At 42.9% G+C, this 528775-nt stretch overlaps 2 protein-coding genes and 2 long non-coding RNA genes across 8 annotated transcripts; 2 read left to right on the top strand and 2 right to left on the bottom strand.

Moving 5' to 3' along the window:
- The first annotated feature begins 132345 nt into the window (after positions 1-132345).
- Positions 132346-138055, top strand: LOC132667740 (uncharacterized). Its single transcript, XR_009605339.3, has 5 exons — positions 132346-132512; positions 134305-134363; positions 135177-135401; positions 135867-136031; positions 137819-138055. It is a non-coding gene; the product is annotated as an uncharacterized LOC132667740 (long non-coding RNA).
- Positions 138056-164401: 26346 nt separating this feature from the next.
- Positions 164402-165012, bottom strand: LOC132666506 (elongin-C-like). The gene is made up of 2 exons (XM_060614544.2): positions 164805-165012; positions 164402-164578 (listed from the first exon to the last, which is right to left on the bottom strand). The coding sequence occupies exons 1-2, from the start codon at positions 164979-164981 to the stop codon at positions 164402-164404; spliced, it is 354 nt and encodes a 117-aa protein (XP_060470527.1). The 5' UTR covers positions 164982-165012.
- Positions 165013-199221: 34209 nt separating this feature from the next.
- On the bottom strand, positions 199222-513980 carry UST (uronyl 2-sulfotransferase). Of its 5 annotated transcripts, none has more exons than XM_078447442.2 (9): positions 513203-513980; positions 394640-394683; positions 340377-340532; positions 328081-328160; positions 317068-317221; positions 264530-264627; positions 262435-262592; positions 213546-213825; positions 199224-199549 (listed from the first exon to the last, which is right to left on the bottom strand). In XM_078447442.2, the coding sequence occupies exons 1-9, from the start codon at positions 513447-513449 to the stop codon at positions 199432-199434; spliced, it is 1335 nt and encodes a 444-aa protein (XP_078303568.1). In that variant the 5' UTR covers positions 513450-513980; the 3' UTR covers positions 199224-199431. The 5 variants fall into 5 exon arrangements, with proteins under 5 accessions (XP_078303571.1, XP_078303568.1, XP_078303572.1 ...); XM_078447446.2 differs by lacking the exon at positions 513203-513980 and adding an exon at positions 511881-512445; XM_078447443.2 differs by lacking the exon at positions 199224-199549 and adding an exon at positions 210778-212019.
- A 238-nt stretch (positions 513981-514218) lies between these two features.
- LOC144616432 (uncharacterized) lies at positions 514219-521426 on the top strand. The gene is made up of 3 exons (XR_013555809.2): positions 514219-515083; positions 515897-515989; positions 519656-521426. It is a non-coding gene; the product is annotated as an uncharacterized LOC144616432 (long non-coding RNA).
- Positions 521427-528775: the final 7349 nt, after the last annotated feature.

Raw genomic sequence — 528775 nt, 5'->3', positions numbered from 1 at the left:
GTTTCTATCTTCTTAAAGAAATATTTGTTTAATTTCCCCTATTAAAAAAAAAAAGTGTTTAACACTCAGACATTTCTCACAATGTAAAATATTTATTTAAAGATTCTAGTGCTTTCATGGTGTCCAAAACACTACGGCATTTTTCTGTCCCTGTCCAAAATGTCCATATCCCTGCCAGTTTCTTCCTTAAAACAATTCTTACTTATTCCCCAGAAAAATTCTGAAGGGCCGTTATTTTTGTTTGCAGATGAGTGCTATAGCTATCATGACTATTTTTTTTGGTAAAGTATCTTTTAAGCAGTACAGGTTTCTACACAGTTGAAGGGCTTTTCTCAGTTCCTTTTTCCTCAGTCATCATTTAAAATTACCTGTAATGTTGGAATAAAGAACCAACTCAAAACCTTTACCACTTCAAAAGCCAAAGTACTTGTTATTTACAATATCAGAATTGAAGTATTTTCTCTCCTGTTGATATCATAAGAGATGTAAAAATAAAGATTCAAAAAATGGAAATGCTGTAGTTTTATTCACTGGTGGGTAACAAGAAATCACCAAACTTTGATACATTCAGTAGTCCTGTCTGAAGAATTGTTTCCATACTCCATGTTAAAATAATTGAATAAATGAGTTTAGAGAAATTGGATCTATTATTAAGTAAATTTCACTTGTCTTTGAAACCACTAAAAAGCACAGAGCCAACAACTGTTTTTGAAATGGTAGAACTGTGTATTTTATATTTTTAGGAAAACTTATTTAATGAAATAAGTGTATATTTTAAGAGAAACAGAGTGCTTTATAAACTTATGAGTATGATAGGTGTGAACATACACTGAAGAGCTTTAACCTGGACCTGATTGTGAGGAAGCATCAGACAAATGCAAAAAGGAGAAAATTTTGTAAAACGACTGGCCTGTATTCTTAAAATACTATCAATGTCATAAGACAAAGCAAAGCAAAACAAAGCTGCAGATTAAATGAAACTGAAGAGACATGACCACTAAACGCAAAATGTACATTTTGAACTGGATCTTTTACCGGAGGAGAAAATTGCTAGAAAGGACATTATTGGGATAATTGATGCAATTGGAATATGGACTGCAGAGTAGATAAAACTACTGTATCGATGTTAAATTTCCCCGAATATGATATGTCCGAGAATATCCTTATTCATAAGAAAACATATGGAAATATTAAAGGATAAGTGGACATTATGGGATTTTTTTTCCCAAATGGTTCAGAAAAAATAAATCACACACACACACACACATACACACACACACACATGCATATGCATGCACACACATCTCTCATGTCTCCCATACACATGTACAGACAGTGATGGATAAAATTAAAAATTGGTGAATCTAGGTTATTATTAGTTTTATTAAAGAATCAATTGTATTTCTGTTGAGGTTGGAATATGATGAAAAAGGGCTTCCCTTATAAAATATGGAATTTTAAATGAGCCATAAGGAAGGACTTCTAAAAAGTGAGGTTTTGAAAATACAGGAACAGATTGATTTCTGGAAGAATAATTCACAGGATAAAAGAAAAGATATTTTCCTTTTTGGAGCCTATAACAAAATTATAACTTATTTTTCCAAGATGGTTTAACTGTTCTCATGTTAAACCACACACACACACACACACACACACACACAACTCACCATCTTAACCATTTTTAAGTGTGCAGTTCACTAGAGTTAAGTATATTCACATTATTGTACAACAGAGCTCTAAAACTTTTTCATCTTGCAACATTAGAAACTCTAAACCCAACTAAAAACTAATCCTCCCTCCCCTCCCCCAGCCCTGGCAACTACAGGATGATTTTTAAATTCTAAGAAATGTTTAAATATTTTAAAGCCTTGGTGAATATGGGAATTTCTGTACTATTCCTACAATGTCTCACTAAGTTTGAAATCATTGCAAAGTGAAAAGTTTTAAAAACCAAGGAGCCTTAAACAGCAGAGTTCCTCTACTTGACTAAGAGGAATAAAGTTGTAAGGTGGACAGAGCGATAGAAATAGATTCTTTTGGGGCACCTGGGTGGCCCAGTCGGTTAAGCGTCCGACCTCAGCTCAGGTCACGATCTTGCGGTCCGCGAGTCCGAGCCCCGCATTGGGCTCTGGGCTGATGGCTCAGAGCCTGGAGCTTGCTTCCGATTCTGTGTCTCCCTCTCTCTCTGCCCCTCCCCCGTTCATGCTGTGTCTCTCTCTGTCTCAAAAATAAATAAACGTTAAAAAAAAAAAATTAAAAAGAAATAGATTCTTTTACGGTGGGCTAGCCATTGTTTCTCAGTAACAGGTGCAAGTTTTGTCCATTCTTCTATTTAATCTACTTGAATTTGGAACAAAAATAGCTAGAAACACTTGTTTTGGTAAATGTGATTTCCATATTTAATGACCTAATAAATATTCAGTGTCTATTAGCCACAAGTCTCTGGAGAAAATAAGAGAGAATAAAACACACGGTGCCTTTCCAGGGCTCTCTGTATTGATTACAGAGATAAAATAAGATAAAATCCCTGTGCTGTATTCAAGAGCCTTTTAGTCTAGGACTGTGCTGTCTGATAGAATGGCTACTACCTGCCTGTAGCTATTTGCATTCAAATTAACTAACTGAAACAAAATGAAAAATTCAGGCCCTCGATTGCACTGACCATATTTCAAGTGCTCATTAACTTTCTTCACAGAAAATTCTATGGAACAGCACTGGCAGTAGAAGAGATTATGCTATAGAAATAATACCAATTCAAGGTAGACAGTAAAAAAGACCACAGAAGTTTAGGGGAAGGAGAGATTACTTTGCAGGGGGTGGAAGAAGGGAAGGGACAGCTTCAAGAAGAAAGTTGCATATAGACAGGAGGAGGTAGAACAAGAGTATTCCAGGGAGAGAAAACATGAAACGAGCAGGAAAGGAAGAGGCATATTTGAGGGATAGCACTTAATTCTGTGTATCTGTAACATGAGATATGTAAAGCAGGGTAAAACTGTATAAAACCACAAATGCTGAGCAGCTAAGTCTGAACTACCCTCTAGGCAATAGGAAGTTACTAAAGGTCTTTGGATAAGAAAAAAGACATGGTCAAATAGTTCATTAGGAAGGAGAATCTAGCAGCAGGTGTATGAAATAGGTTAGGTTTGAAGGCATAAAGACCACATAGCCTTGCAATAGCCCAAATGAGAGATAATGAAGAATTGATAGTAAGGATGTTCTCACTGGCATGTAACAAATCTCAATTTTAAATGGATTAAGTAATAAGGAAATTTAGATCTCATAAATTTGGGTATTATAAACTAGAGTAGATTTCAGGTTTGAAAGATCCGGAAGCTTAATAATATCATCAAGAACCAAGTTCTTTCCATCCCTGCCCCAATGTCATGAGTGTTAGCATCATTGTCTGGCTAATGGCAAGATGGCAATGGAAGTTCCAATGATCACATCTTGAAGTCATAATGTCCAGAGGAGGAAGAAAGATCTTCTTAAGAGAGAGAAAATATTACCCAGAATGACTTGCCATCCCTCCCTCCTAGGCCTTAACTGAATCACAATGCCCACTCGTGAAACAGTTCCTGGTTTATATGAAGGAACAATTGTCGAGGAGTCAAAGACAGAGAAGTGAGAGTCAAAGGTGACTCAAGCGTTTAAGGCTAAAAGACTAGGGTACATAGGAAGAGGAGAAGTTGTGGGAGGAAAGATGATGATCTTTGTGATAGTCCTCCTAATTTGAGATGCTAAAGAGGTATCTAGATGGAAATGATCAGCACGTGAAAACATGGGACTGGAGTTCAGAAAGAAGATCACAGTTGGGGATATACACTGGATGTCATTTGTGGAGAGAAAATAAATTAAGCCATGAGATTGCCAAATGAGAAGAAGAGTGGGGAGGATACATAACCCAACCCTGGAGGATGAGGTACAAGCAGGGAAAGCAAGAGAAGCAGGCAAAGTTAGGCTATATATCATACAGAAATCAAGGAGAAAGGATGGAATTTCAAGAAGGCCAGCAGTATTAAGTGCTATGAAGAGAATCAGGATGATGCAGGCTTGGAAACATTGGGTTGCTGAATAGAAGGTGATTGTGACCTTTAAGAGAGTTGTTTGATAGCAATGTAGGAGCAGGTAGATTTCAGGAGTTAAGGGATGAGCAGACAGGTCAAAGTATGGAATGCAGACTATTCTTTCAAAAGGTTTGATAGTCATGAAAGGGAGAGCTACATGAATGAGGATGTTTATACCAATATTTACTTAGAAGAGTAAATATTGAAGCAACAGAAATTTCTGAATATACTATTATTTAACATAATATACTATTGTTTTAAAATTAGGATTTTGGTAATCAGTTGTGTGTGATGCAGTCATTTAAAGTAATTATTAAGATTATGGAACAGTATGGAGATATATTTATAATATTAAGTGAAGGAAGAAGATAGAAAATTTTAAAAAACACATATGGATCACAACACCAAAAAGTATACATGCATGTGCATATAAAGATGCTATGAAATAATCCTAATTGTCTTGCGGTGGTTGAACAATGGTTTTTCAGATTTCGTGTCGTGAGATAGCAATTTTATAATTAAAATGTATATGCATATATTTAAAAATATTAAATGGCAAAGACAGAGGATCGTGATGTGAAGGTTGAAAAACATTTGTTTTTGTTTGTTTTGCTTTAGTAGGAAATAAGAAACATTTAGCTGTGTTTATCTGCTGAGGGGAAAAACTCAAAGGAGAGTAAAAAATTGAAGGTGCAAGTATGAGGTGATGACTCTTGAGCATGTAAGAGAAGCCTATGGGATTAACACTGCAGACACAAAAGGAGAGTTTTAATTTTTTAGGAGAAGAGACATTTTCCGAGACAAAAAGAAATAAGAAAGGAAGAAAATTCCCCAAAGTGTGTTTGGATGTGTGCATGTATGCAAATTGAAAATTGATTCTAATATTTATTTAAATTTAAGAACCTAGAATAACCAAGATAAATTTTAAAGGAGAACAAAGTTAAAAGACTTACACTACCAAATGTAAAGACATCATAAGACTCAGTAATTAAGACACTGTGGTATTGGCACAAGGATGCATCAATACACCAAAGGAACATAATAGAGAATCCAAAAATAGAACTTGATTTATGACAAAGGCACTGCTGCAATTCAGTGAGGAAAGGATAATATTTTCAACAAATGGTGCTGAAGCAATTGGCTACTTGTATGGAAAGAAAAGATACTTGATTCCTACCTCACACCGTATATAAAAATGAATTCAAGATGGATCATAGATCTAAAACAAAAAAGATGGATCATGGACCTAAATTAAATGGGAAATTAAAAAACAAAAAAGTTGGGGCGCCTGGGTGGCTCAGTCGGTTAAGCGGCCGACTTCAGCTCAGGTCACGATTTCACGGTCCGTGAGTTTGAGACCCGCGTCGGGCTCTGGGCTGATGGCTCAGAGCCTGGAGCCTGCTTCCAATTCTGTGTCTCCCTGTCTCTCTGCCCCTCCCCCGTTCATGCTCTGTCTCTCTCTGTCTCAAAAATAAATAAAAACGTTAAAAAACAACAACAACAACAACAAAATAGCTTCTACTAATCAAAAGACACTATCAAGAGAGTGTCTTGATAATGACACCCTTAAGAGAGAATATACTTGAGTATATATATTGACAATAGACTCATATTCAGAATATGTAAAAAAATACTTTTATAAATCACTATGAAAAACTGAACAATGCAATTTTTTAAATGGGGAAAAACTCCTGAAGCAATATTCTACAAAAATGACTTCCAAATGGCCAATAGGTTCATGGAAAAGTGTTTCAAATAATTTCTTACTAAGAAAATGTAAATTGCAAGCACCATGACATATCACTACCTACCTATCAGAATGGCTAAAATTTAAAAGACTGACAGTACCTAGTGTTGACAAAGAAAGGTAGACAGCCACCTGAACTCTCATGCGCTACAGACGGGAGTGTAAATTGGTTTATCCATGTTGGAAAACGCTTTGGCAGTATCTACTAAAGTTAAACATATGCCTACTCTATGACCCAAGTGTGTTAGTTCATTTTATGCTTCAACTTGGCTGGGCCAAGTATCATTCTGTGTGTTTCGGTGAGGGTGTTTTTGTATGAGATTTCCTTTCAGATTGATGGACTCTGAGTAAAGCAGATTGCCCTCCATAACGTGCATGTGTCTCATCTAATCATCGAGCACTTAAGTAGAATAAAAGACCAACTCTCCCTCAAATAGAAGAATTCCCTCAGCAGATGGCTTTCTGACTTGAACTGGAACATCAGTTCTTCCTGGTTCTCCAGACTAATGGCTTTTGAACAGAAACTGCAGCATTGGCTTTTCCTGGGTCTCCTGCCTGCCAGCTCATCCCGTAGATTTCGAACTTGACAGCCACCGTCACCACTGTTATTTCTTTTGTCACTTATGAAAAATAGATAAATTTAACTTCATCAAAATTAAAAACTTAAGTATATATCCAAGAGAATTGAGAACATATGTCCACAGAAAAAAACATGTACATAAATATTTATAGCAGCATTGGACATAATAGCAAAAAAATAGAAACAACCCAAATGCCCATAAATGGATAAACAAAATGTAGTATTTCCATCAATGGAATAGTATTTGGCAATAAAAAGGAATGGAGTACTGATACATGCTACTACATAGGTGAATCTTGAATACATTATGCTACCTGAAAGAACTCACTCAATAAAAACTGCATATTGTATGATTCCATTTATAGGCAAATCTATAGATGGAAAGTAGATTAATGGTTTCCAATGGCTGGAGGCAGGGGAGGAATTTGGAGTGACTTAACCAGTATAAAGTTTCTTTGGGGATGTTAAAAATGTTCTAAAATTGCATATTGTGATGGTTTCACAACTCTGAATATACCAAAACCCACTGAATTTTGTACTTTGAAAGGGTGAATTTTATGGTATACGAATTATACTTAATAAAGTTGTTACGTATGTAACGAGAATGAATTACTGATTAACACAATAGATGAATATCATAGATACTCTGGGAAGAGAAAACAGCTGGACACATAAGTGTGTACACATGGTATGATTCCATACATGTGAAGTTCAAGAAGGCCAAACTAATTGATGGTGATACAAGTCAGAATGGCACTTACCTCTAGGGGGTTCTGGGTGAGGCATTTGATTATGAGGAGCCACAAGGAAGCCCAATGAGGTACTAGAAATGTTCCACATCTTGATCTAGGTGGTGGTTGTTTGGATTCAAGCATATGCAAAACTCTATCGAGCTGTATACTGAAATTCAGTGTGAGTTTGGCACTTTGCTGGCTGTATTTTGTATTTCAATAATAACATTGACAAAAATGGAGAAAGATGGGTGATAATATAGAGAGAAACTTAAGCTTGGAGAGAAAGAGACAGTAGAAAGGTCACGGGGGCCTCCGACCTTTCGGATATGCCGAAAGCAAGGCCTATTTCTCAGAGTAAGAGTGTTGGGTGAGGGATTCTAAATTCGTGGAAAGGAGATAGTTATATGAAGGAAGAGAGTCATTCTTTTTTTGTTTTATTTCTTTTAGGATAGGTAAGGTGGTTTATGTGCACATGTTCCTATGTGTATGAAATATGGTATGCATGCATTGTGTGATGCCACTGTGGGGAGAAGCACCAGATGTGGTTATTATGAATGATTTAAAAAACTTATTTCCGGAGAATAATCGCAGTGAAGTTCATGGGAAATCAACAATCTTCTTCATTTACTCAGACATCCTTTGCCTCAGGACTAGACCTGAAAACAGGAATTAGAATGGCTCACCTTCTGATCTTTATCTCTCCCTGTCACCGTATATCATAGATTCTTTAATAGAAATATGTTTCATTCAGAAAGGTTTCTGTCAGCATGATTAGCAATTGTTTACAATCCGTAACAATGTCACCTATCTTTATTTTTTTTTTAAATTTTTCTTTCAACGTTTTTTATTTATTTTTGGGACAGAGAGAGACAGAGCATGAACGGGGGAGGGGCAGAGAGAGAGGGAGACACAGAATCGGAAACAGGCTCCAGGCTCCGAGCCATCAGCCCAGAGCCTGACGCGGGGCTCGAACTCACGGACCGCGAGATCGTGACCTGGCTGAAGTCGGACGCTTAACCGACTGCGCCACCCAGGCGCCCCAACAATGTCACGTATCTTTAAAGGGGCCATTGGTGTTCGCTACTTTTAAGGTTCCTCTTCACGTTTAAACAGCTACAAAACCATTGTAATCACTGTTTAAAATGTCTTTTTCTCAACCAACTAATAACAATTTCCTTTTTTTTTTTTTTTTTTTTTAGGATTTATTTATTTATTTGAGAGAAAGAATGAGTAGGAGAAGGGCAGAGAGAGATGGGAGGACAGAGGATCCCAAGTGGGCTCGGTGCTGACAGCAGAGAACCCAACGTGGGGTTCAAACCCATGAACAGTGAGCTCATGACCTGAGCCAAAGTCGGACACTTAAGCGACTGAGCCACCCAGGTGCCCCAACAATTTCCATTTTTGAGACTAGATCATGATGCTAAATCTCATTAGAAATTATTGCAACTGTCTTATGTGGAATACAGTACCTTGATTGACGTTGGCGTGGTGAACAAATGGGAAGAAAATCAAGGCACACTAAATTTATCAATTCTAAGCCAATATTTATTATACAGTGCTTTAAAATTTACAGTTTTTTTTTCACATACATTATCTTCTTTGTTCTTCACAGCTTCTTTTGTTATACACATTATTGCTCCCACCACCAATTCACAAACTAAAGATCTTAGGGCAAGAGGTTAAATGACTTACCCAATCTAAACCAATTAGTAAGTGAACAATGGGGCTTTCAACAGATCCTCTGACCACATATCCCAGGATTTTTTTGCATTATACCATCATGTAAGACACATTCTCTTTGCTTAAACAATTTATAGTGGCGATAATAATAGGGTGAGTAGTTTAAGAGAAACAAAGTTACACTGGGACTTCAGAAGAGTTGGAGATCACAAGACAGGCTTCTTGGAGATGATATTTCAGACGAGGCTTGAGGAAGTGATGGGGTTGCAAAAAAAAAAAAAAAAAAAAAGGACATTCCAGGTGCATTTGATAGCAGAAGAGAAAGTATATCAGGAAATCATAGAGAATATTTTGGGAACCTTAAGTAGTTTGGTTTTGCTGAACTATAGGAAAAAAGTAGGATCGTGTTGGAAGACAGATTTAGGAAGCAGTGGTATACCATTCAAGTTTTATGAACAATGGGATATGCTTGGATATGTATTTCATGTATTCTCTGTTCAGATGCAGAAGGAAGAGAGGGGAGGTGGGGAGACCAGAAAGCCAATTATCTCTGGGCAAAGGGATAGAGGACTTTGCCAAACCTGTGGCCATGAAAAGGAAGAGTCAGAAGCAAGAGAAATTTCAGTAGTAGATTTTAAAAAATCACTTTAGGCAAATGAGATAAAGTAGGAGGTGAAGGGGGAAAGAGTTATCAAAGAAGGCTATGTGATTCTGAGCCTGAATCATGGAGGACTGTTAATCTTGTTAACAGAAACAGAGAAGTAAGGTGGAGATATTGCTTTTGTGAGAATGATGAATTAGATTTTTAATGTGTTGAACAATTATTTTAGTTGTCCTGGGGACCCTCTCAAGCCTTCACTGCCATTCAGATGCGTAAGGATGAGAAGCTCAACTTGCAGAGACTATAAGTGAACAATAAATGTATGAAAGTGTTTTACTTCATTGGTAATAACATAAATGCAAGTTAAAAAAAAAAACAAAGGAGACATTTTTTTCCAGCCTATCAGGTAGAGAAAGATTGAAAAGACTGTTCAGAAATAAACTTAAGAAATATATAAACTTCTTCTAGTAAGAAGAAAACTGGAAACTACTGAAGGACACAAAAGTAAGTCAGAAAAAAACAGAAATAATACATTCTTTAAAATTTTTTTTAAATTTTTATTTATTTTGGGGAGGGAGAGAGAGACAGACAGACAGACTGTGAGCCGGGGAAGGACAGAGAGAGGGAGACACAGAATCCGAAGCAGGCTCTGGGCTCTGAGCTGACAGCAGAGAGCCCGACATGGGGTTTGAACCCACAAAGCATGAGATCATGACCTGAACTGAAGTTGGACACTTAACCAACTGAGCCACCTAGGCGCCACAGAAATAATATATTCTTGAGTGGAAGACAATATTTTATTTATTTTTTAAATGTTGAGAGAGAGAGAGAGAGAGAGAGAGAGAGAGAAAGCATGAGCAGGGAAGGGGCAGAGAGAGAGGGAGACAGAATCCCAAGCAGCCTCCAAACTGTCAGCACAGAACCCATGTAGGGCTTGATCTCACCAACCATGAGGTCATGACCTGAGCTGAAATCAAGAGCCGCTTCCTTAATCAACTGAACCACCCAGACACCTTGGGAAGACAATATTTTAAAGATGAAAGTTGTCCCCAAGTTTATAAATTTAACTCAACTACAATCAAAAGTTGACAAAGTGATTTTAAAGAGCATTTGGATATTTTATTAAGTGAATCAAATAACCAGGATGCAGAATACTGTGTACATCATGCTACAATTTGTGTAAAGAAAAGGGGAAATCACACACAGGCACTGGGGAAGAAAATGAGGGTAGCTGTGATGAAGGGGAGAGAGAAAGGGATCTCTTTTACCCCTCTGCTTCTTCTGATTTAGAAAACATGACCCAGCAGTAGCACTCCTAGGAATTTACCCAAGAGATACAGGAGTGCTGATGCATAGGGGCACCTGTACCCCAATGTTTATAGCAGCACTTTCAACAATAGCCAAACTATGGAGAGAGCCCAAACGTCCATCGACTGATGGACAGATAAAGAAGATGTGGTTTATATTTACAATGGAATACCACTTGGCAGTGAGAAAGAATGAAGTCCTGCCATTTGCAGCAACATGGGTGGAAATGAAACGTATCATGCTGAGTGAAATAAGTCAGTCAGGGAAGGAGAGATATCATATGTTTTCACTTATATATGGATCTTGAGAAACTTAACAGAAGACCTTGGGGGAAGGGAAGGGGGAAAAATAGTTACGAACAGAGAAGGAGGGAGGCAAACCATAAGAGACTCTTAAATACAGAGAACAAACTGAAGGTGGATGGGGATTGGGGTGGGGGAGAGGGAAAATGGGTGACGGGCATTGAGGAGGGCACTTGTTGGGATGAGCACTGGGTGTTGTATGGAAGCCAATCTGTCAATAGGTTATAAAAAGAAAAAAGAAAAAGAAAACGTGAAAGGCTTACCTATTAAAATTAGTGAGATCAATTGAGAAGAGAGCTAGAATAGTTTTTAAAAGGAGTAATTAGGTAGGCACGGGGTTGGGACATACTCTACTAGGCAAAAGGCTTGTTACAAGGATTAAGTGAATGAGCATATGCAAAGTGTTTGCAACGTGTGTACATAAATGTTTGTTGTTATTTTCATAATCTTGATATGGGAAGTATACGACTCAAATGTTCATCTATCATAAGGGAATATATTGATAGATTTTTTTACTACTTGAAGCTTACAGACTTCTGGATAGGAAAAAAATTTTAAGAAAATACTAAGAGAAACATATACTAGGAGAACTTACTTATAACCTCTAGAGTTAGTTGGGTCTGCCCTGGGTCACGCATCATACTAAGGGCCGGCTCTGCGGTACTGAAGATGATCTTAGCTCTCAGAGAGCTTATAGTCTCTATAGACTAACGTTACTCTCCCTGATATACAAAAGGTTATTAAAAATCATAAGGTTAAAAATCCACAGGCCAACAGGAAATGAACAAAGGTCATAAACCAATTACTTTTAGAAGCGTTGCTAATGGTCAATAAATATAAGAAAATAAGTTCATTCTCAATAGTCAATCTCACTCAAAAACAATGCGATTTATTTATTTATTTTTGTTTATTAATGCCAAGGTTTTAAAAAAAGAGAGACCCCAACGTGGGCACAGTGGAGACGGAGGCATCCTTATATCCTACAAGTGGGCATAGAATTAAGTATAAGCATCCCGCAAGGCTGTTTAACAACACGTATTGGAGTTTTAAATACGCAAGCTGTGTGATCTAGCAATTCCACTCCTACGAAGAAATAATTGGACATATATCTGGAGGTGTATGTTCAAGGATATTTACTTCAACCTTCCTTATAATAGTAAAAAAAGAGTAGAAAATAACCCGAGTATATGTTAATAAGTAATGAGCTAAATTATGGTGCCTCGATACAATAGAATACAATACAATAATTAAAAAGTGTAGGTCTATGTACATTGGCATGAAAAATGCCACAATATTATATACAGTGAAAATGGGAGATGGATTGCATGACAGATTATGAAAAATACTCTGATCACATTTAAAACCGGGGGTGTATGCCTGAATGTGGGTATGTGTAGAAAAAAGTCTGGAAAGACAGATTCCAAAATATAACATTGGACAATGACATTAGAGATAATCTTTCTTTTCTTCCTTACACTTTTTTGGTGGCATTTTTTCTGAAATTTTAACAATGAATCTGTTACTTATACATATACAAACAAAATAAAACTCTTCAATAAAAACAAACTAATTAAACTATGTTTCTTAAACATTTTCCTTCAAAAGCCCTTCAGGAATAATCTTTGTTTAACTAAGGCCATGACACTTGAAATTTTTATCATTGAGACTTTGTCAGGGTTTGCACATGCATATTTTTTCCTGTCCTAAGTCAGTAGGGAAATCTTTTGTACATAATAAAATATTTCAAGAATTTGGAACGAAATGACAATCACAGAGTACTGACCTCATTCCACGATGGTTAAAAGAATTGAAGAAAAAGGAACCTTGACAGGGCCGCAGACAAAAAATCTGAGCAACAGTGGCCTTACGCTTGCATCAGGTTTTTGGACAGGGCTGGGGGTACAGTGGCATGGAAGAGAGGTGGGGAGTTTGCCTCTTCCTTGGTTTTGTATCCTGCCTTAATCTTGCCCAAAGTGCGTAAATTTCCACATAAATAAGGCTTCAGGGTGCAACAGAACGCCTCCCCTTGCCCCTGTCACTCTTGTCCCATCCTTGTTGAACCCGATCTTCCTTGCACTGGTATCTGGACATTAAGTCCTCTTGGCTCGGCAGCCATTATTGCGCTAAGGTTGCTAAAAATCCTCAATTCAACCCACTCTTCTGTGAGACTCGGGGGCCTAATGCTTATCGTATTTGCAACAGAATCGCTCTGTGACTCACAATGATTTTCATCAATGAACAGAAAAGAACTGTGTCTCAGCCTCAGCTCTTGGGGGAGGAGGAGGGGCCTCTGGGGACAGGGGGTTGTTGTTAAGAGTCAGTGATTTCATCTAGGTCTCAAGCATGGTCTGAAAACTAAATAGACAAAAGTACAATTGCTGTCATGTAGAGAGCCACGTTTTCAGACACTCAGACGAAAAAGGAGTTCTTATTCTCACAAAGTTTACAAATTACCAAATGAAGATAATGAACTTTGTATGGTGTTTCAAAGCTTCCTATCTCTGTATCTGCCGTGCCCACACTCCCACTCTGCTTCCTTGCCCTGGTGAGCCCAGCAGAAACATGATGCCAGCACACGGTTTTCAGTAAGACTATTTGGTACAGATTTTACAGACCTATAGAATACTACCCCCTCATCTTTCCCTTCCTCTTCTCATAGAGCCAGATTCCTATATAAATTTAAAAAAAGAAAGAAAGAAGAAAGAAAGAAAGAAAGAAAGAAAGAAAGAAAGAAAGAAAGAAAGAAAGAAAACCAACTTGGACTTTTCAGAGGGGAGGGCTGGAGGCACTGGATAATCTACATGTTCCTAGACCTAATGATTGGTTTACTTACTAGAAAAATTCACGACATTTTCTAAGCATTTTTTCCAAAATAAATGCTGAAATGCTTGCTATTATAAAATGGAAAACCTTATGAATTCTGAAGAACTTTATAATAATAAGTCTATGTATCTGAATTGCAGGAAAAAATGACATGTTAAGGAAATACTTGTAGACTCCAGCTTCAGCTACTATAGAAGTTCTTTAAATAAAACCTAAAAGAATGTTACCTCAGATCTATGAATAACTGCTTTGTCTATGTTATACTCAAAGTCAGCATTTCACTGAAGAACTTTGTGTTCTATTGTTTTTTCTTCGAACTACTTTCCTTTCCACGTGATAACGTCAAGATTCTTAGTTTCTGACAGCACATCTGTTAACAACAAAGAATGGGCAGGACTTTTGAGATAAGGAAGTGATGGGGGTGGGGGGGCTGCTTTTACACGTTTAATGGTTCCGAGTCTGAACAGTCTTGTGAGATTTGGATAGAATTCTTAGAGAAAGGAATACTTTCAAGGCGACAAGCTATTGCAGTATGTGAATTTTAAGCTTGTGGTGAACCAAGGAACATTATAGGCTCATGTAGCAGAACTTGACCTTAGATGATGTTAATAATGCACATTTCTGCCCCAACTCCACCCCACTTACACTAATCATCAATGTTTCAGAACTGTAGTTGAACAGAAAGATGTTCTGTTCATGACAAAATAATTTTCAACATTTTTCATGGGATGTTTCCAAATCCGGAAAGACTACGGTACTAAGCTACTCTTAAACAAATGAGTCTAGTCTTTTAGGTGAAATGATGAAAAATCTTGTGAGCTCTTGATCATGGTAAAGCTCTGCTGTTTTCCATACAGAGCTCATGTTATTACTTTGTAAAGTTGACTGTTTCAAGAACTGATGGTAGAGCGTTGGGACCGAGTCTTTGCTGTTGTACCTGCCATTCCCTGCCACCCCCCATCTTTACTTAACAAAATGTGACATGTTTTATAACATCTGCCCCTGATGTGCCAGGACATGCCCAACTTTTGAAACTCCAAAAAGAGAGTTGGTCCAAATGAAGTAGACATTTGAAGATCAGATGCCCCGACTTCTGTTACTGAAGGAATAGGAGAAACCAGCAGGAAACTAGACTGTTGGTAAAGACCACTGTGCCCATTGGTACAAATAGCGATGTGATCACTACCAAAAGTAAAAGCACCTTTAGAATTAATGAGATCTTCTTTAAGCCAAGAAAAGAATTCGAAGAAACCACACTAGCTGGCCAGAAACACCTAGAGTACAGTAACCTTATTATGACTCCTTGATTCAGGTATGGGACTGGGCTGGCAAGGAGACCCCTCCTTGGGACAAAATTGGTGGATGGGAAGATGAGGGTGGAAAGTGCCATGAACAATGCACCAGGACAAAGGACAGAGTATAAAAAACCTAGTCTCAAACTTTGAAGCACTCCTAAACCATGCTCCAAACGTCAAGGCTGTTTAATGAAACTCCAAAGTAGAAGAAGAAAAAAATGTTACTTGTTCCTTCAGGGTCTAGTTGAAATTCTACCTCTACATAAACTTTTCCTGGGCCTCCAGACAGGTATCCTTTTCCATCTTTTGGACCTTCATAGCATTTACTTTGTGCCTCTCTCAGGGCACTTCCCATGGTCCACTCATCTCCTTTAAGATGCCTGCTTCCTTGACTTCATGGATTCATCTTTACCTTTGTACCTTCCGTGGACTCTGGCACAGGGCTCACACATAACAGGCCTAGCAAACGTGTCTGCGAAGAAATGAATGAATGAATATATTCTTTAACCAATGTGGTAAATTGTAAAATTGGATATAAATGACTCTGTCACAGATTCAACTAAATTAGTAACGTGTAAAAGTTTACTTACGCTCCCCCTTTTTCTGTAAATTAAAAAAATATATATATCCAAGTTAGTTAACATTATAGTGCAATGATGATTTCAGGAGTAGGATCCAGTGATTCATCCCCTACGTATAACACCCAGTGCTCATCCCAACAAATGTCTTCCTAATGCCCCTTGCCCGTTTAGCCCATCCCCCCACCCACAACCCCTCCAGCAACCCTGTTTGTTCTCTATTTTTAAGAGTCTCTTCTGTTTTGTCCCCCTCCCTCTTTTTCTATGATTTTTGCTTCCCTTCCCTTATGTTCATCTGTTTTGTATCTTCAATTCCACATATGAGTGAAGTCACATGATATTTGTGATTCTCTGACTAATTTCACTTAGCATAATACCCTCTAGTTCCATCCGTGTTGTCGCAAGTGGCAAGATTTCATTCGTTTTGATTGCCGAGAAACTCCATTGTGTGTGTGCATATATATATATATATACATATATATATACGTATATATATATGTATATATATACACCACGTATTCTTTATCCATTCATCCTTCGATGGACATTTGGGCTCTTTCCATATTTTGGCTCTTGTTGATAGTGCTGCTATAAACATGGGGGGTGCATATGTCCCTTCAAAACAGTGCACCTGTATCCTTTGGATAAATACCCAGTAGTGCAATTGCTGGGTGGTAAGGTAGTTCTATTTTTAATTTTTTGAGTAATCTCCATACTGTTTTCCAGAGTGACTGTACCAGTTTGCATTCCCACCAGCAGTGCAAAAGGGTTCCTCAAGGTTTACTTTTTCGTATCACACCACATACTTAATGTAGAAAATCACCTCTACTTTTTCTATCCTGAGAGAGCCACTTTCCCTGCTTTTTTTCTATTTGTAAATACACAGATATATGTGTATATATATAATGTATATACACGTGCACACACAAGCATGCATACATAAATGTATATTTTTTCCTCCAACCAAAATATAATAATGTGATATACTGCTTTGTAGCCTGTGTTATTTCAGGTTCTACTAGAAGTAGACACCAAGAGAGGATTAAATGTACATGAATTTCATTGGAAAACACCTGTGAGGGGAAAAGTGAAGGGAGCTGGGAGAGGCTGGGCAAGGCCTCAGACCATGATCTTCGTCTGATCCCAGTGAAGGAGAGAGGGACGGGAGGTGGGGTGGTGGCATCCTGTACTGTCATGTGGTCTGGGGAAAGTTCAGCAAGTGTCTGAGGGAGTCCTGAGAAAAAATTGGCCATCAGGGGAGTCCCATGTCACCCAGGAGGAGGCCTGTCTTTGTCACCCTATCAGGTTGTCATTGGTTGGGAGCAGGCGTGGGGAGAGTGGCCTTGGCGCAAATGTTAGGGTACTTCGAAGCGACCAAGGCCCTTCCTCAACTTTATCTCCTGAAGCTGAAAGTCTGCCGTCAAAATAGCCACCCTTTATTATGAACATGTTTCCAAACCATAAGATGTTCACCTATAGTGTTTTAAGAAACATTTCTATTTCACAAGTAATACATGGCCATTTTGGAAAACTAGGACTGAAAAATAAACTGAAGAAACACAAAAATTGACTAAATAATTCTAAACCTAGAATTATCCCCTGTTAACCTTTTGATATATGCCTTTCCAGATTAAAAAATGTGTATACATGTTTATATATATAAAATACATATGTTTATACGTTTGTGTGTATAATATGTACATATATATGTACATACACATAAAATATGCACATATATGTATGCTCATGATTTTCCAGTATTTGTGAAAATGATGGTACCTGATCCTGAGCTGGTTTTGGGCAGATCTTTGAGTGATTGTATGAAACAGGATAGAGACACTGATTGAGAGGTTTTCACATACGTGACTTTGACATTATGTGTACCAGAATGATTTCCTTCTTGGATTTGAAAATAAGTTTACTTTTATACGTCTCAGTCAAAACTGTTTTGCAAATGGCACTTAGAGTTTTGTATTAAATAATATACAAACATAATGGGAAAATAAACCTTAATCCTTATAAGTTTCCTTCTGTCGTCCAAAATAGTGGCTCAGTGACTATGTTACATAATAGCTTCCTAAAAGTGGTTTATTTTGAAATCATAAAAATAAGGTTTTAAGGGATGTTAATATGTTCAGTGTAGCATTTGCTGACAAGTATTCCTTGAATACATAATACTCTTTTTAGTAACAATGTACTTGACTGAAGATGGAATATTATATGGAAACATTCAAATAAAGATACAGTTCTTAGGACACAAAACAACATTCATGTGATAAAACAAATAAATAAAAGGAGATTTGAAAATGTGGACTGGCATTCATTGAGTTAGGATTTAAATGTTTTTTTTAATGTTTATTTATTTTTGAGAGACAGAGAGAGACAGAGTGTGAGCAGGCGAGGGGCAGAGAGAGAGAAAGACACAGAATCTGAAGAGGCTCCAGGCTCTGAGCTGTCAGCACAGAGCCTGACACGGGGCTCGAACTCACAGACTGTGAGATCATGACCTGAGGCGAAGTCTGACGCTTGACCAACTGAGCCACCCAGGTGCCCCTGAGTTAAGATTTATAAACATGGGTTTTTATTTCTCCTGACCATGTTTCCTTGAGGAATGTTTAAGGGTAACTTGCAGAAATGAACATTTCATCCTCTTATTAATCCCTGCTGCCCGTCATTTTGAGAAATTTCAAAGGCTGAAAACATAATGTATATACAGCAGCCTTCAGCAAGCTCAGTGTATAAATAAGATTACAATGACCTTAATATTCTAAATTATAATGGTCCCAAGAATCCATAACTTGATTAGCAGGCTTCCTCCATTCCCCAGGATTATTGTAGTTTCCCTGTTACTGTCCACTAGAGGAGAGAGAGAGAGAGAGAGAGAGAGAGAGAGAGAGAGAGAAAACTCAAATGTCCCTTGGGACTAAACTGTAACGGTTGGCTTCTTGACATGCCCTCTGGTTTTGTTCTCTCAAGTGCCAGAGATTTTCCACTGGTGTCACTGGTGATTTTCTACGGTTGCTCCTCTCTCTTGCAGAGATGTGGCTCTGGCCAACCCCACTGTGGACCTTTGCCAATTAGACATGTTCATGATGAATTTGGGGGTGAGGGCGTGGGTGGTCTCTTGTCCTCACTCAGTCTGTACCCTGGTTATCTCATAGCAAAACTCCCCAAGCATGGGTTCATTTTTGCCAAGGTGCATCCAATGCACTTGGGTAACTAAGTCAGGATCTTACCTTTCCACACGGCAAAATGCAAAGTCTGAACATTCCACCCCAATGTCTTAGGCTGCAAAGCTAAGGATCCTGAGTCTTGACTCTTCCTACCCTCTTTCAACCTTCCACCTATTTGTGCCTGTGATTGTCTCCTTAATTCCCTGCTGGAGCCCCTGGTCTAACATCGGGTCTGTCTTTTAACCACAGCAGATTGTGTGTGCATGGGGTAGGGTGGGGTGAATGTGGTAGTCGGGGGAGAGATAGCTGATGTACAGAAATTCAGAATTTTATAACTGGAAGGGATTTTAAAGACCATTTCATGCAACTTCCTCATTTTACCTGTGCAGAAACTAAGCGATTTGCTCAAGGTCACAGCAAATTATTAGTAGCACCAGCTCCACAATCAAGATTATCTGACTGTATTCAATCTTGTGCCCATGATTCAACCAGCATGGCTCACCGATCAAAGCCATGCTGTCTGATTTTTCCTAATATGTGGGGAAATAGGACATTTTCGTTTTCGTGAGTCAAATATACAATTAAGGGCTTAAAATTTAATCAGAGTAACTATTAACACATAAACATTTTAGAATGGATTCCTCTTCCTCAGTTCACTCACAGATTGTCAGGATTACAGTAAACTATCCTCAGTTTAGTCCTTTCCTGTACAAGATACTGTTCCTATAAGGTTAATACTTAGAGACTGAAGTTTTTCAACAGTAAGAAAAAAATCCTTTCTCCAGAAGCTTCATCTTTATCTAGAAAAGACATTAGCTAGTTGGCCCAGCCTTCTTTTTCATCTTGCAAAAACCTGGGCGTAGGAGAAATAGGTTTTGCCTAATTTGCACTGTACTACCACGCTTATTAATTTTCTGATGTGAATTATAATAGCAGCTGACAGGGGCGCCTGGGTGGCTCAGTCGGTTAAGCGTCCGACTTCAGCTCAGGTCACGATCTCGCGGTCCTCGAGTTCGAGCCCCGCGTCAGGCTCTGGGCTGATGGCTCAGAGCCTGGAGCCTGCTTCCGATTCTGTGTCTCCCTCTCTCTCCTCCCCTCCCCCGTTCATGCTCTGTCTCTCTCTGTCTCAAACATAAATAAACGTTAAAAAAAAAATTAATAGCAGCTGACAATAGACACTAGTGTAATTACTATAGTTTCGTGGCCAGAATTAAATATTTCAAATTAATGCTATATTCATAGATGAAAATTTCTACTAAAATCAGATAGTCTTAACATAGTTTTTCCCTTCCACTGTAATACTTTAAATTTTGTTTTGCATGAAATACATAAAGATGTTCATGGTTTGCTGTCCAGTCAAGGAAAAAGAAATAAATTTCCACACTCATTTAGCATGAAAAAGATTCTTTAAGCAAATCCCCAAGGGAAAGTTATGATTGATAGTAATAATGGAGCTAAGCCTATTTTTTAATTCAAAAGCAACATAAGTAGAAGGAATGTACTTAGCCGGTTATGGAATTAATCCCCCTAGTCGAGATTATCTTAAAAATTCTCAAACAGGTTCTGTCTGGTGGGAGAATATAGTATCATTATATGGGATTTGCTCCTAAAATGAGAAAAATTAATGTTTTCCTGTGTGTTCGTGTGTGTCTTAGACTTTGTAAAATGTCTTCCACATTTGAATTCTTCCCTAGAATAACCTTGAAGAGTAGATACTATAATCTCCAACTGATAAATAAGAAAAATGAAGTTCAAAGAGCGTCAATGACTGTTTCAAGGTTGCACGTGTGGTAAGTGGCAGAGTCTCGATTTAAAACAAAGTCTTCTGATTTTAAGGCTACATGTCTTACCCCTAAAGAAAATGCATTTCCAAGAAATAACATGCATGTTCTCAGAGATATCTAGAACAGTAGCTATTGTAAGGTACAAAATATTAGAGTAGCTATGGACATAATCCCCTAACCCCCCTTGAAATTATTTAATTTTGTCTTTCAAATAAATTGTGATTTAGTACCAATGGCTTCTTTGGGTGTTTTAAATTGGTAGCCTAATTTTTAGGAAAAAATAAAGTAAATTGATAATCTTATTGTGAAAGATAAAATACTTGTTTTCAGAATTTCCATAACCCAATGTGTTGTTACATGAAGCCACATATTTTTAACTAAACAGGGAATATGCAGTATAGTAAGAAAAACTATTAAGCAGCAACATCATGAATTTCATGACCATCATAAATTATTTAAAAGTGTATTCCTTCATTAAAAAATATCTTGGTTTAAATATTATGTAAGTTGTACGTGCTCATTGAAAAAATTAAAACGGTGTGGCAGAATATGAACTGAAAAGTTTACTTTCTTATTCATACTTCAAATCATTATTTGAGTGTCTGTCTGATCTGGTCAGATCTTTTGCTAATCACTCATTCTTAAAATAAAAAGGAATAGACATGACAACCAAATATAATGCATGGTGCTTGATTGGATTCTAGATAAGAGAAAAGGATATAAAATTATTAAAAAAGCTATAAAGGATATTATTAGGATGCCTGGGAATTTAAAATTTATTCTATATTTGATAACGGCATTATATCAATATTAACTTTCTTCAGGATGATAGTTGTATTGGATGTAGAAGAAAGTCCTTGTTTTTTTGAAGCATTAGAGGTGATAGAGGAGAAGTGTCAAGATGTCTACACCCAACCCCCTAGCTTCAAACAACTGAAGGACTGGATACAACAATTAAAAAATCTACTTGAAACATTGATGAGATGACAGGACAGTGAGAAATGGTCAAGTCAAACGTGGAAGGCAATGCAAAGAAAGCAGGAAAAAAGATAGTTTTGCTTGAGGTCATTCTGTGATCCTGGAATATTAGTACAGACTCATTTTAACAGACTTGAGCACCCAAAGGACAAATATCAAAGTCCAGAGCTTGCTCAGGGTGGGGAGACAGGCCAATGATGGTCACCACAATAAGCTGGGACCTCAAACTCAGAGCAAACCCCAAGTGAGACAACCAACTCTCTTGAAATCTTCTGGTCGCCTTGAATTCCTTTTGCTCTTTAGGAATGTCAAACCTTGAATTTGGTGCGAGCTGGTCTTGGGTTGGTAGCATGTCACTCTTGGTAGAAGCAAGCACAATCCTCCCTGAAGAAAATGGCCTTCACTGTGAGCCTCAAATTATTCCTATAAATACTTCTACAAATACAGTGCGTGGTCAAAGACCACCAGGCACAAAGATAACAGAAGAGAAATCATGGCAGATTTGAAAGTATCAAATATAACCACCAGAAGTAGAAGAAATATATAAGGGAAAAATTTTAATTTAGTGGATGGTTTTACCACTAGATCAAAAGCAGCTAACAATAGAATTGGTAAACTATGTAATAGTTCAAAAGAAATGATCCCAAGAACAACATGGAGAAAAAAGAAGAAAGAGAACTAGGAACACAGAGGATACCAAGGGAAGATCTAAAATATATATTAAGATTTTATGTTTTTGAGTAATCTCTAAACCCAACATGGGGCTCACACCTACAACCCTGAGATCAAGAGTTGAATACTCCTCTGACTGAGCCAACAAGAAGCCTCGATCTAATTTATATGTATATATATATGTTTTTTAATTTTTTTTTAACGTTTATTCATCTTTGAGAGACAGAGAAAGACAGGGCGTCAGTGGGGGAGGACCAGAGAGAGGGAGAGACACAGAATCCGAAGCAGGCTCCAGGCCCTGAGCTGTCAGCACAGAGCCCCATGTGGGGCTCGAACTCACTGACTGCGAGATCATGAACTGAGCCGAAGTCGGATGCTCAACCGACTGAGCCACCCAGGTGCCCCTCAATTTAATTTATATTTAATTGGAGTTCCAGAAGAAGAGGAGAAAAACAACAGGAAAAGAATAATATTTAAAGAAATAATGGTCGAGAATTTCCCAGAGCTGATGAAAGATACAATCCACAGGTTATAGATTCCCTAGCCAGATAAACAAAACAAAACAAAACAAAACAAAACCCCCACTTAAACTCATTATAGTGAAATAGCAGAAACCAGTGACAATAAACAAAGTCTTAAAGGCAAGCACAGAAAAAAAAAAAAAGACATTATCTTCAAAGGAGAGATAGTTGGGCTAACTAAAATCTTATGTGGCCTGACTGGCAGCTTTACTAAACATTTGTGAAAGAAATAAATCAGATCTTCACAAATCCTCTAGAGAATCTTGCTTCTATTTTTAGAGTCCGCCATGACACCCACTCATGATGAAAATCCTATTCAACATTGTACTGGAGGTTTCACCAGCATGATAAGGCAAGAAGGAAAAATAAAAGTATAATGACTAGAAAGGAAGAAACTAAACTGAAGTTTAGATGGTATGATTATGTACTCTTCTGTATCTATGTTATGGTTCACTCGAAAAAGGTTAAAAGTATCTGATACAGTATTTGAATAGCACTTTATGACTTTCAGTGCTGTCTTACCTTAATGATCGTATTTGGTCGTTACAATTCTGTGAGGAAACTAAGGCTTAGAGAGGTCGGGTTACAAAGCTAGTCAGTAATAGAACCTGTACTAAAACTCAAGTCTGGCGACTCTTCAAGAGCCTTTCCAGTTTGTAGGCATTTAGACTATGGCATACATTTTATTAACAATTGTCTATAAAGCAATCCATGTATTCAAGAACATAATTTATATTATGTGGGGTGTTATTGGTTATAAACTAATACCAAACTATACATGACCTTGGAATTAGATGGGAGGAAGAGGTCATAATTTAGAAAAATTTTTTAAATGTTTATTTATTTATCATTCAAAAAAATTTTTTTTTAATGTTTATTTTTGAGACAGAGAGAGACAGAGCATGAATGGGGGAGGGTCAGAGAGAGGGAGACACAGAATCCGAAACAGGTTCCAGGCTCTGAGCTGTCAGCACAGAGCCCGATGCAGGACTCGAACCCACAAACTGTGAGATCATGACTTGAGCCAAAGTCAGAAGCCTAACCCGACTGAGCCACCCAGGTGCCCCAAGGCTATAATTTAGCAAATGCATTACTTGAGCGTCTTTGCTTGTCAAGATAGCAGGTGGTAAAAATATGTTGGAAAACATGGATAATACTAAAGTCACAGGTTGAATTGTGACCCCTGCCCCCGATTTATATGTTGAAGTGCAAACTCCTAGTACTCTAGAATGTGATTGTATTTGGAGATAAGATCTTTAAAGAGGCAAAGTTAAAATGAGGTCATTAGGGTGGGCCCTAATCTAGTGTGACGGATGTCTTCATAAGAAAATTTGGATGCAGATGGGTATAGAAGAAAGACCATGTGGAGCTATAAGGAGGAGATGACCATCTACAAGCTGAGAAGAAAGGCCAGATCCTTCTCTCATGGCCCTTAGAAGGAGCCAACCCTACCAACAGACTCTAGAATGATTTGGAAATAACATTCTATTGTTTAAGCTACTCCAGTTTGTGGTACTTTATTACTATAGCTCTAGCAAACTAATATAGCTAGTGACAAAGAAAGAAAGAAAGAAAGAAAGAAAGAAAGAAAGAAAGGAAGGAAGGAAGGAAGGAAGGAAGAGAGGGAGGAGAGAGGGGGAGAGAGAGGGAAGGAAGGAAGGAAGCAAGCAAAACTCTTGAGCAAAAACCAGATATAATCAGATGCTGGATTGAAACAGTGATGTCTCGGTTGTACAGTCATTCTCTTACAGTTTTAAAAACTTTCTAGTAATTAAGATTTTTTTTTCAGGGAAAGTAACTTTGTTACTGAATATTTGATACTCTCTAGCTTCTATCTGCCTTTTTACCATTGAAACAATTGTTTTTATAACACCGTATTGGATTACTTGAAGTTTTGTAGCAATTAAAATATCATATTACAGTAGAACAAACACTTTTATGAATATTTTTATTATTTTTTTTAATTTTTAAAAAAATTTCATTTGAGAGAGAAAGAGAGCAATGCAAGTGGGGGGAAGGGGCAGAGGGAGAGAGATTCTTAAGGAGGCGCCATGCCCAGTGCAGAGCCTGACAGAGAGCTTGATCCTATGACCCTGGGATCATGACCAAAGCCAAAATCAAGAGTCAGGCACTCAACTGAGCCACCCAGGAGCCCCGGTGATGACTCTATATCATCACATGGTATACATGAAGTCATATTATCTGTGAAGCGGTTTGATAGCATTTTGGAAGGTATCACAAATTTCTCCTTAACAGAACATGTTGCGCTTACATTTCGAGGATGATAATTTTGAAGAGCAGACATAAATACTAATTTATTAACTATCTGAAAAGGCATTGGGGCCCTGCTGTATATGCCCTTCTTGACTCGGGCTGAATGTACCTGGAACATCTGGTCTTTCATTCATTGAATTCAACATTCCAGTGCAAAATGCTATTGGAATGTGCAAAGATTCAAACAACAAGCCAGGACAGCTGCATCTGAGACAAGTTTTATTTTGAAACCAGAAAACCCATGCAAATAAACAACAGCAACACACATGAGAAGTGAATTAATGACAACTTACTGGAGATGACTCCAAAAGAAAAAAATTCAATTGCATTTTCCAGACTTCTTTTAGGATTAAAAGAGGTGGGTTACTAAGCATCCTGAATGAGGTGGTAGCATTTATAGAAAACAAATTTACACTACATTGCACATAAGAAAATATTTCAAAACATTGTTTTATACTCAATGATTTTTCTAAATCAGTTCCATTTACTTTTCACCACAAATTTCTCCTTCCCCCACCCACATCCTCTCTGTCCCCAACGCTACATTAAGAGAAAGAAGGACAATTCAAAAGTTTTTTTTAATGCTCTATTGTCATTAGTAAGCTCCCTAACCAGAGGCCTGCCATCAGGAAGCCTAGCCTGAGAAGTTTCTGGACTTTACAATGTTGTTTTCATTGGGAAGTACAACTCGGTTGGAAACTCCCAACTTGCCAACCTTTCAATCAGGGAAACTAATAAAGATATGTGCCTGGAAAAATTAATTTATTCATCTGCTCAAAAAATTATAATTTAATTCTCATATATTGAGTAACAACGAAAACTTTTGTAATTAGCTTGAATTATATGATATTTTTATTAAAGAAAAACAAAGGAATTTAATTAAGGTTAAGAATGTTAAGGAAATAGGTCATATGATTAGCTCTGAAATAACTTTAACTTTTGAATAAGCTCATTGTTGCTTAATTATGGTATATTGATTTGTAGAAACGTCGGAGGTGTTCTCGTTCCAAATCAGAAATATGCTGGATTTCTTACTGTGTAACTTTTGTGCTTCTTAATTTACCTGTTGGAACACTGTCAATAACATAGTTTAGTGTTCTTTCAAAAATAAATCTAATAATTGCTTCTTCCTCTAAAAGAATCTGTTTGGTTTATTTTAGACTTTTTCTTAAAGTAAGCAAAAATTCTAGAAATGCCACTGGGCATAGTCTCATTGTTTAAACTTCTACTTTATAGGCAAATCCTTAATAAGTTTGATTGCATCAGTCACTCATTCTAAAAGTTTGCCCTTTATCTCGACTTGCCCGGTTCTCACGGACTCCCGATTAAGAACAAGTTTTCTGACGCTAACGCTGATCGAGTTTAATCTGTGGTCTGGGGCACTAGGAAATGAGTTTCATTAGTCCATGCTGCCAAAAACTTACTAAAACTCTCCCTCTTTATAGAGCTCTGTTCTAATCAGAAGCACCATGCTTCTGTCTAGTGAATCAATCTGTTTGCCATCTCTATTCTGAAATTCTGCAAAATACAGTTGAAGTTCTGCAACCACTTCCTCTTGGAAGGCTGCTGAGATTATCTTCTTGTATGTAATTTTAATGAACATTCATCGGTCTGTTGCCTCATCACATGTTTTCTAATGATTTAGCTCTTGTGATCCATCTTCATAGTTAGACTGGAAACCCTTGATGGCACACCGTCTTCTATTGCTCATGGGACCAGCAACATCGCTGAGATTAGCACTCATTCACCTAGAAGCCTCGAATAATATTCCTAATGACGACATCCAGTTACACTAAAATTCTGCAGCAGTCTCTGGATAATCAAAGAAAGTTTAAACTGATGTCCACACCGTGCTCTGAGTTTTGGAAACTTGACGGTCCCTGCATATTAATGTATGCAGCCACGTTTAGTCCACAGAACATGCTGCCCCCAATCATTCTGAATAAATGGGAGTTTACTCTGTGGGGTTCTGCATAGAGCAGGAACTTAGGGACTCTGTTTGACTTTAACAGGATGGAACGAAACCTCCCAAAGAAGAAAATCTTTTAAATTTCATTCTCATTGTTTTAGATTTTGTGACAAACTGTCAAACAAGGCCCAGGCTGAAGCATATCTTCATTTTTGCTATGGAATATGGGGTTTATCTAGTAAGTTATTTGCATAAAGGAGATTTTTTAGCACCCGCCCTGTACCATATACTCTTCTAGGTTCTTGGGATATATAAGAAAGCAAAATAGACAAATATTCCTGCCCCTATGGAATTTACATTCTAGGGGAGAGGAGTATAGCAGAAACACAATAAAAAATTAGTAAACATATTGGATAATGCCAATTGCTATACAAGAAAATAAAGCCAGAAGGGAGGACAGAAAAGATGAGTGGGAAGGAGACAGAGGGTGGTTAGGTAAGTGCACCCTGCAAAGGGCATGTCGAACAAAGACCCGCAGGAGTGACGGTGGAGCCATCGTGTGAGATGGAAATGACACAGGCACCAGTTTGTTCGAGTCCACATCACGGTGGAGCCATGGGTGATCCTGCGCGAAGGGTGCACCCGCCAGGCACAGGAAGCGGCAAGCAGCCCAGCGGCCTGGAGTGGGTTGGGTGAGGAGGTGAGCCGTGCGAAACGAAGCCAGATTCTGCAGGACTGTGGTTCTCCACGCTGGCTACACAAACGAATCACAGGGTTGCGGCACAGATATGAATCAGGACGTGAAGGACTCAGGCTAGAGCCCCGACCCAGAGACTCTGGTTTTCACAGGCTCCCCCGGTGATCCACTGAAGACCATGGTGAGGACTTTGGCTTTGATTTTCATTTTTAGAATTTTCCCAGTTTTATTGCGATACTATTGACACGCAATGCCGCCTAGGTTTAAGATGTACAACAAAATGATGCGATACATGTATATTTTGTGACGTGATCACAGAAGGTTTACCTAAAATCCATTACCTCATATAATTCTACTTTTTTTTCTTGTGACGGCCACTTTGAAGATCGACTGTCCTGGCAACTTTCAACTATCCATTACGGCATTGTTAACTGTAGTCACTGTGCTGTGCATTACACCCCAGATCCTATGTTACAGCTGGAAATTTGTGCCTTGGGACCAGCTTCACCCATTTCCCTTACCCCCCAGCGTCTGCCTCTGGGCAATACCAATCTGTTCTGTTCCTGTGAGTTTGGTTTTTAATAGTTTCACATATAAGTAAGATCATACGGTATTTGTCTTCCTCTGACTTATTTCACTTAGCATATTGCTCTCAAGGTCCATGTTGTCACAGATGACAGGGTTTCCTTCTTTCTTGTGGCTGAATAATATTTCTATACATCACACACACCAGATTTTCCTTAGCCATTCATCCTGAGAGGGAAACTTGTTTCCATCTTTGGCTTTTCTTAATCTCTCTTTTAAACGTTTATGTATTTATTTTGAGGGAGAGAGAGAGAGAGAGAGGAGCATGAGTGGGGGAGAGGCAGAGAGAGAGGGAGAGAGGAAGAGAATCTCCACGCTGAGCATGGAGCCTGATGAGGGGCTCGATCTCACAATTGTGAGATCATGACCTGAGCAGAAATCAAGAGTTGGGCGCTTAACCGACTGAGCCACCTGGGCGCCCCCACGTGATCCATCTTTTAAAAAGAATTGTTTGGGTTCCTGTGTTGAGCGGCGAGGGCAGAAGCAGGGAAACAATGAAAGAAAAGCTATTGTGTGCAGTCTTACAAAAAACTGCAGTGAGTTCAAGATACTCTCTCAGAACATTATCAGGCATTGTTTTAGTTCCACTATCCAGGATTGCTTAGTACTAATACGTAAAGTATATGGCAAGTTCCTTCATGCAAAATACGATTGCATCTTTCTAAAAGTGTGCTGGAAATCATATTTGATTACCTTTTTCAGCAATGGTTTGGGTTAGAGAGGTTTTTCTGGGCACAGAGGTTTTGTTTCTCCAGAGGAGAAGGCCCTTTTCTTTCTCTGGTTACAGGGTGACATCCGTCTCCCTCATCACTCATGTCTCAGGGGCTCTGGGGATAAGCAGGACGAGAGGAAAGGAGCTGGGGTGTGATACAGCCAGGCAGGTGGCTCGTGTTTGTTTGCGGGCTTAGTCTTGAGATGCCCAGAGCCTGGGCTCTGGTGGGGGAGCCTGTAGCAGTCAGTCTCCGTGGGTTTGTGACTGTCCATTCTTTGCTGTTTTGCTGAGAGGTGACCAAAAAAGAAGAGGGAACCAGAAAAACACCCACTCTACTGAGCAGGCCATTGTGTGAGATGGAAATGACACAGGCACCAGTTTGTTAGAGTCTTTGTCCCTTAGGTTCCTCATCTGGAGATATGGTACCCACCTTATAAAGTGAGTTTGGGGCACCTGGGTGGCTCAGTTGGTTAAGTGTCCAACTCTTGGTTTTGGCTCAGGGCATGATCTCACGGTTTGTGAGTTCAAGCCCTGAGTCAGGCTCTGCGCTGACAGCATGGAGCCTGCTTGGGATTCTCTCTCTCTTCCTCTCTCTGCCTCTCTCTCTTTCTCTCTTACAATAAGTACATAAACTTAAGAAAATAAAATGAGTTTGGCACGAGTGAGATAATCCACATAAGGCGCTTTGCACGGCACCAGGCACACAGTGAGGACTTTAAAAATGTGTTGTTATCATACCATATCTTTGCTGATTTTATGTTTAAACGCTGAAACATTTGACTTAATTTAACTTAACCATATTTTATTCTTTGGCTTACCAGTAATTTGATGATTGAATTTAAACATGGCACACACTTATGAGAGCCTCAAAGCTCCAAACATTATCTAGTGAGAAACTATTCTATGGAGCTTTGTTCAATTGGGATCCGTGCTTAAGACTTCCCTGTAAATACACCCGACTCATGGGTTCTCAGGTTTTTTATTTACTATTGCACTTCAGAAAGTGTTCAGGACTAACCTACCTTTTCCTGAATTTCTGTCTACAGGGCAGTTTAAGCAAGCATGATGTCTTTATTTTAACACATATGGAAAATAAAACCAGGCATGCTACCACAAAGAAAAGGAGTTGGGTGACAGGTTGTTTGAGTGGCTCTGGGCTTGGTGGGCTGGCATTGTATTTGGACAAGGTCTCTGGGTGATTTTGATGCATTCCCAAATTCAAGAGTCACTGATTTAGGGTTTAAAAGCAAATCAATTTGCACACCTGCCTAACTGCTTCCACCTGAGGCTACATAGCAACCAGTTAGACATATATAAAGGACATTTCTGGCTTACAAGTTTCGCTTATCTACACGTGTTTGGAGACGTCACTCAATGTGCTTAGTACATGAGTGTATGTGATGAAGAGGGTATATGAGTATATTAAAATACAGGTTTTGAAACTTTTCCTCCTTTCTCACCTTATGCGAAGGAAAGATTCTTTGTTGCTTCTGGACTTCCTATGGTTAATAGGAATACTAGGTGGAAATGCAGAAAAAGTGAAGGAAAAAGAGGTAGATCATTTTGTTTGAGATAGATTGGGCGTGCCTCTGGGAGATGTGGGAACCATCCCCCTGTAAAGAGATTCTAGGAACTGTACAAGACTAGGCTCCAGGCACAATTGTGAAATATTTGAGACTTGTCTTCTGGGTCTTCTGGCTGTCTCTCCCAGGGGTCTTGTGTTTTTGGTTCACCCACTATGGTTGTGTGGGTGATAATTCACAGGTTTGGCTGGAAGCACCCAGGCTGGGTTTGTCGGGAGATAAAAGCATTTGATACGGTTTCAGTATGAAGCTAGCAAGGATTCCGCCAGTGGTAAAAAGACTTCACAGGACAGATATGAAGTTCTTAAACACTGTTTAGGAGCATTGCCTTTCTGCTGTAGACCATAGGAGGCTATTAAATGTTCTAAGATGAGACATGACACGGGCCAAGTTGCATTTTAGGTGTATGATCTTGCAAATGAGTGTTTAGGTTGACAGGGAGAGATGTTGCAGATAATCGTTGGTAGATCTTAGTGACCACACGCCTGTAAGATTGCCATCATTGGTGTTCTGGAATCTGGAACTATTTGCTCCATTAATTTTAATGACTTTTAGTATACTTGAAACATTTTTTTTTTCATTGAAATTACGCGTAGTTATAAGCCCCCCCCCCCCCCCGTCATCCGTATTTAACTCTCTTCCTGTTGTGCAAAATCCACCACTTGTCTTCCAGTTAATTTTTCTTGTGCTTACTTCTATCCTGCCAAATGATGTTCCTCTGCCCCTACACTGTGATTTAGTAATTCTAGTTGTCAGCAAACATCTCATCATGTGATGTAAAGACAAAACATGCCATTCTTCCTCCTCCCATATTCACATAATACTTGCATCTCGAGTATGTTCACTTTTTCTATTGGTCCCCAAACCATTTACATAAGTAAATGTAAAATGTAAAATGTAAAAAGGCCTGAACTCTACGGCTCCTCCTACCTATACCCACCTAGCATCAACCAAATGGTGCAAACAGAGCACAGTGGGAGAGGAGAAGGGAGCTGGCAAAATTCCAGCCGGGGGTCCTCCCACAGTACACCCACCCAAGCCTGCTAATTGGAGAAATGTTTAATTTATTAGGAAGTAGACCACTCTTCCTACACGGCCACTTGTCAGCCTTTTGCTTATTAAGGTAGAAAACCAAATCTTCACATAACTTTTTTTCTTTCTTTCTTTGCCCCTCCACCCCCGAGATCCCCAGTCAGTTGTAACTTATGATGAACCAACAGTCAAGAATGCTTTTCTGTGATGTATTATGGCCTTAGGTGGGTGGGAAGAGATTTTTTTCTTAATGCAGGCAGTATTTTTTTTGTCTGTGCATGGCAAGAGCTGCTTCCTCCAAGAGCAGTGGCGATCAGAGCTCCTTCAGTGCGTGACTAATGCACGTGACTCACACATAGTCTCAGGCTTTGTTGTGGAAAGAGAGTCAATTCCTGCTGAATTTGTATCTGTTTTGATGGTTGTCCTAAAATACGGTCTGAAAATGCAGTGAGTAACATTTTCAACCACACGCTTAACAAAAACAATTCTCTGTTTTTTGCTCCATTTCCTTAATTTCGAATTTAATTCATTGTAGCCAGAGAAGAGCCTTCAGAGGACTTGAGCCCTTTAAGACGTTTTTTTAAAGATTTGCTTACTGGCTCAGATTATCATCTAACTTGGTAAATGTTCCACGTGCACCTCAAAAGAATGTCTATTTTGTTGCCGTTGGGGGAGGTGTGCCATAAATGTCGGTTAGGTCAAGTTAGGGGATAGTTTTGTTTGAGCGGTCTGTGTTCTTACTGATTTTCCATCTAATTTGTCATATCAGTTATTGAAGGGGGTTATTGAATTCTTCAAAAATAATTATGAATTTGTCTATTTCTCCTTGCAGTTCTATCAACTTTTACTTCATATATTTTGAAACTTTGTCATAAGGTATAGGGTATATTTGCAATAAGGTATAAACATTTAGGATTATTATGTTCTCCCAATGAATTGACACCTTTATCATTATGAAATGACTTTTTTAAAAGTCTCTGGTAAAATTCATTGTTCTGAAATCTTCTTTCTCAGATGTTACTGTAGCCACCCCAGTCTTCTTTTGATTAGTGTCAGCATGGCATAATTTTTCATCCTTTGCCTTTAATCTTTTTATCTCTTTATATATACATTTCCGTATATATATCTCTTCTGCATTCTATATCTCTTTATATATACATCCTTCCTTCTAGAAGGACATATGTAGCCAAGTCTCGCTTTTTCCCTATTCTGAACAATCTTTGCCTTTTAACTGAGGTGTTTAGACTCCACTTGGCGTTAATACGATCAGTGATAAGGTTAGGTTTAAATTGGTCATCTTGTTATTTGTTTTCTGTTTGGCTCATCTACTCTTTTTTTTATGTTTATTTATTTTTGAGAGAGAAAAAGAGAGGGAGATAGAGGGTCTGAAGTGGGGTCTGCACAAACAGCAGAGAGCCCAGTGTGGGGCTCGAACTCACAAACTGTGAGATCATTACCTGAACTGAAGTCAGACACTCAACTGACTGGGCCACCCAGGCACCCATGTCCTATCTGTTCTTTATTGTTTCCTTTTTTTTTTTTTTTCTTTTCCTGCCTTCTTTTGAATTAACCAAGTATTTTTATGATTTTGTTTTATCTCTTTTGTTGAGTTACTAGTTATAACTCTTTCGTTTGTTATGTTGGTGGCTGCTTTAGGGTTTATGGTATACATCTTGAACTTACCACCGTCTACCTTCAAATAGTATTTTACCACTTCAGATATAGCATAAGAGCCTTACAATAGTATACGTTCTTTTCTATCCCTCCCTCTCCTCGTGCTATTATTTTTATACATTTTGATACAACTTTTCATATGCTTTTAAGCTACACCGGTATTATTTTTATTACAACAGTGCATTAATTTTCTTTAAAGAGATTTTAATAATAATAGGAAAAGAACTTTTATGTTTATTCAATCAGTTAGCATATCCAGTGCTTTCCATTCCTGTGTGTAGGCCTTGTATTTCTATTTGGTATCATTTAACTTTATATTATCAAGATGTTTTGGAAGAGTATTGTAATTAGGACTAAATGTATCACGAGTCTGTTTCTAAAACCACCATTAGACTTTTTGCAAGTAAAAACTATAGCAAATACTAAAATCATGAATATTATGCCTTCAATTCTAAACGACTCACTTAAAGGAAATAGAAAATGTTAATTAACTTGAACGCTATATGGTTAAGTACATTTAGACTCTGTTATCGGAGTAAGAATTCTGCATCATAGACAGCAGCCTTCTATTTCTTCCAAGGTAGATTTTAAACACTTATTTGATTTTTTGTGTAGGTGTTAAATTTATGTGGTTCTAACATCAAAAAATATAGAAAGGTATTCAGTGACAATCCCCTGCCTCTGTTTCTTATCTGCCCACTCGCCAGCCCTATTTTCATTCTCAATTAGGTAATCACTGTTATTAATATTTGGTTTATCTTTCCAAGGACTTAAAAAAATGCATTTACAAGCAAATTCTTATCTACACACACACACACACACACACACACACACATTATATTTGCTGCACTGCATCTTAATATATTTTGAAAATTTTCTATATCAATGTATAATAAGCTAGCTTATTTTTGAAAAAAAATCTATGTATTCCATTGTAAAGATGCATCTTACTTCAATTTAGGCAGACCTTTAATTTACAGACCTTTCAAATCATTTTCCATTAACATACAATGTTGCAATGAATAAACTTGTACTAAGTTATTTGCATGTGTGTGGGTATATCTGTGGGATAAATGACTAGAAAAGGAATTGTTAGATCATTTGGAATTTTAATATTGCCAAATCCCCCTCCACTGAGGTCTTACCAATTTACCAATTTACCCATTAGCATTGTAGGAAGGTGCCTGCTTCTCCACAGCTTTACCAGTATAGTGTACTTTTGGATTTTTGCCTATGTGAGAATAATGCTACTTCAGTTTTAATTTATATATCTCTTATTATAAATGAGGCTGAACCATTTTTCAAATGTCTAACAGCTGAAGGTAGAATTAAAAGAAGATTGATTTATTGAATCCCCCAAAATGTTTTGGAGAAAGGGAAATCAAAGAGGGAAACTTTCAAATCTTTTAAATATTCTTAAGCATAAAATTCCTATTTTTAAAAAAATGTTTATTTTTGAGATGGAGAGAGAGACACACACAGAGTGCAAGTGGGGGAAGGGCAGAGAGAGAGGGAGACACAGAATCTGAAGCAGGCTCCGAGCTGCGAGCTGTCAGCACACAGCCCGATGCGGGGCTCAAACCCACGAACCAGGAGATCATGACCTGAGCAGAACCGACGCTCAACAGACTGAGCCACCCAGGCGCCCCAGCATAAAATTTCTATTAAAGACAATAAATGTTCCTCAGAGTCAGAGTGCTTCTTCCAACACCTGCCACTGTTAATATCTCATGATACATAACATTTTCTTTGGCTCCAATAGAATACAAACCAATTACAAATGTTATAATGTATACATTGATTAACATTATTAATACTCTTTCCAGAGATTATCACCATTAAGCTATACTTCTCTTTGTGATAAAATGTCCACACGTTGGTCCGTTGTATCCACTTTTTGAGGCTTATAATAAACCTGAGATCTTTATATATCATTATTTTTTAGTCAACTTTATTTTTTTTTAGAAAAGTTTTAGATTTACAGAAAGACCATGAAGATAGCACAGAGTCCTCATACACCACACCCCTAGTTCTCCTGTTGTTAACACCTTACAATAGTATGGTATGTTTGTTACAATATTGAACCAATACAGTTACGTTACTAACTATAATCCGTACTTTATTTAGATTTCTTTAATTTTACCTTGTATCCAATTTCTGTTCCAGGATCCCATCTAGGATACCAAGTTACCTTTAGTTGTCATGTTTCCTTAGGCTCCTTTTGGCTATGAAAAAGTTTTCAGACTGCCTTTGTTGTTGATGACCTTGGCGGTTTTGAGGAAGATGGGCAAGTTATTTTGTGGTGCATAGCCTTTGTTGGGATTTGCCTGATACTTTTCTCGCGATTAGGCTGGGGTTATGGGTTTTCGGGAGGAAGCCCACAGAAGCAACGTGACATTCTCATCACACCGTGTCGAGGGAACATACTATCAACACGCCTTAGGTTGATGCAGAACTTAAACAACTGGTTCATTTGGAGTTCTTCTACATGGGAGATTTGTCTCTTCTCCTCCATTTATTTATGTATTCAATCATTTATTTATATCAGAGTGGGCTCATGGATATTTCTTTTATACTCTGTGTTATCAGCCAATAGTACTTCATTTTGTTGTCAGCTTGCTCCAGCTTTAGCCATTGGGAGCGCTTTCAGTTGGTTTCTGTGTCCCTTGGACATACATCTACCATTGTGTGTGTGTGTGTGTGTGTATGTTGAACGCTTCCTTACTTTCCAGTACTGCATGATGCTGTAGACTCATCCTGTACATTTCCTTCCCTAGGCCTAGAATCAGCCATTTCTCCAAGGGGCCCTGCTTCATTTATTGGGGAATGGGATTAGAAACTAAGCTCTAGGTGCTAGATGTGTTCATTGCTACTGGAGTTCTGTTGCTTTGAGTCCTCTCAGCTGGCAGAGTAAGGAAACAGGTATGTGTATACTAAGCAGAGTATATACATATATAAGTATTGCCCTATCTAACCATCTATATCTATACTAAACTAAATATGAGTTCATACTCGTGTCTCCAACTCTAATCCGCTACCTGCGGATCATTATAACCTCCTCAAAGGTAGGATTTTTAACATAGAAGATGATCATTTTAATATGTAACTTCAGAAAACTTTAGACTTCTGTTGAAAATTGAAGAGATGAGTGGGGTATGAGTATCAGTCTACAATTCAAGTTCTGGGTCCATGTGTAGCCAGTGGGACTGAGCACCTCTTGGGGATCTTCATAAGCCCTGGTTCTCACTTCTCTCAAACCCTCAACCTCCTTCCCTTTTCCAATCAAGGTCCAAATCTCCACTCTTTCTTTTCCACTTCTCAAAGGCCCTCTCCCTCCAGGATGATGCGGGCAACATCTTTAAAGGACTAAGACATTTTCCAAGGAAAGAAAGGGAATTATCTTTCAGACAACTTTTGCTTTTGGCTCTGTAACTTCTTAGACAACTCATTATCAAGGGGCACAGAAACGTCTGGCTACCTGCTTAAAATGGTGGAAGGGGAAAAACAAAGGGAGGGCAAATCAAAGCTAACATTTCAAAGCATTTTCTTCCATAAATAAATAATTGCAGGCTCGAAAAGTCAAGGTAATAAGTTGCTTTCAGTTACAGTTATGAGGCAAAAGAAACCCTTTCTACTGTGAGGTTGAAAGTCTATAATTCTGCTCTTGACCGCAAGAGGCTCAGGTCACATTCACGCACTACAGCAGTGGGATCCCTTCATGAAGTCACTTACTCCACAAGACTTTTGGATGACTGAAGGCAAGACCACCCACCTATAGCAATTCGAATGTACTGCTATTTACGTCATATAGCAAATGGTTGGTTTGGGGTCCTGGGTGCAAGAATCCACCACACTTTTGAGTTTTGGACTGAGGCCCTTTTACATTTCAAACAATGGTAATGGCCAACGGAAATATGACACCTTTAAGACATAAAATTGGTTTATTAAGGGAGATCTAACTTTGCGAGGTACAAGCATAAAATTTTATTTTCTCCAGTCACTGCTTTTGATTCCCTACTGTCCATTTTTCTGGTTCTACTAGGCAGCAGGATATTAAGAGCTCTGGGACTGGTCCTTGGACTTTCTAGTCACTTCCAATTTATCGAAATTAGTCCGGTTTCAATTCCAATTACCAGTCTCATTCAAGACCTCCCCTCTCCTCCACCACAGGTCAGACTTTTGGCTTGAGAGACTCTCAGCAAGGAAGCTATGTGGTCTGCCCTTCTGTTCCCTTTCCTCATTTCATTTTGAGGGATTAAGGACAAAGGGGAGGGTGGGGACAACCACTATCTCCTCATGTTGATTGTTGCTGTCTCTTTTGCTAAGATGCATGGGCTGCAGATTGCTGTCTTTGTGACGGGTGCCCACAGGTGGATTCTCTCGTGGAATATATAAATCTTAGTTCTTAGGAGGCCACATGAGTCTTCCCCAGCACACAGTTCCCTTCTTGGAGGGTCTGGCCCTGGCTCAACCTCTTCCAGCTTCTTCGATACCTGCCCCTGGGCAGTCCACTCTTGCTGGTGGAGCTCACTCACTGGGTGGACAGATCTTCAGAGTGTGGCTCTGCAGGGCAGATTCCTCTCAGCCCCTTTGGCAAGAGCCACTCACTCATGGGAAACTCAAGCATCCATTTCGTGCCAAGAGAAGACTCTCATGCTGCCTGCCGTCACTTCTTCTCTGAGACCCACCATTCCCTCCATTTTCTTTCCCCCTGCTCGGGTAAGCAGAGACAAAACCACCCATGTCACTCCCTAAAGATGCCATTCTGGACTTTTTTTAGGTACCTCTACTCCAGACTTCTTGAATCTTAGCACTGTTGACATTTTGGGCTGGATAGTTCTTTGCTGTGAGGGACTGTCCCATGTATTGCCGGATGTTTAGTGGTACCCCTGGTGTCTATCCACTAGACAGTTGTGACAATAAAAAGTGTCTCCAGAGGTGTGCCTGGGTGGCTCAGTTGGTTAAACATCCCACTTCAGCTCAGGTCATGATCTCATGGTTCACGGGTTTGAGCTCCACACTGGGCCCTGGGATTCTGTCTCTCTCCCCTCCCCCATGTGGACACTTCTCCCCCCTCCCCAACATAAATAAATAAACCTTACAAAAATGTTCCCAGATATTGCCATATGTCTCTGGGTGATAGAGTGACCAACTTTCCTGGTGCTAGGACTGAAAGTCCCATGCCCTGGTATAATACACAGAATACTGTCCCCTTAAAGCAGTCCACGTGCAAATCCCCCAAACCTGTGAATGTATTACTTTCCATGAAAAAGGAGCTTTGCAGAGGTGACTAGTTAAGCATCTTGAAATGCGAAGATTATCCTGGGTGATTTGGATGAAGCATTGTAAACACAAGGGTCCTTACAAGAAGGTGACAGGAATGCCAGAGTCAGAGATATAGTAGCATATAGTAGTTGGAAAAGGCAAGAAACAAATTCTCCCCAAGAGCCTCCAGAAGGAACACAATCTTGTCAACTCCTTGATTTCATTCTAGGGAGGCCACTGACCTCCAGAACCGTAAGATCATAAGTTTGCATCATCTAAGCCGCTACATTTATGCTTATTTGTTACAGCAGCAATCAGAAACTAAAACATCCGAAAACTCCTCTGTCCCCACCCAAACCAGGATTGTTGATCATCTTGTATGGGAGGCAAAATTACCCCCTGGATGAGAAACACAGCCCTAAGTTCTAGGAGTGATTTTTCTTGAGGCTTGCTCACTTAGCTCTGAGAAGCGACATCTCCTTTTCCTTTCTCTTAGGATGAGGAAGGAATTATCTCTCACCACAGAATATTACATTCCCCACAGGGCAATTGCTCAACTTCCTCCTACCTCTCTATTCACTCAGTATCTGGGAGGTTGGGGGTGGGGCTGGAGATGTGTGGTGGTGTTTTTGTGGGAGCGTCTGACAGAATTGATGCCTGGCTTTTTGTCCTCGGCTTTTGCCAAGTCCTTTTGCTAATTCCAAGGCGAAAGAAAAATCACAGCAACTTTCCGTTAACCTCAAAACTTGCTTTGGGCAAAGCTTTTTGTAGCTTGTAAAAGGCAACTTCTGCTTTCCAGTTGCCCATGAGTATGAGTAGGAAGGTCTTATTTTAGGTACAACAGCTCCATTTCCTACCTCTGGTGGACCTACTACTTGTCTCTCAATGTATGTGCTCCATAATAATAAAGTTTTGGGGCACCTGGTGGCTCAGTCTGTTAAGCGTCCGACTTCAGCTCAGGCCACGATCTCGCGGTCCGTGAGTTCGAGCCCCGTGTCGGGCTCTGGGCTGATGGCTCAGAGCCTGGAGCCTGCTTCCGATTCTGTGTCTCCCTCTCTCTCTGCCCCTCCCCCGTTCATGCTCTGTCTCTCTCTGTCTCAAAAATAAATAAACGTTAAAAAAAAAAATTAAAAATAAATAAATAAATAAAGTTTTAAGGAAAGCACTTGATTGCCTGGCTAATAAGTATACTCTCAAGACTTCCTAGCAGTTAGCTGTGGATAAGTCACTAAGATCTAGCCAAAAGGATGTTAGTAACTTCTGGGCCATGTCCTAAAAAGGAAGTGGCTTGCCCTTGACTTCCTCTTTTCCCTAGTGTAGGAATGCAGATAAAATGATGGTGAATTAGCTTCAACCAAACAGATGAGGAAAATATACCAGAAGATAATGGAGCCACAAGATAGAAAAAAACCTGGGTCCCTGGATGACCACAGGGAGTAGAGCTGTCTACCTATCCTAAATTAAGTAACTTTATGTATGTACAAGCTCATTGACAAAATTATTCACATTCTTGTCCATTTCTGCGTTCCGCATAGTAGGGATTCCCCAACCCTGTCATACCAATGGTGTTCTTGACAGTATTTTCAACTGTCCAAGTCTAAAGGAAAAAATAAGAATAATACTGTGGTTAAGAGAATGAAAAGAAAAGCCACAGACTAGGAGATGATATTTGCATTTATTTGCTAAAGGATTTGTTTCTAGACTATGTAAGGAACACTCAAAAGCAATAATAGGAAAACCAAATAAGCCAAATAAAAAATGGGCAAAATAATTGAGCGGACATTTCATTAAAGAAGAGATGTAGGTGGCAAATAAGCACATAAAAAAGGCGTTTAGCGTCATTAATCACAGGGAAATGCAAATCAAAAGCCACAAAGAGCATCAGACACCTATCAGCATAGTTAAACAGAAATCAACGTTATCAAACACGGGCTAGGATAGGAACATTGGAACTGTCATCTATTGCTGATGTGATGCAAACTGGCATGGCCACTTTGGAAAACAGTTTAGAGGTTTCTTGTAAAGTTAAATACACCCTTACTATAGGACCTAGCAGTTCCTCTCCTAGGTATTTACCCAAGTGAAATGAACATGGTTTTTGTTCACATAAAAACCTGGAAACAAACCAAGTGTCTCTCAACAGATAAATGGAATGTGATACGTTCATGTAATGGAATACTACGCAGCAATAAAAGGAATGAATTACTGATACGGGCAACAACATGGCTAAATCTCAAATACATTTCACTAAGTGAAGGATGTCATACTCAATAGTCTACATGCGGTATGATTTCACTTATGTGATGATCTTGCACAGGCAAAACTGCAAGGACAGAAAACAGATCGGTGGCTGTTGGGGGCTGGGGCGGTGACGGGGTGAATCGTAAAGGAGCACAAAGAAAATGTTTAGGGTAAGGGAAGCATTCTCTTTAACTGTTCCATGGCGGTGGGGTTATAGAACTCTATATGTTTGTCAAAACTTGACGAACCGTACACTAAAAAGGGTGAAATTCACTGTATGTAAACTGTAATGAAAAACGGGAAAAAGAATAATGCAGTAAAATTTTAATGAAACTATTTAAAGACGTTATAGTATACACGCATTCTGATTCGTAGCACTATGCTGATGAGAGTACAGTGCAACATTTCTTATCTTTTATTTTGGCAGAATAAAAAGTTGGCAACTTTATCCTGGAATCCCAGGTTTTTGGTGGACATCTTCCTGATGTATGTAATCTCAGCCTAGGATTCACTGCCTTACAAGTCCAGACTCCATAGGTTGAATCAGGGATCATTGGTGCAATAAAATAAAACCCACTCAAATCATATCGAGAAAGGGGTTTACTAGGGAGATACGGAGGACTTTCATGGAACCCAAATGCAAGAGCTCTTCCTGGTCTGTGGAAGCAAGAAAGTCTGGAGTAGCTTCCCCACCCATCCCCCCCACCTCATTTTCTCTCCCCTTGGTTACAGGTTCTCTCTTCTCTGTTGCTGTCTCCATAATGCTCTTCTGCCCTGGCTGCACCCCAAGTTCTTCTGCTTGTACATGGCCCGATATGGTGGCCACCCTAAGTTCTAAGTGATTCCTGACTCAGTCCCGATTCACAAGGGACAGGACCTGACCAGCTCAGCTAATCACAGGTTAACTCTTCACTTCGGTGCAGGCAGCTATGGCTGAAGAGGGGTTGGGTTATGAAGAACTGAAATGTTGGGGTTATGGGCATATATCAGATCATTTAAGAAGGGGTGTGGGGAGGCAGTGAGTGGTACCTTTGCTACAAAGGAGTTGTGTTTGTAGTCCGCTCTTAGCAAATGCTTGGCAAATGAGTAAAGTCAACCGAGGAATGTTTCCAATCTTCTCCCTCTGTGTCAACCAAAACAGGTCCCCAATTGTGAGACTGTGGTCTACTGAAACTCTGGTATTGACAATATACTCAAAGGAGGCACCACTTTTCACAGCACAGAGATGGAGAAAAGTGGTTTTTATTTAGGTGTTATGCCTCTGACTCAGTTCTCCATCTATCTTAAATAAAAATAATGTGTTATATCTTTATAGATCTAGTGAATGCTAACAAATTGAACTCTCCGAGGTCCTCGAGTATCCTTCCTTATCGCACTAGGAACCTAGGATTCAGAGAGGTTAAAGGGATGGCAAAGGCTACGCAGCAAGGGACTCTCAGTGCTTTGATAAGGACTTGGAAGTTTCCAGCTCCCAGACTCATGCTCCGTCTACTAGGTCACTCTCCGAAAAAAATTTTGACATTAAAAAAGATTGACTCATTCTGTAACCATGAGAATTGGAAACAACTACTGTCCTGTGCTTTCTTTTTTTAAAGTTTTTATTACACAAGCAATACATGTTCATTATAAAGAAATCAGAAATTATGGAAAATCAGGCAGAAGAAATTGCAGATAGATACATTTCATTTTAAAAGCAAAAGGGAAGATTCGTTATCATCACGGTGGCAGATCAGCCTGTCTACATTTAGAGCAGCATCAGCAACTTTTCTCGTTTTTAGAGATGAAGTAGTGAGCGTTTTCCTCCTCTTCCCACATTTCAGCCTCCCCTTTGGCCCTTCAGAGGGGGAGAATCGTTCCTCTGCTAGAGGCTGCCAACATCCTTCCGGTCTAAGAGCTTTCCAAGGTCTTCATGGAGATAAAGCAAAACCACGGCCGAAGTGCAGAGAAAGCCTGGAGCGAGTACCATGAAAAATGTACTCTATGTTGGAAAAAATACAAGAGCCAGCTCAGTTCAGCACATGTACTCAAGATTCAATGTACCCTGTGCTAGGGAATAATAATAACAGCCTTACCCTGTGCCAGATACTTACTATAACAATCCTACGTGGAAGGATAAATCTGTTTTATTTATGAGGACTCTGAGACTTTGAGAGGTTATGTAACTTGCCTAAGGAACCACAGCTAGTGAATTATATGGACAGAATTTGAACCCAGACGGTCAGACTCCAGAGCCTGCTACCTTAACCGGTACTATCTGGAAAGATAAAATTCTTGGATTCATTAAACAAAAATTTGGGGGTGTGGAGGCAGGAACTTAAAAACCACAAAAAGTACAAAGGAGAGATCAAGCATCATTCGTATTTCTGCCACTCAGAATTAATCACGTACCATATTTGTTTTTTCAGAAAAAAAAAAATTTTAATCGCATGCTTACAAGAAAATAGCGCAAATAATGCAGGGGTATACAAGTAGAAAGTAAAAAAGTATTACCCAAAGTTCCCACTGAATTAGATAAACATCACTGCAGATATATTTCTGTCTACCTATTCAGATAGGGTGGCAGGCACTTTACTTAATGCCTCTAAACTCAGTCTGAAGCCCTGTTCAGTGATAAGCATCATGGGAGTAGCTTTTTTTACCTCTTTTCCCCATTACGCTTCTTACATTCATGTTTGGCTTATTTAGGGTCGAGTCATCTTCCTTCCTTCCTTCCTTCCTCCCTCCCTTCCTTCCTTCCTCCCTTCTTTCCTTCCTCCTTTCCTTTCCTTCCTTCTTTCCTTCCTCCTTTCCTTCCTTCCTTCCTTCCTTCCTTCCTTCCTTCCTTCTTTCCTTCCTTCCTTCTTTCCTTCCTCCTTTCCTTTCCTTCCTTCCTTCCTTCCTTCCTTCCTTCCTTCCTTCCTTCTTTCCTTCCTCCTTTCCTTTCCTTCCTTCTTTCCTTCCTTCCTTCCTCCCTTCTTTCCTTCCTCCTTTCCTTTCCTTCCTTCTTTCCTTCCTTCCTTCCTTCCTCCCTTCCTTCCTTCCTTCCTCCCTCCCTTCTTTCCTTCCTCCTTTCCTTTCCTTCCTTCTTTCCTTCTTCCTTCCTTCCTTCCTTCCTTCCTTCCTTCCTTCCTTCCATCCATTCGTCCTTCTATCCACCATCCATGCATCTACTCAGCAGTTACTGTGTACTAGCCATCGTACTAGGTCCTTGGGATAAAAAGCTTTTGGTAAATGGTAAAAAAAAGCCTTGTGCAAAAACCAGACACTTGAAAACAATCACAGAAACTTAACGGCAAAACGTAAGTAGTACCCTGCAAACATGGAGGTAAAATGGCAGTAACAACTTATACTGATTGACAAGTTACCAGGTCAGGTGCTACTCCAGGGTCACTGAGTATATTAATTCGTTTGTGCCTGGGGGGGGGCGGGGGGTCAAGGAAGGTTTCCCGGAGGAAGTGACATTTGAGTCGAATCATGAAGGGTGAGGAGTCATTTAATGGAAATTAAGGTGAAGAAGATGTATCCCAGGCACACAGAACGACTTGTCCCAAACCAGCGAGTGTGCTTTGTTGAGTGAGCTTTGTCAGTGGGGAAGTGACAACAGTCGAGGCTAGAAAGGTCAGGTCACGAAGGGACATAGTAATGAATTTTAAGGAACTGCATGGCATAATCTGATAAGTATATTAAAAAGATCTCTTGGGCTACACATGGAGAGTAGATAATAGGAGAATAAGCATGAAGGCAGATGGACCAGGAAGAAAGACCTGTGAGTACTGGTCCAGCTGAGAATTGATAAGGCCTGAATGAAAGGTGTGCATCTGGGAGGGAAGGGGAGGGAGGAGAGATGTCCAGGGGTTAGAATGGTCAGGGAATAATTATAATAGTGATAGAAAACATTTATTGAACGCTTAGCAGTGCTCAACAATCTCCACCATAGCCTTAGGGGATATAGACACTGTCATTAGTCCCGTTTTACAAATGAGGAAACTCTTTTTTTCCCTTTGCTCATTTGCGTGGTTTCTTAAATTCCACATATGAGTGAAATCATATGGTATTTATCTTTCTCTGACTGACTTATTTTGCTCAGCTTAATACTCTCTAATTCTATCCATGTTGTCACAAATGGCAAGGTTTCATTCTTTTTTTATGGCTGAGTAGCATTCCACTGTGTGTGTGTGTGTGTGTGTGTGTGTGTGTGTGTATAAACTGCATCTTCTTTATCCACTCATCAGTTGATGGACACGTGGGCTTGTTTTCACAATTTCTCTATCGTAGATAATGCTGCTATAAACATAGGGATGCACATACCTTTTGAATTAGTGTTCTTGAATTCTTTGAGTAAATACCTACTAGTGCAATTGCTGGGTCGTAGGGTAGTTCTATTTTTAACTTTTTGAGGAACCTCCACACTGTTTTCCAGAGTGGCTGCACCCATTTGCATTCCCACCAACAGTGCAAGAGGGTTCCCCTTTCTCATCCTCACCAAGAAACAGGCTCTTAACTATAGAGAACAAACTGGTGGTTACCGGGGGGGCGGGGGGTGGGGGGTGCATGAAATGGGTGAAGGGGATTAAGAGTACACGCGTCATGAGGAGCACTGAGTAATGGAGACAACTGTTGAATCATTATCTTGTACACCTGAAGCTAGCATCACATTTTATGTTAACTAACTGGAATTTAAATAAAAACCTAAGAATACAAAAAACAAATGAGGGAACAGAGCTGCTCAGTAACTCGCTCAAGGTTATATAGTTAGCAAGTACTGGGACTTAGTAGTGAACCCAGGTCTTCTGACTTCAGAGCCTATGCCTTTGACCCTGTGCTGTGCAAACTCCTAGCATTTTTATTAACTTTATTTATAGGAGGAAATCAAGACAGAGACTTAAAGAACAACTGGGTGTGGAAGTAAGAGGGTGACATCTATGATGATTCCCAGACTCGTTCACTGGGCAAATCCTGGGAGCCACTGGAATTCCTGCAGCATTCTAAATTAAGAATATGAAGGTGTCTTGGCATACATGGAGAACCACTGTTTAGCAAATTGGATTTACTTTTCTTCCTTTATATATGTGACAGACAGACTTTCTCAGTGCTCACTGTGGCAGAGCATGCCAGTTCTCTTTCATATCCATTCTCCCTTTCTTCTTTAGTAAATAGAAAGTGTGAGTTTTGAGTGGGCTCATGACAACCATAATATTATTTTTTCCAGCTATATGTGGCCACATGACTAAATGTAAGACAAGGCCAGGTGAGCAACTTCTGAGAAGTGCCCTTAAAGGAGAAAGGCCAGCACTTCTTGCCTTTCTTCTTTCTGGCTGGAATGCCGCCACGATGGCTGGAGTTGGGGCAGCCATCTTGACCCATGACATGACCCTGGGGATGGTAGAACAACAATGAAGAGGGAACCTGGGTCCTTAACACTGTGGAGGGCTACATCAGCCCTGGAATGATGATTTTTCTGTATGAGTGTCTTCTTGTTTAAGCCACTACCATTTTGATATTTCTGGTGGTTTTATTTAATTTAATTTAATAAATTTAATAATTTATTTAATCCTAATAAATTGATTATGACTTTGTAGAGCATATTTCACTGTAGCCTTTGTTTTCACCTTTTGTTTTGGGTCCTACTTATTCATTCAACATCAATTTACTGAGTTCTTATTATTGGTCAGAGAATATTCTAGACATTGGTGGCATAGCAGTGAACAAAACAAAATCCCTATGCTCTTGGAGCTTACTTTTGAGTGGAGCAGAGAGATAATGAGTAAATATCTATATAGACAATATGATGCCAGTTATTAAGCTGTTGTTCCAAACTACCCTTCCGCTTTATGATGGTGAAACTGAGACTCAGAAACCATGTTTCTGCTTTGCAAGCTGGCTCCTCATTAGGTTCTACCGATAGGGGGCATCTGAGAGAATTCGGACCTCGGGGAAGAGGAAGAAGGGATATATGTCTCTATCTTGTTCGCCGTGCACTGCCAGCCTCATTGCCTTCCCCTGGAGGCACCAGCGGCAGGTGTTCCCTTCCTGGATGTCTGAGTCCCAGCTTTGCAGGAATCCCCTCTTCCCTACTTATATTAATTTTCTAGGGCTGCCATAACAAAGTTCTGCAGACTGGGTGGCAGAAACAATAGAAATTTATTGTCTCACCATTCTGGAGGCTGGAAGTTGGAGATTGAGGTGTTGGCGAGATTGGTTTCTTCTGAAGCCTCTCTGCTTGGCTGGCAGGTGGCCCGTCTTCCCTCAGTCTTCACGTGGTCTTCCTTCTGTACCCATCTGTACCCTCTGTACCCAAATCTCCTCTTCTTATAAGGACAGCAGTCGTATTGGACTGGGTCCCATCCTAATGGCCTCATTTTAGCTACTTTAAAAGCCCCCTACAAGTAATACAGTTATATTCTGAGGTATATTCTTAGGACTTTGGCATGAGAATTTGGCAGGAACACAACTTCAACCATAATGCTATTCCAACCTTCTAAATTTTTATAATTCCAACCTCTTTCCTTTGCTTCCTCAGTCCTAGGGGTGGGAGCTACTTTCTTCCATTGTTAAATCCGTGAGACCTTGTGTTCCTTTTTTGCATTTTTAGTCTTTCAATACCTAGTGCTCAATTCTTTACATTAATTTTTTCCATTAGAATAACTGGTGTGGGGTCTTTCTCTGATGCAGACCCTGACTGGTCCAAGGCAAGACTGTGTGGCAATTACAGAGACAGTAGGGTGGTGTCCCAGGGGTTCGAGGTGTCCCAGGGATTCCCATACGGGCTTTCAGGAGGCATTAACTCCAAGCGTTACCACATTTGTGCCCTGGCTTTTAGCTTGTGAGGTTCACAAACTCTGTTTGGTCAGTGAGCCTCGAGTTGACAGGGTTCTTCGTGGTGGGTCCTTGCAAAGCAAACTCATAGGAGATCAAGGTGCGGAGTAGGAACCTGATGACCACTTGTTGGATGACACAGGTTTGAGATGTTCATGCTCTGCAGTTAGCCCTTCTCTCTCTCTCTCTCTTTTAAAATTATTTTAAGTTTACTTATTTTGAGAAACAGAGAGAGCACAGGAGGGGCAGAGAGAGAAGAAGAGAGAGAATCCCAGGCAGGCTCCGTGCTGTCACTGCAGAGATCCAATGTGGGGCTCGAACTCACCACCCATGAGATCATGACTCAGCCAAAAGCAAGAATTGGACGCTCAACTGACTGAGCCACCCAGGTGCCCCTAGCCCTTCTCTTTCTTAAGGAAACCTACACAGGCATCCCAATGTGACCAAAGGATCCTTGGTGAGCATGAAATGTGAACAAGGAGAAAGAGTGGGGTGGTCTCAGCTGAGAGGTGACCAGATTATGATATTCTAATGTATTTGTCTGCTAAGGGACAGTCTGCCAGGTGGATGAGAACCAGCGAGGATGACCTCTCAAGGGACACAGACACATGGACAATCCGTGGCTCCTTGGGCAACGGCTGACTCCTTTTTTCTAGATCTGACCCAGGCCAATCCATGTTTTTGCTTACATATCCTTTCTGCATGTGGATTTGACTACTTCTCTCTTTTTTTTCGATTAACACCAGACGATATTCTGGTTCCGTCTCTTCTTTTGACTTTACGGTGACTTTTACTAAACACTAATATCACCTAACACATCCCACTTTTAGCTGAGGGCATCAACTTATTTCAGGCTTTGAGTGTGGCCACCCATTGTAAGGCCCATGAGTGGGCTTCAGATCAGTAGGACCTCTGCAGGGAAGGATGTGGCCACCAAGTGGAGTGTTGAGTAAGGCACAGAGAGCAGGGATGAGCATATCTTGCTCAGGGTTGACTTCCTAGTGGGCTGGAGAAGAGAATTTGTGTGGGTATTGTGGTAGGAGACCAATGCAGGTCAGCGTCGGACTGGGGAGGACTTTGAATCCCAGGCTAAGCAGTGTGTACCTTAGATAGACATTAGGATAGCAAAGACATTTGTGAGGGGATTATACCCTGGCCTTCCAGCTCCAGCTCCAGTGCTCTGGAAGTGACCACCCTTAGGTATAAGCCCTTGTTATGTTCCCTTTATCTTACTTTTCATAAAACTTCACTTTCAGTAAGGATGCTGGCTGGAGCAGTGCTCCAGGGTAAGTGGTTGGGGAGGAGGGGAGCTGAGGAAGCTCAGGGAAGCAGGAGCAAAAACACAAACACAAACCACAGAAGAGGAAAGTGAACTATTGGTTATTATTTCCATTCCTGTGGATTTGAAATCCTATCCTAACTGCGGGAAGCTGAGAAAGGCCACAGCAAAATAAAAGAGAAGCGGTCGCGTTAACAGTGATGTTCAGATGTTGGAAAACATCTAAGGTGTAGACTTACGTTATGGAAATATCCTTAACCTCAACTGAATTCCAAGAACATTCGAAAAGAGAACGCTGGCAGACTGGATTTGCTTTGCAGGGTCTTCGCCATCAGAGACCCACAAAATTGTAAACCTTGGAAACTGCTGTGTTTAAAAAAAAAAAAAAAAGGGTTCTGAGCCCTTGTCATTTAAAATGCGTTTTTCCAGCATCATTTCAAGTGAGTCAACCCCCCGGGCCCTTTTAAGGCTCCTACTCACTAAATTTGTCTAACTCAGATCGAGAAATCATACGCTTGTAAAGATAAGTATATCCTAATTCCCGAGCCACTCTAGCTAGCACTGGTGCAAAATGTGTGGGTAAAAACAACAAAATATAACCAACTGGCCTTTCTAACTCTTCCGCTGCCATGGCAGTGGCAGAGATGCGGCCACATCGTGGCTTTTTGGCAATGGCTCACACTTTGTCTTTGGCCATTAAGTTCTTCTCTGAGCTAGGTGCCCCGAATCCCTGGTGCCCTTGTCTCATTGGCCGCTGCGGTTCTCTGTTGTGGGCTCACCCTGCTGTGTCCCGGGGATGTGACTGGCTCGCCCATGTCATTTTTGTTACTGTCTCTGGAGGGTCACTGATGTTTCTGTCATTCCTTAACTTTCCCGCTCTGCTTCCGGGTTCCCTGAGTCTTCAGCCGTGACTGCCCGAGGATAGAGTAAGATCTTCCTCCACCACCACTGGTACAGCTTTTTATTAGCCCCTGATGAAGAAGGCCTTGTTCCTTCCATTAGTCACATACATGAGTCACTAATCATTAGCCATTAACACCAGAACTCTCATTTGACTTAGGCTTTGCTTTCATAAGACCCCTCTGCTGGGGACCCTCGCAGAACATTCTCTCAGGGAATGGGCCAACGTCGCTCTTCACAGAAGAGATTGTCCTCCCTTGCTAGAATCACCAAGAGTTCCTGCACCAAGCAAGGGCAATTTGAGGCCAAGGAATTCCCAGGCCTCCACGCCCTGACGAGGAGGCTAACGTGTGGCCTTTGTCCGTCTTCCTCGTTCCGGAGACTCAGACCAGGTGCAATCTGCCCATTCCATGGGGCCTCCGAGGAACACAACCCCCAGCAGCCGTCCTTCACATTTCTGAATCCCCGTGATGGGCAGGCCGAATAGGTATCGCCTTCAGCATAAACTGAAAAACATTCACCCGATCCTCCCCTGAAGCTGGCAGGACGCAGGCTGGGCATATGCCATGGAAAGAAGAAAACGACCCTGCCAGATTCTCTAGTTTCCAAAGTCAAGAAGAGATGGGGTTGGTGCCCCAGAACCGACTGCCTACCAAACAGCCTGCAGAGATGGCTCCTCGTGAGAGGCGTGTCCACTACGGAATGTTTGGGAGAACTCGTGGGTACGAATACCACTGGCCTGTCCCATAATAGCCTGTAGAAATTCCTTTTAGGGAAATCGTCTGCCCGGGGGTGTCGAAGTGAAGAAGCCTATTAAGTTACTCTGCATTTTCAGGGCAGAGGAGGGACTATTTTTCACCATTTAGGGTAAACTTGGATCATGCCATTCATTTGGAACATTCTGTCGATCTCCATATGATGATATCCTACCAATACTTTGGTTTGGCTAACATGGCATGTCTTCCCTGAACCAGTTCCTGTGGAACTTATCGCCTGCACACGGCTTTCATACTGTAAATTCCTGCAGGGTGCTGACTGGTAACTCTTGGCTTCCACACAGTATCAGCATAATGTTTTGTGCATAGTAGGTGGCCAAATTAAACTGAGGTTTTTGTGTCTGGATAGTAATAGGAATTTGTTAAGTTTAGGTGAAAAAAAAAATCTGTTTTGATACAGATAACTACCCATTTATTTTTAATTAAAAACATCTGGTTTTTTTCTGCAACAACTATAACATGTCTCCTTTTTCCTAATAAACAGGGCTATTTTAACAGCTCTGAAAATTAGGCATCATTATCAAAACTTCTCAATGTTTGCACCTCGTCTAAATCCTGGAGCCAAATACACAATTAAAACTTGATCAGTTGAATATTTCTTTCACAAAAGCATAGTTCACTCTTAAACAGAGTTGCGAGACCAAGTCTTAAATATGTAATTCCCTTTTTTCCCTCTTGGATTTAATTTTTACATGTGGGACAAATTCACCGTGAGAGCTCCTGATTGAAGATGGATGATGGCTAGTGACGGGGATTTGCTTCTTCCTGCTGTCCTGTTGTTTTCCCTAAATGGCAGGGATTTTTATCCGGCCAAGGAACACAGTCCTCTCAAGTTCCTTCCATTAGCTCCAGAATTTATTTTGCCAGGTGACAACTTTAGCCTTTGAATTTTTTACCTAGAAAAACAGACCTTAAAATGGCTGACTTTGACGCCTGGCATGTGAATGTGGCCATTACCTGAGTCTAATCATCTTTGTTTATACACATACTACATTTCTCTGTTAACGGTTTAGACACCCTTACGCGGCCACACCCTTCCACCAGCCCGAGTTTCTTTAGCTCACAATTTCCTGGTAAATACTGCATTTCTTCAAGGAACAGGGATTTTACTGAACTCCAGCTGGTGTTGGATACCACATTTCGATTGCTTGGGACAGGCAAAGCTCCACCTGCTTGGACACAAAAGTCCTGACCTGAACTGCTGTCCACTCTGAAATTTGGATCCAGAGCTACTGTGAAGGTGCTAAATTTATTCCCTACGGACTGATAAACTAGTCTTGAGTTGGGCCTGCTAAGAAGAGCTGGGCTGGATCCATGTAGTTGATGAGAATGGAAGTTATTTTACCCTGGGAGCCACCGTGCCCAGCTGGGCCAGTTTAACTTAGCTGTTCTCTGGAGGAGACACCATCCCTCATTTTCTTTTTTTCCTTTTTTCGTCAACAGTTAGACATCCGTGGACTCTCGTACCCCCAGACATTAGTTAGCTATCATTAAATGTAATTGGGAGCTTCAACAATGCTGTCAATAGGCCGTGGTATTCTGTCATCACTTGACTATTGGTTATAATCCCGTTCCCTTATAGAGACTTCTCCCCTTTCATCTTTGTGGTTGCCAGACTTGTAATTTGTTTTTCTGTTTAATAGAAACCTTAGAATCATTTGGTATAAAGTATGCTATGAAAAACACATGCTTTTTAAAATAGCTCTTTTCGTCTTTAAAAATTAAAATATTGTGTTTTCATCTGTTCCCATACCATACATGCCCATTTTATAGCATCTCCTCTAAGCTTTTCAACAAGATAATTAAAACATTTTTGTGCGTTCTCCTATGCCTCTTCATTTCCCTTTATATAGAAGAGATGAAAGGCATAACATTTGTGCAGCAGAGAAGCCACTGAAAAATCTCAACTATGGGCAAAGATTTTGGCTTTCTTTTTTTTTTTAATGTTTATTTATTTTTGAGGCACAGAGAGAGAGAGACAGAGCGTGAGTGGGGGATGGGCAGAGAGAGAGAGAGAGAGACAGAATCTGAAACAGGCTCCAGGCTCTGAGCTGTCAGCACAGAGCCCGATGTGGGGCTTGAACTCACGAACCAGGCAATCATGACCTGAGTCAAAGTCAGAGGCTTAACTGACTGAGCCACCCAGATGCCCCAAGATTTGGCTTTCTAGAGACAAGAATGTGGAAGAACCAAACTGTGGTGACTTAAAATGTCTAATTCTTGCCATCTTTCCACAAACAAAGAAACAAAAAGTTTCTTTTTTTGGAGAAAGTGAATGATATAGGGCCTCTTCATTGATTTTTCTAATTAGAAAGACAATTAAGTTGAGAACTGTAATTAATCATGACTGAAATGAAACACTTTTCAACCTAATCAAGAGTAAACATAGCTTCTAAAGTTTTAATTTTAAGAATTTCAAAGCACCTTCTTTCACAGAACTATTTGGAAACCAGCATTTCTTTAAAATTGTTTTTCTTTTGAGATGGGGGGAGGGGCAGGGGAGAGGGGGAGGGAGAGAGAGAGAGAATCCCAAGCTGGCCCCATGCTCAGTGCAGAGCCTGACATGGGGCTCAATCCCACAACCACGAGATCATGACCTGAGATGAAATCAAGAGTCTTACGCTCAACCGACTGAGTCACCCAGGCGCCCCAGGCAATTAGCATTTCATGTGAGAAGCAAGGATTTTATCTTACGTGAGTTTACAACTCTTAGTCACGGGTCAACAACTGTCTTTCATATGTGTGTGCCTGTGCGACTACCATTCAGATCTGAGTGGAGCATGTCCCCGAAGGTCCCCTTGAGTCTCTGCTTTGTCAGTATCACCCCACTCCCTCAACTCTGCCTCAGGTAACCTCCACTCTCCATCCGTCACCATGGACTGGTTTTGCCTCCTTTTGATCTTCATATGTAGGGAGACATACCCTATGCTCCCTTTTGTGTCTGGCTTTTTCTGTCAGCGTAAAGTCTGTAGGGTGGTTTGTCCGTGTTGTGTGTCGCAACAGTTCTTCCTTGTTTTCCTCCAGATTCCTCACAGAATCCGCGTCATGGGCAGGAGTAGAGAAACTCAGGGCTGAAGGGAAGGGCCAGGCTGTGAGTATTGGTTTGGACAGGACTGAACTCAAGGGGTAACTTTGGGCCACTTGCTTCACCATTTTATTCCTTACCTGAAGGATGTGAAAGTTTGACTAATGGGCCTCTTAACACTGTGGAGAAGTTTTAAAGGCAGCAAATTAGAGACTTCAAGAGAGAGTACATTTTACACCTCAAGGTTCTCCCACCCTTGTATGAATAAGCATCTGTAAGACAGGCCGCCTGATTCCTCTGGAGACTTCTGAATGTCTTGCCTTTGGCTAGGGAGGGCGGTGCGAAGAGCCAAATTTGACTTGGTGCAGGTGTTAACTTCAGGCTAAGGATCTTGTTTTAAGATCTCCCAATGAGGTAATGTCCAGATGAAACACTTACTCTGAGAGAACATTTGAGAGAAAATGGGAGGCTTAAGCGCCCTAGTATCTTACATATTCCTCAGAGAGTCAAAGTGCTTCCTTAGGCTTAGCAGAGACCCCATCCTGTGTGTGTGTGTGTGTGTGTGTGTGTGTCTGTCTGTCTGTCTGTCAGTCTGTCTGCCTGTGTGCAGGGGGAGCTCCATAGACAGGCTTTGCTTGTCTGCACTATGGCCAAATGCGGTCAGCACTTTCAGGGCCATTTATGGCTTTCTAGTTATACATTTTTCTTCCTTTGTTTTGCCTCTTTTCTGAAAACCAGGCTGTATTAGTTTCCTGTTGCTGCTGTCAAGAATTACCACAAACTTAGTGGCTTGACACAACACAGATTTATTATCTTAAATAATGGATTGTGGAGGTCTGAAGTCCAGAATGGGTCTCCCTGGGCTAAAGTCAAGGTGTTGGGAGGACTGTATCCCTCTCTGGAGGCTCGGTGAGAATCCATAGTCTTGTGGTCTCCAGCTTCTGCAGAGGCTGCTGTTCCTCGGCTCACGGAACCCAGGTGGGTTCTCCACCTCCAGAACCAGCAACAGCCTGTGGAGTTTTTCTTATATCACGGAGTCTTCTGCCTCCTGTTTCCACATTGAAGGACATTTGTGATGACACTGGGCCCCTCCAGATAATCCAGGATAATCGGTTTTAAAATCAGATAATTAGCAAATTCCATTCCGTCCTTCTCCTTAATTCCCCTTTGCCATGTAATCGTTACATAGTTACGTAGTTACACTTCTAGAGATTAGGATGTGGGCATTTTAGATGGGGAGCGTTATTCTGTTTACCACACAGGCACATGGTAATTTCTTTATCTGATTTAAGAGTGACAGGTTACCTGCAATTATCATCTTTTGGATTCAAACTTTTTATTTAATTAGGAAAAGTCGTGTTTGTATAAAAACTGATCCCTTTTAAAACGTGCTATTAGCAAAGAATAGTTCTATGTTCAATGATGGGATAGGAGGGACACTTAGATATAGGAGTGTGAGAAAGACAAAATGATATAAAAGTGATGAGGGCTTTTATGTGAGAAGTGTGTGTGTGTGTGTGTGTGTGTGTGTGTGTGTGCGCGCGCGCGCGCGCTTGCTGAGCCAACAGCGTGCTAGAGCTGGTTCACATTGGCTTATGAGAACCATCGTGTGCCTATTTTCCTAAGGTTACATTCAGGGACATCATGTTACAGGGCTTGAAATTAGCCATGGTGGGAGAATTTACACCATGGAAATTGGCAAATGCTACAAGTCAGGGTTTTATTCTCCCCGGAGAGCCTAGTGTTGAACAGTAACCAGCAGACTCACTGCTTTCACTCAGTGCACACAACACTGTTTGGTAATACTGTACCTGTGGGTTCCCCAGCCCGATAGCTGGAGAAGGGGCAGATCCCAGGAAGCATCAGGACCAGCTGGCAGTTCTCCCAAATACTATCTAGATAGCCCTAGCTGCTATCATAACTGTAGGCTGCACTGGGAGCTAAACTTTCTCTCATGTGGGCTAAAGGTTGCTTCTTTGTTACTATGATCGGGACCTCTCTCTGTCTAGCATTTGTTTAGGTGTTTTGCCTGTCCTGTCCAACCCCCGTCATCACTCCATTGTTTGCACCCCACCCTTGAGGGGCTGGAGCCCCTTTCTTCGAGTTGCATTAGCTTGTCCTTGCTTGTCGGACAAGCAGGAAATCAGTGGCACTCGAAATGCACAGGAATCATCAAAGGAGCTTGTTAAAATGCAGATTGCAAGGCTCTTCCCCAAGAGAGTCTGACCCTGAAGGTCTGGGGTGAAGCCCAAGGATCTGTGTTATCGACAAGCACCAGGTGATTCGGGGGTAGGAGGTTCCATATTCAGGCCACACTGACTGCTCAGTCTGGAAGCTCCTGGAAGGTTGGCTGGCCAGACACCTTTGCCTGCGTTGTGTCCATACATTGTGCGTTCTCAGTAAGGAATGAGCAGTCATTTTAAAGAAACGTAGAGCCTAGTCCCTAGGAAGTTTTTTTCCCCCGTCTGGCATACAAAGTTTATGATTATATTCAGGCAGGTGGGTGCAGAATACCACGCTCCCAGGCACCCAGAGAGGAGGACATTTTGTTAATCAGGTGGAAATATGAAATGTTCACACATCTGTCGAGATTCATCCTCATGAGCCCAAATATTCCGACTATTTGAAAGCGCCTGAATAGTTTATTCAACTTTTCACTTTCCATGGATGTTTAGCTGTTTCTTGTGCAGACAGAAACCTCACAGCCACAGACAACGTCTATTGACGAGAAAATTCAGTCTTCACCAAACTTAATCTAACTTGTTTTTTATTCACAAAGCCACTCTGACTCCAGAAATTTTCTTAGCAGGAAAGAGTTTGGTTGGTTGTGTGGTTGCTAACTTCACTCTTTCATTTCACATGTGAACAGGATCCGATTGGTTTTCTTTAAAAATATGGTCCAAATTAATTTATACGGAGTTGATTGAAAAATAGAGAGAAAATGAAGAATTACTGCCTTAGGAGACTTGGGTCTCAAGTCCTTTGATATTTGATACAAATTTTTACCCCCCAGGACGCAACCTTTCAGTAGCATGTAGGCAAGTTCCAAGGAAAGGAAAGGGTAATGAAAAATCTAATATGAAGGCTATAATTTTCTACAGAAATCTGTTCCTTATTAAGATCAAGTACATGTCAGTCATCTTATATTTTTGGAACATCCAGCGAACGTGAGGACTGTACTGGATACTTCCACGTGTGGAAAACTTTATCCCATGCAATCGATTTTTCTAGTTTAGTAAATATCTAGAAAAGGGGGCAAATGAGATGCTTTCTATATCTTATCAGCAGAATAAATACATCTGAGTTATTTAGTAGAAAAGAGCCCCTGACCACGTAAGACTTGGGCTTGAATCCTTGCCCTGTGTCTCTGGCTCTCATTTATAAGAAGACTACAGGGGCGCCTGGGCGGCTCAGTCGGTTGAGCGTCCGACTTCGGCTCAGGTCATGATCTCGTGGCTTGTGGGTTCGAGCCCCGCGTCGGGCTCTATGCTGACAGCTCGGAGCCTGGAGCCTGCTTCGGATTCTGTGTCTCCCTCTCTCTCTGCCCCTCTCCTGCTCACACTCTGTCTCTCTCTCCTTCAAAAATAAACATTGAAAAAAAAAAGAAGACTCTAAAGAAGGGGGAAAAGAATATTTGTCTCAGGTCTCACGTGGGGGGTTGTGAGAATCAGGTGCAATGACTTGTGAAAGTTTTACAAAAGAGTAGGAACGAAATAATACAGTTTATAATGGCAGAGTACAGTATTTGCATGTAGTTTATTAATATTACATTCTAAGTGCATGTAGAACATTCCAGCCTTAATAATTCCAATTTCTCTTCCTTTATCCCAGTTCCCTCTAGGAGTACAATAGGATTCTTGTGTTATCACCTTGAGATGAAATCATAAAAACGTTTCCCTTTCTTCCTTTCTTTCTCTTAAAAAAAAAAAATGTCTTTCTTTTGCATAGTAAGCCGTGTGCCCCTGGAGGTGTCTCTACAGAATGTGGATTTTCTCCGTGTAGGTCTGTCAGATTACACGTACGTCAGCTGCTTCTTGCTAGCTGAATGGAAGGAGTTAGTTGCTCACTCTTTAGCCCCTAGATGGCTGAGTCTCATGACACTGTCTCTATTTCTCCTTTTTCCTGTCCCCCTTAGAAGTGTACCCAGGCTTCTGAGGAGGCCTGAGTAGTGAATATGGTCTGTGGTCCACATGGGCCCTCCCTTTTGCAAGTTGCAAATCTGACATGGAAAGAGAGGCGATTGTAGATGTAAATATGACTTTCAATCACTTAAAAAATTTCCCCTTACTTTGTTCTGTCTCTAGTTCATACACACAGATACTGTGTGTAAATATATATTAAACATCAAGGGTCACTGAAAGCAGAAAGAAACGTGACGGAAACAAGATGATGACACTTCAAGATTTATTAAATTTATGAAGGATACTACCGTAATTTCCTTCCTTGAGTATTTTTCCTGTTTATAGAAGTGATGGCAATTAATCATAGAACATGTGATAAATATGGGAAAGCACAAAGAGGAAATCAATTGTCTATTATTCCACTATTCAGAGATAATCCTTATTAATAGGGTATCTTCTCAGTCTTACAGTCTTCTTTTCTTTTCTTTTTTTTTAATGTTTATTTTGAGAGAGAGAGAGAGAGAGAGAGAGAGAGAGACAGAGCATGAGCGGGGGAGGGGCAGAGAGAGAAGGAGACACAGAATCCGAAGCAGGCTCCAGGCCTCTGAGCTGTCAGCACAGAGCCCGATGCAGGGCTCGAACTCACGGACTGCGAGATCATGACCTGAGCCGAACTCAGAAGCTCAACCGACAGAGCCACCCAGGTGCCCCTAGTCTTATTTTCTTTGTAGGAATGTGGATATATGTATACACATTCCTTTTTCACATATTTAAGATCATACCGTATGTTTTATTGCTTGATTTTTAAAAATAGTTGATATTTAACCTTTCCCTTCTCATCATGTATTCTTGCATAGCACAGTCCCTGGAACAGAGCAGGTGTTGAGTAAATATTTGCTGAATTAATAAATAAATCATTTTTGCTGGATGCGTAATATTCTATTATATGAAAATACCACAATTCATCTCACCAGTTCTGTCTTTTTTTCTGTTTTAAAGTAGAAAGAGCATGGGGTAAGATGAGAAGTTATTTGTGTAATGACAGCCATGATGATGGAGGAAGAGACCATCGGCAGGGAAGCTGTGTGAAGCTCTCTGTGGAGCAAGGCCTGAGGGAAGAGAGTGGAGCTTTCGTGGGTGACTGTGAAATTTATGGGCTTTATTTCAGATCACCCAGCAACTTCGCCTATCAAACCTAGGATAATGTGACAGGAGGGGGTCCTCAAGGGAGTTCAGAAACAGTTGTATGGGGGCGCCTGGGTGGCTCAGTCGGTCAAGCATCCGATTTCGGCTCAGGTACATGATCTTGCAGTTTGTGAGTTCGAGTTCCACGTCGGGCTCTGTGCTGACAGCTCAGAGCCTGGGGCCTGCTTCGGATTCTGTGTCTCCCTCTCTCTCTCTGCCCCTCCCCTGTTCACACTTTGTCTCTGTCTCTCTCAAAAATAAATAAACATTAATTTTTTTTTAAAGACAAAGAAAAAGAAACAGTTGTGTGGTCTGCATCAGCTTCTAAGAATGCTTTCAGATGCAAGAAACAGAAGCTCAGTTCCAACTTGCTTAACCGAGAAGGACATGTACTGAATCCTATGAGAATGGATTTTCGCTGAGTGAAAATCTAGAGGTAGTTCAGACTCAGGCATGGTTTCATCAAGCTTTTTGCTTTAGTTTTCTGTGATTGTCACAGCTCTGCACTCCTCTATGGGACGTCTTTTGGATGGCCTACCTGTCTTTCTTGCTCACAAAGAAGGAAGGAAGATAACAAGAGATGGGACTTGGTCTATCTCATAAAAGAAAGTAATTTCCTCCTGAAGACTCGAGCAAATCTTTCTTACGTTATGTTCGCTGCCATGAGCCTAGACCTCTCCGTTATGAAGTCCATTATGGATGACGGTTAATAGGATTAAGTCAAAATAAGCAGCCCGAGTGAAGTAACTGATAGTATGTGTAATGCATTTCTGTGTAACAAACAACCACAAAGTCTCAACAATAAGCATTTATTTAGCTCCTGTGTCTGTGTGTGGGCTGGTGGCTGCCTGATCTCGGATGGGCCCAGCTGATATAACTTGACTGGGTTGCCCCTGCTCACGTTTCTCTCCTTCTCTGCTCCTATAGCTTCTCCAGGGACTACAGGCAGGTTCTTCTCACGATGATGGCAGAAGTTCTGCTCCTTCTTGAGGGTTGGGACATGGAAGCATGCAAGGTCTCTTAAGGCTTAGGTCTGGAGGCGACCCACCGCCATTTCTGTCTCATTTTATTGGCCAACGCAAATCACATTCATTAAGAGAGATTTGTTCTGTCTGGTTAGTGGAGGAACCTCAACATCATGTGGTGGACATCGTGGGCAGAACGAAGGGTAGGGTGAGCTGAGTGAGCACTCATCTTCAGTGAAAAGTTTAAAGGGGTGCCAAGATATTTAGTCAAGATAAATGATGTTTTAATGAAATATTTTTCAAAATCCAAATCAATGCAAAAAAAAAAAAAATCCATCATGAACACACCAAAATTTTATTGATTGATTTATTTTTTTAACATTTATTTAAATGATGTTTTAATGAAATATTGTTCAAAATCCAAATCAATGCAAAAAAATCCATCATGAACTCACCAAAATTTTATTGATTTATTTAATTTGTTTTAACATTTATTTATTTTCAAGAGACAGAGAGAGACAGAGTGTGAGAGGGGGAAGGGCAGAAAGAGAGGGAGACACAGAATCGGAAGCAGGCTCCAGGCTCTGACCTGTCAGCGCAGAGCCCGATGTGGGGCTCAAAACCACCAACCATGAGATCATGACCTGAGCTGAAGTTGGACGCTCAACCGAGTGAGCCACCCAGGCGCCCCGAACATACCAAAATTTTAAATAAAGACAAAATCAGTATGGGGAAGGATAAAGAACCAGGGCCAATAACTCAATCTACCATAGATTGCCAACCACAGTGAGACAGGACTCTCATGTCTCATCCTTAGGAGCCTTAAAAATAACTCTCTCCTCTTGAGGCCTGTTGCTTTTTTCTCTCCAGGTCTGGAGCTCAAGTATCTGGTTATCTTGGAAGTCTTTAAGAAATTTAATAAGAATAATTTTCAGCAAATATCCTGAAGAATAAAATATTTCTTGAGACCTTTTTGATAAAAAAAAAGAAAGAAAAGAAAAAGAAAACAAAAGAAGAAAAGAAAATCAAGTTCTGTTCAATGATTCTTACACATTAACCCATTTCTTGTTTTTTAGTTTAAGAATTGGTGTATCTATAAACAGTAAAATTACTGGGGTAGTGTAATAATTCTCTAGGGACTGAGTTTCATAATATCTGTAGATTTTAAATACAGTGCATGTCCTAACAAAGCACAGTGAAAATCTTTTTGGATCAGCTGCAAGTTATGCCATGGACACTTAACTTTTTATAAATGAGGTTGGCTGAGGAATTCAATAGCATATGTTAGCGCAGGGAGACCTTTCTCCTGTCTTGGGTGGTGACTGATGTGCTGATCCCAGCACCGAGGATGTTGGCGGGAAGGAAAGACTTCCCAAGTTCACAGGACTCATTGTGTGTGGAACTACCATGAGTCCGTGACCTGCCACAGAATTATGCGGGAAATAATTTTTTCAAAGAAACAGAAGACAAAAAAAAAAAAAAAATGGATCTAAAATTCTATCATTGTTCCATTTAAAAAACACATCTCTTCTTTAACTTGAAATGCCAGAGCTACAAATTTGTCCCAGTGGGAACCGCATGCTGGCTCATATGGGGTGGGAATCACCTTTCCACTATCTGACACTCCCCCCTCCCCCCAATCCTGATGACCCAGAGGCTTTTGGAAAAGAGAGGCAGGGTGGGGGGGTGGCTTCAAACCAAGGAGAACTAGGAATCTTGTTGTGCAGTGCGAACTGACCCATGCTAAGTGAACTGTTAGGGTCAAAATACTTCCTGGGACGGCCAGTGTCATTTGGAAATGAGTGGAATCCTTGGAGAAAACTGGTAGGAGAGGCAGAGACGAAGTTGGCGGTTCCAGGGGCCTCTATGGTGACATATTCGGCATCAGCACGGGGTGAATTTTTAACATAGGGTGGTAAACGTGATTTTACAAGTAAACCCAAGATTTGGGGCAAATACAGCAAAGGAAGGGATAAACTTAATCAAAAACAATAGACCCTTTAAAAAATCGCGTCATGCTATATTTCCCTTCTAAATTTCCCCTTCGAAATGTTTTATACACAGTCTTAAGAGTTATCCCTTTAAAAAAAAAATCCAGGGGGGCCTGGGTGGCTCAGTTAAGCATCTGACTTTGGCTCAGGTCATCATCTCGCAGTCCGTGGGTTGGAGCCCAGTGCTGGGCTCTGTGCTGACAAACTCTCTCTCTCTGCCCCTCCCCTACTCATGCTCTGTCTGTCTCTCCCTCTCTCAAAAATGAATAAACATAAAAAAAAAACCCAGATGTAAATAGGCCACTTCTTTGATTAAAAATTTTTTTGATGCTTTCTCACTATCTACAAGCTGCAATGTAGACTTCCTGGCATAAAATGTTCTTTTTATTCAGGCTCTATTCTACTTCATTCAAAATCCAAGATAAATATTTACTACTGTGTGCTGTTTCAGGATCTGTATGCACTTGTGAACAAAACCCCCTCCCCACTCATGCTTCCCACCCTGTAGCCCCCTGCCCATTCCCATGCTCAGCCCTGCCCATGCCCTTCCTGTCCATGGTTCAGGAATTACGAGACCCAACTCACATACAGCCTTTCTCTGCAGCCTTGCCTCACAGGTTAAGCAGAGATAATTGCCCCCTTCTCCCTTTTCAAATAGCTCACTCTTTGTGCTTCCAGTACAGGACTTAGAATTGTGTTACGACTTGATTATCCACCCCTTGAATTGGTTTGCAGAACCGGTGACTAGGAAGGGTCTGAAACAGGAGGCGGTAACTGACTGTAAGTAAACAAGGAAAGAAATGGGTGGAGACACACATCTGTACAGGAACGCACATCCTGAAAGCAAGGGACCAGGGTGGACAGGACAGTGAGGAGCTACAGAGAAAGAGAAGCCTTCAACCTGGAGTCATCCATCCGTCAGGGCAGGTCCCAGATTTGTAGGTCCTGGTGGGATGTTTTGGAAGGCCCAATGCTGAAGAGGAAATACGGGAAATAAGTTAGGAGGCGAGGGAGGAATCTCGCTATTGTGGCTGGATCCACCTGGTTCTCCTCTTCTGTGTAATTCAGGCTTTGTGTGCGTGTGTGGCTGGGAGGATTGAGTGAAGAGCCAGGAGAGGGTTGCCACGTGTCCTTAAAGAAGTAGAGCTATGGCAGAAGTGATAGTAGCTGGCGGTGGGGGCATTATGGTTCCTGGGACAAGATAGAAAAAATGGCAGAAGGTCCCGGACACAGGTCAGGGAAACAGGCCAAAGAGGAGCAGAGACGGGACAGTCCCCCCGGACACTCGCTCCTTCTAGAGCAGAGCTCCAGAAAAACTCCTGACTTAGCTTGTTGACAATTTCATTTCCCAGAGGGTACAGAAGGAACTAGGGAAACCGCTCCCTTCGATAAATTTTAATGAACAAGGCAGAATTTGAGTTCACACTGTGCTACTTATGGGCACCTTGGGAGAAAGTTTGCAATAGCTGGCGAGAGAAACTCAGACGTGTACGATTTCTACGAACTCTAAATTTGTGGAATGTTGATTTCTTAAAATTCAAGGGAAAGATGCATATGACTCCGTGGCCCAGGATTTTGGAAGAGAGGGAGGCTCAAGCTGTCCTGATGAACTCACAACTGGGACTCTGTGTAATTACAACTGATCTTACTGAAAATAAAAGGGTGCCCCCTTGCCCCAGAACCCGAACAGAGTGACTACACTAGGACCTGTCTAATGAACTCTAAAATCTAAAGGAGCAAGAAAAGAGCTGGCAAGAAAAGCATACAATCAAGTTAAAAACAAGTAAGGAACATGGTAAACATAAGTAAGAACGGTGTCAGGAGCGTTAAAACCCCAAATGAACTGAGGGTTGTGAAAGGGAATGAAGACTCTATCATCCTATTAGGTTAGAAGATCAAGGGTGCAGTTTGGATGATGAGAAAGCCCAGTGGTTAAGAGCATGGGCTCCCACCTCTGCTTCCACATCTTTAAAGCCACACTAAGAGTGCGTAGGGTTGTTTTGAGAACTGAATAAAATAGCATGTGTGAAACTCTTGGAACAGTGGCTGGCCCACAGTATATGACATGCCTGATGCCACCTGTGTCCTTACAGACGTATTAAGCAGGCCCTGTGCCAGCCTCAGGGATATGGGGTGAAGTCCCCACCTTCATAAAGCTTACATTCATGAGGGAGACGTAAAAGGTATCATGAGAAAGAATAACCGTGTGGGGAGGAGTCTCGGGAGAGGGGAGTGCTTACCTGAGGAAGAGTTGTTTAAGCAGAGGCTAGAAGAGGTGGGGTGGGGAGGGCAGAGAAGGAGCAGAAGGGGGGAAGCCACCGAGTTAAGGAACCGAAAAGTTGGCCATGACTGTGGGGCACGGAGAGCTGGCTCAGAGAAAGCAGAACTCTTGCACTTTCTGTTTTGTTTTAGTCCTTTGGTCAATAAGAATCACTTTGACACAGAAATTAACTCAAAATGGATGAAAGACCTAAATGGAAGAGAGGAGACCATCAAAATCCTAGAGGAGAAAACAGGCAGTGACCTCTTTAACCTTGGCTGCAGCCACTGCTTACCAGGTATGTCGAGGAAGGCAAGGGAAACAAAAGCAAAAATGAACTATTGGGACCTCATCAAGATAAAAAGCTTCTGCACAGTGAAGGAAACAATCAGCAAAACTAAAAGGCAACCGACAGAATGGGAGAAGATATTTTCAATTGACATCTCAGATCAAGGGTTAGTATCCAAAATCTATAAAGAACTTCTCAAACTCAACACCCAAAAAACAAATAATCCAGTGGAGAAATGGGCAAAAGACATGAATAGACACTTCTCCAAAGAAGACATCCAGATGGCCAACTGACACGTGAAAAAATGCTCCACATCACTCAGCATCAGGGAAACACAAATCAAAACCACGACGAGATACCACCTCACACCTGTCAGAATGGCTCAAATGAACAACTCAGGAAACAACAGATGTAGGTGAGGATGTGGAGAAAAGGGAGCGGTTTTGCACTGCTGGTGAGAATGCAAACCTGTGCAGCCACTCTGGAAAGCAGTATGGAGGTTCCTCAAAAAATTAAAACTAGAGCTACCCTATGACCCAGCAATGGCACTACTGGGTGTTTATCCAAGGGATACAGGTGTGCTGTTTCGAAGGGACACATGCACCCCCATGTTTATAGCAGCGTTATCGACAATAACCAAAGTATGGAAAGAGCCCAAATGTCCATCAATGGATGAATGGATAAAGAAGATGTGGCACACACACACGCACGCATACACACCATAGAATATTACTCGGCGATCAAAAAGAATGAAATCTTGCCATTTACGACAATGCAGATAGAACTAGAATGTAATATGTTCAGCAAAATAAGTCAGTCAGAGAAGGACAAATACCATATGATTTCACTTGTGTGTGGAATTTAAGAAACAAAACAGATGAACATATGGGAAGGGAAGGAAAAATAAGATAAAAACAGAGAGGGAGGCAAATCATAAGAGACTCTTCAACACAGAGAACAAACTGATGGTTGCTAGAGGGGAGGTGGGGGGAGGGATGGGCTGAATGGGTGACGGGCATTAAGGAGGGCACTTGTTGGGATGAGCACTGGGTGTCATATATAAGTGATGAATCACTAAATTCTACTCCTGAAGCCATTATTACACTACATGTTAACTAGCTTGGATTTAAATTAAAAAAGAAAAAAAAGAGAATAACTATGAGATCGAAAAGGCCTAAATATTAAGGAGGGAAAGTCCAAAGAGCACCTAGCCCTTCAAACCAAGAGCAAGACCCTGCACCTGAGCTGTTGGCTCTTGACGTCCTCACCTTGGATGGTCCCATACCAAGCAGTCCATGCTTAAGGGCCTGTCCAGGTCACTGTAGTAGGTGAACTTGGGATTTCTTTGACGTCTCAATTTTTACTTTAAAAAGCTGTGGCCAAAAAATGTAAGAACTTCCAATTAATGGTTTTGTAAAAAGCTTTTTTTTTTCAATGATGCAAATTAAGTAGATTGAGGAAATCATCCAGGAAGACTTGAGTTCACATTTGCTGAAAATTGGTTCATATAGCCTGCTCAAGAAACAGTGTCCTGTGAGAAGTATGCTGTTGAACACAACTGAGCTTTTAGGCCTGAACAGGTCGTTTTTTAAAAATGTTTATTTATTTTTGAGTGAGAGCGAGAGAGAGAGAGCAAGCAGGGGAGGGGCAGAGAGAGAGGGAGACGGAAGGGCCAAAGCTGACATCAAAGAACCAATGTGGGGTTCAAACTCACGAACCATCAGATCATGACCTGAGCTGAAGGCGGATAATGATAATAATAATAATAATAACAACACCTCAAGAAACTAAGAATGGAAGGATGTTAGGAGGAGAATAACTTCTAACTTCTACAGCTATGGGCTATTTTATTTAGTTAAGTAACAAATTACTTCTGTAATTTGACATTTGATTTTTAAAAAAATTTTTTTTTAATGTTTTATTTATTTTTGAGACAGAGAGAGAGACAGAGCATGAGCAGGGGAGGGGCAGAGAGAGAGGGAGACACAGAATCAGAAGCAGGCTCCAGGCTCTGAGCTGTCAGCACAGAGCCTGACGCGGGGCTTGAACTCATGAACTGTGAGATCATGACCTGAGCCGAAGTCAGATGTTCAACCAACTGAGCCACCCAGGCACCCCTGACATTTGACTTTTAAATACATTAAAGAAATACTTTGAATCAGATATCAAAAGTAAGAAGAAACAAGGAAAAATATCATGGCGATTTCACATCCTATTCTATAATATAAAACTACGTTGTCAAGCGATGCGCTGTCAGATAAAAGCCTCCTCTCATGAATCTTGGGAGAATTAAATAATGTGCCACGTCGATCTGATGGCCATGAGTCCTCTCTGTCACCACCGCGTGCTCCTAAGGGCGCTCTCAGTACCTTTTGAGAAGTCAAGGGCCGGCTCAATCCAGATCACCCTCCACTTTCCAAAGTTGAATCGTTAAGCTTCACTGGCACCTAATGTCATGTTCTTCCTCTGCTCCTTCACAGAATCTAAGACCCTGATCCTCTTTAAAAAAGAAAGTCACTGCGTGCCTGTCTGGTAAATTCTTAGCATTTTGGTGAAGAACGTGGACCCTGTAGCTGGATACCTGAGTTCAAACCCCAGCTCTCTCACGTGGCAGCTGCTGAAGTTGGCAAGTTGCTTAATCTCTCTGTGCCTCATGAAATAAGGATAATACTGATGTCTATACACAGGGTCTTATGGGAATGGAACCAGTTAATACATACATAATAAAAATGCTTGCTGTGTCTGCCGTATGGTATTATATTGCTTGCTATTATTATCACTCATCTTTCCAGATTCCTCTAGGACATGGCTATTAGACCCCTCCTCATTGATTTCATTGTCTCTTCCTACCCATAATTTTTGGGCTTTGAGCAACTTGAGGGTAGGGATCAAGTCTCCTCTATCTTTGAGTGGCCAGGATTGGGCATAGCACCAAGCACGAAATGGAGACTAAATTGATGTTGGAGGAATGGAAGGGACGATGGGTGGATAAAGCCATTCCTGAGATACTTCCGGATTTAGGCTGTTTCCAAACACCCCGGCAAGCCTCAGTGTTTGTGCTTGCATTTTGGTCACCTGTTAGGACTACGTCTCATTGGTGTGTGTTGTCTAATTTATCTCTCTTTATATTAGTTATATTCCAACTTAAGTTATGTACTTCTTGGTTCATGGTGTCTGGTACCTCTTTCAGTTATCCATTAGAAGTGTCTGAGCCTGACTATACTTTGCCAAATGAGATGGGAGAATCTTGGAGGGCAAAAGTATGAAGGGGCTTTCTCTTGGGGTATCCTAAAGGTGGTGACCAAGAATTCCAAGGGGCATTTTCAGATTCCATAATATAATATGAGAAAAGGAACCAACCCCTGAAATGAAGAACCTTCAGTCACCTCTACCCAGGTCCACATTTCAATTTCATTTCATTTCATCGACTCCTCCCCTTTAATGGTGCCCTGAAGTGAAACCCGTCAAGAAAGGTGGACTTAAAAGGGACCTGTTGAAGGGACCATGTTAGGAAGAATTCCATTTCAAAGAATGGCTCTTTACTCTTACGGGGAATTCTTCTGTGAAACAAAAAGCTGGGGGTAAGCCAGTAAGGTGAAAATACAGACCGCCCATCTCCCGTTTAAAGACAAAATATTATATAGTAAGAGAGCTCAGATGAAGTGTCTCCTGTTCTTTAGGGTTGGGGGTGGGGAAAGGCCTGGACAAACCTATTTCCGTTTCCTAGTACACAGAAACTAGATATAATATCAATCTGTTATAAATAAACATGATGTCTCCTCCAACATTCGTCATTGCTTCTGACCAGTCTACTTGATCTGTGAAAATGAGATTACTTGAAAACCTGTCCTAGATTTTAAAGCTGAACAAGATATATTGATTATAAAAATATTTGTATGTCGCTATATATCTTAATAAAATAACATGCATGTCTGGAGTGTATGTCAGTCTGGAAAGCCTGCCCAAAGCCAGATCTATTTATTTAAATCAGGGAAGGCAAAGGGCCGTGCTGGCAGCCATTCAGCTCGTCATGCTGTCATGGCTAAACACGGATAATAATAATTTGGGGTGCACACGGGCAGATTTCTGAAAAGAAGAAATTAACCCCTATGTTTACATTACGAATCAGCAGGAAACTATCTCAGATGTTGAGACCGGTGGCACGCACGGCCAATTTTTCTTCTCTCTCTTTAGATTTCGAGCCCGTGTGGAGATCTTACTAGAATTCCAGATTCAGATTCTCATTTCTGGGAATTTCAGTTTCTAACGAAGTGATGAAAGGGCTGGGTTCCCAGGGCTGCCATTTATTAAGTACATTCCAGCCCAATGCAGTTGGTAATTTCCCAGTCAGGAGGAGACATGCACAGCCGGTCATTCTTGGATGGTTTGTCCATGGGCTGGGCATGAGGGCGGGGCTGGGGGGACACCGAGGGGATTTGATGGCCACCTTTGTGGGTGAGTCTAATAGTCCCATGGAGAGGAGATGGGCTATCCTTACATCACATGCTTTTCTCCATGGCAAAACAGCCCAGAACCAGAAGCTGCCTTGAGGTTCACCAGGGGATACCAAGACAGTAGACTTACACGCCCCTCAAGAAAAGTGTTGTTTGTTTCACTTTGGAAATACTCTTAAACCATGTATTCTGGGACACTCCATTTCCTCAATCCCAGAGGAAATGTCCCCTTTTGGGCATTGTGAGTCAGTTATTAAACCGTCAATTTCCTTTCATTGGGAGAAATTTATTTCTTATTTTCCTCAAGAGCAATTTTCTGTATCTTGTAATTATACACACTGACTTCTCTGGACTGAATGCTTATGTGTATCCCTCCCCGCTTCATACGTTGAAGCCCTAACCCCCAAGGCCATGGTATTTGGAGGTGGGGCCTTTGGAAAGTAATTAGGTTTAGATGAGATCATGAGGGTGAAGCCCCATGATGGATTAGTGCTCTAATGAGAAGTTATAAGGAGAGAAAGAGACTAGAACCTCCTGCCCACCTCCCGGCCCCCCTCCTGCCCTCCCCGCTCTCCCTGCCCCCGGCACCGGGAGGCTGTGTCTGCAAACTAAGAAGTGGCCGTCGTTAGACACTGAATCTGCCAGCACCTTAGTCTTGGACTTCTCAGTCTCCAGAATTTGGGCAGATAAATAACACCTTTCATAACACCTTTCATAACACCTTCTGGGCTATGATATTTTGTTATAGCAGCCCAAACTGGCAATAAGACACCAACAATAAATAGAGAATAGTTTCATTTAGATTTCACAGTGCTAACAGGCTTTGATTTATATTTACAAATTACTTTGTATTGACATTAGTGTTAATGGGACCAAGGGCGATAGCTGAGTTATCCCAAACCTTCAGTGACTCTTGTGATATTCCACTCCTGTGGAAAAAACAATTAATCAAATTTGATACAAATGAATATTGCGTCCATAAAACCAGTACAATTAGAGACCAAAGGCTAGAATTGGCATCATCAAAATGACTGTGTAGTTTGAAAATTGACTGCAAAGGTTAAGCATGATCTCTCTGAAAGCATTGTTTAAATACAAATATGTTTAATTGGCAGGAAGGACGATATATTGAGCAGCGACTTCCCCATTATATAGAGATTAGTTTATCATTTTCCTAACAGAAAGTGGAGCCCAATGGCACATGACAGATAAGGTTTGAGGGCGAGGGTGTTTGAGGAAAGGTCAGAAGCCTGGGGAAGGCAGCAGAGGCTGTGGTACCTGAGGAAGACAGCAGGCCCCGCCCCCCCCCCCCCCCCCCCAAGAACTGTCCTTGCGAGGCAGCGGAGACAGGAGGCACCAGTGAGAAGGCAGAGGGTCAGCTTTGGGTCAAGTCTGCCTCCTTCCCAATTCTTCTGCTTCTCATTTGCATATATGAGTTCAGGGAAGCCATCTTGCAGTCTGATTTGGTATCTACGTATAGATGCAATCAAAGTCTAATCCCTTGGCTTGAGCTATAATAAAAATCATAATTTGGTTTGTAAATCACTCTGGATAGCATAGTGTGGGATTAACTTCTGGTAATAACTTGCCCGGGAGTCTCCTATATTCTCTTAAAGATTGCAGTCAGTCTGACCTTCCTTTTTGACTTACCTCATTTGCATTGTATTTCATAATGCAGAGTTGCTTGTGAACAGAATTACTTTGCAAAGCGTATTTTAAAGGAGTATGTGTTCAAACTGAAATGTTTGCAGGTATTCAACCTTCTCAAACATTTGTTGGATTGGTGTCTAACAGAATAAATACAGCAAATATGTCATTATTACTTGTAATGGCATTTTTTTTTAATTTGAGAGAGAGAAAATGAGTGAGAGCAGGGGAGAGGCACAGAGGGAGAGAGAGATACAGAGAGACAGAGAGAGAATCCCAAGCAGGCTCCGCACTCAGCATGGAGTCTGACATAGGGCTCGATCCCACGACCCTGAGATCATGACCTGAGCTGAAATCAAGAGTCAGCCACTCAACCAACTGAGCCATTCAGGCACCTCTGTAATGGCAATTTAAAAACATGAAAATTGGGGCACCTGGGCGGCTCAGTCAGTTGAGCATCCGCCTTCAGCTCAGGTCATGATCTCTCGATTCATGAGTTCGAGCCCCACATTGGGCTTGCTGCTGTCAGCTCAGAGCCCGCTCCCTGTCCCTCCCCTGCTTGTGCTCTCTCTCAAAAATAAATGAACATTAAACAAAACAAAAACCATGAATATCATTTATGGGACACAGAATCAATAGCCTGTTAATTAAAAGAGTTTAGGCAAGACAGCACCATTTGAACACAAAAAGCCACCCTTGAAAACAGACCAAAAAAAAAAAAAAAAAGGAAAGGTGGTTTGTCTACCTATTACCAACTGTAAGTTTTAAACTTGGCTAAAAATGTATGGTCTTAATCTGCTCGGGCTGCCGTAACAAAATACCATAGATGGGATGGCTTACCCAACACTTAATTCTCACAGCGCTGGAGGCTAGGAGTCCAGCATTAAGAAGCCGGTTTATTCTGAGGCCGGTCCTCTTGGCTTGCAGGTGACTGCTTTGTGGCTGTGTACTCACGTGACCCATTCTCTGTGCAGGCAAGGAGGGAGCCCTGTGTTCTTCCTCTGCTTCCACCTGCCTTCTGGGATTATGGCCCCACCCTTCCGACCTCATTTAACCTTTGTCAGCTCATAAGCCTTGTCTTCAGCTACAGTCACAGTGGGAGTTAGGGCTTCAACACGTAAATATGGACACATTCCGTCCATAACATGCATGGTGATTAAATGTGCCATCCTACATATTTATATGAGTTAACATATAATTTGTTGACTTTGCACTTTGTGTTTAAATATAACTATTAGACTTGACATTGGTCAAAAAGTAATGAACAGAATGAATGGGTATTACACTTAAAATTTGTTCATGATATTGTGTACAGAATATACCACAATTGGTGAAGAATAAAAATATAATGGAATCGTAGAAAAATACAGGTAATGGTTCTTGATTGGAATCGGTCTAGTCGAAGCCCAGCAGTGATGTTACCACTATAGTTTACAATAACAATCATGATGATCGTGGTATCCTTTAGTTTTATAGCATTTTATGGTTTGCAAAACATTTTGACCTACCCGACCTCATTTACATGGGAATTCCAGAGGCTCTTCCTGAATGGCTATGTCTCTCCGGTGGCTAAAAGATTCTGGCCGGGTGGGGCAGTATCCCTGTGCATGCGGGGAGTGTCCCTGCTCTTTGGGAGCCTGGAGGAATCCTGCCACCGCCCAGGAGGTAGCAAGCTAGAGGAGCCCTCTGGCTGAAGGGAAAGGAAGACTAAACCCTGGATTCTTCTTCTCCTCCCCCAGAGATAAGGAGACGAGGATGAGCCCCTGCCACAACCAGGTTCTAGAACCATCAGTAAAATGCAGACACCGGAATTAGTAACACTAGTAGCACAGGTAAACCTTGGCACAGCCATGGGCACGATCAGCTTGGCCGTCCCAGGCCTGCAACCCCCTGTTACTCCCCACCACTTTCCATGGAGGGATGTGGACAGCTGGGTTGCCAGCTGTGGTCACAGGGGCCCCGGGGCCCCATTTTCACTTGGGGGCTGTTGCAAGCCCTGTGGTTTAGGATTTGAATAGACCGGCCTTGGTCCCATGCAGAAAGGCCTGACAATAGGCCTAGCTTACCTCTGGAAGTCATTGTCACTAGACTGTTCCCCTTCGCCCCCAGCCGTATGCTCAACGAGTATTTGTTAAACAAGGGCTCCCACTTCACAGTTCTGAGCCTGGAGTGGGTAACCAGCGTCAAGTTCAAAACAAAATTCACCCCTTGCTAACATTACTGAAAACAAGCAGAAAAGAGGGCACAATAAAGAAGCCCGTGGAAGGGAAGCGGCTTGAATGAAATGCTGTCTGATTTTCCCCGCCCGTACCTAGGCTCACTATATTTAAGTGAAATGTCCTAACACCATGTCAAAACATTTACATATGCCTTTCTAATTGAAAGCCTAGGGTTGTGGCAAGGCCTTAGCATGTTTAGAGCACCTTTTGATCACCACAAATTCTAGGCTTGTCCGTGACATTGTTTTGACTGAGATGTTGTGGCTGGAGCCATGGTCTGCCCATCAAACGGCTTAGCCTCTGCTTCCTGGCTAGGTTTCTGGCTCAGGTGACCTCACCACATAATCCCAGTAAGCTCTGGCCATGGCAACTCTGGGCAAGATTTAAAGCACTGGCGACCAAGAGGATAGGCCTGGCATCGGTTTGGGCTTGCCCGTCAGGCGATCATATGACATCTGTGTTCCCAATGGTCAGACACGCCAGGCTCTCTGGAGACCCAAATGCCCCATGTGTGTTATGATATCTGCAGTGATCCCTTTCTAAGAGTCACTTGCGTTTTAGACGGAGAAATGCATTCATGGCCGGTTATCAGTTGGTGAGGCACTGACATTCCACAGTCGGTTGAGTTAATCCCTTGTGGAGGTCCCAGAGATATTTCCACTGCTGCTGTCTTCTTTTTCAAACTGGTCGTCTGAATATGATAAATGTGAGTTTTACTGCTAGGATTAGCTACGCTCTCAGCCCTAGCTTTGTGAAACCGGGTGGTTTCGAACGCGGACATCAAACAAGGCAAGGCATGGCTGTGCCCCCTGAGATGTGACGGTCTCCGTGGGGGGAGCGCAGAAGCTCGCTTTGAACAGGAAACCCCGTTGTGTTTACAAAGCCTACCTTAGGCGGCAAAAGCAAACCTGTGCTTTCAGAGGAACTGAGAACGTGCCCTCCAAGTCTCTGACGGCTTCCAGACTGTGCAGGTTTGTGTCTTGCAAGGCGTCTTCTTACAGGGAGAATGACCCCGATCCCCAGGGTTAGGGGGGAGCTGTGGGGTAGCACAGTGGGTGTTCTGTGCCCCTCTGTTGAGGCCGGGGTCCGGAGGGATGGGTGCTTGTCCGGCCAGTGCCCTCACTCGGCACGGGGTCACGGGGCCAGGCCGTGCAGGGTCAGTCTTAACCTCAGTCATTTGGACGTAGTCAGTTCGCTGTGCCTTGCACACATGCGCCAGGTTTGGAATCTTGGAGGAGCACAGACCAGAAACCAAACACATCCTGTGACTTCCTCACGGGAGGACAAGAGAGACCAGGTGCCCTGTAGCATAAGAGAAAAGAAACACGGACTTTTAGGGACCTCTGGAAATTCCAAAGTTCCGGTGTGGAGTTTCACGTTTGTACTGGTGTGTTTTTGTCAGGCCAGCGGATGCGTGGTCGGCGTCTGGCCCCCTCCCTGGGTGCTAAGGCCACCAAAGTGTTGAGGACAAGTTCCCTGACTGCAGGGGCTTGCCACTTAGTGAAGGAGGTAGATTAGCAACCACGAGTCGATGCTGGTAGAAACCTGAGCTAAATACCACATAAACAAGGAGGGAAAAGGAGAGTAGGGGCAGGCATACTGCTGGGGTGGTGGTGGTGGGGGGGGGGTAGTTTTCAGGAAAACATCACAGAAAGAAACATTTGAGTTGAGTTTTGAAGAAGCGGACGCTTGGCAGGCTGATGGGTTTGGTGGGGGAAGTGTTCGAAGCAGAAACATAGTGTTGGCAATGGGGTCATGGCTCATCCTTGAGCCCACCAGGGTCTGGCACACAGTAGGGCTCCTGCAGTGACTGGCTGTCACATGGGAGGCCCTTTGGTGTTCCCAGAGAAGAGAGGACAAGGTCCAGGAAAGAGTCCCTGCAGGAAGCTGAGGCAGGGCGACATAGTTATAGCTCAGGGGTTCTGCTTTTATAGTGTAGGTCTTAGGAAGTATTGAAGGCTATGCAAGCAGGAGAGGCCTACATTTCAGTGTGCATTTTATTATTTTATTTTTAAAGTTTGTTTGTTTGCTTGTTTCTTTAGAAACAAGCTCACAGCAGAGAGAGATCCCAATGCAGGGCTTGGACCCACGAACTGCAAGACCGTGGCTTGAGCCAAAGTCGGATGCTTAACCAACTGAACCACCCAGGTGCTCCTCCAGCGTGCATTCTAGAACGATCTGCCTAAGGCCTTGTGTAGAACGGGTGGGAAGAGGCTACAGTGGACAGCTGAAGGAAAGGCAGGACCGACTGCTTTCCCTCTCTAGCACCAGAGTTGGCCTGGATTTGGGCAACTTGGCCTCTGAGTAAAACATAGTGAGAAAAGATTTAACTTTTGGGTAAATTCACTTTCAGAGAAACAAAATGAGGGCCACACATCATATTTGGTTTTGTGTCTTACTCTGTTCGCTGAGCGTTGTTTCAAGAGCATCTGCTTATGCCCTTAAAAGTATTGTTATTTCTTGCCGAATTCCTAGGAATTCTTTATGCTCAGGAATAATGCTTAATAGCGCCTAACACAATCCACAGAAGGCATCTTCATGCAAATAAATTAAAATATTTTACTCAGGTCAATTTAAAAAATAGAAAAGAGTTGGAAAGATAAATTATTTGGCTCTGCAGAGGCATGCTGGACCAAGTATTATATAGCAAAATATCAGTCTTGCAAAAAAAAAAAAAAAAAAGTCAAAGGAAAAGATTATGCTCAAAATTGCTCCTGGCTGACCGGCCTTCTGGTTATTAATTCAAATGTCCCTCCTATTGGTGCTGTTAATGGCTTCAAACAGATCTTGTCTCCTTTTATGCAAGGGGAAAATTGGACCCATTCCAAACAAAATAGCGGTAGCAGAAGGAAGCCAACATTTGCAGCTTTGTTAGATAACTCAAACTATTAATTTTCTTCAACCAAGTCGCTTTTCATTTTTCACAGATCTTTCTTACACTGCTTAAATCTACAAGTTAGACATTCCTAGTGCATACAACAATTTAAATAAAAAAAGAATTCTCCCATTTGGTTAGCTTCCTGTCTCCCTTCCTGGGCTATTTCACCAACATCAGGTAGCGACACAATAGCAGAAACCTCAGATGTGTGTTTTTTTGGTTCTCAGCTAGCGATGGGGATACAGAATGGGAAGGGGACTTTAAAATCTTTGTGGACAGGGAGGACAGCTAGGCAGACATAAGTTGAAAACGCTCCTCACGTGATGCTGACACGCCCTCAGGTTGAAAACTACTTAGACTTGTTGACTCTTGGAAGTTAAGGGGTCTTTGGGTTCAGCCAACTATCCCTTCTACCTCAGGTTGGAACCTCCCCTGTTTGATCCTGTGATCTACGCTTGAATATCTTACGGGCGTTATGTTCCTAGACCACTTTAATATTTAGAATGTATTTCTTCATCTTGAGCCCTGTGTAGTGGTCATTTTTCACTTTTTGGATGCCTTACATCAATGTCCCTTCCTAAAATCATCATGGTTTTCTTCTGGGACATAACCCGGAGCAGCCTGGATTGGACAAATAGAGATGTCCTCCTGATGTGGAGGTCAAAGACATCTTTGGAAGTTTCTCCGGCCAGACTCTCCCTGTTCCTTCCCTGGGGTGGTCAAAGGGTAGGCATGTGATCCTGCAATTCTTTTTTTCAAGGGGTAGCGCCAGACAAGACGGTAACGAAATTCTTGATACTAGGATCTTTGATTATTACCTCTTTCCTGTTGGTCCCAAGTCTGGTTGGCCCCAAGTTAGCCTCAGGCTTTTCAGCAACTGGTGAACGCCTCTATGCAAGTCGGGCGATATCTGTTGCAAAGCAAAGCGGGAGGAAGCAATTGAGGAAAGCCCTCCTGAGGGGGTTCACATCTGAAGACTAGTCAGGATCCATAATTACCTAGCACTTCCTTGTATTGGGCCACTGTCCATATTGGCAAGTCAGGGACAAAACACCACTTCTGGCCTTTAAGAGGCTCACAGTATAACGGAGGAGACAGACGAATGAGTTGACCATGACGTTTATGTGTGGCGAATCCAACATAGAGATGAAAGCAGGTTGCCGGGCACTGGGCAGCTCCAGGCCAAGGTAGGAAGGAGTGTTAGTGATTCTCTCTGGAGTGCAGAACTCCTACGGTAGGCGTCCTTGACCTACAGTAGGGGTCTCGTGATGAGAAGCGGAGCAGGAACTTTGAGAGCAATGAGACTTACTGTGGACACCTGAATCGTTGAGATTCTGTCACTGTGTTAAGTGGTCCCAGGTGTAATTTGTGACAGAAAAGCCCTGCTGCTCTCCCCTGACCAGGTAGTCACTGTAGCGTTGGTTACCTTTTTCATTATTATTGATTGATTATTGCACATTATTTCTCCTCACCCACAAAGCTCTTCTTACCACCTCCACCTCTGGGTTGGTAGATTTCCATACAGGATGACCCTCTCCTGGTATGAGATGTGGAGACTGATCAGATTGCCTCAGGATAAAGCTCCCTGTAAAGCTACTTACTGTGGACTGGCATGAGGTTACGACTGCTGGGATCTCAGCTGTGGCTCCCTGTCAGACTTTGGCTCCAACACAGATCACAATGGAGGAAGCATGGCAGTGTAACTCTCAAAGGATGGTGGGTATGACAGGCCTGTCATTTCGGATCCTGTTCTGTTCTGGGATGCTTTCTCAGAAGGCAGTCCCATATATGGCTAAAAGCAAGAGCTTTAGTTCTAATGCTCATCAACTGAACGACCCTGGACAACTCCACTTCGCTAAGCCTCGGTTTCCTCATCCCTAGAATGGAACCCTACTTCACAGAAGTAAAGGAAATAATTGATAGAAGGCAACAAAGCACAGTGCTTTGTATTCAACACAGTGATATTTCTTCACCACTTCTGTTGTTTGAACGAGGCAAACACTCTCCCAACCATATTCCTGTCACGGGCCTGGTTTCCTATCTCCGCGACCGATGTGAGGTCACAATTCCGTCTTGTGTTAAAATAGCCTGCTCCCTTTGTATCTGGGTGCGTGTGGGCCAGCAGTCCTTGGAGGTCGGCCTTGTATGCGACCCTCTTCCCTCTCGTTCTCTGCTGACACTAATGGTCACCTCCTGAACCGTTCTTCCCTCTCCAGCTCACTTCTTGTTCCCTGTCCTGTAAAGTTCACTGTTGTACTTGGGTAGTTTCCCCCCTTCCCTTTGAATTTCTATTTCTGGTCCTCCTGTTTGGGTCAGTGAGTTTCCTGCCAAACATGTTCTTACAAAGCTTGTGGATGCGCTCGCTGTCCCTTTGCCAGTAACTGTTGTTCCGTGTGGCGAGCCCTGTCCAGAAAACCAAACTCTGCTCTTTGACACCGATTTAGAGCCAGCTGTTCAACTCCTCATTTCTTTTTTTCTTTTCCGAAGTTGTGAAACTCCAACTGGAAGAAGAGATGCAAACACCTCCTATACCCCCAGATGTTTGCGTGTCCTACCCAGGACTCGAGACGCGTTCTAGATTCCTTGCCAATTGTCAACTTTCCAAAAGAGACTTCTATACTCATTTAAAAGACATTTTGATGAATTTTAATTCATCATTTTAATTGTGTTGATGCAGGAACTCTAACTTAGCTTAATTACATTTTTTCTTTCAAGAGAAATTAAACTCATTTATGTTCTATATATATATATACAGTGATTATATATATTGTGTTAAGGGCTTTTTTTCAGATTATAAATACTATATAGAAAAAGTATTTAAAGCATATTAAACTTACTTTGAGTATAATCCCCAAATCAAGCTTAATATGTAATTTGTAAAAAAAAATTGGAAGAAAACACACAAGAAGTCGCTAACCCAACTATAACTACCTATATACATTCAATTCACAGAATGTAGTTGAGCCTCTAATTGTGTAAGTGTGTTACCACAGAGGCATGCCTTTTTTTTTCTTAGCTTTTTGTGTGGAATAGAAAATAAAGTCTGGCATTGAAGTGGTGACTGTTTGAGTTTGCAAAGCATGTGGTAGTTAATCATCGGCCCCATTGCCCTTTTCATACACACAATCAAAGGGAATCATTGTCTACCCTTCCATCTCTCCTTCCCGATGCTCCCCAAATACTGATGTAAAAGTTCCCAAGTACAAGAACTGAACAGTAAACGTTAAGTTTCCACGTTTAGTGTGGCAGCCCATGATTAGAATAGAAGTGTCCTGAAGGTAGAGGGATCTGACTTCCATCCCTCACAAAAGAAAGTTGGCGACGCGCTCAGTCAGTGAGCTTTGCTCTGCTATCTAAAGAACTTGATACATTTATTTTTCAGCGCCATTCTTTACCTCAGGCACTTGACCTAGGAAACATCTCTTATTGATCTAAGTTGGACCAGAGACCAATTTATTAGTCTCTTCAGCAGAGCAACTCAAGCCCCTGACACTTGAGGGAGTAGGAAACTGAGAAGCATGCCCTTGCTTTCTGGGCAGGACAGAACAACTTCTTAGGCTTGCAGAACTTTAGAGGTTTCCACAGGACAGTGCTCCTATGACAAGGGCGGAGGGGAGGTCATCACTGATGAAAGGGTTCTTCACTCTCTCTGTTCTGGCTAGCGTATGGGAAGCGCTCAGTGTATCAAATACACAAGCTGATGAATCAGTGACTGATTGTGCACGTTCGTGCAGGATGAAACCAATATCCATTGGTGCTTATCACCAGCATGTTATAATAAATACTTCTTATCACCAGCATATTGCAACAAATACTCATCACTAGCAAATTGCGATAAATACGCCTCATCGATAGAATATTGCGGTAACTGCTCCAAAGCCTCTCGCTTTGTTTAATTTCATCGGTTTCATCCAGTGTGTATTTGGCCTGTAAGAACACAGAGGGAAGCTGAGATCTCATTATCCAAAGTCCATTCAGCCAAACATAGGCGTTTTGATACTCCACTGAACTTGAAGCCAAGCCTTTCCATTATTCTAGCCTCTTACCCACTTCTGGGAGAGGTGTGCAAACATAGTTCCAGAACTTGAAACTAGCCAACGTCCTGAGCAACGGCAATGAGAATTTGGGGAAATTTAAAACTTGGGTCCACACGATAACATGCCCAGTAAAAGAACAAATAAACCCACTCAACTGCACTCTGCTCAGTGGTTTGAAAACTTGACCTGCAAGAGCACTGTTGGGAGTCAGGGATGACATTTGAGGCCCCCAGTGGTGCAAACAAGAAACTGAAGATGAGAAGAACTCGCAGAGGTTCAGACCGGAGCCTTGCCGAGCCAGCTTTGCAGGAGATGGTGAGTCTGATTGTCCACAGTGCCCGTGAGCCCCCAGATCCCCGCTCCTCTGGACAGCCCCCCGTTGCCAGGCCTCCTTTCCACGCACAGCTGACTCTGTACAGGCTCCTGTTTCCCTCATGGAACGAAGCCCATGCGGCACTGATGTGGCTTCTGGCATTCCCAGCAACCAAACAGCACCACCGTGTACCTACGGCCTCCCTCCCGCTGCACGGGGTGGGGCCGCCGTTCTCAGGAGGAAAGACCGTGTGCCAGGATGGTGGCTGCTCCCTGTTGCCACCCTCCCCTTTAAAAAAACGTATATGCAAGTCTGTCTTCAGCTTTGCTGGGCGGCCTACAAAAAGCACACGTTTTCTTTGTTAGCAAAAGCACGCTGCCAGTTCGGGGTTTTACTTTGCACTGTTGACAATTTCATCCTTGCTCTTGTGTTTCGTTTCTGACACCACACTTTTTCTTCCCCCTCTTGGTTTTGGCATCTCGCGTGTTTTCTTCTTTTATCTGTCTCTCCCCGTTCCCCTGCCCCGTCCTCCACAAGGCATGCACTCGGGCTGGTTTGCTTTCCTTCTTTGTGGATTACATTAAGAATACTAGTTTTCATTTCACCCTTTTAAGGGTCCGCTGTGTGCTAATCTTTGCCCTCTATTTTATTATCGGTGTCAGTCTTTACTACCATCTTTCTAATTGTTCCTTTTGCTTTGTTTCAATCTCCCAAACAAGGAAAGAACAGTTCAGCTCTGTTTGGGGGTCACTCTGCCCTCTCTCCAGGGGGCTCTTTCAGCATCTGTGTTGATTCTCTGAGCATATCCACACACATGCACGCACACACATGTACACACACTCTCCTCTTGCTTGACTAATTGGCCATGGCTATCCTGGGGGTTTCTGTGGTTCTTAGAGGCCAGTGTGATTGAATTGGCACTTTGGGACTCTTAAACCGAGCACATTTAAAAGGTTGATTTAGAGGGAGCTTTGACAAAGGCTCTTTTAATTATTTTTTCCTCTGCTTTGCCAGTGCACGCTGCTGTAGCCTGTCAGAGGCCAGTCCCGGAATCGTTAGGGGGCCAAGCCATTAGGTGTTCCTGCTTACTCTGCAAATATAACAGGCTTATCACGTAGAACTCTGTCTCCAGCTGGTTTAAAATGTAGGTGGTGCCAGTGGGTAGCAGCTGTTACAGGCTGGGGAGCCGGGAGACGATGGGGACATTTTACGATACAAGGAGGTCAGAGTGGACAACTCCGTACGGTATAATGTCGCCTTCCATTCTTTACCCTGGTGGAGGAGGGTTCTGAAGGGCAACTGCCTCCCGGGGTCCCCAGATGCCACCCTCCCCTTGCCAGCCAGAGCCCAGGCAGGCTTAGCACTGGCTTTCAACAAGTGGGACCAAAACACTCACTCACATTGCAGATAATGAATAATTCATACATTTGTAATTCAAATAGTCGTGGCGATGCATAATTCAAGTGAAAAGTTGTTATTGTAAATGGAGGGGAAATGGATTCATTTCAGAGATTTTTTTTAAATTTTAAATTATTATTTGCCTTAGGTTTCAAGGTTGGAGCAGCCTCTATTTTTGCAGCTGTTTTTTCTGAATTGGTGCTGGGCTTCGTGGCTTTGCCACAATGTTGATCAGAGAGGGCAGTGCTTCCGGTTGAGATGTTTCACCCAATAAAGGACTGATCTGCTTTTTTCATCCTGAGAAATGAGGTTAGCATAGACATTTTATTTATTCTCTCTGTCTGTTTGCTTCTTGCCCCAACTATGTTAGGGGATTTAAAAAACAAAAACAAAACACCATTATATTATGAAGAGTTTCAACCATACACAAAAAGTAAACAGAACAGTGTAGTGAACCCCCCATGGACACATCACCTAGTAGTAGGAATGATCGAGACACCCACCCCTTTCTTCCCCATAGATTACTTTAAAGCGAATTCTACATCTTAAAAAAAAAAAATCATTTCGTCTGTTTCATCCAGTATACGTCAGCACGTTAGCCCCTCTTCTGGCCTTTTAGGAAGGATGGCCCGTATGGCCCATACCATGCTCAAGGTCAGAAGAGACTCCTCACTGGTGACATGTTCTGGGGGCAGTTGGGGTTTCACGGAAGTGGAGGGCAAGTAGCAACCTGGCCTCACCCCCAGTGACATCACAGAGGAAACCAATCCCTGGGAGGAATGCCCTGACGTGCCCCCCCCCCCCCCCCCCCCCCGCCGCCGGCCTCCACCCCCCAGGCAGTGGCCTGGCATCATGGGAATTTGCCTTGTGTGCTTGTTGGTGGTAACACGACTCTCTTTCTCTTTGAGCTCATATCAAGTTTTTAAAGTCTCTCACACTAGCCTATGGTTGGGACATGAAGGAGCTAGATTTTTCACAAACAAGCTTCACTCACTTTTCATATTTTCAACGCAAAGTAGGCTCTAAATGTTGTGGTTAGGATGATCAAAGGGTACTGGAGCAAAGAAGAGAGATGACTGTGGACGTGCCACTACTTAGTCATGCACGGAGAAGGTGAAGAATTTGTTTACCGTTTCTCATTTCTGTAATTCAGATAACACGGCCCCAAAAAACTCCTCGCTCACGCTAACATTAAACATCATTTGCAAGAGATGAGCCTTGCTTTCCAGAATATATACGTTCCTGAAAAGAACTATGTAGATACTGTTCCATTTTGTTTTTTTCTGGGGGGGGGGGGGGGGAGGAGGGGAGGGAGGGGGCCACTCAATAATTTGTTGAATCTTGGAGTTCTCCACATAGATTTTGAAACGGAGCTATTTGATAAGCAGAAAACTCTTGTAAAGAATGAATAAATACCTCATTCATTCATTTATTCATTCCTCAGACCGTTTTGAACTCTAAATACTTTGTTAACTTGCACATTTTATACATTTGGGTTTACGTGCATCCAGCATTATCCAGTTGGCATGTTGTTTTTCTAAATAGCGGCCTCGCTGACCGCAGTAACTGACATCGATCACACTGGGATAAGAGCACATCAATATGAGCACGACGCAAATGCCTTACGTTTGTTTTCACACTTCCTGCCTTACAGAAACCAACGTTAATGAAAAGACACTACTCTGTGGTGCAATTTGAGGAGTCCAAGATCCGCCTGTCTCCATCGCTGTCTGTTTTCTGACTTGTTGCAGATGAGGACCAATTAGCAATACATTGAGATAAGACAATTGTTACCTGGGAAAGGCTGCGAGTATTATATACATCGGACCCTTGAACAATGTGAAAATTAGGGGCGCCGCCGACCCCACATCTGTGCAGTAAAACAATCTGCATATAACCTTGTATCCCCAAAAACTTAACTACTAAGTTTCTGGACTGTTGACCAGAAGCCTGACGGATAACATCAACAACCGATGAACCCATAGATTGTATGTTATATGTATTATACATACTGTGTTCTTATGGTAAAGTAAGCTAGAGAAGAGAAAATGTTATGAAGTAAATTATGAGTAGAAAATATATTTATAGTGCTGTCTTGAATTTATCAAAAAACATCCCCGTATAAGTTGACCTGTGCAGTTTCGACCCATGTTGCTCAACGGTCAACTGTATTTCTAAAACAGCAATTTATCCTAAGTGAGCACATCAGGTTGGGTGGGCCTCACAGAACAGAGAGCTCCCCAAGCAATGGGGGCTGGACACAGACCTAGGGACTGAAAAGGATCATGGAGGTCAACTATGGTGTCCGTGCTTGGACGCGCGCACACGCACCCACCCTGGGGACCCCTGGGAGCACAGTCTTTGGGGTCACTGAGGAATGGAACCGATGGGTCCTCATGCTTCCTTTCACACCTCTTGTTGACCCGCTCTCAGGCCACAGCCACGGCTTAGCTGGAGGTATTTCCCGTGTCCCTGAGTGAAGACAGGGGTGGAGACGGTTCCGGAGCCAGGTTCCCATGCTGTACCAAACAACCAGCTCAACCTTAGATGGCTAGGGGTTGGGGGTCCTCTGGTCCTTCCCGTCCCATCTAAGCCCCGTTTCAGTAGAACCTTGCACGCTCCCGGTGGTTACTTGTCTGTGCTTTCGTACCGTGTCAGCTTGACTTCCGGTTTTGCCTCTGGAACTTCCGTGAGGAAAGGCTTCCGCGGGACTCAAATGCTGCTCACCTCAGCAGACACCCTGGGCCTCGTGTCTGCTCTAGTGTCCTCCTTGAACTCCTGATGCTTTGATCTTGGATTCTTAGCTGCTCATATTCGGCTTCTCAAATTCTGCTTTCTGCTTGTTTTTGGAATATTTGAAATGCTGTGCTCTAGTTTTTTCCCCAATCCTAAACAATGGGACAGCCTCACACCAAAACATGTTATTCATTCATAGGCTCCGGCAGGGAGCCTGTCCTCCTTTTTGCTGACTGCCTGGTGCCTTTCATACTAGATGATGTTTACTTGGGGAGCTGGGTCAGGCCCTTTCGGCTTATTGTATTTATTTATCTTAAAGTGTATTTATTTATTTTGAGAGAAACACAGACAGTGTGAGTGGGAAAGGGGCAGAGAGAGGGAGACAGAGAGTGCCAAGCAGGTTCCGTGCTGTCAGCGCATAGCCTGACGCGGGGCTTGAACTCACGAAACTGTGGGATCGCTACCGGAGCTGAGGCCGAGTCGGTTGCTTAACCCAGGCGCCACCCAGGTGCCCCAAGGCCCTTCTAGTTTCAAAGTTGTGCCTCTGTCCTTAGCTTTGGGTCAAAAAAAATTCTTATTACTGTTCTAAATGGGTGATTGATCTGCAAGAGGGAAAGAAGCAGGGAGGAAGGCCCCCGGGCTATTTTATGTGACATCCCTGCTCCCAGCCTGCCTGCCAACTGCAGGAAGACGTTTGCCTTCTTGCTTGCTCTGCCTGGGTCTTGACAAACTTTAGACGTTGGAAATCTGGCAAATTCTGAAAACTTTCCCTTAGACAATGAGTTCTACTTTTCATTAGTAGAGCCACATTCTTGTCTCTTCCAGTTTTCTGATGTACAAAGGGGGTTTAGTTACAGTAAAGCTTTAAAACACAGAGGGACTTTGAAGGCCTACAAGCTACTTCCCAAGTTGGTGTTTCTGATTGTTCAAAAGATTCATGTCTCCATTGTGTCCGTTTACAAATAGGTTTACAAATAACTACGAATTCTCCATTTTCATTGTTTAGCATGAAGCAGGGACAGTGTCTCTTGAAGCAAGCACAGTGTCTTTTTGTTGTCGATGTTCTGTTTGGCTGTAATATACATAGCACATTGAGATTATATATTAAATTTTTTTTTAATGCTTATTTCTTTTTGAGAGAGAGAGAGACAGAGCACGAACTAGGGAGGAGCAGAGAGAGAGGGAGACACGGAATCCAAAGCAAGCTCCAGGCTCCGAGCTGTCAGCACAGAGCCTGATGTGGTGCTCGAACCCACGGACCGTGAGATCATGACCTGAGTCTTGACGCTTAACCAACTGAGCTACCCAAGAGCCGCGAGATTATAAATATGTTTTAGCTGAATGTACCAGTTTTGAAAAAAGTATTAATAGAAATTATAAGCACTTGATCAAAGCACAAATTCCAGAAAGAGACCAATTAACCCCAACATCCTGCATCAACACAGAACTGAAAAATGACCCAAGAACATCATATGTTATCAATTACACTGACACAGTCTAAAAAAAATATGTCTGCAGGAGAAAATACCTTAATTCCTTTGTCAGCTCTCCTTTTACGTTTTAAGAGTCTGCTTAACTCCCACACAAAGGTATGTGGGGCAGCATTAATCTATGTATCAACCTGTCCATGATTTAAAAAGGCAAAGCAAAGAATACTCTTACCTTGACATTTTAGGACTAGTTTCTTCCTGCTGCTCTTTTGTTCTTGAAGACATTTGTGTTCTCCCTCACCCCTTGTGGCACTGTGGACTGGCATGTTTCCCTGGAGAGGCACCAGATTCTAGCAGGATGAATGTTTCCTTCATGTAATTTGAGTGAGAACCACAGTCCTTAGTGCCGTAAGTTGCACTAAACCAAGGATTACCAGGAGCAAAAGGAAAACAGGGCCCATTATTTCAGAGTTCAGCCCACGAACCACTGATATGCTTGTTAGCATTTGACAGCCCAGATAGGAAGATTTACAGGAAAAAGCCAAATAATTTGACTTGATCCAGGAAAGAGCGTTTGGAGTTTCAGAGGGCAACATTAATGACTTTTTGCTAAAAATAGAGTATCTCTTCCAAAAGGGAGATGTTGGTTATCTTCCAAAATGATTGGATCATCATATTGTAAGATAATACTTAAATGCAATTAGCTCCTTGTACTGTCCAAAGTGTGTGCCAGAAAGACATGATTACATCTCATTCATTATCACCTTTTCCAGCTCATGGGCTGCTATAAACATCATTTTCTTCCAAGGTCAGCTATAGTTACCTCACCGAGAACTGTCTAGGTATATTTAACTTTGGGGATGGGTCCAAAATGCCGCTTTAAAAGATGATCACATTGTTTTTCCTGCTTTCCATTTCTGAAAAGGCAAGGCTTTGGCCAGTGGGTACTCGACATATCTGGCTGCAAATAAGTTACCAGGAGCCAGGCAATGCGGTGCCTAATTTCAGCATTCACTTAAGTAAAATTATTTATGACAGTCTCTACAGTTTTTTTTTTTTTTTTTCCTTTTCCTAAAGGGAGAGGTGTGCAATCTCAGCCAGATCGAAGGAATATTTGCATTCAGTCTCAGCTCCTGGTGCATTTGAAATATGGCCTTGAAGATATACCCTAGGTACGGTATAGAAAAAATTGGATTAAATGTCCAGAAAATAGCATTCATGTAAAACATCACTAAATCAAGTTTTCAAATAGTCATATAAGTTTAACATTTTTTTATATAAGCAGCTGAAACAACATCAGAAAAACGCTCTACAGTAATAGGACAAATCACTCTGTACCACAGATTTAATCACCAAAGCCACAGAAAACGTGCATAATGGAGATTTGAGCTGAGAGAACTATCATTTCTAACCATCCAAGTTTGCCTTTCAAATTGAAAGTATTTTCCAAAGGCTTGGAAGGGGACAGAGAATCTGGGCCACACTTTCTAAAATGGCAAGACAATAATAAACAGCAAGAGACACGGGCTCCAATTTGGAAACTGATGGCGGTTCTAGAACTGCTACATGTCAGAGCTGGGTGAGGCTTAGCGATCAGTTGGTTTTAATTTCTCTTTGGTTGCACAGATTCTGCATACTGAGGAAACAAAGGAAAGCTGGTGCAAGATAAGATTGTCTGAAATGTTGTCCTCATTGATAGGTCAGAAAGTTCTGAGAACCGAATTCCACAGCAGAAACACAAAACAGGCTCTGTCTTCTGTACTAAAACAGAGCTGATGAATCCTCATTTTCTTATCTAAAATCCTTTTGTGAGGAAATATCCCTTTTGATATTAACAAGATTGTCTTTTGAGTTTACGGTTTATGTTGCATGGGTATTGCTACTTTGCAAAAAATATTTTTTTCTTATTAGACTTGATCTTGGTTCAGAAAATGAGATTGATGCAGTAGAAGGAGGTCGAGGTCAGAATCTAACAGATTCTAACAGAATGGAATTGTAATACTCTTGACCTTTTTATTAATTTTGCTTATTAATTAGAAATTCCTAACAGATGTGATATGGGTTATTTAGGGAAAACGATTCTGGGAAAATAGCTTTTCTAAGTACACAGAATCTGATGTGCGTGTGTGTGTGTGTGTGTGTGAGACAGCGAGAGAGAGAGAGAGAGAGAGGCTGGCAGCAGCAAGAAAAATACGGGTCACACTTCTAATCACCTGTGAGTTCCCTATTTTCAGAGGGAGTAACTGTTACATACATTCATGTGGTCAAGAGGGGGTGAGTAAGTTTCCCCAAGTCTGATAATAGAAATGGAAATCAGGAGTTGGAACACTGGCATTTCTGAATGTCTGACCGGGGCTCAGATATTCAGGAAGTCACTTCTGTCTTGCTTGCGTTCCAGGATTGACCACCTGCCAAAACCCATTCTACTTAAACTTCTTAAAGAACTTTTTTTTACTCTCTCCTCCCTAGAATAAAAGGAGACACTTTTACAGGGAGTTCAATTCGGTGATTAGAGAGTGTGTTGTTTCATTGCGGGAGGGACAGGGACAGAAAGAGCCTGGCCTCTGAGGGTGCTCCCCAGCTTGCTTGTAGCAGTGGTTCTCAAAGTGTGATCTGTGGACCTCTGGGGTTCCCTGAACCTTTGCAGAGAGATTCATGAGGCCAACGCTATTTTTATAATACAGATGTTATTCTCTTTTCTCACTGGATTGACTTTTGCACTGGTGGTACAAATAACAGTGGTGGGTACAACCTCCGATGCCTTAGGTCAAATTGTGCAACTGGCAGTGTGTTCTTTTCTCTGACGCACTTATTTGTAAAATAGGGCTAGTTAAGGATGCCTTAAGAAGCAGTAAAAAGTATGAACTGCATTGATCTTGATCCTCAGCTACAGGTCTTACTAATATTTTTACAACATGGGAAGTACACATGAAACCCTGCTGCTGTATTCGTAAGTGCAGGGGGGTTGCTGGAGGGAAAAACACCTGTGTGGTTGTTTGAGTCGCACGCTTAACTAGCTGCAGATTTCATGGAATCCCACTCTTCCTTGCAAGAATGGCTGACAGACAAACTGGTTATTCTGACTCGGATATATGACAGGTGTTTTCTTGAACTAAGCAGGTTTCATTTCAAGGACAATAACTGCCAGTGTTTGTTGCCGATGATAAAATTCAAGCTTTCTGGTGAAAATCAGGTGCTTAAAAAATTTGTACCTTCCACCGTGGGCTTGTCAGCTTCCCCAAACTCTAGCTTTTCTGATGAGACTTGTAGTGAGATTGATAAATTTATTTTTTTTGATATTATATAATGAAATGTGCCAATATTTGGAAGATCTGAATAACTCAGTGAGTTTCCAAATGATCGATGCATGATGTTGCAAAATCATGTATCGGTTCATGGTGAGAGCCTGGTGGAATTTAAAGTAACAGAATATGAAAAGTTCATCAATAATGGATTCTGATTCCATTTGCTAACTTAAAAAAAGTTTTTTGCGGGGGGCACCTGGGTGGCTCGTCTGTTGAGTGTCCGACTTTGGCTCAGGTTCGTGAGTTCAAGCCCTGCTTTGGGCTCTGTGCTGACAGCTCAGAGCCTGGAGCTTGCTTCGGATTCTGTGTCTCCCTCTCTCTCTGCCCCTCCCCTGCTTGCGTTCTGTTTCTGTCTGTCTGTCAAAAATAAATATTTAAAAAAATAAAAAATAAATAAATATTTTTTTAATGTTTATTTATTCTTGAGAGAAAGAGACAGAACATGAGTCGGGGAGGGGCAGAGAGAGACAGAGATACAGAATCCGAAGCAGACTCCAGGCTCCGAGCTGTCAGCACAGAGCCCGTCGCGGATCTGGAACCCAAGAGCCATGAGATCATGACCTGAGCTGAAGTAGGACACTTAACTGAGCCGCCCAGGCGCCCCCTATTTGCTAATGTTTTTAAAAGAAACTGCCACTTGTTGAGCCTTGGTATGGTCTCAGGGAGGAATAACCACAGTTATCTGAAAAGGTTATGAAAATATACCTATCTTTTCCAACTTTTTGTCTGTACAAAGCTCGATTTTCTTTACATAGTTCAACCAAAACCACATATCACAATAGATTGAATGCAGAAGAAGATATGAGGACCTGGACAGTCATAAAGAGATTTGCAAAAATTTACTTCTCTCACTAATTTTTTAAAATCATGGTTGCTCTTTGTGAAAATGTCATTTATGTAAACATGCAATGGGGTTATTATTATTTTAAATGAATTAATAGTTTAACAATTTCCCAGTTTTAAATTACAAAATATCAAAGGTCGATAGAGATGACCTACATAAACAAAAGTTCTTTGGGGGGGGTCTCAATAATTTTTTTTTTTTTTTTGAGAGAGCGAGTGAGCAAGCTGGGGAGGGGGAGAGGGAGAAGGAGAGAGAATCTTAAGCAGGCTCTGTGCCCAGCATGGATCCCCACGTGGGGCTCGATCTCAGGACAGTGAGATCTTGACCTGAGCTGAAATCAAGAGTTGGATGCTTCACCAACTGAGCCACCCAGGCACCCCCAGTCCTAACATGGACTACGGTAAAGGGTTCTTGCTTTTCTCACGTGTAGTAGAAACACACTGGGGATTTATCACAAGTAAGGTAAGAATTTGGGGACTGGGGAGATCAGGAAGAGATTCTTTGAAACAAGGGTGATTACACATAAACACCTAAGGGACAGGGGTGAATCAGGTTACTGACCGAAAATAAAGGCAGCATAAAGTAGCAGGTAACTTTAAAAAGGTTCCTGTCCTTTGATTGGACCTAAAAGCCTTCTCTAGCTCTCCATTTAAAAAAAAAATAGTGATTAAAAGAGAAGATCCTAAATGAACAGAAACTATTGAAACCTCAGCAAGGCCACTTCTTAGCTGTAATCCAGGCAAATCTTAATGGTTACCTCAGTTGTTCTATCTGTAAAATGGGGTAATAGTATATATATAGAGTCAATAGGTATAAAGTGTGGCATTGCCTAGTTATGACCTGACCCAGTGCCTGGCACATGGTAAGTGTTCAGTGGATATTAGCAGGTCAATTACACACACACACACACACACACACACACACACACACAATATAAGAATATGAACTTAGGAAAACAAAAGTTAACAGTGGCAAATAGTGGCCCTGCCTCATCCAGAACAGAGATTTTTTAATTTTTTTTTGATGTTTATTTATGTTTGAGAGAGAGAGAGTGAGAGTGTGAGTCGGGGAGGAGCAGAAAGAAAGAGGGAGACACAGAATCTGAAGCAGGTTCCAGGCTCTGAACTGTCAGCACAGAGCCGGACACGGGGCTCAAACTCACGGACTGAGAGATCATGACCCGAGCCGAAGTCGGACGCTCAACCGACTGAGCCACCGGGGCGCCCCCAGAACAGAGATATTTAAACTGTGAAGCTTCTGGGCCCTAATGCTTTGAGTTCTGGGAGGGACTCTGTGAGCCTCTTTGCCCTCTGGCTGTCACGGATGCACCCCCTCCCCAAACCCTCCCCAGAGACTATTGTAATTAGTCACTGAGCAAATGACAACAAAAGAAGGTTTATTTAAAAAAAAAAAAAAAGAAAGAAAAGAAAAGGTGAGCGAAACAAAAAGAAAGTCCGTGAGTTTTCTGGACACAACTCTTTTCTTTGCTCAATCTGGTTTTTGCTGGCAGTATACTAGCGGCCTCTTTGCAGTCAGGGATTTTAATGGCCTTTTAAAAAGTACGAGGTTTCCCTTCTCTACTCATTAGTGTGCACTCCCCAGGCCTCTCTGCTTCAGGTCCCCAAACGGATTTAGCACACGGGATCACAGAAGATCCTTTTCCCAGAACCATGGGCCGTTTCTTGCCTTCGTGCACTTTTGGTCAGCTTGCTCTGGAGAAGCAAACTCAGTCTCAAGCCCTCGTTGCTCTGGGAGAGCCCCGAGGTGAAGCGTGCTGCATCCAGAGGCAGCCAGGTGGGGTGTAGACCTTCAGCAGCTGTGTCGCTCTGGACGAGCTACCTTCTGTGAGCTCCGGTCTTCTCATCCTGAAGAACCCGAGAGCAGTTCCCCACCCTGCCAGCTCGGAGCACCTGCTTCTAAGGGGACAGCCCCTTCTGGGATGGGGCGGGGGGGGGGGGGGGCGGCGAGCGGAGGAGGGCCTGTTTTAGCCTCTTTGGCTGCAAGAACAGAGACTCAACTTGAAGTAGGGTAGGCACAAGACTTGGATGCTTTCTTCAGGCTTAACGTCACTCTTTTTTTGTTTTTAAACTTCTTTCAAACCTTGATTCCAAATTAATCTTTTTTTTTCCCCGAATAAGCATTTTAATAAAGCTTTTTTTCCCCCTGAATGAGCATTAATCTTTTTTTCCTGAATAAGTATAAAACATGTGCTCTGTTCCTTCAGCATTCTGCAAGAATAAGTGTTCTGTGTAGCCAAGAACCAATTTATTTAAGTTCCAAATGTACTACAAAGAATTTTTTTCGGCAGTGTAAAAAATAGGAGCGGTCGAGGGCTAATGATAAGCGTTCTAGTCTTCTAGATGTGTTTGGCAAGCACAGTTGTTAGGATCAGGTTCATCACTGAGTGCAGAAAATCCCAAGTAAGTTAACCAGTAGGCACATCATCCTATTGGACAAGACCAAAGGAGGTAAGATTTCAGAAGCTGAGAAAAGTCTGGTGGAGCTGGACAGGGAGCTAGAAAGCTCAGTCTTTGTCAGTTCTGCACCAACAGAGATCAGGTTCCTTTGGTCTTGTAGCTTTCCCATGAGCGGCCTCCATTCTCAAGGTCGCGTCGTGGTCCAGACCTAACTTTAGCCTCCAGGCTTGCATTCTGGGCTTGAGGAAGGAGGAAGGGGTACTATAAAGATTCCTTCTCGAAGTTGCGTAACGCACTTCAGATGGCATCCCTTTGGCTAGGACTTAGTCACATGGCTACATCTAGCAGCAAGAGAGTCTGGACAATGCAGTTTTTATTCCAGGCAATCGCGTGTAGCCTAAAAATGGGAGAAGGGTCTATGACTGAAGAGAAGGGAAAAATGGTTAATGGGAGGAAGTAGCAGCCTCAGCCGCCAATAGTTTTATGCTGATCTGACCGTGGAGGTGGGGAGGTGCTGGGGGCTAAACCAAAGGTTGGCAAATGTTGCGGTAAGGGGCCAGATAGCAGACATTTTAGGCTTTGCCACCATATTATCTCTGTGGCAACTACTCAATTCTGCTATTGCAGTGAAAGCATTCTTGGAGAATACGTAGTGGAATGTATGTGGCTGAATTTGGAAGCTGGGTCTTCGTTTGTCTTCTCTTGGGCCGAACAACAAAATACTAATACTAATACCAACACTTAACATTATTTATTCTCCACTTGCAATGTCTGTGCCAGGCACTGTGAATACCCCACAAGCAGTTTCTTAACTATTCCCTACAAGAATTCTACGAAGTAAATATCATCATCATCATCACCAGTTTTGTCTGTGAGGAAACTGAGGCTCAGAGAAGGTAAGTGACTTGCTCAAGGCCACCTGGCTTGTAAGTGGCAGATGGGGTTTGAATGAAGACCTTGACTGTGTGGCTCACTCTTACTCTGCTCCCCAAGAAAGTCTGGGCAAGGGGGTAATCAGAGCCTTGTGACCAGAGATTTGCTCCAAGGTGTTGGATTTAGAGGGCACAAAAGTCTTAAATAATGTTTAAAAGCTTAACATCCAGTTAGGAAAAATTGTTGGTTAAAAAGGGAAGAAATTACACAAGGTTGTCGGTAAGAAAACACATTGTGAGCCATTGTTGATTTAAGGGCTACTGTAAGTGCTCTCCTGGGTGCCCTAACCTCTTTGGATCAGGATAACTCGCTATATACAGATATTGGTGGTGGTGGAGGTCTTGGTGGGAGGACACAACGGTGCGTTGGTTGGGACTGTTGTGTCCTACCATGTGACCATGATGAGCGTGTGACCCTGTACAGCTGTGCAGTATACAATCTACACCTCTGTATGAGGTGGTCCTTGTACTGGGTGAGGCCAGAAGGAGACAGGATTTCAGAAGCTGAGAAGAGCCTGGTTGGACGGGGAGTTGGACAGGGAGACAGAAACCTCAGCTTATATCAGTGGAGGCCAGAGTCCAGATGAACTGTGTCTTCAAATAAATGGAGAGATATTTGGGTGGGATGAGAGACAAAGGAGAAAATGTTCCCAGTTCTTGCTGCTGGGGAAAATTCATGAACCCATTTCACTCGTTGAACCCACTGAATGCCGAAAGCCTTCCTTCTCTGTAGGTAATTGGCAAGTCTATTTTTCAGCATCTAGTAGCTTTAAATGACGTACAAACAGATTTCTCCGGAAGGATGCTGTCTCCAGGGAGTGCCGTTCAGCTGAGCAAAGCATGGGCTTCCTCTGCTAGAGTACCAGCTTTGCCCCCACAAGACTCAGATTTCCTTTCCAGCTCCTTTATGACTTCTGGAAAGCCACCTGATTTCTCAGATCCAGGATAGTTTGTTAGGAAATCTTGCCATTTGCAACAACATGAATGGATCTTGAGAACATTACGCTAACTGAAATAAGTCAGACACAGAAAGACACATACTGTATGACCTCATTTATATGTGGAATCTGAAAAAACCAAACTCAGAGATACAGGAAACATATGGCAGGTCACCAGAGGCAGGGGGTGTGGGGATTGAGCGAAGGTGATCAAACGGTACAAACTTGCAATTATCAGATAGATGTGATGTGATGGGGATGTGATGTACGGCATGGTGACCACAGTTAATAATATTACATTGTATATTTCAGGGTTGCTGAGAGAGTAGGTTTTGAAAGATCTCACTGAAAGAAAAAATATCTGTAACTATGTGAGCTGAGGATGTTAATTAAACTTGTGGCGGTCAAATCACGGTGGCAATATATACACGTAGCAAAGCATTATATTGTACATGTTAAACCAATACCAATGTTTGTCAATTCTATATCGATTAAACTGGGAAAACATTTTAAACAGATAGGTCTAAAAAAGGACAATTTGTTACTGATTGGTATTAATATTGATTAACAATCTGGACAATGCATATGTTTTTCAGACTTTTATGTGGTTATTTCATCTGATGTTCGTAGAAACCCTGCAGGGAAAGGATGATCAAAATAAAACTGACACATATTGACCTTGGATGTTATAGGTGTGACTGGCTGGCTACTTTTTCCATATGCTATCTTGTTCAGTGTTCGGCCATTATGGGAAGTAAGTTATTACAGTGTGCCCATTTTACAGAGAGAGAAGCAGACATGGAGAATAAAGTAATTTTCCCAGGGCCATGCGGCTCACAAGTGGCTTCTGCTATTACCTCAACTTGAACTCCATCTTCTGAACTCAGTTTTCACTGCTCCTTCACTCTGGCTCAGCTGTGGGTCCCTATAGAGGGCATGAGAAAGAAGTCAACGCTGGTGGACGTCAGGAACTTCTGAAGACAACAGATTCTATCCCAGCACGTGGGAGTGCCCAATAAAACCCTCTTTATTAACGTAGACCTGTGTTCATGATGGAAAAATGAAATTAACCAAGAAACATCCGTTGACTTATTTATTCATATATTCGACTGACATTTATTGAGAGACAGCCTCTGTTGAGACGCTAGGGATAAGAATAAGAAGGCTGACATTTAGACACCACTTCTCAGCAAGACCATATGAGCACTTAAAGGTTGGCATCCATTCTAATGGATTGGTGGTCATGCCATACCTGTGGTTAAATTTTTTTAAATTTTTTTTAATGTTTATTTGTTTTTGACAGAGAGAGAGACAGAGCATGAGCAGGGGAAGGGCGCAGAGAGAGGGAGACACAGAATCCGAAGCAGGATCCAGGCTCTGAACTGACAGCACAGAGACCGATGCAGGGCTCGAACCCACAGACGGTGAGATCATGACCTGAGCCGAAGTCGGACGCTTAACCGACTGAGCCACCCAGGTGCCCTTAAATATTTTGATTACCACCACTGGATACAGCAATAAATAAGTTCCTGCCCTTGTGGACCACATATCTTCATTTGAGGAGAGAGTCAATTGAGAAATATTAGCTAATAAACAAACCAGGCGGTGGTAAGTGCCATAATGCAAATAAAACAAGGTGATGTCGTGAAGATAACACCTTTCTGCTTTTTATCTTGTATTTAGTTTGCTGTATTAAGAAATTTGATTTTGGATCGAATGGATGTAAATAGAAGGTAAATGCAAACTTGAGTAAACAACAACAACAACAACAACAACAACAACAACATCAATCCAGGATGTTGTGTTGGAGTCTAACCTAGGCATGGTGATCGGGGAAGGCATTTCTGAAAAGGTGATATTTAAGCTGGGATCGAATGCCAGGAGGGAACCAGCCTCCGAAAGCTGGGCTTCCCATGGAGAGGGAGCACCTCCTGGTAAGGTTCTAGATAGGAATAAGGTGGGTATTTGGGGGTGGGGGGAATGAAAAGAAGCCCAGTGTGTCTGGAACACAGTGGGTGAGGCACAGACAGGTATACACAGGAGATCGAAAGGGAGGATATGGCTGACTCATGCAGGGCTCTCACAAGGTTTGAATTTATTTGTAAGTCTTAAGGAAGCCATCGAAGGCTTTTAAACAGGAGGATGACACGGTCTGATTTGTGTTCTTGAAAGATTGGGTCTGTGGCAATGTGGAGAATCGCTTCTAAGGGGGCAAGGCAGGATGCAGGGAGACTGGATGGGAAGTTTTTATAGTAGTCTGGAGACTCATGGCCTGGGCTGTGGACATAACCATGGCAAAGAGGGAAGTGGATTGCTTTGGGCTGTAGTTTGGTCATGGAGCTGACAGGTAACTTGGATGTGTTGGTAAGGTAGAGGAGTCCCGGTTGCTTCCTAAGTCTCTGGCCTGCGCAACGGAGATGGAAAAGACTGGGGAAAAGCAGGTTTTGTATGAAATTCTGTTTTGGACACGGTAAGTCTGAGACGACTGTAGGGCGTGTAAGCCAACACACTTCCACGTGTGAAGCCCATGGTATGCAAAGTGAACCACATATGTAGCAGAATGAAAACCATGGTCACAAGGTTAGAAAGGATTTCTTAAGGCTATTGCTCCGGAAGCGTGATTAAGTATGAACTTCCAAGGAAACTCTAAGCTGATTAATAATGTTGCAACCTAAGACTTGTGCAGGAGAGTGGCAGAAGGTACATATGGGAGCAGATGGGAGCCAGTTCAAGAAAGACCCTGTACGGAGGTGACGGGGAACTATCGAAAGGATTTGAACGGAGAGTCATGTGACCGTGCTGAATTCTTCAAAGATAACTCTAGAACATTATGCAGGGCAGATTGGAGGGGACGGGGGCTGGAACAGGGTGAACAAGGAAGATTTACTGCTAATAGTCCAGGTGAAGGCTGGAACTAGCCAGTGACTCTGTTCCAGAGGAGGGAGCAGATTCAGAAGATTTTTAAAAGATAGATTCGACTGTACTTGGGATTTTTTTGGCCATGAGAGTGGAAGAGGAGTCCTCACTGGGTCAGTTTTTCGCCTGGGTGCCTGGGCAGATGTTGGGGCCATTAAATGAGATCCAGAGCGCAGGTCCTTGAGGGCAGGGGGATCTGACCTTATCCAGTTTTTCCTGGGCCGACCCCAGAGTCCCTCTTCAGTCTGAGAAGCTGATTTGCTTTAGCACTTCCTCTAAACGCTTCCTCCTTCAAGAAATTCTTGTTGAATGAACTGGGGGAACGCAAACATTTAAGTGGTAGACATTTAGGCGACTTGGTGGGTGGCAGGAGAACCGGAAATCAGAACCAGAACCAGTGGAGTAGAAAGTGAGGGACTGGCCAAAGGCAGTGCAAGATGCCAAGGGGAGGTCAAGTGAAATGAGGACTTACCAGTGTTCTCTGGATTAGGGCATCAGTACTATCGTTAGCCAGAGTGGTTTCAGCGGTGTGGTGGCGATGGGTGGAGGGACAAACAGGACAGGAAGTGGAAAATACTGAGTTAAAAACATTTGTGGGCAGTGTGGTCAGGAAAGTGAGAGATTTCCCGCCCGAGTCTCTCTGTTTTCTCTGTGCATTAGGAAGAGGCAGATAATGTCCTGAACTTGAGGAAGCGGCATGGAAGGTTAAGATCAGTGGTGAATTATAAAGACAGGGAGTCTTAAAAACTCAACTCAGAAACAGAAGACTTTGGTACTCATTCCTCTCCCATCCCGACCTCTAGAATTGTCCTCCAAGGACAAACCTCTCTGCCCCAGAGACTTGAGTTTGAACTCAAGTTCACTGACGTGTGGAGATGTGAACTCCTCTCCCTCAGGTCACAGAATGCTTCTCTGTCAGAACTCACAATTAATCCTGTGACAGAGCCCTGGCTCTTGCCATTTAACTCAGCACCATCAGACTTCAGTTTCAGTTAGCATTCCAGGCCAGGCCAGTTGGTTGCTTTCAATTTGTACAGTTGATTTGCTTTAGCATTTCTATTAAACACAAAAGAGCTTGGATTTGGGACCCCTAGCCGTTCCTGACACCAGTGGGGACCGGGAAAGGCTGTTAGGCATTCTAAGTGCTGCCCTTCAGAAAGAGATGTTAAACTTGTGTTTCTCCTGATAGATGTTGGTAGCTGTCCAGAGAAAAGTTAAAGTTCCCATTGCTTTTTCCAGAAAGAGTAATGGGGAGCCCTTGTGTTGCAGCCAACAATCCCTCTTCTCAATAAAACAAATAGGTTCTAATGTTGGCAGCTTTCTGGGCTGTTGCTGAGAACATAAAGACTGCTCTGTCTTTTTCTGTGGTAAATATACAGCAAGCATTTAACTCGTTACTAGATAAATCACACCGAGATGGATCAGAGTGTCTGGTGCTGGTTTCTAAAATTTTTTTTTAACATTAATATATTCCTCCTTTATTTTTTTTTAGGTCCCCTTTCCCCCCTAGCTTTACTGAGTGAGGTATAACGGACAAATAATAGTATAATATATTGAAAGGGTACAAAGGGGTGACTTGGTAAATTTCTCCTTTCTTGACTAACTCAGTCCCTGAAAGAGACACAGATAAACGTATTTAATAACAGCCATTTAAATACGGTAACTAATTAGAGAAGTGAAATGTTTAAAGAACAGGTGTGGTGAGATTCTTAGTAATCACCCAGTGATCTGGGGTCCCTCTGCATTTCCCAGCTCTCACGGGCCAGCGCGGGTCGTGGACTCACTCTGGCTGATGAGAAGATGGGCAGAAGTCATTTCTAGGCCTGGCACTTAACATCATTCCAGAAGATTCTCTAGCTTCCTTTCTGTTTATGATGGCCATGAAGGCCATGTGTTCTAGTTGGCATGTATTTAAGATGGAACAGAGCCATCCATCCATATCAGACCTTATGTGATCAAGAAACAAACTTTTATTGTGTTAAGCGATTGAAGTTTCTGGGTTTTATCGTTACTGTAAGTGAAACCTGTCTTAACCTTTCAAATGATACCACCTTATCAGGAAAAACAGGGTCTTTTACAAGTCCCCAGAGGTAGCTGACATGAAATGAGACAGAGGTGGATCTATTTCAGGCAAAGATCTGCCTTGCCTTAAGATCATAGTTTATATACCTATAGAAATTTCCAGAGGTCTTTGCATTTAGTTATTGTGGATCATAACCTCCAGTAATAGGCTTCTGACAGGCCTGCTTTCCTTTAAGGCTCCAACTTGATGGCGGTCAAAAGAATGGCAGTTTATAATTTCCTCATGGAGTTTCCCAAAGCAGCACTAGCTATGAGTAAACCGTAGTTGTGATCATAGTAACTGCTTCTGTTTCTCTGTCTCTTTTTCCTGCCTGCTGGTATAGATAGACCCTGTGAAAATCTCTTCGGGTGTTACTGGTGAGGTGTGTGTGTGTGGGTGGGTGGGTGGGTGGGGGGTGCTGTCTAGAGAATGCCTCCCACGTCGTAATAAACAAGTCTGGTCATCTATAGCTATCAAAATGGCATGCCCCATTTTCTTCTCCTGGGCCAGCCTCCTCCGCTGGGCCCTACCATTTCTGTCAGGTATTCCTTCCTGCCCACCCTGGACATTGCTGCAGCTGAGTCCATCTGAGGGACCGTCTGTAGTTGGATGCTAAGGAACGAGATAACGTAAAACCACTGTGTTGGAAATATGCTTATGCCTCTTCGTTTCTTAACTTTGGGTAGTATCTATTGACTGCCCACTGGGAAAGATGAAGGATTTTGCATCCTTACAACTATTATTTCCCACATGCCTTCCTCCTAACAACTGTACTGCATTTGCTGGGGGGGGGGGGGGGGGATGAGATGAGAACACTGGTGTCTTTTGACCCATCCCATTGGCAGTCCTTTCCACAGTGACCCCGATGGCTGCCCCCGGGTCCGCTCCTGTTCTCTACTGGGTGACTCAGAGCTTGGCAACTCTTGAAGCTTGTGTCAGTCAAGGGTCTTGTCGGGAAAACAGAACTCATGCCAGGTAGTTCTCTAGAGGGAATTTAATTAGGGGAATTAATTGCAAAGATTTTGGAAGAGCTGGCAGATAAAACAGGATGATGAAGCAACTCAGATTTTAGAACAAGAGGGGTATTTGGAGAAGAGATTTTCAGAGTTTAGGGGCTCGGGCTCTCCTTTGCTGGATGCTAGAACGCTGGAGTAGGGTCGCCCAGGTGGAACAAGGCCTCCTGGTAGGAACTCAAACCGTGAAGTAGATATAGCTACTGATAGAAGACACTGCCCAGAGCAGAGTAAGGGGGGGGATACCCTGCCTTCTTCCTTCCTCCCCAAAATATGTGGGGGTTCTAACCCTCAGCATCTCAGAGTATGACCTTATTTGGAAATAGAGTCACTGAAGATGTCATTAGTTAGGTCAAAATGAATTAATACTGGAGCAGGGTGGGCCGTTAGTGTGACCGGTATCCTTATAAGAAGAGGAAAAACACAGAGACACTTAGGGAGAACAGCAGAGGCAGAGACTGGACTCATGCATCTATGAGGCAAGAAAGATGGAGGATGGCTGACGGTCACCAGAAGCTGAGAGAGGCGTGAACAGATTCTCCTTCGCAGACCTCGGAGGGAAGCAACGCTGCTGACTCCCTGATTTGAACGTCTAGCTTCCAGAACTGAGAGAAAATACCTTTGTGTTGTCCTAAGCCACCCAGTGCCCGGTGCTGTGTCACAGCAGCCGCCCTAGGAAACTCGCACAGGCTTCTTCCGGAAGGAGTGCGCTTAGGAGCACTCGGGCCTACTACTTTCTCAGCAATGCTTTTGTGGCAGTGTGATACCACAGACTTCTTAGTTTTCAAAAATGTGTCAAAATCTCTTATCCACTGCCCTCAGTACGATCACGGATTGATGCTACTTTGTTGAAGTGCCATCTAAATGGAGTTCCTTGAAGAAGAGGATGAGAGCACAGGCACTCATTCTGCCATCCTGAAGCTGAGCTCTGCTGACTGACACGGCCAGGTTCAGTGATTAGGGCACCCTTGCCTTCTCCCACCCAGTGATGGGGTCTTCCAGGAACATATACCCTGAATACAGGACTTATCAAATACAAAACCAGGACCTGGATGAAAGAAATCATCCTTATCGAAGATGGAAACATTGAATTTTTATTTACTCATTGATATAATTATCAAAATAATCAGAATGTTGGGGCATACCTATAAAGATATATATCTTATCTGTAAGATATATATATATGTATGGATATATATGTGTATATATATATATATATCTGTAAGAGAGCTGGGATGTCTTTCTTTAAGCTTTATGTTATCAACTCACCATAGTTTTGTTTTGTTTTTAAAATTTTTTTAATATTTATTTATTTTTGAGAGAGACAGAGACAGAATGTGAGTGGGTTAGGGGCAGAGAGAGAGGGAGACACAGAATCCAAAGCAGGCTCCAGGCTCCGAGCTGTCAGCACAGAGCCCGATGCGGGGCTCGAACTCATGGGCCGTGAGATCATGACCTGAGCCGAAGTCGGACACTCAACCGACTGGGCCACCCAGGTGTCCCAACTCACCATAGTTTATTGTTAATGTTTTTTTTTTATTTTTTTTTTTTTTCCAACGTTTTTTATTTATTTTTGGGACAGAGAGAGACAGAGCATGAACGGGGGAGGGGCAGAGAGAGAGGGAGACACAGAATCGGAAACAGGCTCCAGGCTCCGAGCCATCAGCCCAGAGCCTGACGCGGGGCTCGAACTCACGGACCGCGAGATCGTGACCTGGCTGAAGTCGGACGCTTAACCGACTGCGCCACCCAGGCGCCCTTGTTAATGTTTTTAAGAACAATATTATTTAACTTTTTTTTTTTTTTTAATTTTTAAAAAAAGTTTTACTTTTGAGAGAGAGAGAGAGAGAATGAGCAGAGGAGGGGCAGAGAGAGAGGGGGACAGATGATTCAAAGTGAGCAGAGATCTCACAAACAGTGAGATAAGGACCTGAGCCAAAGTTGGATGCTTAATCGACTGAGCCACCCAGGCACCCCTTTAATGTTTTTTGTAAATAAACAGTGTTGGATAATATCTTCTGCTTCTCCTAATAGCTAACCAAATTCTGTGTCTCTAGAACTTCTAAGAACTTTTACAGAGCAAACAACAATAATAACAACAACAAACACAAAAGCCCGCGTGGCACAATCAGCCTGAGACATGACCACGGGCACCGAAAAAAATTACTAGTTAGATGTCTACAACCCCCCAGATCTAAAGGGGCCACAAAACCATGCAAGTTATAAAACTCCCAATGTTCTTATCATGGGTACTGAATCAGCATTTGGTAATTGCTTAGGATATCCTTGTCTGATGGGAAAAAATAAAAGCGGCTTTCTGTTACATGATATTCCCTCAAAATGACTAATAACAAGGATTTAGAGAGAGAAAACCATTATTTTGAATGGCATTCTCACATGGGCTCGTGGTATTAAAGAGCATGGTTTTTAAGATCTAAAAGAAAAGAAAAAAGGAGTTATCCAGACCCTGTCTTTTAGCTGTTTTAAATTATTTTCCTCCACCTCCATGGCAATAAAATGATTCCCAGTGGAAACACTCCTGCAAAGCTACATTTTGCTTTTTTGTGTGTGGGAGAAGGAGAAAGAGGAGACGTCTTCTAAGGATTCTCTCCACATCACTTTCTATGTTGTGATCCCAGAGAGTTCTGCCCACATTTGCTCATTTTCCCAGCTTCATGCAGAATGGATTTGATTTGCTGATAAAAAGAAAAAAAAAATCCTGCTTGTTTCTAATGTTAAGCTAGCTAAATTAGCTTGATTTTACTTGAAAGTTGCGATCTTTACGGAACTTGTGTGTTCCATAGGGATGGGAATTATCGTCTGGTTTCAGTGTCTGTACCCCAAAGCCTGCAATACTGGGCGAATGAGAATCCTCAGAAAACCTGGGCAAGGAATCCCCCCCGACAGAAGACCGGTGTCATAACTGCTAAGGCCACTTGCTAAGGTGAGCTGAGGCTCACCTCCCAAGGGCACATTCACCACGTGTTCTCACGGGCGTCTCCAGTCCCTTGTCCCAGTTTGTGCTGAGTGCAGGCTCTGAGCTTACTGGAAAAGCAATGTCCATTCTGGCAGGGCTCCAGGCTTGCCCCGCTGTGCCATGTAAATGCTGGTGAAAGTCACCAGGGCTGTGGCTCACGGGGTTCTGGGTCTTTGAGTTCAGTCTCTCCCTGACACTCTCATTCTCCTGAGCCTAGAGCTCCAGACTCGTTTCCCTCTGACATTTTTTCATACACTTTCCTGGCAAGGTGCTCAAGGCATCTCACTTTTTGCCGTACAGTGCTCTTTTTTTTTTTTTAATTTTTAAAAATGTTTATTTTTGAAAGAGAGAAAGAGAGACAGAGCGCGAGCAGGGGAGGGGCAGAGAGAGGGAGACACAGAATCTGAAGCAGGCTCCATCCAGGCTCTGAGCTGTCAGCACAGAGCCCAATGCAGGGCTCGAACTCAAGAACTGTGAGATCATGACCTGAGCCAAAGTCGGAGGCTTAGCTGACTGAACCACCCAGGTGCCCTGTGAGTGTTCTTAATTATTCATTCAAAAATTTGGACTGCTTACCTTGTGGGTTATGCTTTGCTAAAGCATGTGAGAGTTACCAAGAAATATATGACAGGCAGAATGAATTTAATTTGTGAATTGTAGGCATTTTTTTTTTTTTTTTTTTTTTTTTGCATCTCAGAGACATAATCTTATGCCTGCTGGACGCAAAGCAAATATTTTTGCAGTCTACGACTTATCTTTTGAATGACAAAAGACAGACAGTTTTAAAAAACCGTTTAAATGATCAAATATGCCTTCCCTTTCTGTCTGGCTTTCTTGCTCAGAGAAGCTCACTCCACTGCAAAGAATTTATATTCTGAACTTGGTTCAACATTTTAGGGGCGTACACTTTTGGGGACCCGTGGTGTGAGACAGACCAACCCTAAAGAGAGTAAGAGCTACAAAGGAATATTTGCCGAAAAGCAGGACGCTGTGATGGAGAAGAATATGAAGGGTAGAGTGGTGAAGGCTTCAGAGTCAGATGGTCTGCGAGTGAGTTCTGGGAATAACTGCGGGGGTTTTAGGTAAGTTACTTAACCTCCTGTAGAAGGACCTACTTCGTATGTTTATTCCAAGTACTGATAACGAACAACAAAGGCATGTAAAGCAATGAGCGCAAAGCGTTAGCCACTGTTATTACTCTTATTAGTGCAGAAAAGGTGGAAAGGTAGGTTGGAGTTAAAGAGATCAGTCTTTAACTTGCAGTGGATGGAAAGTTTGGTACTGGAGGAGTAATATGGCATGGGCCATATTTAATAAAATTTGATCCCTGTTTAAGGACCTGTGGTTCCCTAAATGCTATATTTGTATGTACGTATGTATGTATGTATTTTGAGAGCGAGAAAGCATGAGTGGAGGGGGGCAGAGAGAAAAGTAAGGGCAAGAGTCCCAAGCAGGCTCCAAACCGCCAGCACAGAGCCCGACGCGGGGCTCGAACTCAAAAACTATGAGATCGTTTTTGTCGGACGCTTAACGGACTGAGCCCCCCAGGCGCCCCTATATTTATGTAGTTTTATCTCAAAATTTTATCTCAGAAAAAGGTATCACATCTTAAACCCAATCACACTTTAAAAGTTATTGTGATTGGTCAAATTGTGATTATTCTATCAATTCAGAACTGATTTTAGGCAAAGATTTTTGTCTCATAATCAGATACGTTCAATCTTAAAACCTAATAAGTCAAAACTCTATCGTCATTTGGAGGTTCATCTCGCTGGCTCTCACCATATCCCTACAGGCACATAGGATGTCACCTTCAGTGAGATGTGTCCACCTTTCACATTTGTCATGGACTGAATATTTATCCCCCGCCCTACCCCCCCTCCCCCGCCACCTCCCAAACTCAGATGTCGAAGCTCTAATTTCCATGGTGACTGTATTTAGAGATAGGGCCTTTATGGAAGTAATTAAGGTTAAATGAGGTCATATGGTTGGGGCCCTGATACAATAGGATTGGCACCCTAATAAAAGACATCAGAGAGCTTGCCTTCTCCCTCAGTGGTCCGAGAGAGAAGAGGCCATGTGAGCACACAGCAAGATGGCAGCTGCCTAGAAGCCAAAAGAAGAGGACTCAGTGGGATCCCAAATTTGCTGGCAACTTCATCTTGGACTCCCAACCTCCAGAACTGTGAGAAAATACATGTCTATTGTTTAAGCCTCCCAGCCTGTGGTACTTTGTGATGGAAACCCAAGCCAACTAGTGCAACCCCAGCATCCATCCTATACATATGGATGCTAGGGGTTATTTTAATCCGAGTTAAAGTTATTTTTTAGGGATGGAATATCTTTCTCTTATTTATTTATTTTGAGAGAGAGAGTGAGAGAGAGAGAGAGTGCAAGCAAGGGAGGGGCAGAGAAAGGGAGAGAGAGAATCTCAAGCAGGCTCTGTGCTGTCAGCACTGAGCCCAACATGGGGCTCGATCCCACGAACTATGAGATCATGACCTGAGATGAAATCAAGAGTCAGATGCTCAACCGACTGAGCCACTCAGGCGCCCCAGGATGGAATTTCTGTTCTTCCATTCCTCCCAAACCGAGGTTGCCTTTGCCTCCAAGAAAAGTATACTTGGAGCCCAGATTCCAGAGAAGAATAAAGAAACACCCTTTCTTATTTAGCAGGATGTTTGGTCCCTCCTGCATGAAGCGTGGGAGAACGCGGACCAAGAAGTCACGTGGTCAATGAATTAAATACTTGGGAGAATTATAAAACACAGGGAAAAAATACATCTCAACTTTAACCCGGCTTCATGAAATCCCAGTTATGGTTTCTTCCATAGAGAGAGAGCATGGCTTGACTCACGACTGTTTTTCCTACCTGCTGGTCTCCTTGTTTCGGGATACTCCTGAGAGACTGAATATACAAATGGACAATGACCAGACCATATATAAAAATAGGACTCTGATCCGCAACCTGCCAGGAAAACCAGGCCCTTTATCTCCAGTAAACAACCCAGGAAGCCCGCCTGCTCTGAATCAGATGCACGGATTGCTATCTCTGGTAACAATCTGGAAGCTAAATAATAACTTCTGTAACAATTGGCCCTGAATTGCCAGAACTTGATTAATAACGGCTAGCTTCTCCGATTTTTACCCTTACTTCCAACTTAGGACCGGTCAGAGAGAGCCAAATACGCACCCCTAACCAATCACACGGTGCCCTGCTTCTAGTTAGCTGGCCACACTTCCCCGAGCCAACAGCGTCCAGTGAGAGCACACTTGAAGCCTTTCCTTTCTTTCCACGGAAAGCTTTCCCGCTCCTCTGCCTGCCTTTGAGCCTTTGTCGAAATGCAAATGGCTTTGGCTGACCCCCCTGGCTCTAGCAACTTGAATAAATAGAGTTGCTTGTTCTCATCCGTTTGATCCGCGTTTATTTTCCCACTGTGTCCGTCTCTATTCCCTAGACAACTGGAGAGTCTTTTCCTCCCTAATGGTGCTCTGAAACATTTTCTGTCCTGTTTACGATGGAGATACGGTTCCCCCAAACCTGTGCTTGTAAATTGTTAAGGTGCCCATGATGCGGTATATATATATATATATATATATATATATATATAAAATCGTGCTAGATTACTGTGGAGATAGAAACTAATCCTCAGTGGGAGGAAGGGGCACACAGAACCGCAAGGAGAGAAAACTATCCTGTCTCTTGGTAAACGTGGACTCAGAATATAGCACACAGGGCCCGTGCCCCCAGAGTAATTGTTCTCGGCCAGTGATGTGCATGTAGGGCCTCCGACCACCTGTTCCTGTCCGCCCCCACCGCTGCCCCCGTCACTTTTACAAAGGTATTTATAGTGACTTAAGCCCATGTTTCTGAGTTCCTGGATCTGACCCCTGGCAGCCCGAAGTTTCCCTGTCTTCGCTGTGCCGTTTTCTCTACGCTCCCCTGGTTGTGTGGCCTCCTGGGTGTCCCCTTGGGGACTGGACATTCAGTCTAAGGGCTGGATGGGCTCCGGCCGGTGAAAGAGGCATGAGGACCACCTCAAAGGAGGCTTTCAAGCTGCTGATCTTGGCAGTTCTGCTGTTTTGAAAGACCACAGAACAGTGGGAAGGAGGAAAATTTCATTCCTTTAGAGCTTCCCTGCTTAGCTGGGGCAACAATAGTGACAATGCATTGTGTGTGTGGGGGGCGGGGTGGGGGGGGATTGTTTGAATCGGCTCCTTATCTGCATTGCTTGGAATAAGGTTTGATAAAAAAAAAACCAAGAGCCTCAACCAAAAAGCCTCTCCACTAAATTCAGACTGTCTCAATACTCATTTTAGTCCGGTTTGTTTCTCAGTAATATGAAGGAATAAATAACTCCCTAAATTCGGGATTGCTAATGAATAGAAATCTGTTTAAATGAATTTGGAACCGGGGGGGGGGGGGGGGGGTTCTGATTTAACCCTATAATCTCCTTCACTGACAAAGGATGCTCTTTAAAACTGTCTGGCTGGGGCGCCTGGGTGGTTCAGTTGGTTAAGCCTCCGACTTCAGCTCAGGTCACCATCTCACGGTCCGTGAGTTCGAGCCCCGCGTCGGGCTCTGGGCTGATGGCTCAGAGCCTGGAGCCTGCTTCCGATTCTGTGTCTCCCTCTCTCTCTGACCCTCCCCCGTTCATGCTCTGTCTCTGTCTCAAAAATAAATAAACGTTAAAAAAAAAAAATTAAAAAAAAAAACTGTCTAGCTATCAGTTAGAAATAGCTGACGGGAGAAGGGTCTGGAAAGTGGTCCAATAGTGCATTAAATGGGAAAAATAAAATAAGTAACCTTTCAAAGTATTACCCCAGCACCACACCCCGAGTGTAAACGGGAGGGGGGTGGTTGATATCCCCTAAGTGACTATGTGTCAGTACCCACAGAATAAAGGAAAAATGTATAAAAGAGATCTTAATTTTGAATTTGAATCTACTCCGGGGTTTCCCAATCCTATTCCAGGCGCCCTCTTTCATTTCTCGCTGGGCAGGCCTGGTAATGGATTCTCTGGGTATCCATGTGGCCACCCTTGTGTAGCCAGTCACCCTTTCTGACTTTTGCTTCTACCCCTCCCTCCTTTCCCGTGGCCCCTCAGACCTCGGAATCTCCTTTACTCCTGACAAGTGCTTTTCCCTTGACTAAACTTCAGACAGGCTCCTCTGAGCCCTCTTTGCAAGTAGGCCTTGTCCTTGGCTCCATTCTTGGCCCATTGAGTCCAGTGTTAGCAAAGAATCCTGTAAAGTTCATGCAGAATTGTCCCCACCCCTGATATCCAACCAAGCTCTTCCTTTACCCACCCTTGGTACTTGACTAAGTTCCCCTTTGTAATTTTTCATCCACCCACTAACCCTACCTGTTGGCTATAAATTCCCACTTGTTCCCGTTATTCAGAGTTAAGTCTAGTCTCCCTCCCCCACTGCAGTAGTCTTGAAGAAAGGTTTCCTTGCAATTTCTACCAGGCAACAGAACAATTTCTCTTGAGCACTCCCAACCCCAGGGTCCTGCCTCTACTATACATGGAGTTCTCTTTGTCCTTCAGCTCCTATCCTCTTCTTCGGATTAATCTGGTTCCCACTGCTGGGTGCATGCGGGCGTCACTGAATCCTGCAGGGTAGAAGAGAGGAGAGGAAAAGAGGCTTTCTCAGCGGTCTGTTCTCAGGACCTGGTGGGAAGGATAAGCAGTTTTCTCAGTGCTCCTGTTGGCAGCTCTATGGCATTGCCCTTCCTTCCTTCTGTTAAAAGAGTTCCTGTCTCCTGTAGTCACCCCAGTCTGAGACCCCAGGAGAAAAAGAAGGGAAAAAAAAAAAAAGGAAAAAAGTCTCCAATAGTTTCCATTTGTGCCGTTGTAAGGATGCATCCTGGAATGCTGAAAAACCCATTCTGCCACAGAAAGATCTCTCTCTCTATGGAATTAGAAATAATTAAAGTGATTTGAAGCTGTTACAAAGCAAACAACCCAAACAACCTGCTGAATGATTGATGCTGTGGAGGAAACGTGGGTGTGAGGGCAGGTAGACCTAAATTTAAAACGTAGCTTCCTCACTTACCTTGCTGGGGCCTGAAGCAAGCAGGTGAACTCTAGTTGCCTTCCCTGTAAAAAGCTCTATCTCACAATATCGGTGACAGAAACAAATCAGCAACTGGGACAGTGCCTGACAGTTATTATTTAAAGGTTCGTTCCCAGGGGCACCCGGGTGGCTCAGTCGGTTAAGCGTCCTGGACTTCGGCTCAGGTCATGATCTCGCGGTCCGTGAGTTCGAGCCCCACGTTGGGCTCTGTGCTGACAGCTCAGAGCCTGGAGCCTGCTTCAGATTCAGATTCTGTGTCTTCCTCTCTCTCTGCCCCTCCTCCTCCTCTCTCCTTCCAAGGTAAATCAACATTAAAAGATTTTTTAAAGGTTCATTCCCACCGCTAATCCTCGTTCTGTTTAGGGGATGACAGTCTCTAGGGGGCCCATTTTGGAGACTAAAAACTATCTAGTTCACAAGTTTTTGATAGTTACCTTCAAGTTTTATTTTATGATGTATTTGACGGTTTAACATTATATTTCGACAATTCCCAGTATTTTGTATGTTGGTTAATATTTTATAAGACCATATTTTTTCAGTGTAAAATATGAGGGCATTTTGAAAGCAATTTTATTTCATCTAAGCTGACACAGATTTTTAGGCACGTGATTCTATGATATGTCAAAGCAAAGTGAGAAAAACCAGTTTAGTAGAATGGAAGGTGATCTTTACAAACACTGAAGCTCTAAGAATTTTAGAGAAAAGTGTGAACACACGTACAAGTAGAGAGCATAGTACCATGAATCCCCACGCACTTATCACTCAGCTTTGGCAATTAGCAGATTCTGTCAATCTTGTTTTGCCTACATACCACCCTCCAATTCTTGCCATCCCCTTCAATGGAATATGTTTAAGCAAATTAAATTAAATTAAAATAAATATAAGTAAAACATCGTAATTCAGTGTGTATTTCTAACAGAGCACGTCTCTTCTTATTTTATAAAATCACATTATTATGATCACATTTAATAAATTTTTTAGATAGCTCTTTATTCCTTATACAGTTCTTTTATATTCCCAGTCTCTACTCCATGTACAAATACTCAGATTGTTCCCCAAACATCTTTGTGCAGTTGACTTGCCTAAACTGGGACTGGAGTAAGACGCACGCTTTCCGTTTGGTTGGTATTTTTTCTTAATTGTCTTATGATCTGTATTATTCGTCCTTTCCCTCCTACCATTCATGTCATTTATTTGTTGAAGAAATGAGTCATTTGTCTTATAGAATTTCCCATGATGTGGATTTGGCTGATTGCATCATTGTGGTATCATTTCACATAGACTCCACCGCCCCCTATATTTCCTGTGACTAGTAGTTAAGTCTAGAGATTTCATCGTATGGAAGATTGGATTTTTTTTTAAAGCAGGAACACTTTGTAGCTGGAGCTGGTACCTTCTATTGATCTCATCAGGGGGCGCATAATATCGGTCTCCCTTTTGGTGAGTTTTCAACCGACCAGTGAAGAGAAAGGGTATTTTAACTCCAATCCAGGAAAACGTAACCCCTCCCTGCATAAGTGGCAGAAAGGAGGTGGACTTTGGAGTCAGACAGACTTGAGATAAGATAGCGAACTGTGTGACCAGACAAGACATGGTGACCTTTACTTTGCTGGGTGCTGGGTATTTTTGTTTTCTGTAAATATTTTTGAGCCTTGTTCTGGGATGCTTGTACTTGGAAAGAGTTTGATGCTTTTAGATCCTGTTTTTACAATTGCCAGATGGACCCAGAGTAGCATTGATCTAGGGCGATTAGGGAATCTGCTGGTATCCACTGAGGTCACCCCTCCCTGTGTCATGGCCAGGAAATACAAGGTGATAAGCTGGGCCAATCAGAAGACTCGTCTCATTTACTTCCCATCTCTTGAGAATCATTTTTCTTTGTTAACTGGTACGCGAGGTCTTGAAAATTGTCGTTTCACATATCTTGCGATGTCTTGAAAATTGTCGTTTCTTATATCTTGCTTAGTTTTTGTTGTTTCGGATGGGAGGTTAAAGCATGTGTCTCTACCTGGGCCAGAAATAGAAGTCTTCAAATGGATCTTTTAACTATATTTAGTCTAGTAATCCATGAACGTGATGCATCTCTTCATTTATTTAGGCCTTGTTTACTATTTCCTAGAAAATATTCTTTTGGTTTTCAGTGCAGAGGACTTCCAGTATTGTTTTGGAGTTATTCCTGGTATTTGATTTTTTAAAGTATCTTTCTGGTGTTCTTTATCCTTCCTAGCAGATCTGTGCTTTAATCTGGTATCAATCCCATTTGACTCAAAGAATTTCTCTGTTGTGCTGGCCTACAGGCCACGAAGTCTCTCAACTTTCTTGGTCTGCAATTGTCTTTGTTTTGCCTTTTTATAAAATTGTATTTTTGCTGGATAGAGAGTTCTTTTTTTTTTTTTTTTTCTTTCAGCATTTTAAAGATGTTGTTTCCCAGTCTCTGGTCAACCCTGTTTCTGATGATAAGTGAGTCATTGTTTGTATTGTTGTCAACTTTCACTGATACATCTTGTTTCTTTGGCTGTTTTAATTTTTTCTCTTTATCTTTGAGTTTTAACAGTTTGATTATGATGTGATGATGTGATTTTTTTTTTTTTTTTTGTATTTAAACTGTTTGACATGTTCTGAGCTTCTTTGATGGCATTGTGCATTTCATCAATTTGGGGAGCTCTTTCTCTTCAAGTGTTTCTTCTGTCCCATTCTGTATTCTTCTCCTTCTGAGCCTCTAGTTATATTTATCTTCTACTGTTTCATATTGTTGAAACATATTGGGTGCTTTTCCATTTTTGTCCACCTCTTTTTCTTTGTGGTTTAGTTTAGATAATATATATTAACTTGCCATAAAGCTCACTAATTCTTTCCTCTTCTGTTCAGTCTGGTGATAAAACCATTGAATGGTTTCTTTATTTTTGATACATTATTTTTCATTTCTGGCATCTTTATTTGATTCTTTTTTTATAGTTTCCAGTTCTGCTGAAATTCCACATATGTTCATGCATATTGTCTAATTTTTCCATCTAGATCTTCTAATATATTGAATCACAGTTATTTTAGAGTCATTGTCTGATAATTTCACCATCTTTGGGCTATCTTTGGATCTACTTCTATTGACTGCTTCTTCTCTTGATCACAGAACACGTTTTTCTTGCCTCTTCGCAGGTCTTGGACTTCATGATTCAATGCCAAATATTGCATGTAACACAATAATAGAGAATAAAGTAAATAGGGTTTACTCTCAGGAAGGAGCTTGCTTCTTCTTTGGACAGGCTGCTAGTGAGGGAGGATAAGTCCATCTAATTGAGTTGAGCTGGTACTGGCTTTATCACAGCTTACGTAAGAGTCATTTACCAGTCACCAGCTTTAATGTTTTGAAGGCAGCAATAGGGTTTTCCCTTTAGCAGGGCATGAGATCTGAGCAGTGGTGAGATTCCATAGTTTTCTTTATGCTTAAGAGTTCAGCCACTAACTTTCCAAACCACACAAGGTTGCTTTCTGCTTTACAAGCTGTTGCCAACTCTGGGGCCTCTGCAGTCTCTTTGCTCCTGTCCCACTTCCAGACTTTTACTCCGTGGGAGATTTCTCTAGCTCTCTGTCCCATACAAAACTTGAGGGCCACTACAGGGCATTCAGCATTCAGTGAAGGTCTAGAGTGTCTCAAGGGATTTTTCTCACCTCTCCTGTCTCAATCCTAGACTTCACTAGGCTGTTTCTGTGTTCTCAGTGAAAGCCTCATGTGCCCTCTGGGGATTTCTCTCCCCTTCTCTGCCTTTCCTCTAGCCTTCAGTATACCACTGACTAGTATTTGGAGAAGGTCTGTGTACCTCAGAAGGGTCTCTGTTTGAGTTCCTTCCTCACTCGCAGTCTCGTGTGGACTTCCCCATGAACTTGATAAGAGCCTCCAGGAAAGAGTTGGCTCTGGCTGGTGCTACTCAGGACTCTGAGTCCATCAGGGGAGCCTCTGTGATTGTTACATGTTTGTTAAATTTCAGCTGGCTTTTCCCGATTCCCTTCTATAAAAAATTATTCCTCCTCCAAACACCCTGCCAAGTATGAAGCCACTATAGATCTCTTCCCTCCTACGAAGAACTTGTCACTTTGTGAAATTAAGTTCATTTAAGTCTGGCTTTTCAAAAACTATGAGTTTTGTAGCTTTTCTTGCTTCTTCTCACTGTTAAGGTCCCTATAATGTCTAAACTTTTCAAAGGTACTTATTTTGGGGGTGGCTGGGTGGCTCAGTTGGCTGAGTGTCTGGCTGCAGCTTAGGTCATGATCTCTCGGTTTGTGAGTTCAAGCCACGCGTCGGGCTTGCCTCTGTTGGCACAGAACCTGCTTCAGACCCTCTGTGTCCCTCTCTCTCTGTCCTTCCCCTGCTTATGCTCTCTCTCTATCAGAAATAAAAATAAGCATTAAAAAAAATAAAAGCAACCTACTCTAAAACAAAACAAAACCTTACATGGAAACAGAGTACATAAAACAGATCAAAGCTCAATGTTCCACGCAAAACCTACTTGGTGGGGACGATGGAGGTGGTGGCACGGAGGTTCCCCCAGGCCCCCTTATTACTTTCTGCAGCGACTACTTGGAGAAGTTTTCACGTTGTTTGACAATCACTGGTCTGTTCATCAAGTGGGAATGTTTGGTTTATGGGTCGCGTCTTTATAGTTAAGTTTACTCAGTATTTCAATGTCCAACACTCTCTTTAGTTTTTACCTGCCTCTACTTATAGGATCTTGCCTGATAGAATACTTGCCTCTCTCCTAATTTCAGTCACTTACGCTTCAGGGTCCAGCTCTCCCTTAAGGAGTTCCACATCCCCAGGACCGTAACGGCACTTACCATTCAGGCTCTACAATTTAGACACTGACTGCGATACGTCTTCTTCTGGTTCAAACAAATGTTACTCTGCCTCTGTAGCTGGACCTTCTTCCCCCAGATAGAGACCGGGTGGAATTCATCTTACGTCTTGTTTGGGGCTGGGAGAGAGAGGCAGACTGAATGTTTGCTGTTGTGACCACTCTGGAAACGTGAAAACTGTCTTTTGGTTAATGACCCTGTGTCAGCCAGGAGTGTTCTATGTTCATGGTTTACATCTTTGCATTGAAGCCCACACAGTTTCTGCTTAAAATGAGCCTTAACTCAGATCATCGTCAGGCCTTCAGAGTCAGGTGACTGCCTTTGTTTCCACAGCTATGCCCTGGGATGTTGGGACTCCGTGTGTCTTCTTAGCATTAGTGATGCTTGAAGACTTACCGGACGGTTATTTTCACTACCCCATGTCTCCCATCCTTCACGCTTTGAGCTGGCCAGGTCCACTCATGCTAGCCTGATGTTCCATCAAGTCTTGCCTCAGTGGGGTAGACTGGCTGTATTCCAGAACCACACTTCAATTGGATTAATGTGGCTCTAAGAGGCGCCGACTGAGAGTGTGTCTTTTCCCTGATACGCGCTGAGCTGTCAGCAACACAACTGGCCTATTGCAAGGTGGCGCCTAGAACATCTAGGCAAAGTTCTCAACATGATTGTGAGGATTTAGAGTTAGTATGTTACTTTTGACTCTGCCTGATTGCTTCCCTCAGAAACGGCTATTTCCGGGCATCCCTGACTCAAAGAAATTTCTGGGAGATGAAATGTCTTCCTCCTTCCCCAGAGAAATCAGAGAACTTTTAACTTTTCTTTCTCTAGGGTAAGTCAGCTACCCCTCTTTTCTCAAGTATTTTCTTTCTGAATCTTGGGAGTTGTTGTGGTGATTTAAAAAAAAGGCATCAGTCTTGCTTGAATTCTATGTGTCTTCTTTAAAAAAAATTTTTTTATGTTTATTTATTTCTGAGACAGAGAGAGATGGAGCATTAGTGGGGGCGGGGCAGAGACAGAGAGGGAGACACAGAATCCGAAGCAGATTCCAGGCTCTGAGCTGTCCGCACAGAGCCCGACGTGGCGCTCGAACTCACAAACCATGAGATCATGACCTGAGTCGAAGTCGGTCGCCCAACTGACTGAGCCACACAGGTGCCCCCTATGTGTCTTCTTCAATACGAATGTTTCCAAGGTCTTTTATGCATGTAGTACATGTTTTCCATGCATGTTTCATTCATGTTCTTCAAGACCTTTTATGAGGTAATTGGGGCCAAAAGCAACAATTGAACTGCATTAACACCAAGAAGGTTGTTTTTCTTAGAAGACCCAGACTTCAGAGATTCCGGTTCCAAGTTTTAGGACCCCGGTCTGAATCCTCATGGTAACATTCAGATCACATCTGTAGGTTGGCACATCTGTAGTATGGGTCCACAGACCCTGAAGTCGCAAGAACGTGAAGGCTAGTTGGTGAAAGACCCCCACGCGTACACCTTTAACTTGGGAGAAGCTTTTATTATGTTTTCAGGGACACTCTACAATTTTCTTTACATTTTCTTTCATCGGATTTACACATTGTCCTTACAAAACACATTTCCACTGCAACTTTTGGTAGTGTCAGAGTCTGCACATTGATTCTGCTCTCATGAGGTCATTTGCCCGGTTAGCATTCTGCAACTCTGAGCTACGCGCGGATAAAAGCTGGAGTTTGAAACCTACCCAGCAATTAGTTGGCAGACGAGGGCTGTATTAACCAACTTAAAATGAAACGTCTTTTGGGGCACGTGTAACATGAAGTCCAGCTGTGACTTCTCATGAACCAGGTGAATCCTGCTCTCGGGTCATGGGTTTGGGCACAGGTGGTCAAATCACCCTGTGGCTCTCCAGGAAGGTAGGAGTAGGACAGTATAGTTTCTCCCTTGCTTTGCAAAAGGTTTTATTGTTGTCACAATTCTTGGGGACTTAGATGGTTCTATTTGGGTACTTTATTTATTTATTTATTTATTTATTTATTTTAACGTTTATTTATTTTTGAGACAGAGAGAGACAGACCATGAACGGGGTGGGGAGGGGGGGGTCAGAGAGAGGGAGACACAGAATCTGAAACAGGCTCCAGGCTCTGAGCTGTCAGCACAGAGCCCGACGCGGGGCTCGAACTCACGGACCGCGAGATCATGACCTGAGCCGAAGTCGGACGCTCAACCGACTGAGCCACCCAGGCGCCCCTTGGGTACTTTATCATCTGCATTCTGAAATGAAACCTCTTCAGGAACAGAAGGGCTGAAACCTTGGCTCACAGCAGTGTGGAGCCCAGCCTACCCTCTTACCAGCCCGAGCATCACCCAGTGCTCATCATGGCTAGTGCACTCCTTAATCCCCATCAGCTAATTAACACTTCGCCCCACTTGCCTTCCCTCTAGTAACCATCGGATTATTCTCTATAATTACGAATCTGTTTCTTGCTTTGTCTCTCTTATTTTTCCCCCTCTGCTTGTTGTTTCTGTCCCTTAAATTCTGCAGATGCATGAAATCATATGGTTTTTGTCTTTCTCTGGCTTATTTTGCTTAGCATTATACTCTCCAGTTCCATCCATGTTGTTGCAAATGGCAAGATTGCATTCTTTTTTAATGGCTGAATAATATTCCATAGTTGCAAGCACTGTTTCAAACGTAAATTTACACTGAGAGGAAATGGGGGCATATCTGTAGGAAATAAGCATTGACTACTTGACAGCATTGGTATCAGTTTAGATTATAATGACAGTGGCTCCTCAAAAGAAGGAATGGACTAAGCTCCAGAACTAAGCTCCACTGTAGCCCATTTTGTGCTTGACCTAATTGTACTTTTAGGTGGTTCTTCATGTATTCATTCATTCATTTAGCACTTTGCGCAAGCACTGTGTTGGGTGCTGAGGATATATCTTGAAAAGCGTAGATTGTCCCTTTAAGAGATTACAGCAGAATGGGAAAGACAACATAAACAGGTAGTTGCTGTACTGTAGGAAAGAGGGGAGGTGGAGAAAGGCAACAGGAGGATTCAGCCTCTGGGCAGAGGCCTGCAAAGAAGAGAGGGTCCTGGAGGAAGTGACCGCAGCTTTATTTTACAATATTTGGTGTACAGGGCTCGCGCTTTCTCAAATCTCCCCTGTTGCATAAAATCCCCCCACCCCCCGTTTTTCCATTGTTTATTCTTCTACGGCAACTTTGTACAATTTTTTAAGCAAATTTAGACTACGTTTATCGATTAATTTAGGTAGAAGCACTGTCTTTCTCAGGATTGAGTTTTCTTACGTAAGAACCATATGCTTCCCTCCATTTGTTCACATTTTTTATAAAGATTTTAGCAGCGTTTTATCAACTTATGTCCTCCATTTGTCTTGTTGTGGTTCTTGCTAGATATTCTCCCCGCCTATTTTGTTGTTGTTGTGATGGGGATTTTTAAATTATATTTTATAACCAGTCAGTTATGGTAAATAAGAAAGCTAGTGAATTTTGGATATTTATGTTTTACCTGGTGGTAGAGAGATCACACCAGACATACGTGATTCCCCCTCCCATTTACTGATTGCCCTAAGTTAAGTTCCCTGGGAAACAGATCTGCAGATAGGTCTGTGTACAGGAGATTTCCTGGAAGGTTCCCTCAAGAAAGTAACTGTGAGGAGTGAAGGAAGCAGGATCGGGAGAGGGAGAAATAGAGCCACAGTAGAGTCGCAGCAGAGACTTCGGCTGGTCCCCTTAGGGACCTGCAGAGCTGGGACGGCCCTTCCAACTTGTCCTGACCTGAGGCATAGGGGCCAGGCCTTTGACCCCATCTACTGCACACTGGAGTGGACTTTCCTTGAGAAGCCCTGAGAAGGAAGTGTGAACTTGGGTCAGGCAGTTCCCTTCAGCAGAGGGCAAACTCAGAGGCCACTGGAAGTCAACACTCCAAGCTACTAAGGGATCTGGTGCCTCAATCCTGAAAGGGAGAGCTGGGCAGCGCTCCACAGCAGGCATTGCACTAATATTTTCCAATTTTTGATTCCTAAATGATTAGGCAGTCAAGGACGCCAATAATACTGATAAGCCCAGGGGGTCAAAAACACCCAGGTAGCTAATCTTTTGTTTACATTTAAAGACTTGTTATTTAAATTTACCTTTTAAAGATTTGTAAAGGCATTTCACCATAAGCACGGTACAGATCACAAAGTTTTTTGAAAACAGATAACCCTCGTTTTGAACTCACGTTGATGCTCTTTGGGGCATTAAATAATATTTTTTCCTCAGTATAAGGAGACATACCAAGAATAAGATAGCGTGTCTCCAGTCCAAACATTATTGGATGAATTTTAAAACGCCTTGACTAGTCCAGACCTGCTGAAAAAATCCTGACTCCCCTCAAAACACATTCAAAGTAAGAATTAAATATATAGCCATTTCTTTGCTTTTTCTCTTCTACGTATTGAGGTATAATTTACATAAAATGTGTCTATTGTAAGTGTAGATTTTGATGAGTTTTGACAAAGGTATATACCCATGCAATCACCACAACAATGAATGGATAAGGCATTAAGATATTCCATCCCCCCCCCCCCCCCGCCCTCCCTCCCTCCACCCCCAGGCAACCCCTGATCTGCTTTCTGTTTCCATAGTTAAGTTATAAAAGTTTCATGTATATGGACACATAGAGCATGCGTTCTTTTCTATCTGGTTACACAGATATACACCATTACATTTGGCATTTTACAGATAGCTTTATTGCCCACGATATAATTGACTCATTTTAAATGTGCAGTCTGATGACCTGATAAATGTATACAGTCATGTAATCACTGCCACAATCAAGATAAGCTCTAGAACATTTTCATGGCCCTGCAAAATTCTTTCATTCCTCTTTGCAGTCCATTCCTGATCTGCAGAGTCTAATCTGCTGCTAATCCCATCATGTTATATTTTTCCCACCAGACATTGTTTGGTCCAGTTGGCTCTTTTTTCCAACCTCCTAGCCCTTTCATCATTGTATTCATGCTTTCTTTTATGTCTTTAGGCATGTTTATAAGATTTAAAAATCTCAATCTTTTCATTTTCAATCATTTAAAATCCTTGTCTACTAATTCCATTATCTTTGTCATTTGATTGATTTTTCTTCTGGTTGTAGGTTAAATTTTCTTGTTTCTTTACATGCTTTGTGACTTTTCATTGGGTGTCGGGCATTGTAAATTTTATTTTTCTGAGTGTTCATTTTGCTATATTCCTTTAATGAATGTTGGTTTCTTTTTTTCCCTCCTGGCAAGTACTTATTACTTGGCATCAGTTTTATCAAGACTTTCTTTTAAGCTTGTTATAGTGGGTTAAAGGCTTCAGGGGACTCCATGCAGATTTCTACAGTTCTTTCTCTGCACAGCTCCCTTTTTTCATATATTCTGCCCCATGGAGTTACCTTGGACTCCCCAAATTCATATCTTTGTCCCCTTCACTTAGAAAAATAGCCAGGCTCTTTTTGCATTACTTCTCCACAAAGTTCATCCAAGCAGAAAGCTTTGCCAATGGTAGGGTCCTTTTCCTTTGTTTTCCTTTTGTCAGGAAGAAAAATCCAGCACTGCTTGTTGTACAATGTCTAAACATAGCTAGTTCTGGTATTTTCTCCAGTTTTTTAGTTGTTTACGGCTGGGTGATCGTTCGGGAGCCTCTCAATGCAACTTTTGTATTATTGCTTTTAAAACATACGTAAACATCACTGATATTTTAAATTCGTTTTGTGATCCAGTCTTTTCTTATGATATGAATTTGATTTCCATAAATAGGGTCTCAATTTCATGTAATGGAAATGAGGTCATTGACCTTTTTGTGGTTTAACACATAAACACATTTAGATTGTAGTTCAGTGACTACTAGTACCCTCAGATATGATACATTCTGTACCTTGTTAGGACTAACAATAATTTCAGCATTAACATGGAAAAACATTTTGCCTGGTTGTTAGAATAATAAATCTGAAACTCACAAAACAAAAAACGAGGTAGACTTTAGTCATCATTGGAAATAAAACTACACACGTTAGAAAAGGAAGTTGGTATTTCTGTTCCCTTTTACTCTTTTCTCTTTCTGCACTCCTGATTTGCTTGCTTTGAATGATTTATGCACATGAATAATCTCCACCAAAGAATCAAGGTAAACCATGTCCCAACCATGAATAATTGCCCATGTACCCAGTATTTAAAAATAAACCATAGTGTATCCAAAGAAATCAGCAGTGAAACTAAACAGAGATAAATATCCAGGTAACACCGAGTTTGTAAGTCACTTCTGGCCAGGAGAAGGACCTGTCATTGTTCCTACCAACTGCTCCTGGCTCCCCTCTGCAGCACCCTTAGAACGACCCACCCAGAAAGTAAAGAGTCACCTTGTCATGAACCTTTAGAGCTAGAAGGGATGTTTTAATTGGTGCCCTCCTTCATTCTGTAGTAGAGTTAATGATTTTTTAGTGCCCAGGAGGTTGCCACTGTAGCTGTTGTCTTCTAGCTAGAAGGGAAGGTGGATTCCTGGTATACTCACTTGCCCAGGATGCATTTTTCATAAAAATCATTCACAAGTAAGAGTATAGTTGCAAACAAATTATCATACTCCAGTCAGCATATAGTAAGGGCTAAATTGGCTTTTGAGTTGGATGAGGAACTTAAGTTTCTGAGACAGTATGAATTTCAAATTATAGAGAGTCCTTTACCTGTATTCATTACAGGAGTCTCTACAGTTACAGGGTTGCAGGATTCATAGGGAAGCCAAAGTCAAAGGCGAGCAAAAACTCGCCTGAAAATACTCACTAATGATCTGACAACCAGTCATCTGACCTTGACACTAGAGTGTTTCTCACCTCATCATGTCAAGGCATTTTGCGGCCTGTCTCTTGCTGGTGGTCAGATCTTGTTAATATATGACAATAAAATACAAATACAAAGGATTCAGGAATTTGTAAAATGGATGAAAATAAATTGGAGAATCGTTGGAATCACACTCAAAGCTTTGAACCATGAAAGTCTGGCAGAGTTAACCTGATGAACAACCAAAGAAGAGAAATCTAGTATGGGTGAGGTCAGGATATACCCCTGGGCAGAAAATGATCTGATTGCCAAAGGATTAAGGGAAGCATCAGGGAAGTTAACACTGTCCTAGATTTTTTTTTCTAATTACTTTCTTTATGACCACCCTGAAAAAGCCAAACATGAATATCAAGTGAACTATGTCTTATTAAGCTATCATGCAATTGGCTTGAAAGATAATAATATCCCTTTCAAGACAATCCTCATGCAGTTGATCTTTAAAATTTTTTAACTTATTTTTTTTTAAGTGTGTTTATTTATTTTTTAGAGAGAAAAAGAGAACATAAGCAGGGGAGGAGCAGAAGGAGAGAAAGACACACAGAATCCAAAGCAGGCTCCAGGCTCTGAGCTGTCAGCACAGAGCCTGACGCGGGGCTCAAACTCACTAACCGTGAGATCATGACTTGAGCCAAAGTTGGACACTTAAACAACTGAGCCACCCAGGCACCCCTACAATTGATCTTTTTTAATTTTTAATTTTTATTTATTTATTTTTAATGTATGAAATTTATTGTCAAATTGGTTTCCATACAACACCCAGTGCAATTGATCTTTTTTTAAAAAAAACATTGAGGCACAATTGGAATTTAGCGTAAATTGTGTTAAGTATAACATAAATTTATCTTTTATAAGTTTTGTTTTATTATTCAAGATTAAGTTCTTATCAAACTATTTTTATATTTAGTGTGAAATTTTGGTCCCCGTTTTAAAGAGATTTAACTGACCTTTAGCCAGGTGGGTTACTATACCTTTTTTACAAAAGCAATTTGGTGTTGTCATCCTTTAGTAAATTGAAGACCATGAGGACTGAGCCACCCAGACACCCCTCACCTTTTCCACTCTTACTTCCTTTTCTTATACAAGACACTCTCTTTTCTGGCCCTAAGACATTCTGGTAGTGACAGAAATCATCCTGATAATTCTCGGAGTATGTTGTTCAGCCTTGGATATTCACAACCGGATGTGAATTATTCATGTCACCATCTTTAGGTACAAACGTAGTCACGTGTCTTTTGTTTCATCTCTCCAGTGATGCACTAGGGCCGCCATTTCTCTCTTTAGCAGGAAGTTCATATTTCTTGCTCTTGATCTCATCTATCCCTGCTCCCACAATTACTTAAGCATCTTGGAGGCTTGTTCAGTCCAAAGGGTCAGTCTTGTGCCCAAATGCCAGTAGAAAAAGAACTGGAAAGTCTGATTAGTCTGCTAGGGGGCTTCTGATTATAGTTGCTACGATTCATTTTCAGCCCTACAGTGGTTTCATGGTAGAAAATGGGCTTGCACAGTCAATGTGTCTTTGTCCAATGCTTTCAGGGTGCCCTTTGCATCTAGATCTTCCAGGTGTTTATGGCACCATTGGTAGATTTTTTTTTTTTTAAGTTTATACTCACATGCTCAACCACATGATCCCAGAGTCCAATTTGGTGTAAGCAGTGCTGTGTCTGGACAGGTTTGTAGCCTCAGCCATCCTTGTCCCCTGCATGCTCCTTTCCCATCCATGTGGTGCCGGAGTGGAGTCAGTCCAAACTCCCCAGGCCTTCCAGGTGGTGTCCCTTTGGGTCCCTAGGGCCCCTTTTGTACCAAAAAACCTTAGTTAAGAGCCTTCCAACCTCTTGAATAACTTCCCAATAAAACAGAACTCCGAAAGTTTTGTTTTTGTGGCAGTGAAGGGAGCCCCGAAGTCTGTGAACTTACAAAGCACATCATCTCGATAACACCCTTTATTTTAGGGGCACCCGGGTGGCTCAGTTGGTAGACTGTCCGACTTTGGCTCAGGTCATGATCTCCTGATTCATGAGTTCAAACCCCACGTCGCTCTCTGTGCTGACAGCTCGGAGCCTGGAGCCTGCTTCGGATTCTGTGACTCCTTCTCTCTCTCTGCCCCTTCCCTGTTCATGTTCTGTCTCTCTCCCTCTCGAAAATAAATGAACATTAAAAAACAAAAAGCAAAAAAACCTTTTATTTTAGGAAGGGTGAAGAAAGAAATAAAGATGAGGGCCCCAAACATAACTGCTAGACCAGACCTCTTCAATCTTAGCACAGTGTTCTACATACGCGACTTTAATGATATCACGGCATAATCAATCAAACTCTCCCCAGAAAGTTTTATCTTACATTTTGTTTGCTTGAAGGAGAATCAAAACAAGCCATGGGCTTCTTGGAATCGTAGGACCATCCTTTTATATGTCCTGCTTTGTTAAATACGACGAGAGTGCTAGACAGGAGCTGAATATTGAAGCCCTTTTCCTAATACACACTTTTTCTACCAAATTTTTAAAATTGTTTCAAAGGTCAACCAATATTTTTTTAAAAAAGCAAAAGGAGAAAGGATAATGGAAACTCAAATTGTCATATATATTTGTTTATGTGTATGGTGCTAACATAGTAAGTTGGCTGTCTCTTTTGAATATCACCTCGTTGAGTGGATTCCTCTGATTCTGAGTTGGGCCCAAACCACTGGGGCCTTGTTAAGATGGCGTACTGAAAGTCCTGTCTGAATGTTTGTCTCTTGATATCTCTTCATATCTTTTCACGTAGAATCTTAGTTCTGGTTGGTTCTTTGGTCTTTCTCCTCTGGCTGCGTGGCCCCAGTTTCCTTCCCTTATCTTGGAGCGGTACCTTTTCCAGGCTTGAAAATGCTACGGCCAAAGCTAATTCATGGGTGCGGACTTCCAGTGGTTGCATGGCTCACTTCCTCCCTTGCAGATGTGTGGAACAGGCAGCTGGGACACTTCTGTAAACTTACCCATTTGCGGACTGTGAGGTACAGCTTGATCTAATCACAGTAAGCTCTTAATACTGCTTTCCTCCAGATGAACGGTGCTCACCCACCTGACTCTGGCCTGAGAACATGAGGAATGGGCCACTCAAACGACTCTCCCCTGACTTCTGCAAAACCTCTCGGAATCCTTTCCAAACTATCAAGTTCGCCCAGACTGGTAAGACACCGTTGTTAGAGTCCCCTGCTAAACAACGTTCAATCTGCCTCATTATGCGCCCTGCTGCATTTTTTTTTTTTTTTTTTGCCTTTGGATCCAGCTCAGTGCCTGGCACATAATGAGCAGGCAGGAAATATTTGTTGAGTTAAAAAAATTTAAAAAATTCATGACCCGATTAGACGGAGAGCTCTGGCCTGAGCTAAATGGGAATAACAAGAGGTGGAGGGCTGGGTTGGTGAGGGCGGGGTGCGCCGTAGGCAAATGTAAGTTCTGGGAGTGGTTCATGTTGGTTTCATAGATGAATTCAGACATTTGATAACCCTGTAAATAGACTGCTATTCGGTTATATAAATGGCACACTTAGCTTGTGGTTATAAAGTGCTAAAATAACTATGAAAAATGAAAGAGTCCATCAATCAAATGGTTGTTTTGCCTACGTGAAAGTCAAACAACCAATCTGACCGAGTTTTTTTCTCCTCTGAATCGACCCCATTGTTTCGGGACCCAACGTTATAGCGCAAACTGCCAATTTAAGGCAATGCTGAGTGCTGATTACAGCGCTCGGCAGGCTCCTGTGCGAAAAGTGAAGCAAAGTGGGCTTGCTCAGCCATGACGCTGGCTCAGGAAATGTTTGTGCAAGTCAGTGACTGAGGTTGTTTTATCACTGAGGCTATCAGATTGTTTCCTCGTGGAGGGCATTATGCAGGTGGTCGAAGGGAGAAACGAGAAGGATAAAGGTGGAAAGTGAGTTCTATATTTTGATCTCTTCAATTTACAGGCGATTCCTTTCAAGTTGTAGTAGAGAAAGACTGGTTTGTGTATCTGTGTAAATAGGCACTTACTTAAAGTCCCAGGGGCAGGCTGAACAATGGTCCCCCAAAGAGATCCAAGTTCGAATCCCAGGCACCTGTGACCGTGCTGCCTTACATGGCAAAGGTCCTCTTCCCCTGCTGTCCCCATTCCTCCTCTTCCCTTGCCTCCCTCCTCCTCCTTCCCCTCCCCCCTACCTCCACCCCTTCCCCTCTTCCTCCTTGCTCTCCTCCTCCTTCTTTGCTTGTAGCCAGCATTCATCCATTGGACATTCTGGCATTTTCTGAGGGCTGGCGGGATGAGCAGCGGCAGTATCAAAAGGAGCCTGCTCTGTATCTTTCACTTCAGGTAGGCAGAGAGATAGCGTCTTTTCAAGACCTCTACATCTGCCTGTTCACACCTGCTGTTTTCGGGCCGAACCCGGGATTCTGGGGCTTTTCTGAACTCCCTCTCTAAGAATACCGGTTTGTTTTCCAGGGTCGCTGTAACAAAGTACCAAAATTCGGTGGCTTAAAACAATGGAAATGTATTCTTTGGGGCCAGAAGTCTGACATCACGGTGTCTGCAGGGCCATGCACTCTCTGAAGATCCAGGGGAGAGGAGAGTCTGTCCCATTGCTTTCCCGTAGCCTCTGGGGTTTGCCAGCAATGCTGTGAGACCCCAGTGTCTGCGTCCCTTCTCTTCTTCTGGTAACGATACCGGGCACATTGAATTAAAGGCCCACCCTGCTCCAGTATGACCTTATCCAAACTTACGTCTTAATTACATCTGCAAAGACCTATTTCCAAATGAGGTCACTTTCATAGGTTTCCAGGGTTAGGACTTAACATATCTTTTTGGGGGAACACAATTCAGCCCAGAAGAGCTGAATTCCTGTCCCCCTTGACTTAGAGGAACTCGGGTAAAGGGGCAGCTTATGGTAGGAATATACATTAAAAATAGATCAATGGTGCACCTGGGTGGCTCAGTCAGTTAAGTGCCCGACTTGGGCTCAGGTCATGATCTCACAGTTTGTGAGTTTGAGCCTCTTGTCGGGCTCTGTGCTGACAGCCCGGAGCCTGGAGCCCGCTTCGGATTCTGTGTCTCCCTGTCTCTCTGCCCCTCCCCTGCTTGCACTGTCTCTGTCTCTCAAAAAAATGAATAAATGTTAAAAAAGGTTAAAAAAAAAAACAAAAACTAGGTCACTAACATCCTGGAGCAAGAGCTTAATAGGGTTGGTGCTGGTGCTGGAAGGAGATTCCCTAATACTGATAAGCTCTGGGGACTTCCGCAGCCAGAGGTGTGGAAACCCATTTCTGTGTTGCCATTAATTAACACATCTCGGCTCAAATCTGACTGTTGCTTTCTCCAGCCTCCCAGCACAAGTGACTTCCCGTTTCTTTTCACCAATTTTGCTCTCCTACCACAACTGCAGTTTGTTTCTGTGTTGGCTTTTCCAGTCCTGATTCTGCCCCATGACCTCTTCAGCTGTATGGTCACTGCTAACTGACACGTTCTTGTCAGGTTTCTTAGTTCTCATGCTGCTACGGACCATATGTTTGTGTCCCTCCCAAATTCATGTATTGAAACCCTACCCCTAAAGGTGATGGTATTAGGACACGGGGACTTTGGGAAGTAATCAGTTTAAGATGAGGTCATGAGCGTGGAGCCCTCATCAGGGGATTCGTGCCCTTATAAGGGGAGAAAGAGATACCAGTGCACTGTCTCTCTCTATTTCTCTCTCCGTCTCTGTCCCCCATCTCTCTCTCTTGCTGCCGTATGAGGACACAGTGAGAAGGTTACAGGCAGGCAGAGGCCCTCACCAGGGACTGAACCTGCCAACACCTTGCTTTTAGACGTTTAGCCTCCAGAGCTGTGAGAAATGAATGTCTGTCGTTTAAGCCATCCAGTCAATGGCATTTTGTTATAGCAGCTTGAGGTGACTCAGTCACATGCCTTATGGAGAGATTCTGAGTGATTCAGGCCCTCTGTGACAGGCTCCAGGGGAGGCCTTGGGAGGGCCAGGCCTGGGATGTGAGGTAGGTATGTTAATCTCCCCTGGTCTCAGGGGTGTGTGTGTGTGTGTGTATGTGTATTGCTTTTTAATAGGACGTCGTGGTCTAACCCAAAGCCCCCCCTCTGTAATGGTGGCATTTGAAGCTTACCACAGGCGGCTGACACACCCCCAAGTCCTCGCTGCCTTGATTCTTTTGGGCTGGGGCTCCCACCGGGTTAGGGACCGGGCAGAATTCAGAGGGGCTCGCGGCATCCTTACAGGCGACTCTGACAATCTTAGATGGCACCTCTGTGCTGGTGAGAGGCTTGTGCCCCCGCCATGGCGGGGCTGGTGTGTCTGTGGAGGAAGAGAGCGCTAAGAGACCCAGACACTCACGGCGGCTTGGTGCCCAAGTGTGAAGGCCAGATCTGTGGATTAATGCTTGTTTGTTTTGCTTTGTTTTTTAAGCTGCTGAAGCACACGCTCTGTTTCATGATGAGGAGAGACAGCCAACACAAGGCTCACTGACCTCTGTGGTTGAACCTGTTCCAACTTGGAGATGTAAGAGTCCCTCTTCAAGTGTAAAGAAACCCCATTTGCCCCCGTGACTGAAATTTTAAGTACCTCCCAGGTCTGGTTTCAAGTCTGGCAATAAAACAAAAATCTTTCTCACCATTTCATAGATTGGGTCTCCCTCGTATGTTTTAAACAAGCACAGTTAGCAGAAGCCTCTGATATTTCTGGAGACAAAATGAATAGGGGCAAATTCGGCCCCACCAGCTCAGTAGCATCTTGGTGGCCTTCGTGTAATCACAGCTGTGGAATGTTCTGGCTCCTCTCGCTGCACAAGAAAACCTGATTACAACAGGAGATGGAAATATAAGCTAGACGTATCTGAGGAGTAACGTTGACAAAGGTGAAATGTACAGAGGTCTATAAATCCTTGAAAGGCATTGATGGGAAAGAACTTGTTTCCTCCCATCCTCTAGTCTTCCCATTTGGAAGAACGTTCGTCACAGTACAGTTTACATGAGTTCCAGGTTCCAAAACAAGCAGAACTGAGAGTCTCAGATTTCCAGAAAGAAGGAAAGCACGCGGCATTTAACAACACTCAATACAGACTCACAGAACACAGGCAGTAAAGGGTTAAATGGCGACAACAAGACCTGGCAACAGTGTAATTCCCTCCTCAGGCTGCTCTGTCTGGCTGTCCCTGGGATAGAAAAACCAGAAGCGATAGCCTGCTCGGAACTTACAGTCCAGTTGGGAAGAGAAGCCATCACTCGGGGAAAGATTAGATAGCATTCAAGTGGTTAAGTGAAGAGAGTAATGGGGGTGCCTGGGTAGCTCAGTCAATTAAGTGCTGACTTTGGCTCAGGTCATGATCTCACGGTTCATGAGTTTGAGCCCCGCGTCGGGCTCTGTGCTGACAGTGCAGAGCCTGGAGCCTGGAGCCTACTTCTGATTTTCTGTCTCCTTCTCTCTCTGCCCCTCCTCTGCTCACACTCGGTGTGTGTGTCTCTCTCTCAAAAATAAATAAACATTAAAAAAATTTAAAAGAGAGCCATGGAAGAACTACAGTTCTTGAACAACATGGTCTTGAACTGTATGGGGCCACTTATATGCAGATTTTTTTGATGAAGAAAACTTATGCACATTTATTTTGCTGAATACAGGATAGTACTGAAACCGTATTTTCTCTTTCTTAGGATTTTCTTAATAACATCTTTTTTCCTATAGCTTATTTATGGCAAGAATACAGTACATAACACATGCAACATACAAAATATGTGTTGATTGCCTGTTCACGTTATCAGTAAGACTTCCAGTTAACAGTCAGCTGTCAGTAGTTCCGTTTTGGGGAAGTCAAACGTTATGCAGGATGGGGCGCCTGGGTGGCTCAGTCGGTTAAGCGTCCGACTCTTGATTTTGGCTCAGGTCATGATCTCACCGTTCGTGAGGTGGAGCCCTGCGTCAGGCTCTGCACTAACAACAGGGAGCCTGCTTGGGATTCTCTCTCTCCCTCTCTCTGCTCCTCCCCCCCACCGCTCACTAGCTCGCTCTCTCTCTCAAAATAAATAAACTTAAAAAAAAAAGTTATACAGGGATTTTCAACTGTTGTTCAAGTGTCAACTCTATTTTATAATGATGCTGGTATAATCGTCAAAGCCATTCTATCCACTGTTATTGTTCTGAACTGCCAAAGGAAGGGGCCATGACTTTAGGTTGTGACGGCCAAAGATGAAGCAGGGCTAGACCGGGGGAATGGGCAGGAATTTTACAGATGAAAGAACAGGGGTCTTTCTGGGTGGGCAGAATGAAGTGGGAAGAGGGCATGGAGGGGAGATGGAAAGGTGCTCAGGAGAAGCAGAATTTGTAATCGAGATGTTGGGGAAAGCTTGGGCATTTGGTCTTCATGTTTTACAAATACTCCGAGGGAAGCAGAAGGAAAAACATCCATTCTGCAAAGTCCGGGTTTTGTAATAACTGCTGATAATCCAGGCTTACGGACTGCAGGGCATTTAAAGGCATGTTTTATTGTAAAACTTCAAATAAAATATTGTATACAATGATACTGAGATATAAACTGTATGAAACCTCAGAATGGTAAGGGCCAATTCTTGTACAATTTCTCTGATAAGTCCTTTTGTGTCAGGTCTTTTAGGCTTTTTTTTTTTTAATCATAGAAAGAAATGTTGCCTTAACCACAGTGCTTTGAAATATCTCACATGGGAAGGTTTCTCAATGAGAAACAATTATGTAATTCTACTCATGTTTACCTCACTTCGGTGCGCTTTAATTTACTAGAAGCTGAGGTACCTCCCAAAAATCTCTTCAACCCCAAGATAGAACTTGTGAATGGAAACAGGGTGATATCGAAAAAAAAACCACCAGACACCGAATAGAAGCGAGGCAAGAAGCGAGGCAAGATTTTATTCATGGCCGGGCCAAACCTGATCTCCTGAGGTTAAGGAGAAAAGTGCAGAGAATGGCCCCGAACAAAGGCAGCGGTGGGCTTATATGGACTTTAGCAAGTCAGAATACATCATTATTTGGTTAACCAATTACAATCAGCGGCATTTCATGGTAGCCAATTATATTGTGACACAAAGACGTTAGTTATGGCGGGAACCTATAAATTTTGAAGGTCTTTGTCCTAAGAGGGTTTAAAATGACCAATCATAGTTAGACACCTGAGATGCTGTAGGGCAGTGAGTATGTGACTTTTTACATGTTGGTCTTCCCTAGGCCAGACCTTGGTAGAGGGGGTGGGGGAGCGTTTTGCATCCTAAGTTATCTATTTAGTAAGCAGGTGAGGTCACAGAACTGAGATAGGGCGGTTAGCAATTACTGAGAACCCTAATAGGGAACTACATAAGCCTTTTATCTCAACTATTCATGAAAGGTGAGTTTAAGCCGAACTTAGGTACAATAGGCTTTCTGATATCTTATAAGTTGACCTATTACATGAATGTCGCCCTCAGGTAGGAAATCTGATGTTTTAGATCTAGCGCTTTGTGTCAGTTTAGCAAGAGTCATCTGCCTTTTACTCATCCGTGTGAAGCTGGCTTCTAACAAACAGACCTCATAAAGGCCCCAGAATCCATGGAAACTGCTTGCAGCCAGACCCTAAGTTACTGCCCTTCTCCCAATTAACTTTGCGAGCGATTCACATCACAGTTGCCAAGTGGGAAATACAAAATGGCACCTCGGATGCTGCCCTGGTGTCTCTTGGTGCTTCTACCCACGCTGGTACAGCACAGAGAGGACTCGGTGGGCGCCGGGTACACCTGGATAGCATTTGGGCTGTTTGCCAGAAAGCTGAGCCTGGTCAACTTCAGAGCCCTGCCCCCGGCCCTGGCCTTTTAGGAGGCGCAGATCACGGCCTGACAAAGCCCATTGAAATGTAAGCCCCTAGCCAGAAGTTCATGTTTGACTGATGAATATGTCCCATTGTGAATCTAGGCGTGTCTCAGTTGCCGGCGGGTATTCTGTGAAAGGCCTGTTTGTATATGCTAATTGAGAGCATTTAAGTGTGACAGAGTTGCTGCTTTCTGCCAAGCAGAGATTGAGAAGTGAGGTTTTCCAGGGCCCAGCCAAAGACCGGAGCCCCCACCACCAGGTGTTTGTGAGGCACAGACCACCGAGAAGAAGAGGCTGGATAAGCAGAAAGCCTGTGTTCACAGAGGCCACCATTGGAGATGCGGGTGATGAGGGAGGGGAGGAAAACGCGAGTCAGGCTGACAGCACCTGCCCAGGGGCTTCTACAGAAAGGCTCATCTCCCCTTTCTGGATTCTTCCCTCCCTCTACCACAGGTGCCTAGTGTCCCGCGCTTCAGCATATTAACCATGTCTTTGATTGTCTATCTACTGACCCGTTGACCTTTGGGGCCTTGTGACCCTGGAGGGAGGGACTCTTCCAGAGCAGGCCAGTTCCTAGAGATAGTAAACAACTCGCTTCCAAGGGCGCTTGTCAAATACGACACAACCAATCCAGGGTCCGCGCCCTGACACCTCCTTTCCTGAGCTTTCATGCTCTGGGCCACTCTGCACCCCACGGCCAGCTACCAGACAGCCGTGGGCAGCCCCTACTCTTTAGAGCCCCCCAAAGTTACTCAAACTAGCCAGTCCTAAATAGCTCCCCCTGCCTTGCTTGGTCTCTCCTGCGCAAACTGCTCTAAAGGCTCTGGCCCACAGCTGGCCTCCTTCTTCTCCCTCTTCCTCTTGGCCAACCCTCCTGCCCTCACGTGCGGCCCCTCGTGGTGTGGCATGCCTTCTCCTCTGTGGCACTCTGAGGAACACACTATCTTTTCAGTGGCGATCGTCTCCTGATCTGTTGGTCTCACCATACCTGGATGGTAAAACCCATGACAGCATTCAGTTCTGAAAATACCTCAGAGGCCAGTGCCTTAGCTGAGCCAGTCTGCTCCCTACGTCCCCACACGCTTACCTCACCCCTGCGACTGGTTGTCTTTGCTCTCAGCGTTAGAGACCTCCCCTGGGGATCAGTAGGTCAGTTATGTGAAATTAAAGCAAAAATGAAAGTGTAACAAAGAACAGGTAGCAAGAGTGCCTCATATTATCTCCAAAATCATCTAATGGAATCTCTGAATATTTAAGGCTGAAGTAAAGCCTGAAGTGTTTATTTTGTTAGTTACCCAGTGTTTGGTCAGTGAGAAGAAATGAGGTGAAATTAAAAGTAAATTTCAGGTCCACCGACCTAGATAGATCCTGGCCATGAATGGGCTGGACGTGGGTGGCAATCTTGAGAGATGCGAGGACAAGAAAAGCCTAGGGGCGTCTGGGTGGCTCAATCGGTTAAGCGTCTGACCCTTGGTTTCAACTCAAGTCGTGATCTTGAGTTCAAGGCATGAACTCACAGTTTGTGAGTTCAAGCCCTGCATCAGGCTCTGTGCTGACAATGTGGGGCCTGCTGGGGATTCTCTCTCTCCCTCTTTCTCTGCCCCCCTCTTGCCCACGTACTCACTCTTTCTCTCTCAAAAACAAATAAACATTAAAAAAAAAAAAAAAGGAAGAAAGAAAAAGCCTAACATTTATGGGGTGGTTACTCTGTGCCAGGACAGCTGCGGAGGCTGCGAATCAATCATTTAATCCTCCAACAAAACTGAGGAAAATGCTTTATTTATTTATTTTATTTTTTTAAATAATTTTTTAAAAAGTTTATTTCTTTGTATTTAGAGAGAGAGAGAGAGAGAGAGAGGCAGAGAAAGAGGAAGAAAGATTCCCAAGCAGGCCCCACACTGTCAGCACAGAGCCCAATGCGGGGGTTGAACTCACGAAGCTGGAGATCATGAACTGAGCAGAAGTCAAGAGTCAGATGCTTAACCGACTCATCAACTGAGCCACCCAGGTATCCGGAAAATGCTTTATTTCTGTTTTAAAGATTAAGAGACGGAGGCACATAGATGCCGAGTGACTTACCCAAGGTCACGTGACTAGCTGGGCACCAGAGATGGGGTTCCAATCCAGCCAATGTGGCTCCAGAGTCTGTGCTCTCAACCACTTTGCCACCTTGTGTAGCAAAGCGAGCCCCTTTGGGGGGCCGGACAGACCCACGTACGAATTTGACCCTACCAATTTTTAGTTGTGTCATTTTGGGTTAGTAACTTGACCAGCTACGATATAAGGGTTCATCTATAACATAAGGGTGATAATCCTTATCCCACAAGGCTCTTCTGAGGATAAAATAAGAATCCTGAAATGAAAAACCCTGAATACGATGGTACATCAGTAAGGGGTAGGCAAACACCCTTTTTTTTGGTCCTCAGCAAGACACAGCTGGTCACTGCATCATTACTCTTCATGAGTGACCCCCTGGTTCCTCATACCAGAAGTATTTAAGAAAAGGCGGAATGTGGAAAGTTCTGGAAAATGTGTCATTCGCTAAATCTTCCCTCCGAGGAGGAATCCAGGCAAGCCGGGCCGACGTTCGGCCAGTAGGCTCCAGCATGCCCACAGCAGTTGTTAAAATAGGCAGCGGGTCCGCTTGGGTTGGTAATTAGCCGTTTCCCTGAGACTCCTTCCCCCCCCACTCCCCGTCTCTCCGGGTTACCGGGCTCGGGCCTCCAGGGCGTCGCGACTGGCATCCGTTCTGGTCAGTTGGAGCCTTGTTGCTCTGGTGGTTAAACATCCCGAGTGTCCCCACTGGAGGCAAAAGCAGAAGGGCTGCACTGACCAAGACCCCGAATCTTGGGCGGGGGCCAGCCAGAGCAGGAAGCGTGTGCTGGGCAAACTGCCCTCCTTTTACGTGCTTGGGGATCAAAGAGACAGAGAGAACAAGAGACAGTTTTCTTCCTTCTGCCCTCCCCTCTCCTCGTTCTCACCTTTGAGAGTGACCTCCTAAAGAGGCAGGTTAACATTTTTAGACCCTCAACCACAGTGAAAATGTCCATGTTTATGAAAATATTATTCCAAAGCGGATCTGTGCCACATTAGGCTGACCGGAGAGATAAAATCACCTTTCTCTGGGCTTGGGCCAAATTGCGGGCGGCTTCTCTGAACTGTAACTGCTCCCAATTGTAAGGGGGCACTTCGTGAAAACCCCCTACCAAGAATTCCATCTGCACTGGGACCACCCAGTCTCACTCACACTGACGATCAGTCCAGATACAATTGGCTTCAATTAGATCTTTTGAAAACAGTTTCCTGTGAGCTTGGCCATGAAGCCAGAAGGCATCTGAACAATAACATTTGAGCTGTTGCTTGGAGCAAGGTTAGGTTGCTTTGGAGTTTGAGCCAAGGCTTTATCCACTTTGCCGTGGGCATTTGGGAGAAGGCTTCTGAGATTTGGCAGACTCCGCTAAAGACAGTTCGTGAACCGTATTTATCACACCATTTTCAGAGAGAAACCCCGGAATCGTATTTCCCTTCGTATATACTAACTGCCCAGCTTTCCGTGTAACTCCTCATATGTAATCTAGGTCTGCCTTCTCAAAAATCCTACAAAGTGCCCTTACAAATGAATGAAATAAGATTTAGAGGTATTGAGTGCCCCACTTGCAGACGGAGTGAAAATAGAATCTTTCTATATGGTATTCTGCACTTAACCAAATTGCCTAAAGCTGAGAAATCATAAACAAATCAGTTAATATTTTCTAGGAAGTAGGAATCCTTTTAAATTATTTCAACTTTTTTTTTTACAGGTAAGATCTGTTAACCTTATCCACATTCCCCGATACACTGAAAAGCCGAGAAGTGGGTGGTAAGTGTGTATGTTCATTGACACATGCTGTAAGAACTAGAAAAAGGCCTTAGTGATCATCTAGTCCATTTTGTCCCAAAGGATGTGTCTCAGGATGTTAACACAGGTTATGCATTAAATTAAGCTTTTGATCAATTAAAGTTCAGAACAGTGATTTAAACAGTGAAGCAGGTGTATTTACCGTAGGACTATCAGGGATTTTAATAGACCAGATGGTTGTAACCAGGTGATGACATATTAAATGTTCAACAACCAGTTCTCCAGAGGAAAAGCCCTGCTTTGTGGCATCTGCTGATTTCTGTGCTGTAAATATTCCCCTCACGGTCAATTTCAACCTTCCAACACAACATCAGTGATGGTAAACTTGGTCATCCGTACTGGCCACAATCTAGACAGCAGATGTAAATAACCTCAAGAGCAAACATCAAAGCAAAATGTAGTGAAAGAATTAGGAAGTATTGTTTTGAGTAATTATTACCTTGTTTTTAATAGAATTTAGTTAACTGTAAGTTAAACAATTTAATTTTTAATAATGATCGTGTTTAACAATTCACTCACAAAATTCCTAAAAATGTAGCAATTGACGTTTGAAAGCTAGAACAAACCGGATCCAGCACACCAGTGTTTATGGTTCCCAAAGGGGTTCGGTGTGTTGGGGGGATATTATATGGTAGTCTCCAGAATTACTTGACCCAGGACCCTTTCTTCAAGTAGGATTTTATAGGATTTGTGTTCTGGGGTGCACATTTTGGAAACTGCTGATGTCGTTCAACTTTGTCATTTTTCCCCTTTTGTTTTTCTTCATTTTCAAAGCTCGTATGGTTTCCTGACTACTAGCTGGGAGCTTAACATACCACACTTCCACTCAGTTCAATTCAATAAATAGTTATTGGACTCCTGTTATGTGCAAAATATTATGCTGGTCTTACAGAAAATGCTAGATGACTAAGAGCTCCTGCCCTTGGAAAGGAAGCTGTAGGACAAATTTACAGAGAACTATAGGAGAAGGCAACATCCAGTTAGTGACCTAGGAAGGATGTAAGTATATAACTTTGGGAGATCAGAGGAAAACAAATCATATCCAGCTATTATGGTAGGAGATAACCAAGTCCAACGTGGGGCTGGAGATTCAGCAGCGCCTGGTGCTTGGGGCTAGAAGAGGTAGACACAATGGCCACCGTGTGCTCCTCTTGTGCAAAGTCTTCTTCAGCAGACAAGTGTGGGAGGTCCTGGTGTAAGGCCAGTGAAACCTAGCTCTTCAAAAATTAGCATTTTTAAATTACCAGGTAGACTGAGCATTTGTTCACACACTAATTAGCTCTTTCTGTTTTCTCCGCTGTGAATTGTGTATTTGTATCCTCTGCCCACCTTTCTATAGGTTTTCCTTGTTCCCCCGCCCCTTTGCAGGGATTTCTTGTATGTTCGATTGTTTAAGTTACAGTTATTTAAAATACTTTCTCCCGGCCTATCCCCCATGCTTCATTGGTCTGTGTTGTCTTCCAGAGGCCATACAGTGGAGTGGGTGAGCACCAGGGCTCTCAAGGTCGGGTTCATCTCTCCTACACTCTGGATGTGACCTAGGACAAGTCACTTAACTGATCTGTGCCTGATTCCTCATCTGTCAGATGAACAGCAGCCCCTGCCTCATAGGAGAGGTAGTAAGATCAGGTGAATGAATACCCTTTAAAATTTTTGCTTAGTGATTATTAGCCTTTATTAGTTAACCTGAAGTCTCTGCATCTGATGTCATCAAATGCATTAGTTTTCACTTTTATGGTTTATGCTTCTTCGGACTTTTTGAAGAAATTCTCCAACTTTTTTTTTTCTATTAATTGTATGTCTTTATTTTCACACTTAGGTCTTTAATGGCATGAGGCAACCCTTCAACTTTAATATTCACCCTGTAATGTACCCACACCATGTCTGAATAATCCACTTTATGATCTTTTACCTTAAGTATCTTCTCTAATATTGGTTTTAGATTAAATATAACGTGTTACATGCGAATGGTAAAACTGTTATTGCATATTTTTTCGTTCATATTTGACTGGGGCATCCTTATCTAGGCTTTTCAACCTTTCTGGTTTCTTTAAAAAAATATGTCTCTTGGAAATAATATTAATAATTAATTATAATAATTTCTGTCTTTAGATCTCTGTTTTAATTCATTTATATTTAAAAATAATTATATATTATCTAACATGATAGATAATACTATTATATGAGAGTATATGATATATTGCTGCCATCTGATTTCATGTTTTCAATTTACCACGGCTTCTTATTCTTTTTCTCCTTTTCCACTTTTCACAGCCATATCAAATTTCTTTCTACTTGTTTAAAAGTTTTACCTCCCATCTATATTCTAATATAAGTTAAATTGCCTTAATTTCATAGATTATCTCAGAGCAGTATCTATTATTTCGAGGTATTATACAATTCTCTCTAAAATAAGGGCTTATTGACTTTAATAAAAGTAAAACATTATTCAATTTCCTAATAATTAAATATGGGAAAGTTGAAAGCACAATAGAATACCATTTGTTAACCTCTAAAATATGTAAAACGTAAGTGTTTGGTAATACCCAGCGTGGAGAAGGTGCATGGAGACAAATAGTATCGGTGTAGGCATAAACTTTGGAGACAACTTGGCAATATCTACCAAAGTTTTGAATGTTCATACATTTTGATTCATCCTTTCCATTTCTAGGTATCTACCCAACGGATAAGGCTTTAATTGTAGCCTTATTGCAAAAATCGATAGTCTGTACTGTTTCAGTTTCTTCCTATGAGTATATATCACTTTTTTCATGAAAAATGTACTATATAAAAATAATATATAAATATATAATAGAAAAGAGGAGAGAAATGTAAAGATGTTATAAAGCCAAAGCAAAGCTTGGAATCAAAACTTTGGGAATCTCTGACTTCATGTATCACTTCAATTGTTTCTGTTTAGAAATATTAGATGGTCAGTGGTGTCTCGGTCAGTTTGGGCTGCTATAACACATCACCATAGACTGGGTGGCTTAAACACCAAACACTTATTTCTGATAGTTCTGGAGACTGGGAAGTCTAAGACCGAGGCACCAGTAAATCTGATGCCTGGTGAGGGCCTCCTTCCTGGTTTGTAGATGACCATGTTCTTGTATCCTCCCATGGTGGAAAGAGAGCCTGGGCCAGCTCGTTTCCTTTTCTTATGAAGGCACTAATCCCATCATGGAGGCTCCACCTTCATGACCTACTTACCTCCCAAGGCCCCAGCTCCAAATACCATCACATTAGGGCTTCAGCATATGAATTTGGGTGAGGGGGGAGGACACAAACATCCAGTCCATCGTAAGAATATTATTGTATTTCAATGAAATAAAAATGGGATTTTCTTTGCTCTTATAACACTTTTTTACATGAGTGCTTCAGAAATTCAACATCGTTTTCCTGTTTTATTTTTATAGGGAGTTTACTTAAGCTAAGAAGAAGTTAAAATTAGCTGTCAACTGCTGTCCCACAGTGAGCTAACACAGCCTCGAGGCCTGACTGACCACAGTCATCTCTGGGGGTGTACGTTTGTCTGAGAAACACATCACAGAGGTGATCGTGATTCTCCCTCCGCAGTCATCATTCAGTTCTTTGTACACATGTCTCAAGAGGAAAATCCCTATCAGGGGCTGTGTAGGGGCTTACATTTACTTTGTAATGTAATCATTGGTCAGTCAGCTACATGACTTGGTAACCAATGAAATTTGACAATCTTAGTGGCCTTCCATTAGAAAGAATTGCATAATAGTCCATGAAATTACAATTTTGAATTGAATTCTTGAAACAGGCCTAGAAGCCACAGAATGAAAGCAAATGGCAAGTGTGAGTTTAGAAGAGGCAGACCTGTGAAGCCATGTTCCCAAGGTCTGGAAGCAAGGATTTTACAACGGAATTCACAGGCTTGACAAGGCTTCGGGACAGGGAACTGAAGCAGCCCCCATTTCCAGCTTTGATCTGTGTTCTGTTCAAACAAAACACCTTGCTTCCTGAATGCTGCTTTGGCTTAATTTCAGCAGAGTAGCAATTCTTAATCCAAAACAATCAAGAAGAATTTCTACAGTGGTCAAACAGCATTTTTCTGAGTGCTTGGAAATCATGAACGTTCACTGTTGAAAAATATTCTCTAGCAAACAAGGCAGAGAAAATGAATCAAAGTGCCAGACAATGCCAGGGTCAGCCTCAGTGGCCCTGAAACCAACTAAGACTCCAGTGAAGTACGTGTCTTGATTCCCTCAGCTGTGAAATAGGTACATCATGCAGCTTCACGCAAAAATTGAAAATTGTGCTCTCATGGGTATGTGTACGTATGTGTGTGTATGTACACGATTCATCCACTTTACACTTGCCATGCCAGTCTCGCCCGAATGAAGCAAATAAAACTTGGGTTAATTCTCAGTTTTCAGGTATTACTCACGATCTCCTCTCTGCCTCCAAACCACTCTGTCCATGTTTTCATTAATGTGTTCGTCATATTGTGATGTAGTTAGTAATTTATCCATCTTTCTTCCCAGATCTTTCTCCATCTTTCTCCCCATCTTTGTATTTTCTTTCTTTTTTTTTCATCTTTATATTTTCAAAGCCAAATACAATACCTGGCGTATATTAGGCACTCTATAATGTCCAAAGAATAAAGATGTGAGCCAATGTTAAAGCCTAACTATAGTCTGATCGGACTGTGACCAGATACTCTGAAAGAGTAAATACATCATTCACCACACACAGATTTAAAGGGGTGTGTGAGGGAATGGCTAGAAGACAAGACGTAGCAGACAGCACTCTTTCCTGGATGGCAGACGGAAAAAAAAATATACATATGCATCCTCATCTTTAGATGTGGGCAAAATCGAGGACAATTTCCATTCCAATCATTTATTATCTAAATTCCTGGTCACCAAGGTCCCTGGAATGTCAAAGGCAGCACAAATGTACAGTACTTAAAATATATTCCTAAAGGTCTTAAGGATATTAATGTCACAGAAAAAGCTAGTGACACAGGGCAATTTAATTGTTCTCTTTTGTCTACGAAACTTTTCTATGTGAAAAGAAGTCATTTGAATTCTTACCCACCTTAAACCACTAACCCCGTAAGTTTACTGATACACATTTATTTCAAATTAATTTTTTAAATGTTTATTTCTTTTTGAGAGAGAGAAAGAGAGAGAGAGAGAGTGTGTGTGAGTGGGTGAGGGGCAGAGAGAGAGGGAGAGAGGGAATCCCAAGCAGGCTCTGTGTTATCAGTGCAGAGCCCAATGCAGGGCTTGAACTCACGAACCATGAGATCATGACCTGAGCCAAAATCAAGAGTCAGGTGCTTAACCAACTGAGCCACCCTGTTGCCCCGTTTTAAATTAATTTAATGAACAAAATAAACAGTGCCAATTATATCCCTGAATTTCAGTTAAGCCTACTACTACTCATTAATACAATGGTAACTTAAAAGGAGAATTTATATACTCATGGCATATTCACAGGCCTATGTGTTGAAAGGGACTTGCACTTCCAATGAGAGGAAGAACATTTTTGCTTGGCAAGCCGGTAGAAAGGAACCAATTTGAATTGATGGGATGATTTTAGGAATGGGCCTTTGGACAACTGGATATAATTGGTTAATATTTTTAGAGAGTTGGGAATAAGTGGTTAATAATTTTTAACAAAGAAAGAATCCTTGGGTTGGATGACTTTTCCTTTAGTCTGAGATTCAGTACCAACAATTTTGTGCTGCTTGCTCATCAAGGAGATGGCTGATGGGGAGTGGGGGAGTCCAGCATGGGGAGGCCAAAGGCACAGTAAGAGACACCTGCCACACAGCATCTTAGAATCTTTGAAGGTCAAGGTATTAGGACCCAAGAGAAGTAGTTGTGGTCAAGATCGTGATTAATGAGGGCAGGTACTTTTATTTCTCTGATGCAATGACAGCATCATTTAGGAAAAAATGTGAGGTTATTCTCCTACATGGACCAGTCCTTGAGGATGTAAAGGAGAGAACGGTGGTACTTGGGAAATGGGAAAGGGAAGGGGCCTTGACTTAAGGGAATCAGCTGAATGTCCTTCACCCCCAATTTGGGGGGTGACTTGAAAAGTAGGAAGAGCACTATAAATGGTGGCCCTTGAATTTTCTGGAGAGACCAAGGGCCCCACCCAATCTAGGTGATGCTCTGCAGTATGACAGGAACTTTGATGCTCCCACTGCAGTGCAATTCTGTTTGGTTAAGATTCTGTTCATCTTCTGAATGGGAACATCAAGCTGCCAGTCTTTCTAGATATTATTTGCCAAACCACTGTCATCTCCTGAGCAAGATTATTTTCCTTACATCAAGACACCACTAAGCTTAGGAGATCTCTAGACATCTAGACTGGTAGAAGTTGGGGGATAAAACTTCCAGAGCTGGTCCTAGCTGAGAACTGAGAGACTATGCATCCCTATTACATTCTCAGGAAGATACCAATACTTGAGGTAACTTGGATGAGTTCCTTGCAGCTGAAGAAATCTCACCAGAACATTGATTTTTGTATCCTCATATCTGAGCTCCATTCCTGGTGGCTAGATTGTATTTGTTGACTGAAGCTGAATTGACTTTAACTGACTTTCCCAAACTGTTTTTACCCTTTTGTTAAAGGGGTGAAACCTGGGAAGTCTCAACTACTAGAGAATGTTGCCACTGCTACTGATGATGGCAAAGATGCTTTAATTAAGCAGCATTTAAAGTTTTTAGTCCTTTATTTTATAGCAACCACCATGAGGTAGGTGGGAAGCTTTGGTTGCATATTCCAGCTTAGGGAGACTTCCAAATTCTCAGAGGCTATCTAGGTACTCAAATTACATTGAGATGAATCCAAATATACTTCCTTGCTTTGTTTCAAAGTCCCATACAGAAAACAACAACAACAATAACAAAAAACAAAGGAAAAGACTTCAAAAAATTTCCCCTAGCTTTCTCACTTTTGAGATATCCTATTCTATATATATCTTGCTGAGAGAGTTCAAATTCACATAATTCTAAAATAGCATATTAAAACACTTTTAAAAATTAGTTGTCACTAGATTGGTATTGCCATAGAGTTAAGGCCAAACCTATGTCCCTATGTCGGCCATGTCTGCTGGCACTCACTCACTACTAAGTGAATGGAAAAAAAGTCAGGATTTCTTTCTTTCTTTCTTTCTTTCTTCCTCTTTCTTTCTTTCTTTTTTTTTTTTTTAATTAAAGTTTGGTCTCACAGATCCAAACGCCTAGTTCAGAGTTGTTAGGTTGTAAATCTATACACTCATTCCAGTGATTCTGCCATTATTCTAATCCCTTTTGCAATTCTCATATTGGAATTCTTGTCTTAGAGCAAGGCATGTGGTTTTGAAGGATTTATTGGTGGCAAACTTTGCTTTTGTGAGGGGATCTGCTCTTTAGAAAATGCAAAAGGCATCTGGAGCCCAGTCTGGTAAATACGTTGAGTAATCTAACTTTATAATCTCATTCGTATGTGATTAGAAACTGACAAGGTTAATTTTCTGATGCATTTAATAAACTGTATCTGAGAACCAGTTCACGGATGTTTTGCAGAATGGTGACAAATACATACATTATCTAGGTGGGCAACCACCTTAAATGGAACTACATTGCTTTTATGCTTCTTTAAAAAAAAAATCTCATAAAGTTTTGTCACATTAGAGAAACAAAATTCCAAGCCGTCCTTATTTCGCGTCCACTGGCAGTGCCTGTAGATTACTCGGAGCCGAGTGTCGCAAGCCCATCCCTTTGGTCACCAGGACCAGAGGTCCTGAGAGCCATGATGAGTTTGAATTTGCATACTTCAGCATGCCAGAAGGGATGGGGTTACCGCTCTTGCTTCTTTAGTTGATTATATTTTCACTGGAATTAAAATAATAAGCTTCTGTGCTACCTATTAACTTCCTACATGCTGAGATGAGAATAGCTTGAAGCTGTGGAAAAATGCTGATATACTTAAAATAAAGAACCAAAATAGCCATATAAACAAACCTCAGGGAATTTTAACCAAGAACTTACTGCCAAATAAATCTTCAGCCAGTGAAAATGCTGAATATTTTATTTCAAAAAGGAACTATATTTTTAGTCTCTGCCATGCTTGTCAACACTCAGTTGTCATAATAAACAACCATTCATAAAAAAAAATATATATATATAGAAGCAACCATTTTCAGAAACCCTATCAGCCTCCCCGTGTGCTAGTGGAAGCTGAAATGCACAATTAACCCCTGGTGATCACAAGCGTTATGTTGGGGCATTTGTAGATTGTGATGAGGAATAAGAAAAAAACAGCCCCTGTCAGATGGCAGTTTCAGGAAAATTGCTGGTTTCCACAGTGCCCTTCCCACAAGAACAAAAGATGGGCTGAAAAATAAAGGCAAACACTGGTCATGTTTCATGGTATTTTACTAATATTTTCTTCTCTTTCTGTTTTTCCCTTTTGTGTTCATTTTATTGAATCCACTGTTATGAGGTGGAAAACGGAAGCAAACTGATCAAGTAATTCAGTCCAGGGCGCCTGGGTGGCTCAGTCAGTTAGGCATCCAACTTCGGCTCAGGTCACCATCTCCCGGTTTGAGAGTTCCAGCCCCACGTCAGGCTCTGCGCTGACAGCTTGGAGCCTGGAGCCTGCTTCGGATTCTGTGTCTCTGTTTCTCTCTGCTCCTCCCCCGCTCACACTCTGTCTCTGTCTCTCAAAAAGAAATCAACATTAAAAAACGTTAGAAAAAATTCAGTCAACAAGGCCATTAGAATATGTATCGTAAATATGATCTATATTATAAAACAATAGACCACCAATCTTAGAATTGGACACGTAATTGTGTATTTTGATCTTTTTCCTCTAGTGTGTTATGAACCGTTTTCCATGTTAGTAAAAAGTCTTCAAAAAGGTGATTTTTTTTAGAGGCTTCCTGATTGCAACCACATGCACAGAACATAAATTTGTCATCGAAATTCTATTGATAGTTATGTTCTATGCATCCATAATGAGCACTTTCCTTTATTGCGTTTTGTGTTCTATTATGAATATTTCCTTAATACACATCTTTGAAGTGAAATTCCTAAGTCAAAGGGATTATTTGCATACTTTTAATTAATATGTTTTTGGTTAAAAATAAGTGCCTGTACCGATACGTTGAAATCTGCTATAATACTCTCCCTTACTTACTTTTCTTTCAAAAATAAACATTATACTCTTGGACCTTGGGTATATTAGTCCCATCTCTGTGGGGCATCTCTCCGCAAAACCAAACATGATGTACGGGTTTACCAAGATGGATGGTTTGTCTCTTGCCTCACTACCTGCCAGGGTAAATAGGGCTGGATTTGCTAAGAGGTTCAAATATGAAAATAGGAAGCGTGGTAAACATGTTTAGGGGGCCTGCAAAGACCATCCCTCATTTTACAAGCACCTTTTTTACAGGCTTTGTTGAAGAGTAGAGTTCGGCAACTATTTTTCTAACACAGATCAGGGACATCTGACTCAACCTGAAGAACTCAGCTATAAATTACAAAAAGTTGACTTAAGAGACAAAGAGACGCTTGTTCCATGGACATTTCTTCAACTGGAAGACTGGATTAGAGCAGCCTTTTTGGGCCATGAGGACTCGTGTGTGAACAGAGAAAGCCAGTCTGCCAAGGGAAGCCAGAGGTTGGAGCGACGGCACACAGGGAAATAGACGTGAGAGACCATCAAGCTGGGGTTAGAGGAGGTAGAAAAATGAGACAGCGAGCAAGCATTTAGTTCCCAACCGCTATGGATTTCCTAAGTGTACATTTTCCACTTCATGAAGCACTCCGCTGTGCTTGCACGAGACCCCCCTTTACTAAAGCTGCTGGAAGTGGGTTTCTGTTTCTTATACCCAGATTATCTCCGCTGAAAAGATGGGACTGATGTTGACCAACCTTCCCACCTGACTATCTCAGGCACAGGCCCTTGGCTCATGTGGTCTGGTTGCTGGTCAATAAATTTTAAAGAGTAAGGAAAAATCAAATAAGAATGTATAACTGCTGAATATACCTTAATTTGAAAATGTTCTCTTTTTTTTTTTTCCCCTATGGGTAACTCACCCTGGTCAGACCACAGGCTGACATGTGAATTTACGCCCTCCAAATGAGTCAGTTGACATACAATAGAATAAAAAGCCAAAGAAACAAAAAGCAAAAACCAAACGCCTCCCAATTGTTCTGAAGAATAAAAAGGGAGCTACTTGGTCCTATCAGCTTGTACTAACAAACAACACTCCCCAAAACCTGGCTTCAATATCTTTAAAACAATAATATTAGCTGTTTCTGCTACCCCAGTGGGAACAGAGTTTTAATAAACTGCATACTGTCTGGATTGGTGTGATTTTTAACCTGGCAGGGGGCTGAAAAGTGCTTGGTATATAGTCTAAGGTTGAAATAGTAAGAGGAAGTTTCTTTTTATTCATGTTTTCCTGAGAGGGTCTCTGTGGGTAGAAAACACTGAAACATACTTTGGAGGGGTGTCAGCTCTCCCCTCCCACAACCCCGGTTGCTGTTGGACAATCTATATACTGGTCCTCAGATGAGGCTCTGTGGAGACTGGAGTGTTTTGGTTTGGGTTTTGCTTCTATTTTGGAAGGGCCACGCATCATGTGGAGAGCAAAATGTGTTTGAGGAACGAAAGCCTACGGGACAGGGTGAGGACATAAGAAGCTATAGCTTCTTCTCTGTTTTCTGCTGGAATTCAAATTCTGTCGTGTGTTAGGTCTGATTTCTTGGGAAACCCCCATCTTGGCTGGATCCCTCAGGAGCTAAAAGAAAAGCTAGAAGAACCATGTTGCGATTTCCCCAAACCCTATACCTGGAGGCGTTCCATGTGGGTCGCACTGAGGCCTTCTTGGCAGTGTCACTCTTGTTCACCTGTGGGTACATGACGCACTGCCGAATGGGACAACCCTGGGGTCTCGAGCGAGCCAGTGGTGGGTCATTTAAAAGTGCTTAAACTAAAACTACCAGTGCCTCAGCTGCATGAGTGAATTCATTGATGAAAACATGTGAGACATTTGTGGGGGAACCACCACAAATCTTTGGATGGTATTTGGAGGTGCCCAAGTTCTTACACCAGCAGGGAGGGGCCATAACTGCTCACAACTGGATGACTACTGTAACTGTAACAGCGTCTGTGTCCCCGCTGGGGAGGTCGACACAAAGGCAGTGACATTTTACACATCTTAAGTTACAATGGGCTGCTGTTGGCTGAATGTTTGTGTCCCCCTAAAATTTGTATGTTGAAGCCTGATCCCCAGCGTGATGGTATTTGGAGATTGGGCCATGAGGATGGACCCCTCATGCTGGAATGAATGTCCTTATAAGGAGACAAGAGAAACATGATCGCTCTCTTGGCCAGTGAGGACCCAGGGAAAAAGGTGGCTGTCTACCAGCCAGGAAGCTGGCCGTCACCAGATGCTGGATCTGCTGGCACTTTGATCTGACTTCCCTGTCTCCAGAACTATGAGAAATAGATTTCTGTTGTTCAAGCCACCCAGTCTATGGAACTCTGTTATGGAAGCCCAAACTGACTAAGACATGGGCGCTGAAGTAATTTTTATTCGCCAACCCCTGCTTGTCAGAAACAGCAGGGAACGTCTCCCACCCAGGGTTTCAAGATGTTTGTAAGTCTTTTTTGTCTTTGTTGCAGATACTTCATGGTCTAAGAATACGTTTTGTCTCTGGCTCATCTTCTAACCAAGTGTCCAATGCCTATCGGAATTTACGATCCAGAGCACTCATTTCCCCGCTCTGGGTTGGCCTTGGGTAAATTAATGGTTACAGCAATGAGAAAACAGATGACAAGGTAAAATATCACAGAGGGTACAGAGTTTCAGAAATGAAAAGACATAAAGACATTGCAACCTGATGCTGGTCAAAGAGTACAAATTTTCATTTACAAGATAAATGAATTCTGGAGAGCTAATAATGCTTAGGCTGATGACTATAGTTAGTAACGATATAATGTATACTTAAAATTTGCTAAGAAAGTAGATCTCAAGTGTTCTCCATGCATGGGCACATATACACACAAAGCTTAACTCTGTGAGGTGATGGACACGTTAATTAGGTTGATTATGACAATTATTTGACAATGTATATGTATATCAAAACATCACACTCTATACCTTAAATATATATAATTTTAATTCATCAATCATATCTCAATAAAGCTGGAAAAAACACAAAAAGAAATTACATATACACAAGGCTTTATGTTGCATCAATTGTATTAATGAAAGAATAGAAACAATATAAATATTAATAAAGGAGTACTTAAGTAAATTATGGTACATATTATCCATACAACAAAAGTCACTGCAGTCATTAAGAATATCGAGGAAGTTCTTTATAAACTGATCTTGAAAAAATTGTTCAGGGGCACCTGGGTGGCTCAATTGGTTAAGCATCCGACTTTGGCTCAGGTCATGATCTCATGGTTCATGGGTTCGAGCCCTGAGTCGGGCTCTGTGCTGCCGGCTCAGAACCTGAAGCCTGCTTCGGATTCCGTGTCTCCCTCTCTCTCTGCACCTCCCCTGCTCGCGCTCTGTCTCTCTCTCAAAAATAAACATTAAAAATTATTTTTAAAAGCCCTCCAAGATATATTATTTGGTTCAAAAAAAAAAGATGTTGCAATCTGGGTGGGGCAGGGAATTGGAAGGGAGTGTGGGCATGAAGCAAAATATTATGAAACTATTTCAGTGAATAATTGAGTAAGCAGACAGAGCCTAAGGTTGAACCAGGGTTCCCCTTGTTGGCCTGTGACTCAGGAAGGGTCACCCGGCCCAGGTCAATGGCAAGATCTATTATTGGCCTCCACTCTGGTTGCTGCAGCCAGCCAGAGTGTTATTGCTGGTCTCCACTGCATAAACTTGTACATCCAGGATTAAAAAGTTAAGGTAATGTTGATGGTGTTATGTAAGGTATGCATTCGTAAGGATCACATGAATGTAGTAAGTTTTGTCATGACTGTGCTACATTTAGTATGTGTTATCTGATTTTAAGACGTGTGAGATTAGAATTATTGACTTTACTGTATTCTAAAATTTATTGGAGCCACGATAGGTGATTAAATGTTAGAAAGGAATGTACTTTTAGATTTGTTAAATTTACTTGACAGGCATTTGCCACGATGTATTAAATATATTTAATTATGTAGTAAATATAAATTATTATATTTAATATAATTAAATATATTTAATTATGTGTACTAAATATGTAACTGTAGTATGGAATGTCTAAGCGAATTTTGTTATTTAAGAGAAGAAAATTCAGTTCTTCTACTTATGAGCTAATTTAAAAATTAATCAAGGGATGTGAAATGACTTTTCTTATATTTGGACAATTACTATATTTCTAAATAAAAAAGAAACAAGATTTGTAGGTTGAATGTAAACATTTGTAAACACCGAGATTCTCAATTTATAGTTTTAATGGATTGAATACTAATTTTAAGCCCTGCTACAGTAAATATTTCTTTCTAGACACAAAATCCCTCTAACTTTTTTTTTAATTTTATTTTTTATTTTTTAAAGTTTACATCCAAATTAGTTAGCATATAGTGCAACAATGATTTCAGGAGTAGATTCCTTAGTGCCCCTTACCCATTTAGCCCATCCCCCCTCCCACAACCCCTCCTGTAACCCTCAGTTGGTTCTCCATATTTATGAGTCTCTTCTGTTTTGCCCGCCTCCCTGTTTTTATATTATTTTTATTTCCCTTCCCTTATGTTCATCTGTTGTGTCTCTTAAAATCCTCATATGAGTGAAGTCATATGATTTTTGTCTTTCTCTGACTGACTAGTTTCACTTAGCATAATAGCCTCCAGTTCCATCCACATAATTGCAAATGGCAAGATTTCATTCTTTTTGATTGCTGAGTAATACTCCATTGTGTGTGTGTGTGTATATATATATATATATATATATATATATATATACCACATCTTCTTTATCCATTCATCCATCGATGGGCATTTGGGCTTTTTCCATACTTTGACTGCTGTTGATAGTGTTGCTATGAACATTGGGGTACATGTGTCCTTTCAAAACACACCTGTATCCCGTGGATAAATGCCTAGTCATGCAATTGCTGGGTCATGGGGTCATTTTTTCATGTGTTGGTTGGCCATCTGGATCTCTTCTTTGGCGAAGTGTCTATTCATGTCTTTTGCCCATTTCTTCACGGGATTATTTGTTTTTTGGGTGTTGAGTTGAAAAGTTCTTTATACATTTTGTATATTAACCCTCTATCTGATATGTCATTTGCAAATGCCTTCTCCCATTGTGACCGTTGCCTTTTAGTTTTGCTGATTGTTTCCTTCGCTGTGCAGAAGCTTTTTATTTTGATGAGGTCCCAATAGTTCATTTTTGCTTTGTTTCCCTTGCCTCTGGAGACATGTTGAGTAAGAAGTTGCTGCGGCCAAGATCAAAGAGGTTTTTGTCTGCTTTCTCCTCGAGGATTTTGATGGCTTGCTGTCTTACATTGAGGTCTTTCATCCATGTTGAGTTTATTTTTGTGTATGGTGTGAGAAAGTGGTCCAGGTTCATTCTTCTGCATGTCGCTGTCCAGTTTTCCCAGCACCACTTGCTGAACAGACTGTCTTTATTTCATTGGATATTCTTTCCTGCTTTGTCAAAGATTAGTTGGCCATACGTTTGTGGAAAATCCCTCTAACTTTTAAAAACTGCTCATTCCCATTGTGATCTCAGGGAGTAACTTAAGCACCTGAGATGGAAAAAGCTGAGGGAAAACCTTAATTTAGTTGTCTTTGACTTTTAAAATCCCTCTCCAAAATTCAGGTTAATGCAGCTTGATTGTACTTCTGTAATCTTCACATTGAAACAAGCCTTACATTTGTCTTTGCCCCTTTCATCCTTGGGGACGTCGCTGGCGTCTTTACCTCTTTTCTTGGCTTCCTAAACTCATTCTTCCCCTTCTGCAGCTATTGCTTTTTTCTTTTTTCTTTTTCAATGTTTATTTGTTTTTGAGAGACAGAGACAGAGTATGAGCAGGGAGAGGCAGAGAGAGTGGGAGACACAGAATCCAAAGCAGGCTCCGGGAGCCCGACGCGGGGCTCAAACCCATGAACCGTGAGATCATGACCTGAGCCAAAGTTGGACACTTCACCCGCTGAGCCACCCAGGTGCCCCTCCTTATGCAGCTATTTCTAAGAAGCAATTCACTTATACAGAATTTCTCATGGTTTAATAAAAGGTATCAGCACGGAGTTCATGGATACCTGAGGTCCACCTTAGGGAAATGTTGATGGAGGAGGGGTGCATTTGCAGATCCTGAAAGGGTTATGCTGTCCCTTGTCTCTGTGACTGCCGTGTCCTTTCCTCTCTTCTCCTAGCTCACTCCTCATTTTTCAAAATCTCATCTCGACTGCTTGAATGTATTTTCGGGACTTACTTTGGACCCCCTCAACGCTTCTGGGACTCATTCATGTTGCTGTACATAGCTATTTGGTATTCTATTCTATTAACATATCACATTGTATTTATGCACTTCACTCTTGATGGAAATTTTAGATTCTTTTCAGTCTTTTTATATATTACAAACAATGCTATTATAAACAATCTTATATGTGTCCCCTGGTTTACGTGTGCATGAATTTTGCTAGTGTCTGTAAGTATCTAGGAGTGAAATTGCTGGGTCAACATTAATAGATGTTGCTGAAGGTTGCACTGATTTTTACGCTACTGCCTATGAGACCTCTGGTGGTTCCAGGTCTTTCTGAACACTTTTTCAAAATTGAGATATAGTTGACATGTACATTATATTAGCTTCAGGTGTACAACATAGTAATTCGATATGTATGTATATTGCAAAATGATAGCAACAGTAGGTCTAGTTAGCACAGATGACCGTACACAGTTATTTTTTCTCGTGATGAGGACTTTTAAGACCTACTTTCTTAGCAACTTTCAAATATGCCACACAGTATTATTAACTACAGTCACCGTGCTGTACATACGAATACTTGCTATCATTGAGATTTTTAATATTTGCCAATCATGTGTGTCTGAAATTATGCCCCATCGGGGTTTTAATTTGCATTTCTTTGATTACAAAGAAATTTCTACTCTCTTTACGGCGTCTTCTAAGGAACAGACATTTTTCAACCTATTTCGTCAATATTTTCCCTTATGATTTTCATCTTTTGAGTTGTGTTTGGCTTCTGTACCCTGAGGTGATAAAGGTTGTCTCCTGTGTCGTCTTCTAAAAGATTTATGTAAAAGAAAAAAAGGCTTTTTATTTTGAAATAGCTCCCAGCTCACAGATAAGTTGACGGTATAAAAATTGTACCAAGGGCTCCAGTAAGTCCTATAACCAGATTCCCATATTGTTTACATTTTATCTTCATTTCCTTTTGCGTTTTCTCTCTCCCACTATTTTTTTTTCTCTCTTTCTCTCTTTAAACATTTAAAAGTAAGGTAAATCAATCATGACCCTTTGCCCCTAAATACTTCAGTGTATGTTTCTTAAGAGCCTGGATATTCTTCTAAAGGTTTAAAATTTTGCTTTTCCCATTTAAATCCTTCAGCCATCAGGAATTAGTTTTTGAGTAAGTTACAAGGTAGAGATCCAATATAGGTTTTTATAGAGATAGTGAAGAGTTCCACACCACCTGGGAGTACTCCAAGCTACCTCTGTAATATCACTTCCAACAAATGTCAGTGTTTACACGTGTGTGGGTCTGTGTCTAGGCATTCTAGGCATGTCTTAATCTGTCCCATTGGTCTGTTTGTCTGTTCCATTAAGACAGATCACATTATCTTAATTACTATAGCATTGTAGTGAGCCTTGCTGTCTGGTTGAGGAAATCCCTCTACCTGCTTTATCTTCTTCAAGAGGTCTTGACTATAATAAGCTCTTTGTCCTCTAATATAAATTTTAGAAGTTGTCAACTTCCAAGAAAAATCGTTTAGGGATTTCAGTTGGAATTTCACTTAGTCTATAATACACTTGTATAAGACCTGACATCTTTTTTTTTTTTTTTTTTTTTTAATTTATATAGTTTGAGATTGAGAGAGAGAGAGTGGGGGAGGAACAAGGAGAGAGAATCCCAAACAGGCTTCACACTGTCAGCGCAGAGCCCAATGTGGGGCTCAAACTTATGACCATGAGATCATGACCTGAGCTGAAATCAGGAGTCAGGTGCTTAACCGACTGAGCCACCTAGGTGCCCCTAAGACCTAACATCTTTGTGAAATTGTGCTTTCTGGTCTATTAAATTAGTATGTCCTTCCTTTTATGTAGATTTAAAAAAAATTTTTTAGGTTTATTTCTAAATAATCTCTACACCCAATGTGGGCTTGAACTCATAACCCTAAGATCAAGAGTCTCATGCTTTACCAACTGAGCTGGCCAGGTGCCCCAATTTATGTAAATATTTTTATGCTTTTAAATATTTAAAAGAATTCTACATTTATAGAATTATTTTTGCAGGAAAGTATTGCCTGTGTTGTTTTGGAATTATTCCTAAGTTATTGTATGTATTTCTTGATCTTGTAAACGGTATCTTTTTAAAACATTAAACTCAAATATTTGTTATTGGAATGGAGAACAATGAACTCTTACAAATTGGTATTATATCTAGTAACCATGCCAGAAGTTCTAATGTTAACATTTTGTAGATATTTTTTAGGTTTTCTATGCAGTCATATGATCTATATATACAGTAATAATTTTGTTTCTTCCTTTTTTTTTTAAAGATTTTAAAAAGTTTATTTATTTATTCTGAGAGAGAGTTGGATGGGGAGGGGCAGAGAGGGAGAGAATCCTAAGCAGTTTCTATGCTTAGTGCAGAGTCTGACATGGGGCTTGATCTCATGACTATGAGATCATGACCATGAGATCACGACCTGAGTTGAAATCAAGAGTTGGGTGCTTAACTGTGAGCCAACCAAGGGCTCTTCCTCCTTTTCAATTCATATATTTTTTAATATGTTTTTCTTGCTTATCTAGGAAGACTAAGACTTCTAGAACAAGATGGAATAGCAGTAAGAAAGTGTGTCCTTGAATTGTTCCTGATTTCAAAAAATATACTTTCAACATCTCAACATGAAATACGGTATTTATTGTCTTTTTTTTTAAATGTGGACCTTTGATCACATTAAGGAAATTCTCTTCTATTGTTACTCTGCTGCATATTGAATTTCATCAACTGCTTGTTCTGAATCTATTAGGATGATTATATCCCCTCATCCTTTTAATCTGTAATGTCAATTATATCAACAGATTTTCTGAATTTGAAGTAATCTTGCATTACTAAAATAAATCTAACTTGATTATGATGTAGTATACAACATACAGAATTCAGGCTACCAATATTTTGCTTAGGAATTTCGCTCAATTCTTATGCATGAGCCGTTCCCCCCCCCCCCCCATTTTCAAAACAGAATTATACAAATTTTGTAAAGTAAGTTGAGGTAATATTTCCTCTTTTTCTGCTTTCCGAAAGAGGTTGGTAACATTGAAAATATCTGTTCCTGAATTTTGGGAGAACTTACCTGTAGAACCAAAAGCTAGGCTTGGTTTTCTTGTGGGAAGATTTTCAACTACTGATCTAATTTTGTTTGTTATTATCAAACCATTCAGATTTTCTACTGTTGCTTGAGTCATTCTAGGATCTTGTCCATTTCATCTAAGTTTTCAATTTATTTTTATAAACATATTCATATTATTCTTTTTTTTTAATCTTCATAATCTCCACTATATTTGTGGTTTGGCCCATTTTATTGTTTATTTATACCTTCTCTCTTTTTTCTTGATCAGTTATGTGAGGCAAGTATTCATTTATTAATCTTCCTAAAAATCCAACTTCTGGCATATAGATCCTCTTTATTGTTTTTATTTTTCCTATTTCATTGATTTCTTCTCCTGTCTTTCCTTTCTTTTCTTTTTTTTCCAGCCTCTTTGGGTGGATTATATTGTGTTTTTCAGGTTAACTTCTTAAATTGCATGCTTATTTCGGTAATTTTCCATTTTTTTCTTTTTTTATATAAGCCATATAATGGTTGTATAAATGTAGGAAATACGTTTCCTTTTCTGTACTATTTCCCACCTCACCGTCCCACTAGTCTGGAAGTGATAAACTCTATAACTAGTATTTTAGTAAGTCCCTTAGAAATTTTATTAGGACTATCTAATTACCAAGTCTAATGTTAATATTTTATCCTTTTGAACAATCCAAGGATGTTTATATGTTTTTCCTATAATCACCTCTCAATCAACTTCCCTATAATTGCCAAATAATTATGTCTTTTTTTTTCTTTGCCAGTCCCCACAAATTAAAGTTACTGTCTGATAGTGAAATCATTACCCCTTTGGGTCCCAAGTTCTTTCAAGTCCTAAGACAGTCCACTGACTTGCCCTGCCTTTCATAGCCCTGAAGAGTGTGGACTTTCAGTCCAAGCCTCACTTGGAGTATACCACAACCATTGAAAACATCAGATCATGAAACGATTGCTGTTTCTGAGAACTGTTTATCTCAGACAAATTTCCCCTTGAGTGAGATGATCAAACAACGGCGACTCTCTCACCCCTTTCCTGTTTTCATACTCTGACACATACCGTGCTTTTTAATGAAACAACGCTAGGGGAATTTTCTAGCACCCATGAAAGCCTGCTTTTCAAAATGAAATTAATGAAATATTTTCCCTTTTACTGGGATGCCACTAATTTCCACTGGTTCCCTTTCTTTTCCCCGTGGCTGAAGTCTTGAATCTTTATTAGCAAATAAAGTATTTGGTATTTGATATGTGAAAACAAAGAGCCTCAGTGAACAGTGGAAACATGGGCTTTACTTGTCAGGGTGCATTCCATGTGCTTCCTGGGTAAACATTTCAGAAAAACCCTTTCAGACAACAGACTCTGACTCTGAGGCCAGCACAGCACAAAAATGGCCAAGCGAAAGCTTAAGATAAGACAGAATTATGAATATGCCCTCAAAAGAGAAAACTGTATTTCTGAACTGGTCTCTGCTGGGTCGAAGCAATTTAATTCTTTGTCCTTCTGGTCCTACTGTAAATGAAGACCCAGGTGATTTCAGACTCAAGATGGGAGCAGAGACTTGACCTCTGGCTGCCCCACTCTGAAACCCATGGCTTGATTCAAATGACCCTCTCAGTGGCTCCCCAGTGTACTACATTAGGCTCTTTTGGTTTTGGTCTATCCCAGAGATGATTATATGCCCAAACCATCAAATGGGTGAGAAAAAAAGCCAGTCTGTGATGGGATGCACACTCACCTATGATACTGGAAGGTCACCACCATGACCCACTGCGGAGGCTGTGTGGCTCTCCTGCAAAAGTCCTGGGAGAGCAGGTGGCAGAACTCTGGAAGATGATTGGCTAAGTTAAGCCACGGAGTGACGGTGGTTACTTCTAACTGAGGAAAAAGAAAGACATAGAAAGTTAGTAGGTGGGCAAGGAATTTCATTTGTGAAATCTGTATTCAATGAATGACCTTTTCGGTTTTCTAAAATCCTTAAAATGAACTTTTCTAAGATAAATGACATCTTTTTGTTCAATAATGGGGAAAGTCCACACTTCCATAAGTACGCAAAAGGATTTTTTTCTCCCTCTCTGAGGATTCACTGCTTATAACATCTCCAATTGCAACCTGGGAACATTAGTAATATTAAACTATTTTGCTTCATCACCTAGTGTTTTAAGTTTTACTTTTCACTTCTTTTTTAATAGATTTTTTAAACTTTATTTATTTTAAGAGAGAGAGAGAGAGAGCAGGGGAGGGGCAGAAAGAGAGGGAGGGAGAGAGAATCCCAAGCAGGCTCTGCACCGTTGGCACAGAGCCCCACGTGGGGCTTGAACTCACAAACTATGAGATCATGACCTGAGCCGAAGTCGAATGCTTAAACAACCGAGCCACCCAGGTGCCCAAAATTTTACCTTGCACTTCTTGAATGGGACCTGATTTATCCACCCTTCTGGATGTAATGTCTGTTAGACAGAGGTTTGGGACATATCTTTCATAAACCTGTCCAGATTCCTCCAGTTTCCTTTTAGATCTTATCTTTTCCCAGGATCAAGGGTTATTGCATTCAACAGGTTTTTTTCTTTCTATGTATCAAACAGAAAATGCATGTTTAATTTTCCAAGATCTGCTTTTTGAGAGTATACTTCTTGGCTTTTTTGCATGAATAACCGGTTCAGAAATATTTAAGCGTTTCCTAAGAATATAAACTTTATAATTTTGCAGACGTTCATGTAGGTCCTTTATTGTAAACCACATTAATATTTGTCCGATGTCAACTATGTGCCAGGCACTGTTGTAAGTGTTTTGCATATATTAACTTATTTGATCTCCACAATAACCCCCTGGATGGGCACTGTCGTTATTTCCATTTCACATGTGGGCAGGTCCGGGCACAGAGAGTTGCAGTGACTTTCCTCCAGCCACACAGCCGATAATGCTGGGCCCATGCTTCAAAAGTAGGGGTTCTGCCTCAGCTGCTCACGCTCCTTGCATTCTGCTGTGATACCTCTCTGGCCGGATGTGCTCCATATTTAACCTGTTTCCCAGGCTCATACACATGTGGAAGCTGCATTAACTTCTAAAAGCCATTAGCACGCTATGCCAAGTCCAGTGAGCCGCACACAGATATGGTATCATTCCACTTATGTGAGGTCCCTGGCGTAGTCAAAGCCATGCAGGCAGAAATTAGAAGGATGGTTCTTGCGTGGAGGGGAAGGGGGGATGGGGAGAACGGGGAGTTGTTGTTTAATGGGTATGGAGTTTCAGGTTGCAGGATGTTCTGGAGATGGATGGTGGTGATGGCTGCGTTCAACAATGCGAATATACCTAATGCCACACACGCGCTCACACACTTGCACGTGTGTGAGTCTGGAAAGGTAATTTATTGTGCTTTCTGAGGCTCCCCGAGACCCTTGCAATTAGGTTCAAGTTTCTTGGCTTGGCATTTGACACCTGCCCCGCGGAAGGGGGCACTCTCTCTCTCTCTCGAACTTCCATTAGGAGTCCAGTGGGTGACAGCCGGGACTATGCTGGTTGGCAAGGAGGCTGTGACGTGGAAGCCTGATTCTGGGATCCGTCTTTTTTTATCTACACCATTGAGGCCTTCCATCACTGTGCATTCCTGAGGGCTGTCTAAGGAACAAGCCCCCATTAGGACCTTTCCCACCTTTACTCAAGCTTTTTTTGTCTGCCCGGTCCTCCCCAAGCTACCTGTTGAAATCTGACCTTCTTCGGAACATTTTGTGTATCCGTCCCCAGTCCCTTCACCCAGGGGAGAACCCCTCTCAACCCCAGGTCTCTATATCCCTCCCTCGTGCCGCATATCAGCCTCACATTAAAGCTACTTGGCTTACTTTCCTCGTCTTGTCTTAAACTCTGGAGACTAGGTTGGCAAAGGGTTGTATTTCCTGTGTAGTTTCAAAGAGTTTAGCCACATCCCTTGCACAAATCAGGTGCTCTAAAAACTCATATACTCTTCTAAGGTAAAAAAGTCAGTATTTTTTTGGTCAGTAAAGTCACCCACGGTTATTTAGCTCAATTTATAACATTGTGTGCTGAACTATAATCTAAGGCAGCCATTTAGGTGTTAGTGTTATCCAGTGGGGGTAAAACACTGAACCAGTAACTCCTTCCTATATTGGTTGACATGAGGAGACCTTCCATGGGCTGGCCCAGAGGAACAGGATCCTGGGTCCAAAGGGGGTGTGCAAAGGTGGTGGGGAAGGGCCAGTTTATGGGATCATGGTTCTTGATGGGAAGCAGGAAGAGGCAACTAGTTCACAAAAATAAAAGTGAGAATGTGCTGGAAAAACGAATGCACAGAGGGAAGGGGACAGAAAGAAAGATATAAGAGTTTCAAAGACCGTTTCCCTTAATTAAAAAATTTTCTTTGATTCAGCATGCCAAACCAAAGCGTCAAAATTGGATTTCAGAGGTTTTCTGCAAAAGGATTCCCATCACACTTTCTATGTATTTGTGGAAGTATAAACTGTCTCATCTGAACGGTTCAGTGATTGTCGCTTCTGTGTCATTGTTATTAAAATGAGACTCCCATATGAATAGCGTATCAACTTCGTATAGGCTACCGTGGGTTATAAGCTCTTAAGAGGAAAATGTCTATCCAAGCGAAAAAATATTATTATTGCTACTTTATTACTTTCAAATTCAGCTGAAGCTTTGTGTTGGGGCCATTGGGACATCTTACATGCATTGCTTTGATCTCTTTATCATTTATTTCCATATCGGTGTGTGTGTGTTTTCCTGGGGAATCTCTAGTTTCTGGCTCAGGGGTTCTTTGGCAGTGCAGATGCTGGGTCAGAGAGCGGGGCTCTGGGATTTGCCATTTCAGTTCGACATGCAGACTTACCTTTGAAGGCTCAAAAACTATCCGAAGGGGGGTTGGGGAAGAAAAGAGTTCTTTTTTTTTCTTCCTACCTTCGAGTCCAATTACCTAATAAAGATTCATCATTCGTTTTGTCCGAGGAGCTCTGTGACCTAATTTTGCTCCTTGCCTCGTTTCAGATATCACAACCCATTTTTATGCATTCAGCTTTCCTAATGAAATCCACATGTCTTAAATCAATAAAGCCATTGTTCAGCTTCCTCCCCTTTTTCTCTAGTGCTTTTTGCCTGGTCTGTTTTGTTTGCATACTTGTTTGTAGGAAATATGGCTCTTTATCTAGAATTCCCCCCTCTGTGGGGGGGTCTTTTTCTTATCTTTCCTTTTAATGATTACCAGTTCATTCATGTGCAGCTATTAAATGTACAGTTCTTTCTTTATTGGGCTACTCCAAAAGAAATTTTGTTTATATAGGTTTTCTTTCTCATTAATTGTTTGTTTTAGATAGGTTAAGAAATTAACAGTGAGAAACTCAATGTCTTTGTATACATGTAAGATGTATAAGACCCCTGTGTGAACTTCAGAAATTCAACTTTTATTGCCTGCCAGGGTTCCCTCTTTTCCCCAGAATCCCAAGTCTGTCCCTTCTTCCATTCAAGAGCCAAGCATTACTGAATATGTAGATCTTTTTACATTCTTGAAGCCCCCAGATCATGTCAAGACCCTCTTTTGTGGCTTTCTGCTCCCCCAAACTGTAAACCCATGGAAGTTGCTTGACGGCTACTTTGTAAGAAACATTTTATTTATCTGAAATCCAGGACATCAAAATAGAAACCTACCCACAAGCACCACAGTTGGTACCAAATGGTATTTTCTTCTGGAGTAGCTCTCTCCAAGTCTTCTCATAAATTCTAAATATTCTCCATCCCATCGGTGACTTTCATCAGAGTCAGGCAAGGGCTAGCCCAGCATCTCCTGTGATTCCCCAGAAATGTCTCCTTTTTTCTTTTTTTTTTTTAAATAGCTCCAAGTTATCATGGCAGAAACTATGGGCCGTATTAGCAAATAAGCACTTGAATGTAGAAGGTGATGATGGTGATGATGATGATGGTGATGATGGAGTACCAGGTCCCACGTAGTTAAAACATTAATATTCGGCTATTTTACTTACCAGATTACCTTTTTTAAAAAATTTTTTTCATGTTTTATTATTTTTTTAAATTTTTTTAAAAACATTTTATTTGTTTTTGAGACAGGGAGAGACAGAGCATGAACAGGGGAGGGTCAGAGAGAGGGAGACACAGAATCTGAAACAGGCTCCTGGCTCTGAGCTGTCAGCACAGAGCCCGACGCGGGGCTCGAACTCACAGACCGCAAGATCATGACCTGAGCCGAAGTCGGCTGTTCAACCGACTGAGCCACCCAGGCGCCCCTCATGTTTTATTTATTTTTGAGACAGAGAAAGACAGAGTGCAAGCAGGGGAGGGGCAGAGAGAGAGTGAGACACAGAATCCGAAGCAGGCTCCAGGCTCTGAGTGGTCAGCACAGAGCCCGATGTGGGGCTTGAACTCACAGACCGCGAGATCATGACCTGAGCCAAAGTTGGACGCTCAACTGACTGAGCCACCCAGGCGCCCCTACTTACCAGATTATCTTGATTTAACCTTGCGAATGGAAGAGATAGAAGAAGGAATGAAGAGCACTTGGGTGGTTTAGTCAGTTAAGCATCTGACTTAGGCTCAGGTCATGATCACATGGCTCGTGGGTTCAAGCCCCACGTTGGGCTCTGACCTAACAGCTCGGAGTCAGGAGCCTGCTTTGGATTCTGTGTCTCCTTCTCTCTCTCTCTGCCCCCTCCCCTGCTTCTACTCTTTCTCTCTCAAAAGTAAATGAACATTTAAAAAAAAATTTTTTTTAAGAAGAAGAATGAATAAATGGTGGATCCCAATGTTCAGATCCTATTCTTTTTCTTTCACGATCTTCCTTGGCCCTTTTGTGGGTTCCTGCTCATGTCTCTTTTCCTCATAGTAAACGTCTTGCCAGAGTCATGGTAACTCTTCCCCCGCCATTTTCCTTTTCTGCAGTTTTATTTAAATTGTATCCTAAGTGTGAAAAAACGTCTCCCCCCTCCCCACCTCCCGAAAAGCTCTACTGCTACTATTCTGGACTTGATGTGAGAAGGTGAACTTAGAATGAAATCCCCACATGTAGCATCTATAGCTAGCTGGCCACTTTAAAAAACACAAAATAAACTTCAAACCCACCTACCACTGCTCTATTAACATGTTTCCTTGAGGGGAAATAGTTGAAAGGCAAAGCAATGAACACAACTGTTCTGCTTTGTCCACCCAAGAAGTGCAATCAGCATCTAGGGCACCAGTTTCCTTCAAGGAAGACAGAGAAAGGGAGAATCCTGCTCTGTCCGCTGTGGCCAAGGGTGGTTGCCAAATCCCTTTGCTGTCTTCTCCATCTGTCCCTGTAGAGTCTTCATTCTTCTGAAACATTTCCTCCCCAATGTCTAGAATTACTTCTCAGACACTTCTGTGAACTCATTTTGCACACCAATTCGAGTCCGTCGGCCATGCAAACATTTCCTGTGGGCAGACGCTCTTTGGCTCATTAGAATTATTTTTCTTCTCGAGTTGGGGAGGTAAGAAGAGTACAAAAGAGGCGGGTGGAAACTGAGCTTGGTTTCACTGGGGCCGAATGAATTTTAATTAAAAAAGGGAACACTGTATTTGGAAAGGAGGAAGAGTTCCCTGGGGTAGGGTCCCAGACATTGTGCCTCTGGCTGGTGACAGGATCCTGTGGCTGCTTTGTGGACTGGAATGAGGCTGGGAAAGCTCTCACAAAGGCTCTGCTCCCCATCCCAGCCTGGGTTCAGGAGTGGTACCCAATACCAGCCGGAGGCCAAGATCCTCCCCTGCCCCCACCCCCGCCACTTCTTCTCCAGCACCCTCTTGTCTTTGCACAGGTGTTTTCTCTTGGCTCTATCATTAATTGACCCAGGGAGCACAAGGGGCTGCTCTTTGAACATTATCAATGGATTATCTTTGATCATTATCAATGGATGCATTAAGGACTGAAGAAGTGACTGCATGTGACCAGCTGGTCATACCTTTGTGGATGTTGTGATTTACCAGTTAGTTCTGCTGTGCTGGTGTTATGCCTGAGTTATAAGTGGGTTTGAGATGGGTTTGAGTTATAAGTTATAAGTGGGTTTGAGTGGGTTTGAGTTATAAGTGGGTAAAAGAAAGCAGACTGTGTGTCAGGTCAAGAATAGAAAAAAAAAAAAATCATTTCGATCACCAATTCCTGTACTGTGTTGACCAAGATTTTACAGCTTTATTCTGGCTCAGCATGAGGGAGGATGGTCTGTGATGGGCATGGAGAGAGAAGTGGCAGCAAGAATTTTGGCCCTTTTTTTTTTTTTAATTTTTTTTAACGTTTATTTATTTTTGAGACAGAGAGAGACAGAGCATGAATGGGGGAGGGTCACAGAGAGAGGGAGACACAGAATCTGAAACAGGCTCCAGGCTCTGAGCGGTCAGCACAGAGCCCGACGCGGGGCTCGAACTCACGGACCGCGAGATCATGACCTGAGCCGAAGTTGGACGCTTAACCAACCGAGCCACCCAGGTGCCCCTGGCCCTTTTGATCTTACTCCTACTACCGGAGGACGAAGTGACTGAGAGGAACAAGGACTTCTTTCCTGACTCTCAGATCTGGTCTAAACTTCTCACTCCTTGTTCTCTTTCCTGGGGCTCCTTTGGCGACAATCATGACATATCCAGTCTCCCCCCACAAGCTCAGTGGAAACGATGAGTGAAGAGAGAACCAAAGATGTGACTCAAGAAAGAGAAAAGGGACACCCATCCAGCACATTCCACGGAGTTTAATGACCGCCATGCCCAGCCCCTCTGCCTATCAGCTGGGAGACTTGGAATGACTCTGAACCTCTTGGTGGCATGGTTTCCTCATCCAGTTTTCTAGAATGGGGACAATACAGTGTCGTGAGGATTAAATGAGATAACACATACAAAGCACTTGGAATATTTTCCTGGCACATGTTAAGTTCTCCATAAGTGTCGGCTATTGTTAATAGATTATATGTGGTCTCTTTATTTTCCTCCTAAAAGTTCCACTCCGTCTCTGGTGGCTTAACCCCATGTATTGGTAATGGCTCCATTTTTGTCTTTACCCAGGGATCCTCCCCCTTGGGTCTCTGAGCTTCTTTGGAAGACAGACTGTGTGGCATTTTGGGAAACAGAGGCATCCCGGAATCAGAGAATGATGAGTCCAGAAGGCGCCTTGGCAATCTTCCAGCTTGGAATTCATAGCGTGGAGCCAGCGATGGACAAGAGGAGGACTTTCAGTGTTCCTCAGTCGTTGTATAGATTGATAGAAACTTTGATAAAACCATGAAGAAGGTAGGTGATTTTACAGTCTTCCTGTTCCCTTTGATCCTGACTTCATCACCTCCTGTTCTTTCCCGGCACCCACCTCAGTGGATAGTCCTGGGTGGACCCAGGCCTTCTTCTGGGTTCGTTACACCTTCGTTCCCTGGGGGGAAGCATCCTGGTTGGGTTTTAGGAGATTATCCGATTCTGGAGATGTATACTGTTAGGAACGGCTGATGTATGTGACCACGTGGGCAGTGTTTACATTTTAAAAAGGAAAGCTATTAATCAAGATTAGGGGAGCAGGAGGTACACTTTTTAGTCTGAAGGGCCTTTCATTTTCCACCAAGATTTCAGAAAATCAGGAGTTTGTCAACGGGTACCCCATTTTGTGAAATGTCGGCCTCCAATCACTGATTCAGAACCAGCTTTCTCCCCTCAGCCCGTGCTGAGGATTCTCAAAAAGATATTCAGAGAAGAGGGTTCTATAGTGCCCTACATAGCTCTCCCTGACTGTTCGATAATTCTCACAGTCGGAATGTTTTCTCTTGTATCTACGCTAACTCCCGTCTGTGCTGTTTGATCCATTCTATTTCCTCCTGTCCTGCCCTCAGTGGAAACAGAGCACAGCCGGTGACAGTTCCCCGCACACAAAGAAGGATTCTGGCTTCGGAGGGTATTTGGTTAAAAGGCAACTCAGTCGAGCAGCCACCCCCAGCACAGATCTCGCAGACCCTCGCTCGGAGGGTTGGGCTCGGGTCTCACGCTGCAGAAAAAGCAGGGGCGCCATCAAGCACCCGTTTTATGTCACTGCCATGTGTGTGACAAACCCCGTGTTTAACTTGGGCGAGCTTCAGAAGCTTCTCATTGTACCGCATTCCAACTCAGAGCCTGCCACAGAAGGGCCGCATTTGAACCCTGTTCACGTTCTCCACAGCCTTGCAGATTTCCCGAACGTAACCAACAAAGTAGCCGCTGCGGAGGACGTGGAGAGTGTCACCATTGTCCAAACGTAGTATTCATCTGTTTATAAAAAGCGGAGGGTGTATGGATGGTGTTGACCCCCAAAACTATGGGGCCCAAACTCTGTGTATTCCCGTTTATGTTATTCCATCCTTCGTGGAACACAAAGCTTCGCCGGCTTGGTGAAGAAAGGGAGACGGGTTTAAGTACAGAACGGATTCAGAACTCTCACTCTAAAGTGACTGTAGCACAAGTCTGTGCCCAAACTTTCTTGCCCATACAACAAAAACATATTGCTGTATCTCTAACTCCACTACTTTGAAACAACAATAATTCCCCAGGTTTTTTACCTTACAAGTTTATCTTTGCCGTGTTATCTACTGCTTTTCCAGTGGGATTTAGTAACGGGGGTAAAATACCGAGTGTAACTCATAATGATAAAAGCTACCTTTTTTTTTTTTTTTTTTGTAATGTTTACTGATTTCTGAGAGGGGCAGAGAGAGACAGAGCACGAGTTGGGGAGGGGCAGAGAGAGAGGGAGACACAGAATCCGAAGGAGGCTCCAGGCTCCGAGCTGTCGGTACAGAGCCCGACGCGGGGCTCGAGCTCACAAACTGCAGGATCATGACCTGAGCTGGAGTTGGACATTTAACCGACTGAGCCACCTGGGCGCCCCAAAACTAACATTTATCGGATGGGTGTACCAAGTATTTGATGCATATTAACTTTTTTAACCTTCTCAACGCGCTGCTCCGAAGTAGGCACTGCTGTAAATCCTCATTGTGTAGATAAGGAAACTGAGCCACAAAAGAATTAGGAACTTGCCCTAGAGGTAGGATTTGAATCCAGATGGAGTGCTTCCCAAGCCCAGACCCTCAGCCACAGCACGACATGACCGTTAAGCCTAAAGCCGTGAGTTGAACATGGCCGTTTTCCTGAAGGTTCAGGTTGCATGATGGTGAGTAATTAAGCACATTATTTTTTACAATGATAAAATAGATATGAAGTCTTTTTTTATTTTTATTTTTTTTAATTTTTTTTTTTAACGTTTATTTATTTTTGAGACAGAGAGAGACAGAGCATGAACAGGGGAGGAGCAGAGAGAGAGGGAGACACAGAATCTGAAACAGGCTCCAGGCTCTGAGCTGTCAGCACAGAGCCCAACGCGGGGCTCAAACTCACGGACCGAGAGATCGTGACCTGAGCCGAAGTCGGATGCTTAAGCGACCGAGCCACCCAGGTGCCCCATGAAGTCTTTTTTTAAATAATTTATTTTATTTAACAATCTAGAAAGTTCTCAGCCATCAGCAGTTCCAGTGCAATTTCAGGTGCAATTGGGAATTCAGGAATCTCTGTGAAGCTGTTAGTGTAGCGAACCTTGTAGGTAAAATACATGCATACTTTTGATAGCACATGTGAAGGGATCTCTCTAAAATTGACTTCATTAGGGGGAGCCTAGGTGGCTCAGTTGGTTAAGCGTCTGACTTTGGCTCAGGTCATGGTCTCACAGTTCGCGGGTTGAAGCCCCGCAGCAGGCTCTGTGCCGACAGCTTGGAGCCTGGAGCCTGCTTTGGATTCTGTGTCTCCCTCTCTCTCTGCCCCCTCCACCACTCGCGCTCTGTCTCTCTCTCAAAAATAAACAAGCATTAAAAAAATAATGAAAAAAAAAAATAAAATGGACTTCATTAGTTTCGTTCTCAGCAAAGTGACCAGGGCCACTCGACATGGTTTTTATTGTTCCGGATGTTAGTGCATGTTCTCTTTTGACAACAAATTCATGACCATCCGAAGATATTGATATGACATCCATGGCAGGATCTTCACAGCCGCCATAGGTTTTCTCTTCTCCATCCATCATGTTCTTATGAAATCCTACTTTACTTCTGCAGGAACTTAGTTTCCTGGAAAGGCAGGGACGCAGCCTATAGCCAGCTTCCGTCAAAAGAGATATGAAGTCTTATGCAGACACACAACCTCAAAGAAATTTTTAGTGTGTAGTGAATTGTCTCAGGCTGCACCCTGGGTGTGAGGGTATGTGCTTCCTCTCCTCCATGTCTGGGGCACACGTTCAGTGAAAAATTTAAGAGGTACTATGGTGTGCCTTATCTGTTCCTGGATTCGGTTGTCCTGCACCGAAGCCATAGGTCAGAGGTCAGAGGCTGATAGAATTTCTAGCCATTTTTCTTGGAGTGTTGCTCTGTCACCTTCCCTCTTCGCAATGTCAAGGATAGGTCCTGCTGACGTCCTCACCTGCGGGGCAAGAAAGGAGCCTTTCCTTAGACACTGAGACCAACATCCCAGAGGTAGAGACTGTGTCTTTTCAGATCTCGAAATGTGTTCATGCCATACTTCCCTCCTTTCTGGGAATCAGGAGCACAGAGAAAGCAGGATCCTATCAGCTCCTCCTTCGTGGCACGTTTATAAGGACAAGATGACACGCAGCTGGAAGGATCTCTTCTGGATGGACTTTGACTGCCACTGAGAGCTCTCCTCCATCCTCCACAGAACGATCCACCGAGCAGCAAGGTTACAAGTTCACTCTACTGATATCTTTGTTTTAGTCCCTTTCTCTCCATATTGGATGATTACAAACTAAACTCTAAGAAACACTGGGTTCATAAAACGCACCAGGATGACAAGTAGCATGCCAAACCAGAGTCTATCCGGGGAATTTTCTCCTGGTACTGTTGGCATGACCTTTTTCTTTCTTTGTTCTTTCGTTCTTTGTTTTTGTTTGGTCGTGTTTGAAATTACACTTTTTGAAATAACTGCAGATTCGCAGGCTGTTGTAAGAAACAACACAGAGAGATCCCATGTACCCCTCACCAGTTTCCCCCCACGATACCATGTTACAAAACTAGGACAGCATCCCAACCAAGATATTGACAGTGACAGAGTCAAGTTACAGAACCTTTCCGACAGCACAAGATCCCACTCGTGGTGAAATTTTATGGCCAAATCCACTTCCCTCCCTGCTGACCCATGCCAACCGTGAATCCGTTCTCCATAATTTTCTCCTTTCAATCATGTTACCTGTGGAGTTACGTATAGGATTGAATTCTGTCACGCAGCATGATTCTCTAGAGATTCAACCAGGTTGTTATGTGCATCAGTAGTTTCTTTCCTTTTATTGCTCAAGTATCCCACGGTACGAGTGCAGCACAGTTTGTTCAACTAGTCACCCACTGAAAAGCATCTTTTTTTTTCCAGCTTGGGGCTATTATGAATAAAGCTGCTATAAACATTTGTGCCAGGTTTTTGTGTGAACGTGTTTCATTTCTCTGGGATAAATGCCCAGGAGCACAATTGCTGAGTCATGTGGTGGTTGCAGGTTTGTTCTTTTTAAGAAGCTGCCAAAGCGTTTTCCAAAGTGGCTGTACCATTTCGCTCTCCCACCAGCAATGCGTGAGTAGTACAGTTTCGCTGGGTCCTTGCTATCCTGATCAGTGAGTTGTGATGCCTCATCGTGGTTTGAATTTGCATTTCCCCAATGGCGGAAGATGCTGAACATCTTTTCATATGCTTATTTGTCATCTGTATATCTCTTCTGTGAAATATCGCTTCCTGGTCTCTTTGCCCATTTTCTTTCTCTTTTTAAAAAAAACATTTTTTTTAATGTTTATTTATTTTTGAGACAGAGAGAGACATAGCATGAATGGGGGAGGGTCAGAGAGAGAGGGAGACACAGAATCTGAAACAGGCTCCAGGCTCTGAGCTGTCAGCACAGAGCCCGACGCGGGGCTCGAACTCACGAACTGTGAGATCATGACCTGAGCCGAAGTCCGACGCTTAACCGACTGAGCCCCCCCGGCGCCCCTCTTCGCCCATTTTCTAACGAGTTTTTTTGTTTGTTTTTTTGTTTTTTTTACCATTGAATGTTGAGACTATATGTTTGAGACAGTAGTCCCTTGTTGGATGTGTGGTTTTCAAATATTTTCTCACCATCTTTAGCTTGTCTTTTCATTCTCTTAACGTGGTCGCCGGTGGTGCAAAAGTTCTAAATTTTAATGAAATCCAATTTATCTGTGTTTCTTTTGTGAACTGTGTTTCTGGTGTTAAGTCTAAAAAGTCTTTGCTTAGCGCTTAATCTCAAAGATCTCCCTCTATTTTTCCCCCCAACATTTGATATTTTTACATTTAAGTCTCTGGTCCATTTTGAGTTTATTTTTGTAGCAGGTGTGAGACAGAGGCTTGGGTTCATTTCTTGTGTCTGGACGTCCACTCTACTGCCACTTGTTGGAAAGGCTACCCTGACTCCACTCTAAGTAATAGTAGTCGCAGCACTATCCAAAGTCACTTGGGCATATTTGTGTGTCTTTTTCTGGGTTCCCTGTTCTAGTCATGGCTTACTGTGCCTACTCCTCTCTCAGTGCCTCACAGTTTTGGTTACTGATTGTATAATATTACTTATGACATAATAAGTCTTGAAATCCACATTGTTCTTCTTATTTCACTTTTTTATAAAAAAGCTATTCTACCTCTTTACCTTTTCGTATGCATTTTGGGATACTCTTTACTCTACATGTGCAAAAAATCTCTCTAGGATTTTGATAGAAATGTCATGAAACCTGTATCTAAATTTGGGCAGAACTGATATCTTTACTCTGTTGAGTCATCCAATCCATGAGCAATGTATGTTTATTTACTGAGATCCTGTTTGATTTCATTCATCAGCACGGTGTAGTTTCCAGTATATAGATCTTAGGCCTGGTTTGCTAGATTTACACCTAAGTATTTCATTTTTTAGTTGTTTGTTTAGAATTATAAGTGGTATAGTATTTTTAATTTCAATGTCCACGTGTTCATTGCTAGTATGTAGATATACAACTGAGTTTTGCATGTTTATTTTGTATGCTGTGACCTTCATTGAACTCCTTTATTGGCTCTAGGAGTTCTTGGTAAATTCTTAAGATTTTTTACGTAGACAATCACGTCATCTGCAAATAGGGACAGTTTTATTTCTTCCTTTCTGATCTGTATGTCTTTTACTTTCTTTCCCTGCTTTACTACACTGGCTTGAACTTGCAGCACTGTGTTGAATTAGAATAGTGGGTGCGGACAACCTTGCCTTGTTCCCAATCTTAAGTGGAAAGCATTCAGTGTTGGTACATGGTCTAAGTGCGCCAATTAAAAAAGAAAGACTGGTGGAGAGAATTTCAAAACATGACTCAACAGTATGCTGTCTGTAAGAAACCCACTTCAAATATAATGATGTAGGCAGGTTGGAAAGGAGAAAAATGGAAAAAGATATATCACGCAAACATCAATCAAAGTAGGAGGGACTATATTAATATCAGATAAAATAGGCTTCAAAGCAAAAAAAAATTAACAAAGACAGGTAAGGAGATTATATAATGATTAAAGGGTCAATCCACTAAGGAGACATATCAATCCACTGCTGTTTTGTTTCCAAATGTTTGGAGATTTTCCTGTTATCTTTCTGTTATTGATTTATAATTTGAATCCATTATTTAAAAAAATTTTTTTAATGTTTATTTATTTTGGAGAGACAGAGACAGAGCATGAGTGAACCCTTGACCAACTGAGCCACACAGGTGCCCCTGATTCCATTATTTAAAAAAAAAATCAACATTTATTTATTTCTGAGAGATAGAGACAGAGAACAAGCAGGGGAGGGGCAGAGAGAGAAGGAGACACAGAATCCAAAGCAGGCTCCAGGCACTGAGCTGTCAGCACAGAGTCCTATGTGAGGCTCAAACCCATGAACCATGAGATCATGACCTGAGCCAAAGTCGGATGCCTAACTGACTGAGCCACCCAGGCATCCCAGTTTGATTCCATTATGGTGTGATTTTCAAGTCTTTAAAATTTCTTGAAAAAAGAATTTTTAGTGGCCTGGGATATGGTCTATCTTGATATCTGGTCTGTAGGCACTTGTAATAAAAGTACATTCTGCTGTTGCTGGATGGTGTTGTTACTACCCAAAAGGGTGAATTTCCAGCTCCCTACTCTTCTCTGACCCTCCCCCCTGCCACAATGTAGTGGGGGGCGGTTAGCCTGTTGCAGCCTGTGGAGGTAAAATTCTAGCCTCCCCACTTGGCCTTTTCTGGCAGGAGTAAGGCTACAGGCGTTTCTGTGGTGTTTGACTGGAATAAAACAGCTATTGTTTAAGATAATCTGACGAGGCTGACCCTTTCCTGGTCCTCTGGCTGGAGAGAGCAGGCTTTCTTTTTTCTGTGCCCATGGGTTTTCCCAGTTGCCTGCTTCTTTGGCCACATGTCTGGACACATGAGGCAAAATGAAAGCTCAGGGAACTCACCACCATGTCATTCTTTGGGTCCCAAGGTCTCTAGCCCATCTTCCCTCTTCTTTACACCCTTCATGGTTTTATACCAAATGTTTGAGATTTCTAGTTGGACTCAGCAAATGGAATGGAAAAAACTACCTCTGGAAGAAGTCATCTTCCTGGAAGAAGTCAATCTCTCGTGGCTTTAACAATATTAACATAAAAAACATAACCCTTTGATGCTCTAGTCTTTGTCTGCTTGATCACTCACTTCTTCCTTCCTTTCTTTCTTTCTTTTTATTTATTTTGAAAGAGAGAGAGAGAGAGAGCACCTGTGAGCAAGGGAGGGGCAGAGTGAGAGCAAGAGAGAGAATCTCAAGCAGGCTCCGTGCTATCAGCACAGAGCCCGACTCAGGGGTCGATCCCATGTGAACCTTGGGATCAAGACCTGAGCTGAAATCAAGAGTCAGATGCTTAACCAGCTGAGCCACCCTGACTTCTCTCTTTTTTAAAACATGTCCTCAAATCACAATGACTTCTCTTTGGGAGAGACTTGAAGCAAAGGAGATAGAGACGTGTGTGTTTGGATTACTGTGAGTGTGTTCAACTCTGTTTCTGTACCTCTTCTTTCCTTCAGAAAATGGGCTTGGACTTCCTGTGTTTGTCTACAGTGGTTTGTTCCTGGAGTATGCCCTGGGTCCAGAATGCCAAATGTCTTCTGGAATTGAGGTCTGGGCACAGATTAAGAATAAGGCCAAGGCTTATTCTTGGGTAAAGCAGACATGGCTGGCAGGAAGCAAGAACAGGAATGTGAGTCGTCTCAACCAGGGCAAGAAGCTGTCTTAGCTTGGGTGGCCATAACAGAGTACTACAGATTGGATGGCTTAAACATGGATTTTAATTTCCCCACAGTTTTGGAGGCTAGAAGTCCTACATCAAGATGTTGGCAGGGTTTTTCTCTGAAGCCTCTCTTCTTGACCTGTAGATGGCCTTCTTCTTCTCCCCGTGTCTTCACAAGGTCTCTCCCCTGCATGTGTCTAGGTCTAAATCTCTTCTTATCAGGACACCAGTCAGATTAGACTAGGACCCACCCTAATGACTGCATTTAAACTTAATTACCTCTTTAAAGATCCTATCTGCAAATACAGTCACATTGAGGGTTAAGGCTTCAACATATCAATTTTGGAAGACAACATTCAGCCCATAACAAACCCCAGAGAGAAAATGTGAAAGCAGAAGGCAGAAGGGGTAGAATAAGCCCTCAGCGAGACTTCAGGATGGAGCAGATCAGCAGAGGAGTATCTACTGATTTCACTCAGTGGTATTTTCAACAGATTCTGATGTAGTGCTCATTCCCAGAACATCCTGGCCTTGCTGGGTTCAACTTCTAGTTTATTTATTTATTAATTATTCTTATTAACATAAGGGGAAGTTAGGTCACTACTAGGGGAATTTTCCTAGGCACTGAACACATGTCAAATCCATTTTGTTCTTTTTTCTTTTCAATGTTTATTTATTCGAGAGAGAGAGAGACAGAGTGTGAGTAGAGGAGGGGCAGAGAGGAGACACAGAATCTGAAGCAGGCTCCAGGCTCCGGGCTGTCAGCACAGAGCCCAACGTGGGACTCGAACCCATGAACCATGAGACCATGACCTGAGCTGAAGTCAGACGCTTAACTGACTGAGCCACCCAGGCGCCCCCATTTTTTTTTTTATGGAGATATACATAAATGCATAAAATGTACCAATCTGGAGTGTGCTGCTCAATGTTTAAATATGTGGACGTTCTTGTAACCACCACTCAGATCAAGACATAGCACATGCTAAGAATATGTGTCCAGAAAGTTCCTTGTTCACTTTCGAGTCAGTCCCTGGTTTTCCACCTGGAGGTAACCACTCCAGATCCCTGTTCTTGAATATCATAGAAGTGAAGTCATACAATACATACCCTTTTGTGTCTGGCTTCTATTGTTCAACATAATGTCTGTGAGATTCATCTTTGTTGTCATGAGTGGTCTGTAGTCTTTATTTCTGAGTTGTAGCCCATTATACGAATGTAGCACAATTTATTTATCCATTCCCTTATTGATGGACGTATGGGTGGTTTCCAATTTGGAGTTATTATGAATAAAGCTGCTATAAACATTCTTGTATAATTCTTTTGACAGGTCTATGCACAGACTGCTCTTGGGTACATAAATCTAGGAGTAGGATTTCTGGGTCATATCAAATCCACTTATTAAATTAAATTTGATAAGCAGATATAAGCAAGTTTCAGTCACTTTTTCCTTATGGTGGGTTATTTTTTGCAGTGGTTCTCTGGACTGCAGTCAAGAATATCATGTATCTTTGTGATATTTAGCTATATCCTAACTTTAATTGAAGGTAGGATACATTATAAAAAATTGACCACTTAAAAATGTTTAGAACAACATTTTACATTAGACCTCAGATGTGGCAAAGTGAGGGAATATCTGAAATAAAATAGAAGCTATATCCTGAGACATTTTGTTGGTATATCACATTTCAAAATAGAGCACCTTTCTTCCAAAGATTTCATGGAAAGAAGAGATTATACACTAAATGCCTGGTAATGATGTAAATCAGAGACGAATTCTCATCCTTCATATACTCTTCTAGCCCAGTGTTAGCATTCTGGCTCTTTGAGAGAAATAGGATTGATAACGTGACATCAAAATGACCCTTCTTCACCATCAGGAGTTCTGTATTGCTGGGAGATTAGACTGGGATGGGGGCTGGGCCCAGAGAGGGAGGATCTAAGACGTTGCTCCAGACCCTAAATAGTTGTGTTGGTTTCTGAGTCGCCTGAGAAATACCCACATCAGTGGTAATAGGATTGGGTTCCACTGAATTTTCATCAGACCATCCCGTTGAGTAGTACAGAGGCCCCCCATAGTGTGCCCAGGCTTGGTCCCCCGGTTCTTGGGCTGGCAGTGGGACTGAAGCTTCCAGAGCTTCCTGGCCTTTGGCTTCTGGCTTGGAGTCACCACACGTCTTTACCTTGTCCCCCAGTGTGTGGTTCAAACATGATCATATTCTCTGTGTACTGTGACACCAAAGGGGATGGGAAGCACTCTGTTGGACCATATTCCCTCAAGTTCAGTTGCACAACCTACCCCAAAACTCTTCTGGAAGAGCTTTCCACTGACTCCCCTTTTCAGAGACTCAATACATGGAATCTCCCCTACTATTACATCTTCTTCTCTACAGTTCTTGCATCACCTCATTTTTGTAAATAGGTGTGGTAGAGAGAATCTTCATGCTTACCTCCCTTAAGGCCAACCACCTACAGGAGAACTGTGAGACGTGGGTTAGACTTGGTGGGACAGCTACCCTGAAGGGCACGGAAGAACTGGGCATCTGGTGGCCGTTGGCTGAGAAATTGCAAAGACCTTTGTAGACAACAGCAGTCCTGTTCTACGGGTTGATAATGTTGCCTCAAACCATAGCACAAAGGGCAGTGACCAGAAAGGGCATGAGGGCTCCTAATGCTGGTCAGGAGTGAGTGACAGGCGAGAAGACTTGAGCTCACAAAACCAGCAGATTCCCACCTTCTCTTTTTTGGGGACAGACAGCTAGAACCACTGTGGGCATCTTTGGGGGAGACAAGCCCATAGACCCTCTCTGCCTCATTTGCAAACGGCACTGATGTGTTCTTTTATAAACACTCCATTTTGTTTGCTTCTGATGATTAAATCTGGGTCATTTGGGGAAAAAAGAGAGAGGGAGATAACTCCCAACAACAGTTTTGATGAGCACAAGATAACCATGGCAAATACCTGAAGCTGATATGATTCCCCCAGGAGCGAAATAATTTTAGCCTTCAGCATTTTAACCTTATCTGCCTAACCTTCGCGCAGACCAAGGTATGATTTCTCTTAGCTCTTCTCAAATATCTAAATGAGCTGAGGGATCCCCTGTCACTGCCATTATGGATGTTAGCCCTCTGGGGGAACCGTAGCTGTTGCGTAACCATCAGCGACCCTTGTCCTGTCCACTAATAGGCTCTGGGAAAATTCCTTCCAGGAGCCCCGATCCCTGGTGTCCTGGCCTTACCTCAGGTGCCCTAGAAATGGTGCCATTTCTGTTTTCTTCTCTTTACCCCTGCTCACACTTGATGTGTCGTTAAGGAACTTAGGAAAATCTGGAACTTTCAAGGCTCAGTGCAGTGTGAGTGGAAAGTGGTTTTGGAAACAGACTGGCTCTTACTAGTCATATAAGTTGTTACCTTCTCTGAACCTGTTGCCTCATCTACCAAATGAAAATTATAGGAAGATCCATTTCCTAGGTTTGTTATGAGGCTTGGAAGAAAGACAGTGCCTGAAGGACCCATCACAGAGCCTGGCACACAGGAAGCTGTCAGTAGGGTCACATTCCCATGTCACAGTTCCTCTGTGTCCTCGGCAGAACCTGGGGACTGAAGAGGAGAGAGGGAGAACAAATGGAGGGTAATAGGGCTCTCCTTAAGGCCCCCAAACTTGAAGTCCCCTCCGAACTGACCCGGGGCCCACATCTGGCAGCATCGGCGAGGGGAACAACTTTCAGGGGAACCTCCAGATTGGCCCACTAATAGCCTAAAGCCACTGGAGTTAGCATTCACTGGGCCAGCTGGATGGAACACAGTGGCCGGCCACAGTCAGGAGCCTGTCACCAAAACTGAATGGCCCCACCCCGCATAGTGGGTAATAATCTAGCAATAATTTAGAGTAGTAATCTAGCAATAATCTAGAGGCTCAGCGCAACCTTAAATACCCTCTTGTCTACGTGAGCCATTTACTTCCTGATAGGATCAACATTTTCACTTGAAAAGCCTTCTGGCCCCTTGAAAATGATCACTGGGGTAGCATAACACTTGGATACTACATTCCAATGCTTTAGGCTAAACATTAAAGTGACAACTTCTAAAGTAGTAAACAACCAACCAGTGACAAACCAGTAAGAAAGAAGACCCAGGACCCAAGGTTCTCTGATGATGGACATAATCCTATCTACTCGTTACCTCCCAGTTGGACACAGGTCCCAGGACTGCGGCTGCCTGTTGCAGAGGGGGAGAGGCTGGGGTAAGATGGGTAGCAAGGGAGTCCGTTAGCAAGGATGTGCAGTGAAGAATTAGGAGATCTCGAAGAACTCTTCAACTGTTTGCAGCTCTGAACATCTGGGGGACCCCACTGTGCCCCTGTTGTGATCTCAGCCTTGCCTTCTGTACTGCTGACGCTTACCTGCCCCCCCCCCCCCCCCCCCCCCCCCCGCCCTCTGGCTTCACTTCTTAGCCTTCCTCTCCTGTCCCTGGGCTGGTGCAAGGCCGTGTCAAGGGCCTTGGTCTGGTGTAGGTGTGGTTACAGGGCTGGAACCAAGAACATAGCTCGAGCCTGTATTAAAGCCCTTGGAAATACTTCGGCTAATAGGAACAGAAATGCTCAGCGAGGGCTGTCAAAAACAATAAAAATACCAAACTCTATTTTCAAACTATGGTAGATAAGCCAAAAAGAAAACTGTTTTCAAATGTTTTGTATTAAAACTCACAAAACTGACATTTAAAAGCTGTCATGGAAATCTTGATAATGAGCTGAGGCCATTCTTGTGCGGAAGGGAAAAAATCCTCCCCTTTTAGGTGGAAAGTTGGGGAGTGTCACAACCCTTGGTCCGCACAGGAAACCTCAGCCCTGGGGATGGCTCAGAAAGGTCACTCTCTGGTCTTTAGGCCGAAGCAATCAATGCAAAGTGGGATGAATCTCATCCGAGAGTTTTGCTGTAGAGAGGCCATGCCTGCCTCTGTCCCCCACAGCTCATCTCCATCAAGGAGGCTCTGCTGTGCAGGGTCCAGGATGGGGTTGCAGAAATGGGAAGGGGCGGGGCTCCAAGTAAGGGAGTTCATGGTCCGTCAAGTGTCAGCTTAGATGCCGCATGCCCTGAAGCGGTCTTGTTTGACCCCTCAAACTCAATGCACCTCCTTGGGGTTCTATAACACTGCTTAGCACTATGAACATATGATACATACGCTTCCTTTTCAGAATGAAACACTATTTATTTATTTATTTATTTGATGTTTATTTTTGAGAGAGAGAGAGAGAGCACACCGAGTGGAGGAGGGGCAGAGAGAGAGGGAGACAGAATCCGAGGCAGGCTCCAGGCTCCGGGCTGTCAGCAAAGAGCCCAAGGCAGGGCTCAAACCCACAAACCATGAGATCTTGACCTGAGCTGAAGTTGGATGCTTAACCGACTGAGCCACACGGGCACCCCCAGAATAACATATTTTAAAATAAAAATTTCAAACGGACACACGTGGCATGCGTGTGTGTGCACAGGTGCATGGGTGCACGCACGCACACCCACCCGTGCGCACACACGCGCACACACATTTAAACGCCATGTGATTTAAAGTGCCTAGGAAGGGGTTAGTGGTCTCTTACTGGCTGCCTGTTGCAGGTTGGCTAAACAGCCTTGGAGAGAGAGAGACACTTGTCAGCACAGCAGGGCAACCTCCCAGCCTAGATCCACTTCCAGGGACTCTCTTGACAATGTCGCTGGCCTGGTCAGGAGCCTGAGCCTACACTGTAGGAACATACGTTTTTTTGAGAGCTTTGGCAGTTTTGCGTGGACGTAAAACCGGAAAATGCCACTGCCCATTGTACGAGGGCTCTCAGCTTAAGCAGAAGTGAGAAACAATGCTGCCTGGGGTCAGTAAAAGTTTTGAGTTGCAAAGGGATTATGACATCGACCACACAGCTCACCTCCTCGAAAGGTGTCACCGGGATGATAGTGCTGTGTTTGGAAGCGTACCGAATCGTCTATGCAAACGTCCCATGGATGGAGACCTTGGAGCACAGCACAGTCAGGGGTTACAGGATGACCTGCCATGTGATCAGACATCATTAGTGAATTCTGAGCCTTTACAAATATTTTTAGAAATACGCACTTTTCAATACTCAAGTTTTCCATAAATGGTCTGCATGCTATTCATGATAAGGTGATGAACAAGGGGAAAACCAACATTTTGCAATCTACTAAAACATTATCTCCGGCCCTTTGTTGATTTCTTAAAATTTCAGGTTAAATCTTTATGAGCGATTGGACACTGCCATGGATCCCAAACCATCACCCTGTGCGTCAGAACCCGGGCATCCTGTGATTGCTGGTGCAGCGCGTGTCTCCTCGCTGACCCGCGAGCTCCTCGAGGCCACTCAGTGAGCTGTGCCCTGCTGCCGCCCGGAGCCCCGCATAGCGCCTGGCACGTGCCGCCGCTGGGACGTTCCTGGGGAGCAGAGGAGAAGCTCCAGTATTCCGTGAGAAAGCTTGTTCTCTCGTGGCATGGCACAAATTTGTGACCTTGTTGGCAGGTTTTTTATAGCTCTCCTGGCTTGATGCTCTTTTCCGTGAAGCTCGCCCTTACTGAATTTGCGTGAGGCTGCAATGCGCAAGGTTAGAAAACTCCATTTTCCGGCTTCCCTTCCTGCTAAAGTACCCTCGCAACTCAGCTCTAAGCAGTGAAACATAAGGAGAAGTCTGTTGGAGATCTCTGGATAAGCTTTGCTTTTTCAAACACAGGTATTGTTCGTGCCTCCTTGGCACTTCCTGCTCTTTCTGCCAAGAATGTGGTTCTGACAACAGCACGGCAGCGAAAATTGTCGGAGATCTCAGCCCTGAGCCTCCCCACCAGCACTAGCAATGGTGCCAATAAGGAACATTAAAACTCCTGATTAAAGGAGACAGATTTTATGAATGTCCAGAGCTCATTTGCATAAGTCCCTGGGTAGATGAGGTGTCTGGGAGTCTCAGGGAGAGTGAGGTCACAAGCAATCTGACTGACCGGGCAGTTCCAGCCCTCTGAGTGAATGAGCACTTTGTCTTTGGGCTGATAGGGACATCGCTGACGAATGTAATTGGCTTGAAATTGTCATCCGGGCTTGAGCACACCTAGGGAACTGGCTTTGCCAGTTTCCTACTACAGTCTAGTTTCAAACATATTACTATCACTCTGAATGTAACAATATGCTCTTGGTTTTTCTTCCAAAATGTCCTGTCTGGGCTCCATTAGTCTCTCTGGAATCGAGCCCCAGTTGGGCAGTGGAAAACCCAAGGCTTGGAGCCACACCCACCTGCTTAACCCAACTCCACCGCTACACGGCTAGCGACCTTGACTAAGCTACTTAAACACTCAGTTTTAGGTTCCCCATCTGTCAAAAGGCATCAGTCTCCGGACTTCACCAGATTGTCAGCAAAGGGGGTTTATTTATTCCCTGCCTCACCCAATGCCCTTCTCTCCTCTTGCTGCCGATGTTGAATTGACTTGGAGCTTTGCCTGCTCTTTTCAACCTGAACCAAATCAGGAATTACCCACTTTGAAAGTCTTCCGTATGTAGTCTCTGGCAGTGCCAGAACCTGAGATTGACTTGTCACACATCAAATGACAGAGTTTGGCACCTTTGTCTGTGCTCCCCAAGTTCCATGGACTGTTGTATATCTAGGTCACATCTGATGATTATTATTGGTCAGCGCCCCTCCCATTTTCAGAGTCTCCTAAGCTTAGGGCCCTGTTGTAGTCATTGTTTTCTCCCTAGCCCTTAGAACAGTTCTTGGCCCGTAACACATGCTCACAGAGTTGAAGAATGAATGAGTGAATGAATGAACTCCTTGGGCATTATATACATCTTTTTTTTTTTTTTTTTTTTTTTTTTTTTAAATTTTTTTTCAACGTTTTTTATTTATTTTTTTGGGGACAGAGAGAGACAGACAGAGCATGAACGGGGGAGGGGCAGAGAGAGGGAGACACAGAATCGGAAACAGGCTCCAGGCTCTGAGCCACCAGCCCAGAGCCTGACGCGGGGCTCGAACTCACGGACCGCGAGATCGTGACCTGGCTGAAGTCGGACGCTTAACCGACTGCGCCACCCAGGCGCCCCTATACATCTTTGTAGTCCAGAAGGGTCCTAGTAAAGTGCTTTGTGCATATTCATACTTAGATGCCATTTGTAGTCTGAGAACATTCCAGTGCTTACTTCCCAGCTTTGGGGGGATTCTCCCTAATTGCTGTCAACTTCTTACCGCTTTCATTTCTCGGTGTTTTGTAACTAGGACAGCATGGAAGCCCCCAGAGTTATACAACCCTGTTTACTGTATTTTATAGTATCTCTGTTCTTCTCCAAATCTTCTCCCCACTAGCCTACTCAAGGGAGGGAAACTGGGACCCTTATCAAAATAGGGCTGGCTAGTCTCTGAAAAACAACAAAACAAGACAAAACAAAAAAACAAAACAAAACAAAACACTGACCCTCGCTCACCACTTAGAGCCTAGCAAGCTGTGCCCGTAAGAGGTTACACTGGAATCCTGTGGCTACCCATTTAATGATGGTGACAGCCACGACTGACATCCACGAGCACTACATTTCACTCATTAACTCTTCTCAACAACCTTAGGAGGTAGGTAAGAGAATTATCCCTATTTTACAGATGAGGAAACTGAGATACAAAAAAGTCACAAAACTTGCCTAAAGCTACTGGTAACCAGTGAGGCTGGGATTTGAGTCAAGGCTCTCTGATCCAGAACTGGAACTCTTAACCACTGAGCTATACTAAAATTCATTGTTATTTTGGCAAAAGAATTTGGTGGTGTTGGTCCGATCCAACGAAATCTCAGTTTTTGACTTATTGACAGGAACTCCCGAAAGGGTAATTTCACGTACATATCACTCCTTTTTCTCCCAGTTGGATCTCAAAGATAACGTCAAAGTAAATTTCCACATGGGCTTGCCTAGTCTTATTATGGCCTAGTCAGTATTTTTAAATTTCATTTAGAAGAACCTGTAATCTGGTTCCCAGCCTCCCTTCTTTGCCTGTTTCACAGAATGCATCTCGCTTGCCCGGAGAGCAAGCCTGGCCAGTCACGAGCCTACAGTACTGCGTGCACAGTTGGGCCAGGAATGAAAATAACTCCACCGTAGTAACAATCCGTCATTCTGTCCATCTGCTGCCCTAGAGGGATCTTAAAATAGTTTCAATTCACCTTTAAAATCCACTGCTCTGTGAAGGGCTTGTAACACTTGGCGGCCGGAGGAACCTGCCTGTGAAACAGAGCTGGTATTCGGACTACTGGTGTCCAGCTGTAAGCCTTTTTGGAGGGAAACAAACCATCCATTCATTGGGCCGTTGTGAAATTTTCCTTCCCCACCAGCCCTCCCAGCAGAGGAGAATACCTGGAGGAACAGCATTCTGGATTTCTGTTCTTCCTAACATGGCACTTGATTGTTTATTTTTCAGTTTGTCTACTCTTTTTTTTTTTTTTTCATCCTGCTAAACTTTTTCTCTTCCAACTCCCCAACCCTACAACTTTCTCCTTCTTTTGGCTTTATTTTCTTCAGCCTTAAAGCTGGGGGATTGGGCATGAGTTGCTGTTTATAATCTAGATATTTTAGATCAGTTAGTGGGGTGACCACTTATAATGTATCACCCAAACTAGGGCACTTCCGAGGATGAAAAGAAGAGAGCTGCTAACAATTAGGGTAGGAGTAAGAGGAGTAAACCGGGACCTTCCTGGGCAAGCCCAGACACATGGTCACCCACTTCAGCTCCGGCTCTGTCGCACAGCACCTAAACAGTGTTTAAAGGCTTACCACACAGCAGCAGAGATAAGAACATTGTGCCTTCTTGCTCTTGGCTCTACTTGCTAACTGTGGTCTAGGTCCTGAACAGAACATGGTTGATGAGGATTAAAACAGTACAGATTGGGGGTGCCTGGGTCGCTCGGTTGGTTAAGCGTCTCTCTCTTGATTTTGGCTCAAGTCATAACCTTATGATTGTGAGATCGAGCCCCACATCCGGTTCTGCAGAGTGTGGAGCCTCCTGAAGATTCTCTCTCTCTCTCTCTCTCTCTCTCTCTCAGAAAAAAGAAAAAAGCAGGACAGATTGTTCTCTTTTTTGTTTACTGTATCTTTCATCTATAATGATTGTCTAATTCTGTATTTTTCCAAAGGGCCACAGGCTCAAGAGCCTAGTGGGTCTCTATTTTAAATTTGAAAGTTACGCTGTAAAATTTCAATCTTGCACAGATTGTTTTTCCATTTTAAATCCTAATTAGGGTGTGAAACCAAGTTTAAAATAAGCTTACAGTTATGCTGCTTGATTATTCTTTGGGACTGATATTATCAACTAAGAATATCTTATATGTGTAAGGGGTTTTATATCATTGCACATGTTCTCATTTGATATCCACACCAAAGCCCTGGGGTAGGCTGCAAGAGTTCAGTTCTTCTTTTGAACACAGAACCACATTGCGTTGGGATCAAATTATGGCAGGTAGGAAAAAAAGGGGCATAGGGAATCAACAGAGTTAAACAGAGTCTAAATGTACAATCTTGTCATATTTAACTGAAGTGTAAACATACAGAACATCATGCTGAACTACCATTTACTCTTGGTTTTGTTTGTTTGTTTGTTGTTTGTGAATAATCCTTCTACAGTGAGTAGCAAACAGTTCTGATTGCAACCCATAGCCACCCTCCCCCGCATATCCTTCCCAGCAGATCCCACCTTTACTTAATAAGGAAAAGGCTGGATGGGGTACCTGGGTGGCTCAGTCGGTTGAGGTCTGATTCTTGATCTCGGCTCAGGTCATGATCTCACAGTTCATGAGTTTGAGCTTTACGTTGGGCTCTGTGCTGATGGCGCGAAGCCTGCTTGGGATTCTGTCTCTCCCTCTCTCTGCCTCTTCCCACCTCCTCCCCTGCCCCATTCTCTCTCTCAAAAATAAATAAACTTAAAAAAATAATGAAAAGGCTGGCTTTCTCAGCTGCCATTGCAGCCATGGGCATCCAATTAAATCTTGGCGAATTAAACCAGAAAGGAAGTCTTCCTTGGAGCTTCTTGAAAAATTCTTTCTCTTTGATAAAAGAGCCATGCGAAGGAAAATCAGCACCTCTGTCTTTTGGCTACCAACTGAGTGGCTGCAGGGGCGCCTGGGTGGCTCAGTTGGTTGAGTGTCCGACTTCGGCTCAGGTCATGATCTCGCAGTCTGTGAGTTCGAGCCCCGCATTGGGCTCTGTGCTGACAGTTCAGAGCCTGGAGCCTGCTTCCGATTCTGTGTCTCCCTCTCTTTCTGCCCTATCCCCACTCATGCTCTGTCTCTCTCTGTCTTTTTTTCAACGTTTTTTTTTTTTGGTTTTTTTTTTTTTTTTTATTTATTTTTGGGACAGAGAGAGACAGAGCATGAATGGGGGAGGGGCAGAGAGAGAGGGAGACACAGAATCGGAAACAGGCTCCAGGCTCCGAGCCATCAGCCCAGAGCCTGACGCGGGGCTCGAACTCACGGAGCGCGAGATCGTGACCTGGCTGAAGTCGGACGCTTAACCGACTGCGCCACCCAGGCGCCCCTGTCTCTCTCTGTCTTAAAAATAAATAAAAAACATTAACAAACTGCGTGGCTGCAGTCTTCATGCAGCCATGGATGGACAAACCTGAGGACAAATGTCAACACACTGAAGACAGCAGACAGAAAGAAAGATGGAGATCTCCCTGGTTGTTTTCCACTTCATGAAGCCGCTGAAACAGTGTTGGAACTACCCACCTCTGGGCTTCTTGTTATGTGAAGAAGTGGTCTTGATGCTTTAGTCTAAGCCACATTTAGCACGCTGTTCCTTGCAGTTAAGGGCATCCTTAATGACTCACCATTTAAATGACATTACTGCAGTTCAACATCAGGCTTAGCTCTCTCTGTACCAAACATTTTGTCATATTCCTTTTACTCTCTTGAAACTAAATATCTGGGGAATAAAACTTGCTTCTACCCATAATTTTAAAAAAGATCAGTAGGATACTCTGACAATAAAATAAAATAAAATATATTATATTATATAATATACCCTGACTATAATATAGTATCTAATAATGTACTATAAAGGAGAAATATTAAAAATAATTTTAAAGAAGAATGTGCATTTAAGTGGTAAATGTTTGGGCAGAGCTACATTAGAAGATGTGAGGAGGAGGTCAGAGCTTACAAGTCTGAGTCGAATCGCCATGAATATTCTAGCTCTCACAGCAGCCTGCTGCAGGCACACCGGTGACGCAAATCCCATCCGCGGCATAGACATCGGCATTGTGATTTTTCAAAAGGCGCACAGCTCTTGGTAGGGTTCCACACCAAACAGTGGGCAATCTCACATGGACTTAAGTGATAGCTGCGTTCTCGAAAAATTCAGCATACATTAACACCACACAAAATTACTTTGTGATGGTGTGGCACAGAGAGGATCTAGGATCACAGGCTAATAGGCATATTTTCACTTACGTGAATATCCGATGGCACCTTCGGAGGTGAGGTGGGACAGCTCCATCTGGACAATTCTGTGCTGTGTGAAATTTGCCTGCGCGTTGCAAAAAAGTGGTGGTGATCCCTGATTATCGTGAGAACCAAAAAGCGCCCCCATGAGTTTTCAAAGTATCCTCTGGGGAGGTCCCGCAAGCTTCGCCCTCACCACCGAGGACGGTGCGTTGAGGCCGAACTAGTCTGGGGCAGGTGCCTGGGTCTCTCGCTCTGCAAGTCATAGCGATGTTGCTGTTTCTTTGGGGTGCACGTGGACAGGTGGAGAGGAAGCACGGGAGCCAATGGTGGATTGCTTAGGGTGAGAATGCTTACTGAGTCTTGAGAGACAGCTCTTCACCCTTTTTTCAGTACAGTGAGCTTTTTCACAGACCGTTTATCGAGCCCCTACTCTGCACAGCGAGCTACTGGTAGACACAAGGCCGACCAAGATTTCCTTCCTGCCCTCAGGCAGGTAGAAATCTAACGGAGACATGGAGAAAAGCTTGGGCCCAACTAAGATGGGGCCGATGTTCTTAGCCTGGGGTTCCAGGCATATTTTTCAATGGATTCTCTAGTTTCTTGAAATTGCAGGCAAGATTGTATGTATATCTGTGTGTGTGTGTGTGTGTGTGTGTGTGCACATTTTTTTTTCTGGGTAGAGGATACACCATAGATTTAATCTCATTCTCAGAGGACTCCGGCACCCTGTGAATGTTACAGAACTGGTAAGTGGGAGCGGCCTTATTTGATGGGTTTTCACTAGTTGCCTCTGTTCTAAATGTCTCTCTTACTCAGTACTTGTCTCGCTGGAATTCTACCAGTAGGGATTCATCTCTAATGAATGAATAGTGAGCATGGGTCCCTGTGGACATCATCCTTCCAACAACATTCAGGGAATGTTTACTGAGTTTCTGCTCTGTGTGTGCAGGGCACTGAACTGAGGGCTAATGTCCCAGCAACAGATGGGAGGGAGCTCCCAGTCCCGTGGCGGATGGGGAGTGGAAGACGGATGCTAAGGCAGCAGAAGTGCAAGATCTTTTGGGAACATGGGGAGGGGGGTAACTTGACCCACTCCAGGGCAGTGGAAAAGGACTCAGGAGGAGATACTAAGCCATCCTGGGCTGCTAACCTCTGCGCTGGTGTGAATGTGCACATCAGTTAGCAGGCTGGTGTGAACAGAGGGTCTTTGTCACAAGGACGCTGCCATGGGCCTGCAGACATGGGGAAGTGGCCTGGTGGAAAGGCTGAGCCAAGGTGGACAGCCTCCACCAGCATCAGGCCTCAGTTGTCTCATGGCTTTGCTTGAGTTAGCCACTAGGTGAGCAGGTCAGGCCTTGAAAGGATGCCTCTGAAAACGTGACCTGTAATCTGACGCATATTTAAAATTCCAGCCTACACGGGCTATCGCTATTTGTTGCAAGAGTGTGTTTGGAAAGCAGACCGTGGACTATCTGGGGTTGGAGAATGAGGGGGAGGGTGGTTTATAACTGAGAAACTATGTGCTGACCGTAACCATGTTGAAAGCAGTGTGGTTTCTATGGGGTTCATCCTGGAAGCTAGTCCGTGTCGTTTTCCCTCTGGGACAAGGCCTTTGCCAAAAAAGAAAATATACCTTGGTCATGAAAATGCAAAAACACTCTCCCTCGGCAGCTCCAAGCAGTTCTCCACACGAGGGTTAACTTGTCCTAAGTTTCCATCTTGTCTTTGGAAACCCCGAAGTAGCAAAACACAGATCTTTTATGCCTTCCCTTCCTTTACTAAAGGAACAGGAGTAATTGCCAATTCAGTAGGCTCCTTACTCTTTTGTGCATTTTAAAGGCATTTGCTGCTTGGGATTTGGAAGAAAATCATGAGAAATGAGAATCTCTAGCTGCCTTGGCTGGAAGCAGGCTCATTGTTTGCAGAGAGAGCTGGTTTCCATGGTTTTGGACGATGAGAGACAGCTGCATTTTTTTTTTTTGGAGAGTAGTTTCTACTTGCGATCGGATCTAATAAATAGCCAAGGTCGACGGTCTTCCAACAGCAGAAGGTCTTAAAGTTCTTTGAAAACACCCTTCTTATGTTATCATTCACAACCAATAGCACATGCCTTTTAGTTACTAAAACTCATGTATTTCTCTCAGGATAGGCCCTGTATGGCCCAAATTTCTGCTTTAATCAGGGCTCAGGGTCTTCGTCTTAAAAGTAAGCACTTTCTTCTCCTCTAAACTACAGGAGACACAGGAAAGGGTCTGGGAGCGGGGAGTAGGCCTGGAAGCTGCAGTCTTCGAGGCCGGAGCCATAGCCAGGGGAGTGGCTGGGAGCTGAGGCCGGCTTGGCTATAAGGAGGCCATATGACTTCCTCTCTTCTCAACAGCCTGGAGCAGGGCCTACAGACCGCCCCCCACCCGCCCCTGCCGACCTCCAGGAACCACACGGCAGGCTGCAAAGGAACCAACAGGTAGAAACTGCCTATTTTCGCCTTCTGTCCCTAAAACAAGACACCAAACACATTTTTTGCTGCTTTTTAAAAATGTCACATAATAAAGAACAATGTGCTAAAATGAAAAAAAAACAAAAAAAAATCCTTTTGTCTTATTAGAACACCGGCTTGGGATGCAGGAGGATCACGTCATGAATTGAACAATTTACAGGGCTGGTAGCGGTGATAAAGCAATACGGTGTCCCCAGGATCTCAAGCAGCAGGCTTAGTCCGGTGGATGGAGCCTCAGCCTTTAGAAAAACCTCCGCTCCTTTTCAACGCGAGTGAACTATACGACTACTGTTAAAACCGCTAATATTTGCCATAAACTTTTTTGTGGGACGTTATGGTCTTTCGCGTGACTATGGCAGTTGCGCTGTGTCATTTTTCACTTGGTTTTCTCGCTTTCTGGTTGGTTTTCTGCTCATTCGACCCTTCTCTTGCTATTTGATTTTTCTCTTGCCTTCCCAACTGGCTTGTCAGTTCTTTGGGAGCAGAGAGCGCTGGCTCTTTGGATTTTCTGATGTATTTTGTTTCCCCACCTAGAATGAATTTCTGGGTCTCACACAGGAAACCACCTGGGCCTGTGTTGGATGGTCTTTCACATGATATTTTGGTCACGTAAGACTAGAGATCACCCTTTCCTGTGTCACCGCCTCTTCTCTAGGCATCACGGTTGCTGAGGGTTAGCGAGTTTTTGAGGGTCACCTGCACACCAATTTACTGCCCGAAGGTACAAAATGCAGACTGCTAAACTAGATAGATTAGCTAACATTAGACTAACGGTGACTAAGAGGGGAGTTTGGGAAGTTGAAGAAAAGGATTCTACTTCAATCTGTGATGTAAGCATTGCAACGTCTTATTTTTTGGTAGCCGCTGCCTGTCCCCTTGGCAAGAACTAGATTTCTCCCCTATGCGGCTTGAGTTTTCTCTTCTCGACTGGATACACATTTGGCTCGGGAACACTTCTTTCTCTTCCTTGGGGACCAATCTGAGAAGAATAATAATACTAAGCATTTCCTTTCAAATAACGGCACTAAACTTTTCAGGGAGAGGCGGATACAGTCAGAGACGTTTGACTTGAGCTCGGGAGAGTGTCCCTTGGTGAAAGGAGAAACCCAAGAATGCTTCTGTCCTCCAGGCTGAGTGTCACAGAGACCCCAGGCTCAAGCCTCACCCCCACAACTTTTGTAGCTCGGTTGACAAATGGGGACCAACGTCAGGAACATTGCCCCTAGCTCCATTCGTCCTTAGAAAATGATATAAAGTCACTTTCTCAAGTGTACCTTCTGGTGACCAATACTATTTTTAAAACACCACTGTGAATTTTGTGATAACACTTTAAATGAATGTATTTCAATGTTGCTTCCACAAGGAAACGTCCACATCTTAGGAATCTAAATAACTGTCGTGGTGTGATAAAAATTGTTCCCCTCTTTGGGCTACTGGTGTGGGTAAGAGAAGCAGGGGGTGGACAGGGAGGGAGGGGGGGAGGAGAGAAGAGAATAGGAGAGGAGAGATGGAGTGAGTTGGACATGTGGGATGTGAGACTGTTACGAAGCAGCTTCCACAATGTGCTTTGAGACCAGAGTTGATTTTAAGTCAACTCCCTTATTCTAATATCATTGTCTTTTGGGCTTAGGGACGTTAAGTCAGAAGGAATTATGAGGTATGGGATTTAGAATCAAAAGTCCTGCCTTTAATCCGACTCCTGGTTCATTCTGAGCAATGTGAGTTCAGGTGATTTATTTCACCTCTTGAGCCTGGATGTGCACCTACATAAAAGGAAGAGAATGTCTTCCCCTTAGACTTGTTGTAAGGACTTGACTAGATTGCACACAATGCAAGCATTGGAAAATGCTAGTTATCACATGTAGACTGGGCGCTCTTAAGAGTCAGTTACTTTTGAAGCACTTACCAGCATCGCTGCTGGTAGGAATACAAACTGGTGCAGCCACTTTGGAAAGCAGTACAGAGATTCCTCAAAAAATTAAAATGGAACTACCCTACAATCAAGCAATTACACTACTTGGTATTTATCCAAAGGATACCAAAATGCTGATTCGAAGGGGAACATGCACCCCGATATTTATAGTAGCACTATCGAAAATAGCCAAAGTATGGACAGAGCCCAAATGTCCATTGTCTGATGAATGGATAAAGAAGATATGGGATGTCGATGGAATGGAATATTACTCCGCAATCAAAAAGAACGGAATCTTGCCATTTGCAACAACGTGGATGGAACTAGAGGGTATTATGCTAAGTGAAATAAGTCAAGCAGAGAAAGACAAATATCATAAGATTTCACTCCTATGTGAGATTTAAGAAACAAAATAGATGAACATAGGGGACGGGAAGCAAAAATAAGGCAAAAACAGAGAGGGAGACAAACCATAAGAGACTCTTGAATGCAGAGAACAAACTGAGGGTTGCTGGAGGGGAGGGGGGTAAGGGGATGGGCTAAATGGGTGATGGGGTGTTATATGTAAGTGATGAATCACTAAATTCTATTCCTGAAATCATTATTACACTATGTGTTAACTAACTTGGATTTAAATTAAAATCAACATTAATTAGAATCACATTAGAATCACAAACAATATGTAAAAAAACAAAAACATGAAGCCACAAAAATAGATACATATAATGAAGCTTGATTTCACATAATTTACATAACTTAATATTATGGAAATATTGGATAGGTAAAAGTGCATAAGATACTATCTAGGCAAATTAACCTTTGCACATTTTCCTTAACCAAACCAAATTAGATAATTATTAATAAAAAAAGTAAAATTATAAAAAAAATTTAAAAAAGAACTTACCGTCGTCTAACACAAATAACTGACATAGAATAGACACTTCCAATGCATGATTAACTGTACGAAGTGTAATATCTTGAAAAAACTTGAATAAACAAAGATGAAATAATATTTTGAAAATTTTAACCTTGAATTGCATTGTTGTGGCCTGTGAAAAATTAATTTATTCATTTCATACACCTTTACTAAATGTTTCCTAAGGTCGGGCACCATGTACCCACCAGGAAGAGAAGGAAGAAATGCATCCTACAGGAGCTCAAAGGAAAGCTGGGGAAGCCCGACGTGAGCACAGATTATGATATTGATATTAATAGAGCTGAGTAGGTAGCTATTGAAACGAATAGGCAATTAACTGGAATGCTTTTTTCTTCAATCATGTGGGACCAATGGGAGTTTTTTTTTTTTTTTAAGTTTATTTACTTTGAGAGAGAGAGAGGGAATGAGAATTTGAGCAGAGTGTGGGCAGAGAGAGAGAGAGAGAGAGAGAGGGAGAATCCCAAGCAGGATGCACACGGTCGGCGCAAAGCCTGATGCAGGGCTCGATCTGACAAACCGTGAGATCATGACCTGAGCCGAAATCAAGAGTCGGACGCTTGACCGGCTGAGCCACTCAGGTGCCCCAACGGGAGTTTATTATTTGTGATCTCTGAGCTCTTCACACTAGGGTGGACAAGACACTCAGATCACTGATAATTAGTTCTTAGGACCTCAAAGTGGAGAGATATGTAACTTTGGATTATTTTCCAGGCTGAGAATTAGGCTTCCTCAAGCTCTGGGCAGTGTTCTGTTTTGTTTGAGATTCATTATAGCCGCCCACCAGCCCCATGACAGTTTCATTACTGGGATGTTGTTGAAGTTTTTCCAGGAATTACTCAAAAAGTACACAAGAAGGGAGGGGGAGCTGACCTTTAAAAAATTAGATAAAAGACAGTGGTTTTTTTTTTTTTCCTCTTTAACTTAAATACATTGCTGCCTACTAAAGATATCTAGATTTCCAGTCATAAAATGCCAGTGGCCTTCAGAAGTATGCTATTTTCCCCTGTAGACAGCCATGCTGTATTTGCTGATGTTGGAAGATACAGGTATTTCCTTGTTATGTGACCAGAATAATCACTTGGGCTTTTTCTGTGGTATAACACAGAAAGGATTCTTTTGTTGTTGTTGTTGTTAGCCTTGGAAGAAGCTCTGTTAACGAACTATTGATTTTCTTTTATGTTTCACTTACATTTCTACGTCCCTCCCACCACTGCCCTCCACACGTATATCTGTGATGAAGCAGCTGATGTTTTTTAACAAAAAAGACCAATTGCAATTGTGGATGATTTGTAGTTAGTCTCCATTTCAGTTTAGGTATTTCTTTTATTTTGAAAATTCATTTATTTATTTTGAGAGAGAGAGAGAGAGAGAGAGAGAGAGGAGGGCATGAGATGAGAGTGTGAACGGAGAAGGGGCAGAGAGAGGGAGAGAGAGAATCCCAAGCAGTCTCCATGCTGTCAGAGCAGAGCCCAACATGGGGCTCAATCCCATGAACCGTGAGATCACACCTGAGCTGAAATCAAGAGTCAGACGCTTAGCCAACTGAGCTGCCCACGCGCCCCAGCTAGCTGTTTCTTGTGGAATGGTTTAGTTTATCACCTCAGTAGCTAAACAGACTGTGTTTATCTTTAGCTTAACAAAGATTCTAACAAAGCCACTTATTACGAATCAGGTGGGTTCCCTAGAGCTCGCCATACTACCATGATGTTGAGAGACAACTGTCCATCCATACGTGGGTGTTTTACGTTTCAAGTGCTTGAAAAGCTCTATACGCATTTTCTTTCCTTCTTTCCACTAATTCATTAGTTCATTCATTCACGTGGTGTGTCAGGTTTTGTTTTTTTTTGCTAGAGGCTTTATGATAAATGCCACAGGCTGTAATGCTTCTGATACACCGTAGGTTGAAGGTTAGTCATTCCTTCCACCATTAGTAAATTTAGCAATTTTTTTTGTGCCTCCCCTGGGCTCTAGCCTAATTTCTTTGAAGGGAAATGGTCAAGGTTTCCCTTGGCTTTTTCACACCTCCCCCTCTGCTTCATCTACACCACAAACGGCTACATACAGGATGTTTTGGGGCAGTGGCACCGACAGGCGGGTGGGGAACCTCTAAGTCAAAGAAATCATCAGACTTTACTGCCACTGAATTAACCAGGACGCGATGGACAAGAGAGGAGGGCAGACGTGCCCAAGCAGAGAGACATGAGAACGTCAACAGCGCCATCAAGGTGAAGGGAAAGGCGAATCTCGGCCTCACCGCCCTTGAGGGGCACGCTGGGATTGGAGGACATGGGCACCTTTTGGGACCCACATGCCAAGCGGCCGGGGCCCAGGAGCCCGGCCACAGTTTCACGCTAGGCCTCGGGGCCTGGCCCTGCGTCTTCGCGTGACTGTTTGGATCTCGCTGCCTTCTTTGGACAAATACAATTTATGTCCACTAAAGAAAAGCTGGCTGCACGTTTTCTCTCCGTGCTCTGGAATGTTACCAACACCGGAAAAGAAAATCCTATAAATCTCTGCTCATCCAGATCTTTCTTGTTCTGAAAAGAAGCCCAGCACCAGTTCTGCATCAGGGGCACAACCTTCTCTGACTCCTTCAGCCCACACGGAGTTCTCCCTTGGAGCCCCTTACAGATTCGAGGCTGAACCGAGAAATTCAGCCATGAATCACCCTCCAGCACAGAGGGGCTATGGAGCTGGGGAATCCCAGGACACTTGGAGGCCAGGATACCCAGAGCACAGGCTCCTGGGCGGGCTCTGCTCCTCCGCACCTCGAGCTGTGCAGTCTCTGCTCATTTGCATCCCTAAAAACATAGACTAAGTATCTGTAAGTTGACTTGTTGCTCAAAGACTTCAAGCTCATGCATTGCTTTCTGGTTGCTGGTTCTAAGTCACGAGAGCAGAAATTGTGTTTCATGTTGTGAAACACTCTTCCTCTGCACGTGGTATCAGGGAGCTAGGCACACAGTACTTGGTCTACTGGATTATTTAATGAGCAATTACTGGAACTTGCTACACGCCAGGCATTGTGCTTCATGCTGTATGCAGCATGGTGAGTCTGACTGACATGCTGACCATGTTTAGAGCGTTCAGTGATTCTCCCAATTAAGCCAGAGTCAGAATCTCCTGGAGGCTTGTAAAGAAAACAGATCTCTGGGCTGCGCTTTCAGAGTTTTCTCCCTTCCTTCCTTCCTTCCTTTTCTTTTTCTTTCTTTCTTTCTTTCTTTCTTTCTTTCTTTTCTTTTCTTTTCTTTCTTTCTTTCTTTCTTTCTTTCTTTTTCTTTCTTTCTCATGTTTATTTATTTGTTTTGAAAGAGAGAGAGAGATCGAGAGTGAGCAGGGGAGGGGCAGAGAGAGAGGGAGACAGAATCCCAAGCAGGCTCTGCACGGTCAGCGTGTAGCCTGATGCGGGACTTGAACTGAGAAACCGTGAGATCATGACCTGAGCCAAAATCAAGAGGCAGACACTTAACAGACTGAGCCACCCAGCACCCCCAGAGTTTCTGATTTAATAGGTCTGCCACTCCAAGTTTGTATTTCTAAGAAGTTGCCAGATGATATGCCAATGTTTTTGGTGGAGAGAACCAGATTTTGAGAACCGATCTGTGCTCACACAGTTTAGTGGTGACGCTACGTTAGCCAGGAGTCATTATCTTAGCAGCCGGCGTCTGAACCCCTCTTAAGAAAGGATCAGCCTCTGAAAAGAAATGCCTTGATGAACCTGCTTGGATGGGGTGAGACCCTTTGGATGTCAGCCAGCACCAAGATATTAGGAGGGGGGAGTCCCTTCTCAGGAGACAATGTGAGGAATTTGTGGGCTTTGCTCCTGACGGGAGGGAGGAAGACAAATGAAGAGCTGAGAAGAGAGGCAGGAGAAAAAGGACAAGGGGAGGTGGGGGCCAGCCTTTTCTGTGAAGGTTTTTGTGTCGTGCTATAAAACCTGTCTTTTAAAAAAATGTTATTTTAATTCCAGTATAGTTAAGCCACAGTGTTATATTAGTCTCCTGTGTACGATACAGGGATTCACCAACCTTATACATGTCTCAGCTCTCATCACGGTAAGGGTGCTCTTAACCCCTTTTATCGCTTTCACCCATCCCCCACCCGCCTCCCCTCTGGCGGCCATCTGTTTGTTCTCTATAGGTAGGCGTCTGTTTTCGGTTTGTCTCTTTTTCCCCCTTTGGTCCTTTGTTTTGGTTTTTAAACTCGACATGTGAGTGAAATCATGATATTTGTGTTTTTCTGCCTGCCTCATTTCACTTAGCCTCATGCTCTCTAGGTCCTTGGCAAGATGTCATCCTTTTTTATGGTTGGGTAATATTCCATTGTATACACCTACCACTTCTTTATCCATTCATCTATTGGTGGACACTTGGGCTGCTTCTGTAATTTAGCTGTTGTTAGATAATGTTGCAATAAACACAGGGGTGCAAATATCCTTTTGATTCGGTGTGTTTGTATTCTTTGGGAAAGTAGGAGGACAATTACGAGATCATATGGACATTCGATTTTTAAGCCTTTGAGGAACCTCCGTTCTGTCTTCCACAGTGGTTGCACCAGTCTGCATTCCCAAAAACAACGCGTGAGGGTTCTCTTTTCTCCACATGCTTGCCAACATTTTGTTTCTTGTGTTTTTGATTCTAGCCATTTTGACCGACGTGAGGTGATATCTTATTGTGGTTTCGATTTGCATTTCCCCGCTGATGAGTGATGTTGAGCATCTTTTCAGGTGGCTGTTGGCCATCTGTATGTCTTCTTTGGATAAATGTCTGTTCTTGTCTTCTGCCCATTTTTAAATTGGATTATTTGTGTGTTTGTTGCTGTTGTTGTTGTTTTTTTTTTTTGGTGTTGAATTGTATAAATTACTTCTATATTTTGGGTACTGTTTATTGGATATATCATTTGCAAAACCTGTCTTGATTCCCTCTCTCTGCCCCACCCACCCTCCCCAAATCTTCAACACCAAGAAGCAGGAACTCAGGGGAGAAGAGGCCATGAGAAGATCCTGGAAAACACAAGAATCCTACAGACGGTCTCAAGACTCCACAGGCTGCAGGACAGAAATTCAGTGGCCCTGGATCCCATGTTGCCTGGCATTCAGGGTTGGGAGAACTTCAAGGGCATCTGGGCTACATCATGGCTAAAAGCTGAGTGTTTCATGAGTTCTTTCAGACCTCGACAAGCATTTATTTTATTGAATGTTTTAATTTTAAACATTAGGCCTTTCAAGAAGGAATGGAGCTGAAATTCCATTCATTTTGCTATAATCACCACGATACCATACTGCGGTAGTAGCTATGAACTTTTTCTTTCTTTTTTTTTTTTTAAATTTTTTTTTAATGTTTATTTATTTTTTTGAGACAGAGAGAGACAGAGCATGAATGGGGGGTGGGGCAGAGAGAGAGGGAGACACAGAATCGGAAGCAGGCTCCAGGCTCTGAGCCATCAGCCCAGAGCCCGACGCGGGGTTCGAACTCACGAACCGTGAGATCGTGACCTGAGCGGAAGTCGGATGCTCAACCGACTGAGCCATCCCGGCGCCCCTCTATGAACTTTTTCAAACTTACAGTGTTCTTTGATCTTCACCACTGTCTTGTCAGACAGCAAGGGCTGGTGGTATTAGTTTTACGTTTCCATTGGGAAACAAAGGCAAAAGACATGAACGATAAAGGCACGGTTTAGAGCCCAGTTCTGACAGTCGGTGCAGGGAGCCCCCCCCCCCCCCCCCGCCCCACCAAGGTGACCTTGGGAAGGGTCTTTGTTCTTTGTCCTCTGTTTTCCTCTCAAATGAGCTAGCTGTGGAGTTCGATTCTAATTCGGAGCAAATCAACGTGTAGAATCGTATTTTAGAATATTCTAGCGAGGAGGTTAAATCATTTGGTCCTTAACGTCTGAGTCTCAAATCCAGCACCTTACCATTTTCCTTTAAAATCTGCATGTCGTTTGTCTGCAGGAGGGAGGGAGGGAAAAAGTGTGATCACGCTTCACTCTCCCTACATTTTACAGCCACATGTCAGCAGTAGGGGGCTTCCAGCCCTGGCCCAGGAGAATTCTGGAAGGGATAAGACCCAGAGGCCCCCACCCACTTGACTTGTCTTTTCAGGTATCATCTGCAGTCAGGTGAGGTCAAGTTTAAATGAGACTCCCTAACAGGAAAGAGGACAAGATCCCACAAAACCTAGGCCAAGGGGGGTTTGTGGTCCCAAAGGGGAGCAGCTTCACACTGGGGGGTGGGAGTACCGAGGGGAACCTTTCTCCTCTACCCTTGGCTCCAACATCCCACTCACGTATACTCACACTTCGTCTCAGATGATGCGCCCCAGAATAACCACAGCCACCACTGAGGAAGCCCTGATGGGCCAGATTCATTTCCTGCCACTGAGCATCCTTTCTTCACAGAAGGGAGCGCTAAGTGGCGGGGATTGCAAGCCACCTGTCGGCAGAGTCAGTGTTTGAGCCTCTGCTACTGCAAAGTCATATGCTATGCTCTTCTATCCACTGCTTCCCCAAAGCCCGCCTATGAGAAAATAAAAAAAGGGGTGACTTTTCTCATAAATATAAATTCATGTCTTTTTATTTGGAAGACTACGTTCTTAGTTTTTCTGGTGTCAAACTGTCCGTTCTTCTCTGAAAGTCATGATGACGGTAGATGGTTCTTTCCTCCTCTTTTCTCCTTTTCTTCTCCTTCTCCTCTTTCGCCTTCTTGTTTTCTTTTTGTTTTGACTTGACCAGGAAGAAAAGAAACACCTGCTGATCCTATTTTGGTTTCATGTGTCCGTAGGGTTTTTCTTGTTACATAAATTCCCAAAGGCTGGGACCTCCGCTTTATCCGAAGAAACTCACCAGACGTTCAGAATGGCTCAGCTCGGGGGGTCAAGGCCACACCCCTGGCCTAGGTGATGTGCTAGAAATGTGAGGAAAGATTCACTGACACGGTGCATTTGGGTCACGTGGGACACTATAAGTGGGACTACTAAGGACGTCTCGCTGAAAGGTCGTCCCTTCCCTACGCTGAAGCCCCTTGCTCTTTAGAATTTCCATTTTCCTTTCTGGATTCACCACCCATCTGGTTTCTTACAGCGCTAGGACGTGCGAATCAGTCAAGATGCTTTGACACCACTTTTATTGTTTTATGCACAATTCTTTTCTTTGCCATGGTAAAGCCTGAGCGCGTTTGCTCCATTTCAAGCGTGCTGGCCTTGTTACGAGCGGTATGAAAGCGTCCTGGGCCATATAAGGTGTGACGGCCCCCTTACACGTGAACTGGCCCCGCAAACGGGGACCAACGGAGCTCACCTGTGGCTCCGTCAGCGAGCTCCCTTGCTGACTTCACGTTCCGTGGTGTTAATCAGCCGTGGGCCAGAGCTGCTGGTGACTCCGCTCTTCTTTGAACGTGGACCCGGGGCAACCGTGAGTCGTCCACTCCCTCCGCCTCCGAACCGCGTCTTCAAACACAGCCCTGTCTGCGCCCTCCCGGCTTCAGGCCCCTGGAGGGTCTCTGTGCTCAAAGTTCTTTAATTTCCTTTATGGATGTAGTAAATCATTCTACACACCGCAGAGCAGAGGAAAAGCCTGATTTATGAGACCTACCTGCTTGGTTCTTTCAGAGTAAGATCCCCACGTGGAACGGTTTTCTCTCTTCAAATTCTTTTTCTTTTCATATTTCTTAAATGCTTAAATAAAATGCACGTGGCGCATCCATCAGAAGCTGAACGGGGGAATTCCGGTCCCATCAGGCCTCCCGCGATGCCTTCCAAGAGGTGACGAGTTACTGCCTTGTCACTTGTTTGCTCTCCATCTTTCTTGTTGCTCCCCTCCTCTTGCTCACTGCATCTCCCCCGGCCCCCTCTGCTCAGTGAAAAGGAAATAGTTCACCTCATTTGTTCACGCCTTCGTGGGTTCACTCATTCACTCGTTCACTCCGAGTGCTGTGTTAGGTGCTGCAGACCCAGCGGTGAACGAGACAGGCCAGGTCCCTGACCTCACAGAGGGTGTGATCTAAAGGGCAAGATAACGGGTGAGTGGCCTGACCTCACTCAGCCTCGGGGAGGGTCAGGTTGGGCTTCTGGAAGGTTTTCCCTGAGCTGAAGGCTGAGTTCTGGGCACCGGGCAGTGAGCCAGGCACCTAGACAAATGCTGGCTTAGCTGGCCTTCTGGAATTGTCTGGCTTTCCTTATGGGCTGTAAGTGCGATCTTTGGTGACTGTAAACTGTGGTTGTCCGACCATGTTGGGACACTTGGTGGCAGATGTGACAGAGGGAACATTGTCAGAGCAGCAGCTGAGAGACAATCCCTTAAAACTGTCTCTAGGGCCCTGATTCTGATCCGTGAGATAAGCCAAAGTGCAAATAGCAATTTGAGTGTGGATGTGTACTTTGGGTGCTGTGTGTGCTCTGAAATGTAAGCGTACTGCTCGTTTCTTGTTTCTCCTAACTGATGAATCTAGTTTTCATCCCAACGAATGAACTCTTGTGAGTCATAAGCATCATCTAACGGAGACTAGGTTTTCTCAAAAGCCAAAAGAGTTTAAGAATTTAGCATTCTTTGGTTTCCAAATTGAGACCAACAATATCTCTTGATCTTTGATTTTTCTTTTTCTCTTGAGGGGAACTTTGACGTATTTTTGTCATTTAAGTGTTGCTGAAAGATACCTAGGGGCGCCTGGATGGCTCTGTCCCTTGAGCGTCTGACTCTTGATTTTGCCTCTGGTCATGATCGAGCCCCATGAGATCATGCCCCGTGTCAGGCTCTGTGCTGAGCATGGAGCCTACTTGAGATTCTCTCTCTCCCTTTCTGCCCCTCCCCAGCTTTGCTCATGTACACACGCTGCCACTCTCTCTCTTTCTCTCTCAAAAATAAACATTAAAGAAAAAAAAAAAGAGGGGCACCTGGGTGGCTCAGTTGGTTAAGCATCTGACTTTGACTCAGGTCATGATCTCACAGTTTGTGAGTTCGAGCCCCGCATCAGGATCCGTGCTGATGGCTCGGAGCCTGGAGCCTGTTTCAGATTCTGTGTCTCCCTCTCTCTGCCCCTCCCTTGCTCACGCTCTGTCCCTCTCTCAAAAATAAAACACTTTACCGCAATAATTTCAGGATTACTCTTAGCATTTCAGTGAGGATGTGGTAAAATTGTACCATCAAAAAATGAGAAATGAAGGTCCAGGGGAGGCTGTCTGAAAATCAGGATGAAGTTACAAGAAGTTGTTAGAATATAGTGTGGGTCTGATAATTCCCAGCTGTCACTACTGGGTTTTCTTAGTTTTTTGGGCTAGTTGCTTTCTGTGTAGCAAAGAACCTATTTTGATCAACGATATTTTCCACTCATTAAGGTAAATTCTAAATTCTGCTTCATATGTGCTGCCTGGGAATCAAACAATAAGAAACAGAGTTTAATCTGGAGAAACTGAATAGAATTTTATAATTGAGAAATGGATCTTCACATTTCTGAGGAAAATGACAGTTTGTGATGAACCGTCACCTAACAATATGGCAAATAGGGGAATGGATTTAACTGAATGGAGGCGCCGAATGGAGGCATTTTAAATAGCAGACGCCTTGATACAAAGCACGCGGAGAGGAGCTGGCTTTCTTGAGGATGAGCCATTACAGTGGCCGCCTGGGTTCATTCACCCTTGACCCGTGCTCCCCTGGGCTAACATGGGACGCCAGACCCAAGGCAAGTTTGAGTGGTGTATGTAATTCTTGTTGAGGGTGAAAGGTATCTCAGTGAAGCCCCACAAATGTGTTGGAAAACAAAGAGTAAGATAAAAGAGTGCCTGGAAACAGAGAATGGGACTTTTGCGGGGCAGAAGAGAGAGCTAGGCAGCACAACGTGAAGAGCAAAGTCGGCCACCGGCCATTAAGTTCAGCCAAGTGAGGACTCAAAGATGGGTCTGAGGGGTTAAATCCACTGAAGTTGTATACAACTCACCAGGGAGGGCAAACTTGAATAATAGTTGGCTATTTAGGGGCGCCTGGGTGGCTCTGTCGGTTGAGCATCCAACTTCGGCTCAAGTCATGATCTCATGGTTCACGGGTTCAAGCCCTGCATCGGGCTCTGTGCTGATGGCTCGGAGCCTGGAGCCTGCTTCGGATTCTGTGTCTCCCTCTCTCTCTGCCCCTCCCCCGCTTGCACCCTGTCTCTCAAACATGAATAAATGTTAAAAAAAATTTTTTTTTAATTGGCTATTTAGTTTAATAGAGAGAGGTGAACTTGGTAAGTTTCCTGAAAAATCCACTTTTAGTTGTCACCTATCGAATGATCTTGCCCTGAAGTCTCACTGCTCCGAGCGCAGTGCCCAATGATTCAGGTGGCGAAGTGGCTTTGGGCTAAAATGACCTGTCAGTTCTACGCATGCCTCTGGAATTCACCATCAATATCTAAAACTCCTCAGAGCCTACATCCTGTCTCATAATCTCATCTCCAGAGAGCCATGGCTCCCCTGCTCTGCTCCTTGCGCCTGCCAGCCTCCCTCCGTTGTTAACCCCCACAGTGTATACAAACAAGTTGTGGTGACATTCACAAGCTCTAGCCTTGAGGTTGGCGTAAGGGAGTTTTGCTGAGCTGAGATGCTGGGTGCCCGCTAGGCTCACCCACAAACTAAGGATCTGGCTTGCACATTTGGATACAAATTCATGCACTTGCAAGTTATAATTTGCCACGTGTCACGAGCCTATATGTCACTTGAGACTAGTAGAAAGTAAAATATGAAATATACATCAGTTATGAGTCTATTGTAATTTATGTGGAAATGCTTTGGAAACTTGAAGGCTCTTAACCTTTTTCTTGGTCACAGACCACTTGGAGAATCTAGTGAAAACATGTACCCCTTCTTAAGAGAAATACACATCAATATGCTTAAAACTGTAAGAATTTTGCATATAAATTTGAGATGTTCATGGATCTTCTGGTGTCATGGATTCCTGACCTAAAGGGATTTATAGGTATAAGATGTTATTAAGAGTATTCTTTTTACATTTAAATGAATAACAGGATGTAGAATTGTACACCTAACACTATCTCAGTGATACATTACATGTAGGAAAGAATATATATATATATACATATATATATATATATGACTGGAAAGATAAGCACTAAAATATAAACAGTACTTATATTTGGGTGGTGAGATTATGATTTAATTTTATTCTTTGAACTTGTTACACTTTCACATCTAAAAATAAAATTTTCACCAGTTTATTTTCACAAAAGTAGCTGTTTATTGTGACCAGTTATGGAACTACTGGGCAGAGCTCTCAAAAACAAATCTAAAAAGGCACAGTAGTGACCACTCTTCTGGATGGCTACTCATTCACAACATTTACCAGTCTCTGGGATCATGTGATCTATGGGAATCCTCCTTCTGATCTTCCAGTTGGTGCAAGAGTGGGGGCCTGACTCAGTGGAATCAATCAGTGTCTCTCCTCAAGATTTTTTCTGAACTGTAACTAGCCAGGAGCCAGCCAGCTCCTTTGTGGTGACTGAAGCTGTGAGTGAGGTCTGGAAGCTTTGAAGCCGGGCAGGGGACAGACTTCCTGCTGGTCTGCAATGACAGAGAGAGACAGAGAGACACCTCATAGTTCCTGGCTGTTCAGTTGCCTTTGAGTCCAGCTCACCCTAGTCCTTCTTGCATTTTGGTTTTCAATTCTTCCTTTGATTTATACCTTTTACCCTTCCAACAAATTTCCTTTTTGTCTGAACTGGTTAGAGCTGGATTTCTGGCACCTGAAACCAACAAGTCCACACAATTAACAAAAGTATATTTATAAGTACTCAAGAATAAAATTGGACTCAAGTTGTAAAATAAGTGAAATCGACAGGAGCGCCTGGGTGGCTCAGTTGGTTGAGTGTCCAACTCGATGTCGGCTCAGGTCATGATCTTGTGGTCAGGAGACGGAGCCCCGCGTTGAGCTCCATGCTGACGGTGATGCCTGCTTGGGATTCTGTCTCTCCCTCTCTCCTCTCTCTCTGCACCTCATGCTCTCTCTCCCTCAAAATAAATACATAAACATTGAAAAAAAAAGAAATCGACAATATGTCTTAACACAGAAAGCGGCTGGCTTTGGGTGTCTGACCTTGTGCAGGACAGAGGGAGTTCAAAAAGCAGAGACAAATGGAGGTTCTTGGTTCAGAGCCCCAGATCATTCTGTTCATTTAGGAGGTGGAACTTGTCTTCTTGGCTCCATGTAGAAACAAACAATAACGGGATTGTCCAAACCCTGGTTATCACCATAAACATGATAGGTCACTTCTCTCATTTATGAATGTGATGCTCGGGGTAACGAATTTACAAGTGAATGAAAGATAAACGTATTTTCTGATTCAATGAGCTAGAAAACAATCCTTGCATTAATTTGGCAACCTGAAGATATGTGAGCACTGCCAAAGAGAAAATCTGAGCAAATTGTTAGAGATACTCTACAAGAATAAACAACTTTACAGAGGGGTTTGTGTGCTACACAGCGAGTTCCATTTCAACAAATGTTCAACTGTAATGAAAGTAGTTAGAAATACCGGGGCATGGCTTAATTATGTGAGGAATATTTGACACAGTGAAATTTAAAATGACCTGCCTAACTACAAAATAACTCATCCAAGCAAAAAGCTCCAGCTTCAAATCCAGTTTATCTGTATCCTATGGAAAATTGTATTTTCTATCGGCAAATGTGTGTTTCTACTGAGTTTTAGAAATGGCCTGCTGCAGATATGTGGGAAGCAGGTCATGATGGAGCCCGTTCCACCTTTGGGAGGCTGGTTAGAGTGGTAAAGCCAGAGGGAAAGAATTTTGAGTTCACGTCGAAATCGACCATACGATAATGAGACTAGATTTTTTTTAAAATCGGCATACTGTAACGTACAAACTCTAATTCAAGTAAAAGCTATGTTCACATTTCTTGGAAGCTGAGAGATATCATTAGCACGGTATTTTAGAGGGAGACCTTGAGTCATCTGATCTGACATGCCTGATGTCTTTAGATGATTCTAGATTTGGGATTTGATGCTGTAGCTATGAAATCAGCACTTTTTGGCAGGCAGGGCTTTCAAACTAGTTAGAATCTCAGTGTTTATTTTATTGTGGGTTTTGATACGAATTACTAAACTACTTTTCAGGAATGTACCAATTTTATTCCCATCAGCAGAGTATTTCATCATGCCCTCTGTTCATCCCATGCATTAGCACACTTAACCTAGTTTGTCACTGAAGTACCAACAGCGATGTCATATTCAATGTCACTTCAAATTTCTTTGATTATTCATGAAAATAAACACTTCCTCTTATTTCTTAGCCTTTGCAGAGCTAACTTTTGAGAATGAATATGTTCTTTGCACGTTTACTCCTTTTGTTGATTTATATAAGTTCTTTATATATATAGTGATTTCAATCTTTTTTTATGCCATTTCTGCCACAAGTATTTCTTCATTTTTAAATTGTGACTCAATTTGGAACCTCAGTGATTCTCATTCCTTTTTTCTTCGTGATTTCTCCCACTGTGCTTGCCTTTAAAGCCCTTCCTCATCCCCAAATCAGATTCCCCTGTGATTTATGCTCACTTGTACAATATAACGTAAATCCTGTCAATTCACTGGATCATAGAGACATATTTGGGGTAACAGCGTGAAATCACTTTAATTTTGAATAGCATTTTTATATTTATTCTATTTAAAAGAAAAAAAAAAAAGAGAAGAGAGCATAATGGAAAGACAGAGATCTGTAGTCCCTGAGATCCTGGGGTGTTTGTTGGGTCTGTGTCTCTGTATAGAAAAGGAAACCAGCACTGACTTGCCTCTGCCCTCGCAGTGCTTCTGGGCTTTGGGTTAGTGTTCTGGCCGGAGTCAGGAAAATAGCTAGAGGCCTGGATTTGCTAACAACAGCCCCAGTGCAAGTTACAACGAAAACACAAATGTCTCCTATCTCACCTGACCATCAAGTGGATTAGGTGCCTGGAAACCCAGGGATGAAATGAGGGGCAGTCTTTTTGGGAAGGGAGGTGAGTGGGGGAGGGAAGAGCCTGGGAAGTCTGATTCCTAGGGTACCTTTGCCTTCTGCCCTCCCCCTCTCCTTCCTCACTCTTAAGCCCTGCCCCCAAGACTTGGACACTAATTTACAAGGAATGAAAAGGAGACTTTTTTTTTTTTAAATGTTTATTTTTGAGAGAACATGCAAGCGGGGGAGGGGCAGAGAGAGGGGGACAGAAGATCCCATGCGGGCTTTGCCCTGACAGCAGAGAGCCCCCACGTGGGACATCGTGAGGTCATGACCTGAGCTAAAGTTTGACACTTAACCCACTGAGCCACCCAGGCGCCCCGAAAAGGAGACATTTTTAGATTTCTTCTCCACCCAGTTTATCTCTGGAATCATTTTTCTCTTAATTTCTTGAAACTAAAATTTGTTCTGAAGTAATAAGTGGAACATGGTAAAGATCCAACCAGATAAAATATAGGTCTTACTCCAGTCAAATCTCCCCATGAAAGGCCTGTGTCTGGAATTAGAGCTTCAGAAATGCCCCAAGTGAGGGGAGGAGCTGTTTTCTATTATGTTCAATTAAACTCTCAGGCTAAGGGTTCAAGTGCTATGTTGCCATCAACTCATAAGAGAACCCTGCAATTATTATGTGATAAACACAACTAATGAATGAATGGATGAAGGAAGGAAGGAAGAAAGGAAGGAAGGAAATGAAATGAAGGAAGGAAAATGAAGGAAATGAATGAAAGAAAATGAAAAGCATTTCCTATACAAGAGGAATAGAAAAGGAGTCAGAGGATTCTAGAATCAGTTCAGCCACTATGCAACCTATCTGAGCCTCCTTGAGCTTCAGTTTCCTAATCTATTCCAGCTGTCTATCCACAGAGTTGATGTAACGTATTTGAAAGCGTTTTAAAACATGGTCTGGAACTATACATTCTGGACATTGATCAGAGTTTAGCTGGCCAATACTAAATAATACTTATAACTATGGAAACCCTTTGCTTTTCAATCACTTCACTGAAAGGGAGAACCTAGATGTACAGGTTAATAATTTTCAGTGTGAGAATGCCAATAAATGATTCCTACTCTTCCTGGGATATATGATTGGCCAGTTTGTTTGAGGGCTGGTGCTCATAAGCCTGAGATCAGAGATCTGCTTTTAGATCAATCAGTTTTGCTATGTTTTCCACCCAAATCGGTCTGAAGCCGTCTAAGATAGGCAGGTGTCTAATCCATCATCTTTGCTAGAAAAATTAATCGGGCCATCTTACTGATGGTGAACCAGTGCTCCAGTGTCTGTATGTGCTTACCTGGAAGTCAAAGAATAATTAGTGTAAAAGAAAAGAAACCGCAGGCTTGAAGGAAAAGACTTGTTTTAAGAAAAAATATCAAAACCGGAAGCTCTGTGTATTCTGGGTAGTCAACTACAAATGGCCTTCCCAACCTTTTTCTCATATAATGGCACATCTAAAATATGACTAGATTTGTACGATAGTATGCTGATGTCAACTGGGGGGAAATTGGGACCCAGTCCCAGCTTCTTGTGGCCACACAGAGGGATGAGGGGATCGATGTAATGCCCGTTAGGAACCCTGCCTCCGAGGACAGTGAAATCCAGGAAGGGATGACCAGGCTCGCTGGCCTCAACACATCCACACATCTCAAATGGAACCCCTCTGCCCGCTAGGGCAGCCCTCTCCATCGCTCTCTCACTCCGTCATTTATATCACTTGTATCTGTATCCAGCTGGAAATACCTGAGTTAATGCTATATTTTCCCTTGGCTCCTTTGGGTCCATTCAACTCAAACATTCACGGAGGACCTTTGTAGCGGGCACTATTTTCCATTGGTTGAAATCATTCCTGGGGCCATCTTTAAGTTCTGTCTCCTGTCCTTCTTCTCCAGTCTCTTCCCCAGCCCCCGTCCACGCCCCAGGCACACATGGTGATGACTAACGAGGGTTTTGCCCAGCATTCCTTCACCCATTATACAGTCAGAGGCAGAATTCCATCCAGATGTTCCCCATCTTCTGTGTGCCACCCACCGGCCAAAGCCAGCTAAGAGGCGGTAGGCAGGGAGCCCGGGTGACATAATTCACAGGCAGGGCTCAGTGTCTCAGGAGACGGAGCCTGCGAAGAAGGGTAGTGAAAGGAGGAGAGCTCTGGGAGGGCAAAGGGAGAATAGTCTGCTCACCTGCCAATGGACTTAGAAAAAGAAAAACGATTTCCTCGTGTTTCTTTTCTATTCTGAAAGGACTAAGGGCTCCTCACCATTCTCAGCATAAGATAAAAATTTCTTCCCAAATCCTTGGCAGTCAGGCTCAGTTTTATCCGGCCTTCTCGGATATGCATCCCGGCCTTGTCACTTACTGGGCTACCACAGGCGCGTTATTTAACCTCCGTGGGGGTCTTTATTTCCTATCGTACAAACAGGGTACAATACTGTTCTTGTAGGCCTACTGAAAGATCAGCTTTCCTTTGTGCTTTAGATCGGCCCTGTATTCTTTATACAAATTCCACTGTCCCCGGAGGGGGACAAATTCCACATGAAACCTCCTCGTTCAAGTCTTCACCCACCTCTCACCTCCGTATTCAGCTCCTGCGCGTGGCAGTTTTTGTACGTTAAGCATATCTGAACTGAGGTTTATCTGGATCTTTGCCTAGTTTGCACTGCCTTGCTGATGCAGCGATATGGGATTCTTCTTCCTACATCCTTGTTTTGCTTCATTGTACCCACCTCGTCCTTACCGCTACGGCTGCGGTGGTGGTGTTTATTGCTTGAGGGTTATGATGACCGCGTGACGCAACTCTTGATGACCGAATGGGAACTTCAATTGTGCTGTAATTATACAACGCACTCAGGAAGGGTGATCTGATGAAGACCGATTTAAAAAATACTATCGTAATTTCAAAACAAGGGCAACAACATGAAAGCATGGCACACGGCTTGGGAAAGATAATACCCTATGAATCGACGGACAGTGTGAACATTGCGTGATTTTTTTTTTAATTTTTAATGTTTATTTTTGAGAGAGAGAGAGAGAGAGAGAGAACTAGTGGGGCTGGAGAACAGAGAGGGAGACACGGAATCCAAAGCAGGCTCCAGGCTCTGAGCTGTCAGCACAGAGCCTGATGCGGGATTTGAACTCGTGCATGGCGAGATCGTGACCTGAGCCGAAGTTTGCCCCTTAACCGACTGAGCCACCCAGGTGCCCCAATGTGCACGTTGTGTTTTAAATACACTAACCGTGACTTCCTTCTGGGCCACACTCCTCTAAAGCATGGGAGGAAAATAAGCAGGTGTGGGAGAGAAATCAGGCTAGGAAAGACGTTGGGACTTCCTGAGTAAATTGTTATGGCTCCGGCTCCCCCTAGTGTACTGAACAACACAGGTACCCCAGTGTGCAAAAGCTGAGCTCAAGCTCAGGAGCCAGTATTCTCTCCAGCCGCCAGCCTTACCTGAACAACTTGAGATCTCCATTTTGCCACCGTTTCCTCCCTACTGCACAACCAACCACAGATCGGAGACGAAATGGGGCAGGTGTTCTGTATCCAAACTGATTTGAGCACCGATCTTCGTGGAAGGACTGAATTGATTCGAGGCATCCAAGAAATATTTAAAAGTATGTAAAAATTGCTTTAAAAAGAGTTGCCACTTTCTCATGAAGTAGGGGATGTAATTAAGGAGCATAAGCAAAAATTAAAGACGGTTCCTTGTTAATTATTTTACTACATATTTTATCGGCCCCTGCCTTCTATTTATCAAACCGTTAGGCATCTGTAAATATATTTTCCTCAAGCAGGACACAGAGACCACTGGGAAGACCAAAGATCGAACCATAGTGGAAGGAAAGTAACTCTTCCAATGGGGAAAAAAATGACATATTAAAGCAATGTTTCTTAAAGTGTAATCTCCCAAGAACACTAGTTCCACAATGGGTCTTACTTTTAAAAAAAAATTGTTTTAGGGGCGCCTGGGTGGCTCAGTCGGTTAAGCAGCCGACTTCGGCTCAGGTCATGATTTCATGGTCCGTGAGTTTGAGCCCCGCGTCGGGCTCTGTGCTGACAGCTCAGAGCCTGGAGCCTGTTTCAGATTCTGTGTCTCCCTCTCTCTGACCCTCCCCCGTTCATGTTCTGTCTCTCTCTGTCTCAAAAATAAACGTTAAAAAAAATTTTTTTTTAAATTTTTTTAATGTTTATTTATTTTTGAGAGACAGAGCACGATCGGGGGGAAGGGCAGAGAGAGAGGGAGACGCAGAATCTGAAGCAGGCTCCAGGCTCTGAGCTGTCACCACAGAGCCCGACGCGGGGCTCGAACTCACGAACCGAGAGATTATGACCTGAGCTAAAGTCGGACGGTCAACCGACTGAGCCACCCAGGCGCCCCTAACGGGTCTTAATTAGGCTTTCATGATAAGTCGTTTTGAGACATGTGGGGTTAAACAAAGAGAAACTGACTTTAAAAACTTCAGTATTCTTCTAAACCCTTAGTGTGCTCTTAAAACCCCACCGTGTGATACTTAGAGCTAACGCATTTCCCAAATTGTCTAACACCATGATTTTTTTTTTCATGCCTATCCCACACACCTGGTTTGTGAATTATCTTCTGGGAACGAATATGCCCTGGATGAGAATTTCATTAACTTTCAGTCGAAGATGGAGAACAAATAGGAAAGTAAGCCAGAGGAGGAAAGGAAATGGTATTTGATATAAGCAGCCAATAGGGTGGCTATAAAGAAATTTGTGACCAGCGAAACATTAGTAACGCAACAGATTCAGAGTCCGAGAGTGGCAGTCCTACAATGGGGTCAGAAGGACCGACTGTGGCGAATGCATCGCCAGCCCACGCAATCATTACCAGACTTCTCCCAAAACGTCATAGCACTGATGCCATCGTGAGAACGCGAAAGACTGCAAAAAGCACAGTGCCCCATCCTATGGGGTTTTCCACTTTTAATACAACTTTTCTTGTGCACTACCTGTACTAATTGATGTGGACGTTTTAGGCTCTTTATTACAAACAGGATCACAGAGACACAGGGTGCTTTGAGGAAGTTAGAAGATGCCTGTATTTAGCGGAAGCGGTGAGTTTGAGGGGATTCCGATAAGTCACAGCTCGACAAACTCTTCTCAAAGGGAGTGTTAGAGAAAACTGGAAGTCCATACAGTGGCTTGTCTTGGATGATGGCACATGACAAGAATACTGACTCATGTCCACGAGAATGTGCCTATTCCTACTGGCTCCATTCACACTTCAGAAGTGCTGCTGTCCATGGACTCATTGGTACGTTGGGTGACAACACGTTCAGTCATGAGGGTTTCGGGGGCATCAACGGACCTACAATGATGTGTAATTGTAGGTTCTCTTGTTGAGGACGCAGCGTTTCGTGGAGAAAACAAACATTCATCAGCCCCCAATGGATTGTGGCTCTTAGTCTCTTAGCAGATGGGGGTGGAGGGTGGGACAAAGTCCATTCCAGAAGCAACTCTTGGGCTTCAGTGGACCTCCTATTTTCCAGCTGGGTGGACTTCAGGCATGGAGAGGTCAAGTGATTTAGTAAAGCACCTGATGAAGTCGAGCAGCTGGGACGTGATTTCAGGGACTTTGCTGGTCGACAGCGCTTGCCCGAGTCAGTCAACAGCCCTGTTTCCTGGTTCCAGCCGCTTCTCTAGCTGCACCACACAGTCAGCGTGCTGCGTCCTGCGTGGCCGACCTCCCGGCTGTCTCTGCTCACGACTGGAATAGGAGGCGTGTTACAGGTCAAGTCTGAATGTTCTGGCAGCACAGCGTAAGGCAGATTGCTCCATGCCTGCTCAAAGCATACAGTGTCTGGCGAAAGCCAGATTGAAGATAGCTAAACTCACACGCCAAGATTCCAAAGGAAAAACTTAGCTCACATTTTTCCTCTACACGGTGATTTTTCTTTCCCTTCCTTTTTTTTCTCTTCCCCCTTTTTTTTTTTTTTTTTAAAAGGGAATCCCCATGTTTACACGTTGAAATCCAAAGTGCACCAGTGGTCAGTTCACAATTCTGTGACCCATGAACATCTGTGGGCCAGGGTGTTCCTTGGGAATCGGCGGTGCCGGGCGCCGTGAGCCAAGCCTGCCCTACGCAGAAAGGAATTCTCCAGTGAGTGAAGCAGTCAGCGAGGGAAGAGGCCTGGGAGCGTTCAGGGCCTGGTTAACTCTCTAGCTCGGGTTTTCCAGAGGCATGTCTGCACTCGACTTCAACTAGTTTTACGAGCTGTATTTGACTTTAGTTTTTGAGGCAGGTCCTTCTGAAGCTCCTTAGAGGAAGCAGAACATGAATCTTCATTTTACCTTTAGGAAAAATACAACTCTCTAATCTGCGGTGGGCAAAATGGAGCTCAAATCCAGAAATAAGAAGCCCTCTTTGTCCTTTGAGTAGAGAGAAAAATCTCAGAGGGAACAGGTTTATTTTGACATCTGTCCCGGAGGACTTAGTGCTTAGTTAGGGTCTCCCTCTGTGGAAGGGGGTTCCACAGGCCCCACAGCCGGGCGAGCTGCAGGGAGAGATGGCTTCAGTGTGGCGGGTGGCACTGGGGGTGGTTGAATGTGCCTTATCGTTTCCATTCCAGATTTAGGTCGGTAGAGGGACTTTGGCGGTATCATCGTTCTGATTTGTTCAGTATTCAAAAATTCATCGAACCCTCAACGGCAAAACTTAGCATGTGGTGTATTTGAATCTTGTATATTTCTGGAGTTTTTTTTTTTTTTTTTTTTGCCTTGTTCTAAATTTTTTTTAATGTTGATTTATTTTCTAAGAGAGAGAGAGAGAGAGAGAGAGAGAATATGAGCTGGGGAGGGGGCAGAGAGGGAGACACAGAATCCAAAGCAGGCTCCAGACTCCGAGCTGTCAGCACAGAGCCCGATGTGGGGCTTGAACCCACGAACTGTGAGATCGTGACCTGAGCCGAAGTCGGACACTTAACCGACTGAGCCACCCAGGAACCCGTTTCTGGACTTTCAATTCCTTACGTATAAAAAAAGGACAAGGGCTAGATGGCCGCCCAGCCCCATGGCAGTTCGAGGGTTCTGTGAGTTTAGGCTTGCTTCTCTCCTAGTTGGAGACCAGTTCCTCTGCTCTAACTTCTCTGCTGTAGTCTGGGTGCTGTAAGAAGAACTGTGTCCCCTACAAAATTCATATGCTGAAGTCCTAACAACCAGTACCTCAGAATGTGGCTGTATTTGGAGACAGGGTCTCTACAGGGGTAATCAAGTTAACATGAGGCCATCAGCATGGGCCCTAATCCAATACGAGTGGTGTCCTTATTAAAGGAAGAATTTGGGGGCGCCTGGGTGGCTCAGTGGGTTAAGTGTTCCACTTCAGCTCAGGTCACAATCTCGCGGTTCATGAGTTCGAGCCCCGCGTCGGGCTCTGTGCTGACAGCTCAGAGCCTGGAGCCTGCTCTGGATTCTGTGTCTCCCTCATTCTCTGTCCCTCCCCCACTCATGCTCTGTTTCTCTCTCTCTCAAAAATAAACAAAGATTTAAAAAAAAAAAAAAGAATTTGGACATAAATGAGTGTGCACAGAGGTGAGACCATGTGAAGACAGAGGGAGAAGATGCCCAGGTACAAGAAAGACACGGGCCTCGGAAGAAACCGATGCTGCTGACATTGTGACCTCAAACGTCTAGCCTCCAGAAGTGTGAGAAAATAAATTTCCGTTGTGTAGGCCAGTCCATCTATGGCGCAAACACTCTGAGCTCTATATCACAGTGAGTTTTCTGAGCTGTGAAAGATGTTCTATGGGTTGTTTTTTTTTTTTGTTTTTTTTAACAGACTCTTAATATTGGTTTTAGCCTAAAGCAGTCTTGTCTTTCCTAGGATATTTAAAATACTTAAAAAAAAATGTTTTCTTCATCACCAGACATGAAGGAAATTTAGTAAAATAAACCCTCTTTACTTTTACTTGAAGAGAATTTCATAATTTCGACCCATAGAACAATTGTTCTGAATGCTTATGGATCATCAGTCTGCCTTCTGAGAAATACTACCATTATCTACACGTTTCATTTAAAGCCAAATAGTTCGCTGGATGAACCTGTAGGTGACAGCACATTTCTGAAGAACTTTGGACCAAACACGCAACTCCAGATGGGGTGTAGTCCGGGTTTTGTTCAATACTTCTGTCTTTAAAGGTCACTTGGAGTCAAACATCATGTGACCAAGTTACAGAACAAATTAAATGATAAAAAAAAAAAAAAAGGTAACCATTGGTCACTTGTTGTTTAAAACTCAGGCTCTTACTTAAAGTAAAGCATGTTATCACCAAAATAGATTTTTCTTTCCCTTAGTACCAAGACTCTGGTTCTTTCCTTTTACAAAATAGCCACAGGAGTTGGCATGGGGTGCCCAATTGCTAGAAAGCAGGGGACCCCCTGGCTCTCTGCAAGTCCCTTTTGAGGTGGCTGTGAAATTTCTCAGGGAGAGTGTTTCTGGATCAAAACTGCTCGCTTGGGAGGGGAGAATCGCCCAGCTTTTTGAGGCTCTGTGTGTCTGAGAAAGAGATCAGAGTACATGCTAAGAGGCGTGGTGTGAAGGGTTCTGACCAAACCCCGGACACCAGACCAAGCAGTGCACGTGGAGGCAAGGTCAGGTGCTCAGCATCGTGTCCACACAACTAGAGGAATGAATTCCTCGCTCATTTTCTCAGCCAGCTTTGTGGTGTCACCCAATGATAACACGAATAGAGTTTATCGATTAAAAGAAAACCCATCTTTCTAAAAATCACAGCTTGAAGGAAGAAGTTTGGCCGATTAAAAAGGCAGAGGGCGCCGGGAAAAACTGCAGGCACTTTTATTTCCAGCTATGAACAGAATGGGGAAAAAAATTGCAACTTATTTATATTCATTTATTTATATGGATGATGAATAAGTTAAGGAACACTTCATCTCAAACACAGATTGCTTTTATTTTAGCTAAGCTAATGTTTCAGTTCCATATATATTTTTGAATTTCCATCAATGTCCAACACCATTTTTTTCTTCCTTCTTCTTCTTAAAAAAAAAAAAAAAAGGATTTACAAGCACTTTTACGGCACTCAAGAAGAGTAGGCTGAAGGTTCATAATAATAATTTTCCTTTTAAAAAACATCCATCAGACCAAAATAAAATCATTTTAATTAACTCCTTCCTGAGTAACTAAAACCTTGGAATGTGCTGAAAGGTTATAATAAATAAGGCAGTCAAAGATCAACCAGCTTAAAATGTATTTTTTTTTAAATTAAACTATGTAAAATGTACAATATATTTCATGAAGTACAAACTGCGTTGGGCTCAGGGCCAAAGAAATCCTGTCCTGTGTGCCAATAAATGGATGAAGTGCCTTGACTTTTAGGACGTAGAGACTCTTTGTTGGGGCAAAACGGCATTAAGGCCCTGCAAGTGAATAGGTCAGTATCTCTTGTTGGCATGATATAATGATCACTGCTGACAGTAAAGGCCTTTGAACACACAGCTGGAAGTGCTCGTGTGAACTTGCACTAGGACGATGCATTTTGCAAATGACCAATGGGTCCCGATGTTCTGACGAAAGCAGAGCTCACTAAGCCAGTTCCATTTTATTTTCAGAGAGTGAGCCTGCACAGTGTGTAAACTAATTATCATTCTTTATATGCAGTTTCATAGAAATGACTCACAACGTACCGGGCGCTGCTCTTATTTTTTGTTTTTAATAGGACAGCTGTTCTCTGGGTTGCTTTTTAAGGTATGCCTAATGGTAGGGCCCTGGTCTCTCTACACAGGACAAAGGATATTTCCTCTTCTAAGAACGTTTTTCTTAATCACGTCTCTGCCCCAGTTCTCTGAGGCAGAAAGGAGGCCCACCAGTGGCCAAATGCTGGACTTTGTGCCTCTGTGGTCCCAGCCTTCACTGGACTCCTGTGGGGTGGAGCCTTCTTAATACATCTCATGATAAAGTAGCTTTAGTGCACACTCGACAGGTTCCAAATGACTTGCTTTATATCTTGGCTACTGTCCAATTTTAGTGAACGAAGAAAAAACTCTAGAGAGACTTGTTGGTTTCTGAAAAGTAGAAAATGTGTAGCTTGTGTAAAGTCAGTCTTATTTACTATTAAGTATTCCCAACTCACACTCTGCTAGTGCTCTTGAAGGGCTGGCTCTAGGGGAGAAAACATGAAGGAGACAAAATCTGTCACATGTATCCCGTCTGCCACCACCCCCCGCACCCCTGCTTCTCAGCTGGCTGTATGTTATCCACCCAGAAATATATGCATATCCAGAGCGGGGGGGAGCAGTTAAAGATGAAAACATTTCAGCATCCAAAGACCCACGGGGTCATGAGTCGGGGGCAGATGACAGGAGAGGAATGGGGAGAGGAGACATTTCAAGCAATGGAACTGCCCCACAGCTATGCACCACTCTGGGGGCAGACGCCTGCTCATAAAGCTGGTCAGGCAGTCTCTTACCAGAAGCTCTTGCTTCTTGTCTTAATGTCTTAATAGGGGTTCTCAGGAAAGAGCTGCTTCCATAAGAAAGGGGGTTGGAGTTTCACCGCTGCCTGAGTAGAACTCAGTACCCCTTTGGACCAAAACCAGGTACCCTTCAAGGGACCAGAAGGTGAAAGATGCCATTATGGTGGGACCCAGCTTGGCCAGGGGTTAGACTATGCATTGTCTGTGGCCAGGCTTAGAACTTCTGCCACAGGAGTCCAATGCCAGAGCTAAACTGGTTCCTGGGTCTCCAGTGAAAACGATGCTGGGGAGAGAGATGCCATGTGGGTACAAAGAACCAATTTTCTGATGTCACATGACCTCCAGAGATGTTCGTGCCTACACTTTTCCTTACACAGCAAACAAATTCTTTCCCCTGCTATGCTACTTTTAGATCCGTCAGAATGGTGCTTGGAAACGGAGGGTCTCAATGGAGCTTGCCCTGCACCTTGACCTTGGAAGGTACTCAAGGCTCTGGACTGGTTGGGGGTGTGGCACAAGCTGACTTGCCATTTCAGAGAGAAGTATGCTGCTGTTGGCAAAAGTGTCCCCTGAGATGGACCAGAGGCAGAATTCTACCATTGTGGGTGGAAACCACTCATCCAGGGGCATCCTCCCTTTTGAGGTCCTTATCAGTCTTACCTTCTCCTCTTAGACACTTCTAGAGTAGATTCCCTGGTGTCTGAAGTGGTTTTGTATTTCTACCGAATTATGTAAGTCTGGGTGTTTCCTACCACTGAGGTAATATCTTTACAAGTCATTTTACAAATGATAAATTATTGGGCTATGGGCTGTATTTCTCCCCCTCCTCTCATTATACTAGAGGGAAAAAGCTATGTTATGATGAACTGCCCTGTGATGGCGCCATCTAGTGTACCTGGGAAGGATCCGGGGAACCAGGAAGACCCAGAATACAGTTAAACAAGAAAGACCCGCAAAACCGGGCATCTCCCAATGACCCCAACATGTGGGAATGTTTCGTTCTTTTTAATGCAACTGAGCATTAATTTAGTCCCTTAAGGATTTTTCTTCCCCCAACAAAAAACTTTCTGGAAAAGGGAGATAAAGCCAGTGGAGGCAACACAGTGCTGGCATCACCTCTTATAAATATCTTCTAGCCACTTCTCGTCATCTTGTTCCTCATCATCGATCGGCTCCTCGGTTTCCAGTGGAGTTGGAATAAAGAACTGGGGTCTCAGAGGGGGCCTGCTGACGTGGGACTTCAGTCCAAACTTGCGTTTCAGCAGGTGGAACTGCTCTTTGACGTAGTGGTAGAACTCATACTCGTATCTCATTCGCTGGTAGAGAATCTGCACGGCCTCGGGGGAGGGGACAGTCTTCTTCACGGTCACAGTCATATTTCCAAGTTTCCTATGCTCTGGAAGAGAACCAGAGTTGCATATGAGCACTCACCTGTAATGCTTTTGCGCAAAAGGAGTAATGATGTACTCTGCATTATGTACGTAATACCGGCAGCTCCTATGGAAGGAAACTCAGCGTGCAAAGAATGGAAGGGGAAAAGGGTGCCCAACAATATTTAGAAAGATTTCACCTTAACCTAGGTGTTAATATCAACATTAGTTGACTAAACATAAACTACCTGACATTCTTTGCATGGGATGCCAACTATGTAATTTGACCACAATTCAATGAACTACAAATTATACATTCCTTTGAGCAGCAAAATTGACCCATTTTTCCTTTTTTATTTCCTGTTACACACACCAAGGGCTTTCCTTTCAGGAAGAAGCACAGGAAAAAGCTCTCACCACTTGCCAATCATCTTGATTTTTCTTTTAAAATATTGCTATGTATTATTGATAGTTTAACTAGATATAAAAGCTATTCGCAGTTCATTATTTCAACAGGGCATTTGTTAAGAAAAATAAAGGGAGAATTGCCAGATTTCTTAAACACAATGTTAACTGTTATAAATTGTGAAGGCTTTTTAAAATATGGTAAATTATAACTAAAATCTGCTTAGTTTTATATTAATGACTAAAAACACAATGTGTTATATATTTACATGGAATGCTTAACAAAAAATGTTACGTGCATCATAAAATTTTAAGCTTTTTTTGTTCTGTTTTATTTATTTTTGAGAGAGAGAGAGAGAGAGAATGTGTGAGCAGGGGAGGGGCAGAGAGAGAGAGAGGGACAGAGGATCTGAAGTGGGCTTTGCGCTGACAGCCGCGAGCCCAATGTGGGGCTCAAACTCACAAATCATGAGATCATGACCTGAGCCAAAGACATTCAACCAACTGAGCCCCACAGGTGCCCCCAAATTTTAACCCTTTTAAAGTGTACATTTAAGTGGCATTAATTACATTCATAATGTTGTGCAACCATTACCACTATTCCCCAAATTTTCTTATTGCTCCAAACAGAAACTCTGTACTCCCTTCCCCAGGTGACCTCCAATCTACTTTCTGTCAATGAATTTGCCTTTTTCAGGTATCTCATATAAACGGAGCCATATAATAACATGGTCCTTTTATGTCTGGCCTTTTTCACATAGAATCCTATTTTCAAGGTTCATCCATATTGTATACATGTCAGTATATGAATAAATGAATAGTACTCCATTGTATGGATATACCACAATCTGTTTCTCCATCTACTCATTGATGGACACTTGGGTTGTTTCTACTTTTTGACTACAGTGAAGAGGGCTGCTGTGAACGTTTGTATACAAGTATTTGTTTGTGTCCATGATTTCAGTTCTTTTGGGCATATACCAAGAGTGGGATTGAAGGCTTATGGTATTTCTATGTTTAACTCTTTGAAGAACCACCAAGCTGTCTTCCTCTGTGACTGAACCACTTTGCACGCCTGCTGGCAACGTACGAAGGCTCCAATTTCCCCAGATCCTTTTCTATAATTGTTATTTTAATTAAAAACATTATAGTCATCTCAGTAAGTGTGAATTGGTATCTCGTGGTTTTGATTTTCATTTCACTAATGACTAATGACGCGGAGCATCTTTTTATGTGCTCGTTGGCTATTTGTAGATTTTCTTTGAAGAAATGTCTATTCAAGTCCTTTGCCTATTTTGAAATTGGATTAAAATTTTTGTTGTTGAGTTGTAGTTCTTTATATGTTCTAGATATTCTGCATATATATCAGGTATATGATTTGCAAATATTTTCTCCCCCACCTTAGGCTCTCTTCACTCTGTTGATAGTTATCTTTGATGAATAAAGGGTTTTGATTTAATGAAGACCGATATATCTATTTTTTTTCTTTTGTTACCTGTACTGTTATACCAAAAAAAGCACTGCCAAACCCAAGATCATGAAAATTTCCCAGGATATTTTCTTTTATCATCTTACGAACTAAAACTTTTGTCACCAAAGTTGAATAGGTATATTACTCACCGAACAGATCTCCAAATGGCTGGTGCTAAACCTGGATTCACCTGACAGGACAAAGGCCCCGTCATTTTTTAAGAGTATTTGAGATACTTTCTGAAGCCTCCAATAGCAATTCTAATGAAGAAATTCTTGGAACAGTAATGGCCTAATTGAAATAAGGGTGTTGCTTTTCCAGTTGAGTCTTTTGAAAGGTGTAATACACATTTGGACATATGAGTTCTAGAATTTTTGTTAAAGAATTTGGCATAGGGGCGCCTGGGTGGCTCAGTCGGTTGGGCAGCCGACTTCGGCTCAGGTCACGATCTCGCGGTCCGTGAGTTCGAGCCCCGCGTCGGGCTCTGTGCTGACAGCTCAGAGCCTGGAGCCTGTTTCAGATTCTGTGTCTCCCTCTCTCTGACCCTCCCCCGTTCATGCTCTGTCTCTCTCTATCTCAAAAATAAATAAATGTTAAAAAAAAATTAAAAAAAAAAAGAATTTGGCATAGTCTCTTCTAAAATGGGTTTATGATAGAACATTTTATAATGTCTCTCTTCTTTGCAGATATTGGCTATAGCTCATCTGAGGAGAGACATATTAATAGGCGTATCCCTTTGGGTTTTTAAAACACAGAGTTTAAAAAATTGGAATTAGGGGCGCCTGGGAGGCTCAGTCAGTTAGGCGTCCGACTCTGGTTCAGGTCATGATCTCACGGTTTGTGGGTTCGAGTCCCATATCGGGCTCTGTGCTGACGGCTCAGAGCCCAGGTCCTGCTTCGGATTCTGTGTCTCCCTCTTTCTCTGCCCTACCCCCGCTCGTGCTCTCTCTCTCTCTCTCTCTGTCTCTCAAAAATAAATAAATGTAAAAAAAGACAAAAAAAATTGGTACTAAAGACAGACAAGGCACCAAGAGTTTTCAGTTAACACTGAAAGGCACAAAAAACATAACTCCGTCGTTTCCAGACTCCTACAATCCCTTCCTCTCAAAGCACTCTAAATTGTGTAGCATTTTGCTATTTCATACCATAAAAAGTATTAGGATTCCTGTGATTGTAAAATAAACTCTTTAATTAACTTATTTGGCCCAACCTGGTCCAAAAAGAATATAAAGAACTTTACAAAAACATATATGCTGCAATTAGTGAAACAATTAAGGAAACTGGGCAAAGGGAGTGTGAGGCTAGGAAGGTCAACACTGGGGATAATGGCTTCCACCTCCCGATCTGGAAGGATCTCCCTAGAGTACTGCTCTTGCCTCTTGCCCCAGTCTCTCTTTCAGGTACCAGGGCCAGAGGGGTTTCTCTGATTGTGCATTTGGGGGAAGGAGTTGAGATGCCATTCCCTCTGGAGAGAGTATGTCTGTCTGCAGAGACTTCACACCTTCCTGCAGAGGAGGTGAGGGCTTCCAGCCGTGCCTGGGACTTGGTGGGCAAGTCTGTCTAAGCCAGGATGGAATTTGACCAGCCCACTTCTCTGCACATCTAGGCTGCATTCATGTAATATACCCATTCAAGTGATTTGGTAAAGAAGCTGACATTTTCATCTCCACCTATCTGTCTCCAGCGTCTATTTCTCAATGAGTTTAAAACCCAGGCAGGGAGACATGGCTGTTATCTACTAGTTCCCCAAACCCCAATATCGAGGGACATAAGATGAATGTTACAAAGTACTAAGTACTTGTGCAGGAGGTGGGTTGAGAGTTTGGCCCTAAACTTTCCAACAACCAACAAAGGATTTAACACTGAACTGCTCTTCATTTAAAACAGTCTAGTCACATCCATTCCTGGTTATAAACCATAGAGAAATGCCTGGTATGAATTTTCATAAGAAAAAACTGCAATGAAATTAGTATCATTTTTAGTAACGTCCTTTGAACATACGCAGCCATGAGTTTCCTGGGTGACAGAGAAAAATGGCACACCCCGGGTACTCAACTTGGGCTTGATCAGGGAATATGCTCCAGGGTAGAGGTTCTTAGCCTGCCTGAAAACCTGATTAAAGCTCATGCTCAGGAAGACAGGGAGGGTATATGGGCTTCTGGAATTTTCCTAAAAATAACACACGGCAAGTATAATCGCTGACCACAAAGCCATCCAAGAAAAGGATCCATTGATTTTTTTATTCTAGAACAAGGAAATTTCCTAGACTGGTCTTCAAGATGAGTTGGATGCAAAATGTTGACTTGCTATTAAGGGTGATTAACATCAAGCCAGTAAAATTTTGAAGCTTTTAACAAAACGATAGTATGTGATGGAGCTACACATTCCCTTCTTTGGTTAGGATTAGGTAACTGGGCCAACTGTTGTAAAGCTACTCCTGGCTCATCCCAACCGACTCTCTTCCCTGTATGCTTTCCTCTATTGCCGAGGATGGGCGAGTGGGTGGGTGGGCAGAGTAGGCAGCCGTCTGTCGGAACTGACACAGTGTCACTTAAGCACAAGTGAAAAGAACCGGGGTCTATCCGCATCATTAATGAATTGATTTGGCAAGAGATGATGACAGTCGCAGCTAAGCCTGATCCCTTCCGGTGTATTGTTATAGGAAGAGCTACACTGAATGAGCACCATGGTCATCCACTCTCCTTCTGATCGCTCCCTCTCAGTTCCCCAGACCCAGACCTCTTACCCTGCCCGTCCTTGAAATGCCAGTGCTCCCGGGTGCTGGTCCAGCCTTTCCCCCTCCTCCTTCCTTACTCTCTGGTGGTGTCATCCAACCCTCTACCCTTAGTTTTCATAATACTGTGGATGCAAACCCAAATGTTTATGTAAAATGATCGCAGCTTTCCTTTTCCCCTTTTGTTTTCCACAAAGCTGCCAAATTCAAAAGGAAGGTTAATGACACTGCCAGAGGATGGTGTCCTGGTCAGAAATTAAGAGCCCTGCTTTGTGAGAGAAGAAACAGGTTCAGATTCAACCAACACTGACATGAGCACCTATTAGAGGTTTGGATTACACCCATACGCATGTTGTTTTTAAAAACATTTTCAACCACCCTATGGGGCACTCTGACCCCCATTCTGCAGATGGGGAGATAAAAGCTCTGGGAGATTAAATGACTTACCCAGGGTCTCACTGCTAGTGAGTAAGTGACTGAGCTGGAACCTGAGCCCGGACCTCCTATTTGTGTTGAGGTTTCCACTAAGTACCGGGCCATAACCAGTGAAGCTTTCATGAGCCTGTAGAAAATTATCACCTTCACATGGAAAGACTAGAGGGAAGTTTGCCCTGTATAGTTAGTCGAGAATTTCTAAAATCACATTTCAAAGACATATGGTTATGTGTCTTGCTGTCCAATAATCAGTGCTATGGAAAAGTCATTTCATTGCTAAGTGTTCCACATTTTTGTAAAATGCCAGACTTTCCCTCCAAACCAAACAAAGCTACGTGAACTGTGGAATCAGTCTCTCTCCAGATTGCCCTAATAGCAGTTCTAGAGGAAGTTGTTAGGAATTTTTGGAGACTCTTCTTATTTCAGCCACCAAACAATCATGCTGTAAGAATCTACACTTATTATTAGCATCCTTTGGGAAGTGAAGTTGCCCTCGTCAGGAGGGCACATACTGTAGAACGTAACCACAGGAAGTGAAGACCTACCCTACGAGTGGCCTTTGAAACTAGTGGGAACTGAGAGATGACTTCAAGGGGCTCATGTGTCTGGCCCCCACTGGTGAACAGTTCAGAAGGAGGAGACAAATTCAGGGCTCCTTCCATTAGGGCAGGCCCAGCAAGAAGGCAGCCCGGGATCTGACTGGCAGGCTGTGTGATTTGGCCCGTGAGTTATTTTTTTTTTTAGAAATTGACTTAGTTGTTGTTAAGACTTGGTGTATTTCACATGGAAATCTGGATTTCTGGCTTCTCTCAAAGTGAGGCAAGATTCTTCTGGAGCTGAGTGTGGCTGAGTGTGGCTGTGCACCCCTCCTCCCCCTCCCACTCCCCCCCCAACCCGCCCAGAGAGGTCAGTGCTCTCCATTTTGTTCCAGACCCCAAATGCTAGTTGATTCTTTTATGTTACTTCCTTGGCTGCTATAAAAAAAAAAAAAAAATGGAGTTTTATGCTTCTGCTTTAAAGGATTTAAAATTCTGGGTTTCATGAACCCAGGAAGCAAGTGCTCTATGTCAAAATGAAGGCTTCAATTAGGCCTCGTTCATGTGTCCAATGTTGTCTTCCTTTTTTTTCTGCCAATGTTGACTGAATAACTTTTCTGCACCAGGCATGGGAGATATAAGCAACGAATGGGACTTTACCATCATCATCAGCTGCATCACTATGCATTTTTGAGAGAGCTTTCTCAGTGCAAAGAACTTGAGAATTTGAACATGCACTTGATTCTTACAAAAACCCCAGTGAGGCAGGCTCTCCTATTATCACCATTTTACAGATGTGACCTTGGAATTTAGTCACTTGTTCAAGTTCACATGGCTGTAAGTGGAGAAGCCAGAAGTTGGATCTGGACAGTCTGGCGACTGAGCCCAGGCTCTTGACCTCTCACATTGTTTATGGCCAAATGGAGCTCGTGGTCATGGGGGAGAATCTCTTCTCACGGGCTTGCTCATGATGGGAGCTAATAGGGCATTTCATTCTGGTTTGTTGCATCGTGTCAACATTTTCTTTCCTTGGTCAGAAATCCCTCATGCAGAGACCAAGCCTAATGTGCTTGTCTCCGATACTCTGCATGGAGCTGGGTCTCTCATAACGACTGTTTGACTATTTGATCATGAAGATCTGCTGTGTGTGAAGGTCTGAGAGTAAGGGGTGTGTGTGTGTGTGTGTGTGTGTGTGTGTGTGTGTGTGTGTTTCAACCAAAAGATGGAAAACTTTTAGGAGGCCTCTGAGGCACTATGAAATTTCTGAAAACATTTCCCCTGGATGTTTCCCCCCCCCAACATCCCCACCATTTCATCTAGCTGTTCTAATGGAGCTTGTTATGCTGAGAGTGCCCTGGAGAAGGGTGGCCCCCCATGTATCTTTATATTTCCACAGCTCAGCACCTAGGGGAACGCAGCACCCTCCACACATGTTGTTGAAGGAATGAAAGAAACCAACAGAAGGAGGAGGGTGTTGTCAGACTGAAAAAGGCTTGGCTGTGCCTTTCAGGTGCAGATATAGCCAAGTGGGAACAAAGGCCATATCCGGATGTTCTTAATCAAAAACTCCCAAGAGGCCCATGAATGCTGGGTCCTCAGCAGGAAACAGCTTACCCTTACATCTGGGAATTTTCATCTCCCACTGGGGTCTATAATTTCCAGTGTTTAGCTTTGTGGTTCAGTTGCCTTTTTGGAATGATAGTGCTGACCAAGTCAGGGTTTGCTGTTCCTGTTCTTTAATTAATCGATATGCTTTGGCAAAGAGAAGCTGTGGTTTCGGGATGTTTTTGAATTTTTTTTTTCATTTTTCTTATTTACTTTTAGGGAGTGGCAAAGGCTCCCCTTAAGTATTTTCATAACTGCAGAAGACTTCCTCAAAGTAGGCATTGGTTTTGAGCGGTAAAATGATCGGAAGGGAAAACAAACAAAAATCAACCTCTGACCTTTTCATTTCAACAGCAAAATAAAGATTGTTTTTCCTTACAGACATGTCCAAAGTCACCACAGAGTCAGGACTATGTGGGGACAGACTTTTTTAGGCTCCCAGACTCTACTCTCTCTGAGGGGTGGTGGTAAAGACCCTCTTGCTGGGGCCCTGAATGGGGGTCCTTTTTATATTGCTGGCCCCCAATAACATAAACATCTATAGTTGGTCATCCAATGCCAGTAGAGAAAAAAAAAAAACCCAAGACTATAGGGCCAGAAGGGAGATTGCTGAGTTGAGTCAGCTTTCTGCATTATTAAAGCTTTATAGATAGTGGTGCAAGCAGCTCGGACCTTCCCCTACCCCACTCTCCCCACAGGTCATCAGAATGGCATGCCCTTCTTTGCACAGAGTTCCATGGATTCATGGATTTTCCCACGGCCTTTCATTGCCTCACGCATTCCTCAGAGCAATCCATTTTACCTACAGATCTCCAGGGCTTGAGAGGTCACAAGACTTGCTCAAGGTTGTATGACCAGTGAGTGACTGTCCTGAGACTAGAAAGCAGACTTTCTGATTCCCAGCCCAGCACCTTTTTGCTACATCACCGGCTGTTAATTTCCAAATTGAGTGGAAATCTATAACCACCCACTTCTCCTTGCCCTGTGTGTACTCTGGCATTAAGGGGACGGGTTGAAAAGAAGGGCTTGAGTGTTTTAAGTCAAGGGGAACGCTTTGGTAAGTCTGGGAGGATCTGGCGAAAAACTCGCAAGCCAGCAGAAATGTTTGCAGACCGAAAGAGACTGTATCTTTTTCATTTTTAGCTCCCCAGCACCCAGCTCCACACCTGGCTCATAATGACCATCCATAAAGATTTGTTGATTTGAAAGCTGTACGTTAAATCCATCTGTAAGACCGGATTAACCCAAAGGGCAACTTTTGGTGTTGACCGTACATTTGCTGTTTCACTAAATTCTTTCCTTAGAAGAGGGTCCTTCCAGATCAAACTTTCCATTTCTAGAAATCAGATTTCTTTAGGATGGGCTCATATAGGTATTTAGGATTGCAGGTTGCTCTGGGGAGGCCGTGGTATTTGCTTTTCTTAGCCACTCTATTGGAGAACACTATGCTATGGTGACAGATTGCTCACATACACTTGGCAAAGCTTAAGAAATACTGTGATAAGGGACATCTGCCACAAACGTAAATACCCACGTAGGAACACATAATACATGCTAAAACCTTGTAGCTAATGCATTTATGTCACATGTATTATATACTACGGCCATGCAGTAAAGAAACCCCAACACCGTTGGAGCAGCAAACGTCTATGTGACCTACTTTTGCTATATCAATGCAGTTCAATGACTGAATTCGCCATCGTTTTTGATGCTTTCTAATGCTGTTTCTCCATTTGCAAAAGCAAGTATTTCATTTAGTAGTAAAACATTCCATCAGATCACATGCACTTGACCCAACTTGCAAGGGCTTTGCTGTGGATATAGTTTGAACTGTGGCTCTTTGACCACTCTTGAATGCTCCCTGGTGGAAAAACTTAGGGCAGCGCACGGGGAGTATCCCCTGAAAGCTGGTGTCTCAGGGAAAGGACTGCAAAGGAAAAGTTCTATGGTGCCCTTGGAAACACACCTCCACTCAGCACCAAGTGCATCCATCCACAGAGAACGCATATGCCAATGAAGGCGTTATGGTTCAGTTTCCCAACTCGCTGCTCCTCCCCCTCCCCACAAGGAACTCCTGAGCAAATGCTGGGAGTTTAACTTCTGAACGTGATGATAAATATCATTCCCCAGTAGCCCATCTGTATGCAAGATTGAGCAGTGACAGGCACAACGCCCCCCAACATGGCCTCAAGCTGAGGCCATGAATAGATTTTGCTTGACTGCCTGAGATCTAGACATTTTTGCAAAAGCAGTGGCTCTTTCTACCTCTGCTGCATTGACATTATGTTTGGACTGGTTCATAATCTTCAGAACTCTCAAAAATCCCTCTAATGTAAATAAAAAGGAAATCACAGAGCTGCCCCATGAAGTCCCCCTTCCCACCTCTCTTCATCTGTCACACAGGCATAATGGAAAAACGATGTAGCCCTGGCTCTGGGCCAAAATAAACAATCTGGAAATACTGTGTAAACCCAGCTGCTGCACCGGAGGACAGAGGCCTCACTTTATGACCTCCAAGATGGTTAACCATATGCAAAATAACAAAACCTCACCACGGGCTTGCAGTCTGTTCTGATGCTGAGCTGGTTTGGGCATTCCTTCCCTTGATCTAAGCAAATGCACACTCCACACTGACCAAAGCCCCCTTGCCCCATCAATCTGGTCCTGTTTGAACTTGGTCCAGGGGAGATTATGTGCAAGAAATGAATACAAGTTGAGTAACAACCAGAAGTGGGACCAGATTTTATCACCGAATAAAAAGAAGCGTCATCAAAAGATGGGCATCCATTCTTTGGCTTCAGGGGAGTTGAGTGGTAATCAACCAAGAGGTCCTGCTGTTCTAAGCAGCCCTCTGTCTAAAAAAACTGTGGTGTACTAACCTCAGGTTAGATTACATTTAGAAACGTCTAGCGCACATGGGATGAGGCATGCGTTCTCAGGGGACAGGTATGATGACAGTCACCGGTCAGGTGCAGGGAGCTGGGGCATTTAGTGCTGTCCTCAGACAGCATGGTGGGTCCACATCCCAGGGCCACTCCTGGCGAGCCCCGCATCGAGCTGGCTGCCCCCCAAAACCGTGTGAACATGATGTTTGTCACAGATAGAGTAACCTCATTTCCTGAATTATATAGGGAGGCCACACAGTTCAAACACATGTGGTTCCCTGGCAGCTGCCTTCACCGGAAATGAATGTATGTCACCGTGGCGTGCAGCGATGTGCTGGGCTGACAGAGCCGGCGTTTGATTTGCCATTTGGATGATCGATGGCATGTTAAAACCAGCTTCTTGGAGGTATGGCAATTAGGGGAGAAAAGAACAAAAAGCACTTCATGCCTGACTCGGTGCTTGGGGTTGGTAAAGTAAACAGAGAGATTTTTTTTCTTTCTCTTTTTTACCATCTCCTTTTTAGATCTGGAAATATAATTAATTGAAAAATAAATTGAGATCCCTTTGAATTTCAAGAGAACCTTTTCTCTGTGCAGCCAAGGGAAAGTTACATGATTGGCTTTTTCTTTTTTTTTTTAATGCCAGAAAGTGCTAGACCCCTTTGATGAAAGAGAATGAAGCCTTTTTAATGCTTCCAATTTGCTTTGAATTTTGGAAGCAGGAGCACAACAAAGGGAACCAGGAAGAAAAGTAATTGGCCTGTGTGGGATGGGTCACAAGGGCCCACAAAAGCCAAGGCACTGGTCCCCTTTGGAAAGAAAAATGGGGACGAGTCCTGCAAGGAGACGTGTTTTTACAGAAACATTGCATAGTCGGGTTCCAACTCCGTCAAATCTTGAGGTGGGGTGGCCCATCAGAGGGGTTTCCACGTTATTTGCCTTTGTGTTCCAACTCCTCACTACTTATCCTCCAAATCTGCTGAAGTTGCTGGGGGTGGTAATTAGTTATTCTCTTACCCGGCTTTCTTTGGCTCATTTGAATCGGCATGAAGCACCTACTAAGCACCAAGCATGATTCCAGGGAACAAGAGAGCTGCTAAACGTTGGAAACACAGATTCCCTCTTCCAGGAGGAAGAGTAAACAATAAAGAGAATAACAAACGTACTCCCTTCCAGTCACTTCTCAAGCAGTCTCAAAATCCCATCCTTAGAGGAGGGAAGAAAAGGGGGGTCGGACCCAAAAGGGATGGGTGTTGAGGGCTACCTTTGCGTCCTTCTGTGGGGCCAAGTGAACCCTTGGCTGGACAAACGTAATGTGTCATGAATCAACTGGCCAGGCCGACACCTGCAGAGATGGGGCCCTTGGAACCTGCATTTCTTGTTAGTACCCTAGCTGATTTGGTTGCGGGAGCTGTCCAACCACACACAGGTCCTCAAGCTTAGAAGTAAACACGTCAGAACTGGAAGAGGTATCAGAATTCATCCCTTCCTGCTCAGACACGCACGTACTGTCGCTTAATCAGCCTGGGGGCGGCCTCAGTGCCCACTGGGGTCTGCTGGCTCCAGTTCCCCACTCTCGCTGGTTCACTGGGCAGAGGACAATTCGTTCCCGTTACCTTTCTCCCCAACTTTGGCATCACGACCCAAATCATCAAAAAGCTGCTCTATTTTTTTTGAAAGTGTATACCACCCTAGTTATACACGCATGCATTGCCCAGCATGGCATTTGGTCGTTAAAAAAATGGCTTGGGCATGAGAATGGCAATTACAGAGGCCTTATTTTCACAGCAACAACTGAACCACGATACTGGAAAATATCTACTTAAAAACACCTTATTGGAAGACTTGCTATGGCATTACTAATAAAATGCATTTCTTTGTTGCAAATAACGTTTTCATCTGAAATTATTAAGAAACGCATTTTTGTTACTTTTCGTGTCTTTGTTACTTTACTTGGAATCACATTATGACGAGTGATGATCAAGTGGACTTACTTGAACAAAGAAGATCAAGCAAAACACTAACCCAGTAGTTCTGTCCAAATTTCTTTGGCATCTGACAATCTCCTAAGTTCTGCTTTTACTTTATATGCAAGATTCTTCTTTCTATCCCTCACAGTCTGTATGGTGTTAGCAGGTCTAGGCAGTTGTCTTGTACACACACACACACACACACACACACACACACACATCCCTTCTTTGACAGGGAAAAGGCCCTCCTCTGGAATCATGCTGCATTGTCCAAATCTAGTCTCAATGATGTTGAAGCCAACTGTTAACACACATGGCCACTGTGGGCACTCCAGAGATGGTAAAACACCCACAGGACAGTTCTTGTCTCCTTTAAAAATTTCGCTCCATTATTTTTTCTCTCTGGTGTTTCATATAGATCAAGCTACCTATCTAGTTATATAGAGGGCTATCATAAAGTCCTTGGGGAATTTATAAGCTTTTAGCTTTAAATCTTAATTCTTAGGCAACTTATAATTTAAAAATTCATTTTGTCTGGTTATTACATACCTAAATATATACATACCATATAGACACATATACTTACACGTATGTACATGCACACATATGCAAACAATAGAGGGTAACGTTTTTGGAAAAAGATTTAAAAAAAAGATCAAATGGCTTTAAATCAAGCCATATTTATTACTATAATAATACATTTCCTTTTAGTCTTTTTCTTATTTATGTACGTGAATTGTAAAATACATCTCTGCTATACACATTAAGTTTCAGAGTTTCATATTACTTTAAAAATTAACTGATCATAAGCATTTGCTTATAGTATTAATTATTCCAAGTCATATTTTGCAGTGTGTTTTTATGTGCTCCACTGGTAGCCTTATAGATCATATAAACAGTTTGCTACTGTTAGATAATTGAGTTGGTTTTTAGCCTTTATGACTCTCAATAATATGAGATAAACAACCTTGCTCATAAGTGATCATGTGCCTTTCTCCTTATCTAGCGTAAATGGCAGCTTTAGATACAGAGGGGTGAACTTTCTTTTCATGGCTTGACAAGGGTTTCAATTCTGACAGTTTTAAGACACCATTTACTTTCTTTTGTCAGGGATCCTGCAATTCATATAATGCAATTTTCCTAAATTTTAAGACATTTTCTTTAATGTTGCCTGACATTAATCTAACTATAACCTAACTTACTAAATCTTAACACACACAGGGCTTTTTGAAGATCCTGTAACTACTGTTTGTGAGAATAGAAAGTACCATAGCACTTAATATGGGAACACAGTTGCTTGTAAAACATTTAATGCACAAGAAATTCTTGGTAAATTTTATCATATGATGTGTATAATGACTATTTAATAGTTGCTTGTTCTTGGGATTCTATGAACTGGGAACTCAGCACTATCACAAAACCTACATTTTTCCTTTTTATTGTTCATTCTAGATACATTTTATTTGCGAGAATATAGTCTATTTCTTTGTCGTTATTTTGACATTGTATTTATCACAATGATCAGCTCTGATGAGAAAACCAAAGGTGAGTCCCAATCACCAGCAACCTGGATGTTTTCTCTGGAATGTTAAACACGGTGAGATTTTGATAAACCCTTGAAGGGCTTTGAATGAAGTCGCTGTTCATGGAGGCCAAACATGTAGATAAGTGAGATATTTAACCTCTTGCCCAGGCATTAAGAAGTTAGGTTACTAAGAGGTGCTACTCAAAATAACCATTCCCAAGTCAGGAAAGTGTGAAATGAAGTTCCAAGGAGGCTGTCAATCCCACTGGGAAAGTCTGCTGTGTTACTCTGAAATTAAGTGCACTTCATCTAGGCAATCTGCAGCACACTGGTAGGGCCAGGTCTTGGGAGGATGTAAATGAATGGTCCCATCTCTTCCTTCTCTCCGTGTTGGAAATCAGATTTTCAACTGCGTGCTCTATAAGAACAGTGTGTATATCGGAAAGATATCCAAATGGTTTGGCTTTAGGCAAAACCCTAAGAAAGAACAGTGAGATGAAACCGCAACCTGTCCATTTGTACGGGAGGTCCATCTGTTCAATCAAGGGAAGTTTGAAATTGAGAGGCTCACACTAGTGGATACCAAGAAGACCATCTGAGAGGGAAATGCTTGGGCACCATGGCTACTACTTTAAAGAACAGTGGGAAACACTTGATAGGAACATTTAAACACTGTGAAAATGTTCCCGACATATTAAAATTCACAAATGTAGTCTGGCAAGAACAAGATAATGCTTTTCATCATATGTTTTTGAAAGACTTGGTGGTGGTAGAAACTTGTTCTTGTAACTGGAACTTGCCCATCAAAAGATGGCAGGCTAGAAGTAGCAAGTTTCGAGAAAAGCTATTTAGGGTAGCAGTTGCTCTCAGAAAGAGGTGGTGAGGGAGGGAGGGGTATTTTTATTGAGGTAGAATAGAAATTTAAACTCTTTCTGATGAGAAAAGTTAAGCTCTTTCTTTCTTCTGATAGATGAAAGAAAAAAGGGAGGAACGTTGGCACGTGCTAGGCGTTAGATCAACAGCAGCTATAAATGAAGACGGTTGGGTGATGTCTTGAGGTGAACTTTCATGGCCAATGGCTGACAGAGACCGCAGAAACCTGTGACGTGGGATGGAAGGGAGAGGACAACTGCCAGGAAACTTCTGATGGCACATGAGCCTGACCCTGTGTAGCTAGGCACCAGCCTTCTTCTTAGATAAGGTGGGGGTGGGATGCGGGGGTGATACTAAAAAGAAACAATCTACCAATGATGGGATGGCCACGCAGTGGATTAGAAGCTGCCGAGGAAGAGGTTCTAATGCTTTTAAGAAATGTGCTCATAGCTACCATTAGGTTCTATCAGGACCGATTCACTTTAGAAACGGCTTTAAAGACAGGTGGGGGAAGGGCCAGGAGAACAGGCGTACTGAATGACATTCAAGACATTTTTAAAATTTTGTTCAAAGGATGGAAAATCGAAGATGTTTGAAGGAGAAAAATCAACAAACGGAAAAGCTGTAACCCATTACATTTTAGTTTTATTGGGCCATGAAATGAAGTTTCATGATGTTCTAAAAACAACAACCCAACCGTGCAAAATTGAATAAGTGAACTGGCATTAAATCCATACCATATTTTCATCTCATTTTGATATAAGAATAGAAACTGGTTCGTTATGTCATAGTCCTCTTGTTCAAATCATACACAGTTAAGGAAATATTTGAAAACTTTCGAATAGCTCCTACATTCTAGCAAAACCATACATAGACAGGCTGGTTGATTTATGACTTTCCATTAACCTTTACTCTCTAATGGCTTTTACCAAATGATTTATTTACTTGCTCTATGCTGAGGTAACCTCCTGGCTGGACTGTTTGCCATCCTTATAGCTCAGAGGCTGAGGGACTGAGTTCCCTCACTAACACATCTCTTGAATTTCGGTGTGGGCTGTGGGTTCTCATATGGCGGAATTAGGAGGCCTGGGTTCAGTTTTAAAATGTTCCTCCTTCCCCGCCAATTCTCTTTGGAAAAAAGAAAAGAACTAATGACAATTTCTGACTCACTGGATAATGTATATGAAATAATAATATGAAATAACATTATTTCAAGTCTTGGCCAGCTCTGTGTCTCTGCTTCACCTTCCTCTTGTTTTACTGGCCAACTTCCTTTCTTAGCTTACAAAATGAATCTACTCAATGTCACCTGAAAGAGCAAGTTTTCAAAATAAGACCTGAATGAAATTATTAGCTTTCCCGTTAAGCACGGGTGTCTCCCTTGACCCCAGCGGGTTAGATGTAGACGGTCTCTGGAATCCCAAGGAATTGTAAAGACAATGCCGGTGTTTATATGACCTCCTTTATTAGCTATGAGCTCAAGGAGGTGATGGGGTTGAATATCAAAGGTTGTGGAAACGTGCTAATAGGAATTAACGTGTCCCTCTTGAAAACTTTTACAGCATTTCTACCACAAGAGATTAAATTTGAATTTAATGCTACCTAACTCAATTGTCACTCCTTGGGTTTTACTTGTGACAATAAAATGGAGAACTGGAGGCTAGTGAAAGTCCTTTGGCTCTTCTTTGGGTAGATTTAATCCCACTCTCCTTTTCTGAATGTTGCCAAATTTTCTGGAGCATAACAACTTGTTTTTCTCTCCTTCTATTTTAATCCCACAAGGTCCAAAGCTGTAGAGTGTGGGAGTTGCTGGGCATGGTGGGGACGGGGTGAGAATAGGGTGGGGAGTCACTCCTGCTCTCAAATTCTGCTAGAGCCCTGGGCAGGGGTGATGAATCATGAAAGGCAAGCCACTGTTCCCTCTCTCAAGTCCATGGCAGTGATCAGCACCAGGCTCAGCCTGACAATCCTTGTGCCTGTGATTCTGGCTGCCATGACCGACTGCCCCAAATTGACACTAGACAGAAGCCCCAACTCTTGTACTTTTTCACTGACTGCATGTACACCAATGAAGCAATAGTACACCAATGATTCCTGAAGACTTTTAGACATCCTTGCCCTCTGTGCATTCCCTGAGGTATTTAGACGCAATTCTTTGATAAGTTAGTGGTTGCAACTGAGCACACAATTCTTTCCATGTACTTAGAATGTTTATGAAGAAATTAGTTTCCAGTGCATATAACTTTATCCATTACTGCATCACCTGATTGGATAGACATACGAAACGCTATTTTTTCCCTACATACCATTAGTACCTTGACATATATTGTCAAACGCTGAAATCATTTGACTTCCAAGCTTATATTAGCGGCAGACATCGAATGTGTCATTTCCATAATTGCCATGGAAATGACTCCCTCCAACCCCCCCAACGAGCTTGGGTCTATAGACAACAAAGGTCGACAGAGCAAATAGGAAGGATGCTAGAATTTTACGAGAAAAAAATATGACCCTCAACATTAGCATAGGATGTTTTCAAGCTTACTGATATTCACTGCCTTTAATCATAGCTTAATGACATTCCTAAGTAACAAAGGCCTTTGTGAAAAATATTTAAAATCCAGTAATTTCTTTTAAACAGACTAATAAGACTCTTAAAAACTGAGAGCAAACTGAGGGTTGATGGGGGGTGGGAGGGAGGGTAGGGTGGGTGACGGGTACTGAGGAGGGCACCTGTTGGGATGAGCACTGGGTGTTGTATGGAAACCAGTTTGACAATAAATTTCGTATTAACAATTTTTTTTAAAAAGATTGAATATTAAATTGATTTGACTATCTGGTGATCCTATTTATTTCTGGTAGATATATATTTGCATAAACTTTATTAAAAAATTTTTTCTTAATGTTTGTTTTTGAGAGTGAGAGAGACAGAATGTGAATGAGCGGGGCAGGGGCTGAGAGAGAGGAAGACACAGAATCCGAAGCAGGCTCCAGGCTCTGAGCTATCAGCATAGCCTGATGCGGGGCTCGAACTCACAAACCGCAAGATCATGACCTGAGCCGAAGTCAGACGCTTAACCGACTGAGCCACCCAGACGCCCCTAAACAACTTTAAAAATAAATGTTACTGAATGTCAACTCACTATAATTTTACCAGCAAATAGATCACAGAATATTAAAAAGATTTTTTTTTCTTAACATTTATTTATTTTTGAGACAGACAGAGACAGAGCATGAACAGGGGAGGGTCAGAGACACAGAATGTGAAACAGGCTCCAGGCTCTGAGCTGTCAGCACAGAGCTCGACGCGGGGCTCAAACTCACGGACTGCGAGATCATGACCTGAGCCGAAGTCGGACACTTAACCGACTGAGCCACCCAGGCGCCCCTGTCACAGAATATTTTTCTACCTAAATATATCACAGAATTTTTTTTCTATCTAAACAACTAAAATCACAATGATAGGACCCTAAAAAAGTTTTAAAAGAAGTGCTCATTACTCACCTTTTTGTTCTATATGATAAATCATGTACTCTAAAAATTTTTAAGACTCCATCAAACATTTGCAACAACCAGACTGGAAAGGATTCCCATTTTTGTTTTGCTGTTTTAGGAAAATAAGCGGTTTTTCCTTGGACTGTTTGCTTTCTTAAATTCCATTCCCCGATTCATTAAATCCTTATGAGAGCCAAAGTTGTTGACATGGTTGCAACAAACAGCTTTCCTGTTCCAGGTAGAGTCTTTGCAAGCACTTTATTAAAGCAGTCAACTTTAGTAATTTCAACCACTAAAGTCTTTCTCCTAGAGAAACTGAAACAAAGTAACATCTCTAGAATATCAATGAACATCATCTCAACAGAATTTCTAAGCTTTCCAGAAACAATGGGTTCTTAAGAATTTAGCGAAACAAGATTTGCTAGAATCATAGGTTTTATTAACGACCCCATCACAGATCTTCATGGTTTTGATTTCGCTCCTACAGGGAGAGGCAATAGAGTGGTTAAAAGCAAGAGATACTAAAGACTTAGGCCTGAGTGCTGGCTCTGACAATGACCAGCTTAGTGACCTGGGAAAGTTATGAATCCGTTCTAATTTGTCGGCTTCCTTATTTGGGAAACAGGCATGATAACGGTATCGACCTCAATAAGACTGTTGTTAGGATTAAATGAGATGATATCTCTAAAGCGCTTAAACAGTATCTGGGACACAATAAATCCCCACTAAGTGTTAACTATAAGAACAATTTTTATCATTATTATTTTTTTTCCCCCAAAATCTGTTGTCTTGAGACATCAGTATCCTGCCACTAAAATGGAAAAATGCTGATCCTCTTAATTGAAACAAAAGGATGGAAGTTAAATTTAATTGAACATTAGTTGATAAATTATCCTTCCTGCGATTACAGACATCAAGATTTCAAGATGCTCTGCTCTTTCAAAAGTTTAAGAACTGACTGTTCAGTGAAAGTAGAGATTCATATCCTGTGCAGTATTCATGCACATTTATAGACTTTCCCCACCTACATATTCACTACCTTTCCAAATTTTTCGAAGTACATCTTGCTTACTAATACCACACAATCTAGAATTGATTATGTAATGCTTTAGACATCAAAAATATATTTATGTTTCATGTATTTTTCTCTCCCCAAAGTTCCATTTGGGTAGGGTTATCTCTTTTCTATCCATTTTCTCTTCTGTTGCATTTTGACTGGGCAGGGAAAATATAAGCCTTCAAAAAAATAATTCATTACACTTAAAAAGAAAAAGAAAAAAAAGTAAAGTTGAGGAAGAGACTCTCTCCAACCTGTCACTATCATAGACGGGCAGTTAAGGGAAGTACAATGAAATGGTGGAGATAGAAATGACCACGCATGACTCTGTGAGACCAGGAGTTGTGCCGTCCAATCCTATGCCCTGTTCCCTAGGTCATGTAGTTTGGTCCAAACCAACTGAGACTCACTTTCTTATGGCATGACATGCCATTTAACTAAATGATGACATATACAAAGGATCAATTTCAGATTGTGTCCAAAGACCCAACAAATCCCAGGAACTAGTGCTGGGAAAATCGGATCCATTCCCTGGCCTTTTCCTCTTCTGTGCTGGCTCTCCCATTTTTTCCAGAGAAGTTCCCCAAGGGTACAGAGGGGCTGCCTGACTTTCTAGGTCTTTTCTGGTCAGCTGAATCCCTCACAGGGCTGCCACCAATGTGGCTGAAGGCAAGTTCCGGAGTTCTCTACTCTTGAATGTGGGTATTTCCTTGGGAAAATGGCTGTGGAAGACCTATAGCTCAATGTGGGATCCATATTCTACCACGAAGACTTCTGGTCGGTGCTGGGCTGTGGCCCCCACTCTCACGATCGCCCCCAACACATCACCTGTCCCTGAGCTGCCTTCTTGATCTGTCTCTGGACCACAGCCACCCCATGTGCCCCGGCTTTGGATGCATGCGCCTTCTGGCCCAGCCCCTACCTGGGCCTAGCAGAAGCATCTGCCCAGTTGCTGCCCAGGCTCTGGTTCCTTAACTAGTCTTGGCATGTGGGCCTTTCCAAACACTCCAAACAAAGTAGAAAAGAATCAGGAAGAGACAGTCAAATAGTCAACACAATAATCAGTCGAATGGGAGAAAAGACGTATCAATTCACCATCACATTCCATGTGCCCACATCACCTGACACTCAACATCTTTGTAAAATTAATCATTACTTTTATAAAAAATCAGGATCAATTTGTATCATCCAGGGGTGTGGTGGTTATAGTTAGTACATTTTGAAAGAAAAGCACATAGCTTTTATTTTTTCCTGCTTCATTTTGAAGGAGCGTGAAAAATACATTTTCTTGAAAAGTATCAACAAAATCTAAACTGCACTCCTGAATCCTGCTGGTGTTTACCTCTCAGAAAGGATCTTTATCTGTCAAGAGGGAAAGTAAACAGGCAAATGTCATTTTAACATTCCCTGAGAATTGTGCTATGGAATGTGGGGAAGTTGAGCAGAATCTGGAATTTGCACACCTACCAAACTTAATAAGTCAATGACCTCAAGATACCGTGGCATGAGAGTTTATTAGGTGCCATCTGTACTTATTCAACTAAAAACAAATAAGGGAGGGGCACCTGGGTGGCTCAGTCAGTTAGACATCTGACTCTTGATTTTGGCTCAGGTCACGATCTCATGGTTTGTGGGATCGAGCCCCACATGGGGCTCTGCGCTCACAGCCCAGAGCCTGCTTGGGATTCTCTCTCTCCTTCTCTTTATTTGCCCCTCTGTCTCTGTCTCTCAAAATAAATAAATAAACATTAAAAAAAATAATAAAAACAAATAAGGGATGCATATAAAACCTCAGTCCCTGACATGAAAATAGCTGCAGAGTTCACATCTGGTTTGGCTAAACTGTGATACTCACATTTAATCTTAACACTATCATGACTTGAGGGGAGGAAGGCATGTCACTCACCACACAGTGAAGTTGATTTGTTTTCAGATTAAGGACAGTCATACTGCAATAGAAAAGATCTGTGAGCCACTGTCCTGCAATTGAAACCTCTTAAATATCTGCATGGTCGCCTCCAGTGGTCAAGGACTCAGGCCTCAGGCCTCGGAAGCCAATTCCTGTCGTATGGTGTTTACACCACAGTTCCAATGAGGAGATAAAAATGTGAAGACTAAAATATGAGTCATAGGATTTAGTATTTCAGAACTAGAAACCTTCACGCAATTTCATGGCTCCAATATATACCCAGAAAGGGCTGTGTGTGTGTGTGTGTGTGTGTGTGTGTGTGTATGCGTGCACGCATGTCTAACGAAGGGATTTTTAACGGACCACTGGCTAGGATTTGGCAGGCAATTTGAAGAAATCCAAAGAAGAGTCACTGACAAGAGGTTGGAAGTCTTTAGGGAGACAGGCTGGTGACGTGACAAAAAGCTAGGGCCTGGATTCTAAGCGCATGAATCTACACTGCCCCCTAGAGAATGGCGTACCTTATCTGTTCCTTCTCAGTCAATGCCGCTCTGTGTGCACAGCAGATCAGAGAGAGACGTCCTGCGTGATGCTCCAGGGCCTTAGTGCTCTAGTGGGCATTGCTTCTGCTTCCCTCTTTCACATGCAATTTTTATCTGACAATTCAATTACTTTTCCAAAATTTAAAATGCTTATTATATAATAGTAGGGAAAGAAATCATAAAAAAAAAAAAATCACTAGTCATCCAACTACCCAGAGATTTGGCTAAATGACCATGAACACCTTGAGATATTTCATTTAGTTTTATTCCTGTGCTTGTAGCCTTTTTTCCTAATAAAATTAGTATCATATTTTAATACTACTTGCTATCCTTTTCGTCTCCACTTCCTATCCTGTCACATTTTGAGCAATGGTCTCTGTCATTAAGTGTTCTCGAAGGCATGATTTTACTGGTTTAGTATGTGATACCCTTCAACTGATTGTACCCAGATGTATTTAATCATCCTCCTGGTTTTAGATAAAGTCTGTTTCTGTTTTGCAATTGTAAACTATACTTGAAGAACGTCCTCATGATAGTTTGTATGCACCTGTCTGCTTTTCTTTTTCTAGAATTAGAATAACTGGATCAAAGGCTGTGACCATTGGGGCGCCTGGGTGGCTCAGTCGGTTAAGCGTCCGACTTCGGCTCAAGTCGTGATCTCATGGTCCGTGAGTTCGAGCCCCGCGTCGGGCTCTGTGCTGACAGCTCAGAACCTGGAGCCTGTTTCGGATTCTGTGTCTCCCTCTCTCTCTGACCCTCCCCCCCATTCACACTCTGTCTCTCTCTGCCTCAAAAATAAATAAATGTTAAAAAATTTTTTTAAAAAGGCTGTGACCATGTTTCCCTATTAAGAATCATGGAATGAGTTAATGACTTAAGTGTAATAAACACTTCCATTTAAAACATAAAGTTTAGTGAGTTTTGGCAGCTTTATATACATGCAAAACCACCGCCACAGTCAACACAGGACATTGCTACCAATCTCTGGCTATGACCTTCTGAAGGCTCTTCATATATATTATCATCATATGTATGCACTGCTCTTTACCCCAGGTTATGCCACTTTGCCTACCTAAAAGGCCATTTTTGTACACCCTCCCCATCACCAAGGACTCTCCTGTTGCTTAGTGTTTGTCCATTTAACAGATAATAATTTAATAGAAAATAAGGTCTCATTGTAATGTGCCTTTCCTAGATTATTATTGAGCTTATTTCTTAATATATTTTTATTGGCTATTTGTATTTTCTCTCCATTGTTTTCTGTTGGTGTTTTTCTTATGGATTTATAAAAATTCTTTACATATTAATAAGGTATCAACCACATATCTTACATTGTCGTAAATATTTTTACTCACGTATGTCTTAAACACGCTTACTTTAAAGTTTTAGTTAAGAATATATATATTCTGTTTTCTTTTTGTATGTGTACTGTAGTCCCTTCTTATCCATGGTTTCGCTTTCCACGGTTTCGGTTACTCGCGGTTGACCAAGGTCCAGAAGAAGATGATCCTCCTGATGTATTGTCAGAAGGTCAAGAGCAGCCCAACTGCATCACAATGCCTAGGCCCTTCCCCTAACTTCATCTCATCCTGTAGGCATCTCATCAGCTCACATCATCACAAGAAGAAGGGTGAGTGCAAGTACAATAAAATATTATGAGAGAGAGAGAGACCACATTCATGTAACTTTTATGACAGCATACTTGTACACTTGTTCTATTTGATCATTAGTTCTTGTTAATCTTACTGTGCCTAATTTATAAATAAGCCTTTCTCATAAGTACAGATGTATAGGAAAAAACAACAGTATATATAGGGTTTGGTACTACCTGCAGTTTCAGGCATCTGCTGCGGGGGGTGGGGGGGTGGTCTTAGAAGGTATCCCCATGAATCAATGGGGGACCTTTGTGTGCATTTTATTGCTTTTATGCTCAGAAAATTCTTAGCAAAACTCTATCATTGCAAAAATCGTCACGTATATTTTCTTCTATTTCTTTTGTTTTCATTAAAAGAAAATTAACTCTCCAGATACAGCATCTGCAATTTATTAAGGCCCATGGTGTAAAATGAGATTCTATTTCTTCCTAAACATTTAGCCACTTCCTCTACACCTTTATTTACTCTTCCTTCATAATGATCTTTACCATACAGCACATCACTTGTTTTACACTGGGACCTATTTCTGTTCCATTGACTTGTCTCTCTGAGCACATACCTTTACATCATTATATTAAAACCAAGAACTTTCTAAAATTTCAGAATCCTATAGGACAAACTTCTTCTCATTTCTATTTAAAAAAAAACACGGGCCATCTCACACGTTTACTTTTCCAGATGAACTCGAGAACCGCTTTAAGTTAAAACAAGTTTTCTTTAAATTATAAGCTAATTTGAGAAAAATGGCACTTTTACAATATTCCACATTCTCATGCATGAATGTTTTGCTCTCTGGCTTTGCCTCTCGGTGTTGGTGGATGTTCCCTAGGTCGAGAAGCTTGGTGCTGACATTTCAAGAAGAAATTCTGGGGTCTCTCCAGGGCTAGACCTATTGATGAAAAATCCTGAGCTCAGAGCACACTCTACAAAAATGGCCCAGGGGTAGAGCACACAAATGGTTCAATTTCAGAAAGCCAAGAGGGCTTCTACATTTTGAAATGTTCCATTAAATGGCTATTAAAATGTGTTCCCATGACTTTCACTGATGAACCTTTGTGTTAAAAAATCTCAGCTCTAGCACACAGAAGAAATGTGGGCTCTGATCACAGCACCATCCTGTACATAGGCTAACTCTTCTTAAAAGAGTTAATTTGGCATTAGCAACCACTAGTAGAATATGACTAAGTATTAGCACCATTTTTTTTTTTTCCATTAGCTTACTCACTCCATTTCACAGATATGTGGAAACAACGCCTGGCTTCAATTTGCATCTGAGATGGGGTGTGTGTGTATTTTTACTCTTGGTTTATATTAAAAATAAACTAGGAGAGCGAGTGGGAATGTGCCACAGGATGTGGCCAGTCAACTTCGTGCGACCTCAACATTTGCATTAGAAAACAACTCTAACTCTTGACTTCCAAGGTGATTTGCAAAATAATGCAGAGGAAAAAGAATTCCTCCAAACACTTCCAAGAAGTCAGGCTGCTCCCATCAGTAGGCACTAAATGGGCAGTTTCCCCACCACAAGAAAAGCTGAGGCCTCATGCCGTAACACCCCTTCCAATCCTGCCGGGGAGTACTGGAACTCCGCAGTGTGACAAGCAGACTTTGGAACAACTGTGTCGCTATCTGCTCTGAGATGCAAAGGCCAGACGAGCCTGAGCGCCTGTTGCACATCCCGCCTTCCAGGGGACACTGAAAACGAGGAATCCAATGAGACGGTAGAAAAGAGGCTTGGAAAGGGTGCTTTTGCGCACAAGTACATAATCTCCACTAGTTCCCAGAACAGCTCTGTGAGGTTATCATCCTCCTCTTTCAAATGAAAAAATGAGAGCTTGGAGAGGTTAAGGAACTTGCCCAGGGTTAAACAGCTGCTAAAGTTAGAGCTGATTTCAGAACCGAGTCTCTCGGCTCCAAAGCCCATGACTGTGCCCTGTGGACTATACTGTTTTCTCATCTCAGGAAAAGAGAAGAAAACCTGGCTAACGGGAGAAGCGTTTGTGAAAGAGCAGTTGCTACCTTCCGACTAGGTGGTCGAGGACAAGGTAGAGTAGACCAGGCTCCCAGAGGCTCAGCTAACCCCTCTGCCTGCTAAAGGGCGGTGGTGGCCTGAGCCCTGGCCAGTAGATTGGCTGAGGGGCCAACCAAGAATACCAACTGTGTGTGGCCTGGACAATCCCAACCAAAAGAAGCCTCTAAGCCTACTCTTATTAAGCTTTGGGGATAAGGGCGTTGATGCTCATCAATGGATTTTGTCCACCAAGTAAAACTCCAGGCTCCCTCCATAAATAGGGTTGTAAGGACGCACTCCAAGCAAATGCACGTTCTAAGTTACATTAGAGCTCCCTATGGATTTAAGAGGCAGATCTCTTTCCAAGTCTCTACTGAATATTTCTTGACCGTGGCCTGCAGGAAATGATAGTAATTGAGAGACACATGTCTGGCATCCAGCAGTCTGGCATCTGTGCTCTCTGGTGAGCTGGCAAGATTTCCATAAGGCTCCCAAGCAGATTTTCTGGGGGATGGTTCTTTTAAGGGATAATTGAAAGGACCGCACTTTCAAACTTGGGTGACTGGCAAAATGGTGGAGCTATAGAGTGACCTATGTCTTTTTAAATACGTAAGACCCGAAGTCCCACAATGGTAATTTTTAAAAAGCAGAAAAGCAGAAGTCACCTGGCTCCTGAAGACCCCTCTCTCAGAGACTGCCTTCTCTCAGACACTGTCATCAACTTTAAGCTCGGTCTTTTTTTTTTTTTTTTTTTTTTTTTGAGAGAGAGAGGGGTGGGGGTAGAGTGAGAGGGAGAGAGAATCTTAATCTTAAGCAGGCTCCACACTCAGCGCAGAGCCCGATGTGGGGCTTGAACCCATGACTGTGAGATCACGACTTGAGGCGATATCAAGAGTCGGATGCTTACCGACTGAGCCACCCAGGCACCCCAAGCTCTGTCTTTCAATCCCAGGAAAGAACTGCTCAATGTGTCAGGTGGCACCACTGCATTGGAATCATGCTGGCGCCTCCTATCAGGCTGTCCCAACAGTGCCCCGGGAGACCCGCCCACACACCAAAAAGCACTTCCTGGTGAATGCTTCCTGCACCTAGCAGGGTCGGGCACACAGCAGGTGCTCCAAAATGTTTGCTACCCCGAATTGAATTTGGGGACAAAATAAGTCTCTTCCCCATATTTCTCTATAGCACTGCATCTTTTTTTTTTTTTTTTTTAATTTTTTAATGTTTATTTTAGACAGAGAGAGAGAGACAGAGCACAAGCCAGGGAGGGGCGGAGAGAGAGGGAGACACAGAATCCGAAGCATGCTCCAGGCTCTGAGCTGTCAGCACACAGCCTGACATGGGGCTCAAACTCGCAGACCTTGAGATCATGACCTGAGCCAAAGTCCGACACTTAACTGACTGAGCCCCCCAGGCGCTCCTCTATAGCACTGCATCTTTAGTGAACAGTGAAATTTATTTAAAAATGAAGGGAAACTCATGGGGAAATAAGAAACATAGAAGCACCCCTCAAGAGAAATGAGTTTCATAAAAAAAGATAGATTTCAAATACACAGGTTTCTGAGCACCCCAATAGCTAATGATGTCCCTTAATAGCCAAAAAACATCTGTCTACACAGTCACACTTTACCTAAACACTCTGGGATTCAACCTCAGAACTCTTAACTCTCTCTGAACCTGAAAACGGTACCAGATTAGTTCCACCCCTAATAGAGAACGATGCTTATCAGCTTACAGAATTTGGCACACCGCTGATGAGACAGTGATTATTTCCGCAATACGTGCTCACCACAGGATGAAATATTTTTTCCATTTTGTTAAACAAAACAAAACTCTAAGCCTTTGATGCTGGCGTATTGGCCTTCTTCGTTTGGGTGGCTTTCTTTTCACTTGTGTTTCCTGCCCCACATTAATCTGATATCCAAAGCACGCGTTACTGGAAGAAGTTTGGGCTATTTGTACTCAAAACGTTAGACTACTGAGGACTTTATTAAGCAAACTTGAAAACGACTTGGATCTTTCTGAGGAGCTCTCCAGATGCGTTACCGCCTTTCAGCAAGGCCCGGCATTCTTGTCTCTGGTGGTATTAAGCTGGAGCCACAGGCATGTAGCAGACGCCATTTCACCAATAAATCCCATGGCTGAACGAGACATCGATGGCAACAGTCATGCTTAATACCAAGTTCCACCTATGGATGGAGAAGTCGTATAACACTCTCACCTACCCTCATCACCTTCGGCGAGCAAAACGTGGAAACTAGGAAACTACAGACATAAATCACTTAAACACTGTGTTTCTCCACTGATACTAAGGAAAAAGGGAGCAAGAGAAGGGGAAACTATAACCACAATACCATAATTGAGGCCACAAATAAGCTACCGTATGTCAACAGAAGCCAGATACTGACAATAGAGGGTTTTTTTTTTTTTTAACGGAAAAACATAGGCATTTTAGAAGAATATGCTAATATTTCTTAAGGGTTAGGAACTAGTAGACATCTTGGGCTGAACAGAGGGAACTGTTTAGCAGAACCCTCGTGAAATTGATTTAAGTTTTACGAGGAATTAAGTTACAGTTTTTGACTCTGGACCATTAAAACCAACTATTCAGCCAAAAATGTATTTGGGATTTAACATTTTCTTTTAGAAAAACATCTTAAAAGTGACGTACTCTAGTTACTTAAAGGCTGTGAAACTCTATTTTAACAATATGATGGGGCCCATTTTCAACCAAAGCGAAGTTAATAATAATATGGTCTAAGATCAAGACTAACAACACATGTGGTTTGGTATCTACTTATAGACACTCTGGGAGTTGTGTGGTCTTTCTTGATAGCCATGGGGGCTGATTCTGGGTTGGTGCAAGTAAGCTAATCTTCCACGGTCAATGCCAGGAACCAACTCACATGCCCCATTATACTTAGGCAAACAATATCCTATGCTATAATGTGGAAATCTAGAAGTATGATAGAGCCAAAAATCACCCTGAACAAACATGAAACTTCATCACCACTTGGAGTGTCAGCTCTATATTCTGTCTCTAAACAAGATGGCTGCCCTCAGTCCACTGGGTCAGCTCAATAGTCCTCCTGGTCAATCTCCATCAGATCAGGCCTGCCTGTGTCAAGGCTCACACCCAAGGGGCTTACTCTTCGTGGTAGGGCTCACGGTCCAGCTGGACGGGCATGTTACTAGGGGACAAGCTCTCCAAGAGACCAGTGACTGGAAGGGAGGGTGTGGGAGACAGTGAGCTAGTCTCCGAAGGACCCCATTAGACCACAGGTGGCAGGTTAGTGCAGTGGTTATGCCTGGGTCCAAGTCCTGGTGCTATGTGACCTAAGGCAGGCTACTGGGATAAAGAGTATATTACCATACCCCAAGGCAGCCAAGATTTCACCTTATGTCCTAGTGCCAAGGTACCTAGTACCTAGGTACCTAGTACCTAGTACCAAGGAAGTACCAAAGATGGAAAATAATGACCTGGTTTAATGGCCAACAGAAGTTCACAACACCTCCCTATATTTCTAGGGCACCAAATTTACTCATCAAGCAAAATGAGTAAAAGTTCTTTAAAATCCTGAAAAGTTCTTTAAAATCATTTTCGGTATACATATAATGAAAGGTGGCTAAAATGATTCTTTTTCTAAGGAGTTTATTTATAAAATAGTGATCTGTCATTTATACCTCTTTCAACTTTAGTTTTCTCATTTGTAAAATGGAAATAATAAAAGAATCTATGTCATTGGGTTGTTCTGAGAATTAAACTAAGGAGTCCATATAAAATGCTTACAATATTAATTAATTCAATTTTTATTGAATACTTACAATGTGAAAAGCACTGTTCTACTAGGTGTTATCATTATTATCGGAAAAGTCCCTGGGCAATTTGTCCTTCAATTGTGTTACCATCAGCTGGTAATACCTTCATACTTCTAGAATTATCTATCAGTGCTCTGAAAGAGTGGGCCACACGACAGCCTAATCTGGGAGAGGATGGTTGGGGTACCAAGTGTTACTGGTGTGGAGAAGGCAGCTTAGGGTGTGGGAATGGCATACAGGAATCCCGGAAGTCCAGAGGCAGGCACAAAGTGGGAGAAATCTATCTGGAAAGGTGGACTGGAGGGTGCCGATGAGAAACTTCATTTCCTCGCGGTAAGGATAGTTCAATCTGGTCATGGGCAAAGCATGGCTGAGAGAGGGACTTGGGCCTCTAGTTATGGGGTGGGGTGGGGTGCGGATGGGGAACAAACACCGAAGAGGCATCCAAACCATGGCATGTGCATTTCACAGTGACCAGTGATCATCATCAGCAACCTCTCCATCATCGTGGAAAGAGTCCTCATGACTAAACTGGAGGCTGGCACAGCGGGGGCTCCCTGGGAAGAGGGAGGAGACTTCCCAGAAGAGCAAGAAGCATGGACTAGGGGACACAAAGCAGGAACACCCCAGTTTTCCTTGGCTATGAACCTCAGGATGCCAATTAGAGCTGGTTAACAAATTATCCAGATTTATGCACCTATCTCTGTGCCTTTCCCTCTGCTTCCCCGCAGGGCATTAGAACTTCCTCACTGGGCTGAAGGTCTAAGAGGCAACTTTCTTTGCACATGACTGAATCAGCTGGAGGGGAGCCCTCCTGGAGGGGAGCATAGAAGCCAGCAGTGGTTAGCGAGGGGCCCCAAGGCAGGGAGGAACTCAGCCACAGAGACCAGTCTCATGACCATGCATTGGGTTAATATCTATAAAGTGTTCACATGCTGCCTGGCGCACAGCGAGTGTGATATCAGTGTTTGCTGAATAAGTGACCCAGGTGCCTCTCTCTATTGGGAAATTTCCTTCCTGGGAAGGATGGGCTTTCCTTATGTTTTATTATTTCTGTACAACTGATACCCACCCGGGCATTTACGGGAATGCCACAGACTATATCTCAGGGCAAGGAGAAGCATTGTGCAAAAAAATGTCTCTACTGCAGCCTATTAATTACTAAGATAGCCGAGATAATGAGCTCAGATCAGGAAAACAGAATCCAGTAAGAGGAGGTCTTGGGAGTCTTTACCAGGATGCTTCTGAGCCCTTAAAAAAGCTGCACCATGAAACTGAGCGTATTAGCATCCAGAGAAACGGCACACCCTCCTAATGGAGACGCATGTCCGAGAACAGACTGAACCAAAGGCCTTTCACGTACCGAACTCCATAAAAAATAAATTTTACTTTTACAATGCTTATCTGCTAGACTCTGGAGACGCTTTTCAGGAAAAAGGACGAACAAAAATCAGATCAAAATAACGGAAACAAAGAATTGTGCAGATGAGGATTGAAATTCTATGATGAAACCTTACGATACACGAATGGAATAAAACTAGGTTTCAATAATCTATTTAAAAAGCAACTTAAATACATTATAGCTAAGGTCTGAGTTATTGGAGTTGGAAAGGTTGAGGGCTACATGAAAAAGAGAACAGGGGCGAACTTGTTGTCCTGCCCTAACTGGCCTTCGGATTTGGAGACTGGAGGGAGGGGATGCCTGGTCAGCCGGAGACGCACTTGAAGGCATTTGTTCCAGAAACGCTGGGTGAGTAACTGTGCTCTACTTGGTATTCCCCAAACTCTGCCAGGTGGGGGCATCGGGCAGGAGGGAAGGATGAGAGAAGGAGAGCCAGGCAGACATGTGATGAAAAGTGTTTTAAAGTGTTCTACAGCAGGTGTCGTGGGGCCTTAGGATGATAGCCGCCATGGTCCCTGTCTTCAAGAAGCCTCCCAGAGCTAACGACAGAAAGGATGACAACGCCTCCATTCCATGCCAATGACTGAGGATGCGTGAGCCCCGCCCGAAGGAGCCACGGTGACAGTTTCTTCTGGTTTCATCACTGCTTTAACTGTCCCCCTTCCCACTATCTTCTCTGTTTCTGATCATGAAAGGAGAGGCCACAAAGCTTGGTGGAAAACACACAGGATTTGGAGCCAGACAGGCTCTGCCTCTCACCAGCTGTGAGGCCTCGGATACAATCCTTTAACTGTCTGGATACTTTTTCTCCTCCAGCTTTTTTTTCTTTTTTATTAAGTATTTATTTTTGAGAGAAAGAGAGACAGATCATGAGCGGGGGAGGAGCAGAGAGAGGGAGACACAGAATCCAAAAGCAGGCTCCAGGCTCTGAGTTGTCAACACAGAGCCCGATGTGGGGCTTGAACTCACAAACCGCGGGATGACAACCTGAGCCGAAGTTGGATGCTTAACCTACTGAGCCACCCAGGCGCCCTTCTCCTCTAGCGTTAATACCTAGTGTGTTGTGGCATTTGGACAATAGGAATATGCATGAAGAGTGCACAGCATAGGTAATACACTGGGGCTACCCGCAATTCAAGTTCATTACAGCAAACACAGACGATGTGGAAAAGTCTACCCAGAATCATAAATACAAGTAGCAACTGCTATTCTGTTGGTGTCTCTCCCTTCCAGTTTGTTCTTCTAAGCATGGTGTGTAGGGGTGTGTGTGTGTGTGTGTGTGTGTGTGTGTGTGTGTACTATAAACACATACGAATGTTGTATGATATGAATATAATATTGTGTCTGATTTTTCATTAATTGTTTTTGTTTCTCATTAACAAGTCTTCCAAATAAAATTCCGATAGCCTCATAATATTTCATCATATTGTTGTAAAGTCACTTATTCAACTTTCCCCAAATGTTAGATATTTCTTTCTTCCCCCCCGCCCCCCCAGTTCCTTCCTCCCACAAACAGAGACAATCTGCCGTAGAGGACAGTGCTCACATTTGTTCACATCCAGGCTATGCTATTTGCTAGCTGCTTTGAACATGGGCAGATCTCATTATCACCACGTCTCCAGACTTTCATCTGGAAATGAGGGTGCAGAGGATATGTACCTAGGTTCCTAGCGCTGCCATAAATGATCATAAACTCGGTGGCTTAAGACAACAGAAGTGTGTTCTCTCACTGTTCCGGGGGTTAGAAGTGTCAGCAGGGCCATGCTCCTTTTGAGGACTGCAGGGAAGACTCTTCCTGCTCTTTCTAGTCTCTGACTGTCCCCGCTGACAATCCTGGTGGCCCTCGGCTGGTGGCAGCAGAACTCTAGTCTCTACCTCCATCCTCAGATGGACTTCTTCCCTGTGTCTGGACTTCTAAAAACACCGTTGGATTTAGAGTCCTCCCTAAATCCAGTAGGACCACATCGTAATGTGATTATATCTACAAAGACCCTATTTCCAAATAAGGTCACCTTCACAGATTCAGGGGGTTAGGACTTCAATACATCTTTTTGAGGGACATAATTCAACCCCAAACGCTACCTAACAGAGTTGTCAGGAAAAAGTGAGCCAACATAAATCCAAGGTCCTTTGCTAATGGTAAAAGTGCTATCCTAATGTGCATTGCCACTTTTAAAGGTTTTTAAAAAAATTATTTTTAATGCGTATTTATTTTTGAGAGAGAAAGAGACAGAGTGCCAGCGGGCGAGGGCCAGAGAGAGAGGGAGACACAGAATCCGAAGCAGGCTCCAGGCTCTGAGCTATGAACTGTCAGCACAGAGCCCGACGCGAGGCTAGAATTCACAAACCATGAGATAATGACCTGAGCTGAGGTCAGACTCGCAACCAACTAAGCCACCCAGGTGTCCCCACTTTTAAAGGTTTCAAGGTCAAAAAGGCACCAGATTTAGGAAGGCAGAGTGTCAAAGTATCACGTCTCTTGGAGTTTGGGTGTTTGGCCATCGGTACAGGGCAGTTTGGGCTGAAGCCAAGAAGGCAAAACCATATGGAAAAATCATGGCACCTGATCAGTCTCAAATGCCTTAGGTGTGGTCTTGTTGACTGGATGACCTTCCAACTGGCAGCCCAAGCCAGCAGAAGAATCTATAGGGGCGCCTGGGTGGCTCAGTCAGTTAAGCATCCCACTTTGGCTCAGGTCATGATCTCCCGGTTCGTGGGTTCGAGCCCCGCATCGGGCTCTGTGCTGACAGCGTGGAGCCTGGAGCCTGCTTCCGATTCTGTGTCTCCCTCTCTCTGCCCCTCCCCCACTCACACTGTGGCTCTCTTCCTCTCTCAAAAAGTAAATAAACCTTAAAAAAAAGAAGGGAAGAGTCTATAGCAGTGCTTCTCAAACAATCTCTGACTTATCCCCCACCCCGTAATCCATTTCAGATTGATTCTTTTATCAACTTATAAATAAGATTGTGTCTTTAAAAAAGGGATCACAGCCATGCCAAATTACCATCCAAGTTTCTAAAGGCTTACTCTTAATTCCTGCCCTTATCTCATCATGGGCTGGGGGCAAGCAGCTTGCGGACTGGCACCCATCCCCAGACCACACTCTGAGAAACAATGGTCAGGGCCACTGCGGAGCTGGGGGCCCCGCTGGAGCGTGGCCCGGCTTCCAGGCCTCAGAGGAGGGGGGGACGGTTAACTGATTGCCAGCCTCCAGCTCCATTCCGGGGGGCACGCCTGGCTGGGGAAGACAAACACACCTCCCACACCTGAGTCCCAGTGTTTTCTTTGAGTTTGTTTTCCCACTGACTTACTTTCCTTTCAGTCTGGGCTTTGAAAACAGCCTTCTGAGTGAATGCAGGCGAACCCAGCAGTCCCACACCACGGCTCATATGGAATGCATTTAGAGAGGGGGAAAAACTCGAACGGAGTGGTTATACACTTTGGAACTGGCTTGGAGATGGCGTGGCTGGAATTTCAGAGCTGGCTTTTGTTTGCATTCGTCATGAAACATTTGGTATATGAGCTGCTGCTACCGCTACTAAGGCAGCTGCTGCTGAGAAACCCCCTCAATGGCTGCTTTTCTTCTGGACGTTAGCTGACGGACAGCGGTCGCCAACGGAGGGCCCCGACTCTCCTGCTCCGATGCCTCTGCCGCCCTCCTTGCAGAAGTTACGGGAGACGTTTCCCCCCCAAAGTGATACCTGACAGCACACGAAACAGAGACACCTGTTTCTGCCACATTACGTGGAACGCGATCTTTGGGTGGTCGTGCCCTCTGCCTGGGATGATGGGAGTGTCTTTTGATCAGTTCTTAGAGTTTACTTTCTCTCTCATCAAAGAGATCTCCAATATGGCCTTGATTTGTCTTTGAGGCGATTTTTAAAACACTAGTTTGGGGCTTTGGCATAGCAACATCATTCAGCAGAACCCCAGTGGGGTTTAATGAATAAATTACCATGAAGGGATCTTGTTTTTGTTTGTTTGTTTTTGCTTGAGAAAGTCCACCAGGACTCTAATCCCAAGAAACAGACGCTGAAGGCGGTGCTGTGGCCCAACCCACATTGTGGCTATGCGGACATCGCAAGAAAGACGCGGTGTATGTGACACGGTGGTAATGTACCTAGCTGAGAGCCCCAAACACAAAACTGGTAACAGGCTCTTAAAGTCTGGGTAGTTAAAACCGTCTTAGCAACTGCAGTAGGCTAATTACATGCCTTCCAATCCTCTCCTCTGAGAATCCAAAAAGACAGTAAAGGATAATAATTTTACAAAAGGACGCAAGATCACAAGGAGATCTGGAAAAGGATGTCAGAACTGGAGAAGGATGTCCGTGGCAAACGGACCTCGACCGGTTTCTGGAAGGTGAAAGCGGACGAAGACACTCGACGTGGCAGAGCACAGAAAGCACGTCTGTAGCGTTGCAGTGGGGACATCAGGCACACCAGCTCGCCCTGCTGACCCCCTGAGAGACAGAGTGGTGGCACCAGGTGTCCAGATGGGAGAGCTGGGTGTGAGGTAGGCAGTCTGGGTCTGAAGCAGTTGGGCCCCAAATTCCTCCCTAACTGCATGCAGCCAGATATCTTGCAATGCTTCTCCCTCATTCTCTAGGGGAGAACCCTCCACCACCTGGGAATCTTAGGATTAGTCTGCTGAGAATTTGGGCAGAGGCTCCAGACTAATCTGCCAACCCAGAGGAGAGAAAGGAGAGGCACGGGCTAAAGTAAGAACAGTCAAGGGTATGGTGCACTGAATGTAGACCGTCGGCTCCTGTTCCCACACTGGCCGCCAGATGTTCACCCCGCTCTCCCACCTCACAGCTCACCTCCCATCCCCCAAGCAGATGAGAATTCTTCAGCGGGGAAACTGAACAGACCCCAGAGAAAAAAGACCTACAATCACCAACAAATGTTTTTCCAGCAAAACTTCTATCACTATTTGATCGGGCCACGCAGCGTCCATTGGTTGTTGAGGCTCCCTCACTGCACAACACTTTCAGTGCTTTAGTCCTTCTCTCTTGGATAGAAATTCTGACAGAGATCACCAAAAGAAAGTCTTCAGACTAAAAAAGAGAGGCCCACCGAACCAAAACAATAAAAAGAAACCTGGAGCAAATCGAGACAATGCAGGGAACAGATGAAAACATTATTCAAAAATCTCTATACTTTTCAGGGATTTAAGGTGATATTGCATCCAACAAACAAGAATAAGACACTATATAAGAAGAAAAATAGAAGATTAAAAAAGAGTTCTTGGAAAAGAGAAAATTCAATAGGATGAATGGAACGCAAAATGAGGCACTCTTCCAGAGGAATAAAAAGTAGAAGAGATGAAAATTAAGAGGAAAAAATAATAAAGCATAGAGAAAAAAAATGAATGTAGGGGCCCAAATATCTGACCAACAGCATTCCATAAATGAAACAAAGAAAATGGGTACAATAAAATCATGAAAGGAAAAAAAAAAAAGAAAAATTCCCAGAAATGAAAGACATTTTAAGCTTGAAAGTAACTATATATTGGCCATGGCAACTTTGTTCTAGATCTGTCTCCTGAGGCATGGGAAACAAAAGCAAAAATAAACTATTGAGACTACATCAAGATGAAAAGCTTCTGCACAGCAAAGGAAACAATCAATAAAACTAAACGGTAACCAACAGAATGAGAAAAGATATTTGAAAATTACATATCTGGTAAAGGGTGAGTGTCCAAAATACATAAAGAACTTAACTCAACACCCCAAACACAAATAATCCAATTAAAAAATGGTCAGAAGACATGAACAGACATTTCTCCAAAGAAGACATATAGATGGCCAATAGGCACATGAAAAGATTCTCATCATCACTTACCATCAGGGAAATGCAAATCAAAACTATAATGAGACATCACCTCTACACCTGGCAGAATAGCTAAAATCAACCATACAAGAGACAAAAGGTGTTGGCAAGGATAGAGAAGAAAAGGAACACTTGTGTACTGTTGGTGGAAATGCAAACTGGTGCAGCCACTGGAGAAAACAGTATGGAAGTTCCTCAAAAAATTGAACATAGATCTACACCATGATCTTGCAATCACTCTACTTGGTATTTACCCAAAGAATACAAAACACTAATTCAGAGGTGTACGTGCACCCCAATGTTTACTGCAGCATTATTGACGAACAGTCACATTATGAAAGCAGTCCAAGTGCCCGACTGATGAACGGATAAAGAAGATGTGGTGTGTATATATAATGGGATATTATTCAGCCATAAAAAAGTATGAAATATTGCCATTTGCAATGACATGAATGGAGCTAGAGAGCATAATGCTAAGCGAAATAAGTCAGTCATAGACAAATATTATATGATCTCACTCACGTGGGGAATTTAAGAAACAAAACAAGTGAGCAAAAGAAAAAAGAGAGAGAGGGAAACATATCGAGAAGCAGCTCTTAATTAGAGAGAACACACTGATAGTCACCAGGGGTGGGTGGTGGGTGACTAAGGAGAGCACTTGTCTTGATGAGCACCGGGTGATGTATAAAATGGTTGAATAATTATACTGTACACTTGAAATTAATAAAACACTATGTTAAAAAATTGAAAAAAGAAAGTTGTATATATACTTATATATATACATACATATATAAACTATATATATATTATATATATAAACCATATGTGTGTGTGTGTCTGTCTGTATATATATATCTATATTAAATATATATATATGTATGTATGTATATATATACATACATATATACACATACAGCTTGAGTACTTAGCATACTGAGGCATGTTGTTGTAAAATTTCATAAGAGGAATACAGGGAAGACCCTGGGGTGGGGGAGGGAGAGGGAGAGAGAGAGAGAGAGAGAGAGACAGGGAAGGAGAGTTTGAGAAAGTCATGGCAAAAGAAGTGAAAAATGGAATTAATGTATGAAGAAATCTACATCCAGTCAAACTGGCGATCCAAGTGAGATAGAATATTAAGCTCTTTTAGACATTCAATGTCTCGATAAATTTACCTCCCATGTATCAGGAAGCTACTTGGGAATATCTTGAAGTAAAAGAGCGATTAAATCAAGAAACAGGATCTTTGGGATTCAGGAGACCAGGGATCCAATACAGAAATGTGTCAAAGGGAAGCAGCAGGGAGCTTCTGAGTAATCAGCCCAGACTGAAGCAGGAAGTTAGAGAGCTGTGGGTGGAAGAGGGGAAGGGGTCCTGGGGTGGGGGGTGGCAAATGTGCAAATGTTCTTATCCAATAATAATGACGATATCAACAGTAGTATTGACACAACAGATATAATGGCATATATGAAAATTTTGATAATTACAAATAAATCTAGGCAAATAAAAAAAAGGCAATAATTAATTCCAGGAAAACAATAAATTGTGCAAGAAATGAAATATAATCATGGTGTACTACTTGGGTCAGCAGTCAATAAAACGTATAGTCACAGTCATGTAAATGGGACTACATATCCTAAATGTGGCTATAAACCATATTAGGAGGATGGGGGGCAGGGGAGGAGGTAGAGGTGAGGGTGGTGGAATAAGAGAACTAAATTTCTCGAAGAAATCAATCAAGAAATATCAGCCTGTGCATACTGGTTTTAAGTCGTGTAGTGATTATCACAAGAAGCAGCTAACTGTGCTCAAAGCATCTAACCCCTGGAAAAATCAAACTTTACGATGGGCAGGGTTGGAAGAGGAGGCTGCTGCTTTTCATTATATGTCTTTTTGTACTTTTGGATTGTTAATTGTATACACACAGCACCTTAAAAAACATAGCTGAAAATCAGGGAGATAAAATTCTAGGATCAAATGTTGAAAAATAGCTCCGGCAGTGTCTGACTCTGAGAACACAGCAGAAATCCCTAAGCACATGGTAACAACTGGGGGCTAAGACTTTCCAGTCAGAGTATCTGAAATTTCCACCTGACAAGCAAAACTTTCCTCTTCTCATCAGCGGGGAATTATGCTGCATTTCTCCATGGGCTTAGGGACAATGAAATAAATGTGCTTAGCATAACCCACAAGGAACCGCGAAAAGCAGCAATGTTCTGTGCACAGGTATATTTGGAGGTTTTTCACTGTATTCTTCCACAGTTCAACACTATTTGCAAGATGTGAAAAGCTAGAGCACGATGCGCTGATAAAAATGTCTGAAATGTTAAAAAAAAAAATCAGGAAATGATACTTTTATTTGAAAAAGATTTAGCTGAACAAAAATAGAAGCTTCCATTGTAAAATGTTGAGTCATGCAAAATGGGTGAGGATTGTACTTCACCCCAGCTGGGGGTACATTTTATAAGCAAAGAATGTCAGGGAAGCTAGGCCACGAGCCAAGGGTACAAAGACAGTTCTGAGATTCTCTGTCTGGCTCTCTTTGCAAGTTACCACACGAATCCGTGGTGTGGGCGGGGACCTTGGCAGTTTGGGCATAAGAGAGCAGTAAGATGGCAGGGTCTTTTATGAAGATCGGCTATCACCCCTGGGGGCCAGGTCTCTCTTTCATCTTCTTTGCTCAGGCTTTAGAAGCATGTCAGCTTTGTGGAGTTATCAGGAAAGTCCAAAAATTGAAATCTGTGGTGACTAATTCCACCCCTTAGTAATATTCTTACTCAGTGCGAAGCATATTAGTGTCAAGCTCAACTTAAAACTGCTCAAAGTAGAAGTGATTATTAAATTCTAAAGTAGAAGAAATTCACCTCTAAACACAGAAGAATGCTGGGACCTTCAACACACCCAGATATTGTTAGCCAGCTCTTTGTTGGGGGAAATGAATCATAGGAGAGAAAACTGCACCCCCCCAGGCCTGGCCACACTGTGGGGGGCAGCCGGGCTTCTCCAGATGATGAGGTTGGGACTCAGAGGACATCAACTTCTCAGGATGTGCGGTGTGGGAGGCAGGGGCCGAGGGAGACTGTTCTGGAAGGATGATCTCAAGGGCTTCCAGCCTGGGAGACCAGGAAGACCAGACGCAGTGTTGGGGGCACAGCCAGGTCGGACCCAGGATAGGGAGTCCAGGCTGGTGGGCAAAGGACTGAATCTGGGAGATCAGGCAGGGCAGAAACTGGTGTTTACCGACGTGTGGTGGGGGCCCCCGCGACAGCCCAAGGCATATAGCCAGTGGGTGTCCCCAGCCTATTGGGTGGCTGGATCTGGAGTTGGGACACGGGAAGAGAGCAAGGAGAAGAACCCTCGTGCTAGGAACTTGGGGAGCTGGCACTACCCCGACACATTGCTAGGAAGGGAGGGATTCTTGGGGGGTGGTCAGGACTGGTGGAGGGCAGGGAAACTGGGGGCGGGGGCGGGAATCTGGGGTTGACACATGGCCCCCTGGCAACTGTGGCTTGGCCACCGGTTCTGAGACTGGTGTGAGTGACTCAGCTCCAGGTTGTACCACACAGAGAGCAGAAGCTGCTGATACTTTTCCCGCCTTGGGCAGAGCTGTCTTAGCAACAGCAGGGTGACTGAGCTCCAAGAGGCAGAGTCAGCAGGAAGGGCCAGCGTGGGCCGGAGCACCCCCACCCCGTGCCTCCCACATTCCAGGTACTTCTGCATCTTCACCCCTCCATGCTTATATTCATGTTATTTTTCTGCCAAGAATGCCCCCTTCCGTGTCCATCTGATGAAAACCTATGTCCCCTTCCAGGCCTGGCACAAATACCTTCACCAGGAAGTACTTCCCGGTCCTATGTGCAATGGCTTTCAGGCTAGACCCTGCTTTCTTGATCTTTATAGCATGCTTTCCCAGGACTGGCATCTTGCAGACATTTAAGCAGTTGCTGAATGTGTTTGTTGAATTTTTCTGTAATTTTCAGTTTATCTATGCTATTTAAATGTTCGTGTTCACAGAAGGGAAACAGTTTTGGAAAATTATAACTGGAAAATCAATGTAAATTAAGTCCTCTTTTCCTTCTCTTCTCAAATAATAAAATTGGAGATCCTTTCTACTGGACGAGGCATGGTACCAAGGCAAGAGAAAATCAATAAGCAAGTGAAAAATGCATTTAAAACTATATAATTCATGGTAATTGTTATTTCTAATACACAATATATACATCTATTTCTATACACAATACATACATGCTGCAAATTAAGCTTTTATAAAATCAATTAAATACCCCTAAAGGCTGAATCTCTGTGAAAAAGTGATGTTCCTGTAAGTGAATCAAGCTATTGATCTGTGGTTACAGAGTTCCCTTCTAGAAGTGTTCACTAAAAACCCCTAAATGTCAGGGGGCCTGGGTGGCTCAGTCGGTTGAGTGTCCGACTTTGGCCCAGGTCATGATCTCGCGGTCTGTGGGTTCGAGCCCTGCATCGGGCTCTGTGCTGACAGCTCAGAGCCCGGAGCCTGTTTCAGATTCTGTGTCTCCCTCTCTCTCTGACCCTCCTCTGTTCATGCTCTGTCTCTCTCCGTCTCAAAAATAAATAAACATTAAAAAAAAATTTAAAAAAACCCCTAAATGTCTAAGTTAATTTAAAGGGATGTTCACATTTATGTTAATTTAAACTATTTACTCAAAAGCTACAATTGAAACAGTTGTATGTATTCAGTTTTAATTTTTAGACACTATTTCAAAGGTCTAACATGACTGTTCCCTTCTACCCCGCACCCCCCACCATAAAGGTATCAGGTGTTTTCTTCTTCTATGTGGATTACCCTACAGCGGCATAAGATACCTTCGTGATCTATGATATTTTATGACCTCAAATTCCTTAGTGAACAGACCATAGGTGGAAAAATAGAATCTACGGATTTTATTTTTCAGCTCTCACCTTTAACTGCAATATATACCACGAGTGCTTAATACCCCCAACCTCTGAGTTAGTGATTAAACACAAAGATTCTTTCGAAGGTCACAGGTTTATGGTGTTAGTGGCGGCTCCGGGGACAGAAGCCTGAATGTCTGTGGTCACTTAGGTAACTGTGGGCAGGTTGTTCACCATCTTTGAATCTCAGCTTCCTCGTTTTAAAATGAGACAAAGACTATTTGTCCTTCTCAACTAGATTCAGAGGATTCAAGAGGACTCAAAGGAGATATGCTGTGTGAAAGTGCTTTATAAACTGTAAATTGCTATGCAAATTATTATTATCTAGAGGCTGTTACTGCTTTTCTGACCCAACTCTATTCAGAGATGACTGAGCTATAATGAGGAGTTTAGTTGTTGGAACACAAATGAATGCACACACACTCACACACCTCATCTAGTACCAATGTGATTAGTGTCTGAGCCTAGGACATGGCTAGTGAAAAAAACCAAATCTTCATGGAGAACGCGGATGGCAGATGAACCAAAAGCAAGAGGAGTACTATTTTTATAAATGACAGTTGAGTTCTCTAAACAATGTCATTGGTGTCTGTAAATGGATAGTCTGAATTCCTCCCAGCCATAGCTTATGTCTCTGTGAGGTCCCAGAATGTTTTTCAGTTTTGTCGTGGCACAGAAGCAATAGGAAGTAGGAAACAGCAGTGGAAATGAGGGATGAAAGACAGCATTTGTTTAATACAGACATTGTAGAGAGATGGATTATTTGTGCAAAACCAGAGTTTTATAGTGTATATATTTTTTTGACCCACATAAACTTATTTCATTATAAAACTCCCTTTACCGCTACCCCATTGGCTCTCCTATAATGTAGTCCGGACTACTACAATCAATTGTACTTGGAATATTTTTGATATTTGTGATCCCATTTTTAGTCCTCAAATTGGACATAATTATACATCTGTGTTCAAGCATTATGTAAACTCCGGACTGCAGATGCAAACTTATTAGGAAACCACAGGCACGTCCTTGAGAAAGTGCAGACACTGCCACCTGCTGGACAAGGTGTGATTTACTCATTTAGCGTTTTGAAGTTAATTTTGCACTTGGGAAACAAACTCAAGGTTTTTCAAGAACTGAATCTTAGGGTCTTACTTGGAATAAAATCCACCAAATCTCTGGACACTCCTCCTATATCTACTAAACAACATGACATATAACAGTCTGAAAAAGTCAACATTCAGCAAAAGTTAATGGTTAATTGCCCCAATCATACCTCAATAGTGGGTTTCATTTGAAGTTAAAATCTTAGGGGTGCCTGGGTAGCTCAGTTGGTTGGGTGCCCGACTTTTGATTTTGGCTCAGTCATGATCCTGGGGTCATGGGATTGAGCCCTGCATTGGGCTACGTGCTGAGTGTGGAGCCTCCTTAGGATTTTCTCTCTCTTTCTCTCTCTCTTCCCCCTCTCTCTACCTCTCCCTTGAATGGTACATGCTCTCTCTCTAAAATAAAATAAGATAAAATAAAAATAAGATAAAAATAAAGTGGAAATCTTAGCTCCCTGATAATTTTGGCAAGAGTTTGGGCGTAAAAACAAATGATTAAAAAAAATACCCTCAATGACTAGGATGATGTGTGTTTTCAACTTCTGAAGGTGTCACTGTAAGAATACTTCCGATAAACTTATTCCCTATAATTGTTCCAGAAATAGAGTACTAGCCAGAATATAATTGACTCCTCCTAAGTCAAAAATACTATTTCCTAAAGGCATACAATTTTACAGGCCAGCTGTAACTGTCCAAATAGGTCAAGGCTCATCATAGATTCTCTCTCTCTTTCTCCATGTAGAAGTTACAAAGACAGACTGATGTCCTGTTTCTCACAGACACGGGCCCTGTTTCTCTCCTGTGATGTGGTTTGCACACTAATATTAGCTAATTATTGAACTCTTATCATATGTGAAGCTCTGGGCGAAGGGCTTTATGTGCATTCTGAAGTGGATTGTATTGTTTATGCATCTTATTTTTTTTAAGTTTATTTTGAGAGAGAGAGAGGGCAAGTGGGGGAAGCGGGGAGAGAGAAGGACAGAGGGAGAGAGAAGATCCCGAGCAGGCTTCACGCTGTCAGCATGGAGCCCGACGCGGGACCCCATCTCACGAATCGTGAGATCATGATCTGAGCCGAAATCAAAAATCCGAGGCTTGACTGACTGGGCCACCCAGACACTCCTTGTTTGTTTCATTTTATACAGATGGGGAGACTGAGGCTCAGAGGGATTATACCTTCCTGTGGTGACAGCAGAGAAGTAGCAGCTTTACCACCAGGCTGTCTACTCCAGATTCTGTGCTCTAATCATCATGGTATCCTATCTTCTCAACAGAAATGCATACGGTACAGAAAGAAAGGGATGGACATTGTGACCAGAGAGTTTGAGTTGGTCATCTCCATATCGCCAACCACAGGGAACAGCAGATTCTGAACCTAGAACTCTCCATTTAGGATTCTGTCATGTCCTCTACGTGGCGATAGCTGCTGTAACTAAACTTGGAAATAATGCAATGGGGACTGTCCAAGGACTGCTGTTTTTTTTTTGGGGGGGGGCGGGTGAAGTACCCTGTAATTGTGCTAACCAACAAAAGGTGGAACATGTCACCTAAAACACTGTGCTTTAGTATCGTAATAATAATCTTTAGAGATCAGTCACCAAAATTGCACTTACCCTGGGTCATATGGGTAGAACCATGGCAGAAAGAGGATTTGAGTCTCCTGTAACTCCCAACTCAGTGTTCTTTCCTTAAAGAATGGCTGTTCTTTATGATACATAGGCCAGGCTTTAATCACTTAGCATTTGTTTAAACCCAGTCTGGCATTTTATTGACAGATGGATGAAAACTTGAATGTTTCCTGTAGCACATCATATTAACTTTTCTCTTCAACATATTTGCTATTATCTTCTATGTAGATGTCCTCAGCTTTAAATACAACAATGCAAATGAACTCAGAGTACATTACTATACTCCTAATAGGAGGTCTGATTATCATTCATGCATAGTTGAAAAAAATGTTTAAATTTGTACTCTATCATCGCTTATAAAAATACTTACATAAAAATATGTATTTTTTTTAAAGCGCTCAGTTTATGAATGAACTCTGCAGAGTTAGTACGTAAGTCATTTGTTTGGAATTACACACTTTTCCTTTGTAATGGTTGGTGGCCAGAGTCTCAAGGCAACCCACAGAAGTGTAGTAAATTCCCTACTGTGGCGCCAATGTTTACATTTGTAATGGGAAAAAGTTGAAAATGAATACAAATGTAATGCTAGTAACGGAAAGTATTTAAAATACGAGCGAAAAGAATTGGACACAGGAGCTTTCGAGCCTCCAAGCGGGAGAAAGATAATGGGGATTAATGTTAGGTCATGAAGTTCCAACGCCTGGATGCTAGGTGGCGCTATTGAATCATAACAGCTCGGTCATTTGCCAAGTCAAGGGACATTCATTTAAGGGCTGTTCCTATCACAGATATTCACATGTTCTCTGCCTTTAATTAATTTGCTTATTTGTTTTGGCTCCTAACACCACTGTGATTTGAGCTCCTAAAGAAATTATGACTAAGAAACATATTGGCGGCTCACAGCATGTCAGTTTTTAAGAGTTAAGGGGAAAAAGTATCCATAAGCACATTAATACTCATGGCTCAGAAACATGTTGAGTTCTGCCTTTTACTTCCACATTTTGGTGGGTGACTATGGATCAACTTCTCAACTTCTCTAGGCTGGCTCCAGTTTCTCACTCTGAAGAGGTTAAGTAGTGAGCAAATATAATCCAGATTAATCAATAAAAAAAGAAATCAGACTGTGTAGGTCGAACAAGTGAGTTTGGCTGTTCTTACCCAACACATCTGTTTGGGACCCAGTTCTCTCTAATTCTAACTCAAAGCAAGGTTGAGTGGAGTTTACTCAGTGGTAAACTTCAGGGTACTTCCCTGGACATCCGCAAGTGCCCCCCTGCCTGGCAAGAAATATCTGAAGAAAAATTCTAGAAAATTCTAGAAATTTCAGAAATATCTGAAGAAAAATTCTAGAAAATTCAAGAAACATTCTCTTGGTTATTCATGTGCTAAAACTCATTGTTATTTTCCTCTTGAGTACTTATTATTATACATTTCTTCTGAGATATGCTAAAGGGGTCTCCGCGGAACCCAGACATTAATAAAAAATAACTTTTAAAGAAAAAATTCTAAAAATTAAGTTCCTCAAATATTTTGGGGAGGAGACATATTCACTTGTCAGCATACCCTCCTACAAGAAATGCACGAGGTGGGGGCTAACAGTCGAGCTATTACATAGGAAAGTTACGAACTTCCCTACATGGTTGGCTAGTCAAACAAGCAGTACTATTTGGAAGGAATTAAGAGGTATCATTCCTATCTTGAATAAGTGACAACCCATTTGACTAACAGACGTTAAGTATTTTTACGAGCTCCCCAGACGGTCATTGCTATAAGTGCTTTTTCTTCAGTAATGAGACTGGTCTAAATATTTTTCGGATTGCTGTAGGGGGATTACTAAAAATCAGCACACACCTACAGTTTAAAAATAACAAGACAAGCGTCAAAGAAAAATGGCCAGTGGAGGGTCTGCATCTCACTCGGGTTCTATGGTCAGTTCATCTACAATGATGCAAGGGTCACTAGATCTCGCAGTGTCTTCAATTTTAGTGTTTCTTCCTTCCGTTCTCTAGGCTATTCAGTTATAAAATTCTTTAAAAAGGGCAAGAGCAATGATTTTGGTGTGCCATAATCCGATAATTTAGACTAAAAATGGGCTGATGAGGCAGCTCTGGTATGAGATCGCTAAAGTGACTTGAGGTCACTCTTTCCTTTAACCTGGGTGACACCAATGCGCTGAGCACAAGAAAACAGTGCAGGTGCTTAGTCTTTGCAGAGGCTAAAATATAGTGAGAAGCTGGCCAGGAGTGGATGTTCATCTCCTGTCCCCTGCCCCAGGGGATGTGGGACTCCCTGAGACACAGCAGTTGCGGGGCTGCTTGGCTGCCAATGTCACCACACAACAATCTCTCCAGAAGATGCCCGAGAGACCAGAGAACGTGGTGGAAAGTTCTGAGCAATCACTCAAGGGTTCAGTTTGTTATATGCATGTCGTGTGGCAGCTGAGAGCGTCACATTGGGGTGGTATTCAAAATATGTGGCAACCAGGTCCACTCAGGACCTGAATTCACAACACTTGCTGAGTGTAGCACTGGGCCAGAGTCCTGAAGACTCGCTCTATGCCTGTGAATTACCTCTTTTGTTACCTCACTGTTGGATGAGGGGGCGTGGCAAGGGCAGACAGGGCGGCCAAGTGTGGGCACTGAGGGCAGTATAGGCATATTTCACTATTTTAACCACTAATATGCTGGACTGTGTGAACCGGCCATGTGTCGGTCCCGGCCTTATAGAAACCTTTCATCCCACCACACAGGAGTATCGGAACCCCCTTACCCTCTCTAAGGCGGCAAGCCTCAGATTATTTAATATACTCCTAGGCCTAACTCAAAAGGATAATAATCTTTATAAGGTCGAAAGACTTCGGCGGAAGTCACAAGAGCTAATAGTAACTCAATTTTCAGAAATAGGTTCTAAACGTGCTTCTGGATCATGGGACAAAGGCCCAGTTTCTGAGAAGTCACGCATCTAAATGGAGATTATAGTTGAGAAGTCAAGAGGATATCTTCTGACAACAGCACATAAGTGGGCTCTTGGGGCTGGGGTTTTTATTTGTGGTTTATTTGTATTTAAGAAGAACAAAGATAAAATGCCTCACTTATCGGGCCCACGATACTAGTTCCAGATCCAAGGACGGATGGCGTGTGTGATGTAGACTGACCGAAACTCTTCTCAAAGGCTGGGACGAGAGTGTGTTCATTTTTTTGACAACTCTGTGTCTCCAGGGTTTCGTTCATGTTTTTTAAAAAATATTTTTGTGATTTTTTATTTTTTAGAGAGAGAGAGCATGAGTGAGGGAGAGGGGCAGAGAGAGAGAGAGAGAGAGAGAGAGAGAGAGAGAGAGAATATCTAAGCAGGGTCTATGCGCAGCGTGGAGCCCAATGCAGGACTTGATCCCTCGAGCCTGGGATCATGACCTGAGCCAAAACCAAGAGTCAGATGTTCAACCGACTGAGCCACCCAGGCGCCCCTCGTTCACCTGTTATCTCGTACTACGTATCACACACACAAGCGCACACACGCATTCGTGCACACACGCACTCATGCACACACGCATGCTACACAAACGGATAAAGCCAAAGAGTGGAAGTAACGAATAACCTAAACTTTTTCTGCGAAAAAGTCTAACTTAGGGTCAGACCTCACCTTGCACAAAGACCCGAGTTTATGTGATCTTACAGAGCTAAAAATGGGTCACAGCATGGCTCTTCAAATTCTTTAAATTGCCCACTGTTGAAAGGGCAGAGGAAGGCCTACTTTCAAAAAGTGACTAGGGTCGATGATGCTTCCAGCCTTTCAGATTGCATTTCCTGTTGAGGAGAGAGACCTGCAGGGCTCGCGTGAAGGTTCCTGGTCATGTGCACGTCAGAATTTACCTCGGAGGGAGAGAGCGGAGACCAGGACAGCACCCACCCGCCAGCTATCTTCCTCCTGCAAACCCCTGGCGGTGGCAGGGGCCACCTGATGTAACAGGGCCCCTCTGGGCAAAGACCAGTTCACATGGGCATCGGCACCTGCTCCTGGTGCAGGTGGGGTGCGAGGTCCCTGGCTGGTGGTGAATGCGAGGCACCAGGGCTGCGTTTGGGGAACCTTTCATCTGTTTGGGGAACCTCATTTCTACACAGCAGAAGGCTGTCTCCCATTTCAGGATGATGAAACAACAACCAGAGGAGTGAATAAGTATGCAAGGCTTGCAGGGCAGCAGTAGATTAAGGAGAATGGGAGAGAAACAACGTTGTTTGCCGTTCTCTCCGGATACGATAATAATGAGAAAAATAAATGATGGGTTTCTGAAAGTAATTATCTTTACAGTGATACCACAGGCACCCTCTGCACTCGTTCTCTGCTGCATTCCATTCCTCGCTTCTATTTGGAAACCACGCCATTCGTTAGAATAAAATCGTTAATTGCGTTTTCAATTTGCTTCTGTGTCTATTCTATTGCCAGCATTGGATATGCCAGAGCGCTTTGTCAGATGGAAGTAGGGCCCAGATACAGGATCACCTGATGGTTCCTTCACACCCACTTCCATCAATGGACTCTGGCAACAGCCCTGGACCAATGTCAATGCAAATGTTGCCAGCTTCACTTTCCAAAGGGAGAAATGGAGCCAGCGGGCCTTTCACACATGGCAAGTTTAGGTCTGGACCTGAAGCTCCCAGTTTTGGCATCTATATCTGGAGGTGTCTAAGCTTCCTTTGAAGGTCAGGGCAACTTCTCTTCATTAACAGGAGAGAAGGTTCCGCTCCTTTTATTGCCCGAGTCCTGTTCAAGGTGAGTAACCCCCCAAAACACCAAAGAGCTTGCTACAGAAGGAATTACCTGGGTCTTTGTAGATACTGAGCACACCCTTGAAGTAATGAGGTAAAAATCTTTCCAGTAAAAGCAGCACATCTTCCAACTCTTCAAGAATCCCCACAAGCAGGAAGTTTTCATTCACGTTCAGTTTTGCTCTTTCAAGGGCCCACTCACCAGGCTCCCTTCGTGGATACAAAAATGATTTCAAATCAAAGATTCATTTTCGAAATGCAGGAACAACATGCTGAGAATGGATCTCTTCAACCCATCCCCCACCATTTGTTTGAGCCCCAATCCCACTTCCTTAAGGATCAGCCCTAATATGGCTGCCGCTGGGAGCCTTCCAGCTGCCACTTGCTTTTCCACCTCTTACCGCTATCATGTTTACCTGTGTGTAACCCTGAGGCCCTGGTCAAAATATTTTTGGGAAGAATACACACACAGACAATTAGGTCCTATAAACACTGATCAAAGGGGCGATCTGAATGGCTTTTTAATAGAAGGACCAAACCAATAAAGCTAGAAGATATGAAATCTGAAACTTACTGATACAGTAGTTCTATAGAAATCAAAATCAGTTTTAGGTCATCCCCGCTAATCATCTTATTCTTTTAAAGAGTTTAAAGACAAGCTTTTATGTTTTTTGTTTTGTTTTACAGAAGGAAAATGGCCTCATCTCATCTGCAAGGCAGATCTCTGAGCCAAGTGCATTTCTGTGAGGGGGAAAGGATGGGAGTCATGGGAGCTGGGCTCCAGGCATGGCTGGCATTTCCCATCCAAGGGAATTTGGGCAAGCCAGGATTCTCTTTTGAAAAACTGTAATAATAAACCTAACCCAGCTCAAATAATTGAGGGAACAAGGGGACATTTTGAAAGAGTTTTGAAAATCATCGTCTGTGTACCAGGATAAGGCATCATGAATGCTCTCCCCAGGATTAGGAAATATATAATTAAAAAAAAAAAAACAACACTTGAGGGAGTTAGGATCATGTTTCTTGGAATAAATATCTTCACTGTGACAGAAAGTGAGTCATCTGGCCCCAAATCTTCCCAGTGTCTGAAGCACTGACCGTGAACCAGGAGGCACTTATACAGGGGTGAGGATTGGAGTGGGGAGGCCTCCTGAACTCAGGAAGTTTATGATAAAGCAGAAAGCTGACGCTTCTAGTTCCATATTTCAGACCGTAAACAAAGTCCCGTGTTACAGGAAACTCAGCAAAGCAACAACACACATAATAATTAAGCAGTAATCACTGAGCAGGCCAGAAGTACAATGGATGAGTTGTACTTCAGAAACAGTTTCTTCTCTCGATCTTTTCAGGAACACACTGACCTTCTAGTCAGTGTTCCCTTTGCAGGAAAATGTCACTTCGGCTTTATTTTCCATCACGTGAAGATCATATTCATTGTTACTATCATTTTTTTTCTCCAGGCTACACGTTTGCCTGGTACAATGAACTTAAACTGCAGCGAGAGCAGGCTCACCAGAATCATCTGTGCCCCCACCTCAGGCACTGTGATTAGGTGGGGATTTCTAGCAAGTGCCCTGGGGACGCCGATGCAGGAGGTGGGCAGACCACACTCTGAGAGCCTTACCATCTGAGTGAGTCACTTTCTAAAGAAGGTCTTGCATCCAAGGAAGGCTGAGGGGCTGAGGACTAGGAAGCCCATTCCTCTTTTTCTACAAGATGTGTCTCCTGAGAGAGACACTGTCAGATTTTGGGGTGTGAGTGCCCAGTGTTTCAGACCCAATTAGACAGGGCATGTAGGCAAGGACGGGTGCCGATGAAATACAGGCGCTATGGGGGAGCAGTAGGGTGATGTCCGCTGGTCTTTACTATCTCATGGGCTGAGCAGGGACAGCTATGAGTTAAGAATAAAAAAAGGGTCTGGTTGGCATTTCAGTTACACATCTTTACGGGCGGGTCCCAAGGCCTCTGTCAGACCCTGATCCGTTCATTTCTTCCTACATAGGACATTCAGAGTCTCCAATGCAATCTTTGGAGATTAATAGTAAACATAAACTGAATTCCAGAAGGCCGAGGGAGTAGGCATACAAGAGATTCCCCACGCAGTGCCCCCGGGTGGCTTTCCTGCCGTTGTCCGTTTTAGTCTTTACCTGCATCTGGGATGCTGTCCACAAAAATATGGAATGATGTAAAATAATCTGGGGTTGGAACACTCAGGATAGTTTTCAAGAATACACTCATTGATATCCTGGAAGAGAAAACACAGCAGTGAGATGTCTCGCAATCCCTGCAGTGCTTTGTCAAATGCCGTACAGGGTGAGTAAAGTTGATACTTCAGGTCACACGGGCAAGCCGTGGGGAGATACAGAGAATTCACAGATCTCATGAGAAATCTTTCTCGCTGTCATTTTGCCTCCTGTTCCACTGGCCAGGTGCGCATGCGGTCTGAGCATTTCCAAGATTGCTTGCTCTGTTGACTAAATTGCATTTCTGCATTTCCCTGTGGCCTGCAGTCTTTAGCTACATGACGAGCATCTTGACAAACTATTACCCAGGGTACCCACTACCTACCGTAACTTAGACGTTACCAGTCAACCGGTATACAGTTGGCACTTAATAAACATTTGTTGAGTGAATGCAGTGTGGCTTCCTTCTTAATTCATTCTGACTTAATTGGAGATCCCCGTAGAGCCAGCCCTACAGAAATGTATTTCCCTGGGTATCTGTACATCCATCAAATAATGACTGAGTACCTACAGGAGTCACATAAAGGATTTTTAGATTTTGGAGAGGCTGTAAAATAATTTCTAAGGTCATATTAGGTTAGAGAGTGACACGATGTTTGTATACGTTCTCTCACTTTCGAAGGCAACATCTGATTTCTAGATTTTCTATTTCTCTTGTGAGGTTGAACATCATGTCTCTGTCGGTGGGTAAACAGAAAGGCTAAAAGTCAACTTTTATAAGGTAGATTCATTGGCTGCCCTAGAAAAGACATGCCTGGTTCTTAAGTATTTCTAAGGAGAAACAATAATCCAATTTACAACCAAACCAAACAGCTACGGGATGTTTTTCCAGAGAATACTGGCAAGGTAGATCAAGAGTGGATGTAATTCAGAAACATGGTCACACTGTCAATGAAATTTGAGTCAGTTGAAGCCACTGTCTCTGATATGACTGGGGTAGGTGATTAGATATTAATTTTTTTTTTTTTTTTTAGTTCAAGTTGGGAATCAGAAAAATGTACCACAAACTCTTTTTTTAACAACACTTTCTTTCCCCCCATACCTCTTTGGTTTATATACCAATTAAATAAATTGCACCATTACAGTAACAACTGGAATAAACAGATTCAGCCACAAACACTTTAGCTGAGGACTGGAGTCTGCTGTGGGAAGCAGGGGTATACAACTCTCAGAGAGGAATAAACTAGAAGCAAATGGAGTTCATCAGTCCATCCAGCCACGTGTTAAGTGAAGGGTGATGAAGAGTACTTTATTGTGTATGCAAATCCAGTAAAAATGCATGATGTTACACCCAAAATACCTTTCTAAGAAGAATTTGACACAGGGGTATACAGATCTTCCTCAACTTGTGATGCAATTACATCCTAACAGCCCTTTGGAAGTTGAAAATAAGTTTAAAATGCATTGACTACATCTAACCTACCGAACATCCCAGGTTAGCCTAGCCTCGCCTACCTTAAACGTGCTCAGAACACTGACCTTAGCCTGGGCAAAGTCATCTAACACAAAGCTTATTTTATAATAAAGTGCTGAATATCTCATGTAATTTATTGACTGCTGTACTGAAAGTGAAAAACCGAATGGCTGTTGGGTGCAGAATGGTTGGAGGTGCACAGGTTGTGGGCCCTCCTGATCGCGTGGCTGTCCGGGGTCGGGGGGTGGGGGTGGGGGTGGTGACAGTGGCTGTTCACTGCTGTCCAGCATCCTGAGACAGGCTGGTCCTGGTCCAGGAAGAGATCCAGATTCAAAATTCCAAGTATAGTGTTTACTGAATTCAGATCACTTCTACACCATCCTTAAAGTTGAAAAAAATGTAAGTTGAACCATCTAAAGTTGAGGACCATCTATGTAGGGATAGTCATTGCTACAAGATTATTACAACAAAATGTGGCAGGATTTAAATGTTCGTTAATGGGGGATTGATTCCCTGAGAAGTTACGGTGCATTCCTACAGTGAAATATGGGGCAGCTGGCAAGGACAAGGGAAATCTACACGTACTGTTCTGAAAAGTGTCTGTGATGAATTTTCACATGAAAAAAAGCCAATTACAGGACAATATGCAGGTGTAGGACGATATGAAGATAAACACGTATGTTTACATAAACACAAACATATCTAGACGAATAAGTACCAAACTGTTAAAAGTGGTTCTTTCTGGCAATAGATGTAAAAGATGGGAATACGTTGGTTGAACTTGAACTTTATCCTTTTCTGAAATGTTATTTTCAATATAAATGTTGTATATAAAGTATCTTAAGTAAAACATTATTTTACATAAATGCCACTTCTATTGTAATATATGTATTTTACTTTTATCATCAGAAAAAGGAGATTTGCACATTGTAAAACAAATCAAAGCTTGTGGGAGGATGAGTGGGCTTTGCCCTAAGGATGCTCTGACCTCCCTTCCTCCCTTACAGTCCGGGGGACCCCTGGCAGGTGGCATCCCCCAGGGACCCGAGCCTTAGGTCAGAAGGACCCAGTAATTGGGCTGCTGTCTGAAGGAGGGAGCCAGGAGCTGGGTGCGGAGCAGAGCACAGGAGATCCCTGGCCAGGGCAGGGATGATCAGAGGTGGAGACTTCACGCCAAAGGGCTGAGTAGGTTGGTGGTGGTTTAGGGGGTGTCGAGAGATGTGTCTCATACACTGTCACCGCCCGCCACCCAGAGACCCGTCTTAATAGGAGGGGCGGGCGACAGAGCCTGCCAAAGCCGCCCAGAGAGTGCACAGCATCCATGCTTCTCCAGAGCTCACTTTACAGTTTCCTTTGAATGAGACCTGTGTCATTATTTGTTTAGGTGGGAAGTCCATGAGAGCACGCACTGTCTGCTCACCGTGTCTCCAGCACTTAGCACCCTGCCTGGAAAAAGCAGGCGTGCAATAAATACTCAGCAAATAGATGAACAAATGGCAGAAGGAAAAAGCCTCGACACACAGCCGGGATGCTGTCCCCGGTGACCCTGGCCTGGAGCTTAACAGGATCAGACGGAGGACGTCAGCATCGGCTGGTGGGGGCGGGAGCAGGGAGGGCTCAGGAGGTGCAGGGGCCTGTGAAGGTCATTTCCCTATTGGAATCCACAAATAACCCTACAAGGTCAATTTATGGGAAGACATAAATTCCTAGTTTAAGAAGTGCCGTTAGCAATTTTTCTTTTCTTAGATCAAGGCATGTCCCGGGGGATTTTAGAGTTCCATTTGAGCCCATTAGAGGTTGATGAATGGTGTTGACCACAACCATCCTATGGAAATGCTATGGGAGGACATAAATAAAAGATGACTCAGGTGTAAGGTCAAAAAAGAGCAGAAAATGAGCTGTGAAGACCCACACATTTAGCTGCCTGCGGCTTAGCCACAGTGATGAGGGACACTTCACCGCAGCTCAAGGACGAGGGGGCCTCAGGAAACTGCTCCTGGCCACTCACACAGTCCACTCTTCCTGGACCTGAGACCCTCCGTGAGTGGCCTTTGGTGTCCAGGGAAACTGAAGGGGACAAGTGTCAACACAGCTGCTCATACAATTTCCTGCGACAGGTGTGACTGACTCCCCAGGACCATTGGGTTTCTCCCCGTGTTAATGGTGTTATCGTTGGTGTTCAGGCTTCTGCCAGCCTGTGTTGTTTGACAGTTGTTTTTATTTTTATTTTATTACTTTTTTATGGTCACCCTTTTATACAGGAGTTGTGTGTGTGTATGTATATATACACATACATATATGTATATATATGTATATACACATACATATATGTATATATATGTATATATACACATATATATGTATATATATGTATATATACACACATATATACATATATATGTGTATACACACACAATTATTTCAGGATAAGGTTGCTTTAAATAGCTTTCATCTTTATTGAAGCTTGACAGCTTTGCTCTAAGATGGTCATCATGGTGATGACGTTAGCTAAGCGGGCCAGCACTTGCCCTGATTTGTTCATCCGGTGCCTGGATGCTGGCAGATACCACGGGCTCCCAGAGCGCCCTCCTCTGCTCACGTCTTGCCCTCTTTTAAGATTGGGTCTGAACATAAGTCCCTACTCTGCTCATATTCTCACATTATTAGGGAAATGAGACATTATAAGTGAACATCCCTGATAACTACGAGAATCCTTTTTGTGGTCAAAACTGCCAAAAAAAATTAGACCAATTTTGGTGAAACTTACTCTAAACTGTACTATTTGAAAAAACATACGCTTATACCATCTAGGGATTTGTGTGTGGAGGGGGGGGGGGGCGGTGGTGTTACAGGGAAACCATCTTTTATTGATTTCCTCCTGTAACCTTTCACAGGACGGATTGTGATGAACAACACTCACCTTCTGAGTGCCAACAGGGCCCCTTTGACAGGAAAGGCCAGTCACGACATCCAGACCCCAGAGTTATTCCTGATCTCTCTCTCTACACCCAGCTCCGCATCCACTCGATTGCCCAGCCCTGCACCAGTTTCCTAATCTGCACTCTTCTACCCATTACACCCTACAGCCCCCGTTCTGCGCCTCTCCAGTTAGAATCTCCTCTTCCCCTGCCCTCCCCCCACACGCATTCTCCGCAGGGCTGTCCCAGCAACCGAGTGCATTGATCCATGCCACTCCCCTGTTCAAAAACTTTCAATGGCTCTTATTGACAACGCAGTTAGGGCACCTGGTAAAAATGCTAATTCCCTGGCCCTACCAGCAGCATGTGTAACACGATGGGTTTGTCTGGGATCGGGCTAGGAATCTGTACTTTAGAGAACCTCTCATGATTTTGAGAAGAGGTCACTCTTCATGAGCCGCCAACACCATGCCATTAGCGAATTCCACGCCTTTGTTCACCCATCTTCCTTTGCCTGGAATCTCTTTCTCCCTCGTCCCCTGGTCCCAACAGCAGGCCCATGTTTTGCAGCCGTTGCTGGCAGGGTGAGTATTAGCACCTAGGCTTGTCACTCAGGCCAAGGGAATGAAGGTGGCCTTGACCATGGCTCGTTTCCATCCCGGCTCTTCACTGCCAGCCACATTGGGTAGGTGGGGTCCCTGGGACAGGCCTATGGGGCCGTCCAGCACAGCACGTCCTCCTCACCGTTGGCTAGAGCCCCAAAAGTCCCCACAGCCGGGTCTGCTCCCACCATGCCCTGCTGGTGGCCAGAGATCCGCTCTATGTAGAAGGACTCTGTAACAATGCCCACAGAGGGATTCCCATCTGGACGGAGTGCCACTTGGTGTCCCAAAGTGAGGTTCTCCCCTCCCCCTTGCAGGGGCTCTTGCCTATACTACCACTTGTGCCCTCCGCACTTGGGCTTGCTCTTGGGCCGCACTTGGGCATGCCCACCCACGCTCCCCTGCCCTGCTTCCTTCTCCTCACCCCGTACGGCCATGCTCCTGCAGGCCTCATGCCTGCTTCCAACCGAGACAGAAAGCTGCCTGTTTATTTCTGTGCAGAGAGAGGACTTAAATGCTTCCTCTCCTGGTTGTAGTTTTGGAAAGAGTGGAAGGATTGAAATCCCAGGTGGAGTTAATCTTATCACAAAGGGTGAATTTAGAGACAATTCATCTTTTATTTATTCTTTTATAAGGCAGCACCTTGTCTAAAAACTACTGAATTGAAAAAAGACTTTTTGGTGTTCTTATATAGTTCCTTGCCGATGACACTGGCTTTGTCTGTATGGTCTCAGAGGTTAGAAGAAAGAATTTCTGATGCTTTTAGCAGCAGAAACCTTGAGAGGCCATAGGCAAAGCTGCCCAAATGAGGTAAAGGAAATTTGGGTTTCGGCCTCAGCCTGGCGATTAGTAAGTTGGGTGTCTTTAGATAGATTATGCTGTCTTGAGCCTCAGTTTCCCCACGTGCATAACTTGGGGCTGAGCCATATAATCTCAGTCCATGAAACCATATTAATGGCCCTGGTGCCTCAAATTAACTAACTTTTAAGAATAGTGTTGTAATCTGAAGATCTAGAAAAAGTGGTAACTTTTTTTATTCCAAAATTGACGCATTTATAAAAGGCTTTCACTCAGCATTTACCATATAAACGTCTCACCTTCAGGGAAGGCAGAGGGGGGAAAGGACCAAGGCTGGTACCAAAGACACCTCAGTTCACATCTAGGCTGTACCAATTAGTAATTGTGGAGTCTAGCAAATGTCTACTACTTAGAGGCTCAATGTGCTCATCTGTAAAATGGGGATGATAATACCTGCATTACTCTTTCCTTCGATTAGAAATCACGTACGCAAATTATTTTTCCTGCCACCCAACTTTTTCGACTATCCCATCTTCATCACGTCGGTCGGTAGCATCTCAATTCCTCTTTCCCTTAGCTTATATTTAAAATTTTTTTTTTTTTTTTTAATGTTTATTTATTTCTGAGGCAGAGAGAGACAGAGGATGAGTGGGGGAGGGTCAGAGAGAGAGGGAGACACAGAATCAGAAGCAGGCTCCAGGCTCTGAGCAGTCAGCACAGAGCCCGACGCGGGGCTCGAACCCACAGACCGTGAGATCGTGACCTGAGCCGAAGTCGGACGCTTAACCGACAGAGCCACCCAGGCGCCCCCCTTAGCTTATATTTAAACACATCATGACTGGTGATTGCAATAGTTTTAAAAACAGAGACATCAGCTAACTCACGGAGAAAACACAGAGGGGAAAAACAAACAAGGAAATATGAAACGTGCTATTTGTGGCAAGCCAAAATAACAACACGATTTGATGGAAAAACAAAACAGTATTATGCAATTACTTCTCATGACATCTCCTCTTACTCCGTACATGAAACAATGTAATAATACCATGCCCAAGAAAAGCGCTTTTTCCGTGTGGATTAAAATCAAACTGGGAGCCAGTCTTGACACTTTAAGCACACAGATATCAGGAAGAAGTCGAAGGGTGAAGTAAAAGACACAACAAAGGACACCTTCCTGTGCTGGATGTGGCTTCCAACATGGCCACGTTGGAAGTGGGACAGAGAAAAATGACTGAGTGTCAGTCACCGTGGAAGCACTCCCTGAATCCTTGACCTGTAGACAGACCACGGTAATCAGATCACGCACTTAATGGTTTAGTCAATTTAGAGAAATGGAAAGGATGTGGTCTAAGCTAACTTTTATTGTACCCTACATTCTTCCCTGTAAGCCTTTTTAAGCCTTATCAAGAAATTTGAACCAGAACCAGAAGAGTCGAGGAAGACTTTTTAGTGAGGCTTAATGGAGTTGGACGTGGCAGATGGCCAGGCACCAACGTTCTCTCGTTCTGTGCTCATGCCAGGCGTGAATTTCTGATGACACGCTCTTTCTAGTAGTGATGGGAAGTACCGTCAGAATCCTTCTCAACACAGTCCACCTCCCAGGATCAAGCAGAGTAGCACTTTGCTCCCCCTGTTACCAGCACGGCATGTGACGCTGGATGGATAACACCTATGGCGTTTTGGTGGCTTTGTGGCCCTGGACCCCACTTCTCGGTCTGTCGCTGTGTATCTGGTTGCAGGATGGCAGGCCAAGGATTGTGGGTGAGTATAAGTCTGCATTTATTTTAGCCAATAACCATATTCACTGGGGGCTCTAGTCCAGTGGAGCTCCTGAAACTGAAACAATTACAGACATAAGGGATAAAATATTTTTTGAAGCCCTCCATTTGGACTGCAAGCTCGTGAATTTCAGGTTTCTACTGCACTAAACTCAAGAAAAAAAAGTAGTCACGGTTTTATCCTGAACTGTTTTAAGATGAGGATCCATCCGTTATCTAGGTCAGTTTTCACTCGATTTCAATGGACCCTTTTCAGGTAGCTGCAACAAAATTTACTGAGCGCTCGTGATGACTGTGCGTAGCATCCTGTACAGGCAGTAAGTGCTGCTTTCCAGAAATGTCTTTGCACTTCTTCTGTCTACACACAGTGTTATTAAAACAAGGAACCATGGTCTTTGAGGTCAAGGAGTTGTGATGCTTATCAGAGATATGGTGACCACAATCACTATGATTTCCTAACGAGCTGAAAAATTTGGGGCGTTTATACAAATAAAAACGACAACACTCAGATGGAGCCCAGCTGACAAAGACTTTCTATTTTTATAGCAAAATATTTATCGTGGTATTGTTTATAAGATCAAAAACAATTATAAACTCTTCAAACATGGAAACTGGGTAAGCTATAACATATCTAATTGTAGAATAGTTGCAGTCATTTAAAATATTTACAGAGCATAGGTAACAATAAGAAAAATGTATATGTGAGAAACGTAATGACCCACATTTTAAGAATAGACTAGAAAGATGGGGCCCAAAAGTTTTAACAAAGGTTGGGTGTGAAATGGTGGAGCCGTGTATTTCCCCCCTCTTTTTCTTTTCTAGTCTTAAAATCTAATTCACCTTACATTTTCTACTTGAAAAAAGGTTTTCAGTTTTTGTTAAAGTAATACATGCACCCCCAAAACCCGTTAATAAAAAGTTTGAAATGAAAAGTATCTCTTGTTCTCTCCTTCTCAGTTGTACTTGGCAGAGCTAACAATACCATTTAACTAGACTCTATGTCTTACTATAGCTTGGTTTACTCCCTTGTTTTGCTGGAGCACATCTTCAAGCAACTTTTTGCTCTGCTGTTTTCTAGCTTACAGTGTTGCTGTAAAGAATTTATCGTTGGTAACATTCGCAATACTTTGTAGGTGATTGTGTGTGTGTGCGCGCGTGCGCGCGCGCGTGTGTGTGTACGTTTAAATAATATTCTCTCCTTGATTTTCTCAATTCTTTAATTTTAGATTTCTTTGTAGTTGGATTGTGGACCTTGCCTGATCCAATAAGAGACACTTATTCTTTCATTTTTTTTCTTATTCTTTGTTTTTTTGCTTTTCTTCAAGGAAATTTCCTTTATTTTATCTTCCATATCCTTCTATTAAATTTTTTTATTGCAAAAGTCATATTTTAATGTCTAAGAATTCTTTCTTGATACACCCCGATTTTTTTATGTCATTTGCTCTTTTTATTTATTTTTAATTTTTTTTTTACGTTTATTTATTTTTGAGAGACAGAGAAAAGCAGACCACAAGTGGGGGTAGGGGTAGACAGAGAGAGAGACACAGAATCCGAAGCAGGCTCCACTCTCTGAGCCGTCAGCACAGAGCCCCACGCGGGGCTTGATCTCACGAACTGCAAGATCACGACCTGAGCCGGAGTCAGACGCTTAAATGACTGAGCCACCCAGGTGCCCCGCTCTTTTTATTGATGTAATATTTTCTCGAATCTGAGGAAACTAAGAAGAGTTCTCTTTGAAAGCCTACCTTTTTCCTGAAATTTCCATCTCCATCAGGGTTATACTTTCTGCTTGATTATTTCAGCTCCTCTCTTACAAGGTGTAGCCTTTTCTAAAATATCTACGGAGCTTTGCTTGTCCATGCATATTTAACAACGAGTCAGTAAACACTGATGGAGAACTGTGTGCCATTGGGAGGGTTTCTCAATCGGTGGGCTTCATCATTTTGCTGAGGGTTACTTAATTGCCAGATGGGTAGTGGGAGAGTCTTTGTCCTGGGGACATTCACATTCTTTGGGACACATTTCACCTGGGACACAGTTGCTGGACGTTCCCACATGGGAGTGGGCAAAGGGTTACTCTTCCACATGGAGATCTCCGGTCAATCCCTGTTGTTAGCCTCTTGCCCTGTAGTCACTCTCAATTGTGCCTGGCACTTCCACACAAGGCCCCGGGGCTCAGGCAGACTGGATTATTATTCAGCTGTCTTTCCTACTCTGAATGCACTCCTGGCTGTGGTCTCCTTGGTCCCACTTCACTTACCAATATTCTATTTGCTCTCCTATGTATTTGTTCAAGCATAACATCCTGTTGTTCTCCCCATTGCTGTGTGTCTGACCTTTAAAAATTCTCTTAGTACCTATCAGCTGAATGAGGTCTTGGGAGAGAATTAAATGGTGTGATCCACTGTCTTCTTGAACTGAAAAGCAAGGGCTAGTTTCCTCAGCCCCAGGCTCATGCTCCATTACTAATGCATAGATGAAGAAACTGAAATAAAATATACGCCAAAGAAAACTCAACTTCAGATATCTAATACTTTACAAATACCAATTTCAAGTCCTTGTTACTTTAAGATACTATGTTTTGATTCAAATATTAATGCAACATTTTACATGTTAAGATGCCCATAAATATCAAATATGCTTTAGTTTTGCGACATAAATTCCTGCCTTTGTGGGAGATTTCTCTTTTTGTCCTCAAGCCTATGGCAAACTGACAGAAAAGTCTCCTCTCGCTAAATAAGGAAACTCATCAACTGCACAGCAAGGCACCCTGACCAGCAGCAATGTTGTTGCACTGACAGTTTATGTCATCTCATAAAGAAATCGAGATGCAAATTTAAACAAAAGTTTGTCGGTAAGGGCAACATGAGAAGACACAGACTCACTACATGGCTCTGGGCTCTCTCTGCACCTTAAAAAGTGAAATTACAAATAATAATGTAAGAAAGCAGCAGCGAGGAAGCACCTGGCTTCTGACCTTTTAGGCTCCTCTGGTTTTTAGGACTGGGGACACTGGCGTCTCTCTCCGACAGCCAAGAAAAATCTTCCTGTCTCAAATGCAAAGCCTGGAATGCCATCTTGACCACTTTCCAAATGTTTACAAAAACACCAGTCGAACGCATGAAATCAACCATCACTTTGTGATAAAACTCCAGGTAGGAGGAACAACCCGTCCATTCTCTCTGCAGGGACTTGAGCTTCCTGACAATTGCTGAGAGAAGGCGATAGGATAATAACCAAAGGGACTACCATAGGGGCCGCCTGGGTGGCTCAGTCGGTTGAGCGTCCGACTTCGGCTCAGGTCACGATCTCGCGGTCCGTGAGTTCAAGCCCCGCGTCAGGCTCTGTGCTGACAGCTCAGAGCCTGGAGCCTGTTTCAGATTCTGTGTCTCCCTCTCTCTCTGACCCTGCCCCGTTCATGCTGTCTCTCCCTGTCTCAAAAATAAATAAACGTTAAAAAAAAAATTCAAAGGGACTACTATAGACAGATGCTAGCAGACAGTGAATGCTCATGCCATGTCCACACAGAGACAACGCTGACTCTACAGGTGTGGAAGGTGGCGAAGTTGCAGGATGGAGGGTCAGAGAAATATTTATGGCATAGGATTAGTGACAGAAAGGCTTGCTGTGAGTAGATTGCAGGCCGTGGCCCTGACCAATTATTTTCAGTTGGTCCCCAAAATTCACGGGCCACGGTGGGGCCAATTGAGGCCATCCTCTTAGGTTTGTGGAAATAATTGGGCTCAGACAGGGAGCTGAGCCGGGCACAATATCACAAAGGATCACAGCCACCCTCAGGTCTGCCTTCCTCCCTCTTCCAATATGTCACCTTACTGGGTGTGGTCACGTTTGTGGGAAACATCATAGCTGTGTTCCCCCATCCCCTTGAGGGCCTTTCACCTCCCTAGAGGTACTGGGTACTCTCAAGCCCTCTCTGGCTTCCTCCCTGACTCCTACCTATCCAAAATGGCTAACAGCTCAGAGTCTAGCAGAAACAATCTCGTAAATTAATGCACACAGAGGTATAAATGAGTGCTTCCCAGAAATATTTGCAGAGGTATAAATGTGCTTCCCAGAAATATTTGCATTTCAATGGGGGGACAATCATTTAGCCCAAAGAATTAAGGTTCTAATGCTTATTTGTTTTTGAGAGAAAGAGAGCAGGGCAGGGGCAGAGAGAGGGGGACAGAGGATCCAAAGCAGGGTCTGGGCTGACAGCAGCGAGCCTGATGTGGGGCTCAAACTCGCGAACTTTGAGATCATGACCTGAGACAAAGTCAGATGTTCAACCAACTAAGCCACCCAGGTGTCTCCCAAAGAATTAAGGGTCTAATGGTGAGGGAGCAAAGGAGGAGGAGGAGGAGGAGGAGGAGGAGGAGAGAGGACTACCCAACCGATGTTAACAAGGGGAAGAATAGGTTTCTTGTGTGCAACAGTGTTAAATACTATTTAGTATCTATACTCCAAATACCAAAAATATCTTTTAAAGCACATGGCAATTTTTTAAACAAGATTTTAAAATTTGTTGTAATTTTGGTCTATCGTGTCGATATCAAGTATTTCCAGCAAAACACGTCAATTTCTTGGTCATTTTAGTCTCCATTATCCGTTGTGAATGAATAGAGGCCCTTTGAGCCTATAAAAAGCTGGGACACCAACCACACCTTCAGGAGGGTGCACGGCACACAGGTGGGGTGCCGGGCAGGCTTCCTGAATGCAACTCTCTGAACCTTCTGAAAGCCACACCTGCTTGGTCCGATGCCGTTCCAGGCTCCAGGGCAGGAAACGCTGCCAACTAAGCTGAACTTTGCCAGATTGTGTGGTTATTTTATTAGGTGAATAAATGTCTACAGATTCTAGTGCAAAAACACTGGGCCCAACCCAGTTTTGTACAAACATTTTCAGCACTAAAAGTGGAATACATTATCAGGCACCAGTTCTCATAATTATAGTTTTTTTGGCTAACAATCATTTTCCTTCTCTGTACATAGAGTGTCTGGAATATTTGCACAAAGAATGTCTTTAAGCAGAGGTTAGCCCCTGTAGGATTTACTTAAGAAACCACTGGACATCCTAAATTTTATACAAGTGAGACATCTTGAGAGTCCCATCTTGACAAAAAATTGGGGGTATAAATTTTATGGGGTCATAAATTAAGAGGACTGAATCCAGTGATTAGTTGAAGGAATACTGAGAAAAAAGGTAGAGGTGGGTTATCATTTTTTTTAATGCTATATGGTTAGAAATGAAACAAAGATAAATTTTTCCTGGAATTCTAATTTAAAATTTTCCATTAGAATTTGCTTACATAGTTTATATCTCTGATGCCACAATATGGTCTAATACAATTTTATTTCAGGGATTTTTAATTTGGGGGTAGCTCAAAATTGGTTGTTCATTGTCTTTAAACAATTCAAACCCAAACCTTCCATAAACCAATGTCAAGATTCTTTAATTACATTATGAATTAAGTATCTACTATTTTTAAGGTATCATATTAAGTACTCTGGCCCCAAGTAGATGACAAATAATTGTGTCTGTCTTCCTTTATTTGTAGCTTATAATACGTCCTCTTACTAACATTTATATAGAATTTCTTCTTAGTAGTTCATTTCCTTTATTTGTATGTGGTGTTTCTCTTCATTAATGCCTTTGCCTTATATTAAAATTTGTCTTATAAACTTTCCTTTAGTACTTAAATGGTGACCTTCTCCATCCCATTATTTTGAGCCTATTTTCAATAGGTGAACAAATTTAATCATTTGTCTCTACTAGGATTATTGATGTACTTAGATTTGCTTCTACATATTCCTTCGCGTTTTCTGTTTGCTATTCTTTTTCTCTTCTCATGTCTTCTGTTGGTTTAATAAAGATCTTAATAATACCCTTTGCCTTTCCTCTGCTGCTTTAGAATTAAAGGCTACATTTTTATTATTTTCATGATTACCTTTACATTTTTAATATTCTGAGAATTCTTTTCCCCAAATATATGGTTCTGACAGCTTTACAAATAATAACGTAACATAAAATACTTTTGTTACTTGGGAGGCTTTGAGGAGGGGTGCAGAATTTTAAAAATTCATTCATATATACATATGGATGGCCAGAAAGATGAACAGTCACCTAAAGTTTTTAATATTCAAATTTAACTAGAAAAAAGTTTTCTAATAAGGTCTGAGGTAATTTTTTTCCCCATGGCTTAATTTATGACATTCCTTGGGGGCAGAACTCCTGTCTGCCACAACTGAGCATGGCCCAAACCAGTCATGAGACTGCAGATGCTGCTCAGGGACCCAGTCACCCTGCCAGTGCTGTCACTGGGCAGGCTGACAGCACCGATGTCGGTCCCACTGCCTCCCATGCCCGCAAAATCTGAAGTAATTTAATTTGTTTATAGCCCTCCCAAATCTGGAAGGATCTTAGCACTTTTAACTATCTGTGAAACACCATACACCCATCTTATCAATGCTATCTAATTCAACACTTTTTAACACACCCCAAAAACTTGTAGCACTTAGTATTGAACTCATTTGCCAACATCTTTTAATCAATGGCTATTTTCATCTTTTAATCAATGGCTTTTAATCAATGGCTATTTAATCAATGGCTATCACTCTTTTAATCAATGCTACACCTTCCCTACTTTTCTCTATGGAGAAAAGTATGGAGAAATCCATCTTTTAATAGAGCTTTCAGTGAAGTCCGTAAGTGGTAAACTACCTTTCTATGTCAAAAAAAGTCTATACACTGATTGTTTCACTGGGTATAAAATTCTACTTCGACACTTTCCCTTAGCACTTTGGAGATACTACTCTACTGTTATCTGGCAGCTATTGTTGCTGATGAGAAATCTGTCACTAGCTTAATTATGTTTCCTTCATTGGTCATCTGCTTTTCTGATTTTTCCTTAACATCCTCTATTGTCATTCTAAAGTATTTGGGGGTAAATTTAACTTTGTTTATGCTGGTCAGTATTTGTGGTGCACTTTTAGTCTGAAGAATCACATCTCCAATTTTAGAATATCCTATCCTTCAATTGCTTCAAATATTTCTTGCCTACCATCCTCTTTTTCTGGAGCTATTGAATAACTACTGGAATATGACAAGCTCTTTCCCATATCTCTTAACTGTTCTTTATCTGTCTATGTATCTATCTATGTATCCTTGTATCTATCTATCATCTATCTATCTCTCTGAATTGCATTTTGGTCAGCTCCTCTTGCCAACTTTTTAATTCATAAAGTTTCTCTTTAACTCTACACAGTTTAAAGTTTATTTCATTTCTTAAATTTTTATTTTTAATGACCATATTTTCAAGACTTATAATTAACTCTTTTTTAATATACTCATGTTCTTGTTTCATATTTTTGTTGCATAATTTCCTATTTTTTAATGCAAGTTATTCATTCTTTTATCTTTTCAAACATACCAGGCATAATTATTTCTAAGTCTTTGTCAGATTGTTCCTGAAAGCCATCTGGAGTGAAGTCATGTTTCAATAGATTTTGCTGCCTGTCTCTTTTGGTATTAGATTTTCTCTCATGTCCTTAGGATGTCTGGCCTGCAGGATCATTTTTGTTGGTTGGTTGGTTGGTTGGTTGGTTGGTTATGTACGTAAGTATATATGTTTTTTATTTTCCTGCAGGCTCATTTTGAATGGGAGGTTTGCTCTCATTCTTGGTCTCTCTTTCTTTCCCCTCCCTTCCTCCTCTCCCTGTTTCTTTTTTCCTCCCTCCCTCTTTTTTCCTCCCTCCCTCTTTTTTCCTCCCTCCCTACTTCTGTCATTCCCTAGTGGTTTTGTAGTTACTACCATCTGAACTCCTGAGCACTTACCCCAGAAACAGGTCACACTTGTACTTCTCATCTTATGGGAACAATGGGGATACTACAGATCTGGTTACCAAACAGAAAGAATTTGGTTCACTTCCTACTTGTGAGGTTATAGCTTTGTTTTCCCACCTCTCTCTTTCTATAAACTCTTAACAAGGCCACAGCTGCAGCAATAGGTCAGCAAGTCATTTTGTTCAGCTTTCTTTGCTTGAGGGAAGGGGAAGTGTGGTTCCCCATCTCAAGCCCTAGGTCAAATCTCTGACCTCGTTCTGGTCCCATCTTGACAGGGGTGCATTTAGTCTCCTTGACTTTTCAGGAGCCCAATTTCTGGCTGTCACTGCCTGATTCTGGATCGAGCCCAGCTGGCCTGTAGCTTCACCACTGCTTACTACTCTGTTATTGCTCCAGGCATGGGTAAGCTCTTATTTTCTAACTTGGTAAATACGTTGGACTTCCTTCTTTTAATATTCTATCTATCGCCAGAAAAGAATAATGAACACAGAGGCGTGGGCAATCTCAAGTATGGGAAGTGCGACTTGTTAAGTCAGAGGAAAGAAGCTTGGTGACATGTCAAATCTGTGCCAAAGCAAGGTCACATGTTTATTGACACGTGTTAATTTCTGCTTCATGAGTATGTGAGAGAACATAAGGCCAATATACAGTTTCAGCCAGACATCAAACAGTGTGATTCCCAAGGATTCTTCCTACAGACCTTGTAAGATATTAATATATCGCACTAGGGTCTTTATTATTACACTGTTGCTTTTAATCTTTTAGTTGCTTCAAGTGTGTTGCAAACGTTCCCATATTTGAAATATGCCATGAATACAAAAAATATATAATATTTGTTCTCTACATATTTTTATTAGTAGTATAGAGTCTCTAAACTTCTGGAAGAAAAGCTTCATGTATTCTCTCTGCATTATGGTACCCACCCAGGGCCAGGCAGGTGCTTTCTTATAGCTCCTAAAAGTGCCTTTGAAGATAATGAAATTTTAATTTGAATTGTGCTATGCCCAGCAAATCACCATGGGAAGCTGATTAAAGCTTTCAGAGGATGGCACTGGTTTTTAATAAACAACATCATAAAAAGTTCACCACTAGAGTGAAATCCAGAATACAAGTACTAATACATTTAAATGATATTGTAGATAAAGATACATCATTATGGATGCTTTTTTGAGTAGACATCTGTATGACTGAAATGCTATTCAATGACCTATAACCCTTTTCCCTGCTAGAAAAAGTGCATTTCAGATGTGGACTCCACTTAGAGGAATAATGACTTTGAGATTTTGTGGTTCTAGTTTCCAAGGCCCAGGAAGAGCCATGTGGATGGGCCTTTGCCACCAGCAGCTCTGCTGTGACCTCTGGAAGTGTTCTCTTGGTGAACCAGGCACACACTGGCCTCCCGAGCCCAGGGCTCTTCTGCCTGGTGAGTGGCAGAAGCCCTTCCAGAAGAAGACTATACTGATTACATTAGTAAGTTCAGAGTCAATGGGACTATCTGTCCTTCTAATATGACTAATATTGAGGTGCTAATATAAGCAGAAGGTCTAGTTTATGGAGAGACTCAACCCCTCCTTCCTACCTAGCCACATAGAAAAAAAAAAAAAGCCTCATCGTTTTGAGGCTTTCTGTAGGTAGTATGATATCATTTCAATGGATTGCCAGTGGATCCTATTGGGTCTACGATTTTACCATTCTAGATCTTAAAACCCTAGAAATGCATTTTAACTTTTGACTGCTCTCTCTATAACACCAGAAGGAAAATATGCCAGAGATCAGACGAACCACTGTAGATTTTACTTAAAAGTTGAATTATGAAGTGAAGAGAAACACATCATTTGAGTCAAATCTGTTCATTTCACCCGTTAAAAGAAGCACGAGGAGTAGGCTTAGGTCTCAACACGGTTTAGTATTTCCTAGAGGCTGTACCAAACAGAAAGCTCAGGCATGCACAGATCTTCTCAACCAGCATGAAACTTTGTGAGTGTAAGAATGTCAAGAATCCCTGAGAGACCAAGCATGTTCTTCAAGGATTCTATACCATAAAAATTACTTATGACCCATTTGGGCCACACAAGTTTTAAAAAGCATAGAAAATGTCTTCACAGAATTTGGATGATTTTGCCTTCCCAGCTGAAGAGCTTCAGAATTCCTTTCTCTTTATTTCACGTCCAGGGCTCTAATCGTTTTGGCCCAAGACATCAAAACAAACTGCAAAAGTCACACTTTCAACTTCTGGTTACCTGGGGCATAAATTGCATGTCTGTGGATTTTTTTAGGTCCACTGTCTCTCCTTTCTGTGGCCTCCTAGTCCCAACTCATGATCCATAATAGGTTTAATAAGGAGAAATTTAATTTATGCACCCAATATGGAAAAACCCAAATACATAAAACAATTAATAACAAAGATAGAGGAACTAATAGATAAGACAATAACAGTAGGGGACTTTAACACCCCACCTACATCAATGGACAGATCATCTAAACACAAAATAAACAAGGAGACATGGCTTTGAATGACACATGGGACCAGTGCACTTAGCAGATGTATTCAGAAAATTCTATCCTAAAACAGCAGAATACACATTCTTTTCAAGTGCACATGTAACATTCTCCAGAATCGATCATGTATTAGGTTACAAAACAGGCCTCAACAAACACAAAAGTATTAAATCATGCCATGCACCTTTTCTGGCCACAACGCCATGAAACTAGAAGTCAACCATAAGAAAACATATGGAAAGACCACAAATACATAGAGGTTAAGCATGCTACTAAACAATGAATGATAAGCCAAGAAATCAAAGAAGAAATTAAAAAAAAATAGATGGAAACAAATGAAAAAGAAAACACAATGGTCCAAAACCTTTGGGATGCAGCAAAAATGGTTATAAGAGGAAAGTTTATAGCAATACATGCCTATATCAAGAAGCAAGAAAAATCTCAAATAAACAACCTTACATTATACCTAAAGGACCTAGAAAAAGAACAACAAACAAAGCCTAAAGCCATCAGAAGAAAGGAAATAATAAAGATTAGAGCAGAAATAAGTGATACAGAAACTAAATAAACAATAGAACAGATCAATAAAATCAGGAGTTAGTTCTTTGAAAAAAATTAATAAAATCTATAAATCTATAGCCAGACTTATCAAAAAGAAAAGAGAAAGGACCCAAATAATTTAAATCATAAATGAGAAAGGATAAATAACCAATACCACAAAAAAACCAAACAATTTTAAGAGAATATTGTTTGCAAATGACATATCAGATAAAGGGTTAGTATCGAAAACCTATAAAGAACTTGTCAAACTCAACACCCAAAAAAATAATCCAGTGAAGAAATGGGCAAATGACATGAGCAGACACTTCTCCAAAGAAGACATCCAGATGGCCAAACGACACATGAAAAAATGCTCCACATCACTCATCGCCAGGGAAATACAAATCAAAACCACCTTACACCTGTCAGAATGGCTAACATTAACAACTCAGGCAACAACAGATGTTGGCAAGGATGCAGACAAAGAGGATCTCTTTTGCATTGTTGGTGGGAATGCAAGCTGGTGCAGCCACTCTGGAAAACACTATGGAGGTTCCTCAAAAAACTAAAAATAGAACTACCCTATGACCCAGCAATTGCACCACTAGGTATTTATCCAAGGGATACAGGTGTGCTGTTTTGAAGGGACACATGCACCCCCATGTTTATAGCAGCACTGTCTACAACAGCCAAAGCATGGAAAGGGCCCAAATGTCCATCGATGGATGAATGCATAAAGAAGATGTGGTATATATATATATACATATACACATACACAATGGAGTACCACTCGGCAATCAAAAAGAATGAAATCTTGCCACTTGCAACTATGTGGATGGAACTGGAGGGTATTATGTTAAGTGAAATTAGTCAGAGAAAGACAAAAATCATATGACTTCACTCACATGAGGACTTTAAGAGACAAAACAGAAGAACATAAGGGAAGGGAAACAAAAATAATATAAAAACAGGGAGGGGGACAAAACAGAAGAGACTCGTAAATATGGAGAACAAACTGAGGGTTACTGGAGGGGCTGTGGGAGGGGGGATGGGCTAAATGGGTCAGGGGCACTAAGGAATCTACTCCTGAAATCATTGTTGCACTATATGCTAATTTGGATGTAAATTTTAAAAAATAAAAAATAAATAAAATTAAAAAAATTAAAAATTAAAAAAATAAAAAAAGAATATTATAAAAAACTGTATTCCAACAAATTGGACAACCTAGAAGAAATGGATAAATTTCTAGAAACATATAAATTATCAAAACTGAAACAGGAAGAAATAAGAAACTTGAACAGACGAATAACCAGCAAAGAAATTGGATCAGTAATCAAAAAAACTCCCAACAAACAAAAGCCTAGGACCAGATGGTTTCACAGGTGAATTCTATCAAAAATTTATTTTTTTTAATTAAAAAAATGTTTATTTAGGGGCACCTGGGTGGCTCAGTTGTTAAGCATCTGACTTCAGCTCAGGTCATGACCTCACAGTTCATGAGTTCAAGCCCTGCATCGGGCTCTCTGCTGTCAGCACAGAGTCTGCTTTGGATCCTCTGTCCACCCCCACCCCCCCGCCCCTCCTCTGCTCTCCCGCTCTCTCTCTCTCAAAAATAAGTAAACATCAAAAAAAGTATTTTTTAATGTTTATTTATCATGAGAGAGAGAGAGAGAGCACATGCAATTGTGGGAGGGGGAGAGAGAGAGAGGGAGAGATGTGGTATATACATACAATGGTTACTGAGCCCATAAAAAAAGAATGAAATCTCGCCATTTGCAATGACATGGGTAGAGTTAATCAGTCAGTCAGAGAAAGACAAATACCATATGATTTCACTCATGTGTGGAATTTAAGAAGCAAAACAAACGAGCAAAGGGGAAAAAAAGATAGAGAGGCAGTCCAAGAAACAGATGCGGAACTATAGAGAAGAAACTGATGGTTACCAGAGGGGAGGCGGGTGGCGGGATGGGTGAGATAGGTGATGGGGATTAAGGAGTGGACTTGTGATTAGCACCGGGTATTATATGGAAGTGTTGAATCAGTTTATTGTACACCTGAAGCTAATATTACATTGTATGTTAACTAACTGGAATTTAAATAAAAACTTAAAAATAATAAAAGGAGATTGAAACTATATAGAATGATTACTTTAGATTAACTGGGTATTTCAGTTTCTTAACACTCTATTGTCATGAGTGGCTAACAATTGTCTGTGACAGATTCACAGGCTAGTTTCTCTTCTAGGAATATGTGAAAATTTCCATAATGTACAGTAAAAAGCAAACAAAAAAACTCCCACCATGATGCACTGAGTATAGATGTGTCTCCAGCCACACGAGCTCAATTGTTTTTTCTGCCTTCTTTTTTTCCTGGGCCTCTTTTTTTAAAAAAATTTTTCCCTTAAGTAATCTCCACACCCAACGTGGGGCTTGAACTTACAGCCCCGAGATCAAGAGTCGCACGTTCCACAGACTAAGCCAGCCAGGCACCCTGGGCCTCCTTTGTTATAGTTCATTTGTTCTTTATTCATTATTTAACTCGTTCATATTTGATCTTTTTCTCACCACTGTAAGCTTCTTGTCTGTTTTCCACTGGTCTTTACAAATCCTCAGACTTTGTGATTTTCCATCTTAAGTTTATCTAGAGACCTCATTTCTGATCCTGTCATTGGCTCTGCTTCCTGGATTCCTTCTGCTCTAGAATGAAATACAACAGCACAGAAGGCAAGACAGAAAGCTACAGTCCTTTTATGATGTTGGTTATCGGGATTTCTCTTCCATCTCCTTTACCAGATGTTCTCTCGTGTATTTATTATGTGCAGCTACGTTTAAGGGTCTGGCATTTAGCAAACTGATGTAAACCCCGATTACTATCCTTTAAGGTCTGTGCTACAATAGCTTTCTTTTATTGCCCTTTTCTTTCCCTTTTTGATGTTCTCTCCCCTTTTAAAATTTATTATCTGCCCATGGATCAGACCAGCGCTCTATAAATAATAGAAAAATTCAAATTACTACAATACTTTCTATATACATAAGAATAACATTTTTGAAATGAAGCACTATTAAAACAGCATTTCAACATTGCTCTTACCAGGCTCCGAATATATGCTGGCACTATGCTATATACAGTCCATTCCCCTCCCCACTCCCCAGGAATTCACGGTCTAGAGCAGAGTTGGCAAATACCCATGCCCACAAGTGCCTGTCAGGTAGCATGAACGCATGAGTGGGGCCCTCTGCCTGCTTCCACTGCCTGAATGGAGAAGCCTGGAGCCAACTGGGAAAACACATTCCCTGTCATCAGGGGGCCGGTGCTGCTCAGCTCAAGCCCATCATTGCTACATAGAATTTGTGCCACGATGGCCTGATGTGATTTTTCAAGAGAAGCTGGAAGTTTGGATTTTTGTGTGAAATCCTTAAATGTCAGTGCCCAAAGGAAATAAGAACTGTGACTGACATAAAACGTGTCGGCAGCTCAAATATGATCCACAGGTAACCAATGTATGTTCCACTGTCTTCAGCCGTAGCTATTTCACGCGTGGGTATACTCTGAAAAAATGTGAGATCTTATAATTTTCTGTACTACGTTTCTGACAAGAATAGCATTGGTAAATCAAGGACAAGTAGGATTTGTAAGGAGTCTAGACCAGGAAAGAACTAGCTGTAAGGTGGGGTATGGATATGCCATTAGATGATTTGGGTTTGAGTCCTGGCCTCTTATTAACTGGCTGGATTCCAATGGACGGGTTTCTTCACCTTTCGGAGCATCCGTTTCCTCACCTACAACAGAAGGGTACGTCTACCTCTTTCACAGGATGGCTGCAGGGACTGAAGGAAATTTATGGGAAAACACTTTAGAAACTACAGACAGAACTCTGGGCGTGAATCGGCAGTCTGTTCTTGGAAGGCACTGATTACGGGCTATGAAGGATTCAGCAACACTGGATAAGATGGTCATGGAAAGGCAAGGGCTTGATTGTTCAACTCACCCCTGGAAAGAAAACTATGTACTTACAAGTACCAGAAGAGCAGGGCAAAAACTAAACAGACAAACACACAAACAAACAAAAAGCCTGGTGGTGGGGACAGGAAGGAGAGCTGTGCTTTAGAGAGAGCACGGTTTCCTTCTTGAAAAAAAACGTACTAAAACTATAAAGCCCACAATGAAACCCTTCACTGACTAAGTGGTGAATATCCAGCTGGTGGGTTCTTTGTAGCAAATTTAAAATCACCAGTTGGCTTCCTGCTCTTGGGATATTTTCAAACCACCAACTTACCTCTCCACCCTTAAGTCAAAGAATAAGAACTCATGCTAATACCAGCCCAAGAAAAACACCATCAGAGGAGATCACAATGCAGGAATACTCTTATTAATTCCAAGACTAAATATAGATGATTTTTTGGATTACTGGGTGTTTTCAATGATCGGCATCAACATTTTCTTTTATGAAAGTGGATAAATAGGTGGTTTTGCAGTATATCAGAAATCTTTCACCAGGAGAGTGGACATTTTCACTATGGGGTTATTCCTGGTTTTACCCTTTAGGTAACCACACAACTGTAAATTCTCTGCTTAACTGTCAGCACTAAGAGCTAGATTAGTTTTTTGAAGGCAGTAAGTCTACGGATGCTGGTTTAAGAAGCAGAGAAAAAGAAAATGCTTGGTGTAAAACAAGTGTTCCCCCCCCCCCCCCCCCCCCCCCCGCCAAAGCAGTAACCAAAATTTTAGAAAGTCCCAGTGAAGGATTCTTGATAGTCCTAGACCCTAGGGAGCCAAAATCTTCCTACCTCCAGCCCAAGGCCATTTCCTTTTAGAAAGAATCTATATTTGGCAGGAGACACAGTCCACTCAGTCTCGTAGAAGGTGGAGAAACTCAATTCTCACTCCACATTCTTGTCCTGGATTCGTTAGGTCTAAATCTATCTTATTGACAAAATCAGAATTTTGGGGTTTAAGATGTTAATTGACCTGGAAGCAAATGCATTAAAAAACAAATATGATCCTAGGTGTTTCTCCTTGTCAGCAGGATTGGGGGAAGCAAGTGGTTATTAACCTGGAGTACAGAGGACCCCCCTCAGGTGAAGACCTCTCTGTACTGGATATTTTTTCTTGACCGGGAACCATGTGTCTCTGCTGTAAGATGTAGTTCCAGGCTTGTATTATAGCACTGGGCAATTAAAAAATGTCAACAGATTATTTTTAACTGGGAGTTTTAAAAATTCTCCCTTAAAAGCTTGGGTAAAACTTCCATTTCAAAGAGTTGGATAGACTACAATAACCAGCAACAAAATTTTTATGCAAGTAGAGTCCCCTGGGTGGTTCAAGTGCCCCCCAAAATTTCTTTATTTGCCACTTAACTTGCACAGTGGTTCTCAATGTGTGGTCCTTAGATCCTCGGTGGGACTCTGAGACCCTTTTAGGGGTCCACAAGATGAAAACTATTTTCATAATAATGCTAAGGCATTATTTGTCTTTTTAATGGCGTCAACATTCGCACCAATGGTACAAAACTGTGGCTGTAAATGGCTGGCTCATTAATGTGAATCGAGACAGTGGACCTTACTGCACCAGGCGTAATGGTATTCTTCACCATCGCAACAAAAACATTTCTTTTTTTTTTTTTTTTGACTTAAGAATGTCCTCGACAGAGCAGTAAAAATCAGAAATTGTGCCAAATCTCAGCCTTGAGTATATATCTCTTGAAACTCTATGAAGAGATAGAATATAACATTAAGCACTGCTAGTGACCTCTAGGAAGTTTGGTGTAGTCTAAGGACCCACTTCACAGATCAATGTGCTTGGACGTGTAAAATAAAACATATAGGATTATTAATATTGAATTATTTTGATAAATTAAAAATATTGAATTATTTTGATAAATAATAGGTGAGATATATGTGTATATGTATATATGTATATATACATATATACATATATATGTATATGTACATATATACGTATATACGTATATATACATATATACATATATACATATATATACACATGCTTATTTAATGTATTAAATAATGAGATTTCTCAGGGGGTCAAATATCTATCATAATATTGACACAAGTCTTATGGTAGTATGAATGATTATTTTGAGAGAGTCCCAGTAAGAGCAATTGATGTAAGTATCTAAATTCTAGACTGACGACATTATAGATATTGTTAGTAGTGCTATAGTTTGTTGCCTACATTCAAAAATGAAGGAAGGGGCATCTGGGTGGCTCAGCTGGTTCAGTGTTCAACTCTTGATTTCAGCTCAGGTTGTGATCTCATGGTCATGGGATCGAGCCCCGCCCAGCACAGAGCCCGCTTGGGATTCTCTCTCTCCCCCTCCCACTGCCCTTCCTCTGCTCTTGTGCACACATGAGTGCTCTCTCTCTGTAAAAATAAATAAATAAATAAACATTTTTTAAAAATGAAGGAAATGCTGATCTGGTGAAAATCAAGGTGTATCTTTTGGCTCTATTGGAGTGCATAGACTCTCTTAGAATTTATCCATGGACCATTATCACTACCTGAAATATTATATGTATTATTTGTGTATTTGGTTGTTTGCCATCTGTTCACCTCGCTAGGATATCAGCTCCAAGAGAGACAGGTTTTTGTGGTTCACTGCTGTCCCTGGGCTTAGAAGAGCATCCAGCCCCGAGGAGATGCTCAGCTAGTGTCTCTTGAGTGAATGAGAAAGTACTGACAGCTTCTAGGTCCTACTGAGTCTACTCAGCAAGCTCTTTCCTCTTTCCGCTTCTAGTTCTGACTCCTGAAGGAATATCACTAAGGATTTCAGTACTTGTGCCTTACAAATATTATGATTCGCAGCTAGTCTCATTATTCAATCAAAATTGTTTTAGAAAGAAACCGTCGCTTTATTTTTTTTTTTAACGTTTATTTATTTTTGAGACAGAGAGAGACAGAGCATGAACGGGGGAGGGGCAGAGAGAGAGGGAGACACAGAATCGGAAGCAGGCTCCAGGCTCCGAGCCATCAGCCCAGAGCCCGACGCGGGGCTCGAACTCACGGACCGTGAGATCGTGACCTGAGCTGAAGTCGGACGCTTAACCGACTGAGCCACCCAGGCGCCCCGAAACCGTCGCTTTAAAAGAATGTCTCCATCAATTAAGAGCCTCTTGGCAACATTCCGAGGGTCTGGGGATGGTCTGTTCCCTACTGGCTTCCACAGACAAAAGGCTAATGACTGAAACAACAAGGCAGAAATTTCTGCAAGATCCCTGAAAGAAAGCTTCTGTGGGCTAAGATGGAAAGTATGAATCTGAAAGGATGAATATCTGGGATTGTAGTTTTATCCATGAAAATACGCTGGTGTCATGTGAAAGAGGTCAAACAGCTAAATGGAAACCTACCATCCAGCAAACTTATCAGTGAAATGTTTTCTTTGGCTTCTCGATTTTTACACATTGATTTTCTTAACTATTTCTTTTTTTTTTTTTTTAAAGTAAGAACCACTTTCTTTCTTTTTTTTTAATGTTTATTTATTTTTGACAGAGAGAGAGAGAGACAGAGCATGGGGGTGGGGGAGGGGCAGAGAGAGAGGGAGATGCAGAATCCGAAGCAGACTCCAGGCTCTGAGCTGTCAGCACAGAGCCTGATGCAGGGCTCGAACTCACAGACTGTGAGATCGTGATCTGAGCCGAAGTCGGGACACTCAAGAGACTGAACCACCCAGGCGCCCCTTAACTATTTGATTTTAAAAGAAAGAAAAGATCTCATCTGCGTCAAACCTTAGTCTTCCTCTTCAAATATTTTTATTTACTACACAATCAACCCATGTTCGTGATAGAATATATAGTTAAGCAAAATGAGGAAAGTAAAAAGCAACCATAAAACTGTCACACAGATATAAATATTTTGAAATAAAAGATGTAAAGATTCTAAAAATATAACAAATAGAAGGAAAAATATATAAAACATATAAAAATAAAGAATAAAAGGCAGGGCCCTTTCCAGTATTTAAAACAAAATTTTTTTTTAATGTTTATTTCTGAGAGACAGGGAAAGACAGAGCTTGAGTGAGCAAGGGAAGGGCAGAGAGAGAGGGAGACACAGAATCTGAAGCAGACTCCAGGCTCTGAGTTGTTAGCACAGAGCCCGACGCGGGGCTCGAACTCACGAACCTCGAGATCATGACCCGAGCCGAAGTCAGACACTTAAACGACTGAGCCACCCAGGCACCCTTCTGGTATTTTTTATATGAAAGCCTATTTGTCTTGCTGTGTGTGGACTGTCCTGACTGCAGTGCCAAAGTCCAAATAAAATATTAAAAAGAACAAAGGAAGCAAAAGTCTTTGGACTTTCTTACATTGTACCCTTTAAAAAAAATATTTGTAAGTGAGATTTCTTTTCACACAGAGGCCAATGTTTCTTCGGTTGGATTTTCATTGACTTAGATCCATCTAAATTACAAACGGGGAGGAATGGAATTCATAAAGTAAAATTGATTTGATTACCAAAAAGCTCAGGAAAGTTTGTTATTTACCATATGAACGAGCGTCTTTTTTGTTAGCTCTTATATTTGAGAAAGAGGCATGCAGATCAGACCGTGCCCTCAGCTTCTCAAAGAAGAATGGGCAAGGTTTCTAGGGCCCCCTTTGTGAGCGGTGAATGCGGCTGCCTTAATTTAAAGAGTGATGTGTTCACCTGGAAAGAGTGACACATGATCATGTCACACTGGACAGACTTGGGGACACAAGTGATCCCCTTTGGGTGTTGGTAGAACACATGCTTCTGTTAACGCAATCCAAGCTGTTTTCGGTTTATCCAAATAGGGACAAGGGCCAATTGCTTTTGTTTTCCCTTTATTTTGGTAGCAAGCAGTCTCATGGACTACCTTTTTTCTTTCATGTTCCAGCCATCTGCCGAATCAGTCTATAAGAGTTGGTAAAACGCTAACGCAGTCTGTAAAACGTCATTGAGACCCACGACTTGGATTTCTCTTGTGACTTAGCTACCTCCTTCAAAGAGGAAGGCCCTGAGATATCGGTCTTCAACATTTCTTTCCCAGTTCTTCCCTCCCTGACTTGTCCTAATTCCCTTTGAACCTTTGAAACTTTTTAACCAAAGTTTTTATTTTGGGGACACTTACTGAAATCAATGAATTCCATCCTGGCCGAGTTCCCACAAAGCCAGAAATGGCTTCTTCAGAGGCCTAGGGGCCTCAAATGGTAACAACAAAAACGCTATGAATTATACTTCTTATCTTTTCAAAGTCTTTGAACATCTATCATCCTATTTTTATTGGCTGACAGAAGACTGATGAGGCTCCCACATTTCCGGGCAGGGCCATTCCAGGAGGAGCAGAGGTGGCTATAAAGCTCGTTGCTTGGCTCGCTCAGTGTGACGGGTACTGGGGTCAGGATGCAGGAGGAGAGAGCCAGGCTCTGAGCTGCCTCCCAAGGGCCAGTGAGTTACCAGTGAATTACTGGAACCGGAGGGCAGTGAGGAGGAGGGGCATCCCCGGGGCCAGGCAGAAGTCTCCCTTGAAGGGTGGGTTTGGAAATGCCAGGAGGCTGAGACAAAATGGAGAAGTGGAATGGGCTGGGGTGTGGCTGGGAGGAGGCAGGGAGTGTGGGGCAGTGTGGTCACCCTGTAGGTCTACATCTTCAGGACAGAGACCAGGGAGGTGCCCCCTCAGGCTTCCTACCTTTCAGGGAAGACAGCCAGCAGAAAGGTGGACTTCAGGGTATGGTGGGGGTGGCTGGATTTTTGTTTTGTTTTGTTTTTTAATAAATGGAATAAACCAGGGAATGGACACATGACGCAGGCCTTGCCTAGCTGTCCATCTTGGGTTTCGGTTCTTGCTACTTCCTGCCCCAGACTTTATATCCCAGCCACCTTTGCTGCCTTTCGTTTCCTCTGTGCACCAAGCTGTTCCAAGCTATGCCCTGTCTGTGTTCCTTTTACCGTCCCATGAGACTCAACTCAGGTGACACCTCCTTGAGGAGGGCTCACGGACACGACCTCTTCACTCAAAGCGGATTCTCGCAGATACCGGCCAGGTGCTAGAACCCAGGGGTTACGTGTCTGCCTCCTCCCTTAAACTGGGTTCCGTGAACAGAGTCTATCTTCTTCTGCAGCCCCAGCCCCCAGCACCACAGAGGAGACACACAGCGGATGCCCAAGGCCTGTTGGCCACATGACTACATGTTGGATAAATGAACACATGCCCATGCAGTGAAGGTCAAGAGGATTGAAACGAGGGTTGAAACTCAGATGTCAGCCCCACTGCAGTAGCAATTTTGTTCCGTTTGCTCATGTTTCTCAAGTGCTGAGAAAAGGGCCTGACATATAGTAGACCCTCAACACAGTTTTTTTGTTTGTTTTCATTGGAGGAGAGAGAAAGAGCACAAGAGAGGGGCAGAAGGAGAGAGAGAAAGAATCCCCAGCAGGTTCCACACTCAGCATGGAGCCCAATGCAGGGCTCGATCCCCCGACCCTGGGATCATGACCTGAGCCGAAATCAAGAGTCGGACGCCCAACCGACTGAGCCACCCAGGCGCCCCTCAAAAACGTATTTTTAGAATAAATTCATAAGGAAGAGACATTGTTGCAAGTGGCGCAGAGGAAGTGGTGATTTACAGATTCTTTTGCAACGTCAGAACATTTCAAAGAGCTTTGCTGGAGGGCAAGGGTGGCTTTCACGAGAGACCTTGCTTTTTCCTCTAGAAGCAGACTTCCTGGCACGAGCTGCTTCTGCAGCTTGTTCATGTGCACCAGAGATATTTTGAGTAGCTCACATATTATACGGTTGAAGTGACCCCAAATCCGAGTCTTCCGATGTCTCTTAGGGCCCATCACTTTCTACAGTGGCCTGAGTCCTCTGGGCAGATTCTTTTCATCCTATCCTTTCTGGGGTTCTCTACAGATCTGGGCTCTCGGACACTGGGGGGCACGACACGATGAGAGAAGTCTCAGGACCCCCTCCTTCCAGGCAGCATGCAGACTTTATTTCCCAGGCTGGAGAGTGCAGAGCTGGGAAGATAAACAATTTCACAACAAGCTGCCCAGTGGCCAGGCAGGCAGGTAATTAATACATCTGCCGGTGTGTGGGTGGGAGTAGGCAGGAAGCATACCAACCACATCCCTGGGCCGTAATGGATGTTACAGTTCTCTTAAAAGGTCATCTTGAGGTTGAAACACACTTTCCAGTAGCGTCTGCCTTTATAAATGTTAAGAGTCAGGATCTGTGAGTGGTAACAGATGCAAATGTTCTGAGCACAGACTTTTATATCATTTTAGAGATGTCACCGTTCCCTAGCTATCAATAGATGAGTGTAGGTATATCAACGCCAACTTCGACAGCAGATATTTATCGAGTGCTGCGGTGGTGCACGGCGGCTGGGAACACGGGAGGCGTAAGACAATTTCTCTCTCTGTCCTAGAGAAATTTCCTATCGCGGTAGGAAGCCGGGGCACACAACGGTGACGAAGGTGATGAAGGGAGGTACAAAACACAGGGGCATGACAACCCCTGCTGCAGGGATTCAGAGGAAGAAGGGTGACTTAAGGAATTTTTTGTATCGGAAATGCATCAGAAATCATTACGGCAATTGCATGTAGCACAGAGGTAGGAGGGGCAGCTCTGGTCAGGTGACCTGGGTTCAAATCGGTGGAGTGCTGATGAGTGTACAACAACCGCCTGTCCAGAAAAACATACAAACAGGGGCCGGATTCGTAGCATTTGCAGATTTCCGCAGTGTAAGAACTCCCATCACGGCCCAATTCAAGCTATCATCTTGATATCAACGGAATAGCACAATTTCTAAAAATTTAACAATTGCTCAGAGCCAGTCTGAGCCAGTTCCATCACCCCAGTGGTTGAAATCAAGTCTCTGCCTCTTACTAATCGTTTGAACTTAGGCAAGTTGCATAACTTCTGTAATCCTTGGTGTCTCATCTGTGAAATGGGCATGATGACACCTATCTTAGAGGGATGCTGTAGGGATTAAGTGAGGTAATGTATGTGTGGCAGCTACGAACCTTTCCTGCTACAGGGAGCATAAGTGACCGATGGCCCCAGATGCTTTGCTCTGAACCTATCACCTCGTTTGTGCCAAGGCCATGCTTCCCATGGGCTGCTCTCAACCAAACACTGAGTGTAGCAAACAGACTATGACGCCCATTCCTGCAAGAAGTAGGACTCCTCTGATCGGTGCCTTGGGCTTGAGGACTCCCCATTGGCCTGACCAAAACTTTCTTGGAACCACACTGTGGTCCAAGCTTCTGCCTACTCGATTCTTCCTTCTCTGTTCTTTGTGGCTCTTCCCAGCTCCTTTTCTCCCCACAAGCATTTCTTCCAATAAATCTCTGAATGTCCAATCTCATCTTGGAGGACCTCAGCATGCTAATCGCTTTGGACTTTGTATGTAGTAAGTGCTCGATAAGTATTTATTATTATTATTATTTTTTTAATGTTTATTTATTTTTGAGAGATGGAGAGACGACAGAGTGTGAGCTGGGGAGGGGCAGAGAGAGAGGGAGACACAGAATCCGAAGCAGGCTCCAGGCTCTGAGCTATCAGCACAGAGCCCGATGCGGGGCTTGAACCCACGAACTGTGAGATCATGACCTGAGCCGAAGCTGGATGCTTAACCGACTGAGCCACCCAGGCACCCCAAGTATTTATTATTTTTTTAAAAAGGAATGATGTGGGATTCCCTTACCCCTTAGTTTTTGAGGACCTACCTCTTCCCCTGGTAAGTGATCCTGAGAGAGAACACCCTCTTTAGGAAAGACAATGGCTACCAACCTGGGCGTGCCTCTGCACACCTCATCAGGACAACGCAGATTAGCCCTTTCCATCACCATCTCCATGTTGTTCCTGCCCACCACTCAAGTTCATCTGGCCCCTACCCTTATCACTAAATGGAAACTATTCTGGCCCAGATGGCTTGTTTTTGCTATGTTGCTAATTCCAAGATGGCTGCGTTTTTCTAGTTTCATTTTGTTTGCCCTCCTAGAACCTTCCAACAGTGAAAACTATTTTCCTCTGATCCCGTAATGCCACATCTCTATGTTGCCCTCTTGTTAGGACTCTTGCTCAGGTTCCTTTGCTTCCAATTCAATGAGTGCTAAACAATGGGTGACCCACAGGCTCTTTTATTCTCAGCCTTAATTTCACCCCATGGCTCGGATTCCACAACTTTTAGCAAGTAATTACTGAGCACCAGCATTGTTCCAGACATGATCTCACCCCTTATGGAATATATACATTAGTAGATTAATTATCCTCTCTCCAGATACTGCTAACTTCCAATTCCATATATCCAGCCCTCTCTTCTGCCTGCTGGAGGTCCTTATCACATATATGTCAGGCATTTGAAATTCAGCATACCTAAGGCAGAACTTGTGTTTCCTGACACTCTGTCCCTTCCTTCCCCACCCTCGGCAACACCATCCATGGTTGCTACAACCAGAGACCTGGGATCTTCCTAACTCCTCCTCTTCTCCTTCACATCCAGTCACTCATGAAGCATGTTGCTTCTACCTTACGGATGTGTCTTAATCTATCCATTCCTCTACCAGGACAATCCTGTTCCACGCCAAAATAATTTATCTTGTTTTGCTCCAGGTAACTTCCCCTGGCACAAGATTTCCAATGCAAATCCTATCATGTCCTCTCCCTTCAACCTCCCCACCTGACCATAATTCAATCTAGGACTTTTCATTGTCCTCAGCATAAAGGCCCACATACTTAGGCTGTTTTTGAAGGCCTTTTATGATCTAGCTCCTGCCCACCTTTCCACCTCCGTATCACCCTCCTGTCCTCTGCTTTTTAAACTCCATCCATATGAGATTCTCCTATTTCCTGAGACTCTTGACCTGTGCACATACTATTCCCACAGCCAGATCACCTCTCCGTTTGACGTTTAATGCCTGTTTTCCCTGATAGATTATATACTCTCTGAGGGCTGGAACCACATCTGTGTTTTTCATTATTGGATTCCCAGTATCTGCCAAAGCACTGGCTACAGAGTAGGTGCTGAGTATTTGTTGAAAGAAAGAATGAATGAATTAGCCACATTAGCATATAAAGAGTCCGATCATTTTACGCACATGATGTACATAATCAGTTGCAGATGGGTAGGTTCATTCAGAGATGTTAGTAACAAAATGCCAGACCTACAAGGCTTATTTATAATTTGAGGAAAGAACCCAGGAAGAAGAGCTGAACTTAAAAAGAAAACACTTTTATTTTTAGTCCTTGAGTGTGCTCATGAGCATGTGTCCATGTAGGTGGGGGGACACAGAGGTCTACCCGTGGGGATGTGATCACCTTGAGAGGACCGTGTTCTCCGTTTCGGGACAGGGATGGGATTGCAGTTAAGTGAATCGGTAAACAGTAGATTGGAAAAGTTTAGGGCATAGCCATCATTTCCGAGCTTTATAATTTTGTTTCAGAGCTTAATGTACACCCTTCTAGACCCTCCTGCACTTCGTAAGCTTGCTTCTGACATTCTATTTCCTAAATTCACTTTTTCTGCAAAACACCCAGCTGGCCTTCACCTTGGCAGTCAGCGGCAGCACGGTGAGAGCTAACTCCACCCAAGGTTCTGACCTTCCGGCTTATCCTCACAACTCAGTGATTGGAGAGGAGATAACCTCTCTGTATCTTTTCTACAGTTAAGTGCTATGACTAAAAGAGGTCGGGTTTTGGGTTTTTTTTTTTGTTTTTTTGTTTTCTCAAGTCCTTGGGATCCCACGTTAAAAGAGACCTGATGACAAATCCTGTTCTTACATTTGGCTTCCTGCCTGTTTTTGGGGGGTCTCTTCATCTAATTAACTAATGATGGCCTGATCATAAGTGAAGGGCCTTCCCTGCGTGACTCCCTTCTGGTAGACCCTGGTAAAGATATTTAATTGCGTCTCGCTGCAACTTTTTCATTTGCAAAATGGGACTAATAAGGCTATCTTGGCGAACACATTTTTGGAAGATTGTAGACTTAATGAGGTGCTTTGAATTTTTCAAAAGAAAAGCCCTTTGAAAACTCCGTCTTCATTCAGCCCTTGATGTAGAATCATTTGTTTTGACTGAATTTTAAAATCTGCAATGCTAAATGTGGCTTTCTAAGTGAAGTCAATACAGATTGTGCTCTGCAGAAGCCTGACTCGCACTCACAGCATTTAGAGAGAATTAGATGAGGTATCTTTTATCAAAAACATTAAAACCCACACTGGATGGAAAGTGGAGACCAAAGCAGTGTTCGGGCATAGGGTATAAAACAAATAATGGCTTCCTTCAGTTTGGAGCAGCTCTCTCCTAAAGAAGATTTCTGAGAATGAAATGTTAATATTTGTCAAACTGACACCATTTAATTTACTCATAAATAAGTAAGTGCTATAGACCTCAAGTTTAAAAGTACTGTTTGCGAGGTGGCTAAACCTAACAGTGTCTCTTTTTGGCTTTGATGCTGAAATATTAGTTTCATTAAATGGGTAGAACTTAATTTCATCAGCTCCAAGGGAGACATGAACGCTGAAACCCTTTGGATCCACTGAGGCGACGACTAACTTTGTTGAGGATCTCGAAGCATCCATTTTATTTAGGAAGAAGTCCAGCTCAGTCATCGGCAGCAGCCTGGAAACAACTGAGAGATCTGTCTGTAAAATACAGATCCAGAAATTTCCGTGAAAGGAAATATATGATTTGATCATATATTTACTGAACGGTGAATCTATCAAATACTCATTTGGTTATTTATTCAACAAATGTTCTCTGAGCACTTACCATGTGCTAGACCATGGGTTTGTTTTTTTTTTTAATTTTTTTTATTTTTTAGGTGAAGAAATGCTGGTAGGACAGATAAGTTCTCTGCAAGTACACAGAGCTTAAGAGCTTCCTATGCAGTGGGCTCCAGGGAGCAGTGAACGGGCTATTGTACACAGAGCAGAGAGGAAAGGGCTTGCCCTTCAGGACCTGGCAGTTAGGCTGGGGAAGGACAAAGGTAACACCGAGAGAGTCACGTAGAACAGAAAGAGGCAGTTCAGCCTCGTGGTTAGGAACATGTCTGCTGGAGCCAGCCTGCCTGAGTTTGAATCCTAGCTTCATCACTTAATGGGTGTAACTTAATTCTTACCCTCCCTGAACAGCAGGCTTCTCATCTGTAAAATGAGAGCATAATAATACAATAATAATCTCATAAGATTGTGTTGTGAAGGTCAAGTTAAGTGTTCAAGGGCTTAGCAGTGCCTGGAACAGAGGTGAACTCAGGAGTAAGTGACAGGAGAAGAACACACGAGTAACTGGAATTCGAGAAAAGGGACAGCACCCCCAGGCCGGAATCAAGAGAGAGTAGAGGTGACATTTCGAAGGATAGCTAGGAAGCAGACGAAGAGGGCAAAGAGAAGGAGGCTTTCCAGCTTAGGGGAGCAACGTAAGGGAAAGGGTGGAACCGGGCACGAGCCTGTCTGGGAAGAGGCTGGGAGCACCCTGGCTCGAGTAGTGTTTGTTTGGGACAGCGGGAAATCAAGGCTGGCGGGATAGGTTCAGATGAGTGAGACCTTTGAACGGACTTTCGAATTCATCCCGGAAGATGGGAGTCACTTAGCTTCTTGAGAATGGGATTAAATGCTGACGTGAGGGGCTGCTCTGGACAACTAGCCCGGCAGCACCAAGCAAGGTGCGAGGGGAGGGAAAGTGGCCTCAGAGAAGGTTTGCGAGGGAGCCATTGCAGAGGTGGGAGAAATTAAAGGCCGAGGTGCTGGCAGGAGCGATGGAGAGGGGCTGAGGACACCTGAGAGGCATTCCAAAGGGAAAATAAAAAGGGTTTCAGTGCAGATTGGACTGAATGAATGAAGAGCTGCTTTTTTTTTTTTTTAATCAGGATTATTGTAGATTGGTGATATATGTATATTATTCAGAAGTTTTAAATACATAAGTGATCAGATTCGGCAAAAAAATAAGCTAGGCAAGATGTAGGAGAGTGACCGCAGCAAATTCTTCTAGACTACCCAAGGAAGGCTGAAAATGAACGCCTGAGGAAACCCCAGGGCCCAAGTGTCATCGGAAAGAAAGAAACATCGTGAGACAGGAGGGGCCCATCTGTGAAGGGCTGGAAATGGAACTCACGGTTCAAAATAAAGAAAGATTCACTCGGGCTTTCACATCTGGGATTCTCACAGAAAAGTGGAAGGCATATACTCATTTATAGTAATGCTCTACATTGACTGATGGGAGCAGCCAGAAATGACCAAGTTAAAGTCTCAGGAACATATTCCGTCAAAATAATTCAAGTGAGGGGATTTATTCTCTCACATCAACTTAGTTTCCAGAAGTAAAGGAGACATAGCAGTCTCGACTCCTGGCACTCTCGCCCACCACACAGGGCTGAGAGGGAGCATGCCAGGAAGTGCAGGTCCCTTGGAAGCTGTCCCACAGAGCTTCTCAAGTCCAAAACTTCAATGAGAAACATCATCCACCCAAGGGTCCACAGTCAAGGTTCCTCTCATGGTTCTGGGCTTATTTGCTTCCATAGTTGTGTTTGAATGGATTGACAGCTGCTCAGAGCACTGGGTCCTAATCAAAGAGTCTTTGCCTTTCTAAAGTCAGGTATATCAAAGGACTTTCTGGTCCTTTCGTACCAGCCCCACAGGAAGTCAAAGAAGACTGTGCAACAGAAGTTGGGGAGACATGTGGTCTCAGGGTCAAAGATGATCTTGATCAGGCAGCACTTTGTTCTTACGTTTGTTCAGAACGAAAGGCAAGGTGACATGTGTGCCTGATTCTACCCTCAGCCTCCAGTTGGTTTTCATGTCTCCTTTCTACTACGAAATTGTGAACGATGAATGTATTCTGCATTTATTACAAGTTATGAAATGTGGTCACCGAGGAACTGACTTGCCGGGGAAAGATCATACCCTTGGGAACAGAAACAAGCTCACATCCAGTCCAGAGACTTCTAGAGGGACTCCAACATTGAATTTACCCCCTAGTGTGTTATCTTTCCCTCACCGATCCAGAGAAAACGACTGTTGAGAACACGGCTGTTCTGGTTACTAGATAATGGGGGCGGTTACCAATAGTGACATCTAATGGTGAAGGGTTAGAAAAATACTGTCTTTTCCTCAGGCTTTTCTGACATTAGATATTAAGATTCATGCTGCTGGGGACACCAGCGTGGTTCAGCTGGTTAAACAACCAATTCTTGATTTCCGCTCGGGTCATGATCTCAGTTTGTGAGTTCGAGCCTTTCTTCAGTCTCCCACTGTGAGCTGCTTGGAATTCATTCTCTCTCTCTCTCTCTCTCTCTCTCTCTCTTTCTCTCTCTCTCCCTCCCTCCCTTTCTTTCTCCCTGCCCCTCCCACGCTCACTCGTGTGCTCTCTCTCTTTCAAAAGTAAGTAACTAAACTTAAAAAAAGATTTAGGGGCACCTGGGTGGCTCAGTTGGTTAAGTGTCCAACTTCAGCTCAGGTCATGATCTCATAGTTCATGAGTTCGAGCCGCATGTCGAGCTCTGTGCTGACAGCTCAGAGCCTGGAGCCTGCTTTGGATTCTGTGTCCCCTCCCCTCCCCCCGCCCTGCTCCTACCCCACTTGTGCTCTCTCTCTCAAAAAATAAACATTAAAATGAATTTAAAAAAAGATTTATGCTGCTTATAGTCTTCCTGAAATGAAATTCCAAACAGCCTAGGTCTCAAACATTACACTCTAGTAGAAAAAAAAAAGTGGAAATGATCAAACATTGACCGTAGTGATTTGATTTTTACTTCAATCATCTGGTTTTTAGAAGAAACCAGTTCTTACCACCATTATATTTAGCACTGTTCTAGAGATATGACAAAAACAATTGGATAAGATCTATAAAAACTAGAAAAAAAGAGAAAAGTTATCATTATTATCTGGGGAAACAAATTTTATCTGGTAAATGAAAAGAATTCCCAGAAAATCTATTGAGAAACAGTAAGAGAACTGAGTGAGTTGGCTGAGTTAAACATGACATACAGAATTTAATAACAGTAATAATAATATGCAAAAATAGCAAAAACAAAGATAAAATAACCTAGAAATAAACTTAAACGGTGCAAGATCTAAATGAGAACATTTTAAAAATACTCTCAAGGGCTATGACAGAAGTTTGAACAAATGGAAAAGCAAAACACATGCTCAAGGAATAAGACTCTGCATAAAGATGCCAATTCTCTATATGTTAACCTAAAATTTAATGTAAACCCAGCAAGTAACGACAGGGTTTTCTGGGCATATATGTGAAGAGGGGGGGAGCTGGACAAGAGGATCTGAAAGTTCCCATGGAAAAATTAACAAAGATAAAGAGTAGGACAGTTGGGGGAAAAGATTCATGAGAAGAGATTAGATATGTAAGAGTGTGCGAGTTACTGTACCTAAAGACACAGATGCATGCAACAAGATTGAAAATCAAAAAAATAGGCCCCTCCAGAACCATATTATGTGCTAAAAGCGACACTTTAGATTAGCGTGGAAAAGATGAATTCTTGTATTAAGGTCATAAGGATAATTTGTCAGCTATCTGGGTGGGGGGAAGATACTGGATTGATATGTTACACCTGACAGCAGGATAAATTTCAGATGAATCAAAGATTTTAATTTAAACAATATGAACTACAACAACCCCCCCTGGGAGACACCATGGAGAATTTTTTTTTTTTTTTAAATAGCTTCAGAGTGAAGAAGGTCCTTGTAAGTGTAGCACACAACTCGGAAATAGCGTCTCACACCATGATATTTACTTTCTTGCTCAAGAAGCTTGGGGACGCCTGCCTTCTGTGATGAATTCTAAAGTCCCTTCTCTGATTCTCACAGACTCTCAATAATCTGGACCAATCCAGCCTTGACTTAACTGCTTTCCCAAATAAATGCTAATCAAACCATGCTTCTCCCATCCTCTACCCAGAACTGACTCTCATTTCCTTTTTTCCTATACTAGGTATTGATTAACCTCTCCCTTCTCTGTCGGTTTGTGATGCTCTTGTTCATTGAAGCTTTTAATTGACATAATTGTAGAGTCACATGCGGGTGTGATGCTTATTGATTAAATAGTAATAATAACAACAGTAGAATACTGTTGACAGATATAAAATCCCTTACATCTAAGGAGCAGAAAGACGTTGAAGAGCCATAAGCAGGGGAACGACAACGTCAGATGCGCAAACTGGACACTATGGCTATGGATTGGAGGGAGATGAACTGGAGACACGTGGTTGAGTCTAGGAGGTTTTTGCAGATATCCAGGTGAGAAATGATGAGGGCTTTTTACTGATGACCTTGATGGAGGCAGATCTGAAAGAAGTCAAGGAGGAAGAACCAACAGGCTTGGCAGGTGACTTGGTCACTCCTGAGCCACCTCCCACCCTCATGGCCACTTTCTACTCTAGCCATTGCAGCAGCCACAGATTCACGCAGAGGTGACCTGAGATTGCCCTTGCCTCGGCGGCTTAAGACATCCCTTGCTTTCTGTTCTCAGTGCTACGCCCACAGGCACCCGCCTGGCACTCATGTGTGCAGAGCCCAGAGGTGAGGGAGTTAAGGGGCAAACTTGACAACCAAAGGTGAAACCGGAGGATCCATGCACCCCTTGTTTTTTCCCCAAGCAGAAAAAAAAAAATTAGGGTGAATTCTACACTGGCCTCGAGAGTCCTGGCAGGCTTGAGTCTTGGTTTCCAAGGGAGTGACCGATGTGAGGACATACCCTTGTACTGGGCTTCCTTCCTTCCCCATTTCTCTCTCCAGTACCTCACGCCTATTCCCTGGGATGGCTGTCCACATTCCCACACCCAAGCCCTTCACCCTTGCCTCAGGCTCTGCTTTCTGGAGGATGACAGGCTAAGTAGGTGGCTAACTGCACATGGCTTGGGGGGTCAGAGAACGAAAGCGGGCAGGGATGACTCCAGAGTTTCTTGTTTGGGTGACTAAACAGTATCACACTCACTGAGAGTGGAATACAGGGTTTCCCTGTGTGTGGTACAGGTAGGAAGTAGGGACAGATGCCCATCGTAGTGCCTGGCACATTGTAGGTGTTCAAAGCACGCTGAAGTTTCTCATGCTAGTGGAGAAGAGAAGCATATGTCATTAGTACTCTGTATATGTATCTGTTATTAAGTATGTACTGAAGTTTAGGCTGGGTTTTGGCCACAGAGCTGTGACGGGTGCTAAGATCAAAAGAGGAGATTATGCAGGGCGCCTGGGCGGCTCAGTTGGTGAAGTGTCCGACTCCTGGTTTTGGCTCAGGTCATGATCTCACGGTTCGTGAGTTCGAGCTGCGCATTGGGCTCCGTGCTGTCAGTGCAGAGCCTGCTTGGGATTCTCTCTCTCTCCCTCTCCCTCTGGCCCTCCTCCGCTTGTACTCTCTCTCTCTCAAGATAAATAAATAAACTAAAAAAAAAAAAGAGATTATGTCCTATCATCTAGAGAATTACATTTTAGTTAAAAATATAAGACATATACCACCATAAAATAATTTGGAGGATTTAAGAAGCAACACACATTAGCAAGTAAATATATATATACACACACACACACATACACACATATGTATATGTATATATAGGTATATAATCCACACCAAGTAATAATTACTGGAGAAATAAAGATTAGCAGTAAACAAAGTCGGTTGAGGTTAACCTTACCATGTTAGATTAGATCACTTTTCTTAATTGCACATAGTTTTTACTAATAGCAACCAGAGAATGCCATAGTTAGGTCTGACATTCTATCATCAACAAAGTTTCCTCGGTCTCCTATTGAAATTGAGAACTTTCTTTTGTACATATGCTGATTTCTTTCCACCAAGTCTCATCCAAGAGGTGAGTTTATTTCAAAAAATGGAAGTGAGCGTTTAAGACGGCAGGTGACAGGGCGCCTGGGTGGCTCAGTCAGTTAAGCGACCGACTTTGGCTCAGGTCATGATCTTGCAGTTCGTGAGTTCGAGCCCCACATCAGGCTCTGTGCTGATAACTTGAAGCCTGGAGCCTGCTTCAGAATCTGCTTCAGATTCTGTGTCTGCCCCTCTCCCACTCACACTCTGTCTCTCTCTCTCTCTCTCTCTCAAAAATAAAATAAACATTAAAAAAAAAAAGACTCTGCAGGTGGCAAAGGGGCAGCCATCTTTACTGTAAATTCATAGCAGAGTCACTTCCTCTTTAATGCAAAAGGTGATGAGTATATGAATGTTGGTACAATTCCATTGTGTTTCCACTTTGTCCAATGAAACGCTGAGCCGTTTTTACAAATCTTTACTCATCGTGAAGCTGAGTAGGTTTTGGCCAAATCTCTTTCATTTAACCATGAATATCTTCATGAGCTTAGGGTCAGAGAAAAGATGGTCTGTGCACGAGTTTATAGCCGGTTCATCCCCCACCTGTCCCATTCATTCCTGGCTGCTTTCCTAGAAGACCAATGCAAGTGTTATGTGGGATAAGATCAGACTTCCTACTAAATTCCCACCAAACCACATTTACTGGTTCTACCCTGTCTGTGACACTCATTAGTCGCTCATAAGAGGGAACGGAGGTAGTTTGTTAAGCGTGTTCTGCAAAACCAATTCAAGCTAAGACCATCACAGTTTCCAGGCTTGATTATTTATTCTATCACTTTTCCAGGCATTTACATCTTTCATATTTGGGGGCGCCTGGGTGGCTCAGTTGGTTGAACATCCGACTTCGGCTCAGGTCATGATCTCACGGTTCGTGGGTTCATGCCCCACGTCGGGCTCTGTGCTAATAGTCTGGAGCCCGGATTCTGCTTCGGATTCTGTCTCCCTCTCTCTCTGCCCCTGCCCCACGGGCGCTCTGTCTCTCTCGCTCTCAAAAATAAACATTTAAAAAAATCTTTAGTATTTGGAGGTGAGTTTTACCTTCTTGTTGCATTTCAGGAGATCAAGCATCTGTTTTACCAGCTTCTAGAGAAGACGGCTCTGAAGATCCAAGGCACTTGGCATTGGCTTTTGGCTCCCTAGCCCTCAGCCTCCATCTAGCCACCTCTTTTTATGAATATGCTCACACTAACATCTACACTGTGCCCCATGCTTTGGGAAGAGAACCTACACATGGTGCTAAATGGTCAGCCACGCCCTTCTCTTAGTTTCTATCCCCCTTGCTGTTAAAAGTATTTGTCCTTCTATTTCCAGCCATTAGAGGGCAAGGCTGCTGCAGCTAACAGATTTTAAGGCTTGTTTTGGGAGAGCCCGAGCAAAGCAAGCGTTTTTCCAATTATGCACCATCTAACTCAATTTACATTTATTAGAGAAACTGCCAGCTATTTCATGTTAATATTGACATTTTCATAAGTACTTGCAATTAGAATTTAAGCTGAGAGTCCAATAAATCTCTCAGATGTTTTACACTTTTACTTTTCCTGTCTGTCTTCAAACTTTGCAAAATATTTTTCAGGACGCATTTGGAGGTCATCCCGCCTTTGGGGAATTTGTGCTGTGTATGTAACACGGTTGGGCAGAGAAAAAATATTACAATTTGGCAAAGCAAATTGAGGACAACTACAGTGGTGTGCCGGGTTCTGCAAAACAAATGCTAGGTATGAAATTCAAAATTTTAACGCAGATCAGTTGAGCCATTAACTTGGCACTTTATATAAAACTTCACCCCGTAAGTTCTTTGAATAGCAAATGCCCTGACTACATTTGGGGAACATTATTCGAAAGGACATTTCCTGACTGCATTTAAAGTGTAGTTGTATTTACCCATGTCTTTTCATTTAGTATGTATATGTATTTGTATACGACACATGTCTCTTTGATGAGGTGGCAATACAGAGGTCCTCATGCTCAAGGATTTTATTCGCCAAAGTGCTCGCTCTCTGTTTTACTTACTGCCTGAAGCAGGGCTCTAGAAAGTGAGATGTTAAAGGCACCTATCATAGACTCTTTGGTTTCTGTATAATAAATAGGACCCACTTCAATTTAGAAGGAAGCCCGGTAACACAGGTACAAGTATTCGTTAACACAGCAAACCTCGCACTACATCATCAAACTTCTTTAACGACATTTATCTGCACGGGCCAAATAAAAGCCTTACAAGCAGAAACGTTTCTGAGGGGAAGGCAAGTACAGCTTTTTCCAAAGGGGCGGAGGATACGGGAGGTAAGACTCCAGAAGATACTCAGGCGGTGTGTCTCTTGGTGAGAGCAGCGCCTGCTAACACAGCCAGTCACGGATGTGCTGTTATCCTTCGTACTTCTCCACCTTTGCTACGTGTTGCCATCACTTCCGGAGCTTGTAACAAATCCCAAAGCCCAGGCTGCACTCCAGATCAACCAGACCAGAATCTCTGGGTGTAGGAGACAGGCATCAGTAGTTCTGGAATCAGGTGATTCCAATGAGCGGCCAGGCTGGAAACTGTCACCTTTGTGAGCCAACTGGCCCAGCAGGGGCGCAGAGCTGAGCCCCCAGCGAAGAGACAGCTGCAGGGTCCGAGGGCTCACAGGGAGGGGCGGGGTGAGGAGCAGAGGAGCTCAGCTGACAGGTGGCCAGCGGATGCACCTGGCTGTGCCCTGGCGGCCCTGGGGTTTGATGCTCCTGTTGGGACCTTCCTTCAGGAGTGCACACTGCTTCCCCTGCTCAGGGCCATCTGGAGAACTGCTTTACAGCCCCAAAGCTCCTCGCCTCCCTAGACCCTCTGCTCCAGCCAAGCTGGGCGGGTCACCAAAGAGCAAGCCTCAGGCTCTCAGGCTTTTGCACACACTCAGTTCCTATGGCTCTCTTGACCCGTACCCCTGCCTTAATCTATATCCGTCCTTAAAGATGGAGCTCCCACCTCGGCTAAGAAGCCTCCCCCAATGACCCCAACTCTCCCAGATTGACTTCCTCACCTGGATTCTCAGACTGTGTGTCTCCATCATTATTTTGCTAATTAAACGTGTCCCAGCCAATGACAATTTCTGTGCTGCTGCACTGAGCTATGACCTCTCTCCTTGTTGGTGGTGAGCTTTTCAAGTTTGGTTCTTCTGTTGCTAGCCGGGCTGTTAACAACTAGGACAGTGGGGTGTTTTACACTTGTTTGTAAATGCTCCCTCATCACCACCCCTGCCCCAAACTGGAGCTGCTCCTTGTGTATGGTCAATGCTCCATAAACACTTGTTTCTTCATTTATCTCCCACTTGGATCTCTGCATTTAGCCTTGAACTAACTGGTCTATGCACATATTTGGAGTCCTTCTGTATTTCGTTAGCTAATTTTTTTCAAAATGTAAAAGTTTCAGGATCCCATGTACATATGCCTCCCGTGCTTTAAATCCTGAGTGTCTCCCCAGTGCTCTTTAACAGGGCCTGACCTCTGCCTGCCCACATTACCGGACTCAGCTTTTTCTGTCCTCCTTCTGATCTCTCTGCTCCAGCCTCCCTCGTTCTCCCCCTCGGCTTACTGTGCTCCCTCCTGCCACCGGAACTTTGCACATGCTGTTCCCTACATCTGGATGTTCTTCCTTCCCCTCTTTCCCTTCAGATCTTACTTCAACCATCATGTCTCTGACCTCCCACTTGCCAACTGCCTCATCCTATGCCTGGACAGTGCCCTGTCTCTGCACTGTAGGATGTGATACAGTTACTATCGCACATGCATTTGTGCGGTGGGGATTACTGCCTGTCTCGCTTATAGGACTCTGAGCTCCATGAGGATAGACGTTGAGTCTATTTTTGCTCTATGTTTTATCTCCAGTTTCTATTATCGTGCCTGACGTACAGAAAGGACTACCGGTGTTTATTGAATAAATGAATGATGACTGGATGGATGCGTCATTAGTGTTAAGGAGAAAACCCAAAATGGAGGACTGTACTCTTGGTTTTGAAGACCAGAAGCAGGGTAGCCGTAGTCTGGTGCCATGCCACAGTGGAAAACAGATGAGGGCCCCCACCTATGGACGGGACGGGTCAAGTGCCTGTCATGCTCACATCACCTCCAGTCTCTTTAGGATCTGCAGTCCTAGGTGACGCTGTGGCAGGCAGAATAGTGGGCCTTGAAGATGTCCACACCCTAATTCCTGGTACCCGTGAATACGGTATCTTATGTGGCAAAAGGGATCCTGCTGGTGTGATGAAGGTTACAGTCCTTGAGACCGAGAATATTCCGGATTATCTGGGTGAGTGCGATCTAATCACACGAACCCTCCAAGTGTAGATCCCTCCTCAGCTGGGTTAAAGGGATGAGATGGAAGAAGGAGGAGAGATCTGTAGCAGGTAAGGGGCTCAAGTCACTAGGTGCTTTGGAAAAGGGGGACCACATTTCAAGGAACGTAGACGCCTCTAGACAATGGGAATGGTGCTCACGGGAGCACCAGGAAGAAAATGGGATCTCAATCCTGCCAGCACAGGGCATGGATTCTGCCTTCCCCGAATGAACGAGGAAAGGGGTCTTCGCTTTGAACCCCCAAAATGGAAGGCGGCTTTGCCGACACCTTGGTGTTTCGTGCTACACTTCTCACCTACAGAAATGCAACGGCAGAAATTTCTGTCGTCGAAGCCACTACGCGCGCGGTCGACTGTCACAGCGGCAACGGGAAGCTAACACAGGCCCTGTGCGTACGGGATGCTCCATCCTGTCCCACCCGTCTGCCTACCCCCTCGACCAGAGCAGAGAGGGGACGTGTCTCAGGGGCAGCCAAACACGACCAATGAGGCAGCTGGACAGACTGACCAGCTGGACAAATCAGGGTCACTCAGGGCCTTGAATGTGAGCCAAAGAGAAATACCGGGCACCACTGTGGGAGCAGCGGACGAGGCCACTGAAGAAGGCGAGAGGAGGGCAAGTGGCTGAAGCGTGTCAAGGACAGAATCGCAGAATAGGGAGCTGGGGACCCCTGGGCGGCCCAGTGCCAACGTAATTTGGTGGCCAGACCTGGCTCCGATTCCGAGCCACGTCTGGTGTCCCGCCTTGATGCTGGGCTTTGCTCTGCTCCCCGTCCTCCTCATGGGCTGTGCTCTGCGTGGCATGTTCTGGTCTTTGCCGGCAGTTGTGGTCCTTCTGTCCTCATTCCTGGACACGTCCTCATCATTGTCCCCACGTTTCTGCTCCCCCGGCCCCTGTAACCTGAGGTAACCTGAGGGGATCTGAGCTCCTTGTAACTCATAGGGCCTAATACGACTTCCTCACATTTGGAGTTTGACCCTATCCATGTAGCCTGTCTGGGCTCCCCTTTGGAGCCCATAAAAGGGGGTCGAGGGGTGGGACCTAATACCTACACGCAGAGGTGTAGGAGGATGCTGGAAGGTGAATGAGCAAATGTGAGGAGGGCACACTAACCTGCGACCCACCAGTTGCAAGGCTGTGGCTATTTGGTGGCATCCTGACCAGTGGCTGGAGGTTCTCCGTTCTTCCCTCACAAGGCACCTAGCCAGCCTTTTCTCCGAGACCCCTTCTTGTTTTCGACTCTCCTGCCCCTCCCCCTCCTGTGCCATCATCTTCTCTGTTTGCCAGAAGCTTCCGGGGCCGCTCTGGGTGCTGCTAAACCCCAGAAGTGGTCTTTGGTTCTAGCGATGCCCGTGACCACTTTCGACAAATGGATTCCAAAAATGCTCCTCTCAAGTCAGGGCTCTTTCATCCTCCGCACCTCTGCGCGGCACGAGGGAGCATTTCGGCCCTGGCTCACCTTTTCTCCCCACTCTTTGGAAGCCGACAGTGTGCTGTTTCCGTGACTTTACAGCCCTGTGCCTACAGCTGCTTAGGTTTCCAAGCAAATAAACAGGGGCAAATATATGCCAGTGGGCCGGGATCAAAACGCGCCTCCAGCTGCTGGGAATACAGAGAGAAGCAGTTTCCTTAGAAACAAATTCCCAGGGGAAGGGGCCTGGTGGGGCCATGTGAGATCTTGGCGGAGGTGGACCTCACGCTTCAGGACATGGCCCAGCGTGGCCTGGGCTACAGGGGAACAGCAGCTCCTGTCCGTAGGAGCAATAGTCTCTACAGGTCACATGCAGCCAGTGGGTGAAAGCATTAATGCCGAAACCATTTCTGGAAACTCTTAGCTTTCAGAGTACTTCTGTGTAGAATGTCTCACTTATTCTCCCAACAACTCTGTGATACAGGCAAGGGAGGTAAAATATCCCCATCGTACAGATGAGAAAAGTAAGGTTCACGGAGGCTAACTCACTGGCTGGGTCACCCAGCTAGGTAGGCTATTGTCTCAGCCTGCAATCATAAGCCAAATCTGTACTAGTCGGAGACAGAGTATTACTGTTTTACTTTCTAAAATTCGGAAAACATAGATATTTACTGAAATACCGAAAGAGCAGACCATCCAAATCCCATATTTGTTTTCTTTCTTTAAGAAGATGACGCTTAATAAAGACGGAGGCAAAGCCCGAGGTTTCGATCACAAGACAGCCTCAGCTGGTCAGGACAGAGTGGAAATTTCCAGAAATGAGTATTTCATATATACATTTCCAAAGCTAAAGGACGTTTAGAGTCCAAAACTTTCAAGCAGATTAAAATGCATAGCTCTCTGCAAAACCTTTGCTGACGCTGGCCAGTTTTCAGACTTCTCCAGAATCCAACGGGGCCAACATGATTCACTGAATTCTTTATGAATTAAGAAGCTGTAAATTATGCATCTTTTTTTTTTCTAAACATGCATTACTTTCCACGCTTTACAGCCAAGGCGAATAAACAGTATCACAGAGGCGTTTTCTCCCTGGGAACGTCTCCTTCTCTCCCTGTTCTTCAAATGGAGGGTCGTCTAGTGGAAGGGTCCTCCGGTGAACGTGCAGTAAGCTTGGGTAAGGAGGCCAACCTGACATTTTTTGGAGTTTGAAACTGCAAAGTGGTATCCCTGCAGAACATTCGACCATGAACCTTTCTACAGCCAAGTTTTAGGCAAACAGCAGGCAGAAATGGCACACGTATACATAACGAACGGAGTGGAAATGCCAGGGCAAGAAATCCATTTGCAGGGAAATTCAGCAACTGGAAAAGGGAGTGGCTTCTGCAGGCATGAGATGCTCTCCCTCGCTTGTAAATCACAACAGTTGCTTTTCATTAGCGGCCATTCATTCTTTCATTAGCTACGTTCTGGGTGCCAGGGACCTCCCTGCCCTGGAAATAAAAGGAGCCTGGACTCCAGCTGGAGAAGAGTCTCATGCGCTGGGATGTATCCAAGTGTGCCTGGGCTCAGCTCTGTCCCACCTTATGAGTCTAAAAGCAAAAGAGAAAGGAGGAACCTGTGCATTGGGCGGCCCAGTGTCTGGGTCTGGACAAAGAGATATGAGCCAAAGGGAATGGCCTTTTCACGGCGTGGCTGCTCTATGTTGAATTTGTATCTGTTCTAGCAAGAACATTTTTTTAATGTTCATTTATTTTTGAAAGAGAGAGTGAGACAGAGAGTGAGCAGGGGAGGGCCAGAGAGAGGGAGACACAGAATCGGAAGCAGGCTCCAGGCTCTGAGCTGTCAGCACAGAGCCCGACGCGGGGTTCGAACCACGAACCATGAGAACATGACCTGAGCCAAAGTCAGACGCCCAACCGACTGAGGCACCCAGGTGCCCCAAGCAAGAAGTTATTTTAAAATTATTTTTGTGTGTGTGAATACAAGGGAAGCATGGTTTGGAAAGACATAGAAACTTCTAGAAAATCTAACTGCTTCCAGAAAATATGGGAAATAGCTATAAGACGCTAGAAAATTTGGGAAGAAAGAAAAGGTTATAACAGCTGTTGTCTTTGTAAAGATGCGTCAGACAAAATGATTTTGCTCAGAAAGCACAAAACTTGGCCCAGCCCAGTCCTCTTCTTCCTTTAACATGCAGGAAGTAAAACATAAGGTCCAAATGATCAAATGATACAATTGTGGAGTTGGGGGCCTGGCTTCTCCTTCTGGTGGGGCCTCTGACCCACCCTCAGACCCAGACCCCGTTCCTACCCCCTGTGAAACAAGAGTCTCCCCATGACCTCCAGGGACCCTGCAAATCCTATGATCCCTTTACCCTTTTCCATTTTCTTCCAAACCAGCATCACAAGATGATATTATTTCACGCCCCCCCCCCCCCCAACCGGGGCAGGCTCAGAGGCCCTGGCCCTCTCTCAGCTGTATGCTAAGCAGCTCTGTGAGGCTCGGGGCCAGGAGCAGAACTGCCTGAGTTTTGGCAACTGGATAAAGCAAGTGACTTTGGAGTGCTGAGATCTGGAATAATGTGGGTACATCAGTGGACCCATTTGGGGCCAGCTCCCATGACTCCGCGTGCGTGCAGTGTTCAGGGAGAGGTCTCGTCACACGGCCACGCCTGCCTCCTTCTTGGGTGTGGGTGCACCCTGTGCGTCCCCTCCAGGGACAGCGGTCTCCTCACAGCTGCCCTACACCCCACTGAGACACAACACCCTCTTTTGAGTCAAACAACTGACCACCCAGGCTTGCCAAAATGAGGGCAGGCTCTGAAAGGGGACAGTTTTATTTCAAGGGTTTAATGGGTCCAAGGAGATGAAATGAAAAGTTTCAGCTATTAAAAAAAGGGGGGGGGGGGATAGACCATCTTCTTCCAAATAAACAAACTATCCTTTGAACAAGAAAAGAGTCTTCTAACTGGGTCAGGCTGGGGCCAGGTCACGAAGGAGTCACATGTCCCGTGGGGCCCCCTCTCTATTCCTTGCTACCCTGATTTCTCCCTCTGCTGCTTTGGGGAGCCCAGTGCTCTCCTGCTGGGGCCCTGCCAAGGAATGACATGAGCTCATCGGACACAGGCCCTTCCCAGGACACAGAGCTTCCATTTGGAAAGGAGGCCCCTGCAAATCTCTAAGGGTAGAATTCCAGGCGGGGAAAGTTCCCCAGAATCTCTCAAATCACACCATAAAGGCAGCATAAGATTAGCTTCGACTACCAACTTTCAACACTTTATGGGTTTGTTTGTTTTTTTTAAATCTAAACCATGATTTTTTTTTTTTTCTCTCCTGTTTACAACCTCTCTGGCAAATGATTACAACTTAACTGTGTGAATATGTGCAGACTACGTTATGTGCAATGATTCACAGGATGGCAAAAACGTGACAGGGTAGAAAAACCTAGAGAATTGCTCTCAGCTTCCATATTAATAATGTGTTTGTTATTTAGTAAGTAGAATGCTATTTAGGCCTCCAGTATTTCAGCCCCTCTTCTGCGTGCCAGGGACACAGATGGAACTTTGATCCTATCTGGTCCTCAAAGAGCTTATAGGCTGTTGGAGGGCAGAAGTTAAGACATTATATCACCCAGAGAAATGGTATCACCAGCACGGAACTTTCTGAGAGCACAGAGGAAGAACATCAAGACCTCCCTGTACAGCTGTAGAGCCTGTGCACTGCATAACTGTGGGGTCACCATCCCACAAACTCCATTCTCAATAGAGCCCTGTGGAAACTTTGAGTGGGAAGAGCCTGTGAGACTTGCAGGGATTGGCCAGATACAGGTCTAGCGCAGGAGGGAGGCCCTGACTCCTAGAAAGGTGGGAGAAGCCTGCTGAGGGTGTTTGCAGGCTGATGGTATGACACATCCCCGCTGGGAGAAGGGCTCAGCCTTCCCATGGAGACTCCAGAGAAAGAGCACTGAGGAAGGTGGGTTTGACTTGGGGTCATTCGTGTTACTTCCTAGCTCACTTAGAGAAACTGGTGTCACTCATGGGGCTTTCTACGATCTGTTCTCTCCCACCCTTACCTCTCCGAATTTTCCTCCTGCCACTTTCCTGTCCCCACACCCCACTCTCCACCAGCTACACTGTTCTCCCCGCTGATCTCTGAATGAACCACACGTGTGCCCACTGCAGGCCTTTGTCCGGATGCCCCTCCAGGTGGAGCTGTGTGCCCCTCGCTGACCAACTTACCGACTTCCATCTTCTACTCTGACAGTCCCTCCGATGCCACGTCCTCACTGTCTTCCTCACCCCCTCACTGACATCCCAGCCGGTCCCCGCCCCCTCTGGCATTCTGGATCCCCAAGGCTGCCCCTCCACTTCCGTGTTTTTCCAAAATCACTTTTCACCTTCTGACGGACTGCGACTTTAGCTATTACCTACATTAACGTTTGAAGAGCGGGATTCATAAAACTCATTTCCAGATCTTTGGTTTTTCAAGATCATCAGCTATAACCTGGTTCTAACTTTCTTAGTATCAGGATCGGGTCAGGAACCGTCATATTCTTTGATTAAATTGAATATGCCCCATCATTTTCAAAAGAACATATAAATGGTAACCAAGAGCCAACGCAAACCACAATAATCCAAGTAGACATTACTCCTCTAATGAGACCGGGAAATCAAAGAGACCCCATGAAAGCAAAGGCTGTTTCTTTCTCCCCTTGGCTTCTTTTCCTGCTTCCTTCTTGCTGGGATCTGCACCCTACCCTGCACACGCCTTACCTTAACTATGCCCCCTTTCTAAGGGATAGAGAGATAATGATATCTTTGGAGTTTTCCAGCACAACAGATGATATCTAAGGAATGACTGGGCAGAGGTATCATGTGCCTGTTCCAGACCACAGACACTAGATATCTGCATGCCAAGACCCCTGGCTTCAGGGAACGAGCGACTTATGAAGGACGTGTGGACCCTGTCTTGTTCTGACCTGCTCCTGTATGTTTGAGAGGACATACACCCGACCCTAATCACCAATAAAAACCGCAGATCCCAAGGAAAGGCCAGACTCCCTCTTCTCATTTCCAAATCTCCTGGACACTCCATTTCTATCTCTTTCAGTATATATCTTCAGTCAACCCTGCTTTTGCCTCCTGCTGGGTTGGGTATGATTTCCATCCTGTGTGAAGCCAAGGAGCCTCCTGGCTGATTCTGTGGGACTGTCCCCCACTCTGGGTCCTCAGACCCAGCCCGCCTGCATCGCTAGTAAGGGGTTCTATCCTCTGAAGATGTACTTGTCACTGAATAAAAAATATATAGCCATGGTTATAACATGCAGTTTCAAGGAAAAGATGAGAGTTTCTGCCACTAAATTTTTTTTTTTTTTTAAAGTAAAAGCCATTTTAAAAATATTTCACTAAAGCATTAGGTGGTTGAGTAAATCCTGAATGGTAACCGGGCTTAGTTTCTGGTCTTGGCCCATCTATGAATGCGTTGTTTCACGGCAGATAAGATACAACTCCATTTTCTCAACTCTGCTTGTGGATTGTAACACGTGAAAGTGACATCACGCAAAATACTCCCATCCTCCAAACACGAACTTTCATTACACTTTTAAAAATTAAATGAGGAAAGAGAAGCTTGGGCATTGGCTGGAATTTTGGGTAATGACACTTCAGCTCTAAGGATGCTCTGTGGCCTTGACAGCAGGGGACACAGGCTCTGGGTCACTCTCCCACCCTGGGAACAGACTTGTACTGACCCCTCATTACTCTCTTCTCCTTCTGCTGTGCCCAACAGCCCAGGATGGGTCTGGGTGACCCCAACAGCCTCCCTGAGACACACAGACCAGGATTTCCCCTTCTTTACCACCAGATCTCGGCTGCCCGACAAGCTTTTGTTGATCTAGGTCACAAACAGGTGACAAATGCACTCTAACTGTTGCTGGCCCTCCCTTTTTGTTCCCAACTCTGCCCTATGGAAACAATTACTGGGGTCACAATTAACATCCCCATGGAGCTGAGGGTCCCCAAACAAGGTCCAGAAAGAGCAGTTTTTGCTGAGACAGCCTAATTCTGTTGTGCTCTGGTGGGCAAGAACCCGGACTTGACATTGGACGACCTGTAAACAGTCACGGTTGTGCCCACATCCTTTAAGGAACCAAAGGGTCTCATCTGAAGACACCCCTCTCTCATAGGACTGCCACGGGAGTCACGTTGTGCCCTTCAAGAGAGATTCCAAACACGTCTAAATGACAGTAACACCCATCAGGTTTCCCTAGGGATTCCCCTGGGATTTAGTGCGAAAGACAAACCAGGAAAAACCAGACTAGAAAGTCATTTGAGAAGATGCTCATCAGGATCTGGGTCATCTGGGACAATCAGCTTTTCACGGGCAAAAACTTCCTCCCTGAGGAAGGTGCCACAGAAGTGCCACGGGACAGCCAGGGTGGGGAGGGAGAGCTCCCCGGCCTCCAGGGGCTCGCCCAGGGCGGGGTGGGCCACTCTTAGATGCCACAGGACTTACCAGGTAGCGTTCCTCCTGCCTCATGCTGGGGGTGCGGATCATGTGGTTCTGTTCCCCTCTCCAGTCTCCAAATCGACGGAAAAAATAGTTAGATAAAAACCGGTTGACGGGGTCTCTAATGATGTTGATGTAGACGGGCTGGTCTCCTCCAAACCTAACACATGCACACAAACATGGAGCTGGTTACGACCCATCACTTCTGGAGGACAACGAAGCCCACTTAGACTCCGTTTCCCCTCTAGCTCATATATTGTCATTAGAGGACCCAGTCTGCTAAGGTACCAGTGAAGAATTCAATCAGTGAGCAGGGGTTCCTGATCGGCACTTTATTATGTGTGGGAAATGTCTATGCGGGGACCTGCTGGGGCTGAGAGGGCTATTCCTGGCCAGCACCAGGCAAACGACTGGATTTGTCAGCAGGGAGGTGTGGACATGGTCTCGTTTTCTCCCTGGGCTGTGGGTTCCTGAGGGTGGGGGCACGCGGTGGTGGGTTTTGTATTCCCAGCGTCTGGCACAGACACACTGGCAGGTGGCTGCCCCTCATGGAACGTGTGATCAATCCCGATTGCCTCGCTGGGTGAGATGGTGCTTCTTCTATGTTCTGATTCCAACAGTCTCAGGGCAGGTGCTCTGCAGGAAGTGGGTGACATTAGCCAACGTTTATTAAACACACTCAACATTTATTAAATCACCTTCTTGTAAGCCTTTCGTGAACACCTCACAGAAGACTCACAACGTCTCCATGGAGTAGGAACCACAACCGTCCCCATCGGCACCTGGGGCAGGGAGGGGGTGAGTAATTTGTGGCTGAGCCGGGATGTGAACCCAGGCAGGTCTGGCTCCAGAATCTGTGCTCTGAACCATGGAAAGAAGATTCCAGAGTTGAGAAAAGTAATAACGTAAGGGGGCATTATGAGCACAACAAAAATCTATGTAATTATCCTCAAATGGAGGCAGGTGGTTTTAGATAAAAATAAAACGAGTATCTAGGTGTTTCATTTTAATGCCTTCCACAAAGGTATTGGGTAAATGCTCTGAACGCTGGCCTGAGGGCAAGGCCTCCCTGAGGCAAAACGATCAGGTTGGCTGAGTTTTTCTTAAGGCTTCTCCCCTTTTTCTTTGACCGGCCTGCACACAATGGCCCTGGGGAGCCTGGGAGAACACTCCAGGCTCTGGGCACAGGTCTCGCTCTGGGGACCTTCTGGGGACCCGCAGGCAGACCCTCAGGGTCCTTTTACCCTGTGACCCTGTGGCCTTCTGATGAGGATGCCTGGACATTCCATCAGGGGTCAGAAGGAGCACAGAGAAAACAAACTGACGAGACCCCGTCTCACGACTCCCCGGCTGGCAGACTCTGTGACCTTGCAAAAGCCAGCCCAGAATCACAGTCACATCCTTCAGCAGTTCTGCCCCATCCCGTGTCCGTCCTTCTGTCCAGCACTGTCCGTGTAGGTCTGCCTCTCCCGTCAGCCTACGCTCCTGGAGCCGGCAACGATGCCACTTAGCACAGTGTGAGCCACACAGTAGGTGCTCAGCCAGTGAAGACTTGAATGCCTGGGTGTATGCTTCTAAGTTTACAGGCTTCTGCTGATATCACAGGCCTCTGCTATAGATGAAAGTCGACATACCAGGTCACCCATCTTTTGTCGTGTATTAACTCACATAAGGTCCTAGGTCTATTTGTATTTTTATCTAAAAAATGTTTTTAACATTTATTCATTTGTGAGGGACAGAGAGAGACAGAGTGCAAGCAGGGGAGGGACAGAGAGAGAGGGAGACACAGGACCTGAAGCAGGCTCCAGGCCCTGAGCTGTCAGCACAGAGCCCGACGCGGGGCTCGAACTCACGAGCCGTGAGATCGTGACCTGAGCCGAAGTCGGATGCTCAACCGACTGAGCCATCCAGGCGCCCCATTTGCATTTTTATTTTTATTTTTTTATTATTTAAAAAAAAATTCGTAATGTTTATTTTTGAGAGAGACAGAGACAGAGACAGAGCGCGAGCAGGGGAGGGGCAGAGAGAGGGAGACACAGAATCCGAAGCAGGCTCCAGGCTCCGAGCTGTCAGCACAGAGCCCAATATGGGGTTCGAACCCACGAACCCTGAGATCATGACCTGGGTCAAAGTCAGACGCTTAACTGACCGAGCCACCCAGGGGCCCCCATCTATTTGCATTTTTAACGAGAAGCTTCAGAAAGAGAATCCAAAGGTACGAAAAGAAATGACTGTCTAGTGGTGGACTTTCAGGCACCAGGCTGCGTGAATGATACTCTGGACCCCTTGACCACTCCCCACGGGAAAGGTAAGCAGGGTTAGCCGTGCCAATACGAGTCTTGTATGGACACAAGGTGACGTTCACGCAGCTGGAGGCGCATGGGAACCAACTCATCTCACAAGTCAGCTGTGCCAAACCAGCTCACCCCTATCGTCCTGGAGGTATCTTCCTCTTTTTAATTAAATTGAGTTTCGTACCTACGATAAGCAGCAACTAAAGTAATAAAGCTACGGGTTAGGAAGACAAAGCATGCGTCCCAGATGTGAATGCCGGGAGGCCCTCCGCAATTGCATCAGGCTTTCCAGAAACCTCAACTGTAGTCTGTCTTCATGTGAAGAATGACTGTTACCGCGAATTAGCAGAAGTGCCCAATCCTGTGAAGCAAGGCACGGCTTCCCACTGTGAGAGGGCCCTCAGTCTGGCCGCTGCCATCTCCCCCCGAAGGCTGCAGACTGACAAGGCTTCTTGGACGTGGGTGACGTGCTCTGAGTTGCACGCGGCAGCCCAATGCAAGGTTTCCAGGATAACTTTCCAAAACAGAAGTTTTAGATGGTTTAGGAATTTATTAAGTATCAGATAATATAATAGCCACTCTCTCGAAATTTCTAACTGTAGAGAGACATCTGATAGAGATCTCCCCCATTCCAGAAGTCAACAGTAATAATGGTTTCAGGCTGCCAGCCCGGTCCTTTGTCTAGGACAGAGCTCCCCCCCAAACTGGTAAAACTGGGGTGGCACGTCAGTTACACCAAAGAGGCCAGAATACCACCCACGCTTCCCAGGGAAACAAGTTTCCCCCCCTCAACCCATCCTCTCTCGAGATGAGTTTCTCCTTCTCCTGCAATGTTTGGTCCTAATCAGAATTCCTGGTCACCCTTAGAAGGTCTCCCAGTCTCCTGAACGTAGGGCTGCTGATCTGTGCCAGAAACAGAAGGCTTTGCACGCCCACCCAATCTCAGGCCACGCAACACTCTGCCTTACGTTTTCAACCCTGAAGAGAAGACTTCCAGAGCCTCCGGGTGAAGTCCATCCTATTGGCCAACCTGACAGCTGAGGTCTTTGGTATACCAGCCAAAATTCCCAGTCTTCTTTTATCCAGACTTCCTTTTGTTCATCCCCTCGACATAAAGAATTAGCTTCTCTTTTTGTTTGTGGCCGGTGTTTTTGTTTGTTTGTTTGTTTTCGTTGGTTTGTTTATTTTTACAACTTTTAGCCTTTTCGGCTTCAATTTTAAATCCTGTAAATTCTTTTGTGCATGTTTCTTCTTGAAAATTCCTTTGGCAGTTGTCTTCAGACTTATTTCCTTTTATTTTTTAATCTGTACTACTAATTTGGCCTTTATGAAGCTCTAAAAAATTGTGCTGACCACAACTGAGGAAAGGTTCTGCATTGTGCAAACATCCTAGAGCAGAGGAGGCGGGCCATATTTTGTTTTTCACTTAACAACCCACGCTCTTGTCCCTTGGTCACCACAACAGCTACTGCATATGTGAAGCTCTCTTTTAAGTCATCCTAAAATAGCAGGCATTTCCACTCTTTGACTTCTGTTCATACACCATATGTATCAACTCTTCAATCACCCCCTGTGGGTCTCCTTCTGACCCTCTGCAAATTTACCATATTCTTTTCATTTTTGTGTTTTGATGAGAAGATGAAGACCCAAGGCAGAATGTAATTCTCGAGAAATGATAACTGCATGGCTCTCACTTTTTTCCCATGAATTCCTAAATATCTCATTCTGAGGATGTTCTTCCGTATCTGCCCCCCACTGCTGCCTTAATCAGTCAACCCGCAGCATTAGCCACCTCCCCAATAGCTACGCAAAGCAAAGCAGGTGGGCAAGAATTTTAGGCATACTTTCATCAACTTGCTGGTGATATTCTGCCTAGAATATTACTGCACATAGTAAACAGCAAGACTTATGACCCCAGTTGTTCTGGGGAACTAAGATTGTGTTGTCCTCCCATTATGGTAGAGTTTGCTAGGGCTGGGAACATTTTTTTGAAAGTATGTCTTCTTTTTTTTGTGTTTGTTTAAATTATGGTAAAATATACATAACGGAAACATTTTACGTATACAGCCATCCCCAGAACATTCTCCTCATCCCAAACCCAAGCTCTGTGTGACCCTCCACCTGGCCGCTGGCAATTTCCATTCTACTGAAAGTGTATCTTCTTCTCACCTCTGGCCTAAAAGTAGGGGTTATCCCCTGTGCTGTTACCTAACATTCAAAGATGGTAAGTACCCCGTGGCTAGAAGCCCGGCTTTGATCCCTGGGGAAGAGACACTTTGAAGTGACAGAAAGGCCATCATGGAAAAGGCTGTGATTGTTTGGGGGGCAGGCTGAGGAGCTGCCCACAGGAGGAGGGAGGGAGGGACGCTTATTTGCTGGTCCTTCGTTGGAATGGGGCCAAAGGGCCACCGAGTATCCTCCCAAACCCGAGACGGGGGCACTTTGGTCCCCGCCGCCAGGGAGAGGACGTCACTTCACAAAACACAAGCAGAAAAGACTGAGCCTCCTGGGCTCTGTGGCGTGTCCTGAGGGAAGAGAGGGGGATGCTGAGTGGGGACAAATGTGGGTGAAGGGAGGGCCGGCTGGGACACTGGAGTGAGGGCTCCTGCTTGGAGCCAAGGGGACTCCACAAGAGGGAAGGTTGTTCGTAGCAGGCAGTGAGGCGGGCTCAGGGAAAAGTCCCGAGGACACTAATCTCTGACGGGCCAACAAAGCACGTGGGCTTATGTGTCCCCTGACCAGCGCCATCCGCTCAGGGGAAGGGGAAAGTGAGAAGAGAGCGCCATTTTCCCAAGATTAGTCCAGCGGTGTTCCAACAGGATGAAATCAAGCTTCAGGAGGGAAAGACAGCGTTCAGCAGCTGCTGATCTCAGCTGTTACCCGGAAGCCCTCTTCAAAGGTGGAGCTTTCTGTCACCGTTACAAAAGATTTGCAGGGCACGGCCTGAAAGTGGGTGGTTTTGCCAATGAGAGCGAAAACCAAGTCAACATTCAGAAACAAGCTGTGGAAACCAGACGGAATTATGGAATTAGTAAGGCTGGATTTGTTTTGTTAAATAGTGCCATCAGAGGGCAGCCTTTGTTCACGCCAGTAATTAAGGCTTCTTTAAGGGAAGAGAGAAAGTGTCCAAAACGCTGCTCCTCGAACATCACACCCTGCCTGCTTCTTGAGTGACTGATTTATTTTTAAATATTTTGCTTTTGTGAGTTAGTGTTGGCGTGGGAGCCAGCATCTGTGATAAATAAGGAAACAGAAGAAGTGAAGGAGGGCGAGGGAGTCATGAATGAGAAATGAAGAATCCCGTGAAAAAAGGGCTCTGAGACGTGGTAGTTTGAAATGGTTTAGCGTACTGATCTAGCCTGTAATTCGCTTGGACTATTCTGACAGCACCTTGCTCTGACACGTAACTTCCTCATGTCTTCCCTGCAAGACACAAGTTGGGAGTTGAGTGGCGGTGGGGGGGGGGGTGGGGCACAGGTTGGAAAGTTACTGCCCCCTCAAACCCCCCAAAACCCTTGCAAACAAACAGTGGGGGCAAGGGGAAGATGAAATGAATTGTCTGTCACGGTCTTTCAGCGTGTGGATCTAAGCCGCACCTGAGGAGATGCCGTTCATGCGGAAAGGCTGACATTTGTCAAAAATTATCATTCTCTCGGTTAGTTCCACAACCGGGAATGGACACATTAGATGGCAGTACACAAATAGTAAAAGTCCTCCTAAATCATCACAACAAAGAAGGGCATCTTTTAGGCCAAGATCATTTTTGACTCAATTCTCCAGGTAGTCCAGTTGGAAGACATGTGTCCGGACCAAATGTTTAAGCGGTTCAAAAACCGTATGAGGGAGCGGTCTAGTGGAAACCCTCACAGATCCCAACTGGCCTGAAATTTCTGCTGAGTTTGGAGTGTTTATCTCCTCTGGCGGGAAGCCTTCCCCGAAGCAACGATGGAAACATCAGTTTGGTCTGATAACTACTGCTTTCTATGGTTGAATTAATAAAACTGGGTATCGTGAAATGGTCCTTTTAGGTCTAAAAATAGGGAACAGAAGGAACAGAGCAAGATGCCTAGATGATGAATAAATGAAGCAGCTCGGCTATCTAATCACCAAGAGCTCACAGGAGAGGATCTATATTTCAAGATAAGGATGCCATAGTTAATGGGGAAAAAAAAGAAATAAAGGCAATTCGTCCTGGGATAATGCCGTACGCTTCAGAGGTTCAGAACATTTGCGTGCACGAGGTGTGGGGAGAGAGGTGACTTCCATTCTTATGTTCTGCTCACCAGGAAGTGTCTTGCTGCATGTTAAGAATGTCAGGAAGACTAGAAACGAAATATCAACAAAGAATATTAAGCTGCACTATCAATTTTTCTCTTAATGACCTCATTATCTTGAAACGAGCCAACCATACGGCTGTCAGCAACGATCGTGGTAGGTTTCTTAAGAGTAGCTCAATTATCTCTTTGCCTTACAATTCAAAATATGGAAGTCATTTTTTAAAAGCACGGGAAAGCCCTCTTAACAAGTTCCCACTTAGTTGTTTTTCTGTTAATTGTATACTGGGGGGCTTGCTCTGTATGCCTGTATATATGGAGGTCTTGTACCTGGGCACCCCTCTTCCCCTCCCCACCCCGCCGCCTTGTGCGTGTGGGGTGGCAGGAGAGGACATGATCGCTTCCGCAGATAGCGTGGGCTTTTTAAAAGGAGCAGAGCTGCTCAGGCCAGTCTCTCTTTTTTCCTGCTTAGAACTCTTGACTGCCAGCCATTTTTGCTGTGCTCACCCTTGGGGCTCCCATCTACGGATTCCTCTTGGTCCCTCTCTTTGTCCGGTTTTAGCTCATGCTGGTCCCTGTGCCGCCAGTGCCCTTCCCTTTTGTCTAACGCTGACCTGTCCCTCATATCCCAGAGGCAAGGGCTCCTGTTCTGGAAGGCCCTCCCACTCTTCCTCCCTCAGGGAGGGAGGGTCCCACCTCCCCTGTGGGAGAGACTGCCACTCTCTCTCCTAAAGCCCATCACACTTTGCTGCCAATCCTTCCTCGATGGAAGAAGAACAGACGCTTGCCCTAAAGCAGCGAAAGCATTTCTAGTTCATTGTGGAAGCCCCGGTCCTCCAGCAGTGAACAGGACATAGAGGGTGCCCGGCAAAACACGTGTTTGAACAAAATGGAACGGAAGGTGGAGAAGTCAGCACGAGCTGGGCCCTCTCCTCAAGGTATCTCGGGAGACACCGCGAGGCTGCTCGGGAACTCGGCCGTCGGCTCAGAAAGAGGCTTCGACGGCAATGCCTCTTGAGTGCCAACTGGCAACACTGTACAGGTGTCTTTCAGCAGCGGCAGAACGATGTGCTCGCTTCGGCAGCACATATGCTAAAACTAGAGGCGGCAGAACGCTCTCACAAACCACTTCGACGAGAAACTACAAAGGTAGTTTGTAGTTACCCTAGGGCCGAACGGTTGCCAGAGACATAGGAACGCGTCATTTCTAATACACAAATAGACACACAACCTGGATGGAAAAAAAAATCACAAGTTATGCAGGGATGCCAGATGAGAATTAATAGGAAAGTACGAGGCAAAAAAGATTATTGGCATATACCACAGGAAAGATTACTTAGAACAATCTCCTCCGTAAGGAAAACAGGAGTACGTGTTTCAGTCTTGCTCAAGTATAAATTGCTACACTTTGTTAAGAATGATCTATTTTGGGGGCGCCTGAGTGGCTCAGTCAATTAGGTGGTCTGCCTCTTGGTTTTAGCTCAGGTCATGATCTTGCAGTTCGTGAGTTCAAGCCCTGCACCGGTGTGGAGACTGCTTGGGATTCTCTCTCTCTCTCTCTCTCTCTCTCTCTCTCTCTGCCCCTCCCCACTTGCGCTCTCTCTCTCTCTCAAAATTAATTTTAAAAAACTTAAAAAATATGTTAAAAAAAAGAATGATCTGGGGCGCCTGGGTGGCTTGGTCGGTTAAGCGTCCGACTTCGGCTCAGGTCATGATCTCACGGTCCATGAGTTTGAGCCCCGCGTCGGGCTCTGTGCTGACAGCTCAGAGCCCGGAGCCTGTTTCAGATTCTGTGTCTCCCTCTCTCTAACCCTCCCCCGTTCATGCTCTGTCTCTCTCTGTCTCAAAAATAAATAAACATTAAAAAAATTAAAAAAAAAAAGAATGATCTATTTTGGTACATGTTTTTTTAAGCGTGCATAAGCAAGTCAGTATATATCTGGATTTATCTTATTTAAGATAAAATTATTTCCCCGTAAAAATATAAACTCCACTTTGCACGTATGTAATATCCTCCCCTCAAAAAAGCTGAAGGGCTTTCCTTCATTCCTGTGATTGGAGCATCCCTACAAGGCAGGAGTGGGCAGAAACTGTTCCTATTTCATAGATGGGAAAACAGAGACCTCCCATCCCCACCCAGAGGTGAAACTGCTAGCCCAGAGTCATGGTCATTGGGAAGGTCTGACAGCCAGAGGTCCTGGCGGCCAGGCCGACACTGGTTTCTGGCGACGTGCTGTCTTCTCAAAGGTGTTTATCAATTTTTTTCTTCCATGATTAAATTAATCAAGACTAAACTCTTGGACATGTATGTATGTATGTTGCGTTTATTGTTTTTTAAATGTTTATTTTTGAGAGAGAGCATGAGTGGGGGAGGGGAAGAGAGAGGGGGAACAGAGGATCTTAGCGGGCTCTGCGCTGACAGCAGAGAGCCTGCTGTGGGACTCAAACTCACAAACTGTGAGATCATGACCTGGGCCAAAGTCAGATGCTCAACCAACTGAGCCACCCAGGTGCCTGTTGGACATGTATTTAATAGTAGAGGCCATGATAAGACGTGGTTACCATGCTGTGCTCAGTTCTGCTGACCCAATTAAGGTACTGGCTTTGGCTTATCATTAGAACTTTACACTGGCCTGGGTCAAGTATTAAAATCTGTTGCATTGCAATTTGTTTTGGTTGTAAAAACCTGACCCCTGAAGCAAGAAGAGTTAAATCAAAGGTTAGAGGACATCAGGGGTGACACGGAAGGAAGCTCACCAGAAAAGCAAGGCGTGGGGGTGGGCGTGCTCTGCTCTTTGCAAGTTGTAAAATGCAATGCCTGATAGCTAACATGACCTCGTTGTCTAGTTACGTCCCGTTATGTGTTCTCGGCCGCTGGAAGTGAGAGGCAGGGCGCATACCCCAGACAATCCAGTACCAGGCCACTCTACAAATGTGGTGGGAAACACGCTCAGGCTACTGGGTCGCGGAGGCTGATCGGCAGTGTCCTATATGCCTATTCACCATCCAAGGGAACTCTGGGTAGCAGGGAGGCGGGGAAATCGCAGGGAGAGCTTACTTTTAAATATAAGGCAGCGCCTGCTCTTTGCCGCTAGGTAACTTGCTACATAACTTGCTCTGCTGAATCTCACTTGATTTGCACAGGGCCTGGTGCATGGCAGGGCCTGGTGCAACAGCCCTTTGAAGGCTAAAAGCTCCCACCCCCTAGACAGGTAGGCATCCCATGGCAGGGAAGCTGAACCAGGCAGCTCAGGTGTGAACTCGGAAGCAGCTAACACTCAGGCAGAGCCCTGTCTTTCCCTGAGCGCCAGCCTCCCTGGGTGCCTGGCCCAGCGGGGCGTTAGGCCAGCATCAGCCAGCAAGGCCTCTTGGTGCAGACCTGTGAGGTCCTATATCCCCGCGGGAGCTGCAGCAGTAAGGGAAGTGCCTGTGAGAGGATAAGGGAGGCCCAGGGGTCCCCGGGCTGTGGAGCGGATCTGCCCCCGGACCCCGTGCTCTGTCAGCGGAAACCAACTGTGAGCACAGACGCGGGCCAGCCCATGGAGAGGAGGAATCTGAGAGCCACCGGTTTGCAGTAAAGCGCAGTGACAGGGGACCCGGGCTAACGGCGGAAGAGAGTGCCCAGAACTTGGGAGTTAGCAACTGAACAGATCAAGAGTCTCACAACGTAAATTTGAAGATCTGCATGATTATCTGCAGCTGAAGAAAAAACCAGATTTCTAAAATACCCCCACCAGCATCAAATATGCAAGATTTAGAATAATCAAATGCAATATGAAAAAGGTACGGAGAGGCCAGTACTAGCACTTAGATCCGATAAAATACACATCACTCCTCAACTAAGTTATGCCGAGTCCCGTGTGGGTTCACATGGTACAAAAATGTGCAATGAAATATCTGTCGAAACACCTATCCCTTGCCTCTGAGTTTGTTTGTTTTAGCACCTAGCCGAGTTTTTTCTTTAAAACACAACTATGGGGAGTGCCTGGGTGGCTCAGTGAAGCGTCCGACTTCGGCTCAGGTCATGATCTCACGGTTCGTGAGTTCGAGCCCCGTGTCGGACTGTCTCCTGTCAGTGCAGAGCCTGCTTGGGATCCTCGGTCTCCCTCTCTCTCTCTCTCTGCCCCTCCCTTGTGCTCTCTCTCTTTCTCTCAAAAATATATAAACATCGTTAAGAAATCACAACTGTCACGTCAAATGGCTGTGCATTCAAATTATTTCAAGTCTTCAAAAGATTTAAGATTAGTATTCTAGAAAGAACTGAAGCTTCTGTCCAAATATTTCACATTTGGATCCCTCCACAGCCAAAATAAATGGATTAAAAAAAAAGTCCTTTCAAGGGCAATTACACTACTTTGAAAACGAAGGTGGATTTTAAAATAATTGTTCGTTAGAAGGAGTTTAAGTGCTAAAAAGAAATGAAAGAACCATTAAGCTGGAAAATATCTTACCTTGAGAAGTTGAGGAAATGAACATGTCGAGTGAATAAATAGGGCTGTTCGGCAGTACTTATATTTTTAATCAGTTCCATCTATTAAAAAAAGTACAAAATTAGCATATATAGGATCTAATTTACTGAACTATATTAAGCTAAAGGTTATCTTCCCTACTCCTTTGTCCTCACTTATTACCACTTGGACCAGGGCCAAACAGCTGTGTTTTGTGCAACAGTTGTGAACTTTACATTAGGCTTCTTGCTGAAATCGATAGTCTTGTATTTAATTTAGTTGATCGCTACCACGAAAACAATGTGACAGGTTAAGTCATTTTAACTTGAGAATTCAGTGTGGCTGTACTGAAATGCAAGTAAAAAAATGTCTCTATGCCCCTTCTTTGGGAGTCAAAACAAGGCAAGAGGTTAAACATCATTTTAAATTTCTAGAATTACATTCTTGAGATATACAGAAATATTTGAAGCCAGGTCTGCAGAATTTAAAAGCGAGAACAAAATGAGGCAATACCTTACGATGTTCCTTTTTGATTCCAAGAATGTACAAAGCAAGTATTTTATAGGGAACACACAAAACACCCAAAACTTCTTGGTTTTCTGGTGGGTGGTCATCTGAAGTATTTATTTGCAGTTATCAGCAAGGCGAAGAGGAGTTTATATTTGTCTAAACTAACGTTTACGGTCTTCTGGAACATGTCATGATACGGAAAATGTTTAGTAAAATCTGTTAGAAATTCCAAGCATTCTTCTGACTCCCTGACTTCCTGAATTCCACTTTCCTTAGATTTTCGAATTGGCCCCATCAATACTGACACACAGTGGAATTTTTTTTAAAGCACATTGAAAATTGCCACTTTGGATGTACATTACCTCTTCGGAAACAGTCCACGTAGAACACTGGAAACAAAGGCGGTCGTTCATGTGTTAGCCACAGTAGCAATAACCACAATAAAATCAGAGTTCAGAACTCCAGGTTTGGGTCGAGCCGGACAGAAAACCTGAATCTGCCTGGTTCCCTCATGTCCGGCACAGGGCTCACGTCATAAATAAATGCTCAACAAATATTTATTGAATGAATTAACTCCCCCTACTACCTGCATTTTAGATTGTTACAGCAGGATCTCAGTGTCTAAAGCCTTTAATTAGATATTCAGGCTCACAACGACTGTTTGAAGAAATGAAATTGAATTTTAAAGGTAAATGACTGGCACCTCCTAACCTCGTACACGGTTCATCAGTGGCACGCCTGGGTAAATAATGATCTGCCTGTCCCCAAGCTTGAGTATAAAAGGAAACTGAACCCTGCTTCTTTATCTGTTGTTTATTCTGTGCACCACTCCCTTCCTCCACACACCCCCTGCATGTCCCAGCACCTGTTTTTGGCAACAGAACTTCCTGCTGGGTCACATAAATTTTCATTTTTGATGGATCTAACAAATAGAATTACAGATTTGGAAGCACAACCGAAGACTTCCGTTTGCTTAGAAACATAACTCTACGTTAAACGTGCTTAACGCGAAGACCACATAATGCTTTAATCTCTAGATTATTTTGATTCAAGTATTTCTCTGCACACATGAAAGTAATACGAGAGAGCCCCTTGTATCATACAGGAAGACTGGAAGAACAGGTCAGAAGGCCAACTGTTTCTTTCACCTATTCAGCATCATAATATATCCTGTAAACGCATGCCAATGTGTTCAATTTAATGGAAGAGCTGTAGTGGTTCGATTTGGAGAACAGTGTCGTAATAGTCCTAAAGCTGTCTATTTCACAAGGAGAAACGGATTCGCGGTGACAGCGCGTCACTCTTTCTAGACGTACCCTTAAACGTAGGCGAGAAGTACTAATGCTCATGTTTAGTGCATTGGTACACCGAAGTCGGAGAGTATATCCAGCTCTCACACGCTCCATTGCTGCACACAACAGCGAAACCACGTACGAAGCCCCGCAAGCACGGGTGTAAGGCACTATGGTCAAGGCGTCCTTTGCTTTGTCTCCACGAATGCTAAGACTTTCCCTAGGTCTAAAGGCAGGCAGTGGTCTCCTGTGCCCCTGCTGCCCTTCCCCGGAGTTTCGTCCTGGACCTCCACGGTTGCCAGCGGCCTGCCGTTTCTCTGGCCCGAGTCTTATCTGCACGGGTGGCATCACGAGTGATAATGGCACTACCTAAAATCGTCTCAGAAACCACCTGTCCTTTTCCTTGGCTCATGCGAGGCCACTGCTGGCCTTTATTCTGATTCCATTGCCTACATTCATTTATCATTCATTCACTCAGCATTTATGGAGTACTTACTAGGCTTTGGAGGCCCTTGAGATCAAGACATCATTGAGGTGAGAAGACACAGAAAGACAAGACAGTGGAGTGTGTCCTAATGGTGTCCCCAAATCCACGATGACCCGGACCACACTCTCGGTCCTCGTCCATCTTTACTCCTTATCCAGCTTACGGCATCTCTGCAGAGTGTGGTCCTGGCTGATGGTACTCTCCATTCATCCATACCTGGCTAATGGTATGGTGTCCATACCATTTCACTTTTGATCTGGGTCTTTCCTGACACTCGTATTTAGTCACTTGCTGAGTTACGTTGATTTTACCTTTACTATGACCCTCAAATGGCATTTAAGGTGTCCTGTGGCCAGACAAACAAGACCTCTCCTTGGTCCTTCCTTATACTGTGTCCAAGCTTGACCATATCCAAGCGCAGGCTCAAGCTTCCTCTTCTGGAATGTTCTTCCTCTTTTCTCTGCAGGTCCAAACCCTAACCACCTTTTACATCCTGCTAAAATGCCTACCTCTTTCAAAGTAGCCTTCCTGGATCTCCTTTTATTCAACATCGATTGATTTCCAACTCTGTGTCAGGCAATGTACTGCTTGGGGCTGTTCCTATAGGGATAAAAGATTGGGTTCTTGCTCTCAGGAAGCTCAGAGTCTTGCCGGCAAGCTGGACTGGTAGGGAGGTACCATTATGTGATAACCACCATGGGGTAGAATGCACAGAGGTGAGTGGCCTATCCCTGCCTGTAGGTGGACAGTTAGTGTTTCCTCAAGGAGGCACTCCTGAGTGGTTGGCAAGGATTCACAGGAGTCAGCAAGTGAAGAAAGGGACCCGTGGCACTGCAGACAGAGGAAACAGTAGATGCAAAGGACAAAACCCGAAATGACCTGGATATTAAAACTGCCAGGAGTTCTGTGTGCCAGGCATCGGCTGTGGGATCTGCAGGTCAGTAGAAACAACTAGAGAGGAAGGTAGGAGCGGGTAATTGAGGGCCCTGCAGGCCATGTGAGGGATTCTGATCTTTATGCTATGGGCAATCCACAGTCAGAAAGGGTTTTCTTTCCAGATCTGAGATCGGGGCGGAGAATGTAAAGAAAGGAAGGGTTAGAGACAGCTTAGCTAGGAAGACGGGGCAATAATCCCAAGAGGAAATGACGCTGGCATGAACTAAAATAGTGCTTCCTGGTGTGGCCCCCAGACCAGGAACATCGGCACCAACTGGGGTCGCAACTTGTTAGAGATGCAGATTCTCAGGCCCCACCCCAACCAACCAAATTAGAAGAAACTCTAGGGGGTGGGGCCCATCAGTCTGTGTGGGGTATTTCTTGTTCGTTTCTTTATTTTGAGAAAGAGAGAGAAAGCACACGCACAAGCATGGGAGGGGCAGAGAGAATCCCAAGCAGGTTCTACACGGGCAGCACAGAGCCTGACACCAGGCTCGAAGCCACAAACCGTGAGATCATGACCTGAGCCGAAACCAAGAGTTGAACACTTCACTGACTGAGGCACTCAGGGACCCCATCAATCTGTGTTTTAACAAGTCCTCCAGTAGATTCAAAGGTACTGAGGGTTGAGGACCACAGAAGGAAGTCACTGAAAGTGAAGACAGATGGGGAGGTTTAGGGACATTAAGAAGGATCTTCCTCAGGCCTGTGGCCAGGTGGCAGCAGAAGGGAAGGAGAGGGAGTGGTCAAGAGAGCTTCCCAGAGCCCTGGCCGGATTCGGACACAGGCTGGTGCCCATTCGTGGGGATGGGAACGCGCGGCAGGAACACGTCTGGCTGCAGAAGTCAGGGCAAACGGGTTTGGTTTTGAACATCTTTGGCTAGAAATGCTGTTGCCTCGTTGGTCTCCCACAGAGCTTTGAGGATTTTCCAGGACATACATTTTCTTACGTTACATCATAGTTGAGTTTGTGTGCTGTCTTTGAGCCAGACTGTAAGCTCCTTGAGGGTCAAGGCTGGGCTCTAATTGCTCCCCCAGAAAGCCTAGCACAGAACACATACCCCATCACTGTTTATGGCATGAAGATACCCCTTCCAGAAGAACTTCTTTGGAGTCAAGAAACGTACAGCTCACTGAAGACAGAATTATCTCTCGGGCAATGGAAGCTAGCCTTTCTGGGACAGACCTATACACTCATCACCCTGGTGTTACACCATCTAAGACACAGCAACACTAAACTATCATTTCCTGGGTGGTTTCTGGGCTCTGCAGTGTCCAGAAGCTCTTTCTTCACATGCTGCCATTCATCCTCAAACAACTCCACAAGTTAAGTAGTATTATCTACACTTTACAGGTTAAGACACTCAGGCACAGAAGGGCTGTGTAAATTGTTTAAGATCTCACTGCTAGAAAAAGGTGGCATCAGAATTCAAACACAAGTCGGTCTGACACAAAGAATCCTGCTCTTTATCACTAAGCTGCAATCTCCTACCATTCCCAGTGCTTTCTGATCTATACATGACCTCTTAAAAGGGAGGAGGGGGGTGCCTGGGTGGCTCAGTCAGCTAAGTGTCTGACTTCAGCTCAGGTCATGATCTCATCGCTAGTGAGTTCGAGCCCCATTATCGGGCTCCCTGCCGTCAGCATGGAGCCCACTTCGGTTCCTGTCTCCCTCTCTCTCTGCCCCTCCCCAGCTCGCACTTGCTCTCTGCCTCAAAAATAAATAAAAAAACATCAAAAAAAAATTTTTTTTACAAAGGTGGGAAGAGGTCGGTTAGCAAAAGAACTCCAGGGACTAAAGAGGGTTTATGGGGATGTGCTTTTTCTATCCGTCCTGTGATGTGTTGAAAAACTGAAAGAAAGTTACAACAGGTGGAAAAGGATTAAAAATAATTAAATACAAAAGCATTAAAATATCAGAGAAGATATGTTTTTTAACGTTCCTGGTGGGAAAACAGTACATTTTCAGAAGAACAGGAATGAATTTAAAATACTGGGGGGGTGGGGGGTGGGGGGGAAGCTATGGAATGGAATGTACCTAAAGGAAGAGGTTGAATCACAGCGCATCTGAGAATGAAAAAGAACTGAGGTTAAAAAAAAAAAAGGCAAGAATCAAACAGAATGTATAATGCAGACGATCTGCGAGGAAGTAATTTTAAACTTTGTTTTCAATCTAACTGGTGGGATGGTATAGCAGAAAACCTTTACCTGTGGTTCTACCAGCACAGCTAGTGAGTGAAAGACTCTGCTCCCGACTTCTTTAGAAAATACTTGTCAGCAGTAATTGACAGAGTGTTGACCCGAGTCAGGTCTGAATCCTTGTGTCACTTGTGAGTAACTAGACGCCCTATAATTTGGAAAACATCTTCATGAAAGAAAAGACATGTTTTTCACACATCAAAGCTAAATAGGGAGCAGCTCAGGGGAGAAATCCGTGGCCCTTTAACCTCAAAGCGTGGGGGGATGGCTATAGGCTCCCGTTATCTTCCCCTCTTCCTCCTGCGTGGGGAAGAAGCCTGTCTAGCTCCAGCCAGGATGGTCTACCCATCTTCAGCTCATGGCAACAAATGCCTGCAATGAAGAATACGTCCACCAGGGGGGGCAATGACATGAACAAGGCAAAGAGGGTGGGTCTGAAGAGCAGAGTCAATCTCAACACTGCAATTGGAAGGGGAGGAGAAAACATTTGAATTTTTCAGGCCTTGTTGCTTCTACCTCCTTTTTACCTTTTCTTTCTACTGAGTTTCCATTTCGCGGACTCGGCTTTTGTCTGTAGGAATCCAAGATAAGGCCTTGTTTGCAGAGTTCATCCTTCCTGTGGCCTGGAGACAGATTGATTCTCTGCTAATCTCCTTGGTTTGATTCCGAGGTCCGGTTGGAGCAGCTCCGATGCCTGCGGACACGGTCACAGCTACTATAAAGTCAGGAAACTTTGAGGGTCGTTCTACGGAGACTTTTCCAGCAGGTTTCAAGCAAGGGATAAATGTGCAGGCTTCTGAGGAGGCACCACTCGATAATACTTCAGAGGAAGCGTGATGTCTTTGGAGGTTTGAGAGACCCTCAGGTGAAAAAGGAACTTTCCTTGCTTAGTGGAGTGCTCACTTTAATAAAAAGACAAGTTTCTAATAATTAGAGCCTTTCATGCCATGATTTTTCACTAGAATTGTGCATGAAGACTTCTTTGGGAATTTTTTTCCCCTCAAAGATACAAATACCTGTTCGTAGTAGGGCCAGGAAACATGTGTCGTGAAAAAGCTCCCCAGAAGATTTTGATGCCTGTCATGGTTAAGAACTGTTTATTTAATGGCTCCCCACTGAATAAAGTTCCAACTCCTTAGCCTAGGATTCAAAGTTCTCCAGGATCTGACCCTGGTTCACTTTCGAGTCTTATTCTCCCCCATTCTTCTTGAACACTTGCTCCTTCCTATAAAATGGGGCGATAATACTTTCCTGACGATGTTAATTAAAGGATTAGAAATAAGGTACACAAACATCTGGCGCTTAACGTGCAGTGTTATTAGTAAGTCCTTAGTAAGTATTCACCAAAACAAATGAAGAAACAATAGCGAGACGGACTCCATAAAGGAGTGAGCGAACCTTTGTTAAAACAGAGAGGCCAGGGGCACCTGGGTGGCTCGGCTGGTTAAGCATCCGACTTTGGCTCAGGTCCTGCCTGATCTCATGGGTTTGTGGGTTCCAACCCCAATGTCGCAGTCAGCACAGAGCCTGCTTTGGGTCCTCTCGGCCCCTCTCCTGCTTTCTCTCTCTCTTTCAACAATAAACATTAAACAAACAAACACACACACAAAAAACCCAGAGAGACCAGATGCCCCTGCCCTAGGGAAACCCAGGAGGAGCCCTCATGGCCTCTAGACCATTTCCAAAGCCACCATGGTTTCTTTAGGTGAGTTTTCCATTTTGGAGTTACACTTCTACACAGACACAGTCAGGATTTGAACTTGCACTGGTGAGAGAAAGGCAAAGGGAGGTTTAAAACATGGTGAAGAAATTCTGGTTTTGACCAAGAGACTAAAGCAATCTAGAGCACATGGGCACAGGGTCTCTGTCTCTTCAATTCTTTGAATACTTTTCAAGGTTTTGATCATTTGAATAGCTGTTGAATAGCGTCAAAGCAGATGTGAAGTTTATAGTGAAATAGTAGCCTTTCCTGGCACGATTGACAGAAGTGAATAGGTTAGTCCAGCATTTTCCAAGCTGTGAGTTGGAGTTCTGTGGGATGCATGTGACAGCTACAAACATTCATGAAGGCTCCCCTGGTCAATTAAGGCTAGGAAACTCTAGGGGAAAGCCAGATAAATAGAGTGTCAACTTTGCCTTTAACTGGAGGGATTCTCAGTCTTTAAAATGTGAACAATTGTTATAAATCTCCTAGAGGGGGACCTGGGAGCAGCGTTTCCTAAATTTATTTTACCATGATATTTTCTTCAAAAATTTTTTTTTTCAGTGTCTTAGAGGACAATGCTGCACGATAGTTTTGACAGGAGTCTTAACCCTGTGTGACATTTATTTCATTAAAAAAAAAAAAAAAAGTTTTCTGGACTCTACCCCACAATCTCCAGGAGAAGGGCCATTGCAACTATATGTTTCAAAAGGCTCCGCTGGAGATTCTGCTGTGCGGCCAGAGTGGAAAACCACTGTGTTAGGAGAATGGCTTTGGATTCAGGAAGACGTAGGTTCAAGTCCAAACAGCACAGACATTCTATTATGTTACATTTGGAAAGTGACTTAATCTGGTTGTCTTAATTTTCCCATCCATAAAATAAAGAATTATACTCACTCAGTCATATCATTTTTGGTCCAAAAGAATTAAATGAAATAATGAAGGAAAATAATTAGCTTGTAGTAAGTGCTGTTTCCAATTTGCAATTCTCAGTAGCTCCAACATAAATAAAACTGTGAAATTATTTTCTTTCTCCATTCCCTAGGCCCCCACGCCAACAATTTTTGCCCCTCTTCAACAAGAATGAAATAATTCTGAATCCTTATATCCTGTTCCTGGGGTGTACCTTTGCTGTACTCAGACTGATGTTCTGAGAGAGTGTCAGACCATTAACGAAGATGGTTATGAGTCTGTTGGCGATCACTCTCCTGTATTCCGCAAAATAGTTCCCTTTCAAAATCTGCATGCTCCAAGATTTTATCTACACCAGCCCAAGAATCCAAAATCTGGTTTCAGAGTATAAATGCAATGATGTCACCATGAGCTTGTGTCATATGCGCCGAAAAGGCCCAGCATCTGGGCAGTAGCATCTGCCTATGCTCTTCTGTTGAGGTAGTTTTAAAAATATAAACTTCAATGGTATTTCTATTTCCATAAGGGCAGATATAATGGGCTTTTAATTGGCATTGTAACAGTTGGTGTCTTCATGCTCCCTTTCCTTTTTAATAATCCCTTCAACGTCTTATTCCATTAAATAGACTTTGTTAAACTTAGTACTACGTGTGTGTGTGTGTGTGTGTGTGTGTGTAATGACAGCTATCTTCTGGGGAGAAATGTATACATAGATTTGACTCTGGCCCAGACAAGTGCCTTTGTGTATGAATGGACTGGTATAGATAATTCCAGTCTTATAGTGGACACGATTCCAAAGTTCATTTGTAAGTCAGTAGTTGGGAACTCGGAACACATTTTCTCATAAAAGAACTGTTCTACATGGTGGAGAGAGGCCTGGCCAGCCCACAAGACTCTGTTTAACTCCTACCGCACCTGAAGTGGAATTGTTATGAACTATGGAGAACAATGTTTCCATGGGAACACATTTTCGGAGCTCGCCTGCTGAAGGTTGGGAACCACTGACTGTAAAGTTTTCACTCACCTACTAAATCACTTCTTCCTTTTTCCTTTAATAAATTACCAAGCAGAGGAGCTATTCTGACCACAAATCGTTGCTTCAATATATTAGGTTAAAATAATGTTTCTTTTCCTCCTCTTGTTTTGTGCACTTTGCAACTTTAGCCAAAGGGGTGCATATAACGAGGAAAACAGTTCCTTTAAACACTCTTGGACTTCCTCACACCGGGTTCTTGTCACTTCTCGGTTCCCTCTGCATGTCACAGCCAGTCAGCTAGTGGCAGAGAGACAGCTGTCACTCTTACATTTGCTTTCACATCGAAATCGTTTGGGTTTTTTTCAACCTTATCAGTCCCTTAAGTTTTTAGGACGTGCCTTATAACTTAATAGGAATCTGGAATAACTAAGTAATGAAATATATTCTAGGTCACACTGACCACAGGAATCAGAAATGTTTCAACTACACCATACACAGATTCTGCTAGAAGTTGTATAAATATATCACAGAATCACAGGGCTGGAAAGAACCTTAAAAGATTGTCTAGTCTGTTCCCTGGCTTCCAGACAAGCCAATCATTCCAAACAGATGAGAGCTAACCTCTCTTTTAGAAGAGGATGACTTTGTCTTTAACCCCTTCTAGATGTAACAATGTACATAGCATTAGTAAATTACTGTTGTCTTTATGTCTAAAATGCTTCCCATGACAGTTACAACTGTATTTCACTTTCTCATGTTTGCTTCCCGTAGGAAACAAAGTAGGTTTATCTGTGCAAAGCCCCAGTATATTTATATCTATTGTCCTTTCTCTTCTAGGGCCTTCCTGAACATCCCAGTGTCTAATACTTCAGTTCCCTTTGTCCTGTTCTTTCTGGGTTATTTGTACCCTTTTAGCAGTGGGAACTAAAGTTAAGCTACAGAGTTTGATGAGGTATCTGAGAACTGAGCGGTTTCCCCTTTCCATGCATAGGAATATTTTAAAGTAATCCATACGCAGACCCAAAGACCTAGGGCTCCAAGGAAAGACAAATTTAATAATTGTAATAAAACTGCAATAACATAGGCTATTTATTTATAGTCACTCTCTTTCAGGCAGTGAAAAGGGCATAACTAGCCTGATAATAACAGTTTTTTGATCAGGCAAGGAAATTAAAGAGAACCTACCCCTACTAAGGTTATTCATAAAATGTGATGTCCTTAAATGTCACCAAGTGTAATTTTTCTATTGCAAGCCTACCGCACAACCTATAAGGGCCGATCTCAAAATATTTTTTGCTAATTGGGAATGACTATTCAAACTTGATACTCAGCCTTTCATGGAAGTTTTCAAAGGCATGGGCTTTTTGATCTCTACACTGGAAGACACTGAACATACTAGCTTTACAGCAAGGACTACTGGCTATGTTGCTGTCTTAAAAGAGTCGTACTAGCCCCCAAGATAAAAAAGAATGACAGGCTATCATAAATGAATAATGAGATCCCTTCTGTTTGTGAGGTTTTGAATGCCTCAAAGGTGAGGATTATGCCAGAAAAAAAGTAGCCATGGGTAAAAATGTTCATAATTATGGTTTCAATCTGATAGTAAACCATGTGCCATGTTTATTCCCCAAATATTTCCATACTCACTGGGTGGCATGATGGGTAATATCGTGCGTCCGCTTGAGGGGTATCCATATGGCAAGGGGTACCCATATTAAATAATATTTCTAGGTGTGTCTGCGAGGCCGTTTCCGGATGAGATTAGCATCTGAATCCGTGGACTCAGTAAAATAGATCGCCAAGCGATACAGTAGATCACCCTCCCCAGCGTGGGTGAGCACCATCCAATCCCTTGAAGTCCTGAACAGCAAAATATGTAGAGGAAGGAGTTCTCCCTGTTTTTCCTGCCTCACTGATTAAGCTTGGGTATCACGTCTTATCTTCTCCTGCCCTTGTACTGGGAGTACATCATTGACTCCCCTGGTTCTCAAGCCTTCACATTTGGAGTAAGACTGAATTAGACCAATGGCTTCCCTGGGTTTCCAGCTTGCAGATGGCAGATTGTGGGACTTCTTGGGCTCTGTTATTGGATTAGCCAATTCCTCATAATAAACTATCTATCTATCTATCTATCTATCTATCTATCTATCTATCTATCTATCAGTATAGATATCTCCATCCTTTTGGTTCTGTTGTCTGAGGAAGCCTGACCTATGCTGGTGGCTACTCATACATCCTAAGTATCTAAGGGGACAGAAGCAACTTTGTGAGACTAGGCAAACACATCTGACCCTGTAAAATGATTGTGCCAGCACTGCGCCTAACTTCTGTACGTGAGCAAAGCACCTCAGTGGAGACTGTGGACCCTGTTTTTCTATAAACTTACGGAGTAAAATCTGTCTTCATAGCTTCCTGGCAGACTACAGCACCCCTAATCTACTGCCAGCATGACCACTCACATCATTGGGCTACGTTATGACAGAATTCTTGGGGCGCCTGGGCGGCTCAGTCAGTTAAGCATCTGACTTTGGCTCAGGTCATGATCTCAAGGTTCGTGAGTTGGAGCCCCACATCAGATGAGTTGGAGCCCCACTTCAGGTGAACACAAACCCTGCTTCGGGTGAATCCCGCTTCCTTCTCTCCCTCTTTCTTCCTCTCTGCCACCTGTGGGATTCTCTCTCCCTGCCCCTAGCTCACGCCCTCTCTCTCTCAATAAACAAATAAACAAAGAAACCAGACAGAACTCTTCCTGGGAAATGGGGTAATTCTTTGGCTTCCACTGAATATGCCAAATGCTGCTTTGGAAACTCAAGACCCCCTGAGCTCACCCATAGCAAGAAGTTCCTGCCCCCATCAACCAATCAGATTCCTGGACCAAAGAGAGCTTTCTCTGTAGTATAACCCTAAGTGTGAAAAAATGGAAAAGAAGAAATAATGAAAATAGTTTTCCTACTTTTGTTGTCAGGATGTCGGCATTATTTATAGCTCAGTGGTGTAACCATTTGAGAATTACGCATGGCTAATTTTAGCTAAATAGACAATGATGAGTGTATACTGTCCTTCACCCATCTTAATAAAAGTATCCCTTCAGGGAAACTTCCTGTCTAAAGACTGCCTTCAGACTTTAACTTACATTTCCTTCAACACTCGGCCAAAAATACAGTATGACATTGCAACTCTGTTATTCATTTGTTAGGTGTTTGAAGGATGTCTTGTAACGCACCCACTCATTACACAAATGAATTGACACAAAGCACAGTTTAACCACGGGCAGCGACAACTTACTTGTTCATTTTTAGTAAGCCTGGTTTTGTTGTGAATGTCTGACGTGACCAAATTGAATCCGTGCTTCTCTGACAAGATTCTCAGAAGCAAGACCACAGTACGACTCCCACACTTGCCTACCCTGTTGTACACGACCTGGCTCGGGAAAGGTAGCACCTGGGAAAGAACGAGAGAGCAAATATGAGACCTCGGGTGAAAATACTTGGGATTCTTCCCTCAGTTTCAGGACAACAAATGTCTGATCAATCTAAGCGAGAAGGGTCCATGTCAAGTCAAAGAGAGAACAGGAGCACTGGACTCATGGTTGTCCTCATAGTACGACTCGGGACAAATGGCGGACTCATTACCTTTCTGCACCGACACTTACAACTGGTAAGCTTTTACGCCAATCCTAAGCCTAATTATGAAGCTTCTTTTGTTTCTTCTTAGGAACAAAATATATAAATATGTGCTGTGATGACAGTATGCTTTTGCAAGTTATATTATGCTTTATTAGAACTTCGTTTGTAGAGTGCTCAAGGAAAAATATTGAGATAGCAATAAAAAAATCGAGATATCAATAAAAATTCACCCTTCCACGGTGGACCATTTAGTGGTTTTAATGTACTCATACAGTTGAGCAACCATCACCACTACCTAATTCCAGAACATTTTCATCATCCCTGAAAGAAACTCCCTACCCATTAACAGTCACTTTTCATTTCCCTCACTACTTTGGTCCCGTGAAACCATTTATCTGCTTTCTGACTCCATGATTTTGCCTATAGTATTCTGGACATCTCTTATAAATAGAATCATAAAATATGTGACCTTTTGTGTCTGGCTTAAGTTAGCATAATGTGCTCAAGATTCATCTATACTGTAGCATGAATCTGTACTTTATATGGCTGAATAATATTACATTGTATGGATATACCATATCAGGTTTATACATTCATCAGTTGATGGACATTTGGATTGTTTCCACCTTTTGGTTACCATGAATAATGCTGCAATGAACATGTGTGTATAAGTTTTTGTGTCAACATATGTTTTCGATTCACCTTGAGTATATCCTAGGAGTGGAACTGCTGGATCATATGGCAATTCTGTTTAATTTTTTGAAGAACTTCCAAACTGTTTTCAATACAGCTGCACCATTTTATATTTCCACCAGCAATGCACGAGAGTTCCAATTTCTCCACATCCTTGCCAACACTTGTTTTTGCCTGTTTTTTTTTTATAGCCATCCTAATGGATGTGAAGTCGTATCTCACTGTTTTGATTTGAATTTCCCTGATGACTAATGATGTTGACCATATTTCACGTGCTTATTGGAAATTTGTATATTTTTTTTGGAGAAATATCTGTTTAAATCATTTGCCCATTTTAAAACTGGGCTATTTGTCTTTTTATTATTGAGTTTCAAAAGTTCTATGTTTATTCTGGATTTGCAAATATATGATCTGCAAATATTTTCTCCCATTCTATGGGTCTCCTTTTCATTTTCTTGACCGTGTCCTTTGAAGTACAAAAGTTTTTAATTTTGATGAAGTTCAATGTATCTAATTTTTCTTTAGTGACTTGTGCTTTGGGTATCATATCTAAGAAATCATTGCCTAACCCAAGAATGTTTTCTCCTAAGAATTTTATATTTTTAGTGGCCTAAAACATTTAGGTCTTTAATTCATGTTGAGTTTATTTTGTGTGTGATGTGAGCTAGTGATCTAACTTCATTCTTTTGCATGTGAATATCCATTTGTCCCAGCACCATTTATTGAAGACGCTTCTTTCTCCATTTAATTGTTTGGCACCCTGTTGAAAATCCACTAACCATAAATGTATGAGTTTATTTCTGAGCTCTCAATTCTACCCCATTGATCTATGTGTTTATTCTTATGCCAATACCGCAGAGTCTCGATTACTATTGCTTTGTTGTAAGATTTGAAATTGAAAAGGGGGAGTCCCTCTAACTTTGTTTTTTTTCAACATAGTTTTGGCTATTCTGGGTCCCTTGCATCTCATATGAATTTTAGGACCAGTTTGTCAATTTCTGCAAAAAAAAGGCAGTTGAAATTTTGATAGGGATTGTGTTGAAACTGTAGATCATTCTGGGGACTACTACCACCTTAATAATAGTTTTCCAGTCCATGAACATGGGATATCTTTCCACTTATTTAGTTCTCATTTCATTTGTTTCACTGATGTTTTGTAGCTTCCAATGTACAAGCCTAATACTCCTTTTATTCTTTTTGATGCTGTTATGAATGGAATTATTCTCTTAATTTCATTTTTGGATTGACTGTTCACTGATAGAAAAACAGTTTATTTTTGTACATCAATCTTGTGTTATGCAACCTTGTTGCATGCATTTATTAGCTCTAATAGCTTTTATGGGTGGATTCTTTAGGAATTTCTATATACAAGATCATGTCATCTGCAAACAGAGATAGTTTCCCAATATAGATGCCTTTTCTTTCTTTTTCTTTTTTTTTTTTAAGTTTATTTATTTTGAGAGAGAGAGAGCATGTGCACAAGCAGGGGAGGGGCAGTGAGAGGGAGGGAGAGAGAGGGAACCCCAAGCAGGCTCCGCACTGTCAGTGCAGAGGCCACCATGGGGCTTGATCTCATGAACCATGAGGTCAGGACCTGAGCCGAAATCAAGAGTTGGATGCTTAACTGACTGAGTCACCTAGGTGCCCCTCTTTTGTTTTTCTAATTGCCCAGTTTAAATGATTCTTAGAGACTAAGAAGCCATTATGAAAAGCATCTGATTAAATATTTATATCCCCAATAAAAATATTTCCATTTTGAATGCTCAGCATTGAGTAAGAACTGACAAATGTTAACCAAGAGTCCTTCATTCAGCACGTACCCATAACAGAAGGCCACAAGCTAAAGAATATAGTATAATATAAATATACATATACCCCAAACGTGCCTACTGTATGTAATATGAATTTTGCCTCTGTAATTACAGGCTTACTTATTTTTATGAAATATTTTATATTTATATTTACATTTATATAGAGGAGCATTTCATAAATTTGGAGCTTAAAGGCTAATTGTCATTGGAGTAAAACATTATATCTATCACTCACTTAGCAACCCATCATGTACCATTTTGATATAATTCTTCCAGAATTTTTTTTTTAATGAGCAACACCTTGTTTCTTTAGAACCAGTCAGTATCTTCTATTGTGTGTCCTCATATTGCCTAGAACATGCCATGTATATAAATATAGGGCTTCAACAAACATTGATTGATTAGATCCTCTGAGGGCTTATTATGCTATTTAACAATGATTAACACAATGATTCTGCTAAAATGTGAGACCGGGAGAATCTTCAAACACAGCTGATCTTTCTACCCAAATGCTAATATAAAAGGCATCAGGGTAAAAGGATAATCATTCTAATAGGTCATTGTACTTATGGTTTTATCAGTGAGTACCCCAAAATTAGCGCTTTCTGACAACAACTGCGGAAGCTCAGATACTCAGATAAATCAGATATGTTCTTCCTCATGAGGTTATGATCCAGGGAGGCTGAAATATAACAGGATGTCAATAGCGTTTGCAAGCTGGACTTTCCATAATCACCAGGCTGGGGTTTAGACTGCAGTTGTGACAGAGCTGCTGATATAAAGACAAGTTTTAATTTCTTTGAAAAAATAAACGGCTTAAGAATTGCGATCAATGTGTCTTTCCTTGTCCTCTAGCACAGTATAGAACAGCAACGGAGAGCGCTCGTTCCGTCTGAATTGCTGACCAAGATGAGTTACCGCATACCCAAGCACTTTATTCCAAGAGTACAGGTGTATCTCGGAAGATTTAAATGAAGAACCGAGAGGCACAAACCTTTGGTGAAAACACTTAATTTCTCCTGAATTTTGTGGGTAATTACACCGTGGCAGGCTTCCCATCTATTTCCTTTTGCTAATAACTAAAGATATTATTATAAACCTTCTAGTTGTTTGTTGACTTTTGAAAAACTTTTCATTCCAATTCCATCATTAGTCTTGTGGGAGGCTCTCACATAACAGTTATAAATATTTGTTATTTAAGAACACTTTTGTCCTGACAAGAAAAAAATTCTTTATGTATGGTGACAGACTTAACTACACTTATTGTGGTGATCATTTTGCAGTGTATACAAATATCAAATCATCATGTCATACATCTGAAACTAACATAATGTTACATGTCAATCAGAACTTGGTTAAAAAAAAAAAGAACACTTCCATAAAAACAAAAATTCCCCACATTGTTCCTGCAGCTGCATCTACAATAATATTTGAAAATAAAAGAGAGCTGAACATCCCCACTGTGACTCTATTATACCATTTCTGTAAACACCAATATACAGCTACAGGGTATAAAAACTGAGCTAGAAAATGTGTCTGGTTATTGTTAAAGACACAACATACATCATCACAAACATAAACCTTTCTCAAAGTTAGGATGGGGCTTTTAAATCATTTTCTAAAAGAAGCTATGTAATGCTCTGGAAATTGGCAAGTTTAGCAGGCTAAATCAATGTGCTGATGTTGGATAAGGTGTTAAAATTCGGAACGGCAACAAGTAGATTCATCCCCGCTTGGGTAGAGCTATAGATCCGCTCCTGAAGGTCTGTTTTAAAAATCATTGTCATTTTTTTTTTATTTGAAGCCTTCATTCCGGAAAAGTAGGGGGGAAGGAACTGATTTTTATGAAAGGCTGACCCTGACCCTGTGCTAGGCTTTGTGCCAGGTAAAGGCTTTTAATCCTTGTTAACAATACTGAGTCAGAGAGTGTAATTGTCTTTACTCTAGTTGCACATCTCTCTAGAAGGTTAAATTATCAAATAATTTAAGCATCATTAATTGGCCCTAAGGGACTCCCAGTGTGCCCCTCTCTTCTCTATAGATCACGGATTCACAGAGGAACAGAGTTTGAGGTCTAGAGCAATTTAGAATAACCCACCCGCTCCAATCCCCTCCCCACCCCAGCACTCCTACTCTTTGTCATTGTCACACTCAGCCCAATGTGTTTGGCTTGGCGAGGGCTTTCTTTTATGTCATCTTTTCATCCTCTCGAGTACCCTGTGAGGGAGATACCGTGACTATTTTTAGATGAACAAACCGAGGCTCAGAGAGATCGTTTGGCATTTTCAAGGTCAAAGAGTGGCACATAACAACTAAAGCCCAGCTCACAGCTCTCTGGACCCCAAGACGACACTCTAATATATAACATCAAATGGTGAAATAATTTTTAGTGTGACTTCTGTGAGACTGACCATCTCCTCTTTTATATCTTGAATGCGTCCAACTCCATTCAATGCTATTTTTCAACAGTCTACCACGTCATCCAGTGTCATCGGCCATTACGCATCCATTACCCAAGTCACTGGAATGCACAGGTGGAATTGACAGGAGTCACACAGCCTCTCCTTTTGCTTCCAGAGGACATGTTTTAGGCATGAACGTAATCCCAGAATGTCAAAGCGGCTAATGGGTGAAGGAGAGTAGAAGAATGTGGTGTTCCCTTCACTCCTCCCCTTAGTCTACTGTAGGCAATCACAGAGCCTTGCATATTGTGGAGCACTTCCACCAGGAAAGGGAAAAACAGGAAGCAGTAAGTCATAGTAAAACACACGTGAAATCCTAAATACACCTGAAATGCCTATCAAGACAAGCAGATGCCCCTCAAAGACAAGCTGAATGATTTTTAAAGGCCTCTTAAGGTCAACTCCAACATCCCCATTTTTTTTCAACAGATACTTGCCAAGGATCAGGCAGAAAACTATATCCCAACTGTAATATTACCATTATCTTTCGCAAACAAATTTCTAACACTTACTCTTTCTTTGGATGCCCTATAAAGAAGTACACACTAAAAGTCCTCATCCTCCCCCACTCCCCAAACGATTCTTCATTCTTGGCAACTATGGTTATACGAATGTTATGTCTGTGGTTTCTATTTTATGGCCAATTTGTAAAAGTGAAGGGAGCTCCAAAATAGTTCACTCTATGAATTATATATTTTTATGTTGCCTGCTTGTAAGTTCTGCAAATGCCACAAATCCCCAGGGGCTGACAGGCTTGTGTGGAACATGCCAAATAAACAGAAGTCTTTCCAAAATCCTGAGCACAACAGTAACTACCACCAGATGACGTGTACAATTTCAATCGCTTGTCCCTGGTTTGCATTGGTAAGGGGGACAAAGAAGACTTTCTAGGTGAAAAGCATGCTTGGTCTGGACCAAGACTTCCATAGCGTATGATTACAGGACTCCTTGGGGACTGGTCTCGTTAGAAGAATTTACATCAATTCTGCTTTTAAGTCTTTGCAAAATGGCATTTAATATGGTATGTTACAAGCTGTGGTTCCCAAATGGCTGTATATTTGAATTACCTGTGGGACTTTAAAACGACAGATTTCTGGGCCCCATTCTAAGACTAGCTGAGGGGCATCTGGGTGGCTCAGTTGGTTAAGCATCTGACTTCGGCTTAGGTCATGATCTCCTGGTTCATGGGTTTGGGCCCCGTGTCGGGCTCTGTGCTGACAGCTCAGAGCCTGGATGGAGCCTGCTTTGGATTCTGTGTCTCCCTCTCTCTCTGCCCCTCTCCCACTCCTCTGTCTCTCAAAAATAAATAAATGTTAAAAAAAAAAAAAAAAGACTAACTTAAACAGAAAGTCTAGGAGGAGGGTCAGGAATCTAGCTCTAAAATGCCCCTGGGGTGGGGGTGGGGGTGGGGGTGGGGGTGGGGGTGGGGGGTGGGGTCTCTGCCATCACTAAGGAGCTAAGGTGGGGGAGAGGGTTGTCTGTGTAAACGCTGGAGGGGACAAGGTGAGAACCCCGTTTCCTCTTCCTTGGGTCTCCCTGGAGTGCCCACGGCCTCCAACCCATAGTTAAAAGTCATGATTAGCCTGATAAACATGCGCACACTACATTAACGCCTACTTACCCAGAATGGTTACAACTAGTGACCTGGTTAACTGAATGTGTGCATTAACTGAAATTTACACTAAACATCATCAAAGCATTAGACCCGACTCAGTACTCATATTATGCTGAAGATGAAATTGCTCCCTTTGAGCAACAAAACTGCCCCTTGTATTTTACATCCCCTCTGTCCCATGGTTACTCAGACCCATGCGGGGACAGTCACAGCCAGGTCTTTGTGAGACCTGAACTCAGGTACACTTCTGCTTCTCGATGTCTCTGTCCACATGACTTTGTTTTGTTTTAAGACAGAGAGAGAGAGAAAGAGAGAGCATGCAAGCAGGGGGAGGGGCAGAGGGAGAGAGAGAACCACAAGCAGACGCCACACTCAGCACAGAGTCCAATGCCGGGCTCGACCTCATGACCATGAGATCATGACCTCAGCCGAAATCAAGAGTCAGACGCTTAACCGACTGCACCACCCAGGTGCCCCAAGACATTGAGCAGCAGTACACATCCATTTGGCAAGTCCTCATTTGAAAGTTTCCTAGGACACGGTGGTGCTAGGAGCCACCCTTATCACACCTTCCTCATCCATAAAAGTGGAAAACTGGGTGGAAAGCCAATAAATGATCCTCTCTTCTTAAACTATGAAATTCTTCACTTTATATTGCTATTAAGACAGGACCTGGAATGCTTATAGATATAAGCAATATATCTGGAAAACCTTAAAAATTAACACTGGATTTTAATATGTTTCCTTGTTAAATATATTCATAAAAGAAACATACAAAAAACCCGTTCCAATATTTTGTGCTGATAACATGGATTCCACCTCCAGGGTGTGCAGAAGTCTCTCTTGGAACCTTTGTCATTTCTGTCCCTGTCCCACTCTTGTTTGGGCTGCTCACGTAATAAATCTTCTCTTATGTTCTTCTTATGTTTCTCTTCCTTTCCACAGTTTTAATCACTTCCAGCTCTCTGCTTATTTTAAGACCATCACCAACACCACAGCCTGCACAACACAGGGCTTCAGGCTTCCTGCTGGGCTTTCCAGAACTCAGGAGGCATTGTCACTGGCATCAAGCCATTGTAGGTCCTCTGACAAACGCAAGTCCATTTGGTAATCACCATCAACTCCCCAGACCCTTGGGCTAATTTCCTCCACTCTAGAGGAGGAAACACATAGGACCCATTTAAGAACTCTATTTTCCCTCACTGCCAGACCTCTCGAATAGAGAGTTCTTTCTATTCACAACTCTCAAATATCATCCCTGTGTCTTCTAATTATTCATAACCTATCTTTTCCCAGAAGCCTTGCCAAATCTGAACCTTATGCTTTCTCCTTTATCCCTGTTCCTACCTGAAACAGTTTCATGTTGAATGCTGTCTACAGAAAGACAAAAGCTACAAATCCATTACAAGCCCATCTGTTTTATTTGTGTAATAGATTGGGTATTTTATGTGCATAGTGGATACTTAAAAAATATCTGTCTATTAAATAGATAGACTGGTTGGATAAAAATACTATTCAATGTTGTTTTAGAACCAATGCTGTCATATTTGTCATTATTAAGGATGCTCTTCTGGTTTTCTTGTCTGCTAAAACTATAAGGTAAATCTATCAATTTTTCTTAACACTCATATTTTCCAACACTCTTGTGCTATATTACATAAGAAAAAGTTTGGTGATGTGGAGAAAGTTCCCTGTATTGAAAGTCATAAAACTTTGGCTTTCTCCTTGGCCAAACTAGTTGAAGGACCTTGAATAAGTGACTTTGAACAACTTCTCTGGGCCAAAGTTTCCACAAATATAATTGGGGATATTGAATCCAATGATTTCAAGGCTCCTCCCTATTCACATCTCATGATTGTAAGGCAGGATTGCACAACAGTTACAGATGTTCAGGGGGTCATCTGAATGGCATCTTGCACTTTTAAATATTCATTCCATTCTGGTCTATCTAATGTCCTTATCTCCATTATATACATCATTATGTTATTTCCAGGAATGTAATACCCTTTACATTATAACAGAATCCTCATACAAAGAAGCAATTTTCACAAGGAGCCAGAAGCAATTTTTGGATGTGATGATTAAGTCATCATAGTTGGAACTTTAAAGTATGCTTCAGAACAAAAATGATTTCTAGTTTGATTAAAAACTCAAATTCCAGGTGACCCTGAGTGAATGCTATCAATGCCACGGACAAGAAGATGAATACTTTCAAATTTTGAATTGACAAATGTTAAAAAAAAAAAAAAAAAACCCACCATATAAAGGAAAGGCAGATTCACTTTTAATTCTGCAACATTCTTTGTGCTTCTTTGTCTGGTCAGTATACAAATCACAGGCAAGAAGAAGCCCATAATCTGGGTATCTCGTTACTCCAGTAGGTTAGTTTCTAAAGTTCAAACCTCAGTTTGGTCCATAGAAAATGGAGTCCATGGAATACTCAGAGGTTTGACAGAGAAGAGAAATGACGTCCACATGCCATGTATATGAATTGTGAGCAGAATGTGGAGGACGTGTAAGTGTTAGAGGCTAACCCATCCTGAAGAAGTATCTCAAAGTGTTAACATGGGACTTAGTCTTGCTTCTACATATACATAGTAGCCCTACTGAACTTGTGCTAGGAGCCTCTGCCCATTCTCCTAAGAGCCCTTATTTAAACCCTCTGGATGGCTTTTATAATCAAAATCAAATGGAGAAACCCAAATGGGTTTGGCACTCCTATTTAACCCTCATCTTCCTGTGTACGTGTGTGTATGTGCCTTGTATGTTTTGTTGAGTTCAAAGACACTATAAGTAACGTGGTTGTAGTAAGTCTGAGCCAATTTCAGCCATTTCCAGAATTTTCTCATATGCCATGTATTCTGTGATTTACAAGTTCCTTATTACACAAAACTCAGAAAGAGTCGCAGATTTATCAACAAGAACACAGGATGATTCGGTCCTCAAATTAGTTCTAGCTCTAGAGCTGTTCCATTTTTAGTATTAACCAATTGACTTTTATATTAACTTTTGGACCAGGATATGGAATTATGTAGATGCTTTTGGGTAGATAATCTTTCCACCAGACCCACATACTTAGTTTTTAACTCTCCATTCAGATCTAGAACACGTTTTGTTTTCATCACATCCGTCTCCAAATAAAATACACATAGACATTTTAGTTTATACAGACGTTTAAGGGTTAAGAGTCTGCTTTAAAGTTAGGCCTTATTTATTTATGTGTTCTTTTTATCCTATTTTTTTTAAGAATTTATGCTCTGAGCCCAACCTAAAAACTAATTTGTTATAATGCAAAAGAGAAGAGGTGTTGGTTATTGATTGCAAGTTTCAAAATTTATAGCAAGTATTGGTGGCATGGGCCAACCATTCAATTTAGAAAGGTCTCCTCTGGATGTGGGGAGGTGGGAGGGGGAGAAGAGTCAATTATTCTTATTACGAACATCACAAGAGAAGACTGTCCTCACTGTACATAGTACAAATGCTGGGGGAAGAGCCACACTTGGTTGTCAATCCCCCCCTCTCTCATCAAAGCACTGTGTAAAGGTTTAAGACCAAAGGCTTAGATTCACTGTCCACTGTGAACCACAGCATTATTTTCCACTTAAAATGCCTGAAGCAAATTTCAGTTTGAGTGTGAATTTGTAGCAAGAAACTTCTTCTTGGATTCAAATAACCATTGTTTAAATTCCTTGGCTGCGTTTAAGATTTTCATACCACAACCCACAACTTAAAATAGTGTAGCAGATTGGTACAGTAATGGCCTCAAATTAATCCCCCTTTTCTATATTCATGCAAAAGTGTAACCTCTTTCCACATGGGCCTTGAGCCTGGCCACACAATCTGCTTTGATCAATGGGACAGTAGGAAGCACAACGCAAGCAGAGGCTTGAAAAGAGCCTGCACACTGAGTCCGGATCCTGCTTGCCTCTGGGAGACTTTCTCCTACAATACGAACTGAGACTAGCCTTCAGGAGCATAAGAGACACTGTGGAATATTGAAAACTCTGTGACTAATTATTCAACTGATAATTACTGGGCTCTTACTGAGCGCCTGCCATTTGGTCAGGAGCAAGAAATGAATCGATTATTGCGATAATTAGATTGTTTGTCTCCGAGTAGACTCTAAATTCCATGACGGTAGGGGTATATCTGCTTTTCCTTATTCTACATCTTCAGTCCCCAGCTCAACGCCTGGCACGTAGTAGCTACTCAACAAATAGCTATTAAATGAATAAATACAACAAAGGCTATGACAAACACCCTGCTCCATGGGAACTCACAATCTAGCAAGGGAACCAAACACTGGCCTGCTTGTTCTGATACCCTGTGGAAGTGGCTCACTAGAGATATGAATATAGCAGTAGGAGAAGAGGAACAAGGGGTGATGAATTTGGCCTAACAGGCTCAAGGGAACTTTCACAGAGAATGTGACATTGGAGCTGGGCCTTGATACCTCTAGAAACTGTGTAGCCTCAATTTAGTCATTCTCCCTTTGCCAAAGTACAGCTACCTGATTCTTGTTGGTTTGAATTAATAAGGAACTTTCTAGCCCTCCATGCTTGACTTGGCTATGTAGAGTTGGCTTCTTGGCATTTTTCATATTCTTCTGTGTGTGTGTGTGTGTGTGTGTGTGTGTGTTTGTGTTTGTGTTTGCGTATGTTGCACATGTGATATGCAAGGGAAATACACCATGCTAAGTTCATCAACTTTCTGGGCTAGTGTTGCCTCATGCCCACCAGGTGTCGAGAGACAGGACAGGAAAACGGAGGACCTGCGCTCTAAGAACAACTGGCTTAACCATGACTACAGAATTCCCATGATTATGGGGTGCTTGGGTGGCTCAGTCAGTTAAGCGTCCAACTCTTGTTTTGGCTCAGGCCATGATCTCATGGTTTGTGAGATTGAGCCTCGTGTCGGGCTCTGAGCTGACAGCAGGAAGCCTGCTTGGGATTCTCTCTCTCCCTCCCTCTCTGTCTCTTCCCCCACTCATGCTCTGTCTCTCTCAAAATAAATAAACATTAAAAAAAAAAGAATTTCCATGATCGTTTATGTAATATCTCCATACATCAGTGAAGTTGCTTTTGTTTCAGGTAACAGAAAACCCAACCTAATTCAAACAATAAGGAAAACATATTCTCCTACAAATAAATAAAGAAAATATATCCTCTTTCAAAATAGAAGTTATTAGGTATAGAGGTTTTTAGGATTCTTTCCTTATTTTTGTTCCATCCTGCTCTGCCACCATAGTAAGTCAATATTGTTCCCAGACTAGTGTTCCTCATGTTTCATGATGGCTGCTGCAATTCCAGCCATTACATGCGGAATAACAAAGTCCAGGGGAAGAAAAGAGTATCTTTCCTGGATGTTTCCTTTAAGGTCTGAAAATCTTACCTAAAGGTCATGAGAAAATTTCCCCGCCCGTTTCCTTGGCGGGGTCCAAGCCAGCAGCCCGCTCTCCACTAACCATTAGCAAACAAAATGAGACAGTAATTATTGCCTAGAATTACTTAGTTACCTTTGAGCTGAGGATGGGATTACCTTTCCCATAGGGTAAAATATAAGCAAAGTCAGATTTCTGCTAAAGAGGAGGAGACGGTGGGGAAATGAATGTGGGGTTTGCAAGTAACAGGCTCTGCTATAGCAAAAGGACCTATTGTTCTTGATCCTTCAAAAATCCATTCTTGAAAACCCCATTCCTCAACTACAGAAGACACAGTAAGAAAGGCAGACACAGAAAACTTGCTAAACAACAAGGTTCTACTTGCTAGCTGTGTCCCCACAGTGTCTCCATCCCCCCGGCACGGATTTGCTGATAGCTGGAGAAGGGGACAGATGACATACATTCCCCTTCTACATAAGACAACATCACCACCACCACCACCCACCCCTGCCCCCACCCCCCACACTGACATGAGATGAAGAATTCGCAACAAGGTGAACTTGAGCTGTAAGATTAACTCCACAAAAGAATCTAGAATTCATAAGGTATTTTTAGCTAGAGATGATAATAAGACATTTAAATTGCTCTCAGATGAAGAAATGTCATACTGCCTACATGTTGGAGGCTTTTCACAAGTACATCTTTTTTCCTAAATGGATTAATTTTGAATAAGTGTGTCATGTAATGTAGACCCAATCCACCAGCATGGAGAGGAGTATGTAGGCTGGTTTTTATTTGTTTTCATTCATTACTTGGTGCTGGGTAAACAGGTTTTTTCATAAATTCCCACCAAGATGAAGTATTTCCCATTTCCTATAGGGAACTATGATCACATTCAGACTATCAAACACTGCTAAATGAAAGAACCATTATTGCAAAAATACTTTTTAAAAAACTGACATGAATATTTGCCATCAGGATTTCACTATAATAAATGGAAATAGTAACAGAAAGAGGGGGAAAGGAAGACAATTTTCAGAGCAACACATGTCTTTATATAGTTAGAGAGCCCCCACTGGATGTCAAACTTCTGATTTTCCCCGTAGTTGTCAAGGAGTTGGACCCAAATAAGCCATAAGGAAATCCTTGTTAGCAGAGTTCATGGTAAGCTAGAAAAATGTGGTAAAATGAAGAAAGCTGAAGTCTGAAATGAGAGAAAGGACCACAGGTTTTAAGTGTTTAGTGCTGATTCTTGGACTGGAGCCATCCAAGAGCGCTGGGGTAAGATCCAGTCCTTGCCAAAAGGCGACCATTGTCCCGGCCAGAGCGTCAGTTACGCTGGATGACCAAGCTATGCCACTAAAGTGCAGGGGCTCATCATCCACCAATACTCCACTCCAGGCTCCCACCAGGGACTATCTCCTTGAACAGAGAGCCACTCAGATCTATCAAAAGGCTGGCTTTTTGATTGACTGAAGAACAGAGAATCCATCCATTTCTCTGTAAACTCTGGATTTTGTCTTGGACCACGCTGGGCGATCACAAGGCTGTACATTAGAGCATAATTTCTTGGCCCCATCAAGAGCTGTCTTGACCGAGTGACATTTTCATGTCCTTGGTGGTCATCAAGGGACACTAGAAGATAGAGCACCACACAATCCACTTCTGTGTTTGTGATAGGGAAGTAATTAACCACTCTCTCTCCTAACTTCCTGTTTTTTTTTTTTTCCCTCATCACAGGGCTCTTATTTGTTGGTACCTTACATGTAATTATCTCAGTTTGTAAATCAACCCAACGCTGTGAATACAAGTACTCCCGTATAAAAGATGAAAAGCTGAGAATTAGGTGAATTAAGTAATTGGTCCAAGGTCAATTGCAGAGCTGGCATTCAAGCCCAAACTCATGCTCTTTAATCCACTACACTACCTGGAAAACTAGTATATTTCTGCTTCATGGAAAATAAGAACTGTAGCCATTTATCGCCCCATTTTTTTTTTTTTTTTTTTTTTTGGCTACCAGGAAATTCAGAGTAAAGTCTTTTCAAGTACAGCAATTTTTTGGACTTTAGGGTCTCTGTATATCACAGTTTCAATTCCAATTTATATTTTCCATGGTTCTGATATGTTTTCATTTACATTTTATCATTTTATTTTATATTTTCTATCAATGGTCCCAAATTGTTTGAAGAATGAGCAAAGTATTAAATCTACCAACAAATAAAAGGTATTATTATTTTGTTGCCTGTTAAAATATAAGCTCAAAGTTGTTGTTTTTTTTTTCGCCTATGGCATATGCACAATCTCATGAGAGACCAGCTGCAAGCTTGACTCAGTTTAGAGCAGTTATTATAATTAACAAGACTTGTAATTTTCCCTCCTTCCTCTGGTAATAGTATCTCCATTTTCTTTTAGAGAATCACCCCCTTGCCTGCTCTGCCCATGAGATTTTGGAGGGCTGCCCTCAACCTTGCCTCATGGGAGGATGTTTGACCTGGGCATGGTCAACCAACACATTCCATCCACTGGACATGATAACTGGTTAACAGGTGGGCATCTGACCCTAGGTGTCCAATGAGACTCCATCTCAGGAATTTGTAGGCCTGCTGAAGGTCAAGTCCTTTTTTTCTACTACAATTAGTGAGTGAGATGCTTGCCTGGGTGTGCAGGTAGCCATTTAACCACCAAATGGGCCTACCTAAGAGTTAGGATGCCCAAGAACTGGGAGGTAAGAATAGACCAGAGCTGATGGTACAGATTGAGTCCCTGGATCCAGCCATACCTGATTGAGAGGCTTTAGTTATGTGGGTGAATATATGATCCCTTCCCCAAAGATAGCTCCACCTGTGTGCATGTACACACACACATACACACACACACACAAAGACACACACACTTCTGTGTTTGTTTAAGCAGTTGGGCTTTTATCACTTACAACATAAAGACCTGACAAACATTTTGAGAAACAGGTGAATGAGCCTATGTTAAAGTCAACTTCTTCCACGAAGGCTTTTTCTAACTCTTCTGGGCCACAATAATGCCATTGTACCAGACCTGGACTGCTTCTTCCATGCAATAAATAAGCCTCATCACCTGTTTAGGCCACTGTTTAGTTAGGTTTTGTGTTGCCTTCCAGAGAACACATTTGCAAATGATGCAGCCGCTTCCCCTTTTAATTTTGCGATAATTATATTAATTTTTTTTTAATGGCCACAGGTATTATTAGCCTCTGGGGAAACCAAGAGCGCTCATGGCTAAGAGAGCTCCAGTCTCCAATCATTCCTTTAGGTCCCACTATGCACCAACACTGCCGAAGCAGCGCCATTAGCTTAAAAATTCTGTTATCTATGATCAAAATACGTCACCGGAAAGCTTTGCGCTTTCTTTCTTCAAGTGCTTTAAAATTCTTTCATTTGACAAGGTACTCTCTTCTCTGGGGTAGTTTATAAAACATTAATGGTCGGAAGTCAAAGGTAGCTGGGTAAGGAGGTGCGTTATAAACACCATCTGCACGGGCAGCCTGTCAAATGTAGCTCACTGTAGTGGTTTTAATCTGCTCGGTGATGGCAAAGACTCCCTCCAGGAGAGGTGTCAGGTTGACTTTAAAAAACACAAAATGTTCTAATTTGCTCCGAAATATGGCTGCAGCGTTCCTCAGCCCCTATGCACCCAGCCCCAGCTTCAGTGTAAAAGTGTTAAGGTCTGTATTTTGCATACTTTGCACCTGGAAGATGATGTGGTCAATAAACAACTCCTGACCTAATTCTGTGAGTCGTTCTTAAGGCCAAACTATGTTCTCTAATCCGTCACGGGGAGTGATCTCATCCAGACGGTCACTTGCATCCAAGGGTGGAAATGCAATTTTCTTTTTCAAGAATTTATAAACAATTCCTTTGAAGCTTCAGAGGAGTAATACTTGGGAAGCTTTGACATAAATTGTTTAGAATCGTGACTTGGAAATCTTTCCCTAGTCTTTCCGCTGGTCAATATGCTTGCAAACATCCTACATGTTGGAAGCCTTGGAGAAAACCTGTTATAAACTGCAATGTTCCATTCTGCTCTGTTCCCTTCCATTCCCTTCTCTTCCCTTCCCTTCCTTTTTTTTTTTTTTTTTTAGTAGAAAGTTAACAAATCACTGTGAATTGCAAATCCTTCATTTGCATTTGTCATTTTCCTTTTTAAAGATGTTTCCTTATCTGTTGAAAAAGTCTGTGCAGGTTTTTGCACAAGAGTTGGAAACTGCTCAGGTCTGATCCTGAAAGCACCTCGGGCACCTACTGGCTCAGGCAGGTGCTATCCTGCTTATTTCTTATGTCTTTTCACCTGCAGACTCACTGGCCTTCCTCAAGGGGACAAGGAGTCGAGGCACAAATCAATCTTTCCCTTTCTCTCTCATGCACACAAGTTCATTGAAATACATTTTTGTTTTAGCATGTAAGAAACCAAAAAATGAAGACATATCACGTCAACAGTGTTTGCATGGCTAATTCCACACAATTGCAGTGAAAGCTCTAGGTAAACACAGAGCATCTGTTTCTACACAAGAAATTCAACATAAGCATGAATATTAGAAAAATAAGTAGAGACCTAAGAAATTCATTTGAAGTGTCCCAGAGTAATAGACTCAAGCAGGTAGAGTCCCGCCTGCGTCTCTAAGACTCAAGACACACTCATTACACCTTCTTGCAGTCCAGCCCCCATCCACGAGGGTGTAAATCCTGAACCCAGGCAGCCCAGCTGGGAGTGGCAGGGGGCTCCCTGATGAAGCTGATATCCACAGGCCAAGCTTTCTGGAAGGGAGTTGTGAACGACTGAGAAAGGTGTATCTAGAAGTCTACCCCTGCATGATTGTCAAGGGGAAGTTCAGGATGTAGGCAAAATTGTGCCGTTGGCAAAACACTGTCCCCCTCCTCCTTTCCCTTTCCTTTCCCTAAATTAATATTAGTTTCCTACTATGTGCCAAGGGACTCAGGGATGAAGTGCTGATAGCCTTGTAGGGATTCTGTGTCAAAGGGCAGTGACAGACAGGTCCAAGGTGCAGAGCCCTGAGTGGGAGCACCTTGCCCTGGAGCAGGGCGGGCAGGGTGAGGGAGGGAGGGGCTGCCACAGAAGGGTTCGACAGCAGGGGCGGTAAAGTTTTACTGTCAAGTGCCAGATAGGAAATATTCTAGGCCACAGAGGGCATATTTTCTATGTCATATATTTGTTGCTTCACAGACTTTAAAAAACATAAAAACTATTCTCGGCTTGTGGGAGATGTAACATGAAGCCAACAGGCCAAGAGTGTTGACCGGTCTTCTAGAGGAAATAACATCTGTGCTGAGTTCTTCAGGACAAGACATAAAATTAACTACTGTTTACTAAATGCTTTGATCTGTCAGGCCCTGGACCAATTGCTTTATCAAGTTCACTTTCATCATCATGATACCATCAGAAGGTTCTGTTTTTATTACTCTTGTCTACCAGCAAGGAAACTGAGGAACAGGGACATTAATTTACTTGTCCAAAGTCACAGCCCTAAAGCCCAGCTGAGGCTAGAAGCCAGGTCTCTTGGCTTTAAAGGAGCCAACAGCAGACCACATGTTGTGTAGATTGTGCCCTGGACAAAGATGCCCACAAAATAGGTATGAATGGCTGAAATCTAGCCCACACCCTACTGGCTAAGCCAGGAGTCTGGGTGAGAGGCGGTGTCCAGCCCACAGAAGTGGAAAGAGTGCCCAGTTCTTTGCACAGAGGTACCACCTTCTCACCAAGCCGTGTCCTTATGAGGCTGTGTTCGTGGGGGGTTTGGGAGGAGACCTATTTCTAACTGGCCCAAAGACTATCATTTTTAGGAGTGTAATTAGCAATAGTTAGGAATGGACACTAGGGTTTTGCCTAGATCCCTGAAATATAGAACCTACCAACGCTTTCAATACTGGTTTAGAAAATGTTGTATAACCACAATGAGATAGCACTTCACACACACTAGGGTGGCTATAATTCATAAGACGGACAGTCGCAAGTGTTGGCAAGGATGTGAGGAAACTGGAACCTTCATGCGTTGTTGGTTTCATATAAAACGGTGCAGCCACTTTGGAAAATAGTTTGGCAGTTCCTCAAAACAAGTTAAACATAGTTACTATACGGCCCTGAAGTTTGACTCCTAGGTATACATACCCAAGACATGGTCCAAAAAATCTTATACGTGAATTATTCATTATTCATGTAGAGCAGCAATATTTGTGATAGCCAACAATGGAAAACAACCCAAATGTCCATTAAATGATGATGGAATATACAAACTGTGGCATATCCGTACACAGTCAAATAGTACTCTGCTATATAAGCGAGTGAAGTATTGACATATGCCACAACATGAACGAATCTCAAAAACACACGCTAAGTAAAAGAGGACCGATACAAAGGGCGACACACTGTATGATTCCATCAACGTGAAATGTCCAGAACGGGCAAAACTATAGAGCAGATTAGCAGCTGCCTGAGGCAGGGGGACAGGAAGGAGGTGGGGAGTGACTGTCAACGGGTGCAGCGCTGAGAAACAGAAGAAACATAACTAACCCCGAGTGGCCGGGGCCCCGAGCAGAAGAGTGGGGCTTGGGTGGGGGTGGGGACATAGAGGGAGATAGGGCTCCAGAGAGCCAGGCTCCAGACCAGGGGGTGGCACTCCACGACTGGGCTGCTTGCCCAAGGTCCTCTGTCCCCTTCTGTGCTTGTACCACCCACACAGATGCTCTAGGTCCCTCCTGGTCTGGAAGCTTCTGATCCAGCAGGCCACCCCGGGATGCCAAAGGCTCAGCGGGGTCCTTCCTCCCAGGGAGGTGTGTGTTCCAAAGGAGGACTCAGGAGAGAACAATGCTTCCCTCTAACACAGCACCTTGCTCGTGGCAGAATGCCAGGCACCGAGGGCCCCTGGAGAGGGAGAAATTTTATGGGTGAGGTCCCAGCCTGGACGCACTGCAGAGGTCGAATACTTTTTCACTATAGTCCTACAAAACACTGCCTGTCCTACTGTACAGCTATCACGTTGCAAGGAAAAGCCAGCTGTGATCTGTGCTGAACCCCAACACTTCCATCTTTTCCAGCTCTGGGGGATTTTCCTGTCCACCCGTTGGACTGACAATCACTAGGACGGAGCTAGGCACTAAGTTATTTTCCACTCCTTAATCTGCTTGTATTTTATCTTCCCCAGGAGACCGCAGGCCCCCAGAGGCATGAGCTCTGTCTCTGGAGATCTTTTTCCTCTCAGGGTAGCGGAAGATGCTCAGCCTGGGGCCGCTCATTCTGCCTGGCTGCCACCAGCAACTGGCCATTAACGGATGTTATGTAAACCTTCCTTGTTAGAAATAATTAATAGACTCGTCTTGTGTACGACCAAGAAAATGCCTCTGAGCCTTTTGCAAGTAACTGCATCTAATTAACTCTCAAGCCATCTATTTCAGGTGCCAGCAATGCCTAATGAGGAAAGCTTCCAAAGTGGCCTGTAACACCCGCCTGGCGTGGGAACACGCGGCTGCTGTCTGTCCATCTGATATACCCGATAGGAATACAGCCGAGGTACAAAGGGAGACGTGATAAAAATACCCCGGACAAGTCTCCAATCGCCACCCCTTACAGATTCTTAGTTTTGCTTTTAAGAGAGCAAGCAAGAAATCATGGTAAGCAAACAGACAGCAAAACCTCCCCGGGGTGGGGAGAGGGGGGGCTGGGGCAGGGAAGACACCCGGGTCCTTCATCCTGGGTCTTCATCCTGAGGGACGTCAGGAGAGTTTGAAGCGGGGGATGCTGGGAACACACCTGGGCCTCGAGAGACCACATTCGAGAGTGTGGAGGACAGACTGGAGGGGAGAAAGCCGGAGCTAAGGGCTGAAAAACCTAACACAGTGGCAGTTAGGAATCAGAGGCTCACACGCAGTGCCAGTGCTTCCTCTAAAGATCGATTCATAGCATAAAATCCCTAAAAATAAACAAAGTCTACCACATATTCCAGTACTGATGGTCTTCTCTCTTAAATGTGGGAGACAAAACTTTCTGAGGAGACTCCAAGATGATGTGTTGGGAGGCTGGGAGTGTGTAAGGAAGCCTCCATGGATGTTCTCAGGGTGGGCACGTGGGCCTGACCTCACTCACTCCTTACACCAGCCCTCTGGGCGGGGGGCTACTGTGGGTGAAGAAACTCTGGAGAGGTTAATAAACTCATCAAATTCACATTACTCGTGAATATATAGCTGGACCTTAAACTTCCGTCCGTCTGACTCTAGGCCTTAAGCCGATCTAAGCCATTTTCATAGATAACAGGGGTCAGAAATCACCTAGGAACACTCTAGAAAGTCCAAGAGGCTGAACTGACACCAGAGCAATAAAATCTGAAATATGTTTAAAAAATAATGGCTATAGATATTTAGAAGAAAAACCCTAAGGAAAAAAAAAATTGTACTGAATAACTGCCTTTGGAAGACAAACTATTTTGGAAATGCACAGGTTCCACATTTGGCCATAACCACCATGATACTTGTGGGAGATTATTATTAGCCTGATTATCTCATTACTTAGAAAAACCTTACATGAACTTTTCCTATTAGACTGTGAACTCACCATGGTAACAGAGCAGGTATTCATTGTTACTTATCTGCAGCCCTCACCACAAGAAGTATCCTTACACACCAGCACACACACGTGCACACGCACACGTACACACACACACACCACTCCTACACCAAAGAACACTGTGGAGAGGGAAAAGGGATCTCCTGGCTCCAAAGAAACTCTGACATTTCGCTTTGCTGGGCTGGAGCAGATCTGAGGCAGATCTACTGCAGGGACGAGCTGGCCAGACCCTTGCAAAGGGCAGCCATGTTGGAAGACGCCCAACTGCCTTGAGGAGGTGGACAGGCCCAGAGGTTGGGGCAACCTCTGGTGGTAAGGGTTTGGGGAGGAAAAAGATACATCCTGACTGGCTTGGGGGAGACATTTCTATGTAGGGTGTGTGTATATATATATATATATATATATATATATATATATATGAATGTAGGTATAAATATATACAATATTCATATCTGTATAAATATATATGTATAAATAAATATATATAAATATATACTATATATGTAATATATTATTTATTTATTTATTTATTTATTTTGAGAGAGAGAGAGAAAGAATGAGCGAGTGCACGTAAGCAGGGGAGGGGCAGAGAGAGAGGAAGAGAGAATCCCAAGCAGGCTCTGCGCTGATGTGGGGCTCGAACCCGCAAAACATGAGATCATGACCTGAGCCAAAATAGAGAGTCTGACACTTAACCAACTGAACCACCCAGGTGCCCCTATGTAGGGGTTAGTAAGGGGGCTCAAGTTCACTTCTCTAGGAGAGATTCTAGCATTTTGGAGGGATCACAGGCTGTAGTAATGTCCATGTAAAAATAATGCTGTGAATCAAAATGAACCCAAAGTTGGATAAATGTAGATGAATACCATAGTTTCCTCTATTCATGTTTATTAATGATGTTTATTTACACAGATCCTGCTTTATTCCAGAAAGGATACAAGCTAGCTCAAAAAGATATATTCCCTGTAGCAAAGGAGCAGAAATTAAAAATAAGACCACGTATTTTTAAATTAATAAGAAAAAAAAAAAGAAAAAAAGTACAAGGCTTAGGATCTAACACGGTGCCCGGAGTTAGAGGCTGAAATGCACGCCATAAAGAGGCTATTGATGTATTTCTGGTACTCTGTTAGATAAGGCAGGAGCCATCTGTCTGAGCCTAATCATAAAATATGGGTAGGAAATATGAACTCAATCACACACATTTCCTGTGATACTTTAATCATCATTTAAAAGCAAGTAAGAATAATAAAAAAGAGAGTATTTTGCTTGACAAAGAAGAATTTGAAGAAGATGGCCCTATAAAATTTATATCCAAAGCACTGTGCAGGCCAATTTTTAAAAAGCACTCTGCAGACAAATTCAGGTGCCGGGTGATGAAGAACCACTAAAGAATGGGAGAGTCATTAGGTGCTTTATTAAATCAAATGACTAATAGTTGAAAGTAGAAAGAAAGGTTGGGGGGAAAAAAACTATTAGGTTTTATAACTTACGTAGGACAGGATAAAAATGTTTCTTTTCCAAGCACACTCTCAAAGAAAACAAGTCTTTATGAGCTTTTTACATGGAAACGGTATCTTAAAATTTACTTTAAGAGCATTAAATGACGATTCCGAATAGGAAAGCAAAGTTCAATTGATTTGGGAAGAGTTCCAGGTTAGTATTCAATTCATAAAGCAATGGTCTTTTCCTTCTTACAGATTATGATAAAGCCTTTCTGGAATTTTAAGTACGTGAGGACTCAGATTCCATTCGTAGGGGCCAGAGTCTCAAAGGGGCTCCCTCTGGTGTGTGTGCTGTGTGGCTTGTGGCCACCAGAAAGCCACCGTTATCAATGGAGAGGGTGGGCACCGGTTATCAGAAAGGGCAAGAAGTTCTGTTTAGGCCATTTCTCTAAATGAATCCACATTCTACCTGCCTTAGAATCACTAGGGCACGTGCTGAGAATTCAAACCCCTAAGCTCCACCAGCCTGCCCCTGAATCAGGCTCTTGTGGGTGGAGCCTCGGAACCTGCAACCTTTACAAGTCCTCAGGTCGTTGTTGGGGCCAATGTGCGAGCATTCTGCCGCAGGATGTCATGGGGCGATGCTTGGCTGTTTATACTAGTCAGTGTGTTTATATCCAGCCAGCATGTAACTATGATCGTCAACAGTGACTCTTACGCATTAAATATTTATCGGAGGCCTGCTATGTGCAAGATCTTGTGTCTTAGACATGGGAGTAAATGCAGATATCCAGGTGACTAAGACAGCCCCACGTCTCAAAGGAGTGCATACATATTGGCAGAGAGACGTGCAGGTTCTCCAAAAACCTGAGTCAGTGAGGGCCACCGCTCTGAGTTGCTCCTTCCTCCCCAAGCCAGGGCTCCAATTTGGAGTCCACAGGGTGATGAAATGCTGACTGCCAGGACCCCTCTCCTGCTACCTGTCTCCACTCTCCTCTACTCTTTGCACACAGCACAGAGGCCCAACCATGCGATCAGATCAGAACAGCACAGGGATATGGGGGACGTCCTGGGAGCTGGGAGGGAAGCTGGGAAGGGAGGAGAGGTGGGAGGGAGGGCAACTTGATGAATAAGGTGGCAAGACGTTTCCCCTGCTCTAGTCCACGTTTCCTGCCGAGGTTGGGTCCTGCTAAGTAGCTAGGTAAGAATTCTTTACCAGTGAACCTAAGCGCAAATCACAGGCCACTACAAATCACAACATTGTACCCAAACTCTTGGGGCTGCAAAATCTAGGAGGGGGTGTATTCAAATGGATGGTGCGTGGGGGTACGTGTGTGAGGTCAGCCTCAGGGGAGAAGCCGCTACATCTCCTGGCAAGTGTGTGACGTCCAGACCTCCCTCAGAGACGGAGGAAATGAAGAGGCGGTAGTTGGGAGGAAGGAGCGCTCAGGGGAGGAAACAAGTTCTAGGGTCTAAGATCTCCTATTAAATAAACTTCCTGGGCTAAGATCGGCTGGAGTGCCCTCCACCCGGTGCGGATGGCGAGGTATCCACGACCAGAAATATGTCTGCACTCAGCTGTGAAACCCAGACGGTCTCTTCTCCCTGTTTCACTATTTATGATAAAGCAAAATTAGTGCCGACACCCCACCTCCCTCGTCTCGCTTCCTCTAACAATTCACAAAATGCACTCAAGGAGATTACTGCAGGGGCGCCTGGGGGGCTCAGTCAGATGAGCGTCCGACTCTTGATTTCGGCTCAAGTCATGATCTCATGGTTCGTGGGATTAATCCCTCTGTCAGGCTCTATGCTGGCAACTCAGAGCCTGTTTGGGATTCTCTCTCTCTCCCTCTCTCTCTGCCACCCGCCCCCCCCCCCCGCCACTGCCCCACTCACGTGTTCTCTCTCTCTCTCTCAAAATAAATCAATATTTAAAAATAAAATAAAATTGATCTATTGCAATATAGCATATTTCCAGGGTTCCAATCTTAGCTCTACCTCTTACCAGCAGTGTGGCTATAGGCAAGTTACTGAACCTCTCCTTCCTTCAGTTTCTCCATCTGTAAAATGGGGATAATAATAGTACTACTTTCACGAACCGTGAGGTTTAAGTGTAACCTATTCAAAACAATGTGTCGCACATGGTAAGCACCCAATATACTCTGGCTGTTACTCTTGCCCTTTCCAAAGTTCCTACTCAAACAAAAACCAAATGGCTGACTACTTTAAATGAACCATTGAAGTGCACAACAGTTCCAATTTCAGTAGAGTAAAAGGCACATCATTTAAAAGGCATATGCTGTTTAAAGTAGTGACAGTCTGTTGAATACAGTTTCTGGAGAAGCTATTTGTTTTATGCTCTATTACATCGGTGGATATATCTATGTAACACCTACATCCCACACCTGGCTTCAGTGCTCACTCCCCACTCCCACACCTACCCTCTTGTACTAATTCCTGGAAGCCATTTCACTCCACATTTCACGTTGGAAGTATCCTTCCTTTTCTTGGACACACTTGACTTCAGTTCCCCTTTCAGCCTGGGTTTCTTGGACGTAATGATTCAAACTTCTCTTTCAATGACAGAAACTCACCAAAAGCGGGTAATAAGCTCACCAAGAATTTCTCTGCATTTTTATGTACGTCTCTGTTTTTCCTACCTGGGACCAATATTTCTTTCCCAGAATTTGGTATTTATGTTGACAGAATAATGAGTTGCACCAGGATATAGTTCTATACGATATGTAATGGACATTTATCATTTGTGGCTGCCTAAAATCTTTTGAACACCTTATCGATATTTTGATCGCTTCATAGAATGTGAATCCTGCCTTTCCAACTTTTCTGGCTTCCCTTGAAGCTATGGGTGACCACTTAAAAATAGGCAGAATTCCTTCGTTGGCATTCTGGAACAGTTTGCTTGCATTTGTTTGCTTGCTTGCTTATTTATTTATTTATTTATTTATTTATTTATTTATTTATATTTGTAAAAGATAGTGTTTTAGTTTATTTTTTATTTTTTTAAATTTAAATCCAAGTCAGTTAATACACAGTGTAATGATGATTTTAGGAACAAAATTTAGTGATTCATCACTTTCATATAACACCCAGTGTTGATCCCAGCAAGTGCCCTCCTGAATGCCCTTTGGAACAGTTTCTTAAATTACAGTGACTCAGTTGGGAGGTAGGCTCTTCTTTTAACTCCCTCACCTGTATCCCTACGACCAGTCTGTGAAGCAGATGTAATGGCTGGAGCTTCAGTGGCCATTTTGGACCATGAAGTAATCTCAATCATGGAAGCCAGCCACAAAAAGAGTGGCTCCTTGATGACTGAGTGATTGTCATGCCAGTCTAGAACTGCCTGTCTTTGGATTTATTTATTATAAAAAAAGAAAATAAACTATCTTCTATAGGCCATTTTTATTTTGTCTTTTTTTTTTATTGTATGTAGCCCAATTTAACCATATATTTTTATATTATTTATAATGATATATTATATATTAATATTATACACTATATTTCACTTATCAAAGGTAGGATCAAGTTTTGATTCAGATTTCTGAACTTTCATATGAAAGATAAGACCATATTCAACAATACGGAAAAAAAAGACAGAAAACCAGACATGTGTATCTCCTACCTAATGAGACACAATAGGAGGCATTCAGCACCACCTAGAATATATTTTTACCCAAACACTGAATAGGAATCTGAGTAAGCGTCTGCATTTAACCACCAATTTACAGGAAATACAGGAAGTAGAGCAACGTGTTCTACGATACCACAGGGATGAAAGCACCAAACTCCAGAATGTAGGAAACTCTAGTAGGATAAATGGTTCAGTTTCTTCAAAAATACATTGCAAGGTGGGGGAGGGGTGGCAAAGAAAAAAGAATTCACAGATTAAAACCGTTTTGAAACATATTAACAAATGCAATGTGTAGAAACTTTGGATACGGAGTTGAACAAACTAAAAAACATTTTGAGGTCATTAGGAAAATGCAAACACTATATGGGTTTCTGATTGACATTAAGGTATTATAGTTAATTTAAAAAGTTATAATAACGGCTGGGGCACCTGGGTGGTTCAGTCAATGAAGTGTCCGACTTCGGCTCAGGTCATGATCTCGTGGTTTGTGAGTTCAAGCCCCATGTCGGGCTCTGTGCTGACGGCTCAGAGCCTGGAGCCTGCTTTGGATTCTGTCTCCTTCGCTCACTGCCCCTCCCCCACCTGTGCTCTGTCTCTCTCTATCAAAAATAAATAAATGTAAAAAAAATTTTTTTAAGCTATACTAATGCGATTACAGTTCTATTTTTAAGTTCTTATATACATGCTTATAAAGATACATACTAATATATTCATAGATGAAAGGACATAATACATGGGATTTGATATAAAATAATCCAAGGATGAGGTGGGGGGTTTGAGAATATAAATGAAATAAAATAGACCGTGTATCTTAGTCAGTTTGGGCTACTATAACAAAAATACCATACACCGGGTGGCTTAAACAACAAAAACATTTCTCACAGTTCTGGGGGCTGGGAAGTCCAAAATCAAGGGACCAGCCAACTGGATTTCTGGCATGAGCGTTTTGCTTGCTTTGCAAATGGCTGCCTTCTTGCTCTATCTTCCTATGGCAGGGAGAGAGATCATTTCTCTCACGTCTCTTCTTTATCAGGGCACTAATCTCATTCATAAGGGCTCTAATATTATGATCGAATTATCTCCTAAGGCCCCCACCTCCAAATACCACCATTTTGGGGGTTAGGGGATTAGGGCACAAGCATTCAGTCTTCAGCCCCATGTGTTGGTAACTGGTGCAGCTGGAAAATGGGTACGCAGGGTTTTGTCAAACCAGCCTTTCTAATTTTTGCAAATTTTCTAAAATTTAAAAACAATATTCAACAAAACCGCATTCTTTAGTAGACTTCTAATATTCTTTCTTTGATAAATCAATTTCTTTCAATATGGCAGGTTCTTTTCTATAGAATCAACAATTAATAGGATTAATAGCTTTTCTGAACTGGCACAGCAAAGCCAAAATGTTGGAATAAGAATTTCATGTTAAGGAATCAAAATCCCAAGAGAAGTATAAGCTACTCACTGTTGTGGGTCTTCTCTGAAATTCCTCGTTATCGTGTGCTCACAACTTTTAGGGGCATTCATCACTGACAACAGAATTATCTTGTAATGAATTCGTGTAGTTACATCTAATCCATTCTAGTTGGTTTCTTGGGTCACCCCAGTGCTCACAGATGATTTTTGGTTTCTATAAGACCGGACAAATTGCTTGCTCGTGTAAATACAAGGTTTTATATAGTCCTGGAAAGGAGTCCTGTAGCCTGATGATGGAGAGAGTCTAGAATAAAGACACTCTTCAAATAGCCCTTACTATGGGCAGGTCACAACATCAGCACCAATTCAAGATGGGTGTTTATGGAAGTTCTGCCCTGGCCATAGCAAAGCATTTATGGATGATCTCTGCTTAAACCCTTGGTTTCCAGTTGGGCAACTTTAATGATTAAGCGAGCTGAGGGACCCATAAAGGCCACTGGCATTGCAAGTCCCTACTGGCTCTACTAATTTGGTAAGAAATTTCTGCACAAAGCTATTTGAAACTTCTAAGTTTCTCTAAAAACTCTTCTGTGTAGAGTAAGAACCAGGCATCATCAGCAGTCACGTAACTTGGAGCATGTCAGAAAGTGCAGAATCTCAGGCCCCGCTCCAGACTTACAAGAGTCCTGTTGACTCATATGCATATCACCATGTAAACAGCAACCTAGGAGCACCTACCTCTTGATAATAATAATGCACAGTGAACGGGTCAGTGAGAAATGATCATCAAAGTTGGCTTTCTGCAACAGCATTCAATACGTATTCTCCCAAGAGATTTTTTTTTTAAAGTGCTCTCCTCTGCTTATCAGGGGGCGATTCATCACAAGATAAAAATAAAACACAAACTCTCAGGGATAATCTACCACACCTTATAACTCTTTTGTCTTCATTTCTTGCCAAATCTATGAACAGGCTCTGGCCAGCCAGAGAGAAATTTTTCCAGTTGTTTGTTTCTCCCTGTGGATAAATTATGGAGGCCGTTACAGGCAAAGGCAATGTAGATAAGAGCTGCTCCTCCTTGATCCTTGTGTTCTCTTAAATTACACACCATGGGGTTACAGCTATTGGTTAACAACAGCAAGGCCTGAAATCCCCCCATAGTATGGAATTTAAGGAAATGTAGCTCAGAATTGATGCAATGATACCAGTTTGCTCTCCCTTTGTCCTTCTCTTCTGTCATGGTTCCTTGTTGCTATAGGTCATCGGATAAGCAGCGGGAGATGAAAAGAAGTGACAACTCATGAACTGCAACTTTCATTGACATATTTTCCAGTGGGTTATATGAACTCAGGAAATGCGTGCAAGATACTATAAAAACATACCTGTAGATAGGGCATTGAATCTATTTTTATTTTTTTTATTAAAATTTTTTTTAATGTTTATTTATTTTTGAGAGACAGAGAGAGGGAGAGAGAGAGAGCGAGCGTGAATGGGGAAGGGCAATGACAGAGGGAGACACAGAATCGGAAGCAGGCTCCAGGCTCTGAGCTGTCTACATAGAGCCTGATGTGGGGCTTGAACTCATGAACCATGAGATTGTGACCTGAGCCAAAGCTGGACACTTAACCAACTGAGCCACCCAGGTGCTCCATGTTTTTAAATTATAATCTCTTTGCTGCCAAAAGGATTTGGCACCATTATGTTCTCCATCCCTCACTCCCTACCCCCCAAAAAAGCATAGAACCAATAAAACAACTAAAAGAAGAACAAAAGATAACAAGTAAGTAAAGAGGGAGAGGAGACAATATAGAAAAATATAACAATTTCGGCTTCCTAACAAATTATTTTTTCTGATAATTTCCTTTTATTTTACGTTTCCCTTTTGAGCATCTAAGTTTTCAGTTGTGACTTTTTAGAAAAGCTATTTGTTTTGAAAGCTACATTTTTCCAAAGCCAAGTGATTGAGAGAAGAATGGTTTGGAATTCTAAAAGCTAAAAAGCAAAGCCTGAAGGAGGACATCAAGTTTATCAACAAAATCAAGGATCAGTAAAAGAATAAAACAAGAGCCAGTTGCTTCCCAAGGGGAGATAAAGGTTTAGGTGGCTGGTGGATGAGAATGAAGAGGGACAAGGCTAGATGCTAGAAGCTGTCTGGGTCCTTAGGAAAAGGTCTGGCAATCTGCCCACCTTGGCCAAGTGGTTTGGGAAATGATGGGTTGATAGAAATCCCAGAGAACAAGGGGCCAGCTTCCCAGGGCACGTCCTCAGAGGCTCTAGGCCATATAAGGAGGCCTCACTCCTGACCACAGCTTGAACTTCAGGGTGACTTTGGCTGAGGGAGATATCCACTCTGAGACGTGGCCCTGGGGCAATTCACCATGAGAAGTCTTCTGGGATTCCTCTGAAGCTCTGAGACCACAAGGCTGGAGGCACCTGGAGACGGGACAAGGAGGACGCAGCAGGTGGGGGCCTGCTGAGCAGAGGGCCGGCCCTGGGGCCAGCATGACAGAAGCCAACAGGCTGAAACCCAAGACCAGGCCCAGTGACCGGGGGCAACCCCGGACAGAGGACAGCATGGGGGCATGGTGCCGCTCCCCTGAGGACACACAACCTCTTCTCGCCAGGGAAACTGATCAGCCACAAGAAACAAATGAAAGGAAAGGGAGGGAGGGGTGCCTGGGTGGCTCAGACGCTTAAGCGTCCGACCTTGATTTCGGCTCAGGCTACGACTTCACAGTTCATGAGATTAAGCCCCCGTAGGGCTCTGTGCTGACAGCGCAGATTCTCTCTCTCTGCTCCTGCTCCACCAGTGCTCGCATGCTCACACCCTCGCCCTCTCTCTGGCCATCCTCTGCTCCAGTACTCTCTCTCTCAAAATAAATAAACATGAAAAAAAAGAAAGGGGAGGGAAGGAGGGAAGGAGAGAGACGTTAGGAGGTGAGTTTAAACTGGAGAAAACTAGGGGCGCCTGGGTGGCGCAGTCAGTTAAGCTTCCGACTTCAGCCAGGTCACGATCTCGCGGTCCATGAGTTCGAGCCCCGCGTCAGGCTCTGGGCTGATGGCTCGGAGCCTGGAGCCTGTTTCCGATTCTGTGTCTCCCTCTCTCTCTGCCCCTCCCCCGTTCATGCTCTGTCTCTCTCTGTCCCAAAAAAAAAAAAAAAAAAAAAAGGTGAAAAAAAAATTTTTTTTAAATAAATAAATAAATAAACTGGAGAAAACTGAGATCCCTTCCTACCACCAGTGGCAATACGGACTGTGCTAGGTTTACCTACAGTAGGGAAAAATCTATGAATGGATAAAGGAGATGTAGTACGTGTGTATACACACACACACACACACACACACACACAATGGAAGACCACTCTACTCGGTGATGAAAACAAATGAAATCTTGCCGTTTGCAACAACGTGGATGGAACTGGAGGGTATTATGCTAAGTGAAATTAAGTCAGAGAAAGACAGATGATTTCGTTGTGGAATTTGAGAAACACAACACATGAACATAAAGGAAGAGAAGGAAAAGTAAGATAACAGAGAAGGAGGCAAACCATAAGAGACTCTTAAATACAGGGAACAAACTGAGGGTTGCTGGATGGGCTAAAGGTGACAGGCTTTAAGGAGGACACTCTCGGGGATGAGCACTGGGTGTCGTATGTAAGCGATGAATCACGGGGTTCTACTCCTGAAGCCAAGACCACACTGTACGGGACTTAACTTGAATTTAAACAAATAAACAACAAAATAAAACAAAATGCTACATTTTTGCTCAACTAACCTCATACCTTTTACAAGTGTGTAGATATGTATGTATATGTCCTTAAATTTACTAGAAAGTAGAACTAATTTTGATTAATGGAGAGAGCACGAAAGAGAGGCCCCCCTAGTGGTTCTCGGTTAATTTCATTAATATCATTAAGGTTGTGAGTCTGTAGTTGTGCCACAAAGAGTAGGTGGGTCGTAGTTTGGCGGAAAGTGAGATGGCTTAGACTGTGCTTTGTGCCTGGCACAGAGCTCTGGAGGAAGGAAAGGGGGACAAAGTAGGGAGCAGTGTCCAAAAAAAAAAAAAATTTCAAGATTACCTTAGGGGACTGAAAGAACCTATTCTGCTTATGAAATTTATCTGTCTCTCAAGCACAATCAAATTAACTCTAGGCTCTACTAATAGGAAACAAACTTCAAAAATCAGCAAATAAATAGCAGAAAACGTCCCCCCTTCTCCCAAATAATGCAAAACCATGGCCTATTGCTTTTCGCAGTAAGGTTTGTTAGTTCTTTCCACATTTGCATAATTAAGGCAACAGTTCTTAAAATAATACGCACTATTCATCTATCCTGCGACAATGGAACTTGCCTATTTAGCCGTCGGAACACATCACATCTGCCATCACTTCTGATGGGGGTGGGGGGCAGTAGTTGAGGAATTTCTATCCAGCCAAAGATTTATCTTCTTGCCAGGTGCTCCAACCATAGCTAAGTAATCACTTAGAAGGCAGAGCACAGGCCGGCAATTCTCTAAGTGAAAATGGAGGTGGTCTGCCAGCGCACGTCCCCTCCGCTAACACGGAGCCCCAAGGACAGCACTGCTAAACAACCGCATGAATAATGTAGATTCTGAGAGCTTCTGAGTCCCTAGGGACCTACAGGCTCCACTGCAAAAACAAAACAACAAAAACTGCTGCCCTAAGCTCCCTGAGACACCTGACATTAGACTATTAGTAGAGCCTTTTTAGAGGGAGATGGAAAATTTCACTCTTTATATATCTGAAGAATATCAAATCATACATTTAATAACATCGGTCATCTATTTTTAGTGCCGTTAGCACAATTAGGGAACCATGTAGTTTTCTACACCTTATCTGGTAACTTCTGGGAACTGGGAAGTGTTTCTCTCTCTGCTGATGGTAGAACTTCTAGAACTCTGTTGTTGAATCTATATAAGGCCAAAAGCAGATGGCACTACCCATTTCCATACTTGAGCATCCATTATAATTAGAGCTCTTTAAATATAAAAGAGTTGAATTACTTTCCATTAAATTTGAAGTTCTGACAACAGAGAGAAATTTCATTAAAATATACTTTTTCCCAAAGAGAACATCATGAGACAAATATAGTTTCCGATAAAATAATATTGGAAACAATTATATTCATATGACACTTTTGAAAAGTTTTGTGAAAAGATAATTCTAAGCTTTTAAAGTTATGAAATATGGGGCACCTGGGTGGCTCAGTCAGTTGAGCATCCGACCTCGGCTGGCGGTGATCTTGTGAGTTTGTGAGTTCCCTGCTGTTAGTGCAGGGAGGTGGGGAGGGAAACCCACCTCGCGCTCTCTCTCTCTCAAAAATAATAACATTATGTTTCTCAAAACTAAATAAACATTAAAAAATAAAATATAGGATACATACAAAAGAACCTATGAAAACACATCCTTATAATCCTCAATTTTGAATTACAGCTTTGAGCTGCAACTCAAACATTCAAGGATCACATAATCGTAACATCAACTGTAAATAATTAGAAGATTAAGAGTAAACTATTGAAAATACTTTGATAAGGTTGAAGAATGAGTCCCATGTGAACAGATGGGATAATTTAAGTTCTCAGATCTGCCCCCAACAAAAGGGGATGATTCACCTTTTTTAATCAAGTCTTTTTATGATGTTGTGAAAAGATTTTCTTCTATTCAAACATTACATTACAAAATCATTTTGTAATTAAAATGAAGGAAAATTCATCTTTCATGTATGCTTTTTGGATTATGTATCTACATGTATAACTTAATAATTCAAATTACTCATGTTCACATAGAGGTAAAAGAAATTTTATTTATTTATTTATTTATTTACTTACTTACTTATTTACTTATTTATTTATTTATAGAGAGCAGGGCAGGGGTAGGGAGAGACTCAGGGAGAGAATCTTAAGCAGGCTTCATGCTCAGCACAGAACCCGACACGGGGCTCGATCTCACAACCATGGGATCATGACCTGAGCCAAAATCAAGAGTCAGACACTCAACCGACTGAGCCACCCAGGCACCCCAAGAAATTTGATGTTTCTTACTAAAATATAAAATTATATATTTGTAAAACAGTAACTTGTTATCTTCTGTAACAATGGTTGACTTTCTCATACACCAAGAGAAAAAATATACCCTTGAAAGTCCAGAATGTTGAAATGAAATGAGTTTTCTCTGGGACACTTCACTAATGTACTACTTGGCTTTGAGTACAAAACAATAGCCAAATAGTCCTTTATGTTTTGACTGAATGAAACAGTAATCTAAAAAAGTATCTCACTACATCAGTGATTAAAAATGTATTATGTATATCTGTCAAAAAAATTTAGTAACAAAAACTCATTTCTGGTAGGAAAAAAAAATCCAGCTAAAACAATTGATCTGGTTTGAACCCAATGCCACAAAACATATGCAACAAAATTTATTTAAAACATCTATCTTGAAAGGCCTCAGGAGATATTAAAATGGACAGTTGTTATAATGTCTACACGTATTAGCAATTCAGATCAGGACCCAGTAAAACACATGAAAGTCAGTGACATTAGGGCATGTGACTTAGATAATGAAATTTGTACCAGGTTGGTGCTAAGCATTTTATGTGGTTTCTTTCAATCCACCCTCTCAACAGCCCTTCAAGTGGGGACTTCTCTATTATACAGATAAGGAAACTGAGAATAACACACATTCAGAAATCTGTCCCAAATCACATAGTGAGTAAGAGTCAGCCTTAATCTGAACTCAGGCTCACAAAGCCCTAGAAGCTAAGCACTCATCTACCACGCTCCAATGGCAATCGTCTAACAACGTCTCTCGTCAGTGTCCATCTTGCATCTCAACAAATTATGAAATTTTAGAAACGTCTACTGGCTAGCCCACATAAATCATATGTTAAGTGGACAAATGACAAGCCCACATCAGTTTATAGTTTCCTATTCTGATATTTCTACCTGTGATGCAGTTAAATTGTAGCACAGAATCAAACTTAAAGGTTTTTTTTTTACATTTATTTATTTTTGAAAGACAGAGCGTGAGTGGGGGAGGGGCAGAGAGAGAAGGAGACACAGAATCTGAAGCAGGCTCTGAGCAACCGTTCAACACAGAGCCCAACGTGGGGCTTGAACCCTCGAACCATGAGATCATGATCTGAGCTGAAGTCAGACACTTAACCGACTGAGCCACTTAGGCTCCCCTCCGGCATCAAACTTTAAGTCAAGGGACCTGAGATCCTCCATAAAACCACGCTCCACATACTTCCCTTAACACCCTGACATACATCTTCAGTGTGATATTCTTTCTGGCCAAAGTAAGAGGGGGTGGGGATGGCATCTGGTTCCAAAGAAGAAGGGACAATGAAAGAGGCATAAGAATCAAAGTCGGGGAATGAAGTGAGTCCAGGAAAGAAGCATCTCCTTTCCAGGCCACCTCTGACGGCCAATGTTCGAGGGCACCATGTTAAACCAGCAGTGCATCGTGGAATCATACAGGATACAGCTTACACAACTGACAAGCTTGTTTTGGATACCTGTGACCGCCAGATGAAAGGAGTCCTCTGGGTACACATAATTAGTACATATCCATTGAGCCATAAAAGATGTATAAAACACGCCCCACGCCTTCAAAGAATTACAGTATACTTGGCGAGAGAAAAATAGACACATAGAGGTGACATTTCAAAGTATCATATTTGTGCCAACTACTGTTACGGGAGAGAATTATAAGATCCTAAGGAACACTTTTAGTGCTTTATTTGCACACAATGATCTCTAACAGGAACTCAAGCTACCTTCTTCTCTGTGAAGGAAAATGAGTCCTTCGGGTCTATATTCCTCAAGGACGAAACTAAGCCAAGGTGGCCAGAAACAGTGCTCTCAAGATACGGTACAAAGGTTTTTAAAGCTGTTTTCCACCTGGACCCCTTTCTTGATCTCTGCTTGCCGTTGGCCTGTTTCACATTGTTCCTTTTGCTCTTAGGTCCCATATAGCTTGTGCAATAAGTAAATGGTTTCCAATTTCCCTCTCATGGGGAGGGAAAAAGGCAAGAGGGAGTGTGGGTATGGCCACGGGGAAAGGCTACAGGCAGAGTCCTGATGGCTCTGTTCTGCTCTGGGCCTTAAGAAGAGATAGGGACCATCCTGCATCTTCTTACCTCCAGGAGTAGTAAAAGTTCAAGGTCAAGATGAGAGTGTGAGCCTCAAAGAGAACCATCAGGGTGTCATTTAGCCTGCCTTTCACTAGGGCAGAAGGAACCCTGTAGTTCCACACTGGGGTTCATGGGCAGAGTGTCCCCTCAGGAACCTGGGGAAAGAGAGGCAGCTTCCTGAGGACTCAGAGGTTCAGGAAACAGGCCATTACCACCTTCACCTATCAGTGTGGCAGCTCGACAGATCCAAAAGCATTTTTGCAAACAGTTCTTGAGTTCCTTTCACAAAAATGAGAATGTAGAGAACATGGGGAAATCATTAATACTTTTCATGTTACAAACAAGAGAAACAAAACTCAGGAAGCATAGTTGGCTTTTGTCAGGTCTAAGAACTAGTAAGAGCTAAAGCCTGGGCTTGGATTAGGATGTTCAAAGTCCTGGTTCTAAAGTCTTCACACACTTGAGCTTCTAGCTAGGAGCCACAGCAGGTGCAGCAGTTGGGCAGAACCCTGCAAAATGGGGAATCTGAACAGCAACAATTCAGCGAATGACTTTCGAGGTAAGCATCAATAATTACTAAACTGTAAAGAAGAGTCAATGATTAACAATATTCTTACTGGGAAAAGAGAATGTTCATTTTTCTATTATATATAAAATAAGAATGATCTTACTGGATGCAAGAACATCAAGTCTGAAACATTAGGTTGCCCCTCCTTATCCATTGTGGATTGGTCATCCATGAATATCCATCCGTGACTGATTTATAGTTTCAGCCTGCCCTGTCATGTGGGTACATGAAGCCCAGTCATCTATTATCCACCATAAGAAGCAGAATATCCTTCATTTTGTCTTTGATATTTAAACCTTATTTAAGGTTTGAGAGACACTGTGTCTATTTATTTCAGACTAGAGACGTGCTTAAGGCCTCAGTGAACAGTTTTCATGTTCTCCTCAAACACACTCCTTCTGGTTTTATAGACTTTGATCATTTTCCCAAGCCAATGTCTTTCCTGGCAAGAATCATAATCAATTTAGTCGTTTCTTCTACCTTCCAAGAGCATTCTCGTTGTTACATTCTGGATGTTCTCCAGGTCAATTATGCCTCCTTTGATCTCTGTCGACTAAAACTTCATATAATCTTTCAGGTGTAGATGAATTGTAGCTTCCACTAGGCACCGTTATGTCCTCTGTTGGAGGATGTCCAGTGTTTTGATGGCCTTGTTGGGCTGCGGTATCACACTGGGTGGGAGCCCCTAGGTGAGAGTTGACCAAGACACCAGGCTAGGACGTAGGGTTTAGTACCACTGTCCCGCAACAATAAAATAAAGAAAAAAGAAAAAGAAAAAGAGCAGGAAAGGAAAGGAAAAAAGATCAGAGTCACCTGCCCTCAGAGACTTTTCTGAGCATTTCTTCCTCCAGGCCACCAGTAGAGATCTTAAAACAAATTGAACATTGATAAAAAGTGCCTGTTTATACTTCCCAACCTGTCTGCCCCGGTAAGTTTTAAAAGTGAAAGTAAGTTAAATTAAATCAATTCAAAACATGTTTCTAAGTGCAAGATCACAACTTACGCAGGAAATAGGATTCTCTCAAGTAATGTATGCTTTCAGAAAATTAACAATATTTTGTTAACGTGATAAAGAAAATCCATTTTAAGCTAAATACCAAAATTATAGTTGATGATAAAAGACTTGTAGCACTACCATTAAAACTTCAAACAAAACAAAGATGCTGTCTATAGCCATTCAGTGATTTGACAAGTATTTACTGAGTGCTACTGTGTGCCAGGTACATGTTCTAAATGTGGGTGACAGGGGGAAAATGAATACACACTCGCCCATGATGGACTTTATTTTACTTAATATTATTCTAGATAATGCCATACACCTTGAAACAGAATAAGATAGGAGATAAAATGGATATTGTTCAATGATGTGATTCCCTACTAAGGAAAAGAAAAAGAATAATTATTGAAATAGATAAGAAGTTCAGTAACATGAGTGTATATAATGTATAAAACCTATATATATATATATATATATATATATATATATATACACGTATATATACATATATATATATATATATACACGTATATATACATATATATATACGTGTATATATATATATATTGATTTTAGAGAGAACACAAGACAGGGAGAGGAGCAGTGGGAGAGGTTTATTTATTTATTTATTTATTTAGAGCACACGAGGGGCAGAGAGAGAGAGGGAGACCAAGGATCCAAAGCAAGCTCCAGGCTAACAGTCGCAAGCCCAATGCAGGGCTCAAACTCATAAACCGCAAGATCGTGACCTGAGTGGAAGTCGGACGCTCAACCGCCTGAGCCACCCAGGCACCCCAATAATTTTTTAACATGACAGCAATCAGTTTAAAATATAGTGGAAAAAATTCCATTCAGAACAGCACCCAAAAAATAATAAAATATCTAGGAATAACCTTTCGGAAGAAATGAAAAGGCCCCATTTGGAACCAAAGAACATTCGGAGCACAGAAACAAGAACAAAAAGCTCTTGGAAATTAAAACCAGGAAAACAGTGAGGGAGAAACTCAACAGAAAGGCTGGAAGATAAAGTTGAAACACTCTTGCAGATAGTAGAGCAAAAAGGCAAAGAAAAGAAAAATAAGATGAACAAAAATAAGAAATATAGACAACTATATCTGGAGGTTCAACATACAAATAATGAGTTCCAGAAAGACAGAAAGAGAAAATGCATGGGAAGAAATCATCAGTGAAGAAGGTCAAGCAAATATCCCCAAATAAGATATTAGTTTCCAGAATGAGAGGTCCATTGAGTGTCCAGAGCAGGACTTGAAAACTGGCACACAGTGGGCACAAAATTGTACACTTTCAGGACATTAGGAATAAGAAGCTCCCACAGAGACAGATTCGATTTTCATATAAAAAGTCAAGAATTAGTCTTCTCTGCCGAGATATATTAGAAGCTGTAGTGAAACAGAGAAGGAACTAGAATTCTGAAGGGAGATTCTTTTATGGCAGAGACATTTAATGCTCAGAGCACCCAAGTGCTCGATTTTCCAGCCTCCTACAGTTGAGTGGGGCCTTGTGACCAGTTCTAGCCAACAGGGTACTCATAGAGGTGACATGTGTCACCCGTCTAGCTCCTTCTGCTCTGCCACAATGACACAAAGTTCCTGTGTTGGGATGGTGAAGCCACAAAGTGGAAATAGCCTGGATCCAGAGCAAGCTTTTGAAAGAAAAGAGCCACCAGACCCACGGAGGGTCTTACATAAGCAAGACATAAACTTTCAACGTGTGAAGCCACTGAGATTTTTGCATCACCTTAGCCTATCCTGATTATTATAGATTTTCAATATGGAATTTCACATCCTGTCAAACTATCAGTCAAGGTTAGAATAGCCATCTTCAGAAATGCATCATTTCAGATAACTTCCATACCGTGTACCTTTTCTCAAGAAGCTGCCGAAGACCAAGGAAAGAGAAAGATATATGTTAAAGTCGGAATAATGTGTACCCCCCCCCCCAACCCCGGGATGTCAAAGCCCTAACCTCCAGAATCTATGAATGTGTTACCCTACATGGCATAAGGGATCTTGACCTGGGGAGATTACCCTGGATTACTCAGGTGCATACAACATAATCACAAGAATCTTTATGAGTGGAAGAGAGAGAAGAGTCTCAGAGTTTGAAGATGCAACAATGTTGGCTTTGAAGATGAAGAAAGGGGCCAGGAGTCAAAGAACACAGGCAGCCTCAAGAAACTGGAAAAGGCAAGGAAATGGTTTCCTTCATAGAGCTTCCAGAAGGGACGCCGCCTGGCTGACTCCTTGATTTTACCCCAGTGACACCCATTTCAGACTTCTTTAAGACAATAAGTTTGTGTTTTTTTTAAGCCACCAGGCTTGTGGTAATTTGTTACAGCAGCAGAAAACTGATACAACATGGGGTACAGGAAGTGGGAGGAAACACAGAAGGGGGGGCGCTCCCAGACACGTCTGAGCAGGAGGCTGAGTCCAGGTGGGAGCCGGTGGGAAGGCCTCAGAAAGACCTCAGTAACTGCACTTGGATAAACCCCTAACGAGTTTGGAGGCTCTGGCATTTACACAACTGGAAAAAAGTTGAAGGGTAACTTGGAGGTCAGGGAAAAGCGTGAAAATGAATTTACCAAACAAGACAATTACTTGCTACAAAGAAAACTAAGAGCTGAACAGGAAAGAAAACACGATCATAATGGTCCTACTGCCACTATTATTTGCCTGGTGTCAACAGGAAAAACACCAAGCAAGGGTTTAGAAGGAGGGGGCTGCAATGAAGGTGCTAAATCCTCATGTTCCAATGGAAGAATGTCAACAGACAAGGTCTAAAGCTGAGGAAAACCAAGAGGTAGCATAAGCTGGTTATTCAGAGAGATGAAAGCCGACCCTGAAGATTAGCTGGGAGAGTATAAAGTAATTGTTTCTCAACAGCAGAAAGTAATGGGGAGGGTGTAGCCAGGGGTCCCTTTGTCATAAGCTCATGAGCCATCTGGTGCTTTAAACCCTGTGTGTTATGTATGTGCATGACTTTGATTAAACATAAAAGGTACATCCAAGGACGGGCAAAATATTTGCAACCAATGATATGTAAGGCTTTTATACTCTTAATACACAATAAAGATTGGGCAGAATTCTGAAAAATGCTTCATTAGGGTCGTCTCTGAGTGGCGGCATAATGCGTGCTTATTGTTTCCTGCTACTCTGCAATTTTCTGTACTTTCCAAATCAAAACAAAATAGGAGCATGCATGGTTTTTAAAAACAAAAAGAATTGATCATACGGTTGAGGAAGACATAAAACAAACAGAAAGAATTAGGTGACTATATTGGAAGCTGCTAAAATGATTAAGTTACTACAACTTTGAAAACCCTGAGGCAATTGTTCCCCTGCCAAAAAATGGTGGCATGAGTTTTCTTAATTTACTAAAGCAATTTCTTGATTAAATATGCTTTCCAACAACAATTTGCAATTTAAAAATTTCATGCTTCATTTAAAGTCCTTTATTTTTGTTGAAGGCAGCCCAAACCTGGCAATGTATTAAGTCTGTGATTGTAAGTGGTGGTTTGGATAAGGTGTGGAGAACATCTTATCAATGAAAACTGGCCCTTGGGTTTTGGGGAGTGGGGTGGGGAAGATACTAAAAGAACAATTACACAAACCACGTATTTTTAGACCTGTGGCTTTGCAGAATTCTTTTAATTAAAAAAAAAAAGTAGAAGATTCGCTTAATAGTACTAATCATTTGTTGAGTAAGAAATGATTCATTATGTTCTTCTTGTGAAAGAGTGAACACATTACATGCTCATAAAATTGATAAATTGAGAAGTACTGTTTCTGAACTTGGACACAGATTTCCATGGAAAGTTGAAATCTCAGGAGGCCACTGGCTGGGCCAAAGACTTCCATGTTAATAGTTAAGAGCTGTGATGAGTGCAAAGGAAGCATGAAGCAAGAATACAGGTGACTTCAGGATAAGGAAACAATACCCTATTATGTAAGGCTGATCTGTTCCCCTTTGGCAGATTCTTTTTTTTTTTTTTTTTTTTAACCTTCTCAGCTAGTAGTTATCCCTCTCAAACAAAATTCCGAAGTGTAGAGTTCGTTATGGTACCCACTGAACTCAGATGCTCTTCGAGTTATTTAAAAATAAAATATTCAAGTCATAAATTTTCCTATCATTTGCAATGATCAAGACAAAATGAGAGGGTGGATGGGACTCCTTCAAGGTCATGCTCATCTGAGTGAAACTGATTCCTAACTCCCAGCCTCATTCTGTTCTGCTCGTTCTTTCTCTCAACCTAATATATTTATCATGAATCATTAAACACAAACCTATTACCCAGTGCAATTGATTCATCCATAAAATGAAAAGCAGCTTCACTTTTGTAGTGATTTTTAAAAAGGACTTTGGGTAAAGTCAGGTGTGGACGCAGAGAACAATATAGGCTTATGAAAAGCTAAATGCCCAAGGTTGTTATGTGGAAGTCTTTGCTTAGTGTTCTAAACTAGCCCAAGGAAGAATGGGGGCAACCACAGAACCTGAAAGCTCTTACACTGGTATCTGGTATGCCAACTGACACGTAATTAATTGCTTTTAAAAATAAAAAAAAAAAAGGGAGCATCTGGGTGGCTCAGTCAGTTAAGCACGCGGCTTTCGGTTTCAGCTCAGGTCACGATCTCACAGTTCAAGGGTTCAAGCCCTGCATCCTTAGGAATCCCTTAAGAATCCCTCCTTAGGATTCTCTCTTTCCCTCTCTATCTGTCCCTCCCCTGCTCATGCTGTCTCTGTCTCTCTCAAAATAAATAAATAAACTTAAAAAAAAAATACAGTTGGGGGGGGGTTGTTAAAAGCTAGTCTTACTCTAAGTAATAACAAAGTGAGTTACCAGAGTCTGCAAAAGGCTATATATAAGCAATATCTAGAGTACTAGAGACCCCACTGCTGGGTGCTTAGTTATGTCTGGCATGCTAGGTGTTTTCTATTTATCGCATTTAAGCTTCCAACTCTATGAGGTGGATAAAACCATCCCCTTTTACAAATACAAAATTGAAGCTCAAAGAGATGAAGTATTTATTCTAGGGCAACTGGTTACACAGCTAGAATCCGAACTGAGGTCTGACTCCCAAAGCCAGGCCCCTCAGCCTGGCAGAACCAAGAACAAATACGAAAGTCGGAATGAAGAATCTGGCAAGTTAAAAGGGTAACATGTTTTACATCTATGGAGTGGGCACATTGGTAGGTTGGGTACTCATCTTATTTGTTTTCATTAATTATCTGCCTTTGGAACGTTCCCTAACTAAAAGGTAACTATAAACACACTTCACTGTTTCTGCCTTGGATAAAAATAAGATCTAAATTTCTTGAGATGCCACTTTTTTTTTTTCTCCTAAGAAAATCAGACAATGTGGGTCTGAGGTTATTCACAGCGGGAGGAGAGGCAGCTGTGAAACCAGAAGGCCCTCTTACCAGCAGCAATGGCTTCAAAAATTGCCAGAATGGAAGCAGCTCAACAAGTCAGGCCAAATACACCCCCAAGTATCTGCCAGAGATTTATTTGTTTCTTGAGGTCTTCACAGACAAGAGGAAATCAAGGGGGGCGGCCATGTCTATATGCTGAAAAATAGGTTCTGAGGGATAGAAACAAGAAATTGCTTTTCCTTTCAATCTCAGCGCTACTCTTCCACGTAAGTGATTTTGACCGAGGGAGACTCTGTGCACACATAAAACTCAGCAATCCTGCCCTCAGGGAAAAAGGGAAATTTTTGATCCAGAAACCCTCTCCGAGTTGACCAATGCTTGGCCAAGATACCTGAAAGTAACTGTACTTCTGGTACTGTATTTAAAAAATACAGACATATTTTTTAAAGGGCAACAGACTTCCTTCCTGTTTTTCTCTGTCACTCCCAGCCCCTGTATTCTACGAAAGTAAGAAACTTCCTTTCAGGTAACTTTCTCTTTTTTTTCACTAAGATCTTTTCCCAAGAAAAATATAACATAATATGATATGACTTTTGTATATTAAAAGCACAATTCGAACAGCAGAAATGAATTTCCAACAGAAGAAAGTGCAGACATCAGACTGATGAAGAGGGAAAAAGAGAAGTACGAAAATTGAGGAAGGAATTTCGGGGGATAACTTTGGTATTCAAAGTTGAAAAAACTATGAACATGCACTTAAATTATCTTAGTGATAGACTTCTAAGGGTGGTTTTGATGTTAATTAAATCAAACCAAATAATGCATAACAGGGCAAACCACTCAAAGCTATCCGTGTTATTGAAAATGTTAAACTTACCCATTTGAATTACTTTCTAGGGCTGCCATTAACAAAGTATCACAAACTGAGTGGCTTAAAACAACAAAACAATAATTATTCTCTCACAGTTCAGGAGGCCAGAAGTCTGAAATCAAGATGTCAGTTGGGCTAATTCCTTCTTGGGGGGCTCAGAGGGACAATCTGCTCCACGCTTCTCTCCTAGAGTCTGGCAGTCGCCAACAATCCTTGATGGTCCTTGGCTTGTGGCAGTATAACGCCAACCTCTGCCTCCATGCCTCCAACCTCTGCATTCTCCCTGTATGTCTCTGTGTCTTCTTCTTGTAGGAACATCCATCATACAGGATTTAGGGCCCATCCTTATCCTTCATGGCCCCATCTTAACTACGACATCTGCAAAGAGCCGGTTCCCAAATAGGGCTGCACTCACAGATTCTGATGGCTAGGACTTCAACGCAGGGCAACACAATTCCATCCATAACTCCACGCAGAACTGAATCTGTCACTTGTCACTCCTTTCCTACTTACCAGTCAATTTCTCTACTACACAATTTATGCCGCCATGGTCAATGTCTTCTAGGCTATCAATTTTTTTCTCTTTCTTGTCAAAGCCACGTTTCTCAAAGCATTTCATATATTCATTTTCTACCCACCACTCCTCAAACCTCAGAAGTGAGGCCTACCTACCCCTCCTCACCCCGTCCATCCCAGATTCTTTGATCTGATTGGGTTGTCCTATGCAACCTTCAGGACTCCCACCTGCAGAGGTCAAGTGGAGTCTTCAGTGTTCATTCTATCACAGCACCTAGCAACCTATGTAATGTATCTGATCGGGCTTGTATGAGATGCTAGCCTGTCCTTGCAACTAGACTCTAAGCTCCTGGAGGGCGAGGATTGTACCTCCTACAGTCTTACAGCCCCAGCACAGAGCCCAACACAAATTTAGTGCATAAATAATGCTTGGATGAATGAATGGTTGTCTGCATAGGGTCATTTAGACTGAAGGTTATATCAGCTGTGTGCTTCCATAGTTTCTGATCCTTGGAAGCCTTGAGATGCAACTAGATTGTAAAGTACCAAATGGCAGAGATTATCTTCAACAATTTTTTGTGTCTTCCTGATCCTTCGCATAAAGAAGGCACTCAATAATTAATTGATACTAAGGGAAAATTAGCTTCTGGGCTAGGCTGGGAGGTAACAAGGACTAACCTTTATTGAGCAATAGTTCGCTGCTGGACACACGTATTATACAAATGTCATGTCAATTAAGATCACTACTTCTCTTTCATTTGAAGATGTTTGCTCAGCATTAATAAATTATAAAACCCTTCTAATGAACCCATTTTAAAATAGAATTTTGAATACTAACACTAGCTAGCACATGATTATATAAAAACAATATATAGATATTGTCTTGTATATCAAAACACTTTTACATACATACGCAGGCATCAGTAATATATCTTAACCCTGTATGCCCCATCAAGGTTCACTGCACCCAATTTTAGCTTTTTCGGCTTGCAGCTTTTTTTGAGTAGTTCTAACTATTTGTATGTATTGATATTTCTTGAATTTATTCTTTCTTAGAATGTTCCAAAGACAACATACCTTATTTTTCAATAAAGAGAATAAAACTCATTCTACCCTGCAATTACTGTCAAATAGGTCCATATTATTACAATTATATAATCATAATTATAATAATAGATATAATATAATTACCATATAATAGGGTCTGCCAGCCTCTAAAAAAATTTAAGAACCATTATGGGAGCTGAATGCTATTATTTTTTTCTCTATCTTGAGACACTGCTATTTCATCATCCTAGAATAATTACCTACCAATTATGCATCAATTATTCCCAAATATGCTTTAAAAAGACTAAAGTAGTAGAAAAATGGAATAATGATAGAATGGCTCTAACTACACTGCTGCTTAGTGGATTGATTACTGGAATGTTCTATTCTGTGCTGTCCAATACAGTAGTCACTAGCTACATGTAGCTCTAAAGAATTTGACATGTAGTTAGTGGAAGTGAGAAACTGAAGTTTTAAAAAAATTTTTAGTTGATTTTTTTTTTAAATAGCTACACGAGCCTAATGGCTATTTTCCTGAACAGGGTAGGCCAAGAGGAGTAATCCATTAGAGAAATACATCGTCACTCTTGCATTGCTCTTTATATTTTATTGTGCTGCCCCAAGGATTGTATCATCTTTCCAAAAGATAGAAGACTGGAGACACTTTGTTGTTTGCTTTTAACTTCCATTAGAATGGGGAGTTCAGAAGTTTTATTCCTGTCTACAATGACAAAAAGAAGAAGACTGACAGAGGGAGAGGTTCCACAAGATTGGAAGAACCATGGATGAACTCTAAGAGTTAGAGAGCAGCACTCAAGACTCTAATGATGACAATGAAATTAATTATGAAAGGGAAACCACAAACTCCAAGTCTTCAGATGATAACATCCTGGATTAATTCTCTAAGATTCAATAGTTCCCGAGGAATCGATATATTTCTAAGGACAAAATGTATATGTATTTACTTTAATTAATTAATTAATTAATTTTTATATAGTTATATATACAGTATTTTCGTGCAGTAGGTCATCAAGAGGAAGGACTTTGTCAGACAATATTTTGCAACAAGAACCTAGACCATCTCATTTTGCTACATGAATGCGAAACAGAGTTCTTTCACCTTTTATGATGTTTGTACACCAAAATTTACTCTATATGCAGTTTGTAAATGGACGAATTCTGAAGGTATATATGCATACAAAAGTGGAAGGAAAAAGACGAGATAGAAATTTAAAAACTTACTGGACTGATAACTGATAATGTACTGGAATGAGAACTCAAATGGTAGTGATGACTATTTTTCTTCTGGTATGCTGAGTTAAAACTTGTTTATTGTACTAGTTAAGGTACAAGATACCTTATATGAAAGAGTAAAATTCCAGAAATAAGGTTAAAAAAAATTATTGCATTTCCACTTAAATAAGTAATCTTGAAATGGTTAAAATAAATCCTGGAAAAAACTACAGCCTTGGGCTGGGATCCCAACTCTAATACTTACTACATGACCTTTGGCAAGTTATTCAGCCTCTCTCTCTATGATCTAGTTTTCCTTATCTATCAAATAAGGATTACAAGATTACTTCCTTTTTTGGAAATCAAAAAATACCCTGAGACAAATGAAAATGGAAACACTCCAAAATCTTTGGGACATAGCAAAAATAGTTCTAAGAGGGAAGTTTATAGCAATACAGGCCTAACTCAAGAAACAAGAAAAATTTCAAATAAACAATCAAAACTTACCCTTAAAGGAATAAGAAAAGGAAGAACAAACAGAGCCCAAAGTTAGTAGAAGGAAGAAAATAATAATGATCAGAATGAAATAAGTGAAATAGAGGCTAAAAAAAAAATACAAAAGATCACTGAAACAAAAGAGCTGGTTCTTTGAAAAGATAAACACAAGTGATAAACCTTTAGTCAGACTCAAGAAGAAAAAAGAGAGAACTCAAATAAATAAAGTCAGAAAAAAAAGAGGAGGAGTAACAACCAACATCATAGAAATACAAAGGATTATAAGAGACTATTATAAAAAATTATATGCCAACAAATTAGACAACCTCAAAGAAGAGATAAATTCTTCAAACATACAACCTTCCAAGACTGAATCAGGAAGAAATAGAGCATCTGAATGGACCAGTTACTAGTAATGAAATTGAGCCAGAAATTAAAAAAAACTTCCAAAAAACAAAAGTCCAGGACCAGATGCTTCACAGGAAAATTCTATCAAACATTTAAAGAGGAGTTAATACCTATCCTTCTCAAACTATCTCAAAAAAAAATTCAGAAAGAAACAATGCTTCCAAATTTATTCTATAGAGCAGCATTACCCTGATACCAAAGCCAGATAAAGACACTGAAAAGAAAAAATGAAAGAAAAGAAAAAAGAAAAGCATTACAAGCCAATATCCCTGATGAACACAGATGCAAAATTCCTCAACAAAATATTAGCAACCTGAATTCAACAGTATATTAAAAGGATCAAGTGATCACCATGATAAAGTGGGATTTACTGCAAGCATGCCAATATGGTTCAATATCTGCAACTCAATCAAAGTGATATAGCACATTAACAAAATGAAGGATAAAAATCATATGATCATAAAAACTTTCAACAAAGTGGGTAAAGAGGGAACATACCTCAACATAATAAATGCCACGTATGACAAATCCATAGCTAACACCATATTCAACAGTGAAAAGCCATATGCTTTTCCTCTAAGATCAGGAACAAGACAAGGGTGCCTACTATCACCAGTTTTATTCAACATAGTATTGGAAGTCCTAGCCACAGCAATCAGACAAAGAAAAAGGAATAAAAGGCATCCACATTGGTAAGGAAGAAGTAAAACTGTCACTAATTGCAGAGGACATGGTAATAATATACAGAAAACTCTGAAGACTCCACCAAAACACTATTAGAATGAATAAATGAATTCATTAAAGTTGCAGGATTCAAAATTACTATACAGAGTGCTGTTGTGTTTCTATACACTAAAAACATACTAGCAGAAAGAGAAATTAAGGAAACAATCCCATTTACAATTACATCAAAAGAGTACAATATATAAGAATAAGTTTAATCAAGGAGGTGAATGACCTGTACTCTGAAAACTGTAAGACACCTGATAAAAGAAACTGAAGATGAAACTTAAGGGAAAATATACCATGCTCATGGATTGGGAGAATTAATACTGCTAAAATGTCCACACGACCCAAAGCAAACTACAGAGTTGATGCAATCCATACCAAGATACCAACAGCATTGTTCACAGAACTAGAACAAACAGTCCTACAATCTGTATAGAACCACAAAAGACCCTGAACAGCCAAAGCAATCTTGATCAAGAAGAACAAAGTGAAGACATCACACTCCTCAATATCAAACTATCTTATAAAACTATAGTAATAAAAACAGTATGCTACTGGCACAAAAATAGATACATAGATTAACAGAACAGAAAAGATAGCTCAGAAATAAACCCACCCTTGTATGGTCAATACATCTACAACATAGGAGGCAAGAATATACATTGGGGAAAAGATATCTCTTTAATAAATGGTGTTGGGAAAACTGGACAGCTACATGCAAAAGAATGAAACTAGACCATTTTCTTACACCATACACAAAAATAAACTCAAAATGGATTAAAGACCTAAATGTAAGGCCTGAAACCACAAGTCTCTCCAAATAAGGCATAAGGAATAGACTCTTGGGCATCAGGATTAGCAGTAGTTTTTTGGGTCTGTCTCCTCAGGCAAGGGCAACAAAATCAAAAAGTAATTGGGTGGGACATCAAACTAAAGACCTTTTGCAAGGAAATCATCAACAAAATGAAAAGACAACCTAGTGAATGGGGGAAGATATTTACAAATGATATATCTAATAAGGGCTTAATATCCCAAACATATAAAGAATGCATACAACTCAACACCAAAAAAAAAAAAAAAAAACAAAACAAAAAAACCCAAAACAGCAACCAATTTAAAAATGGGCAGAGGACCTGCATAGACATTTTTTCCAAGGAAAACATATAGATGGCCAACAGACACATGAAAAAAATGCTCAGTATCACTAATCGTCAGGGAAATGCAAATCAAAACAATAACACCTCACACCATTCATGTGTGAATGACCATAAAGACAAGAAATAACAAGTGTTGGTGAGAACGTGAAGACCAGGGAATCCTTGTGCATTGTTGGTGGGAATGTAAATTGGTGCAGCTGCTGTGGAAAAGAGTATGGAGGTTGCTCAAAAAATTAAAAACAGAAATATCATATGATCCATCAATTCCAGTTCTGGGTATTTATCCCAAGAAAACAAAAGCATTAATTCAAAGGGATATATGTACCCCTATGTTTATTGCAGCATTATTTATAATAGCCGGGATATGGAAGCAACCTATGTCCATATATAGATAAATGGGTAAACATAATATATATGTGTGTACACACACACACACACACACACACACACACACACACACACACACTGGAATATTACTCCGCCATAAAAAAGAATGAAATCTTGCCCTTTGTGACAATATGGATGGACAGAGAGGCCATTGGACATTATGCCAACTCAAAGTGAAATAAGTCAAGCAGGAAAGACATTGTATAATTACGTTTATATATATAATCTAAAAACAAAACAAGTGAACAAACAAAACAAAAATAGACCCCGAACAAAGGGAACAAACCAGTGGTTGCCAGAGGGAAGGGGTGGGGGCAGGGATGAAATCTGTGAAGGGGATTAAGAAGTTCAAACTTCCAACTATAGAATAAATAAGTCACAGGTATATAAAGTTCGGCATAGGGAATATAAGTGCCAGACGATAACTCCATTTACCATGGTGAGTACTGCATAATGTGTACAAGTTCAAATCACCAGGTTGTGCCCCTGAAACTAATATAATATTGCATGTCAACTATACTTCAATTTAAAGAAAATGACTTCCTCTTTTATAGGGTTTTACGGAGACTGAACTTGCACTTTGCAGAGCGCTTAGCAGACTGCTTGCCACATAGGAAATGACAGACATCAGCTATGGATAGTGGTTTTATTTTCCTTGGGTCGCTTAGGACAGCTTTTCTATCTATCAGATTTGAGATGCCAACATATGTGAAATTACTGCATCCTATTTGCTACCACCAGAATTCCTGCTGCTGTCGCCCGCTGCGCGTCAGGGGCCCACCATCCAGGGCGTGGAACAGGAGGAGAAGACGTCAACCTTCAGAGGTCAGGCTGCTCTCAGGCGTCAATGAAACGGCAGACAACCCTGCAGAGGCCCGAGCACCAAAGGCTTTTCAGCCCAACCCTACCTAATCTTATCTCACATAAGGACTTTCTCCCTTGATGTTTAGATTGAACAGGCATTACTTTAATGAATGCAAAAGTATACAGAAAAGTATAAAGAAAAGAGTAAAATGCTTTTCAAATCTTACCATCCAGAGAAAACACTATTACCCCTTCCAGACTTTTCTCCGTACAGTCATATACACACAGGTTTATTATTTTTTTAACTTTTTAAATGTTTATTTAAGAGAGAGAGAGAGAGAGAGAGAGAGAGAGAGTACGCATGCACGAGCAGAGGAGGGGCAGAGAGAGAGAGAGAGAGAGAGAGAGAGAGAGAGGATCCCAAGCAGGCTCATCACTGCCAATGCAAGGCCTGATGTGGGGCTCAATCTCACAAACCATGAGATCATGACCTGAGCTGAAACCAACAGCCAGGCACTTAAATCACAGAGCCACCCAGGTGCCCCCACAGACATATAACTTTAAAAGAAGTGAGATCACACTACCCTGGCTGTCGCATGCCTGTTTTGTTCTCAAGAATATCCTTCTGAGGGTTGCTGAGGGGAGGTGGGGGGAGGGAGGGCTAAATGGATGATGGGCATTAAGGGGGGCACTTGTTGGGCTGAGCACTGGGTGTTCTACGGAACTGATGAATCCCTGGGCTCTACTCCTGAAACCAATACTACACTGTATGTTAACTAACTTGAATATAAATAAATAAATTTTTAAAAATTAAAAAAAAAAAGAGAACATCTTTCCAATTCACTCATTAGAGATCTACATGCTCATTCTTCGCTGGGCTCTAACCTGAAGCCACGTGTTCTGCTTGGTGGTCATAAGTGGTTAACAAAAGAAAAGATTAACATCTGCCTTAAATAATGACTTAGATTAAAATCTGAGGTGAGCTGTGAGGTTCCAGTGGATTTTAAAAACAAGTAACAACAACAACAACAACAAAAATCGGAGGCATTTGGTTCCTTTTTATGAACACGCTGGAGAGAAGGGAGACCCGTGCCCTGCATGTGCTGTGTGGTGTACACCCCATTCCCTAAATGGCTATTACTTGTGGAATGTGAAACTTGGGGAATGAACTTTTCATCAAATGAGAACTCGCCTGTAAACCTCAGGACATTTTCAGGACTTAAAAATCTTACTTTATCTAGATCACAGCTCTTTCCATCTTGGCATCAAAAAGTTATTTCTGGATGCTAAACAAATATGAAAATGGTGGGTCTGCAGTCAGTTTTGCTCTCCCCTGCCAGTCTGGGGGTACATTCTAGAGGCCACACACGTGTGAGTCCTTCTCACCTGGATGCCACCACGTCCCCGTACCCCTGGTCTACAAGCCCTTACTAACCAAGGCCCCACCTCAGGGGACACTCGGATCTTTATCTGGAAGTCTGACCTCCTCACTCTTGGGATTCATTTCCATACTGATAGCAGCAATGAGTGTGGGTGAAAAGATGTTAACATACCAACATTATTTTTATTCATTTTTATATTCTTCTCCTTATTTTGGCTACTGCTTCGAAAGTCAAGAGCGCTTTTGCCACTCCACTCCTGGATAATGAAAATACATTTATAGTAAGAGAATCGGCCTCATACAAACTTCTGCTGGTTGAAGGAGATTATAGTCACAATTTCAAACTTGGGATAGAGTTTATACAACCGGATTTACTCTGAAAGTGGTCTCAAATGATCTGATATGACCTGATGGTTTCTGGGTGTCACAGGGAGCTTGGGCTGGGGTGGGGGGAGAGGGGTGAAGACCAGAAGGCAGGGGTGGGAGACTGCAGATCCAGGGAAAGCTCCACAGGGGCAAGGGGAGAGGGTCCAGCAGACGCAGAATCCAGGCATCAAAGATAGTAGGGAAGAGGCAGGCGGGATGGCCAACCTAGCAAGAGTGAGGCCCCAAAGCAGACTAATGAGGTGGTCACCAAGGATTGAGTTCAAGAAGGCAAGTTTATATAAAGCGGGCCTGGGTCTCCTGATTAGGTAAAGCCCCATTTATCAATCCTGAAACCCAAAATAATGTCCCAACATGGCATTGAGAGAAGCAGCTGATGGATCCCACAGAGTCCCCCAGCCCCGCCCCGCCCCGCCCCAAACCCCTTTTCCTGCAGAGCAGAGAAGGTAGGGAGAATTCAACTGGCCCCACTTGGGACAGAAGTAGTTAGTGGTGCAGGAACCTAGCAGACCATCCATACAATTCTTCTCCCCCACCTCCACTTATTTGCCCTCCCAGGCAGGTTACTGACCAAAGAAAATTTGTTTTCACTATAAGTAGGGTTATAATAGTGAGTCACCATTATATTAAGAAATAGCCTTCATATAATAAGCCATACTACTCTTTCTAGGCTATCAGCAGTGAAAACAACATAGAAAATGTCCAGGGAAATTGTTTTCTTCAGATTCGTGGCCTTTAAAGCAGTGGTTCTCAAACACGGTCCCAAGAACGGCAGCATCAGCATCACCCAGGAGCTTGTTCAAAACGCAAGTTCTCAGGTCCTACCCCCTCCCCCTACAGAGAACCTTCTGTAGGTTCTCTCAGGACCTACAGAATCAGACACTCAGGGGTCTGGGTCCAGCAGTTGTGTTTCGATAAGCCTCCAGGAAACCCTGATCCAAGCTAAAGTTTGGGAACACTGGCCTAGTGGAAGGAACCTGGGCTGGGAGCCAGGACCTAATTCAGATTCCAGCTCTGGATTCCCTGGTCCAATTCAGTGAAATTTAATGAACAGTCACAACGTGCTACTGCAGGGATGTGAGGGTACTGAGATGAGCTATCCTGGTTCTTACCCTCAGAGGGTGTCTCACTTCTATATCCTTTTGCTCCTCTAGGGCTTGGGCTATTGTGTTCTGCTGCTCTTGTCTTGTTTCATATTTGTATTCCCAATGCCTGCAGTGTCACAGACACTCAATATATATGCAGGGGACCAAGTGGTAGAGCCGGTCACAACTGTGATAAATACTACCGTACCATTCATCAATAACCTTAATGTGGCTCTCCAGTCTAGTTAACACCAGCCACTCTTTATTTTAATGCTTAGCGCAGGCCAGGTGCTGAATGTCCTATATCAGCTCATTTGATCCTTTTAGATGTCCTCTACCGTGGGTAGTATTGTTAATCCCACTTTGCACATCAAAAAACCGAGGCTCCAAGTAATCTGTCCAATGTCGCACGCTGAAAGTGGCAAAGCCAGCGATGAATCCAGCGATACCTGTTCCAAAACCCATGGTCTTAAAAATAATAGGGTTCTTTTTCAAATCCCACAAGCTCAAAAGCCGACCTTGGGCTAAATTTCCAGCCTCGAACGTTAGGGGATGATTATCCTCTCACTACGTACTTGAAACTGTACTTTGCAGGTTATCATCTTAAGTGGTCAAAGACTATCTTTATTTTTCCCATTTTCTGGTATCTTGACATTTAGTGTTCATTGAGTACAAGAAAGTAAATAGTGGCGGAGAACTACACTAACATGTCACCAGACTATTCTGACCCTTAATATAGGAAAACAAAAGTGGGCACGCAGGTCAGGCCAGGGCAGCCTTGAGAGGGCACTGAAAGAGAAGGCCAGTTCTAAGGGGTTGAGCCTTTGATGGAGCAGCCCAACTAAGGCAGCCCAGGGAGAAAAGGGGAGAAATGAGTGTAGCCCCTAGGCCCAAAGGCAGGGGGAGGCCAGGCTGTGGGCATCAGATCACGGGCCAGTACGGATGCAGAGGCAAACAGGGCAGCAAACAGGAGAAGCCGCCAAAGATCTGAAGTCAGTCTACGGCTCTAGCGCCTGGCACAGTTACAGGTGTTGATAAAATAATGGGCCTTCCTCCCTCGCCATTTTGGCGCTCTTCATATGCTTCCTTTTTGTCCTCACTGTAAATCAAAGATTAACTCCACATCTGTCATCTACTATTTTCTTGCAAACAATTCATGGCCAGGAGGGCTCTGGTTAGGGTTGTTGGAGGCTGTAGGAACTGAGAAAAGAGAAATGGGATGTATAACCATAAGCAAAGACCTTACCTTACTAGGAGGTGGCCCATGATCATCCAAGTAAGTGGAATTTCCTAGGGGAAAAAAAAGAAAGAAGAAAGTTGATGAATCAGTAGTTTTAAAACCAAAGCGAATTTAGTGCACAGTCATTGAAAACAAACATTCCAGATATATGTCTATTTAGACAACTCTACCAAAGAAAAATAGGTCATTAGTTGCCTGTTTGGTGGGATTTTGTTGACATTACCATGCTCAATTACACTTTCAGCAGTTACAAACATTGTACATACGTTGGTGTGTGCACACACACACACACACACACAGAAACACACACCACAATTCCTCACCCCGTATCTGTTGAGTTTGCTTTAGACCAGTGGTTCTCAAACCTCAGTGTGCATCAGAATTGTCTGTAGAGCTTATTAAAACACAGATTGCCTGGGTCCCCTCCCAGAGGTTCCAATTCAGTGACTCTGAGAATCTGCATTGCACAAGCTCCCAAGTGATGCTGACGCTGCAGGTCCTGGAACCATACTTTGAGAACCACTGCACTGTTTCTCTACTTTGTCTTGATGGTCAATTTCCCTTCATCTTTACAGTCTAGCTTGCTTCAGAAGCTTGATCTGTCTTGATGAACAGCCACTTTTCAGAGTACATGATTATCATTTCCTGATGAATATAGATTCAGACTGGTTAGGGTGGGAACTAAAGGTCCCAGAGTTCCCTTTATGCAGCAGGTACCTGCTAAGTGCTTCCCACCTATTCACTTAATTCAAATTTCGGAGGTGGGTTATACTGATTCCCACTTACAGAGGAGGGAACAAAAGCCCAGAGAAATCCAGAGATTTGCTCAGGGTCACACCCTGTGACACTGCAGGAAAGACAGAAGATCGTTTCTTCCAGAGGGTGCTTGGGGATCTGTTGCTCATCTGTCTGAAAAACCTACCTACCAGCTTTTGCAGAGCCCAAGCACCAGCAACATACTCTGGGCACTGACCGTGTACCCCAGACACCAACCCAGCAACACATCTGAGCCCGTGGGGTAGCCTATGATGTGCTCAGGTTATTCAAAGGCTCCCCTCCAAGGAGATAATGCTTGTCAGTCAGGGGAAATCACCTTCACAAAAAGTGAAGACAGTCAGCCTTTCTAACACAACAAAATTAAAAAAAGTATTGGAAACACAAGGATATCTAGAGAGAACAGTAGCTTAAGGAAAAAGTAAGTGTCCCAGTTGGAGTAGATGAAAGCTGATCTTTTTTTAGAAGAATGCAAAAGTGACTTAGGAAATTGGAATAAAAAGGAGAAGTAAGGGGCACCTGGCCGGCTCAGTCAGAAGGGCATGTGACTTTTGATCTCGGGGTCAAGAGATCAAGCCCCACATTGGGTATAGAGAATGAATGAATGAATGAATGAATGAATGAATGAATGAATACACTTTTAAAAAAAAGGAGAAGTAGAACTTAAGACAGAGACAGTTCAAATGGGAAAACTTATCCAAAAATAGCAAATAAGTGGGTTTGGGCCTATAGGGTTTTTTTCCTTCTTCCATACTGGGGTATCAGCCGTCCCTTTTGCTCTGTAGTCTTTTGATCTGTCACCCACTTGATGTCCACAATGACTGTACTCTAACTGGCTAGTTGTACATAGTAAAAGGACAACGGGGCCCGATTTTCATGTACAAGACGCGCAAGCACAAACACCTGGCGTGTTCATGTTGGGTTATTTTCAAGAATCTTTGAAATGTGAATATGATTAATGATTTGTTTGATCTTAATTATTGTGCGGCATTCCACGGGGAACACACAGAACTAGGAAGTGAGATCTCTATCTGACTTAATAAAGAGGATCTGCTTGAAAGAATTCAGAAAAATGACTGCCTAAGTCTAGAGAAATATTCAGAGCTATTCCAACATAATGCAGTCAGTATAGCTGCAGAAGCTTCTCATCACCTCTCATGTGAATGTGTCTTCCCAGGACGGATGTGAGAAATCCCAACAAACGTCTGCATGTCGTCCAGGTATCAATCTCAGGGTTCAAAGATAGCTCAAACAACTAATGGTTTTGAAACAGGAGAAGTTTCCAAAAGAGACAAAGTTCCTATAAATGGATGACTTGAATGCCGACTGTTCCCTCAAACCCCAGACTCGGCTACCCACTGACTCACTCCTTAGCACCCGGGCTTAGACATCTATAGGCACCTTGCCAGTCCAAACAGAACTCTTTTATTTGTTGCAATTTCACCTCCCTACCCCCCCCCCCCCCGCCAAGGTTGCTGCCTCCCTATCTTCTGTATCTGGCTATACAACACATCCTTCCCCTATGGGCTCCAAAGCCCAAGAGTCATCCTTGATCCATCTCTACCCCTTACCCAATCTGTACCAACCCACTCACCAGTCCCATTGGCTCAGCCTTCGAAACATGACTCAATGTAATGTTTTGATCACTTCCCACTGGCCCCTCTGGGCCATTTGGGAGAACTCTTACATCTTTTCACTGTTTACAAATTTTCTCCTCTACCCAGATGGCAACAAGAGGGCTCTTCTAACCTTATCAATCAGGCCATGTTAGCCCTCTGCTTAAAACCTATTTTCTCTAAGAATGAAATAATCCACTCTTTACCATGGTCTATACTTCAACAGGAGCCAGGCCCTGTCCTCCAACCACACCCATCGCCAGCCACAACAGCCTTCTCTCTGCCCCAAAACACACCAACCTTTCGGCAGCTAGGGACCTTTACAACCAGTTCTTTCCTCTGCCAGAAAAAGCTCTTCCCCACCACCATCATTGAGACTTAGTTCAAATATCCTTCCTTTCTTCCCTCTCCCATTCTTCCTTCCAGTCTCCCCTTCTCCCTGGCTCCCTTATAGAAGACTTCACTTCTTTCCTTCTGCACAGAGGAAGGAACAGGGCTGACCAGTGTTGACATGCGTGCCCCGGACCCTGTTGTTCTCTCCATCAGCAGATCCCTGAGTGCCCATTGTTGGTAGGTTTATTAGAACACAGAGGCTGGGGGCGCCTGGGTGGCGCAGTCGGTTAAGCGTCCGACTTCAGCCAGGTCACGATCTCGCGGTCCGTGAGTTTGAGCCCCGCGTCGGGCTCTGGGCTGATGGCTCGGAGCCTGGAGCCTGTTTCCGATTCTGTGTCTCCCTCTCTCTCTGCCCCTCCCCCGTTCATGCTCTGTCTCTCTCTGTCCCAAAAATAAATAAAAAACGTTGAAAAAAAAAATTTTAAAGAACACAGAGGCTGTAAATGTTTGGGCTTGTAGCAGAGGTACAGAAAGGGCAAAGAAAAGCTACACACATTTCCTTACTTGGAGACAGCAAGTTTTTATTCTCCTAGGGCATAACCATATTTTTATCAGATATATAGGTAGAACTTTCCATCCTATGATCTTATGCTTTCATAGCACAAAGTAAACAAAACGGTCAGAATCTTCAAACCTGATGTTGGTAACTTATTGGCTGTGGAGATCAAATGAGGAGCCCTGTTATCAAAGTAAGCCTCTCTGAATGGGCTCCCGGGCACCGGAGGAACTTCTGGTCACTCTGCCTCGTGGGGGACTCAGTAGAGGGTGCCAGGTGGGGAAGGAAATCAGACTAAAGCCCTCCAGGCCTTTGGGCTTGGAGCTCAAGCTGCAAATTCAGAAGGAAAAGGCAGAGGAGGGCTGATGAATGATCTAGAGCCAGGAGAGAGGACAAGGTCTCCCTTGCCACCCACTTCCACCTGCCCTGGGAACCCCCAGTTTCTGATCCCAGGCTGCAGCACCCTATGAGGCAGTATCTCTTATTTATGGAGGCCTATAAGGGCATATCATCTCATTTATTTCCAGAAAGCAACTCACGTCTTTAGAGCTTGGACTCCGGCCTCCTGTCTTAAGTCTTTTCTTTGAGGATCGAGGGTTACGATACTCAGTCAATGTAGAAAAAAAGGAAAGGCACACCCCACGTTTCCACTCCTATCACTGGTCAAATTTTTCAGAAAGGCCTGTCTCCAAACTGCCAAGAAATTGCTAGCTCAGGCTGGCATCGAGCTAAAATGCTTACAGAAAGTCAAGCTTGTCCAGGCTGCTGAGGTACGGACAGGACACGGTAGGGACTATTTGCAGCAACACTCCAGGCCTTCTAACTCCATGTGGCTGGTCTATAACCTGATGGAGGTCATGCTTACGTAGCTCTGTACACGGATTAAAACCTAGAGAACTATACATCAAAACCAACACCAACAAAACACTCATGGTTTAATGGTTTTTAAAATGCCCTGACTAGAAAGCAAGTGATCTCAGACTTTGCAACCAGCGAAATTATACCATGTCCTCAATCTCACCCTAGCCATCTAGCCCTTCATATTGGACACCTCCCCAGGAGGTGGCAAATATAACGTGAGAGATCGCGTGCCAAGGTGCAGAGGTGTTAAATCCAAGTACATGGGAGTTACAGTCTGCATACTTACTACAGAGTATGTGTATGAACAGGGTCTTTGCAGGGCGGTATGCTAGTAAAGTCTACCTATCTCTGCTGTCATACAAGCTATTTGCAGCAAAGATGCATTTCAGGACACTCATGTGACGTCTAGTACGAAAAATCAGGAGGCCGGGAGATGTGACCTGGAATCTGAAGGTTCTTAACCGATTACTATCTCATAGCCAGTCTCCGGTGGCACAGCCAAGGCACGTTGACCATCCAAGAGCCATCCAAGTCTCCCATGATAAGGGAAATGACGTGAACAACCAGATACAATGTATACCTACACAAAAAGGTTTCGTCTCACTTTTTAACAGAGAATATCCCCAAGAAGCATCATTCAGCTCTGAATAAATTGCTTTGTCTCCTCAAAGTCTTCCATATACACATCTGTAAAAGTGAAACAAGCTCCTAAGTTATTATAAGGAGTATGCAAAGGTAATTTCATTCTATAAAAAAATGCCTAGAACACTCCTTGCACACAGTAAGCGCCTAGTATGTTTGTTGGGAATACTTGTTTTGCACTGCTAACAATACTAACTGTATGACCAGGGGTCCTAGTAGTAGCGAAAATCCCTCCTCCAACGTCTCTCCATCCTCTGTCTCACTAGTTTTCGACCCCTCACTGCACAGTCCACTTGCCTGCGATGCTTTTTGAGAATGTGGATGCCAAGCCCCAACCCTAGCTCATCCAGTTTAATTTGGGAACAAGTCATGTAGCATTTAGTATTTCCTAAAGTTCTTCAGGGCATCCTAATGCTTCGCCAGGGTTGAGAATCACTGAGTTACAAAAAACAATTAATGGACTGCAGAATTCAGGCTGAATCGCATTTTCCAGAAATCCAGGCTGATGTAAATCATGGGTCACTCCCATCATCTCTGGTGAGAGACTGTGCAACATGGGTATCACGTCAAAGGGGAATGTTGGTAGAGAGCTGATGGTCACAGAGGACTCCCAGACTCCAGAAGACCACCAGGCAGCTCCCCGTTGGGGTACATAACAAACCTGAAGAGGGCCAGCTCACAGGCTGCCCGAGGACTGGCATAGGCACCACTGGGCAGGGGGAGAGCTGACCCCCTAAGCCACATGGGTTGCCCAATTTTGTGGGTCTTCACAAGTCTTTCCAAAAATAATTTTCAGAGCTTATAGTTTGACATATTGTTCCTGCAAGCAATGCTTAGCACATGTTGTCCCGGTGAACCTCTTGCTTCAAGGTAAAAGGGGAAGTGAAAACATAAACCTCCATCCCCAGGGTTTCTCCAGATCCTACTCGATTTAAACAACCAGAGGGTATTCCATCAGTCCTGGAGACACTCATAGGTGATCCCTACAAACGCTTTAAGGGACCACAAGGATCTGAAAGGAGGAAGCTTCCAGAAAATCTGTAGCAGACGCACAGCCTGGTCCCAGCCCAGTGAGGTGCCTGTCTTGGCAGGCTGTGGGCCTAGAGTGGAGAGGAGGTGAGCGAACCTGGTCAGCGGAGAGGCTCGATGCGGCACCCAAGTGAATCCAACAGAGACTGTGAACACAGCTGATAGAGGAGAAACTGCTGGAAGCAGTGATGTGAAGAACTATTGAACAGAATGAGCAACAGTCACTCTTATGTGAGGGGGGGGGGGAAGGAGCCCCAGGGTCATCACTGAATGGATTTGGGGAGATACGGCTTATAGCACTGACTATCACTGGTGACAAGGGTAGCCCGGGGGTGATAGAGGGAATACGACAGGCGGCAGAACAAAAGACCTGGGTTCAAATCTCAGTCCTCTCTTATACTCATCGAATGGCCTTGGAATCAGCACTTAATTTCCATGAGGCTTAATGGCCTCATTTGCAAGATGAGGATATTAACAGTAGCAGCGACAGGATTGTTACGAGAAGGAACAAGACATATATAAAGCATTGAGCACACTGCCTGCCTGGCATATAGATAGTAAGTGCTTAACGAATGGTAGCTTCCTCAGCTTATATTATCTGATTTTATCATCTATAATCAATTTGATAATTGTATTTATTATTGAGGAAATCCAAGAGAATCCTGAGGCCAGGGGCCAGGTTTAAGGATGAATATTAACATGAGATCATCATTTGACAGTTTCTATTACTTTCTGATTCTATCTTTGATCGGTCTTCAAAAAGATACAAAAAATTCTCCCCAATAGCTCGACAAAAACACCTTTAGCGATGTGCAAATGCATTTACAGAACTTTCCCGGCACAGAAGTTATTCTGGACTCCTAAGTCTCGCATTAGCAAATCTATTTCTGTCTGAATGGGTCCCTGAAGAATAAAAACGCTTTAATTCTAATCCCTCTTATGGAAACCATAATGTGCATCAGTGTCAATGTCAAAAGAGCCGCCTGTACACTCCGTCAAATTTGATCAAACACCAGCAATGCTTTTCAGAGTCTTTCTTCAGCCCCCTTTAAAAAAATCACACTCGTAAGCAACTGAAATCCTTTCCTGTTTTATTTAGAAACAGCCATTTCACACAGGGTTCTGGTTACCTACAACACAATCATCTCCCCCCCCCACCCCCCCACCCCGGAGTCTGGGCCTCTGATAAGACACTCTTAATGAAGGAGTCACTGTTAAAGGCAACACGGCAACTTAGCTTTGTCCTTGCCAAAAAATTATGTTAATGCCACACTTTCCACCATTAACTATGGGTTACGTTTCTCTAAGAGGCAGCTGTTAGCACACAGCAGCCGTGGTTAACAATGAGGAGTTTGTGTGCTGAGTAAACGTCTCCAATAGCTCCATTTATTATAATTAACGCGGCCCCAAAGACACTGTAATGGAGGAAAATTGCTTGCACAGCTTTATCTAAGCTTTAATAGAATTATTTTCCACTGAATTAAAACAAATGGCTTTATGAACTATCAATACTGGAATACATCGATAAAAATGCCTCTCAGAAAAAAATCTTAAGTGTTTATCCAACCAGTTAACAAAAGCAGAAACATCCTGAAAATACTTTCTTGATGCTAAGTGATAAAAAATGAGCATTCCAGACACTGAAAAACATATTCAAGTGAAACCGCCATCAAGCACAATTTAGAAAGTGGTTTCCATTTCTAATGAATTTTAAAAGAAAATTAACGCTACGCTCCCCTCTTTGTATTTCGGGCTCAAAAGCACTGTTTTGTTTTATAGTGCATCTCTCTCTCTCTTTTTTTTTTCTTCATTAAATCTGAATATACATTTTAGGATGTCAAGGGCACATTTGTAGAAGGAAATTACCTTCGGGATCAAATGATCAGTACACTACTGCTAAAATAACAATCTAAATATAAATATGAATTTATTGCCAAATTAGCTCAGGGATTCATCATAATCATATATGACCTCATCCAGGTAGGCGTGGCATGTCAAAGAGAGATAGAATCACCTAGGTTTCTGTTTCGTCCCATTAGATTTTCCTCCCAAAGTAATTACTATAGTCAACTGATCCTACCTGTGTAACTCTAACACCCCCATTAACACAGCAGCCCCAAGCCCTGCACAGGGCAAGGCTCGAACGAGCTGCCAGGTTAAGTTTTCTTCCGTAAGACGTAGCCACCATGAGAACGGACACTTCCCATTACATGCTTACTGCACAAAGCACTCTTGATAACTATGGTGGAAGACAAGCAGGATGTAGCCAATTTAAGAGAGAAACAAAACGAGGCTGAATCAATCAGCATCTGCATTATCGTCACCGATGGTTAGCACCGACACCGATCTAAGCACCGTGCTAAGTATCCTCCAGACCTCACCCTGTTGAGTTCCTATGACAACCATCCCGTTACCTCCACTTTACAGCAAAGGAAGCCGAGGCTCAGGAAGGTGAAGGTGACCGTGCACGATGCTGCACGGCTAATCAGCATGGGATCCTGGACTTGACCACAGCTGCCTGCCTCCCTGCCTTGCTCAGAGACTCCAGGCTGGGGACAACGTGCTTTGAGGTATTGAGCCTTCTGGCTCCAAGGGCAGCTCAGGCTGGGCAGGCTGAGGCCACCCAGGGATGGCCGAGGCAGAGCAGGGTCTGAGCTCTCTAACAACATCTGGCACTCACCAGCTAGACAGGACCTCTGACTGAACGTCACTCCCCCCACCTCACCCAAGGGCAAGGGGTCTGCAGACTGTGGAAGAACTTAATATCCTGGGAGTCCAAGGAACCAGCACTGCAATGGGTAGGAGAGGGGGGAGGGGGCAAGTTAGGTGGGGCCCAGATTCCAGGGGCAACTCAGAACCTCTGGCTGCCTCGGGTCCGTTTCTAGCTGATGTTCTATTTTAGTGGGTCCTGATTAGCCACAGGACGGTACGCTGTGAGGGCACGAGCCTTCTGCAGTCATCATTATTTTGAAATACTTGATACAAAGAGTTAGCCTGGGTTAGAAATCCATTCTCATTATTGCAAAAAATGCCAACGTTGTATTTGTCAACTATCGAAAAGGAAGCTCTGCTTGATTCCTTAGATAAAACTTCAGTTGGTGCGAATTTTGTGAAGGGTAGTGTGGTAGGCTGAATAAGGCCTTCCTCCACCCCCACCACACGGTTATCCACATCCTAATCCCTAGAATGGGTGGATATGTGACTTTACACGGCAAAAGGGACTTTGCAGATGTGATCAAGTTAGGGATCCTGAGGTGAGAAGCTTATCCCTGATGATCTGGGTGGGCCCAATATAATCATAAGAGTCAGGAGGGCCAGAGTCGAAGCAGGCATGATGATTAGAGGTTGGTGGAATGTGCTGTGAAGACAGGTGGAGAGGCCACGAGTCAAGGAATGTAGGCAGCCTCTAGAAGCTGGAAAAGGCAGGGAATAGACCTTCCCCAGCATCTTCAGAAGGAATGCCACCCTGCCAACACCTTGATTTGAGCCCATTAGAACCCATTCCAGATGAACTGTAAGATCATGAATTTGTGTTGTGTTAAGCCACTAAATTTGTGGCAAATTATCACGGCAGCAATAGGGGATTAGCACAGCTCTTAAAATGGTTTTACGTTTTAAAAATCACCTCTTAGGACCCCTGGGTGGCTCAGTCGTTCAGGCATCTGACTTCAGTTCCGGTCATGATCTCGTGGTTCCTGGGTTCGAGCCCCGCATCAGGCTCTGGTGCTGACAGCTCAGAGCCTGGAGCCTGTTTCGGATTCTGTGTCTCCCTCTCCCTCTGCCCCTCCCCAACTCGCTCTCTCTCTCTCTCTCTCAAAAATAAACAAACATTAAAATTTTTTTAAAAAAAGAAAAATCACCTCTTTATGTAAATAAAGTTTCTTGTCAGTGGTAATTCTCAAGGAGTTGAAGAAATTTTCATCAAAAAGCCTATAACGGGGAATTGGATGAAGTCTTGTAAAAGGCTCGTCACTCGCAGGGATAAATTCGAAATGTTTCTCTTTGTAAGTTTCCCATGACTTCCAAATGTAAGATCTTCCCTAATATTTTGTATCTTGTTTTTTCTAACAATTATACAATTAAAAAGAAAACATAACAAGTGTTTTCATCATACCTCATATAGATACCCCCCTCCCCCCATCCTCACCAGTTTACCAGTGTGCCATAAAAGCCTCAGCATTTTCAAAGTATTTCTGGACTGGAAAAGTTTTGACGCACTGTTTCACTTAACAAACACACAGAACATCAATCAAATAGAGTGCTGCCTCTGACAAAGGGCTTCAGTCCGTCCAAACTGCCATTGCTCTAAGTCTGGAATTTCTCTTTGGCTTTGTTATCAGGGCCAACAGTATGGGTCACACCCCATTACACACACGCGCGAGCATGCGCGCACACACACACACATCATACGATTTCAGAACAGGAAAATCACCACAGATATACAGTCCAACCCCTCAATCTACAGAGGACACAACTGAATCAAAAAGAGGTCGAGTAATGAGGCCAAGACACAAGGCTGATTAGCAAGGAAGGGTTAAGAATAGACCTAGGTCACTGGTGCTCATTCCACAACATAACAGTCTTACCTCATGCCACGTTTTTACCCTAAATGGTATTTTCAAGCTTGAGCCCCTGGCTTACTCTCTGAGCTTAAACTGGAATGAGTTTGTGCTTTTCTGACACCCTCAAAATTACCTCTCTATGGGTAAAGATATCTCGCGATTGAGAGAGTTAACAAAAACGTATGCCTCGAACACTGAAGATAACTCCCAAAGAGAATATTTTACACGCCCTGTGCACGGCTGCGGGGAGTTCACAGCCTCTCAAGGCTGATACGCTAATTTAGATGTTCAAGTTTCGGCAGGTTTGATGGAAACGAGTGCCTGTGCGTCGACTTCTGTAAATGAACCAAACACGTAGGAGACTGTGCCTTGTGCAGAAATGTAAGTGAAAATACTAAATACCTGAGGAAGTGCAAGGGATAAGGGACAGCAGAAGGCGAGCGTGACAGGGACGGATGAGAGGCAGGACACTTCCAAGTTCACGTGTCAGCTATTTATGGAGCGTCTACCCTGCACCTGGCACTGTGCTGGGTCCTAGAGACACTTACATGAGGAAAAAGGCAGGATCCCCGTCAGACTTTGGCAGTGTGGGCTGCTATAACAAATCACCATAGACTGGGTGACTTCAACAACGAATATTTATTTCTCCCAGTTCTGGGGGGGGGGGGGTGGAAGTCTGAGATGAGGGTGCCAGCAAGGTCAGGTTCTGGCGACGGCCTTCCTCCGGACTCACAGATGTGGTCTTGCTAAGCCTTACATGGCGGAAAGAGAGCTCTGGTCTCTTCCTCTTCTTCATAAAGACATTAATCCCATGGGGGTGGGGGACCCTACCCTCATGACCTCATCTAAACCCATCACTTCCCAAAGGCTCCACCTCCACCGTCACATTAGGAGTCAGGGCTTTGGCACATGGATTTTAGGGGGACACAAACACACAGTCCGTGGCACTGGCAGTAAAAAGAGATGACAGGCATTAAACTATGATTACAAAGTAAGTATTTAGTCGGCACCGTGATAGTCTTATAAGGAATAAAGTACCGGGGGGCCTGAAAAGGAACAGAAGCCCCTAAATTCAGGACTGAGAAGCCGTGAGGACAACGAGTGATCCAGGCAGGTGAGGGCAGCCTGTGTCGGTGCCCAGGTCGGCGAGGAGCCCAGAGGGGACTCTGCCAGGCGCACGTTTGCAATGAAGTCAGGCACGGCTCCGTGGAGGGGGGTTTCCAGCTATGCCTCAAAAAAAGAGAGGAGCAGGTGTCCCCGGACAGGGTACCGGTGCTTGTCCTGGGGCTGTGGCACTCAGAGGTGGGCGTGTCATACCAGCACATCCCTGCAGGATGGCGAGTCCAAATTAAAGATGCCCTTGTCACCTTGAGGTCAAGATCAGAGGACGAAGTCTCATTTAAGAGGCAAAGGGAAGTTTGTGCAAAGAGGCCGAGGGTTTTGGGGCACATCTGAAGTGAGCTCATGTGGGTGCGAAGCTCTAATGCTCCCCCACCTCTGACCCCATCAACCACGGGAGATCGGCACGCAGAGCGAGGATCCTCCTTTACCAGGAAGGAAGCTGAGCCCAAGGTCACACGGCTAGGAGGTGTCAGAGCTGGCCTACGACTTGGGTTGGGCTCAAGCTTGTGGGAACCCCAGTCCGCACTGGCTCAGGGCTCAGTGCAGCACGGGCAGACCAGAGGGTTTCCTGCAGGCACAACATGTGAGCCTGAGGCCAGAATCCGGATGAAGAAGTCTGTGAGGACAGAAGAGGGAAACACCGTGGGCAAGTTGCCAGAGGCTGGTGGTGCCATAACCTCTTGCTGGGTTATGGATCACCACTTGCTTGAAGGTTGGTGTCAAGGCATACAGATTTTTACAGGGGTATAAAAGATTTTATGTTTCTAGCTCTGTCTCCTGCTTGATGGGTGCCTGGGCCACGGCCCAAGGCCACTGGTAAACAAGCCATCTGTGTCTTCTATACTGTAACTGGAACAGTCGTATGTTTGACAGAAAAATGACTTGTCACTTGCCAATTGCCTTCCTGCTTTAGGGAAATGAGTATGAAGGAACATTCCACACAGTGTTTCAGCCAAACTGCACTGAAATGCTATGCACGTGAAAAAGAGATTTGAAGAGCTGCTCATAAATGCTGATGTTGGTTTAGAAAGCGTGTGGACGAAATGGGTCTGATGGCAAAGTTGGTCTCACATCGTGGTCGTGTGTACACAGAACTATCCCATCTGGGATTATGCCTTCATATACACTTCCCAGGAACACAACAAAGAGATCATGGTTTCTTCTTTATTAGGTCTTCGACTAGAAAGGGGGATTTTTTTTTTTAATATTTTTTTTTAACGTTTATTTATTTTTGAGAAAGAGAGAGAGAGACAGAGCATGAATGGGGGAGGGGCAGAGAGAGAGAGGGAGACACAGCATCCGAAACAGGCTCCAGGCTCTGCGCGGTCAACACAGAGCCCGACGCGGGGCTCGAACTCACGGACAGCGAGATCATGACCTGAGCCGAAGTCGGCCGCCCAACCGACTGAGCCACCCAGGCGCCCCTAAAGGGGGATTTTTAATAGAGCAGCAGCAATCATTGAAATCATTCAGAATAGTAATCGGCACAAAATTAACCACCAATCTAGCATACGAGCCCGGCAGTGTTTATTTAAAAAAGAGTGAGTTTCAATAAATTTATCAGCTCTACTTTTCTATCATTTCTCTAGTTCCATTTTGAATCAGATTCAATAGGATTTCGGTGAGGTTCTGTGGTTCATAGAACTATAATATTGGAAGATGGGAGAAGATTCTTTTAGCTCCATATGTTACTCCACAGGCCCGGATAAACACAAACACCCGCAAATACAAAAAGGCAAAACAAACAGGTGCTTGAAAAATCAGAAAATCCTTGCCAAAGATGAGCCGAAGGTATAAGGAGAAAACACGTAGAAGAAAGAATATGGGCTCTGCAGCTGAACGGTCCAAGGTGGCAAGCTACTTACTGGCTATGACCTTGAGCGAGGTCTTAAAGTTTCTAAGCGTTCGTCTCCCCACAGGTAAAGCAGGAAGAATAAAACTTACCTTATAGAATTGGGGGGATTAGAATTACCCTTTATAAACTGCCTGGCATGCATACAATAAAATGTAGCTCCTATGATTATATTTAAAACAGAGCCAATTTAAAGACCTGGTGCATTAAATAAAACCTCTTCCAAGTAATCACATACATAAACATCAGTCCCGGGCACTGAAATCTGCATCCCTCATTATGCACTAGAATGGCCTGTCAGTGTCTTCCTCCACATTTTTCAGGATTTATGATGGGAGTTTATACCTGGGTATGAATGAAATGTAATTTTTAAAACCCTGGCAGGATTTGGGTCTTCCTAGGCTTTTATTGTTGTTCTGAAAGATAGAGTGTACTGGAGGTCATAAATACTCTTTAGCACATATTAGATCGCTTTCTTCTCTAGCAAAGTTTTAATTCTGCCTTTCCACAAAAAGAGTTGGGGCCAGGGTGAGGTGGGGGCGGGGGGTGGGGGAGGAAGTACTGGGAGGACCAAAAGGAGTCCTTCCTAAAAGCCTGGCTGCCTTGAATGCATCACAGATCTGGAAAAATAACGTCTCTCAAAGTCTCAATGAGATACTCACTTTCCTGAACCCCTAAAAGGCTGAGTCTGCGGGCAAAGGCAGGTAGTCTTGTATCAAAGGCCAGTGCAGGCCCGGCTGGAAGAAAACTAGAGTTCATCTTTGCATCAAAACAAGCAGGTGGTTTGTCCTGCTTTTCACACTCGCGGATTCCAAATATATCCGAGCCTACTTGACATCAACTTGCTTGTGGGAAAATGCTTCTTAATAAAAAAAAAAAAAGTTTTCTCCAACAGCAGAAAACATCAGTCAAATGAATCCCATTCCTACTTAAAATAACTGCATTGTTAGGGTGCACAAGGGAGCTTTAGCTCATCAAAGACAGAGCTTTCAGTCTGAAGAAATCAACTGATCAGTCCTGGTCTGAGACTTTAAGGATATGCCTTTCCTGAATGGAAGGAGGTCCGTGGTGCCCTTCCCACCTTTCTCCCAATTCTCAGATTTCCTGAAGATCCCTTCTGGCACTAGAAAATGAAATTGCTCATCTTTGAAACATCATTAATTTATCAAGCAGATTTCAATCGCAGAGGTAAGTGTGAATAGTACGAATGGTGATATTGGTGACATCACAAAGACATTTTAACATATGGGCATAACTCTAACACAGAATTTGACAAATGAAATGGCTTTAAAAAATATACGTGTGGGGGAGCCTGGGTGGCTCAGCTGGTTAAGCATCCGACTTCAGCTCAGGTCATGATCTCACGGCTCATGAGTTAGAGTCCCACATTGGGTTTTCTGCTGTCAACACAGAGCCTGCTTCGGATCCTGTCCCCCTCTCTCCCTGCCCTTCCCCCACTTCTCTCTCTCTCTCTTTCTCTCTATAATATATATATATATATATATATATATATATATATATATATATATATATATATATGATATATAGCACTTCAACCCTGCCTTAAAGAAAGGTAGACTAGGGAAGGGAAAGCTGATCAATGCAAAATAAGTTCATCTTTCAGGAACAACTTCATGCCAGGCAAATGGCATAAGAGTCATAGATTTTTCTCTGTTGTGAATGCCAGGCAAGCATGTCCTGATTTAGCCCAGTGAAGTCAGTGGTAGAAACTGGGGGTTACATGAAGAGGAGACAGTCTCATTTCAGGACACAAGGACTGAAGTTAGAGTTGATTCAGCAGAATCAAAAGATCCCTGTTACGGATTTTGTAGATAAGGTTTTACAAGAGAAGCCCCACAGACCAGGCAACAAGAAGAATAAAGCAAGATTCTGGGTCAATCCAGAAGCCTTCAGACTCAAGCAAAGCCACTACAAACCTAAACAAAAACCAGAACCAGACATGCTTTGTGAGGGTCGTAAAAAGATAAATCATAGGAGAGTATGTGAATGCTTTTATACGTAACAAAGAATAATCGAAGAAACCACTGGGCAATGGAGAAAATCTATTTCGTGATGGTACAGAGAGGCACTGGAGCTTGTAAGGATTATAAAAATAATAATGTAGGGTTATAAATAATATGAGAAATTGAATATGCTAATGGACTCGTGACGATGAAAGCTGGAAACAGAGAATTAGGTCAGACTAGCTAACAGAACTATGAAGCAGTGGAAAATGGAATTTTAGGTGGGAGCCCCTGATCCTTTCCTGAGGCAAACAGCTACAAGACTCACGCATGAGGCAAATCATTACATAGAACTCTCTCATTCAGTGTTCAAGGCTTCTCATCTTGTGGATGAGGAAACGACCCCCAGAGAGGTCATAAATCTTGACCACCAACGAACAATGAAGCCCATGGCAGGGTCAGGACAGACTCGGAACAGCACGTTTCCAGAACCCGCTGCGCATTCCCCTGACTACTCCGACCCACCACACGCTTCTGGTTCTTCTGAGTAACAGCAATAACTTAATAAGAGGGATTTTGAAATGTCTTTCGAAATTAGTGGAAGAAGTAAGGTTTGGGGGGGGCCCATCGTAGGTTTTTAAAAGTATGTTATTTTACTTTTCGTTTATCACATGAAATAACCAATGTTGTCATGGGACAAGGTAGGGAGGAATTTTAAAACTCCCTTTTTATATACCACACATATATTCTGAAGTTCTAAAGTTATATAATTAATGGCACATAAAGCTGTGCATAGAAGAGATGTCTGTCCAGGGGAGATATGTATCTTGATTGAAAAGACTCATTCTCTCTCTTTTTTTAAAATGTGTATGTATATATGTATGTATGTATGTATGTATTTTTATTTATTTTTAAATGTTTTTTTTTTTAATTTTTCTTAATGCTTATTTATTTTTGAGAGAGAGACAGAGCATGAGTGGGGGAGGAGCAGAGAGAGAGGGACACAGAATCCGAAGCAGGCTCCAGGCTCTGAGCTGCCAGCACAGAGCCCGACGCGGGGCTCGAACCCACGAACTGTGAGATCATGACCCGAGCCGAAGTCGGACGCTCAACCGACTGAGCCACCCAGGTTACCCTTCATTCTCTTTTTAAGTAAGTCCCATGCATACTCCCAAGAACGTTTCAGTCAAGTTTCCAAAAGATGGTTTTTACCTCCTACTTTTCGCCCATCCAAATTTGGGCCTCTGAAACCTCATCTTACTTCTTTCACCAGGTCTATTTTTGAAAACCCTAGGCCACATTCATTCTCTGCATTTCCACTATGACAGGGGGAGAGAGAGGGAGAGAGAGAGAGGGGGAGAGAGAGAGAGAGGGGGAGAGAGAGAGAGAGGGAGAGGGAGAGAGAGAGAGAGAGAGAGAGAGAGAGAGAGAGAGAAAATACACATATTAATTTTTATTCATTTGTTTTTGTCAGCTTGGACAGAAAGGTCTACACCAGGCCCGGACAGTGAATCAGATCTGACTGCTGCACGTTCCATTTCACTTTGGTGACCCAGCTGTCTAACCACCAAGTGTCTCTCTTCCTTTTCATCCTCTATGCTAAAAACAAAAAGTAAATGACTTTCCCCCAAAGCCAAGAAGATTAAGAAAATAACCAACTTTTCCCCCTGCCGTACCTCTAATCATAGAATTAGGGACCATCCTGAAAATCAGTGCTCGATTTGTCTCTCTGGGGAGTCATTCCAAAGCCTTCAACACCACAACCCATGCCCCCAAACACACTCGAGAGACGATTTCAAAGGTGGGTTCTGCTGTTATGCGACTCCAGGAATCATTTGAGCATCTATTCCCACCAGTAACGTTGCCCAAAAATCACGTAAATACTAGCAGACAGAGCTGTATTTGTGGCCAAATTCCTCCGAGAGCTGTCACCCTTCAATGTGCCACACCAAACACACAGAGTCACCCAGGTAGTGTGTGTATCACCTGTCCTTTCTCAAGGCATCCAGATGGCGTTCACGGTAGAGGCCAAATTAATGTTTAAAGTTCAAAGCCCGCATAACGTTCACAATCGTGACCACTTCTAGACCTAAATATTGCCGAGTACGAAGTAGCATTTTTTAATTTAGTTTATTTAGGTTTTAAATCTTTCATGAATAAAACAACAATATACATAATGCAAACGAAATTTGTAAATATTTTTCTTAGCACTCACAGAGAAAATAGACATTAGCGTTTCGGAACACTCCTGGTTTTGCACACTGAAGCCCCGTGTGCTGGGGGAAAAAACCAGAGGAGCCAGAGGAAAGACGGATGACCCGTTTCACTGCCCAGGAAACTGGACTCTAGAACATTCTATTCTGTCAAGTTACGATTCTTTCCTTTGCTATGAATATTGATTATGACATTTGCAGAAATAGCCGAGGATAAGTAATAATTAATAGAGCAATCCTAACACTCGCACCCAATCCTTGCAGAGTGTTTCACAACCTCAGAAGTCAGTACATGAGTTTGCCTCACACAATATCATTCTATAACGTTGCTGTGAGTGAACACCACTCTTTGCAATCAATATGTATGTGGATTCTTCTCTTTTCACCCAGGTTCTGGATTCTCACCCGGTGAGTATCCTTGTCCATGGACAGGAGAAACTACCATCCCGTGGTTTCTCAACCACTAGCCACCCAGGCCTGGGTCAGGCAGAAAAAAGAAACAAAGGCAGAGATGCCTTGCTATGCTTCTTCCTCTTAAAGCGTCCAAGAAATTTGGAATGGGTAAGAGCTCTTCAAGGACACCTCAAATCTGTGTCTTGACTTCACACATTAACAACCTATAAAGTAATGGTCATATCGCATAGCTTCATATGCAGTCTTGCGGTTAAGATGAATATATTCAAGTAACGTCATGGTGTAGGGGCGCCTGGGTGGTTCAGTCAGTTGAGTATCCAACTCTTGATTTCAGCTCAGCTCACGATCTCACGGTTCATGAGATCGAGCCCTGAGTCAGGCTCTGCACTGACAGTGCGGAGCCTGCTTGAGATCCCCACCCCCCTCTCTCTCTCTGCCCCTCCTCTGCTCACTCTCTTGCTCTCTGCCTCTCTCTAAAAATAAATAAAATCTTAAAAATAAATAAATGAAGTCATGGTGCAAACACTCTGCTATGAGCTCTGTCTTCAGCACCTGCCCACAACCCTCTAATTACACTTATCCAACTGTGTTAATTGACTTATCCACTGACCATAAAGTCAGAGGCAGGACAAGGACCTATGTTGGCAGAACTTAGAACGGAAGTAATACTTAAGTCATCCCTTAAAGGTTGAACGTGATTCAACTCTGATGTGACACAGGGAAGGGCATTTACAGCAGGGGAACAGCAAAAGCGATCAGAATGATAGGCAGTGTCGGTCTGGCCTGTATGGATGCCAGGCGCAACATCAAGGGCACTGCAAGAGATAAAATTGTAAAGGAAAGATTAACATAATGGTATCCGCAGCTCTCCTTTGAGCATTTTTAGAACCTGTCGTGGACTGTGTGTGAAAATTTACCCTCGAAGCCAAGTTCTGTTCACTTAACGTGTATACCGGTTCCAAGATTCTCCCAATCAAGCTCCTCACAGAAATGACCAAAACCTCCCCAAACGTAACATGACATATTACTATACCTACATTCCATCCTTCAAATATAACAAAGCATATATATAAACACACACATACATAAATCATATGCAGCACACCATTCTCAGGCATTTCTCTAATAATCCAACTGCAAGACATTGTTCACTGTGAAATGTTATCTCTGGGGATCAAAAAAGGAGGAAAAGGAGAAAGTCTGGGATTTGACCACAGTAATGATTTCAGATCCCAATTCTCAATCAGCTCTGGTATGAAGACCAACCTGAAATGTAACTTAGGGCAAGTTTATACTCGTCCGTCTTCTAATCGGTTCAAAGGCGGTGCTCCTGACCGAGTAGCTTGTGTGTACTTGATTTACCTAAATGTTTCACGAGAGACTGTGGCGGAGCCCACCCCCCAAGTCTCATCCCACCTCTCCAAGACCTAGCGATGCGTGTCACTGGCATTCTTGTGACTAAAGGAAAAGCCACTGTCAAGGACATTTACATACACAGCAGCCCTGCAAGTACATCTCTTTATAATACGCGAAATAAACAATAATATTGTCAAGGTTGTTTGCAGCCTTGCTAGGTTGCAGAAAGCTGGAATTTCCCCTACTAAACACGAAGGAAGAAACGTCTCACCCGTCAAATGTCATTGTTTCCAGGTCTGAATGCTGCCAGTTCCAGGGTGCACGAGTCACACAACAGCCCCGCATCTGCGGGGGGACCTATGGGCTCACCCCAGGGGCACACGGCCTGCTCAGCACTCTAGCTAACCCCGTTGGCTCCAAGATCCACCTTTTCTCCTGGAGTCATATGATCATTAGCGAACAACGCTCAGTGAGAAGCAGACACAGGGTGTCTCTACCCTCGTGCACGTAAGGGATGAGACCGGCCTCTGCCAAAACTGCTTCCAGACTCAAGTTCCCACCTGCCTCGGGTTCCTCTTCACTCTGGATGGAAACTCCCGTTTAATCTCCTTAGTTACCCAGATCTAAGGCTCCAAACAGATACTCTCCACATGAGCAGTGACCTTTCCAGAAGGTGGCACATTCCTGCTCTCCTGCCTGTCCCTGCTGGCCTTCCTCCCCGACCTGGCCTTCATTCACAAGAAGTGGTACGTACTGAGTTAGGACGGTCTTGTGTTGCTTTGGGCGGTTGGGGCGGGGCGGGGCGGTGGGGGGGGGAGGGGGCGCAAAAATTCCTCCCCTAAGAAAAGCTGTGTGCTCTGGGACTCACAGCTGACTGCTGGGGTACCAGGAGAGAAGAGAACGGACAAATCTGTGGCAGTAAGGCAGGTAGGCTGTGAGAGAGGGACCTCTCTCCGAGCACGCTGTGCCAAAAATTGGAAAGGCTGCTCGCGGAGAATTATCACTGGAATAACTGATGCCAACCACAATGCCAAAATATTTCCACAGCAGAGACTACTAAAATACCTCCCTACCTTTCGTTTCTGCCGTCTTCACCAAGTGTTACCCATTACGCGGTGATCTACGCACCCACACGTTAACTTCAATTAATCAGGAACCGGGAGCTTTTATCTTCCCACCAGCCTAGCTCCTTCTCCTCCCTAATGTTCCCATTCCAGTGACACATTTGTCTAAAATTGTATTACGCTGACTTCTCCCAAAGCACGGTGATATTCAAATGGAGGTTTGGTCCCCAGTGAATAGCCTTTTCCCGAAATGGAACACAAGGACAAAACCAGAGTCATAACTAATACGCCAGACAGCACGTCGCAGTGCTAAGAGCACAGGGGACTATGAAGAAAAGCACGTTTAGACCAAGTTCGATTCTCAGCTCTGCAAAAGGAGAAGAGAAAGAGCAGGCAAGATCTTTTGAAGAAAATAGAACGGCCTCTCTGTAAAGTGTGCACTTGGTTGGCCTGAAATAGATCGGGCGAATTCCTCCCCAGCCACACGTTCACAATCATGTCCACCCTCCCTGGGCTTGCGGTGCCCAAGCCCATGATTCTGAGCCCCTGTGGAGCAGGCTTCAGCAGCACAGGGAAGGGTGCCAGGCTCCAGGCCACAACGTGGAGGGCGGGCTGCATTTGGAATGCTCACTGCAATGTTTCCAAATCCTATTCCTATAATCTAGTCAAAGCAATCTTATTCCAAAAACTACAGGTTTGCTTTTGTCTTTCCATTTCTGTTTGCTTTCTGACGATTTGCCTACCAGGAGCTACCACAGTTAATCACGTATGCTGTTTGGGAATAAAGACATCCGTTAACATGAGGCAAAAGTTGCCCATTTTTGTCCTTATGTATCTCGTGAAGTGGAAATCTCAAATGTCACCTCAAGATTTGGGGTATGCAGCGGGGAGGCACGGAGGTGGCCCTGGGAGCAGGAAGTGCTGGCCGGTGAATGGCGGTCCCTGCTAAAGGACAAACGTCTTTGAGGAGAGAGCTGTCGTCATTCACTCAAGAGATGTCTGTTAAGATCATGTGGCGGGCTCTGTCCTAGGTGACGTGCTTCTGATCCTCACAGACCATCTGCCTGGTGAAGGATGGAGACACGTTGCAGGCAACTGGAACCAGGTGTGAAAAGGGGAGGAAGGCTGGAGAAGCACAAAGGAGGAATAGTCAACTCAGGCTTGGGAAGTCAGTCGGGGAAGGCTTCCCAGGGGAAGCACCATCGGTGCCCCAATGGGAAAGATTAGTAGGAATTAGAAGATGAGCAGGAGCTTGGTGAGAGAGAAGGGTGGTTTAGACAAAGGGCGTTCTAGACAAAGGGAACAGAGTTCACTAGGCCACTCCTATCTCACATGCCCTGAAAGCAATTTCTGATGCTTCCAAAGCTCTGAATATTATGGTATCTCCTCGTACACATGGATGAAGAAGAGAATGAACTTGGTTTACACAGCGATAGAGGGTAATATCTATCAGTAGAATCCCTGGGCTGAGAAAAGGGGCCTCACTGTAACACAAACAAGACGAGGCTCTTTCCCGGGACTGTCACAGCTCAAACATACATTCAGATCCCGGACAGGCACCATAGGCCTTGGCAGTGGGAGGGTAAACGAGAGATTAGCATTTAACCAAACACAACATGTGTTTCTAATAGATTCAGTATAATTTATCTATTCACACGGACTGTCACTTTGTCCCAAAGGAAAAATCAGTGGTCTTCGTCCACATTTGTTTCTAAACATTTTAAACACAGTGGTCCTGCCTCTGCTTTGCGTTAGGTCCTTTCTTAATTACAACCCTGGCATTCATCACAAATTCAGAACATGAGTCGAGTTAAAAACGTCCTTTCTGGAGAGAGATGAAAAGAATCTGGTGGCTGGTTTGCTTGATTCCTTTGCTGCTAATTAAATCAGCCCAGCCATCATCCTATGGTTCCTCAAGTCTTGTATGAACAGGAGTAAAAAGCCATTATTCAAAACGTTTCCCGGTCTCATGCAGCGTGTGCTGTCCCTCTAGGGCTCATCGGGGCCAGCTCCAGGGTCAACACCGCACGGTGAACACCTACCACTTCTATTTCTCCGCTCACTGCCCCCTAAGTGACCAGCCGGAGGGCTCCTCCTGGCTTCTTCCATGCCCTACCACACACTGCATCATCCCCGTGTGCACAGCAAGTTTTCAAAGATTCAGGAAAGTCTGCACAAACGCAGATGTTCTGATAATTCTATTCCTGCTGTCTGCTCAACCCCAAGCAAACCTGGTCACAACATTGTTGGTATTTCTGTCGACGAAATGATGATCTAGATCAATCACCTGACCATGAAAGAACGCACACCCTGTTGGGTCGAAGTTTACCAACAGCCTTCTTAGTATGGCTAAATTCACACACAATGACATGGGTCATTATGTAGGTACATATGCAAAGAGATGTGCATGAAAGGGTACCGAAAATATCAGTGCTTATTTTTAGTAAACAAAGCCTTATCTGTGAATGGCTGGATTTGGGGGGATTTCTACCTTTTTTCTTTATAAGTGTGCATGATGCCTGAATTGTTTCTGTAATGGGAATGCTTTGTTTTATGGTCAGTAAAAACTATAGATATATAGGTACATATAAAAAGTATGAATATGTAGCATCATACAAATATGTTTTACATATAAAGAACTCTAAATATGTGCATGTGTATAAATATTTGCATACTTATTTACATGTATAATAAGAACTCACTTACTTATTTCTAGTATTTTTTCAGCAAAGTAAGCCTGTCCCCAGACTACATTTCAGGGACAGATGGTGCTAAATGTGCATGACAATAACTGTGCGTTGCTCAAGATGTCCGGGAGAAGGAGTCAGCCCAGCTTCAGCATGGTCACAACAGCAAGCTGAGCCGTCCTCTGCTCTCACTGCTCTTACCCCACCAGCCCTCCACATGAGGGGAGGAGGTCTTGAGCTGTCTTCTTCACAAGGGTAAGTTCTGGAACAGGACAATGCCATTTCGATATGGTGGGCGTCAAAGCCTAGGGGTCCTGGGGCTCTGTTTTGCCTCCAGCCCACGAATGTCCCAATGCCATGCGAGTTGCCCACAGAGCATCCATGGATGCAGCAGGAAGTTTTTGCTGGCTCCAACTGTGGCTCTGTGGAAGGCCTCTTTAGAGTGGGACAAGAGGAATCGCGCTGGGGGCAGCTACTGGCTTAGCGTCCATGACACCAGTGAGACTACGACTGCTCTTTAGGAACAACTCATCTCTTCTATTTTCCCTTTCCTGGCTCCTCTGCGCTCCTATGGGTCAACCTGGAGACCACGCTTACAGATGCCACTTGGGACTTTTCCAGAGCTCCGACCATCACTGAAACTTTGGGGGTTGGTTTTTAATCCACTGGGGGAAACACTGTGTGTTGCCTTTCAGAATCATAATTAGGCCATCTTCGTGGGGGTGTTTATTTTCTTTAAAACAGTGAAGTGTGGGCTTTCTTCGATTGGTTGTCCCAACCCAGAAGCTTGTGCCAGGCTGGAGCGAGCGTGCTTTTCTGGTTTATTTGTTTTCCTTAAGCTGGAATGCACTGGTTTATCTTAGACCCCTTTGTTGATTCTGCTTTTTTAGTGTTGGGAAGGCTGGCTCTGGCTTACACATGAAAAGAAAGCAAATTCCTCATGACTGGGGACACTGTGACAGTTAAGAACAGAAACTCTGGTCCAGGCTGCTGCTGTTCAAATGCTGGCCCCACGATGGAATGGCTGTGAAGCCCCAGGCAAGTTGCTCAACCTCTCTGTGCCTCTCTTGCCTCATCAACACAATGGGAATAATAATAGTACCTACACCACAGAGTTTATCAAAGCATACTTTTCAAAAAGTTAAAACACTATTCTCATGTAAATATAGAGCAAGCATGAATCAAATACTTATTTTATTCATTAGCAAGGGAACCAGCAGGTTGAGGACACCGGGGTTCACAGAATATGTGGGCTAATGTGTATATATACTTCCAAGTTCAGGCATTTTTATAACAGGTGGTTATGAGAAGACTGAATTAGTACATATATTTATGTGTATATATACTAACAACATATGTGTATGTATGTAATAATATAGATATATAGGCATGTATGTAATATAGGTATATATTTACTATATATACTACGCTGGATAGAACTGAACTTGACACATTATAAGCACTACATAACTTTCACCATTATTATTATTTTGTAACTAAAATAAATTTTTCTCTATGTATCCATCGAAAAAGGCATTTTTGTTGCTTTCAATGTAAATTGCCTAGAATGAATTTGAAATGTGGCATAAGAAGTTTCTAAATGTCTATTAATATTGTCTTTCTTTTTTAACTAGAAGAGATAAATCTACAATTTTCCATTTCTTTGAAATGATTAATTCATATACTCTAGGAAAGTAGGTTATGCAGCTTATTCAAGGAGATGAATCTTGAAACGAACTTTTTTTTCAAGTGTAGCTATATGTGGTCTTTAGCTTCTCAAAGCTTTCTAAACTATTAAAGGATTCTAATGTTTCCCAAAAGTCTGGAAGTGAGCCTTTGTGCTTGGTTTAAATTTGAAAAAAAAAAAAAAAAAAAACATTTAGGGAACTCCAAATGCTTAATTATTAAGGACAGACAGAGTAAATACCATATGGTCAAGGTTGGACAAGGCTCTGCTGTCTTCCTTAGCTGGCCAAACTCCCCAAAGCTAAGGGTTAAAGCTTGACCATCTTCCAGGTTATCTTCTAATGAGTAAAATATGCTGTTTGTGCTGGTCTTTATATATGTGACTTACTTTTTAAATTAAAAATACTCTCCCGAAAAGTATAGAAAATTTGGATTCCTATGACCCTCAGGATTTCTTCCTGTGTTTTGTCTGGGTCAGTCATTCTATTACCGATAAGCAAACTCACGGCCAAGAAGTTTGGCTTCCCATGCTTGTGTTTAAGGGGTCACTCTGCCCATCGTTCTGTGTCTTTAATCCATGGCAAATTTCAAAGCAGGAGCTCAGTCCAGGAGCGGATCATAGAAAAGACTCAATTCACCTACACTGAATGAACCCACTGAGAAGCATTTATCCAGAAATCACTTCATGCTTTCCTATCAATCTTCCGTACAAGTGGACATTAACTGCAGATAATTTATCCAGAACAGTGTCCCTCTGTGTTGGGGTAAAACTGGAGCCTCTGAAACTATTCAGTAGAATGGTAAAAAATTTAATGCGCTCTTTGGGTCAAAACAACTACTTTGCTCATAATACCTGTATTTTCTACTTTGGAAAAGATATAAACTGACGCTCTGTGGCAGACAGACACTAACATGACCTCCCAAGCGTCCTCACCTCTTGGTGTTCATCTCCTTGTGTAATCCTCCCTCCTTGAATGTGGGTAGTATCTGTGACTTGCTTCTAACCAATATTGCAAAGGTGACAGGATGTCCCTTCCGTGATAACGTTACATAAAGCTGTAACATCTACCTTGCTCGGCTGTGCTCCCTTGCCAGCTTTGATGAAGCAAGCAGCGGTGTCCAGGAAGCCATCACACCGGAAGGAACTAGGAGCCGCCTGTGGCCACCAGCTAGCAAGAAACTGAGGCCCTCAGTCAAACAGCCTACACGGATCTGAATCCAGCTAGCAACTCTCTGAGCTTGGAAGGGAACCCTTCCCCAGACAAGCCTTGAAATGAGCCCACGGCCCCAGCCAACCCCTTCACTGCAGCCATGTGAAATAGAAGACTCCTTTAAGTCATGGCCAGACTCCTGCCATAATAAATGTGTGTTGTTTTAAGCTACTAAGTTTACTGTCATGTTATTATGCAGCATTTGACAACCAACACGTTATCCCAAAAGACAGGGCAGAGGCTGACGTCTATGCTTTCAGCGATGTCCAAGTGGACTTCTCGTGTCAGCTGTGGCTACTACTGGAGAACAGCCTCCCGGCACACAGTGGGACTCACCAGGCCACCTCGCTCAGGAGAGCCAATGCTCACTCATCGGGGATCACCAATCTGCCGCTTCCCTTTAGAAAGGCTGCTCCCCTCTAAAGATGATTATCCACAGGCCTTTCAGTTTAAAACGATCCGCATGCTACATGGCATGAGGTTAGTTAGATTTCTAGATATTCATTGCTGGAAGGGATCCTGACAACCATTTCTGCAATCCTCAAAATTAGTTTCACATGCATATTTGTGCCAGACGCTGAGTTAAGCAGCGTGGACACAGAGGTGGATGGCACCTACTTCCTGATCTCAAGAGGGGCTCACAGCTGAGTAAGAAAGAGGGCATTTCAAAAGGCAACGTAAAATTGTAACAAGAGTGACAGAATCAAATGTCGGAGAAGATGCGGAGACCCTAGAACTCTCATATGTTGTCTATGAGAGTACACATGCAGTCGGACAGCCACTTTGGAAAATGGGCAGTTCCTTACAAAGTAAAACAGGTCTCTCCTCTTTAACCCACACATAGGTATTTGCCCGAGAGAAATGAGAACGTATGTTCTTAAAAAGGCTTGTGCGCGAGAATGTTCACAGTAGCCTTACTCACAATAATTTAAAACTGGAAAGAAAACGGATGCCCATCAACAAGAGAATGGATAAACAAATTGTGGTATATTCATAAAATGGAATACGACTCAGCAGTGACAATGAATACGTCATCCATATGGTAGACACCAGCACACAACAACACGGATGAATCTCAAAAATACTATGTTGAGTGAAGCAAGTGATAGACAAAAAAAAATTGTATACATATATCAATTTTTATAAGTTCAAGAACAGCCAACCTTCACCTTGGGTGGCTGGAAATGACAGAGAAGGGGCATGGAGGAACTTTCTGGGCAGTGGAAACGTTCCATATCTTGACTGGATAGACAGTGACACAGACGTGTGCACTCATCAAACCTTGTAAACTACACGCTTAAGATATTGTGTACTTCACTGCATGTAAAATTTGCCTCGATTGAAAATTAAAGAATACACTGAAAGCCCAGACTTTAGGAATCGGTAAGATCTGGATTCCTACTCCATCTCCGGAATTCACTAACTGTAACCGAGAGGAATTTATTTAATCCCTCTGAGCCTCTGTTTCCTTACCTGTAAAATAGGATAATGATACCTAAGGTTTGTGTCTCCCGGGGTTGTTTTGAGAATCAAAAAGAGATAACATCTGTAGTGTATTTAGCTTAATGCCTGGCAAGTGGACACCAAATGAAAGGTACCAATCCCACTTTTAAAAAAATCACATGGAAGTATATATAAAGCGATGAGTCATACATAGAAGAAGCATTTCTGCCTCAAGGACAAAGTGGACCAGAGAAAGCTATATAAGTGAGATAATGGTATGAACCAGCCCTTGAAATAGGATTTTACCCAGGTGAAAGACAAGTGGAGAAAATCCAACTCTGCAGCTTTTGAAGGGCTCAAGATACCGGAAAACGGGTTAATTCAGCAAGTATTTATTAATTACGTGCCATAGGCATCACATCATGCTATCTACTGAAAATGGAAGAAAGAGCAAAACACAAAAATAAACCATAAATACCTGGCTTATACTGGGAGTGTGGTTGGCTCCACGTAAATGGGAAACCTAGCGAAATCATAAAGGTCTTTGAACCTGTAGGCCCATGTGATACTGAGTCATGGCTACCTGAGGCGTTTGGGGGAGGGGATATGGTTTTAGACAAAGCTGGGTCTGGAATCTGGAACAGACCCCCGACTTGCCAAGTGGACTTTTTACAAATCAGAGCCTCAGTGTCCTTTCCTGCAAAATGCCTTCAAGAAAGTTATCTCGAAGATAAAATGAGATAACTTGAGTAAAAGCATCTAGTAAAATAGGTCTACTGCAGTAGAGTACTTCGTGTAGCAGAGGCTTTAAAGACTCTGGAGAGAGCTACGAAAAACTCAAAGACTTGAGTTAGAATATGGCCATGGGGAAAGGGTGTCCTTTAACCACAATCCATAATAGTCCTGGTCACTGTCATTAAAATTTTCGTCCTTTCATTGATTTTTTAAATATTTACTTATTTTGAGAGAGCAAGAGAGCCCGTGCATGCACGCAAGTGGGGGAGGGGCAAAGAGAGAGAGAGAGGGAGTGAGAGAATCCCAAGCAGACTCCATGCTCGTGAACCATGAGATCATGACCTGAGCCGAAATCCAGAGATGGATGCTTAACCGACTGAGCCACGCAGGCACCTCCAAAAGTTAGTCCTTTTGACAGAAAATCTTACTTTTAGATTCCAAAAGAAATCTGTATTTTAAATCACAAAACCATTCCACCGTAATGATCAGTATCTTCTGAGTTGGCCCCAAGTGTCCCAGTAGAAACTAAGCGATTGATATTGGCAGGGATGGACTGCCTTTGAGATCTTACACGGTAAAATGAGCCCCTCAGAAGGGAATGCTTCTCTTGTGGACGCGTGTCTCACTCAACATCTGCTCCCTGTTCCTCCTATGATCAGCCAAACCAATTTCAAAATATTTTATCTAAGTAAGACACTTGATATAGACGTTGCTTTCCTGAAATTTTAATCTGGGAAATGATGTTTGTTTATGCACAGGAATCTTCAGGTGCCTAGACCACACTCAAATTTAGGGTTTCAAAATTTCATTTCTGGCAATAATTACATAGGTGTGTGCTTTATTTCATTTAATATCTTTTTCCTGTGTTTTATTTAGCTTCTAGAACCACACTGAGTATGTCATCACCGCAACAGAGTGGTTTTTAAACTCTCTAAGTGCTACTCACCAGCATTGCCACAGACCAGCCCTGTTATAAGAAGCCTCTTAAAATACACAGAATAGAGCCACGCTGTGTTCGCTGCCTCCGAAGGTATGAATTAAGGCTAAGTGCAAGCATATGCCTACCGAGGAGAGAGTCTTACCCTTTTCAAACATATCAAATACTTCAGCAAAATAAAGTCCACGGTTTAAATAATATTCTCACTCTGTGAGGATAGCCACAGATGAAGGGATGGGCGGATGGAAAAAAAAATCCCCACAACCTTCCTTTAGGCTACTCCCACTTTAGCGGACTGATACCACTCAGGTTCCTCCTGAAAGGCTTACCGTTCTTAACAGAGTAAATGGACAGCCTCCTAGTGATCATGACCTAGATCTCCTTCTTGGTCTCCTCACTTGGAACCCAAGAAAATGAAACCACAGTTTTTGCAGTGAGGAGAACAGTTCTGTCTTGTCAACAAAATCATGGTTGGCATAAGACCATCACAAACAATACGTGCATGCGACTGACTTTTCCTTAAACCATCAGGTGAGGAAAGATGGTTTCCAAGCCCCTTCTTGCCTACACAACTGAGGTTTCTCTTGTGTTTTTTTTTTTCTGGAAAATACTGAAAACAAATCTTCACGATTTTACAGATATTTTCCATGCCCTAATGACAGACTTTAACCATCCTAAGGACGATTGCAAATAATGATCTGTGATGACCTTTGGATTTCGAATTGACTTGTGATTAGCTTACTGCTATTATAGCATTACAGTGGTAGTTCAAATGTAAAGCTACCATTGCTCTTCCTTAGAGACTATTATTTGTTCTAGGTCGACCAAATAAAATAATTCCCCAAAACTGCCCAGAAATGTAACAGCGCGCTTTTGCCTTTTCACAGGAGAAGCTAGCAACGATTCGCTGTGTGTTCAAACACAGGGGGAACAAAACCAGGCATCCTGGGGCAAATTATAAGGCCCAGCTGGGGAGAAAATGAAAAGTCCTTCCAAACTTTTGAGTAGTAATTGTCAAATAGTAATTCAAAGTGGAACAGAAAACGACAACAAAAGAGATCTTTCGATTTATTGGGACTTTCTTTTCCCTCATTCCAGAGAACAATTTCTTTTCACACATGGAAATTTGGATGGGATGAAATTCTGGCGGAAAAAAAAAATCATTTCAATAATCTCTTCTCTCTTTAAATATTACATTAATCATAAGAGAAGGAAATTATGCCAAACAAACGGCTGGCATGGGAGTTTGTTTTACGGATACAAATTAATTACTGGTGCCGTAAGAAACTTTCTGACTTCATTTAATAAGAGGTCATCTTTCTCTGCTTTTTAAAAACATTTCCTTCACAAGTTAGGAGAGAGACATTTTATTCTATTTTAAGTCTTACTAGTCTTTATTTTTAAAAATCTATTAAAGTATCAAGAAGAGCCACTATAATTTTACAGGTTTTTTTTTTTTCCCTTCACAAGCTTCTTTGTCATTGAAGACATTCAATTAGGTTTCGGAAGGCAGGCAGGGTCAAGCACAAAGCCATATTTTCAATCATCAACACCAGTGGTCATAGCTCAGTACAGTAAGGACACATACTATGTGGCAGAGAAAGGGTAACCACAGAAGGGACAAGACAATGAATACAGGGTGAATACCTGGGGCTGGGGGACCGGTCACTAGGGCTCCGCAGGCGAAGGGCCCAGAGCGGAAGAGGGGCAGACTCTAAATGCCCGCGAGCCACATCTGCTTCCTGTCAATGGCGACCACTAGCACAAGACCAGTGGTTAAAAAGTCCAGCTTTCAGAGCATCTATTGCATTCTTTTACACATAGAAGAGGTGCATTCTAGCAAAAATGGCCTTCCAACAGAACGCATGCGTCAAACCCCATTTTCCCACTGACAAGCCTTTTCCAACAGAGTTGCGGTTTGGAGGGAACTATAGGCCCAGTGGTTGCAGCATTGACGACCAGAAATGGCGCCTCTGGATGCAAGCTCACAGTTTTCAGCCCAGGGCTGCAGCGGCTTCCTGATCTCTGGGAACATCCCTTCCCTTGTGCCCCATCTGCAACTGTCCCTTCCCTGAGCACCACCCCCCCCCCCCAACTGTAACCAGTCTCCTGTGTTAGATGCCCTCTGTTTGAAATACCTGAGTTTCTGTTTTGTGGTTGGAACCTGCTTCATACAACGTTCCTCTCAATATCTAGCACAGTGAGTTTTGCCCCAACCAGGGAAGTAGGGAAATGGTACGGTACTATGAAAAAAAGCACTAAATTTGGAGTTAGAAGAACGAAGGTGAAATCTCCACTTTATCGCTTCCTGGCCACGCAACCTAGGGCAAGTTAATTACCCCCTTTTTACCTCCTCTGTGCAGTGGGACAACAGTCCTGGTCACCTCCCTGGGAAACTGGGTGAAAGCTTCTGGCTCCAAGGCTCAGCCTGAACTATACATTAGCACCACCTGGGGAACTCCTTTAAAAACCCAGGTCTGGGCTCGTCCCCCCAGAGACTCTGATAAATCACCTCAAGTGTGATCCAAACGCTGGTAATTTTTAATGTCTCCCGTGACTCAGCCTCGCAGCACGATTTGAAAACCACTGACAGAGCTCAGTGTGTGCTCGGTAGGTCAGCAGCATCAACCTCACCTGTTAGGAAAGCGGACGCCGAGGCCCCACCCCAGACCTACTCAACCAGAATCCGCTTTACAAGATCTCCAGGTGATTACCATGTATTTTACTATGTACAGCTTGGAAAGCACTGTTCTAGAATACAGTAGGCCCTCAATGAACAACGGCAGGGACTAATGTGAGCCTTACTGAAATACTTATGGAAATTGAACACTGGGTCGCAAATCTGTACAGTACGCTCGAGGAGAACCTACTGGAACCTCGGGAGTCACAGGCCTCAGTCACATGACCCTGAGCGTCCATACCCTCCAATGCACTACAATAGCTTCTAGCTGGTCTCCCTGCTTCTAGTTCTATTTCTCTGGAATTCATCCTCCATTCTCCACAGGGCAGCCCAAGTGATCTTTTAAAACACGGATGAGACCCTTGATACTCCAAGTCGGGTCCATGGACCAGCAGCCACGGCATCACCTGGAAGCAGCTAGAAATCCAAAAGCTCGGTCCCCACCCCAGGCTTCCCAAGCAGGGTCTGCAGTTTAACAAGTCCGCCAGGTGATTCGAACGTATCTGCGTAAAAACTCTAACAGCTTTCGTTACAGCCGTCAGTAGATGAATCTGCAGATTCGTCTATTACATTAGGAGGAAACCTACACTCCCAGAAGATCTGGCCCCTGCCTTCCTCTCTGACCTCGCATCCAAGCACTGCCACCCACACTCACTCTGTTCCTCCAGCCCACCAAGCCCATGCCTGCCTCAGGGTCTTGGAACTGGCTGATCCTAACCCTTGTCCGCCAGGCCTCCACATGGCTGAGTCCTCAGCTCATCTGTCACCTCCTAAGAGTGCCTTGCCTGTCCACCTTATTTCATGAGCTCCCCCTTCCCTCACCCTATCCCCATAGTTCTGTATCATTTTATTCTTTTTTTTTTTTAAGTTTATTTCTTTACCTTTGAGAAAGAGAGAGAACATATGCACGTGGGGGGGGGGGGGAAGGGCAGAGAGAGAGGGAGAGAGAGAATCCTACGCAGGCTTCTTGCTGTCAGTGCAGACCCCAGTGCGGGGCTCAATCCCATTAACTGTGAGATCATGACCTGAGCTGAAATCAAGAGTCAGACGCTTAACCGACTGAGCCACCCAGGCACCCTTCATATTATCCTGTTCTAACTTCTTCAAGGTACTCATGAATCTTTGAAATCATCATATTCATATGTTTACTTATTTATTACTGCCTCTTCCCCCACTAAGAAGAATGTAAGCTCCATAAAGAGAGAGACATTGTATGCCTTATTCTCTCCTATATCTCAGAGCCCTGAAAAGTGCTTGGTGTTTGGTAGACATTTAATAAATTCTTGTTGAATACGTACTTATTTCATATTTTTCCGCCACAGTTCCCAAGGTCACAATGAGTTTGATGCTAATTGTAGGACGAGTATCCTTTTTCCACGCCTTGGGATTCCAAGCTAAGGAACTTCAGCCAGAGAACATTCCTGGCCTGATGTCTCTCCCACCTCCTTTTAGTGACTTATTTGATGGATGAGTTTTGGAAAAAGCAACAGAACATTTCTGGCTTTTCAAAGTAGCCTATCTCCTCAATTCTGACATCCTCTGCCCCTAGGGTCTCTTAGTGGGGTAGTCTTCGTTCCAGTAAAGAGGAGAGAGGTGTCCATAAGTTTAGGAGGATAAATTCAATTTAGAGAAGAGTTGGCAAGCCCATTTGGATGCAAATCTAAAACCATTTTGATTTCAAATTGCCTGTCTCCAATGGCTCATAATTAGTCCAAAATTCAGAAGAGGACTAAAGGGTAGTATTTATTAAGCTTCACAAAATCCTCACATGAATCACAAGTCATATCAGGGATACTGATTTTATATACATATATATATATATATATACACACACACACACACACACACACACACACACACACACACACATATTTTAAAGACGTTTTATTTTTAAGTAATCTCTACACCCAACATGGGACTCGAACTTAAAACCCTGAGATCAAGAGTCGCATGCTCCACCAACTAAGCCAGCCAGGCACCTCACAAACACTTATTCTTATGAAAGTTAGAATGGATCTTTTTTTTTTTTTTAATTTACATCCAAGCTAGTTAGCACATAGTGCAATAATGATTTCAGGAGTAGAATCCACTGATTCAGCCCCTACAGATAACACCCAGTGCTCATCCCGACAAGTGTCCTCTAACGCCCCTTGCCCATTTAGCCCATCCCCCTACCCCAAACCCCTCCAGCAACCCTCAGTTTGTTCTCTGTATTTAAGAGTCTCTTATGTTTTGTCCCCCTCCCTGTTTTTATACTATTTGTGTCTCACTGGAGAGCTGAATATCTTACTGAAAGATCCATGGAAGTACTTAAAATTCTCTTTTCTCCTCCAATCTATGCCTTCATGAGTTATCAGCTGAGGAAAATGAACCCAATTCCAGTAGTTCCCCATTGCTGCTGAGAACTGCCAATCTCTTTTTCATGGCATAGTGATCCCTTTCCAGGATCTAAGTGTGTTCAGAAAGCTGAGCCCTTGTTTTGCCTGGGAAGAGTCCTGCTTTCTCACCCATCTTGGGGGAAAGTTCTTGGCACCCCAGGGGATCATCTAGGCACCCCTCACACTGACTACTTCCCATCCTGGATACCCAACGGACCCAATGCCCATCTTTTGGCAGGGTCTCCCAGCGTTCCCAGTGACATCCCTAAATGGTAACAAGTCTCAGAGAGCTGCAAATTCATCCCAGGAAAAATTAGAATACGTTCCTTGAGTTCCAAATCTCTAAATTCCATCAGAGCTAGATGGAAGCTAGAGATTTTCCTGTCTCAAGAATCCAGTGCTCAGAGAAGTTAAGCGATTCGCCCAAGGTGACTCGGCTAGAGCGTGGCAAGGCCTGAACACTGTATCCGCTCAAGACAGGCCATCTTTACTGTGAATCGCGATAAAGAAAGTAGGCAGTTGTGTGAAACACTGCCTTCTGCCAAGCAGGTCCTATGAGATGTTTGCTTGGGTTTTTGTGAGAGGGGGTTAGCACGGGCTAACGTGAGCCAGACATCAGAAAAAAATGATGAAATGGTGCCAAGTCATTACAGCACCAATAACAACTATAGCTAAGAAAAGTAACTCATGACTCAGAATAAATAATTTCCATACACATTGAATTAGCATTGGCTTTTGGCAAGAACGTACTAGAGTGCATGTAACTGCAGGGATTAATTGGAAATGCTGTCAAGCAGATACCACCCCTGTGTGTGCTTGGGACTGCTTTTTTTTTCCTACCAAATAACACGAACTGCGATAGTTAAAATGAAAGAAAAACATGAAATTGCCAAAAGTTGTGATTTTCGTCACCACAACGCAGACCCGTAAATCAGCGCCGCTCGTTTTAGTAAGTTATTGGCTAGACAACAAAAGCAGTGGTTTCTTATAGTCTTTACTGAAAATAATTGTGTGTCATCATAAAAGGAAAATACTCATCTTTAAACTAAAGTTTCTAACATCCTTCTTTAAAAACAGCCACGCAACTGAAAAGGAAAAATATTTTCCAAGGAAAGTTGATTGCTCTGAACTTCCTGTCCTACACACTCCCATATTTTTGCACAAATGTCAATGCTTAAGATTCAGAAATGAATCAACCAGGCGTCCTCTTAGAAAACCCTAAAGGCCCCCAACTAAGCATGCAGCCTGGTCAAAACTCTCTGGGTGCCAGGGAACCAGCCGCCTTGTTTTGTGCACGCAGGATGCCCATTTTTCAACGTGGCAAATGACAGATTGGAGATTCAGAAAATGATGGCATTTGAGTCCTTCGTGACAAGACCGCTTCACCAATAAATCAGTTAAATCTCAGCAAGCCATGACGAGAGCTGACTGGGGACAAGAGATGTGCTTGATTAAGACACAGTCTCTCTGCTAAAACTTGCGAAGCCGTCACCTTTCTCCCAACTGGAAAATAGAACACTGATCACCTTCTATGTATTTCACAAGGATGACAAAACCTTTTGTATTCCTCTTTAATATAATAATATTATATTAATAATAATAATATATTATTATTATATATAATATATATTTTATATATTTATAATATACAATAACTTATAATATTATATATAATTTATAATATTATAATATATATAAATAATAAATATAATATATATATTATATATAATATGTATAAACATATATTTATATTTTTATATTTATATTATTTTTATATTATAAATTATATTATATTTTTATATTATTTATATTTATATTTATTTATATATTTAAAATATTTTATATATATTTTATATATATTTTATATATTTATATATATATTTATATATATTATTTATATATATTTATATATATAAATATATATAATAAATAAAAATAATAAATATAATAAATATAAATATATAAATATAAATATAATAATTTATAATATTATATATAAATAATGTATAAATTATAATTTATACATTATTTATATATAATATTATATATTATATTATATTAATAATAATAATAATAATAATAACAAGGCTATGGGACGTTTTTCCCATCCATTCCAGAAATGAAATTTAGAATCAGTAGTAACACACTGCCTTAAAGAATGGTTATTTCGGGGCCCCTGGGTGGCTCAGTTGGTTGAGCCTCTGACTCCTGATTTCAGTTCAGGTCATGATCTCACAGTTTGTGAGATCGAGTCCCGTGCTGGGCTCTCCACTGACAGCACAGAGCCTGCTTGGGATTCTCTCTCTCTCTGTCTCTCTCTCTCTCAAAATAAATAAATAAATATTTAAGAAAGAATGACTCTATTTGTATACTTTGGGTGTTGCATTTTGATACGTCATGTTGAACAGTCATTTTCTATTAGTAAGCTTCAGATGAAATTCATCTTTAAAGAGTATGAATTTCATGACAGCAGGATCTGTGTTTTACTAACTGAAATATCCCTGCATATAGCACAGCACCTACCTCGTAGTATGCCCTCAGCAACTCTTTCATAAACAAAGGACTAAATCAATGAGTGGCTTGCTTATTGGAAATAATGCTGTTTTAGCCAAGAGAACACTTACCCAAAATGGTTTATTCTCACTTAGAAATCTAAAGGTTACCTACTAATAAGGGTTTTCCTCCAAGAAGTGACTAAATGGTAATAAACTGTGTTTTGTTTTGTTTTTTAAGTTGGTCAAAGTAAGATTACTTTGACGTTGAGTATTTGTTTTCTCTTTGTTTAAATGTGTGCAAGGTTAAAATGAAGTGAATTGTATAAAAGATATGTGATTTTTTTTTTTTTTTCTCCTTGGTGTATCAGTGCTATTCTTTTCAGGTCTTTTTTAAAAGCTGTTAAACAATATAAAACCATGGAGACCATAGGTGGAAAAAATTACATGTTCAAGACAGACTCCTGCCCATACTGTTTCAATAACAGCATCAATTTCTGAAGAAAAAACAAGACAAGGAAAAGGTCAACATGGCAACTGGTTCTCCCGACATCAGCCATTTTACAGAATGCGCATCTTGATAAGAAAAAGACTTTTGTTCTTTTTTTTTAAATTTTTTTTAATGTTTATTTATTTCTGAGACAGAGAGAGACAGAGCATGAGTGAGGCAGGGGCAGAGAGAGAGGGAGACACAGAATCAGAAGCAGGCTCCAGGCTCTGAGCTGCCAGCAGAGAGCCCGACGCGGGGCTCGAACTCACAAACCATGAGATCATGACCTGAGTCGAAGTCAGTCTCTCAACCGACTGAGCCACCCAGGCGCCCCAAGACTTTCGTTCTTAAACCATCAAGATATATGCAGCCCCTGAAGACCGTGCTTAGATCTGGGGAAAAAAAAAAGTTTTTTCCTTTAGCCTTTTGATGAAATGGCTGGTTTTAAAGGTATGTTTTCTTAAAAATAGTATTCGGATCTGTGCATGTTGAATTTCAATCACTCTACTTCTCTGAGCTGGAGACCCGTACAGTGGACAACTCTGTCAAGGTTATACATAGGTGGGCGGCTGGCTACAAAGGTTGAAACATTTCCAGCAAGGGTAGAACGTGTATAGCCTATTTGTCCTCTGCCTCAATTTTCTTGACTACAAGGTATCCTTTTATCTTGGACACACATTCTTTGCCCACTAAGAATAAATTTATAAAAAAAATTTTTTACTACTTGTTCTCATTCTATAAAACCAGGAATAAGTCTTCTTTTCTCTTTCCGTAGGCTCCCCAAGTTTTAAAAACATGTTTGTGATGTCTTCCTATCATCACAAATAACTCTCTGGTTATACCCTGCCAGTAACGTCCTCGTAGAACTGAATGAATCAGGGCAAAATGTCTTCAAAGGTCTGGTGCTTTTCCTGAGGAGGACAAAAGGGTCAAGAACGATTCCGTCAAATGGCTTTGAATAAAGGAACTTCTATACCTTCCTTTCTGGTTACTGAAGTCTCTACAGGAGGCTTTTTTTTTTTTTTTTCTGTTTCATCATTTTCTAGTGCATATTTGTCCTGAAAGTTATGACAAAGAAGAGACAGTATGATTTGGCACTGATTGCTAGTTATAAGTTGAAAAACAAACAAACAAAACCCCCAAGGAACATAAGCAGCTCAGAAGCTTTGATTCCTTGCCTCCATAGCAAATAGAACTCATCTGACAATGAGTTCCAAATACAAACTGACCACACTTCTTCACCAGGCATCCCCTCTACAGGGTTTGGCTGATGCAATTGAACCTGAGTTTTCTTTTTTTCACTTTCTTGTACAGGATTACTTTGCCTTTTCCTCCTGAAAGTGCTCCTCCAAATCATGAGATCACCATAAGGGTGATGTCAGCTCAACATGCCATGGTCTGGACGCTCTCACCTTCACACCTCTCCCACCGCCATGCTATCTGAACGGATCAGGCCTGGGGATATGCCATACATTGTCGTTTTACTCTGTCAGGTGCTGAGAGCTTTTAGGTCTCTCTCAGCTTCACCTTTAAATTAAATTTGCCCCACACGAGGATCCTAAAGGCTTCATACTAAGACATGTAAATTACATCCATCGGCAGCCCATTTAGTTTATTGATCTTTTACGAGCTACCGAAAATTAATGATGTACACTGTGAGTGTAGGCTGAATGTTGTGTACTGTCCACGTGGATGTGTTGAGCCCCATACTCCCAATATGATGATATTCGCTAGTGGGGCCTCTGGGAGGTAGTTAGGGCTACATTAGTTCATGGTGGGCCCTTCAGGATGGGATTAGTGCATTTAAGAAGAGGAAGACGAAAAAAACAGAAAGAGGAAGACAAACCTCACTCTGTCCAGGCACACACACTGGGACAAGGCCAGGTGAGCACAGGGCAAGAAGGTGGCTGTCTACAAGCCAGGCAGAAGGCTCTCACAAGGAAATGAAGCTGCAGACACCTTGATCTTAGACTTTCCAGCCTCTAGAACTATGAGAAATAAATGTCTGTTGTTTAAGCCACCCAGTCTATGGTACTTTGTTACAGCAGTCTGAGCTGAATAGGACACACACCAAAACTTGGCGTCCAATTTTGGCTGGTTTCAATAAGGATCTAATAACCTCCTTAGACAGACACATCCCTGAGTGAAACAAAAATGCATTTTACGATGTCTGGTCTAAAGTTACCTAACATTGTCTCAAATGCATTTATAAGTATTATAACCAGAATAGGTCACCGAGTTTAACTGTAACACATCAAAACTAAATTTCAATCCACCACTTACTAGCTCTATGACTTTGAGAAAGCACTTAGGCCATCTGGGCCTCAGTTTCCCTGTTTTTGAAGTGGGGATAATAATTGTACCTATCTCTTGGCATTATAGTAAGGATTGTATGAGTTTTATGCGTAAGGCACTTAGAACGATGCCTTGCTCCCAATCATCACTATATGAATGTTTGCTAAATGAAAATAGAAAATATTCACAACACCTGGCACACAGAAGGTATTCAATAAAAGATCTAAATTCTGAAAATAAGGGCAATACAGCCTTAATAAAACAACACTAAAACTACAAAGCAAATTTCCTGTAATAATGGCATTATGTAGTAGAAAAAAATTCTCTTTTGTGAGCCATGAAATGCCTCTCAGTCGTAAATACACCCTGTGATAATAGAGTTAGACACTTTCTCTCTGCACCTGAACTTTTTCATCTGTGAAATGAGAGAACTATCCCATAGTAGTCTCTAAACGCAGGTATGTGGTTGCAGGCCAGTCAGTGCCAATGCATTCTGTGACAAAATGGGAAAACAAAGGACAAAGAATTGATTTTTTTTATGAAGTTATATTTCATATCTTTAAACAAATATTCTTTTATTTGAGATCCCTCCTTCCCTTTCTCTCCCTCTCTTCCGTCCTTCCTTCTTTCCTTGCTTCCTTCCATCCATCCATCCATCCATGCTTCCTTTCATTCTTCTGTCTCTTTCTTCCTTTCTTTTTGATGTGAAAATTCCCTTTCTTCTACGCAACAGTCATGAAAGTAGATATTTTTAATTGCAGCAAAATATGCACAACATAAAATGTGTCATTTTTAAGTGTATAGTTCAGTAGGATTAAATACATTCTCATTGTTGTGCAAGCCTCCACTATTCACCTCCAGAACTTTTGCATTACCTGAAACTGAAACTCGGTTCCCAGTAAACACGAACTCCCCATTCCCCCGTCCCCAGCCCGTCTCCACATTCTCCTTTCGGTCTCCACAAATTCTACCCTAGGTCCCCCTTACAAGTAGAATCATGTACCATTTGTCACTTAGCAGAATATGCTCAAGGTAGGATTTTTTTAATGCTCTTACTCAACAGTTCCCAAATAACGTTCTCACTAATTTCCCATCCACAAGTCTGGGAACCGCTGGACGAAAAACCTTTAACTCCTCTTCCAGCACTAGTATTCTACAGTTCTATGATCGAGGGCAAGGGTCACATTTTCAATATTCTGTGGCACCCAACACTTTAAGGAAGTGCTCAATAGACTTGAAATAATGTGGCAAAGACCCTGGCTGGGGCTGCTCAGCGGTCCTTGCAGGGGCAGAATTGGACTGAGCCCGTGTTGGGTAGATCACTTCCTGTATTAATTGCCAAATCTCCTTTGTGCTCTAAATTGGTAGAGCCACAGATGCGAAAATGAGACGATGGCGGAAAATACTATTTTTACACACGTACACCATGGCACCAACAAAACCTGGCCCACTTGCTGCAAACTGGCAAAAAGAGGTTGATGGGCTGGTCCAGTTTCTACTTGATTCCACAAAGCATCGGCTCACGTCTGCTCCAGAAGAATTCACTAAGTCGCTTTATTAAGGGAACTTGAGGCACTGGTTCGTCAAGTTACCTTGAAACTCACATATCTCCCTCTTGGAGTTCTGTTATCCAGCCACATGGCCAAGATGCCTGAGAACTTACAGCCCTTTATGCAGCAGTTAGTTACATCTAAGTGCAGTGTCCAGTGAGTTTTTGTTTTTTGGGTTTTTTTTTAATGTTTCGGAGATGGCGTACAAGTCTTTATCCAGGCTACTAAGTCCAGGATGTTTCTGCACTTCAGGTCACCAACCATGAAATTATGAAAACAAACAAACAAACAAACAAACAAACAAACAAACAAAGGATGAGAAACAGAATACACCAGCTTCCAAAATAATATTCCGTAGGTCATACCAAAGCGAGTGGAGAAGTACCTAATGATAGGTATGGCAAAAGCAGGTTCATTTTTGGAACTAAAGCTACAAGTGACCATCAGGAGGAAGAGGAATGCGGGAAGAGTAAGAAAAAGCGTTACAAATGAAGGTCTATGCATAAAAATGAGCCCTACACAATTTAAAACAATCAAGGCGTAAAAATAACCAGAGAAGACAAGGAGAACACAAGTGACCAGAAGCGAAAGGCTGGTGCCGGGGCCCGCACGGAAATGACGGGCTACAAAAAAGGGCAGGTAGAGATGGAGGGAACAGAATGGATTCAAGCCGGATTTTGGAAGCAGATTGACCAGGATAGAGCATATTTTAAAATACTTGCACCTGGACTTTCTCACTTTATCTCCAGTTAGTACTGGAGAGTTATCTCCAGTTAGTACTGGAGAGTTATCTCCAGTACTCTCCCAGGCTCGCTGTGATGCCCGGACGTGGCTGACAATACATGCACTTTCCAGGCTGGGAATTTGGGCACAGAGATGGACATTACAGCACAGGTGTCTGCTCAGAGGGCTGAGTGGGAGAGGCAGAACGAGGCAACACGCATTCATGGGAGCAAAGGATGTGTACACATACAAACGCCGAAGCTGGGGTCTATTTCCTCCATCACTGTTAAAAAAGTGTGTGATCTTGAATTTAACAAGGAAAAAAAAATCAATCCCAGGACTTAACTGGAAACAACCACTTTGTCCCTGGGTACACTCAGCAAGATCAGGGACGCAACTCTTGAATGGATTTTGCACTTCCTACTTGAAGGGATTGGTGGCATTGCGTTTCTGGTACGTGACGTGTATTTTGAGTAACTCCTGTGTATTCCCTCCTAAATAAATATCATCTGCTTGCTAGTTTTTAAGAAAGAGGCAAATCTGCTTTTAGTTGACTTAGTCAAACGGAGCTACTAATAAAAAGTTAACCGCAATGCACCATTGGTTATGAAATGTTATTGTAACGTTACATTGTTTCTACTCTCAATTTGATAGAGTGATTTGTGAAGCCTTGAAAAGTGGTTGATATTTCATAGGTGCTTAATAATGATTACTTAATGAATACTTTTACCCTAAATCTTAGTAATAATAATAATAATAATAATAATAATCAGCATCATAGCAAACATTTACTTACTCACAATGGATTAGGCATTTCTCCATGTGCTTTATATATATATAACTTTGTTTCATTTTCTCCTCCATTTTATAGGTGAGGATAATGAAACAAGTGGGGTAAAGTGACCTGCCCAAGGACACATATCTAACAAGTAGCAGAGTCCAAGATTTCAGTCCATGTGTGCTACTTCTAGAGTCTGTGCTCTTAGTATCACATTTTCCTGCCCCTCTTAAGCCTCTAAAGGGCTCACAATTATTTAAACGTATTCCTCAAATATTATATTGCTGTAACTAACTCTGCAAAGCTTAATTTCCAATAATAACATAATGGCATCATTAGCTTATGATGTTGCTCTTTCTGAGCTCTTCCTGTATACAATTCTTGACATCAAATCTGGTGCCGAAATGAGAATCAAATTTCTGAGCAGCACAATTACAGTTTTCTTTGTTTAAAAAAAAAAAATCACATAGACTAACAAAGTCCTTGAGACATCAATCTGTCAGACTTAAACTGAGTAAACAGGTAATTTAACGGAAGTCAAAATCCCATTGGATTACCCCAAATCCAGAAAGTGAATGGTTCAAACTCATTTTTAAAGGCATGGAAACAATTGGCAACCTCTATGAAAAAGCTTCCCCCTCCCCTGCCCCCAAATGACAAGTGAAAATAGATAGTTATAGGAAGAATTTCCCACTCTCCTTATCCAATCATTTCCCAAAAAAGGCATAAAAACACAAGAACACTTTTAAAAATCTATGCTTGAGGGTAAAAATCCCCTACCGTACGTTTTAAAAAACCATATATGCTCGTCTAAATATCATGTTAAGGTTATTTTTTTTCTAATGAATACAGAGTAAACTCTTTAATTCACAGTTATACTTTTTGAAACAAACTAGAATAATTTTAAAATTGAGAACATGGGAAGGTGACCAGGATCATGATGGATATTTTTGCTGAGATCACCTCATTTGAAGTTTGGTCTTTTCTCTTTCTCTTTCTTTCTTTCTTTGGCCTTTTCTCTTTCTTTCTTTCTTTCTTTCTTTCTTTTCTTTCTTTCTTTCTTTCTCCCTTCCTTCCTCCTTCCTTCCTTTCTTTCTTTCTTTGGCATTTTTCTCTTTCTTTTTTTTCTTTTTCTTTCTCTTTCTTTCTTTCTTTCTTTCTTTCTTTCTTTCTTTCTTTCTTTCTTTCTTTTTCTTTCTCCCTTCCTTCCTTTCTAGTAAAAGGCCACAGATTCCTCTCTTAGAATAAAAGAACAAATCGTATATACTTCTTCGTATCCAGAATCTTGTTCCATTCCATAAGCAGAATTAAATTAGTGAACCTGTTTTGATGATAATTGGAATGTCCAAAAGTCCATTTGCCAGCAAATCCCAAAGTCTGTCCTATATATGAATCAATCACACTGCAAGAACAAGCAAGATCGTGGGCATTTTAGTCATGATCAGCAGTGCCCTTACTTACTGATATTTATTTGTAAGCAGAATAACGGCCCTCAGTGCGGTCCGTGTTCTCATCCCCAGGACCTGTGACTCTGTCATTACCTTACATAACTTTGTAGATGTGCTTAAACTGACGATGTAAAGGTGGGGACATTTGGATGATCTGGGGGGGGGGGGGCAATGTAATCAAAGAGAGTGACAGAAGGGAAAGTCACAGAAGAGGACGTGACAACCAAAGCAAGATAAGAGAGATGCAATGTGAGAAGGACAACCTGACCTTGCTGACTTTGGAAATGGAGAAAGGGGGCGGGGCATGAGCTCAGGAATGCAGTTGGCTTCTGGAAACTGGAAAACTCAAGGAAATGGATTCTCCCCTAGTGCATTCGGATTTGTTCACGTCTTAATTTTCATAGCCCAGGGAGACCCTCATTGCACTTCAGGCCTCCAGAATTGTTAAGATGACAAATTTGTGTTGTTTTAAGTTACTAACTTACTTGAAGCATCTTATAAATATGACAGCTTATTTGAAGCTAATGACAAAACTTTGATCACATGCAAAAACTCTACCCCTGTACTCACCCTCTCCATATTTTTTTGCTGTCACGATTGACATCTTTTTGTATTGTACATCCATTAACATATTACTATAACTTTTTTTTAAGTTTATTTATTTTGAGAGAGACAGAAAAAGAGCATAGGGAAGGGGGAGAGAGAGAGAGAGGGAGAGAGAGAACCCCAAGCAGGCTCCATGAGCCCAATGAGGGACTTGAACTCACGAAACCATGAAATCCTGAACTTGAGCCAAAACCAAGAGTCGGTCGCTTAACTGAGCCACCCAGGCACCCCTGTAACAGTAGCTATTTTTAGTCCTTTTGTCCTTTAGCTTTTACACTAGAGTTAAGTGGTTAACATGCCATCGTAGTACAATATTAGATTATTCTGAATCTGACTATATACTCACCTTTACTGATGTGTCTTATATTTTCATGTTTTCATGTTACTGATTAGCCTTTTGTTTCGGCCTGAAGAATTCCTTTTAGCATTTCTTGTATGACATGTCTAATGGCGATGAACTCTCTCAGCTTTGATTTGTTAGGCAAAGTCTGTCTCACCTTCATTGCTGAAGGACAACTTAATTGGGTAGAGTAATTTTCATTAGCAGTCATCTTCTTTCAGCACTTTGAATATCTCACCAACTCTCTTCTTGACTCCAATGTTTCTGCTGAAAAATAGGCTGATAAACTTCAGGGGTTTCTTCATATAAATGAATTCTAAAGTTCTCTGCTGTTTTTAAAATTCTCTCTCCATCTTTGAGGCACCTGGGTGGCTCAGCTGGTTAAGTGACTGACTCTTATTTTTGGCTCAGGTCATAATCTCACAGTTTGAGAGTTCGAGTCCCATGGGTTCTGGGCTGACATGGGTTCTGGGCTACTTGGGATTCTCTCTCTCTCTGTCTCTCTGTCTGTCTCTCCCCTGCCTGCTTTCGTGCACATGCTCTCTCTCTCTCTTTCAAAAATAAATATTTTAAAAACAAGAAAAACGTTTAAAATTAAATAAATGATAAAAGAAAATTCTCCATCTGTGATTTTAGACAGTTTTATTATAATGTATCTTGAAGAAAATTATTTCAATTGAAATAATTGATCAAATGAAATAGATGTGATCTATTAGCTTCTTGAACTTGGATGTCTAAGTCTCTTCCCAGATTTGGGAAGTTTGCAGCCATTATTTTTTTTTAAAGGAGGTTTCTACCCTTTCTTCCTCTCTCCTCCTTATGGGACTGCAATGATACATAGATTGATTTTCTTAATGGTTTTCCCTAAGTCCCCCTAGGCTTGCTCCATTCCTTTTCATCCTTTTCTCTCTTTGCTCCTCTGACTGGATAATTTCAAATGATTTGTCTTCAAACTCATTGATTCGTTTGTTTCCTCCAGTCTGCTACTGAAGCTCTCTGTTGAATTCTTCAGTTCAGTCTTCTTCAGATCCAAAATTTCTGTTGGATTCTTTTTAATGCTTTCTATCGTTTTGTTGAACTTCTCATTTTGCTCTCGTATTATTTTCCTCATTTCATGGAATCTTATAGCCTCTCTGAGCATCTTCAGAATAATTATCTTGAATTCTTTGTCATGCAATTCCTGTATCTCCATTTCTTAGGTCAGTGACTAGAAGTTTATTGTGTTCCTTTGATGGAGTCCCATTTCCCTGAGCTTCCAAGGCTTCTGCCGCCTTTTGTAGGTGTCTGCACATGTGAAGAAGCAACCACCTCTTCCAGACTTCAGCGACTGACTTTGGTAAGGAAAGACCTCTACCTGTGGGTTGAGGACATTCTGGAGTGTGCTGTGGCCCTGGGTCTAGTGGTGCAGGGCACCAGGTGTAGCCCCAGATCCCGGGGGTACACGGTGACTTGTCACCTCGGGCTGCTGGTCACCACAGCAACTACACCTGCATGGTCCTTGATGAACACCATGGGTGGTCCACAGAGGAGCCAAGGGCCACTGGGTGAAACTGAAGTGCGTTCAAAAGGAAGCTGGTTTCTTATCCTGTTCTGTCTTTCCAGCAAGGAGGGCTCTTGTTGGGGAGTTCCTTCTTGGAGAGGAGTCATGCCAGCTTAGGGGAGGGAATGATGCAGGCAAAACGAAGCTCTCCTTCCTTTCTTTTTTTGCGTGTCATTCTCAAGGTTGTGTTGTGTTGTGTTGTGTTGTGTTGTGTCGTGTTGTGTTCCACTATGTGGCTATAGTGTCTCAAGTGGACTCCAGTGCTCTCCCATGATTCTTTTTCTTTGTGGCCACTGTCTAATTTTTGCCAGGGGAGGTAGGCTGGGGCGTCCCACCCTGCTGTCTCAGGGGTGTCACTCGATTCTGAATCCAGAATTATGTAAACACTCCTCCCATCCCAGTCTACAGGGCGCGAGATAGAATCCATCGGAGAGTAGTATTAACTGAAAGTCTAAACACAGGCCTATCTTCCTAATAGAGGATACAGTTTTTTTAAAAAAAAACTTTTCTTTCTCACCCTTCCAAATGAAGGCATAGTGCTACCACTCTTCATATCACTTTTCTGTTCTGTGCTATCCATTAAACGATGAAAAGGAAATGCAGGTAACAGGATAAGGCAGCACCAGCAGCTAATAAATTAAGGCAGAAAATATAATCCTGTTCTAAATTATGTTTATCACAAAAGTGCACAATTGCTCTGCAGCTTAAAACACAGGAGCCCAACTGTTCTCTGCAGGCAATCAGATTACTATTGATTTCAAGAATACCTGATGTTAGCTGCAGATATCATTTTCAGAGCAAAGGGCTGCAGATTAATTTACAGGTCATTTCTTTCCTAAGGTAATTTTCGTATGGTCACTGGTAAACTTCACTTTTTTACGGTTTGCTTTATTTAGATCAAAAAAAAAAAACAACTTTCCAAATCATTCTTTTGAATTTTGTCATAAACGTTTATACAGTCTGAAAAAGCATGCAGCTATGCAGGAAAAACAGTCCCCAAATCAACATTTCATATGGCATTCGACATTTTCCAACGAAAAGAATGGTCCCATACAGCCTCCTCTTCTAAAACTAAATGGAATTATCTACACCTCTGTAGTGGTGGTTGGCAGATGTGGGGGGACTCACGCCCCTCTTAGCGTGTGCACATGTATGTAATAACACCCATCCACCCCAACACACACAAATACAAATACCCACAAGTCACGTTAGAGCCATGAATACACTGCCTCAGCTTTTTAATTTTTTTTAAATTTTTTTTTTTTTAACATTTATTTTTTGAGAGACAGAGAGAGACAGAGCATGAGCAGGGGAGGTGCAGAGAGAGGGAGACACAGAATCCGAAGCAGGCTCCAGGCTCCGAGCTGTTAGCACAGAGCCTGATGCGGGGCTCGAACTCACGAACCGTGAGATCATGACCCGGGCCGAAGTCGGTCGCCTAACCGACTGAGCCACCCAGGCGCCCCTGCATCAGCTTTTTTAAATGGCAAGGTTATTTAATTATCTTATTAATAAAAACAATGAAAACTTCAGTTGCTTTTTAAAAAATTTTTTTTCCACTACCCATAATATATATAGTCCGACTTCTCAAGTTCTTTAAGATGTTTTACTTTTGATGCAAAAGTCAATGTTTTAGGCTTATTTATCTATTTTGTTTTACCTTAGAAATGACAAACCCTCTCCCAAAAGAAAGGGAATCAGTTTTGTTCATTTCATTGAACAATGGTAAATTACTCATATTCCCGACATAAATGTCTCAGAGCCCATAATTACTTAATGTCTATATGTCAAAAATCTGCCTTGAAACTGAACTCAGGCTTGGTTTTATAGACTGTGCAAAATACTCTATTCTCTCTCTCTCTCTCTCTCTCTCTCTCTCTCTCTCTCCTGGGAATGTTGCCAGTTAAGGACTACTGCATGTTTTTTCTCACATGAGGTCAAGGCCAGTAGGGCAAGAGGCAAGGAGGCAGCCCATGGATGGGAGGATTGGTTATTCAAAGGCTTAAACAAAATATACTGAAAATAATTGGGGTCAGTTTCTTCTCAGAGAGGGAGTTATACATAAGGATAGAACGTTATTCTTCTGACTAAAATAAACCTAAGATACTGTATTTGAATTAGAGTATCAATGTAAACACAAGATTTTTAATACATGAGTAACAGATAGAGAATCAGTATAGGGATGTGTGTGTGTGTGTGTGTGTGTGTGTGTACAGTCACATATTTTCTAGTTCTGTTCACTGAGGCCTAGAAACAATCACCTTCCAGAAGCAACGTCTAACACCCAAATCTTGAATTTTAAATACGATTCTCAACTAAAAAGAGCCAGATATCATTACAGAGACGTTGATTCCATGGCAGGGAAAGTACAAGGTGAGTCTAAAACATCTTTTTAGACCACGAAATAAGGAAGTGCTCAAATAATGATGGGAACTGTCCAAAGGACATAGGAGCCAACTTGTTGGAGTGCCCCCATCAGCCAAATCTGGGAAACTCTGAGCATCAAAATAAATATGGTCGACCCTTGAACAACACAGGAATTAGAGGCGCCAACCCCCTGCACAGCTGAAAACCCATGTATAAGTTTTGACTCCCCCACAACTTCACAAATAGCCTACTGTTGACCAGAAGCCTTACAGATAACATAAGCAATTAACACGTATTTTGTATGTTAAAATATTATAAACTGTATTCTTACAATAAAGTTAGCCAGAGAAAAATGTTATTTTAAAAATCATAAGAAAGAGAAAAATAAAATAAAAAATCATAAGAGAAAACACATTTACACTACTGTGCTATATTTATTGACTGATTTTTTAAAAAATTTTTTTTAATGTTTGTTTATTTTGAGACAGAGACAGAGCGTGAACAGGGGAGTGGCAGAGAGAGAGGGAGACACAGAATCTGAAACAGGCTCCAGGCTCTGAGCTGTCAGCACAGAGCCCGACGCGGGGCTCGAAGCCACGAATTGTGAGATCATGACCTGAGCCGAAGTCAGACACTCAACCGACTGACCCACCCAGGCGCCCCTGTGCTCTATTTACTGAAAAAAAACATCTCATATAAATGGACTTGCACATTTCAAAACTGTGTTGTTCAAGGGTTAACTGTAGTGAGGGCAACAGATTATAGTCCCTTGAATCAAATAAGACTTCATGATTCTATAGTGAAAGAGAGAGACAAAAAATAAAGAAAAGAGAGATTTCTGTGTCACAGTAGAGTGCCATGAAATAAATTAGAAAGAATGAGAATGAGAATGTTGCCATTTGGCAACAATCTGGTATTAACTGAATACATTTGATAAAATCGATTCTGTCAAGAATCATCAATGGATGCTGAAACTAATGGATGAGAGTCTGATGAACAACAGAATATTTAGTTTTCAATGCCACCTCATAAAATATTTATTAACTACTTATTAGTTCATAAGCACATAATACTTGTTACTTAAATTTGTATGTAGAAATCTGACAAATGCCACTTTATCAAAGTAATAGAAGTTAACAGTGATGAGTTCCTCACCACTCTCACCAATGATGAGACAAGTCAGCACCATGTACCTCCTGATACGATGCACTGGAGATTTGGTATCACTTCCCCAGTGTTTATTCACACCCCCCACAATGCATCACCGGAATCTAACTAACCACAGTGAAACATCACACAACGTCAAATTGAGGGACGTTCTACAAAGCTATTGACTGGCACTGAAAAAAAAAGATTACTCCAGAAAGAGAGAGCAGAGAGACTTGACAATTAAATGTACTACATGATTCTGGACCAGATCTTGGACCAGTAAAGAACATTACTGAGATGAGTGACATTTGAATGGGGCTGGAGCATTAACTGGTAGAATTATATCTATGTTAATACCCTGATTTTGATGGTGTTCTGTGGTTATGTAGGAGAGAAATCTTTGTTTAGGAAATATATATTAAAGTTTTAAAGAGTAATAGGACATTGTGTCTTCAGTTGACTCTCAAATAGTTCAGAAAACTAAATGACATACAGAGAGAGGATAACACATACACACACATACAGAGTGGGAGAGAGAGAGAAAGTGAGAAAGAGGAAGAGCAAGAGAGAGAGAGAAGTAAGTATGATTAACTATTCATTTGGGCAAAAGGTGTATGAGAATTTTTTGTTTCATTCTTGCAACTTTTCTGTAAGTGTGAAATTATTTCTGAAGAAGCATTTTTTAAAGGAAAAAGATTAGAGATTTTAATATACCGGTACCTTTAGATAGGGCTTACTGAGCACCTACTACGTGCCAAGCTTTTGCGACCCACTGGAGCTTGGGGCTTGCCATCTAGAGGGATGATGAACACATGCGGTAAGATGTGACACACCTTGGACGACTAAGCTGGTGCCCGGAGTAGAAGACACTAGTCGGGAATGAGAAGTCGAGTTTCATGGAAGGAGTAATGGATTACAAGACTACTTTCAATCAGGAGCGTTTTCAGTAGAAGATGCTAGTTTTCCCTTTTTCATTCATAGAAAGGTTCCAGACAGGCTACATTACATTTAGTGCAATGAAGATCCTATTGCTGATGTCGACAGTCACACTCATGATGCCGAAGCATAAATTACTACTAATACGAAGACAAAATCATGCTCTTCAATGTCCGTATACTGACTTTACAAATAATCTGGAAAAGATGCAATTCCAATTTTTAACTTCCTAAAAGCATAAAATGCATTATTACCCATCTGGAAACCCTTCCATCGGAAAATGTGCAAAGCCCGTGTAAGTTGTCAGCAGGCAAATAAGAGATTCTGAATATCTTTCTATCTTTAAGTCAATAGATTTTCCAGTCTGATTCAAGTCCCAGTCTTGATTACTTTTGCAAATGGAAGTATGAGGTAACAGGGCTTAGTTTTTTGACCCCAGGGTAACTACACAACGAACCTTATGTCAAATCATATTTTGTTCTACTGAGTAATGGGAGAGAGTAAATCAAGAACCCACAGTGGTATTTTTACAGTCTCTTTTAACATTTAAACCATACTTGCTTTGCATTTCATTATTATCTCTGCTAACGGGATCAGTGATTAAATTCAGACTATTTTTCAAGCTGAAAAGTAACCTAAATTGAAATCTATTACTTTCTAAAGGTTGCAAATCTGCCCTATCTTTGCGATGTGAGGTTCCTTCGGAGAACCCAGCAGGGGATTCGGCTTCAAATGTAGTGTCTCCATGGAAGTGAAAATTCCATGAAAGTATTAACCCTTCATTTCTCAGATCTGACTAATTTTTCCCCCAAACAGTGATCTTGCATTACATAAGAGCCCAGATTTTCATTACCACCCCCCAAACAGACACCCCCACAGAACACCATCAAAATCAGGGTATTAACATAGATATAATTCTACCAGTTAATGCTCCAGGGCTGGACATAAAGGGCTATGTGGATCTGAATCCCTTAGCAGTTAGGCGCCAGGAGATGAGAAAAGAGAAACAAATCCACTCCTTTGCCTTTTCTCATTTCTCTCTCTCCTTGGAGATGATCCTCTGTTATGAAACACAAGCACAAATTCGCATGTATGAGTGGTCGCGGATACATAATTGGAATAGACTCAAATGATGTTAATTTATCATCCCAATCAAATTCAGTGAACAACATCATCTTGCCCTCAAATAATAGAGCATCGCTTACGGTAGTTCGCATTTTTCTTAATATTTGGCAAATAGTCTTTGAGTTGGCTACCAGCCTAAAATTTCCTTACAATCACAGAATTTGCCCCGGGGTTAAAAGCCAGCCACCCACGTTTGAAACATTTATGTCTGAACCTGCAATTTGTTGGCCACCCACACTCGCTCATTAAAATGTTGGAACCAAATTTGCTTTGCCAGCTTAATTATCAAAGCCAAGAAATCCATTTCCCACCGACTGAATCAGTGACCGCGTTCTCTCTCAATGAAAAAATGAAGACCTATGTATATTACCCCTTTCTCTAGATCAGTTAATGCACCTGTCTGCTACCAAGGAAAAGTGAGATTAGAGCAAGTCTTGAGTGCAAGGCAACAGTCAAACCCAGCACAGGGCCAGGTGTGTCCCTCACCCCAAGTCACACTTCGGTGAATGAAATGAATCACCGATTGCATTTATTGGCCTGGGCACATCTTCTCTTTCAAGATCTACGCAGCTTTAATCTTCTATTTTGAACTTCCCCCATTCTGGGTCTTCTTAATTTTTGTGGCTAATGGAAACAGATTCCTGCCCGACTCGTGACGTATCAGAGTCTGCCGGTGAAGGTCTTACTTGTTCTCGGGGAAACGAGAGCGCCGTACCGGGTACGTGTTCGTCCTTTAACACGGCGGTGGACAAATTTTTTTTTGGTAATGGGTCAGATGGTAAATATTTTCATTTTTGCAAGCTATGTGGTCTCTGTCCCCGCCATTCAACTCTGCCATTGGAGCATGAAAGCAGCCATGGACAATGTATAAACACATGGGCACAGCTGTGTGTCAATAAAACTGCATTTATAAGAACCGGAAAAGGGCTAGATTTGGCCCACGGGCTGTTGTTTTCCGACCCCAGCTTTAACATTTCTTGTCTAGTGAAACACAGCTTTTATAGAGAAAACAAAACAAAACAAAACAGAAACAACACTGGAACAGAGTTTCTGAAAGAGTAATTCATACATCATCTGTATCAAAGTCTGCCAGCATGTCTGAAGGCCATTCATGGACCCTGGGCTCCAACCCTACTTTACTGAATCAGGGTCCCCAGGAGGGGGGTGCAGGAATCTGCATGTTGACGAGCACCAAATTTAAGATCTTTAGGGCCATAACTGCAAGGAAAGATAGGATATAAAAGTGTGCATCTGTTGGGAATGACGGTTTGGGGGAGAACTCTATCATCCTAACCTTAAGCCCAAAAGAAAGATTCACTCTCATCTCAAGGGCTATTTATGACCCCACCGACGAGTGTAAGTAACATTCAGCTGTTTGCTTTTAAAAAAAGGTTTAAACGCAACGAAGAGAAAATGAATGTTCCATATCCTATTCTCCACTTCTCCTATACAATGGCCATTTAATCTCAGTTTTGGTTTTCTTATACGTAAATAGCTGGATGCAAGCCTTAATTGCTTAATGCTTTACGATCCATTCTTCATACATCTATGTTTATGTAGCTGATGCCATCGCTCTTTTGATTTGTTTTGGTCTGGGCATCTCAGAAAACGTTCATTTCAATGGAAATGGCTGTACAACATGCACAGACAGCTGCACAGAATTCTATCAACTCCCTTCACGCATCAGACTTTGTACAAAAGCTCCTACCAGGGGTCACAAGGGACATTTCCTTTCTGCCCTACCTCTTCTCTCAGTAACACATGCTTGATTTGGAATTTAATTATCTTTTCCCTCTAGACTGAGAAACACTTCTCAAGTGGGTGTGAGGCTCCCCTCTTCACACGTTCCACTTGTCTGTCACATTGCACTTGAAACACCATGTTGAGATCACCTGTCGTTCATTTTCCCTACACGGTGACCATGTGGTTGGAACTCACTGCTGGGGACCAATCAGGGGCCTGTGGTGCATTACAAGCCATTGGTTTACTTTTTGTGGCATCTCCTGAGAATTTTAACTGAAGTGTGCAAATCTGGGTGAAAACACCACAGTATGCAATTTAGATCATCCATTCACATCCGGGCTAGCCCATCCCAAGGCATCACACAATCCCTGCATCACAGAATCGCGGCATCTACTAGGTTTCGGTCAAGCCCTCCCATATGTCACAGTCAAGCCCCCTTAAAAAGTTTCATCTTTGTTGGGAGGCTCACCAGATCTGCTGCTCATGAGTAAAGAAATGTCCCACACAGGGAGATAAGGAGAAAGGTGGGGAGTTGAATATAATGGAAAGAAAAGCAGACTCAGGTTTCAGCCTGTGTTTTTAAAATTTTTTTTCAATATTTATTTTTGAGAGACAGAGATGAGCATGAGTGGGGGAGGGGCAGAGAGAGAGGGAGACACAGAATCGGAAGCAGGTTCCAGGCTCTTAGGTGTCAGCAGAGACCCCGACGCGGGGCTCGAACCCATGAACCGTGAGATCATAACCTGAACTGAAGTCAGACACTTAACCGACTGAGCCACCCAGGCGCCCCAGGATTCAGCCTGTCTTTAACTACAAAGTCCATGATCACCCAATTACTGATAAAACTCTCTAATCATATAATTCCCATTCACATAATTATTTAAATCTGAAGACAGGGCTTTACACAGAATGGGAAAACTGCTGAGAAACTTCAAGAAAAATACATCTCCAAACCCAGACTCGTTTTCTCCCAAACAAGAGAGCTTTTCATTCTCAATTCCTTTTTGTGTTCGTTTTTCTCTCTGACCAAGACACTGTTCATATTGAATGGCAGTAGGTTTCTTTGTTTGCTTTGTTTTAATTATATTTTGAGAGAGACAGCGAGAGAATATGGGAGGGGGAGAGAGAGAGAGAGAGAGAGAGAGAGAGAATATCCCAACCGGGCTCCGCACTGCCAGCACAGAGCCCAGTGCAGGGCTTGAACTCATGAACCATGAGATCATAACCTGACCTGAAACCAAGAGCCAGTCACTCAACCAACTGAGTCACCCAGGTGCCCCAATGGCATTAGTTTTTAAGTATATAATATATACTTTGAAAATAAGAACAAAGGGTGGTTATCCGCAAGGTACATATTTTTTTCAGTGGACAAATATTTCTTGAAGGTTTGCCATGTGCCAGGCACTATGCAGTGGGAACATAATAGTTCAACCAAGGGGGCAACCTACAGCTTGGTTCTCTGCCCTCCGGGGATTCATTTTTGTCCTGAGGCTCACTCCCGCCAAGCCTTGCTTCAACGTTGCGTTCTTTCAGTATTGCTGTTTGTCTGTTTTATTTACTTGGTTCAAGATTCAAAAGGCACAGGAACACATCCTCGTACTTCTGTCTTCCATCTACCCGCTTCCCTCCCTAGAGGCAACCAATGCTATTAGCTTCTGATAAAGCCTTCTAGAAAATGTCATACAATTCAAGCAAACAGGCAGATCCTCCTTCTCTCCTTGTCTTTAAGTACAGTAAATACATCAATCACATGCTCTGTTTTGCACTTTGCTTTTTATACTTGACAAATCTTGGAGATCATCCCAGCTTAGCACATCCTGTTTACAGCTGCAGAGTACTCCACTGTAAACCACTTTTTTTTTTTTTTTACCGTTTATTTATTTAATTTTGAGAGAGAGAGCGAGAGAGAGAGAGAGCAGGGGAGGAGCAGAGAGAGAGGGAGGAAGCAAAAGAAAATCCCAAGCAGGCCCTGCACTGACAGAGCCCGATTCGGGGCTCGATCTCATGAACCGCGAGATCATGATCTGAGCTGAAATCAAGAGTCAGCCGCTTGGGGCGCCTGGGTGGCGCAGTCGGTTAAGCGTCCGACTTCAGCCAGGTCACGATCTCGCGGTCTGTGAGTTCGAGCCCCACATCAGGCTCTGGGCTGATGGCTCGGAGCCTGGAGCCTGTTTCCGATTCTGTGTCTCCCTCTCTCTCTGCCCCTCCCCCGTTCATGCTCTGTCTCTCTCTGTCCCAAAAATAAATTAAAAAAAAACGTTGAAAAAAAAGAGTCAGCCGCTTAACTGACTGAGCCACCCAGGCGCCCCTATACCACAATTTCATGAGTGCCTTTAAAGGACAATTACGTTGCTTTCAATCTCTTATTATTACGAACTATTAACATAGAGTTTCTCATTCGTACACACATTTTAAAACAAAAAGCTATCCTTAATGGCGTGACTTGGCTTAGTTCATTCCTTGCTACTCAGGCAGCCTCTGGTCCATAAGCAGAAACAACCCAGGCTGGCCCTGAGCCCCCGACCCCGGTGAAACCCCCAACACCCCTGAAGAGACACGTCAAAGAGAAAGCGCAGCCGTTCGGATCCTGCTGTGCTGTGTATCCTGGAGAGTTTCCTTGGGAGAAAGGGAAAGTGAAGAATCCAGTAGAGATTCTGGGAAACCTGCAAATAATCAACTTGTTTTTCTGAGGTCTCCAAACAACTGCAGCGAACTGCACCGAGCCCCGGAGCAGCCAGAAGCGGACCGGATCAGTGGCGGGGTTAAGAGCTTACAGAACCGCAACCCTGGTGTCACAGATGGAGTTCAGGCACCGGGCATCATAAATCTACAAGAATTTCTTGGTCAAAAGCCCCGTTGGCATGATTTTTTTTTTTCTTTCAAAATGCTGTGAGATGCACAGAGCCCTTCTCTCCCTCCATGCAGCTGCAAACTTGTCCCTGCAAGAAGGCATAACTGGAGTGTTTCCTTTTAAACCTTTTAAATCAAACACCTTCCATAGGTACTTTGGCAGCCCTTCTAAGTCTCTAAAAGTGAGGGGGCAGAGACAGGACCACCCACGTGCAGTTTATTTGCACGGGCGTAATCCTTGTGGTTGGCCCTACAGGACTGCCCCTCCTCCCACTCCTTGTACAGGTGCTCCCTCCTCCTGCTCTTGGCCAGGACTTTGGTCTCAAGGCAAACCTTGTCATTAGTATAAACGACCAGAGTCCTGTCCTTATTACCCCATCATTTCACTTGCTAGTGGCAATTTACGGAGCACCCACAACAGGGCAGGTGCTGTAAAATTTATTAAATTTCTCAGTGATTGAAAGTGCATCATGTAAACGAATCCAGAGGTACTTCTGGAAAGGCTGAAAAGATTTTTACAGACACGAAAATGAATCAGTCATAGGTATCTCACATAAATGGCAAGGGCGGGGGGGGGCGGTGCGTGTGAACTCACAAACCGTATGAGTATTCATTTACAACATATTAAATTAGTTCGCAGATTGTAATAAAAGCTTTAAAATCACCCAACGTAGAAGGGCCCTTTCAGTACCCTGGTCCGGAGCACATTTCCTTCATGCCGCCTCAAAAACAGTAAATGATAGCAGACCTGTAACTTGGCAGAAACAGCGAAGGGCCTGGTCTATTTTGTAATGGTCAAGTTTCTTGCCAATGAAAATTTCATCCGTTAAAGGAACTTTTAATGACAGCGGCTTACGTGAGGTTGGGGGCAGTGTGACCTAACTTATGGAAACTGGGCACTCAATGAAAAAAATTAACAGTTTCTGGGAGACGATGGGACCCGGCAGCTTCCCTCTCTTTTATTTCTCCTTCTTCCAAACCACAGCTTGCGGAGGGCACTTTCTGGAAGTTCACCAGCAACTACACACTTTGTAAAATGTTCTGAAGTGTTTTATGCACACATTAAAAATATGAGATTATGTAAAACTATAACAAGATCTTACAATGTAAAAAAAAAAACTTTACAAGAATATCTTACCATTTTTTAAATATCTTACAATTCTTTTTTTTTTTAATGTTTATTTATTTTTGAAAGAGACACAGAGTGTGAGCGGGGAGGGGCAGAGAGAGAGGGAGACACAGAATCCGAAGCAGGCCCCAGGCTCTGAGCTGTCAGCACAGAGCCAGACGCGGGGCTCGAACCCACCAACTGTGAGATCGTGACCTGAGCCTTGGTCAGGTGCTTAACTGACTGAGCCACCCAGGCGCCCCTCTGATAATTCTTTAAAAGGTGTCACTGACTTGTGGATCTCTGTCAGCTTGTACCTCCACATGAGGGGGATGTGCTGAAAGTAAATGTGTCCTGCCCGTGCATCAATGCAATTTGAGGGAACATATTTCCAGCAACATGCAGTATCCAGTCTCCCACATGGCTCCCTTGGTGCTCCCCCCTCCTGGCACCCACAAGCATGTACACTCCCCTCCTACAGTGAACCAGGGCTGGTCTGTGTGGTCAACAGATTATGACAGAAGTGAAGGCACATCATTTCCAAGATTAGATTATAAAAAACCACAGCTTCCATTTGGGCTTCTCTGTCTCTTCCATTCTCTTTCGCCCTCATGTTCTCTGCCTCCCTCTCATGATTCACTTGGAGAAAGTCAGCTGTCCCATCATGAGCAGTCTTATGAGAGACCGGCGGGGCCAGAAACAGAAGCCTCCTGCCAGCTGCTACATGAGTGAAGGCGGAAGCTGACACTCCGGTCCCAAGGAAGCCCTCAGATGAGACCACAGTCCCAGGCGCAGCTTGGCTGGGCCTACAGGAGACACCCAGTGGGAAGTCAAGCTACTCCTGGATTCCTGACCCACCGACACTGCACACGATAGGAGATGGTTACTGTTTTAAGCTGCTACATTTTGGGGTAGTTACATCCCAACAGATATCCAACACTGAGATCCTCAAACCAAGAAAACGCTAAGCCAATGACAATATTGTTATCTTGATGAACTCCTAGATAATTAAAGTGAAAATTACAAGCATTTTGTGCATATAAACTTGAAAATAAACTAAAGTACAAGTATATACACTCATTAAACTGTATAGGAAATGTGTATGTGTGTGTTTTCTCAAAGACCATGGAGAACTTGCACTGAAATCAACAGTTACCCTTCTTTATTTCTTGGGTTAGTTTATAACATGCAGAACTATCTAAAATAAGAAAAACATCTGGTTATGTAAAATGTAAGCACACTATTGTGTGACAATGGAAATAGTCAGCAATAAAGATATGAAAATAATGGCACTGTGACTTAACATCACAGAGTAAGGTAAGTGATTTATCTCCATAAACAACTGTGGTAGTTTTGTGGAGATTTTAAACATGTCTGCAAATTCACCAACACTTCTTGCAACAAGAGATAGGGTCTATTTCACTTCCCCTTGGATTTGGGCTGACATCAGTGCTCAGTTGTTACCGACAGAAAATACTGGAAGTAAAGATACGTGGCTTCCCAGGCTACAACAGACAAGGCCACTCAGCCTCTGCCTGGTTCATTTGGGACACCCACTCCAAGGGACGTAACCGTCAGGTAAGTCTGCTTACATGTTGGAAAAGTCATGCATTGGCATCGCCTGCTAGCCATGGGAGGGGGCCATCTGCAATGCCCCCACCGAACCTCCAGATGACTGCGGACCGAGCCCAAGTGACTCCCAAATGAGAACCACCAAACTGAGCCATTCCCAAATGCTTGAGCCACAAAATAAGATTGTATTGTTTTATGTCACTATGTTTTAAGAAACGTGTTAAGCAGCAGTAGGAATCAGAAGAAGTCAATTGCAAATTTGGTACCAATTTTCACCAATCCTCATATGCATATTCTTTGCTATGTGACATTACGTAGTAGAGTTTTTGTCTCCACTTTTGAGCCTGGGCTTGATTTATGGCTTGCTTTGGCCAACAGAAGCAATGGTGTACTGCTTTTAAGCTTAGGTATCGGTGGCCTTCTGCCCTTCTACACTGTCAGTACTCTGCCACTGCTATAAGAATACACCTAGGTTGGTCATCTAGAAGACGAAAGACCACAAGAGGCTCACCTGCCTCTGAGCTGTCCCAGACCAATCAGCTCCCAGCTGACCCTAAACACTTGAGTGTGCCCTTCACTCGAGACCAGAAGAACTGTCCAGCTGACCAATAGCACCAATAAATGCATCGTTGTGTATGCCACATTTTTGTGGTTGTTTGTTACACAGCATTACTGAGGCAAAGGATAGCTGATATAAGCAATCATATTAAAAGCAATGTCTGGGGGTGCCCAGGTGATTCAGTCAGTTGAGTGTCCAACTTTGGCTCAGGTCATGATCTCGTGGTTAATGAGTTGGAGCCCCGTGTCGGTCTCTGTGCTGACAGCTCAGAGCCTGGAGCCCGCCTTGGATTCTGGGTCTCCCTCTCTCTCTGCCCCTCCCCCACCCAGGCTCTCTCTCTCTCTCTCTCTCTCTCTCTCTCTCTCTCTCTCTCAAAAATAAATAAAATATTTTAAAACATTTTTAAAAAAGCAATGTCTTTGATAATCAACATACCTTTTACAAAACTTGAAAATGTCAGTTTGCAAAAGCTCCATGTTACATGTGTCAAAATTTCTTTTATGGCTTAATGCAGACTAATTAGTTATGCAATAGTCCAATTTTGTTTTAGGAATTATTGTGTAGCTTAATTAATGATCTATACTTATACTGATGTATATAAAAGGATAGTAGTTTAAACTAAGTAATCTAACCCCAGAGTTAGGTTCACTAGCAAAGCACAGTGCTGGAAGTAACGATCTGGTGGGTTTTAGAGGGTTTTTTTTTTAATTGCTTTTCTTCTTTGGTAATGGTAATACCCCCCTCTTGTAGTTTTGGGACTATAGAGAGAAGACAGAGGTGAGCCCACCTCTGAGAAGGTCGAGAGAGAAACTACCTTGGTACTTATTTTGATGCCATATTGCTTAGCAGATGGGCAGTAAGGTTCAGACATGACCCAGTAGTAGGGTTGATCTTACCCACACACTTTTCCTAATAATAGCCAGGCAGTAATTACGTACGTGGCAACTATGTACCAAACTACTGCGGTGATCTATTTAAGTCACGGAAACAGAAATATCTACATACAATACTTATTACTCATAGGAAAAGACAAACTTAAATACTATTTACATCATTTCAGATAAGGCACCACCTCTAAAGCCAATGGCAAACCATATAATGAAGTGTCGAAAGGACGTTTTTGAACCATATTTATGGCCTTTATTCTAATCCTGATCCAAAGCAGCTTACCCGAAATTCCCAAAGCAGCTATAATTCTAAACAGACTAAAAAAAAAAAAAAATACATTGCTATTCAGTCTGCCCTCTTCCTAACCTTGTAACCCCAAGAGAGTCAGCCGTAAGGTTCAATATTATGGTCAGAGTTCAAAAGTTTTAATGCTCAGGTTACTTCTGGCTACTGGCTTTTCTCTTCTAGCTACTAATTTAACCCAATTGCATTCTAAAACTGACTCTGGCAATACATTTAAAAATGTGGGCAAAACAAATAAGATGGCTCTGTCTCCTCCCTGTCCTCCAGTAGGGAACATCCCTGCCCACTCAAATTGACATCCAATGTTCTAGACTGTAGACACCAACTGATGTACAGCAGAAGAGCTGGGGTGAGGATGGGCACAAAAACACACTGGGCTGGACCACAGAAATTTTAAATAAAAGGTCAAGACAACTGTTGGAAAGATGCCACAGGGCAGTACCTGCGAATTCGAGAATAAAATGTGAGACTGGACGAAGTGACATTTATGGGTTCTTCCAACCCGGACACTCACTGATAAATAGCCACACAAATGGGAAAGGAGTTTGGAAACGAGACAGCTTCTACCAGGCAGAGATATTCAAGCCGGCTAGAAATAAGGACACCGCACTAGCAACCCGCAGAGCTCCTGGCTTTTGCTGCCTGCATGCCATTTCCCAGCTCCGTTGCTGCTTAGGATAGAGACAGCTGCAAGAGAATGTCGCTCCCACCCTAACCATAAAAAAAAGACAAACAGCTAATCTACAAAACCACAAATTTCAGAGCCAATTAGAATGTTGAGGTCAAAAGGCAACTAAGTGAACTGAATTCCAAAGGGTGATAAATGTCTGCGGGGAGAGAGGACGCGTACACTTTCACCTTTGACAAAGGGTGGGAGAAAGGGGTGGTGGTCAGAAAAGCAGGAGAGGGGCAAATAACTAAGATTTTAGCAAATTCTGTGTGGGTTAGCGCAATTAGCTCAGGACCCCTGGATCCCTACAAGGAGAGTCTGGCCCCCACCTGCCAACTCTTTTTTATAGGTTTTCCGCCAAATGCTCATGAGAAACTTGGGACAGAGTGAAGCCCTGAGAGGGTCCTTCCGCGCACAGGCCTTGTTGGGGTTTGACGGGGGAGCAAGGGTATCTTGAGAAGCCCGTGTGCCCTTTGGGCCTGGCACAGGCACAAAAAATGAGTAGTTGCAAATGAGGGACGGTGTCTTTGTCAGCTTGGCCTGCAAGAGTACGGTACCACAGACTGGGGAGGGCTCAAACAACAGACATTTATTTCCTCCAGTTCTGGAGGCTGGGAAGTCCAAGCCCAAGTTGCCAGCAAGTTTAGCTCTCAGTGAAGGTCTGCTTCCCAGCTGCCTCCTGATGTGGTGGAGAGAGAAAGCATTCTGGTGTCTCTTCCTCTTCCTATAGGGACACAAATCCCTTCGCGGGGGGCTCCACTCTCACGACTTCATCTAAACTTCATTACCTCCTAATGGGCCCATCTCTTAACACCATCTTGCTTGGAGTTACGCCTTCAACATATGGATTTGGGGTGTGTGGGGAACACAAAGATTCAGTCCATAACGAATGGGCACAAGAACTTCCCATGTCCCGACCTTCTCTAATACCAAACAAAAGCCATCTGCTGCTGAGGAGGGTCGAGAAACTGCCCACGTTCCAGAGGTGCCCCTGACATGAGGCAAAGGCAATATGTCACTGGAAGAGAAGCAAGAAACCCTCCCAACTCTCACCCCCCTGCCGCCAGCCTCCTCCCCATCCCAGGTAAGGACAGCTGCTTTCGAGGGGTAGAAAGTCACTCCCTTCACTGCTACTGGAAGGAACTGGGTACAAGCCATTTCCCCCCTGAACAGGGGCTGGTGTCCAGGATCTTGCACTGGTATAAAACAGAAAAGGTAAGAAAATGTTTGCCTGTAAGGGTGGACTGTCCCCAAAGCCAAGGGACATGAGTGAGAAGGTAAAAGGACTTAATGCTCCCCAGGAAACCCTGCTCGCTCACGCGCACTAGGTTTCCTCAAGCCCCGCCTAGAACATCCTCTCTGCGGGTTGACACAGACGGAGTGGAGCACTAACGCTCCTTACGTGTATCTCCCTTACAACACCCACAGAAACTCCTGCCACGTGTAGAACAAAGGTGGCTGCTCTTTGGAAGTCTCAGTCCTGGTTCGGATGGCTCTGACCTCATGCCAGCCCAGCCATACCTGCCATCCAGGCACCCCGACCGGTGCCTACTGCTCACTGCTCAAAAGTACTGCTCACTGCTGGTACCCACCAGGTCCCAAGCGTGGTGCTATGAAGTGCCAACTGTGCTATTCTTCCTTCTGGTTGGTTGCTTCTCAGACAGAAAGTGAGTTCTGATGTCTTTCAGACCATGACACTGATATCCACACCTGACATCTTCTCCGCATAGAACAAGCATCCACAGGGACCCTGTAATCCCTTCCAGACACGAACCGCAGCACGTGTGGCTACAGGCCAGCCCATCACGGTTTCTCAGTATGCAAATACAGCCTTTCCCATCCGCCTCTTACCAACCTACCCCAACACCCTGGCTAAATGTCCTCTATAAAGGTCCTACAGAACACGTTCCGTAAGGTCTCCTAGACACGATCCACCCTGCAGCGCTGTCTTGTCCCCACTCCTGCCTGGAAGAGAGAAGGAAGCGAGCACGCATTGCACACGGCCCGGCCAACAGGTGCTTTCACACACACTCAGTCCTCGTCTCATTATTCTCCTCGTTCTGTGCAAAACGGCCGCACGGCTGGAAAATAGAGACCTGGGATTGAAACCACTAGCCCCACAGCCCACACCCTCCCTCCATTCTTTCGCGTGTCGTGAGAAGGCCTAACGGGGTAGGGACAACGAAGAAAAGATGGCATCTCTCCATCGCGATCAGGTGATGCGGCAGGGGCTTCGTCAGACGTTTCTTCCAGCCACCTGTCCGGAATCACTGGCAGCGATTTCCCTGCCAAGAGGTTGACACTTCCCAGTCTGGGCAGCCGAGGGAGGTACTGGCCAGACCCACATGAGAGCTCTTTTCCAGGTGACGACAAAGTGACTCCCCCTTGTGTAGGGAAGCCCTTCAATTGCCCCTCTCCTTCACATCCTCCAAACTTCAAAAACGAGCTCCTTTCAGTATGCAGAGATTCACAGAGAAAAAGAAGGAAACAAACCTAAAAGATACAGGGAGGGTAAATCCCTTCCCTTTTTAATTTCAAGAATAAGCTTGAGAAGCAATAACTTTTCAAGTAACATAACCACAGGGGCAATGCCTAAAGATGAGCTTGATTAAGTCTGAGCCTAACAAAACAAATTCTAACCAAATTCAGGATTCTCTTCCACATTCAATCTGAATACACTCGGGTTAGATTGTAGACAGTAAAACACCACTGCTTACAAGTGAAGCAGCGACCACATGTACACATGCACAAGAGGAAAACTTGTCCCTTTGATTTCTCGAGAAATGTGTATTTAAGCCAGCAAGGACACTATTTCCGGTTCCTGTGAACTTGAGTTTCATCTTTTTTTTTCCTCCCTTAAATCAGCTCTAGCACTTTCATAAAGATAACGGAAAACGAACAACAGTTGCTTTGAGCACCCGAAGAACAAACCTGCAGCTAAAGTGTCCATTCTCTGGCTCCATAAAGTTTTTTCGCAGAGATAAGAATGCAAAAAATGTTTTGAAGGTCTAAAATGTGTTTTAGCCTCCTCATAAGCTGAGTCTTCTGGATATTCACGACTTTTCAAGATACGACAGGGTGAAGTTCACCTTTCCAAAGTGCCTATGATTTTAAGGGATATGAAAAGTTCAAGAAAACGAAACTTTAAAAGAGCCTGAATTCTGAACAGTGTTGGAAAATTACATCAACTTTTGGTTTCCTCTCCAAATGTGAATAGCCTTCACAAGAGATGTATTCCCTTTTCTGGCAAACTTCTTTCAGAAAGCCTCACCAATTCATTGTTATTTTCACTTACAATTGGATGACTGTTGGGACATTGAGTTTTTAAGAGAGAATCGTTTCCCTCTTTTCTCACGTCTTTTCTACATAACTTTCCAAAGGAAAACAAAACAAAACCGAAAGCCCTCCACTAATTTTCCAATATCTCGGGGTTTTTTTCCAGTTGACTTTGGGGTGACTAATCATGGAATCAAATCTGCAGGCAGATTATTCATTTCCTATTCTTTTTCTAATTAACATGATCTATGAACATTTCCACACAACATAACAAACACTGAAATAATCCTTCTGCAGATGCCCCGGAAGACATTTACATAAACAACCAAATTATACGACTTTGGGATTTTGAAAGATTTCCTTCAAGAGTGAAATCTCAAATAAACAAAATGATCTGGGAGGACAATTTGAAGCCCTTAGCTACATAAAATCATCTATTTTCTGCACATGTTTACACCAATCCTCAGATACAGAATTTTGAGCATGTGGATTTCCAAAAACTATATACACACACACCACACGTACATTGGAAAAATACTGTACTTTCAGAAATTAGAATTTACAAAATTAGGACATAATACACTATATGGAAAACCCTAAAGATTCCACCAAAAAACTGCTAGCACTGATTCATGAATTCAGCAAAGTTGCAGGATATAAAATCAACGCACAGAAATCTGTCGCATTCCTATACACCAACAATGAAGCAACAGAAAGAGAAATCAAGGAATCGATCCCATTTACAGTTGCACCAAAAACCATAAAATACCTAGGAATAAATCTAATCAAAGAGGTGAAAATTCTATACACTGAAAACTACAGAAAGCTTATGAAAGAAACTGAAGAAGACACACAAAAAATGGAAAAAGATTCCATGCTCCTGGATAGGAAGAACAAATATTGTTAAAATGTCAATACTACCCAAAGCAATTTACATATTCAATGCAATCCCTATCAAAATAACACCAGCATTCTTCACAGAGCTAGAACAAACAATCCTAAACTTTGTATGGAACCAGAAAAGACCCCGAATAGCCAAAGCAATCTTGAAAAAGAAAACCAAAGCAGGAGGCATCACAATCCCGGACTTCAAGCTATACTACAAAGCTGTAATCATCAAGACACTATGGTACTGGCATGAGAACACACACTCAGATCAATGGAACAGAACAGAGAACCCAGAAATGGACCCACAAACGTATGGCCAACTTATCTTTGACAAAGCAGGAAAGAATATCTGATGGAATAAAGACAGTCTCTTCAGCAAGTGGTGCTGGGAAAATTGGACAGTGACATGCAGAAGAATGAACCTGGACCACTTTCTTACACCAGACACAATAACAAACTCAAAATGGATGAAAGACCTCAATGTAAGACAGGAAGCCATCAAAATCCTCGAGAAGAAAGCAGGCAAAAACCTCTTTGATCTTGGCCACAGCAACTTCCTACTCAACACGTCTCCGGAGGCAAGGGAAACAAAAGCAAAAATGAGCTACTGGGACCTCATAAAAATAAAAAGCTTCTGCACAGCGAAGGAAACAATCAGCAAAACTAAAAGGCAACTGATAGAATGGGAGAAGCTATTTGCACATGACATATTAGATAAAGGGTTAGTATCCAAAATCTACAAAGAACTTACCAATTCAACACCCAAAAAACAAATAATCCAGTGAAGAAATGACAGAAGACATGAATAGACACTTCTCCAAAGAAGACATCCAGATGGCCAACTGACACATGAAAAAATGCTCCACATCACTCAGCATCAGGGAAATACAAATCAAAACCACATGAGATACCACCTGATACCTGTCAGAATGGCAAACATTAACAACTCAGGCAACGACAGATGTTGGTGAGGATGCGGAGAAACAGGATCTCTTTTGCACTGTTGGTGGGAATGCAAACTGGTGCAGCCACTCTGGGAAACAGTATGGAGGTTCCTCAAAAATCTAAAAATAGAACTATCCTACAACCCAGCAATTGCACTACTAGGCATTTATCCATGGGATACAGGTGTGCTGTTTCGAAGGGACACGTACACCCCCATGTTTATAGCAGCAATATCAACAATAGCCAAGGTATGGAAAGAGCCCAAATGTCCACTGATGGATGAATGGATAAAGATGTGGTATATCTATACGATGGAGTATTACTCAGCAATCAAAAAGAATGAAATCTTGCCATTTGCAACTATGTGGATGGAACTGGAGGGTATTATGCCAAGTGAAATCAGTCAGTCAGAGAAAGACAGATATCATATGACTTCACTCATATGAGGACATTAAGAGACAAAACAGATGAACATAAGGGAAGGGAAACAAAAATAATATAAAAATAGGGAAGGGGACAAAGCATAAGAGCCTCATAAATATGGAGAACAAACTGAGGGTTACTGGAGGGGTTGTGGGAGGGAGGATGGGCTAAATGGGTAAGGGGCATTAAAGAATCTACTCCTGAAATCATTGTTGCACTATACGCTAACTAATCTGGATGTAAAATAAATAAATTAAATAAATAAATAAATAAAGCGCAAAAAAAAGAATTTACGAAATTAGACTTTCATTTGCAAGTATATTTTCATTTCATGAATCACGCATTTTATACACACACACACACACACACACACACACACACACACATACATAACAATCAGCCCACTGAAAAAACACAGTAATTACAGTATCATATATCTCGTATTAAGTATTTGTTTTATGAACCTGAACTCAGGTTTCAAAATAATATGAAATCACTTACACTTCAAGTGTATCACACTCTCACATAAATCTTAAAGACAAATGCCTTTAATGTTCATTAGAAAACAAATTATAAAATTCCAGCCTTGGGGGGCCTGGGTGGCTCAGTCGGTTAAGTGTCCAACTCTTGATTTCAGCTCAAGTTTGTGAGTTTAAGCCCCGCGTCGGGTTCCACGCTGACAGTGCAGAGCCTGCTTGAGAGTCTCTGTCTCCCTCTCTCTCTGCCCCTCCCCAGCTTACTCTCTCTATCTCTCTCTCTCTAAATAAACATAAGACAATAACACAAAATAAATTCCAGCCATGACTTCCCTCTCTGAAATACATTCCCGGAAAGCCTCACCCAGAGAGCCACTAAATGTAATAAGGGCACAAACATCCTGCAGGCTGTTTACATGCAATATTCAATAATTGGGCCGTGTAAACAAGCAGAGAGTACCAGGCCCTCACCCCGGTGTGTGGCACTAAAGTCACCAGAGATGTCCCCCCACAGCAGGTGGATGAGAGGGGCTCGCTCCAGGCTAAGGGATGGAAACTTCCACGTCTACCCTGCAATCGACCAGTGCAGGAGGGCAGCAGAGGACACAGAGTTGAGCGGTGATGGGGGAATATTTAGAAGGGATCATCTTGCAGGGAAGGTTGATATGCACCATCAAATGGAGCCTCCTCAATGTAAGAGGAGGAGAGTTTGCATCCCTCCCTCTCTGAGGCCGGTGCATCATCACTTGCAAAGCTCCGCATCAGCCACTCCATCTGACCCCTCCTGATGCGTAAATGGCTCAGAGGTTCACAGAAGCACTCCCCGACAGTTGCCCTGCCACTCAGTTCCTGCATGTGCCTCATTTCCGGTCATGTATTCAACAAATATTTACTGTGTCCTACGTACCAGGCCACTGTAGGCCCCGGAGATACAGTGGAGACTGAAAGCAGATATTTCCTCCGGCCTCCAGGAGTATATAAGCAACGAGGGAAGGTGATGAGGAGCTGGAAGGCATACAAAGGGATCATTTGACTCAGCTAAGGATTCAGGGAAGGCTCTCCCGAGATCTGAAGGACAATTAGGGGTTAAGTAATGGACTGGAATCTTCTGGCAGTGGGTACTGCAGTGCAAAGGCTTGTGGTGAGACAAAGCAGGGCAAAATCAAGAAGGCCAGTGTGCCCAGAGTTAGGACACCAAAGTGAGGAATGATGGAGAAGCAGGAGAGGAAGACAGAGCTGGCTCTGGTAGGGTCTCTTCTGCTCAGCTGGGGGAAGAGCTCTAAGTCATGGGAAGCCACGGTAGGGGGTCAGGCAGGCTGGGAAAGGCAGGAGGGATGGGAGGCTTTATCTGATTTACATTGTGAAAAATTCACTCTGGCTGCAGAGTGAAGAACGTTTGGCATGGAATCTGAGTGGATAGAGCTAAACTAGTTTGATGACTGCTCCAGTAGCCTGGGGGAGAGAATATTGTGCTTATATAGCAGTGTCAAAAATGGAGTTGGACCAAAGTAATAGCACTCAAGAAGTATTTAAGAAACAAAATCCACATGACTAATGATAGGCAGTGCATACATTTTCTAAGGGATGACTTCCAAACTTGAACATGGACCCTGGCCAATATATAGAGGAGAACCATCATGCTAACTCGGGATGTCGCAGTGATAGTAAAGAATTAGAGACCAAGATCCTGAATTCAGTTCGATACCATACCTGAAGTTTCTTTCTTCCTTCTCCACGAGGAGAAGCAGAAATAGATCTAGAAGGGAGAGGACAGGAGGAAGAATTATTCTTGTCTATGAATCTGTAAAGTACCAGGCTTGTCTAGCATGAAATCCTATTATCAGAAAAGTCAGCACTTGAAAGCACTTGAAACAACAAATCTTATTATTCCAAAGACTCTGAAAACCAGCCCCTGTAGTACAAATTATTGAGAAGACACAGTCTCCAAAAACGATGAAAATTATGGTAACAAAACTGGCATACCATTATGATCGTCAGTATTAAAAAAGAATTACTATTTTCTTGAGAGCCTTGTAGCGGGCAACAGAATGGAGTGCTTAATCCTTACAAAATGACCACCACACAGCTGACGAGGCAAAGAAAGCTCAGAGCTGTTCAATCAAAACGTGTCCCGGTAAAGGTTTAAAACAACCTCCTTCTGTGTCCACTATCCTGCTCAAAGCTCTAAGATCTCTTTCATACTTTCAATTCTAAAATTCTTCTTGCTGTCTGGGTAGAGACATCTTCACTCATGAGTATACACTGGTGTCTTTGAATTTCTTGGTACTTCCCAAGCACAGAATCTGGGACAGCACATTAGCATTTTCTCCCACCCTGGCCCTCAATACATAGCACTTACAAATCTGGCTATATTTCAGAGCCAAGAGAGTATATATAAAATCTCCCATAATTTATAAATGACACACGGGGGTGGGGGAGGGAGAATTAAAGTGCGTCTTAAAGTGATTCTCTAAAGACCTTAGTCCTTCATTTTTAATCAAGTTGGTTCAGATAATCTCTCCTACTCATCCTTTTCTGCCCCAAACCACCAAATCCTACATCTATTGAACCTCAAATAAACTCACGCACATAATGTATGCTCATAAGTAAAAAATTAAGATAGAAAAAAATTAGGTAATAAAAAAGTGTGACAGGTGGCTTGTGCATTCTTGATTCACTGGTTTATTAAACAATCTCAGCTTTAAAGAAGGATGATTGCTTGTTAAATAAAAAGCATTGTGATGATGTCTCAGGTTAAGTTCTCTAGAAGCAGAGTCTGGGATAGGAATTTGGACACAGTCCTCCAGAGAAGGGGCAGCTGTGAATCTTAGCAGTCTACACTCACAGAGGCTGGGGATTTTAAGCATCGACCCAGAGAGGGACCTAGGCAGTGCACTACAGGCTATTTTTACAAGGTGATCTTACTTTCTTATAAAACTTTTCCGTATATAGAGTGCCCTGGGAGCTTATGATGCCCCTCTCCCTCTACCAAGAAGAAAACTGAAATTCAGAGAGGTGGAATCACTCATACAAAGCCAGAGAATCAATTAGCAGGGCTGGTACTTTAACCCAAATCTTCAAACTTCAACTCCCATTTATTCAATCTGACAGCCTGAAAACTTTCCCAGTATAAAATATGTAGAGATGTTGGATAAAATATAATACACACCATTTTATAAGCATGGTTGAGCTCAGAGAGAGAACAGGATATGTTCAGAGGCCAAAAAGAAAGAAGAAACTGAGTGGTAAGCATGTGTTGGTGCCCAGGTGGCCCCTGGGGAGAAGGGTGGGAAATCTAGGAGTTTGGATTTTAATGGCCAAAGAGGGTTGAGGGTTTAATTCTAGACCCAAAAGTGGGCTGGAGTGAGAACTAAAAACCCCGTGAAAAACTGAGAACTTCACATGGCTACCCTGAAGGGATGAATTAGAAACAGAGTCCACCCACCAAGCATAGTGAGACAGTAAGGATGTTCATCTCAGTGTGAGTTCTGGGTGGGAAAAAAAAGAAAGAATAAGAGAACGTTCCAGTGGAAATTCATAATTGGGAGCTGACTTTCCCTTTGGGTTTGGAGGTCAAATCTATACTATCAGTGAGTCTGGGAACCATCAGGACAAGAGATTAACATAAGTATTTTCAGGCCAGAGATCTCCTGGAGCACAACTCAGAAGTAAACATAAAATCTCTCTATAAATAAATAACCAGACCCCAAAGAATCCTACGGATAAAATGCACTGAAGAGGAGCCCACAAATCAAAACTACAAAATACCCAGTGGGGAGAAATCTATCGTGACCGCATCAATAGACACAATAAATAGCAAAACTAGACCCTCATGTTTTCAAGTGTTTCTCCTACCATTTAACTCCCAAGAGACAAGGTTGATAAGGCAGCTTTACTCTCGAGCCACATTATTTATGGAAATGCAAGTCATACTCCAGTTCATTAATTTAAAAAAGCTATTCAGTCGCTCAGAAAAGTTTCTCTTTGATTTTGGCTTTCAGGAAAAAGTGACCATGGCCTTGTAATCTTGAAAACACATGGATTTATCAATATCTTTTTTAGGCAATTTAAATATAGACCTAGCTGGAGGCAAGCAAGTGGAATAATTTTCTTCTTTAATTCCCCTGGAGTCTTAGGATTCTATGAAGATTCCTCTAAAGCCACGTGTCTCAATCTGCTTTCAAAAAAAAAAGTATCTGATCTGAAAATGTTATGCAATCATTGGCTGTAATCAAAAAGAGGGTGGGCGAGGAGGCTGTATTGTTTGCCAACCAAAACAGTAACTAGACTAAAAAAAACCCAACTTTTTTGTGTTTGGCAAGCTCTCTCATTCTGAACCACAGATGATACAAATATCCCTTGAAGAAATCCAGAGTGGCTTGTTGTAAACAAATATATAATCATTCCTTATGACTGCTAGTGCAGGTCACAGACAATAGCCAAGTCTCATAGTATGAGACCAGGACATTTTCCAGCTTGTACTCAAAGCCAGATTGTTAAATAAATACAGGGAAAGGGAGATTTTTCTCTTCATAATAAAAAGATTATTTGACTGTTTTTCAATGGTTTATTCTAACTAAGAGCAAAAGATGGGATAGGAAGAAAGCTGACGTAAAAATGTGGAGTTAGGAAAGAAAGACGACTTTAAGTACTGATTATGATGCAGCAGTAATTTGAATATATTGGTTCACTGAATCCTCACAAAATCTTCTGGCTTCTGAACCAACTTACAGATGAGAAAACTGGGGCCCAGTGTGGGTCAGTAACTGCCCGCAGCCACAGAGTCACTGAAAGGCACAGCCTTCATCAGGTCTTTCTGACTCCAAAGCCTAGAATTTTCAGTAGACTGTGTTCCTAAAGTCCATATTCACACCAAAGGCTCATGAAGCTAGGGAGAAAGAAGGCTCTTCCTCTCCTAGGATCAGAAGAGTTCTGATAGTTGTAGGCTTTAAAGTTTTAATGAAATATTTCTCATATTGGCACCTCACAGGCTTGATAACATTTGCGTTTACTAAAACACATATGTCCCTCAACAAACTGGGTGTGGAAGGAACATGCCTCAATATAATAAAGGCCATATATAGCAAACCCACAGCTAACATCACACTCAATAATGAAAGGTTGAAATCTTTTCCAAGGAGATCAGAAACAAGAGAATACTTTCACTACTCTTACTCAACATAGCACTGGAAGTCCTAACTTGAGCAATCAGGCAAGATAAAGAAATAAAAGTCATCCAAATCAGAGAGGAAGAAGTGAAATTATCAGTATTTGCATAGGATATGATCTTACATATGGAAACATTTTAAAGGCTCAACCAAAAATATTTTGGAACTAATAAACAAATTCGCTAAAGTTGCAGGATACAAAGTCAACACCCAGAAGCTGTTGCTCTTCTACACACTAAGAATGGAATATCTGAAAAAGAAATAAAGACAGCTATCCCATTCCAAATAGCATCAAAAATAATAAAATACTTAGAAAAAGAAATTTAACCAAGGAAATAAAAGATCAGTACAATGAAAACTGTAAGAATTTGATGGAAGAAACTGAAGAAGAACCAAACAAATGGAAAGATACCTTGTGCTCGTGGATCAGAATTAATATGATTAAAATGCCCATACCCTCAAAGCCATCTATACACTCAATGTAATCCCTATCAACATTCTAATGATATTTTCCACAGAAATAAAAACAACAACCTAAAACTCACATAGATCCACAAAAGGCCCCAAAGAGCAAAAGTGTTTCTGAGAAAGAACAAAGCTGGAGATATCTCACTGCCTGACTTCAAACCACACGACAAAGTTATAATAATCAAAACGGTATGGTACTGGCATAAAAATAAATATGTAGATCAGTGGAACAGAACCGAGAGCTCAGAAATAAACCCCTACATATATGGTCAACCAGTATTTGACCAAAGTGTCAAGAATACTCAATGGGGAAAGGATAGTCTCTTCAATAACTGGTGTAATCAGAAAATGGGGTAACCACATGCAGAAAAATGAACTGGACCTCTATCTTATTCCACTCAGAAAAATTAATTTTAAATAGATTGAGGACTTCAACTTAAGACCTGATACCACAAAATGCCTTAAGGGAAACAGGGAGGAAGCTTCTTGACATTGGTCTTGGCAAGATTTCTTTGGATATGATATCAAAAGCATAAGCCACAAAAGCAAAAATCAACAATTGGACTACATCAAACCAAAACACTTCAGCACAGCAAGAAAACCGAATCAACATAAGGAAAAGGCAACCTACAGAACAGGAGAAAATATCACCAAACCATATATCTGGTAAGAAATACAATCTAAAAATTGGCAGAGGAACTGAACAGACATTTTTCCCAAGAGGACAACCAAATGTCCAACAAGCACATGAAAAGATGCTCAACATCACCCATCATCAGGGAAACGAAAATCAGAACCACAATGAGATATCACTTCACACCCATCAGAATGGCCGTCATTAAGAAGACAAGGGACAACAAGAGTTGGTGGGGATGTGGAGAAAAGGGAACACTTGTGCACTGCTGGCGGGAATATAAAGTGGTGAAGAAGACAGGAATAAAGGGGAAGGGAAAAGGAGTGAGGGAGTCAAGAGCCGATAAAAGAAAAGCCAGACGGAATAAGTCTTTTCTTGAATGGCTTAAGTATGGAGGGTTGTAAAAGATTTCCCTGAACAAGAAGGAACCATTCAGCTGTGGTGTACCACTTCTGCTCCCACCTTATCACCTCTGTCAACCGGCATCTATTAACTGACCACTTTGGGCCAAAAATTCATGGGTCATGTGACCGACAGACGCAAAGGAGAACAAACTATGGCCCTGGCCATCAGGGAGCTTAGGGCCAATCTGGGCAAGTTGGACTTTTTAAACGAACAGCTACAGTACAAGACAGAGAGTGGTAACTGCCATAGCGGCAGCATGGATTAAGTGCTAGGGGCCATCAAGAAAGAGAGTTGGCTCCTGTTTGAGCAGAAAGAAGTCAGAATAGAGATCAAAGGAGCTAGACTATAGTGGCCCTGAGGGCAGAATTGGCCTTCACTTCCTACAGGCCCCAAACACATATCCTCTGCTCCCACTAGAGACATCTCTTCATAAACCGCCATCACACTGTCACCGCCATGGTTGTGCTAAATTACTACATTGACCTGGGATTCTGCATACCTTCCCTCCACTATCCACATTCTACATGAATTTTAAAGTCTTTATTTCAACGCTACCTCTTCCTTCATTGCTTTTCCTGACCACTCCAAGCCTCAGTCATTTCCCTGTCACCTGGATTCCTAGGAGTTAATCTTAACAAACATCGAGCAGCATTTACTGTAGGCTAAGCACCTTCTGCAGCGTCTGACCCTAGTGAGTGCCCCTTCTTGAGACTTTCCCCTCCCTGGCATCCATCACATCACTGTCCTGCTTATCTTCCTGCATCTACTTACCCTTTTGAGGTTCCTCTTGCTCTGCTCACCAATCAAATGTGGGTAGTCCCCAAGGATCCATGCTTGGTCCTAGACCACACTCTTTACCCACTTTCTAGGCGACTTCATCCACATCCTCTAATTTACATGGCAGTCCTATGCTGATATCTCCCCAGTTGCTATCTCCAGGCCAGAGCTTGCTCCTGACCCAACCATCTATATATCATTTCCTCAAACACAAATATTTACACCACAAACTCAGCATTCCATAAATACAACCCATTAGCCTCCCTCCCATTCACCACCACCAAGGCTGCTCCTTTTCATGTACTCCATATCTTAGCAAATGGGGAAACCAACAAAATCCCTTCTTTCTTAAAGAGAAGACAAAAACCAAAAACAGAAAAAATGAAAACAGCCACTGCTCTCTCACCTTGGCTCTGAGGCAAGCTGGAAGCTAAGTTGTGTGGCGCAGACAGACCCCCCTGTCCACATGGAATCTGCCAAGCTTAGCAGATTCTGCTTGTCTAAAACCCCACTCTGTTTTCACCAGTGTGCCTGCAGAGTTCAGGCTCTTTCCCTTTTCTCGTCTGAATCATTTCTCTATCTGCTCCCAGTCCACACCAGCCTTTTGCAAACCATTCCCAACGCTGGCCTCAAGAAGAACATTCTAAAACTCAAATCTGACCACTTTGCCCATCCTTCAGGATGACCGCCAAACTCCTAACTCTTCGGTGTTAGTGGAGTACACAGGTGTGCTCTTTATGAACGGGCCACTGACTGTCTAGCCGGCCTCATCATGGGACACCACTCGTACCCTCCCTGACACCCATCTCCTCATGCCCTAAGTTCCGGACGTGCTGAATAATGAGTAGTCCTCAAAGATCAACAAATTGGTCTTCACATGCATGTTCTTTCCGTCTGATTGCCTTCCTTCCCTCCTACGTGTGATCAACTCCTCCCCATCCTTCAAAACTCAATGCAAGTATCAACTTCTCCGGGAAGCCTTCCCTGCTTACATCTTCCATAAAACCCCGCACCCTTCTGTGCTCTCACAACATCCTGTGAGTATAATTTCCATCACACACTTAATCACCCTATACTCTGAGCACTCGTTTATCTTATGGTCTTCCCTTCAGGCAGGAGTTGAATCTTTTTAGATTTTGTATTTCCGGTGCATACAACAAGGCCCATAATAGGCATTCAATGCGTGTTTGTTCAACAAATGAAGAAAAGATTAGCAATGTTTTCTAATATGGCTCTTTGCTTTTCCAGTGTATTAACCTTTGTGTTCGTTCACCTGTGGGGGTTAAAATAAATAAACAACACACAGGACAGTGCCTTTTGATCTGTTTTAATTACCAGAAAACATTGGCTTTTAAGGAACAACACTGTATAGGGATAGGGCCTGGATGCTGGGGGGCCAGTACCCCTGAACTTCACTTCTGAGGCCTACCAGCACATTATCTATCGTCAGTGTGCTTCATTTTCTCCCTCTCAGCTCTTAAACTGTGACTTGACTTATAAACCTTCAATTTATAGACAATTGTCAAGAAATGTTCACATGTTTCTAAAAACACGACCTCCCTTCTAGGTGTGTGGATGCACGTGCTGAAGAGAAGAGCCAAGTCCCATGTGGATTCTCATCTCAATCTTGCTCCTGGATAAGGATTCAAAAACCCCTTCCACCAGGTTTTTGGGCTGGATAAGTCACCAGAGAGCACTCTGCCCAAGCGTTACGACGGGAATTAGTGCAATTACCCACCACGGTGTCCTACCTTGCTTGTTGACTGATTAAACCACAGTTACGTTAGGCCTAAACAAGATTAGCGGGACAATAAATATTTTCTTGATGATAGTATATGCAGGTGTCGTTAAGAACCAACCTTTGTTTTGCTTATAATAAACTACCTCTGGAAGTAAAACAAAATTAATGGCTGTATATTACTTCAACCAGCCCACAATGAATGAGCAGAATGAATGAATCAATATTATTACATAAACATTTATCACACCTGACATAACAGTTATACAAATCAAGTCCGTGGCAGGGTTTTATAGCTCCATTAGAATGCAAAAATACTTCATCTGAGCAAAAATGGAATATTTTTGAGTAGCACTAATCACAGGCTACAGACCTACAGAGAGCCCCCTCCCCCACCGACCCATTCCGTAACCCCATTTAAGGGTACAGTTCTTCAAAAATCCCTGCGTAAAATAGAGCAGGTGTTGAGAGGACTCTTTTTTTTTTTTTCATGTATGGCAGGAAAAAAAAAGAAAATTCCTAAGTCCCAGTACAGAGCTTTGCGCCCTGCCCCAAACCCACCCTTTAAGAAAACATATTCACACTAAGTCCAAGAAGTCAAACAAGGAAGCACTTTGTGTCCCAAATCAGAAGCACATCCGTGACACGTTCTCGCTCATGAGCAAGGCAACCTCCAAAGTTAACCAGCCTTGTCCGGGAACTCCCAGGGAATGCCCTGAACGCCCTGAAGACCAGACGATTCAGCTTCTTCACCCCACTGTGCATTTACACCACAAGGCTTCTTGTCGTTAATGTTCCCCCACTCGGCTCACACCTCCACGCTAACCCTGACACTCTCAAATATTTCTTACGACCCCTTTGTAAAGTTTTGAGACTTATTTTTCCATTATAAAAAAAAAATATTACAAATCACATTACAGAAAATTAGAGAAATAATTCGTTGCAGTTGGGACAGAAACAGAAGTCAGGAAACTCCAGACTCATTAGACTTTGCCCCAACAACCAGTGCCCTTTAATATTTAAAAGCAACATGAGTCAGTACTCGGGATGACTGACTGCCTTTCCTTAGGATGTGGAAAAGACCACGCAGCCTTCAAAGACAACTGTAGACCTAAGCACTCAGTCAGAAAGAAGCTTTAAAGGACAGAAGTTGCTCATGGCAGTATAGAGATCATGGTAAAAAGGTAAAAACAGATAGTATAAGTGCCCCTGATCTCCATACTTTATTAATTATTCCACAGATTTATGGCCCCAAATGAAAGTCCTTTCACACAATGGTTTTGTTAGTTCACTGGATGTTCTACACACAACACTAGCAGCCAGTTCTGTCAGGATCTGCCCAGAGTAGGGTAATGTTTTGGCTCTGGGTCCAGAGCAAGCATTATATGAATTAAATCTTCTGCCAATGGGTCTGGTGAGTCTCCCAGCACTTAATCAAATATTTCTACCTCTAACTGTGGGAATACTGGCTTTAAAAAGTCATCAATAAGATCATCAAATCTTTCACTCCTAATCTAAGACTGACAATAATTTACAAGACGATTTCGTATCTTGAATCACACCACACTAGCACTTTTTAACTCAAAAAAGGGACTTCCTTACAAGTAAAATTCTGCTAATGGTAATGGAAGAAGATGATACTCTCGCCATCCAAATATTAGTTATTAGAAGAAAAAAATGGTTACCTGGTCTTCAATCACAAGAGGCGTATGAAACTTGAAGCCATTCTGCACAAAGAGAAGGTTCATCCTGAACATCAAACACCACTTGCCTCAAAAAACGTAGACAGCGGCTCAGAGTTCTCTAGCATATCTATTTGATATTCAAAATATAGCTGTCATCATAACTGAGGTTGAAATTATCTGCAATCTGACAACATCAAATAATCTGTACAGTTCAAAGCCACTTAGGGAAATCTAGCGATCAGTATTAGAAAACACAAAGGGAAAAAATACAGAGATAGAAGTCTTAGTTGGTACAACCACTTTGAACCAGCAATTTCAATCTTAGGTGCTCCCCAATGGAAACATGTGCTCATGTTAACCCAAACAGTTCTCACAGTCAGCACTATGCTCCCAACCACAGACAACCCAGATATCCATCACCAGTAGCATGGACGAATTAAACATGGTATACTCATCCAATGGAATACTACGGAGCCATGAAAACGAACAAGCTATCCACACAACAGTAGGAATGCCTCACAAACACCATGTTGAGCAGAGGCATCCATGAATCCAATAGGACATATGTTGTATGATTTCGATTATATCAATTTCAAAAACAGGCACTGACCCCTGCAGGTTAAAGTCAGGACAGTGCTCATCCCTGGCAGTGGGTGGGAGGAGTTTTGCTAATTTAAGTTCCCAACAGCTGTGTTTAAGAGTTCCTACTCAGAAGACATTAACTTTTGAAGAGTGGGGCAACCGATAAATGCTGTTTCAAATATTCGATTTCCCACCCCCCCCGCCAGCCATACAGAATTTTTAAAATAGATCCCAGAAAATGTATAAAGAAGTAAAACCATAAAATTTCCCATAAAACTGAAAACACCAGCTACATGAGTCTTAAGTGAGTCTCAACCTGAAGTCTAAGCACAGGCAGTTTTGGACAGTATCCCTGAGTCACAAGCTGACGGCAAAAAAGTGACATATGGGAGGCGGTTGATATCCAGACGGCCCTCACACATTCCCTTATGGATGATTTTCCAAAGTTGTCTTAATCCTTCAATCAGAAGCATCTAGAAGGCTGAGCGGCTTCCACATTTCTGGCCCAGGGGACTTCTGGGTTTTGTGGAACACAGAAGCCTGGGGCTTGGAGTTGGCAGCAAGGAAGAACTGTGAGCCCTCGCTGCTAGCACAGGATGAGCTGTGGACAAAGGGGCGGCCTCTCATTTTTTTCAGTTTACATAACTTGTGCAACCTGAATATATTTTGGTCTGCATCGTGCCAAGGTGCATTTATGCAGTGTAGAAAACAATTTTGAATTCGCACTGATGGGAAACAGGTTACTCTCTAGGTCAGCAATTAACCCCAGTATCCTGAAATTCAGTGAAGATTTCAAAGGAACTGGTGAGGTCCTGTCCACCTTCTCCTTTGAGCCACCTGCCACTCTTCGGGCTCTTGTCAGTCTTCCCAGGCACCCTTCCCTTGAAGACTATGCAGTCTAGTTCCTCTTAATCTGAGCACCAGAGGCAATTCGGATGAACTATCTGAATGTGGTGCTTCCAGCTGAATGTGCTAGAGTCAACCTATAAGCTTAGATACAGCACCATATGTCCTGTGATTGAAGCTTTGGTGCCGACTGATTCATTCCTTCAATCTTTTCACGGGCTTCATGCTAATGGATACAAGTTCCCATTTAACACATGAAACTGCCAAGGAAACAACAGGAAACCTAAATTCCAAGATCCTGATATGGAATTCCTAGATTCACATTTCCCCTTTATTGTTACTTTAGACAGGCAGAAGGCAAGAGGAAGGATTTACTATTTCTATCCCAAGAAAAACAGAAAATCTAGGACAAGTAGTCATAAGACCCTGGACAACAGGAGTATTGTATTTAAATGTGTTTCTCCACAGGGCTGGTGATCAGAGCTCCTACCAGCCTCAGGCTTACAGAGTAGAAGCCTTTCCCCCACCCCCACCCCTACCCCGGGGAGCAAATGAGTGGAAATATTGACTTTGAGTTGGTGTTTCTCTGACCCTACAAACTGCTTCTGCGCGGATCTCCAGTAAACGTAAACTATGCAAAACCTATGTCGCAAAACTATATTTATCCACATGATAGTTTTAATATGGAAGCTTTTTAAAAAATATTTTAGTGTTTATTTTTGAGAGAGACAGAGAGACAGAGTGTGGGCAGGGGAGGGGCAGAGAGAGAGGAAGACACAGAATCCAAAGCAGGCTCCAGGCTCTGAGCTGTCAGCATAGAGCCCGATGAGGGGCCTGAACTCACGAACCACAAGATCATGACCTGAGCCTAAGTCGGATACTTAACCGACTGAGCCACGCAGGCGCCCAGTGGAAGACTTTTTAAAACATGGAGCCCACGCCCTAGAAAAATCTGAGGGAAGTACAGTATTTAATTCTTACTTCAACCGCCTCATTCATCCACTGGGGTTGGCCCTATTGGAATCTGGGGCTGGGGTACTTCTTCACTATGGAGAGCTGTCCCGTATACCGTAGGGTGTTTAGCAGCATCCCTGGCCTGTATCCACTGGATGCCAATACAACCCCCAAGTCTCCAGAAGTCGCCAAATATTTCCTGGAGAACATGATCTGCCCCTGTCGAGAACCACTGCATTGGACGCAGTCAGAACGTGGGCCTGGCAAAGAGTTGGGTCGAGACCGGTTCTGATCTAGATCCGGCAGCTAGTTGACTGTGTAACCTGGTCATTGAGGTTCTCTGGGGTTCAGTTAAAGCAGCTCTTTTAGCTGATGCTCAGATGCTCAGGCAGAGGTGTGCGTGCACGCGGGCGTGACCTTTAAAGAAATGAGGGAAGCAGGACTGGGCACAGAGAGAAAGTAAACTGCATGTGACTGCAAGGGAGACCTCCACCAGTCCCACAGGGAGCCCCCACACTGGGACGGCCCTTCTGAGCTGTCCCAAACTGAGGCACCCCACAACCACCAGGCACTGCCCCCGCGGAGGAGGCAAGACCTTGGGCAAGGAGGTGCCCTTCAGCACAGGGCGATGCTGAAAGAGGGACCCAGCTGTGAGCCATCAGCACACAGAGAGGACCGAGTACCTCTCTGCACAGTGCCACATCACAGCATCTCCTACAGGATCCAAATGATGCAGGAGTAAGATTCGCCAGACACGAACACGTACGTGATGGGGCATTAAGAGCAAGGACTTGAGAAGCAGATGAACTAGGTAGGTAGCTGCCCTTGGCCACGCTGACCTGTCTGCATCCGAATCAGTGGTCCCTACTACTCTGACTCTAGTGAGACAGCAAAAATATAGCGACAGGTCACTCTGTACCAGGCTTTGGAGATACAGCAGGGAACAAAATAGGAGTCTCTACTCACCAGGAACATTCGACCTAGCAGAAGGGTATGGAGGAGGAGGAGCGAGGTGACTGCAGGCACGAGGTGACCTACGGGAACTGCTAAATGCATCCAGAGAGGCTGAAGCCCGAGGAAGAAACAGGGAACTCCGTCCGTGAACAAATCACCGTAAGCAGCCGAAGTCTAAACTGCTTTAAGGACAAATACGACAATAACGTGAACCTATTAATTCCAGGGAAAGCAAAGCGCTAAAGGAATCGGCTTCCTGGGGAAAAATAATGGCAACTTACAGCTGAAAATACCTTGAAATCCTGAGGGCTGAGAAAAAAAAAAATTTGGCTTTCAGCCGACACATGTGATATTTATTTATGAGTCCTCATTATCGAAGCATTACAGTGTGGCATTATTTTCTTTTAATTCCATGATCACAAACATTTATAAAATAAATAAAATTACAACACTTCAGGAAGACAGTGCCTGCATGTGTGATCTGTAGAAGAGTTCTAGATCCTCGCTACTCAAAAGTATGGTCCAAGAAGGGAGGGACGGCTCAGTCTGCTGAAGCTCTGCACAGGTATGTCGACGTTCTTTTGCTATAATGTGTGTGCAACCTGTCACCCGACTTTGTCAGGCATGAGGCCTCAGCCCAAACCCCAATGCAACCCAAACCTTCCACTTAGCCCATCTTTTATGCTAACTGCCTCCCATTAATAAAGAAAACATATAAAATCTCTTCATCATTCAGGCACTGGGTAGCTATTTTGGGTGCTGATGCTGATAAACCAGCAACAATCACAGTGCAAATTTGTAGTGTTTCTGTTCCTCAGAAACATTACTTTTGGGAAAAACACACACACACAGAGCTGTCGGAGTCGACAGCACTTCGCTGATAGCCACCCTGGAAATTATTAAAATTTTCAAGCTGCTAATTCTAGTGGGGAAAAAATGCATGTTCACACCAAGCCTCGCCCCCCAAATTTTTCTACACATTATCAGCGTTCAAAGAAAAAAAGAAAACAACAACACTGTGAAACTGTGCATTATAGTAAAGTTAATACTATACTGTCAAAAAAAAAAAAAAAAAAAGCATGGTCCAAATCATGCGGTGCTCACAGAGAAGATTCTATTAAATGCAGATTTTAATTGAATGGATTTGGGATGGGTCCAAGAGCCCACTTCTAATCAGTTCATAGATGTTGCTGATACTGCTAATTCAGAGACCACACATTGAAGAACAAGTTTCCAGATCATTCAGCTCAAGTGGTTTTTGAAGTTGAGGTGAAGAAATAAGTAAATAATTGAGCATCCTGGAAAGAAAAAGAAATGTGGAAACAATATTGCACCAAGGATCTAGTAGGTTAAATTCTGCTGTCTTAGCAGCAAAGTGAACCCTAATTAAAACTTGCAACAAATCGGGGCGCCTGGGTGGCGCAGTCGGTGAAGCGTCCGACTTCAGCCAGGTCACGATCTCGCGGTCCGTGAGTTCGAGCCCCGCGTCGGGCTCTGTGCTGACAGCTCAGAGCCTGGAGCCTGTTTCAGATTCTGTGTCTCCCGCTCTCTCTGACCCTCCCCCGTTCATGCTCTGTCTCTCTCTGTCCCAAAAATAAAATAAAATAAAATAAAAAAAAAAAAAAAAAACATTGAAAAAACTTGCAACACATCAAAGATATTTCCTTCAGCATTTAAATGTTAGTCTCCAGATCTAAGACAAACCTAGGTAGGTACCATTTGCTGGAAGGCACAGGTAGTTACATGGACTTTGGACATATTATTTACAATATAAATACCACAAAACAAGACCTGAATAATATCACTCCCTATGAAAATGGGCCAACCCTAACCACAGCATTTTTCTGAACTGGCATTCACAACAATTCCCCTCAAATGGCGGAGCAGGCCCTTAAGTAGAAATAATTTGCTACAGACATCATGTTGATGATATAGTTACTGAATATTCTTAATAAAAAGAGTAAGAGTTGGTCTTAAAATTAAACAGACTGCTACAGCCAAAAGTATTTGAGTTTCTCTTGACAGTTTTATTCTAGATGCCTGGCACCATTCAAGAATTTTTTCTTTTCTTTTTTTTTTTTAAACAGCTCATAAGACATATTATAAGTCAGCATCTCGGATGGTATTTTTTAGCATAGTCATCCAGATTGGATGTGTCAGATAATTATTATATGAGGAAAATGAGTGATCTGGGGGAATGGTTCAATTTCACTGACATAAACAGAAGTGTATAGAATGAATAATAGCACTTTCAAGAGAAATTCCTAATATATTTTAGTGATCTTTTCATATAATAACCTTTCCTCAAGGTGACTCATATCTGTATTATTTAAACACCCAATAATAAGGTTTGGCTGGTTAACTAATAAAATAACTATTACAATATATATACATATTATCTATATAAATTATATTTCATGAACATTAGAAATATATATGTTTTAGTTTAACCACCTATTATTAAAACTTGATTAAAATTCAAGAAGGCAAACTATTTAAGAAATGACCTAATGGGAAGAAATTACCCACAAAGATTTACCACGTATTGTTAGTGGCTCTGATTACAATTTTTTCAAATAGCACCACCAGTGAAGGATCGTTATTTATGATGGTAGAATTTGTGCTAGCAGTCTTAAGATTGGGTTCCAGTTGCCTTTCTTCTTGGGGCGCCTGGGTGGCTCAGTTGGTTGAGCATCCGACTTCGGCTCAGGTCATGATCTCACAGTTCGTGGGTTCAAGCCCTGCGTCAGGCTCTGTGCTGACAACTCAGAGCCTGGAGCCTGCTTCAGATTCTGTGTCTCCTTCTCTCTGTCTGCCCCTCCCTCACTCGTGCTCTGTTTCTCTCTGTCTCTCAAAAATAAATAAATGTTTTAAAAAAAATTTTTTTAATAAAAGATTGGGTTCCAGTTGTACTATATTATGGGAGAAAAAGGCATATTTTTTTGTATGAACAGAGCAAAATCAAATAATTCTTATTAAATTCCATCCCCTAAAATACCTACGAAAAACAAATTTTACTTCCCCAATATCTTATGTCAGTTTCTGGATTTGCATATTTTTTTTTCATAATCAGGGGATCAATAATAAGCAACCATGTATGTTAGGGAACTACTTTTTTTAAAGCATGTGGTTTAGGGCATCTAGTTCGAGTTGGTCTTTTTCCTATATATTTCTACATCCTTAATACAATTCCAGTGTTGGAGTGCTAGTCATGAAATACACTGCAGACTCTTGAAGCTTCATTCAAATGATTGTGTTCAGGGGTGCCTGGGTGGCTCAGTTGGTTAAGCATCCGACTTCGGCTCAGGCCATGATACAGTGGTTCATGTGTTCGAGCCCCGCTTCAGTCTCTGTACTGACAGCTCAGAGCCTGGAGCCTGCTTTGGATTCTCTCTCTCTCTCTCTCTCTCTCTCTCTCTCTCTCTCTCCCCCTCCCCTGCTCATGCTCTGTCTCTGTCTCTCAAAAATAACTTAAAAAAAAATTTTAAAAATGATTGTGTTCAATATAGCTTTGATGTAAAGGATAATTTATTATCATCTCTCTTTATTAACTAGATAGATATTTACTACACTTCTATTATGCAGAATATTCGAATAATCAGAATACCATATTGTCCAACTATTCTTTATAAATGGCAGTTTAGTGGTCATTTTAATAGTGTCCAATTTCAATATAGCCAAGTGAGCATAGTACTTTAGTCTTCAAAAAGTGATTTTCATATGATTGCTTCATTTAATCCTTAAACAATCCTTGAGGTAAGCGTTATAACTATCCTCATGTGTAGATCTGAGGAATCTCATTAAAAGAGGATATAATTCTGGGGCGCCTGGGTGGCTCAGTCGGTTAGGCGACTGACTTCCGCTCAGGTCATGATCTCGCAGTTCGTGAGTTCAAGCGCCACATCGGGCTCACTGCTGTCAGCCTGTCAGCACAGAGCCCACTTCACATCCTCTGTCCCCCCTCTTTCCCCCTCTCTCTGGCCCTCCCCCACTTGCACTCTCCCAAAAAATTAAGGGGGGGGGGGGGGAAGATGTTGTAATTCTCTCCAAATCATCTAGCTATCAGGGAGTAAAGTCAGGATTCAAATCTGGGTCTTTGCTGCTGTTCTCTCCACAATGCGCTGCCTCTCCAAGATAACGTAAAGGAAAGTACGACATGGACTGACCGTAAGAGATAATGGTTTAAGTCTTCTTACTGCTTAAAAGCATTAAGATGTGCTCTTCACAAGAACTTAAATATCCCATGGTTGTGCTCTGCTGTTACTGGGTGCTCTACCCTTCACGACCACTGCCAAGATATTTTAAAGTGACTTCGGATGTGCTAGTATGACAGTCTGTTGGTTTTTACCTGACTTGACGTAACAAGCACGATCATGTTCCATTCATTCGTTTGTTCACTCAACAAATATATACTGAGCTTCTACTATGTAGCAAGAACTGTTTGAGCAAGACTGCTTTGAGTCTTTCCAATGGCTCAGTGGATATACACAGAACATAAACCACCCATATATATACAACTTCTCACTCATTCTTCTTTCCAGTGGCATATTCTGATTGCAACAAAGTCTACGTTCTTATAACTAGCCTAGAAACAAACCAAACTATGATTTGCTTGACATGGCCCTCCAATGGCGGGGGGGGGGGGGGGGGGGGGGGAGGGGGGGGCGGAATAACACCTAATGTATAAAACACACATCATTTGTTAGTGGAACTTGAGAGGATTTCAGACAACGTGTGAGTGGGCAAACATTACCTAGACTTACGCAGGGAGAATATTATTTTCTACCCAATCTTCTTTCAGATTACATAAACAAGAAAGGCATAGTTTGGGGCGAGTATACGCTGAACATCTCTATCACTGGATAATCTCTCTTCTTAGCAGAGAGAAAGCTTCAATCTCAGAACCTTGAATAGGCAACTTTGGTTAAAATGTAAAGTATCTTTTGCACTGCATTTAGTGTTACTTTTTTTGTCGTGGCAAGTGAAACCAGCTCTTATAGAAAGTTCCTTTTATAAATTATTTACATATCAAAGGCAGTCTACATTTAAAATTATTTTGTCTTTGATGGAAGGTGGGGGGTACATGACGTGACATGAATTATGGAAGTGGTAAAGAAATTGCTGACATTTGGGAAACACTCATAGGGAGAAAACACAGCGGATTGATCAGCAGAAGCCTGGCTCTAGACCAAGTTGCGTGACTTTGAAGAAGATGTTGAACCTGGCAGCCTCACCTTCTTCATCTGTAAAATCTGGGGTTGGACTGGATCAGTAATGCAATGTATTTCTGTCCCCAGTCCCGTAGACTTATGACACACTCCCATTAGGCAGAATAACTTCACTGCTACAGTGACTGCAGAGTAGTAACTAGAAGGTTAGAAGGAAATGTGTAGCTTTTTCAGTTTCCCTGGCTTACACTCCCAAGAGTGGAAGCTGTCATGCTGAGAACATGCTTGGAGGTTTAGAATCACCAGATAAGACAAGCCCGAAGGCCTCTTCCAACTCTAAAACTCTTAAGAAGCTCTGGTTTTACACATAAATGTTAGTGGTAAAGGATCAGGACCATTTGTTAGCTGTGAGAAGAAAATACGCCCATAATTTCTCCAAAGAAGGAAGAATTATTAAAGAAAGAATAGGGGCTCCTGGGTGGCTCAGTCGGTCGAGCATCCGACTTCGGTTCAGGTCATTATCTCACAGCACATGGGTTCAAGCCCCGCGTCAGGCTCTGTGCTGACAGCTCGGAGCCTGGAGCCTGCTTCGGATTCTGTGTCTCCCTCTCTCTGCCCCTGCCCCACTCATGCTCTGTCTCTCTCTCAAAAATAAATAAACACTAAAAGTAATAATAATAATAATTAAAAATAATAATAGTTCTGCTTTTTTCAAGAGAAGGTATAGCTGGCTCTCTAGGCTCCAAGAGAAAAATACTCTATGCAAGGCTGGTTCAAACTTGAGCTCTGTCCAGCAAAGAGAATATGAATTATCTGAATCTGGCAAAATAATCCTACCCCACTAGAGACATGTGTCTGTTTCTGTATGTGTGTTTGTATATATAGGGTACACCATAAAACACAGTAATGCCTCCCTGATCCATAACTCGGTGTCTGGAGACTTCTCATATCAGGAATAAACCTGAGAATCAATAGATAAATCGCCAAAATAAATATCATAAAGCCTCTGTTCATGTGGCCTCCAAGAACGACACTCACAGCAGTTACAATATGCTAACAACAATGGAGTGAATTGGATTAGAATATGCAAACCCCAAATACGTCACTCTGGCATGAAGATTATTTTGAACTGAAGACAACTGAGAAACAGCAGACACAGGAGGCACTCTCGGTCCTCCCTTTATCTGCCTAAAAGCAGGGCTTAAATTTTCCTTTGTAAAGGTGACATAAATTTCCACTTGTAAAGGTGTCCCTCTTTCCCACACTAGGAAGAGGATGATGATGTTCATGACTCATCACCAGAGACCACTTGATTCTGCGTAACAAACTATTAAACCGGGGGCTTCTTTACTCCCCCCAGAAGCCCAAACCCTTTTTTCTTTTGTGTAGTCACCTCTGTACAACTTACCATCCTTTGTTAAAATGATATTTAAGCTCCCATGTCTAACCACCTCTTTGGGCTTTCCTTTCTTTTCTGTGAAGCCCCTGTGAACATAAAAATATTAAAATGTGTATGCTTTTTCTCCGGTTTGACCTGTCTGTTGGCAATTTAATTGACAGGCCCCAGGAACTGAACCTAAGAGGGTAGAGGAAAAGTTTTTCCTCTCTTACAGGAGGGGGAAAAGAATGTGAAAACCTGCAGTTTAAACATGAATTTCCAAGTGCAGAATAATTCACTATTTCCTCCACTTAGTTGACCAAAGGCCCTCTTTTGTCTCAAAGCCATATTAATATTTCCAGTAATGATGGCACCTACATTTCTGAGGCTCCTTTAACTTCTGAATTTTCCAAGTGCTTCCACATCCACTGCATCTCATTTTGTCTTCACAACATCTGGGGGATTGGGCTGAGTGGGAATTATTCTGCCCTGGGGACAGTGGAAGAAACAGAGACGGGCCCAGAACCAGGACCTCCTCAACCCCTGCGCCTTCCTCCAGACGAGCATTCTCACGGCTGTTAGTTAACTGAAGTCCCCCGTCCATCAAATGCGTCTCCTGTACAAAGCTGGAGATTTCCTTGAAAACATCTTAAATCCCTACAAGTATCCTTGGAGAGTGTCGTGACGAAAATTTAATATTACATAACGCTTCCCATCACGTCTTTATTTCATCTCCTCACTGAAATGGCAGGGGCCTAAAATCCATACTTGAAAATTAGAAGGAAAACAAACAAGCAAAAAAAAAATGCTGAGTCAAGGGAAGTACGGTGATGTTTCTGAAATAATGAGGAATTTTCCAGGAGGTTTTAGGGGGCACTTTCTGGTTGACAAAAATGTTGCACAAGGAACATTCTTCGGTGAAGTAAAAGCTTAGTCATTCAGAGGGAAAAGAGAGAAGTGTTACATGGGCACCACAGCAGGTAAGGACAGCCACAGCTGTGAGCCATGGCCTCACAGAAGTGCTGGGCTGCTGTGTCCCCCACGGGGATGGGGCACAGAAAGGAGAAAGTGGGAGATATGCCATGGACGACGCATTCTGGGCAGGATGGAGTGGACAAGGCTTAGGCGACACCACAGGAGACCAGAGCTCTAGCTCAAGGCCCCATCTCACCACAAGCCGGATTTCCAATCCTTGGCAAGTTGCCCAAAGACCCTGGGTTTCAGTCCTGAAGGCAACACAATGTCAGTGGTGATGACTTGTGTGCCTGTAGATGACAGGCGCACTGGATAGACTCTGAAAGCTCAGGACTCAGACCCTGTGGCCCTATGATGACCCTCCTGTCAGGCCCCATCTTGAAATTGGGACCCTCACCGCAAGGACCACTCCCCACACCAGCATGCCCTGCTCGAAGTGGCCTGGGAGGGGGCAGGGCTGTTCACTAAGCCATGGTGCCCTGTCCTCTCTGATGAAGGACACCTTTGCAAAATGAGTTAGTCCCAAGGGGGGCATGCTATTGTATTTCTCGCAAAGATGCTGTATGGTCTAGCAGGGCGTGGAATCTTCAGGACTTTAACTCATTTAGTAAAATCGCTCAATGTAAGAAAATAAGACAAAAAATATCCCCAACAGGCAAAATCTCCTTACCTTGCTTCTGAAATTATTAAGAGAGAAGAAAAAGCGAACAACCGTGCATGAGTGGCCTGAAAAAGAATAAACACTAGGAACAGGGACTCTCTACTCTAGAAACTCCTTACAGGGAAAGGAACCAGCTCTCTCCTCCCAAAGGCCATCTCCTGCTACTTTTTTTCATTTTTCCTTTTTATTTATTTTGAGAGAGAGAGAGAGAGAGAGCTGGGGAGGGGCAGAGAGAGAGAGAGGGAGACAGAGAATCCCAAGCAGGCTCCGTGCTGTTGACACAGAGCTGCACACAAGGCTTGAACTCATGAACCATGAGATCATGACCTGAGCCAAAGTTGGGTGTTTGACTGAGGCACCCAGGCGCCCCTCTTGCTACGTTTCTAAATTGAAAATTAAAGTTAAATTTATGATTGTTTGCCTTACTTTAATTTTTGTTATTTTAACTTTGTTGGTACATAAATATAAGGACACCTATTTAAAATATTCATAATATGCCCTACTTAAGAAAAAAGAATCTTTTATGGTTGTTTGGCTTCACGTTTGATTTGGCGTTATCAGAGAAAAACCCGTCAAAACTGCAGTCCACCAAAGCTTATTTATTCATTCATTCATTCATTCATTCATTCATTCAGAGTTTTCTACCAGGCTTACCCATCTAAAAGACAGCGGAATAGGGGCATCTGGGTGGTCCAGTCGGTTGAGCATCCGACTTTGGCTCAGGTCATGAGACCACAGTTTGTGGGTTCCAGTCCCACATCGGGCTCTATGCTGACAGCTCAGAGCCTGGAGCCTGCTTTGGATTCTGTGCCTCCCTATCTGTGCCCCCCCCCCCCAATAAACATTAAAAATAAATAAAAATAAATAAATAAAAAACAGCGGAATATAGGAGGTAAACGAACAAAACGGCTTCTGGTGACCTAATGGCCAAAGTGCTAGCAGGTGAGCTAGGTGTTGAGTGTAGAGGAGAGAATGACAGCAACACCAGGCAGGGCTCCTGTCAGTGGGGAAGGACACATCAGGTGAGCATTGAGAGCTCTGCTGAGAGCTAGTCCCCCTTGTTTTACAGACAACTCGGACAAGTTCTGTAATTTGCTATCAAAACGCACTGCTGTTTAGAAGCAACAAGTTAGCAGCGGGAGAAGAACGGCCCGCTACCTGAGAGCAGGGAAAAGCACCAAGGACAAGCCAGGAGACAGCAAAGCTCCAGAAGACAGAACCAAGAGTTCACAAAGCAAAGCTGACTCCGGGCAGGTGCAGGGAGGACAGCAAGCGCCTTAACAGCTCCAGGAAGCCCGGCTGAATCACAGCACGCTCCCTACGCCCTGCCTCAGCAATGCCTACAGCCCATTAAAAAAAAATCAGGGACGCCTGGTGCCTCAGTTGGTTAAACGTCCGACTCCTGGTTGCGGCTCAGGTCATGATCTCATGGTTTGTGAGTTCGAGCCCCGCGTCGGGCTCTGTGCTGACAGCTCAGAGCCTGGAGCCTGTTTCAGATTCTGTGTCTCCCTCTCCCTGACCCTCCCCCGTTCATGCTCTGTCTCTCTCTGTCTCAAAAATAAATAAACGTTAAAAAAAAATAAATTCAAAATGCTCAACTCCAGGGGCGCCTAGGTGGCTCAGTCAGTTAAGCCTCTGACTTCGGTTCAGGTCATGATCTCGCAGTTCATGAGTTAGAGCCTCCTGTCAGGCTCTGTGCTGACAGCTCGGGGCCTGGAGCCTGCTTCGGGTTCTGCGTCTCCCTCTCTCTCTGCCCCTCCCCTGCTCGTGCTCTGTCTCTCTTTCTCTCTCCCTCTCAAGAATAAACAAACATTAAAAAAAATGTTCAACTCCAACTGCTGTATCTCACTTTAAAGTTCACTTTAAAACAAGTCAAGTGCAGAGAATTAGGTGATTCTGCACAAAACTGGTAGTCACAATAAATCAGCTCGATTTCTAAGTCCCGGAGATTCTGTTACATCACTGACCACGCTCCCACCCTCAAAAATCCACCGCAAACACTTCTGCTGAAAAAGGACTGAACACACTGGAAAATGTAAGCTAACGGTCATATTTTTTTTTTTTTCAATTTGGAACAAGCTTCACTAAATGCCTGAATGAGAAGCAGAAAGAAAGCCTCTCCTGGAAAGCAGTCCTGGAGGTCTGAAGTGAGATGTCCCAACTGCCCTAGCCCAGAATAGCATCATGCTGGGATTTAAAGACAAGAGCCATCATTTTTGTTTGTTTCTTTGAGATGAGGTAAACTGCCCTATTAATTCAGCCAAAAGACACAAGAAAGACTCTCTGAAATGTACATATCCCTTAAAAATGCAGAAAAGAAAATATAAACAAACCTTTGAGCTCAGTTTCTCCAAATTAAAAAAAAAAAAGACAACTAAAGATATATGCCTTGTTCTCCTAGAGTCCCGAGTATGAAATTCATATTTCATCAAGTGTAGATAATTAACTGTGACATCATCAAAATAGTTCCCATATTTGGGATTCTTTCCCAATAAGGTTAAAACTATGGCAACTTCACTGCCACGGGCTAACAACAAACCAGTGCCTGGTCTGAGTACGATTGCTTCCCTTCAAAGCCTGCATCTCCTACCCCGCAAATTATTCGTCCCTAAGCCTCAGCTTGTCCATTAGTACAATGGAGTTCTCATAACTCACAGGATTTTGTGGAGATCAAATGAGATCAATGACACAGCGACAGAGCCCAGGGTAGACAACTAATTAACATTAGAATTTTTTTTCACCAGACTATAAGCCCCTGGAAGCCCCCTGGCACACAGTAAGTGTTCAATAAATCTTTTTTAATGTTTATTTTTGAGAGGGATAGAGACTGAGTGCAAGCGAGGGAGAGGCAGAGAGAGAGGGAGACACAGAATCCAAAGCAGGCTCCAGGCCCTGAGCTGTCACCCCAGAGCCCGACGCGGGGTTCGAACTCACGAACCGTGAGATCATGACCTGAGCCGAAGTTGGATGCTCAACCGACTGAGCCACTCAGGCGCCCCTAAATATTTTTAAATAAATGAATACATCAGTACGATATAAATTCAATGAAGTTCCAATTTAATTGTATCTGCATTGCATTTTCCCTGCTAAGCACGAATGCGACACAAGATGCTGTGACAAATCAAAAAAGATGTGTGAGACATAGTTCCTGCCTTGCCATCAAAAAATTTACAAACATAATTGAAATAAAGTGCACGGCACAGTTAAACAGCTTCTAATAAGGGTTGGTGGGATGCAGTTAACTCCTATCCACCACCACCACAATGAAACATGATTTGTACTGTGACTGAAAAAAAGAAATGATGTGCTATTTATAGTCCCTGCTGCTTCTAAGAAACTGGCAACTAAGTTTCAGCTGAGTGAAGGGATGGGGGTGGGACGTCACAGTTTGGAAAGGCTTGGAGGAGAGTTAAAATGTTCCCAGTGAGATCAAACAACCTCACAGACAGAAACTTGCTTGGTTTAATTTGTTGTTTTTAACCAAGGGTATAGCTCAGAACAAGGACAGGTTGGGGAAGGATGGGGCGGAGAGTGAAGCAGCGGGGGGGGGGGGGGGGGGGGGGGGGGGGGGGGGGGGGGGGGGGGGGGAAAGGATGGAGGAATCTAGTGTTTTCCTGCCTCCCTGGAAAAGAGATGTGAAACCAGAACATCTTTCCATGTGCAGCCATGCTCTCAGCTACCGAGACTTGGTAATAGCCCCTGGTGTCCTGTCCAGGACAGTTTCTCCCACGAAAACCTCTGAATACAAGCCACAGGATTCATTTCCACCCATGGTGGTCAGCTCTGTGCTCTCTCAACAGAATTCCAAGTGTTAGAACAGCAAGGGCACGTCTATTCTGTGATGGCTGTCAAACTTTTATGCTCAGAATTACCTTATAGGAATTCTGAAAGACTTACATGCCATAGCACGCTTGAAGTTGACATGCAGAATTTTTCATCTTCTGTTTAAAAATCTGCAAAGGATACAATTTCCAGGAAGACACATACTAACATGTTAAAAATAAAATAATTGCGAGGCACCTGGGTGGCTCAGTTGGTTGAGTGTCCAACTTCGGCTCAGGTCATGATCTCAGGGTTCCTGAGTTCGAGCCCCGCACTGGGCTCTGCGCTGACACCTCAGAGCCTGGAGCCTGCTTCAGATTCTGTGTCTCCCTCTCTGTCTGCCCCTCCCCTGCCCATGCTCTGTCTCTCTCTGTCTCTCTCTCAAAATAAATAAAAGTAATAAACTAAACAATTACATCATTTTATACATATATCCAACAAAATACTCCCCACCCACACACACACACAAGCAATGATACCTGCCACTGTGAGTATACAAATCTGTTTCATGTAAGGTTAGGATGCACGTGTGTGTGTGTGTGTGTGTGTGTGTGTGTGTGTGTGCACGCACGCGCCCCTGCATGATGAATAGAGGGAAATTCACAGTGAAATTACTAAAGCCTAAGCCTCAGGAGCCTTTAGACCTGCATAAATAAACTTACTAGCAATAAATTCAGTTGATCTTTACTCAAAGGTAAGCTGCTTGACTGCAATTAGTTAGGACCACGGTCTCTTTCCACTTTTTAACTTCTCCTTATACACCCTCCCAGATTGGGTGACACCAAACTGGTTGGGCATTTTTAACTCCTTATTTTTTTATTCTTTTTCCTTAGGAAAAAAAAAATTTTAGATTTGTATAGTATTCAAGCCCCATGAAAACTGACAGAGAACAGTAAATTCAAGATTCAGAACACTAGTTACCTAGGCAGGGGGGAGACCAGGAGAGAGTGGGAGAGGGTAACACAGGTATATTTAAGTTATTCTCATTAGAGGAAAATGTAATCCTCATTAGAGGCAAAACCATCATGAAGGAAGGAAGGGGAGGAGGGAGGAATTAACAGACTTTTCTTCCATTCACTCATTCTTCTCCAGTAACTTGTATCATCATTCCATGTCACCCCCAAATTTTTGTTCTAACAGAATGTATTTTTATGTTTGAGAATATGTTCCATCATTCCATTCTATTTTATATAACAAAAATGTATACAAATTGAAATTCCTTTTTTAAAATTTTCCTGTGACCATAATGCTCTAATAGTACAAAAAATATATTCTGAGCTGAGCTATTATTAAAATTACCATTGGTTCACGACTGATCAAGACGGCATAAAGATTTTTACAAATTTCACAAATAATGATTAAAAAGCCAAAGTAAAACTTAAATGAGATGCGTTTATTCTATTCCTATTTTTCTTTTTAACAATAATATGAACACTGAGAAACCTCGTTCACACAGATTAGTAGATAGAGACTGGAGAGTTCTATTATAGTCACTCACTTCTTTTTCATGTCTTTCTAAATCCCACGGTAATCTGTTGATCCCCTACCGGAAGAGATCATTGATTCCTTGAATGATGAATGATTTGATTCCTTGATAACTTGAACTCCTTCACTTTGGTTGAAAGCATAGAACTGAAACCACCTGATTTACAAAAGGATTTGGTTACCTTCACTACTCACAGCACCAGCCTTCTGCGTCCTTCCATAAGCACCTGGCAGTGTTTGGCCCCCAGCTTAGTGCGATTCAGGCAAACCTCTCTGCAGAGTGGGGAAAGAAAGGCAGAGGGCCTGGGGGTGAGCTAGTGGGAAAGGAGAGCCAGCATGGAAAGTTCTCAGGGAGATCAATTTGAGGAAAGAATAACTGGGCAGTTGACAACCGAGAATTTGATTCTCTCTGACAATCCCTGCTCCGTACCCCCTGGAGAGTCTTTGTGTGCACAGTGGCCAAAGCTGTGTAAAACCCTATTCTGAGGTGCCACAGAACCTACGCCCAGCATTTGGTGCAAGTTCACAAATCTGCTGTCACATCTCTCCCTCATATTGTCCCTTTCAAAAGGTAAAAATAAATAAAATGTCTATGTATGTCCTGTAAAAATTAATTAAACAAAACATCACCCAATAAAAAGGACTTGAATTTACCTTTCCCAGTGTACTAAAAATCCATGCTGTATGTGTCTGTATTTGCATGTATGTAAAACAGACTTATGGTGGTTCCATTTACATCTGAAAAATAATTAGACTGTTAGTATGCATGTCATCTTATTCCAAAGGGGAAAAAAATGCCCATTTCTAATTCACATTAATATTAACTGAAATTAAAAGATATGGAAATTATCACTATGTACTTTATAATTGATTTCACAATATCCTTTATTTTTTTTCAAAGTTCCTCATACATTTTTGTAAGACCATGTATTCAAGAGTGCCTAAAACATGGCAAGACTAATAAAAGTTTGCTGAATTGGAAAATATTATTTTCATCAGGTTCTTTTAATTTTTTTTTATGTTTATTCATTTTTGAGAGACAGAGAGATACAGACTGCGAGCAGGGGAGGGGCAGAGAGAGAGGGAGACACAGAATCTGAAGCAGGCTCCAGGCTCTGAGCTGTCAGCACAGAGCCTGACACGGGGCTCGAACTCACAAAGCATGAGATCATGACCTGAGGCGAAGTCGGACTCTCAACCGACTGAGCCATCCAGGTACCCCTTTTTCATTAGTTTTTTAATGTTTATTTTTGAGAGCGAGAGAGCATATGTGAGTGGGAGAGGGGCAGAGAGAGAAGGAGTCAGATCCCAAACAGGCTCTGTGCTGATAGCAGAAAGCCCAATGTGGGGCTCGAACTTAGGAACTGCAAGATCATGACCTGATTCGAAGTCAGATGCTTACCCAACTGAGCCACCCAGGTGCCCCACATTATTATTATTACTATTTCAAAAGGCACAAAAGAAAAGCCAGTAAAATGAATTCTGTTCTCTCATTGACAAGTGAAAGTATATTAGATATTAAAAAAACAAAAAGAGTCCTTCAAGGGATCAACTGTTAAGAGGATTCACAATATGTTTATTCAGGGGCACCTGGGTGGCTCAGTCAGCTAAGTGTCTGACTTCAGCTCAGGTCGTGATGTCACAGTTTGTGAGTTTGAGCCCCACAATAGGCTCTGTGCTGATAGCTCAGAGCCTGGAGCCTGCTTGGGATTCTTTGTCTCCCTGTCTCTCTGTCCCTCCCCTGCTCATGCTCTGTCTCTCTCTCTCTCTCTCTCTCTCTCAAAAATAAATAAACATTAAAAAAAAATTCAAAATGTGTTTATTCAGAATTTCTCTCTCTGAGAAAGATTCTGGCCCAGATCTCAGCTACCAGATCAGGAACAATGCTGAGACTCCATGAGGGTCCCGCCCAAGGCTCGACCCTTCCCCAGACCCAGCAGATCCCAGATGGGATGTCTGACGAGGGAAGGTGAATGCAAACTCACCCCACCCTGAATTTCTGCACCTCAGCACTTAACATCATTCACCCAACTGCTCTCCTGTTCCTGCCAAAAACGAGGCTGAAGACATTGATACTTGAGGAAAAACAATCAGGGCCATGGGCAATACCCATTGCTCTGTGTTTTCTCAACACATAAACTCACTGAAAAGCAAGACACCTAAACTAAACAGACGAGACACTTAAACAGCTCAGCTCCCCAAGGAAATGCAATTGCTGACCTGTGATTTTATATCATGCTTTTCACTTTCACCAAGGGCTGATGTATGACACAGTCTCATGAAGAACAGGTCATTTTCTGGGGGAAAAAAAATACTGTAGGAGATATTGTCCAATATAATACTTTTAAGATCAAATAAATTTCTCCTATAATTTGAAGGTAGGAAAAGAGAGGCCACCCTTTCCCAATGAGCAAGTATGTTTCTTATACAGATAAAGACAACATGACACATTTTATTCCTTTTTTGCCTTGGCCTCCGGAAAATTCAGATATATATTTAATTTTTTTTTAATGTTTATTTATTTTTGAGAGACAGAGAGAGACAGAATGAGAGCGGGGGAGAGGCAGAGAGACAGGGAGACACAGAATTCGAAGCAGGGTCCAGGCTCTGAGCTGTCAACACAGAGCCTGATGCAGGGCTCGAACTCACAAACCGTGAGATCATGACCTGAGCTGAAGTTGGACGCTTAACCGACTGAGCCACCCAGGAGCCCCTCAGATATATATTTAATGTACAGTCACAAAAACTCTGTCCCTCCAGGTACATCTTATAATTACCTTAATAAACATAGATCACCCAGTAAGTGCCAGACCCTGGGCAAGTTTAGCCAGGCTCGGGCACAGAGCACCCACTTAACCTTTTTATCCTTCACCTCTTCTCTAAAAAGATGTACTGCCATTCAAGTGCTCAAATGACCATTTGTCTTTTTAATCTTTATTTTTGAAAGCAAGAGACAGAGTATCTGTGAGGAAGGGCAGAGAGAGGGAGACGCAGAATCCAAAGCAGGCTCCAGGCTCCGAGCTGTCAGCACAGAGCCCGACGCGGGGCTCAAACTCTCCAACTGCAAGATCATGACCCGAGCCGAAGTCAGATGCTTAACCAACTGAGCTACCCAGGCGCCCCTCGAATGGCCACTTTAAGGACTACCTACCCTTGTATCACAATCAGCACAGTTTAATTTTTTTGTAACCTGGTTCCCATTCCTCCAACTGTGCTTTAACAAGATTAGAGATTTAGAAACCTGCTTCTGGTCCAAAAGAAGCACAAACAAAATGACCAGAGCATTTTGCCTGAAAGCTCGCAGAGCAGGTGACAGCACAGGTAGGTCAGAGTTTCCCCCAGCAGGGGTTAGGTGGGTGAACAGCTTTATAAAAAGCTACACTCAAAATGCAAGGTCAATTTTGGTTCAGGTCATGGGATCAAGCCCCGCGTCAGGCTCTGCACTGAGCATGGAATCTGCTTGGAATTCTCGCTCTCTCCTTCTCTCTCTCTCTCTGTCTCTCCCATTGCCACTCTCTCCCTCTCAAAAAAAAAAAAAAAAAAAAATTTAAGATCAACAGCCCCAGCATACAGGACACAAGGCAAGACATAAGTGGAGTCATCCCTAAAGAATCTTCAATAAGGCAGGCACCTGGGTGGCTCAGTTGGTTGGGCGACTGACTTCAGCTCAGGTTGTGATCTTGCAGTTTGTGAGTTCGAGCCCTGCATCGGGCTCTGTGCTGACAGCTCAGAGCCTGGAGCCTGCTTTGGATTCTGTGTCTCCCTCTCTCTCTGCCCCTCCCCTGCTCATACTCTCTGTGTCTCTCTGTGTCTCAATAATAAATAAACGTTAAAAAAAATTAAAAAAAAAAAAAGAATCTTCCATAAGGCTACAGAGAAAGTAAGCCTGCCATCCTCCATGAACAATCATTTTTAAAACAGTGAGAAATTACAGCCTAAATGCTAAGTTCATCTATGACAAAATGGCATAATCGAAGTTACGGAAAAAAATGAAACATAAACTCAAGATACGATATAGCCTATCCTAATAAAAACGCAGTGGGGATTTTTCTTCCCATTTTAGCTAATCAGAGAAAATAAACCATCAGCTTGTAGAACGCTACCATAACAGGAATATAGTGGCAAGGAGGCAAAGCGACGTGAATCTATTATACTAAATAAATACCTGCAGGGTAAGAATTAAGTTGGTTTTCCTGTCAAACTTTCTTTATCAAGATTAAAACCACTTTGAAAGTTCTCATTAAAAGAGTCAGAAAAATACTTTGGTGCTTTTGTTGAAATCTGCCTCCATATGCAAGCAGTAAAGAGGAAGAGATCCCTGGGGCCTGAGCCGACTTGGACCGGAAACAGAACACCTCCTCTCCCCATGTCACCAGCTGGGCCACTCGCAGCCTTTCATGCATCTCTGGACTCAGGTTCCTCATCTGCAAAGTGAGCTTAACACCTGCCGCACGGGAGTAAAAAAGCAGGTGTGATAATACTTGGGCAAGTACTACTCTATGAACTTCAAAGGCTATTCAAACCTGAAGACCATTCCAGACCCACGCTTAGACTTTTCCATGGTGTTCTGTTTCCAGAGTTATCTTCATGAATAACAAAGCTGCGATCACTCTGTTGTCTTAAAACCGTTCAGTGGTTTCTTCACCGCAGGCCAGTTAGTGTAACATGCTTGGGTTCCTTCACCATCTACTGTCTTCCCGTAGGAGCCTCCCTTGCAGCAAACCTCCCCCCCATCCCCCTGCCACAGTCTCTCGCCAGCCCACCTGTACTGCTCAGAGGACCCAAAGGCACCACGATTTTGCTCACTGGCTGGCCCTTGCAAGCGCTGTTCTCTTCCTGTTTGAAATGCCCTGTTTCCACCTCTCTGCCCAGCACACTCCTATTTACACTTCAACACCCAGCTCAGGTGCCATCTCTTCCAGGAAGCCCTCTTGTACGAATTTTTCCCTCCCCTGTGCTCCCCAAGCACATGGATGAATCTCTAGTAGCACAAATATACATGAAAATGATTAAGTTATACATCCATATCGGAGACTAGACTACTAGCTCTTTGGAGAGTTTTTGAGTCTCCGGGACACAAATTTTGAAAACAGTATTGAAAAAAGTAAAAACTTATTAAATGATCACAGGGTGTTTTAGAACGTTTAATCGTCGGGGCACCTGGGTGGCTCAGTCAGTTGAGCGTCCGACTTCAGCGCAGGTCATGGTCTCACAGTTCGTGAGTTCGAGCCCCACATCAGGCTTGCTGCTGTCAGCACAGAGCCTGCCTCGGATCCTCCATCTGTCTGTCTGTCCGTCTCTCTCAAAAATAAACACACACAGGGGCGCCTGGGTGGCTCAGTCGGTTAAGCGTCTGACTTCGGCCCAGGTCATGATCTCGCGGTCTGTGGGTTCGAGCCCCACATCGGGCTCCGTGCTGACAGCTCAGAGCCTGGAGCCTGCTTTGGATTCTGTGTCTCCCTCTTTCTCTGACCCTCCCCTGTTCACGCTCTCTCTGTCTCAAAAATAAATAAATGTTAAAAAAAAAAAAAAATTTTTTTTTAAATAAATAAAAAAATAAACACACACACAAAAAGAACTCTCACTCATCAAACTGTTCTTTGCAACTTAAAGTGAAATGGCCAGAGGCCTTAGGACATACAGAAAACTCTTTGTTTAGTCCTTTAGGACAACAGGGAAAGTGTAAAAATATCCAAAAGATTAAAACATAATTTACATTATCTTAGGAGGCCTTCTTCATGCAAAACACTATAACAGAAAGAGCAGAACTCTACACAGCAAATAACTACTGTGTGTGAAGGCCTAAAGGCAGAATTCTAATGGACTTGTTTGTTTGAAGACAAAACACACACACATCCCACAGTAAGTAACTCCTACCCTCACTCCTACACTTTGGAGCTCTGATCAGGCTTCTGCCTGGAAAACTAAAATGAAGATGTGTATTAGCAGACATTACAAATGCAAATTTTCATAGTATTCCAGGCTGCAGAGTACCAGACAGCATTCTCTTTATAAGCTGGTGGTGGTTGTTCCGGAACAGAAAGAGTCCCTCTAAAGGAGATTCAGAGAGTTTAAGTGAATTCCCCAAGGTCACACAGCGGCACAGTGGCAATGCCAGGACTCAAACAGAGAACTTCTGATTTGGAGCCCAATGCTCTGTTACACTACGCTGCCTCCTGAGATACTCAACATCCCGGTACAGGCAAGTTCACAGTCGCAACACGATTTCCTGAAAAGAAAATTTAGCTCCGCTAGACCATATGGTTGGTCTTTAAATGTCCGTGTTTTCAAATTGTGATCCCTTGAGTTTCATAAACATGTAAAAGAATAACAACCCACGGGAACTGAATAACTTATTGTCATCTAGCTGCTTATAAAAATAGCGTTACGATGAGCGCTGTCCCCATTGCCAAGATGCTGCAAAGGGCTGGTCCTAGAGCCAGGCTGACCTTCAGGAGCTAACCCATCGCCCTCAGCTAAGTTTCCAGCCAAACTGAACGGGGTGCATGTGGCTGCCGGGAGGCTCATTTTTAGCTTGAAACCCAGTAAGAATCCAAGAGGCTCAGATTTATAAATTTGTCCAATCCTGCAACCAAGCAACTCAGGGCAGGCAAGGAGAGTGGTCGTGCCTGCCTGGCCTGAATGCTGGCAACTCTACAATCCGCTGACACAGAAAGTTCTGTCCAGAAGTAATTGCGGGGGCTGGGGAGCAGGGACCTACACCCACAGGTACAGCTGGAGAGGCAACAGAAGGAGAAGAGGCCTAGCCACGGGTTCCAGTGCTACAGAGAAGGACCAGAGGGCCTCTGAAATCCCTCCTGCCCCCGAAAGTGTAGGATTAAATGGCAAATGGGGTTTCGAATCCTCTAAAAAGCATTAAGGTCAAATCAGTTCATCTTGATGTTTGAAAAATTAATTTACTGTTCAAGAATGACAGCATTCAAGTATGACGACTTTTTCTCCAGCTAGGCTTGCAAAATCGAGTTAATTTACACCAAAATAATTGCCAAAAAGGGTGAGAAAGTGAATGAAATAATAAAACAACAAATGAACTGGAAGAAAATACACAGGCTATGTACTTGATGTCAGGATGTAAGGCCTTTCTAAACATAAAAGCAAAGAAAAAAATAATAAATGGAAGACGGTTAATTAGTGCACAGGAAAAATAAAAGATACCGATTTTAAAAAACTACAGGGCGGGGCTCAATTGGTTAAGTGTACAACTTCAGCTCAGGTCATGATCTCATGGTTCATGAGTTCGAGCCCCATGTTGGGCTCTGTGCTTATAGCTCGGAGCCTGGAGCCTGCTTCGGATTCTGTGTCTTCTCTCTCTCTTTCTCTTGCTCTCTCTCTCTCTCTCTCTCTCTGTCTGTCTCCCTCTGTCCCTCCTGCTTGTGCTCGCTTTCTCTCTCAAAATAAATCAACAACTTTAAAAATAATAATAATAAAAACTACAGGGCAAAGAAAAGCCAGGAGATTATTACAAATGAACTCTTACAAATGATAAGAGAAAGGAGAACACATAGAAAAAATGGGGAAGGGTAAAACTGTCATTCCCCAAAGAAGAAACATGCCTCATAAACACAGTCAAATTGTTCGGAGTCACTAATATGCAAGCAAATGGGAATTACAGGCTTAAGAAGATCACTTCTCACCAATCGAACGCATGAAGAGTTTTATAATATTATAGCCAGTGCTTATAAGAGCATAAGCACAACAGGTTGCAGACTGCTGCTGAAATACACCTGTCCTAAGAGCATGCACTTTCATCCAGCAGTTCCAAGCCTAAGAATTCATCCCAGGGAAGGAGACAAGAGTACAAAAGCTGAACGATGTTCATCATAGCTGTACCTAGAAGCTTGAAAAACAGGAAAGAGGCTACCTATGAAACAGGCCCTACTAACGGGACCACGGCACACTCACAAGATACTCTGCCACCATGAAAACCGACATTGTAGAAAAAGGTTTGAAGAGGTAGGGCTTCCGGGATACCACACAGGGGAGGAAGACGTGACCAAACCAAAGCAGTCGTGAGTAAAGCAATTCGTGTGCCTTTTGTTTTCCTCTTTGTGCTTCTATATTTTCCAGTTTCCTACAATGAGCACATATTCATGGTTTTAAATATTTCTTTAAAATGTGTGTTTTTAAAGCATTACACCAAGTCATTCTCATTATTTGCTCTATTTGCATCCAATTATTTGCCCTGGCCATAAAAAACAAAACAAAACAAACAACAACAACAAAAAAAAACAATTCCACCAGGAATATTTGGATAAGAGGGGCACTTGGCAATGAATTCTGATACTATGCCTCAACATCAGAATTTAAAACGGTGCAAGAATCTGCCAACAACTATTTGAGGAAACTTCATACCCAGGACCAGTTGCTTCCTTTCTGATGCTTATTAATGAACTTGACATGAGGTCAAAATCTGTGCGGTCACAAATCTCCAAACAGCCTATGCTTCAATACTGTGTATAACAGAGATTAAAAGAAAAGAAAAAAAAAAAAGGCATTTTAAATTTGAATCATGCAAATGTGTGATTCTCCCTTAAGAAACACCTCGTGTTCTTAAAATTCGAACAATCAAATGGGTGAATGAAAATTCAATTTAAAAGAATGCCATGAAACATTTCAATGCACCAATATTTGGTGGGCGGGGCTATACCTTGACTCATGGGTCTGTTTACAAGTATCGATTATTTCCTACGAAGGATACAGTGTAGACCCTGCTCCTCAAAGTGTGATCCTCTAAGCAGAGTGCTGGTGATACCCGGGAGCTTGTTGGGAGCGCAGGATCCCTGGCCCCACCTGAGACCCACACTATACCAGAATCTAGAGTTGAACGAATCCCCAGGTGATATGAATGCCATTAAAGTTTGAGAAGAGCTGCTCTAAGAAGTCAAAAGCTGAAGTGTTATGTCACAACCAAATAAAAGATTTAAGTGAAGTGAAGCACCCCTGAACAGCCCCTGGAAGAAGACCTCATACACACACCAAACCGCAGCGCCCTGCATCTGCTACGGCGGTTCCCCACCCTGGCCGCAAACCAAAATTACCTGGGAGCTTTTAACACGCACAGGTGCCCAAGCCCCACCCGGACCCAATGAATGAAAATCAGCATTTTCCAAAGCCCTCCGGGTAATTCTATCGTGCAGCCAGACTTGAGAGTTTGAGACTGGCATAGACAGACCCTTAACCAAAGAGATCGCCAGCCTCACCACAGCCAGGCACAAATAACCCCTGCTTCTACTCTCTTCCGGTAGCTTCTAACAGGCCCCTGTTTATCACTCCCTACGCTGATCCTCAGCCGTTCTCTGCCCCTACAGCCCCGTGAGTGCAGTGTTATTGGTCACATTATCTCCAGCACCTGGCACTTCGCTGGAGTTGGATGAACATTTGTTGAAGGAATGAGATAGAAGCAAGAGAGGGCAACTGCCAAGCTGAATGTGAAGGAGGGTGGGCAGGCAGAAGCAATCGGAAAACACATGTTCTTTGATCCTCTTAAGGCTCATCGATGTGAAACTCCCATGAAGTGTAAGCCTTGTGGGCAAGACTTACTCTAAAATTAACAAAAGATCACCTATCATTCCAACGACGTGGCCGGGGTAAAAATTCTGCACAAAGGGGACTGTGTTTTCAAACAGCAATGCATCATGCCGTGAAAGAAATGCAACACTAAAACAGAAGCCCTCTTGGTAACCCAAGTATGTGTGTGTGTGTGTGTGTGTGTGTGTGTGTGTAATGTTTATTTATTTTTGAGAGAGAGACAGAGACAGAGCATGAGCGGGGAATGGGCAGAGAGAGAGGGAGACACAGAATCCGAAGCAGGCTCCAGGCTCTGAGCTGTCAGCACAGAGCTCGAGGCGGGGCTCGAACCCACGAACCGGGAGATCATGACCTGAGCTGAAGTCGGTCACTTAACTAAGTCACCCAGGCACCCACCCAAACGTGTTTTAGTATGTTCTCCCTCCAAGCTAGGGCAGCACACATATTGACATGCTACCCACACTCTCTATGCCCAAGTTCAGGTCGGAAAGACCGGCACCTCCATAACTGTGTGCATCCCACAACCCAGGCACAGAGAGGGAACTTACACACCCCTCCCCGGCCATAAGGAACAGGACAGCAAGGCACAAGAATGCTTGAATAAAGTATTTTCCAAAAGCACTGGAGAAGTCTGTGATCAAACTGCAAGCTTATGAGACTCCAGCATTATCGCGAAATGCTAACTCTAGATATCCTCTGCCCCAGGGTAAAGGGCAATAAAGAGAGGTTTTGGATGCTGACAAACACTTCCCTCTCCCTCCCTTCGATTTCTGGGAACCTCTTCATCTCACAGCATGACTAGGAGAACATAACCACAAATACTTCAGACTCCAAAAGGCCTCGGATCTCTGCTGGGCAAGCAAACAAGAGCAGCCTTTGGAATTGGGAAAAGCACGAGCAAAGAAAATAATACGGCCTCACTCCTGTCATCTGGTGAAGCAAAATAAAGACGCCGCGCCATTTGGTTTTTATATCTGTGTGGCTTTCCAGAACGCTTTGCTCCATTTTCACGTCCGTGTCCTGGGCAGATCTTGGGAGCGGGGCTCCTGCGGAACTGGAGAGTGCACGACGCGTCTCGGGAGTAACCAATGTTCACCTCACAACTGCTGCATCTGGCATCCTACTCGGAGGTGAGGCCAACACTCTCCCCTGGCAGGTCTCCGGCACAGGCCCTCCTCAGCTGACCCGCTCAGAAAGGACCACACCGCGGCCCCCAGGCCAGTCTGGCAAGACAGGAGACACGAGCGTCCCCACACCCCGGTCACGCAGACACCTCACCTCCCCGCTCGGCCCTGCCCCAACGTCTCTGCCAACCGGCACTTTCTGTTTCCTTCCCCACCCTGGTAAAAATAACTTCCTCTTCGGGTGTCTAAATCTGTATGTGATTTTACACACATTCGCTGGCACATCGCTGGATGAATTCTGACACTAAAGCAGAATGAAATCGCAAGAAATCTGCAGTCACATTTCCGTAGAACTCCATCCAGATGAGTCAGTTCCACTTGTTTTCCCAGATATTGAGAAAATACTTCCAGGCAAGGTGCTGCATCCTAAGCGCGGCATCAGTTCCTTCTGCCCTCTGCTTCTTACGGACTCAGCAAAGCCACGGAGAGGCAGGGCGCAGGGCGCGGGCGCTGCTGTGTGTTAACTGTGTGCGGTTCGCTGGCTGCAGTTCTGAGTGGGGAGAAGGGCGTCTCAGTGAGCAGACCACCCAGCACAGATGTGGCATCAAGACCCCAGCGAGACTTCCTCATTCAGGGCCCGAGTCGGGGCTCCCGAGAGCGCCTGCCGGATCCACTCACCTGTCATAAGGACAGAACGGTGGAGGATGTGTCAGTCGTTCTCAAAAGAGCACAGGTTGGAAGAGAGATGCTTCTGATCGTGACTCCTCTCTGCAAAGCAGGCTCACAGATGGAGGGAACCGGAAGCTTCCTCAGTTCTACGGGCCAGCGAAGGGCCACAGAGGCAAAGGGGTGAAGGTGCTTAAGAGAGTGAAGATCATTGAGTCTTCTCGAATTGCTTACTGGCCAGTTGTGTCTCCTCTCCTACAAGCTGCCTGCTTATATTCTTTGCCCATTTATCTCACAAAGTGTTTCTCTTCTTTATTGATTCATTGACCACTTAAAGACTGCATATTCGTCTCGTTTCCTAGAGAAGCATCTGTCCCCAGTCTGGGTCTTTTGCCTTGCTTACGGGGTGCCATTGTTCCGAAGGTTCTACTTGTACAGTCGTTTTCTTCCCTTTGCTATTTGTGCTTTCTGTGCTGAAGATGACTTCAGATGACGAGCTAAAATAGAGTAGACATCTATTTTTCTGGACAATATTCACGTGGGGAGGGGGTAAGACAATCATCTTCCTATCTTCAGTCCTCTGAAAGATGATGCAGTTCAATGGACTATTCTGTGTAGCTCCCAGAAGAACTAGCAGAGGCAGAGTGAAGCTACCCGGAAGTAGCTCATCATACGGCAAACCACTCCCTCAGTCACTGGAGCTGTCCACAGGGCAACGGGACGTCCAGCGGCAGGGAGCCGGGCAGAGCTGAGAGTCTCCTTTGAACAACACAGCTTCTTATTCCTATATGTCTTCCTTCTTTCTTCCTATCGCATTGTTAGATTTTGAATTCTGGAAAGACATATCTTAGTCTGCTTCCTCTCTCTCTCTCTCTCTCTCTCTCTCTCTCTCTCTCTGCCTTCCTAGGGATATTCTGCTTCCCGTAGTTTCTGGAGCAAGATTCTCCCACTATTGCCCGGATAGGCTGTGGCAAACTGATGATGATGGAGAAACACGCTGCCAATTTTAATGAAGACAAAACAACAAACGAACGAAACAAAACCAAAAAGACTATGATGCAGATTTTGGAAATAATGGTCAAACAAGTTTTTGTGCATTCTACTTGCCTTAGTCACTTGACTTTTACAATCTTTTAAATAAGCATTTGGTACCGAAGGAAATAGCCTTATAATTTCAGTTGCTAGAGTGAAAGGACTTTCTTATCTCTTTCACAAGATTTTAAGAGTAGACAGGCCCGTAGAAAACACCAAATGCAGTGATTCTAAAGAGAAAAGCAGCAGCATCTCCTGGGGCTACATGTAAAAATCACCTAGAGAATCTCTTTGAAGAACCCCAAATCCACCCCATTGTCCCAGTCCCGGCCACTGGGACACAGTCCCAGACAAACCATCAAGGCAATATGGACACACTGCTGACGATGGGGGTCGTATGAAAGAAAAACAATGGAGAATCATGGACCTAATCAAACGTCTTCATTTTAGAGGTGAGGAAACCTAAGCCTAGGAGGTTCATGTGACTTAAGAGCACCGACCACCGAACTATTTGGGGGACCCTTCCAGAACCAGGTCCCATATCCCTCCCAGCAACCTGCATGGCTTTGCCACTGCTTATTCAGCACAAAGGCATTCACGTCAAACAGCCCTCGTGTCAGAGCAGGAAGCTCTGCGCTGGAACTGCAAGGTCATGGCTTTTCCAAACAAAATTTAACTTTCTATTCAACGATGTGAATTCGCATTTGCTTTCAACTTCTCAAGGAACTGGGTGACCAGCTATGGCAGAGAGTAATGGCCTGTGGCTCTCACGTGCCCCGGCGCCCACCCAAGGCTGGGAAGGTCCTGACAACATGAAGAAGCAGAGAGGATGGAAAACAGAGGCAAGTTCACCTGCCTCTGGGCAAAGGCATTGTCCATGACTTGGGTTCACCACTCTGGCCGTGACTTCCAGTAGAAGACAAGTAGGAACCGGAGAAAAGCAAGTGACCGTACCGCTGGGCATGGTGGTTCCATCTCTCATGGGAGAAGCCCTCCTACCTGTCACAGTGTGTGCCTGGCATTCTGATTGTCTGAAAGGGCGTAGCTACAGGCCACTAGTGCCATTCTCAAAGAGCAGGCCATCCCAGACAGTCGGCTCCACCATGCGCCCCCCACAAAACTGTTCTTATTTTGCGAATGCGGGGGAGAAAGCATGGATAAATTCAAAATAGAGGAAAGCACACCGTGCCTAGAATGTGTTCTTTCAAGACTGTGTCTAGGAAGCAAGCAGAAGGAAGAAACTGGAAGGTTCCTGTGTGTCTAATTAACAGGGCAAGTGACTAGACCTTGCCAGCCGTTGACGAGCCCCCACGAATCGGAGGGTGAGGGTGACAAGATGAGGGTGACAAGATGAGCCACAGGAATACTAGTTTAATACTTTCGTGTTTCCTGGTTAGACTGCTGCTTTCAACTGGAAACCAAGCCAGGGATGAGTCTACATGTATCACCAGCATGGGTGTTGGTACAAGCGTGCGTCCCCAAGAATGTAGGTTTTCCTGCCAGAAGAGAGGGGACTCTGAGAGAAGCGAAGAACAAAGTGATAAAGTTGACATTTGTTGAATTCAAATGCCAGGCCGTGGGTCAGGTAAGTATCCTATAAAACAGCACTTATCAATCCCGTCATACGGATCAAAACACCTGAGGTTCAGAGAAGTTAAGAAAATTGCCCAGCTGGTGAGTCGCACTGGGATTTACATCAAAATCTCTCTCTAGGGGGTGCCTGGGTGGCTCAGTCGGTTGAGCGTCCACTTTCGGCTCAGGTTATGATCTCGTGGTTTGTGGATTTGAGCCCCGCATCGGCTCTGTGCTGACAGCTCAGAGCCCGGAGACTGCTTCAGATTCTGTGTCTCCCTCTGTCTCTGCCCCTCCCCTGCTCATGCTCAGTCTCTCTCTGTCTCTCAAAGATAAGTAAAAAAAATTATGAAAAAAAAAATCTCTGCTCTAAAACCTATATTCTTTCTAATGTCTGATGCTTCTGGCTCACAAGCCTTCCATGAATATTTGCTGAATGACTGAACAAAAGAATTTGTATGTTTCAGAATACTTCCATTTTTATTTTCATCAAGACTGTGAAACTCATACTCACTGAGCTAGGAAAAAAAAAAAAAATCAATGATGTTTCCAGAAATGCAATACGGCTAAATGTAAATAATTACTTAAATCACCCATCAATGAGTGAATGAAGAGTTGCTTAACCAAAGCCATGACTTCAAGGTTATTCAATACCTTTCATCAAACAAGGGTCAATGGGTTTGTGCACTGAGCCCTGATTTTATAGTTTCTCATTTTGCCATTCTAGGTTAAAATCCATTTGCTCACAATTTCAAAAACCACATCATCTTTTGGTCTCATCTCCTTAAAGACAAAAAGTCATGCTTGAAACGTACTAGCTAATTTAACACAAATCGCTGTGTAAGGAAAAGACACCAGCTTAGGGAGAGAAATAAACTATCTGCAGACTCCCAAAGCAACTGGTCGGGGTTCAGGAAAATGACAAGAAACAAAAAGTCTGCATTCTAGTTATATGCAGTCAAAGCTCTAGATTGATCTCAGGTGTTCTTAAGAGGTGAACAATTATCCCCATGCATGGAGGAAATCTTTACAGAACTATATGTCATAGTGGTTTTAACATCTTTGCTTGGAACATATGCTTCAAACAGCCAGGAAGAGACAGGCTGTAGACATCACCTGAGCTTAAGTCTTTCCTGGCACCCTTCCCCATGTTCTCTACTTAAAATAGAGACCAAACAACGCAGGATTTGGAACCCTAGTGAAGAACATTCTGCTTAGCAAATATATTGAATCAACAGATAGTTACTGAGGGCCTGTGCAGGAGGCACAGGAGAGGTGTCAAAGTAGAGATGGAGATTACTGAATAAGCTTCCTCCTTTCAAGGAGCTTGCCCATGAACTATCACAATACAAGGCAGAATGTCACAACTTCAGACGTGATCATGAAATAATTACAGGAGTTCGGAGATCATCACTGGAATCTGAGCTTCCTAAACCACCAGCAGAGAGGCAATAGCAGAGGCAAAGTCACATCATGAGACCAGAAAAATGAGTCAGTGGCTATCTTTGGGAAATTACAGACAACTAACAGAAACCCTGAGACAGACCAGGAGGTATAAGCATACCCTCAACAGTAAGCAGCTATCTGGCTCCCCTGTGATTTTCAGTATGTGAGTGTTACAAATTATTCAAATTGAGCCTCTACCAAGCAGCATGGAACTGACTGCATCTATCTTAAAGCTTCTCATTTTGAGAACACCTATTTTTCAAACATACCCAAAGTGTCTAACACTCTTACAAAACCAAGTAATATTTCTTTCTAAAGCCTGCAAGTTAATTTACCAAAGAGAAACAATTCTAGGAATTGTAAATTCTAGGAATTTAGTAAATTCCTATGTGTTTGTCTTGTATGTTACACCACAACATGAATAACAACCAAATTGCACGTGAATTCTAATTTTATGAGAATTCTTAAGATCTCCTTGGTATCCTGGTAGTAAATACCTTGTATAAGGAACATGATGTACCCAAATGTTTTCCCCTGCTGAGCTCATCAGTTCCATTCCAGTGAGCAAATACAAGACAGATACTCACATCCACTGTACTATAATCTGCTGTTCAAAACTGGCTTCACTTACATGTCACATATGAGTCACAGCAATCTCTTCAGACATCCGTAATATGGGTAAATGCTGGCTATCCAAGAATTTACATACGTGAGAACTAAATGCAGACAACCAAAGGGATTCCTATTCAAAGTAATCCATACCTCATCACTGCAAACAAGACCCCCAGGATTCTTTTGAAGAGATCCTTGCTTCCGTTCACTGTTAGGAATGTATTTAGATTTCATTCTATACGCGGACACTGTAATTAGCACTTTGAAAGTGACTAAAAATGAAACTTTCTTGCTCCTTGAGAAGGTGCACACCTGTTACACAGAGAACAATACGCCACAGTATTGTTTCAGCCAGTACCACCTTTTGCAACTTCAAAACAAATAGCAAAATCATACATCTGATAAGGGTCTAGATTCCAGAATACGTAAAGAACTCTTAAAGCCCCAAAACAAAAACACAACCAAGTTCAAAAATGTGTAGAGGATGTGAAGAGACATTTTTTTCCAAAGAAGCCACACGAATGGCCAACCAGCTCACGAAAAGATGCTCGTCGTCACTAATCATTAGGGAAATGCAAAGCAAAACCACAATAAAATACACTTCGCATGCACTAGGATGCCTACAATCAAAATAATGGAAAGGAACAAGTGTTGGTGAGGATGTAGAGAAACTGGAACTCTCGTACATTGCTGGCGGGGATGGCCGCCGGTGCAGCCACTGTGCAAAACAGCTTGGCAGTTCTGTAATAAGTTAAACATAGAATTACCATATGACCCAGCAGTCTGCTTCTGAGTACGTACCCAAAGGAACAGCAAGTAGGTATTAAAACAGAGACGGCACGCAAAAGTTCGTAGAAGCGCTATGCACAACAGCCGCAAGATAGAAACAACCCCAACGTCCATCAACACCTGAATGAATAAACAAAATGTGCTATATCCACTGGCATATTATTCAGCCATAAAAAGGAAGGGAGCATGATGCATGCTACAACGTGAATGAGTCATGAAAACAATATGCCAAATGAAAGAAGCCAATCACAAAAGACCACGTATTATATGGCTCATTTCTAGGAGATGTCCGGAACAGGCAAATCTACAGAGACAGAATGTAGATTACTGGTGACTTAGGGCTGAGGAGATGGCGGAGGGAGGGGACATCCAAAGGGTATATAGGGTTTCTCTTTGTGCTCTAAAATCAACTAGAATAATGGCTGTATTTGTCTATGAATATACTGAAAACTACGAAACTACTAAACACTTTAAATGTGTAGCCCGTATGGTTTCTGAATTATATCTCGATAAAGCTGTTTTAAAAACTTAATAGCAATAGTGAAAGGTGCTTCATTTGGAATTTTCTTGCCCAACAGTTGCTACGGTTTTTTGATTTTTGCAAATCAGAGTTTTGGGTGAAACAGTAGTGTTTGTGTCCCCAGGTCTAATAAATAAAACGGTTTATGGCCATCACTGCTTAAAGTTGAGTTTCTCTACATAAAAATCAATACAGGTAAGACGAAATTTCCCTGCGGTCAAGTGTTCCCATCTTTCAAAAACAAAAACAAAACCCAAAAGAGCAAATGATAACTCGTAACAATTCAAGCGGCCAGGATCTGTCAGATAAGATGCCTTTTCACTGTCCATCACTGCTCCCCTTCAGGACAGCTGCAAGGCAAGAGACAGTGTCTGCGCCTAGAGCTTCCTCGGGGGAAGCAAAAGATACTATCTCTTTCGGGACCCAAACAGCTTGACCACTTTCATTCTGGCTTCTCAAATACAAAGCCAACTAGTGTTTTAAACCTGGGTTGATGACAGGGAATTTAAGGAAAGACAGTATCCAGATAATACATATTTATATGTGCTTTCAAACAATTCATACTGGGACCAGTCTACAGCAAAAATAGTTTACAAAGCAGGATGCTTTTCACCATTCATGTGCTGTGTTTACTGACCAGTCTGCCATTAATGAATTCCATTTTCTGTCCTTCTTCTAATACAGTGCTACTGTGTCCCCAACCAACCCCATAAAACACATTTGCAGCTATGAACAAGAATGCCATTTTGTTTTTTTGTCAACAATTTCTATTGATAACATTATATCCAATGCATTCATTTCCTAGATTGCTGTCTGGGGCCCAAACTATATTTATTTTTATTTATTTATTTTTTAATTTTTTTTTTAACGTTTATTTATTTTTGAGACAGAGAGAGACAGAGCATGAACGGGGGAGGGGCAGAGAGAGAGGGAGACACAGAATTGGAAGCAGGCTCCAGGCTCTGAGCCATCAGCCCAGAGCCCGACGCGGGGCTTGAACTCACAGACCGTGAGATCGTGACCTGAGCTGAAGTCGGACGCTTAACCGACTGAGCCACCCATGCGCCCCCCAAAGTATATTTAAACCATGCTTGATGTGCAGAAGACAAATTAAATTTGACTTGTAAGGTTTAAAGAAATGATTTTGTAACGGATCAGGACCTCTATTTTGACATTTTCCTTTAAATTCATTTAAACTTAGAGAATTTCAAATGCAACACAGTTCCATCTTTTTCTCTGTCGTCTTTTGACTTGAAATTGCCATCCTCGTATATAATATATATAAAGATTGGCAACTCTGGAAACTGAAATAGAAGTGGTACATCTCCAGTTAAAGTAGTACAATGTAAAAATGGAAAGGAAAGCATGTCAATTTGAGATCGACCCAACAAATTTAGTTCCCATAAAGGCTAAATCACATATCCAAGGCTTGATGATAAATCATTAGAGTTTGCCAGTTGTAGAAGATCTGTAGTAAGCCATCTGGCTTATACAGTTTACATCAGTGTAACGAGTGTTATCCCAAGGTTCTGATATTTCCACAGCTCATAAGTAATGAGGCTACTGGCAGAGGCTGTATCATAACCTAATTTCTGGGGGGGGAGGGGGGGAAGATCTTATGTGATTTTTATTTGTTTTCCATAGCAAATCAAAGTCTGAATGCTGCTTCAAAACACAAAAATGCATTTCACTGAATTGGAAGGACTATGGTAGCCAAGTTTAGGCACAGCCTTTGCTAAATACATCCATTTACCCCACTGTATGCTCGTGTTCTCCCTCTACCCATTTCAACAAAGAAAATACCAAGGCCACAGTTATTCCTGCATGATCCACCCCCCTAACTTACTTTCCTTTTTGCAAATGTGTTGCAGCAGAAAGTACCTTTCAGGAGAACATACTCTGCCCGTTCCCAAAACAGACCAGAAAGAACTGTTCCACTGGCTTCTGTGGGAAGAGAAAGCATCATCGCTGCCTCCTTTCCCTTTCTTCCCCCACTATTCCTTCTGGTTACCAGCTCCGCCCCATTCCATCCATCTCCTAACCTCAGAGAGTCTAAAGCCAGCTGGAGCTGCGGCTGTTGGCTGGTCTTTCCCTTGAAACAATGAGGCTTAAGCGGCAAAGCAGATGCATTTTTCAAAGTCGAAATGTAAAAGATGAAACCACGCACATCACCTTTAAAATACTCGGTAAATCTCCTCTCTTTCATCTCCTGTCTTTCGCTCAACTATATAGGAGGCTTTCTGAAAGTAGAGCTGTATTCCGGAACGATGGTTCTCGAACTTCAGCCTGCATCAGAGTCACCTGGAAGACTTGCTAAAGTACAGAGCGCTGGGCCCTCCGCCCAGACTCTTTCATTCAATTGGTCCGGAATGAGCCCTGAGCAGCTGCATTTGTAACAAGGTTCCAGGTGATGCCGATGCTGCAGATCCGGGGCCACACACGCAAAGCTACTAGCGTGGACAAAGAACAAATCGCTAAAGGAAGGCAAAAGATCGGGGATTTAAGATTCTAATTCCCATCACCTCCAGTTGTGTGGCTCTGCGAAAGCTGAGTTCCGTGGCACACGGGGATTAACACGGGAAGGTGGAGCTAAGAGCAGACCAGCTGCTTGACTTACTTCCCTTCTCTGCTGGCCCCTGAAGATGTTCAGAACAAAAGTAGCAAGAAAAGGAAAGCGAAATTACGCAAATAAGTATGACTGTGTTCAGCCAGTCTGCTCTTGAGATCTGCACTTGCCTCCTGGCTGACTGGAGAGCTGCGCAGTGGGCGCCCGAACCAGACGGAGTTGGGTTCAGGTCTGGCCTACGGGCTGTGCGTCCTTCGGCCAGTCAGTGAATCTGTGTTCTCATCTCTGCCACATCAAAAATGGGAATAACAACTGAACCCACCTGTAGCATTGCTATGTGCATACAATTTCATCCTGCATGTGCACTGACGGGACCAGACACAATCAATGTTAGCTTTGATCGTGAATGGTCGCATCTCCTGGCTCTACTGTGAGAACATCCAATATGTTCAATGTTGTCAGACCTATTCGAGACGGTAGGTTCAGTTATTAATGCCAATAAATAGCAAGTGGAGACTCTGTGTCAGATGTATAATGGCACACAAGTATATTAAAATAACACCCTGACAACAATTTTTGCTAAAATGTTATTCTGATTTGGAACAGTTTCACTTTATCTGGACTTATATTTCAGGAAAACACTGGCCTCCAAAATTGGCTAACTCAGGAAATTGAGAGGGTATGTTGACTAACCACAAATTTTGTTTTGACAGACACTAGAATAGTAGAACAGACGAAACAAGGGGAAAGTATTCTGCAGATACCTTGGCCTTATATTATTAAGGGTATATTTTAGACCCTCTTAAAGACCACAAGCCCACTCTTCCCCAAAGTCATTATATTTATGCAACAAAACAACAGGGAACAAATTTGGCCAAGGTATCCTATTTTCAGTTTACAGAAGTGATGTCATTTTTTTTTTACCCCATCATGTCAGTCAGAAACTTCCTGATGAGTTACTAACAGCAGCGATGTTCAACCGATCAGTCCTTCCCAGTTCCAGAGTGAAGTCACCCTTCTACCAACGGAGCCCCCAAATTTATCAGGCCTCATCTTTTGAAATATATGATGAAAGCATTCAATTCTGGACACAACACACTTTGGGCTCAATTTTTAAAAGGTTAACGTGCCAGACGTCACAGTTTCTTGATTTTACCCCCCGGGGTCGCCTCTGTTCTTTCCTCCTCCCCGGTTTTCCTGTCCCCAAGAAGGGTATCAGAACCACAACATCTCAGGAGCTGGATGGAGGTCTGAGCTACAACCTAGTGCAGCCCGGAACTCTATTAATGAAAAACCTGAGGCCCATGAAGTTTGAGCGCCCTCCCTAAAGCCAACTGCTTTGAGGGCACTAGACACAGATGTCTTCCTTCTCCATGCACTGTATTTTCCCTGCCTCACTGGCCTCCACATTTTGCTTGAAGGGAATTTCAACAAAGTATTCGTTATCAGATTTTACAGACCCCTAAGCTTCAAAACCACTTCCCAGTGCCAGTTAACAGGGATTATGGTTGATGGTTTAAAAGAAAAAAAACGGGGGCGCCTGGGTGGCTTGGTCGGTTAAGTGTCCGACTTCGGCTCAGGTCATGATCTCACGGTCCGTGAGTTCGAGCCCCGCGTCGGGCTCTGTGCTGACAGCTCAGAGCCTGGAGCCTGTTTCCGATTCTGTGTCTCCCTCTCTCTCTGCCCCTCCCCTGTTCATGCTCTGTCTCTCTCTGTCTCAAAAATAAATAAACGTTAAAAAAAAAAAAAGAGAGAAAGAAAGAAAAAGTTACCTTCGTAGCACTAGCAGGTGTCTGAGACCCTGTGAAGTCTCCATGAGACTCCAAAATGCAGAACTCAGGGAAAAAAAGATTTGACTCCCTAATAAAAGTGCGTTATTACCCCCAATCTTCTAAGAAGCCTGATGCTGAGGATTGTTATTTGCAAATCTGCTCGGACAATGTTTTCCTTTAATCTTCCCTAAAGCATCTTACAAAACAAGAGTTCTCCCAAGTTTCTACCGAAACAGGAGCGTACCTTTTAAAATCTGAGCTTCTCTGCGTGGAAAGGGCATGCTTGTTATCTGCGTTTCTATTTCAAAACGCTTCAACCCATCTGTCACTTTGCTGAGGTGGTTCCTGTCCTTCGAAAACGGCCTGCTATCCAGACCTGTGGCTTCCGCGACTCAGGGACTCTTGAGGGAAGTGTGGAGGCTTCCAGCCCCCTGGAGTCTTTGGCCCGATACGGCCCAGCGCTCCAGAGGCTTCCCTTTGCGCACCCGCTCGCGCCAGGCAGATGCCGGAGGTTGGCCGGGTGGCTCAGGTTCATCACCTCGGACGCGGGCAGGGAGCTGGCGCCTCCCCAGCCTCTCCCCCCGCCCCCGCAAAAGCTCTCCGGGCCGCGCGGGCAGGGGCGGGGGGTGGAGATTCGGCCCCTCCCGGACCGGGGCGCGCGCCAGCCGCGGAGCCGGGACCCGGGCGTGCGCTCGCGCGGCTCTGGCACCGCTCTCCCCGCGCCCGCACCGAGCGGCGGGTCACGCCCTCTCTCTGCGGCCGCTCTCTCCTCTCGCCGCACAACCCTTTCCTCACCTCTGCTAAAAACGGGCGGCCTCGCTCCTAAGACACGGAGCGCAAGGCAACCCCCCCCCCCCCCAAAAAAAAGTTCTGACTTGAGACGCACGCAGCGCAGAAGAGACTCGGGTCACAGCAGGCGACACTGCCGGCCAGGCTGACCCGGGGCCCTCGAACAGCCCCGGATCCCCGGACGCAGCCCCTCCCCGCGTCCCCCTCGCCTCCGCCGAAGGACAAGCCAGCCCAGGGTCAGCACGGGGGCCCGAAAACTGCCCCTGGGTCACGGAGGCCGGCGGGCAGGAGAGGGACTCGCGGGGCAGAACTGGCAGAACCGAGCGGGGAGGGGAGCTAACTCCACCCCCCACACGACCCCGGAGTGCTCACGAGACAGGACTACGGTCACCGACAATGCCACGGGGTGGGGGGAGGGGGACTGTCCCTTCCCCTCGCCGCTCCCCACACCTCCAGGCCACAAAACACACACTCGTACACACCCACAAACACACACGCCCGCACTCCGCCCCGGACCCGGGGACAGAGGCGGGGAAGGTATGCGGCGCCCCGCCCGGGGTACCTGCCCGGCCCGCCGCCTCCGGGCGGACGGACGGACGGCCGCACGCACGGACGCGCGGGAGGGAGCCGGCACCCGGACGTCCCACCTGGGGAGCCTCGGGGCGCCGGCGGGCGGTCGCAACGCCACAAGTCCCCGGCGCGCCCCTGCCCCCTCCCCCCCTCCCCCGCACAAGTTCGCGCGGCCGCCGCCGCCCTCGCCCGGCCCCCCTTCCTTACCCAAATACTGCCGCAGGTCGAGCAGGAAGCGAGGGGGTCCCCCGCTGAGCTGATAGAAGAGGGAGCCCAGGCAGAAGACCAGCAGGGTGGCCATGCAGAAGCCGTAGTCCCGGAGCGAGAAGCGCAGGAAAGGCAGCAGGGGGACCCGGCGCTTCCAGCTGCCCAGGCCCGGAGGGGCGCCCCCCAGAGGGGTCCCATGGGGCCAGGGATCCGCGCCGCCGCCGGGATGCTGCTGCTTCTTCTTCATCGCCTGCTCCGCCGCCTCGCACAGCCTGCCCGTGCCAGGAAAAGGTCACCCATCCGCCTGCGAGGAGGAGAGCCCGGCCGGCCGGCTGCACATGGGCAGGGCCGCGCCGAGGGCAGCCCGGGTGGGGGCGGGGAGGGGCCGAAGTTGCCGGGCTCAGGAGACTTTCCTCGGCATGGTCCCCGCCGCCGCGGCCCGAGCGGCCGAGGTGCCCGGCCCCGGCTCGGCCCGCGCCCGCGCCCGCTAGCGCCCCCGCGCCCCGCGCCCCGCCGCGCCTCGGGCTCGCTCGCGGCCGCCGGGGCTCGCCTCCAGCGCCAGCGTGGACCCCCCGGCTTTGTGTCTGTCGGTCTCGGTGTGTTTTGTCCCTGTTCAGACTCCTCTAAAAGACGGCAGGGAGGAACGGGAGGCGGACACCGTCGCCTCGCTCCACCTCCTTGACAGGGGTTTTCCTTCTTCTCCTCCCCTTTCCCTCTCCGGCTCTCCGCGGCCCTCTCTCCTCCTTCTTCCCTCCCTCTCGGCGCTCGGGTCTCCGGGTTTCTCTCGGGTGTCACGTTACTGCCTCTGACCGGGGAGCGGGGCGGGGGGCGGCGATTATTCGCCACGAGGAAGAAAGTTTCTGGGTGTTTTTCTCCTTCCCCCTTTCTCTACAGTCTGGCCTCAGTTTCTGCGCCACCAGCGACCTCTGGGGGGCCCCGCTGACTTCCCTCTCTTGTAAACAGTCACCGGCAGGAAGAAGCACGACTTCTTTTACTATATGGTTGTTTTTTTTTTTTGTTTTTTTTTTTTTTTTTTTTTTTTTTTTCATTTCAGGAACTCGATTCTCCTTCTGGATCCCGAGCTGCCTACAAAAGGCCGGTTAAAAAAAAAAAAGGTACTTGGGTATGTGTTCGAGACTTGACTGAGATGGTCCAAGAGCAAGTGGTGTGAATTATAATTCGACATGACCCCTGGGGTCAGGCTTCTCGCTCCGACTCCTGGTAGAGAAAGGAAAGAGGACGCTTTCCCCTTGCTCACAGAGCCCCTCATCCACGTAGCGCCCAGAGAGGCAAGGCGGTGGTACAGGGCGGACTCCCGGAGGTCCTTCCTCTAGCCGATGAGGCGGGGAAGGGCCCTTAGGTACCCACTTCATCGCCGCCTCCCTCCCTTCCTTGGGAAGTTTCTGGACCTGAAAGAGAACCTCCCAAGGTAGAAAAGACCGCATCCAACACCGATCTGGTGATGGGGGTGGGCAATGCACGAAAGGGCTGCTCTCATCAGCCACACATTCAGTAAGAATCATTTACTGCTGGAGACAAGCTGTACCACTTGAGGCTCAAGGGACTTGCCCCAAGACACAGAGCTTCTAGGAGTCCGGTCGGGAGCTGCACTGAAGTCTGTCTGACTCTCCAGCCCACTGTACTAACCACTGCCCTGCACTGTCTCCCAACCCGGGCCCCCGGCCCTTTTCTCTTAATCTGCACAGTGATTGGAGGAAGAGATAAAACTCACTCAGCCCAGACCACCTTGAGAAAGGATGCCCTGGGGTTTTGGTGCCTCTCACTGCAACATTCCAGTAGCAGCCAGCCAGTTGCAAGAAAGAATCAGGAGCCAGGGACCCCTATGATTCTAAGACCGTTTTCCCGAAAACCTTTTTAAAGGTGTGTATCTGAAAACTGTTCTATGGACAATAAGAGGATCCTGAGGTCAGGAACTTACAATTTAAGAACAATACGATTTAACCATAATCCGTGCGTACCTCTCATTCCTGATTTGAGATGGGTGAAGAAGACACCTAGATCTTAAGCTGGAGAGAGTTATGGATGAGGCGGGTAGTGTCACACATGCACACACACAAATTCTACCTCCCAGTTCTCTGCCCTAGCCCACCTTCTCAGGGATCGGAAGGCTGCTTTGGGGTCCAAAGGGAAGTCCCTTTGTTCTGTCACCGAAAATCCTACGCTGTTCGTGGTTTGTTTCACATTTATTCTATGAATCAGAGATATATTTGGATTAATATGCACATTTGAGATATGTGAATGCCCCTGAGAGAATTAAGGCAATCAGTCATTGCCCATTAATGCGAATTACTTTAAACACCACACTGAGTAGCCCAGAATAGGCGCCCAATTAATAATTTTTTAGTCAATGAAAAGGGACTGAGGGTCGGAAGAGCAAGGCAGAGTTGATAACGTTTCAGAGACCACCTCTGACAAATCGGACCTGTACCTGCGGCCTGATCCCGTAATATGACGGTTTTTCATTAGATGTAAGATACTGTGCAAGGTTCTGCGGGCTCGCAAGGCCCAGAAACTTCTCTCACAGAATGGGTTGGGAAACCTTCCAATTCTTGCCCCTCAACAAAGAAATCTGAGCAAGAATGAGGTTATAACGGGGAAATGAAGCAGGCAGGAAGGAAATAAACATCTGTAAAAGTAAGTAAATATGGGAATAAGAGGGTTTTTTTTTTCCAGTTGTGAAAAAGTTTTGAGGCAAGCACAAGGAGGCAAGGGCCCAGCTTAGAAGAAACAAGCTGTGACATGAAGAATTTTAGAAAGAAAAAACAGGTCAGTTTTTAAAAGGTTGCATTAACGGACTAATCGTCTTTAAAAAAACTCAGGAAGGGGAAAAAAATCAAGGTACAAAGAAGTTGTACGTGGGGGAAAAAAAATGCCTTGCATTTTCACCTAACAAACACTTAGATTTGGGGGTAAAATTTTGCTCTGTGAAGTCTTGTAAATGTCCCATCCAAAAAACAAACAAACAAACAAACTTTTAATCTAAAGTACTTACACTGATGAATGGTATCTTTATTCAAACTGGTTAATAAATCAACTAATTATGGGAATTTGTGAACAATTTTATGGATAGTCTTATACTTAATATACTTTGTTTGGGGCACCTGGGTAGCTCAGTCGGTTAAGCGTCCGACTTCAGCTCAGGTCACGATCTCACGGTCCGTGAGTTCGAGCCCCACGTCGGGCTCTGGGCTGATGGCTCAGAGCCTGGAGCCTGCTTCCAATTCTGTGTCTCCCTCTCTCTCTGCCCCTCCCCCGTTCATGCTCTGTCTCTCTCTGTCTCAAAAATAAATAAACGTTAAAAAAAAATTTAATATACTTTGTTTAACACCTCGAGTGTCTTGGGCTTCTTCATCCCTTTTCTCATCAGTGACTTTTCCTCTCTCTCATCGGAGCCCCTCATTTTCAGCAGGAGCCTCTCTGACCATCAGCAGCTGCCCTGCTTGGTTCCCCAAATGTCCACACTCCAGCAATTTTTTCAGCCTTTTCAAGAACCCTCAACTTTTCAATCCATCGCTCGTCTTGTGTGTTCACTTGCCCCTTTCCCCAATTTAGATACCTGATCCATCGTTGTGATCCCTATCTTGCAGACACCCCTTCGCCCCCTGGTTCCTTTCATTTTATATGCTACGGACTCATCTGGCAAAACCCTGCGAAGCCCGCCACTGCCACTAGATTGGGCCACAGAATGACACACAGTGTTGCTGACTGCTTCACTTTATATTGGCCCAAATGACCAGCAGAGCCTGCCCGTTGCTGCCCAACAATCCCTTGCTCTAACGTGACTGCTTCTGTCTCTCTCTCTTCTCCCATCTGCACCTTGTAGCTCTATTCCTTCAGTCTCAGCTGATGACTTGGCCTCATACTTTGTTGAGAAAATGGGAGCGTTGGATAGGAACTCCTTCATTTCTCCGCCAGTCTACATCCCACGCTCCCACCTTCCTTCCTGTTTCTCTGTGTCCCTCCCTGCTTCAAGCAAGGCCAACTTGCCACTGGCCTGGACTCTTGATTCTGCCCAAACCCAGAATCTCGCTCTCTCGCTAGCCTTCTGCATCTCTGCAATTAATGGTGCTATCAAGATGCTTGGAGCAAAACCTAGAAGTCTTCCTCAGGGTTTCTCTTCCCCTCTCACCCCTGTGTCTAACCCGTCTGCAAATCCTAAAGGCTCTACCTGCAAAAACCTAACTAGAATCTGACTTGCTTGGCTACCACTCTGGTCCACCACCTCTCTCCCCTGGAGGACTGCAGCGGCCTCCTATATAGTTATGTTTCGGTTCAGCTGCATATAACTAAAAAATCCCAAATAGCGATGGCGTGGGCAATATGGGAGGGCACATCTCTCTGCTGTGAAACAAGTCCAGAAACAGGCAGTGCAAAGTTGGTGAGGCATCCCGTTCTCACCAGGGACCTATCGGAGCTTTCTGTTCTCCCATCCTCGTTTGAAGGGTCACCTTATGAGTCACGATACCCACTGCAGCTCCAGCCATTATGTTTACATTCCTGGCCGGTGACAGGAGGAAGCAAAAGAGGAAAAAAGGCCTCCTCCCAATGGAGTAAGCTCTTTTTATGCAGCATTCCAAAAATGCTACCAATCATCTTCTTACACTTCTTTGGCCAGAACGTAGTCACAGGACTATGGTCCGGTTCTGAGAGAGAGCCAAGAAATAGAGATTTCAGCTGGGCACAGGGCTGCTACCAGAAAAAAAATCAGGGTTCTAGCACTAAAATAAGAAAGGACAGGTGGTGATTAAGTGGCAACCAGTAGTCCTGGCCATAACTCCTTCCTGCTCCCCGCTTTTCACTGGATACTCATCCCCCACATAGCAGACGGAATGTAACTCCCCTGCTCTAAACTTGCCCACGGCTCCCAAAACACTCAGAGGCAAAGCCAAAGTCATTTCCGTGCCCTACAAGACCCTATGCAATCTGGCCCCATTGTCTTCCTGGCCTCATCTCCGATCATTTTTCCTACTCCACCTGCCCCATCGCTGTTCACTAGACAGACAAAACTTGCTCCTCTATCAGGGCCTTGACAGCTGTGGTCCCCTCTGCCTAGAAGGTTCTTTTCCCAGATCTGCACATAGCTTGCCCTTGACTTCCTTCCAGTCTCTGCCCAGTGTTACTTTATCAAAGCAGTCTTCCCTGACTACCGCATACAGAATGCACACACGCACCTGCATTCCTTATTTCCTTGACGTCCTTTAACTTTCTCCATAGAATTTACCATAGTCCAAAATGTTGGTATTTTTTATTTGGTGTATTATGTCTCCTCCCTGGAAAACAAGAACCAGGGGGCTGTGATTGTGTCTCATTCATGAACTGCTCTTTCCCCAGCACCTAGGATAGTGCTGACAGGTAGTGGTCATTCAATAAATATTTATTGAAAGAAAAGTTAGTTTTTAATATGAAGGAATTGAATGAAGTTCATGGAGTCAGATCTCATTATTCCATGTCTGCCCAATTGGGGATGAGAGGTAGAGGGAATGGAGAGCAGATCTGCATCTCCTAGAACATTCAAATGATCATTGAAGGAATTCTTTGCGGTTAAAACTATATTTATTGAAAGGAAGAGTGGATGGGAGGAGGGAAAAGAAAGAAGGGACAGAGGAATGGAAGGAGGAAAGAAGGGAGGAACCTTCATTGCCTCCATGACCCCTAGTCTAATTAGCAGTTTAGCCGTACCCTGGGATTAAGAATGCCTCATGGAATAATAAAAGAAACACAAACCCATGAGTTTTGCCTGCTGCTACCATTCACCTTGGCAGAAGTGCGCCTTATCTTCAAGACTGTTGTTCATTTCAGGGATCGAGGAATTCACTCTCCCGGAAGCCCAGCTCTTTGAGCTTTGGCTTTAGAAGACCACTGGGGCTACGTTTGTATCCTCTTTCTCTCACTGCCCTACTCAAAGTAGGTCTGTTTCCAGGAAAGTTTTTGAGCTAGAAGGTTCATATTATAAGGATGATAAATCACAAGCCAGCCTGATCTGTTCCTCTGCGTTGGAATTGTGCAGTCAAATGAGAGAACAAGGTCTTAATAAGATTAAAATATCTCTGGCTTCCGGTCTCGTGGATCCCTGGTCATTGTGTCTATGGGAACTTGGTCTTGGGTTCTCTGTACACTCTCCAGTGTGCAGCACACCCTCCGAACTAGCTACACACATCAAGAACAAAGGTACTTTCCAACCAAGCACGCTCATTACTCTTCTCCCTCTCCTGAGGAGACAAGGCATAAACACGGAAGCAAGCAAGCCAAGAAAGACAGATAGCATTCAACAAAAGGGACTTTTAAATCTCAGATGTCTTGTGATTAATAATAATAGCCAAACTGTGTTAGTCTCACTATATTCCTAGCATATTCTAATCACTTTACATGAATTAAGTCATTTGATCCTTACAACGTCATGCTGTAGGTACTCTTGTCTTCCCCGCTTTACAGATGAAGATACAGACCATAAGAACAACGAATATTAGCTGTGGGAGATCTGGTCTGGGATGGCTTCCTGGAAGAGGTGGAACACGAACTGCATTGCAGAGTGAGTAGGACTTATAACTGGGCAGTAGCCCAGAAGGCATTCCAAGTAAAGAGAACTGACTGAGAAAGATTGCAAAATGTGTTTGCGGGGCAATGACGAGAGAAGAAAGGTGGAGATCTGTGGCTGCATCATTGCTACGAACACGGGACCTCAATCACAGGAAACCAACTGTAGTTCGTCCAGAGGTTCTTTAGAGATTCCTCCCCTGTGCCAGTGCCCATGGGGCTCTTAGCTCTCAGCAAGTGTTCAGCAGAAACTCTTGATTCTATTTCAGTTAAACAGATGCTGCTGAGAAAATAATGCCAACATAGGGAGTGCACAAAAGACAGGCATGGCTTACCTTTTTGCAGAAAGAAACCACTTATCCAAACAGGTACTGTAACTATAGACTGTTTCATAGTCCTAACCTAACACCGTGAAAGTCTAATTCCTCCACCTCTGAGAAAAGGGAGGGCCTCCAACAGACTTTTTTCTTTCCATCGTGAATTTTCTTTAAAAGTCTTTGTTTAGTGCCTATTAAAAGCCTAAACAATTAAGTTTGTTTATAAGCAAAGAAAAACATTTTTAATATGTCCAAGTATTGACTGTCTTACCTTAAAAGGTAAGAGCTATATCACTTTAACAGTGCAGATTGCTGTTTGGATCATATTTTTAGATCTCTTGGCAGTACAAGTGATTACACTAACCTCAGAGTGAATTGTCTGGCTGATTTATTTTTCAGCATGCTCAGAAGAGGTTCTATACTGTATCCAAGTTTTTATTTATATTTTTCTTACAAAAATTCTTGACTAGACTCTTCATCTATGATAATATAGCTTAGAATTATATATTCCTTTCAATCATGCAATAAATAAACATTTAGCACTGTTATGTGCCTATCACTCTGTTAATTACAATAAAGCAAAACAGCAAAGTATAACACCAGATGTTCAGCCTTCAAAGAATTTGCAGTCTTTTCAGGAAGACAGGAGTGCCATAAGTGCAGAAATTTGACAATAATGCGAGGCATTATTGAATACTGAATTGCTTGCTACATACCGTAAGTAGTAAAGTCATTAAAATCTTTAGTGAAGTTCAACAGTCAATTCCTGTCCAAAAGGAATAATTTTTCTTTGATTTTTAAAGTTGTCTTACAAACCTTTGTCCTTTGAGTATGAAAGTGATTTTTAGATTTGAGACTTGCTTGCCAGCAAATACAATGAATAAAGTTAGATGATCGAATTGGTGACTATTTTTGGTCCCAGAGTGGTAGGATTCTGAATTCATGGTTATAAGTTCCATGTGTAGCTTTCACATTGACTGTATCTGATGCACATTGGTGGGGAGGAAGCCAGATGTCAGGCTAGGGAGAGGGAGGGAGGAGTCTATAGGGGGCAAGGACAGCCTGGCAGAGTGGGAACTTACATGGGGCCTTTAGAGACATTATTTCCAATAACTAGCTGAGTAATTTTTTTTCAGATGGACTTTGTGTAGAACTTCATGTAATGCAATGTTATTGGTCTATTATGAAATATGCCTGGTGCTTTTCATGCAGCTGAACACAAATATAAATTCTACTCTATTCATTTATCACAAGATTTTTTTTTTTGCTTTTAATTAGTTAGATCGGTGATTTGATGGACTCCCCTGCCTTGCTTGAAAAGCATGACAATAAAGTAATAGGATGGCTTTCTTTTTACTTGTTAATCCAAATGAGTGTTGTCACCCTCACATTGTGGATATTTGTTTAAATCCCAATGCCACCGCTTAAAATATGAAACTATGACACTTTCTTTATTTCCTGTTAACTGATCACATCTTACTCCAGAGGCCTAGTCCCTCGAGTGGTAGGGGTTAGGGATGGCAGGAATCTGTCTAGCTCAGCTCACCTATCCAGCCATTCTGGTTGTAAACAATCTCTTTCAGGTTACGCTTACTATACTTGGTCCCTTTGGGGTCAATATTCTGTCAAATTTAAGCTGAAAATTCCCTGCAAAGGCCCCCCTCTTCCCCGCAAAGATGGTTCTGTGTAGGAGCATGTAATGTGTCACTGAGACAGGTGTGGCTGCTGTGGCTCACAGTCTCCGATGCCCTGGTGACTCCAGTCCCTGCAGTCCACGGCTGGTGACCTCTCCACTTGCTCTCTGCTTCCCACTGGCGTGGCTCCTAGTGCACAACCACCTGTGCTGCAAAATCTTCTGTTGCATGAAGTGACCACCAGCTCTGAACAGCCAGTCGCCTTCTGTTGGCCCTCTGCTACCTCGAGGGAGCACAGGAATTTTTCTGGATCTTGCTGTGTCCTACTTATCTTAGGTAGATTTGAGGAGCCATCTCAGGCCTTCGCTGCTTGGAATCTGTCCTCGAGGAGCGCCTGGGTGGCTAGGTCGGTTAAGTGTTGACTCTTGATTTCAGCTCAGCTCATGATCTAACAGTTGGTGGGATCAAGCCCCACATTGGGCTCTGCACTGGCAGTGTGGAGTCTGCTTGGGATTCTCTCTCTCTCTCTGCCCCTCCTCTGCTCTCTCTCACCCTCAAAATTAATTAATTAATTAGTTAAAAATAAAATTAATTAATAATAAAGAATCCATCCTCGGCCACTTCTAAACTCTGGCTGATTGGCACTATGATTCTCCAGAAGGCTTAATACCTCCTGCATCTGTTCCAAGGAAGGATGAACAAACCCTACCGTTCTGAGAATGCCCTTGTGTTAGTCATTGCAGGCTGCCATACCAAAATACCACAGACTGGTGGCTTAAACAACAAGCATTTATTTGTCACAGTTCTGAAGGCCGGGAAGTCCAAGGTCAAGACATCGGCGGATCCAGTGTCTGATGACAGCTTGCTTCCTCATTTGTATCCTTCATGGCTCTTTGGTGGGGCAGGGGTGAAAGAGAAGGAGAGGATGCGAGAGAGAGGGAGAGATATTGATCTAGTCTTCTCCTCTTCAGTCCAAAGAAGCCTCAAATTATCCAGTGGTTTCCAAACTTCCCAGAACAGTAGTATTTAGACCTGGAGTGGGAGAGCCAAGACTAATGTTTCTCATAACCTGCCTTTTTTTCTCTCTTTCTCTATCTTCCAACTCAGCCCCCGTGAACCTAAAATGCTTTCTTTGTCAATGTTAACAAAACAGCTAAAGGCAAAGAAACTAGAAGGCCAAGATAATAATTCAGGGAAATAATTCAAACTATACCATCTTCATTATAAGGCACCTTTGGGCCTTATATTTCTGAATTTCCCTTTGTGTTGTCAGTTTCTTGAAGGGCACGTATCTTCATCCTCTGAAGACTGATTTGATTTTTAGAGACAGCCAGAAGTATTCCAATGCAAACATGGTGAATAAAACGGATGAGATATTTGATCTCATCATAGACGAAGGCGTTGATAGGAGGGAAGAAAAGGAACCACAAGGCAAAGACAGAGACAGAAAGCAGCTGGGGAGTTAATCTGGTATATGGGACAAAAAATGCACTGAAAACAGTCAGGAGCTGGTAACACCTGCCCTTTCCCGTCCATTCTCTTGAAAGCCTACCTAACTTAAAAGTATGCAGTCCAGTGGTACGTTTCAATGAGAGGGCAGCAAAAAACAAACACTCAGTGACCAACAAGCTATTGCTTATATTTCAACTCCTATGCATTGACACGACTTATGAAAACTTAGCTTTTAGCTTATCCTTAAGGATAAATGTATTTAAAACCAAAAGTTGCACTGCATAGCTATTCCCAAAGACTGACCTCTGTGATATCATTGGCCACCTAAAGGCTCTGTTGGAAACTGTGCAGTATTTTCTCTATTTTTTACGAATTGTAATAGACCATTTGTTTAGATAGAGTGAATAGAGAAGAAATTTAAGTCAGATACTCACCAGTTGCTTTCATGTGATTTTTCAGCTACCTCTTACTCAGCCACATAGCTACAGAGTTGAATCTCTGGCCAAACTTAATTCCTCATTTCCAAAATCCTTGTCAATTCACAATGTTAAGCTGGCACTCTCCTTATTTTAGAGGTCATTGTCTGGTGTTAATGTGTAAGAGTCGACATCGATGTAGAAGTGATATCCTTTTTCCTCCCTTCTTAACAGTGTCATTAGTCCTTGTTCAATGGGCATGTCACATACCTTCCTGTCTTCTTAGAGAAAAATATTGCTCAAGCTTTGCAAAGTACTTTAAACTAATTTTTTGAAGATCAGCCAAAAACCGAACTATGAAGATAGAGAGTCACTCTCCAGTAAAAAATTTTAGTACAATAAAGATTCCCAAGGTCATGGTAATAGAATATGTAAGAAAATATTAGAGTTTGCAGTATAATCTTCCAGCTCTGCAAATTACTAGCTTCCGACATAAGGTCAATTACTGAACCTCTTTGTACCTCAGTTTTCACTTCTATAAAGAATGGATAATAAGATCTATACTCCTCGGCTCCCAGAGCTCTTAACTGGTTCGGTATGAGACTTACGTGGTAGAAGAAACACATCACCAGCTGGCTGCTTTTCTCTTTATGCAGGGAGGTGAAGCAAGAAATTATCCAACCTGGGGAAGATGTGGTGCCAAAAGTATGGCAAGGCAGGGGCGCCTGGGTGGCGCAGTCGGTTAAGCGTCCGACTTCAGCCAGGTCACGATCTCGCGGTCCGTGAGTTCGAGCCCCGCGTCAGGCTCTGGGCTGATGGCTCGGAGCCTGGAGCCTGTTTCCGATTCTGTGTCTCCCTCTCTCTCTGCCCCTCCCCTGTTCATGCTCTGTCTCTCTCTGTCCCAAAAATAAATAAAAAACGTTGAAAAAAAAAAAAAAAAAAAAAAAAAAAAAAAAAAAAGTATGGCAAGGCAAACTCTTACAAAGAGCAGGAATATGGAGAGTGGAAGAAGCATGGGTCTTGGTCTAGAACTTACCTGGGGATGAATGTGATCTCAGGCACGTGACCTGAGTGTACTCTGAGCCTATCATCATTATCCATAAGATGCAGCAAAGACCTAGCATTTAGTGATGAGATTAAATACACTTTTACAGTGCCAGGTACACGTAAGCTAGAATGCAAAAGAATTATTTGTAGAGATGAGGAAAGTAGAATGCAATGAATTTACATAACCTGCCCAAATTTATATTATTTGCAGGAGGCAACACTAGACCATAAACACTGATCTTATGAGTCTATAATACTTTTTCTCTAATGAAGTAAATTTTAGTTGGGTCAAACCTCTCTGAGGATCTGTCACACCTATGAACTCACTCCCCCCAAACATGCACATCCATGGACCTTCTAAGGGACCATGGACCCAGATTAAGAACCCTGTACTATAAACTGTGGTCTCTCCTAAATACTTCCAGTGAATTTACCAAATAAGAAGATCATTTTCATCCTTATATCAAAAGACTAGGGTAGATTACTTGGCGCTAAAGATGTATGGAAAGACTTTAAGTGATATTGGAAATATTAAATCTTTCCTCAGACTATCATGGTGTTTAAGTTGCTAAAAATGTATCATATTCAGGCATTCATTCTGCCAATCCTTACTGAGGACCCAATGTATGTGTGGTCCCGGAGGTACAGTGAGACCCAAGACAAGCTCTGCTCTCATGAAATTTATATTCTCTGTGAGAGTCGATAGGCAATCAACAAATAGATTATGCCACATAGTAGTAAACGCCACCAAGAAAATAAGACAGGGTAGTGTGACAGAGAGTTATGGGTTGGGAGGGAGACTCTCCTGAAGGCTGTGTGGACAAGGAAGTCTTCTCTGAGAAGTTGGCATTTGAGCTGTGACCAAAAGAATGAGAAGGAGCAGCCTGGAGAAGATCTGGAAAACAAGTGCTCCATGCATGGGCAACAGCCCATACAAAGACCCCAAAATGGAAATGAACTTGTGCACCACTATCACTATGCTGGGAATGGGCTAACCAAGAGGGCAAGTGACATGAGGTGAGACTGGAGAGGCAGGTAGATGGTGTCAGTCCCTAGAGAGTCTTGTAGACCAAGGTAAAGAGTTTGGCTTTTATTCTACACGTGATGGAAAACACTGGAGAGGTTAGGAGAGTGACTTAATCTGATTCATGATTTTAAACGATTATTTGGGCTGCTGGGTGGAAATGAGTCATCAGGGGGCAGGAGTAGAAAAAGAGAGATGCATAATCCAGGAAAAGGATGATGCTGGCTTTGCTCAGGGTGGTAATGATGACAAAAAGTAACACATCTGGGATATGGTTTTTGGAGGTTATGGTTCTCAGACTAGCCAGTGAGGAGGTAAAAGAAAGAGTAAAGTTAAGGATGATACCTAAGCTTTTGCCAGAGCAACTGGGATTTAAGGTTAAAATATTTCTCGAAGCACAGGAGCCTGGTACAGGAGGATTCGGGGAGGAGTGGGGGAGCAAGCAATGAGCAGTAATGATCAGCCCTGTTAAGTGGGCAGTTAAATATATGAGTTAAGAGCTCCAGGGAAAGATCCTGGCTAAAGATGCAAATTTAATGTTATTTCTATCTAGATGGTATACAAAGTAATATGATTGCATAAAATTAGCTCTAGAAGCATGTGAACAGAAAGAATAGAAGATGACACAGACATAGCCTGGGAGAAGTCCAACATTAGAAGTCCAACAGCAGAACTAGAGCCAGCAATGAGACTGAGAAAGACCAGGGAGAAAGGTAGGAGGAAAACCAGAAAAGGGTTGTGTCACAGAAGTCAAGGGAACAAAAGTATTCCAAGAAGAACAAAATGATGAGCTGTGTCAAATGCTCCCAGGATGTCGTAGCAGAGACTGCTAATTGTCCCCTATAACCAGTTTCTCCATTGTTCTTTGAGTAATAGGAACCACTGAGTTCTAACTGGGCACATGGCCACCCATACAGAGACTGCATTCACCAGTTTCCTTTGCAGCTAACCGTGGCCTTGTGTCTAAGTTCCAGTTGCGAGAAAAAAAGCATTTATGCAAACTGCTAGATTTGGTCTTAAAATATCAAGTGTGCATTCCTCCATTCTCTTTTCCTGGTTCTCATAACTGGAATGTGGACATGGAAGTGACCCAGCTTTCATCATGCACGTGAAGACAGTGCTCTAAGGAATGTCAGAGAACGTGATGAAAGAAACCTTGATCCCTGAATGCTCTTGTGAAGTAGAACCGCCCATCTGCTGTGGTTGGCCCACCTTCCTCTGGAGTCTCTTGTGAAAGAAAGAAATTAACCTCTCTCTGGAATCACTGTCTTTTGGGCTATCTGTTTAGAAGCTTAGTCTATTCCGTAGCCTATATACATATCAAGAAAGTGGCAGAGAGGCGATGCGTAGCTGATTAGTGACTGAAAATTTCAGAGGTATCAACGGGACACAAACCTGCTAGGAGTATATTGAAGAAAGCATCCATTCTCTCATTCATTCAAGACATTTATTGAGTTTTTAATATGTGCCACACCCTCTCCTAAGCTCTGGGATATAGCAGAGACCAAGAGAGATAATGCCCTTGCCTTCATGGAATTTGCATTCTAGTGGATACAAATGGTAAACACACAAACAGATAACAAATAAACAGGTAAATATACAGACCAGGTAGTAATATGTGCTAAGAAGTAAATACAGTGGAGAGAGTGGATAGGAAGTGCTACTTTAGGTAGAGTGCTCAGGGGAGGACTTTTAGAGGAGATTATTTTTTAGTAGATTTGAATAAATGGGGATTAGGGAGAAAGCTACAAGAAAATTTCGGGCAAGAGTACATCAAGCAGAGGGAACAGAAAGTACGGAGCCTGCAAGGCAGGAATTCACTTGTTCAAGGACTGGCAAGCAATCTGATGTGCTCTGGAGCACAGTGAAGGAGACAGAAAGAAGCAGAACATGAACATGGAAAGAAAGGAGGCTGCCAGGGCGTAGAAGTCCTTGTAGACAAGAGCAAAGGGTTCCAATTTTATTGTAGGTATGACGGGAAACCATTGGAATAATCATAGAGGATTTGAGCAGGTTTTGCATTTTAAAATATTGATCCTGGTACAATTTAAAGAACTGAACGTAGGGATAGGGGTAGAATCAGTTGGTTGAAGTAACCCAGGCTAGAGATGATGGTGGCTTGGACTGGAGTAACAATGATGAAGGTGGTGAGAAGTGGCCTTATTTGGAGAGCATGTGTGCTGGGGTTGCTTATAGAATAGCTATAGAAACATCTTTGAGATGATCTGCTATGTAGGGGAGCAGAGAAATGGGTCAATAGCTGGAAAGTTTATAGGCGTCTACAAAGAGTATAGGAGCATACTCTTATCCTAGAGCCAGGATCTCTGCTCTCTGTCTCTGTCTCTCTGCTTCTCTCTGTCTCCTTTGTCTGTTCCCTCTCTAGTAGGAGATACTGGAGTTAGTCTGGTGATGGGGATGATCCAGTGGAAAGGGATAAATTGATGATGCAGGAAAGACAAGTGATATGTGCAGGAGGAGGATGGATCTAGAACTAAGTGGAGGGTTTGGTCTTTAACAGGAGCAAAGACTTTCTCCCTTGGAAAAGGGAGCATGTGTTGGAAATTTCCTGGTGGAAGAAATAAAGTCTTGTGTGATGGCATCTGCTTTATCAATGGAATATGAGGCAGCTCAGTGTGCAGGTATGGTCAATGAAGAGGTAGGAGGTTTGACTAAGAACGCACTGTGGCATGATTATTTCAGAAAGTGAGAAACATGCACCTGAAGAGAGGGGCAGAAGGATTGCTGAACAGCATTGAGCTCATTTGAAATGGGTGGTTCTGAACTTAAAGTGAATCCAGTTGGCACCAGTGTTGTGTTTTCCGGTGGCCCAGTTCAGTTGCTTGTGTGCAGGTGCTGAGAAAGGGCTCATTATTGCTTACCCTTCGCTGGGGCTTTACTAGGGAAATGGAGAGAAGGCAATGGTGTTAAGGGTGTTTGCAAAAAAGAGGGTATGGTGGCCGACCCTGGAGTCTAAACCAGCTGAAAAGAAAAATAATCAAATGCAGGGAACAATGATGCACATTTTATGGGCCCCAAATTAATACAATTTGGGGGCCCTCTTAAATCAAAGAATAGAAAATGATAAATCCAGAATTAGGTATGAGAGTTAATATTTATTTAAAATGACA

The sequence above is a fragment of the Panthera onca genome, chromosome B2 (assembly GCF_046562875.1).
Source record: "Panthera onca isolate mPanOnc1 chromosome B2, mPanOnc1 haplotype 2, whole genome shotgun sequence".
Taxonomy (NCBI): Eukaryota; Metazoa; Chordata; class Mammalia; order Carnivora; family Felidae; genus Panthera; species Panthera onca.
This window is presented reverse-complemented; position numbering and strand designations above follow the sequence as displayed.

Excerpts from the sequence above, each read along its gene's own strand:
- LOC132666506 (XM_060614544.2), bottom strand. The coding sequence starts at position 164,981 with ATGATGGATGGAGAAGAGAAAACCTATGGCGGCTGTGAAGATCCTGCC. Across the intron at positions 164,579-164,804 it reads CTGAGAACGAAACTAATGAA|GCTCCCCCTAATGAAGTCAA; the intron begins GTCCATTTTATT and ends TGAGCCACCTAG.
- UST (XM_078447442.2), bottom strand. The coding sequence starts at position 513,449 with ATGAAGAAGAAGCAGCAGCATCCCGGCGGCGGCGCGGATCCCTGGCCC. Across the intron at positions 340,533-394,639 it reads ATGGGCCACCTCCTAGTAAG|GTGCTACCTTTCCCGAGCCA; the intron begins GTAAGGTCTTTG and ends GTTCTTTCCCAG. Across the intron at positions 328,161-340,376 it reads GGCTTACTAAAAATGAACAA|ATGGAACTGATTAAAAATAT; the intron begins GTAAGTTGTCGC and ends TTTTTTTAATAG.